The 576,716-nt window shown below is 38.4% G+C and overlaps 4 protein-coding genes and 1 long non-coding RNA gene across 26 annotated transcripts in view; 3 read left to right on the forward strand and 2 right to left on the reverse strand.

The window, feature by feature from the left end:
* Nucleotides 1–32,071, forward strand: part of ESR1 (estrogen receptor 1) — a 302,834-nt gene extending 270,763 nt beyond the window's left edge. For all 4 annotated transcript variants that reach the window (XM_073219766.1, XM_073219765.1, XM_073219767.1 and 1 more), the window contains exons 7-9: nt 2,021–2,154; nt 23,648–23,831; nt 27,858–32,071. In XM_073219766.1, coding sequence (XP_073075867.1) covers nt 2,021–2,154; nt 23,648–23,831; nt 27,858–28,089 — 550 coding nt within the window. In that variant the 3' untranslated portion in view covers nt 28,090–32,071. The remainder of the gene's footprint in view (nt 1–2,020; nt 2,155–23,647; nt 23,832–27,857) is intronic.
* LOC108405616 (uncharacterized) lies at nt 23,841–41,833 on the reverse strand. 2 transcript variants are annotated; one of them, XR_012124322.1, is made up of 4 exons: nt 41,747–41,833; nt 36,962–37,094; nt 27,152–27,461; nt 23,841–26,069 (listed from the first exon to the last, which is right to left on the reverse strand). It is a non-coding gene; the product is annotated as an uncharacterized lncRNA (long non-coding RNA). The 2 variants fall into 2 exon arrangements; XR_001855234.3 differs by lacking the exons at nt 23,841–26,069; nt 27,152–27,461 and adding an exon at nt 32,173–33,078.
* A 4,845-nt stretch (nt 41,834–46,678) lies between these two features.
* Nucleotides 46,679–465,169, reverse strand: SYNE1 (spectrin repeat containing nuclear envelope protein 1). Of its 14 annotated transcripts, none has more exons than XM_073219768.1 (147): nt 464,994–465,169; nt 457,219–457,504; nt 395,204–395,265; nt 376,780–376,875; nt 371,970–372,053; nt 365,863–365,883; nt 365,307–365,399; nt 364,273–364,451; nt 360,001–360,197; nt 357,467–357,576; nt 354,018–354,068; nt 350,878–350,985; nt 349,577–349,714; nt 348,222–348,386; nt 331,135–331,247; nt 330,419–330,587; nt 325,184–325,280; nt 324,270–324,472; nt 322,464–322,628; nt 321,869–322,021; nt 320,736–320,879; nt 318,317–318,490; nt 316,257–316,415; nt 315,776–315,940; nt 313,378–313,512; nt 311,014–311,172; nt 310,602–310,810; nt 310,208–310,316; nt 308,549–308,713; nt 306,115–306,282; nt 304,517–304,687; nt 303,592–303,732; nt 299,979–300,139; nt 297,876–298,026; nt 294,598–294,825; nt 294,107–294,205; nt 292,500–292,690; nt 292,119–292,242; nt 290,167–290,333; nt 287,257–287,410; nt 285,223–285,851; nt 284,237–284,416; nt 282,373–282,523; nt 281,772–281,930; nt 280,368–280,550; nt 277,832–277,933; nt 275,239–275,442; nt 274,015–274,222; nt 273,102–273,214; nt 271,570–271,775; nt 270,377–270,532; nt 266,876–267,167; nt 265,899–266,071; nt 263,324–263,633; nt 262,007–262,171; nt 257,768–258,124; nt 253,907–254,043; nt 253,501–253,678; nt 252,843–253,025; nt 249,594–249,737; nt 249,096–249,251; nt 247,399–247,563; nt 245,847–246,019; nt 244,352–244,505; nt 241,589–241,732; nt 240,620–240,784; nt 237,058–237,375; nt 236,166–236,321; nt 235,840–236,010; nt 234,900–235,226; nt 233,609–233,761; nt 233,147–233,314; nt 231,160–231,336; nt 228,261–228,407; nt 226,988–227,113; nt 225,476–225,652; nt 215,647–215,912; nt 212,700–214,860; nt 211,226–211,563; nt 210,890–211,034; nt 210,071–210,289; nt 209,064–209,323; nt 207,566–207,731; nt 207,074–207,229; nt 205,004–205,156; nt 204,216–204,398; nt 203,597–203,734; nt 198,184–198,369; nt 197,893–198,015; nt 197,456–197,638; nt 196,216–196,359; nt 192,683–192,877; nt 191,471–191,611; nt 186,049–186,216; nt 185,678–185,839; nt 178,546–178,752; nt 176,759–176,932; nt 174,049–174,240; nt 166,247–166,381; nt 165,177–165,286; nt 161,458–161,614; nt 158,235–158,366; nt 157,895–158,050; nt 157,090–157,299; nt 153,780–153,881; nt 149,814–149,933; nt 147,869–148,069; nt 145,490–145,663; nt 144,526–144,657; nt 143,850–144,046; nt 143,034–143,166; nt 142,528–142,710; nt 141,229–141,378; nt 140,424–140,600; nt 139,834–139,986; nt 135,688–135,843; nt 131,981–132,151; nt 130,162–130,295; nt 129,571–129,775; nt 127,745–127,927; nt 127,037–127,183; nt 124,902–125,056; nt 124,312–124,459; nt 122,341–122,435; nt 119,408–119,642; nt 115,333–115,527; nt 111,638–111,763; nt 108,943–109,098; nt 101,553–101,711; nt 96,858–97,024; nt 83,905–84,067; nt 77,319–77,506; nt 75,876–76,026; nt 72,961–73,143; nt 72,552–72,689; nt 70,892–71,083; nt 69,672–70,005; nt 67,523–67,591; nt 65,642–65,784; nt 63,859–63,985; nt 63,080–63,291; nt 60,752–60,952; nt 59,313–59,441; nt 57,772–57,984; nt 56,679–56,771; nt 55,234–55,292; nt 46,679–47,663 (listed from the first exon to the last, which is right to left on the reverse strand). In XM_073219768.1, the coding sequence occupies exons 2-147, from the start codon at nt 457,283–457,285 to the stop codon at nt 47,423–47,425; spliced, it is 26,502 nt and encodes an 8,833-aa protein (XP_073075869.1). In that variant the 5' UTR covers nt 457,286–457,504; nt 464,994–465,169; the 3' UTR covers nt 46,679–47,422. The 14 variants fall into 14 exon arrangements, with proteins under 14 accessions (XP_073075869.1, XP_073075876.1, XP_036879135.2 ...); XM_073219775.1 differs by lacking the exon at nt 464,994–465,169 and adding an exon at nt 464,500–464,928 and having other exon boundaries at nt 69,672–69,858; XM_037023240.2 differs by lacking the exon at nt 464,994–465,169 and adding an exon at nt 464,500–464,927 and having other exon boundaries at nt 166,247–166,378; nt 178,546–178,740.
* A 47,345-nt stretch (nt 465,170–512,514) lies between these two features.
* On the forward strand, nt 512,515–530,783 carry MYCT1 (MYC target 1). Of its 3 annotated transcripts, XR_012124324.1 has the most exons (4): nt 512,515–512,692; nt 515,073–515,131; nt 517,363–517,523; nt 528,268–528,397. XR_012124324.1 is itself a non-coding variant. In XM_017644910.3 (2 exons), exons 1-2 carry the CDS (start codon nt 512,641–512,643, stop codon nt 528,777–528,779), a joined length of 564 nt encoding a protein of 187 aa, XP_017500399.2. In that variant the 5' UTR covers nt 512,626–512,640; the 3' UTR covers nt 528,780–530,783. The 3 variants fall into 3 exon arrangements, 1 of the variants encoding a protein (XP_017500399.2); XR_012124323.1 differs by lacking the exon at nt 517,363–517,523 and having other exon boundaries at nt 528,268–528,406; XM_017644910.3 differs by lacking the exons at nt 515,073–515,131; nt 517,363–517,523 and having other exon boundaries at nt 512,626–512,692; nt 528,268–530,783.
* A 25,835-nt stretch (nt 530,784–556,618) lies between these two features.
* Nucleotides 556,619–565,618, forward strand: VIP (vasoactive intestinal peptide). Of its 3 annotated transcripts, none has more exons than XM_017646515.3 (7): nt 556,619–556,814; nt 558,044–558,155; nt 559,987–560,109; nt 561,058–561,162; nt 561,916–562,041; nt 562,994–563,081; nt 564,891–565,618. In XM_017646515.3, the coding sequence occupies exons 2-6, from the start codon at nt 558,052–558,054 to the stop codon at nt 563,037–563,039; spliced, it is 504 nt and encodes a 167-aa protein (XP_017502004.1). In that variant the 5' UTR covers nt 556,619–556,814; nt 558,044–558,051; the 3' UTR covers nt 563,040–563,081; nt 564,891–565,618. The 3 variants fall into 3 exon arrangements, with proteins under 3 accessions (XP_017502004.1, XP_017502005.1, XP_036879161.1); XM_017646516.3 differs by having other exon boundaries at nt 562,997–563,081; XM_037023266.2 differs by lacking the exon at nt 561,058–561,162.
* Nucleotides 565,619–576,716: the final 11,098 nt, after the last annotated feature.

Here is a 576,716-nt window from a genome sequence, read left to right on the forward strand (position 1 = left end):
CATTTGGTAAATGGAAAAAATAATACTAACCTTAGAGGACAGTTGCAGGAAGTAAATGAATTTATCAAAGGGCACCTAGCATATTTCAAGTCAGTGTGTAACAGATGGTTTATTCCCTAAACAGTGTTATGAAAACCAACTCGCTGACTGGGAAAAATACTAAGCTGAATCCCCGTCTCACATCTTACACCAAAGTAAATCCCAAATGATGGCTGCACAACTCTGAATATACTAAAATCCATTGAACTGTACACTTTAAATGGTTGAATATGTGATTATATTTCAGTAAAGTTGTTATAAAAATAAATCCCAGAAGATCAAAGATTTAAACATAAAAACATGGAACAATACTAGAAGGAAACTTAGGATAATTTTTTATACATTGCTGGAAAGGAAAATGACCTTTTCAAGCAAGACATACTATTCTAAAGGCATAAATGAAAAGCTTGATAAATTGAGTAGGCAATAATTGTTTTGCAGAAGAAAATACCAGAAAAGAAATCAAAAGAAAAACATGCAAACTATTAGAAAAACATTGAGAGAACATAGAACAAAGGGCGACTCTACTATATGAAGATCTCTTAAGAATCAATGTGAAAATGACTAATAATCCAGTAGAAAAATGTGGGCAAAGACAAGAGCAGGTTCTCAGAGAAAGAGCTTGCACCACTGTACTCTCCTACCAACAGCCTACTGGCACAAGCTCTTTGGAAGTAATATTTGAACTATTTATTACAACTAAAATATGTAAGTCCCCCAATAAAGCAATTCTACTTCCATGAATTTATTCTATAGCCATCTATACATGTGTCCAAAGACATAAACATAAGGATAGTCATTGCATGAAATGTTTGTAGCAGCAAAATACTTGAAATCAAACTAAACTGTAACCAACAAAGAAGTAGCCAATGGAATTATAACATTCTGTTTGGTGAAAAAATCTGCAGCTGTTAAAAGCAGTTGATGAGGAACTCCAAAACATATTAATTAAGAATAAAAAAACAAAACAGTGCTGGGAAAAGTGTTTAATGTTCAAGTTTTAAATTATTATATTTTCACAAATATATGTGTGCATATTCATAGAATATCTTAACTTCTTCCCGTCCCCCTTGAGCACAACATGCCCCAAATTCAGCTTGTGAACAAAAAAGATGAATGAATTCCTTTCACATGTATGATCTCATTTAACTTCGGCAACAACCCTATGTAAATGATAACAATACTTTCTTTGTCAAATATGACATGTTATGGGCCTTCCATTTTGCTTATTTAATAGTTGCAACTACAAATGATAAATCCTTGCTTCCAAGGCTGTGTTATACAAGGAAAAAGTGTAAACTTCTCATAATGACGTAGAACATCCTTTATCACCTGACCTTTTCTTTCTGTCCCAGATTAATCTCCTATCTCCTTACCTCCAGCACACTGCACCATGTTCTTTCATGCTGCCCCTTATTTCCCATGTTTAGTATTCTCTTCCAAGGATGCTTTAATACCTCTGCTTGATGAAATTATACATTTTCTTAAATTGTCAGAACTCAAATGCTACCTACTCTCTTGTACTTCAAAAAACACTTTATGTAAGTCAATCAGACCTGATTATATTATTTCAAGGCCATGAGCATACTGAGAGTAGAGGCCCTGTTTTTATTCCCATAACTACCACAATGTCTAGAATATAGTAGCAGGATCAATAAATATTTATAAGTAAAATCATCTACCTGAATCTTCATTATTTCTGAATACCTGCAGGTTGAAGAACTCTGTACTTAACATGGCAGATTTGGGGGTTGAAAAATGCACCTCTTCTAAGAATTTGAAATGAAAATGTTTTATTAATGGAAAATCTTTTTTTGTCTTGCCTTCTAGAATTCAAGCACTCTGTGAAGAGAATGGGCTGCAGATTTTTTGTTACAGATTTGGCGCCAGTAGCTTTTAATGAATGTGGACTTTATCGTGTCTTCTGGAAGCTTTTCTGCCCTTTAATATTTTTTTCTTTTTTCTTGTTCCATTTTCACAGGAACCAGGGAAAATGTGTAGAGGGCATGGTGGAGATCTTTGACATGTTGCTGGCTACATCATCTCGGTTCCGTATGATGAATCTCCAGGGAGAGGAGTTTGTGTGCCTCAAATCCATTATTTTGCTTAATTCTGGTGAGTCAGTAACATGGGAGAATATAATGCTGGGTTATTGGAAAAAATATCTGTTTGTATTTTAAACCAGTGAAAGGGCATAATCATAAATTGAAAGAAACAAGTTAGGCACATTTAAAATAACCTATTGTCATTTGTAGGCTACTGAGGGTAGTGGGACAGCACTGGTCAAATATGATGAATGAAAAACAAAAATTGGACATTGAATCAAATAGCCTTTTGGTTGAAATGTTTGTATCCTTTCACAGATAACAGGAATGCTTTTATTAAAGTGGTAGATGTATATGGATGTATGTCTGCTGATAGGCTTTTTATCTGTCAGGAAGTAAGTAGAACAAAGGGATCCTGTTAAGAAATTGTGACCAATTCCAAGCTCCAGATCATAAGGAAAGAGGGTTATTTGAGACAGACCATGTTTCTGCTCAAACATTAAATGATTGGCTGAAAAATGTAATTGACTCAGAGATAGAAAAATCTGGTCCTAAAACTGAGGAAGGGGGAATGCAGTAAATTGGTCCAATTGCAAAAGCAGTTTTTGTTTGGTTTGTGCTGCCTTATTCAACTGTCCCCTCCTATTTATTCAATTAAGAAAACTTAACTGAGAGTGGCATCTGGGTTTTTGTTTGTTTGTTTGTTTGTGTTTGTAGTGAGGCTGGCTATTGTGTAAAGAGTCATTCCAGGTCACCCAGATGCAAACTGTGGGTCAGCTGAATCAGCTGCCTGACTCCCCCTAGGTCCCTTGGTGTTTGGATCTGATCACTAGATCTCCAGTCTGAGGGCCACAGAGCTCAACAATCGGGGGCACAGTAGATGCCCTTACCTGGGTCTTTCCCCCCATCCCTGGCCCTACTTCATGCCTCAGACCTCATTCTTACATAGAAATCACAGCTATCTTGAAGCCCTAGGCCTGATTCAGTTGTTTTTCTTACAGCATTAGATAGGATCTCAAATCTCCCAATAGCTGAACTACAATTTGTATTAATCGCACGTGTAGAGAATCAGCACTTCCTTCACTTTTCAGATGTTTTGTGTCTTCTTACGAATGCCAATCCCTCCTCGCCTCCCCTAACAATTTTCCACTTCTCTTTCCTACCAATGCTAGTAACCTGTATCACTTAATGGTTATCATAGTAATCATTCTCACTTATCAACTGATAAATGGAAATCTGTGTTATTACTCTAGGCAAGGACTGAATTACAAGATCAAGTTATATGAAAAATACGTGATCTACACTAAGGAAGTGATTACCACTCCATTCAAGTTTCTGGTTCCACTCACATGCATTGTGCTTTTCATTTTGGTCATTTGTCCTGTACGCTGAAGGGTGCAGACCCCACAATGGCTCTTTATTGGATGAGAGTTCTGGGAGCAGTGCCACTCGGCTGCACAGTGCCAGGTCCTGAACCTGCTCCTCCTTTGGCAGAGGGCTGGCACATGCCAATGGCTTTCATGAGCGCAATCTCTTAACTTCAGGGAAATCAGCCTACCAAGTACTGAGACTTTTTCCCCACTTTTTCCAGGAAATAATACCCCAGACAGGAAGTGAAATTAGCCAGTGATATATATATCCACACAAGTACATACTCTGATCTCGGTAATTCAAAATATCCCTTTCAGATTCATGTAGCCTTTTTCTGTATGATTATTCTGTCCCTGTGATGGGTTGTTTGTGGTTTTATATTTAGCTATATATATTTAAAAAAAGGCAAGACTTTTGCATTCAAAATTTTGGATTCATAGACACAGGTATGTTAAATCCCAGAGGAAAAAACTTTCAGCCCTCACAAGAAAGTCTTTTATTAAAGACTGGCACCGGAATGTCAAAACAGTCTTCCCCACGGCAGGATTTGGACCTCAGCCTGCTTTCTCCTCACATAAGTTAAACTTTCGTGCGCTATCCCAGTACTTTAATCTCTTCCCCAGGATTTTCCATGGGCTTTCATGCATTTGCAGGGTTGGAACACTAATTTGGAAATACAAGCACTGTATACTGACAGAGTTTACAGTTGTCTTTTTCATGAGGTATCAGGACAATAGCATCTTTTCTTCAAGGACGGCTCTGTTGGCTCAGAAGCAGTAACAAAACAGGAGTCTTCTCTCAACCTATAAAAAGTGAAATCACTCTTTACACTCCAAAAGTGAGCAATGTTTTGGGAAAGCAGATCTGTTGCTGAGAACAGCTCTAGTGTCTCATATTGTTCCTGAGAAACAGAATCAAAGAAGACAAGATTCTGAAACACAATGGTATGGTACTGGGTGCCTTTTTCAAAGTGAATAAGCAATTGGACATATGAGGGTTACCAGGATCAATGTTTTTTCCCACAACTGTAAGTATGGATTTTTCTAAAAACCCACCTGATTCACTGCTCTGGTCTGGGGTGATTCTTCACCTCTCATGAGACAAATTACAAAGTGACTCTAATTCCAGGAATCTCTGATAGAAGCTAAGCTAGAAATGATTTAAGAAACCTGAATCCTGAATCCTGAATCTGAATCCTGCTTTTCTGATCCCTAGGAAACAAGACCTCATTTTGTGGAGGAACCTTGGGTGTTATGTTGAGCCTGTGTCACCAAAGCCAGAGCAGGTTGTATTTACACTGGCCTTGACTTTGAGGCAAAGGCACAAGAGGAACTGAAAGGTTGGGGTAGGGACCTGCTAGGAGTGTCTTTCTGGAAGTCTTGAGAGGGTCTTCTAAATGCTAAAATTTCCATGGGAAGTCCTCTTCACAGCTATTTGGGAGTGGAAGATATTTGTCATGATTTCTGCCTCATTTAGAATACTTTATTACTTTGCTTGCTAATGCCTAGAATCATCCATAGGGCAAACACCGTTTGTTTTTCCATTCCCCACCAAAGGACAGAGGTGTTCTTGGCTAATCCGAAGAGCCCTCAGCCAAATCGATGCCAGCTTCAAGGCATTCTGAGAACTAGTGGGACCGAGCGCAAGGATGAGGCAAATGCGAAGAGGAGATGGGCTCCGGCAGGAGGCTGTGAGGGGCAGCAGGGGAGTTGGGGGATCGGGGCTGAGCTACAGAAGGGGACTCCCTACAGAAGGGAGGTTCTGTGCCTGTTTTCAGCGTTCTTCTCCCTAGTCGGACTTCAGTTCTTCTGGATAATTCCAGTCTTTCTGATTCTTCCATGTCCAGCTCAGATCTCATCTTATTCAGGAAATTTTGCTATTACCCAAGCCCGTAATGAGCTTTCCTTCTCTAGACAAGTCTATTCTTTAAAGCCAGCAATCTAGCATTTGTCCGGTGGTTGACTACTTTGTTTATTCAGTAATTATTTATTGAATTTCTACTATGAACTTTGTATGCTAACTATACAAAAATGAATGACACAGTTCTTTGGTTTTGTCTTTTCAGTTTTTTACTTTAACCTGGACTGTTTCTTTATGCACGTATGTTCTACTTTCCCTATAAGCAACTTAAAACATTTCTGTCTTCCTCACAGTCTTTAAACTGATAATTACTTAGAACATTTATACTTTCTAGTTTAGAAATGAGACAGTGACTCAGAGTTCCTTTATTTAGATGAAAAAATATTTTAAAAACATACTGACTATAAAATTGAGGATCGTTAATTCTCAACAGTTGAAGTTTTCTGATGGGAAATCTTGGAAATCGCAAATAGACACATTGGTATGCCCATTGTTACGGTGGAGAAGATCTGATTTTAGGATTCTCTTGAGTTTTTTGTAATGCCAAGCTTCCTCTTATTGTCATTTTTGTGAGATAAATGATACTTTATGATTGGTTATGAAGTGGTTCTTTGTCTTCTCCTCTCTGGTTGACTGGGTTCCATAAGCAGTTGACCCAAGTGTTGGAGCTTTTCCCTGCTGCCACCTTCTGGTTTGGCCTGATGCAAGCCTCAGCCTCCATTAATCCTGAAAACTTGGTGTGGTGTGGACTTGGTCATTAGAGAGGCCTGGCATTCAAGAGAAGCAACTCTGGTACTTAGGGAGTGTTGGTGCCTGTTGTAAGCTGCTTCCCTGAGCTTCATGTGTACAATGGAAATAATGGAGCAATTCTAGCTCCCACAATCATGTCACTATTGGAAGAATGACCACCTAGTGCCTAGCACAAAGATGCACACAAATGTTAGTTGGTTTCATCCATGCTTTCCAAATACAGAAACCCTGGTTTTTGTCTTTATGAAAGAAATTACTATATTCTTCATAGCTGATAATAAATAAATTCCTGCCTGGAAATTCTGAGGAAGTCAGTCCTATAGGTTTGTTATGACTAGCAAGATAGCTTCAAAACATAAGCTAATATCATCATTACTATTATAATCTGGGTTTTTTTTTTTCACAAATGGAGAGCATTAAGCAATCAAATATGCTACTAAGATTTTGGTGTCAAGATCTCTGTGTTCTAATAAAGGATGAACTCCGCTTTGGCTGTATATTTGGAAGGACCTTAGGTGCCCTCCCGCTACCGCGTGTCCAGCACACTGACTATGATCTTTTTAGTGTTTTGACCCTTGAACTGAAGAACCAGAAAACAACAAAACCCCACTAATTTCTTGATCTCAGAGGTCAAATAAATATTGTCTTTTAATAGGTTTTTCTTTCCCCACAAGATACTCAGTGAATAAATAAAAGCCGTAAGAGAACATGTGTGCTTCCTGAAACATTTAAATGGAAATGCCAAAACTGTCCTGTAAAGTTATGAGTCTAACCCACATGTCCCTGCACTTAGTTGCAGGACCTGCTTCTGGGCCTAGCCTTTCCACTCGTGGCCCATGGCTGCCCCTGCGCTGAAAGAAGATGGGAGAGTGAACACCTGCTCCCTGCCCTGCCCTAGTGTCCTGGGCCACTCCTCAGCCTCAGCCTCCTTCAGCACTTTCCCACAAAGGGCTTATGGCTGTTTTTGTACATTGAAAGGGACTGAGGTTGCCTCAGTTCTATTTTCTATGAGTTTTTACTTTATGTCTACTTTTTAGATTTTATTTTCCTTTCAGCATATAAGAAAGACAGCAATTGCCCCTCTGAACTGAGTGATACCCATGGCCTAATAAGCTATTGCTTGTTATCCTAACTACCATTTATTGAGGATGTACTACTTTCCAGGGATTCTGCTAAGTGCTAGATATGTACAGTTGCCCTTAGTTGCCTCCTCTGTAAAATGGGGGATAGTAATAGTTGCCAGTTTGTGTTTCCTTTGAAGTGAGGCATATGAACTGCCCGTGGATCCTGAGGACTGTGCCTTCAAGGTGACCCAGGGGTCAGACCAATAGTGATAACATAGTAGTGATTAGTAAGGAAGTTCCCACCTCATGGTCTGAAGATAATGACAGATAAAGAGAATTAATCTTTTAAAGAAAAGTTGGATTACAAAAAAAAATGCTCAATTAGATCATTGATGAATACAAAATATTAAGGTAATAAACAACAAACAGAAGTTAGCCAAACATGGGTTTTGATCTACCTTATTCAAATATAGTGTAAGGGTTTAGAGCAAGGGACTCTAGTTCCAAGTTCAAATCCCCTTTCTGATACTTCTTAGTTGTATGTCTTTGGACAAGTTGCTTAAACCTTTTGTGCTTCTGTTTCCTGGGCCATGATGTGGAGATCATGAGTGTCTACTTGTTAATACAAGTTAGCTCTTAAAACAACACCTGCTTAGACCAACACTCAATTGGTGTTAGGTACTATTTTGTTGTTTTTCCATACTGTGTGTATATATTCCTATATATGTTTACACATTTTAATTAAGATTATACACATATATTTTCTTTAAAAATAAGATTTTAAATGGCTGCATAATCATTCATGAGCATATAACGTTTTTCAAGATCCCTGTTATTATTAAACATGTGATTTCTTTCTTTGGTATTATAAATAATGCTGGTATTGTATTCTTTTAATAAGTCTTTTGCCCAATTTTCTTACTTTTGATATGTTTCTAGAAGTGGATTTGCTAGATGAAAGTATTTAAACATCTTTAAGTCTTTGAATCATAAAGCCTACTGCTCCGGAAAGCCTTATCAAATTACACTTTTACATAAATATGACCTTATCAGGCAGTGTGGGAGACAGAGATGCATGTGGACTGCTGTCGAGTCAGCAGTTTCCTCCCACCCAGCTACTGCCCTCTGCTGTGGGAGACCCAGCAGACGTTTCTACACCGGTTATATTATAAACATCGCAAGCTCACCCCTTTTGAAGTGAATTATCATCATCTGAGAGAATTTTGGTTGTATTTTGTTATCCATATAAGTGCTTATTATGTGAATTTTAAGTTTGTCTTGCACAAACACTATGCTGGTGAACCACTCTTATTCCAAGCCATCAGGGTGCACAAAGGGTTGGCATTTTATGTCTTACCTTCTGCCTTTGGTCCCTTTGCCACAGATTTTTTTAAAGTGATCTTTACAAAGAGAAAGACAAGAAGTTGAATGGCTGGAAGTGCATTCTCCTTCAAAAACCCACCTAGGGAAGGACAACCTGACTTCTCCAAATATTTCATTTTCTCTGGGTTCTGGGGCTTTGTGTGATTGACACCACCTTTCCTAGTCAGTAATGAGCTGGGAAGAAGCAGCTTCTGTGTAACCCCACTACTGCTCCAGCCATGCCCTCTGGTGATCAAAGATGCCCTGTCTGACCCCCCTGAGGCCCCAAGGATCGAGTGCAGTCTAGTCTCCAGATCCTCACAACTGGAAGCAGACAGCTGGGAGACACTGGGCATTGTGGTCCAGCTCAGAACGGTCATCAGCTCTGAGGATGGCTAGGCGTGACTGTCCAGAGGAGACTGGCAGGAACAGTTTGTTTATTCTTTAAAATTGGGAATGTCAGTGGTGAATTAGACCCAGAACATAAAATTCATTTTCATCTTGACAGGTGAAGCATCTGCCCTTTCTTTTGGTGTAGCAAATGTTACTCTTTGAGTGAGATCACATGACCTTCATAGTCAATGAAAGCTAAACACTCAGCATCTTCCAGCAACACCCTGATGCTGTGCTTTCTCATTATTACAACTCAAAAGTCCTCTGGGGACAATGTGCTGTCAGCCTTTGAAGCTGCTCTTGTGTACTTAGACATGTAGCCAAGGTAATTGATAACATGTCAGAGGTATTTCCAGTGAAGACAATTATTATCTGAAGCTTAGCAAGAAATTTGTTAGCTCCATTTCATGCTGAAATGACAAGCCTTGAAGAGTTTCAGACATGTGAGCAGCCTTAGGAATGATAGCAATATCATGAAAACAGTAACAATATATCCCTACAGCGAGCTCCTTATTCCTTGGAAGATCCATTCACCAGCCATGAAGCCCTCTCATGAGCTCAGGCATTGACAGAGCTCATGAAATAATAGGAATGAAAGGGACTTTGAGTTTGTATTTTTAATAGCATCTCCATCCACCAAATTATGAAAGTCATGTATACCCAAGGCACAGAACTTGGAAAATACAGAAAAGCCACCAAGAAAAATCTCTCAAGGAATCATAATTTCACCACACAGAAGTAATCATTGTTAACACTTTGGTGAAAGTTCTTAATTAAGGAGACTCTCAGAAGATGCCTGTGTGTACCAGCATTCTTTCATTTTTCCACGCCATCTTGCACCCTTTTTGAAAAGCTGGACAGCTTCTAAGCCATTCCAGGAAAAGTATTAGTTTTCTCAAATATCTCTGGAGGCAAGTCCATTGGCAGTCATCGCCAGTTTCTCACAAACTTTGAAGTTAGGAGATTCTCTGTGTAATTTTTGAGCACTGGCCAGGAGGCGGGATTTAGGGGTGTTGGTTCCAGCGCTGCCACTTATTTACCGACAGGGTGACCTCCGGCAAGTCCAGCCTGATGTGCTGCCTGAAACCCACCGACTCCAGCATCCATTAGCCCTGCTTCCTTGACCCCTCTGAGTGTCTGTTTCCCAATGATTAAAATAACTAGAGAGGATCAGCAGGGTTTTTCTTTTTTTTTCTTACATTAAAATTATTTTATTCTTATTTATTAATAGACTTTATTTTAAAGCAGTTTCAGGTTCACAGCAAAACTGAGGGAAAGGTACGGAGAGTTTGCATGGACCTCCCCTTCCCCCTACACTCCTTCCCCTCCATCAACATCCCGCAGCAAAGTCGTACATTTGTTACAATGAATGAACCTACATGTATTAAACACCATTATCACCCAAAGGCTATAGCTTGCATAAGGGGTCACTCTTGCTGTTGTACATTCTACAGGTTTTGGCAAATGTATAATGACATATATTACTATGGTATCATATCATACAGAGTATTTTCACTGCCCTAAAACTCCTCTGTGCTCTGCTGTTACATCCCTCCCTGCTCCCTAACCCCTGAAAACCACTAATTTTTTTTCCATAGTTTTGCCTTTTCTAGAATGTAATATAGTTGGAACCATACAGTGTATAGTCTTTCCTGATTGGCTTCATTCACTTAGTAATATGCATTTAAGATTCCTCCATGTTTTTTGATAGCTCAAGTCTCTTTGACATTAAATACTATTACATTGTTTGGATGTACCACAGTTTATCCATTCACTACTGTCGGAAATATTAGTTGCTTCCAAGTTTTGGCAATTATGAATAATAGTGTTATAAACATCCATGTGCAGATTTTTGTGTGGACACAAATTTTCAGCTCATTTGGGTATAACCAAGGAGCATCATTTCTATATCATATGGTAAGAGTATATTTAGTTTTGTAAAAGTCTGCCAAACTGTCTTCTGAAGTGACTATGCCATTTTTCATGAATGAGAGTTCCTGTTTCTCTGTATCCTCACCAGTAATTGCTGTTGTTAGTGTTCAGATTTTTGCTGTTCCACGTAGGTGTGTAGTGGTACCTCATTATTCTAATTTTTGCAATTCCTTAAAGGGGTATGGTGTGGAATACCTTTTCATATGCTTATTATTTGCCATCTCTATATCTGCTTTGGTGTGTTGTGTATTCAGGTCTTTTGCTCATTTTTTAATTGGTTGTTCATTTTCATTTTTTTTGACTTTTAATACTTCTTTCTATATTTTGCATAACAGTCCTTTAGCAGATATCTCTTTTGCAAATATTTTCTCCCAGTCTGTGGCTTATCTTTTCATTTTCCTGAGATCATTCACTTTTAAACCTTCTGCTGAAGACTTGTGTTCCAGGAGCTGCTGGGTCACCAGAGGATGGGGACATGGGACAGGGTGATAGTGGGGATACTGCATAAGCAGTCCTCAGGCCCCTCATTTCTCCTCTTTAATCAGAGAAATTAGACTTCACTCAGTTTATACATGAGGGTTTCACATGAGCTTACTTTTTTTTGAAGGGATTTTGATTTGCAAAATGGTTTGAACAACACTGAACTAGGTGAACTTAAGACTTATTTTAAATGCCTAAGTCTGGAATTCAGTATCTCTTTTTTGCAATGTAACATAGCCTTTCTTTCCTTAAGGAAAAATGAGATAAACCTGCCATGGTCATGTGACACTTTTTAAAATACAATTTTCATCCACTACACTGCTCACTTGAAATGATGGAACTGATATAATGAAAGAATAGGTGCTGTCTACATGCCCACTTATCTCCCTGAAATAGTAATTTTGACACCAATTATCTTTTCCAAAATAATCAGAGAGAACTATCACCCATTTCAATTCTATATCTAGAAAAAAGGGTAAACACATATCTGAAACTTAGTAGTTCTGGAAATAAACATGCAAATCAGAATCAAGGAGGAACTGTCTTCATTTGCCAGTGACTAGTGCTAAACAGCACAGAGTATTTAAGCAGAGCTGATCATTCGGGATGGTGTGAACATGTACATTTTGGCCAATTATATTTTCTTAGCTTGTATGTCATTTTTTCTAGAATTGAGGCAAAGTCAGATGAACATTTCATGATGTTTTATAAACATTTGTATTCACACTGTTGATTTTGGCAGAGGATGAAGGGATGTCTTTTGCAGTATTTTATTCATATATGGCCTATTTCACAGAGGATTTGAAATAGCTTACTAAATTTTATGCAATGCAAAAAAATAAACCAATAATTGACAAAATCTGTGAGGAGGGAAAGTGATGTGAATAAAATAACAAATCCAGGAGTCAGATTAGCACAGAGAAATACATCTGTACAGTTCCTAAGAGTGGGCCACAAATTTGGCTCCAAATTTCCTTTGCTTGGCTGAAGTATGGAGAACACATTCCATTATCAGGTTCACAGAATTTTGATTAAAATAAAATAAGCCTGTTGTTGAACATAAAACCTCTCCTTCAGACAAATCTCTAGAGTCTATTTTCACAACCAAGACTCAGTAAGAATTGTGCAACTGAGAATTCAGTTCTCTGGTGAGAAACTAGAGCTCGGTTATTTTGGGTTTCCAGATAGGGGACGATCCATATGTTTTGATTTTAGCTGGTCAGTGGTTAGGGCTAAGGGCCTACTGTGAAAATCGTTAACTGCTCATGGTATCAGATAGGGTGCAGTCAACCCCTTGCCACTGCATTGAGGGTGAAGGTCAAGCACTGGGCTAACACATTGGTAGGCAGTAGGATTTATAATGCAGAGAAGGAGGTATTCAAATGCTCTTTCATCTCATGATGTACCAGTTCAGGAGCCTAATCTCCAATCTTCCTGCTCTGCATCATTTTCCTCACTGTCTGGCACAGATGTTCAGGTATATTCTGCTCACTACTTAATAGCCAAAAAAATAACCAAAAAAGGTTTGGATTCTCTTGGTAATAAATTTGGATAGGGAATACTGGGAATAGTCTCTCTACAATGTCTGGGGCCTCAGATGGGGGCAATCACCAGCTAGGCGTAATTTGATAGTGGTGGGCTGCAGTCATCCTGAGACATCTTTAGTCACATGCTGGCAGTCAGTGTGGACTGCTGGCTGGGACATCAGCTGGAGCTGTCAACCAGCATGCTTGTCTGTGGTTTCTCCATGTAGTCTGGGCTTCAGCATAGCCTGGTGCCAAGTACCTATGAGAAGGTTGGTGAAGGCTCCAGAAGTAAATGTTCCAGAGGACAAGGCAAAAGCTGCACAGCCTTGTATGATGGTCCCTCCATTGAAGAGCTGCATCACTTTCAGCCTATTCCAGACCATTTTTTGATTTACAAGCAGGTCATGTGTCCACCAGACTCAAGGCAGGGCCATAGATGACACATCTTTATGGGAGTTGTGCCAACATCTCTCCTAATGTCATATTGTATGTAAACTACATTTCAATTAAAAAAAGTGAGACACATGATGCCACATATTTTTTTAAGTACACAATTACGATTTCCTTTCAATTGTATCAATTCATTAGTTTCACCATCTGAAATCATCAAGAGATTATCTGTTGAATCAGCTTGAACATATTGACATACCAAGTATTTACCTTCTGTGATATGTAGTAGATTTTACTAAAAAATTATTCTGAACTGATCAATGCCACTTAATCATTAGCATATGATTTCATAGTCATGTGTACCAAGTGGGGACTCATGGGTATATAGTGATGCCAAGCAAAAAGTTCTACCGTGTTCCCAGGTTGGGTTCTGGTAAGAACATTTATCTCCACTGTGATTCCTCTCACTTTGAAACCCCTTAGAAGAGGACTTGAAAGTGTGGAATCTTATAAATACTAGTATAACAGTTAACATTGTTCATGGATTGGGTTATGAACAGGTTCTTCACCTTTCAGGTAAATAATCAGACATCAGTAGAAGGATGAAAGTATCCTACCTTTGGACAAATATTGCTTAAAGCAATGTTATTTTTGTTCAAGTCCTGAAATGAGAAGTCAGTTCCTTCATGGCATAGAGAAATCTCTTTGAAAGCCTTACTAATGTTGGGAGCTGCATCTTTGAATCATAATTAATTAAACACTCTGATGTCATGGGCTTGCCCCTCGGCTCTTTAACTTATGATTCAGTATGAAGGATGTTAGTACATAGAATGAATGGTTAGCATGATGGGATGATGTGATACGTCTAGAATCTATATTGTGGTTTCTATAATAAAGTGGGGCAATATTGGCATTTGGGAAGTCACATAGCTTCTAAGTAAACTATGCAAACCAAGGCCTCAGAAACGTGGAAAACGGCAACAAAAGGAGGTATGCAAAACATCCCTGTGGCTTTATCTTTTATTATATAAATTTATCCACTTATTCAGTCAATAAGCCAGAAAATACTTCTCATCTTCTATGCCAAATAGGCGGTAAAATACACGACAGCTCAAACCATAGAGGTTTATTTCTTATTTACTTAACAGTACTGGGCACATGAACAGATTAGTGTCAGCACCCTGTTCCATGTAGACCTTCAGGGACTCAGGCAGATGAGGGCTCGGCAGTCCTAACTGGGTGGCTTCCAAGGTCTTCCTAAGAGTTCCCTCCATTCTAACCAGCCAACCAGGAAGGGAATAAAAAAACATGAACGTCCACACATGGCAAGGAAATGTTATTTTTGTTCAAGTCCTGAAATGGAGAAGAGGTCTTCAATGTCATTTTACATCATGATAAGGCATTTTCCACAGAATAAGGATACATTCCATGTTTTCAAGATTTTATATTTTAGTGGCCACAATATGAAGTGTAATTCCTAATCCTAAATATGCATCAGACTCATCAATGGGGAAGCTTTTTAAAAACACAGCAGAGCTTCACCCTCAGCCTCCAGTCGGTTTGGGTGGAACTCGGGCAGCTGCATCTTGGAAAACTCCACAGGAGACTCTCAGAGACAAGCACATTTTTTGAGAATCACAAACCTTGGAGAATTATCTCTTAGAATTGCCAGTAAACAATACCAGTGTAAAAAAGCATACATATCCCTTATAATGGATATAAGAAGGTGATCAGGAGCTCTTCTGTATAAGTACAGGCATAGGAAAGAGGTAGAGATGAATACGCAAATAAAAAAACCAAAAACTAATCAAAACCTTTTTATATGTAGAAGAGAGAAATAAATTAGATTATTTAGTAATAACATGCCAACAAAAACAAAAGACTGTGTAAGCCAAAAAAAAAAAAGAGAGAAAGATAATTTTGCAAATGAGCTGGGCTTTATTATGTATATTATCAATGTTATTCCCCTTTGTTATGATATAGGACAAAGAAGTACCAAAGTGTGTAGGAACATATATCCTATCTTCTTTCTTGAGATAAAATTGGTATATAACATTATGTTAGTTTCAGTTTCAGGTGCACAAAATAATAACTCGATTTTTGCATATACTGCAAAGTGATCACCACAATTAGTGTAGTTACCGTCTATCACCACACAATTAATCTCTTTCACTCATTCCACCCACTCCCCAATTTCTTTTCCCTCTGATAATTACCAATCTGTTCTCTGTATTTATGAACCTTGTTTTTTGTTTTAGATTCCATGTATAAGTAAAATCATAGAGTATTTGTCTTTCTCTGACTTATTTCACTTAGCATAATACCTTCAAGGTCCACCCATGTTGTCACAAATGGCAAGATTTCCTTCTTTTCTTTTTATGGGGGAGTGGTATTGCAGTGTGTGTGTGTGTGTGTGTGTGTGTGTGTGTTTGTGTGTGTGTATACTATGTCTTCTTTATCTGTTCATCCATCAGTGGGTACTCTGGTAATTTTCATATCTTGGCTATTGCAAATAATGTTGCAGTGAACATAGAAGGTGTGTATATTTTTTATAATTAATGTTTTCATTTTTTTCAGATTAATACTTGAAAATGGAGTAGCTGGATCATATGATAGTTCAATTTTTACCTATTTTAGGAACCCCCATACTGTTTTCAATAGTGGCTGCACCTATATACTTTCTTTCCAACAATGTCCAAGGGTTCTTTTTTCTACACATCCTTTCCAACACCTGTTTCTTGTCTTTTTGACAATAGCCAGTCTAGCAAGTATGAGATGATATCTCATTGTGGTTTTGATTTGCATTTATCTGATAAATTAATGATGTTGAACATCTTTTCATGTGCTTGTTGGCCATCTGAATGTCTTCTTTGGAAAAATGTCTGTTTTGATCCTCTGCCCATTTTTTAAATTGGATTGTTTGTTTGCTATTGAGCTATTTGAGTTCTGTATATTCTGGATGTTAACCTCTTATCAGGCACATGATTTGCGAATATTTTCTCCTATTCAATAGGTTTCTTTTTCATTTTGTTGATGGTTTCCTTTGCTGTGAGGAGGCTTTTTAGTTTGATGTTGTCCCACTTGTTGATTTTTGTTTTTGTTGCCTTTGCTTTTGGAGTTAGATCCAATTAAACATTGCCAAATCTGATATCAAGGAACTTACTGCCCATGCTTTCTTCTAGGAATTTTATGATTTCAGGTCTTGCCTTTAAATCGTTAGTCCATTTTGAGTTAATTTTTGTGTATAGTGTAAGAAAGTGATATACTTTCATTCTTTTGCATGTGGCTGTCCAGTTTTTTAACTCCTTTATTGAAGAGACTGTCCTTTGCCCATTGTATATTCTTGGCAATTTGGAAATTAATAAATCATATATGCATGGGTTTATTTCTGGGCTATCTATTTTGTCATCTATGTGTCTGTTTTTAATGCCAATATCATACTGTTTCAATTACTATTGCATTGTAGTGTAGTTTGATATCAGGGCTTATGATATGACACCTCCAGCTTTTTTTCTTTTTCAAGATTGCTTTGACTATTTGGAATCTTTTGTGGTTCCATATAAATTTTAGAATTATTTGTTCTAGTTCTATGAAAAATGCCATTGGAATTTTGATAGGGATTTCACTGAATCTGTAGGTTGCTTTGGATAGTATGTATTCTGACAATATTGATTCTTACCTTCCATAAGCATGGAACATCTTTCCAGGTATTGGTGGTGTTTTCAATTTCTATCATCAATGTCTTACGGTTTTCAATATAAAGGTCCTTTCATCTCCTTGGTTAAATTTATTCCTAAGTATTTTATTCTTTTTGATGCAATTTTAAATATAATTATTTTCTTAATTTCTCCTTCTGAGAGTTTGGTAGTTTATAGAAACACAACAGATTTCTGTATATTGATTTTATATCATGTGACTTTACTGAATTCACTTATTCTAACAGTTTTTTGGAGGACTCTTTGTTACATAGAGTATCATGTCATTTACAAATAATAACAGTTTCACTTCTTCCTTTCCAATTTGGAAGACTTTTATTTCCTTTCCTTGCCTGACTGTTGTGGCTAGGATCTCCAATGCTATGTTGAATAAAAGTGGCAAAAGTAGGCACCCTTATTTTGTTCTTTATCTTAGAGAAAAAGTTTCAGCTTTTCAACATTGAATATCATGTTAACTGTGTGTTTATCATATATGCCCTTTATTATATTGAGGTACGTTCCCTCTGTAGCCACTTTGTTGAGGGTTTTATCATAAATTTTGTCAAATGCTTTTTCATAATCTATTGAGATGATTATATGATTTTTATCCTTCCTTTTATTACTGTAGGATACCACATTGATTAAGGATGTTAAGCCGTCTTTGCATTCCTGGGATCAATCCCAGTTATATATTTAATGTATTGTTAAATTTGGTTTGCTAATATTTTGTCAAGGATTTGCAGCTATCTTCATCAGGGATATTGTCCTTATTTTTTATTTTTATTTTTTTTTTGTGTGTGTGTGTGGTGTCTTTGATTTTGATATCAGGGTAATGCTAGCCTTATACAATGAACTTGGAAGTGTTCCCTCGTCTTCAGTTTTTTGGAAAAGTTTGAGGGAGATCAGTATTTAACCTTTGAATATTTAGTAGAATTTACCAGTGAATCTGTCAGGTACTGGACTTTGGTTTGTTTGGAATTTCTCAATTACTGATTCAATCTCTTGACTAGTAACCATAGTAATCAGTCTTTTCAGATTTTCTATTTATTCATGATTCAGTCTTGGAAGATTTTATGTTGCTTGGAATTTATCCATTTCTTCTCAGTTGTCCAATTTGTTGGCATATAATTGTTCATGGTATCTCTTATGATCCTGTTTCATTTTTCTACTCTGACTTTTATTTTCCTTCCTTTTACTAACTTTGGGCTTCATTTGTTTTTCTTTTTCTAGTTCTTTTAAGTATAAAGTTAAATTGTTTGTTTGAAATTTTTCTTGTTTTCTTAAGGTAGGCCTTTATCACCCAAAACATCTCTCTTAGAACTGCTTTTGCTTCATACAGTAGTTTTTGGGATGCTTTATTTCCATTTTCATTTATCTTAAGGTATTTCTTAAATTTCTCCTTTGATTTCTTCATTGACAATTGGTAGTTTATTAGCATACTGTTTAATCTCCATGTATTTGTGATTTTTCCAGTTTTCTTTTTGTAAGTGATTTGTAGTTTCATACCATTGGGTTGGAAAAGATGTTTGGTATGATTTCAGTCTTCTTAAGTTTACTGAGACTTGTTTTGAGGCCTAACATGTGATCTGTCTGGAGAATGTTCCATGTGCACTGGAGAAGAATCTGTATTCTGCTGCTTTTGGATGGAATGTTCTGTATAATCTATTAAGTCCATGTGGTCTAATGTGTCATTTAAGGCTAATATTTTCTTACTGATTTCTATCCTGGGTGATTTATCCAATGGTGTAAGTGGGGTTTTAAAGTTTCCTAATGTTATTGTGTTGCTGTCAATTTCTTCCTACGGTCTGTTAATATTTGCTTTATACATTTAGGTGCTCCTGTGTTGGGTACATCTGCATTGGTGTTTATAAATATTATATCCTATATGTAATGACCTTCTTTGTCTTTTATTACAGTCTTTGTTTTAAAGTCTATCTTGTCTCATATAAGTATAGCTACACCAGCTTTGTTTTTGTTTTTATTTGCATGGAGTATCTTTTCCTATCCTTTCACTTTCAGTCTGTGTGTCTCTTTTAGGAACATGTTTTATAGATCTGAAGTGAGTCTCCTTTAGGAACATATATCTTATATCTTAATATTCAAAGCAAATATTCATTCTCTAGAACTTAAAAAGGCCTTGAGACTGTATCTTTGGATTAACAATGGAGAAGAGATGATTGATTGGGAAAATAAATAGTAATACATGTAAGAGGCAATCAAGAGTGTATGAGAAATCTCTGGAGACTATATCAGCATAAGACAGAAAGGCAAGCACCCGCAAATAATTTTAATATGTACTTTTTGAAAAATGGATTTCTTATCATGCTATAAAATTACTTAAAAACATGAAGGAGGCAGTAACACAATATTTCATTGATGTCTACTATTTTATAACAGTTGATTCTAATTTTTTTAGAAGCATCTTTACGCTCTTCCATATATTTGCAACCAAGTGTGCTGCTTTTGTACTGAAATAATTTCAACTATATATATAGTTGGAAAGCTTATGTGATATATTCAATCAGCAGGCTGTATATAATGAATGTGTTATTTAATAATATTGAGAAAACGTATATCCATTTAACCTTCCCTCTCTGTAGCCAACTTGTCTAGTGGACCTTTTGTGTACAGCCTGGTAAAAGCTTTGCAAAACTTTCCACTACAAATTTTTGTTGGTAGTATGATTATTTCCATAGGACATTCAAGAAAGATTCCTTAATTGCTTGGGACTGTCCCACACATTGTCAACATCCAGGACAGCCCCTCCCACTAAGTGGGTCCTAGCAACCACGAGCTGTCCAAAAACCCCAAAAGGGAAGTAGGGCAGTTATGGGCAAAGCACAAAACAAATGTAGTGCTTCTCAAACTGTCAGCCTCCAAGGCACTTCTGTGCAAACACACTATTTGGTTGTGGAAGCAGTTCTCAGAAGAAAACCTGAAGGGCTGATCTGCTGATCAATCACTGGGTGAACAGGACACTCATCCTAGCAGAGTGGCAGCTTTCTGATCACTTACAACTGTGGACTTGAGGAGTTTTCTTTATTACCTTTATTCTTTGAGTCATTTCCTTTTTTCCTGACCAAGCTGCCATTGGCTGAAGGATTCTCCCAGGGTCCGCTGTCAGTCTTTCTTTGGAAAAGAAAAAGTGTGGCTTTGCATGAAGAATTTGTCCTCAAACATGTAGTAAGCCATGGGCCTCAGCATTTCTCACTTCTCTAGGAACAGTCAGATGTGCCCCCAGCAGAAACCCTTGGCAGGGTGTGCCCGGGATCCCTGCTTGGACCAGTGCTTTCTTCTGGGCACAGCCACACGCATATGTGCCCTGCAGTGTCCATGCCTGCATTCCCCCAGATTCCAGAAAACTCCATTTTCTGGAAAAATGATGAGGGGTGATAAGGCCAGTCCTGTAGAGTGGAGAGCAAAAAAGGGAGAAGGAAGAGAGAGTGTGTCCAGAAGGAGGAGAGAGAGAGAAGAATCAAGAGTCAATGGGAGTGAGAGAGTGAGGAAGCCTGAGCTCTCTTACATGGGGATGTCCATGTGGTTTAGCTCTCCATTCTTTTCTACTACCAGATTTCTCCCAATGTTGGCTGCAAGATTCAGAATACATAGAAGCTCAGATTTTCCAACAACACTTCAAGACTGGATAATGACGTACTGATTGTTTTTTTTCCATCTTTGGGATTTGGAGCAGCCTCGAGAGTCGCAAAAGTCTGCCTTGTTGCAAGAATATTTCCGAAGGCCCTCACTGTCTGATCACTGGCTCCGTGCTGCTATGAACAGTGGTGTGACCATCTGAGGTGGCAGAGATAACCTGGGATATGGAAATTACCAGCAGCCCTGTTTTGCTCTTGCCAAAGAACCTGAAGCATTCTGGGAATTTGGATTTCTTTTGTTTCTCTCCAACAGCCCCCATATGGGCATTAGGCAGCAAACATGGATCATGTTTTGCCAAAAAGGCACGAAAGGACGATGGCTGCTGTTCCCAATTATTGGCATTTCAACAAGACTATATTTTTATTTCTAGTATATCTGTACAGCTAAGAAGCATCTGTTGACAAGGATGAGATAGATGATAAGCTGTACCGGTGCCAAAACAGGATGAGAAAAACAGGCTTGTTCTGAGAATGTCCTGCATCTTGATAGTTGATGTTAACAAAATTATTTCTCCATGGGCAATATCTGTTCTTAAACCATTAACGCTTAAAAGAAGTAAGGCTTGGCATCCCTACTGCATCCCATAGTGCACACACACACATGGCAGGCTCTGAGTGAAAGCATACGGAAAGAAGCAATCTGTGCATGCATGTGCAGCAAGAGGGAGGAAACGTCACACGCTGGAGTCCAAGTGCCAAGGCTCTTCCCTCCAGTGGAGGGCACAGTGCACCTCTGGCCCCAGGATGCCTGGGATTCTGGTGCAGGGTGCTCTCCCCCGGTGCACACAAATAGGAAGAGCAAGTGCATCACCTTCCTAGGCAGGGCCCTGGAAGCTGCTCCTCAATTCTGTGGTTTCCTTGAACGAGAATGGGATTATTGGTAAATGAGGCTGGCATCTCGGGTGGGAACGAAAAAGGAAATCAGTAGAAAACACATCATCCAAGTTGGATTCACTCAACTGTGTGGCCTGGGTAGGTTCCCAGAGTATCCAGCCAGATGCAAGGCGTCTGGGAGACACGATGCTAGAATGTGTTTGATGGCATCGAGGGTGGTGAGAGAAAGGACCAGGAGGACTCCATGGAGGCTGTCTCTGACCCCAACCCACCAGTGCGTAACTTCCGTGACATCATTACCTCCCGCATGACCCCAGGCCATTGGGCATTTGCCCATTTTTCTAATGGATACATTCTTTCTGTGTCAGTAGCCCACACGGAACATAAATGAAGTAATCGAGCAATTTCTCTCTTATCCCACTGCCTGTCTGCTGTTCATTCATTCTGTGCTCCCCTTGTTTTGGATCAATATGCCTCTGGGTACCAAAAGCTACAATATTCTCTTCAGTTGCAGTTAACCCAAGATCCTGATCGTCCTTGTTTTTTTGTGGCTGTATTTGTTTTAAGGCCTAGTCAGTTTCCATTCTGGGCAGTTACAAACTCTGTTTGCTATGAGTTCCTCTGTGTAGGTTATTTCCCCATTCCATTCCCAGCCTATGTGCTGCTGTGTGAGCAATAATTCCTCACCACATTACCGGTACAAAGTCAAGGACCGATAAGCTTGGGAGCCTTACCTGGAAGGTACAAGTGAGGACAAGGAAGAGCAGAGGAAAAGAAATATGTTTATGAGAGGGCAAGAGGGCTGGACAGAGGGAAGATGCTAAATATGCATCATCTGGAGAAAACTACTGCATTCCCTGCTCCCTGAAAGATGGTATGGTTAGGCAGAATAGAGCTTATTTCTGGAATGTTTACTTGATGGAAAATCCATCTTGTGTTCCCCAAACAAGACCGATCCATCCTGCCCTCTTGTTGCTCCTAATCCTTCCCCCCTATCTATCACTGTCCTTCCTCTGGTCCTTGGGCTGAGCTCATGACTTAGAGGAACAGTCAGGATTTGTTCAGTTGCAAGTGACAGAAACCCAACTCACACTATCTTAAGCAAAAAGAGAATTTATAGATTTCTGTGTTAGAAAAGATACTATGGAAGTTCTAAGGTCAAATGAAAAAGTGTAAGAGCCAGTGAGACTGGCACCAGGATCTCTCTTTGTTCCTTCTCTCTCTTTGCACCCCTGCCACATGACCATCACCTCTGATTGTGGTTGCTTGGCTCCGTTCTGCAGGTGGGAGCTTTGTGTGCTAGAAAGATACAACTGCTAGGAAGTCCCATGTTCTTATCCTCCCTACTCAGCAACCCTAGAAGGAAGAATTTCTGTCTTACAACTTGCATATACAATCCCAGAAAAAGCTCTGACTCTGATTGTCTAGCTTGGGGCTAATAATCTCCAAGAGAACAGAGGGGCCTTATTGTCTGACTTTGGTCCTGAGTCTACCTGTAACCCACAGACTAGGGTTTATTACCAGAAGAAAGGCAAGGGGAGAAGGAAAACACAGGCCAGGCAGTGAAAAACAACCATTGTCAGGGTCCTTTGTACCCGCCAGCATAACCTTTCACAAACCTTCAGCTGTGGGTGAAAAGTACTAAGGCCCTAAATCTTACCTGAAACCTAAGAACAAATGAAATCCTACCTGGAAAAATTACCTGTCCGTCACTTAGCCAATTACTTACTTTCTCTGAGCATCTCACCAAGAACCTCTCATGTCTCCTGAGAGTCTTTATCATCACGACCAGATGCAGGGCCAGCATGCTGGATTTTGTTCATTCTCAGCTCTGCTCTGTTCTGTTGAGCTATCTTAGCTGGTCATCAGTTTCTTCATGTGGAAGGGACAGTAATGCTTCTCTCACCGGCTTGTCGTCGGCATTAACAGGATAGTTCATGTAGGGGTCAGACTGGTCCAAAAAGGGGCGGCTGGCGTAAGCATTATGGCTGCAAGGCTAACAGGGCCTTTCCTGGGAATCTTGATGACAAATCTGAAAAATGGGCTCACACACAGGAGGCCACATGGGCTCCTCGGTGCTCTCAGACTTGTGTATTAAGGATTTTGCATACTTGCTTGGACTGAATGGGTCCTAAACTTCCCCATGGCTGTGCAGGGGGAAGGCACTGGCTCAGTATTATGCTCCTCTGGGTCCAGTCTCCAGACCTAATCTTACTTGAGTTTCTCTCTCTCACTCCCTCTCTGCGCATTCAGGGGTGTACACATTTCTGTCTAGCACCTTGAAGTCCCTGGAAGAGAAGGACCATATCCACCGTGTGTTGGATAAGATCACGGACACCCTGATCCACCTGATGGCCAAAGCAGGCATGACCCTTCAGCAGCAGCACCGGCGCCTGGCCCAGCTCCTCCTCCTCCTCTCCCACATCAGGCACATGAGGTGAGGCGTCCCCAGGCTCCCGCAGGCGAGACGTAAGGAGAGCAAGCCTCCAGGCGTATGGTGCAGCTGGCCCCGGGAGGCCTGATGCCAGGACACAGGTGGCATGCTGGGAACAGTTCCTGGCGTGTTGTAAGGAGAAGGGCATTATGGGTACAGAGTCGGGGCCATGAAACCTGTCTGGGGCATGCAGCATGGGGCAAGGGACAGAGAGGCGTCATAGAGAAAGTGATACTCACAACCAGTTTGGAGCATGGCCGAGGTCTTGCAGCAGGAAGAGCATGCAGTGGGCAGGTTTGGGGCAATGTTCGGCCATTCACTTTGTCCCACCCACTCTAGAGAAGTGTACGATTGCACCCATCCTCTGAAAGCACCAGGTGTATCCATATGGTTCCTGCATCACACTCGGCCCGCTCACACTTGGAAATCCAGAATGAGAGCCTCTCAATCCAGGCACCTCATGGAGAGTCAGCACTGACACCTCCATCTCTCTCAGATCCTTTGCCCCCTCCACCCCCAGTACCAGGGTCCAAGCCACCCTCATCTCCTTCTGGATTTCTGCACACCTCGCGTGTCCCCCGGACTTCAGTCTTGATCCTTTCTGCTCGAATCCTTTCTTCACAGTAGAGCCAGGGTGATCTAATACCAAATTGTTTCTTTACTTAAAACCTTCAAATGGCTTCCTGTTTGCTTTCAGATAAAAGTATAGGTCCCTTTATTTAACTTATATTACTTTTTATGCTCTAGTCCCTACTTAACTTTCTAGGACATCCACAGTCTGAACTGCAGCCATAAACAACAGTTGTATGAGTCACGGGGGAGGCCTGCTTCAGTCTGCAGGCTGCCTAGGCAGCTGTTAATCTCTGCTGAGCTCACCCACACATCTGTGGGTCAGCCGATGGAGGCCAGGCACAGCTGGGAGGCTCTGCTCTGAGCTGCAGGCCTGCAGGTTGGCCAGGTGATTGCTCCACGCATCTTTTACCCTCCTTGTACCCCCCACAGGTTAGGTGGGACATCTTCTTCTCTTAGAGTGGCAGAGGCACAGGAAAGCAAGCTATCTGTGCAGGTGCATTTTCATGTATTAGTTAAGTCACAGCTACCAACACTCCATTGGCCCAGCAAGTCACACAATGAATCCCAAAGTCAAGATCATGGGCTGTGGCAGGGGTGGGGTTGGGGGGCTGGGGGGTGGTGAATGTTTGTTTATAAACAGGAAGCTAATCCTTCATCTGTTAGACAGCATTCCTTTCAGGAAGCATTTCCTAACCCTTAACACCAGTTGGAACTTACACCCTGTTCTTCCCAATTGTTGTTGCCCATTTTATTCTCTTTCTACCCCATTAGACTATAAACTCTGTAGGCAGTTCTCACAATCCATTTTTGGTACTCTGCGTACCCAGTGCCACCTAACAGAGGGCTTGGCACATAGTAACTACTTTCTATAGGAGCTAAGGAAGGATATTAGCAGAGGAGACAGGGCCTTTCTGTGCCAAAAGGTGAAAGTGCCCTCATTTCCATTCCAAACAGCCATGTGATATAGGGGCCAGATGCTTAGCGATACTATTGCTGTGAACAGAGCTCAGCAGGCAGGGAGGAGATGAAGAAAGTGGTGGATTTTCTAGTCCAGAAAGGCACAAAAATAAGGTGCAGTGATTAATCTATGGGGACAGGTGCCCAGCATGACTAAGTCCATATGACCTTGGGCTTACATGAGGACCCTGGGAGTGAAAAAGATTTCCTTTTCCTAGTGGCTGTGGGGGAAGGGCGAAAATGTTGAAAAAGGGTTGGATTAATTTTTAAAGGGCTTTCAAACCTTGAGATATGTCAAATGGCAAGAAGTTTGTATTATCAACACCCTAGGTACTACCCTTTCTGGAGACAACCTTGCAAATTGTTAGCTGCTTGAGAAAAGGTACTTGTCTTTCGTTGTATCACTGCACAGTGCCATATATGAAGCCATATTATGTTCTTATACACTCACCTTATTACTGAGTGAATGAATGAATGAATGAGTAAATGAATGAACAAATTATTAAGTATTCTTCCTATTCTGTGAATTTGAAATTCCCACATGAGAGCTCCCACTTGGCAAAGTTTGGGAGGAAGTGATTGTAGCTTCTATTCTCTGGGATTCCCAAGAATCCTGGTGTCACAGATGATGGACTCACATTGGCTAGGAAGAGAGGTGACTGCATTCAGAGCACACATTTCCAGTCCTTTCCCAGCTCTTTCTTTGGATGCCTGTTATAAAGAGGGAAGTGGGGAATATATCAGAATCACACAATCCTTTACCGTATTTCCTACCTAAAAGAGTAACTTTCCCTCAAAGAAATGTATTAGCTTTTACTCTGCGCTAGGAATTTCAAAGATGTTGTAAAAACCCTGTATTGCAGATAAGGATAAGGTTTTTGTTTGTTAGTAGGAATTGCTGAATTCTCAAATCTAGTAACTGCTTGTCAACATTAGCAAGGCTAATTAGTTAATATCAAATATATTTGCACCAAATTTATAGGTCTTGCTAGTTTTGCTGGCAACATATGGTTGAAGGCAGCAGCAGAAAGGAGCTGTCTAGAATTTCTGGTTGAATTGTATGAAAAGCTGGAGAGAAGTTGCTATTCTATTGAAAGCTTTGAGCATTTTCTTTCTCTCTTTCTCATACATACACACACACACACACACACACACACACACAAACAATATTTTGGTGCCTCATTACAACCAGTCTAACTCCCAGAACTCTGTGTTATTAAGCTTGACCCCAGCCATATGTTGTTACTCAGAGTATTTAACACAGATTTCATCTGACTATAAATGTGATTCATTAGGTTGCACCAGCCAGACAGTGTCAGATCTAGGGGACATTTAACTTTAACAGTATTTTCAATTAAAAAAACCAAAACAGCCCTTAAAAATGTAAATTAGGTCCTTGTGTTGTAATTCCTGAATAGCTCTGATGCTGTGCTTTCACAGTATCTCCAACTTGTGCTGACTTTTCCCCTACTAAAGATGCAAATATTTTCCAGAACATTCTCTTGGTCCAGTCTACTCATAATACATAATGCTTTTTTAAAAAAGTCCAAGCTAAATAATAGTTCTATTTTTTTTTTTCCCTTGGTGGTCTGGTGGGTGTGGCTGGTAGAGGACAGGGAAGAAGAGTGGTAAGAGGAGAAATGCCATTTGTCTACATTTATCTTTATCCATTTATCCCATATTTTCTGAGCATTTACCATGTTCTTGGCACTGCTGTAGACCTGCAGGTAAGGGACCTCATACCAAGTGTGTCAGTATGTGCATGCATGCACGTGAATAATAAACCTACATACACAGAAGGATTTCAGGTTGTCACAAGAGCTGGGAGGAAAACGGAGTCATGCTGAATGAAGCTGCAGGAGCTTGAGGTCACTGTCACTGTGTCGTAGCAAAAGATCCTTCAGAGGAGGTGGCATTTGAAAACTGGGGGGAAGTGCATCAGGTAGAGGTAACCGCAAGTACATGTGCCCTGAGTCCTTAAGTAGAAGCTCAGTTTCGTCAAGGGACAGCACAAAAACAGTGTGGCTAAAGACTGAGTGAGAGCAGAGGCAGGAGGAGCTCTGAGCAGCAGGTGGAGGCCGCAGCCATTGGACCTTGTCGAGACTGTGGAAAGAAATTTAAGTTTTATTATGAGTTCACGGGGAATCAGCTGGACAGTTTTAAGCAAGTGATCATCCTGAACCATTGTACACATTTAAGAAACTTCCTCCTACTTGGCGGGATAGCACTTCCTCCTGATGGCTGCCCCAGCATATTCGGGCACTGTCTCTTGATTTCCCCTGCTCTCTTTTTAGATGGAATGGTGATAGAGGGGAATAGGGCCTCCCTGGGGTCAGTGGAAGAAAGTCACCTGCAGAGCAAATGCTAAAATGACAACAGGAAGAGAAACTAGCATACAAGTGTCTCCATAGTTATTTTTTACTTCCCCTTTCTGGGTGTTTCAGCAGTTCTGAGGCTTGCGATGGTCTAAAGCGGTCCTGTCTGTCTTCCCACCCACAGTAACAAAGGCATGGAGCATCTGTACAACATGAAGTGCAAGAATGTGGTGCCCCTCTATGACCTGCTGCTGGAGATGCTGGATGCCCACCGCCTGCACACCCCAGCCAGCCGGGGGGGTGCCCCCATGGAGGAGATGCCCCAGAGCCAGCTGGCTACCACAGGCTCGGCTTCACATTCTTTGCAAACATATTATATCACTGAAGAGGCAGAGGGTTTCCCCACCACAATCTGAGAGCTCCCTGCTTCCCCCGAGGTTCTGAGAATCTCTGCACATTTTACCCACGTCATGCTTCACTGTTGCAGAATTCTGCTCCCGCACACACTCCAGCATGCATCCACCACTATGGCTTTCTGCTATGAGTGGCCGTTTGTTTGCTTGCTCAGTTCTTAGTGGCACGCTTTCTTTTGGGAACAGCCAAAGGGATTCCAGGGCTAAATTCTCTGTAAGAGCTCTGTATCACTAGCTTTTCATGATTGAACTCAGTCAATAACCTGGGGCTCAGATGGGCATTTAAAGCTACTTGTTGAGACCCAGGCCTGGAGAGTGGACATTTCACCTCTGTGAAGCACTTTTTAGAGAATCTAAGAATAATCCACAGGGAAGAATTGAAAGTGGCTGCTTTAATTGCTGACTTGGAGAAAGGTAGGTCAAGGGCCCATTATAGCTTCCTCTTGTATTCCTATAGTAGTATGTCATTTTATTAAAGTAATACCTTAAAGCTTTTGCACTGATGCATGGCTGCCCCAGCATATTCGGTGATTGTCTCTTCATTTTCCCAAGGGGAATATAAGATGCACACAGGGAAGGAGGGTCCTCCAATTGTCAAATAAACCTGTCAGCTTAATATAGCTGCACCTTCAGATTTGCAGAATGTTCTCCCTCTGGCCTTTGGGAGCTAATTCTTGGTTCCCAGGGACCGATATAAAACTGCAGGTTGATCCCAGTTAAGTCACCTCCACATCTACCAGTTTCCCTGTGAGAGTTAAATTCTTGCTATTTGTTTTTGTTTCATTTTATAAAAGAAAGCTCTTTCCCACAAGGACTTGCAGTAAATCGACTTCAGGACCTATTCTGGTGTCGTCTCACGCTTACCAGCAGAGGGCGCTTACATGGCTCTTCCTGGTTTGCAACCAGCACGGAAGGTGGCCTAAGTCACGTGTAGTGTCCAGCCTGCGACTAAGGGCGGTTTCAATGCGTGGGCAACTGGTGACACTGTTAGCCTTTGGGCACTGGTCTTAAGTCATATATGTGTATGATTAGCACTGGTACCAGAGAACAAGGAGGGAAGCAGGTCAGAAACTCGATAAAACTGCAAGGTCAGGGTCCAGCAAAGAGGAGGCTCCCTGCTCAGGTTGCCTAGAGCCTTGGTCAGACTACTCACGCCTGTGGTTCAGAGCTTATCCAAAAGTCAGGGCTTGGCTTTGAGGCAAAAAAAATTCCCCCAGACCTCATTTCATGGAACTTCTCAAGCCAGGAGAGCAACATGAGAATTGGGTCACGGGGATCATTTGACCTCTAGGCTAAACAAGACAGGCTCACTCCAGGCACAGGGCAGCCTTCCCGGGAGGGCCGGGCCTTCCACCTCTAAAGCAATGATGGGTTATTTCCTCTTTTCAGCTAAAAGGAGTTTGGTTGGTTTCTTCTGGTGACCTCAGTATCTGTCAGTCATCTGAATCCCACTGAGAGGAGGTGTGTTAGCCAACAACCCAGCTAAGTTTCTAGGGCTTCTCTTGGAATATTTCAAAAAGCAGATTTCCTTCATCACTGATACCCAGTAAGAAGGGGTCACCGAAGGACTGGGAACCTGGGAGGGCCAAAAACGAAACAAAACTCTTCATGTATGTGCATCTAAATTTGGGGGCAGTTTTATGTATCTGCTGTTAAGAATGTGTTTAGAACATAATTTTGTTTTTGTTTTTGTTTAAGAATCACCTTATAAAGTATAATATATATTTTTTGAAATTGCAATGCTTGTTTATCAGACAATTGAATGTAATTCCGTTCTGGATTTAATTTTACTGGGTTAACACACAAAACCAACAACAAATACTTAGTTTTTTTGTATAGCTACCTTGTCACGTATGCAGTCAATGATGCCTAAAGCCTGGTGATTATTCATTTAAATGAAGATCACATTTCATATCAACTTTTATATCCACAGTAGACAAAATAGCACTAATCCAGATGCCTATTGTTGGATACTGAATGATAGACAATCTTATGTAGCAGAGATTATGCCTGAAAAGGAAAATAATTCAGGGCAGCTAATTTTGCTTTACCAAAATATCAGTAGTAATATTTTTGGACAGTACCTAATGGGTCAGTGGGTTCTTTTTAATGTTTATACTTAGATTTTCTTTTATAAAAATAAAAACAAACAAAAAAAATTCTAGGACTATAGATGATGTAATACCAGCTAAATCCAAACAATAATACAGTGGAGGGTTTTACATTATTCATCTAATGTATTCATATTCATGTTAAGAAACTACTACATTTGAAATGGGCAGGGAGTACCAGATGGTTGGAATGGTAGCCCAGGGGTCTCAAAGAATTTTAGAAATCTCTTTGTTTTTCTTGTTTTAAGTGCCACTAATGGACAGCTAACACTTTGCGGCTTACATGGCTGTTGGGTGTAGAAACATGCTGTATTCCCTGTGCCCCAACCCCACTCCCACTCTGAGGCAATTTACAGTTTGAAAAACATGATCAACCTGGGGCTTTAAGGTAGGGTGGGGAAGTGGTTCAGAAATTTGTAGAGTGGGGAATACAGAAATGAGAGTCATGGAAGTATTTTGAGACAGTTCAATACTTGCACTTGGAGTATGCTACTGACACCCTGCAAGCCACAAATAACTAGCGTTCTCTGACAGCCATTGCTATGATGGCAGCTTGAGTTCTAGGGAAGAACAAATGCCATTGGCAGTACAGTCCAGGGAATAGTTAGTAGTCTGTGTTCCTTTTAGCCATTGCCTAGCTCCAGGATTGCAGTAATGACTGTAATTCTGTCATACAACATTCAGAAAGGCTAGTTCATCCAAAGAGAAGACACTATGTAGGGTGCAAGAATCCAGTCCTTAAGGAAGTGCAGTCATTTATTAGAGCTCCCTATTAACTGCAAGTCTGTTTAATCATGCCATATCCCATGCCTTTTGGGGAGCTGAACAAATAAGGGACTTAATTGAGATCACATTAAAGTGTTCTTGCATTAAAACCTGTTACACTGAAACGGCCATTGATTTAGAGTACCCTAAATTCCAAACACCTTGCTATTCATAATTCCCATCTCTCGGATGGATTGTGGATACTGGGATTGAGCAGTAGGACCATAGCAACGTCTAATCTTCACAGGCAAATCTGCTGCAGCAAACTAGTTATTTGAAAGGCAGATAGAGTCACACAGCAGTTTGTGAGCAACCATTATTCTCTTGGTGCAGGTCTTGGTAGGATGACCCAGATTACACTGCACTCTTACTAGGTGAACCCCTGAAAACTTACTTCAATGAGAGCAAATGAATTTAACTGTGGTCCTAAATATACATCTTTTCATTAGTGTGATACCTCTGTTTTCTAACTGCATTTCCTTTCCATTTGGATTAAAGCAAGTGTGGCCTCTTTCTAAGTAATTTAAAATTGTTTTCTAAGCAACTGCTGCCTCTATTACAGCACTTCAATTTTGCACTGTCTTTCAGAGATTGAAGAAAAAAATTTCTAGTATTTTTTTTTTGCATCCAAATGTGCCTGAACTTTTTAACTGTGTCAATGCTGCCATGTTCCACACCCATCTTCAGTGTGTTTTGTACAGAGCTGTGCACCTTGCAAATAGCACACAGCCCCGTGAGCAGGTGCCTGAGACACGGACCCCTTTGAATTCACAAAGAGGTCATTGGTCATGGAGACTTGAATTAATAAATGACATTATGACAGTTTATATTCACAGTTGATAAACAATGCTTTTTGTGCACTACATATTCTCCAGTGTGAAGCTCTTGTGTTACGGGAAAAGGCTCACGTGCCAAAGTGTGTTTGGATTAATATGCCCTTTTGCTTATGCCTACTGTTACTGATGTGACTCTGCTTTGCTTTAATGAAACACATTTGTAAACCTCTTTTGCACCTCTAAAAAGTAAAGAGTCCAGTGGGATGCTCAAGCACCTGTAAACAATTTTCTCAACCTATTTGATGTTCAAATAAAAAAATAAATGAAAGACAATGGGTTTGTTTTCTGTTAAGTTCTCTTCTTGCTGATGGTTCGCCAGTGGCTGCCTAAGATCAAGGTGATGAAATGTATGTGTAGAGAACAGGCAATCCTGAAGATCAGTCTGACCCCAAGCTCCCTCCCCCTCTTATTGCCTCCCCCTTTCCCTGGGGAAAGGGTAAGTATGTGGACATTGGAGTCAGTTCCTGGCTCCAGTTCTGGCCTCACTTCTTGGCTGCACCACATACAAGTTTTATGATCATCGGGAATGGATTTTGCAGAGCCTCAGCTTCTTCAACAAAATGGTAATAGTAACACCTGATTACACAGTGGTTGTGAGGATTATATGAAGTGCTCATTAAAATAATAGTTTTTTTGTAATGCCTACGCCCCCTTCCCAGTGAGCAAGAAGAAAGCTTGAGAGTAGTTATTTAGGAATGAATGAGTAAATGGATAAATGAATGAATGATCTAAAACTTATGTAATTTGTTCGTAAGTCTCTCCCGCATCAAGAAGGTAAAGCAGGAAGGACTGGTTCACCCCATCCCACTGCACCCCAGGTTTCCATCATTTTTTGAGCTACCCGAACATTCCCTTTCCTCCCCATTTTTTCTGTGATTTAACTAATGAACTGGGGTGGAGGGATATCTGGACTTGGTGAGAGGCAATATAATATGCACACGGGCTCTGCAGCTAGATGACTCAGTTTGAATCCTCATCCTCTCACTGTGTGACCTTGGCAAGCTCATTTCCCTGTGCCTCAGTTTCTTCATCTGTGAAGTTAGATAATAGTACCACTTGCCTGGAAAGCTTGCTGTGACGACCAGGTGGGTTAATCCATGGAAAGCATTGAAGGGCGGTGGCTACACTGCTTCTCCCTTTCCAAGTCGTCTCCAACCACATGTTTGCACTGAACTGAGGGTTTTCACGCCATTGGAGTCATTTTGCTTCCAAGAGGCCCCATACTTTTCTTGTTCTGTTGTCCCTTGGCAAGTTCTTCAATTCCAGTTTTCCTTGGCTTCCTTATGTCCAAAATGGAAATAAAACCCACCCCATTGGGCTATTTTGAGGATTAAAAGAGAAAAAATATCCCAATGTCCTGGTAAATGACCTGCACACAGTAAGCTCTTGATGCATATTAGCTATCATTATGGTAATTGTTACTACCTTCTGTGAGCATATATGTTTACATTTAATGGAATCATCAACAGGTTTGATTTACATTCACCATTTTGCATTTTGTTATTGTTTTGTACATGTCTCCTGTCATTCCTCTGTTCCTTGGTATGGGCCCCTCCTTTTATTTTTTTTTGGTTAAATAACTATCTTAGGGTGCCATTTTAATTTCCATCTTCATTTTTTTATGCTATTTTAAAATTATTTTCTTAGTGGTTGCTCTTACAACATGCATGTTAACCTATCAAGTCTATGTCACATTAATACTAACTTAAATATGATCAAATAAAAACGTCGTCACTCCAGTATGGCTTCGTTCTCTCCTCTTTCCTTGTATTATTATTATCTATGCTTTTTAAAAATACATATATACATAAAAAATATATACATATATTCTAAACCCAACAATAAAATGTTACACTTATTGGCTTATACAACTTTGTATGTTTTAGAGACATTAAGAAATGAGAAAAAATACACTTATACATTTTTTAATTAACCTTTTCAATATTAATCTACATATTTACTATTTTCAGCATTCTTCACTGCTCCCTGTAGATTTGTTACTGTCTGGAGTCATATTCTTTTCACCTGAAGGAATTCCTATGGGGTTTCTTGTAGGGCAAGTCCATGAGCAATGCCTTCTCTCTTTGTTTACCTGGTAATGTCTTTCACCTTCCTTTTTGAAGAGTGAATTTTAGTGTGAGTTTTCTGTATGTGGAATTCTTGTTTGCAGTTTTATTTCCCTTTCAGCATGTTGACTATGTCATCCCGCCACTTTTTGGCCTCCACTGCTTCAATCTTTTGGATATTCAGCTTTTCCTTGTTATTTTCAAGATTTTCTCTTTGTTTTAGTTGAACATGACTATGACATAGACCTTTAGGGGTAGATCTTTTTGTATATATCTTACTTAGGATTCGCTGAGCTTCTTGGATGTGTAGATTGATGTGTTTTATCAGGTATGGGACATTTTCAGCCATTATTTCTTCAAGTCTTTTTTCTCTGTGACTCCTTTTTCCTCTGTGACAGTCATTATGTACATGTTGGTACATTTGATGTTGTCCCACAAGTTTCTGAGGCTCTCTTCATTTTTCTTTCATCCTCTTTTCCTCTCTGTTCTTCAAATTAGGTAATGTCTATTCCCCTATCTTCAAGAGAACTTTTTTTTCCCCATCTGCCATCTTGAATCTGAGGTCAAATTCTTCTGGGGAATTTTTCCGTTTAGTTAGTCCATTTCAGCTCCAGCATAAAAATTGAGTTTGCTTTTTTCTCATAACTCCTATCTCTTATTGAGAACCCCTATTTGTTGATTTGCTGTTGTCATACTTCAATTCTTTAAATTTGGTTTCTGTTAGATATCCTAACACATTTATAGTAGCTGTTTGAATCCTTTATTGGCTAAATCCAACATCTGGGGAGACATACAAATGGTCTCTTTTGACATCTTTTATTCCTGAGTATAGATCACATTTTCCTGTTTCTTTGCCTAGCTCATAATTTCTCATGAAAACTGAATGTTTTAGAGAATATCCTGTAGCAGCCCTGGATTTCAGTCCCACCCCCACCCAAGGTGGTTTTCTGTTGTTGTTTGTGTCCTTGTTAGTAACTCATTTGGGTTCAATGTGAAGTGTGTTATCTCCTACAGTGTTTAGCCTCTGATGGTTCTACTAGGTTCTTAAATTCTTTTCTTGTTTTGGCTTTTAAGCATGCCTCCCCTGGAGCTGCCCCAACGTCTGCATAGCTTCATGGTTATCCAGTGACTGGACCAAGATTGCCCCACACCTGGAGCCAGTAAGGCTTCTATCTTTGCCTGATGCATCTGTGTGTGGACAGAGGAGAACATTTGATTTTTTTTTTTTGAGAGGGCATCTCTCATATTTATTGATCAAATGGTTTTTAACAACAATAAAATTCAGTATAGGGGGGTCAATGCTCAATGTACAATCATTAATCCATCTCAAGTCTAATTCTCGTCAGTCTCCAATCTTCTGAAGCATAACGAACAAGTTCTTACATGGTGAACGAATTCTTACATAGTGAATAAATTCTTACATGGTGAACAGTACAAGGGCATTCATCACAGAAACTTTCGGTTTTGATCACGCATTATGACCTATAAACAATCAGGTCAAATATGAATATTCGTTTGATTTTTGTACTTGATTTATTGTTGATCCCACATTTCTCCCTTTATTATTATTATTATTTTTATTTTTAATAAAATGCTGAAGTGGTAGGTAGATGGAAGATAAAGGTAGAAAACATAGTTTAGTGCTGTAAGAGGGCAAATGTAGATGATCAGATGATCAGGTGTGTGCCTATGGACTAAGTATTAATCCAGGCTAGACAAGGGCAGCAAGACATCCACGGATGCAGAAGATTTCTCTCAAAGCAGGGGGGGTGAGGTTCTGAGCCTCACCTCTGTTGATCCCCAAATTCTCACCTGATGGCCCCCCTGCGACTGTGCCTGTCTTAGGTTAGAACATTTGATTTTTCAGGCTGTTTTCAGGTCTGACCCAGCATTTTGCCTGCAAGGTCAGAGAGGAGTATGGGGGTAGGTAGCCTGGGCACTTTCTGGTCCCTGCCACTCACATACACTGCCTCAGCCAGGAACACTCTTGCTACGGACATGACCACAACCTCAGGCTGGCAGAGCTTTGCTTTCCGTGCCCATCCACCAAATCAAGTAAGGCACCTGAGACTGTGACCCAGCAGCAAAGCTGTCGGCCCTGAGCACCTGTCCTGCTCTGGTGCTGAGCAAACTTGGGGGCGGGGGCATGCGTGGGGAGCAGCCCCAGGCAGGAATGCCACAGATTTGCACTATCCTTGTCCAAAGTTCAGCAGGTTTGCAAGCATATTGTTGTGTGCGTTTGGTCACTTTGTGGAGTGTGGAGACTTTTTTTTTTTTTTTTGTCAATTTTGTTCAGGTTTATAGTTTTTTGGAGTCAGAATTTACCGATCTTGCTCAGTTGTAGCTGGCAGTACTCTTCTCCCTACATCCTGTCCGTCCCTTATTATCTTTCCCCGAATACCAAAAAACAGAGTTTTCTGAGTAGGCCATGTATTATTTCCAGTGCTCAGCAAGCTTTTGGGAGAATATTTAGCAATCTGTGGGACTGTTAAATCTGTCCACTGGAGTGTCAGTGCTGGAATACCTGCAGGGGTCACTTCATCCTGATTCACTGGCTCCAGATCACATTCTCCAATATGATATATTCTTAAGCCTTTAGGGATATTTAAATTCAGAATTGCCATTTTTAGATTTGCTTCTCCAAAATGCAGAATGTAAGCCTTGGGCATCAAATTTTCATAACTTTTGTTCTTTGAACTATGTGCATTAAAAAGCTAGTTGTAAGTTCACATTCAGTGGTTGGTTAAATTGCAATATTTGTAACTTCCACCAAAAGAGTAGAGCTAAGGCCAGGGGAGAGAGGTTCATTCAAAGTAGACATGCTTTCTAATGCAACTACCTTTTCTAATGGATCTGCTATAATATAGGATACCTTTTGAAGGTATGGGAGAACTGGATAGCCTCTAAGCCAAAATGTTTAAGAGGTTCTCTCAGTAGATGGAATGATCTTTGGTTTTCCCTTCAGACCTGAGTCACAACACATGCATATTCATTCACACAAAAGTACCATTTATTTGGGTGCCTTACTATGCCTTACTATCTACAAAATTTTGTAGATAATCCTATAGTATAAGCGTGGAGATATTATTAATCTTACCTTACATATGATGAGATTGAGGATTCACACAGTTAAGAAGGTTCCCAGTCTCAGAAATCTCGTGACGGGCAGACATCAGATCAGTTCTGCCAACTGTAAAGGTGATTGGCACTTCTTAAGCAGGTTCGAGCTTCTGGGGGGGTTAAAGTCACCAAGTATAGACAAAATTTTGCTCAAGACCAGAGAAAGTATTCATTTTGTATATGAATGAACTTTCACATTTAATGAGTAGGAAGAAATATTCACATGACTTTTGAAGGCAAAATGTGCCTCTTCAAAGAAATATGGCGCTAAGGGCAGAGTGCTTAAAGCTATGCCCCTAGAATTCTGGAGAAATGTGTCTCCCTCTCTTACCAGGGGGTGGCCCTCCAGTGGGAAAGCTGTGTTTGTGCCATCATCCCTGCCACTTGGGCCAGTATTCCTGGCTTCTGAGGTCATACCAGGACCCCTTCCTGCCCCTAGTTTTTGACAGGAGCAGCCAGTGGGCCGAGGAGTGATTTTCCTTTGTAGCTCGGCACTAGGAAGGGCTCCATTTCTAGCTGAGACTTGAGACCTTGAAGTCTGAGGCAGTGGCACTCTTCCTCTCAGAAAAGCCTGTTTTGCAGGGAACGGTACCTGGGCCAGGCTCCTGGCCTCCCCTTGCCACAATTCTAGCTCCTACTCAGGACCCAGGAACTGCACAATGGCCTACAGCCAAGGCACATGGTATCTGTGTAACTGACAAACTAGTAGTAGTTTTCATGCTAAGCAGATGAAAGTGTAAAAAAAAAAAATTGAAGCAAGGAAGCATTTGGGCAAATGTTTTCAAAAATGATTTGAAACTGGGTGGGGAAGCCTCAGTGGCTAGGTCAACCAGGAGCAGAGGAAGGGACTCTGAGGTGGTCAACTCTGGACCCTCTTGCAAGAGCCAGTCACCCAGAAGGCTGCCATAGAGATAGCACTCTGGGTGCCTTTCCAGGCTCAGGGCACTGCCGGGCCTTTTTATAGCACTCAACCTGTCATCAAATGCCTTTTCATTGAGAAATCAATAATTGTGGGAAAGGCCAATGAAAGGTTTGTGAGCTGGCAAACATTTTTGCGGGCTGATTGGATTCTCGTGTTCACTCCAGGCTCAATGGAGTTTAAGCTACAAAGACTCCTGGGTATTTCCACATTTACAACCAGAAAGAGCGTATGTCGATACCTAGGGCCCCAGACCACAGGCTGGAGGGTCTGGAGGGGAGGGGGCAGTCAGCAGGAGGCGATCCTGGCAGTGCCTCTGGGCGCTGCTGTGCACGTCCCCCAGTGCCTTGAGGACCGCAGGTTCACACAGGTTTCATGGACTGAACCACAGCATGGGAAGCATTGTCTTCAAAACGAAGGGAAGGGCTGAAGGTGCCAAACGGCAGCTGCTGGATGGCCACTGATAATGGATTAAAATGAGGGCAAATAACCTATTCAGTCATTTTTGAATTTATAATGAAATGAATAAGTATTTTAATTACTTGGCAATGTTGGCAGCAACTGCTTGTAGCCCAGAATCACGAGAACCTAGGTCCGGGAAGCAGGAAAGCTGGGACCCCAAAAGGAACCTAAGAGGCCTCCAGGCTTCTTCCCATGGGAAAAACTGTTAGCTTTTGACCCACTTTTAAGAAAAATACAATGGAAAACTACATCAGAGAGCTTAAAGCAATATGGAGATATTTAAAATCTATTTTCCACGGCTGCATAGAGGCAGAAAGATAAAAGAGATACCCTCTCAAATTGCCTGTGTCCCCTTTCCAGGAAAGTGTCCTGACAAGTGAGTCCTCCTCTCCGCCAGCCCCTGCCCCTCTGCGACACGGGACACTCAAGCTCTCAGCAGCGTTTCCCAAAAGGCCACCGAGAGAAGAAACTGCTAATGGAGCCCCCAGAGAAATGGCCCCAGGACCTCACTGAGCCGAAAGGACCCCAAACCCTGAACAATTATAAGGCTCATCACCTGCTAAACTATGTTACCATCCCGGTGCCAAACTTCCCTTTCCCGCTGAGCTCTCCGAGACCCCACATGCATGCTCTTTGCCAATGGGGAGCACCCCGCCCTGAGAAGAGGGCTCTGCAGAGGGGCCAGAATCAGGCCTTCCTGACCCAGCCCTGTGGCTGAGGGAACAGCGAGGACCCCTGACCTGGCAGGGGCCCCCACCAGGACAAGGACAATGCGGTCTCTGAGAGGCCAAAGGATTTGTGCCTATTCTGAGAGGGGATGCCATTTCCATTTGGCAGGTGAATATTAAAACCTGCCCCCAATCTGCCCCCAACACAACCCAGCAAAAAAGCTTGGGGAAAGAAAGAAGAAGCTCTTAATGGATGTCACAGGAGTGTTTTCAGGGAAGAGCCTCTGTGGTGGCCACACTGCGCTGTGGGAGGGTTGAGCACGTGCTAAGCTGCCCCAGGGAGAGGTGTTGTCAGGAAAAGGGAGTCTGGAAGACCCTGGGGTCACACCTGGCCCAGCCTGGCCACTAACGGGCTTGTCTTGGGCAATGCTACCTCAAGGGTTAGCAAACTGTTTCTGTAAAGGGCCACAGAGGAAGTGCTTACTTAATGCAGCCTGCAAACATTTTCTGTTTTTGCTTTATTATTGTAGAACAATAATAAAATGCTCAGAGTAATTGTCCCTCATACTTGCCTTGCACTGTACAGCACTTATATTGACTTCTTTAATCCTCCTAAGAACCTCATACACTAAGTACTATTATTATCCCATTTTGCAGAGGAGAAAACCAAGGAACAGAAAGGTTAAGTAACTTGGTCAGGCTACACAGCTAGGAAGTGGCCAAGCTGAGGGTTGAGCCCAGGTATTTTGGCTCCAAAGTGTCTGCCCTAGTTAAAGCTTCTTTAATAGGACCTGGACAAAAAGGACCTCATACACATATAGATGCTCCTTTCCCTATCAGGTTACCAGTCTGATCAGCGGACTTCATGGGGGAGGGGTGGGATGGAGGATCTAAGCCCCACCCAGCTTGAATGGGCAGAATCTTGAGGGAGGTTGTTGAGCAGGAGCAGATTAAAGAAAAAAGTATAGCGTGGGAATCTGTGGCGCCTCTACCAGGAAGGAAGGGCTCTGGGATAAGCTTCCTGGGACTTCCAGTGGCTGTTAGTGTCCCAGCACCCCATCATTTCCGGTGACCAGGTTGTCCCTAATGGGCTGATTGCACCTGAGGCAAGGTGACTGACTGCTGGGGGAGGGTGGTAGTTTAGAAAGCTGAGGTTTTTCTTGAACAAATGAGTCTCATTCGGAGGACCTTTCTGCCAAGAAGGCTCTTCTCCCAGGATTCACCAAGTCCCCTTGTCAGGGAGCCTTCTCATCTGAAATCGGGGGCTTGCATGACCTCTGTTGTTCTCATGACCTTGAATCAATAGTAAATTCAGGATGGCCACCTAGACCCGAGTCGGCCGTTAGGATTCTACTACTTTTAATAACTGACCTGTCACCATTTGTTTTGGGCATACCAAAATTTTTTTCTTTAAATTAAAAAGCAAATCAAATACCTCCTCACACAAGAAGTGCCTTTTTCTTTATCTTTTAAAATTATCGTGATTATTACAGCAATTTGGAGTGCAGAAACAAATCATCCTCCTTGTCACAATTTAAGTGTTTAAAATTGTTTCTCCCTGTTATGAGTCTATTCACAATATTAAGCCTTGGATTTCAAGTACATCTCTCTTTCTCCTTGCCTTATACAAGTAATATTGGTCTTCTTTCTACAAAAATGGGGGCCTGTTATAGAAACTCTTCTGTATTTTCTTTTTAAGAATATATAGTAGACATCTTTTCCATTAAATAAATACAGATTTTCATTTTTTAAAAATAGGTGCTATATAGTAAATACTAAACACAAGCCCCATGATGCCTGACATTAGGTTGCTAGAAGCTAGTGATAACAGGAGGTATTCTTGTCTTGTTCCTGACTAAGTATTGCAACAGTAACTTGTCTATTTACTTAGAAATTTACCAAGTAACTTGTCTATTTACTTGGAAAATGACAAAGTAGTTCCTTACTTCCTGTCAACTACAAAAATCATTCCAGATAGATTATAGACCTACTAGAAGAAAATAGAAGCAAACATTGGCATAATCTTGGAGTGGAAAAGCTCTTCTTAATATATAGATGACCCAGAACTTATAAAGGAAAAAGAACCTGTTGGATTTGATGCTTCAAAAAAGTAAAACTTTCTGTATGACTAGAGGAACTATATAAAGTCAAGACAAATGAGACACAGGGTCAATTTTTCTAATATACAAAGAGTTCTTTGGAGAGAGTATAAGAAAGTAAAAAAAAAAAGAAAAAAGATAAGAAAAACAAAGAATAAAACAGACTTCACACAGAAGTAATACAAATGGAACAATTATCACATAAACTGGTGATAAAAATATGAATTTTAAGAAACAGCTAGCTAATGTTGCCCTCAATTGGGCAATATTTTAGAAAACAGATAAAATCTTCTCCAGTACTTCGGACCTTGTCTGCACATGGGAATCACCCAGAGAGCTTCAAACAAATACTGATCCCCAGAGAGCATGATTTAATTGGTTTGGGGTGAGGCCTAAGGTTCTACATATTTTAAAGTTCTCTGAGAGATTCTAATGGACAGAATTTGGACATTAACAACTTGGAAATAAGCCCCATCGTTTGGAAACCACCGCTCTAGATTTAGGGAGGGTCCAAGGAAAACAGTTCTTTTCTCCACTGTGGGTAGGATTGTAAATCATTACAACTTTTCAGAAAATAAGCAGGCAGAATTTGTTAAAATTTAGAATGTACATACCTTTTGGATGCAGTTATTCCATCTTGAACAAAGCACTTAGGGAAACAGAAGCAGCACCACAGAGATACGCATGCATATATGTTTGAGAGCAAAAACCTGGAAGGAAACAACGGTTGAAGATACTGAGATGTCCAATGCAGGGAGGATGAATACATGTGCACTGAGATGTCTGTTGGAATAGTAAGTGGGAAATGCAAGCCACAGAATAATCAAAATAAATCGAGTTTTTAAAAACGTAAGTGTGTGCTGTTTGAGTAAGAAAATCAAAAGGCCTAGAAAAGTAACATCAAATTGGGAGATGATTGAGAGATAGATATGAAACTATTTAATTTTTCTCCTTAAAATGAAAGTCTGTAACTCATTGAATTTTTTAAACAATTAGCCTTTAAAATAGATACATATTAAAAAGAGAAAGAAATGGGGTCCTAAGATGTATTAGAAGTTGTAACAAAGTAACCTAATATACTCTGCTAGTGTATTAAGTTGCAGTACATATTTATATTATATATATATATTTACTTGTTGTCTACCTTATATTTATATATCTATTATTATTATAATCAGTTATGCTATGCACTGCAGCAATTAAAACAGCAATGCAAAGACAGAACAATAGCACAGGGTAGAGTTCAGAATATAAATCAAGATTTATATGGAAAACTTTTTTATATCATTGAACGAAGCTGATATTAGAAGTCAGTGGGGAGAGATGGGGAAATTGGTTGCACCACTTGCCACTGTGGCCAGCCGGGGAGAGTGAAATCCCAAGCTGGGGAAATTCGGGGCAGGAGGTGGCCTGGGAACCCAGTCCTTGAGCCAAAAGTGGTGCATTCCTAACAAGTTTCCAGGTGACACACATGCTGCTGATCTGATCTACACTTGGAACGCCACTGGCCTGGACCGACTGCCTCATGTACCATATAATGCATCCCTACAGTTTCTGGCCAACTTGTGAACCCCACAGGGAGGTGTGGTGTGGGTGGTGGGAGGTGAGCTTTGCTGGGTGGTTTGAACTGTCCTCATGCTGGCAGCTGCTTGGCAGCTTCACTTTCCGAGCGCTGCAACTGTTTCAGGAATGGATCTGGCAGGATTTAAGCTTGGGTCCAGCAGGCGCATCTGTGAGGCCCTGATAGAAGCATTCAGCCCGGAGATCTGGATTTCTTCTCAACTTTCATCTATGGCCCAGCTTACCAAGGACTCTTCTCCTGTTATAACTGGGGTTTTCAAATTCATTGATGTTCCCGCTGCTCTACCAGGTAACAGGTTAAAAAAAATCCAAGGCTGATTCATTTTACCGTGATCTTCATATTTTGAAAAGATTATATCCAAATCCCAACTGGCTTCCTCTGTTCCTCAGATTAAATACTCCTCACTGTTCACTGTGTGTTGCAGTGTATCATCCTGTTTTTTATTAGCCATCCTCAAGCTTTCCAACTCCTTAGCCTTCCAAGATGCTCTTTCCTGACCACAGAGTTCAAATGAATTCCTCTGGTTCCCTCCTTCTGCCCGACTACCAGGCAGGCCTCCTCCTTTTGGGGAGCCCTGGGCTGCCCTGTTTAGCAGAGGCAGCAGCAAGTGTCCCCCAGTCCCCCAGTTCTTTCACTTACTCATCTGAATGAAGGCTCTCCCCGAATCTTAGGCCCCTCTGTAATATTCTCAAATGGATTCCTGCTGGGTATTTAAAACTCTGATGGAGAGGTTAGTGAGAAGTCAGCAACTGAATACAGAATACAAGTCATTCTTTAAATCCCATAGTCTCTGGGTTCCTTTAGGTGTGACACTCAGCCACAATTTTCATAATGTATTATTAAATCTAAAAGTGAAATGCCCACTCCTGATACAACCTCCTCCCGTCACCCGGACTAAGGCTGGTGCTGCGTATGACTAAGCTGAAAATCGCCTTTCTCCATGCTTGTCCACCACTCCCCCTGCCCCCATTTCTACCGACCAGCATTCATGTTCTCCATGAGCACATCCCCCGTCCCCCTTGCACCTAAACCTGGTGCCGAAGAAGTTTGTGGTCAGGAAATGAAGGCAGATGCCATAAACTTAATCTCCCTCCTCTCCCCTAGATTAAATATTGTTTTTATTTGGTTCCCTTTGAGTCTCCTTATTTGTCTTCATTCCAAATTTCAGGACGTACCTGGTGGAAGAAAATACGGATTATTCTGTAAATCAACCGCCCAGTGGGGGGTTGCTTTTAAAGGGCAGAGGAGAGTGATGAGGTCCTAGCTGAGACTTGACTCCAGGCAGCCGGGAGCAGTTCCTGCCCCATCGCGGGCATTCACTGAACACTTGGGAAGTGAGCGGATGCCACTCTGCCCGGCTGATTCTGGACCTGTGCAGTGTACTCTGAGAATATTTTGTTGCTGCACAATTCCCTATCGATATGTTTGGCGATGGCAATGGGGCCAAACCCAGCTGGTGGGACTGCTCCCTGGCCCATCCAGACCAGCTCTTTGCGACCCTGCTTTTCTGGCCATGACCAGCTTCCATAAATCAACTTGCTCCACCTTTTTTTGCTTTACGATCTCTTACATGGCTTGTCAATTAAATTTTGTAGCTTTAATTTCTTAACAATTGGTCCCAGGCCATGGGCTATAAATCAGTCTGCCCCAGCTTGCCTTTTACAGGAAATCTCAGTCCTCAGCTGGCTGAATTTCTCCTCCAGGCCGTTTGAAGGGGTCTCTCCTCAGTTCTTACAAAAACAAGGGAAGCTGCAGCCTTTCACCAGGAGGAGCATTCCTGCTCCACCAGCACAGCTGTCGCCGACCTTCTGCTCCACCTGGATTTCTTATTAAGTCACTAGCTGGAGTTTCTAACTCTTCATTGCAACATCTTAGCTTTATGGATTGTCTCTTTCCTCACCTTTTCTGATGTTTCTTCTTTGCTTTTGCAAATCTTAGTACCGGAATGTTACTGATTCTGCCCTTCCTGGGCAGAGGACGGTCTCCCTGCTGGGCCCTTCCTCACCCGCCACCTTCATGGGGTCACTCCCTATCTCCTGACAGTCCTGTCAAGGGACTCCTGACAGTCCTGGTACTGTCCCGTGTCCCATAAGCCTTCCTCAGGAGGCATGTGAGGGCTCCAAGCAGAGGTACCAGACTCACCTGTGGCTGGCCTGGTCCTTGCCCCATGGTGACACTATCATCTGGGGAAAGGATGACCTCATGGCTTTAATGCTTACACTCACCGGGCTCTCTGCTTCTGTTCTGGTCCAGTGTTCTTTTGTTCAAGACTTCAACCAGTTTATTAGAAATGCATGTCATGCATCTTGTTAGGTGTTTCACAGGGGTCTTTAGAAAGACACAAATAGGACTATTCGGTCTTTGTTAACACCAGATTTTTTTTCTCAGCCATATTTAATATTTGATTCTTCAGTGATGGGATATGCCTGGTAAGTCAGTTAATTGTAATGTGGAGAAGAAATGGCTCTGAAGTTAATTTGTGCTGGTCTTTCCCATGACTAATCTCTTACTGTGTGGAGATTTCCAAAACAGTGACAACATGTGTCTCTTCCAAGGCTGACTTGCTCTAGAGGCCAGACCACAGCTTCCAGGCATTTGAAGCAGGGATGACAGAGCAGTGAGGCTGCAGGGTGACCTACCTCAGGTATGGGCCACCTGTGCCTCTTACAGCCTTCCCAGGAGCAGGAAGATGGGAAACAAGCACAGGTTTGTGTTCTTGAAAAGCGAACAGAGCTTGGCTCAGATCTGTTCCCTGAGTGGCATTTCAGGGGAAATAAGACAGGAGTAACCTGACAGTGGAAAGCAGATGTATGAAAGCGATGCCACATGAGGAAGTTCAGTAGAGGGAAGTCGTAAGTGCCGTCCAGCAGTGACCGGGAAGGCCTTCAAGGAGTTGGTGGCCTGCCAGCTGAGTGTCGTGAGAAAGGGGAGGAGTGGTGAGAACAAACAGGTGGTGGTGAGAAGGCACAGGCCTTTGCTTTTCAACAGGGGGCGGGACTAAAATCACCTCAGGCCTTGTTTAAACAGAGAGCTCCCAGGACACCCCCACCAGAGGCTGGGGTAGAAGGTCGGCAGTGAGCCCAGGAGCTGGACAGCCTGAAAAGCTCAGGAGCCCTCACTGAGATGCACTCAGGCTATGAACCTCGTGGCAACCATGGAGGGCAGTTCCAGGTGATTCTGAGTACCTCGTTCCATTTAAATTCTTGATTTAGAGCATGGTTTGTAAATAAGTTGCTGTAGGAGTTAGGCTGGACCAGGCAATGACAGAAGTTGGTAGGACGTAAGTGCAAACACAGAAACTGTCTGAAGCCGGCGTTGCTCCAGCAATTATTGTCATGGAGCAATATGCAGCCAGGCACCACAGCTTTCCATTTGCAAGAGAAATCTGAAACCTGGGTTTTATATACATTTTCCTTCTCCAATTATCAAGTGATTAAAATGCCACGAGTACCAAACAATTCCATGAAGGCCATTAGGTGGCAAGATCAGAGGCACAGAATAAAATCCTACTGTATGTGGACTTGAATGATAGGCTAAAATTATATTTCTTCTGGTACACAATGAAAAGCAATGGGAGGCTTGAAAAGGACTTAACAAGAGAGTGCCTTGAGAAAATCCATATGGCTGCTGAGTGTCCTTGGGTGGGGTGGAGAAAGGGCCTGAGTCAAGAGATCACAGGACTTTCTTCTAATTAGGCAGCGAGAATAGGAAAGAAAGCATGAAAGCTGGTGGGAGCGAGAATTCAGGAGATACGGTTGTTGTGGAAGGAGGAGGGAGAAAAGAATTATCCAGAGTTCTCACAGCATTTGTTCTACCTCTAATCATCCTTTTTCCTTTAATGTTTACTGGTGTTTTAGCTTCATCCATTCTGCAAAAAGGGTAACTTAGGTTGTGTACGAATAAGTGCTTAATAGGGAAATTTAGAGTCTTTTCTTTAGGGGGAAGGAATAAAGCACAGACAAAATAGTTTATAGTATCTATAATAAATGCAAAGAAATCAATACAAACAAAACTTGGCTTTAGCAAACTGTACATACATAAATATCATTTTTAACTATAACTTTTTTTCCACATAAAGCCTTTCATTATCTTATTTATTACATCCAGTTTTTTTACACCTTTAAAAAAAGTGCCTTTTACATTTACAGCTTGTGCTTCTAAAGCAAAGGTTAGAACATCATGCCTTCCCCCAACCCCCCCAAAAAAACAAGGTAGAAAGGAAGCTGCCATGGAAGCTCTTAAAAATTGTATGTTACAAGGTACTAAAACCACTTCAGCACTGGTTGGCTGATTGGTAGACTGTCCGATGCCACCGTGGCACAAGGGGAGAGTCCTTTACTGAGTGGATGGGGCAGCTCTGTGGGCAAGGTGCCCAGACGGCCTACTGGAGTCCTTGGGTATGTGTAGGATGGGCCAAAGGCCCAGAATTCACACGTCCAGAGAATGTTGGAGGTGCTTAGTCTCTTTAGTGCTGAGGCTCAGGGCTTCCAATAAAATTTCTTCCCAACCTCCTGTTGGCTGTTTGCTCTTCTCCTGTTTACCGTCGCCTCTGAAGCCTTGACAGGCACACACGGGTTACGGAGGAGAGCTGAGACGGCCATGCTGAGGGCATCTGCCAAGATTCAGGACCTTGTTTTGCTAGTTTGGGATTGATCTGGCCCAGCCCTCCTTAGGCTTCCTGCTTTGCTACAAATGGCACCTTCTTGGTTCAGAGTGGAGGCGGGCCATTTGTGTATCTGAGCATGGGGTGGAATGATCGGGCAAAATTGTTGGAAAGGGCACAGCTGTAGTCTTCCTCTGACATTGGGACAAGGCAGGCGAGCCCGATGAGAAGCAGCAGGAGAAGCTGGAGTGGAAGAGCCGCCCGGAGGACTCTGACCAGGAAGGCTCGGCCAGACTGCACCGGCCGCGGCTCAGAAAGGGAGGAATCGGAGCCACCTTTTCTGGACCTGAGAGAAGAATCAACACAAGGAGCTCAAATAGCTCAAATACTGGACAGATGCTGGGCTTTGCTTTCTCACCTTCCTGGAAGCTAAAGGACCAAACCCAACCCAACTTGGCCAGTGGCTGCCAGACTTCTGCAGTACACCCAGGGGATCTCCCCCCACCAAATGAAGAGTTGTTTGGAATCTGCACTGATGAAAAATAAACATTTAGTCAGTCAACTAAAGGTCACTGGGTTCCAATTCCACCCCTCAATTTGGTAAAATATTTTCCATCAACAAAGGCAACTGCTCTACACACATTCTACCACCGTAAGTTTCGTAGATCCAGGATAATTAAAATGTGGAAGCTTGATGCAGTGCAGTTTTGATTTAAGAATATCGGGAGCAGCAGTGGGCAAAATTAGGTGCTGTCAGAGTCATACAAAGTATTCCATGTAGCCATCCTGGATGTGCCAAGACAGGAGCTGTCATCTTGCAGACCCGTAAAGTGGACTCCCCTTGAGAATACCCCAGTTTCATCTTGCACTGAGTCAGCATCTGGCCCTGACATTAGTGGGTTCCGAAGCTGTATGAACAAGGCTGGCAGTGGAGTCAGCCTTCCAGAACACTGGGGTTGAATAACATAGATTCAAGGCTGATCTTATGTATCACTAGACTAGCTCTGTGACTTTGGGAAATGAACACAATTTTCCTGAGGACAGATGGTCACCTTGAAGGCCCCTTCTAGACCCAAATTCCAAGTTTTCCCATCTACTTTTAAATAGTGAACTTGAGATTCAGCATGAATTTCACAATTCCTAAGATAGACTGTGAAATATTGAGTATGGAAGTAAGTTCTGGGTGGGGTACACCATTCTCTCTTTGTGAGCATCCATTAATGTTTTGTTTGGCTACGACTGCAACAGATGAAGGAAGAAATGGTATTTACAAGAGTCATTTTGGGCATACCTACACATACAGACAAAATATTGCAGAAGCAAAAAGAACAGATGTCCCAGTTAGACACTTTCCCCCACACCTAGGATGGATTCCCTAATGGTTGTTGTATCACTAAGGTTAGGACACTGAACGTGAAGGTGTGAGACTGTATTGGTTACACCGTGTGGTTTTCTCATAAGGAAATATTATATTTTCAGCACCCTATTAGCTTTGAATTTCTGAAAACAGATTACACTAGTATCAGGGAGGAATAAGGGGTGGCACCAAAGAAAATAAAAGCTAAAATACAGACATAATCCTCTTAAAAGGGAACAGAGGGATTACCAAAACTCTTTTATTAAAGCATCAACGAAACATGTGAGGCAGAAGCCCTGCAGGAGTCCCAAGCAGCCGTCCTGTGTTTCTAATACAGTTGTTGATGTGTAATGAAAAAAACACATCACTGGCCTAAATTGGAACTGTGTTCTTTCCTGAAGTCTAGTTAATGGCTGTGTAACCTTGAGCAACTGACTTCACCTCTATGTGCCAACCTCTTCTTCAAACCCTTCCAATCAGACTAGATGGCCTTCCAACATGAAGGTATCATGTTTTATACATTTTGTGTCTTCTACTAATTGGTTGGTATAAATAGTCTACCAACTGAGGCCATAAGAGTTCAATCACCATCTAGTGGTCAAGCTGATTAACTGCCCTATGTTAAGACCAGTGAGTTCTTCCTCGTGAGCTGAAAAGCAACAGCTATATATTTAGTGGGGAAGAAGCATGTCACATACCTATTAATGGAATTGAAGAGAGAAACTTCTTGAGTTAATTGTAAAAATTCATGTTGAGATAAGGACTTAGAGTGTACCTAATTCATCTTCTAATTTTGTAGATTAGTAGGTAAAAAGAGTTAACATTTATTCCTCTAATTGCTGGACAACATGCAAAGCATGTATCTGGGCTTCTCTCACTTGTCCCCACAATAGTCCCTGATGCGCTTGTTATCCTCATTTCATAGATGATGAAAAGGAGGCTCAGAGAGGTGAAGTAACTGGCTCAAGGTTAAACAGCTAGCAAGAGGCAGAATTAAGATTTCAACCCTGCGATTTTTAACTCCAGGATGTGGACTCAAAGACAGGGGAAATCACTTGCCCCAAATCCCACAATAAAAGGAGGAGGTCTGGCAGGAATTCAGGGTTCCAAATTCCCTGCAGATGTTTAGTTTGGTGACATGAATGAAGGCCTTCCAGGTCATATTTATATCACAGATTTCTCACAGGTTGAAGCAAAGAATACTTGTACCCTGAAATATCTGGAGGTGAGTGGTTTCTTCATGTCTAAAATAAATGCCTCTAATCATAAAGCCTCACATTACATAGATCAGCAAGTCAGTCAATAGACATGAGGGCATTTTGTTTTGAGGCAGTTGTATAATTTTCGGCAATTAATTTAGTCTTTCTGGTCTTCAGATTTTCCATTTGCAAAGATGAGTATCCTCAAATCATTTGGGCTCTGACAGTTTATGGATTTGAGTGTTTGCCTTAAAGTGTCTGGAGAAGGGTGGGATAGTTGCCAATAAGCCCTGGATTGAATTTTTCTTCAATCTACCTTCCCCCTGGCCTGACAATATGGCCTGGTGAACAACACTCACCACCTGTCACTGCACGAATTATAAGAGAAGCACAAAAGAGAGCTCCATGTTTCCTCATGATTCAGTATTTAGATACAATGTATTTATTTTCAACTGACTCTTCTTCTTTAGGGGACTTCAAAGGACATTAGTGATGGGCAGATGTACGCCTATAACTGACAGTACAATCCAAGTGACAGAGCTGAATAGCCTGTTTGTCAATTATTAGCTTTCTGAGGAATTCAGCCGAAGATCAAGATCAAAACAAGGACTGCACGTTGACTAGTTCACTCCTGAGAAAAACGAGAAAGGTCACCATCCTTGGAATACGGGCCCTGCTGTTATGAATGTTGAAGGACATGGCACATTTGACAGCATCAGAGTGCTCCGTAGTGAAATGTAATTAGCACGTGCCTTCTAACATTGAAGAATGCCGACCTAGGGGCAAGTAATGGGCTGACATAGGGACAAAGAGAACACCCAGTGCTTAGTGAGCTTCCATGCAGTTGACTGCTTAGAAATGTCCAATTTATCTACAGAGAAAAATACCACCCCCCTGGGGCAGTGAGCAGGGTCTCAACATGCCCAAAGTTGCCTCTTCTTTAGGGCGAATCTATTCCAGGGCTTCCGGTACCAACATATTAGTGACACCAGGGTAAAGGGTACTTTTAATATTTATCTATCAACCTAAAATCGCCCGAGTTTCAAGAGTCTTGGGAAATTTGATGGGAAAGAACAGAACCAACACACTGACTGCTAGTTATTCATCACTTCCCAAAGGCCTTATTACACCAATAGATGCCAGATGAGACTTTGTTTATGGAAGAACTAATGTGTGAACTAATTCAAGGAGCATAACGGAGGTATTTCAGATGTTTCTGTCCAGCAATGTGTGCATTCTTTACAAGTAAATACGGAATTTGTTATTTTTCTCACTCCCCTCATTCATTCAGATTTCTAGGTAAATGATTGTTCTTTCATCTCTTTCCCAAAATGCATATATTTGTGAGAGAAGAAGGCTAGTAGGGGAGGGAGAAGTATAGAACAACACACCACAGAAAAGTAAGTGTGACCAAGAGATGTGAGGAGCCTGAACAGTGGGTACAAAGGGTGCCACTCATCTAAAAAAATTTTACATAATCGAGGAAAATAAAATGAGCTAATTCTGTGCATGCACCATTCAAACACAAGTGGAAAGAAACCTTCAACTCGTTGTGTTACTTGTTAGCTAACACTGGCAGTACTGTAACAGGAAGTTACTGTGAGGAAATATCTCGGTTGTCTGTGATCTTGTTGCCTGCTTTTGGGTGAATGGTCTTTGTTCCCCAGATACGCGGTTCGGAAGATAAATTTCCAGAATCAATTTAGGATTTCAGTCTCCTCTTATTTTAAAGAGGACATTCGGGTTAGTCCTCGGCTATCTCAGGCAGCCTGTGGTATCCCAAGGCTTAGAACTGTTGTTTTAAAGGATCTCACCGACCAATAGCCCTTTGTGGGAGGGGAGTGGGTAACAAGCTAGGAGCTAGGCAGGGAGCCCTGGGTTCAAATCCTCAATCCCCAGGTCTTTAATCCCCAGGGTCCTTGCCTGTGGAATCTGGAATATAGTCACATCATAGAGGTATTGTGAGGGTTAAATGAGGCAACAGATATGCAATGCTTAGCATGGCGCTTAAAACACATTAAGTATTAAATAAATGTCAGCAACCTATCGTTGTTATCTATGTGATTAAAACAAGAGTGTGCTTGTAACTTTAGGGGTTGGCTGGATTCAGCCTTTTCTCTCAGGAAAACATTCTTGATTTACTACTTATGTTTTCAAATATGTGATACATTTCCCAAAGTGCTGATTTGTTCCAAGGAAACACTGGGAATGGGCACCTAAAAATACTATAAAAGAGACAAAATTGAGCCTTACCCTGTAACTGTCCTCAGCCTGGTGGCCAGCCTGCTCTGGAGGCCAGACTGCTGTAGGCTGAGGCTTTTTGAATGCTTTGAATAAACAGATCCCCAGGGAGGAATCTGGCAGAAAAGACTAGAAAAAAATTCCACAAGGAACTGAATAGTGTTCACAGGGAAGTCCTGGTACTTATGCAAAAGGCCCATTGCTCTTGCTTAAATATATTTGGTGACTTTGAACATATTTTAAAATGCGGTCTTTTTCTCCACCCTTTCACTGGTTCAGCCAGTCATCTGCCATCTCTCAATTCCACCTAGTCCTCTGGGCAGAAGGTGTCAGAGACCAAGGTACCCAGGGAAATTCTGAATTGTGCACGACCAAGCTTTGCAATGATGTCACCACTTCACTCTACCCAGACTACAGAGAATTATTCTTTGCTTTGCTAGAAAACAGAGTAAAATCTTCCCACTTGTCATCTCCAACTAATCTACAGTAGAGTTTGGAACACTAATTACTGATGGGGTTAGACAATTTTAAGTCAACAGGAAGAAAGATGACCAGCCACAGCGTCATAAACATTGCTTCGAAGAGCATGCTTCTTAAATATGTTTAATCTAAAATATTATGAATAGTTATTAATGCAAACAGATATTTTTCAAGTGTTTATAATTTTAAGGAGTCATGAGGGGCTACTTATGTTGATTTAGGGAATCTCTAGATTCTGACAAATTGTAGGTCTTTTAGTGGCCGGAACCATATTTTATTAACAAAGGCTCAGGGCCTAACCATAGTAGGTATACAGTAAATACTGGCATCAATCCATATGTAGGCTTAGAAATTAGGTAAGAAGACACAGAACAGTGACCATAAAATCAAACTGAAATTTATAGCAGGCAAGCAACTTTTATTATGAATACCTGACTTGAAACAGTAAAAAGAAGCTAAGAACCCTTCCCTTCAAGCTAATACCCAGTTTCTTCCAACTCAGCCTTTTTCCCCTCTCAGAAAAAATATGGGTCTAAAATTTTCCCACTGCAGATTGCTAGGGTCAACCTTCTAAAGTGGCTTTTTCAAATTTGCTGGAGCAGTGCAAGATCAAACACAGGGTACTCTCAATGTAAAGGATACCATGTAAAGGATACCATGACAGCCTGGATTGTGAGTGAAGTTACTTCTTCTCCAGCAGACTCTGCGTTTCATTGGTGGGGTTGTGTGCACCCCAAACAGAGGTGCCAACGAGCTAAGAAGTCCAAGAAGGTCCAACCACAACCTGTCTGCCAAGGTGTTTGATGAAGTCTGCCATGTGGGTGGAGACCATTTACATTCCAAGTTGTCTAAGTGGCAGAGGCAACATTGCGCTGTGTGCTCAGAAAGACGTTAATAAACAGTGCTGGACAGAGCAGAGCTGACAGGCACCTTGCAATGTCACAGTGAGAATGGCTGTCCCAGCTGCAAAGCCCTGTTAGAAGACATGGTGAAGCCCTTGCTGCCCTAAGAAATGATGCCTCTGACATTCTCAGAAGACCCATGTGGTTGTCTGAGAGAACTGGGGGAGTAGATTGTTGCAATCTTTGGGAACCAAAAGGTAGATGCTAGTGGCATTGCGTAATGACCTAAGAGCGTTTTCCCTTTTCACCATCATTTATGTTAACCAAAGATGGTTCTCTGGTATCCTTAAAGGAAAGCGATAGGGATATCGCTCATCTCCATTCCTAGCATCCCCAGCAATTTGTGGAGAGCAGATGGACTGTGTAAAACAGTAATCTGTCTATAGTACACGACTATCTATCTATGTACTCCAAACGGACAGAGAACGGGGCCAAGAAAACAACAGAGCACCTGTGGAAGTCCATCATTACCTTCCAAAATGCCTGTCAGTCTTTCTCCATTCATGTTTCATGATTGACTTTTTATTATGGGCAAAAACAAAACAAAAGAAAAACAAAAATAAAATGCCAACAAAATGGTCTTCAAACCAGAGAGAAAGAAAAACAAAACAAAACAAAAAAACCACAGTAGTAAAGGGAGGCTTAAAACCAACAAGCACATCCAAATAAGCTCTGCATTTCTTCAGCTGAGTGGGAATAACCAAGTCAAACAGCCAGTTCCTTGGGCACACAGCTGGAAAACTGAACCGATTACTCAGGGGTTGTTTACAGTTCATCGCTTCCTCCTCCCCCACCCTCCTTCCAGGAATTTAGATTCTGGCTCAGTCATGATGAGTTTCTAGAGGGGCAAACTATTTTAACAGTGAACTGCTTGGGATAGGAGTAAAAAATCAGCTCTGAGGACAGTATTTTCATTTTTAAGAAGTCTGGGGCAATGTGAACTGATTAGCAAGAGGGTAGGGAAGCACAGACACCACACAGACAATGAAGAAGGCAAAAGCCCCTCTAATGCAGGAGTGAGGGACTGTGGGAAGCTGGGCGTGAGCATGGGGTGGCAGCTGTGGATAAACTCTCTGCAGGTGTGCGCGCAGGGCACTGACTGCTCTTGTCTCTGGGGTGAAAGAGCTTGCCAAGTGTCAGAAAGGTGAGTGACTGAGTGTGCTAGCTGAAGAGAAGTTTTAGGATAAGCAGAAGAGAGAAGGTGCTTGTAAATTGTAAATAATACCAAATTAGGACTTGCTGTTTTGAGAATCTGAAACCCACAATCTGGATAAAACATGAAAACAAAATAAAAAGCTGGGGATGTTAGTATATTTTATTCAGATTTGTGGGTTCAGTGACTCGTAAAATAATTCACTGATCTATTATCTGTCTCATTGTAAAATCTAGAAATAAAGAGGATGATAAAAGTCTGCCATGAATCAAATGGTGGCTATGCCATCAGCTGTATTGAATCCTCAGGTGCACACAGAATACCATTTGATGAAAAGTACCAGATGGCCTATGTAAACTTAAAAGACAATTTTGGTGGGGTCCAAATATTTTATGCTCTAAGCTTTACTTGTACTTTCCACTTAGAAAAGTCTCTTCCAATTTCTTAGGAAAGGGTGTGGCCTTAAATGAGTAATTTTTCAACTACTATGAGACAGACCAGATACAGGCCTACCTAAATCATGAACAATTTTCATCATCCTCTTGGAGTTCTAGAACAGTGTGCAAACCAGGAGAATAAGGTACCTGCTATGTGGACTGTTGACAGAGGGTCCAGGCTGTGAGAGACTACATTTGCCTCGTGGCTGTTTGCAATGAACAGGGGGTAAAGAAAGAAAAATGTTCAGTCCAGGCAAATAAAGACAAGCTACTGATGAAAATTGAACTAAAAGTGGAGCAAAGGAAAAATAAATCAAACGAAATGATCAGTACCCATGAATTAAGGAAACTGGCTTTTCTTCTCTGGAAGGTAATAAATTCACATCTCTATTATAAGTCATCGAGGAAACATAAATGGTAGTTTGGGAGTCCAGAGCACAGTGGGTATATTTTTCCCCACATTTCATGGTAGAAACACAAATGACTCTGTGCAAGTTAAGGATCTCTGTAAAGTTACAATAAACGTAAAATTCAATATATCATGCCACACTATACTGTTTCATCTTCTAGATCACTGAAACAGTATTAAAATTCTTGATAAAAAAGTAACAAGCAACATGAGGTTGTTTTTTGTAGACTATTGATAAAGACCCAACATGTTCAATCCTCAAGTTAAATAAGGGCTAGAATTTGACTCGAAAAGCCAGTATTCCTTCACATTCTTAAACTAGCATCTATAGGAAACTAGTGAATGTAGTAAAAAACAATCCTATAAAAGATAGTAACATTTATCAGCATAGAACTTGAGTGTTTATAACAAAAAATGTACAAATAAAATCAATATTTCTAAAAACTAAGGAAAATGGAATGTAATAAAAATGAATATAATCATAAAGCCAGACCAAAAAAAAAAAAAATAACAGACCAAAAAATAAGCTTCTAATTACACAGAGAAATCAAGGCATAGAGGGTAGCAGGGGCCAAATTTGTCTCTTTTCCTCCTATTGCATGCCGATGTGGCAGCCCCCGCACAAGCCTTGTGGGTCAGTCGCCTTGAGTTGCTGCCTCCGCTGGGGCAGCACATTTGTGGAAAACCTTCAAGACCACATGCAGGAGCTTCTTTGCTTAGAGCCCACAGAACCTCCATTTGTCTCATTAATTCAGTGGGCTCCCGACAGGCTCACAGTTTTGTCCACCCCTGGCGGTGGCACCCCTTTATGCGGAGCGTACATTTTTAGGTGGACTTGGGTGGTGGTGGTCTGAAGGGAGGCGCCAGCAAAGGGACAAGAGAGCACCATTCTAGAGAGGAGCCTTGGAGCAAGAAAAATAATTTGTCTCCCTGCGTAGCAACCACACGTTGAGCCCTGATGCCTCTAAAAAGCAGAACTGCTCTTTTCCAGTCCTGCGTACCCGTAGGGAGGGCATGGGGCAGGGCATGAAATGGCACTTGGCTGTGTCAGTGTGACAACCCTCTTCGGTCTGGGGACTCCTGCTTGCCGGGGAAGAGCCTGTGGACCCTGCCATAGGTACAAACAGCCACTGCCCGGTGTTCCCTCCCATGGGCCAACTGAAATCGACCAGTGGGAAGTTACCGTTCTCTGTCTGTTCGGAGTGCTTCTTCCCGATGCAGGACTCACAGACCCTGAGGTGTCCAGTTCATCGGCCGAAGACCAGGAAGACAAATCCTACGTGGGAGATAGATGAATAGAATGACGCCATGTCCCAGGCTTGCTTACACACAGTGAAATTTCCTACCCCACCCCCATCCATCCCCCATAAAAATCAAACCATTCCTTGGGAAATACAGAAGCAGACAACTACAAGAAGTACAGAACCCAGTTCTTCTAGTGTATTAGGCTTTCCTGGTGGTAAGTCTGGCCTTCTGGAAAACATTAAGTATAGCTTTGCTATTACTATGTCACTTGTAGCTTTATTATTTCTTAGTGACATGGATGTATTGAGTGGAAGTAAAGGATGTAAATGAATCTGCCTGACAGCCGCAGGTCCCTTGGACCAAAAAGAAACCGATTCATGTGTTAGAAACAAAAGATAGTTATCCAGGAGCCTGCCCTTTCGGCACCTGAGAAATTGTAGTGTTTCTGGCTCTGCTGTTATTGGGAGTAGACTGTTCTTTTGCATGCTTATAGGGGGCAAGGTGTTTGTGTGTTCATAACAGGATTTCACAATTGAATGTTTGAAGCCTTATCAAGTATTTCTGTATTTGCTGTTGCATTTCTCAAAACCAACAGTACTACCATGATGGAAGAGAATCAAGGCAAAAAATATAAAAAATAAGTAAGCACAGGACATTTTCTATGAATTCATTGCTGTCTGTGTCAGGAGAATTCATATCTTCTAGGGGTTGAATACAAAACTCATATGCAATGATCGGTTGTGATCTACCACAGCTGTATCGCTGAAACCATAAAATTAAATGCGACAATAATGGAGATAATATTGTTAGCAGAGGAAATTACAAGAGGTCCTTTGGATGTAATAGAATCAAAAGCAGTGTGTCTTATAAATAAGTTTATGAGCTGAGACAGGACTCATAAGAACAGTGATTAAGAGTGGATACTTTATCTGTGACAAGTACCACATTCAAAGTCTTTCTAAAAGGGATAAAGATGATGTTTCTTGGTAGCCTGTAAGAAATACGACACAGTGGTGCTGTTCAGAGCTTACCTGCTGGCTGCTTGACATGTCTAATAATTTCTCCAGCTCCTTGATATGACGACTGACCTCCTTCAAGAGAAGTTTGCGCCGATTTCCAATCACATGGACTTTTTCTTTGGCTTCCAAACAGTCTGTGCCTTCAGCATTCACCAACAGCTGGCAAGACATGTCTTGCAGGGAGGCCACTTTGAGCTGGGATTCCAGTAACTCATGCCTTATTTGCTATGTATACAATAAGACATATTTTCCTAAGAATGTCAATAATTGGAGAACGTTCCCAAAGTGCAGAATGACATCTCCTGAACTCAGTGGGCAGTTATACCCGAGCATCAGAGGTCTGTGCTCACACAAGAAAGGAGGCAGCAGCCTGTGGCATTTGGGGATCAGGGACCTGCTGTTCTAATCCTGCCTCTGCCAAAAGCATTGTGTAAGACCTCTGAGCCTGTCTGACCTTGGTTTTTTCATTTGGTAAAATGATGATACTACTTCGTGCCTCGTACACAGTAAGTATTACTGGAAGATTCAAATTGGTGACTATAAGTGAAAGTACTTAAAATATAAAGTATTATGCAAATAAAACATAAGATTTTCTTTAAAGCAGGAAAGTAAAACATTAACATATAAACACAGTAGAACTCAAGTACGTCTAGATATAGTGTGATAGCTGTTCAGGATGTTCAAAAAGATATACGGGTGATTCATCACTTGCAACTTAATGTCTGAGGTCAAATGCAGTAAAAATGCAGTTGCATAGCTATTTCCTCTTAGTTTCTAAGAACTTTATGGTACTGAATTTAAAAGCTACCAATTTTGTTAGTTAGGTTAGTAAGTGTTAAATGTTAAGAAATAACATTTTAAAAATACAGAGCTACAAGATGCACATCATTTTCTCCTAATGGAACTCAAATATGCTTCTTTATCATTTATAAAATCACTTAAGTATGCTTTACATTATACTGTCCAAAGTTCTTTGTGTAAGAATCTATATAGAAGTTCTGCACATTTCCTTTTGAATTTAGTGCTGAGCAAAGGTTTCTTGTTTTTTGAGAACTGTTTTCATTCTGTCAGATAATGAAAACAATTTAAGTCGTCATGTTTCCCTCTCTCTTAGCTTAAGGAAAACTAGATACTAAGTTAATGTTAATTCTTCTCAAGAATTCTTAAAGGTCTCTTTCTATTTTAATACTTTCAGTGTCCTTTTATTATAAGACATCTGATATACTTTTGGAATACAGTTGTAACAAATACAGTTTAAATTAAAAATAAGCATTTCACCAAAGAGTTGCTTTAATAAAACAAGCAATTAAGATTAAGAGCATCTATGATTTCTACAACTGAACAATGACTTTAAGAACCAGATTCTAAAGCTAGTAGGTCTTATCTTCTTTGCAGGTTCACTTCACAAAAATTGGAAACCAGAAGGAGTACACAAAGAGTACATTAGAGACTATATTGCAAAAGGTAAAAAAATTACCACCCATTTCTTTTCTGTAAATGAAATGGATCACTGCTAAAAATATCCAGAGGCTGCCAGACTTCACACATCTTACCATCAGCTGTTTGTGATGGTCCTGAAGTATCTCTGAGTCAAGATTAGAATCAATAGGGACAATTTCATTTTTCCTTCTGTCAATGTTCTCCAGCATAAGCAGCAAACCATGACTCATTTCATGGAAATCCTATGAAAAAAAAATGGGGTATAAAATCACCTAGAACAATGTATTTTTCTTTTCCGAATAGTTTATATTTCCATTCTTTGCAACTGCTACTGTTGGTAAAGACACGTTGGTTTTAAGATCTTATACACAACTCCTTTTTGAGGAGGGCCCTGGTGCTGCTGTAATTATCAGAGCTCACGTTTTTACCAAAAGCATCTCACTTACCACTTGAGGGAAAACTTAGACAAGGAAAATTGGCATCAGAATACTTAATATCTAGGGATATTACACAGTTTGGGAGGAAGTGACTGCTCCCCTTTCTTCTCCCTCTGCTCAAATCTTCCCAACTTTTAAGACCTAAATCCAATCCCAATCTCCTTCATTCACCCATTTGTTCATTCATTTACCCAATATATAGTAACCAAAGATCTCCTGCATGGGAGGCTATGTACAGGAGTGGGTAAAGGGAATAAACAACAGCTTGGGGACCTGCCTTCAAGGAGCTATTATTCTCAGGGCATATGGAAACCTGGAAAGCAGTTTTTACATCCTTCAAGGGCTCCCCATCGTGCTCAGAACAGAATCCAAACTCCTGGTTAGGACCTTCAAGGCCCTGAATGATGCAGTTCCCGACCCCCTCTCTGATCTTTCTCATTACGCCCTGCTGCTCTGACTATATCCTGGTTACACTGGCTGCTTTTCTGTGTTTGAAGATACTCAGCCCTTCCCTGCTTCTGGGTCCTCCCATTCGCTCTGTCTCCTTCGCGGCAATATCCTTCTGCTATCTGCAATATCCACAAAACCTCCCTGACCATCCTCTTAGAGTGGTTTTTCTAAGTTACGCTTATCATCAGCATCTCTAAGTATCTTATTAACCATTTAATGGCAAATTTATTGTCTGTCTTCCTCAACAAAGTAGAGGCTGTGCTGTATCTTGGCTGTTTAGCACCATGTCTGTTAGACAGTGGATACCAGGCAAATACTTGTGGTATGAATGGATGAGTAAATATTTATAATGCTCACTGTGATGTTCAAAGTCCACCTGCCTACGTGCTTAGCAAATATCTGCTGAATAAATGAATGAAATAAATGAATAATTGAAGGAGGAATGCTGGGTCTGAGATAAGCTTGTGGGAATATTCTCTTATCAGCTGGATAGAAGATGGGGTCTAACTGTGTGAACTCCTGGTCACATGCACAAATTCTCCACAAAGTTACCATGCTCAAATACTGGCTTTTGGGGAGCAAGTGCATCCCTCTAGTGACCTAGGTAAAACAAGCCACAGACTCATCGACCCTGGGAATGCTGCCCTGCCTGCAGCCCCATGAACCTGGCATTGCATCAGCGCATCCTGGAGCAGGCCCCGCCACTCCTCCAGCAAGGAGCACACACGGTCCCAGCGGCTGTTCATCTGAGACAAGCGGTCCTGCAAGTCCCTGCTCTGCTGGCTGCCCGTCTGCGTGAACTCAGGGCTGCACAGGTTGATGGAGAGGATGATGGCTTTGCGGTGGTCCACAGCTCTCTGGAGCTCCTGAAGAGGAGAAGGAGAACAACCAAAAAAGTAACAATAAAAACATTAAAAAATTAGTCTAAGACCTTTGGAAACGCTTTACCTAAATTAAAAAATCCAGTACTTAAAACACAGTGGGCACACACCACTGAGAATTACCCTGCAGCCAAAACAAATGAACTGGAGGGACGCTTGACAACAGACATGGATCTTAAGGAAACAATGGTGTCAAGAATGATACATGTAGCACAATGGTGTTATGTAATTTAAAATTCCTGGACATGTACACACACAGTGTGCACAATCCACATTTTTCAAGAATCTGTATGTACAAAAAATACTCATTAAATACTTCAGAATAGTTCCTGTGGGTTTGAGGAATGGGGATTGAAAACCACTGGGGGCAAAAGGAGAAATAAATAAAATTAAGAGGAACTTTGCTGGAAGCACTTATGAGCTGAGCAATGAACTGACAATGAGTAGGACTGACTCACCCCCAGCAGGTGAGTTCACAAAAATGCAACACAGAATCCAGCCCCCTCAGTTCTGAGCAGCAGAAAATGTGCTTTTAGTTCCAGTGTGAGAACTAGAACTAGACCAATGGTACAAGAAGTTGTGTACATGAGAATGAAATGGGAAGCCTGATAAGAAAGATTCCCAGGCACGGCCTCCAGCTGTTCTGACTCTATAGGCCCAGAGACCTAGTGGCCCTCAGGCTGAGAACACTGTCTCTGTCGTAGACCACAGTCTCATGATGGTAAAGGGAATGAACTGGGTATTTCATTAGTTAACCAATTTAGTTTGATTTCACACCACACACACAAAAAGTGACTTTTTTTTTTTACCGTGAGCTTTACCCCAAAATCTAGAACTGAGTCCCAAAAACTTGAGCACATGATTTTGTATTAATAACTGAACATCTGCGTACTGTTTAAACATCCCCAGATCAAGTTAGGGTGAGGGTGGCCTTACAAATCACACCTCCCCAGGCTACATTTTCTAATAATTTCTCACCGTATCTGTTATGTTTCCAACTTGCCTTGATTTTTCATTTCTCTGTAGACTCTTAAAGCACTGTAATATAGATTCAACCACAGAGATAGTACAAGATCATGGGATATTGTGGAAAGATACGTGGTTATTCCACAGATTTATCCACAGAAAACAGGTGGGAAGGTTCAGGAAGGGGTGCATGGCTGGGTGACTCTTTTTTTAATCACACAAGATGACTTTCAAGGTCTTGTTTCTCCATCCTAATCTCACTTAGGTCGCAGGTCCTGGCCAGCATTTGCTTCATCAGCTTTTTAAGAAATTTGGTTATAAAGCAACACTGCCTTACATTGTGCCAGAGAGGAACTAAAATGAAGTATTTCAGAAAAATGCATTTTATAATCCAGATAAAGCAAGTGGCATCTCCCATCTGAGGGCTCACCCTGCAGGTGATGAGGCTGGTGCAGAGGCTACTCTGTAAGAAGTTGGCGCATCTGTGGCGATCACTCATTTCTCTGACGATTTAAAACAAAACCACCACCAAAACATCACCCTGAATGCATACTACATCCGTCCAGGCCAAAATCAAATACAAATGTCAGGTGTTTTCCCACAGCCACGCTCCAGTTGTGTTTCCTTTTGTTCATTACACTGAAAATTGCTTCTGCCCCTGCTATAATCTATTTCCGAAGTTCTGCTCATTTCAGAATGGCAAATGATTTCATTCGGCCCCCACACCCTCACACAGTTGCCACCCTGAGAGGCGTCCTCTGAGCTCTAGAGCTATACTTGCAGGAACCTGGTCATTGTGTCAGGGGCTGAGTTTATTCTCCTCGGTTCTTAACAATAACTCTTAAAAAAGAGGTTCAGTAGGTCCCAGAGGTACCCAGATACTTCATAAAATTCAAACTGGTCATGTCTCAAATACCAATTCATTAAATCATACATGATTCTTTACACGGTGGCTAGGTCTAACATGCCCCATCTTCCTGCCCTTCCACTCTGGTTTGGGATGGCCACAGGGGAGGGGTGGGGAGGAGAGCATCGCGCTTCTGCTGATGCCCCCCCGCTGCGGTGTCAGGGCAGGTCAGCCGGAGCTGGCGGTTTCACCTGACCAGCTTGCTGTCTGGCTGCCCGTGGGAGGCCGAGGGCAGCTACCTTGAGCTTTTTTATCTGGAGCTCGATGGACTGGATGTCCGTGCTGAGCTCCAGGCGCTGTAGCTGCTCCAGCTCCTCCTCTGTCTCCCCCAGCCAGGTCCAGATGTTGTTCAGGTCAGACATGAACTGCTGCCACTTCTGGAGGTTCTGTTTCGTTCTCAGCTCCTTGCTCAGGGCCTGTGCCTGGAGGAGCTCCCATCGGTCAATCACACCTGACAGGATGAGACAGGCACAGATGGTGAGGTTTTTTTCTCCACGTGTGATGTTTAAGAAATGCTTTAAGCTTACATAGGTGGCTAACTTGGAATAGCAACAGAAAGGGAAGGAATCGCAATGGGCATTTCTGTGGCTGTCAGTTGCAAATAATATAATGACTGTCTTTTTCCTATCTGCATTTTTGATGATAACGGAAGAAGACAATGAGCTACATAGGGTTTAACACTGTAAAGAGCTTTGTGAAGCAGTAAGCAGCCATGTGCATGAAAAGCACATTACATTCTTAGTTTCTTTTTTGCAACTGGGCTCTAAGAGTTCTGTTAACATAAAATGCCTGCCTACTGATGTCAGAGACAGTGCATTAAAATAAATAGGACGTGGAAGCAAACATCACCATGCTTGTCGCCTCCACTTCCGTCCCAGGAGATCACTGTAACGTGGGGAAAAGTTCTCCAGACAGACCAGGGTAGAATGAGGCAAGCATCACAGTGTAACTTGGGTGCACAAAGTGCTTTATTAGGATCTTCTATTTCACTTTCATGAACTGAGCACTGCTCACTTACCAGCTGTTTGGGGTTCAGTACTGTTCAGGTTCACAAAGCCAGGAAAATGCTCTTCTTCCTCCTGGAGTTTGTGCTCCAGTCTCTTCACTGAGTCTATACTGCCGCTGCATTCACCCAGCAGTTTCATCTGTTTAGACAGAGAAAACAGGCCCCGATCAAAAAATTCTCAAATTCTCACATGTGCAAGAGCTTCTGGGGACAATATCTTTGTAGTTCCTCAAACAGGACAGTGTCTGTGTTTTCCTTCTCTGTGAAGACTATGCCACTCTACTAAAAAAAAAAGCAAGTTCAAAAACATGCTTCTTAAGGACATGACACATTAATGTATATATACAGCATTGCCTTGAACGTCTACTTTGCATGTGTGGTTTTGCATGAGAAGCCCTTGTAATTTCTTTTAAATTTGTGAATGAAAACAGACTAAACCAATCTGGGATTAAAAACTCAGAGCTCTCAGCTGGCAACACAACACAGTGATTTTTGGCAAGTTGCTCTCTCTTCTTAAACTGAAATGTGGGTATAATGACATTACCACAAGTCTCAAAGGAACACTTTTTGGTATTAAATAATTCAAATACTTAAAAGTATAAAGCCATGTTAAAGCTAGCTGTCTCACGAGAAAATTTAAGCAATGGTTAATAGGTATTAAAGGAATAAATTCTAACATCAAAGTTAAAGCTTCCAACTCCATGTTTACTATCATGCATTGTACTCAAAGGTTAAAAGAACAAATCATTTCAAGGCAGTCCTGCTATCCTGACCACAAAGTTATCTTTCAAAGCCTTTAACAAATTACACTGCCATTAAGTTACTTTGATTATTTTTGAGGCTGAGTATAACATTAACAATGTTGGAAAGGTCATCATAAAACTGTATTATATTTTTAAAAAAGAGGTTTTGCTATAATAGAAGTCAGTGTAATATAGAGATCTAACTGGACAGGAAATAAACTCATGATTGAATACTCTTCCGTAATTATGAGGATATTAACACCAGCATATACTAGAATAGTTTCTTCCCTGGTTTCAAAAAGTAGGATGTGTGAATTGTCACTAGACTTTGGGACATTTAATGTTTCTTTCCTTTTACTAGGCAGACTTTGGGTGTGAAAAGAAGACAGAAGGCATGGATGAGATTTACTTTCAAATTCTCTTAAGTGTGTGTAGGAAAAGTCTCCCAGGTAGTTGTCTGGGAATAATTATTTGGTCAGTAACTTGATCAAATAAAGTTATTAGACACTTTACTAATAGCTTGGAAAATAAAACTGTTAATATACACAAGCTTTGCCATATTTTTTCCAAATCCCTCTTGTTAGTCATAAACACTCCAGAATCTGTATACTAAGAACAGAAAATAAAACATTCCCATGGCCATTAAGTGAATCAATAAGCCCAAGAACTAAAAATGTTCTATGTTAGTAATCTATTAGCTAAAATCTGCTGCTCCAAGGATAACCTTGGTCCAAAAATTATCTGAATTTGGAAAAACGCCTAATTGCTTTTGGGAGCCAAAGCATTTTGTTGCTTTCAATTAAATGGACCTAAGTTCTCTGTGTAAAGAAACAAGCTGGTCATTACAACAGGTTAGTGGGCCTGGGCACAGACCAGTTTTACCCAATGAGTAACCTGCTCATGGGGTTTGTTTTGCACATCCATGCCATGAGCTCAAGGGCAGCGCAGTGTCTGGAGGGCTCATGAAGCTCTCGTGCCCCAGACGGATTGTTCTTTGTCACACAACTGTGATTTCCAGGTACGTGTCAGATCCCGTGGGTCAGGATACTCACGTAGCCTCTGTAGTTGGAGTCTAGCTCTGGTCCTGTGGGAATTTTGCTGTGGACGATATTTTCAGTTTGCTGCGTCTGAAAGCGGCTGTCATCCAGGGCTTTGTCTAGTTGTCGGATCTGTGACTCTAAGACGCTGGGGTGCCCTGCAGTGTCAACCATGAGAAGCTTTACAAGTTTGACATTCGAGAAGTCTAACAAATTATTTCAGCTGAGGCAGTATAGAAATGGCAGGTGTGTGGGTAATTATAAAGCAAACTTAGTACTCGCGTGCTAGTGGGTTAGAAGTTCAAATGACCAAACCAATGAATGTGCTGGACTAACAGTTCGAGCAGACTGCAGGCTACAGCAGGGCTCTAGTAGGTTCTAATGGCCCAAGTGTCTGCTCCCTCTTCCCGCTCATTCTCTGCCAATCTGCATGTTGTCAGCTGTGCAAGGCCTTTCTAAAAACCTAAGGAGGTGCCTCCTGCTCCCTGATGACTAGGAGGCAGTTGCTTCTCATGCTCCCTGTGCAGTACACTTATCAAGCAGAAAAAGGTAGGTTCCCTAGATCTCCTTTCTGCACCTCAGTAGAAGAGAGTGCCACTAAAGTCCCAAGTGCCTGTGTGGTTCACTTGAGGCATGACTTCTTCAAATTAACCAAGAAAACTAGCTAAGGACAGACACCGAAGCAGTAAGGCCTTGTTTTGGTTTAAAACCTGAAATCAAACCAGGAGAAAGCTACGATGTTAGCATTTTCACATAGGCATGCTCTTACTCACAGCCTAGAACTCCTGGCTCATCTCTTTTCAGAAATGTAACATATTTTTGCAAAATTATTGTGTGTGTATGTGTGTGTGTGTGTGTGTGTGTGTGTGTGTGTATGGGTATTACAGTCTTTGACTTGAACAAGAACATTGGTCATCAGAGACAAGCTAGCACAAGGTGAAAGCAGCATGAATATTAGTAAGCTTTATTAATATTTTTTGGAGAAAAGGCCTTCTGAATACACCTTTAAGAGGTCTCTCTCTGAGAATCAGGAGGCACTGTTTTGGTAACGCTACTTTGCTTCCTAAGTTTTTGCTTTTCTTCAAAAAATTAAGTGTAAACAAATAACCTCACACTTCAATATCATATCACCATGTTGAGACCTTATTCTCTCCACCTCTCTCCAAATTATGGACCCTGAACGAGTTTGCCTACTGCAACATTAAGCAAAACTGGTTCTGTTTTCCTTTCTTTCCTTCTTCTTGTGGCAGGCATAGTTCTGTCCCCACAGGAAACTCTATGTCTTCAGATACTGTGGAATGCATTTTCATTTCAAGTTCTTTTATGTGGTAAGGCTTATTAAACAAACATTGTAATTTTTTTAGAGCCGAACATCTGGTCTCACCCCTTGTCTTACATGTAACCGCTGAGATGAAGAGCATGAAAAGCTCGTTCGGGGTCACGCTTGTAGGCTGGTGGGCTTGGGATGAGAGCCCTGAGCCCTGACTTCCCAGCCAGAGGTAGGTCTGCAAGCTCTAGAAGTCACACGGTCAGCACTGCTACGATCCAGTCGGGCGCCAGAGCAAAGATGCTGGAGACCAGTGTTTCCAGCTCCTATAATATTCCTCTGTTAATAGGCATTATAGGTCTGTATTTAATGCAACTGATTACCATTTAGCAAATTGAGAAGTTACTTCATTTCACTTGGTTACAGAAATCTTATTTTTTGTTGCATCTTATTTGGTGTTGCATCAACCAAACATGTTTGGGGTTTTTTGTTTCTAGTACAGTGGTAAGAGAGGATAGTTCTGCCTCAACATGCTTGTGCCGCAGAGCTCTGAGAGGTACAGTAGGTGTGCTAAGAGAAGAGGCTTTTACAGGTGTGGGAGGGAGGCTTGCTCGGCTTTTTGTGCCTACCAGCGGTATTTCTGATCGCACTTTCTGTGAGTTTTAGATAAGCCTCGGGACTTTCAGGGATCAGTATATCTGCGAAAAGAGCACAGTCTAAGTTGACAGCTAAGTCTGGAAACCGTGATTCCTTGTGGCAGGAAAGTAACTTCCTAGGGAAAAAAGCAAGTTAGTTGTTCTAGATGGATAGCTCTTCAAGACACAGCAGGTGTGCGCACACTCACCAAAAGTTTCCTGAAATAAATCAGACTAAGAGCGCACAGTGATGGACAGGGTTTGATGAGCCAGGCACTGTACTCAGCACTCATTCATCCTCACAGAAACCCTACAGGGTGCACAAAGTATTAGTCCCATCTTATTGATGAGAAAACTGAAGTCCAAACTTATCCAAGTTTCAAGAGCTAGTAAGTGGCAGAACTGGGACTTCAAGCTAGACAGATTCTAGAGTAGCATTGTCCGGTACAAATACTGTGAGCCACAATAGTAATTTTCACTATTCTAGGAGCCACATGAAAGAGTAACAAGAAACAGATGAAATAATGTTAATATTCATTTTACTAAGCCAAGATATCCAAATGATAACATGCAATAAATGTTATTAATTGTCCATTCTTTCTTTGTGCTAAGCCTGAAATTAGTGTATCATCAAAGTGCATTTGACACAGCAAATCCCAATTTTGCACAGTCATGTTCCAGGGCTAGTGCCAGTCACATGTGGCTAGTGGCCTCATATTGGATGGGGCTGCTTTAGGCGAGAAATGCCTATTAGGCTATACTGTAAAGATAAAATAGAAATGAGAGAAATCATTTTCTTTTTAGAAAAGTCATATCCTTGGGAATCCAAGTGTGAACCATCAGAAATAAGCAGAAATTTCCTTTTAAAGAATGGATGAGATGCATTTAAAAGTGCTACAAATTCACTTCCAATTATTTATTCTTTTTTTACTCCCCTTCTTACAATGCTCCTCTTTCTCTTTCCACCCCTTCACCATATACATGTCCTGCGGGGATTGTCCTTGTTTCCCTTTATATGCTCTTGCTGTGTGGTTTCCTGCCCTCCCTCAGGGACAATCACCATTCACATGTGGCTATGCAACCCATCTGCATTCCCACTGGAATCTTCTAAAGTATCTCAGACTCAGGCTGTGCAGAGCTGAGCTCCTTGCCTCCCTGCTTCTCGCTGCCCTGCCCTGGGCCCACAGACCCCCCGGCCTTCTCTCTGTCCTGCAGTCCTCAGGTCAGCGAGATGCCCAGGGCAGGAAATGGCCTCAATCGCAGTTCAGTCAACCATCAGTTACGGAGACTCCTCATGATTTCTCACATGTTCTCCCTTCTCTCTCTTCCCAATGCTGGCTGCTGCCTTAGTTCAGGCCACCATCATCTCTCTGCCGTGGGTCATAAAAAGTTTCCATTTGGACTCTCTTCCAATTGCCTTCTTCTATTGTTCTTTGAAAACAGGCATCTGATCACATCACCTCCCTTCTTACAGCCTGCGGTGGCTCTCCATTGCCTTCAGGATAAAAACTGAAGCCCTGTCCGTGATGAACACGCACTCTATGCCCAGGTCCAGGTTTGTCTTGCCACCTCCTCTCTGTCCACTGCATGCCTTCCAGTCTATATATAGCCTTGTCGTTCTGGACAACCTTCAGGTGAACAGTGGCCAATCAGGCTGAGACGGGCACCCTTAATTTTCTTCCTCTGAACACTGCTACTACATCCACCTGACTGACTCGTAATCGTCCTTCAGGTTGCAGCTCAAGAGTCTCCCCCTAAAGCCTCTCCTCAAAGCTCCAGGTCAGTCACCCCTTGGTTGTGCTTCTACACCAGCACTTGTACACGTATATGCTATCGTAGTGCCAAACATTTCACACAGACGTTTCTTATTTGTGTGTGCTCCATACCATAGTGGAAGCTCTTTGAGAGGAAAGGAACTGTGCATCCCAATACTTACAAAGTGCTTGTGACACAGTATGAACAAAAGTATATTTTGATAATTTTTGTATTTGCCAATCACATTATATCCGATTATTCCATTATGTACAATTTCCCCTAATGCAGAAGAAGGAAGGTGATTCTGCTTAGCTTACATATTTCCAGTACAATATATATTCTTTTGTACTTCCTTTCAAGCCGATATACAGGTAGAGTTCTTTCCTACCTGATAAGCCAACAGCTCCCTGGAGGTAGAAATCTTTATCTTCCTGCCTCTCTTCATCCTCGGAGGGCAGAGTCCTGGACGCAGCTGACTCCAGGTCACGACTGAGGTCATAGTCATGGTCCCACTCCAGGGGGATGGAGTCCACGCTGGCAGGGGTGTCTCGTCCCGACCGCTCGCTCCGCAGGGGCTGGGCGAGGGAGAGGGAGGGGTTGGAGGAAGGCTGGGGGGAAAGCACGCTGTCCGCAGAGGTGTCGCGCCAGCGGAGGTCCGAGAGCGCCGCGGAGTCGTCCAGCTCCGGCTCTCGGTCGGAGAGGTCGGGCTCATCCTCTGGGAGCTGGAATGCAGGCCGGCCAACCCGGTTACCTCGACGGCCGCCCGGCCCCCTTCCTCCCACCTGTCCCGCCTCTCGACAAATCTCCGCCCTTCAGCTCATCTGGGCCGCCTCCTGCCTCGGCGGGGATAACTTTAAACGTACTGTCATCAAATAAGTAAGATTCTTCTGGTCCTTTTTTAAAATGTCTTATAAATTAATCTATCAGAACCTCAGCTTTACCACTGAAAAATGGGAAGAATATGAAAACCTACTTCAAAGAACTGATTCAAGATTAAATAACCTAATGTAAATAAAGGCAACCTGGTACTTCATCACCTGCCATGCAATAAGTACACAATGGCACTTATCAGGAACCAAAGAAAATTACTGATAAAGTGCCAGCTGGTCCTTTTTTACATTATATTACACATACAAACTATATTGTATCACAGAAAATTCCAAGTATTCCAATAATAACCTCTTGCCAATAAGATGTAACTATGGTAGCAATAAGGGAAGTGGAAGAGAAAAAAAAATCAACTAAACAACCTCACCAAATGAGCAATTGTTTACATTGCTTTCACCCCTTTTTTCTTCCAGAAGCTTCATCTTCCTTAGAAGATATGTGCCAAGTACTCGTCTAAGCTCTTTATATGCACCTTAACTCATTTCATGCATAAGGTAATCCTCTCTACAAGGCAGGTACTGTTATGAAAACAGCTTTAGTGGTTGAGGAAACTGAGGCAGGAGACAAGAAGCGACTTGCCCAAGGCTGCAAAGCCAGTATGTCAGCGCCGGGACCGGCACCCAGGTGTCTGGCTCCAGAGTCCCACCCGCTCTACGATGCTATCTTATCCCCCACCATTAATTCTCTTTAGATTTCACGACAACGAAAAGAAGAACGTACAGGCAGGCGGGTCAGTTTCTCATGGTATCTGTCCACGCGCCCGAACACCTCCTGGCGGTACCGCCGGAGCTCGTCCAGCTCCTCCTCGATGACCGCCGCATCCAGGGGCTCACTCTTCTCTATCAGCTGCTCTCCTTGGGCAAAGATCTGCTCCATCTTGTCGTGGTTCAGTGAAATTTCCTGCTGGAAAGCCTAGGGAGCCCAAGTCTCATGTCATTTTTTTATTGCCCACATTGACATGGAATGATCGTAAGATACATATTTAGAAAAACCACGTAGGGGATACTGAATTTACTATATACAATGACAAGCCAAGAAGCTATTTACTTTCTAAAGTACAGCATAAAATTTTTAAACAAGAACAGGAGTCAGAAATAGAATCGTTAGAATTCCATGACCAGAAAGGTGTCTTTGGCCAATAAAATTTACCGCCATGAACAATGTGGGTAAAGAATCAAAGGAAAACAATTCAAACTCATCATAAAAGTTGATAGCACTGGTTATCCTTGATGAAAAGCAATGCAAGGTCACTGAAATAAATTTAGCATTTTTAAGAATTATGGTTGAATATTTTAATTTTGGATTTCCTGATCACAGGTCAAACATGACTAAGGGAAACCATTCAAATGACAATTAATGTCACAAATTTTTCTCAGATGATTCTTTTATTGTTTCAGGGCATAGACAGGGAAGACAATTATATAATTATTTGGAAAACAAGGAATTCTGGAGGATTACACTCATTCTATGTGGCTCAAGAGTGTTAAGCTACTGGTGTTAAGTTTCAGAGGATAAATTTTAATACAAGAATACTCTGAAATAGTTGAAACTGTCCAATAAAAAAAATTACCAGGGGGGGAAAGGAGGGTGTTGGTAAATTCTATGGATACTGTGTGAGTCCAAAAAAGAAAAGATTCAACTACCATTTGATAGAAATTTCCAGGTGAAGGTTCAAATACTGATTTGCCTGTGAAATGATTTGGGAGAAGTAGTGGCGGTAGAGGGGATGATGGGGAGAGGGGATGCGCAGGACGTCAGTGTTAATTATTATATTTTTTTAATAACTCTGTAATTAAAGAATCTATAATTAAAGGCCAATTCCTTGTTTTATTGTAACAACCTGAGGTTATGGGCATCATAATCATTCTTAAAAACAAAACAAAACAAAAACAAACTAACTATCCTGGGAAGAAAATTTCAAAAACTGCCTTGCTCATTATTCAAGTTATTAAACATTCTTCTCTTAGGGAATTAATATATCTGATGAATATCCCTCTTGTTTACACTAGTCACTGTGTTTGAGTTACACAGTGAAACATATCAAATACGCTTTAAAATTAACTTGGTATCTACAAATGCAGACTATGTGGAATGAAATCTCCAATTTGAAGGTGCTTGAAACATATCAGAAAAAACAAAAGCAAAAACCAGAAATGAAGATGCCTTAACACCTGCAATCATATTAATAGTTAAAAATATCTAGGTTAATGGTAGTTATTACCGGGTGATGCTCTTTATTTAATTTTTAATATTTGTATTTTCTGAAATTTTTTTCAATCAAGAACTTATTTTTTAAAGAGTCCTCTATGTTCTTTACTAAAGGGTCTACAAATCTCTCCTTTCTTCGGACTGATAATGTGAAAAATCACTGATCTATTACCTTGAGTTGTTTTATTTTAGCTTGAACATCACACTCGGAAAAATGCTCAATATTCGTGAGCTGTAGGTCCATTTCCGTCAGCCACACCAGAATGCTGTCCCGGGCAGTTTCGAACTCCTCACGCTGGCCAATGAAATGCTGGATGTGAAAAGAAAATAATTTAAATGGAAAAGTCCACATACACACACTGAGATGGCATTGCCCATTCCAGTGTTCTTCTGTAAAGTCACTTTCTCAACAAGCAATGAGAGTCCTGCAATCCGTCACCATACACACTGACCCTGGATACCCCCGTGCCAGCCCAATGTTATGAAGCTGCTGAGATTATGTCTGAATACTGAATACATATTTTCAAATGGCCCAACGCTGTCTTTCGGGCCTCTGAGCCGAGGGCAGGCACAGTAAGGACCTTGAGTCTGCGCAGGATGGAGGTGGCGCGCTTCTGCAGGTCGTCCCATCTCTGGTTGCCTTCGTGAACCATCTGCTTCAGGCTACAGGCAGAATCCGTGCGGTTCTCTCTCGCCAGGCGGCGGTACTGCTTGTTGATGAGCTCTAGCTGGGTCAGGCTCTCGTGGACCTGTCTCTGGAAAGCCTGAGACCACAGAGAAGCGCATCAGTGAGGAAGACCAATGAAGGGCTCTCAACAAACATGCCTGGGCCTCATATTTCAGTGTCAGAGACAATGGGAAGCCACAAGGTCATTGACAGGGAAAGGACAATTTTAATGAGCATCTACTTCCCCTTGTTAAAGCAAAGTAATGTGGTCAATGTAGCTTAAGGAAGGGAACTGGATCAAAGAAAAATATAAAAGAAAATGGTAAAGAGTAATATTCATATGTATGTGTGTGTGTGTAGGTATATATATATACACACACACAGATACACATATATAACATATACATATATAGAAGGAATATACATACACATATGAAATATACATATATACATACAAGATAATTAACAGCCTGAAAAAAATTTTCTCATGAAACAAATTGATTACAAAAATGTTTATGTGTGCTGAAATGTGAGTTCTGAATGTTCAAAATTTCCAGTGTCAATACTGAGAAAAGATATCTACAGTTAAACTAGGCGTAAACTATATAATTTCCTAAAAATCTAGAAACTGCCTCAATTCTGGGTCTATTAAAAAAAATTAAAACTGCAGAAGATCCTCTAAGTGCAAGCTATCACTAACTTTAAAGAAAAGCAGTTTGCTAAAATGTAAGTAACCCAAGACAGAATAAAGTTTGGAACATACTCTGTTTCCTTTTTGTTGCTCTCATAAATTACTCGGTGTGTATAAAACATTTTAGAGCTGATGGATCACCTTACATATTAGTGTCTTTACTTTTGAGGTTACCCTACAGTTTCTGAAGGTAAATACTCTTTTTTCTTTCCCTCTGCAATACACCATTGCCCTAGCATAAAAATCATTTGGCCAAAAGAAAATGAATATTTTTTTTCAAACTCATATGTATGACTTATGACTGATTTTTATCCTGGCATTAGATGGAAAATTATAAAATTAACTGGACTGTACTCATCTAAATCTCAAAGTTCTGCTTTCTTTGGCCTATCACAGTGTTTACATTTTACCACATTTCTGCTTCTGAAATGGTGTTCCTTCTGAGAGCTGCTTTAAGAGTCTTCATCTTAGTAAATCCAATCTTCTATGCTATAAGATTTTGAATTATTTCCCCAGAAAAGGAGGTGGTGAGGAAAGTCGGCTTTTGCCACTGTGGGAAGTCATGGAGTATGTTTTCCCACTGGAGTGATGGCAGATACCCCAGCACACCCAGATGCACTGCAAGTTTTTACGCAACTGAACAGGGAAAGGCTTTCCTCATGCAAAATTTCGTTTTTGTGATTTATTTCTGTCTTTTAAAGGAATTAACTATAAGATAAATGGTAAGCGCATTCATTCTAGAGGCTAATTATATGGCTAACTTTTGCCATAAAATCTGAGAGTCTAAAATAGCATCAAAAAGCATCTTATATAATCTGCTTTGTAGAAATAAGCCAATTATAAAGGTTTTAACCTTTAGGAAGCTGAGCATAGTAAGATGCAGGACCTGAATACTTCCACTAGCACTGGGTCATATCGGGGTGACCTGAAATCTTTCAGAGCTTACTGTAACTTTTTCCTAGAAGTTTTCTAAGGGAAAACCTTTTAGACAGAAACATTTCTTTTTCTAGAATTCAGTGGTATGGTTACATATAAATCCATATTCAGATATGCAAATCACTCTTACTTGTTTCATATAGTAACTGAAAATTTTAATATATCTCTATAGCTGCCCATCTATGATACTTAGATTTTAAATCCCATTCAGAACAGAACCCACATTTCATATTTAATACAACAGTCTTCTATAAATGCCTGGCTGACTGACATCACAAGGAAAAAATGAATCCTGCTGGATCTGATTGATTTTTAAGTCTTAGTCTTAAAAATCTCAGGGTGTTTGGGAAAGACAAATTAGCAATCAAAGATGATTTTTTTGTAGGTTATATGCTTCAGAAGAACTGTTTGCTGCCAAATTATATGAGTATACACCTGCCTATCAGTGGAAACTGATGGGAAAAGAAATTTCAAATTAAAAAATGGTCAGTTTAGGTTATGCCAGGTCGTCTGTGAAAGAAAGAGGCAGCTGAGAGGCAGGGGCTTCATTGTGTTACAAGGATAGAGCAGGCTCAAGATTGTACAAGCAGGCAAGGACATGGCATCAGTTATCAAATGATTCCTTTATTATGAATATGATTATACTGCTGCTATTTTTATCTGTATGTCATTGAAAAAGTCTTAGTGACTCAAGAAAGGCAGTGCTCTTCACTGGTAATTAGAGATGGCTTATAATTAAAATGTTTTGTTCAATTCTGTAGCCGACTCCAGTTTATCAATGATTTAAAAAAATACATATCTATGCTCCAATTACATTAAAAAAAACAAGAAAATATATTTGGAAGGTAGATTTTTTTTATATCATGGAAAACCATCATATTTTAATCTTAGATGGTTGATGATGGAGATTTATGAAATAAAAAGAATGCCAAGATCTTTCATGGGGAATCACTATTCTTGTTTTCTAATAGAATTTCTCTTTCTTACTACTCTACTTGCAATTCTTGATAATCTTAAAATAAAGCCCTCCTTTGCATACTTATGAGGTAATAATAACAATGACTACAAAGTCATCATCCCACTGTTTGAACAAATAACTTGTGGGTGAACAGTTTGTTTATGTTGTGGGACACCAACTACCAGCAGGCTACTCTCATTGCAAAATTTAATCGTTAGATTAAGTATTTGGAATTACAAGTCACCTCAAATTTCTTTAGTTCTTCCTTGGCAACTGTATAGAGCACCCCAGAAGAGCTGGGGAAGGCAGCTGTCCTTTCCGAAACCTTGAGCCAGTCTTCAAAACGAGAATAGTCATCCAGAAACTTCTGCCACAACCGCCACGTCTCTTCAATTCTGAGACAGAAAATGAAAGGACAGAATCTGGTTTTTGAGGCCATTTGTGCTCCGGAACCCTGTCTGATGCCTGCAACAGGATTAAGAGCGTCTAAACAAGCAACTGCTGTGCCAAACAATAACTGTGCCTTGAGCCAAATTTGACCAGGTGAAAAAGACAACTGTTTGAGCTAAAACGGAACAGCTGTGTGTTTTGTTTTGCTTTGTTTTTAAACACACATCCTGCAGCTCTGGAGTTAGAGTTACCCAAATTGAGTATTATAAGCACATAATGTGAGCTGTGCTGGAGATGTGCAAGAAGTTTAGAAGTGCAACACCATGACTGCCGTGCACACTCATGCCAAAGTTCTGCTGAAACAACACCAAGGTTTGCAAATCCATTTAAGTACAACATCAAATTCAGGCTCGTCAAAATCAACCTAAGACAGCAAGACAAACACTAACCTTTCAAGAGCTCCCCAGAGAGCATCAAGATTATGTGCCTTAAAACATTATGGCAATTTTCTAACATATCACTGTTTTTTCCTGCTTTGAATTTCAAAGGGTTTTTCACACTACCAATTCTGTAACATTATACTTGTTCAGCAAGGGCATATTTTAATTTTTCTCAATTACATTTAATCTGTTAGGTCAGGAGTAATTTGGCTTGTTATTTTTATATATGAGTCCCCATTTTATCCACAGGGGATACATTACACGACTCCAGCAGTACCTGAAGCTGTGAATAGTACTAAACCCTACCTATGCTATGCTCTTTCCTATACATTAGCTATGATAAAGTTTAATTTACAAATCAGGCATGGTAAGAGATAAATAATAATAACCAATAATAAAATAGGGCAGTTACAACAATATATTAAAAATTATGTGAATGTGGTCTCTCTCTCTCTCTCTGAATGTATGTTATTGTACTGCCTTCAGCCTTTTCTTGTGACAATGTCAGATGGCAAAATGCCCGTGTGATAAGAAGAAGTGAGATGAATGATGTTGGTAGGCACTGTGATGCAGTGTCAGGTGACTACTGACCTTACGCTACCTCAGAAGGAGGGTAATCTGGTTCTGGACCATGGTTGACCATGCACAACTGAAGCCGCCGATAAGGGGGGGTATTATATTACCTTTATACCTGCTTATTTTCACAACTAAATGTAAATGATGGCAAGTTTGTGAAACCAAAGCTATTTTTGAGCATTGTAACACAGTGGGAATAGTGAACAATGGATACTCTGGGTAGTTTTGCATTCTTCATTGGGTCCTTCCCCTGTCCCCACTGTTTGAACATCCCAGCTTACTTGAGCCTTCGTTCCATAGACATAGCACAGATATTTCTCCATCGCCGGTCCAGGTTCCGCGTAGCCTGCTGGATGGAATCGCACTCGGCGTCTGTGGCACAAGCATCACAGTCATGTAGTAGGACCTCACACAGGTTGAGGACAGAAGCCACACCCGTGCTGTGTTTCTCTATGTCTCTCTGGAGCTCCTGTAGGGAATAAGCAATGCTCTATCAAATATTTTCAGGCAGATGGGGGAAATTGCAGTAGTACTTGTTGGCTGATAAATGGTTAGGCAAAACCTTGACAGATATTTCATTTTCTTGAATGCATGAGGTTTCTTCAACATCATTTATGACGTACTGCAGGTTCAAAAGAATGAGAAAATGAATTTAGAAATATTTGGGCTCTGTGAGCAATGTCAAAGTGTAAAGTGAAGAATTAAAGAGATATTAACTAAATTAATTAATATCATTAGTGATTGAAAAATGAATATTGTCCCAGACTCTGCTTCATAGATATGTCACTTCCATTCCACCCATCATCAATCAATCAAAGGCATACATGTGTTCCTGCTAAGAGCTGGTGCTCAAGAACTGGGATTTGATCTTCAAAGATCTGCAAACTGTTTTAAACAGTTAATTCACCATCATTAAAAGGTACCATGCTTTAAGGGACCTAGGTTCTTTATCATGTATGACATCATTACCATCGACAGCTTCCTCAGTGAATAATTTTAAATGTAGGACAGAAATAGAAAGATTATGTCAATAATCAAGGCAGTGAATTTCTCCATTCCTACTATGTGAAGTCTTCATATTAAATGCATAGACTATACATGCAAAATGTACATCATTTTTTCTATTGAGCTTCGCATTCAATTTATTCATTCAGTGTTCCCCTATTAAAAGTAAGGTTTACAAGTATCAGTTTTTATTTGTCCTATTCATCAAGGCTTTACTGTATTTACCTTTTCTTGACACAGTTCTCAAACTTGCCTAGCTTTTCTCCTGTCCTAATGATAATTCCCTAACTACTCAGACAGCTGGGATTTATTTTCTTGTGTGAATATTCTTCCTATTTTCCCCCTTAACACCATGTTCCAATGTCTTCTATATAAACATGAGCTTATTGTTGAGTGCAACAACAGTGGATTTGAGTAATTTTTAGATTTTATACATTAGATTCAGGAAAATAAATTCAATCAAAAATACTTATATTTCACTAAATAGTTCTTTCAAATCTCTTGCATAATTTCCTTCAGTTATATAGAAGTTATAACAGAAATTGATGGTCTAAAACACAAAATGAAATACTACAAAAACTGAACTCAATATTTGCTCAAAGATAAAGACAGAGACTTCTGTGAATGAGATCACCAAGTAAATCTTAGGGCCTTAAAGTGCATTTTGCACAAGGATATATATTTGGAAGAAGTGTTAGGTACCTGCACATAATCCATGCATTTAAAGAAGTTACAGCATTTTGACTTAATTTTCCCCAAGTACTCAAAAGTGTTTTTCTCTAGCTTTGTTGAGATATAATTGACATATAACATCGTGTAAGTTTAAGGTGTACAATCTGATCAGTTGATTTATGTATATATTGTGAAATGATTATCACAATAAATTTCGTTAACATCCATCAGCTCACATAGTTATAATTTGTGTGTGTATGTTGAGAACTTTTGAGATCTACTGTATTGGCAAAAGTTTTGAAAATATAGTACTGTATGATAGCCAAGAAATGGAAGGAACCTAAGTGTCCATCAGTAGATGAATGGATAAAGAAGATGTGGTACATATACACAATGGAATATTATTCAGCCATAAGAGGAAAACAAATCCTACCATTTGCAACAACATGGATGGAGCTAGAGGGTATTATGCTCAGTGAAATAAGCCAGGTGGAGAAAGACAAGTACCAAATGATTTCATTCATACGTGGAGTATAAGAACAAAGAAAAACTGAAGGAACAAAATAGCAGCAGAATCACAGAACCCAAGAATGTACTAACAGTTACCAAAGGGAAAGGGACTGGGGAGGATGGGTGGGAAGGAAGAGATAAGAGATTACCGTAGGTTTGTAATATCATTTGAAATCTGGAAGTATGCTGCTTACACTTTATCCTTCTTCCTCAAGATTGTTCTGGCTATTCTTTTGTAGTTCCATATAAAGTTTAGATTGTTTTTTCTATCTCTGTAAAAAATGCATTGGAATTTTGATAGGGATTGCACTGAGTCTACAAATGGCTTGGTTGTATGCACATTTTAACAATATTATTTCTTCCAATCCACAAACATGGAATATCTTTCCATTTATTTGTGTCTTCTTCAGTATCATATAGTTTTCAGTGTATAGCTCTTTCACATCCCTGGTTAAATTAATTCATAGATATTTTATTGTTTTTGATGCCATTGTAAACAGGATTTTTGTTTGTTTCTTGTTCAGGTAATTCATTGTTGATGCATAGGAACAACTGATTTTTATACACTGAATTTGTATCCTACAACTTTACTGAATTGTTTCTTCTAATAGCTTTTTAGTGGAGTCTTTAGGATATTCTATGTATATCATCTACAGAGACAATTTTACATCTTCCTTTTTTATCTGGATGTCTTTTATTTATTTTTCTTGCCTGATTGCTCTGGACAGGACTTCTAGTACTATGCTGAATGGACTAGTAAGACTAGGCATCCTTGTATTGTTCTTGGATGTTAGCTGTGGGTTTGTCATAAATGGCCATTATTACGTTGAGGTACATTCCTTCTATATCTAATTTGTTGAGAATTTTTATCATTTGAATTTTTTTCAAATGCTTTATCTGCATCTATTGAGATGATTATATGATCTTTCTTCCATTTGAGTAATGTGATGTATCACATTCACTGATTTGCATATGTTGAACCATTCTTGTATCCCAGGGATGAATCCAACTTGATCATAGTGTATGATACTGTTCACATACTGTTAAAAGTCTTGCTTGTACTTTGGTGAGAATTTTTACATCTATATTCATTAGGGATATTGGTCTATAGTTTTTTTTCTGTGGTATCCTTATCTGGCATTAGAATCAGGGTAATGCTTACCTCATAAAATGAGTTTGAGGGTGTTCCCTTCTTTTCAATTTTTTTTCTTTTGAAGAGTGATAATGATTGGCTTTAAAGGATTGGTTTTAAATGTTTCATAATTTAATCTGTGAAACCATCTGGTCCTGGACTTTTCTTTGTTGGGAGGGTTTTGATTACCGATTCAGTCTTCTTATTCATTATTGGTCTGTTCAGATTTTCTGTTTCTTCATGACTCGGTCTTGGTAGGTTATATGTTTCTAGGAATTTATGCATGTTTTCTAAGTTGTCCAATTTGTTGGCATATAATTGTTCACAGTAGTCTTATCATTTGTATTTCTGTTAATGCATCCATTTTCATTTATAACTTTTTCCTTGGTTAGTCGAGCTGAAGGTGTGTCACTTTTGTTTATCATTTCAAAGCACCAACTCAGTTTTGTTACTCTTTTCTTTCGTTTTTCTTTCCTCTGTTTCACTTATTTCTGCCCTAATCTTTGTTATTTCCTTGCTTCTGCCAACTTTGGACTTAGTTTGTTCCTTTTCTCATTCCCTGAGGTATCAAGTTAGGTTGTTTATTTGAGACTTTCTTTTTTTAATGAAGGCATTTATCGCCATAAACTTCTCTCTTGAAATTGCTTTTGCAACCTGTGCTCTGTGATCCTACAGGGTTGCAGGCTGTGTCTTGGAGGTGGATGAGGCCACAATCTCGGCTTTGCCTTTCGGTAGGTCACTAACTTTCTCCCATGTTGAGCAAGGTTGCTGGCTGTGCTCTCCAGTTAGGAGGGCTCCAGTTGTATCCCACAGTGAGTGGGGCTAGAAACTGTACTCCACGGTCAAGTTAGGTCACGACCAGGCTTTCTTGATGGGTGGGGCTGCAGGCTATTCTTAGTGATTGAGTGGGATTACTGGCTGGGCGCTCTGCCTGAGCTAGTTTGCAGGCTGTGTTCAGTAATCAGACAGGGTCCACAGTAGGATTCCACTGCTGAATGGGGTTGAAGTATGGGCAACATGGTTGGGTTGGGTTGTTGGCTGGGCTCTATAGCTGGGTGGGGCTATAGGTTGGGCTCTCAGGCTGCCCAGGGTCACTATTCAGGCTCTCTGGTTATGTGGGGCCAGAGCCTATGCTCAACAATTGGGTTGGGCTGCTGGATTGGCTCCCTGCCCAAGCAGGGCTGTTGGATGGGCTCTGTGGCTTCCTGGGTTCTGTGCCAGGCTTCCTGGAGGGGCAGGATGGAGGCAATGCTCAGCTGTTAGGCAGGGCTGGGAATTTGCTTCCCTGCCCAGGCTGGGTGGTAGAAAGGGCTCCAAGCCTAGTATGACTTGTTTCTGGGGACGCAAATCAGGCAGAACTGCCAACTGAGCTCCCAGGTCAGAGAGAACCACTGAATGAGAGGAGATGCAGGCTGGATCTCCGGCTGGGTGCAGCTGCAAGCATAAATGCAGTCCACAATGATTGATCTGAGTGCTGCTTATTGTAAGCAACAGCCCACTTCTCCATCTCAATCTGATCTCCAGTGGTCAAACTCCACCGATTCCTCTAGTGATCCCCATGAGGAGAGACTCCAGTGGGCCCCTGGAAAACATCCCACAATGCTGAGGAAGCTGGATATTCACCATGGCCTCTTTTTCCTACTGGAGAAATTGTAGGCTGAGGGTGGAAACTCCTGGTGCAATGCTGTACCAGCCTAGTTCAGGGGTGATGTGGTCAGAATGCAGCTGTTCCTCTTTCCCTTCTAATATGGGCCTTCCTAGTGTCTGTGGTCTGGGGGGTGCTTCAGTTTCACCCCCGGTTCTGGTATTTTCACAATGGTGTCTTACCTAATCTAAGGATAGCTGTGTGCCGGTCTTCTTGTTAGGGAGACTTAAATCAGGAATGACCTATGTCAACATTTGAATGACACCACTCCTCCCCTTCTGAATCTGTGCTAGAGCAGAGACTCATGGGGGGAACCACAGTGGAAACCAGTGTCGAGGCATCAAAACCAGAACTGCAACAGATGCACTGCTAGAGGCTCAGGGTGAACAATTCTGAGCATGAAAAATTCCACAGGACCCAGTCAGAGGGGAGTCCCACAATTTTGTGAGATTTACCTCCAGGAGCTTGACCAGATTCCCATAGTAAACATAGGAGAAAAATCCCCTTGTGCTTCTGCCCAAAAGTTTTTGTTAAAATCAATATATGAAATAAGGCTTGAAGGGTTTTATAGTTATATATAAGTACCTCAGGACATAAAGATTTTAGTCTCAGCTTTAACCTCCATTGGGAATGGTCTCAAATGGTCATACAGTGTCTCTGAATTTATTCTTAATCTCTAACAGAGAGATTTGATAAAATATTTTCGGAAGCCATCTCAAGTCTACAGCTATTTCTGCCCAATTAAAAATTGTCTATAAGAATTAAACATATTGGCAAGAGAAACATACACAAGCTCCACATAGAGACATAGTAGAAAATGTATTAATTTATTCTACGTACTTATTTCTTTCAATTCTTACAAATTTACTCTATATATTTGCCAGAATTTTTCCCCTTTGGAGATATTTGTTATTTATCTTTCTTTTACAACTTGAACTCCACTGCTAAAATTTTTACAGAGTTGTGGTCAAACACTTTTCACCAAGGTAACTGTAGTAAATATATGATTAAAATAAAATTTACTTAGGATCTACTTTGTGCGAGGTACTGTGTTAAGTGCTTTTCTCATTAGTTTGTACAGTAACACTGTGAGCCACATAATGCTGATTATTAGCATTCTATACATAAGGAATTTGATGGTGAAAATAGTTTATTATTTTGTCCCAGGTCACACGGAAAAGTGGTAAGGCTAGGATCTGAACCCAGGAAGTCTTTACTTTTAATCACTGGTATACAGGTTTTAACATTTTCAATTTAAGATTTAATTAAAAGGTGATATGAACATATATTAATAAATTAAAAAACTACTACTAAACTTCTAATGAAATACTGCCCTTTCTACTCCCAACTCTTTTTCCAGAAACAACCATTTCCATCTCTTGATGCTCTCTGTCTTGTTTTCACTTTTATGTTTCTAAAAAAATATGTTTATGTTGCTATTTCCTGATTTTTAAATTTTGGACATTATCAATGTTTCTATAGTAAAGACAGAATAAACCTCTATATGACTCATGGAGCTCCAATTACTGTTTTAGCACATCTTATACCTAGAGCAATAATGATCATTTGCATGATTATGATTATTTAACATTTTTCACATTTGACCAATAAAATATGCCATGGTTATATGTTTTTATATATTTTTTTGTCTTTCCAGACTCGGTAGTTCTTCCTCACTATCCCTCTCTCTTTCAGATCTGTATTGCTAGCTTCTCTTCTCTGTCTTATGGAGCCATTGCCCCAGACGCCTGCCTAGCAAAGGCCTTCCCTTCGTCCCCAGTCCTGCAGAGCTTCCCCCTAATTTTCCATCCTAATTCGCCATTTCCACCCATCTCTCTATCCTGGCCAAGAGGACAGATATTCAAGACCTTAACTACTTTCCTTTAGTTGTTTTAAGTTTTACCTGCTGCTCATTAAGCTTTTTCTGTATTTCTTCTGAGTCACAGGAATCGTAGACGATGGGCTTGGCCAGCTCTGATTCGATGTGAGCCAGCCACGTCCTCAGGCTGCTCATGTTCTTATCCAGTTGCTGTACAGCGACCAGGGTCTCCTTCAGCTTCTTTACCCTGTGGGCAGAGAAGAGCAGACATCAGCTTCAATGAGAGGCCCCAGCAAGGTCCTTGTGCACAGAATTGAGTGCTCAGTCTAAAGCCAAAGCTACTTTTATTGGCTGTGTGACTTTGGGCAGCTGAACAATTCTTATGTCTCTGTTTCCTCATTACAAGGCAGAGCTGAAGTAAGAGTACTTGTGAGATGGAAATGAGTTGAATAATGCAGGGCAGATACGAGGCCCACCACTCTCCAGCCTTCTACCTGCAGAGCCCACGTCAGTACAGTGTTTGCTACAAGGTGTGCTTTAAAAATGTTTTCCACTCTTTCCAAGAAGGGGTAAAAACCCATTTGTTTAAGACTGCCATATAAATAAATAATCTTATGTGTAAGATGCCAGGAAGACAAAACAAATAAGACTTGACTACTTTCCCAATAAAATATACAATCTGACTGGAGATCTGGACAAGTAAACAATGAACATTAACACAGTGTGGTAAGAACTAAAGAAATGACCAAGTCTGGCTAATTAATAGTGATCAGTTCTGTCTGGCCACATGAGGTAATCATTCATTCACCACTTGTTCTTTCCTTATTCCTGCTGCAAACATTCACTGTGCTAGCTAGATGTGGTGCTAGGTGATGGGAATACAGTGACTTTAGACTTGATGAAAGGGGAAATGAAGGAAAAAACGTTTGAACTGCAGATTGAGAGGTGGATACAAACCAAGCAGAACATTTCTGGCTTAGGAAACATAGAGAAGAAAAGCAGAGGTTTGGAAGACAAATAGTGCCATAATGCCTGGGGCAGAGAGGATAGGAAGAGGAACAGGAGAGAGAGAGGACGTGATAGGAGATGAGGCTGATGGGTAGACAGCATAGACTTATAAAGACCCTGCAGTGACAAGAAAATGGGTTTGTAAGGCATTTTAAGGATAAATAGGAGCTTTGCCAAAATTTATTAGCAGAGGAATAAGATCAGTCCTGATTTTTGAGAATGTAAGTTTGAAGTGGGGCTGTTGTGGAAGCATTCAGGATGTAAATAGAATAGTCTAAGCAGCTTGCATCAGAAGCCCAGACTTGTGAAACGGGATAAAGGTGAGGATGGGGTGGCTGGATTCATGAGTTGTCATGACGTGAGGCACAGGAGTTAGAACTGACGTGTTTTCCTCAGGTGACTAGATGGATGCTGCTGCTCAGAGCACACAGGAGGAGCAGCAGGTTCTCGGGATAAGTGGTGCCTTAAGTCTGGTGAGTCTGAGGGATCAGGTAGACATGTGGGGAATGTGGTTCGTGGGTCTGGAGAAGATGGAGCTCCCTGCATTGGTTTTAGGTGCTGCTGGCATAGAGCTGAAGGCCTATGATGGGAAGTGTTTAACCCTGAAAGGAGGTGGACTAAGAAGAACAAATTTTAAAAGGCTGGTTAAGGAAAGGGGAATCACACACAAAGAAAAAACAATCAGAAAGGAAGCAGGTGAACAAGGGAAGTGCAGCATAAAGCTAAAGGCAGGAAAAGTTTCAAGAAGGAAGTGCTGGGAGGGGATAAGATTGATGTTGCTAAGGGTACAAATCTCAATGGGTAGTAAATAAGCCCTAGAGATCTAATGCATCTAACCTCATGCAACTAATGAATATGGATCTATTGTACAGCATATGAATATAGGTAATACTGCATTGTAATCATATAATGTGATAAATACTGCTTTAATGGCAATATTACCTGTAAATCTATCAAAGTAACAAGTGCACCTTAAGTTTATACAATATTACATGTCAAATATACTCAATAAAAAATCTTAAAAATGAAGGAAGCATTGGTCAAAGTGTGATCTGAATGCCCCATTATTAGATTAACCTGGTTTGCCTCATATAAATGCAGATTTGCAGATTCCAACACGGTCCTACTGAATCAGAACCTCTGGTGGTGCATCTTTAACAAGCACTCCAGGTAAGTCTTATGCACACTAAAGTTTGGGGACCACTGGTCTACTCTGTCAAATGCTGAGGCTTAAAGTGAGGACGCGCGATCTGGCACTTGGAAGGGAGTGAATAGAAACAGAAAACAGAATGCCTTTGGGTGAAGAAAAATACACGTATGGGAAGGGAGCGCTGTCCATTATTTTAAGAAACTTGGCAGTGAAGTTTGAGTACATGTAATATGAAATCTGTAGAATGACCTGGTTATAAGGACAAGGTAATTTTTTTGTTTCTTTGTTCTAATGCACTTTAATACTTCAAATAGCTTTTAGAACGTTGTTAGTCAAAGAATAGGAACTCATGAGGAAGAGGCCAAAGGCAGAAGGAAAGGAGGTGAATTACAGATGAACATAGGTGATGGAGCAAGGCTGCAGAGGAGGCGGGGCCAGGGCACAAGGGCGGGGACAGATACATTCGTTCTGCAAGGAGTTCTCCCAGGGAGGGCAGGCTGTGAACAGAAGTTTGGGAGGGACCCAGGTAGTGTCTCAGCTCCATTATTATCAAGAAATAGCAGCAAAAAAACCAATCAATTATTGGGTCCCTGGTGTGGGCCTTACATGGCTGATGAGTGCTCTAAAATGAAAGGTTATGGGGATGGCAAGCACACGGTCAATGATTTCTGGCACAGCCCTTATTTAAAATTCATTTTTGCTTTTAGACTATGAGTCCTGCTTTCTGGTTCAGAAACTGTGATCATCTTATTGACACTGCCCATGATATAGATAAATGGCAGATAAGCAAAATACTTCAATCTCAAGGTGTCAACGTGGCTCAGCTGAAGAGGTGTCTGCTTGAAAAAAAATGTCAAGTGCTACATGACTTCTAAAACTCTAGGGATGTGATATATCTCAAGGCAGACATCTGTAAGAGAATGTTCTCAAAGACTGACAATGTGCTCTCAGAGTCATCAAGTATTTCTGAGCTCTGTTGCTTTCAGAGAGTAGAGCAGTGATTCTCAAACTAGGACGACAGCAGTGTGGCTGTAGGGGTGCTTTCAAACCACACGTGCCCATGGCTCTCTTCCGACACCCCTGCCGCCCCTTCCCAGATGACGCTGATAGAATTCTCTGGTCAAGAGCCCCCGCTCTGAAGAGAATGTCTCATAACCAAAGGCTTTTGCATGTTTTTATTTATGCTTATTTGCTTAAAACTGATATCACCATTTCTTCTGCAGTTTCTACAAATCAGTGTTTCTCTCTCAAATGTAAATCAAGTCATGACACAATCATTTTTTCTCTTTGTCATACAAATGCTTTCAAAAAGATTTTCAGCACGGTCAGTTCTTAATAATGCCTATATTTCACTAATCACCATCATCATCATAGGAGTAATACCTATGTTTGAATAACCTTTTCACTTTGTAGAGGCACTTAGGTGCATTATCTTATATTATTTTGAAAAAAAAAGTGCATTTAAAAAATTATGTTTATATTCTGCCATAGATCCTACTGATAGGGAGCAGAAAACAAGTGTTGCAATATGTTTCTCATGACTCATAATTTCATTCAGGATAAGGCTTCTCTCATTAGCTTTATAAGTACAAATCGTACCTGTCCCCAGGGCATTTCGAAGTGTTGGCCTCGGACAATAATTCCAGGAACTTTCACATACAATCCACTCACACTTCTCTCATATATAAGACAAAACTCACTTGAGTGTCAGTCAGTGAGCGATAGCTTCAGAAAGGCTATTGTGTACAGAGTTCTTCTACCTGTATGTTCTACCAACAACCACGGCACAGTCTCAGAATTTAACATGGCCCTGGCCCTCCTGTGTGAGTGGCCGAGTCCAAAAGCACAGTCTGCAATCAATAAACCCACTGGAAGAGGACTAAAGAATGGCTCATTGCACTGAGATTGTCTGTCCTGGTTTTACCCCTGTAAGAATGTCCTCATGGGAACCTCTCCCACTTGACCAGCTCCCTGTCTTCAGATTTGGTAGGAGACAAAAAATGGGGTTTTCTGGCAACCTCATAATATCATCATCAGGGTTTAAAGTGGAGGTAGGGGCTGGAAGAATACCTCACTCAGTGCTTGCTTCTTTCTTACTCTTATTTTAACTTCCAGGTATTATTTATGCAGAAGTTCCTCTCTCCATGGTAAGCTCCTTGGGAAGCTAGACCTGTGACTTTCCACTTGTGGTTTTCCCTTTCCCCTGGTATGATAAGCTCGGTGCTTTGCATGAGCTTGGGCACTATTTAAATGTCTACTAAACATTAATAATTAGTATTCTAAGTACAATATTTTTACTTGGTTAACATGTTTTAATTTACTTCTAATTCAGTTGGTTGGTATTAAATGGATACTTCAATTTTCCTTTGCAAACGGCCTCTTTTCAAGGACTAAATTTCATTCATTTTCTTGGTTCAAAAATCACTTGCGAAAATGATCAAAAGAGCCAAGGCACAAAAGGACGCAAGTAAACACTGTTCAATGACATTATCCACACTAGACAAATAATTTACAGGATTAGTAATCTTGTATAATGTTGAACGAGCAGTTAGTGTGCAATATGTCAAGGGCATCGTGACATGGAAATGCTTGTTCATGTAGTCCATTAGGGACAAGTTCCTCTCTTAAGTGACTGTGCAAATTTAAGTAAAGTCAATGTGGGTGAACATTTAAGTGATTTTCCTTTCTCATTTTTTAAAAAGTGTATTTGACTACAAGTGTCAAAATACAATGCGTGTGTGTTGAGGAGAGAGCAGAGGTGAGCTGAGGGGAAGTGGGTAGAAAAGCTCCCATATATCTTCCTTGAGTCATGAAACTTAACATTTGCAGGACAAGGGCCATTCTTTTTTAAGAGAAATGTCCCCAATTTTTTCCATTACTTCTTTAAAGGAAATCCTTGGGTAAAGTGTCATGACATTTTTATTTACCTATCATCATAAGAAGTTTGAGCAACATTCCTTTGGGGACCAGCCAGGGTCATAATTCAAAATGGATGTTGACAGATGTTACAAGTCTGGGTAAGTTTAGCAAATATGATAAAAAAAACGTGTAAGTCCTGCAGCTTATCGTCCCTTTCACAGCTTATGGGTATCATGGGCACATGACTTTTCCTGAGAAGGACTCTACTGCCAAACCCAGTTGTCCAGCTACTTAACACTGTCGTATGAATATCTACATACACACATCTATATCTGTATCTATCTCTTGCTACTTTCCTTCAAACTAATTTAGTAGATCCATAAGCCAGAAAAAAAAAATCACATTCTAAATATAATAGAACAAAAGTACCATTAATAAATCCTATTCATCAGTAGGAATTTGTTTGGGGGATGTTATGGTACAAGAAAAAATATTTTAACCAAATTCCTGGTACGTTATTCTAAGTGAAAAAAACCCCACGAAATAAGCATTGGCATGATGTACTAATTACTGCATTAGAAATAAATTTCTACATTTTGCACATAGGCTTTACAACCTTTATAATAGTCAGTGACCAAAACTTACTGACAAACCTAAACAGAAACAACTTTCTGTTACACACAAAACCTGCCAGGACTCTGAAATATGAGTATATTTTTACTTAATAAAGGGAAAGCTTTCAGCTACAAAACTATGAACTGGTTAAGGCAAAATTTCAGTTTCATCAGCAGCCCATCCTTTAAATAGCAGTGGGTTGACTAACAGGATCTTTTTACTGGGGTCTGTTTTCTGAATGTCTGTACTGTGTCTTAGGCTCTCTACTGTAGCCATACCCCTTGTATGACACATACAGTCCAGAGACAACTGGAATACCAACTCTTAACAGAGTCCACTTAACCTCTTCGTCATGCTCTGCAAGCCCAGTACAGAAAACAAACCAAATAACTCTTAGCAGTCCATGGCTAACGACCTCTTAACACCAATCATCTCCACTTAACCCTGGCAAAAGCAATTACGGATAGCTCCAGCATCTATCCCATAAACCCCGTGTAACTTGAAAGCTATGCACAATGGAAGAAACTCAAGGAGATGCCTGCCTTGTGACATCGCAGTTACAGTCTGGGAGATCTGCATCCACACAGCCGTCCTCTGCCATCCTCACGGCACACAGATCCTCTGCCACCACCATGAAGCTCCCACTTGCAAAAGTCAGGTCTGCAGAGCAAAAGGCTAAATCCTGTGTGGGGATGAAAGTTTCCCCTCTTCTGAGTAAGGAAGTATGAAAATGCTCACTCGAGACAAATGTTGGTTAACTCTCTGCCTGATAATATGACACTGAGCAGTGACAAGTGGTCATGTTTCTAAATAAAACCTACATTCATTAACATGTGCCTGGCTTGATCTCCTGGAATGTAGGCCACGAGTGTAAGAAGGCGAACAGACTCAGTGTAATCTGCAAGGAGGGGGAGTCACCAGGTCCAAAGACACAAGGGTTTCAAAGACAAGGTGGGCTGTGACAATCTGCCATTCTGGAAGGACAGTCAACTTTTCTTGCAGGCTGGTTGCTAAGTTGGAAAGGATATTTGAAAAGATAAGTCACCCAAATGCAAACAAATGAAACCTCCACAAATACAGCAAGCTGCAGTAGCAAAAAGGAGCTACTTTCTTCCTTCAGTTCAATATGCCAACAAGTGGTGTAAGTAGGAGTTTCTGAAGTTATTTGGTAAGAATATTCTGTGGGAGACGTACTTGGCCTTTGCCTCTGAAGAATTTGAACAGGAAAAGTAATGAAGAAATACCATTCTCACCTTACATATTCAAAACCTTTATTTATCCTTTTAAAAATAATGATGTAAAGGGACAAAAATCCCATGCTCATTTTAAGATAATAAACAAAAGTATCTTTCATTTCCTTGCTGGAATTTCAAAAAATTTTTTTCTTTTATGAATTTCAAGAGTTTTCACATTTTCTGCAGTGGGTCTGATTATATTAAATCATAATTTAAGCTTTTATAAGCTCCCAAATTATTAACTACTGGTAATTAAATAAAATGTGATGAATGCTGGCTGCTTTAAATCCTTTTTGGATTAAGGTATTCATACAAATAAATTATGAATGAATGAATGAATGAATAAATAAATAAATAAGGAACATTTGTTAAGTTCTTTTTATAAGGTCTCTGTGATGAATTGCAACTAAAAAGGCATTTGATTCTGGTTGTGTGAGTTGATGGCTTTTAAAACAGAAACACATACTCATTATAGAAGAAACAAACCTGTATTTTACATGAGAAATATACTCCGGAAAACTTAGTTATAAATAAAATTAATTTTCAAATCCTGTGAAAGATATTCTGTTGTGTATTCCTTATAAAACAATCACTCTTCTAATATATTATTTTTATCAATCAGGAATGTAATCATATACACTTTTGGTAATATATTGGTCATGATTTCATAACAGTAGGAGCATTTATTTTTTCTTGATTACGACCAACCTTTTTAAAAACCTGAGATTGAAAAAAAAACGTATTGCCATTATTTCCTTAGTTTAATTACTTTCTATTTTATTTGGTTTTTCTCATGGGTTAAAATTTTGTTTTCCATGCTCAGTATCATTAGCATAATATATTTATTCCAAGGAGCTAAATATAAGGCAAGGCACGGCTTTAAAGACACAATTATTGTAACATCAAAAAATGGTGACAATATCAATGTCCATTAGTTGGGAAAAGACTGGATAAATCATGGTATATTAGTAATAGTTTGTAGCCATAAAAAAGTACAAGATTGGCATATAGGATTTTATAGTACTCACAGTTCTTGCCCCTATGTTGTCTCAATAGAGCTGTGGCAGGTATTCTAATAAACCTTTTTAAAATGAGGCATCTGGGGCTCAGAGAGTTTTGCAATAAGCCCTAGGTCACACAGCCCAAACAGGATGGACTCTTGATTGGTTCTGTGCTGTCTCGGTGCTTGCTGCACCAACATATTCTTGATCCCAGCCAAGCTTTTTGGAATTGACTACAAGGAGATCAGACCAGTCATAAATTCCAAGAATCGAGTTTCTTTTTCCTCTAATGTGGGTAGAACTCCTGTGAGACTGAAACATCTTCCAAGCACAGCTGCTACAACCTCACAAAGTCTTCCCTGCACTGCGTATGTGGTTTGCCTACACAGTCTCTAAGCTCCCTCTGGGATGGGAGCTGACTTCTACTGAGAAAGTCAGTGTGCCGAGGGGTTTGCAGGTACTACCTCATTTAATCCTTCTGGAACCTTTGACATAGGCAGTAGTGGAGGTACTGAGAAGATAAGTAACTTGTCTGATGTCACAGTGCATGTGCAGTAGAAACACATTAAAATGCAGGCAGTTGAAGCTCTAAGCTGAGGCTCTGCCTTGTTCTCATCTGTATGTACGGTACTGTCATCCTATGTCTTAGACTGGAGAAATGGGAGGGACTGTTACATGCACAGAATGGCGTTAGGTCACAGGATTACCACAGTGACCAAGTTAGATACACTTGGATTTCGGTAGAGAAAGAAACTTCAGGCATCTCATCCCACAAGACGTTTACAGTAGCGGGGGGAAAGGCTATCAAGGAGTACAGAGTACTACCAGCTGAGCAGGTAGGCAGACTCTGACCTCATGTGGAGAAAGGCAAGAACAGGAAGGGCAATCAGGGGCCAGATGGGGGCAGGACGGGGAGCAGCAAGATGCCACACAGAAAGGCCCTGAGGTGAGAAGTCAGGTGTATACCCGTTTTATCACTCTCTCTGGTTATGTAACATCTTCTTTTTCATCTTTATATCCCTAGCTTTGGTGTCAGCAAACTACAGTTGGCCACCTGCTTTGGTAACAAAATGTTATTGGAACTCAGCTGGGCTTTTCTATTTTTGGCTGTTTTTGTGATAAATGGCAAAGGGGTTTTGGCAGAGGCCATTTGGCCCAGGAAGCGTAAAATATTTACAATATGGTTTCTGTGCAGAAAGTTTGGCAGCCTCTGTCCTGTAGCAACATGCACAGTATTTCATACATGGGAGTCATTTGATAATTTTTAAAACATCATATTTGTTTTTACTCTACATCTATACAATGTTTTAGGGAATTATAATAAATATACAGATTAAAAGCAACCAGTCACAAAGGACCATCAATTGTATGATTCCATGTATACGAACAGTTCAGAATAGGCAGAAAGTGGATTCATGGTGGTCTGGGGCCAGGGGAAGGAGGGAGAGTGGAAGGGGTAGAAGTGATTAAGACTTTTATTTGGGGTTGATGAAAATGTTTTAAAATTGACTGTGGTGATGCACACACACACAGCTCTGTAAATATACAAAAATTCACTGAATTGTACATTTTTGCTAGGTAAGTTGTACGGCATGTGAATCTATCTCAACAAAGCTGTTATTGAAAAAAAAAGCCAAATAACTAAAATGTGCTTTTGTTTTGGTGATGGGGCCTTTTAGGTTTGATAGAGGGAAGCATATGCTTATATTAGAAAGTAATTTTTTTAAAAAGGTCTCTATAAAAAACAGCTTGGGTCTCACCTTCCTTGAAACCAAGATGGGAAACATTCAATAATGTGTTGTCTTTTATAAGCACTGAACAACTAATACTAGAAGACACACTTCCTGTTAGTCCTGAGATCTAGAAAATGCTATGTGGGAAAATGAGAGCCAGAACCCTTGAAGACAGTTTTACAGAAATTACAAGTGCACTGTTTCTTATGTTGACTCTTAATTAAAGCCAAGAGCTCAGAAATTGCTTTTAATTGTCTTGGCCAGCATTAAGCAATAGACATTTCTGGGATAATGGAAATGTTCTGTATCTGCAGTATCCAGTAAGGTAGCCATTATCTCATGTAGTTATTGAGCACTAGAAATGAAGCTAGTGCAACTGACTGTAATTAAAATTAAACTGTAATTTAATGGCATTGCATTTCAGTTAAATAGCCACTTGTAGCTAGGGACTGCTATATTGGACTGGGCAGGTCTAGATAGTATGCAAAGACTACCAGAATCTTACCCATTTTCCCTATAAATAACAGCAAATTTTGTTATCCTAAAAAGCTAACAATGCTTGGTGACAGTTTAAAAATTCAGTGCAAAACCCATTTGTTTTGTACTCATGATGGTCTAAGTTCATCTACTAGTGATAGGAGTTGACTCAAAGTTATGCATTCTGTTTGTAAGTAACAGGTTTATTATCAGTTAATCTTTTTTCTTTCTTTTTCCTGTTTCTCTTAGCTGGGAAGCTGTCCCTTAAAAATATGATCTTCTTCAAAGATAACCTTTCCATGCCCACAAGAATACCATAATGACACAGAAAATTAAAAAAATTATGTTCTGCTTTAATGAATCAGTGTGAAAAAAAGTTGGAAAAGGGAAGAGTGGTGAATGAGACTGAATCACAGAAGCTTAATATTGTAGCTGGCTGGTGATAGTTGGAGATGAGTGTGGGAGATGGTCATCCATGACGTGCACTAGCAAAGCTCTGATAAATAAGGGAATGGAAAGCAAATGTGATGACCGAGTGTCATTTAGGACAGGCTTCAAGGAGACTATGAATTCAGTGTGGCATTAAACTCCAGGACAAATTAATGGTCAACATGTCGCTGGTCTACTTCGGAAGGAAGCAATTAGAAATGGACAACACATATATAAAAATCTCCTGCAGGAATTACATCTGTGTATGATCAGACTCTACAAAAGTTGAAACATAGAAGCATTTCAGTGACTACTATACGAAGCATGTGTGCCATATAAATATTTAATCTATCCAAATTTACTAATGTGCCTTTGGAAAAATAAGTAGCATCTAGAAAATTCTTGATTTTCTTGAAAACTTGACCCAGACAGAAAACTTATAAGCAAACATGGCTTTGAGGAGAAAACACCTAATTTATTTGATGTAATGGTGGCTAACAGCTGAGTATACACTAATGGAGCTACTTATCATTAACTCACATTACATTTCATTTAAAACACCCTTTACAAGGACATTCCCATATTGGCCCATGAAAAATTAGAAAAGAATATGAACTATCTTAACGGGATTATATGGCAATGCAAGCCAACCCATAAATCATAATCTGACTGATACAATCCAGGGATGTTTACCAAGTGGGCGGCTTCCCTAAGAAGAATATTTATAGCACAAAGAGCTTCAATTTCTCCCTCTGAAAAAAGATTTGGTTATCAGGGACTGAGAAGTGAAGCTAAACATAGCATCACTGTTTTAAAACCTGTATATGCCCAAATACTTGGTGCAGTTTAGACTGAAGCTAACTCAGGTTTCCAGCTCTTTATATTACCTTTATCAGAGCTTTAGTCTCATCATTTTACTTGATTTCTCTGCATGTCTGTACATGCCCCCCATGAACTCAAAGGGGGGGGTCTCTGTCTTTGTATCCCCCAAACCTCCATAGTTGCTGTCAGTACTTTACAAACAAAAGATTGAGAAATTGGATTGTCAAAATAAATGAAAGAACCTAATTTCCTTTAAAATGTATTCTCTTGCACGGGGACAAGGAGGTCATAAGCTTGGCAGGAAGGTGAGTGTAGTGCTCCAAGGCATGTGGGTGGAGTCAAACAGTGCCTGGGGCAGCCTGAGCACAGGCAAGCCTGGGCCTCGGCCTCTGCATCTGGAAAATGGGTATACTGATAATAACGCCCACTTCAAAGGGGGGTGTGAACGACCCAGGAGAAGATGCATAGGAAGCCTGTAGCACAGTCACTGGCAAAAACTAAGGGCTCAGTAAATGTTAGCTATTACAGTGCTACTGTTAAACATTTTGAAAATTGGTAGAAATTTATTTCATTTCTGTTCCATTATCATGAAAATAAATTACAATCCCCCTTTTTCTTAAATTAGACCCTCTTTGATAAGTCCCCTTATGGAAAACAAAATACTGTTTTCAAAATCAACATGAGGATATGCTGTGCTTATATGCAGTTTTTGTGAGTGAACAGTATTCAAAAGTCACCATTTCATGTCCACCTTCATGCAGCCCGACTAAGGAAAAGGACCCAGGAAAAAAAAGCACATTGTGGGAGAGCTCCAAAGTGGCTGTGGATCCAAAGTATTTTTGACGCTCCAACTCCTAACTGCCCTAGTGAAGAATGTCCCTTCAAATATTCATGTATTTGTTCATTCATTCAGCTATTTGTAGAGCCCAATTTGTGTTCAGGCAATGTTCTTGGTACTCGTGATACACAGCGAATAGAATGGACAAAGATGCCTGCCCTCACGGAGCCTGCATTCCAACACGAAGCCAAGTTCACCCAAAATAAATCTACCTAGGAGTTCCCTATTATTATCAAATGACAGTGTCTCACTCAATCACATCAGACTTTTATATTGCTAGCCAAGGCCCTTCTGTATTTTTTTTCCTTTTTGACTTTCAGCCCTTTTACTCAGCCTGCAACAGCAACTGGATGCAGGGTTCCCCTCCAGCACGAGGCAGGCACTTAGTCATCATTAAAGCCGAGCACACAACTATACAATGCAGCAGATTATTTTTATACCTAAGCACAGTGGCAATAATCAACCTTATTCCCAGTTATTCTTGTGAGCCAGAAATAGAGTAGGAATGTGATTTTCTTTTCTTTTTTTTTGCTATGGTAAACAAAAACACCCTCCACCACAGATACTTGCCAGCACTTCCACTTCTTTCCTTACAGGAAGCTGAGTACCTATGAAGCACTAACATGGATCTTGGGAACTGATTTTGTTAGGAAATGAATCTCCCTCTTTCAGTTAAAGGCAAACACACCTACATTTACGAAATAAGAATTTTAAAGTTAATGAAAGTGACATATTATGAGAAAGGCAAGAACTAAAATGGTGGGGGAAAGAACACAGAGAGATTTATTGGCTTCTCTTTAGCTGAAATGAAAGGCAGATGGAAGGCTTTAAAATTCTGCACATGCGTCCTACTGACAAGGCCCTTTTTACCTGGCGGCCATGAGATCCAGGAGGTGTTGCCACCGGTCATTGATCTTCCCGAGCTTGTATTCAATCTCAGATGCTTTACTTTCATGGCTGGCTCTAGCAAGTCGTTCTCCCATTTGCTGGAGCTGTATTTTGTTCTCTTGGGCAACAGCAATTTCCTCTTGATAATCCTGAGTAATAAATAGCAATTACAGAGGTCAGAAAGCATATTCTTAATGTGTTCAGCCCGGCTTGATGAGAAGCATGGTAATTACTACTGCTTGGAAATAGTTCAGGCATAAGGAACACTGTGTGAATATCAGTCCAAGTGCACAAGAATTAGTGGTGCCTATTATTTTCAGTATGTATGTACAGGCTGGGTTGAATTTTTATATAGATGTTCTTAGAGACAATAGGGGATGCTTTGTATTTATGTAAAATAGGCATTTAAAAAAACAGTGAAAGTATACACATAGATATGAAAGATAAAACTTGAAGGAACTTATTGCTGGAAAATTATGAATTATTGCTATAATCACCAATCTGATGTTGTCTTTAGAACCAGTCCTCCAACTGATAGTTGCTGAGACGCTTATGTGTGTGTGTGTGTGTGTGTGTATGAAATGACACACATGCACTTGACTTATATATGTATATATGTAAATGTATAATATGTGTATTTATGTTAATATGTAATTATAATGTAATTGTGTTATCTGTGCAGAATGGTTTAAAAAGATACCTTCAGAACAAAATAGCAGCAGACTCACAGACTCCAAAAAGGGACTAGTGGTTATAAAAGGGGAGGGGTGGGGGAGGGCAGGTGGGGAAGGAGGGAGAAGGGGATTGAGGGGTATTATGATTAGCTCACATGGTGTGGGGGATCATGGGGAAGACAGTGTAGCACAGAGAAGACAAGTAGGGACGCTGTGGCATCTTACTACACTGATGGACAGTGACTGCAATGGGGTATACAGGGGGACATGATAATAAGGGTGAAAGTAGTAACCGCATTGTTTTTCTTTTGAAACTGTAATAAAAGTGTATATCAATAATATCTTAATAAAAAAAGATAAAAGATACCTTGATTTTAAAGTGTCTATACAGAGTCCTCTATAGAGAGTCAATATTTTTAACACACAAATCAATAGCAAATTAACTCTTAAAAACAACAGCCATGAAATGGATCAAAGACCTGAATGTAAGTCATGAAACCATAAAACTCTTAGAAAAAAAATAGGCAAAAATCTCTTGGACATAAACATGAGCAACTTGTTCATGAACATATCTCTCCGGGCAAGGGAAACAAAAGCAAAAATGAACAGGTGGGACTACATCAAGCTGAAAAGCTTCTGTACAGCAAAGGACACACCATCAACAGAACAAAAAGGTACCCTACAGTATAGGAGAATATATTCATAAATGACAGATCTGATAAAGGCTTGACATCCAAAATATATAAAGAGCTCATGCACCTCAACAAACAAAAAGCAAATAATCCAATTAAAAAATGGGCAGAGGAGCTGAACAGACAGTTCTCCAAAGAAGAAATTCAGATGGCCAACAGACACATGAAAAGATCCTCCACATCGCTAGTCATAAGAGAAATGCAAATTAAAACCACAATGAGATATCACCTCACACCAGTAAGGATGGCTACCATCCAAAAGACAAACAAAAACAAATGTTGGCAAGGCTGTGGAGAAAGGGGAACCCTCCTACACTGCTGGTGGGAATGTTAATTAGTTCAACCATTGTGGAAAGCAGTATGGAGGTTCCTCAAAAAGCTCAAAATAGACTTACCATTTGACCCAGGAATTCCACTTCTAGGAATTTACCCTAAGAATGCAGCAGCCCAGTTTGAAAAAGACAGATGCACCCCTATGTTTATCGCTGCACTATTTACAATAGCCAAGAGATGGAAGCAACTTAGGTGTCCAACAGCAGATAAAGAAGATGTGGTACATATACACAATGGAATATTATTCAGCCATAAGAAGAAAAAAAAATCCTACCATTTGCAACAACATGGATGGAGCTAGAGGGTATTATGCTCAGTGAAATAAGACAGGTGGAGAAAGACAAGTATCAAATGATTTCACTCATATGTGGAGTATAAGAACAAGGAAAAACTGAAGGAACAAAACAGCAGCAGACTCACAGAACCCAAGAATGGACTAACAGTTACCAAAGGGAAAGGGACTGGGGAGGATGGGAAGGAAGGGAGGGATAAGAGTGGGATAAAAGAAAGGAGGTATTATGATTAGCATGTATAAAATGGGGGGGTTGCATGGGGAGGGCTGTGCAACTCAGAGAAGACAAGTAGTGATTCTATAGCATCTTACTACACTGATGGACAGTGACTGTAATGGGGTTTGTGGGGGGGACTTAGTGAAGGGGGGGACCCTAGTAAACATAATGTTCTTCATGTAATTGTAGATTAATGATAACAACAACAACAACAAAAAAAAAACAACAGCCATTAGTCTTAGAGGATCAATGGGTCTCAAACTCTCATTTACCCAGTTTCTTGCACTACCTTCTCTAGTATGGACAGTTTGGAATGAGGAGAGCCAGGTTCCATACGGTCTGTTTCCAAGGGAGGGACCATTCAATGGTATGATTTAAGTGACAATGAATGGACATCTTACCTCCCAGCCCCCAAATCCTCTTACTCTTGGGCCATAGTGACAGGACCCAATTTTTAGAATCAAGTGTTCCATTTTGGGGTTCAGTTATTTGATACAGCAAATATTTCTCAGCAAAATAATATACAAAGACAAGTGTTAAAGGAGCATGGATATATTAGCCTTCTCTCCTTTAAAGTTTACATGGTAACAGTGCTACCCTCTCAAGTCAGTTACCTAAGAAATAAGGGCTCCAAAGAAGTGGGAGGCGCCATGAAATGTGTATCTATCTCAGTGCTGAATGTTCTTCTCAGGCTCAGCACCCCATCTACTTGCCTTTTTATCTCCAACACAGTGGGATTCAAAGACCAATAATTATTAATAGTCATAATAACTCATTATAGTCATTATATAACTCATTAATTGCTATAGTATTTTGCCACAAATCTGAGGTGATTCCACTGAGAAAAGCTTTCATTATAGGAATTACTCTAAGTCTAAAACAGTATTTACAGTAAAATAATCCTCTTGGTTGGTTTTTAAATTAAAATGGTTTTGAGTGTTAATGCCAGCAGATACCAATGTCTTGGTTAGATGGTCTGTTTAGTAATTGTTTTTTTCTATGTTGTGAAAATAACCAAGTTTCAGTATTATTTCCCCTTACAAAAGAGGCACCACAGGAGGCAAGCTCACAAAGATTTCTTTTTAAATCCTATAACTTATTTTACATATAAAACAGTATACTTAATATTTTAAAGTTATTCCTGACATTCTGCCAAATAGAGTAACAAAACTGTGTGAAAATATGTTTTTCTAAATTTTAACTATAACTGTATTGTGATCAAGGGATAGTTGTTTTCCACACCCCTAAAATATGTAGCTTAAATTTCATGAAGATCAATGAAGACATAGATAGACTTAACCAAAATTTATTCTACAGCAAACCTCATGATAACCTATAGTACATTAATCATGCCTACTAGAGCATTCTCTGATACTCAGAAACTAGCAAAGTACAGAGCTATAAGCAGATGTTAAAATAAAATCTGTATTGTCTCAGCCTGTATCATAGAGGTATATGACATCAAATATACAAATGCTTTCCATTAGAATTTGACATTTTAAGTTGAAACCCTTTAATATTATTAGCATTACATGCTGTGTGTGGAGTTTTTTTCTATGTGTATGCACAGATAGAAATAATTTTTCCTAATAACAATTTACCTTTCTTCTCAGAATGAATGACCTTATAATTCATTTATTCAATGAATAATGACTAAGTACTTATGAGAAGTCAGGCATTGCTCTGGGTGCAGGAGATACAGCAATGAACAAAACAAAAAAAGACCCTGTTCCAGTGAAGCTTGTAGTTCAGTGGGGCTTCCACTGTAGACAGATAATGAAGAATAAGGAAAATACATCAGATGGTGATATGTATATATCAGATGGTAAAATGTGCTAACAAGAAACATAAACCAAACTAAAAATGAATAATTGTTTGAAAACCACTGATATGATCAAAAACACTTAAATGCTAATAAACTTGATTATCCCTATATAGACATGAAAAACATTCTGGATCCATATGAATATATAAAATAATTTAATTATCATACACAACTTGAAAACAACATGAAGCTAAAATTCTCAGGAGAGTCCTTATTCCTGTAACTGTCAATGAATCATGTTGTATAGAGAAAATGTCAGTTTCATTGATCCCCAAAATTTTTTTCTTTCATCTCCTCTCTGGTCATGTTACCTTCTTGAAAACAGAGACAATAGAACACACAAAAGAAAACTAATACACATAAACAATTTCTACTGAACAGGCAGCTGAAACCCCAAATATTGAATATTACCTATCATCAGATAATCTATTTCATTACAAACTAAAAGTATTCTACATGGTTTGTATGTAAAGGAGGCCTTTCCATATAAGTTTATTTAATATTGAAAAGGTGAAACATTTAAAATACAGCACTCCTTTGACAGGAAGGCAATATAATCATGAGTGAGACCATCTTCTGCACTTGTTAAAAGTATGCCTGAGCATTATGAAAAGTAAAAACATAAGAAGCCATGCATCCTGTACCTTCTTGAGCTTCTCTATCATTTCTTCAATGAGAATGTCCCCATTCTGAGAAACTTTGCTTTCCATTTGAGTCAGCCATTCACAAAGCTCCTTGTTCTTCTCACTGAAGATGGCCCATTCATTCAATCTCTCACTCACTTGCTGACGTCTCAAGGAGAGCTGAGAAGTTTAAAATGAGAGAAATGTAAAAGGATCATCAGAGTGGAACTCACACCATGAGGAGAAGAGCCAGCAAACCCTGTGAGGTGAACTCAAATGGGCAACACCTGTGCATCTCTTTAGGCGCTTGTTTTCTGAAGAACAGTCCCAGGAGCACTCTCTACCAACATGTTCCAAGGATCTGCTATTAAATGCAAGTGGCAGACACTGAACACTGTCCTTCCCTCCTGAAGAGCCACATGCACATTTGTTTATTAAAGGTTATGAACAATGCAGCTTCACCCTGCAGTGGTTCTGTGTGGATATGATCCCGGATCATCAAACATACTTTTGCTAAAAGAGGTGGAAGAAGTGGACATAGAAAGGAATAGGAAATGAAGGGAGGAAAGAAGGGAAGAAGAAAAGGAAGGAATAAAAAATGTAAGAAAGAAAAACAGGGAAGGAAAGGGAAAAGAAAATGAAGAAGGAAGACATAATTGAGAGTCTCAGGTCTCTGGGGAAAGTGCAATAGAGGGACCCAGTGAAAAGAGGTCTGAAGTGGAAGATGCATCCCCGAGGCTCAGCTGTGTACTGATCATGTTACTTTGGGCAAGTTCTTTCATTTTCCTGCCTTCTTTCCTCTTTACTTATTTTTCTTTTCTTGCACAGCAGCTTTATTGAGAGATAATCCAAGTGCCATACAATTTATCTGTTTAAAGTATACAATTCAGTTGGGTTTTCTAATATATTGACAGAGTTTTACAACCATCACCATAACTAATTTTATAGTATTTTCATCACCACCCACCCCAAGCCCTGTACCCATCAGCAGTCCCTCCCTTTCCCCCATCCCACCTCCCTAACCTGCTTTCTATCTCTATGGATTTACCTGTTCTGGATATTTTATATAAATGGAATAATACAATATACGGTCTTTGGTGACTGGTTTCTTTCACATAGCATAGTGTTTTTAAGGTTCATCATATATCATGTGTCACTACTTTATTGTTTTCAATTGCCAAATATAGTCCTCTGTACGGATGGATCACATTTTACTTAATAAATTTACCCAGTGATGGGCATTTGGGTTGTTTCCACTTATTGGCTGTAATGAATAATGCTGCTATGAACATTCATGTACAAGTGTTTGTGTGAACATGTTTAGTTTCTTTTAGGGTTCCTTTGGGGTTTTAGTTTCTTTCTATCTAGGAGTAGAATTGCTGGGTTACATGATAACTACAGATTGTTTTTCAAAGTAGCTGTACCATTTTACTTTCCCATCAGCAGTAGGGTCTTAATTTCTCCACATCCTCACCAACACTTGTCATTATCTGTCCTCTTGATTATTGTTATCTTAGTGGGTGTGAAGTGGTATCTCATTGTGGTTTTGATTTACATTTCCCTGATGGCTAGTGATGCTGAGAATATTTTCATGTTTCTTGGCCATTTGCATATATTCTTTGGAGAACTATCTTGTCAAACCCTTTGCCCATTTTTTCATTGGGTTGTGTTTTCATTGAGTTGTAATAGTTCTTTACACATTATAGATCAACAGGCCTGTTTTCATATCTCTAGGTCTAGAGTGATTCTTTCTTGAATTGTAAAGTTTTCTGGCTTCATAATACTCTATTTAATTGAACTAAACTACATGTTAGTAAAATATAATGTAATTTGAGTGGCAAGAATATGATCCTTTTTTACAGATGTTCTACATAGTCATGTCAACAATGCTGGACCTCCCACCATTCATTGCATCACATGAAACACCCACCTCTCAGTTTTCATTTTTTCTGCCAACATTTTATTATGAAAAACTCAAAACATACAGAGAAGTTGAAAAAATTACAAGGTAAGCACCCATGATATACTCCCTTGACTCTAAAATTGTTAACATTTTGCTACATTTGCTTTAATACATATATAGTCCTTTATCATCAATCCATTTTACTTTTTGATGCACTTCAAACCAGTTTCCGTTTTAAAATGAAAGTGAAACTACTTCTAAGTTGCTATACATACTTCCTAGTTAGCAATTCTGCCTAGAGTTGGCTTTGTTAATAATTAGTGAAATAATATTCAAGGCCTTTGTTCACAACTCCAAATGTCCCTGATTCTACATCTAAGAAAACAGGTGGGAATAGGTTCATGAGCCCAGGATATCCAAGCCAGGGCCAGCCGCAGGCACAGTGAGATGCCTAGACAGTGAGCTCTATGACCTACCATAGTTCTTGAGATGCCACCAATAGAAATTCGTTCTTCTAAGTTACTTATGATCTTTAAAAATAAAATTCTCCCTGGTGACACTGATGAATCCATTACTTCTCCTTTAGTATAATTCAGTTTACCATTGAGTTTTATTTGAAGCAGAAAAACACAGACCAGCTGAAAGGCAGTGAATTTACTTAGGATGGATGCCGACAGGAATGGAAAAGGCTGGGAAAACACAGGTCGAAAGTTCTGGAAAAAATTTTCACCAGCATTAAACTATATCAAGATGCTGAAGGTGAGACCATGATCCTCCTGGCACCCTCTTCCTCTCAAACTCTGACAGCAGTGCATTCTGATCCCCTGCAGGAATGCTAACATCTTGATTACCTGGTGGATCTGATTTTTTCTTTTTCATTCACAGAGCATCAGAGTCAGGAGTGTGGCTGGTGGTTAAAATTCTGGTTTAACTGATGTCCAAGCTAAAACTATAGTTTCATAATTAGGACCTCCCAAAGCAACTGTTTTCCAAAAAAGAGTAAAAACCCCTGCCCTTTATACTTAAGATTAAGAAGTCTTATTATGTGTAGCCCTTCTCTTCCTCTTCTCCAAATCTTGGCCATGAGCTAGAATGAATTCTAGAGCTTATCTCAACATCTTCCTGGAAGGTGACCACCTAATAGTAAAATATTATGTTTCTTTGGGAGGTAGGTATTATTATCCCCATGTCAGAGACAAGGTGAGAGAAGGTCACACAAAGCTGAGGCATTCGTTTATAATCAGTATAAGATCGGACCAGCAAAGCTTGAGCATTTGATACACATTACAACATTATGATCAAATATCCAGGGGCAACTGAGATTCAAAAATAGTCCCTGCCACTTACTAATGATGTGACCAGGGCAAGGTTACTCATCTTCTCTAAGCCTTACTTCCTCATTTGTAAATTAATCTTTCATTTGCTCCAAATTCATTAAATGTTTATGGTTTGCAGAAAGCAAGTATCTATGTGCCAAGCATTGTCCTATGGACTGGAATACAGTAGGCTCATAATGGAATATAAGTAAGAACATCACTTAAGCATACTGAAGGTTAACAAAAGCTGGCCGTAGATACACTATGACTCCCAGACATGCCTGCATGACTACAAGGCATCATTTGAGTTTTTACTGTTTTTTTCCTCTAACAGTCATGTATTCAGTACCTCCAGTCTGCAGCTTGAATATATATCTCTAGTGTTTTATCACACACCATGGAAGAATTGCTTTCATTTGCTTACTGTAGAGCAATAGCTGAAAGAAGAAACAGATCGACTGCAAGCATTGGTTGCAAACAGGCACCAAAAGCTTTCCAAAAGTCTTAAATTAATAACAGAGGCAGCATTTTCCTTTTGGTTCATAAGACTCATATTTGGGCTGTGTGATAAGTGAATAATACCCTCTCGGTCTTTGGATTCAGTCGAAACTCTCAAGGTATTTATCAGGTTAGCACATATTTACGTTTGCTTGAGGTATCAACACACTTCATTGCCAAGAGCTGGTAAGTATCAGTTGAAACCTCCAGAGCGTGAGGCAGCCAAACAGGAAACACATCCTTTCCTACCTCAAATATTTTACCATGGCCATTTGAAACACACTGAGCAATTACAATGATCATATATTTATATCTCCACTAGAACTGCAAACAGATTTACAAACCAAAACAAGAAAAAAGCAAATATAAGCAATGGTTGACGGAGGCACAACAGGCCACTTGAGGAGACTATTTAGAAACAAACACTTGGGTACATTAACTCTACTCTGAAACATGACTTACGGCTTGTCTTTCTCATTCTCAACTGCAGTCCCGATTAATCCCGCCTTCTCATTAGCTGCTTCAACTGGAATATGAACAGGTACTTGATCTTCAACAGAGCGATGAGGCGCTGTGTTTAACTCAAGTTTTTAACTTTTAAAATGAGACACAGGCACAAGCTCATTTCCTTTTGTGGTTTCATCCTTGATAGAAGCTCTCCGGAAACACTAACTCAAAAACTAGCAACTAATCTATATTATATAGTTATATATAGCCTGGCACCTTCAGTACGAATAACCCATCACTAAACTGTCACTGGTTTAAATTACTTTTTAGGTTGAAGTAATGTGAGATAAGTGTGCTTTAGCGTCAGACCTTAAGATACTCAATACAGAAAGTTTCTAGAAACACTATATGCATTCAATCTGTTTCCTCTTTTTTTACTTGAGTCTTAGTTCACTCACAGGTGCAAGGTATTAATCTCTTCACGGCATAGCATATGATCAACAGTGGCTTTTGAAATGTATTTCCAGACTGTTGCCTAGATATATCCATCTGGCAAGCAATTTTACAACATACAACTTTTTTATTTCCTTTTTTTCCAGCTATATTGAGATATAATTGATATATATACAATATTTAAGGTGTACCACATGATGATTTGATACACATATATATTGTGAAATGATTACTACAAGATTAGTTACCACATCCATCACCTCACACAATTACCTTACTTTTTTTGGTTGTGAGAACTTTTAAGATCTACTCTCTTAGCACTTTCAAGTATACAATACAGTCTTGTTAACTAGAGTCACCATGCTGTACATTAGATCCCCAGAACTTATTTGCTGTGCTTGTACCTTTTATACCTCATGGTATTTTAACACACTACCAATTTTCCTAAATCAAAAAATATGGCATAATCATAACTTTCTTCCAAAATATTTGGAAACCTTGTCATTATTTTACACTTAGAGGACCATAAAGGTAAAGACATAAAACAAATGTCCTAAAGTTTTGTCTGAGTTATTAAGAGTACATATGAACACTTAGCATCTCCAGGCCCTGGAGATAAAAAGAAATGGTCTCCACCCTCAAGGACCTCCCAGTCTTGGAATTAAGTCGCAAACATTAAATAAAAAGAAAAAAGGAACAATGCACTGTCACATGATACAGGCTACAAAGGAATTGGGAGTTCAGATGAATGGAAAGACACTGAGGTCAGAGCACCTCAGACCATGGCCACACAGGGGTGGTGGAATTTGGAAGAAGATGGGTTAGAAAACCAGAAGGGAAGGAACAGTCAGTCTAGGAAGGAAGAATGGCTTGAGCAAGGTCCTGGGGCAGGCAGTTCATCACAGGTTGGGGAAGGAACTGGGAGCCAATATCTGAAGTGTTATCCCTGTGAAACTTTACAGACCCCAGTTAGCCAGGGAAATGGATCTGGTCTAACTCGCTTCATATAACATGCTCAGAATAACTGAGTCAGCAAGTATTGCTAGACTTCTCAATTAAAGAAAAACAACATGAATAATGGTAATGAAAGTAACTGAACATGGCTGTGATCATTTTCCATTATTTATACCCACCAAAATACCTTTCATTTATATGATATGCCAAGATAAAATCTTTATATTAAAAATACTTCATGATGATTTATTGGATAGTAATGTATTGATTTGGATTGAAGAACTCAGAAAAGGATAAAGTATTGTGATTAACACACCACACACCATCTAAGTTTCTCATTGGGTTCATGGAGAATATGGAGCTCTGTGAAAAGTGACCAAATTAACTTTGAATCGCATCATTGGGAGGTTTGTGAAAATCATCTCTTACATTCTTCTCTTTTAAAAGTATATTTTTATAGGAAACTGTTCACACATGTACCAAATGTGCTCCAGTTGTTCTCTGGCTCATGGTCTATGAAATATTTAGGTTTTAATCTAAATGTATGGAGAAAAATTTACCTAACAACAGATTTCCAATTGATGTCAAATGAATCAAGAGGCTTTGAGCCTCTTAAAACTCTGCTTAGTGCTTCCTAATGCATGCAGATAAGCAACGGTAAAGTCAGAGAAAGTGGGGAGGACGGGAGAGAAGAGATCTCTAGGATAGTATCGCTGGTCTGAAACTGGGGAGGCACGAAATGCCCCTTCTCAAAAGTCCCTTCCTTGTCCTCCCAACACCTGCCTCTCCCCAGCCTTGTTCTCTGTCCCCTCCACTCCTGTGCCTTTACTCAAGCTGCAACCTGTCCCCACATCCGCTTGCTCCCTTCACACCAACCTGTCTCTTCTCCTCCCCATCTCAGCACTCAGCTCAAGATTCACTCAAGCCAACAAGCATTTGCTTTGATCTCTGCAGTCCACACTATGTCTAGGTTGCTTACATCTTTATGCGTTATTTTAACTGTTCATTACTAAGTTTTCTTCTATAGGTTCTTCTGGACGGATTTTTAGTCTCGGCTCAACTATAAACTGGATGTGGGAATGTCTACCATAGCTTGTGACATTCACAGTAATTAATATGACTGATTTATATAACAAATATGCATCACAGTCTATTATGTGCCGAACAAGGCAATCCAGGACAGGAAGGAACATGACAGACACTCTCCTGGCTTCCTGGAGGGTGAGGTCTTAGAGCCCATTCTTCACTTGTGGGGCGTTTAATCTATGTTATTCCTCTTTGGCTTGGATGTCTTCTCATAGCCTTTCCACTTCAAAATCAAAATCCTTCATTTCAAAATCAAACCCAATCTGGAATCTCTTTTAAGATATTATGTACAAAGAAGGTGAGCAAAGTATGAGTAAAAATGCTACCCACCCATGAATTACTAGGAAACAATCATGCAAAGCAACAGCAAAAATAGTTCCCTGCACTAAGTCTGCCCCACAGTATTAGCTAAAAATGAAAATAGAATAATGTTTTTTCACATGTTTAAAGTAAGAGACTACCAATATCTAGTAATACCTAGTAAAACCATATACACAAAACTGATGTCCTTTTAAAAATGTTATGCCAGCCACTGAGAGGGAGAGAGGGGGATCCAGTTTGGATGTATCTCAGATAAAAAGTTAAGATATAACTGTCTTAATCTGAAATATTCTTATAATAACCACAGAGTCTTCCTCTGTGAAAGTGATGAGTTACGGGATAGGTTCAAATGTGGGTCAAGCCATTTGACATTCCACATCACCTCTGAGTTTTGCCCTTTTCTGTGCTAATGCAAGTCTGGAGTTTGTCTTACCTGGCGGCACAGCTCTTCCCACTGTCTTTGCAGAAGCTCTATGCGCTCATTCAGGATGGAGATATCATCGGCACTGATGTATGCACACAGACTGTCCTTCAGCAGTGTCAGCTGCGCCAAGTCATCTGTCCAGCTCCCAACTGTGTTTTCCAATTCCTAGATTAATAAAAAAATGTGAATACCCATGGACATCTATCATCAACAATTTCTGAAATGTGTTTGGAATCCCTTCTTGATACAATCAGCTTTCCTTCCCATTCTATTTGATCATTTAACTTGGTATCTACTTTACCTGCTTCTTACAAAATCTAATAATTTGCTGAGGTCTTCTGATAAAGTGCTAGGTTGCTTACAGAAACTTGCCACTATCTATTTAGCATTTCATTGGTGATTTCTGACCATCTCTTCTAAATTGAACTTTCATGACTGCATTGATCTTTTTCACTTTTAATTGACTTCATAAACTGCTAACCCAGCCTTTCTTTTTGTCCCAAGTTACTGACCATGTTTGTGAAAAACCCGACTCCTAGTTTTAACTTTTATCTTCAAACACTATGAGTGGCTACTTTCTGTGATACAGACTTACAATGTAATAGCTGAAAAGATCTGTTTCTATTATTGTTCAATTTAAAATAATGGACTAGATACATTTTCTGCAGAAGCAGAGATTTCTTAAAAGTACTGAAAGAACAATGTGTACTCTGTCCTTTTTGGGGATGACTTAAGAAAAAAATCCATATAGCAATATTCGAATGTGCTGATGTTAATTTTTGTAATGTTTTAAGCGGATGACTGGTTTTGTAATTTGTTTAACTCTTACTCTTTGTCAGCTGTTGCTGGTTCTAGATTCTAGCTAATTGTGTACATGAATCAGAGTATGGTTTTGTCCCCTCTCTCTTTGTCTCTTCACACAGGAGCAAAGTTTCCAAAGGCAAGAGCAATTAACGGTACTGTTCAAGGCCAACTTCCTAGGCAATTTAAGCAAACAAGGCTGAAGTCTGAATTTTCCAGGTAATTGCTTTGTTATGCTGCTAAGGGTGGTTTGGGGAAGAGGAGCAGGAAGCTGGACCAAAATGCATCCTTTTACTCTCCAAACTTAATAGCAGGGTGTGTTTGTAACTGTCATACGTTTTGGGAGATGAAGTCCCATGGTAATGGCGTTTGGCTAAAAGACCAATCTCTCCAGGTGTATTAAATATGCAGTTCTGTGCATATCCATAGATGTATTAAATTGTCAGATCAATGTAAAGCTTTTCTTCATTTTACACCAATCTCCAGCCCCCAACTTAACAACAGATTTGGTATATGGATCAAAAAAGAAACAAACACCATCACCAGAAACAATTGTTTCAGGCTCATGGGCTCCCTTAGATAAATCCATGTGGTAAAAATATAGCTTCTGGATCTAGCAACCCTGATTTTTGATAACTCTGAAAAGTTATTAAACTTCTAGAAACCTCTGTTTTCACATCTATGTAAAGGAAATAACAGATAGTCCTCATGAGCTTGTGCTCATGGTGACTGAGCTAACACTGGTATGTATGGTCAGTGGCACACAGGCGGAGCCCAATAAATGCCTGTTTATCATTATCGAGGTTTTCTTTACTCCTTTGTTATAAATTTATAACTGCAGATTTAAAACAAACTTTCTAATCTTTGCATGCTTCTGATTTATATGTCAAGATATTTCACTCAGTTACTATCCATGATGGTTATACCATCTTTGATTTTTTCCTAAATATGCCTTTCAAGTTTCAAAGACTATCCTTGAATTTTAATACCAAGGAATAATTTTTATAGCCACACTTTTCATGATTTCTACACTTCTCTGAAATTAATCTTAAATGCTTGCAACTTCTTAGCCAAAGTGAAGCTGAGAACTTCTAATTAAAATCTAATTCACCTTAGCATGCATGAAATTTTAAACAGTATTACTGTAGTGTAGTAATTTGCAAATGACGTGGACATGTATAATTTCTTATAATTTGAGGACATGTATAATGTTTTTCAAAAAGATGTTTTAAAGGTAGTTCTGATCTGTATATCACTCAGCACTCCACGTGGCTATATCGGCATGAATGAAAAAAATCCTACAGCCACCAAATCGTGTTGGTCTCAGAAAACTCATGATGTGAGAAGTGATCTGTATTAGCTACTAATTTGCTTCCAAGTATGATTTGAGGTGCTGATCACAATTTTTAAGTAATTAAAGAGTGAGGGCGTAACTGAAGGATTGTGTGTCTCCATGCAGTAACTGAGATCAGATATTTGCAGTTCCTATTTTCCTTACAGAAGAGTCTGGAAGGCAGGGTTTGCTCCTCCAAGGGACAGTGTCTACAGAACTTCCGGGCTGCTGAGCCTTCTGTCAATTACTCTTCTGCTAGAATGATTCTTCAGTGCAGACACGTTAAAAAGATTCCTTTTATTGTTTTTGACTCAGCTTTTAAATATCTTTTAATGTCATGAGTTACATGTTCATTTACTTAAAGTAATTTATAAACTAGTCTATAATTTCATCAACTGCAATACCTCAACAGCCAAGTTACACCAGAGTTATTTTTCCTAATGAAATAGACCAGGAACTTGCGTCTACATGTAGACTGCCCTCAGAGGTTGACTGGCTTGCTTTCAAAGACATTATTACAAGCAGAAGCACACAGGTAGGTGACAGTTAAAAGCTCAATCCAGTAATTACCTTGCAACGCATTTGCTCCGCATGGAGCTCTTCGTGGTGATCAGGGAGAGGTTGGGAAAGCTTCTTTTTGAAAGTTCGTAGTTTCTCCAGAGAATCAGCTATTCCGTTCTCACATTTTTCCCAGTCCTGCAATGGGAGGACAAAGAAAGTTCATGGATTTTTTTGCCCATGGGAGTAGGCAATTGAAAAAAAAAAAAAAGGAAAATACTTTTAATTCCCAGAGAAAGAATTAAAGTTACACTGATGAATAATGTGAAGATGTGTCCACTCAGTGTTGCAGCAGGTGGCATCAGAAGGTTGAGTTCTGAACTCTTATTACATATGTGCCTTTAAGCAGGTAACATGCTATGTCTTACTTTACCCTATGAAAATGCAAATAATACCAGCTCCCTACGCTTGTTGGAGGGTGAAAGGAAGCAAGGGGTGTCAAGTATGAGGCACCCAGTACAATGCCCAGAATATTATAGGTACTCAACTATGTTATCAGAGTCTGAATCTATCTGCCGAGGTGAGAGTAGACTCACAGCACCTCTTCTTCCCTAACCCCATCTGTAATTCCTCCAATGTCCTTTCTCAAATGTGCTGTAAGGGAGAAATAAAAAAGAGGATATGGAATCTCTCTGAGGATGAAAAATTTTTGAGGAAGAGGAGTTGAAGTGTAAAAATAATATAACCCTGACTCTGATTCAATCAATATATGAACAGCGTGAGGCATACACATTTGAATTATTACTGAAACAGAAACACAACTACAAAAGGCATGACATTTCACTGGCTTTATCTTGATAGTACTGAAACATGTGTAACAAAGGTTTAACTATAAGACATAGAAACCCAAACTATAAGAGATAGAAACCCAAACTAATCAATAAATGGGGAAAGTGAGATAATACAAAATTTAAACAAATATGTATCTAGTGGCCAAGACCTGAGAATGCTCTTGAAATTATAGCGGGTAAGTGGTAGAGAGCAGTAGTACAGATGTGGTAGATACCTACAAGAAATACATATATATGTATTATGGGGTTACGTTTTGGAAGGTTACACACTAAACTGGTAACAATGGTTACTTCTAGGGAAATAATAGGGTTTGGGCAGTTGTGTGTGGGAAATTTCACTTTTTACTCTACATACTTCAATGATCATCTGAAATTTTTTTTTATCAGACCCATGTATTTCTTTTGTAATTGAAAAAATAAAGAAAAATATTGAATGAACCATCATGGAGATTTGATTCTTTACAGCATTCAGTCTACAAATTAACTCATATCTGGTATCTCAGTACCAAGGCAAATTAACATCAACTAAACAAATCTCTTTAATTTTGCCAAACGATCCCCATTCCTGGCCTCTCCCCTCCCCAGTAAAGCTCTCCAGTGGCCACTTCCCACAACTTAAATTACTGAGCTCCAAAGAAAGAAACTAGAATTGCTTTCAGTAGTTAGCATGGTGGCAAATCATGTTGCATTTCCTTCACATTATCTCTTTCATCATGATGGGGCTCTTCTTGTCTGGACTCTATCTTCTCTCCTGATGACCTATTTTTAGCGTCATGACCCATAGGTGGTATCAGCACAACTGTCTTCTTTAAGAACTGTTGACTAAAGGGCCTCCCAACTCAAAATGTGTTTTGGTTTCTATATGAAACTGAGAGTTTGGCCCAAGTTCTCTTTCCTTCAAGGAACTTCCTAGAGGGCATTCCCTCTTCCCACTTACCAGAAAACAAAAAACAAAAAACAAAAACAAAAAGAACAAAAAACAAAACAATTGCCTGTCTTGGACAGATTGGTTCCAATTCCCCTTTGTTAAAATACGCCCATGATCCCAGCCTACACTTAGTTCATCCATGCTAAGCACAGTGAGGGGAGATGAACAGCCTCTTCTACTAACAGCATTCTGTCAAACCATCACACACTCTGAAACCTATCAACATGCAGCCACTAAATGTTCACTGATCTAAAAGAGAAAAGACCCGCCTCTTATTTTTCATCACAGAATTAGGATATGACAGTGAAGCCAGTGAACATGCAGGGAATAGAACTATAATGACTATATTTTGGCATGTTTACTCAGAGAATTAAACTAAGAGCTAAAAATAGAAGAGCATTATAGCTGTGGTGAAAAGATACACTAAAATGAGGCTGTATCAACATCAGAAATTTATCTTCACAAAGCCCTTCTTAGGCAAATAGGTCGCAGTGTATGACTCAAAATAAAATAAACTTTAAGAGGGAAAGAATAGGGATTCCCCTTTCCAAAACGGCTAAGATTCTACATGAATTACTAGGAAATAACCAAATGTCACGGTCCGCAAACATCTATCAGAGTGGATGTTTTATGTATCAACAAATAGCCTGACAAGAGAAGCAGACGCAGTGACTCAGTCATCTCGCCTTATTAAGTGTCATAGGAATGTGTCCAAAAATCACATCACAAATAAAAAAAAAATATGATTAACATGTTCTCTACAGAATGAGTTTCACTGTTTTTAATCCTTTCCTGAAAGCGAGAAGAAAAAAAAGGAATCAGTCATATTGCATTACTGATGAATTGTACTGTGTGTAAATAATAGCTCTTCAACAGATGTCCAGTGGTATTTTTGACTGTTTGCTAAGGTAACGTATTATGAAATAAGATTCAATAGAATAAACCCAATGGGTGTGCACACATTAAGCATTAAAAAAAACAATAAGTATTCTATTAATTTTAGTCATCACCTTTGATCCAAAAAAGTGACAGTCCAAATTTAATAGATAATCTCATTAAAGTGTTGGTGATTATCAACATAAATAAAACTAGTATTTAGCTGTGTTCACTTTTTAAAAGTGATAATAACAACAACAATGATAATTACTATCATTTATTGAGTGTTCACTATATGCTGGGTACTTGCCACATAATTTACTTTCGTTATTTTTAAATCCTCGTAATGCCATGAAAAGGAGGTATAATCATATCTTCTCAACAGATGAGGAAACTAAGGTTTAAATAGGTTGAGTTGACCAGGTTACTTGGTTTATTATGGTTTTAACTTGGGTTTATCTAAGTTATAGCCCATGTCCTTTTTCAACTGTTGATTTAGTTATATATTATACACAGAATTGGAAAGTGAGGGAGAAAAAAGTGTATCGTGGGAGGTCTGGATGAATCTACATTTCTCTAAACTTGCTGTGTGATCAGTAGGCTATCTTTATCCGACCAAAGGCCTAACATACCTCCCAGAGATTTTATCTTTTAACGTGTTTGGATAAGCTAAGATCAAATCAAGAGTATCTTCTTGGATAGGTTTTACCCTGCTATAAAATAAGAGATACCAATCTTAAAAACCACTTTAGAGCCTTAGATTAGCGAGTGGAGTCTACTCTTCAAATTCTTGTCTGAATTTATAAAGTCATAACATGGCTCCAGGCTTAGCACTGACCATTAATCAGAACTCATCACTTGGATGGTCTTACTAGACTTAAAATTACTTTGCTGGGGAATTTTCCTGGAAGACAAACTGCTGAAAACTGAGAAATTTTCCAGTTCATGCAAGGCAGGACAAAGTCTTAAAAAAGACATAGGGGGTCAAGATATGGCAGGGATGACAATGACTTTCTATTACTAGATTTGCAAGACAACAGTGGGAACAGCTCAACTATTAAAAGGGCTTCTTAAATTGCATTACGAATACAGGAGGGAAGAGTTGAACTTACTTTCAACAAGAAGGCCAGTTTTTTCTTCTGTTCTTCCAGACATATACTGGCTGATTTCCATTTCTCTTGGATTTCAGTGAGCTCAGCTTGCAAGGCAGCCTCGGCCCCATTGTCAGCAGAGAGCAGGAGCTGCTTGCCAGCCTCCACGGTTAGGATGTAGCTGCCTTGCTGTCGCAGGAACACTTTTTCTTTGAACTAAAAGGAACCACAGCTTTTTAATTCCTCAATCCTTTTTTTCAATATTTCCCTATTATAAGTGTTTTTAAATAACCATTGCGATGGTTCAATATCTGCAAATCAGTCAAAATGATATACCACATTAACAAAAGGAAAGATAAAAACCATATGATCATCTCAACAGATGCTAAAAAAGCATTTGACAAAATTTAGCATTGATTCACGATAAAAAACTCAACAAAGTGGGTGTAGAGGGAACATATCTCAATATAATAAAAGCCGTATATGACAGACTCACAGCTAACATCATACTCAATGGCAAAACCTGAAAGTTTTTCCTCTAGAGATACAAATAAGACAAGGATGTCCACTTTCACCATTTATATTCAACATAGTACTGGAAGCCTAGCCATAGCAATCAGATAAGAAAAAGAAATAAAAATCATCCAAACTGGTAAGGAAAGAGTAAAATTGTCATTAGCTGCAGTTGACATGATACTATGTACAGAAAACCCTAAAGACTCCACTAAAAAACTATTAGAATACATGATTTCAGTAAAATCACAGGATACAAAATCAATACACAGAAATCTGTTGCATTCCTGTATACAAATGACAAACTAACAGAAAGAGAAATTAAGAAATCAATCTCATTTATAATTGTATCAAAAAGGATAAAATGCCTAGGAATAAGTCTAACCAAAGAAGTAAAAGACCTGTACTCTGAAAACTAAGACATTGATGAAAGAAACTGAAAAAGACACAAAAAAAATGGAAAGATATTCCATGCTCATGGATAGGAAGAATTATTATTGTTAAAATTGGCCATTTTGCCCAAAGCAATTTACAGATTCAATACAATCCCTATCAAAATATTAATGGCATTTTTCACAGCACTAAGGCAAATAATTTTAAAATTTGTATGGAACTACGAAAGACCCTGAATATCCAAAGCAGTCTTACGAAAGATAAACAGGGAATACCACACTCCCTGATTTCAAACTATTCCACAAAAACTACAGTAATCAAAACAGTATGGTACTAGCATAAGAACAGATACATAGGTCAATGGAACAGAGCAACAGAGGGACCAGAAATAAACGCTTTTTCCAAATGCCTATATGGTTGACTAATACATGACAAAGGAGGCAGGAATATACAATGGAGAAAAGACAATCTTTTCAATAAATGGTGCTGGAGAAACTGGACAGCTACATGCAAAAGAATGAAACTGGCTTACACCAAACACAAAAATAGACCTGAAATGAATTAAAGACCTAAATATAAGACCTGACACAATAAAACTCCTAGAAGAAAACAAAGGCATTACATTCTTAAACACCAGCATTAATTATTTCTTTCTGGATATATCTTCCCAGGCAAGGGAAACAAAAGCAAAAACAATCAAATGGGACTACATTATACTAAAAACCATCTGCACAGCAAAGGAAATCATCAAAGAAAAAAAGATATGAAAAGGCAGCCTACTGTGTAGAATATATTTGAAAATGATATATCCAATAGGGGCTAATATCCAAAATACATGAAGAACTCATACAACTCAACACCAAAACAAAACCAAAAACAAAACAACCAAAATAATCCAATTAAAAAATGGGCAGAGAACCTGAATAGACATTTTTACAAAGAAGACATACTGATGTCCAACAGACATATGAAAAGATGCTCAACATCACTAATCATCAGGGAAATGCAAATCAAAACCATAATGAGATACCATCTCGTACCCGTCAAGAGTGGTTAATATCAACAAGACGAGAAATAACAAGTGTTGGCAAGGATGTGGAGAAAAGGGAACACTCGCATACTGCTGTGGCATTTTAAACTGGTACAGCCATTATGGAAAGCAGTACTGAGGTTTCTCAAAAAAACTAAAGATAGAAATACCATACCATCCAACAATTCTACCTCTGGGAATTTTCCTGAAGAAACAGAATCACTAACTTGATATAACTTGATATATATACACTCTCATGTTTTTCACAGCATTATTTATAATCATTAAAATATGGAAGCAACTTAAATGTCTACTGATAGATGACTGGATCAAAAAGATGTGGTACAAATATAGAATGGAATTTACTCAGGATGAAATCTTATCATTTATGACAACATGGATGTATCTATAGACTATTATGCTAAGTGAAGTAAGTCAGACAGAAAAAGAAATGCCATATGATTTCACTTAGATGTGGAATCTACAAGATAAACTGAATAAGTAACTCTAAATTTTTGCATACATAACATGCCCTCTTTTATCCATCAAGCATTTACTGAACTACTACTTTGTGCATGAATGAAGCAATGTATGGATGAGTGATCATTCAACAGGGAGAGGCTTAGTTTCTGTCCCCAAGTTAAATACAGTCACAATGCAATATGCAAATTGTTCTATAAGATTGATGCACAGGAAACACTGTTACTTTTTTCAAGATTTATGACATCTTTTTACTCCTCTGCAGAAAGCATTTGTGATGTTTACTGGATACAAACTACCTAAATCCAAGACCAGTGCTCAAATCTCTAATCCACATGGGACGTACAGAGAGGATTCTCCAAAGTGGTAAAGGCTTCATGAATTTTGAAAAGCATGTGAACAAAACCAGATTAATAAGAAGGACCTGGTGTGATGAGGGCCAGGAGTCAGGGAGATGATGCCTTCCACCGCACAGAAAAATGAGGACGGGCAAATTCACTATACAAGTTAAATATAGTGAATTCAGGATACTGGACATAGTTTTTGGGAGCTGGAAAATAGAATGCACATAAAAGAGTGGTACAAGATGAGGCAAGACCATGCCTTCCATAGGAATTTGGTTTTTATAGTAAAAGTGGCCCAGGTTCGCATAAGAATGTTAAGCAGGGAAGTAAAGTATATGGATTAAAGCACTCAGCAATAGGGAAGAAAGTGGAAAAATGGAATGGAAGAAGGGCATATATTAGACATACTAAGGTTAGGAAGCTCCTATCTATCTAGGCAAGAAATCATTAGCACCTAATCTAAGGTAGTAGCAGTAGGGCTGGAAACCTGAGGCATTTTAGATATGGGGAAGGTGAGAAAGAGTAAAGCAAAGCTCTAGAATGACTCTAGACCCCTGACAGATAGAGCAGCCAGCTGGTGGTAATATTCCCTCAGACTGGGGACATGGGAAAGGACTAATCCAGAAGGATTGGTCCAGAGATCACAGGCTCCACGGACTCATGCAGACACACACTGCATTGGTGATACACACAGATGTAAATCTAAAAGGCAGCTGAATACATGGATGAAAAGTTCAGGAGGTGAATTTGACCAGATGTTAATTTAGCCCTTCTCTGCTGGTGAGGGGTAGTTGAAGCCTCTCCCAGAGAAGTGAGGCGGGGAAGGAAGCAGAGGATGTGACCATCAAAGGAAGAGGGCCCCACGATCTACACTGAAGGGCCGAGCAGAGCGTGATGAGGTACCCATCTCAGAGGCTGGAGTTCCCCATCCCCAGGCTGGTGAAAGCAAGGGGTTAAGAGCTCAAACAGGACTGAGCCTTTTATCTTTACTAGAATAGTTGTTACATGATTAAATTGCTTGTGAGTAAAATGTATATAATCAATGCGAACTTTTCCTCCCTTTCCATTGCGTTTCCATCCATGCTGGGATTCAGTGAGCTGCTGAGAGGCCTGTGAAGTGGATGGAGCCTTTGAGAAAGGCTGGGACTTTCCATACCATCATCATTAAAAAGGGACTTTGTAATGCAATCATTTTATATATTTCTGTTGACATCTGAGAATAATGCTTGTCCTCATTCCAGTGTCACTCTAGAATCCTTCTGAAGAATTGAGGCTGGGGTAAAGTGTGCAGTGGAAATGTAGAAGAGGTTTACAAACAGCATGTCTTGCACTTTACCTGCACTTCATCAAAGAGGTTCCTTGCTTGTTGCAGTGGTATTGGGACACTTCCGAGACCACTCGTGGGTAGATAGGACACTTCAACCAACCATTTCCGAAGCTTTTCTGCCATCTCCCTATAGCGCTGCCACTGGTGAATCTGGCTGTCGATGATGCCCCTCCTCTGCTGGGCCCTGCGAATCACTCCCTGCCACTGATTACTGAGAAGTGTCAACTTCAGGTTGAATTCATCCCTGGCAAAACAGTTACACAGGGGAAAAACACTGTTATCCTGGATGTAGTTACACAATCATCCAATGAGTGTGAGCTCAGAGAAGTGATCTCGTGCAGAGATTTTCAAATATGATGCCATGATCTGTTGTCAGGTCAGTTGTTAGTAATTTGAGGAATTATTAACAGTTAAACTATTGGTGTTTGCAAGCAGTGAGTGTTTTTATGTCTCAGCACAGGCTGAAGTAATTTCTGTAAGACCATTGTCACTTATTTTCTGCCTGAGTGCATGGGAGGGGAGGGAGCAAAGGGCCACAGATGCAACGGCAGGGTCTGCCACAGGCGACAGCATCTCGTGTGCGCTAGAGCAGGAGAAAATGAGGACCAAAGCTTATTTACAACCTCTGTCTTCTGCTAGATTATAAACTACTTTGGATGAACTCAGCAATAGCTATCATAAACCACTTAAATAAACTTGTTATTTTTAAATGTCTTTTTTGAACTGTACTTCACAAACCGTCAGTACTCCCATCAAAATAAACAACCCTAATCTTAAACAAATTATCCCACCGATTAACCTACATTGTCCCTTCTACATTTTAAGCCCACGTTGCTTTATTCTTAAAAAATGAAAACAATCTAGTCATCACTGTCTAAATAAAGTTGTCCATTTACTTAGAGAAAGTAAATTTTACTTAAACTTTCTCAATTTCTAAATTATCTAAGATCTTTTAGTTCATTCTTCCTACCTTTGAAAAGGTTGGTAGTTCTTCATTCAGTTTTCTTTAACATTCAACTTGGGGGCTCACTGGTTTGTGCAGTATCAAATGGAATGAGATTCTTTGTATATTACAATGTTATTTACACATTTGACTGCTAAAGTGTAACAGTACTTGTTTTTTTCTATTTTATTAGTTTTTTGCTTTGCTTCCCTAGATAAAACTATTCTCTCTTGAGAGTCACTTCAAATATGACTTGGACTTATTATTCGGGCCTCCTATATTCTTGATACCCCCTATTATCTAGGGCCACTATGACTTTGATTTTTATAGCCAAATGTGTTATTACTGCTTCAGATTTTAAAAGGGAATTCTGATATTTATAATCTAACTGCAGTATGACTTAGGGTTATGAGACTTCCCTAAAAGTTACAAGCTCATCTATCATCTCTGAAAACATATAACCCCAGGCCTTGAGTATGTCCTGGAACGTGAAAAGTGCCTACATATTGCTTCCCTATTAGGTAACCATCCAGGATTTGGGGAGCTGTCCCCCTCAACTTTGTAGACCTGAGCTGTCCTGAGCTACCTGCCAGCATTAGGAACTACTGAAAACATGATACTGTTCCCACTGCTCAACTTGAACTCTAAAAAACAACCTTTAATGAACCTTTAAAACATAACACTTTTGTAATCCAATCACCAACATGCTCTAATCTGGATTTTTTTTTTTTTTTCACTTCTAACTTCCACAATTATCCTGGGGGCCAACCCTCTCATTTTCAGTTTGGTGTTTTTCCTTAACATCTAAAATTTAATAGATGTTGGCTTGTGTCTGAATTTCAAGTTTTATCTTATTTAATGACTCCAACTTTTATAATACTGTTATAGAGTTGGCTAAAAGCATATAAGGCAAAAGGTAATTTAACTGCATTTGAATTGGTTTTATTTTGAAGGTTTAAATTCTCCATAAATCTTACATATAAGTTTGGCTTACTTGGAGTAGAATAAATATGGTATCACATTTTGTCGTTCCAAGTTTAAAAATGAAAATCTTTCATGTATTTCCAAAGAAATATTCACTTAAAATTGGAATGGTTTCCAAAACAGTAAAAAAAAAACTTCTTAATAAAAGCAAAGATATTTTCTATTTTTAAAAATAATAATCATAACCACAACTACGGGCCCAAATATAGGAAAGATGTACATTAAAAAAAGAAATGATATTTATACTTCAAATGTGACCACAGAAAGTAGATGGAATAGAATACAAATTATTCCTAGAAAATGTAAATATAGTGCAAATCATCAATTCACATACCATAAATCTAAAGAGGAGCTAGATTTTACTTCTGCATTTTTAATAAAGAGATAGTCTGCTAAGTAAATGAAGAGGAAGCAAAATATCAGGTTGAGTGTAAATAGACTTAAGGTAGCAAACCATGTTCAAACACACAGGAATTATCATGGTGTGGAAAGGTTGGCTGGTCCTGACTAGAAACTAGACATGTGGTCTAGGCTTGATTTGGCTGTTACTTAGTTACATGACCTTGGTCAAATTAGTTCTCATTTCTGGGCCTTAAGTTTTCATCTATAAGTAAGAGAGATGTTTTAGAGATCTCTGTGTTTTCTTTGAGGAATAAAATTTCTATAATTGTCTGAGAATATTAGAAGCATCTGTTTATAAACCACTGATACATCATCAATATGATTCATTCTGATCTCTTTATTAATTCCAGTCTCCTACAGACAACTAGAGAAGGTTGGCCAGGTGATTTCCAATTACTCTATGTCCTTCATATAATATAATAGCAGTTCTTAAAAAAGATTCAATGCTCAGTCATTTCAGAGATTCAGACAAGCTTTTCCTCCAATTACTGAGGCTCTGCTGCTGTACAATTGCCTTAGGAAGATTGGATATGTGCCCTCTAATCTGCTCATTAAAAAGAAAATGACTAATTTACTGGAACCTTTCTTTATAATATCATATCAAAGATCCTACCTGTCATCAACTTGACCTTGTTCTAGAAGATGCTGCCCATCAATAATGATCGAGTGCAAAATCTGCTGACGGCTGAACATCTCTGCTTGAAACAACTATCATTAAAAAAAAAAAAAAGAAAAAGAACATATTTCAGAGTTCCAAATTTTAATGAACAGGTCTGTAATAATTTCCAAAAATGGTAGTTTTATCAAGGCTATGAAAAATATCTTCAGTTAAATCAGGATATATATGAAATCCTGCAGGGTAGGAATAATGTATTTTTAAACAATCAATTAAGGTATACATAAAGTTTAGTTTTTGCTTACCAAACCTGACTAAATGTATAATTACGTTTCCTTCTTTCTTTCAAAATCAGTATTAAAGCTAGTTAACACAAATCTGTATTCTGGTTTATTTTGTATGCAGAAAATGGCCTATATTCAGAAAGAGAGTAGCTTAAGACTTTTTAAAAAGTTTAAGAATTGAAATAAAGCACACTTTATTTTTGAATTCACTGTTTTTCAATTTAATTTGGTTAATGAAATTACTGCACTACTAAAACACTCAACAGGAAGTCTTTCAAATTATTTCCATTGTTTTTTACAGCCTTATTGAGATATAATTCACATACCATACAATTCACCTATTTAAAGTGTATAATTAAATGACTTTAATTATATGTATAGATCTGTGCAACCATCACCACAGTCATTATCCAACACCACACCACATAGACCGTTATCCCCTCAAATACTCCATGCTCAACAGCATTCACTCCATTTCCTCCCAACCCCCTAGATCTAGGTAACCACTAATCTATTTTCTTTCTCTATAGATTTGCCTATTTTCGACATTTCATGTAAACGGAATCAATGCAATGTACTGTCTTTTGTGACTGGCTTCTTTCCTCTTAGCATAATGTTTTCAAGGTTGATCCATGTTGCACTGTGAATCAGTACCCTCCTCCTTTTGATTGCTGAATAGCAGTTCATTGTTTAGATCTACCACCTTTTATTTATTCATCCATCAATTGATTGATATTTGGGTTGTTTCCACTCTTTGGCTATTATGAATAATGCCACTACAAACAATATTATTGTCAAGCTTTCGTGTAGACACATATTTTTATTTCTCTTGGGTATATACCTAGGAATGGAACTAATGGGTCATATGATAACTCTACGTTTAACATTTTGAGTAACTGCCAAACTATTTTCCAAAGCAGTTTCACCAGCAGTGTATGAGGATTCCAATTTCTCTATACCCTCAACACTTGTTATGTTGTTCATTGTAGCCATCCTAGTGGGTATGAAGTGATATTGTAGTTTGGATTGTCTTTGATTTCATTATCAGTTAACTTAATAAAACTGGACTTAAAAGACCTTACACATTTAAAATCTCTATTTTTAAAATCCAAACTAAGTGCTTCAAAATTAATCTCATTTTCTTTTAAGTTCTGCATTAAGCTTTTCTTTGATTTTAGGTAAATGCTCTCTCTCTCCCCATTTGTGTATGTTGCACAAATATACAGAGCAACTTAGTTACACCAACAAGTAGTAAAATAGAGACTAATAGCAAATTAGTTAATTTGCTTTTTGTATCTAGTTGTCTTTCAGTATTTCTTCAGAAATAATTTAATGCAATTTAATCAAAACATTACACTTGGAGATACTTGGTAGCTTGATTTCCTAATATATTCCCCTCCCCATGACCCTATTGGTAGATTTTCCCCATGATTCTGGCAGTATGAATTGCAGGGTATTGAAGCCTGCCACATGCTTATAACCCACTATGGAGCAAAGCCCTGGACCATACTTTGTAATTAAGATATCAGAACCTCCAACTTAAGAAAGAAGGCAGAAATAATGCATGCATTTGAGCAGACATGGCACAAGACAGAGCACTTTAATTCCTCCATGTGGCATCTTGCGTCATCTTCCAAAGATTTTAAACTATTTTATTACCCCAAAACCTATGGGCATAACTTACCTCATGTGCTCTCTGCTGTTCCAAAAGATGCTGATAATTGCCTGAAATCTCTACTGCTAATTTTTGTTCTGTTTGAACCAGGAATTCCATCCATGTTTCACATTTTTCCAGGAAAGTCTGATGTTGTAGTAAAAATGACTGCAATTTACTGACACAACAAAGGAAAAAGATAATGGTTATGTTGTCACTATGTATTATATCTTTAGTGTATAAAACTAGATCAAATATAGCATATGACATTAGATTACATGTTCTCTGCCTCCAATTCTAATGTGACCACCAAAAGCTTACATGTTAGGTCCTAAAATTTTAAAAGAATAAAATTTACAAGAGAATAACTGAAGGAAAAAGAAATTGTCATAGTAAGTTTTAAAAATGATAAACTTATGTATGTATCTTTAATGTATTCTTATGTAAAAGAGTTTGTTATATCAATAAAACAACAGTACATCAAATATGGAAACCTAATTGACAATATGAGTTTCTCCCACTTTTAGCTGGAAAGACCTAGAATTTATAAATACACACAAATCATGAACTTATTTCTACTGATACATAAAAGCTGCCAAAACATCTCTGGGTTACTCTACCTGAATCTTTCTGTAGTCTGCGAGGAGATCAGAGACCAGTGCCGGTTCAGACTCTGCACCCTTTTGATTTCCTTATCATTTAGGGGTAACCTATATCCAAGCTCATTGAGACGGTCTAAGTCTGGAGCCATGCTGCTGAATTTTAACATTTGTCCCTGAAAGCAAGATTTAAAAGCAGGTTCATCACTATGGTCAGAAAAGGCAGAGCTCTTTCAAAATGCTTGGTGAACTTCTGATGGCAGGAAGAAGCTGGTCTTTGGTCTCCTATGCACTTCTAGGCCACTTACTCACATTCTCCAGGGCTTCAAAAAGAGCTGCATCTCCTAATCAGTTCCTACTGCTGCTGCACTATTGTTGCTATAGCTACTCACTCTCTTTTATAGAACATTTAGTTGTTCGTGTTTTTACTTGATTTATTTACTCATAAGTAATTCTTGATAGAACTGTTAAAGGATGAAATTATGCTGACAACTGAAAAGGCTTGTTTCTTGGCCTTTATGTTTTATTTATCCATGCTAATCTGGTCCTTTGTTACTTAATAATAATAATAGTTATAATGGCATAGTTAACATTTATTGAGTACTTATTATGAACCAAGCATATTATAAGGCTTTATAGGTAATAACACATTTCATTCTCAAAACAGTCCCATCAGGTAAGTACTGCTACTATTCCCACTTTATAATGAAGAAAAAGGGGCACAGGAACTTTAAGTAAATTGCTCAAAGCCACCGAGCAAGTGTGTGGAATAGCAAGGTGAACAAGAGTTTTGCAGTCCTTGCTTGATGAAATCCAATCTCACTTGAGATTTGAAATCACCACATACTATCTTAAAAGCTTTAAGTCCTTGACCCCAACCCCAAAGTTGGTGCAACTCAACTGAGAAAGAGGTCTATGCTTTCAGATCACTTTTCTCCCTTCAAACACAGGACAAAGCTGTCTGTTGTGGTTTTCCCGTGAACCTTTGCAACTCCATCTAGGGAACTGGTTAGGGGAAGGAGAAAATGGCAGGGCACCTTTGGTTCTGTGTATTTTCTCTTTGCATGCTCTGCAAAAGGCTCATTATCCTAAAGAAAGAATAAATATTTCTGATTGTGGAAGCCAAAAGCATAACATAGATGGGTAGACATCAGCAGTGAACAAAACTGAAATGACAGCCCTTCTCATGGTGCTTACAGAAAGTAGATACTATTCCAATAGCAGAGAAGACAATAGTCATCACCTAATCACAAGAGTATAATTAAACGGTCTGCTGAAACATTGAAGAGAAAGAAGAGCATGCGGTGAAAGTGTGTCACTGAGGAGCCTGACCATGCACAGAAATGGAGGTTTCCTAAGACAGTAACATTGAATAAAATGACCAGGAGTTTGTTCCTTTTGGCGGGGAGGGAGTTGGTGGGGACAAGGAAAGAATTCCAGAAAGGGGAACATCACGCACACAGACGCAGGGAAGCGCCATGGCTTGCGAGTGGCTGGGAGACGAGATGGACGGTGGTGAAGAAGACACTCGGGAAGGTGGAAGCCAGGCTGTGCGGCGCCTGATGATCCACAATGATCTTTATCCTGATGGCAGTGGGAACCCACAGAGGGGTTTAAGCGGAGGAATGACATGATAAAATTTGTATGTCTGCTTTATTATTTTTTAACTTTACTGAATGTTTAAAATAGCTCATAATTAGGTTAAAACCCTCTGGAAGAAAAAGGTCATTCTGGCAACTGTGGGTTCTGGGGGCGAGGGGGAGGCTGCAAGGAGGTCCATGGAGGCTGTTGCAGAGAGACGAGGAAGCCTGAGCTAGGAGTGGATGATGGCAGAGAAGGAGATGGGAGGCTCAGCAGCTTTGAAGGAGGTGACCAGCAGGGCACGGGGAGGGACTAGCAGTAGGGAGGAGGAGGAGTGAGGTGGAATCCTACAACTGCTCCTGGCTGGGATCACATCAGGGGCAATGAAATCAGCTCCTGGTCATTGCCCCAGTTCACTCCTCAGGAGAGCAGGAAGACAGCACTAACAGGAATTTCCTTGAGAGTTCAGAACAGAAAGTAGATCTATGTTTTCCTTAAGGAGTTCTGAGTTGTCCTTAAGATTCTGAGGACGGAAGATAGAAGACGATCTGTGTCTACCAGATGAACACACTTACCTTGAGTTCTTCCATCCGCTCTTGGATGGTGGAGAGGTCAGATGAATGGCTAGGGTCCTGCCCTTGGAGTATTTCTTCAGCTTCTACTATCCAGGCCTCTAAAACTTCTAAACTCTTGGTAAAGGTTTCATAGTCGAGAACACCAGCCTTTTTTTTTCCACAAAAGAAAAGTGATATTTTAGAAATCTAGTGAAAGGGCAATTGGCTAATGAAATTATTTTTCATAATCTTGTGTCAAATTGCTATACACAAGATGCCACTCCTATAGAAACAAGGCTACATGATTTAAATTTTCTTCTCTTTATTAATGTAACTTCTAAAACTTAGCATTATTCCTATGTAACATTAATGAACAAATTAAAATATTTTTAAAATACATTATCAAACATAAATATGCTCTGTTTCTTGCAAAAGCTTAATAAGCTATAAATGTTAATGTTAAAGCCACTTCATGTTTATTAACTGTACGTATTTTGCTCAGTACCATGAAAAGAGGCATTGGTTAGGGGGCAAAATTACATTGTAAAGAACAGTGCAAAACTCCCACCTTTCCCTTGTTCCCACTGCAACTGCCAGGTTTGTTTATTTTAATTCCTTGGCTTTGAATGACACATTTTCGCAATGGGGAAAAATTCTTCTTTCCTGTGCTTAGGCCCTGATATTATATAATACCATATTTATAACACACACTGAATATGAGCTCTGTACCTGCAACAGAGACTGCTGTTTGCAGAGAGCCTGTTCGAGGGCGCATATGTGCTGATTCAAAGAGAGCTGATCAGATTGAATGGCTGCTGCTGCTGAAGCATCCACTTGTTGCTTGAGTTGCTCCCCCAGCTCATGGAGAACAAAAAGGGAATCCTTAACAGTCCCCAGGCCTTTGAGGAGGTCCTAGAGAAGACGAAAACATGCCCATCAGGAAGGAACACGTTAAGGGTACTCTTTCAACATCAGCCACCGGTCACACATCTAGAAATGCTCAATTCCTATTTGTCAAATTATTACACTAACTCTTCATCTGCAGAAGAAAAAAATCAAGAATTGAATCCAATTTGTTAAAATATGCGTGTCCATTAACATTTTAAAAATACATGTACTATTCTGTTAACGAAAGCCTCACAGGTGCCTAGAACACCAGGGAAATGCAGAAAACATACACAAACAAGAAAAAATAAGAAAAAAACGTTACCTACAAGTAGAGCCAGTAACTGCAAACATTCTGGCAGATTTTTTTTCTGCCTCTTCATGTAAGTTGATATGAAATCTAAAACACTGTGCTACATTTTACCTTTTCCTACTTTGTATTTTACACACAAGGAATGAGTTTGTCAACAATATCTCCTGTAAGGGTGATCACGTTACAGTGGTTACAGCAGCCCCTCCTACTCGGCGGGGTGTAGCCGCCTAGCCATGGCTCGGGAGAGCGGGGCTATAAGTAGACTCTATCACCCCTCTTTTCCATGGCCTCTCTTGCCCCTACTTTTTGTGGGACTCTCTTATATGGTCAAAATTCCATGTCAGTGGAAAGCCCCTGTTTTTGGTTTCCATCTGCCACTAAGAGAGAACAAATGACTTGTTCTTCTATCTGTTCAGCGGGTGCCCCACCAGACATAGCGAAAAGAGCAGAGCCTGCTGTGCCTACAGTGGCTACTGGGAGGGGGAGAAAAATAAGGGGCATTTTTGACCTTGACATCAATCTCAGACAAATTCACAGAAATAATCTGAAGCACAACACTCTAGAACAGGTTATCGACTCAGGAGATTGAAAATAAAAAATGATACACTTTGTAAGCATAAACTATATGGCAGGATTAAAAAAAGCAATTAATTATCTTTACTATAAATATTAAACTTTAGCTTTAAAATGATCCTTATTCATGTGAAGGTATTAGAATATGTTAAACTTTTATTTATGTGCTTTTATTCATTGCCTAATTCTAATACACTGATTTGGGAAAGTTAATAACACATCCTTGAAACAAGTTCATTAAAATAAAGACAAAGACAAATAATAAGAGTCAGATAATGGGTGAAACATGAGATCTGCTCTTGAAAACCTTAAGTAGGTTATTGGCAGCTACAGTGGAAAAGAGAAATATTAAAAAGCTATTAAAAAGGAGTATGCCAGTAAATCAGGAAGGACTTCTTTCTATCACTAAATTCTTAGAAGAAATCATTGCACTGATGCTCACATAAGAGATAACGGGCCTAAATGGACAATGCCTTTAACAGTGAATTTTTAAAAGCCATACATCATTCTCTGTCTGATCATTCATTGCCCATCTTTGTAAAAACTAGTAGCCTAAACTTTCACATTAGGAAAATGGGAAAACAACTCATCTTTAAAAAATGAAACAGTGGGAGGGGCCTCTTAAATCTGACACATGGGCAACTGTGTTCTGAAAACCTAGCAGGCTGTTTGATACTTAAAACATTTAGGCAGCTGTCTCACACACTGAGACATACCAAAAGCCCACACACATCAGTACTAGTCCTGCTAAACTTGCAAAGTCTCACCCAACTTCCTGACATACATTGCAATCTTGAATCCACGTAGCAACTTCGTCATCAGCAATGTCCTTGTTAGTGGCTGCCTTCAAGAGCTCATTGGTTCGGTCCTCCTGCTGCTGAACTGTAGCAGTGCACTGTTTGGAGTAGTCCTTGTGTCTCTGCCAAAGCTGAAGGAGGGCCTTGCTGGAGTGCAGCTGCTCAGCAATCTCTTCCAGCAAGTTATTCCATCTGGAAACAATAGCCAACACTCATGGACAGATGATCACCTCTTACCCAACGCGGTTATTTACTATTTTATTTTTCATGATCCTGGTTCATGTGAATATGGAAATAATGAGGGGATGTCTCTTTCTATTTAACATAATAAAAAGTAACATTGTCCACTCATATTTCAAAGGTAGCTAATAGGAAAGAGGTCAATCTTTGGGTATTTTAGTGGTTCTCATTTCTTTCTAACTATCTTCACTATTATCCTTTATTACTTAAAACATTAATAGTATCTACACATATACAGCTCAAATTCAACATGTCAGCAAGTTTTAATTCTATCATTGTTTATAATAAGGTTGTGATATAAATAATGCATAGCAGTATAAAATTAGCATGTTCCATACCTCATATTGATTTCTTTGAGTGTATTAGTAAGAGTTTCTATCACAGGTGGGTGGCACTCTTTTAACAGTTGGTTGGTAACAGAGCCAAATTCCTGTAAGTTCTTTTCCTGTTTTTCTAGATCATCTTGAAGATTCTACCAAAAGAAAAAGCGCCACAGATGACATGACAGGATCTAAATTCTAACAATCACGTTTAAAAGTAATTGTAGCCATTTTCATAAATATGCACACACAAATACGTAAATCATGCCTTTGCTCCAACGCTTTATAAGCTTTCTTTAGATAATCATTTTTACTTTTTTATGATTTTGTTCTTATGAGTGTGAGAAGCAATCCTTAACAACTAAGCCTTCTTATAGTGGCATCTGGAATTCTGCTGGAAAAGCTCACACAGGGTGTTCTTGTCCATCACCTAGTAGGAAACTATGACAGTGGTATGCATGCAATCTATCTTTGCGGTTCAAAGTCAAGACCCAGGTCTTTATTTTATTATGTACCTAGAAACTACCTGACAATTTAAGAAGTCACGGCTTCTCTGAGTACCATCTCTGGATGTTCTTCCTTGAGAAGAATATTTATTAGACAGCTATAAGTTTGTCAGCGTCTTCCACCAAGGACCAATGAAGGAAACCTTAAGATATTTCCCTAGAAATATTGCTGAAGTGACTGTTAGTAAAACCCCAAGGTGAAGTGGGTTACAAAAATCCAGTTCTATTTAACACCAATATCTGATTGTCATCAAATCAAAATACGCAAGGATGAGACCCTGAATCATTTTGTATGTTAAAACAGCGTCCTCAGGTATTAAAGAGAGAACAGGCTAAATTAAAAAGTACTTCTAATCCCCTCAAAGTTATAAAATATGCTTTTAAACTTATTATTCTCAAAATAGTAAGTTTTAGTAGTTCTTAGTATCCACAAGTATTTATGGTTTAAAGACTTTATATATATAATTTATTCTTCCTACCTCCTGCCCCACCCCCTAAAAAGGCATTCCCTGCAGAAAGTCTCTGCATAAGAAGTCAGCAACATATAACTCTTGATTGCCAAGCCAGGGAGTGGACTGATGTAAGTAGAGTACATGCTGGGCTCTTGCTGGCTTCCCATCCCTCAGGGGCCACCCTGCCCATCCCATTGTCTGCGTGATTTAGCTGGGGAGAAAGGGCAGCCACAGGTGAGTGCCCAGTGCCCAGGTGTGCAGGGGAGTGAGGGCAGCAGCTCATTTGAGGGCAGTGACCTGAGATCGCAGAGAATGCTGTGTTTAAGTCAAACAGCAGCAATGTCATTCTAGATGCACACAGAATGGACACACAGGGAACCAAGCAATAAGTGCTAGAAAGACTATAATGTGTACATGCTGGGTAGACCCACCGATATTATACTGAATGAAAAGAAACCAGCTTAATAGTATGAAAATTTACCACTTTTGCTACTTTTCTCTTTGTTTTCTTTTTAATCCCTTAGAATATGCTTGGAAAAGCAGGATAACAAGAGAAAGGGAAGATAAAAAGGCAGCGACAATGGATCAAAGAGGTTGATTTAGGGAAAAATTATTTTCTAAAATACATTTGTGTGGCTATTTTGATAATAGAATTTTAAAAACCATTTAGTTTATATACTAGCTAGTTCAGAATTTGATACCCACAAGCAAGTCTGATTAAGTAACAAATAAAGCAGGTAAATTTGATTTTAAATAGTTTTAAGTAATTAAATGCAAACAATACACAGCAATATTCCAGGATGGTGCTCGCATTTGCTGATTTTTTTAATTTTCTCAAATTAAAAACAATATTAAGGATGGGTTAAATTCATTCCTTACCTGAAGATTGTCTACCTGAACTTGCACAGCTTCCAAAGAGCCAGTCAGCAGGCGGAATCGGGAAAGAGAGTATCTGGCCCCCATGAGGTAACTGTTTATCTCATCAAAGGTCACTTTGTGATCGCTCCATTGGTTAAGCACTGACTTCAACAGTATCTTTAATTGCCCAACCTTTTCAAAGAGACAGACATTCTTCTAACTGTGTAATATTTAAAATGATGGAATGCATATTCAGTTAATGAAAAAACATTAACATTTAAGAATTGCATCAGGTTTCAGGCATTATAAATAAACTGAAAAAAAATTGAATTGACAGCAATGTTGAAATTTATGCCTTTTATACTTCTGAACATTGAATCTAAATTAAAATGCATAGAAAGGCTATAAGTATATACATAAAACGTTTATATATAATATATAAATGCATGCTTTATACACATAAGCCTGATAAAAGGTAAATATATTTAATACCACAGGTAGGAAATACATTAAATGAGTGTTTTAAATTCATTTAATACTCATAACAACCTTATGAGGTAGGTATGTATATTCATTATCCCCAACTTACAGATGAAGAAACTGAAATACAAAGAGGTCATGCGAATCACCTAAGTTCATACTGTTGGAATGTGAGAGATGTAGATTTGAACCTAGGCAGTCTGATCCCAGGAAAAGAATCTGATCCCAGGAAATGAATCTATCTACCTACCTACCTACCTACCTTACCTACTTACCTACCTATCTATCTCACACATGCACATATACACACACACAGACTCAAATGATATCTTACGACAAAACATCTAAGAATGTTCTGCAATATTTCTGCAACAGAAAAGTTAAGTTTAAGTTTGGTCCATTTCATTTAGAAAAGTACCTGTTTTGGACTTCCTGACAGTCACCTCTAATTGTCTAAACGTAATCTTTTGAATATGCAGTAAGTGTGGCCATGATTAAGGAAATAGATCATATAAGTTAATTTGTACTTGCATTCTCTGCTTTTCTTCATGAGATAAATTAAAAATAGTGAAAACAATCAGGATACCATCTAATGGGGAAAGGACTTAGAAAGTGTTGCCTCAGAAATGAGGCAATGTCTGTAGGTGCAGACAGATGGCAGGACCTAGCCTACGAAAGTCAGAACAGATGGGAAATACTGCCTGGAGATCAACGGGGATTTTTAGAGTCTATTTTTTCTTTGTATAAAAGTTTCTTTTTCATGAGAAGATGTTTTTATAAAAGAACCACTTTATTTATGTGGTAAATCGTTTCCAAAGATCTGTGATGAACTATAAAAACGCACACAATAAAATAAATTTAAAATTGGGTTAAAGGTAAGATAAAGAGAGGCTGGAAAGCTGCACCTGGAGAAGCTGTCACCTCGTGACAGGCTGTAAGAGGCTGTTGGCTGTCTGCCACTGGTCCCAGTTCCCTTAATCTGTTTGTGCTTCAGCTCCCATCTCTGCAGAGTGTGGATAATAACACGTGTGTGTGCACAGCAGTATTTATTACACGTATGCTTATCACAGGAGGAGTTAACAATCTATCCAGTGCATATTTATCAAATGTCTTCACAGAATTTACGTTGTAGTGAGACAAATTTCAACAGACAAGCAGACTATATCCTATGTTAGAAGCTGATAAATAATATATCAGCAAAGCAGAGAACAGAGTTAGGGAGTGCAGGGAGGGGATGCAGAAGTTGTCATTTAAAATAAGGCGGTTAAGAAAGCCCTCATGGAGATTGTGAATTTGAACAAAGATTTTGAGGAGAGGGCATGAGTCACATGGATATTTGGGAGAGGGTGTTCTGGGCAGAGAGAGCAGCCAGCATATAGGCCCTCAGTATGCAACATGCTGGTTGGGTTCAAGAGTTGGGGGAGACCAGAAGCAAAGTGGGACAGCAGCAGCAGATGAGGTCAGACAGACTGTGGGAGGCTGGATCATGTGGGCCTTTAGCCCCCCATCAGTTTTTGGTTTCATTACTGAGACAAGAAGCTACTGGGGTATTTGAGCACAGGACCAGTGTGATCTCACTTCTGTTCTAACGGGACATTGCTGGCATGGAGACTATTGAGGAGGCCACTGAAATAATCAAGGCCACCAGGGAGGGTGACTCAGGCATAAATTCTAGCTGCAAAGATGGAGCAGAGGCTGGATTCTGGATCTATTCTGAAAACAGGGCTGATAAGATTGCTGATGGACTTCATGGTTATGAAAGAAAGAGAGGGGTGAAGAATGACTCCATGGATTTCTACCCAAGCAACAGGACAGAGCTGTCCTTAATTGAGATGGCAAAAAGCATAGGTTTGTGGGGGAAGAACTGGAGCTGATTGGGGCGTGGAAGTTTGAGATTCTTTAGGTCACACAAGAGGAGATGTCTGTAAGTTAAATAGATGTCAACAGCTGGGTAAGTTTCTCTCCTGTCTCTGTCTCTATCTAGAGTTTAGGAGAGAAATCCAGGCTTGGGATACACCTTTGAAAATTGTCTGTGCCTAGATGATATCTATGGACATGGGAACTGATGAAATTATTAAGAAAGTAATGTTCATAATAATGTTGATTATAGATAACATCCAAAGCTAGACTTTCTTAAGAGGTTAATAAAATGGACTTAACAGTACAGGCAGACCTTATTTTATTGCACTTCACTTAGTGCTTCATTGATACTGTGTTTTTTTGCAAATGGAAGGTTTGTGGCAAGCCTGCATTAAGCAAGTCTATTGGCACCACTTTTCCAACTGTATTTGCTCAGCTCATGTCTCTGTGTCACATTGTAATTCTCACAATCTTTCAGACCTTTTCAGTATTATTATAGTTGTTATGGTGATCTGTGATCAGTGATCTTTGAAGCTATTATTGTAATTGGAGGGCCATGAACCGGGCGCAAATAAGATAGCGAACTTGATCCATAAATGTGTGTGTCTGACGGTTCCATTGACCAGCCATTCCCAGTCTCTCCATGTCCTCATGCCTCCCTATTCCCTGACACAACAATACTGAAATTAGGAAAATTAATAACCCTACAATGGCCTCTAAGTGTTTCTGTAAAAGGGAGAGTCACACATCTCTCAAAAGGTAGAAATGGTTAAGCTTAGTGAAAAAGGCATATGGTAAGCCCAGATAGGCTAAAAGCTAAGCCTGTTGCACCAGTTAGCCAAGTTGTGAATACAAAGGAAAAGCTCTTGAAGGAAATTAAAGTGCTCCTCCAGTGACCACATGAGTGCTTCATTGCTGGGCTACATTAAGCAATTGTCACAGCCACCCCTGCCTTCAGTATCCACCACCCTGATCAAAAGCCATCAAAACCAGGAAAAAGATTATGGCTTTTGCTGAGAATGCACAGCTTCATGGTTTCAAAAAACATTTAACATTTTTTTGGCAATAAAGGATTTTAAATTAAGATATTTACATTGCTTTATTAATACTGTTGAATGCTTCACAGCATACAGTACAGTGTAAACGTAACTTTTATATGCACTGGGAAACCAAAAAAATTCATTGGACTAGCTTTTTTGTGATACTCGCTGTATTGTGGTGGCCTGAGACCTAACCCACATATCACCAAGGTCTGCCTGTACAAGAAGGTGATGTGTAGATTTTGTAATTTTTTACTCAGTTATTTTGGGAAAACTAAAACCCAAGTCATGTTTGGACATGAGATAGTGAATATGATCTTGGAGCCAGGTCTCTACAAGCAGTATTACCATGTGTTCTAAATTTGCCCAGGTTTGGTTGAGCTCCTGCAGCGTACTCCTGACAATGCCAGAGACTTCTTCTTTCTTGTCATGAATCAAAGCGAGTCCATTCTGCTCAATTTTTTCTACCTCCTTTTCTTTTGCTTTAATCAAATCTTCCAGGTCCTGAAAGATTAAAAAGCAGTCATGTCAAATTGCTCTATCGTGGAACTCAGGCATGCACTGAAATTGAGCCATTATAGTCTCATATCCTGAAAATACTAATCCAAATGCCTATCATCTGCAAGACAGGGTCCCCAAAGTGACACTTCTTCCTACATTTAAATTGTAAAAAGTCTTTTTATCCCGTGAAAAATTACTATAACTTTAAAAAGGTAAAGCTTGATTACCTAAGATATATGGAAATGGCACCATGTAGTTTTTTTCAAGAAGTTACAAGGAAAGAAATATGTCAGAAACGGTAACACAATTTATATTCATAAATTCAATATATGTTGGAGAAGTTACACAGTGCTAGCCCATGGGGTGAAATGTGATGGAATGGTATTCTGGGCCTTAGTTTCTGAGATTTTAGTTACATTTCTGCTATTATGGAGCTGTGCCACTTTGGTGGGAAACTTGGACTGAGTCTGAGTTTTTTCAGATGGAAAATCAGAATCTCTATTATCCTTTCTTTCTCCCAAAAATACTCTGATTCTATGTGATTCTAAAAGGTTATAGGCTTTTCTTATGAATCAAATCTTCATTTTCTTTAGGATGTGCATTTAGAACTATCAGTATGAAATGTTCACAAAAGCATATAAAATCAGGCGATGATTAGAGACCATCCTTAAGCATACATCATAATCCTAACTTTTATTTATTTTGATATGCCATTTGAAACTTTGAAAAGCTCAGTGAGGCCAGCTGAGGCTGCTGTTGAAGTTTTATGGATCCATAAGTAAGAGAGGAAATCAAGTCATACAACCTGTCTAGGAGATTAGAGTGAAGAAAATTCCGAAATATGTTCAGTTTGGATAATGTCTCGATTCTGCAAAAAAGATTTCTACCTCCCTCTCGTAATCCACCTGTGGGTAATAATATTGGGATGGGCGGTACGATTGCGAGGGTATTTGTATGGAGTCCCGCCTCTGCTGTGTTAATTACCTGTTGTATCTCTTTTTTTTGTTTCTGTCTGGTCCAACCTTTTAATCAGTCTACCTCATTCTATAAAACAGGAATAATAATACATTTGCTTACCATAAGCATCAGATAAATATACATATGAAATATCTTTAAGCTATTAAAAACTAGACAAAGGAGGAGTATTACTATATTCAGCCATTTGGTAATCTGCCATGCTTCAGTGCAAATGGCTTTCTTTTTTTCTTCTTAATCATCATGAAGCTATTTTTGTCCTGATATATTAATTAGAAATTCATGTAATAAGTAGCCTGAAGAGATCATTTTTGTTTTTAATATTGTTCTTCCATTTCCACTTAATAATTTTGTCAATGTTTTGACAGTTTTGATAATTAATTAGAGAATGCATACAGTGGTTACAAGGGCTACAGGTCCTTTATTCAGTATACAAAACATTATCAACTTTACTGTTTAAGATTTTTCTTACTTCTCTAAATTAAATATCCATAAACAATGCTTCCACCATGTCTTAATAGGATTCTAAAATTCAATAACTGGAACTAAAATTATCCCCATTTATTCAAAGATGTTAACTTTTTCAGTGAGCAATATTAAATGACATCTCTAAAATGCCCTGTGTATTTATAGTGACATAAATCAAAACCTAGTAGGAAACAGGACAGAAACACATATTTCGGGAAAATGAAGGTATATTTTCCTTTCCTTTTAATAATAATTAAAACATGATTCTGTTTGTGACCAATGACAGGAAAGCCAAACCTAACATTTTTTTTTACTATAACACATCATTCTTAATTCGTAAGTATCCATTTTCATGTTGATTTAAATGCCTAAATCACCTCTGAAAGAGTGGGAAAGTACTAAAGATTTTTTTAAATAAAATAAAACTTGAATCCAGTCACCAATTTAAGTATGCGAGCTTAAATGTCACACTTCGGTCCAGAGGAACAATTTCTTAAAAATAACAATAAATTTTTATCAAGGTTTGTGCTACTGCCAAATGGGACCTGCCATTAGGCTTGTGATTTACATGTGATGCCCCAAAATAACTGTGGGGGCTACTTGCATTCTGTTGTTTCAAAAAAAAAAAAACAACTTTTCATTTGGAATCACACATCGGTAGTGCTGTCAAGTTCTTTAAACCACTCGCGCAGCATTCCCTCCCGACATGGCCCGGCATCACCCTCCGGGGGACTAGATTTGGGTCCAAAAAGGAGTAAAACTTGGCCAAGCTTCTGCTACGTTTTCCAGCTATGTCTCCCTTGGATAAATAGATGATATGTATGTGAAAGAGACAAAATGGAAAATGGAAGGGAAAAAAGTATGCTTAAGAGAAGAAAAAATAAAAAGAATAAAAGAAAAGTAGGGTAGGGAGAAGAAAAAAAGGAAAAGCAAAGCCGTACTGATGGATCAGTCTTTAAAACAGTAAAGTTTATTACGACAGTGTTACCAAGGCAGCACTCATCTTGTTAATGTTAATACAGATTATCTTTCAATTTTAATGGAAACATTTGACCTTGGAATTCAAGAGGTATGACTTCTCATCCTTCAAAATAAAATGCTGGAATTCCAGCTTAGTTGTATATTTTACAATTGATGGACTAAATTGGAAATACGACTGGCCCCAGGAAAACTGGAAATGCAGTGAAACTAGATGATGGATGTTTTGTCTTCAATCTTTTATATAACCATCATCTGATGTGAAGCATTTATTTTTTTTGTTTAATTTCAAGTTATTTCTCTATATGATTGCAAAGTCTTCTTTGCAATCTTAATGCAACCTTGGAATTGCAATCCATTAGCTTGTCAGTCCAGCATAGAAACATCTGTTCTTCCTTTTCTAAACCAAAACACTTCCACTGAGTGGTTTGTGCACCATAGAAAACTGCTGGTTGGAAGGAAGAGCATTACCAAAGGCCTCTCTTTTTGAAATCGAGGCTATAAAAACAAGATCTGGGGAAATGACTGTTTCTGTGGAATTGCTTGACAACAGAGTCTTCAACTGTTCTTAGGAACCACTACAGGGAATAGTCACAGCGAATCTGTAACACATTACAAATTGTTGATTACTAAAAAAAGGTATTACAGCATTAACTGTAAGTTCATATTTCTCTGTGTTAACACGAATCCTGAGGAAATATGAAGTGTTTCTAAGTCACTGCACAACATTTAGAGTGCGCTCACTAACAACAGAACCAGAGACACTGATGGGGGCTTCTCTGTGTCACACAGCAGGAAGTAACACCGTCACGAGGGACGCACTCGCACAGAGTTGAGCCAGAAGCCAATCAAGCCTCTAGCGACAACTTCCACTTATAGGAAATAGAGGGGCAGGCAGAGCAGGTTAAATGGCATCATAAGGAAATACACGGGCTAATTCTGAACCTGACCCAGTCTATAGTTTCTGCAACAAGTTAATTGGATTGAAAAACATTGAGCAGGCACAAGAGATCTCAGAAGCAAATGTAGCCATGTGTCTGTCAAATCCTTATGTGAACAAGTTAACCGAAAAAAATTAAAAGACACTTTAAAAGAGAACTGAGAAAATAGTGTTATAGGTTGAGCATTAAATAGTACTATGGCTATTGTTCAATGTTTTGTGGTGATGATGATATGGTTATATAAGAAAATGTCCATTTTTGGAGATGTCTCTGCAGCATGCAGGAATAAAATGGCACAATGTCTGGGGTTCACTATGAATTTTTTAAGAAAAGAAATAATTCAGGCAAATATATCAAAATCTTAATAATTATCAAATCTGATGATCGGTGTATGGGGTTGAGCAGCATTCTCTCTGCTTATGAGTTTGTTTGAAAATTCTCAGTTTCAAATTTCTAAAAAGGTGAAAAAAATCTAATAGAAAAACTCAATAAACTCACAAAATCACAGAAATTCATTACCAAATGCAACTTCTTTCAATATTTAACTCTCAACTCTCAAGGCCTGACCGATTCTTTCAGCATAAGCCATGAAACTGTGAAACAGCTCATGTCAGCTACTGGGACAATTTACCTGACAGTCTTTCAGTGCATTTTGAACTGAAGTCTGATCTCCGATTTGATGTTGTTTTAGTCTCTTTTCCTGGGTTTCAAACCAACTTTTCAGACATTGTACATTATTTTCATATTCTGACCAAGATTCCAATAAGCTTTCCAACAGCTGGATCTGAACAAAGAAAATGAAAATAAATTTGCAGTTTGATTTTAAGGTCAAATCCATGGTACCCAAGCCACTATTTCCTCCAAATTAGGAAATCTTAAAACAGACCATTGTGTAGATGATTAAGAAAATGAATTTTATAAAGTGATTCAATGACTTTTACTCCTAAACAAGAACTTAAGTCAACTTGAAGCAAACGTAAGAGAAATTAAGATGCACCTTTAAAACACTAAGACAACATACAATGTATAAAGTAGGAAGCGCCTAAGAGAAAGCTAACAGGATTAAAGAATGTTTAGGGTGAGGTACGTGTCAGGGGCATTCTCTTCAGAAGCATTCATGTGCCAGCTGTCACCATACCACCTGTGAAATGAGTTTTCTTTATAGAGCATGCCTGTTCTTGGAGTTTTCATGTAGAGGGACAGCAAAGGCCGCTGGCTCACCTTCTCTGTTACTAGACCCTGCAGGATTTGCCAGCTTTTATTCATTGCTCCAAGCTGCTCAGCAAAATCAGTCTTATCGCTGCGTTTACTTTCCACATCCTGACTGCTGATCTGAAGCACAGACTGATTGACAAAATCAACTGTCAACTGTTTACAGTTAATGTCTATCTTAAAACCCTAAAAAGGGAAGGGAGAAAATAAGAAAACATGATTAGGCATATAAATAAATGTCTTCTATCTTAAGGAAACAAGGTTATACATGTAAAGGTCTTATATTTTATCAGGAGTTGGAAAGCTTTAAGTAATCTTAAGATTAATATTATAATTTCCATGAGTTTGTCTAAATGGCACAAAATCTGTGTGTATAATCCTATCTATTATTTTCAGAAGTTGTACATATAATATATAGGAACATATTGAATATAAATTGAACTTACACATATATTGGATATAAATACATACATTTTAGGCAGATTAAATTATATAATCTCATTATAAAAAGTCATAAATTATAGCACTTATTTTTATGATTTCTTAAAATGACACAAATTCAAAATAATTCCTAATACTTTTCAACACTTTCTTACTTTTCTAGGCCTAAATTCAAAATTATTCCTAATACTTTTCTATACTTCGTAACAACTTTCCTAGGCCTAAAACTAGGCAGTTTTCTTACTTTTGTACACTGTTCTGGTCACTATGTATGAAACATTAAACTCTAAGACCTGATTTCCATACTTTGAGTATTCGAGTTCTTTCAAATAAAAGTGTCCTAAAATATGAAAAGAAAAAAATGTTTAATTACCTTATATTTCTGAAGGTATTCATGAATTGCCTTGTAACCTATGGAATTTTTTATATTCTCTTCATCCTTTTGAATCACATTTTCCATGATAGAAATCCACGTCATGACTTCAGAAATGGCATGGCGGGAAGGCAGCTTATCCATCCGGAGCTGTCCAAGTAAGAAAGCAAGTCCCAAGTGTGCAAGTTCAAACCAAATTCCTGCTGACCTAACAACCATGCATCAATTCTTGTTAAAGTGCCAACAGAGATTACATGTCTCAAATGACATTTCTGGATCTTCACCTTACTAGAAGCTTGAAATTAAACATATAAACATTGTGCAAACATTAACTAATTAATCAAAACACCAGCAAGAAGAAAATATTGTTCTTATTTTATAGCTAGTTTTATGAGTTTATAAAAAACTTACCTACAAAACATTCAACAGATGTATTTTATTAATTATCTTGTAAAATTTCTGCATGTGATGACTCAGGAATATTAAAAGAAGAAAGAAAAATACCACACTACAAACTATCATTTTCTAGATTTTTGGCACTCTAATATTTATTCCTAAGAGCATGGCCAATTTCCTCAGTCATTAACTAAAATATACTTAGAATTCTGAATCTTACTTAAAATATCATACATTATACAGATACTTACAATGATTTTCAGGAACAAAAACAACTATTTAAAATATTTATGGACTTCTTGTGGTGCAGAAAGATGTAGAGATACATGTGAGTGGTTTCCTGCTCTCTAGAAATGTACAGCTGTTGATTAGGAGCAATGAGACATACGCATTAAACACAATTATCTATCATACCTGGTAGAGTGATGAATGCCAAAGAGAGACAAAGATACTGTCTGGAAGTTCAGGAGAGAAAGGTGTATTTCAGATAAGAGAAATACTTAATGTTTATTCAATGCCAGTTGCTCTATCGTAGGTGAAATGATAGGTCTTTTATATATACTGTTATTGCATCTTTATAACTACTTTTTTTATGAGGGAGGTGTAGTGACCCAAATTTTACTCATGAAAAAACAGCAAGTTTAAACAAGGCTAGACAAGGAGTCTAATAAATACATGCACACACACATACATACTAAAGAAGCCCATGGAATATTTGACACTTGTAGATACGGCCTTGTAGGACAGTTCACATTTACTGTGCAAAACAATGGAAGAGAGAAAAGGCAAGATGTCCACAACAAAGCTGATCTAAATTTGTGAGCAAAAGCAGATTTACATACTTTTACATTTAATTTGCTTCAAATCATTTATTACCAATTAAACCAATGGTTATTTCTATACCTGGTGGAGCTTTTCCTGTACAGCTGGGATATTTGTCAGCAGGTCTGTCCACTGACTATCAATGTGTGACAGCTCTGAACGCAGGGCAGCTGTGTCCACTTTTTTTAATCGAAGAAGTTGATTTCCAGTGCTCAGAACAGACGATTTTAGGGAAGATTTGGCATCCACCTCTTTGGAAAACTCCTAAAAAAGTAGCAATGTTCAAGTCAGTAAATAGCCAGAGAGTGCATTTAAGGAAAGAAACCAATTTATTACATAAACGCTTTGTCTTTTCATCTTAAGGGGAGCCTCATTAAGGATGCTAGAGGAAGAGAACACCACACCCTTGCCTGAATGAAAGGCAACAACGCAGCCAGTACTTGAAAACTCCCTTTAATGCAGCAATATTGAGCCCTATTATTTTGCATAATTATTGAACACATAGTTAATACTGACGCATTCTCTATGGCTTGATTTATGAAGTATATTACATTGAATCAAATGTTCATTCAGATTCTTAGGCTTACCAGGAAAGCATTCAGATGATCACGGACCATTTCCAGTTCTTGTGGGACTGTCACAGATTGTTGAGTCCAAAATTCTAGCCTGTCTTTTGCAGATTGTAACCAGTGACTTAGTTCTGCAGATTCATGTTGGTATCTGTAAGTATATGAATGAGGCTATTAAGTAAACACCCAGTAAGACCTACTTTCTGCTAACTCAAGTTATTCAGCAATTGCCAATTTTAAAACAAGAGACACAACAGATCTGGGAGAATAATGCCCTGAGTTGACACTACCAAATTCTCTTAATATTTATAAGTCAATCAAGCCAGTCTCTCTGAATTTCAGCTTTCCCATCTCTAAGGGGAAAATAAAAAATATCTTTCTCCTATTTCTTTACATTGGAACTATTTAGAAAATATTAGATGAATGTTATTAAAACATCAGAGAGGTAAAGGTGGCCTAGAAATTGAGCATTTCAGTATGTGGAATCAATCCTCCATCTCTTTTGAATACCTCTGTTGCCCTTGAGAAACTTGCCTTCTCAAAACACTTTTCTTTTTCTCCTAAAGTTTTATACATGGTGGCCACCCATGTACAGTCAATTGGCAAGGGGGGATGGTAGTTCAAAGGTAAGCTGCATCATGCCCCTACCTTCCCGCCTACTTATAATTACGTCTATACAATCAGACAAGACTCTAATTAGGGGCTTTGTGTTTGCCTTTATTTTCCAAACGATAAACTCAGAGAGGGACCAGATCTTTTTCAAGTGCTGTACCCACTAGCTTTAGAAAGACTGCAGCACTAATCTAAAATTATGAAAAATAGTCTTTGTATTACCTGGTCCAGTGTTTCAATATTGTTTCCAATCTGTGAAGTTCCTTAGACACTTTGTTGGTATTATTTAACCAGTGTTCTCCAAGTTGATTCAGCTGGCCTTCTAGATATGAGCAGCTAATGGACATCAGAAGTCGTTTCCCATCATCTAATACTTGATACAATTTGGGCTGGTATTCATTAAGGCTGGATTTCAAATGCTAAAATGATCGGAAATACTGGTTTAAAAGCTGGGATGGTGTGATATTTCTCTTTAGAAAGCATAATTTCTCCGGTGCCCATAATTTTCCCATTATCCATTTGTCAGATTCCAACTATTTGCACCTAAGTAACATTAGAAACTTTGAGATGGCTCATCTACATCTAAGTATAGATGTTTGTTTTTTTGTAGTAGTAGCTTTAGGAGCATTTAAGACTGTCAAACTGTAAGTATTTCAGGAACAGTATGATACCAGTATCAACTACAGAAAATGCTTGGTGGAGGTCGAATTTTCAAAGGAGCTCTCTCATACAAAAAGGAAAAATATCCTTTTTATGTTCTACTTCAACAATGTCCATAGTTTGAAATAAAAGTAAAAGAACTTAATAATATATCAGATTGCAAATCTGTTTAGATTCTGCTAAAGCCATGAGAAAATTCCAAAAGGAAATGCTACTGAAATGCTCCTTGGACGCTGACCTGGTAGAGCGTTATCCGGTTGATGAGCCTGTCCGCGCTCTCCTCCACCAAACCCACACTTGGGATGTTACTTTCCACCACCTCCAGCTGTCTGCTGAGCTCCCGGTAGTCCTCATCCAGGTGGGACCACGTCTACAAAGGCAATATCAGTCTCTGAGCTAAAAAAATCCTCATTAAGGGACGCACTCTACAGATTTTTTCAAGTTACATCAGAGATGTTTGTGTGGTAGGTTTGCTCTGGGAAGCACAAAATGACGTTAAAGCAAGTACTCAGATGTTGACCCTGAAAAGCACTGGGAATGGGCTTTAGCATCTGCACAAACCTGGGCAAGTTATTAAACTTCTCTGAACCTTATTTTCAATGTTAAAAATATGGGGATAAAAGTAACTCCTGTCCATTGTGTAGATTAAATAGAATAATATATGAAGCATACAGAGAATACAAGAGGCATCTGATATACATGGTTTCATTCTTTACCTCAGTAATGCTGAGCATATGACTAAACACATTACACCTGCATAAATGACAACACACACATTGAAGAAATGAATATGCAGTATACAGACATTCTACTAAAGAGAAATCCCAAATCACTTATTCCTTAATTCTGATTATTATTTTATTTAAAATTGGAAAATCTTTTTAAAATCATTTTCATCACTTCAAAAACATTTTCCCTCCCATGATTTATGGTAAAGATCAGCAGATTTTCAGTATGGCTATCCAAACCCCAAATATTGTCATGCCCGGACTGAAGACAGTATTCGTCTATCTGACTCACAGTGTAGCCTTTATCTGAATATAAATATGAAACGTGGGAGGACAAGGCAATACGTGTTGCTGAGTTGGAGAGAGTTCCAAGGTTATATGAGGCAAATCACAGGAATAAACACGTCTTGCCTCAATGGCTTGCTTTGCAAAAGGGAGTTTGCAGTAAGGAAGATGCTACATCACTAGTCTCACCTCTAGGATGTACTCCAGCTCGACACCCCTCTTGTGAGCCCGTTTCAGTACAGCTGAAGCCTGCGCCATCAGTTCTGTGTGGAATTGGGTTTCCCTTAGGAGTGCAAAGCTGATTATCTTTCTGAAAAGCGTTTCAGTCAAGATCATATGCGATTCCAGGCCCTGAAAATATTCCTGCAATTTTTCAAGGAGAAAGAGGTCAGCAAATCATTCAGCTGCTACCCTTACAATAAAAAATTGCTTCAAACGTGAAGCCTCAAAAACTCAGTGACTACATGAGCAACACAGTGCCACCCGACCTGCTCACCTCCACCTTACCCAGGCTTGCTCCGCTGCTTGCAGAGACGCGGCTCCAGCCTCCTATCTGGCCTCTCTCGTCTCGCCACTCAAGTTCAGCTACACTCCCCAAAACAGTGCCCTTCACATGTACTAGCTTCTGAAACAGCTCTGCCCTCTAATTCTTCACCGCTGTAGAGTCCGCGTGGACTTTCACTAACTCCAGCACACAAACTCTTGGACACACTCGCTCCTGTTCCCTCACCCTTGGCCTCTGTTTATACTCTGTGCTCCCACAGATGTCCTCATTGACACGTTCACAACCTTCCTCCCTCATACCATGGGTGGTCTTGAGTTCTACTTCTCTGAATTCCCGGAGAATTTGTTTGCTGTGCTTTAATACTTACTGCCAAGCACAGCTTGACACATACTGATTGGTATTATGTATTTTGAAATTTCCCTTGTATTATACCCACACTCGACAGAACTGGAGGCTTTACACAATCCTACAAATGTGTTTTGAAATATTACTTTTCTGTGTAAAAGGTCCCAGAGGAGGGAGATAAGGCTTGTTCCATGTCCTGTTCCCAGCACCAGGAGTAGGGCTGAAGGGCTAGGCTCAGCACTGCTAATAACACTTAGCGTGTACTACATGTTAAGCACTCTGTCATCTCAATGAATCCTTGTAACAACTTATGAGGTAGGTAGTTTTATTTTCCATTTTATAGATAAGGCCACAAAGTAGCCAGTCTATGTAACACACTCAGGGTTATTGTAGAACTCTCCTTCAGCAAATAGTCTGGTCAACACAAAATAGAATCATTATTTTTAACTGACAGCTATTATATATCACAGAATCTTAAAGTTGGAAGAGAACTTGGAGGTCATTTAGCACAACAGTCACCAAACGCTAAGACTCCTTTGGGAAACCTTCCTCCCCCAGTCAGCCTTGGCTGGTCTCCTGGCTGGGGGGCTGTCTGTCCAATGGCAGCCTATTCCTTTTTGAGTTCTTCAGCTATTGAGCTTATTTTTCTGTTATTTATACTCATTGATCCTAGTTTCCTCTCTGGAATAACTCAGGATGATATTTTACTGCCATGGTCAGAGAATTGAGAAAAACCAGCTGTGAACTTTAAAGCAATGTTTTCAAAGCCAAATGATAAGGCCTTAATAAATCACCAAGTTTTGGATAAAAACCTTTGGGAAAAATAGCAAGAAGTATAATCCCCAACAAAACAAAACAAAATAAAACAAAAACCCACCTTTTTAAGCCACCAGAGAGCTACATAATGGCAGAATGCGTTAACCATCTATAACCTAATAGGGTTTTTAAAGTGTTTTTATAGGAAATTCCCACAGTTTGAGTTTGGCTTTCTGCACTGGCAAAACTGCTCTTTCTACAATCACTGCTAGTAAGGTAAGAGTTGCCTACGTGTGTGCCTTAAACAGGTATTCCTATACTCATAAGTGGTGTCTAACTTGAACTTGGTTAGGGCACACACTCAGGCCTACCAAGCTTGATCATGTAGTAAAAGGACGTGTCTCCGGGAAAATCTCTTGAGGCCAACAGCAGCTAGCAGAGCACATGCTTAAGGGCCGGAAGAACTGAGTGACGCATGTTTAGGGACTGAAACCCTATCTCAGAGCCGAGTGGGCAGCCCTGTGTTCCCCGAGTGGAGGAAGGAGTCCTTGGCCAGAACAAGGGTAAACAGACAGGACACCTGGGACGAGATCAACAAAAGGACACAAAAGACACAAAGGCAAAAAAGCAGAGTTAGGACGAAGCTGGGCTCCTTTGAGGGGAGATTTTGAGTTTCCTCCTGGTTGAAGTTCACAAAGGAAGAAAGCCTGGCTAGTACTAGTGAGGAATGATAATTAAGATTACTGGTCAGGTTGGTATAAAATTATAGAAACATATCCTCTATAGTTTTCTGTGCTACTGAATGCCAGTGGCTTTGACTATTCATTCATTGACAACTTAGAGGTAGCTTATGCAAGTAGAAGCTCTCATGAAAGATTGGCTTTACTACGTGTATGTCAGTGAATGAGACTATGCTTTCACAACTACATTTTCTCTCTCTCTCTCTCTCTCTATTTTTTTACCTTATGTTTATCAAGCAGTTGTTGGATTTCTTCTTTGGAAGACACGATGATTTTCTGGTCGCTTGCCATCTTCTCTCGCCCAGTTTCCAGCAGGTCAGTCAGATCTTGCAAAGCCCTTTCGTACTGACTCTTGAGTGCAAGACTGTGGTTGAGACTGCCCCGCCGGGAGGCAATGGTCATCGTCAGTTCATCATACATGTCCTAATGGAGACATTGACACGTGCAATTCATGTTTTGATGCCTTAAAGTGTGTTACCGCAAGCACATGACCCAACAAAGGACACCCCTTTAGGTTCCTGCCACAAAATGATGCTCTGCATGGAGGTCACCTGCTTATTCATCTATAAGCCTTACTTTGACAATTTCTTTTGAAAAAGATAAGCTAAATATTTCAATTCCAAAGGATAGGAAAAAACATTGCCTGAAAATGACACAAGGTAGATCTGACAACTATTTCTCAGGATGTCAATAGTTCATGGTGGGACAAGGGGTTCCTAGTTTCCTCTCTGGAATAACTCAGGATGATATTTTACTGCCATGATCAGAGACATAGAAATGTTGAGAAACTGTGTGGCTGAAGGGAATGGCACAGGAAATATAATTTTAATTTTTATCATGTTCACAAGGTTTATATAACTTTAGAATAATTGAATGTAATATTTTTAACATTTTATCTGATAAGTAATAATGAAATTTTGGACTATGCCTCAAATAAAGAGCTAAAAAAACAGAGATGTGAGCAGAAAGACTTAAAAAGGGAATGTTTTTGCCAAATCTGCTGTAGTAAATAACTACTTAAACTGGGAAGACATATTAGGAGACGATGATGCACCAAACACAAAATTTATTTGAGCCATATGGACCTGATTAACATATCATATTAAGGCTTACTAGGCCAAATGGTTCAATCTGGAAGAGTTCAACTTTAATGTCTATTTACAGCTATGACGTTTAGTGACTCTTACACCTGACATTTAAACACTGTCAGAAAACTGTCTAAAAAGGACAAAGTGGGGGCAGTGGGTTCATGACATGAAATGTTAGGTAAAGGAATGTGACAGTTAAAATAAAAATGTTCATTTTGAAATAAGAGCTATTTTATATTTTCAAAAGGAAAAACTTGTAAGCCTGCACTGGGCTCATACTTCTAATCCCTCAATAGTTCTGCAATAAGGCATGCAGATGCAGGAAAAAACAATGTGTGTGTGTGTCACTGTACCGAAGTTTTTCTTAATATCATTTAACTATGTTGCCTATTAAATGCTAAATTTTGCTGGTCTGATTTCCCAGGATCTTCCTAACATCCTAATAGTAGATTCTTGACTCAGTACCCAATCTGGAAAGCAAATTATCCCAAAGTTATTCTCTACCTCTGAAGGCTCTCAGGAAATCTGCTGGATTTCAGCTACTTCTAGTTTACTTATTACTTATTAATTTTTTGTTCTGGAATTTTAAACGATGCCTCTTTTCCATTCAAACATGTCTAAAAGATAAACTATAACTCTGAAAGCCCAAGAAAACCACTTTCTAAAAAGTATTAGCTTGAGTATATTTTCTTTAGAACAGTTTTTGGGGGTACAAAATAGAATAGACGTCCCTCTTTTAACTTTTCTCGGTAGGATTGATAATTATTACATTTTCTTGAGTAGAAAATAATATGCTATGATTCGACTATACCAAAATGCTTAGTCACTGAAATAATAATAAAGTAAGTATCAGGAAAAAAGAAAAAGAATCTTAGAAGCCTGAGAACAGAATTTATTCTATTGCACTAAATATAGTAAAAGTTTCAGAAAAATTTCTGAGACTTACTTGGAAGAAAGATTAGGATGTAAAAGACCTGAACTTTGTAAAGAAAAATCAAGGAAATAGAGAAAATAATTTTTTCTTGACTTCTAGTTAGGATGTGTCATTGAGGCTGAATGCCATTGGCAGAATATTATACCTGGAGTCTGGAGAGTTCTTGCATAGAAGGCGGCTCGATCTGCAACTTGTCACCACGCTTTTTTAATTCAATGATTCCTGCATCCAATTCCTTTAGCCCATCTTCAGCCTGTTGTATTGCCTATGTAAGATTGAGAACATTTCATTAAAACTCCCAAGGAACAAAATGCGGTTTGTATGTCTTTTTATTTGTTCTTCTTTCCACAGAAAACATTTCAATGCATATGAAAAGAGTCATTTCAATACAACATCAAAACCATGGCCATCTTTTATATACAAGAGAGAAGAAATACCTCTATTATACTACAGATCATGTATCTTAAATGTAAGGAGCTGATGGGAGGGACATCACATGGAGGGTTAGAAGAACAATGGCTTCCTTAAACAAGTAGGGGAATTTGTGACTAGCAATGCCTGAAAAAGAAGCATAACTTAGGATATAGAAGAAGGTATTGCCTGAAATTTTCTAGGGCTTCATGCTCTGGTTTCCTAAAATGCAGTTTTGAGCATCTTTGGGGGGAGATGCAGTGAGGCAGGGGGAAAATTTGTTCCAGCATGATCAGGGAACGCTGTCTTTCTTTAGTAGAAAAGTAAGCAATCAACAAGTATCCAAGTGGCTGCTAATTCTAAGACTTGTCTTCCCAGCACAAGATCTGTAGAAGATCTCATCCTGGCCTTCAAGGAGCTTACAGTCTGGTTAGCAAGCTGAAGTAAACAAAGGAAAACAAAACAAGGCTAATATAATTATGCACTAAACTTGAAACAATGCATCCCTGTTGGAGGACTTTGCAGAAGAGAGACACCAGTGAATCCTGGAGGAGTCTAAGGAGGTTTTTGGAAGATATGTAACCTCGGTTGTCCTTGAAGGATGAAAAGAACATGGGCTCCAGATGGCAGATGAAACACATGTGTCCTATTTTCTCTGTTCTGAATCCCCACTACGACCACAGCAAGCATTTTGTTTGCTTGTTTCTTGGTATGTCCCTTGAGTGCCATAAATCTACAAGGACAAGAAAAAGGAAAGAAGACAATACTAGCTACATTTCGAAAGCTAGAGTTCAGAAGGATGTGTGATCACTGACAAGAAATCTGAGAAAGCTGAATTCTTAGCTGGAAGAGGAATACCGTCACGAACTTCACAGCAATAATAGCAATCTTGGGATCTCTGGGTGAAGTGGGATGGATGCTAAATAAGGAGGGTTGGTAAAAAGCTGCTTACAAAACACTGAAATTTTCAGATCCCCTTCCTCATCCCACATAGCCCGTTTCCTTTTTAGGGGAAAGATTGGAAGTTTATTTTCAGAAGAAGGTAAGACAGTCTCTGGACTGAAGAGCACCAGAAATAGTTGTGGGCTTGAGTACTTTGGCTGAAGGCAGGGGGATATAGTGACCGAATGCCACTGGGTGCTGAATGTGGAGCCCCTTTGTCTTCTAGAGTGCTGCAGCCAGCATCCACCCTCCAGACAAGGGAGAGGAAAAAATATAAAAAGACCAATAGGAAAACCTAAAGGTTTGACACAAGGATTCTCCTACAAATAGCCCACAAAGGCCACCTTTCAGTAAATCTTAAAATGTCAAGCCCCATCCCTCTACAAAGTTCCCCTTCAGCTGTTTCGATTCCCTTCCTAAATGTGAACAGACAGCAAAGGTTTTCCATGTATCTGAGAAAAGCCTGCAGAACAAAAGATAGAGACTAAGCAAACAAATAAATAAAAGGCAAGCTGGAGGGAAACACTATACAGGAAAAATGAAACTTCAGCCAAAAAAAAAAAAATCATTAATACACCCAGAGAGATTACAAAATATAATGCATCTATAAGAAAAAAAAAGGAACAGGATACCAAAAAAGGATCATTCAGAGAACCAAAATGAGCTTTGAGGAAATGAAACACATGAGAGTAGAAATGCAAAATTCAGTAGAAAAGTTTGGAGTGGAAGTCAAGGAAGTCTTCCAGAAAATAGAGCAAACTGGGCAAGAAATGTCTCTTAATAAAAAAAAAAAATTAGAAGACTGGGCCATAATATCCAACATCTGCCTAAAAGGAGTTCCAGGATGGCAGACAGATAAAATGGATGAAAAATATTAAATCAATCAGAAAATTTTCCAGAAGGCAAGGAGAGCTCACAAGTCAAATGAACCCCTTGAACTCCCAGCCCAGTGGATAGAACAGACCCTTCCCAAGACATGTCATTGTGAAAACCGGGCTCATGGGGTAACGGGTCTGTTCCAGAGTGGAATGACGGACTCAAAAGGTGACTGTTTTGAGAGGTATCACCCCAATGCTTCTGCTATTATTACTTTTGTAACCCAAGGAAGGAAGGGATGGAACTAGCACATTTTTTAGTTGTTCTCCATTCATTCTAAGAAATAATCTAGTTGTTTTTATCCCTGGCATTCAGTTTATGATGTTGGTCAATGATTAGTAAAAGTGTTACTTGTGATACACAGATCCTATGTTTCACATCAGAAATTCAAGGCAAAGCATCGCTATAGCTGCCCAAATCTTTTTTGGAATCCGGTCGATAATAAGCCAAAAATAAAAAATAAAAATATATTAAAAAAACGGTCCTTTCAAGTAGAAGATAGGGCAGAGAAGAATGATTTTTAATTTGGGGGAAATAAGGACTCTCTTTAAAAGGCAGAAGAAAATATGATTAAGAAAAGTACATATTCACATATAATCTTGTAAACGACTTTAGATGACAGATAATAGATCCAGGTATCTATCTAAAGAAATATTTTGGGTGATCTTTACTTCAGACAATTCTCTATAGTCAACCCATAGAACTGCTTAGATGTCTAGTGAAATTAGGGTAAAGAATCCCATTAAATCACATACTTCTCATAATTATTTAGTTTATGAAACAGGAGCTAGTCTGTGTAATATTCATCCCACTTCTTCTCTCCTCCCTGTTTTCACTGCCATTATACTGGTTAGAATTCTCATTCATTCTCATCAGGGCACCTACAGAGAGCCTCCTGTTGGATATATGCCTCCTGATCCTGGAGATGCCAAGGCAACTACCCAGAAGTGGGACCAGCACTGACACTCATTCTCACCCTAAATGTCCAGTGACTTCCCGCTGCCAGTGGTTTGCAAGGGCTGTGCAAGCACTCAAAAGTGTAGCAGATGTTCTGAGAGGATACGATACTACATCTTTCATTTACATCCAACCACATTCACTTTTAATTTTCATTTGTGCATATGCCTTATGACACAGTTCCTTACAATTTATAAATAAGTAGATATACATATATTTGTGGTGTGCGCTTTTACTTTTTTAACTAATGAGGTATGCAATCAATAAAGCTTTGAGAACTTTCGTTTGTACAACGAAGTTCAAATTCTCTGACATTCAATAGGTCCCTTACTGCCTTGACTTTGCTCATCCAACCTTATTTCCCCTCAGTCATTTTCATTCATCCTAAATTCAGCTAAACAGGATTACTTGCTTTTCTCCTGAAGTGCTGTGAATTGTCTAATATTTATGTCTTTATTCTGGCTGCCTCTTTCCTTGGGTACCTTTCTTGCCAGTCTCTGTGTCCGGACTTCCAAGTCTATTTCAAATTTCCCTTTACAGTTTTCCCTAATACTACCCTTGTTGAAGGCAATCTACACCCTCTTAAATGTCCACAGTGCTCCACCTATACTGCTAACCAGGACAACTGGACTTTCTAGCACATGGCTTTGAGGTTTACGTCTAATGTCACAGTTAGGTGGCAAACTTCTTTGGGTCAGAACCTGTCACTGACATCATTTCCTCTCTCCCATTTCCTAGTTCTGTGAAAAGTGTCAAAGTCAATGTTACCCATCCAGTTATTCACACCTGGCACTTAATATGTATGACAAAAAATCATAGTAAGCTAGTCTTGCAACGATTTTAAATTTTGTATTTGAAATTTCATAGCAAATCAGATCTACTCTATGCATTTGCTCTTCCAGAAAGAAGGCAGCTGGAATTTTACCTCGATTTGCTCTGCCACAGGCTGTTCAAAGACATTTGCCAGTTTCTGAAGAATAATGTATTTGTTGTCAGTAAGTGATGTAGACAGCACCTTCAGATCATTCTAAAGAGAAAAGCAACAGGAAGACTTAACATGTGTAACAGGGAATTCAAAATGGTTGTGAACATAACATGCATTCTTAGAAATAACAGATAGGTGTAGGAACTTAATCTCCAGAAGAAACAGTACTGTCCTAGGGGAAGGTAAAAGGAACTGGTAACAATCTACCTAAATGTGAAAATTAACTTTTCATGAATTTGGTACACAGAACATTTCCAACACAATATAAATGGAGAGCAAATGTACAAATAAAAAGCAATACTGGTCACCCTAATCTTGGTAGGTCTGAAATAAATGTGCACATTTCAACACTGCAGCAGAAATACACACTAATGACTTTTATCTAGTGTAACAACCAACAGGTGTTCTGATTTGGGAAAGAAAATGATTCTTAAGAATAGTATGATTCCTCTTCTCCTCTCTTCCCTCCTTCCTTTTTTTCCCTACTTTCCAAGAATATGTATTAGCTTATAAAAAAATCCAGAAGTTTAGAAAATGTTACCCACAATGCTTGAAGACCTATGAAGTGACAGTATAAAAAGATCTTAGCCAAATCTTCTGTTCATAAACATTATTCACTTAAAAGTCCAAAGATATTTATACTGAGGTAGATTTGTACAAAAAGGAGATAATTACCAGGACTTGGGGACTCAGTTTTAAAGGGAATAATGAACTGGAACAAAATCTGAATGATAAAATTTTTAATTCCCCACCTCCCTGAAATATCAGCAAATAAGCTCTATTTCTTACTGGTTAGCAACCATATATGAGGGTTGTTCATCAGAGGCTAAAATTAGACTCAGCACATCCTCTTCACTGAGGGCGGATCATATGCAAGTAAGTGTTCTTCACTAAGATGCAGGAGATCTGACTGTCTCATGAGGAGCCAGATAATCACACCAAGGGAGAAAAACTGTCCTTAAGGATAAGTGGGAGCATTATAACACAAAATACAAGGCTAAAAAATAAATTATGAGCAAATTATACAGCAAAATTTAAAAAAAAGAAAAGAAATAGCATAAAACATGAGAAGTAGAGAAAAGCATATGATCCTAAGAGCTGATAATTGTCTCTAAGCAAAACCCAAGCCCATCTGCAAGCCTGGTGCAGACTAAACAGGAAATTGTCTAAGAACAACCTTGGAAAAATGAGAACAGCAACAAGGTTTTGCATAAGAGTTATGTTAATATTTGCATTATTCAACTGGATTCAGGGCGAGGTGGGCCATGGGAACATGTATCTGTTTTGTGTGCGTAGGAAAAGGTGTTTCCCATTCATTTGAACCGATTCAAAAGAATAAGGTTTCAATTATTATATACATTTAGAACATTAGTTCTGTTAATGTAAATGAGTAATTAAGCATAAATAACATGACATGGGCTAGAAGTGAAGAGTGTGTATTTCCTATATATATCTTTACATTTTTAATAGCATATTTTCTATCTTAATTGCATTCTATTCAAGGTAACAGAAAACAAGAGTTCACATTTCTTGAAGCCACACTAATTACTAGGAGAGACAAGCCAAGAAGACAGAAAAGCAGAGAATAACTAACAACATATGGATGTTGATATTGTCTTAAAAGTGAAAATCCAAAAGCTTTAACCATTTTTTATTACTGTAGTTGTGATACAGCAGGATAACTAAGGTATGTATATATATTATACATATAGCAGACATAATAATTTTTTCTTCTAGTCACTGAAATTACCTGTGACGCATAAAGAGGCAGGATTCTAGTTGTTTGAGAAACAGGTCCATAGAAAGTTTAAAATTTTTAAATCACTTGTGCTGTCTAATTTAACAAAGTATTTTTCATTTTCTAAATAGCTTAAAAAAATAACTTGAAATAACTTGAAATACTTATAAAAATATCCAGGAAACTTATTTGGGGTTAAGTCTACGAGTAAAATTTTAAAATACAGAATAGTTGATAGTTGACTTGCATAATTCCATGAAGAAAATATACATGTACAAAACATGTACACATTCTTCCAGATCATCTGTTGGGCACAGAATAATGTTAGCAGTTGAGTAAAAGCTAATAACTCAAAGGTTAAATGGAAAATGAAGGCATATTATTCCCATTACTGAGCACTGACAGAATACCAGGTGCTTAGTGCAAAGTAAAATAAATTGATTTGTGACTTGACCTTTAATTATATTAACATTGGAATTCTTTCTTCCAATTTGGACCACAAACATTCTGAAATGTCAGTTTTTGTTCATGAGCTGACCACCAACAAGTCAAAACTTGCTGGCAGGAGAAAAACAGAGAATGTGATTTAAAAAGGCTATCATGACTACATGTTTTCTTCTTGCTCCTCCATACAAAGTAAGTTCCAGAGTGCTCATGCTTAGTTTTTATTTTACTCTGAATGGCTAAAATTACCAATAAAAATTTTAAAGTACAAAAACACTAGCATTTTTGCAATCTGATGCAATTTGAAAAAGGGAAATATGCCTCCAAGTGATACACACATTTGCACTTTTAACCTACCTCATTCATGCCTGACAGAGTGAACTTTGTAGAGTACTGTAACAGGTTTCTGTAAGTTGTACAGCAGTTTTGCTGAACTTTAGACATGCTGAGTATACATATGCACATACCCAGATCTTCCATCCCAAACAAAATACCCCAAAATAATCAACTCCAGCTTTTCCAACACCAAGTGAAATGCTCTTTCCTCTCTATATGCTGTACAACATACCAGATAAAAATGCAAATATTCAGTCCAAGTCATTCCTCTAAGCCACAAACTTGCATTCCCAAATGTCTAATGTAACTATTTACCTGAGTATCTTAATTCTGCTTTGTATCCTTGGCCAGCCAATGGTACCTGGGTATTGGAGTCTAGTGTTCATTCTGTTTTATAGCACTTGCTGCATGTTTATTTCATGCTATGTTTTAAACTACACAATTATTAACTGTAAATTATAGCTATAATGTGCCACAAATATGACTTTCATTGGTTGAATTAAAGTTCTATTCAGTCCTTTGTTTGACTGGCTGGTTATCCCAAACCTCCATTTCTAAGAGCATAAAACTCCCAGTTTTCTAATCCTTGAGTTCAACCCTGTTGTTTCTCTACAATGGTCTTGTTCTTCATTTTTTTTTTAAAAAAAAGGTCTATATCATACCCCAAAAACATCCTGTTTATTATTAAATGTAGCTTGAAAATGGTCAAAACATCTCTTGATAATGTCCTACCTGAAAATTTAGTATTTGCTGAAGTCTTTCCTTCATCTGATGACATCGCTTATTTACTACTGAGTCTAGCAAGGATAGCCTGCCCACAAGACAACCCAAAGTATCTTCAATAACATCTCGGTTATCGCCATTCTCTGGAAATGCTTGGGAAAACAAGTTCTTGTTCTTATCCATTTCTTCAGACATTTCCTTAATATCTTTGGCAAGAGTCTAGGGTTGATTAAAAAAAAAAGCACATTTCAATGTGTAGATCCATGAATCTCTATACAAATCTACATACAAGTCATTTCCTCATAGAAAGTCCACTATGCCTCTCTTACTACTCAGTGATAGTTTCACCTAAGGTAAGTGGGACCACTTTCATACACTTCCATAAGTATTTGGCAGCTATTGGAGAGATTTTTCTCAAAAACTTTGTATCATTAACTAATGATAATGTACATTTGGTAAAAAAATGAGTTTTATAAAATGCTGTTTAAGAATGCACACATTTTTTTTTAAGTCTGTCTTTCAGACGTAGCAGAATTGCGACATACATCAGGGTCTCTACAAAGTCCTCCACTTTTTCCTCCTCTTACATACACAAGACAAAGAGTAAAAATACAAAACATGAATATCTTTGAGTGCTTTGTATATTCAGGCAATTCTTTTCAGTATTAATGAGGCTTTGAAGTAGACCTGACTTGTGTTTTGTTAGAACTGGTTTATGTTTGACTTCCTTTACACATAACATTAACAACCCAATATCAAAACTCCAAGCGCTCTGTAATGGCATACACTTACAGGTACAAGCTGCCCAGCCTACCTCTTGGTTGAAGAGGTGAGTTTCCGTTTCTTCTGGTAAAAGTGCCGTTGCAACAAATAAACGTTCCTCAACATCGTCCAACCAAGTGGAGGTAGCTGAGACCCCATCATATAACTTCTGTTCCAAGTGAATGTTCTGCCCTTTTGTCCCTCCACCCTGGAAGAAAACAGGGGAACAAAGAATTAATTATAGTGTTTAAAAGAAGCAAAGAAAAATGCAGGATGAGATGCCGGGGTGCAGAAGCTCTGTCTTTCAGGGCTTGAACACTAGAGTTGGGCCTCAACAGTTCATGCCCATGGGGTACGAACAGCTTCACAGAGCAAACAGAGCACGGCCCTACCTGGGACGAAACCTCCTCAAAGGCCTGGTTCAATCCACCCAGCAGAGACGTCACTGCAGATTTATCTTGGGTCTGCCCGTCCCCTCTGTATAGTGGCATGCCGGACAAAAGCCAATTTGGCCTGCTGTAGAGCTGTAGGCAAACAGGGGCAGCTTAGTAAGAGCATGTATACTGTGGCCAGGTTTTCTCACTTGGCATTGCACACTGAAGCAAATACTGGAAACACTGTCCTTATGAAAACCTCTTTTGGAGAAATAGGACCTCTGTGTCATGCCATGTTCATCAGACATGGTGACCAGATTCAGCAATAGCAATGTTTCCACTGATGGACTAAAAAGAAGAGAAAAATCAAGTAAGCGGTGGGAAAAATTCTTGAAATCTTATCATCAATCTCAACTTATCTTCTTGGTTTTAGCATTATGCATGATGGAATAATCCTCCTAAATATGAGAGTTAGACTGATTCCTGTGCTTTCCTCACTCTTTCCTCCCGCATCTCTTTTAGACCTACATGGTATCTCTCCAGTGAGGACCATGTGACGGCCCAGGGCTCAGACTTTTTAATGACGTCTCCAAACAAACTCAGTTTCCTATAACTTTTCAGAACAGCTCATCCTCCCCTGGCTGATCACTCATTACCCTCTACATATACCAGGCTCGTTTGCCACTGTAGGTAGGATGGTCACTGCCTAGCATCTCCTTACAGTCCACATCCTTAAATCCCAACCCTGTTATAGTGCCTTCCTACTTTTTAAATTTCTGCTTCTTTTTTAGTCCTGCTTACAGAGACTACCATGGTTGCTTAATTTTTCAGAAATGCACAAAATATTTCCTTGATTGGGTTACAGGTTTCAAGAAGTGGGAGCCCAATTTCATCCTGAACCCGTGCAGGGCGTTCTGCATTGAGGCACTAAATGCACTGGCAGTGACCAGACAATGAGAAATAAAGAAATATATGTCTTTTGACCTGGTGAACTTTATACACACACAAAAAAGTTGCCTGTTTTTACACGTGAGAGTAGTTAAGTACATTCAGTGTAAAAACTGTCAGTAAGGTGGTATGAAAAAGGGGGGCCTTTGGAATGGGACAGACCTGCCTTTTCTTAGTCATGAGACCCTGAGAAATGATCTGATCTCTCCAAGCCTTAGCTTACAGATCTACAAAGCAGAGATTGTGTCAACCTCACCAGAAAGTTGTCACAAATGTGCAACCTACAACACAAATCACGTTCACTAAATGCCCCTTCCCTTTCTTCCTGCAAATTCATGGCCAAAGGGCTTCTTCTCTACCTTTTCTCTCACTTCTTCACACCAAAGAGGTGAAAAAGCATGGCAGGTACTGTATCCAAATGAGTGTGATTCTTGAAAGCAAGCCCTCCAATGCAAAGAAGCATAAAATACAGAACATTCAATGCTTTCCACCTCAATGTCCAAAGGGAAGTGAATCTGAACCTAAATTTAACCAGCCCAGCTATCCTGTGGGAATATCAATGGCTATAGCAGAAAAAGGTTTTTCTAGAAAGCTTCCACAGAGGATGCCAGGGCGGCAGCATGGCACTGACTGAGAGAAAAAGTAGCTCTGCAAGATAAGAGCAGGTAATGGATGAGACATCCAGGTGGTTTGCAAATCACACAAATGCTTTAAGATGATGACCACTGGTGGAAGCCAGGGAGAGGGCATTTGAGGGATTCCAGGAAGTAAGCATGGGGTGTTACTAGAAATGCTCTGGATTTATCTGACTTGAGAGTCAGAAAGGACTGCAGTCCCTGATGTAGGACTGTAAATATCCCTATAGTCAAAAGAGCAGGGAAACACTATACCAGGGGGGCGAGCCAGCAGTCAAGCCCACGGGAGCTACATCAGAAATCAAGAATTCAAGCTATGCATCTGAGGAACGTTTGACCAGGGGTGTAAAGAAAGATGAATTCAACACAGGTAGGAGGCCCATGCAAAAGGCAGAGATTACCACTGGCTGGGATGGAGTATTATTCTGGGACAACCACATCCACGAACAGAGTGCTTTATAGTCCCCAGGGTCAGGGCTGTGACTCTGCCAGTGGACAGTGGCCAAGAAAGCTTCTGGCCAGAAGAGGGGAGTGAGAAAGTTATGGCATGCTGCAAGATTTTCTAAAACAAGAGAGAAACAAATAGCTGTGGAGGGACTTGTGCATGGTTCCCACAGAGGAGGGGACACATTAGGACCTTTACACTGTCTCCTTTCAGATAATCCCGGCAAGTTGGATAAGCTCACAGAGCCTGCTGGTCAGCCCCATCTCTCCCTCCTCAGATGCACTGTGGTTATTGGTATCTTTTGTGTCTGGGTTCTGCCTCTCCCAGCCCCTAGCCTGGACCTGGCTAGACCAGTGAGAAGAGCAGCTTCCTCAGATCCACAGAGAATTGATTCTGATAATGCGACATCTAGAATGGCCCAGATGTGGCCCAGGGCCCTGCAGTAGGCTTCCAGCTTCAAAGTCCTGCTGTGCCATGGTGGTGGTCAGCATCCCAGACTGGCCTGGGTTTCTGCCTCACTCACCAGCATTCTCAGGGGGTTCATTCCTGACTCTTCATTGTTCTCTGGGTTTTGCTCAGAGTGAACTAATAACTATTATCTACCTGGAACCTTCTGTTGCTATATTTAGTTTTAGTGGATTAGGCCTGATTGGCAGACCCGCGTCCAACATCACACAGTACCTACCCACCTTGGGAACCAGCCTAAGGATGGGTGGTAACCATTCCAGCTGCCCACTGGCTTTCCTTTCCTTTCTTTAAATCCACTGAGGTCCTAATATGTTTCTCATTAAGATCTTCTGTAGCTACTAAGTACTGGAAGTAGCAATGGAAAAATAAGTAACCTGACAATTTACTGACATATTTTTGAATTTCTTTTGTCCTAGGTGTGTATGTCCTTGACTTGCATCCTTAGTTGTCAAATTTGTGAAAAAGAGAGTCACTTAAAATGTAATAATTTATGCTAATGTATCATCACATATTAATAACCTCTGAGGAAAACAGTATCTAGAAATCAAATAAATTTCCATATGTAAATATGTAATTACTATGGGAAACAGGAAACAGGCTTGTAAAGAAAAATGTAGGATTAATAATTTGTTTCTTCATATTGGAATTGATAATGAAAATATAGATTATTGCATGGTTATATTCCCTTAGTATAAACTGTACATCTTTCATATTAGTTAATAAATAAAAGCAAAACATTTGATACCACTTGCTCTTGTTCCTGTTTCAGAACATTCTGTAGTAGTTTCTGCTTGGTACTAAATTCTTGATGTAGGCTTTCCCATTTCATTCTCATCTGGTCTTCAGCAGGTGACTTCTCTCCATGCATCCCCAACTCCTGGGATAATACATCAGGTTTTTCACTATTAAAAGAATAAATAATCTAAGTTTACAATGTGTGGAAAAAGGTGACAAGTTCTAGGTAAGTTATCGTGTATACTAGATCTGGCCTCTAAAATTGGTACCAGACTATTTTAGATGTTAGCTTACACTTTAAAAATATAAATTGCATAGAAAAGTGGAGACTAACCATAAAACAAGTATATTCTTACCCATAATTACCTATGAGCACACTAATAATTTAAAAATGCATTGAAAATAATTTTCAAAGTACTAAAGATAAAAAAATTATAACTTTTGGAATCAGAAAGCATATGATTGGACCAGTATCCTTTGATAAACGGCCCACAAATTCATAAGCCCTGAAAATGCTGCTGCTTAGTCTCCTGAAAGATTTTACCCTGAGTTCGAAGAGAATACTACAGACCAGGTTTCAGGACATGAAATAGGAGGCGCCCAGAGCGTGACAGGAAGCCCTTAAGGCCAGGCAGCAGTGGCGTCTGATCAGGAAAGACCCGGTGTGGGAGGTGAGACAGATGTGGGTTAGAATCTCTACTCTGGCACCTTTGATTTGTGATGAGTAATCGGCTTCACTTATTTGAGCCTCAATTTCCTCACTTTAGAATTCAGATAGGATCTATCTTGCACCAGTATGAGAATTAAGCTTAGAAAAGATAAGCATTATGCTTCTGACCCTCTCTGGCAAACAACAGCCACTCAAGAAATGGGCCTGATGCTAATGCTGAGAATCCGGGGGACCCACGGTCCAACAGATCCTGATGTGTCAAGAGTTCGGAGGTCCTAATTAGAACCGTGTCATCTGAACCACACTGTTGATAGTAATTATTATTTTGACTTTTGCTCAGATGAAAAACAAAGTTCATTGGCAGCATTAATACTATACACTATTCCTAAGCCAATTCTCAGAGTAAGTACTGAATACAATGATTTTTTATATAAATCTGTTGAAATTAGTCCTAAACAATTTTCTCTAAGGCAATGATGCAGGAATTCTTCTAGGGTATAACTTAGAGAATCTCTCTCACCTGTGCGCTTAGAGACATGCAAGAATGTGAAGTTCAACAATGCTACTAATAGCAGAAAAGAAATGGTAACAATGTAAACACCCATCAATAAAAAAAATGCAGAAATAAGTTATTTTCACAAGATAAAATACTGTTAAACTCTTAAAATGAGAGAACTAGATCTATATGTATCAACAAAAATTGATCTAAAAAGGTAATGTTGAGAGAAAAAAAATGCCAAAATAAAATTGATAACTCCAAATTAGTTTGTTATATTAGTCTCTGGACTTTTCTATGTGTGTGTGTGTAGTGTTTTTAAATATTTTTTTTAACAAAAAACAAGTTTTAAAGTTCCTACAAAATTGAATTTCTTTATTGTGCTGTCATTTGTGATGGTGAACTTCAGTGCATCCCTTTTCATTCACTTATGTTTGCATAACAGTATAGTATAATAATGTTCTTTTAAAAATGTGTCCTTTTTCTTTTGGCTTCTGGACATTGCTCCGTTTAGTTGTTTGATTAGTGTATTTACCCAGCAGCTTGAAAGTCATGGCTGGATTGAAATCAACTAGGTTTAAAGGTGACATTTCTAATGAATTTGTATAAAGAGTAAGGAATTGCGTAGAGATTAAGGAATTCACTTTGAAGTGAATCTTGTACAGAAAGCCATCCTCTCACTGAAAATTCTCATAAGATATTTTGTACTGAAAGAGCAATTTATCACTATTTGTCATGTGGGTCCTTTCCAAAGCTAAAAGACAGGGGGAAAAAACATCATGGAAAGAAAATTGCAGAAGATTCCTACTGTTCTATTTGTGACTATTTGTGACTATCTATACTCATGATAAGGAGGCAATGTGTGTGTGAGTTCTTTGTAAAAAAAGAGCTTGGAAAAAATATTCAGAAAGCTACGAGGAGAACTGGAAACAAAAGAAAACTCAAAGTAAAGGCAAGTCTAGACCCAGGTAGCTTGGGAGGAAGAAAATTTCTCATTTGGTTTTCATGCAGACACACCTTTGTGGCCTAATCAGCATTTTATAGCATAATGGACAATAGAGATTTTTAAACCCCGTTACATTGTAAAACACAATGTTTACAGTTTTAGGGTCATTCAATGGGATTACTGACTATAGATGTCATAACAGTATCCATTCCTGTTCTTCTAAATTGACATTTATTAGTGATATCAATATTTTTTTTATTTTGTTTTTTCTTGAATGTTTTCCTGTTTCCTATGTTTTGCCTATTGCAGTTAACATTTTAGTTTGGTTTCTATCATTCTGCCCTTGAAATTCTTAAATCTATATAGATATATATATGTCACTGATGTCATATGTCAGAAACATTATGTGAGCATTGATTAAATTTTTTAAAAAGTGAAAGAAAAGTCTCTATTCTGCCCTCTCTAAAATTAGACTTGGTAATGTACATTCCAGTCTTATCCATATTTATGCTATACATTCTATTTTACATCATATTTTTACTTAGTATCACATATACATTTTTTGATATTGTCTTATACTTTTTTATTATGACTAGGTATAAAATTCTTAGGCTCTTTTATACTAGTGGGCATTTCTGCCTTTTCAATATTTGGTATTATAAGTAATACTTGAAAAATCATTTTCATAATATAAATGTTCAGAAATGAGAACTCTGGAGTCAATGGAGTTAAAGCTATTTACCATATTACAATTGTGAAAGGATACTACTAAATACCACATGAACACAGAGATTTTAATGAAATGTTTTCTTAAAAGTTTCAGATTTCAAAGAAAAGTTTTCCTACGTATCTTCTCAGCTGACATTCACATCTTTCACAACCTTTCTTTGGTGAAGGTGGTTGATTCTGATTGAATTGATAAGCAAATTGAGGCTCAGAACTGAGTTACTTTCCACTGGTGACAGGTGTAGAATTGGAATCAAACCCAGACCTGATACAAAACACGGGGGTACTTCCCACTCAGCTTCAGTTCTTTTTCCTTCCTACCTTTAAACCAGGATCTTCAACTTGAAAATTCTCCAACTTTCTAAATTTGTCTTTTAATAGTTTACTTTCCTATGGATAAAACTTTCAGTCTCCACTCCAAACCAGAACTGAAAGCCCAATGACTTTTCAGGTAGAAATTACAGAAATAGATCCTCAAGAAAAATCAAGATATTTAGTAGGCATATGCATTTATTTTTTCAGAATAATATTAGGAGAAGATAAGCTCCTGTACAGATAATGTTTTGCAGTGAGATCTGATCATTCATGTAGAAACACCGTGGATCTCATTTTACAAGGCACTTCTTTTTTTATTCTTAAAAATGTGCTCATAAACATTTCTGGACAGATATGCTGAGCAAAATGGAAAGAGGGCAAACAAGTGAGCCACCATAACTCCTAGCTATACACTGCACAACAAAATGTTCAAAGTGCAAATTTAACACCATAAAGTGAAGACAGAATGATTACATTTTTGGAGAAGATGTTTAAAATAAAATTTTGAGTGAGAATGTTTGCATTTCTTCAAGTGTCACAAAAACAGAAGAGCACGTTAAAGTGTTTCAAACATACCTAACACCACCAGGAGTCTCTGCAGCTGAGTGCTGGGTTAGAATTTCCTCTCCACGACTGGCTACTGACCGAAGGAGGTTCTTCTGCTCTTCTAACTCCTGTTCCAACTCCTGCTCAAGGAAAAGAACAAATAAAAAAAAGTCCTTGTTACTTTGATTATTGTCTATAATCATGATTCTGTGTCTAAAAAATACTCGAGAACTTTTGCAGTAAGTTTTTAAGTTTGCACATTGCATAGAGAGTGTGGTTTCAGTAAATGTCCAGACATGTCTCCAAGTACTCTTTCTTTGACTTGGATAAATGATTATCACTGAAAAATCTTGGGCAAAAAAGTTAACAGTAAAAGAAAAGTTTGCTGGGCAATGGTGCCCTCAAGTGGTACAAAATGCACTTTCGTTTTTCAAAATCAATATTGCCCAGGGCTAGCTAAGATGGATTCTGGAGAGCCCAGCTCGTAGTAATTCCTCATCCACTCGATAAGTGGATAATCAGTGGAGTCAGTTTTACTTTTTCATTATTTATGATACATGTCCTTACTGTTTGAGAAAATTAAATATTTTAATATGCTTGATACCTAAAGTTACAGTACTGAGAAATCATTCCTATTCATTAAAACTCATGTGATTCACTAGGCAATTAATTTATAACCTATTTTGTGATGGTATCTATTTTAAAATGGAACATTAACTGCATTTTTCTAAAAAACATGTAACTCAGACTTTTACCAATTCTCACAGGCCTTCCTAAGGTTTTTAATTCCATAAAACAGAGTTCAACTGGGGCAAATCTGAAAATAGAGTAGGTAACCTTGATAAAGGCAGATTATAAGTGAGTTGCACTATTTGTAAACATGAGCACAAGCTTTTCTCAAAGACTAGACTTTGAAATGACTGATCATTCCGGCAGTCACAAGTACACTGAAGCAGTGAAAGCCAGGTCTGGCTTCTGTCCAAAGAGAGGATAAGGGGCATTCTGTCTTTAGTACAGAAGTAACTTGTCTTTCCAAAACACTTCTCTCAAGGTGTTTGTTGGCAGGTCTGCAAGTGAAGGAGAGATGGGAAATGCTTTACTTTCTGTTGCTGGAGACTGCTCTGCCGCTGGAGGGTCCACGTGCTGCGAGCTTGGGCCAGCCACTCCTGGACACCGGGGCTCTGGGAGGCAGTGAGGTCAGCCTCTCTCTCCTCCTTCTCGTGTGCCGTTCCCTGCTTTTAACGAGGCAGAAATCAAGAGTCATCCTACCCATGGGAAAACCTTAACCAAAATGGAATGACAACTACTTTAGTGTGGTCTGTGAAATGATACCAAAGTGGCTCCATTTGGATGTGAAACCACATTAAAAAAAAAAATGGTAACATAAAACCCATCAAATTTATGGCACTCGCAGAAGGGAGAGCAATAAATAGATGATTATACTCAGAAATATTTGAGGGAGAAAACCATCTATTTAGAGGCAAGGCCTTTAGTAGACTGATGTGGTCTCTAGATATTTCATAAGTTTTCCCACAAGAATATATCTCCAGATCTCATTCTTCTACAATAACCACCAGGACCAACTGTACTGCTGTCTGTTGCCATTACTAGCTTCCATAAATTTTGGCTCAAGGAGAAAGACAAAAGTAAGTTCCTATCACCTAGGAATTATGCTTTCTGCGTGGTTAATCCAAAGGAATTTGAAAGGCCCTAAAATACTGCGTATCACAATGTAGTTCTGAATGGGAGCCTTTCTACTTACATATATATGCCAAAGGATAAATTACACAATTTTAATATAACTCAATTTGCTAAATATGTATTAAGCATCACTGTGTGTCAGCAGCAGTTCTAGGCACTGGAGTTTTCAACTAGGCAGCAGCCAGACAAGGGCCCTGCTGGGTAGACAGTAAGCAAACAAGAGAAACTGAGATGGCCGTAACAGCAAAAGGAGCGTGAAAGCAGACAATGATGGAAAGTGCAGGGGAAGGGTTTCTCAGGCTGGTGGGCAAAGGCACCTTCAGAGGAGACGCCCTCAGGAGGCCTGAACAGTGGGAAGCCACCGGCCTGGCGAGACCTATGGGGAGAGCCCTACAGGCCTAGGGAACAGTTGGAGCAAAGACCATTAAGGAAAGAAACCTGGCATCTTGGAGCGATAGCAGCAAAGGGGCCAGTGCGGCTGGAGCACAGGGGAGCGGGAGAGGCAGAGAGGAGGGACACGTACAGGTTACTTACACAGAGGAGTCGCCCAGCCACCTAGTTCCCAAGCTGCCGCTCCCCTGTCCTTCGGTTCCTCTCTGCCAAATCTGACCCTGAGATGGCATCCAGCCACTCCAGGTCATCTGGCCTGGCTGCCAACAAAGACCCTTCTCTTTCTTCTTATTTTCAGAATGTTACATTATTACAAGGAAGTGAGGTCTGTTTACTCCCTTGTCTTACTCATTCAAATCTCTTGATTAAATTCTAAAAGGCTTGAGATAATGCTGAGATGATCAACTTTGCAATGCTGTTATCATTGCTTAAAGTGAAGTGAAGGGAACAGTGAAACCCACAGGTCATAGGACAGACAGTCCTCCCCCAGATGCTGCCCACCGTGGCTCACCGGTACTGCCTTCCTTTAAGACAATCCAGGTCTCCAGCAAAACAATGTGGTTTAGACAGAACAATGCGGGTGCCACTGGTCTAAAATGTTGTATTAGCTCTTCCCAGGACCTTCAGAATGGGCGAAGTTCAATATACCCCCACTCTTCCAGGAATGCCTCTCATGGTCAAGCAGTAAAATACACAAAGTGAGGGTGAGGGGTAGTTGGTGGGCACACCTCCAGCACTGAAGCCCATATACTTGTGCACAGAGCAGATTCCCTCCCATCTGGGAATGCGCCATCCACCCAGAGTGAGCTCTGGAAGAGGCTGGCTCTTCTGGTGAGGGAAGAGCACAGGTCAAAAGGGACCTGTAGGGGATAACCCCAAAGAAGTCAGTGTACAAGGTGGAGCTTGTACACCCAGTGGGAGCTGCTCCGACTGACAGAACAGTGGCCATACCATGACCGGATGACTCTCTTCCATGGCATCTAGTCCCTTCCTCTCTGCTCTGCTCTTCGGCAAAGGTTTGTTTCAGAGCCCACCCTGAGGACTTGCACGGTAATGTCTCAGGGCACCACACTCCACATTCACACAGGTTACTACTGTCTGCCTGAAAGCTTTCCTTTCAAATTCCTCACACCAAACGTGTGCTTGGAAAAATGACAAACTGAAATGTTGACTCTTAAGAACAGCTTAACCACTTTTACATGCACAGACACACATTCAGATTCTAAGACTGTTTACTCCCTTGTCTTACTCATTCGAATCTCTTGATTAAATTCCAAAAGGCTTGAGATAATGCTGAGATAACAAGGGGAGTCATATTAAACTAACTGAATCCACAACCATAGAGACAAAAAACTTCAGCAGCATCAAAAGTAGATGCCTACTGCTTATTTTCTATGTGGTTAGGTTCCATTTTTCAGTTTGTGAATTTTCTGACTGATTTTGTCATTTTGAAACACAAGGCCTGGTTCACAGGAAGCAGCAAATGATTAGGAATCCAATTCAGATTTTATTCCCTTTCCCCTTGGGATGAGAAATCAGTGACAGAGGAATAAAATAATGGTAATTACGTCCTGGGAGGTCTGATAACAGTTTTCCTTCCTACCTGGGGAAAAGGAAGTAAGGCTGCTTCTGTCCCCAGCAGTGTTCCCCTTGGGTGGGGCTACATAAGCTGTTTATTTTGGAACTACTAGAACAGTAACCATTTTGCCAGGAACATTTCTTGGAAGATTAGTGAGGATTGGGGAATGTTAAACATTGAATAGAACATGTCTTTAAAAAGCATTTCATTATTTACAGAGGATAAAACGCTCTGCTCCTTCAGAGGGGGCTACTGTGTGAAAATGACCTAAACTTCTTTGAAAAAAAAGATACTACGTAATTTAGGAAATGGTATTTCATGCCTGGAAGTTGGTGTGCCTTTCTATAGAGAAGGAATCTATTTGTGGAGGGGAAACTAGAGAGGCTGGTTATTCTTTGATATGCACATAAGTGCGGTTAGTTCAAAAGAATGGCTGTTAACAGATATGACCAATTTATAGATATGTAGCACTAAGAAAGGTGTGCTCATGGCCACACAGACTTAGGAAGATAGGCCTGCCCCCCTAAATATGCAAACCTCAAAGCAAAGGGCATAGCCTCACTGACACCAACATTCCAGGGACGATTTTTCTTTTTCCCATTTAATGTTAGTTAATTTCACACAAACTCTGAGTTTTCTACACAAAGGGAAATGATCCCTTTCATAGAAATAATAATGTAAAATAGGGCTTGTATTTCTATGGTTGGAAAAATAATCTCGTCAAAAACTCTAAATTATATAAAAACAAACCCATCAATGTTTTATATGCTGGAAACTCATTAGATGAAAGACGACAGAATTTGTAGATATTTTAAAAATAAACAACGACCAATCTCAAAGCAGTAAAACATTCCCACATTTCCCCATATTTACACTTTATATAACAGTATCCTCAGGAAAGCTTGCACTTGTGGGCAGTCAGGGCTTAACTGGATCTGACGCATCCCTGAGGCCATGGGCAGGATCTGCTGGGCTCAGCCCAGCCCTGACCAGCCTCAAACTTAGCCTTCCAGCAAGTCAGAAGACCCTTGCCTCCCAGAAAAGGTGGCTTGCAAACAATTGGTTGTTGCTATTCATCATTACAATCAATGAAATTCGAGCACTTACTATATGCACTTGCATTAAATCATCAGGATTTTTGAATAGTTAAATACTACTATGTTCCCTATTTTACAGATGAGAAAACTGATCTGTAAGAAAGGCTGAGGGATGTTCAAGTCCACGTCACAGAGTTAATAACTTGTGGGACCAGGATGGGGAGACTGTGACACAGTGACACAGCAGCTCCAAAGTGAGGACCACGAATAGGGCTTTTTGGATGTGTCTGGTTTGGCTCATAAATTATTTTAACGTTTTAAAATTAAATGTTGATGCTTTAAAATTGGTAGATTTTAGATCTAAATCCAGATTTCCTTGCTGTGGAGGATCTAGCGATACTGCCTGTCAATGTCTGCAGGATGAGAACTAGTGCTGAGTAACAGCTGCTTCTCAGACACGAGATCAGTCCGCTGAGGGCCTAACGGGGCCTGTTTCCCTCGCTCACAGTTCCTGGACCCTGGGGCCTTGGGATTTGCGCCCCGTGGAATCCCTACACCTGCTTCCTGTGTATCAGGCAGCCCCTTCCCCTCGGGGGTAGGGCACAACTGGAGCTCTGTGAATGCCAACCATCCCAGAGATGAAACCTGGAAGTCTTTCCCTTGGTTCGCTTTCTTGAGAGGGTGAGTTCATGGACACACCACCACTGGAAATAAAAAGCATTACGCATCTGACTGAGAGTACCCTTTTATAAACCTACCTGAATTATTGTACATCTTTATAGTTAGAAAGCCATTCTAGTTTTTATTCAATTTCAATATTTTGAACATGTTTCATTTTTGCTTTAGTTCGTAAAGCAGATTGCGAGTGCATTTTAAAGCATGTCAATTTAAGGTGAAAAGTTGCATTTTGAATTTATGTGCTATTATTTATCCAATAGCGAGTTCAAATACCTTTGCATATATTCATTGGCCGTTTGCATTTCTTTTTCCTTTGGATTATCTCTCCATATCTCTTGTCCGTATTTCTCTTACGTGACCTTTTCTTACCGATTTACCAAAGATTTGTGGACATTAAGGGATTAGCTCCTTATCATGGGAATTGCAGTTTCTTCCCTATTTGTCCACATCTTTTAATATGGTTAATATTTTTTGGTCATAGAGAACTTCGTCATTTTATTTCTTTCACATGTTTACTCCATATCTTATTACTTATATGGTGAGTTGTATTTTATCCACTGCTTTGAAATGTCACCCCATGTGTTTATCAAATTCCCTTAACACTGGGGAGTCCTTCTGGAACATTTATTCTGTTTAATTTTTTTGTTCATCCACTTAATATGCCAACACCAAACTATTCTAATTATTGTAATATTGCATTTTAAGATAAGACTAACTAGCCCCTCATAAACTTTATTTTCAGAATTTTATAGGTATTTTTGGATTTATTCAGATAATATTCAGATAATTCCAGGCCAACCTGGTATTTTGTATCACTTTGTCATAGTCCAAAAATATAGTTATATTTAGTGGAGAAAAAAATGACAGAAGAGGAAGAATTAGCATCTTTAAAATACTGTGTTCCTATCAAAGAATAAAGTTTCTCTTTTCTTTCTCTCACCTGTTTTTTGTGTTAGGTTTTAAAATGTTATTTGTTGAGATTCCACATAGCTCATATTTTATTGATATTATAGATGGAAATTTATTGTACATTATACTTGGTTTTTGTACATAGGAAAATTATGGATTTGCTATGTTATCTTTTTCATAGGCCAGTCATCTTACTAAGCAATTGCTTCTAATAGTTTTCTGTCCATTAGGTCTGACGTTCTAGATCATATCACCATATAATTAGCAATGAACTAAAAATATGTAGCTTAGTCTGAAAAAATAAGCAATTGCAGTAATGTCCATTGTTTCCATCACGATATTTGCACCTTATCCCTGCCAGTATCTGTACTCACAGATGTTTCCCTCCCTCCTGACGCTGTACTTCCAAGAGCACAGCTGCTCCTTTGATCATAGCCTCTCCCTGCTACATCAGGAGATTGTTCTTGAAATCTCACTCCTTTCTCATCCATTTCCCGCTGGGTTATCTCCATCTGCATGTGAGCATGTTGTCATTCTTCTGCTCTTAAAATGAGTCAAATTTCTCTTAACGTGCTCCTTAGACTCATCCCGTCCCCCTGCTCCCCCTGCAGTCCTCTCCTCCCACACTTGCTTCCATCTCTAGTGCTTTTGGCCTCCACCACTCCACAGAAAAACAGCTGTTGCTGAGGTCGCAAAACATGCAGATGTTGCAAAGTCCAGGGGCTGGTGCTCAACCCTCATCTTACCCCCACTGATCTATAAGAGGCTTCCAGGAACCAAACCTCAGTCTTCTTCCTACTCCACCCGTTTCTCCTTTTTACTCTCTCTTGTGAAGTCTTCCACATCTGCCAAACTCTTACTGATGCAGTATTCTGCCTTGATTCTAGGGCCTTGGTCTTATCTCTTCTCACTCCCCTGTCATCTCATCCAGGCCCATGCCTTTAAGGACCATCTCGAGGCTGATTACTCCAGTCTAGGTCTCTCCCATGAATTCAGCTGCAACTTGGCATTTAATAGGCATCTCGGTGCAAAATTAAATTACTGACCTAACTGCTTTTTGTCCTCCCCATATCTGTTCCTTGGCTACTTTCCATCTTCTCGATTATCCTAAATCTGAGAAGTCCTCATCAGCTCTACCTCTAACGCTGGACCTCCCAACTGGTCTCTCAGCCTCCACCCTTGTCCCCAACAATGGTTAAAATCTGACCTTGTCACTCCTCTTCCTGAACACTCCCAAGGCTTCTCATTTCCCCCAGAGTAAAAGCCAAGGTCTAGGCCTACAAGGTCCTTTGCACCCTGGGCTCCCTGTTCCCTATTTGGCTTCATTTGTCACCACTCTCCTCTTGTTCACTCCACTCCAGCTGCACTGCTGAGTATATAATACTGCATTTTAGTTTTATTTATGATCTGTCTCCCCAACCATAATCTTTTGAAGAGAGGAATATATACAGATATATAGACACAGATGAGATAGCTGTTTTCCATGCTCCCTCACTCTATCATATAGAATAGTAGCTGGCACACAGTAGCTTCTCAATAAATATTTACTTCATTTTTATACAGGTTAATAATAGTAATACCTGAATTTGTAGAGATTAAAGAAGAACAAAATTAAACTACTGGGCAATAACAGTGTGAAAGATGCATGAAGATAAATCTGAGTGAAAGTGTTTTAAGGTTTTAGGGAAGTGTTCTAAGGACGTGAAGGGGCACTAGATAGAAACTTAGAAGCTATTAGGTATGCATGGTAAAAAAACAGACTGGAAAAAAAAACAATGAAAGCATTCAACCACTTAAAAAGAGAGGTTAAAAGGGAGAAAGAAGAATAGAAAGAGCAGGACAAGATTAGAAAACCAAAATAAGATGAAGTCCAGACATATCAGTAAAATAACAATGCACATAAATGGACTAAACCCACCCTTTAAAAGTCAGAGATTTTATGATTAGATAAATGTTCAAAGCCATCATAATACAGCTAAATGTTGTTTCTAAGATGCAAACCTAAAACATAAGGACACGGAATGGGTGAAATCAAAGTAAAGTTAAAGGATATGCCAGGAAATATTATACCAGGAAAATTCTAGTACCATAAAAAAAAAATCTAGTACCAAAAAAATCTAGTACCATAAAAAAAAAATCTAGTACCAAAAAAAAAAAATTAGGGAACATGAAGGTCTCACCGTGATACGAAAAATGTTCAAATTACATGGAAAATATGAGACGTCCAAAGTTATGGGCCCTAAATAAAAACATATGAGTATATCTGAAAAATGGAATGTAAGAGACATCAAAGGCAAATGTCAAATTGTAACCGGATATCTTTATGACCTAATTTTAAATATTGCTTAAAATGATATATTTGCTAGATTTGGGTATTATTTTCATTTTTTTCTCCTACACTGTAATCTGGTCTATGGATTCAGCTAGTCCTTATAAAACTTATTTGAAAACCTATGCCAAAGTTTGTGAACAGCAGGTCTGTATGTACTATGCATCATTCCCCAGCTTTTCCTTTATATGGCACATGTGTGGAAAGGGCATGCATGCCAGGAAACCAAGCGGTCAGCGGTTTGCAGCACTGCCTCGCTGTCAGTCGCGGGAGCCTCACCTGGATGTTGAGCTGTCTGTCATGCAATGCTCTCTGCAGCTCCAAGAGACTCCCTTTGAGAGTTCTTAGCTTCACGGCCAGCTGCTCAGCCTCATCCTTCGTATGAGCCTTGCCCTCCAGCATCAGGTTTTCATTGTGGACTGAGAGCTCTGATAAGGCCACCACCTTCTGCTCTATTTCCACCAGCATGTTCTAGAAGAACAGAAACCGTCATGAAATTCACACACCCTGCCAGACTCTGCAGAGACCATTTCTCACAGCGACGTACACTTCCTTAGTCTTTCATCAGAGGAACATGTCTTCATGTTTTTTCCTACAGCCTTGAAGGGTTCTATATAGAGTTTCAAATCTTGAGTTTCTTAATTTTCTGAAAAACATATTGGAAAAACACATGGAAAGCACATTTTATACAGCCAACAGATAAGCGGAAAAGACCATGTCTCAGTATCATCCTAATGTCATGGTTATTTTATTACTTTAGTGTTAGCTAATACTAAATGCATCAGTTAATCCTTTTCTTGTCAATGTAAAGAGAATTCTCTCTTTCAAAGCACTGCTTCTTTGGCTTGAATTTTTTTTTTCTTTTTACAGATTGTGGCTCTTATTTCTTGATTATTATTTTATTTTATTTTTATATGACTTATTTTTAACCTTACAGCTCTTAAAGTTTTTCCTAAGAGTCTAACTTTCACTTTCTCTCTAGTACTACAAGGTTTTCCTCTAAAATGGAGGTTAAATCTAGAGAAGAAGCAGAATAGCCTCCTGTCTTCCAAGGTAAGATTTAAAACAAAACCCAAAACAAGAATCAAAAAAGAAGATCAAGCAAAACAAATAACAACCATTTTATTTTCTACAGAGATCATGTTTTTATATTCCTTAACTCTGAACTCTGAAATATACTTTCTAATTTATGTTCAATCAAAAAATGTATTGAGGAGAAAAGATATATTTTATATCCCTGTGCAAAAATCAGAATGGCTGCCATCAACTTTAAAGAATACAGGTTTGAACCAAAAAATGGGAACTAAATGGAGGGATGAAAAAAAAATGAAATGGGGCTTGAAGGATGATTTCCTGAGGATTATTTTTGAGAAACTAATATAATTCTGTGCAGGACTGACTTTTTAATGAGGCATAGTGCTGAGGGACTATAATGCGTTTAGGGGCCCAAGAAAAGGTCTTCATTTTAATTTCTTTAAAAATCAGAAGAAAAAAATGAATATAATAATAGTGGGTATACAATAATGAATCTGCCCTGGATTATACATAAGTCCTTGCACCAAAACATTTATAATATAAACACTAAAATTTTTGGTATTTTTATGGAGGAAGTACTCAGGCAGGGCCCCCAAATCCTAATATGGCCTTAATTCTGTGTAGCAGCCAATTATAATTACATGACTGGCTTACCTACTAGACTGGAATTGACCAAAACACCGTTGTGTGCTTGTGTGATTCCATATGCTTCTAAGTTCCTAAAAATACTATCAGAACACTACCTTAATACTTTGTAAAAGCCCTGAAATATATTATCCGAATTATGGCCTTTATTCGTAACTGTAAAAATAGAGTTATCCAAAAGGAGAGGTGGGAGTAATGATAAAACATAATTTTGAAATGCTGATGCATGTGGTAATTTCAAGCGCTGGAAAGGAATGCTAAAAACAGGTGTCTCCTTTCGGAAAAGAAACTTTAGAAAAGATGATATAAAGAATAGAAAACACTCATGTAGGTGGCTCTCGATTCTCTTCCATGAAGGCAGAGAATAGTAATGCTTTGAATACACACAGATAAGTTGCCCAAGGAATTAAAAAATTCAAATTATTATGATCAGTATTATAATAAATCTTAAATCATAAAAGGAATGACCAAAATGGCATACTACCTATTAAGAGAAAAGAGAGTGTTCATTAATTGTTTTTGCATGTTTCCTCTGATTGCAAATAGGAGAGATATGAAGTCAAGCATCCTGACATTTAACTCTGCAGACTCAGCAGGATTTTGTAGAGACTTAATGGTTAGTTAAATGGAAGAGCTTTTAAGATGTACTTCATTCATGTGTGGTATTTAATAGGTCAATAATCATTGAAATTCGGTGACTGGGACATGGGAATTCATTATATTTTCTCTATATGTGTGTTTAAAATTGTCCATAATAAAGAGGTAAGGAAATAACATTATAATAAAAAACCTTAATTCCGTTACCCCCTCACATTAATTCCTAGGAATTCACAAAAGAGGGAGGAAACTCTCTGCTTCAATAGACAACCTTCTCACGTTTACTCTGTCTGCCTACGACAGACAGTTTTTCAAATAATATATCAGAATTAGAACCAAAATTGCAACAGAGCATCATAGTTTTAATCTACAGTCTGAATCCTGATACTAATTCTTTGCATTGGGTTTGTATTCCTAATTTGCCACCAAAGATAGATATGTGTTAGTATTCATAGTCTTTAAAATATGTTTTTTGAGAAGCTGAAGATTTTCCAAAGAGTAGATACTATAGGTAAAATTCTCCAAAGATTGAGTCCAAGTCTGGATTCCACTTAAGCTTGCAGCAGGTTTTGTTTTTCTACTCTCTAAATATAGAACGTATATAGGCTGTCAAAAATCACATATCCATACAAAGCCTTTTTACCATTATGTTTCCTGTAGTTAAAAAATGCGCTTTGTGATGTCGGCATATTCCTCAAGAGCATGTTTATACCTGGCAGTCCACCAGCTGGGCCTCCATGTCCATGGGCTCCTTGGGTGTACCCAGTGCCATGTCCAGTGTGGCCTTGGTGCTCAAGAGCCAGTGGTCCAGCTCGTCAACTTCACAGCGATACCTCTGCAGGGCCTGTTCATGTCTCTGTTCCTCCAGCTGATCATTTAACTTCTCCTAATCAATTAAGTAGAATGTACATAGATGATTCTAAGATAAAATCATTAGGATTCAACACAATAGAGCAATGATTCTCAACTCTGGCTGCACATCAGAATCACCTGAGTGACTTAAAAATACCTAAGCTTAGGTTGCATCTCAGAGCAGTAAATGAGAATTTCTGGAAGTGAGTCTAAAGATTAGTATTTTAAAAAATCTTCTCAATGATTCTAATGTACACCTAGAGGATATAAATGTTCTTTAAATAATACACATTCTGAAATAATATACCCACAGGACCAGGCAGATAATATGAATGATGGAACCTGATCAAGGATTAGAACAAAACAAAACAATGGCATAGCAATTGGTAAATGGAAATAGATACTTGATTTCAATGCCTGGGAAACTGTAGGGAATAGTGAGGACTGTGGCAAACTGAAGATTACATGATCCACTTGAAAAAGGAACACCATATAGTTTCAGGCAATTCATCCCCTGCAGGGATGGGTGGTCCAGTGTTACTGGTTTTTTGAGTGAAGGTAGAAATTTACATTTTTTGATCAGATCCTTGGATATTCTCAATGATGGCAAATAATTCATTATGTAAAGAAATCCAGGCCAATCACCTCATTTTAAAACTCCACAAGGGCTTCAGAGAGTGACTGGGGATAATATTAATAAAATAAAATGTTAATTTTTAAGATAAGTACTGTAAATACCTTATTTAAAAAATTATTTCAGTAATAATTTAGTATTGTTATTTTTAAATTAAACAGTTTAAGATAGACATTAAGAGCAGACATGTTAATTCTAAATTTCTCCAAAATAAGAAGTATGTAATTATATGATTTGACTGATCTTATAATAGATAAAACTAGAAAGAGCTCAACACACCCAACAGGGCCATGACTAATTGAATTATGGTACAATCAACAGTTAACTGAAATAATATTAAGTTCATATAATAAGAAATGTATTGAGAACTGATTATGTGCCAGAGAAGCTGTGAGACCCTTGGAATACAAGGAGACAGACACTCTAAAGGTCCTTTTGCTGTCTCCAGTCTCGCCCAATTATAGGAGCAACAGTATGAATCATATATGCTTAGGCCAGGAATTATAAGAGAACAAGGAAAAAGGAAAGTAATTTTTTTAACACATAGGTCATTGTTAGCAAAATTGATCTCTCTGTTAAATAATATTAACCTTCAGTAACATGAGAACCAGAATTACAGAGTATTTTCATGAATTAATGTGCTTGAATTGGCTAACAGTGAGTAAAGACTTATTCTTCATCATATTAATAAGACTGTTCATGAAATGATCTTACTTAAACATAGCAAACCATTATGCAAACCTTCTACAATTACGCTTTACAAGCTCATGTCTACCAAGTACTTACTTTCTACATTTCAATTTTTCATGCTGAAATGAGTCAGAAAGGGGTGAAAGGACACATTCAAGGCTACACACTGACCCAGCGCTCTGTTCACATGACCCTCCTTGAGACACAACACTAGCTTCTTATGAATGGGAAACAAAAATGTAGATCACATAATCCACATACTTGCCCACATGACTTCAGCGGTTAATTTGGACGTGAGGGGCACCTTCAAAGTCACTCGTTACCTCCAAAAGCTGTCGTTTCCCTGATGCTTTCATCTTGATGGTGGACATTCGCTCCGCCAAGACAGTGAGTGTGGACTGCAGGGCCAGCTGCTCCGCGGGGTCGGACTCTGCAGACTCAGACACCAGCTCCTCCGCGAGGGATGACTGCAGCTCACTGATTTCATCCTGAAGCATGAGAATCTCATCCATCAAGGCCTGTAGGAGAGACTGCGGAATCACACTCATGTATGTATTTTTGGGGACTGAGGAACTGTCCAAATAGCTGAGTCTCCATTGATTGAATGTGGCGGTATTTCAGGTATGAGTTACTTCAACAGCAAACGGGGCCTGCTAACCTAAATTTCAAAATGAAAGTACCAGACTGAATGTCAAGAGATTTCTGATCTTAAAACCATTTGTGTCACTAACTTAAATGAATTTGAACAGGTTAACTAATCTTTCTGGTTTTCAACAGGCTCACCCATAATCCAAGAGGGGGGGTGCTCAACTATGTCTGAGCTGACATTCCTATGTGGAAAATAAAATTAATCACTTTCTTCCTTAACATGGTTTTCCCACTCCACGTTTTCCTAAGTCTGAAACAGCACTGCATTTTAAATCAAAACTCATGTTACACAAGACAGGAGACATCTGTTTCTATACCATCACCCTCTCCTTATTCTCTCCTCTTACCAAGTCTAAAATTTGAAGCTTCTCAGGGCTAATTTCCAGGCCCCCTTTTATCCCTTCACAGTCTCCTCCAGGGGTCCATTCCCAAGGCTTTCAACACTTTCTAATGCTGAACACTTACAAAGATATATTCCTAACCCAGACATCTGAACTCAATGTCAGACTTTACATTAACATATTTCATAGGCATCTTCATCTTATTATATATAAAGCCTGTTTCCTCATCTCAGTGAAAGGTACCACCCTTCTCACTGCTGAAGCTCAAGGCCTAGGAGTCATTTTTCACATTTTCTCTCTCTCACTGGCCAATGGATTCTACCTCCAAACTCTATCTTATGTATCCCCTCTGCCCCACCCTAAGTCAAAGCCAGCTCTCCCTTATCTGAGCTGCTCTAACCTGGGACTGGATGACCTACCTGCTATGCTCTTGTCTCGCCAGCCCACTCTTCCGGGAGTAATCAGTGAGACTTTAAGAAGGTAAATCAGATCTTTTCACTCCCCTGCCTTAAAATACCTAGCTTATTGCCTGCAAAATAAAATCTAGACTCCTCACCACAGCTGTGTGTTCTCACCCCTGCCAGGCTCTGTACCACACTCCTTTCTCACTCAGACACTTCTGCCTTCACTACTCCAGGACCCCCGGCTCTTTCTGGCAAACAGCATGCTGCGCTCCTGATTAACGCCTATCACAATTAGACATGGGTTTTACTTCTCATTTTGTGTATTTTATGACTTGCTCTTTAGCTGGAATCTTGACAAGAGAAATTCTTATTAAGATTTGAATGGTATGGTGAAAACCAGGCCCTACCCCAGGAGAGGCAACCCTGCCTTCAACTGAAGAAGCACAGGCTTTATATTTGCCACTATTTCCTACTTTTCAATGGGCCCCTATTTGCCTAATTCCCACCTCTTGCACAGGACTGTAGGCTTCACTGTAAGCACACTGCCCCCTCAGAGTGGGCTCTCAGAAAATACTAAAAAACAAAACAAAGAAAACCCCTTCTCTCACCCTAATATCAATGTCATCATGTCCAATTGATTTTTTTAAGTAAACCATTACATTGAAATTATGTACACCTAGAAAAATTGCACAGATCTAAGCGTACAGCTCCATGAATTTTCACAAACTGCACATACTGGTGCTCCTGGCACCCGATCAAGAAACAGAACATTCCTAGGACTCTACAAGCCCCCTCGACAGCCTCCCTGTTACTACCTCCCTCCTTTGCACAGATCACCATGGTGCTGACTTACAGACGTCATAGATGACTTTTGCCTGTTTCTGAGCTCTCCGTACACAGAATCATAGATGATGCTCTGTTTTGTATCTGGCTTCTTTCACTCCCCGTCATGATTGTGAAAGTCACTCATGTTACTGATGTAGGAAGAGGTGATTATTCCCCCTGCCACATGGTTTGTGGATCTTTCCTGTGTCAGCCTTTCTAGTGGGTTTATAGTAGTATCTTACTGTAGTTTTAACTTGCATTTCCCTGATGGCTAATGAGATCGGGCACTGTTCCCTATGCTTGGCTGTTTGGATGTCCTCTTTTGGGGCTGCCTGCTAAAAATTTTTGTGCATTTTTTATTGATCTTTCTTTTCTTATTGACATACAGAGTTGTTTATATATTCTGGATAGGCATGCCCGTGCCTCTTTAGGTTCTGTTACTGCAAATATCTGCTCTCATTTTGTGATGTGGTTGTCCCCTAATGGCAAGTGACTGCCTTTTTGGTGGCTTTTGATAAACATAAGTTCTTAATTTTATTGTGGTCTATTATATTGGTATTTTCCTTCATTGGAGAAGTTAGAACTTTTGGTGTCCTATGAAAGAGATCTTTTCCTGTCCCAAGGTTGGCTTCTAAAAGAATGCCATTCAAAGTGTGGTTCATGAAATGCCATCAGTCTACAAAACATGTGTCATTGGTCATGACCAGATAAAGATATTGTGGGTAATTAAGGAACTTTGATAGCAACTTGACGTTGGCATGATACCCAAGCAGTATTTTTTTTTATTTTACTAAAATATTGGTCTGTGATGGGTTAATTATATTTTTAAAAATTTATTCATTAAAAATAATTGAGAAGCACTATTTTAAAACCTTTTCCTTTCTTTACCTTCACATTGAGATCTATAATCCACCTAAATAACCTTTGTGTACAGTGTAGGTAGGGGTCAAAATTACCTTTTTTTAAAAAATATGGATACCCAATTGACCCTACATTATTTATTGACAAAATGATTTTTTAATCTATTGCTTTGCAGTATAATTTTTGACTTATGTCAAGCATCTGTGTGCGTCTGGCTTCTAATTCTGTTCCACTGAGCCATTTGCCTGATTGTGCCAATACCACACTATCATTGTTACTACAGCTTTATGATGCTCACTCTCTGGTAGGATACATCCTTCACTTTTATTCTTTCTCATGCTTGTCTTGGCTATTCGTGGCCCTTTCCATTTTTGATACATATTTTTTCATACATTGGCAATACATTTCAGAATTAACTTGTCAATTGCCACCAAAGAACTTGCTGGAATATTTTAATAGGACTGTAATGGATTTACAGACTTATCTTGTTTGTTATATATGAAAATGTTTCTTGTTCTAAATTCTTTTCTACTACTTATAATCCTTTTTTGGCACTGCATTGCCCAAAGCATAATACTCATATTTTTGGGCCATTTTAAAGGCTTCTCCATAACTAGACTGACCTCATTGTGTCTTTTTGTGTACTGATCCTCTGTACAAGCAAGAGCCCCCTCACTATTTCACACCATGTTTGATCTCACTCTCTCCTCTGTGCCTTTCCTCACACATTTTTATATTTATAGTGCTTGCTACCCACTCCTATTGGCACTCCAATATTTCAAAATCTGTTTCTCCCAAAAGATCTGGTAGAGTCTGCTTTTATCTACTTCCCACTACTGAACCCACAATCACATTGCCCCCCCTTTTCTTTACAAGGTGTTGGTCACCCCATCCCTAAAACAGGCTTTTCAGTCATATATTAATGAGAAAACTTGTCTTTTCCAGCTGTGCACATAGTAGGTGCTCAACACATCTAGTTGAACTAATTCTAATTCATGATAGATAAACAGGTATCAGAATCATGAAGTAACCAGGCAAAAAGAAAAAAGAAAGCCTCCTCCATAGTTCTTAACTTCACGATTCAGGAGCCATGCTTATTGGGGGTGGTGTTTTCTTTTGGGGTAATGAAATGTTTCGAAACCAGATAGAGTAGGTGGTTGAATGACATTGTGAAAGTACTAAATGCCACTGAATTGTGTCCTTTTGAATGGTTAATATTATGTGGCATGAATTTCACTTCAACTAAAACAACCAAAAATATCCAGTAGTCCAGTATGTCTGCACCCCTATGACTCGGTCTCAGCTGGTAGCCAACTGCTTCTCCACAACATGTGATTCAAAAATAAGGAGATGGAAATGAAATGCATGCCTTTGGGTTTCTGACTTGTGTGTATACAAGGAGGGCATGTGCATGACACTTATGTGGTTTAGAGAGGGACCTGAAGGTTTTCTAAAATGGCTCATTCTCAGGAGAACTTGGAGTTCATGTTTGGCTCAACACCAAAGGGAAACTGAATCTCACTGTGACTTTCAGAGATATCTACATTGGCTTTGTTCCTTTCAAACTTTGAATTGCTGTACATACTAAAAAGAAAAACCTCAGAGTTCTGCCCACTATCCTGTATCACTTGGCTTAGTATGGCAAAGACACCACATGCTCACAGAGCATTAGCTGATTATGATAACAAATTCCCCATCACAGAGGGCTTAGTACAAAGGACAGCCACAAGTCAGCTTATGAATGGCATTAATGTTTTAAAATTACATACAATTTAGAGAAGGTAGCAGGAAAGGAACAGCACTCCTGTCATGTAGGTCATTCAATGATTCAATCCACCTAAATTAGTAGACTCAGAGGAAAAATGTAGGAATTAGGTTAGCTCTTTCAGGAAACAGTAGTATTTCCAAGAGAGCTTTGGGAAAGAAACAATAATTGAAGTACTCTTATTAGTTTTTAGGAAATATGAAAGCATGCTGGACTTCCCCACTCACATTCAGCTGGAATTCAGAAACAGTAATTCTACAAAAGTGCCTGGAATTTTTTTAAGTACCATTCCAGAAGCTAAGAACTAATTTAGACACTGTGATACCATAAGCTTTCATGTGGGTGGCTCTGTCCCAGAATATGTAGAACTTAGGTTCAGACAGCAAAAGTAGGCCAGATGGAAAACATTAGATTTGTAATGATATGAGAAATTATACATTATTTATACTTTCCTTCCCTCTCATTAGAGCATTAATATAATTGTTAAGCTCCAATGGTGAGTAATCATCATCAAATTACCTACGTCTCCTCACTGTTATAATTGTCAGCATTACCTTGTCCGACCAAGAAAGGGACAAAAGGCCATGTGGTTGGCTTTAATTGCAAGAAAAGTCACAGGTTCATTTCTAATTCATAATACTCAGCAATAATGTGAATTTTGAGTTTTCTCCATTGAATCCCTTGAACAGAATGATAATGTTGCTCTACATTTGATGTTACTGTCATACTAATGCCCGAGAGGCAGGGGGGTGGTAGTGATGGGAGGTGGTCTGCATTTTCAATGAGAAACTCTGGAATGTCCAGGCAGACCACCAGGATCCTGTCTTCACGCAGTTCCCAAATTCTGTGGGACCCAGTGAAGCATCTTTGGGAGCTGTGGTCAGTCACCTGGGACACGAGGACCATGATCCTTGAACAAAGGTGGAGGTGGCCCACAAGTAAAGAGAGAGCCAGTCTCTGTTCTCCTGGAACACTGGTCCCTGGTAACCTGAGCACGGGACATTCAAGTTCACTCTAATCCGGCCTTCAGGAAATTTACACCAATTCCTTTTGGATGCTTAAAGGGAACTGTCATCAAATGGAGTTGTCATCTCCTGCCCCTTCAGGTTGCAGTGAGGCACAGGCGGGGGTAGAGGAGCAGCAGGGCAGACAGAGCCCCTGGAAGCGTCCTGGGCTACACAGAAGCCTTCTCAGGTGACATTGAGGTGGCCACTGACACCTGAAAACTGGAGCATCCATTACAAAGGACTGTGGTACTCAGAGGAAACCTGCATGGCAATAGGCCCCAAAGGCCTTGACTGTGCTCATGGTTCATTTGGTCCACGTAAACAAAGGTTAACTTTAATTTTATATTTTTACATTACCCTCCCTAAACTCACCAACTACGGGTGTCTCTGGGATAGCAGGAAGACCCACAGAAGGTAGTTTTACCAAAATAAGGCCTAAAAATGGATGCTAGCACTTTGATCTCTATCTTAAGAAGTTACAAGAGTGTCAAAACCTGAAACCACTATTTCTCAATATGTTGTCTCTAGATGAAATGCTCTCATTTTTGTGTTATACTGCAAGGTCCTAATTGTAAAAAAATGCAATTTTATCTCAGACTACACATGTGATGAAGCAATGTATTCCAATGTTATCCAGGGTTCCAAAACTATAAAGATTTGTAAAGTAGTGCAAAGATAAAGTCCCAAGTTTCACTTTTAAAACTGATAAATTTCTCAGTACTTGATAGATACACATTATCACATCATGCTTTTATAGCTCTTAATTTGCATCTAAAAATGTCTTTCCTGTCCTTTGCCTCTTACAGGGTTGTCACGTGCTCCTGAGTTCTGACCGGGGGCAAGTTGCATTTCCCCAAATCATGGTGACTGACTGCTCAGGTAAATGCATGCCTCAGTACCCTGGAATCCCAGTTATACCTGCTTATGCATTAATAATACACCTGATAATAATGCTAAAGCATCAACCAGATTTTAATACATGCACTTTCTTAGCATGCATTTTCAGTGGATGCATTTTTAACATATTTCTGAGATATGTTAATGTAATCATTTCTGTTTCTCATGTAAAGCTGAAACTTTGCCTAGTTTAATTTTTTAAAAAAGTTATTCAAGTCAGGGACAACAAAAGATTATGACTTTGAAGCCTTTATTCTTCAACTGCTTCTTTGCCCACTTAAGTCTGAGGGTTACTCTCTTAAGTGATAACGGGGAGGTGCCGGACATACACCAGCTGAACTTCTTAAAACATTGCCCAGAGGTACATGTGGGGTACATTTTACTCTAACAACAGTTCCCAACAAAATAACAATAATGCAGCAACTGTCAGGAAATACACTTTGTATAATAAAAGTTAAAAAGCAATACAGTGCAGGTAGCTTTCCTTAATTAGATTCCAGGTCAGAATTTCCTTCTTTCCCTCTGAGGTCCCTCCCTGAAACAGTGGTGGAAACACTACTATTTGGAATCTTGTTTACTCTGTAAGAACTTTCACAGTTAAAAAAAAATTGTCAGTCCACTCTCCCAAACCCACGCTTGGCTGGCTGACCGGTCACAAGGTCCACCTATTTAATCATGCAGGAAACTGAAGTCATCGCTATTTTTACCTGATGCTCAGCCATCTGGCTTTCTGGACTCCTGCCGTGCTCTAGACTCTCACTGAGCTTCACCTCGATGGCCTCCATTTTTGTGGAGATGGCCTGGAGGGAGTCCTGGTACTTCTGCTGGCGTTCCAAAGCTTCGTAGAGTGTGCGCTGCTTCTCACTGATCTAAAGAAGAAAAGGACATTACCAAATGTTTCCTAGCTCCTTATCTTACAGATTATGACATGCTTTCCTCACTGCTTTACCTCTGTGGCCCAACAGAGGGTATTCAGCTGGGCACGGGATGTGTAACTCTATGCATGTATTTCATAAGACAATCACTAAGGTAATCAGTGTCTGGTGGGCTTAAACAATTCCACGTTGCAAAGACCTACCACATTCTTTAAGGTTTCCCAAGAACGCTGCAAATCATCTAGTTTGGCAGTGGCAGATGGCTCCAGTCCTGGTTCATAGAACTCTTGGCATGGCAACGTGCTCGGCTGAATTCTTGCGGCATCCGTCTGCAACCTCTCAGCAGACAAGGCTTGGTAATAAGCAATGTCCTGTGGGTGCAAAGAAGAAGGTTAGATTCAAGAGGAAGACAAAGTGTTGGTCAACAGGCTCTGGCTACTATTTGTCCTGTGCAGAAAAAGCTTGTGATTCATACCTGTCCTAGGGGACTACAAACTAATGAACTTAGCAAATTCCTGTGACAAGAAGAAAAACCCGTACCAAAGCATAATACAGCATAATAAAGTCTGCTTTAGTATTTTGGTTTATATATTAACAGAAAAGAACAAATTTACTAGTTTTTCAAGTTGCCAAAACTCATTCTTATTTTACAATTGGTAAAGTGGAAATACAAAGGATTTAAGTAATACACATATTTAAAGACTGATGAACTATTATGGCAAAAAAGAAAAGAGAGAATCTAAATGATCTATTTCCTAAAGTGTTGTTCAATGGATAAAGTTCTGAATAATTTTTAAAAGTACTTGATTTAAATTGAATTAAATTTATACAAACTCATTTTACCATACAGCCAGATCTTTAATATATTTGAGTTCCTTAGTCACAGAAATTTATCTAAATATTTTAATATTAAATAAGGGAAAATGCAATGGGGAAGTTAAAATAACTCTAAGAAACAAATAATAAAAAGGTTCCCTTCTAATCAATTCCTAGAAGTACACAAGAAATGATGAAAGTAAATGATGAAAAAGTAGGCTTCTGAAATTTTTTAAGACTTTCTTGGGTTATAGGTATCACTGCAAATTATGTTAGTATTGATAATGGAATCTACTATATCAATATCAAGACATACAACCCATGTATTTTCAATTGTTTCTGTGGATATTTATCTGTATATTAATAGAAATTGAATTGAGGAGTAATGTTTATATTCTGGGAACTGCTTTTATAACATTCATGACTTTTGCAGTTGTTATGTCGAAGATAATGTTCAGTTAAAATACCTGAGCCTTATTAATAACACTGTCTTGGTACAAAGTACTGAAGAAGACCCCAGTCATCTGAGAGACGCAGGTGGCAGCAGGAAGGGGCCTGATGTTTGGGAGCCCAGGAGGGCAGATCCAGGCTTGTGTAGGAGAATGAGATCAGACAGGAGTCTGACACCTGAGATCCCAGTTGAAAATTCTCCTGAGCAGCTAGACTTGAAGCAAGTCACTCATGTTGCATGCACTGGTTCTCTGAGCTACAACACTGGGTGCTTCTGAGGATTATATGAAGTCATCTTTGACTGACCATAAGACCTTCTACCTATTTTACTGTTGTCGCTGCTGAAGCTTCCAGATAAGTCCCAACATTTACTGATGATGTCGGAACATGGAGAACATGGAGAGTGGTTCTGCTTCATTCCTAACCCGGTCACCATGCTGAGCAGATGACTCCGGTGTCCCCAAGCCCTTAATCTGCTCACATCCACACATCCTCACCCACTGCCACCCCAATCCTGTCCACCTAAAAGACAGCCTGCCATCACCGAACTGGTTCACCCAAGCGTACTTCCAGCTGTGTCTAAAGCTACTTGAAGCCCTCCTCTTACCAATTCTTTTGTTTCTTTTGCACTTTTAACCTGTTTCACTCACTTGGAAAACCCCAACAAGGTCTCAATCCAACGGTACTTTCTGGAGTGCACACTTGTGCACATGTGTGTGCATATACACACATGCACAAATTGAAAATTGAGGAGATACTCCTGCAATCTCAAATTTCCAAGTCTGTCTATATTTAGACTCACTTTTATCTTATGCTTGCCATTTGCCTTGATGAAGGATAGCCCTCCCACCTCTCCCCAAGTCCCACCTGTCTTTGCTTTTTTTAGGACTTTGACCCATGAATATCCTCTCCCTCTCCCTCTCCTTCTGTACTGACTTTCTCCTCAGCATATAAATAGACTCAAGTGTTTTCATTCTGAGAACATCTACACACACTTCCTTTTTTGAATCTTTTCTTGCAGGCTCTCACATATTAGGTAAGTCCACAAATCATGATGTGATGGATAATCACACCTGAATGCAGTCAAAATCATCATTTCTTCCATGTTTCTCTTTCACTTTATAATCCAACTTCTGAACGTGGTAGTTCACCACTGATATTGCTCACTTCCTCAGCCTCAACCTATTCCTAAATGCCCAACTGGGCTTTGCTCCTAATGACTCTTTTCTGTGAAATAAAATGATTCAGCTCTTCTTTTGCTTGCCTCTTGGTAGCGTTCAATACCACTGGCCACCCCTTCTTGGAAACACTTATTTAATCTGCCTGTTCTCCCAGCTCTCTAGTCAGTCAATCTTTCTTTTTTTAGTTCGTTTCTTCCACTTGGTCTTAAATATTGATGCATTTGTAATCTCCAGACCCATGTATTCATTTTACATGGATATCCCACAGGCTCTTCCAACTGAACAGTTCCCAAAAGAACATCCAGGATAAATGAATTTAGGAAAAAAAAGATAAGTGTTATCCATTTTTCAATAAATGGAATTTTCATTCACTGAAGCTATAAGCTTGGGATTTACTCTCTCTTTCTTCTCTCCCTGTCACCCACTGCTTTTATAAGGATGAGTCCTACTGACCCATCCCCTTGCCACAGCACTGGTCCAACTTCCTGCCTTTTAAACAGAAATGACACCTGATGGTTCCTAAAAAGCATTTGAAAATACATCACCTTTTGGAGATGGACAATTTGGATCTATATGAGGACTAGATTCAGTGAAATAAAACCATCAATCCTATAACTACTAAATAAAGGCACTATGTGGTATTGTGAGGATCACCCCAGAAATATGTATCTCATTGCTTATGTGCCTAAGTTCTGTGCCTGACCTATATCCAGTGGATTCCTAAGGAAATACATTTGGAAAACCATGGCTATTACTTCATTAGTATTTTCCAGCATAAAGAGTACTTCTGCAATTAATGTAATATTTAATTTTTACAAGTAAATGGTCACTGAGGGAGTTTCCACCTTAGAGGAAGAGCTGGGATGCATCCTGAGCTTTTTGCCTGGAGCTCAGTGTTCTCGCCATTACACTATCACGCTTTTCAAACCTCTGCATCTCTCAGCTCTTACATGCAGTCCAAGTCTTCCCTCACTTCTAACTGGATCAAGATCCCTACAGCAAATTCTGGGGTTGCCTTATTTCCACCCACAAGAAAGCTAAATTGCTATCGCATTTCAGCTAATAGCTACTGTCAGAGACAGAACACATTGACTGTGGGGGAATCAGTTAGTTACATAATAGAGATCTACTTACAAAGCAGCAAGCACAAAATCTTTTTTTAACAGTTATTGTATAAAGCAGTTATATTTGGCTGCTCCTTGAAACAGTTGTGCACATTCTGTACAGCCTTTTGTGTCTGAAAACTGGAACTTACGGGGATTCTAAATGTTCCTTAGTTCCAAGAAAACATTTTGTGAATCTAACACATCACTGGCCATGCTGTACTATTTGTCCATTTCCTTTTATTACTGTATAAGAATAACATGCAGACACAATGATGGGGTTGATTTGTTTGAGCCACACAGAGCGAAAAAATACATTTGCTTTTTAATGGCTTCCTCTTGGTAAAGCTGACAGCAACTAAAGACATTTTTTCCCCCTAATTTGCTGAATCACATTTAAGCACTTTAACAATGGGATGTAAATGAAGTTTTCTTATGATGGAAGGAGGCATGTCAAAATGGGACTTAAAATGAGGAAAAGAATCATATTTATAGGATTTGATTGTGTTACTTAAAGTTATGTTAAAAACATTTGCATATTTTACCATTTAAGGGCACTTTCGACACGTACACAGAAAGACACGAAGTGGCATGGAGATATAACTTTAGGAAAGGGATATTCTTCCCATAGTATTAGTCAGTGTTTATTGATCAAATTGAAAAATTTAAGAATATTAAGTGTACTATACAGGATAAATGTTTTTCCTATACAATAAACAGCTGACTATAGCCATATTTCTGATTCTAATAACATCTGTGACCACAAGGAAGGAGACATCATCAAAGAATGAGTAATACTTCACTTAAAATCAGAATTTGGAGAGGAGTTTCCTCAATCCCTTAGAGCCAGCACCCTGAACTTCTCCTTTTATGTTTTTTAATTCCTTCTCATCACTTTTGTTATTATTCATCCCACATCCACCTTTCTGTCTAGATTATAAGGTTTTGAAGGCCAAGGCCACTGCTTTCTTCTTCTTTGCTACACATCAGGGACCCAGCACAAGATTTCATGCCAAGGAGGTGTTCAGAATACATCTGTTGAATGGCTGAATTGATAACTTTCCTAGAGCTATTCAGACTTTTTCCAAGGAAATTGTTTTATCTTAGGGTTTCATCAATTTCATTTTCCCTTATCGGTGGGGGCAGGAGGGTTCTCTTCATCACAGAAACACTATTTTGAATGTTCCTGCTTCAAAATGAAAATAAAATGACTGATTTGTAATATGCTTAAAGAATATTTGCTGTTTAATGCTTCTTCCTTGAAAATAAATCCCAACTTCTTTGAGCCCTTATGCAATTTCATAGTAATGTAATTAAAATTTAGTTATTTTGGCTAAAGGGAAAAAAAAGAAAGTATTACTTAACATGCATTGAAATTTCTTTGGCTATTGTAAAAGCATCTTTTGATATCTCCTCAATAGTTTTCATGAAAACTTTTTGACACTTAATTTAGTATAACCTGTATTTAATATAATGTACACTAACAAGCACCTTATAACAACAACATATCATCCTCATTTTATAGGAAATTAAATTTAAGATTATTGAAAGGTAAGTAAGAAAACTTTAGTCTACTTAGGCATTCCGGTATGTGTACTGGCAGACACCCCTTAAATTGGTTGACAACTAGTAAATAAAGAGCAAGTATATATAATATGGTGAACAGAAATTTTCCATCTTCAAAATCTAAGCTGCTAAGTGTCAAAACTATGTTGAATGAATGTTATAATAGCAAAAAATCATGGTATTGTGACACAAACATTTCATTTTCTGTTAGGATGCAGTACTCCACTACAGATAGATGTTAGAAACTAAAGACATAATGCTTTAATGCTTTATGGCTTCTCCAGCTATAATTTCCGTGGCCTAATTTTTGCTCATCTTATTGCCAGCAGCCCGGGAGCAGAGCTGAGGCAGCAGTGGTCTCAGGTGACAATCAGAGTTTGTGCAATTATTATACCTAACGGTGTGTCTCTCAAGGCCTAAGATGCAAACCCAGTGTCTAATGAGAACAGGGAATGGAGTCCTGCACTCGTCCAGAGATCAGGGCTAGAGGAATGCTAAATGGATGGTACCTGGTTGACAGAAGCATCTGTATTGGCCACAGGTGAAGGGGAGCGACAGGCAGGTGGAGAGGAAATCTCACTGTTGGTTCCCTCCTCCCCAGATTCCTCAGTGACAGGTGACAGCAAAGTGTGACAGCGACCGGCAGTCATCTATCACATAAAATGCACCCCAAAGGACATGAAAATCAGTTAGCTATATTAACAAACACCTGGTAAGGCACAGGTCAAAACAGAGATAATTACATAACAAAGGTTAGAATTACTGAAACCCAAATTTACATACAAATTCAGTGTAAGTATTTCTGTTTTGCTCTCAAATGACTATGACTTAAGGAATCATCTGTAAAACAAACAGGGCAGGGGAGTGCATACCACATTTAAGAGTTTTGCTGCTGATTAAATATTTATTTTCCTCTTCCTGATTGGGTCTTTATAAATAAGTAGAAAAATCATGCAAATGAGGGAAGTGGTCTGTGAAATAAAGTTTTATCTTTCGTTGACATGTCAAATTTAAAATATTCTAGAGAGATAAATGCACACAAAGTAACATATTGACAAGATTCCAGGTATGGTTACAGACTATGTGAGGCACAGCACACGTGTGTGGAAATAGCTCTGGAAATCATTGTGGTTAGCAAAACAGTTCGTGCATTTTAGATACAAAGTGTTGGGGAAGTAATGTTGCAGAATAGCAATTAATGGAATTTATTTTAATCCAAGGCTAAATTTGGGATTGTCTGTTTTCTTATTTTTCTCATAATAGCTTTTCTTCTATATTTTATTAAACATATACAACAGAATACATAAGCCTATCTAGTCAGCCAATGTTTTAGTATGGAAAACACACATAAAATATATACAGCATGATTCTCCCAGGGCTCAGATAACTAGAGAGCTATGCAGGGAAATGTTTTTGCAGCTCAGAGCCTCTCAGTAGTATTGCTAAATTATAAACAAATGCTGCGCCGACCTTCGGCATGTTAAGCAATTCAGCAGTCTCAAGCAAATAGCTTCATTTCAGCTGTCACTGTTTACAGTGTCAAAGGCTGGCCTTGGCCCAGATGTAGGCAGAGACTTGAGACTTCCTGAGTTCTAATCTGCAAGCCCGGGCGCTGATCCCTAAAATCAGCCCCGGACAGGGAACCTGGGGCCACCAGCCAGGGGGACAGTCGGTGGAGAACGGGGCGGCGCCCATCCCAGCCAGCCTGGCCCCTTCCTTACCATGACCACGGAGGGGTGGGCCGAGGTCGCGGGGAGGAGCTCCCCGCGCAGGTCCTCCGGCGCCTCCGCCAGCCCCTCCACCTCGGTCACCGTCAGCAGCATGGTGGCGTGCCTGGCCTTCATCGTCAGCATCTTGCACTTGGAGTTGAGGGAGGCGATCTGCTCCTGGTAGCCCTTTATTTTCCGAGCCAGCTCCTGAGGAAACATTCCCCCCACCGCCCCCCAACCATGTGTCAGAGCAGCATCAAAAGGAAACCGAACAGGCGCTCATCTTCCTCCGGGGCTGGCCAATGAAATCACAGGGCTGCGCCCGGGGCGGCGGGAGGCAGGATGTGGACTGCGCTGCGGCGCGGGGCGGGGAGCGCGGTGCCGGCCGCGGGGTGCGTGCGCTGAGCCCGGGCCTCCGGGCCGGCCGGCTCCGCAGGCCTCGGGAGCTTAACGTACCCTGCAGCCCTGGCGACTTTCCTTAAAATGCTTCCAGAATCTGAAAGTGCTAGATGGTTCCTGCCATGCAAATTAGGCCACGTGATGACGAAAACTACAAAAAATGCCATGATCGGCTCTTAACATAATTGAATATATCAAATGGAGCAGTCATTTGGGACAGAGGCATAAAGTAAACTGCTGGTCCATTCCTGTGACCCCAGGGAGCTGTTTTTTCTTTTTTGTAGACAAGGTAAATATTACATATAGAACCCTAATTTTGTATGCAGATTACTCCCCAAATAACATTCTGTACCATCATAGAACTTGCCCTCACATACTCCATCACGCCGCAAATGTTTCTGATTCTTCAGGCTAGAGCTTTGAACTGAAGTTCAGTTCAAACAGAATGACTTTTACATGCATTTGTTCCTGAAAAAAGTTGCTTTGTGAGATAGAGGTTGTAAAACTCATACCAACAGCTTATTGAAAATGCATTCTGGACAGCTCACAGCTCTTACAAACTCTAAAATAATTAAAATGCTTGGGAACATGAATACAAAACCATTTACTTCTTCTATTTCTTTTATTTGGCTTCTTTGCCTGGAAAGCTGTCACTTAGTGTTCACACAGAACATATTTTGTGACAGGCATTAAAAGTCAATGTCTTTAAAACGACAGTGTGTGTATACACAGATATAAACATGCACATAGACAAGATGCATGCATGTACGCATCTATGGATACACAGTCATTTTAAAGATGTTGATTGACATTCAATGAGCTCTGAAATTCAGAAACAAAATGACAAAAATAACAAAATGGTATGTATGTGTGTATATGTGTATGTGTATGTATCCATGCATACATGCATAATACAGGTATGATTTTGCCATTGTCATTTTGTTTATCTGCTCTCAAACACAACTGACTAAGTGGAAGGGAGAATAATCCAGCAGAACTCAGCCAGCAGACTGTTCTTGAAATCAAGTACAATACAGGAATTTTTAAAGCAAAGATTTAAAAAGTAGAAATCATTACTTTAAATTTTGGAGCTGCAGATACTTAACCTAATAGGGTTTTTAAAACAGTAGTTAAATAGCTATTTATTATGTTTGGCCTTGTGCCTAGCACATGGGTACTCTATTACCATTATGTAACATGCACATGTAGAAGACATCCGCCAGTCGCTGGGCGCCTTGAATTCTCCACTTTTCATAGGACAAATCACTAAGCCTTCTTACAATGGTTTGCCCCCTCAGGGTAGATTTGGGACTCAGCACGTTCCTTCCTGGGTTTGTTTTAGGCATACAATGAGTCTCACGTGGGACTACATCACTATTAATATGAAAATGGATTCTCAATTGCATGACAAAACTTAGAAATGTCCACACCGATGTTTAGAACTAAGAGGAGAAAATGTGACAAAATGATCAGATCCTGAACCGGAGGCAGGAGGGCAGTCTACGGCTGACTGCGTGGGCAGTGACCACCGACTGCGGAGGCAGTGACGACCACTGACTGTGCTGCCGGCCAGCTCTGCGGCCTTGGGCAAGTCACTGATTTTCTCGGCCCATCATTCCTTTCTGTTTGATAGTGAGGTAGCCCACATAGTTTCTGCAGCAGTGGAAAAATCACAGAATCTGGAGCCACGTAGTAGATGAGAAACTGGTTTCTATCACTTATGAGATTTGGGAGCTCAGAAAGTCATGGGGGAAAAAAAATCATTGTTTTTTTTACTTATCAGTAAAATGGAGATGATAAAAAATATTTCCTACCTCACAGAGTTGTTATAAAATGTTATAATGTAAAAACCTTATAAACTGTTTTTAAAAACACAAAAGGAAAAACTGTAGTAATAATTATTGCGCTTCCAGACAAGATTTAAAAGAAATATTTTCTGTACTATGATAGAAAGTTGTTACAACAAAACTCTGGATCTTACAAAATGGGATTAAGAAGACTTTCAAAGTAACTTTGTAACATATAGTCTGAGTTATATAAATAACTTTATTTCAAAATATTTGCATATATTTTCATTTAACCAGTAGCTTGTGAGAAATGATTAACATAGATGATATCTACAGTGTAAAGTCAAGTAATTGAGAGATTTATTTACATTATTTTGTAAATCACTTATAAGTGATTGATGCATTTGATGTATTAAGAAATTAAAGAATTGCTTTTGGAGGGGGTGGGGAAATGGTAAGATTTTTGCATCCTTAAAAGGCAACAATTGAATCTTCTGACTACTTCACTATAATATTTGGTTTGGAAAAAAAAGTTTGTTTTTTTATGACAACAAAGTTAAAATAGAGCAGACTCAAGAATAAACTAAATGTCCATCCTTGGTACAGAGAAATAAGACCTCTTCCCTGCCATCACTTACCAAAATACATGATGCTATGAGCCAGCCCCTAAAGGAAAGAGTAACTGTGACCTATGTAGGAACTGACAGATCAGGAAAGGTCACTGCTAAATGTCAATGGACTCAAACACTCAAGATCTATGACCTTTGACACTACGTCCGCAGAAGGCATGTCCGCATCCTGAGGTCACAGGATGCCAAAGGTAAGAGAAAGGAGGCCCATTTGAAAATGGGGAAGATGCTAACAGGTACAATCTGGAAATGAACAAAACAAACAGCACTGACCATTCTCTGATTTTGGAGAAAGGACCTAAAATAGCCTATATTTAAAAGAGCAACAAACTTCTTTTTAATGTGAAATATCCCTTCATTTTTAAAAGGATGACCAAAGCAGCAAGGCATTGAACATTGCTGTTTCTTGTGGGCTTTCCATATAGGGAGTCAAGTGTGTTTGGGTGTAGTAACTGTGAGAGGTCTGGGCACAGAAGACAGGCGATGGGTCCCAGTTGAGATATGTCATGAACAACGCAGAGAGGTTTTGGAATCAAGGGGAAGCTTCATGCTACTGGGTCTTAGAAAGGATCAGCAAAAATAGCCCTTAAAATGCAAAGAGAGCCAAGAAAAGCTACCAGAGAACTGAACAACACATTACGTGCCAGACGGGGAAAAGCTTTCTCTTTCTTTCCCTGGAAACCAGTCAAGCCAGCATCCTGACCATAATGCGTTTATGTTCCTGTCTTACCTCATGACGAGAAATCTGGGCTTGCAGCTCCTGGATGTTACTGGTGGCCACAGGCTTATCCTCAATCTCTCTGTGAGCTCCTTCTATGAGCTCCTGCAGGTGCTGCATTTCTTGTTCATATTGTTCATATTGCACCACAGCCTCCTTTGAAAGAACACACACACACACAAATGATCATCTTTCCATATCAATAACTGGGTAAGCGATTCTGTGCAGCTATCTGCTAAACTAGGACTAACTCCTATATACGTGGTGTGTCTAGGGGACAAAAAATGATGAGTAGAATCCCTAGGTGATTCAAATCCTCAACACTACTCAGTTATTTTAGAACCTTCTCTCTAAAATATTTGCCAACGTTATTGATGGATTCGAAATATTTAAGTGGCTAGATCCTCTCTCTATTCCCCATTCATATGCCCCCTGAAGATGGCAGTGTCACAGACACAGCATGGTGGGAAGCAGTATGAAAAACGTGATTATTTTATTTTTCCATCTAAGAAATATTGAATATATGTGTAAGGCATTCAGTTAAGGGCTGGAGTAGAGGACTGAAAAAAAAATGAATTAAGCATGGCTTCTATCCTCAGAAATGTACTGTCCAGCAAATTATAAGACAATGCAAGGAGCAAGGATAATTGACAGACTATTAGCTATTGAATCAGAGGATAGGATAGGTATGTAATTTTTTGATAAAGCAGGAGAGATATCAGTTAAAGCAATTAGGAGGGTGTCATTTCTTCCTAGTCAATGATTTTTCTCTTACTGGGTGAATTCCGAAGCTAAGAGTTACACTTGGATGTACTTCTCAGGCAAGAAAATATATTTAATGCTTCAATGAGCTGAAATACAAAAAAAAAATTCTGTAATAGAGGCTAGCTGTAAAGTCATATTACAAGATTCTAGGTGATTCTCAGGTGCATAGTAAGAAAATATGTGATTGAATATAAAATTAATTCTTATAAAAGTTGATCTTCACAAAACAAAAAAACATCGCTAAGAGATAGTTCTCACCAAAGGATATATTTTATCAAGCTTTCCCCAGGCTTTGGTGGGTGATCCCAATGACAGCATTTCATCCTTTGTTTTATATAACCCCAACAATCTGTCAGATTTAACACTCGGGATGTGTTTTGATGGCTGGGCCCACACAATACTAAGAAAAGAAGCCCATGACTCATTTGCTATTGGTTTGTGGGCGTGGGGACCGCCTGCAGACGCTGGCTGGTATGGCTGCACGTGCCTGTGTGGCGTTGCACTGCTGGATCGCTGAATGCTGCAAGCGGCTGGCCTCTTCCTGCAGGCACAGAGCAGCGTGGCAGAGTGGCAGGCTGGCGACCACATCCGCAGGGATCCGGAGCGTGCTTTGGCAGATCTGTACCGTGTGGACCTTTGGCTTGAGCGACTCCATCTCAGACAACAAATGCTGAAAATGCAACTTTATATTTTACATTTCGTGAAATATTTAAAATGTTTATACTTCAGTAGTTCAATTCATAAGTAAGAGACAGTTACCGAATTACAGCTCTGTACCCAAGGATAAACATTTTCCAAAGACTACTTTTTGAAACAATGCCTCTAGTGCTAAGAATATAATTAAGTTTAGAAATCGCGTTTCCTAACTACTCTCTTATTTTAATACAGCTCCCCACTTATTTCCCCTGAATTACTTTTGCTTACCTGTCGATGAGAGAGTTGCTCCTTGAGACTAAGACGTCCAACTTCTGGAGAAGTCAGGGTTGTGTGGGCTTGCTCCAAAGCAACTTGTAAGTTTCTTAGCTCTGTTTCAAATTTTTTCATATCCTGCAGAGTAAAATCGATTTGAATGTCTATATATTAGCGCTTGAAGTTCAAAGTCATAGGTGTAGAGTAACATCAGTCAAAATGGTACATCAGTGTGAACACATATCTCCACTGCAAGACAACCATTTTTTTTAATAATAGACTTTTCAATTTAATTTTTTTTTTTACCTTGGCAGCATCTTGAAGATTCTGTAAACGAATTTTGATCATCTGTCGCAACTCTTCAGTCTCCCGTCCCAATTCTGCCACTTGCTGAGACATTTTTTCTGTATAATACACACTAGCAATGTACTGTAATTTCTCTGTCATTGCTTCCAGACTGCTGTGAATTTCTTCAGATTCTTCTAGCAAGGCCTAGAGTAGAGTGAATTATTAATAGTCATGACATTGCCAGGTAGGCACAGAGGTATAGGTAATCTATATGATATGGTATAAGACCATCATACTGGGAAGGGAGTAAGGAGATGTAATTCACACTTCCAGCTCACACTGTAGGTTCTGTGTATCTTACTGTGTTTAATCTTCACATCCCTGTGCCCTTTCCTCACCTACTGTTATCACCATTTCACAGAAAAATAAATCAAAGTTCAAGAACTGTAAACAATTTGCCATGGCCACATGTTATTAAGTTTTGAACCCTACAGCTCAGGCTCTGTCTACCACCCCAAGCTGCTCCCTGGTGAGGGTCAGGATACGGGCATTTCCACAGTGGCAATGCTCTGACACCCTGGACGTCTTCATCAGGTCACTGGGACTAGCTTTTCTCATATTTAAAACTAGGGAGATGTGTTTCAACGGTCATATTCTGTGTCTAAGAAATAGATATATTTCTTGATCTAAGAAATGAAACTAAGATAAGAGTGTGCCAAACAAACAAAAAACCTTTGTTCACTTGCCTTAAGTGGCAAAGGAATAGAAACTTCTTGGGATACCAAGGAGATTAAAAACACAGCCCTTGTCATTCAGGATAGCATCATCTACTGGGTCAAATAATAATACAATTGGCTTAATAACCATATCATGTGCATTATATGAACAGAGTAAAGAGAAGAAGGGCTAAGGATGACAGAAATGAGATGCGCTGCTACTTGCAGGAAGATCGGGAAAAGGCTACTGGAAGAGGCACATCTAAGTCGGGTCAGAAAGATGTTTGCATTTTGACAGACAGAAGGAAGAGAAGAGAAAAGGCACAGAGGAGAGTGAATGCAGGACGTGCGGTCACTGGGGTGGGGAACGTGTAAAGATGAGAAATGGGAGATGGGACATTATTCTCAGGCAATAGATTCCTATTTTAAAAAATAAAGTACATTTTTTTCCTCACTATATATGCTATTATATGCTATATATATTATAAATTTTGAAAAATATTGAAAATACAAATAAGGAAATAAAATATTCCATAATCCCATGCATCAGAGATAACTTTAAGCAAGAGACAAGTGCTGTTATGTTTGGGCATATAGTTAGGTAATGGAAATCATCATGTAAGTACAATTTTCCATCTCTCTTTTTTTTTTTCACCTGACATTAGAACATACACATTTTGTCTCCTTGCACTGTTTTGGATAAACTCAGGCATCTTTTAATTCCTAGGGCAGGCACCAGAGAACTCCCAGAAACCGTGGCTACAGGCTTAATTCTCTCCTGAGCGTCTGTGTGAAATCATCAGCAGGCCTGGCAGCTCTGCTCCTGGGTCCCTTCATGTGCTCAGTCTACCCAGCTGCCCAAGTCAAGAGACATGGACTTCATCCTTGGCTCCTCCTGCCCTGTCACTCACAGCCAGGGTTTCCAAGTCCAGAATTCGAGCTCATTGATACCCCTTGATTGCGTCTTCTCTCAGTCTCCAAAGAGAGACCTTGTCATTTGCTACTGGAATATTGGAGTCACCTTTGTTGTCTTACCCTTCATCGGTCTGTTTTCCACAGGCTGCTCTGCTAAGTCACCTCTCTTAAAATACAGGTCTGAACTTGTCACTTGCCTGCAGAATGTTGGTCAAAGGCTTCCGAATGACTTTAGGATTAAGTCCAAGTTCTTAGTGGCTTTCATGATCTTCTTCATCTCTCTCTAATCTTATTTTAGGCCTCTTCCCAGCTCTCCTCCACCCGTCCCCTTCTCACTCTTCCTGCTGGGATTTGAGCATGCAGGGTTTTTGTCTAAAACACATTTCCCACAAGTACGCAGCATGTCTTTCAGGACTCAGTCCAGAATCATCTTTTCCTAAGAAGCCTTCCTTAGACTTCCCCTCAAACCCCAACAGTTTGGGTGCAGCCCCCTCCTGTGGCCCCTTCAGCCACTTGATCCTTCAGTCCCTGTATGTGACCCACTGCAGTGTAATAGTCTAGAAATGCTTCCTTCCTCCCTTTAATTATCAACTCTCTGGGGTAGGGACAAAATAATATGCTTTGTAATCCAAGTGCCTAACAAAATTCCCAGCTTTGGAGAATGTTCTATAAATGTTTGTTGAATAAATAAACGAATGAATGCAGGGGCTGATAAAATAAATAAATAAATAAAGCCTTCATGGTCATTTAAAAGACTATATTATATTCCATTATAGCCCCAAAATTTACCCAGAAAAATGATTTTGACATTTATACTATCTTTAAAATACCACTGTAGTTATAAGGTATTTTCTACAGTTTGGACTACAGAGTAGTAACATTTTGATGATCATGATACATTTTTGTCAATCGTTTTTCAAGAAAGACTTTACCAAGTTACCAGCAGTGTTTGGGAGCTCTCACTTCCTTAAATATGAACTTTTTAAAAATGGTGCTAACTTGATGGCTAAAATATCCTCTTTTTTAAATTTGCATCTAGATTTCTAATGAGGTTGAGTATTTTTTTTCATTGTTAGTACCCAATTGTAACTTAAATCTGGTCTGTTTATAAGCATGTCCTCAAGCAGAAAACTGTGTGTCAGGCAGTCCAGTCTGGGGAGATCTCCCTGTGTGCAAGGTGAGCCCTCAACCCAGGAGTTCTTAACTCTGACCAAAGAAGAATTGTTGAACAGGTCAGATGAGTACAGGTTAGGAAGGAATTCAGTAAAGTGAGAGTAGCAGTGAATGGCAGCATCCATGCAGGCAGCAGTGGGCAAGAAACAGCAGAGGAAGGAACTCCTGCTTGGGGTAGGGAAATCCCTTGCCAGCTCCTAAAACCAGGGTTTCCCCATGTCCAGTGGTCCAGTGTCCACTTCACTCTGCATGGCACAGGAATAAAGCCCCTACCACCCCAGGATTTGTGGGGGCCATGGAGCACTGGATGGAGGGAAATTATGTTCTGAAAACTTCCCAAAGCAAATAAAGATTTTTTGGGTAGGCTGCTAAAGAACATGATTTCATAGCTGCAGTTCTGTCTGGGTCACCTAGGAGATGGGAACTTGCAAGCCCAGAACAGACATCCCAGTAGCTCTTCCCTACTTGTCTGAAGTAGAACAGAGAGAGAGAGAGACTTGTGCATAAGACCAGAAAATTGAATGAAATTGCAAAGTGACAAGGACACTAACAATGGAAGTGGAGGTGGTGAGGTCTTGTCATTATCATGAAAAAGAGTTCAGACATAAAGGGCAATGGGCTTATGCAATAAGAAAGTTTATTTGGTAAGACAGTACACACTTGGGAGTGCAGGTAACCTCAGAGAGGAGGCATGCTGAAAGGTTTAGGATTTGGGTTTTTAAGGATTTCAAGAATGGGTGAAAGGGCCAAGGAAGCACAGGCTGATATGTAGTCTCATGATGCCTATCATCAGTGACAGACATTATGTCACCATCCACAGTCAGGCCTATAGATATTTTGTAAGATAAACTTCACACAAGGAATTTACTGGTCCTGTTCCTCTCCAAGATAGTGGTTACCCTCAAGCAGTGGAAACCTATCATTTAGGACTGCCCACTCTGCCTTAAGACAGGATTGGTTGCTGCCTAATCACCATTCTAAAATTGTTTTAAAATGGAATCTTAGCCTTAAGATGGAGTCCCTCCTGTTCTTACTCTACTAAGCATTTATATATTTGGCATTTTTCATCAAAGGCAAAAAAATTAATCACGAGGCTTGTCTCACATCCCTGCTCTACCTCAACTGGAGTTAAAAAAGATTCCTTGAGAGGAGTGTGCAAGAATGCTTAGAGAAGAAAGGTTGTGGATTCAAGGAAACCACTAGGATCCTGTTAACGCATCCAAGAAGGAGAAAATGAGGCTTTGATCCAGAACTCTGCCAACTGAAATGGAAAAGGGGATAATTTAAGGCATGAGTGTACAAACGGTCTTCAACTTACAACAGCTCAACTTATGATCTTTTAACTTTATGTGTGTGACAGTGATGCACATTCAATAGAAACTGTAGTTTGAATTTTGCATTTTGATCTTAGCTCAGGCTTGCCAATATGTGTGACGCTGAGCAGCTCCCAGTCAGCCACGTGATCATAAGGGTAAACAACCAATACACCCACAACCATCCTGTACCCATACAGCATTCTGTTTTTCACTTGCTATATAATAGTCAAGAAATTACAAGGGATATTCAACAATTTATTATAAAATAAGCTTTGTTTTAGATGATTCTGTCTAACTGTAAGCTAATGGAGGTGTTCTAAGCACATTTCAGGTGGGCTAAGCTGAGCTGTGACATTCTGTAGGCTATGTGTATTAAAGCATTTTGACTTCGTGATATTTTCAACTTACAGTGGGTTTCTTGGGATATAATCCCATTACAAAGTGAGGAAAATCTGTACATAAGTCAGAATAAAAGAGAGAAAAATCTACAACACTTGAGGATATCTGTTTAATTTCAATAAAAACCACTCTGTATTTTATTGCAAGATAACTGAGCTATTAGATGTCTGTATCTAATTCAAGTCTAAATTATAAAAGGGTGAAATAATTTCCTGGATGATATAACCAAGAGAAAATTTCATTTCAGTTGACCCCTACTTCCTGTGGAAGGCCAGATGGCCGAGACCAGGCCGAAGGCCAAGGAGGAGGTATGACCGCTCTTACAGAGCACCCTCAGGCCAGCTAACATGCTTGATGTTTGCACATACATTAAACCATGTGATCCTCATAATAATCCTGCAGGATAAATAACATTTACGTCTCCATCCTATTGATGAGAAAACTGAATTCAGAGAGGCGAAATAGTTTGCTCTAAGTCACACAGCCCAAATGGCAGAGCTTGTTTTTCCCATCAGTCTGGGTCTGGAGCCTAAGATCTTTCCACACATCACTGTATTTCTTTATGGGAAAGAATTTCGTACCATATCTCTGCATATAACTTTTTCAAAGAAACTGCAAAAAAAAAAAAAAAAACACAAGTCCTATGAGGTTGATTGTTTTTGATCTTGGGGAAAGAGAAGTCTAGGACACATAGGTAATATTTATTTATTACTCAGTCTCATAAAATCTCATGGGTAGCCACTTTCTTTCAAACCACTGAACAAGTTCTCAGGTCTACATAGGCCTTCTTTTTATCTGGCACCTACAATAACTGTTTTACATCATGCGTTTTGCCAGTCTAGCCAGTTAAATCAAATTACCTTCTTCATTAAATCAAATTATTCTCTTTGAAACTATTTTTCTCAAGGTTACCTGATGTGAAATATATTGTTCCTGTAACTGACTTGCGGAATTCCATGCAATCTTTCCATGTGCCAAGATTTTAGCTTTCTCCATCCACTTCAGAATTAATTCAAGCATTTCATTGTATTCTCCTAAATGTGATGCTGCCTGAAAAAATCATTAACATTCAGATTATAAATGTAAACTCTGCTTCATAAGCTAGAAGTCAGTCTTCTATCTTCCTATGGATACAATTCTCGCAGGGGTTGATTGTTATAATATCAGTGGTATTTAAAAGTACCATGAAAAATCATTTCTTGGTTGAAAATCTGCCATGGACTTCCTAATGACTTTGCATAATGTCCAAGTTCTTGATATATGCTTGAATAATCTGTGTGTTTTTTTAAAAAAGTTCTCTGTTCTCATCTCTTAGTCATCTATCTAGCTCCTCTCTATCTCTCCTTTCATACTCCACCCGCACTGAGTAAGAAGGTGGGGTTACTGCATATCAGGTTTCGATATTATAATTCATCACCAAATTCCAGTTTAACTTGTCCCTATCAGTATTATCTTATTTATTTTCAAAAGAGAAAAACAAACATTGAAGTTCTGCCTTAGAGAATTCTGATTGCTGGCCTGGAAATCATACCTGATTGAGCTTTGAGAGCCGATTCTCTGCCTGCCTAATGGTCTGCTGGTGAAGTGCAGTCAGTTTTCCTATCTTCTTGACCAGTGGTTTCCCCAGGTGGCCATTCTGTTCTGAGAATTTCTGTACTGCTTCATCCAGTTCCATTAACTTTAACTTACAGCCATCTAAATCCTCTCCTAGCACCTAGACGGGCATCAACATGGGAGAACATTAGACTACTGAAAATAAATTACTCCAGATTTTCCAACATCAGAAGGGTTACCTTTTAAATGATTTCTGTAAAAGCCAAATATTATTAAGAATAGTTCTACTAGGATCAGGTCACTTCTGTTTCTTTGGTTGGAAAGGCAGACCAGACAGGATGTGTTGTAACCCTAGTGTCCGTTTCCTATGAACTGAGTGGTAAGACTAACATTTTCCCTCTGCTCTACCAAAAAGGATTAGTCACTTACCTTTATCAGCAGACTAAGAACATAGATTTAACCACCAAGAACATCCTTCATTTGGAAATTTGTATACTGATATCCTGAAATTATTATTCAGGCCTCTGATGCTCTTATACACACATATACATTTATTAATACAGCTCAACTGTGATGACAAAATATATGATGTAAGTAGATCTCTGCTATCATATTTATAAAGTTTCTTTATTGCCTGCCTTCACTCTATGGTTTTAAAGAAGCTTGTTAATCACGAAAGGTTTTTTTCTACATCCCCAAAAGAAGCCAACTCCAAACACACTTAATCCAATAGCACCCCTCATGTTTCCACTTCTCCTTCCTTACCTTTTGGTCAGTTTTAGCTTGAACTAGATTATCTGTCCTTGCTCTCAGCTTAGTTAGAATAGCCGTGAGATCTTTGGCTGTCTTCTGAATTTGACGGCTGAACTCCTGGCTCACGGCCTTGCTATGTTTGACTTCTTTTACTTTGTCCTGGATCTAAATAACCAACAGGAACAGCAAAACCAACCACGGTTACGATGGGATGACCAATGCTAAAAACCTCAGTCCTGAGACACTTGTGTGAGACACTCGGTGGCTCACACTGCCTGGTGCTTTGCCCAGGCAGCCACGTGCAGGTAGGGTCAAGCCCTCACGGCTTTCCTCTCTTCCCACCATCTTTATGCATTCACTGCACCTCTTTCTGCTGCTGTTTAGGCAAAGGAACATGCAATACGTGCACAGTGATTCACTCATCAAATGTTTACAGAATACTCATTATAGATGGCAGTGTAGATAGCTCAGTTTGACTCCTGTCAGAATTCTCCATTTACTAACTTTGTGACCTTCACCACACCAACTCCTCTAAGCCTTCCTTTTTCTTCATAAAGTGGAAAATGCTTCCAAATAACTGAAGGCACACAGATTTGTTTCCAAGCTCCTTTTATAAGTAGCTGTTGATGGTCTATTAGCCCTTTTTCTAACTTTCCATTCACATCTCTACACTGTGATGAAAATATGTTATGCACAACCAATGGAAAGAAAGGAGAAAAAGAAACAGTTAACATTTACAAGTTTCTAGTGGCTTTGGTTTGATCTGATAAAATGCATTGATATGTTTGCTTATAATGAAATGCTATAGAGGGTAAAGTAAATATTTTCTTTATATAAATGAAAGGCCTAAAAAATCTCTTTAGTGGGGGAAAACACACCATTAAAACAAGTCCTTTTTGGCCCTCATTATTTTGAGTTGAGTGCCAATGTAAATGCACTGCATGTGAATAACTCTATTAAAGGAAATTTATCCAGAGAACAAGAACACTTAAATTTAAACTTTGCTTTTAAGCTTTGAACTTGCCAAGTCATCCTCCCCAATAGACCTCCCAGGAAGAAAAATTAAATAGACCAATGAAATACTTAAGTCAGAAAATAGCATTTCCATTTAGGTCAAAGTCATGATGTAGTAGAATTGGACTTCGATGAAATTTTTAAAACACTTCATGTTATACATTGGAGGGTCCAAAGAATGCAGCACCCTTGTATAAATCTTATTTCTACAAAGTAATACTACTTTCCATTCCATGTAGCAGTTTAGAATTAGTATACATATTTTCTGTTCCCTACTAGTACTTTAACTAAACTGTGCTTTAGCCTTATGCCACTAAGAAGGTCCTAAAATACTATTAAGTTTCCATATACAGCTACTGAACCTACATGAGAATGTGTCCTCTTTATGAGGCTTAACAGTACTATGAATAACTGTGTATCTCCTTGTAAGAAGGAATGAAAGAATGAATGAGAGTAAGAGAGGAAGAAAGGAAGGAAAGGAGGGAGAGAGGGAGGGAGAGGAAGAAGGAAAAGAAGGTTTGTTTTAAAATGTATCGAGGCAGATTATGTTTCACTCCTTTTTCTGATTGGAAACTAGAGTTAAACTGTTGCGCCTTCCTGTACTGACATACAGGGCCCAGGGACAAGCATTTTGGGAAATGACTTCATCCCTGGCTTTACCTTATCTTTTTTACTTTGATTTTCCGTTTCTTTGACTATCTTGCTGAACTAAAATAACAGCTAGAAGACTGCCTAGCAGACTCTGGGTACTCAAAAAAATGTTTGTTGAACACTTGAAATGTGTCTTTTTTTTTTTTTTGCTTGCTTATTTCTTTAAGTCATTTAATTTTATTTATGTATTCTATTTAGAAAAGGCTAAGGGGAATAAATCATCTTACTTGTATAACATAATTATTCATATCTGTGATAATTTGACATGTTTCTTGCCTATGAATAAGATTTCTAATTTAATATTATTGTTTTATACTGATCTGTTTTTAACTGTTTCCATGAAGACATGATTATGAAAATCAAGGATTTGCATACAAGAGCATTGAGCCTAAAAAACAATGGCTTTTGTAGCTTTACCTGATTATGGATAGTTCCTAGGTCCAATGCCCCTTCAGCTAGCTGAAGGGAGACTTCGGAAGGTAATATAGCATAAAGACCCAGGTACTTATTCTTCTGCTCTTCAGCCATTTTCTCAATGTTCTGTTGGTGATTTGTGGCTTCTTTAAGAAGAATCTGAAGACAAGATCAAAATAAGAAACTTCTGGGAGCCTGACAAGGAAATTAATTTTTATGAGTACAGAGACAATGTACTATACTGTTCATCCATATATGTTTGAATGGAATTGTAGAAACACCTTAAAATAACCCGTTTCTTTAGTCTCTGAATAAGAAGCATGTGCACTGTATACAGAACAAAAGAAAGTCCTATGAAATTATTATACCAGAAGCCTTTTATATTTCTGGAAAATTTTAATGCAATTGCTTCATTGGCTATAAACAAATCTATCTGATTAAAATCAGGACAGGTTTTTTAAATGATGGATACAGGGAATAAGGAGAGTTTTGTACCTGAAGTTCTTCAAGTTGAGCATCTATTTCTATCGTTGGATTCCCTAAATATTCCTTTGTTTTCTGAACCCAAGATTTCACAGAGTTGACCTGAGTCTCCACCACTTCACGGTCCTTCAATTCTTGCTTTACCGCCTTTGCGTTTTTCTTCACTTGCTCTTGCAGGCTTCAGAGACATTAATGGGAGGAAGCAGAGTGGATTTGAAATGGAAGGAAGCCACTAACATATGACATCATTTTATCAAAAACAGACATAAAAAAGTGAAAATTCATCTCTCTTTTGCAAGCAGAGACATTTCCCAAAACTGTCAGATAATTTTCAGTAACACGTAAGCTTAGTTCAAGAATAACAGAAGAATGTACAGCATATGAAATGAATGATTTATATCTCTGGAAAATTAAGAATTGACACCCTCCCAAGCCACAAATTGCAAGTAATTTTCCTAATTACCTACTACTTGTCTAAGGTAATTACCTAAAGTAACTGGAGATTGTTTATTTCCTCTTTGCAAATCTACTCAAGTGGTACAGAATTACCAGCATTTAAAAATAATATATAATTGGAATATTTGTGGCTATAAGAAACTAGCCATTAAATAAAGAATCAAGTTAAAAAATTTTTCCAATTCATAATGTTCAACATCTAAATCATCATTTAAAATGACTTAAATTTGGTAAAAAAGCTTAAAGAGTTGAGTCAGATTATTCTGAATTCATCTATAAGCAAAAGAGGTGAACGTAGGATATAGATGAGTAATATTAGTTAATGTAGGATTCTTGACATTTCTTCTCTTGCACAATAAGTGAATCAGGCAAGTTACAAACCATTAACTTTCTCTTTCTACTAGATTCACTTCCAGTAAATGGGTATTATTTACGTGGACTATGGTATCATCTTGTTCTCATCTCTTTGTCATCCAATTTAGGCAAGGAGTTAACAAGCTTTATCAAAACTAAGTTCTCAGTAGCTCTTGTTTACCGTTCCAGCGTCATCTCTTATGAATCTGCCCACCCCCCAACAGTTCCTTGAAAGTGACATGCTTCCTTCCAAGATTTTTTACATTCCTTGTTTGCAAAACTCTCTTTCTGCCTCACTGCCTGAGGCATGACTCAGTCTTCAGCCTAAACAGCCCATCCATGGGAAGTCTATCGTGGCTCCTCTTCTAGATTAGCTGCCTCCGCTTTGTATTTCCTCAGCACCGTTGCCCCGCTCTACCTAAATGGCTTCTTTAGCTGCCTATCTCTGCAGCCTGACTCTAAACTGCATGAAAGTAAAGACTGAATTTGTTTGCATCATCACCGTATTTCTAAATAGTAGTAGTATGCACTTGTCAGATAAATGACTCAAGAGCAAAGACAAATGAAAAGCAGGGATTACGGGAACAGAGTCCCACAGTTTTAAGGTGTGATGGAGCACCCCCAGACTCTAACCCCACGTTTATCCCTTTGGGTCGTGGCCAAGTTTAGTAACAGAGAATGAGGGCAGGTGTATAATTACTTCTGGCACCGATCTTGCATTGCTGAGATTTCCTGCACAACGGGCAGCTCCTGCCCAGGGGACGGAGCGGCCCCATCCTGGCGCATGCCCAGCCCTTGCTGACGCAGCATGCCCAAGGCCGACTGTTGCTGTTCTAGCTCCAGAATGAATGTGTCGTGATATTCAAGAAGAGTTACGAGCTCTGCTTTTGAGGCTTTCTCTGTTGAACTTCCTGGTAGTTTATCTTGTAGCTGATCAATCGTCTCCGTGACTGTTTTAACCTGATGATAAATGGACATATTATGAAACTCAAAAATAAATAAACTTATTAGATAGGGCAATTCTAATAAATGCCTCTGTGACACTAAGGCACTGAAAGTGTTAAAGATGATGGCCTAAGCTCTACATTTCAGGAAACTAAAACATGAACAATCTCCTTAACATGGAAGGAAAGACAACTTCTGTTATTCTGGGTTTAAAAGATTTAATCTCAGAATAATATTAGGGAAATAGGAGACAGCATAACATAGAAAAAGTGTCTCTTTTATAACTAAACAGATAAAAGAAATACTCTTTCCAATATTTATGTTAATATATGAATGTGTGTCTTTGAAGATGGGGTTTAAAACATTGAACCTTACTTAAAAGACAGAAGGAACTAAATACAGGATTTGGGAAATGACTTAAATTCCTACTCATTTTCATGGCAGAGTAAAGTATTTTGTACTTTCTGGGTCAGGCAAGAAAATTTCACTAAGAACCCAGCCAGTGGGGCAAAGAAGCCTGGTCCTTTTTTTCAAAATGTAATTGTTGGGTTTTTCTTATTCAAATAATTAGATCCTGACCGGAGACTACGTTGCACATTACATTATGCATTTTGTTTCATAATTTGGCTCTCATGTCATTGAAGTAGAGATTTTTTAAAAAGTTTTACTTCGATGAGGCCAATTTCAAAATAGGGGCAAAATATCGCCTTTCTACCGTCAGTGAGGAAACAATAATTTGAGCTCATCAGTGATGAAAACTACCTTTTTGTTAAAGCTCTTCCACTCAGCCACTGCATCTTCCAGGATCTTCTCCTGGTCCTGGGCCACAGCACGGAGACGCGCCCAGCGCTGCCAGGCCGTCGTCACCGACCTGCTTATGGTTGCTTTGCTCGTGTCATTTCCACTCTTTTCCAGTTGTTCAGCTCTGGCCTCAAGGGCCACAATTTTCTCATGGAAAGAGTTCACTACTGACACTAAAGCCTGGTGGGGGGAGGAGAAGAGACATTGTGGGGAGAGACTGATTTTTCAAAAGTTTGGTGGATTTTACTAAAGTCCTCAATTACCTTCACAAGAAAATGTTCCCACACACTTTTATCTTCCTTTAGTAACTCTTTTACATTTACATTTTAATACTTTTAAATGGTAAGGTGAATATTTATTGACCATAAGTTTGCTACTTGAGATGACATTCTCCCATTTTTAAAAGGCAGCAAAAAAATAAGTGAACTGAATTTGATATTTCTGTATGTTATATTCCACCTTCTATTGCTGTGTATATTTTTGAACCTTATTTGAATTAACCTAAGTTATATCTGCAGGAAGCATTTACTGAAATTTATTAAGTGTCATATCTTATCAGCCGCAAATTGCCCTGAATGTCTTTTTAAACCTAGCTACACATTTCTAACAGGAATCCTAAAAAGGTGACAGCATTTGAGTTGAAACTGCTGTGAGATGTGGTTTTTCATCTTTAAGGAACTCAGGTGGAAATAATTCAGTGACTTGTTTCTGGACCTATCATATTATAATGACCCATTACAGTTACAAATAAAGGATATTAAAAACAACATCAAAGCTAACCTTATGTTCTGACAATTTTTCTTCTGCTTCATGACTGGAAGAAGTCTTCCATAAAGAAAACTCAGACAACTGCTTTTCTGCATCATTCATCAATTCAATTACCTCTTCCCTTGCTTTCTGGTAATCCTGCCACTGAGCTGCACATCTTGAAAAAGTCCAACATAAGCCAATAAGTAACATAAAATCACATATTTCTATACAGAGCTTGATGTCAACATGTCTAATGATATTTGAGAGAGAACCATGAATTTACATGCTACTGTATATCAGGATATTCCTTTTTTCAGTGCAAAAATCCATTTTAATGGCATATAAACAATAAAACAACCCTAATACCTCTGCAAGAGATCTAACTGGGCGTGGGAGTCCTGTATTATCCTCTGGCTCTTCTTCTGCAGGGAAGCCATTCTCTGTGCAAGGTCCTCTTTTCCAGCTGGCTTAATGAGTGGCTCCAGGTGGGCTGCCAGGCCTTGGAGCTCTTTTAGATTACTGTGGAACTGATCCTCTGTACTAAAAAATTCCTTGTGACTTTTGAGATTTTCCTCTGCGTTCTCCACATCCAGACCATTGCCTGCCAGCTGTAACATCTCCTGAGCATCCTCAAGCCAGTCGTTAGCTGCTTGAAATATTTGATAGTATCTTTGACATTGATTATATATTTGAGTCAAAGTAGCCTGAAAAACAGTAATTGCAAAGACAGTCAACTCTCACACGCAATGTGCTTGAAGGAAATAGTTTAATTTTCCTATTTCTCTTCCAGCCCTCAGTTACATGAATGTATGTGCATATGTGAATATATTAATAAGTTGGTGGAATTTTTTTGGTGCAGTTCATAATTATCCTTGATTTTTCCTTCTGCCATTCTTATTATAATTTCATGATTGCAGCTAAAATAAATAAACAAGGACAGAAATGGCATAGGAATGTATGGTGATATCTTAACGAGCTCTGACAGTTTCCTTTCTCTCTAAAGAACAAAAAATGTAATGCTTAGTAATATGTGGCAGACTGAATATTTACTGAAGTGAATTGATGCCTCAGTTGATAGCGTGATAACACCAGTGGGCATGTAAACTGATGCAGCCACTATGGAAACCAGTATGCAAGCTCCCCAAGAAATTAAAAACGGAACCACCATGTGATCCAGCAATCCTACTTCTGGGTATTTATCCAAAGGAGATGAAATCATTACCTTGAAGAGATATCTGTACTCCCATGTTCATAGCAGCATGATTCACAATACCAGGGTATGGAAAAAAACCTAAGTGTCCATCCATAGATGAGTGGCTGAAGAAAATGTGGTACACACACACACACACACACACACATCATTGATGTATATACAACTGATGGGAGACCCCAAAGAAAACGTGGCTTGCCCTCAGTCAGGACTGCATTATCCATCTGCCTCTCTCCATTTGGGGACTCATCATGGAGCATTAATCATAGAAATGCCAGGTTGAAAAAGAGATCACTAAGTATTCATTGCTAATTAATTACTTTTATTACTAATGCATTTACATATGGTGTTAATTATATTAATGCTATCACATCTTCTCTCTCCTAAAGGTGAAAGATAACTAAAGTATCATTATATCATAATTAAAGTGAAGTCCACGTGGAAATCACAAGAAAGGGATACCATGTGCGTAAGTCACTTTCAAATCACTCTTGAAGATGATCTCACATAATTATCAAAAAAGAAATATTTAAGGAAGCAATTCTAATGAAAAAACAAAAACAAAGAAATTTCTCACATCTGTTTACAAATAAGCAGAGTGGAGAAAGAAAAGAGATGCTCAGTACTCACCTGTCTGGTGCATAAAGCTTCCTGAATGTCTCCATCGAGCCCCGAGAGTTCAGCAAGAGCATGTTGTAAATCCGCGGAAATCAATTCCTTGGCTTTTGTGAATTTCTCCTTCTCCTTGTTACTCAGGGCATTCATTATTCTCAGGCTGGATTGGACCTCTTCCTGGTGAATTTGGATCTTTCTGACCTCCTCCTGGATGTCCTGCAGGCTCAGGTCCAGGCACAGAGGCCCGCCGAGCTCTGCCTTCACGCTCCTCAGCCAGTCCAGGGAGCGGCTCAGCTCTGAATGGAAGTCTATACTCTGCACCATGCGGCTCTCACATTCCGTCACCGTTGCGCCAATGGCAGAAGTTAACAGTTTTAACTCCTCTTGCCAGGACTGGATCTGATGTTTGGCTCTCTCATAAGCCAAGGGATCCAGGTGTGGAACAAGATCTTCAAGGTGCACGGTTACTTGTTTCAGCAGAGTTCCTGCGTCCCGGAGACTTCCTGCCAGGGAGTGATACATTTTGAGCTTCTCCTCTGCAGGAAGTGTCTCCTCATTCACCTGGCACTGCTCTGCTTTCACAGCCTCTAGTTGTTTCTCCAGCTGGCAGCACATCTTTTCATGCTCTTGATAGGCACTGGTGGTATCTTCTAAGAAGCTAAGCCTTTGTTCAGTTTGTCGCTTTAGCCTGTGGTACAAGGTGACAAGGTGCAGCATCTTGTCTGGCTGCCAAGGCTGGCCTGTGCTGCGGAAACTTTCTTTCTTCTGGTTCAGCTCGCCCACTGCTTCCCCAAGGCCTGTCACCTCCCCCAGAAGGGCTCTGTGACTGTCCTGAAGAGCCAGAGCCTCCGTGGTCACCAGGTCAGCGGGCACTTTGCTCAGTTTTAAGAACTGGTCTTCAAGATCACTCAGAGACTGAATTGTCAACTCAGTCAAGGAGGCGTATTCTTTCCGAGCAAGAATTGCTTCTTGAACTTTATAGAACTTGTCTTTAGCCAAGGCAATGATGACATTGAATTGCAGCGGCAGGGCATTTAGCTTTTCACTGAGGTAGGAATGGTCGGCTTCATTCAGTGACGGCAAAATGGCCTGCCCGGTCCTCTGTAGTGTAAGCAGGAGGTTTTCGTAGTCTGGAGATTGTTCAAGAATGCGCTGGTATTTGGCCAGTTGTGCCTGAAGCTCTGTGCTCTCGTTCATTAGGTTGATTTCAGGAAATGTAACGATATCTGCTTGTTTTAGCCAGTGACAAGCTTTCTCAAAATCTTCCTTAAAATGCTTCCTAGAAACTAGACTTTTCTCTAGGTCCTGTAGCCGATGGCTACACTTCTGTAAAACAGTGTCGTAGACACTCTGCAGGTCCTGAAGCTTGCCCAGTATTTCACTCTTTTCCTGCTCTGGGGCCCCTTTCATTAACTCGCGACCCTGGGCCCAAAGCCCTGTGACGTCACTTTGGTAAGTCTTGAGGCTGGCTTGTGTACTTTTACACGTTTTAACCTGTTTGCTCACATCATCCGGTAGCAGGCAGATATGCTCACGGAACATTATCTTTTGCTCATGTTGCTGAATCTGGCTGGTGGCCTGGAACACTGCCATGAGAAACTGGGTTTTCTCCGACAAGGCTTTGTTTAAGTACCTCCGCCTCTGGCTCACTAAGTCGCTGAGACAATTCACATGCCTCTGCGCATCAGAAAGTGCCTTCTGGATTATCTGCCGCTCGTTGAGGCCAAGATCCGCCATCACCCTGTCGGCATCCTTCAGGAGTGATTTCAGGAGTATTTGTTTGGCCTCCAGTTCACTGCAGATGGTAAGGTGCTCCATGAGGAGGCTCTGTGCCATTTCGGGCGGGGGGCTCTGCTTCAGGGCCTCTGCAATGCTCGGCTGTTGCTCTTCTGCCCACTCCATCAGCTCCTGAAACCTGCACCGCACCACATCTGATTCCTCCAAGTTGGTGACTGACACTTGGATTTTTCTTTTAACAAGGTCCTCAAGCTGAAACCAGCGTCGTTCAAGGTGACTTGTCTGTTCTTTGACCAATTCTTTGTCATCTAAGTTCAGATGCTCTATCATTTTCTGCTTTTGCTCTTTCAGGTCCTCTATGGCCTGCTTTCTGTCCTGTAAAGCCAGTGCTAACTTCTGCAAAGCTTCCAGGTGGACAGCTGTACTCTCTGCATTGGACCTATAAATGTATTTAAAGATATAAAAACAAATTAGCTTTAGTCAATACCAAGGTTCATTCATACCATGTTAAATTACACCTCACCATTTTCTCTTAGTGGGTGTTCTTAGCTTAGAGTAGCTTAATTCATGGCTTCTTGACAGAGCTGTGGTCATTACTATGGAATACAAGACCCTTATATTTCTGTATCAGAAGTTGAACCAAACAAGTTGTCTAGATGCTTCTTTACTCTTCTTTGGCTATGGCTGCCAGCCCATCATATCTGACATGCACTTTGAGCTGCTGCTTCTGGCCCTTCTCAACTGAGCAGGATCTGCATATTAGTAAGATTCCTGGATGATTTGTGTAAACAGTGAACACTGATAAGCAATGAATTACTGCATTCTCGAAATGGCGTTTATAGTGATTAATAAGTGATCTGTGATTTATGTGCTTTCCTATGAGAAGAAGCTCCAATGAGCCGTACAGCATTTGATAGTGCAACCTGTAAGATGTCATCAGTGGCTCTAATAGCTACTCATTTATGTACTTAGATACATTTTGGTTATCATTAGAAATCTTTAAGTGTGGATTGCAAAAGATTACCATCCCTAGTTACAAAACACACATGAGCAAATGGAATATTACAGTCTCTTTCACTTACAAAGCCATCAGTTCTGAAGTATGAGGAGTTCTGTTTGGGACAAATTAGGTCTGAGGTGCCTGTGGGTCAGCCTAATTTTTAAATTAGAAATTAAGAAACTTCTGGCTTGGCATTTTGGAGACCTGCTGGGGCACTGCTGTTACCTGGCTAAGTTATCCCATTCTGTAGTGAATTGTTCTAAGAACACATCCACGATATTCATGCAGTCATGGTAATCTCTGGTTCTCTGAAGATCCTCTTCCCTTTGTGAGCACAGATTGTTAGACTGAAGGCACAGATCTAACCACTGGTCATTTAGGTGACTTATTTCCTTGTGTTCAGGAGCCTCCTGCTTCTTGGTTAACTTATTCACCTTTTCTGTGATAGCCATCACCGATGCCTCTTTGCACTGTAGTTTCTTAACAAAATCCTACAGGATAACAACAAAGACAAAATGAACGTGTAATAAATTCCCCAGATAGATACAGAGTAAGGCATAGATACAATAATTCTCTAAACACTTCAAGTAACTGAAGATTGTAGAATGAATGGGTCATGAGAGACAAATGGACAATCTGAAAATCATCATACCTTTTTATAAATACAAATTAAAGAGTATATAAGAATCAAAGGGGACCTGTATTTTCTTTTATTTTGTTACTCTGAAAAGTATAAAAAACTGATAAACATGAACACTATTATAGTCGCTTAGAAAAAGGTAATATTTTACCTTAAAGTGTAGCCTTAATTTACTAAAAAATTTTAAAGTTCATGCTTTAGAGGAAAAAAAGCCTAACTTACGTCACTTCTATTCTTTTTTCTGAATATGCAAATAATATTCCAGTAGAAAATAAAAATGGCTCACTATCACAGAGAAAAACTAGATCTTCAAGTTTGTTTTAAAAATCGGATAAAATTTCCCATGAAATTAATATATTTATAATAATTTTTATTGTATTTTAAATTATACATAAATATATAATATAAATTTAATTTCTTTTACATTTTAAATTAACAATACATTAATATATATTTTGCATGTTAAATATATATTTAATTGGGGCGGAGCCAGGATGGCGGCGTGAGTAGAGCAGTGGAAATCTCCTCCCAAAACCACATAGAATTATGAAAATATAACAAAGACAACTCTTCCTAAAATAGAGACCAGAGGACACAGGACAACATCCAGACAACATCCACACCTGCAAGAACCCAGCGCCTCGCGAAGAGGGTAAGATACAAGCCCCGGCCTGGCGGGACCCAAGCACCCCTCCCCCTGGCTCCCGGAGGGTGGAAAGAAAGCAGAGCAGTTTTTTTTTTCTTTTTTGGCGAGTGCTTTTTGGAAGCCTTAAAGGGACAGGGACCCCAATACCAGGGAAACAGGGCAGTAAGACCAGTGAGTGGGTGCCTGAGACCGGCGCCTGAGGACAAAGAAAATCGGGCGTTTTTCCCTTTTTTTTGGCGAGTGCTTTTTGGAAGCCTTAAAGGGACAGGGACCCCAATACTAGGGAAACAGGGCAGCAAGACCGGTGAGCGGGTGCCTGAGACTGGCGCCTGAGGACAAAGAAAATTGCGCGTTTTTCCCTTTTTTTTTTGCGAGTGCTTATTGGAAGCCTTAAAGGGACAGGGACCCCAATACTAGGGAAACAGGGCAGCAAGACTGGTGAGCGGGTGCCTGAGACCGGCGCCTGAGGACAAAGAAAATCAGGCGTTTTACCCTTTTTTTTTGGTGAGTGCTTATTGGAAGCCTTAAAAGGGACAGGGACCCCAATACTAGGGAAACAGGGCAGCAAGACCGGTGAGCGGGTTGCTGAGACCGGCGCCTGAGGACAAAGAAAATAGTGCGTTTTTCCCTTTTTTTTTGGCGAGAGCTTTTTGGAAGCCTTAAGGAGACAGGGACCCCAATACTAGGGAAACAGGGCAGCAAGACCGGTGAGCAGGTGTCTGAGACTGGCGCCTGAAGACAAACAATATTGCGTGTTTCTTCCTTTTTTTTTTTCTTGGCAAGTGCTTTCTGGAAGCCATAAAGGGACAGGGACCCCAATACTAGGGAAACAAGGCAGCAAGACCGGTGAGCAGGTGCCTGAGACCGGCGCCTGAGGACAAAGAAAATCGCGCGTTTTTTCCTTTTTTTTTTTTCCTCTTTCGTTGTTGCTGTTGTTGTTTTGGTTTGGAGAGTGCTTTTTGGAAGTCTTAAAGGGGCAGGGCAGGACACTTAGCCCAGAGGCAGGGAATCTGGGGATCTCTGGGCACTCTAACCCCCTGGGCAGCAGGGAGCACAGAGGCCCCTTACGGAGATAAATAGCCTCCTAGCCGCTCCCCCTCCAACGGGGCTCCACCATTTTGGAGGAACAGCCCCAGCCAGGCCAAACCCACAGCAACAGCGGAGATAAACCCCAAAGCAACTGGGCAGGAAGCAGAAGCCCTGTCTGCGCACAGCTGCCCAGCACAAGCCACTAGAGGTCGCTATTCTCCCAGGAGAGGAAGGCCACAAACCAACAAGAAGGAAAGCTCTTCCAGCTGTCACTGGTACCAGCTCTGCAAACTATCTCTATCACCATGAAAAGGCAAAACTACGAGCAGACAAAGATCACAGAGACAACACCTGAGAAGGAGACAGACCTAACTAGTCCTCCTGAAAAAGAATTCAAAATAAAAATCATGAACATGCTGACAGAGATGCAGAGAAAAATGCAAGAGCAATGGAATGAGATGCAGAGAAAAATGCAAGAGCAATGGGATGGAGTCCGGAGGGAGATCACAGATGTCAGGAAGGAGATCACAGAAGTGAAACAATCCCTGCAAGGATTTATAAGCAGAATGGATAAGATGCAAGAGGCCATTGAAGGAATAGAAGCCAGAGAACAGGAACGTATAGAAGCTGACATAGAGAGAGATAAAAGGATCTCTAGGAACGAAACAACACTAAGAGAACTATGTGACCAATCCAAAAGGAATAATATTCGTATTATAGGGGTACCAGAAGAAGAAGAAAGAGGAAAAGGGATAGAAAGTCTCTTTGAAGAAATAATTGCTGAAAACTTCCCCAAACTGGGGGAGGAAATAATCGAATAGACCATGGAAATACACAGAACCACCAACAGAAAGGATCCAAGGAGGACAACACCAAGACACATAGTAATTAAAATGGCAAGGATCAAGGACAAGGAAAGAGTTTTAAAGGCAGCTAGAGAGAAAAAGGTCACCTATAAAGGAAAACCCATCAGGCTAACATCAGACTTCTCGACAGAAACCCTACAGGCCAGAAGAGAATGGCATGATATATTTAATGCAATGAAACAGAAGGGCCTTGAACCAAGGATACTGTATCCACCACGACTACTATTTAAATATGATGGTAGGATTAAACAATTCCCAGACATGCAAAAGCTGAGGGAATTTGCTTCCCACAAACCACCTCTACAGGGCAACTTACAGGGACAGCTCTAGATGGGAGCACTCCTAAAAAGAGCACAGAACAAAACATACAACATATGAAGAATGGAGGAGGAGGAATAAGAAGGGAGAGAAGAAAAAAATCTCCAGACAGTGTATATAACAGCTCAATAAGTGAGCTAAGTTAGGCAGTAAGATACTAAAGAAGCTAACCTTGAACCTTTGGTAACCACGAATCTAAAGCCTGCAATGGCAATAAGTACATATCTCTCAATAGTCACCCTAAATGTAAATGGACTTAATGCACCAATCAAAAGATACAGAGTAATAGAATGGATAAAAAAGCAAGACCCATCTATATGCTGCTTACAAGAAACTCACCTCAAACCCAAAGAGAAGCATAGACTAAAAGTCAAAGGATGGAAAAACATATTTCAGGCAAACAACAGTGAGAAGAAAGCAGCGGTTGCAGTACTAATATCAGACAAAATAGACTTCAAAACAAAGAAAGTAACAAGAGATAAAGAAGGACACTACATAATGATAAAGGGCTCAGTCCAACAAGAGGATATAACCATTCTAAATATATATGCACCCAACACAGGAGCACCAGCATTTGTGAAACAAATACTAACAGAACTAAAGAGGGAAATAGACTGCAATGCATTCATCTTAGGAGACTTCAACACACCACTCACCCCAAAGGATAGATCCACCGGGCAGAAAATAAGTAAGGACACAGAGGCATTGAACAACACACTAGAACAGATGGACCTAACAGTCATCTATAGAACTCTACATCCAAAAGCAACAGGATATACATTCTTCTCAAGTGCACATGGAACATTCTCCAGAATATACCACATACTAGCTCACAAAAAGAGCCTCAGTAAATTCCAAAATATTGAAATTCCACCAACCAATTTTTCAGACCACAAAGGTATAAAAGTAGAAATAAATTCTACAAAGAAAACAAAAAGGCTCACAAACACATGGAGGCTTAAAAACATGCTTCTAAATAATCAACGGATCAATGAACAAATCAAAATAGAGATCAAGGAATATATAGAAACAAACGGCAACAACAACACTAAGCCCCAACTTCTGTGGGACGCAGCGAAAGCAGTCTTAAGAGGAAAGTATATAGCAATCCAGGCACACCTGAAGACGGAAGAACCATCCCAAATGAACCGTCTAACATCACAACTATCGAAACTGGAAAAAGAAGAACAAATGAAGCCTAAAGTCAGCAGAAGGAGGGACATAATAAAGATCAAAGAAGAAATAAACAAAATTGAGAATAAAACAATAGCAAAAATCAATGAAACCAAGAGCTGGTTCTTTGAGAAAATAAACAAAATAGATAAGCCTCTAGCCAAACTTATTAAGAGAAAAAGAGAATCAACACAAATCAACAATCAGAAATGAGAATGGAAAAATCATGACAGACTCCACAGAAATACAAAGAATTATTAAAGACTACTATGAAAACCTATATGCCAACAAGCTGGAAAACCTAGAAGAAATGGACAACTTCCTAGAAAAATACAACCTCCCAAGACTGAGTAAGGAAGAAACACAAAAGTTAAACAAACCAATTATGAGCAAAGAAATTGAAACGGTAATCAAAAAACTACCCAAGAACAAAACCCCGGGGTCGGACGGATTTCCCTTGGAATTTTATCAGACACACAGAGAAGGCATAATACCCATTCTCCTTAAAGTGTTCCACAAAATAGAAGAGGAGGGAATACTCCCAAACTCATTCTATGAAGCCAACATCACCCTAATACCAAAACCAGGCAAAGACCCCACCAAAAAAGAAAATTACAGACCAATATCCCTGATGAATGTAGATGTAAAAATACTCAATAAAATATCAGCAAACAGAATTCAACAGTATATCAAAAGGATCATACACCATGACCAAGTGGGATTCAACCCAGGGATGCAAGGATGGTACAACATTTGAAAATCCATCAACATCATCCACCACATCAACAAAAAGAAAGACAAAAACCACATGATCATCTCCATAGATGCTGAAAAAGCATTTGACAAAATTCAACATCCATTCATGATAAAAACTCTCAGCAAAATGGGAATAGAGGGCAAGTACCTCAACATAATAAAGGCCATATATGATAAACCCACAGCCAGCATTATACTGAACAGCGAGAAGCTGAAAGCGTTCCCTCTGAGATCGGGAACCAGACAGGGATGCCCACTCTTCCCACTGTTATTTAACATAGTATGGGAGGTCCTAGCCACGGCATTCAGACAAAACAAAGAAATACAAGGAATCCAGATTGGTAAAGAAGAAGTTAAACTGTCACTATTTGCAGATGATATGATACTGTACATAAAAAACCCTAAAGACTCCACTCCAAAACTACTAGAACTGATATCGGAATATAGCAAAGTTGCAGGATACAAAATTAACACACAGAAATCTGTAGCTTTCCTATACACTAACAATGAATCAATAGAAAGAGAAATCAGGAAAACAATTCCATTCACAATTGCATCAAAAAAAATAAAATACCTAGGAATAAACCTAACCAAAGAAGTAAAAGACTTATACTCTCAAAACTACAAGTCACTCTTAAGAGAAATTAAAGGGGACACTAATAAATGGAAACTCATCCCATGCTCATGGCTAGGAAGAAGTAATATCGTCAAAATGGCCATCCTGCCTAAAGCAATATACAGATTTGATGCAATCCCTATCAAATTATCAGCAACATTCTTCAATGAATTGGAACAAATAATTCAAAAATTCATATGGAAACACCAAAGACCCCGAATAGCCAAAGCAATCCTGAGAAAGAAGAATAAAGTAGGGGGGATCTCACTCCCCAACTTCAAGTTCTACTACAAAGCCATAGCAATCAAGACAATTTGGTACTGGCACAAGAACAGAGCCACAGACCAGTGGAACAGATTAGAGACTCCAGAAATTAACCCAAACATATATGGTCAATTAATATTTGATAAAGGAGCCATGGACATACAATGGGGAAATGACAGTCTCTTCAACAGATGGTGCTGGCAAAACTGGACAGCTACATGTAGGAGAATGAAACTGGATCATTGTCTAACCCCATATACAAAAGCAAACTCAAAATGGATCAAAGACCTGAATGTAAGTCATGAAACCATTAAACTCTTGGAAAAAAACAAAGGCAAAAACCTCTTAGACATAAACATGAGTGACCTCTTCTTGAACACATCTCCCCGGGCAAGGAAAACAACAGCAAAAATGAGCAAGTGGGACTACATTAAGCTGAAAAGCTTCTGTACAGTGAAAGACACCATCAATAGAACAAAAAGGAACCCTACAGTATGGGAGAATATATTTGAAAATGACACATCCATTAAAGGCTTGACGTCCAGAATATATAAAGAGCTCACACACCTCAACAAACAGAAAACTAATAACCCAATTAAAAAATGGGCAGAGGAACTGAACAGACAGTTCTCCAAAAAAGAAATACAGATGGCCAAGAGACACATGAAAAGATGCTCCACATCGCTAATTATCAGAGAAATGTAAATTAAAACTACAATGAGGTATCACCTCACACCAGTAAGGATGGCTGCCATCCAAAAGACAAACAACAACAAATGTTGGAGAGGCTGTGGAGAAAGGGGAACCCTCCTACACTGCTGGTGGGAACGTGAATTAGTTCAACCATTGTGGAAAGCAGTATGGAGGTACATAACAGACTTACCATTTGACCCAGGAATTCCACTCCTAGGAATTTACCCTAAGAACGCAGCAATCAAGTTTGAGAAAGACAGATGCACTCCTATGTTTATCGCAGCACTATTTACAATAGCCAAGAATTGGAAGCAACCTAAATGTCCATCGATAGATGAATGGATAAAGAAGATGTGGTACATATACACAATGGAATACTACACAGCCATAAGAAGAGGGCAAATCCAACCATTTGCAGCAACATGGATGGACCTGGAGGGTATTATGCTCAGTGAAATAAGCCAAGTGGAGAAAGGGAAATACCAAATGATTTCACTCATGTGTGGAGTATAAGAACAAAGGAAAAACTGAAGGAACAAAACAGCAGCAGAATCACAGAACCCAAGAATGGACTAACAGGTACCAAAGGGAAAGGGACTGGGGAGGATGGGTGGGTAGGGAGGGATAAGGCGGGGGAAGAAGAAGAGGGGTATTAAGATTAGCATGCATGGGGGGTGGGAGAAAGGGGAGGGCTATACAAGACAGAGAAGACAAGTAGTGATTCTACAACATTTTGCTATGCTGATGGACAGTGACTGTAAAGGGGTTTATAGGGGAGACCTGGTATAGGGGAGAGCCTAGTAAACATAATATTCTTCATGTAAGTATAGATTAAAGATTACAAAAAAAAAAAGAAAGAAAGAAAAGGGGGATTACTCCCTGATAGGATAAAACTAAGTGTAAATCAATGATTAATGCATGCTTTAAATATCCTAAATTTTGATCACTTATAGGGTGTCAGATGATTGGCTATGGATATACACTTTTCTGATAATATTCCTTTCTCTTAATGAAAAAAATAAAATAAATAAAATAAAAAAAAAAAGCAGTTCCTGTGTGCTGACCTCCAATGAGTTCTACACAGTGGTATAGAGGGTATGTCAAAGTGTGGGCAAAGGGTCTGTTTGTTTCTTTGCAGAAGATCAAGGCCTAGCTTGGATACCCAGAAAATGAACTAAGATACGATATGAGGAGGAGCTTCCGGCATCAGCACTCTCTGGAGGACTCGTGCCAGAGGATGATCATCAAAAAGCCTCCACAGGGATCCGGGCGATGCTGCGGTTGTAGCTGCGTCCATCCCACCGTTTCCTGGACTTGCCATTGGAATGAGGAGGGAGATGTCTAGGCTGGCATGTGCATACAGTGAGACAACGAATTTGACTGGATCTGTACTGTTGGAAATCAATCAGGAGTTGGGAGGGGTGCAAGTTGTAGTGCTCCAAAATCTTACGACCATAGACTATCTATGGTTAAAAGAACATATGGGATGTGAACAGATCCCAGAAATGGGTTGCTTTAATTTGTCTGATTTCTCTCAGACTGTTCAAGTACAGTTGGACAATATCCATCATATCATAGATTAATTTTCACAAATGCCTAAGGTGCCTAAATGGTTTTCTTGGCTTCACTGGAGATGGCTGGTAATTATAGATTTGCTTTGTTTATGTCACCGTATTCCTATTATGTTAATATGTGTGCGCAAGTTAGTTAGGAGTTTAAAACTTATACATACTTAAGGTACTCTACAAGAAGATATGTCAAAGAAATAATCAATCCTCCCACATTTTCTTCCATATGCTACCTCTATAGCTTTTCTTCTTCCTTCCTAATTACAACCCTTAAATAGAATTCATGCCTCATATCGAATTTACCAAGTATCATAATTCCTCCAGGTGGTAAAGATACCTCGAGACAAGTGCTGGGCATAGAAGCCACAGGGCATAAATCTGCAAAGAAGTAAAAAGCTAACCTTTTCAAACAATATGGCTTCTCTCTCACTTACCAACTTTACATTTCCCTGTATGGCCCCGGAAGATGACTGGTTAGCCAGAGACGGGTAAGATTCCTCAAGGGAGGAACAACCTAAGACAGGCACAGTCGCAGTGGGGCCATCAGGTGAGAAATTGGGGAACAACAGTGGTGAAGCTTAGAACCTCATTCCCCCCCTGTTTTGAGAGGAAGCCTCTGCATCCGTGGATGTTTTATTGCCCTTGTCTAGCTCGGATTAGCACATAGTCTACAGGCACACACCTATTATCTACAATTGCTCTCTTACAACACTAAACTATGTTTTCTACCTTTATCTTGCATCTACTTACCACTTCAGCAGTTTATTAAAAATAAAAATAATAATAATAATAAAGGGAGAAATGTGGGATCCACATATAAATCAAGTATAAAAATCAAACAAATATTCATATTTGACCTGATTGTTTATAGTTCATAATGTGTGATCAGAACCAAAAGTGTCTGTGATGAATGCCCCTGTACTGTTCACCATGTAAGAACTTATTCACTATGTAAGAATTCGTTCACTATGTAAGAACTTGTTCGTTATGCTTCAGAAGATTGGAGACTGATGAGAACTAGGCTTGAGATGGATTAATGATTGTGCATTGAGCATTGACCCCCCTATACAGAATTTTATTGTTGTTTACAACCATTTGATCAATAAATATGAGAGATGCCCTCTCAAAAAAATATATATATATATTTAATTAATTGATACATTTATAACCCTATAGAGTTAGCAATATTACGATGAAAAGCTAATAAATAATAGGGCTTTGTGTTTGTTTAGTGGCAGAGAATTCTGGCTCTGTCAGCTAATCTATAGCTGCTTTGTTCAGAAACATACTACAGAGAATGTCTGTCAATGTAAATGGCCAGTTGGAGCTCCAAGAAAATATCTGAATATTAACTTTCTGATTTGTCCTTTGTTGGTTGTTGTGATTCTTCCTTATTGGTTAAGTAGCCATACTAATGCTTAAGGATTGACTGACATACGCCATCTTGGTCTCCTTTATCTCCTTTGGAGACTCTTTAATTCCTACCTTTACTTGGGAAACCATGTTCTGTGCGACATTCGGCTCCAGTTCGGAGGGCCTCCTCTTCATATTCTGCAGTTGCTGATCGGCATCCTGGAGGTAAATCCAAAGCTCAGCCTTCAGATGCTTGATCTCTTCCCAGCCCTGAGTTAAGCTCTGTGCCTGGGCAAGCCTCTGTTCAATCTTGAGAGAACACAAGGCGAAAGTCAGCACATTAGATAGAAACATTTATGTGAAATGAATCAGAGACGCAATTACTCAGCATGTCCCTCCACACAGGCCAACACACACGCACATGCATGCATGTGCACATGTGCACACACACATACACACATCCTCACTCATTCTATAATAAATTTTTTAAAAATCCTTCTTTGCTTCAAGAAAAGCAGATTTCCTTTTCATATTTAGGTTTTCTAGAGATGTTAAATTTCTAGAATTTATGCCATATTATTTCAATCTAGAAGTTTTGATTAGGTCAATAGCTATCCTACTGGTTTTCGCATTGGGCATTTTAGTAGGCACACCTGTTGGAGTCATTTATTTGGTCAAGGGAGTCAGTCACCAGAACAGACTATACTGTTCTGCACTGCACATTTGTTGATACTTCTTATAAAATACAGAGTTATTCATCTTGTGGATATATTTTTAGATTTCCTTAGCTGGCCTTAGAAATTTAGAAATAGTTTATTTCAATAAATCATCCATGTAAAAAAGAAATTTAAAGACAGATTTGCTTTGCTAATATAAAGGTGAAAAACCTACATTATTTTAATTATTTTAATAGCTACGTTATTTATTATTTCATTATTTTAATCTCTTCATTATTGTAGTTCCTTGGATCATTTTACTATTCTGTGAATGTTTAGTTAATTAAATACCAAAACTGACTCTTATGAATTTTTTTTTAAATACCTGAACGGTTGCACTAAAGAATTTAAGTCAGCAGTGGCAAACATGTGGTCTCTCTGCTTGTCATCTGTCTGCTGCAGACAAGTACAGAAGATTAACTCATCACAGCCCTTTTTCAACTGGGCCAAAGATGGCTTCAGAATCTTTCTGATTCTGAAGCTACTGCCACACTCAGCTACTGCCATTGATTAGAAGGGTTATGATGGAAGGCGTGCTCTTTGCCATCCCTAATATAAAGCGAGGATCAGGAATCCCATTCATATTAAGTTTAATGTAAAGAAAAAGAGGGAAAGGACCAAAAAAAAATTTAGTAGAAAATTGGAAAAGAGGAAGAGAGAATGGTAACTAAGGAGAAAAGAGAAGAGGAAAGAAGTGACAGATTAGCAGTTCTATGGGAGAATATATTTCAGGTCCAATTCTGTGGTCATTATCAGTGTGTGCCTATGTTTCTTTGACTTAGTTGAAATTCAAGTACCTGTTTATTATAATGGCTGCAGAGGCATCACAGCAAGAATAATCCAAGGAGACATTTTCTTTCACCTCTAACATTCAAGCAAGAGAATACAATAAAACAGACAGATCCGATGTGATTTTTTAACTTCTTACCATCTGCTCTGTTTGTTGAATGTCTTTTGCTGTGTTTTTTACTGAAGAATTTGACAAATCACACATGGAGCAAAGGAGATCTAAGTAGGTCCTTGCCTGTTCCTGCAAAGCTCTGAAGTGTTTGACCTGAAAAAAAAAAAACAACCCACACTTGTCAGAGTGAAAGAGATGCATGCTACATTCAGATAGCAAATATTTGTGCCATTTGTAGTATTTTGTTGGAAGTTCAAAATGATCTTGCTCGCTCAGTTTTTCACCATCATTGTAAATGACATACATGAGTGACTCAGAAAGAATTCAAAACACCCTGGCAGGGATCCATTTGTCCACCAACTTCTTTTCATTCTAATTACTCTGTGTGGTCCAGGAAAGGCGACCAACCAAGGAACTTCTACAGTCTTTCTAGATTTTCTGCTCTCGCACCATCTGAGGTTGTAAGTGGTGGAATTCTCCAGTCACACACCCAAACCAGCCAACCACTTAGGGCCTGCTAAGTTTTACATGAATGCAATACTTGCAGGGGATGAATTAACTGGATACATTCTCTGTGTGGACTAAATGAACAAGCACATTATTTTAATATCAGTTTAGATTAAGAAAATGGAATTATTTATGTAATATAGTTACTTCATAACTGGCAGCAATAACCTTTGCAAGTAAATTTAAATTTATTTTTCAACAGGATTAACACTGCATAGAAAAACTACTTGGTACAAAAGTTTTTAAAAATATTCTCATATTCTATTATATCTCAGCAGCAAAATTATAAGCATGTGGATGTCAAATTTATATGCAATAGGTTCCTTTCACATGATAATTAATATTTCATTCATTATTCATTCAATATTTACTAAGCACCTTGTTTTGTGCCAAAAACTTTCTGGAGAAGCCAATATTGCTTTTCTGTTTATAAATCATGTACACTGGGTATAATAATTGAATTTCTTCATAACTTACAATATAAACATTCTTACAATCATCATTTTACATATTAGGACACCGAGGCTCAGAGCAATTGAGTAATTTACCCATGGTCACACCAGGTGTGGGTGTGAGAGTTGCTTTCTTGGTTACAGGGCCACACTCTATTCTACCAGGCTGAGCATCTATCTTACTGCTTAGAACATGAGCTCAACTGGAGTCAAGATCACACTTTATTTATACTTATATCACCAGGAGCAGGCACAGTTAGGTACATAATCAGCACTTAATACATTTTCATTTATAGTCTGAATGAATCACAGTGTAACATAAACTTTCAGGAGTCTCCTACCTGCTTAACAGCTTCTGCTCTGCTAAGCGGTGGGTTCGGGCTTGGCTTTAAATCTGACTGGACTGCAGAAAGCCAGGCCTGGCACTGCTGCAGAGTGTCCTGTCGGCTAACATGCTTCTGAAGTTCATGTTCCAAACTCTGGTATACCTGAGACAAAAAAATCATGGTATGGTTATGAGAGCTGTTTTATATTTTTATAAAGATCACTGAAATCCAATGAAACATGTTGTCAAGTCCATTGAATGGATTTTTCCTGCAGGACTACCCCACATTATTCACATATAATGATTTGGTATAAATTTCAAAATGTTGCAAAGCTCAATGGCCATCTCCAGTTTATCATTGCTCCACCCACATGTTATAATGTAATATCCTCATTAGGGGAAGAGAATATGGGTGGGGTTAATGTAACTGTAGAAATGTGTTAGAATGCAAAAATCTTTGAAGAAAATTGTCAAACATAAATCAGAGTATTAAAGCTTTCACAGCCCATGGTACAAATACTGCAATTGTTGTTTAAGCTAGGAACTAAAAGCAAAAAATAAAACACCATCTCATGAAAAGATAGCTAATATTCATTTAACTGAAATGCTTCTGCTTTAATGATAGGGTCAAATTGGACCTGAATTTAACAGGGGAGGGGAGAGTTTGATAGAGATTCTATGCAATCCCTATCAAAATACCAGCAGCATTTTTCAATGAACTAGAACAAATAGTTCTTAAATTCATGTGGAACCACAAAAAACCCCAAACTGCCAAAGTGAAGCTGAGAAAGAACAAAATTAGGGGTATTATGCTTCCTAACTTCAAGCTCTACTACAAAGCTACAGTACTTGAAAAACTGTGGTACTGGCACAAGAACAGATACATAAGATCAGTAGAATGGAATAGAGAGCCCAGATATAAACCCATGACAAAGTTTATAAACCCAGATATTAATACATGACAAAGGAGCCATGAATATACAGTGAGGGAAAAACAGCCTCTTTAATAACTAGTGCTGGGAAAACTGGACAGCTACGTGCAAGAAATGAAACTGGATCACTGTCTAACTCCATACACAAAAGTAAGCTCAAAATGGATGAAAGACCTGAGTGTAAGACATGAAACCATAAAATTCTTAGAAGAAAACAGGCAAAAATCTCTTGAATAGAAGTATGAGAAACTTTTTCCTAGACACATCTCCTCAGGCAAGGGAAACAAAAACAAAAATGAACAAGGGGGACTACATCAAACTAAAAGCTCTGTACAGCAAAGGACACCATCAGCAGAACAAAATGGTGATCTACACTATGGGAGAATATATTGGTAAACAATTTATCTGATAATGGGTTAATATTCAAACTGTATAAAGAACTCATATGCCTAAATACCAAAAGAACAAATAACCCAATTAAAAAATGGGTGGAGGATCTCAAAAGACATTTCTCCAAGGAAGAAATAGAGATAGCCAACAGGCACATGAAAAGATCTCCACATTGCTTATCATCAGGGAAATGCAAATCAAAACCACAATGAGATATCACCTCACACCAGTTAGAATGGCCACTATCCAAAAGATAAAAAATAATAAATGTTGGTGAAGACGTGGAGAAAAGGGAACCCTCCTACACTGTTGGTGGGAATGTCAGTTGGTCCAGCTAATCTGAAAAGCACCATGGAGGTTTCTCAAAAAGCTAAAAACAGAAATACAATACAACCCATTAATTCCACCTCTAGGACTTTATCCATAGAAAATGAAATCCCTGATTAGAAAAAATATGTGCACCCCTATGTTTATTGCTGCATTATTTACAATAGCCAAGATATGGAAGCAACCAAAGTTTCCATCAATAGATGAAAGGATAAAGATGTGGTACATATGTACAATGGAGTATTACTCAGCCATAATAAAAGAAAGAAAGCCTGCCATTTGCAACAACATGGATGGTTCTAGAGGGTATTATGCTAAGTGAAATAAAGTCAGGAGAGAAAGACAAATGCCATAATTTCACCTATTTGTGGAATCAAAAAACAAAATGAAACAAAATCAACAAAATAGCAGTAGACTCAGAGACACTGAGAAGTGACTGGTGGTTACCATGGAGGAGGGGTTGGAGTAGTTGAGTGGGGAGTGTGAGGTGGACAAAGGGGCACAAAATTTTCAAACATAATTAAGTTGGTCACAGGGATAAGTTGTACAGCGTGGAGAATATAGCCAGTGACTCTGTAATATCTTTTTATGTTGGCAAATAGTAAATGCACTAGTTGGGGGAAGGTTTTAATAATGTGGGTAACTATTGAATGACTATGTTCTATACTTGAAACTAATATAAGATGGTATATCAGCTATACTTCAATTTAAAAAAATTCACTTATTTTACTTAATTTTTGTTAAAAGTATGATTCTTACCTCTCTTAGACTTATTTCTAAACATTAAGTATTCCATTTTACTGAAAGTGTACCCATTAGAGTGTAACACAAAATTGGCACTTATTCCTTTATTCAATTTCTATATGAACATATAAAACTACTGAATTAGAGTAGAACCTAGGCTGCATAGTCAAAAAGAATATAATTATGAAAATTACAGAATGTTTGTTTTAGTGTCATAAGATAAATGGCAATTTAGAAAGAAGTATTGATGGTGTACAAATAAAAACAAAAAATTTATAATCATAGAATAAAGGGATGGGCAAAATGAAGTGTCTGAAATTCAGTGCTTTACCACATCAATCAAATGAATGATGTTAGTTCTGTGAGTAACATAGAGAGTATGAAATCTATCCTCCTATTTCCTGTCTGGACATATATTAAAACTGTCTCAAAGACTGAAGTATCAAAGCTATTTTTTAAAACCAATGAGCAGCCTTTCTCCTTAATTCGTGGGTCATTCTAAAACATTGCAGTGGTACTCACCCTCTGAGCTGTACTGCAGATGGCTGAGTAACTATCCATTGTGCCCTGCAGATGGGCATGCACGTTTTGTTTAAGTTTTGCTTGAAGGTGGTCTGCACACTGGCTGATCAAATTGTCACCTTGACTTTTAAGGTTGTTCAAACGGTCTTCAAAACCAGCAATTTCCTCCATCATTGCCTACAAAAATGAAAGAAATACATTTTCAGTTTTTAAATAACCTATTTATCAAACAGAACATCTGATAATTATACTGTTTTATGACGTTCTGGAAGAGCTTCACAATTTGTCTTATATGTCATATTAACAAATGAAAAAAATGCATGTTTTCAGGGATACTCTAAAGGGAAGAGCTAATGAGTTTAATGGAATAAATTATATAGAGAGGATAAAGTAAACTTTAAGAGTAGAGTGAATTCATGGTTGATCTCAATTAGATACTTGCTCTATGGTATTATTACCAGCAAAAAGCATGTTCACGTATTTTTCAGCTCTACAAATAAAAATTTTGGTGTAATTTGTATCTAAAATAATCTTATTATTACTATTTAATCTAATGTACTAATATCTAATTTACCTAATTACAATATCTGGTTTATGTAATGATGTAGTTCTAAGTATTAATTTATATAATGTCTAATTTACATCTAATAATATTTATAATGAAAACATTTACCACTTCCCACTTAAAAGCATCAGAAACTATATTTAAGCCTTGGTAAGTGTATATTATTACCATTATCTTACAGATGAGGAGACTGAAGCACAGAGAGGTTACATAACATGCTCAGAGTTGCACAACTCAGAAGTGGCAGAGGCCCAGGCTTTGGACCAGCTCTGTGGGACTTCGGCTCACACATACCACCATCCCCACATGTGTTCACTAGTGATTCACTAGTGATCTATGAGCATTCTCGTAGATCACTTCAAGAAAAGGACCAACTTTTTCAAATCAGGTTCTAATTTCCTTAGGGCTATGCAGTCCTAATGACAAGGGACACACTCCAACAGCAGGTTTTATGGGGTGAAACATCAGTGTATCTAAGGAAACTCTGAAGTTCCTCAGCAGCCCAGGCCCACCACTTTTCCCAACGGTGCTGGGTTAGAGGTTACAGTCACTGCACTGAGAAGGATGGTTTTGTCTTTGAGTTGGTGTAGAGTCACTGCATCATGAGGTTAGTGAGGGTATTTCCTCCGTGCCTAACATACTGCACGATGTAGCTCCTTTTTTGCTCCTATTTGCAAAATAAAGTTTTCTTCTACAGATAGGAATCCTGAAGACCAGAGAGGGTAATTGGCATTCCTAAAACACACTACTAGATAATGACCATGTCACGACCAACTTCAGGTTCCCATGAAGGTCACCAAAATTGCTCCATAAAATTGTGACCATATGACTATCTATCATCTGGCATATGTAAAAAAAATATATATATATATTAATAAGGATAAGAACACCTTGTATCTGTACCCTACTTAGTGGTATAAACATTGCTGTCACATACGTCATCTTCTCTGATGACCTCACAGCTCTGTGACCGGTTGGCATCACCACCCTTACAGGTGAGCAAAAGGGAGAAGCTCAGAGAGGCTCATTCCCCCACCCAGGAAGGACAGTCTGCCAGAACCCAGACTTGCTTATTATTGTTCCTGTATCCCATTTCTGACTGCACTTTTCTAAAATAAAGATAATCTCTTTCTTTGATAAATTACTCCCTAAAAATTAAATTCTGTAATAAAAAAACTACTGGCTGAGAAAAATGTTACGATGTGTTCAGCAGTTGAAAGCCAGGATTCAACTGTTGTTACTTTACTTAAATATTGAACCCAACTGTTCTCAATTCTCAGACATTCTCAAGAGTTGGGTCTGACTCCTCAAGTGCAGTCATTATGACTGAGAGAGGTGTGCACGCACACATGCACACACGTGCAAAGGCATGGCGGGTAGACCACCCTGTCTTCTTCAGCAAGCTAGCGACCTCAGCCATACCTTGTGGTGGGCAAGCTGCTGGGTGATCGTCTCTAGACTGCTTGTCTCCACGAGGTCGGGCGCCACCAGCCTGCCTGACATCTGCAGTAGCCACTTTTCTACTTCTTGGAGCTCACTGTTGTAATCTTCATGGTCTTTGACTTTTGCCTGGAGACTGCAGACATGCTCCTGTGAAGTTAGGCACCCATGAGAGGTGACTTTCAAGACAAAAATCTACTCAAAACTGTTTCATATTTTGAAAAACCCACTGCAGCTCATAGGATAGGTACAGTTTTATATATCGGAAAATTACCAGGAACAGAGAAAACAGAGAGAGTCATTACGCCACTTAAAATGCCCATCTGAGTAAAAGGAAAAATACTCATACCAACCCTTTAAAAACTTCCTGGCAGATGAAAAGGAGGCAGGACCCCCTTTCTGGGAAGTCAACACAGTTTTATTGGATTTCTGATCTCTCCTTACCTTTCCTGCCCCACAGAGGTCCTGGTAATCACTTTGAAGTTTATCTATTTTGTCCTTTAAAGCGATATCCTGCACCAATTCCAAAAGAGCTTCACCTTTCTCTCTCACTGATTTTACTGATGGTTCATAGGACAGTACCATTTGTTGAAGTGACTTGAATTAGGAAAGAAAAAAAAAAGCCAACTCATCTATGTGATCAAGATGAATGTATACCTATACCTGGGGCATGTATGAAATGATACAGGATTCTATCTCAAAGATCTCATACATATTTTAGAAGTGAATAATTAAAATATTAAAGAAAGAGGGTGATTTTTAATGGCTAATACAGTTTTTCAATACAGACTAAAAGAAACACATCAACTAGACCTTCTTATGGAAGGTGGAATGAGAAATATGAAAAAGAATGATATTTGGCTAAATTTAACATAGTTCATATTTTTGGCATCCACCTCATGCCATTCAGCAGAGAGGAAAAAAAAAAACCTCAACACAAAATGATAGGAGTGGGGCACTATCTTTGATTTGAGTTCATTTGTGCTGGATGGTTGTGATTCTTATGTGGCACCTTCAAAGACAGACTATCAAGCTTGGCACAGGACCCAAGGATAGGAATCGACATACTGGCTGGAGGGGACCAAAGTTTTTGATAGAAAAAGCTTTGAGATGAGGTATCAACTGCAATTCTTAAAGACTATCGCTCAATCCTTCAGGTCAAATTTTGAGCAAAAATTATTCCACATATAAGCTTTGAAAACTGTTTCAAAATATTTGAGATGATATATCTGTATCATATACAGCTATATCCAGGTAATCATTTATTCTTTCAAAATTAATTTCTAATGGGTTTAGCTATAGTTGGTGAATTAGAATTTATTTTCTTATAAATATAGTATCTCATTTTCAATTCACTATAGGTCAGCATGCAGGCCTTAGGTACCAAAAGATGAAGGGGAGACTATATGAAACAGATAAAACCTGTAGGTGTGAGATCCTGACATCAGGAAGATTTATTTGGAGGATCCATAGACCTGGACCTTACTGTCAAAATAGATTCCATTTACTGATACACACTTTGAATATCAGACAAATATGATTCCTGAATGGAAAAATAAGTTGGACACAGTGTATTTAGCCAAACACATCTACATCGTTCACTCCCAGGAGAGCAGACGTCACACATACTAAGGATGTTTCAGTGCCCAGGAAGTGACACACACCACGGATCATGTCCCTCCCATTCACTCCCCACATGACTTCCTGCATTTGTCAGTGAGTAACAGCACATCACCTTGTATTTAGATAACTGGGCTTTCTTCTCATATAATTCCATTTTGGGTTCCTCAGGAATGTGTAGGAGTTCTTGGTACTCTGCCATCCACTGAGCTAGTGCTTTATATTTATCTGAGAATTCCTTTGCTAAATGAAGGCCTTTTTCCAGAGTCACGTGCTCTTTCCGGACAGTGCTGGTCAGCTCCTTCAGCTGCTCCACGTGGTCACGGATCTCTTTTCTTAATGTCTCTGCCTCGCCATCCTCCAAGTATTTAAGAGCCCTGTCTCCTTTCTCTCGGGCCGATTTTAGCAGACCATGGCCTTTCTCCATGTCTTTCAGTAAGCCCTGAGAAAGGCAGTGAGTGGGGGACAAGAGCAAAATTAGTATTATTTCTTTCCTTTGAAAATAAAGGCTTTCAAGTCCAATTAATTCTCAAGTGCATCCATTTTCCTTTAAATTATGGTTTTGAAATTTATAACAGATTTGACTTAACAAGCATTGGGAATCCTCTTTTCTTTACTCCAATATAAACTTTACAAAGTCTTGACCAATACATCATTTCCAAATCAGCGACTTAGGAACAACCTGGCGTTTATCTCATTCTTAGCAGTATTCCTAAAGCTCAGAGTAAAAACTCTGTTATTTCACAGTGCCATGAGAGTTTGAAATAATCTTTTTTCTCTTAATATTTAAGTGTCAAACTGGAATTTAGTTAGAATTATGGAAGCAGTGATGTTTAAGTCGTTCACATGACATCACATCAGAAATAAATGAAAGCCAACTTTTGGCCTTGAAGAAATCACAACTTGGCATTCAGAGTGAAATGATGAGCCAAGGACCACTGACCACACCAGGTGGGGCTGAGCCCATGGGATCCCAGCACCTACATGGGCGAACAGAGAAGCTCAGTCAAGAAGCGAGGCCAGGGGACAGACAAGTCTGACGGACGCGTGCCTACCTCCAACATCTTCATTTTTTTCCCCATCATCGCTTTATCAACTTTATCAATTTTGGTAGCCAGATTCTTGAAGTTTTTATGTGTAGAGCCATACCAGTCAGAATAGGAACTGAGGGATAATTCTGATTCTTCCAAACTCTGAATCTCTTCCTCCAGGAATTTTATTTGTTCCTTTGAAAGAAAAAGAAAAATTGAGCAGAGAATGAAGGACCTCTGCCAGTGCCTTTCTTGATAAAATTCTATCTTCACTGGAAGCTAATGACAGGAAGAACATTCTGGCTTGTGAAGTATGCTGGCCTGTAACGGGTAGCTGGTGGCTCACTCACCAGCACTTGGAGAAGAAGGGCCTGGTATCTGGAAGTCAGCTGGGTGGCCTGGCAGCCCATTCGGCTGCTTACGTGGTTCTCGTCCAGGATCTCCTGCGCTCTGGCTCCCACGTCCTCAACTTCATCTTTATATGTGGTGATTTCTTCGTGCCACTTCTGAAATGATGCAAATATGGCAGGGACAGATTCAGTCTTAGGCATTCTTGAGTAAGACAAATACCCATAGATTATTTCAACAGGAAATGATTTCAGTGCATGTTTAGAAATATAATTCTGAAAATGTGTCATACATAACATTTATGAAAAATTATATTACAATAACATGATAAGAACTGCATTCTAAATGAGTTTCAGTGTTTTTCTGTATATGTTACACTTCAGCTCAAAAATTTTTAAAAAGACAGTGGCATAAATGCTCATATCTTCTGTTGTCCTTTGATACATTTTAAACTAGATGAATAATGAAAAGAAATCCAAAAGTCTAAGCATTATTTTGATCATATGCACTGAATATGCATAAAAATATAGAGTAAAACTAATTATCAAGTATTATTTCAATGCACTATGTTAGATCAATTTTAAATTGGACGCTTAAACATAAATGATTGCAATACTGGCATTCATGTATCTTTACAAAGCAAGGTAATAGGCAATGGAAGAAAATATAAAATATTTCAATGAAATTTTATTGAAGATGAATTTAGGATTCTATTAAAGAATTGCTGTTAGAACTGAGTGCTCCATTGTAATTTATGTCAAATTTATTTGCAAGCAGAAAGAGATTTTGCAAAATCTATACCCAGGGCAAAAAGTTACTAAATATTTTATTGAAAAAAAAACTACACAAGATCACTGCTACTTTGACAAGCTCAGGAATTACACTAGGTTGTACCTTCAGCTGATGTAATTGTATCTCTTTGGTTGCCCGGTTAGACTGCCGTCCAGTCCTGAGAATCACTTTCTCCTCCAGTGCTTTTAGCCACTCGTCTACTTGCTGAAACTTTTGTTCCATCAGCCTCAATTTGTTGACTACATTATTGACCTGAGTTCGGGTCTCAGACAGTCTCTGCTGGTAAGCCTGCCAGTCCTGCCGGAGAGACTCTAAAGCCCGATCCTCCGTCTGGGGGATGCCTGATGGGATTACTTCCTCTCTGGTGTGCAGCACTGAATTCAGCAGTACCTGCCCCTCTGCACAGTGCACTTGGAGCTCCTGCAGGGGAAAGGTAGGGTGGTCACATCTCACTTGTATTTTATACCTGCACAGGTTATCCCATCTCATCTAAGCCAACGATGCCTACTTAAACTTCACATTAGAAAAGAATGATTTTATTCCATCTTATACAAAAATTGTGTACCTAACACTGAATGTTGTTTCTTAAGGCAGGAGAAATATTTGGAACTATTTCTAGTAAAAGAATCAAAATGCACACAAACACACACATGCCAATATTTGTCTCAATCATCTTAGTAACAGTTTCTGAAATTTAACTTTTCAGCTTACAGGCAAAAACAGTTGTGGTTAAAGTTTTCTTTTCTTTCTTAATGTTTAAAAGAATAACATGGGCTTTTGTGGCTCATAATCTGCTCAAAGAGTCTAATCTTACTTTGACATTGGATAGTATACTGCACCTGTGGTTAAGAAAGGAACAATGGGTCCCCTTTTGCTATGGGGGGATTCTTTGCCAAAGCTGCTCTAGAGGATGTGATGGCCAAGAAAAGCTGGCCTTAACTTTTGGAGGGCACAGGGCATACAAACCTGGGAGGCTGAATCATCACACCTGCCCACTAGGTACTCTCGGGTGCAAACACGCTTTCCTCCACCAAAGCCCCAAGGATTTACCCTACAATGAGGTATGAATCAAATCTTGAAGAGGATTAACTATTCTTTATTTAACAAAAAACTCTTATATCCTTTAGGATGTCGGCAGAATAATATTACATCCTTGTATTTCTAATGTTCAAAAAATCCACACTGTTACATGATCTGATAATTTAAAGATGAAAGAAACCAGGTCAAATCTCACCTACCAAGAAAATTAAAAGTACCAACATACTTAGTCACAGTACTATTTTGAAATGTTTAATATTAGTTCAAACTATTTGGAATTGTTGATGTCTGACCATTTTTATCTACAAAGATAGCAATCTCATATGGTTCAAACAAGTGGATACATTTTTCCTCAGTTCTGATGCCACTCTGAGAGTATTGTAACATGAATGTTTTGCTTGGAAAAGAACAATATATATAGTAAAATATTAATTAAAATGGCTACACACAGAACTTTTATTCCAAATTCTTAACTTTTTTAAATGTTAACTTTGTACATATTTTTTCTAATTCAGGCTTGGCAAACATTTTCTGTGAAGGACCCAATAATAAATATTTAGACTTTGTGAGTCATACAGTCTCTGCTGCAATCACTTAACTTGGCCCCTGTAGCACTAAAGTACCCACAGGCAATACATAAATGAATGGGTGTGGCTGTGTTCTAATAATACTTTATTTAAAATACAGGGATTATGGCCATAGGCTGTAGTGTACTGACCCTTGCTCAAATTCATCAATCTTGCCAAAATATCACCCTTTCCATATTTTATAACAGTTTTCTCCGTGATACAAATCATTACTGTGTTAGATAAATTCTTATATAGCCCATAGTTCAAGTATTTGTTCTGGAGGGGAAAATATGACTCAATATTTTAAAAAAATCTATATATTCTATGACCCAGATTGGGCCCTCAGTTTATACAAAATAATTTGTGAGCATGGTCCACATGACTGGCTGATCCCCACACCACGGTGAGCTGTACAGGACATCAGGACGCTAAAGATGTCTGCCATGCGGTTGGAACACACCAATTCTCCACTACCTGTTTTGCTACTAGCATCCCACTTCCTTTTTAACACTTGTGGTGACTCAAAATAAGACCATGCAAGAATTGATGCGCAGCAAAACGAAAGGTTTGAGCTCAAGCCACACTACCAGGGGCTGAAGTGACACAAGTTCTTCTGACCAAAACAAGAGAAACATCTGCTGGTGACATGTAACTTATTGGCCCAGTTCCCATTCATAAGTCTGGAGAGCTCGGCATTTGCTTGCCAAGCGTGTCTGGAGTGACATGCTGAAGAGGGGTTATTTAGCAAAAACAAAGGCAACTCCACAAAAATAAATTACAATGGCTATACACAGCAGATCAGAGCACCCTACTATTTTAAAACAGAATGGTTGAGATTTTTAAACAAGCTAATGAAATTAGGACCCTTCTAACTTTTACTCTACATTTATTTCATGAATGGACCATTATTTAAATGAGATTCCCTCCCACCAATCCTTCCCCATGATAACTCTGTGAGGAAACTGAGTGAGAGAGGTTCTCTCTTGCCTAAACTCACTCAGTGTCAGGTTCCTCCAAGTGTTGGAGTCCAAATTTCTGAATCCCAACTTTGCCGTTATACAACACTCCCCAGGACTTAACTCAATAGCCAAAAATATATATATATTTTTAATTTGCACAAGCTGTAGGTACCTTCTGCCCGATCCTGAACCAACTCTAAGCAGAGCTGAAAGCATGTGAGTAAATTCTAACACACAGCTGGTGGGACACAGGGTTGTTGTCCTGTTGGCCTTTTCCCTCTCTACAATGTGTACCTGCTGGCCCCTTGTGGTGTTTCCCCTTGACCCCAACCTACTTCTCTAGGCAAGATTCAGGAGCTCTCTTTAATGCTCTCCTAAGATCTCCTGCACTAGTCTATCGTTGTTCTTATTTTATTATTTCTAATGATCTATGTATGGGTCTGCATTTCTCACTAAACTGGAAGTTCCTTGAAGTCAGGAAGAATATTTTAATCATCTTTACCTACAGGAGCTCGCCAAGTGTCTGCACAGCATTAGGTAGTCAATAAACGATGTATGAGTAAATAAGTAAACGGGTTAGGACCCCTTTCCCCGCTAGGTCTGCTGTCTTGCCCTGCAGCACTCCTCTCATTCCTTCTTCTGGTCTCCACCCCGATCTGTGTCCTCAGCAACGGGGAAGGTTTTGGCTGCAGCTGGATGGCCCAAGATGGTGCCACCAGTTTGATTTTGAGGAATGTGCCACTCTACGGACTCCTGCTGCTAGGTCCTACCTCTAACTCGATCCTGTAGGGAGCAATAGGCAAAGGAACCAGTCGACAGACCTCTAATCACTCCTGTCCAAGGCCCCTGTAGTAGCTGAACAAATTCCCCAGGTCCCAGACCTGCTCAGTCTAAATCACTTAAAATGCTCAATCTCAAATAGCATCTTCTACTGAGGCCCCGGAATGCTGGAGATCAGACCTTACTAGGGTTTTGCTTAATAGGTTAGGACCACTTTGTGGGACTCAATGTCATACTAGCTTACCATTGCTTAAAATAGTAAAGTAATTGCATATTCAGCAGGAAAATTCCTTTGTTTTAAGACGAAATAGACTTTACCTGAAGGTTCCGTAATGTTGTCTCATGAGTGTGGGCATCACCTTCAAGAACTGAGTATTGGTCAAGTTTTTCTTCTTCTTGTTGCAGCCAAACTTCAAACGCTTTTAGGTCTCTCTGATACTCTTGGTGCAGGCGGACTAGTTTTTCAGACTTGGTTACTGCTTCCTATGGTTAACATGTAAGATGATTCAGACAGGAATACATTACTACGTGCAGTGTCAATGTGCTGTAAGAAATCGTTTTTGGAATTTCACAGAAGCATAGTTATTAAATCACTGGATTCTGAGTGATATCTTAGAAGAATGAAGCTTTAATATTTATGTAAAAAATATACAAACATAGTATCAGGATTAAAAGGGGTCTTAAATATTATTTTGTTGACTTAACCTGATTTCTGAATTCTTTGTGAAATGTAACATGACATGCCAAAAAACCCAAAAACGAATTAGCTTGACTTGTCATAAAAATATACTTTTGCTAATGAAGAAAACTTAAATTCTTATATTGTACCTTAACTAAGGATTAGAAATCACTGTGGATTTAATTTTCCATGTACTTTGTCTAATAAAGTAAGATGTGCCTGAAAAGCTATTTTTATTTTCTTTATGAGGCCTTCATGAAGAATAATAAATATTATGGGCATCTCCTGCTTCAAAAAACTCTCATCACCAGATATATTCAGGCACTTATGAATCTTGTTTATGAACCTGTCCAAAATTTTTCTTTAATTGGTAAATTTCTAAAAATTTTTAGTTGACAATTATTTTCCTTCTGTAACTTTCATGTACTAACAATTTGTATTTGAAGGTTTTTGTTTGGTTTTGCTGGTGGTATGTTTTAAAATTTATTTTGCCTATTTTGTTTTGCTTTCACAAGTTTATCATTCCTAGAAATAAATGAATCTTCAAATTGCGTAGCTCCAAAATACTCCTATTTTGGTGAGTGTGCATGGAACACAGTTAGCCATACCGTGGCCCTCTCTTTGATCGCTCTGTATCGCTCCTGTAGATCCTGGAATTCCAACTGGGTGACATAGTGCTCTGTCATACCAGTCCCTTTGACTTCAATGGTCTCCAGCAAGCTGCTGTGACTCAGCACTTCTTCACTTAACAACTAGAGAACATTTAAAATAAAATAAAATGAAGGAGTTACCAAGTAAACCATCATATAATGATACTGCTGAAATTAAGATAATTTAACTATAGTTGACAAGTGACTTAGGTTACCTATTTGATAGATAGACGCATGTGTGTGTGTGTGTGTGTGTGTGTGTGTGTGTGTGTGCGCGTGTGCACGGTATCTGGCCCAGAACTTTCTTGGAGATACTGATTTCAATTGACTTGGGCATCTCAAACTTAATTTGTCCTGATTTCCCCTCTATTACTGTTCTTCCCCAGTTCCCACTGTCTTCTCTTTCAGTCTCTTTCCAAACAATAAACTTCACTACTTTCCACACAGATGGTCAATTCAGAACACTGAGTCCCCCTTTCTCCCTACTTTCCGTCACTCCATCCATGAGGAAATCTTGTTAGCTCTGCCCGCTCATTATGTCTCATTTATCTGCATATCTCTCGCAAACTCTCAAGCCCAGGCCGCTATCATCTTTTGCTTGGACTTTTGCAATAGGCAGACTTCCTTGTCCTTTTCCATACTCCACACAGCAGCCTGAGTGATAAAAGGTGTTAAGATTGTTATCATGTCATCTCTAGCTTCCAGAGTTGATTATCTTTCCAGTGCCATCAGGATCAAGTGGAGAATCCTCAGGCGAGATGACACACAGTGCATGATCTGGTTCCTGCCACCTTTGCCAGCTCACCTTGCAACGCTCACCCTGTTTATTGTCTGCTCTAGCGATATATGGCCTTTCTGTTAGTTCCCTGATCCAGTCAGGTTCTCTCCATCCTCAGGGCCTGTGGACATACTCATTATTCCCCATGGGATGTTCTTCACTCACCTCCCCTCAGGACTAATTTCTCTGAACTACATTCCTTAGGGCACAGTCCACATCTCTGCTGTCTCAGAGAAGCCTTTCCTGTTACTCCTTTGGACTCTAAGAAATCTATTATTAGCCCTGTCTAAATTACTCTCTCTCACAGTATGCCATTTTTTTTCTTCATAGAACTTATCACCAGTTATAATTATTTATTTATTGATGCATTCACTAATGAATATAGTGTCCTCATCAGAATACAACCCTTGTCTGTTTAATTTACCTAGAATCTGGCACAATGCCTACATGTATGCATGTAGTGAATTCTCAATAAATATTGACTAGACAAATAACTTAATTAATTAGGTAGTACATCATTATAACAATACTGTGAGGTAGATAATTATGATTATATTAATTTTCAGATGCATAAGTGAGACCCAGAAATGTTATTAAATGTCTTGACATAGGTTCACAAAAAGCCAGTTAGTCATTCAAGTAACTTCTACTCAGCATTTGCCCTGTGTCAGCCAGCCAGCCAAATGCATATAATATAAAGAAAATTAAGCATCTTTATCCACTGAAGGAGAGAGATTTGTTAGCATATATTCTATAAAATTGATAAAGAGATATGAACAACACAGAACAGAAGAATACTTAGGTCTAGGGCGGTGGTTGTATCATAGTAAAAATGACTTCTGACCAATTCAGAAAGGTGAGGAGGAGGCTGCCGGGGGCACAGGCCGAGCCAGGACAGGCCGTGGAAAGGGGTGAGGTCCTGCAAACGCATGGAATCCTTTGATTGCATTTAATGAGGCACATTCAGGAAATATAAATACAGTAAGGCTGATGCATGGGTGGAAGGAAGGTGAGAAAATGAAGGAAATGATGATGGCAAAGAGATTATTAAAAGTCTTACAAACAAGGTGGGGGAGATTGGTATGATACTGTGGACAATGGAAGCCCACGGGGCTCATGCACCTTCACATGGAGATCACAGTAGGTGGAGACAAGCGACAAGGGAGCAGTTAGTAGTTTCCTGCAGCTCAGGAGAAGGATGGATTACAGTCAGGAGATATTCCAGGGGTACAGTCAGGAGGCACGAACGCCTAACTCCAAGTGGGGATGCGGAGCAGGGAACTGGGGATAAGGAGGATTCCCATATACGATATTCAGTATGGGGGGGCACCAACGGACTGAGACTGAGAGTATGAGTGTGAAGGATTTGGGGTAGAAGTAGTAAACATGGCTTAGGATAGGATAAGGTTGAGGGGCAACAGTTATCCAGTGCGTGTGCTTTGGAGTAAGGCTATAAATCAGAGGTCTCCAAAATTACACGTTGGAATATTACTATCAATGAAAAAGAGATTTAAGAACATATCATTAATATTTATTTATTTACTTCCTTAAAACATTTTTACACATAGTACTGTACTAATATACACATTGTGAAAAATGCACTAAAGTAGAAATACAAAAGGATGTGAGGAAAAGAAAGCATTTTGACTTCCTACTGTAGAGCACATCGACGATATTAAAAGATATTATAAGTCGCCAAATTTTAAATGTATTATCAAATGTGGGTCTACAGGGTCTTCCTGGAAGAGAGAATTTTCAGTCACTAATAAAACAGCCACAAACAAAAGTCTGGTTTAAGAGTCATTAGAAATTATAGTAAAAGCCTAAAATATCATTTACCTACATGGACAGCCCGAGCATGCAGGTCATCACACTTCTGCGTAACCATGGCATTCTGAAAAAGCCTGTCAGAGGCCATGAGGAATCTGAAATCAAGCTCCCACCTTGGCTTTTCCGAGAGCAGCTGTTTTGTCCCGCAGTTCCGCACACTGCCTTTCAGATTCGTTGACACTGGCCTCCACGCTGTCCATCCAACTGGAAAACTGTCGAACATCATCCTGGTAACTTGTCCACTTAGAAAGAGCTCCTTCAAGTTGACTGAAAGGCATTGGAAAGGACAAGAATCTACACTGAGAGGCCTGAGAAGTCCAATCTGTCTCGTCTCTGTCACCGTGTGCTCTGTCCACCCCACCCGCAGGAAGCCCCTCGATCGGGACGCGGGGACGTGAGCAGGCATGGGGTGGGCTGAATGGTCAGGGCCTGTCCAAGCCTGGTCTGGGGCCCTAGTAAGCATAACTTCAGGAAGTAAGGGACAGTTAAGTCCCAGCCAACAGGCAGAAAAGTGGGACTGGACACAAAATCTGGAGTCAGTAACCAGTCACGAGACAGTGGGAGAGGCCTACAGACAAACAGGGAAACTTCCCGGAGCAAGGCTTCTCTGGAGCCGAGACTCAGAAGGAAGAAAATCAATACTTAATACCAGCAAGTTGAGCAGGATATCCAGAGAAGACGAAAAAAGAGGAAGGAAGGGAGAAGCAAACCCAAGAAGCAAGAACAAGCATTGTAACAATCTTGCATGAGATTTAAAATTCACAAAAATCACAATGGAAAAATAGGGTAATGTTTCCTGAATTGGTCTGATTATTGAAACCTGATTATTTCTCTTATATATAAATTAAGCACTTCCTTCTCTCAGTATGGAATTTTTTAAAACCCCATTAATCATTTGTGCCTAATTTTACTGCCATGCTTTCGGTCCTTTAGTAGCAGACACCCCACCCGTAAATACCCTCAGACCAGACCAACTGCCAGCTCAATGGCCTCTTGGTCTGAATGCATTCTCTGGTCCCTGCTGCCCTCTCAGCTAGACGGCAATGTCTGCTGGAAGTGCCAGGCATGTTGCCCACTAGAGGGTAGCCCTCAGTTGCCGTCTTGACTCATGGGAGTCTGTTTACAAATAGTTCAGCTCCCCTGCCCTACCTGGTAGATAACTCAGGCATGTGCTCCCACTGGCTCCCAGTGGGCCAGGTTGAGTCCCCACTGTGGAAGCCTGTCTGATAACATGCCCTTTATTGCCTACCCTCCTTCCTCATTGCTCTTTCACGCCCCCTACTGGTATTTCCTGGCATTACCTCCCAAGTCAGTGACTGGTCTGAACTATTTATCTTTCCACAATGAAACATTTATCTTTTGACTTTTCAGGTGGTGAACAATAAAAAGAAACAGGTAGTTACATTAAAACATAGGCATAGTATTGCTGGCCAACCTAAACGCAAGATGCTATTTGCTAGGTTCTTTTGTTCCAATAAGAAGAGAAAAGGAAGAAAGGAGGGAAGGAGGGACAGAAGGACAGAAAGAGACCTCCAGGGACAGCGTGCTCCTGAGTGGTTACACTGATCCCTCAGTAATTGCTTCACGGTAGTTTGTTGTTTCATTTACCTTTTACAACGAATGCCTGCAGACAAAAGGGAAGCCCACAGGTCCTTCACACTCTGCAGCTGCTGCTGAACGGCAAGAATGCCTTCCGGGGAGGTGTTCTGAAGGACAGACTCCCCTCTGGTCACTATTATTTTCATCTGGATCTCTTTTTCCTGTTTTACTGATAACAGAGCCTATAAAAGCAAACAGAGAAGTCTCTTGTCGTTTGCATGTTTTACATTTCTGGCTTTAAATACTTCAGAAGTCCTGAGGATTGTAGAATGATAGGCAATTGGGTGGAGCCCTGGATCTCAGGCTGATAGGGGAGGGTGGGAGAGTCGCTTGCAGATGAGTGCCAGCAACCAGCCACCAGGACTCACATGTGGGGCTCCAAGGGGCCTCAGCTTTTCAGGTCTTGATTCTTTGAATACTCCCTTTTTCCCCCTGAAGTTTTATTTTTTAAGACGAGAAAAGTTTGAATAAGAGAAAAATAGACAACAGAATGCACGAATTCTCAAAGGTCCCGGGATGAAGAGCTTTATACATGATAAAGTCTCTAGCATAACAAACCCAAGGAAATGGATTAATTCCTATGGTATATTATTTATAAATTTCAAGTTCTTCACAAGCACTGGTTTTCTATATAAAAGAAAGTTTGAAGTCAAAGTTACAAAACTGGTGTTATCATCCCTTAAAAGGCAAAGCTTCATCTCTCTCCCTAGTCTGGACCTTGCCAACCTGTGCAGATTCAGCTTCAGCCCCTTTGCCATCAGTTTCTGCTGTAGCAAGAAGGAGCTGCTGGCAATTTCTCACACACCAGCCTGTTTGTTTTCTTTGTCCTTTGCTCATGCTGGTACCATTCTCAAATCTCAGTTCGCGTATTAGGCTTTCTGAAAAACCTGCTCTGACCATGCAATCCCTCCTGCACGGTTCCACTCATCTGGGTGTTTATAACACCATGAGCACAACCCTGTCTGTTACTATTGCCTTCTGCGTTTCAGCCTCTAGCCTCAGACAATGACGTAGTTGAGGACAACAACCATATTTCATTCATTTTTGAGTCCTTGGTCTCAAGATAGAATGCCAGTCTCCTAGAAGACACCCTGAATACGAATGAGAGGTGAGTGATGTAGAGTAATCATTTTATCATAAATGCAAAATGGAACGAACATCTTGGGATGGGAGAATCTACTAAATGATACAGGCAGGCAAGTGAGTTGAACAAGATGGGAAATGGTTTGTCCTATAAAATGCCTCATTGAAGTATTTTCTCACAATGAATGTGTCTGTGATGTAATTGGAAGCTAGATTCTTATATCAAGCAAGTAACCACATTTGGGTTGCTCTTCTATTTTTATTTTTTGTGAACTATCTGTGGATGAGCATGTCCAGGGTCAAATGATTCAGGAATGTTTAGACAAGGCCGCCTGATGCAAACAGGGTCACACCAACAGTGTAGCTTATAAGTGTCAAAGAGACAGTGTAATGTAATCACACCAGACAGATGGGAACTTGAGAAATTTTGAGAAAAACAAATTCTGTAAGTTAGAGAGATTTCTCTAGAAATGCCCACCTCCAGCTTGAGCATCCTGCTATCCAGCACACTTTTGTCGGACGTCGGGTGGCAGTAAGAATCCAGCATGTGAACCGCATCCATCATCCAGTCTTGTAGTTCTTTAATGCCAAGGGAGAACTGACTGTGTTCTGCCACCATTCTATCCAATCTCGACACTTTCTCCTGGAAATGACAGAGAATGTTTTCCCCACTATCCATTCCCTAGAGACCTCACAGCCTAAAGCCACTCACATTGTAAAACTATTTGTTTCAAATAGCTTGAGTTAGCCATAGATTCTTAAGCTGTACAATACGATGCAAGTCTCTATTACTCTACGAGATGTATGATTCCTGTCTATAAGTAGTAAAAACATGATAATAAATCAGTCAAAAAATAGAAAAATTATAATTCACTGCCCCTCAGTTTAGCTGCTATTCTTTGTGACAGTTACAACTTTTTTTTCAGAAATGGTAAAATTTATTCCTAATGCCTTGTCTGGGAGAGGAATCGAAGCAGTTTCTAGCTTTCACATACCACAGTTGACTCAGCTGATACCACAAACCACATGACCTACATTGTAGCCAGTTCTAAAAAGCAATTATCTGAGGTTTTGTAATATCCCTAAATTTTTTTAAAAGTTGGGACTATAAATGTGATTTTGTTTATTAACTAAAGGTCATGTCCAACACAACAAAGATTTTATGAATATAGTTTATAGCTCTTAAAGCATTAAAATATTTACTAATTTTTGGTATCTAAATAAATACAAAGGAATAGAAGGATTCCTTAATTCATTCTAATTTTAGATCTGTGACAGATTTCCTAAAGACAGAAAAGTAACTTATTCAGAGAAAAAACGTGGATGTACACATAAACTATTTACTCCAAGACTGTGACTAGGGTAACCATCTCCATGATGTTTCATTGAGGACCCGAACTGGCAGACCAGAAGTAAGTCCACACTAAACTAGGTGGCACCTAGTTACAGTGATTGCTTACATTCTAAGATCTGAAATGCAAGAAAAATATAGGGAACAAATGTTACAAGCCACAGAAAGCTCAAGGCAGACCTGCCTCACAAAGGTCAAGACAGGTCTGCATTAACTACCGGCTGAATGATCTGAATGAGGTCACAGTGGGATCTCATTTCCTTTTTTTTCTAAGCTGTTGGAAGATCTAATCAGTTATATGAACCATTGCCAATTCTGAGCTCTGCTCTAGAATCTGAAACTCTTAGTCAATACATCCTTGACTCCTGTGTGATGAATCTAAAGAATGTAGACAATTTTCAAAAAATATCCTAAACTCGTTATATTTAGTGCACTAAATTATAAGCTGCTTTGATTCATGTTGTCCTGTAGGAATTTAATATGAGATTCTTTAGACCACAAACTCTAAATTTTGCCTTACATGTATGCTTTGAATCTTCAAAATAAAAGCTCTGGGGAACATACCACTTCAGTATTAAATTGCGCAATGATAGAGATAGGAAGTCTTCAGTCTTTGCAACCCTCCTTTGCTGTTTTCGGACAGCCAAAGCCTCAGCACACATGTGGGACTCGGACTGCAAGGCTGGGAAGAGCACAAGCCTGGGAACACGCCTTATTCTTGGCTTGGGCCTGTCAGGCTGGACCCCCTGCAGCACCTTCCTGAGCCTCCAGACTGGTGACATCGGTACCACACTCACACACAGCACCCGGCAGGCAGGCGTTACCTTTGTTAAATTGCTTAGAGCTAGATACTGAGCAGACAGCTGCGACACTCTGTGCATAAAGCTCTTGCTGGCAGCTTGTCCTTCCCACAGCTGCTGAGCTTTCTCTTTCAGCCTGTGGAGCTGAGGCTCGTAGCAGTTTATTTCCTCAAGGACAGACTGAAACGCACAAGCAAGTTCCTAGTAAGAGGCTGGGGAAAAGCACATCGCGGACAAAGCTTTGGCCCAAAGAACGTGGAAATAAATCAACACTGGCAAGCAATAGGTGTGCCCACAGGCTTTAGGACTGCCAGGCTATCTATGGGATAGACTACAGGACAGAAACAAGAGCACACCTCAACGGAAAGCCAGGAAACATGAAATTCGTCAGAAATAGGGCAAGGGTACACTTCATCTCAAGACAGCATAATCTAACTGCAGGGAGCTGGGCATGCAGCTGAATGTGCGGCTGCACAGAGGGTGGGGATGCAGACGTGGCCAGATGGCTGCGGGTCTCATCACCTGGAGCTTTTGCTGTTCTCTCCTCTTTGCTGGCAGATCGTACAGCCGGTTGCTGCTCTCAAGCACCAGCTTCTCGGTGTTGCTCAGCCAGGCCTGTATGGGCTCAGCACTTACGTCAAAGTCCTTCATTTGGATCTTTAGATTCTGTGAGGTTTGAGGTAGTGTTAGGGACAAAACAACTTCAACAGCAAGTCCAAAGTCCTTCACGTGGCACTCAAAGCCCACCCCGATCTGGGCCCCTTGCCTTGCACCAGCTCTCCTTCTTTCCCTGTTCCCAAAGTCTGGAACATTCTATCCTTCACCTTGGGCACACCTCTATATTTTTGAATATCCTGTGAGAGTTTTTTAGGCTACTTTTTAAAAAATGAATTTTTCCCTCATTATCTCAGAGTTCATACCATCTCTCAACTTCCATCACATGTACTGCTTATACTAGTCACCGAATACTTTATCACAGGCTAGGCTGGACGGTGAGCTCCACCGCATGCAGGCCTGCCTCCCTCATCTCCACAGCTAGACTACAAGCTCCAGGAGGAGGGCCTATGCCTCACACTTCCTGGGTCATGCTGCAGTATCGAACAGCAATATAAATAAATATTAACAAATGTTTAGTCGACTTTGATTAATGATGAGACCAGAAATATTATGGTTTACATGCTTACTATGTTTTTAATAAATAATTTGTTCACTCTGATTTATAAAGACATAAGAAATACCAAGTAGCATTCTGTGCTATTCTATAAGAATGTTGTGACTACTTTCATAGATAATTTGTAGGTATTAATGGCTGTAAAACGTACTTACAAGGGGCCATTTCACTTTAGCAAAGGTGTCTATATCCAATGTCTATTACTTTACCTATAACACTGCCAGATGGAAGTGAATTTGAAATTTGTGTTACCTTGTGAACCATTAAAGGCTTTTACAGATAAATCTAAACTAGAGTTTTAGGTAATATTATTGAAGAGCAAATCCATAAAGATTAGCTGAAAAACATGAGTGGCAAGGACTGCAGGGGCCTCTCAGAGAATGGCTCAAGGCTCCATCTCTACCCTGGACAGGATGCCTGCAGTGTGGGGACCGTTTGCCTGTCACAGTCTCCTGTTAGGAATATGGGAAGCAATGGGAATGCTTTGAAAAATTAAAAGTGCTTCACAAACGTAAGATGCCAAGATAACTCCTGGAGCACTCTACTAGAATTGAGCTCCCTGAGGGCAGGGGTTCTATGCTCTTTATTCTCTGCTGTATCCCAAATGGAGGATGCTCAACACATATTTGTTGAATAATTAAATAAATTCATGAATTCTACCTTCCTGATACTGGAATCTCATAGGGCCACTAAAGGGGAAAGTGGGGAACGTGATCAGGAATTTAGTTCTAAAAAGAAATGGGACTGAAGAGCTGAGCTTTTGGGGCTCAGGCAGAGATCTAATGCAAAACAGCTGAGTTCCTTGCCTAAGGAGTGAAGTCACATTGAGCAAGGGGCCTGGAGAACAGGGATAAAGACGGCTTTCTACTAAGTCAAAACAGCTCTAATGGTGCTCATATACTTCCCGTCTACAGGGCTGTGTAGTCCTTCCACCAAATGTGTATCCTCATACTTTTCTAATTACTTCTTCCATGGCTTCAATGACCAACTCAAACTTTTAAAGACCCACATTATAGACCTGTGCTTATATAAACTTTAAGTCAAAATGCCTGACTTAAGTTTGAGCCTTATCTCTGTCATTTACTAGCTGTGAGAATTTGACAGATTACTTAACCACCTTTGGCCTTACTTTTCTCATCCACAAATAGCAATAAGAGAGTTCCTACGTCAGAGAGCAGTTTATGAAGAATAAATATATGTTATACCTTGGCCTGCACATCCAGTTCTGCACATCTGAAATGTACACGGGCCCTGGCAAATTCAAGGAATGCTTAGCCTTCCAGGTTCAGCTAAAATGTCACCTTTCTGGAAACCTCCCTTGATCCCTCCAAGAGGCATTAACTGCATCCTTCTCTGAGGGACTGCCATGCCCTGAACACACCTATATTACAGTGCAGTCACCTCTTCATACACTGTTTCCCAGTCTAGAAAGTGGATTCCCGGAGGAGAGGGAAAAGACTAACTCTCTGGTTTTCCAAACATAGTGCCTGGCACATAACAGAAATTTTTACTATATATGTATTCCTAATAGAAATGAAGGAAGGAATGAAGAGAAAAAGGAAGAATGGAAGGAGGGAAGACAGGCAGGCAGGTCGGCAATTCCTGACCAACCCATCTACTCCTGGACATCTCTCAAACTATGTAGTTTTTCAATCAATGTTAGATGTATTTCGCTCAACAACAGACGCCTCAGAGCTCAGGCCACATTATGAAGAGTAAATTTCCCAGCACTGCACAGTGTTTATCAATCTCTATTAAATGGAGGATGCTATGAAAGAATAGCCACCATTACAGGGAGAGCTACAGTGATCCTGGGTTAGGGAAGAATTGAGGAAACACATTTTTCTCCTTCCAGATATTAATTCTCTGTTATTATTTTTTCCACCCTTCAATAATTAAGGTCATAATCAAATTAAAGGTCTATTTTGCCAGGAAGTGTGGTTTTAAAGGTAAAATATTCTCCATGCCACTACATTTTCCTCTAAGGGAAAAAATAGTACACAAAACAAATGATCTCACAAGAAAAAAAAATGATTGCATTGTGGCAATAATTATGATAATAAATTCAACTTATGCTATCTTGATAAAACAAAATCACATAGCCATGGTCTCTTTGCATACTTAACTTCTAAATACTGACTACTTGATACCTGCATTAATTATAACATACCCTCTCATCCATAGCATTTTGTAGCCTTACATGGATATTTCTGCTCATTGTCCTAGAATAACTTCCAAAATTGAGGGATTTCAAGTGAATGATTGATATGGCTTAGAAATAAAACCAGTTGTTCCTGGTGGAACAGTGCATGGTGGGACAGTGCACAGGCGAGCCTGTGGTAATAGCCCCTACTATGCAAGAAGTGACTAAGAAGTTTCTTAGTGAGGCTCAGTCTCCTAACACTGAGCTGTGTCTTACAGTTACCCAGTTATCCAGTAATATGGGATGGATATTAAGGGATATATAAGAGATGACCAAATATACAGGCATATATAAGGGATGACTAAAATCATAGACAAGGGTGTTCAGGTATATTGAAAGTATGATTTAACTTCCAACATAACACAAAACATGCTCACATGGTTAAGCTATATTATACCTCGAGGGCAGATTCCTTCTGGAGGAGATTTGAATGGAAATTTTTCCAATCTTCTTTTGCAGTTGTGACTTTGGCTTGGATATCATTGGCTTTCTCCTTGGTCAGCAGAGAACTCAAGAGGTCTCCTTTAGAAAGCATTGTGTTTAACTTGTGCTGCCCATTTTCACTTTCTGACAAAAATTCCTATACGGAAAAATGTAAGCTTAGGTACAATACAATGCTCTATGCTTTAAAATACATTGATTTTTCTACTTACTTCCCAATAAAATCAAAGAAAAGAAACAGACCATTTTTATTCTTTATATTAAATGCTAAGACTCTTTGACCTGTCTGTACGCTGGGCATAATTATCTTATGCACCTGATACGGTTATTACAAAACTTAAATGAGAAAGTCTGCTTTGATTGTTCAGGCACAGGCTTATTACCGAGGAAGAGCTTTTAATATTTTCTAGTCCCTATTAACACATAAAAATAGCACGCATTTAGATGAATGGACTAGTTTCACTTCACTGTATACACGATCAACTGTTTCAAGCGGGGGTTTATTTGAAATTTGTGTTTCTTAAGCAAAACTTTAATAGGCTTATAAAAGATCTGGCAATACCTTTTTAATCCACTTAAGCACCATTGTTAGAATTAATCAATATAACTCTCACCTGTATTTTCTGAAGACTTGCTGCAACTTCATTAATATTTTGAGGCACATCAAAACACTTAGCAGTAGTGATTTTGGCATTAACCAACCATTGCTGGAAATCCTTGAAGGCTCTTCGAAATCTTTGCTGTAAAATCTGTTCTCTATTCTGACAGCCCTTAGATGCTTGCAAACAAAGACTAAAACCATGATTTGAGGCATTGAATGAGAGGGGAAAATGACAAAGTAGATTAAAGTAATGCTTGATAGAATCAATAGTTCTTAGAGCACATACTCATGATATTTAGTGATGTATTTAATGATTAATTAATTTATTTATGCTATAATTGAAATAGTACCTTAAAATGAACAAACCACTGGCTTATTTGTATAAAAATATTTTAAATACCAATGAGGTTCATGCTTACCAATTATATTCTTTAATCAAGCCAGAAACTTTCCCACTGTAGGTGCTCAGGTCTCTAGAAAATCGACAGAGTTCATTCAGCTGCGATTTGAGATCCTCTGTCTTTGGCTCTGCTTTTTGTAGAGCATCCAGTGTCTCCTGTTAGAAACAACAAAGCAGAGGAGCAAGCATTGAAACTGAGTAACTTCCATACCCTCATACTCTACATGCACAAATCATATTATAAATTGTTAGCGGGGGAGGAACCAACATAGTAGGTTCAGTAAAGAAATGAGGCTCCTTTGCAGGATTCCCCACGGCAAGTGATAGCACTTGACTGATTTTTCATTCTTTTCTAGGCACAGGTAGGTACTCCAGCATCAAACGTTGCCGAGTCGTTGTCAAATAATTTAAAATGGGACAAGAAAAAGAAGAGAGGAAAAAAAAGAGTCATCAATTGCTGAATGTCTGCTACGTGCCAATTATTTTGCTGAACTCTGAGATCCCTAAAATGACTACATGATTCTTGTACTTGAAGAGCTCACGATTGAACTGGTGACAAAGACATGTGCATAATTATGGCAGTGTGAATATTTAATCCAAAATAAAGTCTTGGGACTTGACAAGTGCACCTCTAAAATCAAGAGCATGGTCCACTGAGTTACACAAGGTGCTTTGAAAGGAGGGCATTTCTCTTGCAGGATTGTCACAAGGAGCAAAAGAGATCTCAAGTGAACACAAATCTCAGCCCATTGATAAGTGCCTCATAGTAAAAGCAGCAGGTAAATGACTGCTAAATATTTAAATGGACTGTGTGGATAATGGTGTCACCAAGGTAAAAAAATAAGGAGGAGGCACAAGAAGATGAGTGAGTACTCAGGTAGCTGTCGCTGTCACTATTATATTTCTCAGAGATGTTTATCGAGCCATGGCCTAGATTTGTAGGAAAACCATGCCTCTCAACAAACCAGGTCTGTGTCGCATTCCTCATGCTCGTAAATGGCACCATTGTCCTCCCACTGATCTAAATCAGAACACTCAGCATCATCTTGGCCTCACCCACTTCCCCTCTCACTCCATGCAAGAGGTAAGGGGCCTGGTCCCCGCCATGGCTTGGACAGCATTTTTGACCTGTTACCTCTTTCCCTCTGTATCTTGACTCTTACAGCCCCCACTTATATCTTCGTCATTTCTTGCTGGAAAGGTCAAATACTTTCTTAATTTGAATCCCATTCTCCAGGCTTCTCTCCTGTTTTCTCATTCCTTAGTAATTCTCGATCTTGACGTTCTTCCTCTACCTGACAGATTCCAGTCAACTGGTAATCATACTTCAAGACTCAGCTCAATACGGACTCCTCTGAGGTTCCTCTGCCCTCCTCCCCACCTCTTAGGGGCTTCTCCCTTGAGGACAGACAGCACCTTGCTGGCATCATCAAAACTGAGCATCCGCACTGGTCTGGAACTTGTTAGTCTTTCCTAGACTCTGAAACTGAGAGGAGGGACGGTGTTCTCTTTGTTCTAAATTCTTTATTTAGCTTAGTGTCTGGGAGAGAGGAGTCTAAAATACTTTTATTTACAAAATTCATAAATACCAACTAGAAAGTCTCTCCCTGAAACTCTGAATGTTAAACTAGTCACTCCTATTTCACAACATATTGACTATTTTATTTAAGGAAGAACATGATAAGAACTAAAGGAACTTAACCACACACCAAAAAAGTAAAAACAAAAAACAAAGATTCGAATTAGTAACTTAGGAATTAGGTGTTCATGAAAAGTGAAAAGATTTTGCCCAAATTTTATACTTAAAAAGAATTTCTATAACTTCACCAAAAATTAAAGCATTTTAGTAGAGTCTTTCTTTATATGAATATCTGGCTTCATACTGCTGTTTCAGTTAAGACCTGGAATGCATTTTTTCCCTTCAAGGTTTAATAGGGTAATAAATTGCTAAATTTGCAACACTAATAGTCTAACGGATATTAAGAGATATGAGCTTTGCAAACACAGTGAACAAGATATTTTTTAAAATGTGGCTTTATACAGTTTATAGATGATAACCTATTTTTATTTTTTAAAAGATTCTTGAGTATCATCACTTAATTGCAGAAGAGAAAGTAAATACTTGTGAAGGTTTGTGATGATTATTATGACTGTCAACAATGACAAACCCTCCCTAATAGCAAAACAATGCCATAAGCAAAAGAAATGGCAAATCCATTATTTGTAAAACTTTTCCTATGCATATTTTAACAGTGGAAGTATTTCACCTATTTTGAAAATTGTAATATTTTTCCCAGCTTTAGAAATGACTGATGCATAACATTGTATGAGTTTAAGGTGCACAATGTGTTAATACATTTTTATATCACAAAATGATTACCACCATGGCATTAGCTAACACCTCCATCCTGTCACATAATTACCATCTCTTTTTTGGTGGTGAGAACATGTATTATCTCCTTTTTTAGATAAAATACCATTATGAGAAATAAGAGAAAGCTGAGTATTGAGAACTAATACAGTATTATCAACCAAAGCATGAGGTCTGGGGTCAAATCTGGAAATAGACTTGATAAGCAGAGGTCTATGTTTTTGAATTGTTGTTGGTACAATTAAAAACTGATGTTTACTTTTATATTATCATGTGCATGTTTATAGGCTTCACCTATTATTTTCACTAATAGTATCAATGTAAAAATTAATGATAGCACAGAATAGTAATATAATTTGAATACCACCAAACCTTCATTTTTACAAATTTGTTTCATATTAATGGTAGGGAAAGGAAGGGAAACAAAACAGAACAAAAACATTACAATGGATTTTTTTCATATCAGAGTGAATAATACTGATCACGGGGGACAATTACCAACTTCCTTGTCCCTGGTTTACACTACTGCTTTCTATATCTTATTCCGGTGCTTAAATGTAAAGAACAGGAAAGACATCAGAAAAATAAATAATGACCAAGGAACACTATAAATAAAACAGCATAAAGATGATTATGAAGTTTTATTTTGTGGGGTGACATATTTGTTTCAAATACTTGATTTAAAACAAGACAATGTTGAAAATACTACATGACTTTCTTGCTGGCTGGGCCTGTTTTGAAATGATTATAACATAAATAGAAATGGAGAAGTTTACTAAAATTTCCTTTTAAGGACATCCACTATTTGGAGCATTATAAAACTACACATATCAAAGCTTCCCAAGACATCATTTAACACTAAAAGAAAGAGGACTTCAACCTTCTGCCTAGGCTTTATAATCCTTTTTATACTTCCCTTACATACTGAAAGAGCGGTCATTAGTTTAAAAAAAGAATTGACTGGAAGGCAACCCGTGAGCATGACACAGGAGTTCTGTTAACGGGTTAATTCAAGCACAGCTGCCAAAGCCACACAGAGAAGAGCAGACCAGGGTGAAAACTATTACTTGTGCTTTGAGATATTACCAAATATTTCTTTCAAAGCTATAAATTCAATCATTTAATTGTTGGAAGTAATTCACTGGCAGGAAAACAGCTATGACTCTCTGTCTATTTATGCCTCTACCCACAGGCCATTTTTCAGACTAAATGGCTGAATGCAATATTACAAACTCTTACACCATAAGAATGAAAGTAAAATGTCTGCATCAACAAGAAGTGCTTCCTACAGTAAATAATAACTCCTTCTCCCCTATCTCCTTATTTTTATAATGGTCGGATTTATAGAAAAGAAGTGGATCAGATTTTCAAATTTAATTAGGTAAATACTTATTTCTTCTAAGTCTGAAATTTGTATGTTTTTTAGTTACTAAGGATTTTCTTTGCAACAATGAGAACCAAACAAAATTTTTAGCATAACCACCAACAGAAAACCGGAAGCCAACTTACTCGTCCCTTCTGCCAGCACTCCACTATCTCCTTATCTGTGTTCTTGCCTTCTAGGAGAGTTAACTCCTGTGCCCAGGTGGTCAGAAGGGCACTGAACTGTTCCAGGGCCCGCTCCAGTTGGGCAGCTTGGCCTGAGAACTCCTGCTCCGAAAGGGCCATTTGGCTAACCAGGTCCTCCAGGCTGGTCTGTGTTTGGACTACACTGTCTTCCCACTGCTTCCAGTCGGCACGCAGGGCCTGCATCTCTGTGTCCAGGAGCTCACACCCACTGGCGGTCGTGCTCCGTTTCACCGCAGGAGCCAGGGACTCCACTCTGCTTAGGCGGCTTGCACCAATCTCTCTGGAATCCATCAGCTCCTGTAATGGAATATCACCATGGTAACCGAGGAGGCTGTGAGTCACTGGGCTGCGAGTTTCCAAATGTGGACAGAGGGGGACCCTGTCCTGCCAGGAAGTTTTAGCAAGCATGCGGCAAGGAACCAGAATCCATCCGTCTGCCCACTCCTACATTATGATAGTAGAGAACTAGGGTGAGTGCCAAGGAGGGTGACAAAATAAACTGAGGAGTCTGCAACATCCTAAAACAGGCTGAACAGGGGCCCTGAAATCAGGCATTGTTTGAACACATGAGACTGCTTTGATAGTGATTTAAATATTTGCCTGCGGTGTGTTGTCCGTATAAGTACGTGAATCCATGTTTCTCCCTGAGAGACAGGGGAATAAGGATTGCAACACAACTGATCTCTGCTCATGGGTCTCTTTCCCATTTTCATCTTTTTCCACAAGATGTGGGTGAAATCACACTTCCGATCTTCTAGCAATCAGGCTGACCCTTCACAACAAATGAGTCCTACTCAGTTTCAAATACTTCAGTGCCTTAAGTAAACATTTGCACAGTAACTAAAAGGATAATTCATAGACATACTTAATCAAAAGTTCAAAGTAACCTTTAGACTGGGTTCATTTATTATTATTTCTTTAAAAATTATTAAAAAATTAACAACCTCACTAGAAATCTAATAATTTAGCTCTTACTTTTAGGCTTAAAGCCACTAAAGGACAAGAGGAAACTAATACATGCTTTGTTTGTTAGCTAAAACAGTGGCATTTCTTTATGAGAATAGATACTTTGAAATTTTTCTCACTGAATTCATCATCTGGTATCTATAAATTTACATATCTATTGCTAAAGTCAGAATTTTGTTAGTTTTAATACAAAAGTATGACTTCTTCCCTGGATTAAACAGGAGGAAAAGAGTATTTAGGAAAAAACTTCAAATGCAAATAAATTAAAAATTAACAGGGGTGTTAAGTAGGAAGCATGCTTGATAAATGATGGTAAGCATAAACTGTCTTAACTAATCTATATACTATAGTTCACATTTCATTAGATTATCTTGAAGTAAATATATCTTCTCATAGTTTAGCAAAGGTCATTGAGAAGTATTTAATATATAGTAGTCCAAAGTCCCAGGACATGAATCTTTACTCAGTTAACATTTAACATACATATTCATCCTTTCCTCAACAGGATTATAAAAACCTTCCTTATTTATCAGTACATATAGTAAGCAGTGATTGGATGGAAAAAAAAGAATACAGCTTTTGAAGAACAGCTATATCTAACCATTAGACATAAATACTTATAATTTGCCTTTATGAGTGATTTCAAATTTGGAGTTCTGAGCATATCAGCTATCAAAAATCAGTTTCCCCAAATCCTCCCTTATGCATTATCCCAGTTTTCTCTGAGATGAAATGGGACATTCAGTATGTGCCATCGCTAATTCCACTCATCCAGATTTTGAATAAGGATATCATCATTTTAAAGTGTTTCGAAATGACTTTTTGTATGTATTTCCTTGTCTTGTATTTAACTCTTTAAGGACATTTTATGCACATACACACATGGGTAACACACACTCTTACACACACACACATTTGGCTTTGAAGTCGCCTGTTCTCAGTGGCTGTTTCTGGGGGTTGGGACCACGGACGCTGAAGTACAGAGGGGGTGCTCGCTATTTCCTCCAAAGCTTCTCCTCACTGACACACCAGCTTACATTCAGACCTGTCCTGGACTTCGGAGAGGCAACCCTGCCTGGCTACACTTTCTCCTTCCCAAACTTTAAATTTTTTCGCCAGTTCCTTACATTTCCTGTATTTTTTGAAGTATTTTATAAAAGCATTTCAAAAAAAGAGCACTTGGCAACCCAGGAAAGAGCCTTTGTTAAAAGACTATCTTACTTTTCTCTTATCAACATTTAAAATATTAGCCCATCCTTGCTATCTTGTCTACACTCTGCCATTCACTCCCGAGCCCACGCAATCCAGTTTCTCGCCTCAGCTGCCTATGGAAGTGGCTGGCAATGACTACTACCAAATAGCCTAAGTGCCAAGTCCAGTGGGCATTCTTTTGTCTTCCTCTTAATGGCCGCCTCTTGCTGCTTCTGTGAGGGTGACCACTTCCTCCACCAGGGGCCTCGGGAACACCACATCTTCCTGGTCTGCCTCTTATTATTATTTTTCCTCTCCTTTCTGCCTCTCCCTTTCAAATCCTTAAATATTGGTAGCACCCAGGTTTCAGTCCTGTGGCCTTCACTTCACTCATTCTGTGGCTTCCGCTACAAGTTACCCGCTGATCATTCCACTTCCGCGTCTGCAATCCAGCTTCCTAGCCTGAAATTCAGACTTGAACATTCAACTGCCTCCTGGACAGCACCACCTGGCAGTTCAAATTCCACTTGTTACAGTTGAATTCCTCATCTCCCCTCCTCTGTAACATGTCTCCTCTTCATGTGCTGTTTTCCTCAGATGGAGGGAGCTCTGCAGACTCTAGGCAAAGTCTTGACTGGTAGCTTGACTTTTCCAACCCTGTCTTTCTATGGCCAATTAAATCACTCAGTTACCAAATCCACTGGATCGTCTTACTGAGCATGTTCTATCAATTAAGCATGATACTAAATGTTTTATGTTCATGATCTAATATGGTCTTCAAACTACTTTGTGAGGCAGGTATTGTTATTGTTATTTTTCTAATTAAGAGGTTGAGGCTTGAGGACATCATGTGACTAGTCCAAAGTCACTCTAGAAAGTCAGCAGAGGCAGGATGCAGTGTCAGGGTCTCGTTCTGCAGCCTGGACTCTAAAAGTAGAGTGAGCTATCATTACCTTTAATGAATTATTTTATAAATATCAGTTTGGGCACCACTGTTCCCTACTGTACTGCAAGTTCCTTGAGGGATGCACAACCATAGCTGAATAAACAGACAGATGGGTGGATGGATGAATACATTAAAATATCAGTAAGAAATGCATCAAGGAAATGTATCAAATCATACAAATGTATCAAAGAATTACATAATTAAAAAGTGGCTTTATGTGATTATGTTTAAAACCTATGCGGTCCTTTTAAGGTTTAAATAAGATAATACTTTCTAAGCACTTAAAAGTAAATCCTCAAAATATAGTTGTTACTATTGCCATTAACTCCTATTTTTATGGTAATTATGTTCTGATATCAGGGATCAGAACACAATCAGTTTTAAATTCCTGACCATAATTACACTATTTAGTCCCAACATTTCCCCATCTACAACTAAACTATTAAGGATTTCATTATTGCTTAACTTTTACATTAAAATCTATTATTTCTATTGGGGGAAAATTATCGCAACTTAATATTCAAGTAACTAGGAATATATTTGTGCCAGTTCCTTCAGATATGTGAATTCCTAATTTTTAAATTGCCCTTATAAAGAGTAAAGTAGGTAATAATTTTAATGTCCTTTAAAATACTATCTTCCATTCTGTTGTACTGCTGGCTAGGAAAGCAGAATAAAATATCTAGAACACCATTACCAAGCTATTGTCTAAATATATTTAACTAAGTTACTTAATAAAATTTCTTCCACTGAGCTAAAAAATGGTTATCTGTGGACTGGGAGTCCACCCAGCTGGCATGTATTTCCTAGCCTCTCGACTACAGCAGTAAGCACAACTGCATACAGAAGCATACACAGACAGTGTTCCATTTTGCTCTCAAGTCTGAAGTGTTTTAAATTCCTTTTTTTCTTATGTCTATAATTTGTGAGGTGCAAGGTATTAAACACCAACAAATAGCAAGTAAGGAGGAAACATTCTAAATAATAGACTCTTACCCACGGAATCTTCGTCATAGGTATGTCACACTCAAGAACCAATGAAACAATGAAGTTATGATATCTGTCCATTTTCTGACCTTAATTTTAGACAATTTTTTCTGGGTGGCTGAAGAATCTCCAGACATGTCTGACCACCGGTGAAGCTCTTCCTTTGCTGAATGGAGCCAATCTGTGAATTCCTGGACGGCATCTAAATACATCAGATGGTCTTTCACAATCTCTTCCACTTTCCTCATTTTCTCCTAGTAAACAAAGAAAAGGCAACGTCAATGGTAGTCAGCATTAAGACTATGAAGTCAGACAAAACAACAGGTATCCTAAAGATCTCAGGAGATTTCATTCCTATCCCTGAATGGTCTCTACGTTTAATACTTAAAATGAAAAGACCAAATCTCAATTACATTGAAAGACATGGAGGAAGCAATGATTGTCCTTTAAGTTTACTTTAGTCTACCTTTGAATAAAAATCTATGCTTAATGAATGGTGATTAACATCTTTCATTGATAAGCCACTTAGCAATACTCGTGATAATTATTCTTATTCAGGCAATTTTTTGTGGTACAGTATTATGCTCAGCACTTTAAATACATTTACCTATTTAATCTTCAAAACAACCCTGCAATATAGATACAATTATTATCCCTATATTATAGGAAAGGACACTTACAGAGATTCAGAGGTTAAACAACGTGCCCAAAGTAACACATCCAAAAAAGGGTCAAAGCCAGAATTCAAATTTAGGTCCTTCTGACTCCAGAGTCATAGCTCTCTTAATTATTACCAAAATAAAATTAAGATAAACTAACAAATATGTTAAAAATTGTAGTATTTATAATACAAAGAGAGTTCCCAAAAGGAAAATCAAAAAAGAAAAAAAATCTCTGTTATTATCTTTAACATCCACAAAAGGAAGATGATGGAGGAAAGTAAAGATTCAGAGAAACAGTTGAAAAAGAAAATCTTGGTATTATATGAAGGAGTCTATACCATGGAGAATAGGGAAACACAATTTTTGCCAGGATGATAAATGAACAAAACACTTTGCACACAATTGAAATCTGGGTGTTAAACAGACTTGCTTTTCATAAAACAAATATAAGTGGCAGTAAAAGGAAAAGAACTTTAAACACTGACATTTGAGGCTCAGACAATCTTGCAAAGAAATGGGCTGATGAACATTCTAAGCAGAGAAAGGTGGAAAAAAAAAGAATAAAAAATAATCCCAAGATTGCAGGAAGTGAAAACTCATGGACAGCCATAGGTGAGAAATTCCTTTACATTAACACGTGCTCACAAGTAAAAAAAGAGTGAGCAGCTAATTTCCCTCGAATTCAACCTACAGGGTATTCTTTACTTGATCTTTGAAGTTTCGTCTTCAATACAAAGCACTAACCTTGGAAACAGTCACTAAGTCATTCAACTGTGTCTTCAGTTCCTCCTGAGTTGCTTCCTTGAAAGACTCATCCTCAGTCTTCCGGTAGAGCTCCCTGGCTTTTGTGGTGAGGCGGTGCAGGGCTTTGGCGTGATCTTCCCCAGCACATACAATGGACTGAAGGTGGTCCAGAAGGGAAAACTTCTCCTTCAGACCCGGCTGCAGTTGCAAAGGATGCTCTACTTGTTGATCCACTGATTCCATCCACTGCTCCAACTGGTTCTTCCACTCCAGATAGTCGTTCCATTGGCTAATCACAGACTCCAAAGCACTAGAATTAAATGTCACATATTGTAAAATAAGTTGTCTTGACATCTCCACTGAAAACCAATTAGGGGGGCATTGAGTCCTTGTAAGCTGTTTTACTGAGCACTATACTGCAGGCTGTGAAAAACAGATTTTAAGTGCTGAGAGAAATATTATTTCTCCGACCCATGACATAGTTTCTTCAAAGAAAAATAAATCTGTGTCAAAATTTGAAGTAAGATGTTGCAGTTATGTATGCATCTGGAGATTTGTTTTCTAAGTGCTAATTGTCCTAAATGAACAAATTTATGTATTATGTTGTTAAAACATTAGTAATGGACATCAAATACATTTTATTTAATATATATTCTTAATTTTCTTGGACTTGGTTTAACTTATTGAAATCAGATAATTATTTATTTACTGGAATTCAAAATTTAAGGTATTCTTTCTGGTTAAATAATATCACTGGATTGATTTTCACTTTAGGATATACATGCATGATGCTTAGTGCCCCTGTGTTCTATGTGTGAAGGAAGGAAGGTACAATGTATTTATAAGAAATAAAGTCACATAATTTATATAAATAATGGTTAAGCAAATAGCTCTCCAGAGAGTCAAGTAAAAGGTTTTCCAGACTGGCATTTACCTGCATAATTAGCTTTATGAACTATTCTAAGCTCACCTTCAGTGACCCCTTCCACCTCGTTTGAATGCAATCCTATGATCCGGAGTTATATTTGTAGTAAATGTTACTTTCAGAATTTGCTCAAATTGTTCCTTATATAGCAATAGAAAGCTCATCATACAAACCTTAAAATCCTATCCTTTACTCAAAGAAACTTCTAGAAAACACAAGTCAATGTTACCTGTCTGGAAGCCACCCCAGCCCTGCGTTTTCCTATAGTCTCACAGTGTGTTAGTAACACAATCTGAGTCACAGTCTTTGGAATGCATCCTACCCTGGCCTCTAAGCACTTAGATGACAAAACTACTCCGTTTTCTTTCATTATGTTAGCATGATAACTGGAGCACTGCTATTGCTCAATATGTAGTTGTTAAATTCATTTCTTACTGAAAGAGGGGAATCAAGGACTTGAAGCTGCTTCTTTATTGAACATGTTACTCCAATATCTGAAGAACATTCCTGTTTGCTTTTATGAAACTGGCCTATTGCCAAGCACAAGGCAGTTAGTCCATGCACCAGCAACTGACTCTATAGAATAACAGAACCAGGGGGTCTGATTTCTTTTTTTTTTTGATGACCATTATCAGTTATTACTAAGGTTCCAAGTCCTGCTGGCTTTGGGAGTTACCACCTGTGCTCCATATTCAAAGGAAACACAACAAAACACAATCTCCCAAATGTAGGTGTGACCACATGGCTGTGGCTTACATAGCAGTGGGTAACTGCAGTGTTGTTTGGTTTTGTGATGAACTTTAATCTTTTATGCATTTACTTATCATATTCCTAATGAGCACACACTTCTTCAGTGATCTAACAGTGTATCTAGCCTCCAGAATGTGGGTCCTGGACATATTTTAGCATAATTCTGACTGAAGGTCATTGTGGATACTCAAAAGAGAGAGGGAGGTGAGAACCTCTTACTCATCAATATACCAGAACTGCCACCACCTGGCATAACCACGAGTGCCCTCTGCTCTCTCATCAGTGTCTTGGTGCAGGGCTTCCTGACAGGGGCACTGCATCCAGGCAGCTGTCAACCACTTGCCCACTGATTGTGTGAGAATGTCCCATAGATTGCAGGATGCTGGCTGTCTTGGCCTCAGCCACCAAGTGCCAGGGATGCCGGATGCCCCCACACTGTGACAACCAAAATCTCCCCACACATTCCACAATCTCAGTGTGGGTGGTATTACTTGTGTCTGAGAAAATGATTCATACTTAAGCACAACAGTTGCTAACAACAATTTCCTGTGTGTTCCTTTAAAAAGGGCAAAGTTATTGAAATTATTAAAGACCATGTGTACCCTGGCTTTGATGAACTGAAAGGTAGTGTCTTGCTGAGCCCATATTGTGTGCAAGATTCCTTGAGAGAGATTGTGGGAAATATAAATATTAAACACACACACATGCAAAGCAAGCAAGCAAGCAAACAAAACCAGTCTTCGCCTGCACAGAAAGTACCGTCTAAGCAGAACCAGGCATGCATGCAACAAGCTAAATTAACGTACTTGTTAACTCCACCATAGGATACCCTCAGCACGTTCATTTTACTAAGCCACTGAGTTTTGTTTAGGCAAATAAACACTAAAAACAGGTCTGTACCTCTGAGCATGGACAGAGGAAGTCATGATGTCAGCCCACACATCTTTGAGGGTCTGGAGCTGAGTTCGAATCACCTTCTGACCTCCCTTGTTGCTGCTTCTCAAGGCCTGCTCCCCTTTGCCGATGGCCATGTTCAACTTGACCTCTCCTTCACCTTTTATCAGGAGGATATCCTATGAGGAAGAGGGAATACTTGTCAATAGGAATACTGAAACTTTGGTATTTTTAAAACCGGTTATGTTTCCCATGAGATTCAAGGTGGGGGATAAGTTGCTTTAAAATGGAAGCAAGAACGCAAGCTCTGGACCTGACTGCAGACCATACTTTACTTAAATATTACACATCAGGAGTCAGGGAGTTCAAAAATGAACTCCAATTTGAATTCTTGGAAAACTTTGGGCCAGTAGCCTAGAAACTATAACTTTGTTGAACATTGGTTTCAGAGCAAAAATAAATTATTTTGAAAAGGAAAACGTGTTTGTCAAAAACCGAACCATTCCCTACTCTCATTGCCTGGCTAATTCCTATCTTTCAAGGTCACCTGGTTGACCACAGTCTCCTTTGTGCTCTCAGCCCTCACCAGCCTGCGCAGTCACGGCTCCTGCACACACGCACAGCTGCAAGAAACCATTCACAGGACGGCCTCTCCCCCTAGACTGTGAACTCCTAGAAAGCAAGGACTCACTTTGATCTCTCTTCTTAGCAACTTGTTGCACAGTGCTTGCAGGAAGGTATTCTACAACATTTGCTGAATATATACTAAAGGGAATTTAAAATTTTATTTTAAAGCTATTCAACAAAAATATTCCTTTACAAAGGGGAAAAATGATCTCTCCATATCACATCCTTTTTTGCCCAGTTTCTCCATTTTGCCCACATTATCCTCACTTAGAGGCTCACAGAACAATTAGGACCCAACTTAAACATTGGTGGATTGGATCAGATGTCTGGCTGGCCTCCCACTGTGCTGTGCGTACCTGTATTTGCGACAGCCGCTTCTCCACGGTGGCTTTGCTTCCGACAGTGCTCTCTGCCCGGGCCAGTCTGTCTTGAATGTCTTTTACCCAGGACCACATGCTCTGCAAGGCTTCCTCCAGGGCTTCGTGCTCCTGCAGGGCCACTTGGCAGCTCCGCAGTTTCTCTTTGGTCATTCGGAGAACGTTCTGGTAGTTAGTGAGGAGCTGGGAACACATGCGTCCTTCTTTCCCAGCGCCGTGGCCTTCTTCACTGAGAAGCTGCCCTCTTTGGGAAAGCTTGTCAAGAGACTCTCTAAGAAAACATAAAAAAACTTGATTCTGACATTTGGGAGTGTAGCAGAGTGACAAATGATCATTGATACTGTAGCAGTGACCAGATAAGAGCTCATAGCTGACGTGCCTTTAAAATGAAGATCTTGGTGACCTTCACAGGGCAGGCTGCTGACATTCTCTGATATATTTTATATCAGGTAGTCGATATACTTTAGGGGATTTGAGTCAATCTACACTAAGCCTAGATCCAAGCCCACTATATTACTAGGAATTTGCTTCAAAACATGTCCTAGACCTGCCTCACCAAGCCGTCTCGCACATCTTTCCATTCCTATTTAATGCTCTAACCATACACAGCAACCTGAAATTCCCCCAATACTCTGCTCTGTTGCACATACATGGAGATCCCTCCTTTGTGAAAACTCTGCTCTCCTCTGCTTTTCTAGTTGGCCCTGCAGATCTCAGCAGGCATCATACCCCCAGGGACATCGAGATGACTCCAGAGAGGGTGGAGGGCACAGGGTCCCCTTCTGTGCGTCCCCTGCCCCTGCGCTGCTCTATCACCTCATCTACTCTGTCTGGCTCTGTCCACACGGCTTTCACCTAGAAGCCAGGATATTACATTCACCTCACACCCTCAGGACCCAAGATATCATTTGGCAGATATAAAGCGAAAAAAAATTTCTTTCAAAAGGCCATTTCATGGGTGCTTATGGGGTTCCTGACTCTAAAATACACTTTGATAGCAGCAGATTCACAGACTCCAAGAAGGGACTAGTGGTTACCAAAGGGGAGGGGTGGGGAAGGGTGGGTGGGGAGGGAGGGAGAAGGGGATTGTGGGGTATCATGATTGGTGCACATGGTCTATGTGGGGTCACATGGAAGACAGTGTAGCACAAAGAAGATAAGTAGTGACTCTGTGGCATCTTACTATGCTGATGGACAGTGACTGCAGTGGGGTATGGGTGGGGACTCGATAATAGGGGTGAATGTAGTAACCACATTGTTTTTTTTTGTGAAACCTTCATAAGAGTGTATGTCAATGATACCTTAATAAGAAATAAAGAATAAAATAAAATACAAACTAATTAAAAAAATAAAAAGTAAAATCAAATAAAATATACTTCTTATAATCTGGTGAGATGAGAAGATGGCTTAAGCAAGGATGTAAGTTAAGTAATAATTCAAGCTAACATATTACTTGTTACCACAAGAAGAATTGCTTCATGGATGATAAAAATTTAATGATTCTCAAGTCTGAGATACTTTTAAAAAATACAGGGCATCCCTCCAAGATATCTGAAGTACTGGAAATATAATGATAAAAAACCCAGGGAATGGGAGGGAGCAAAGGCAAGCAAGTGAGAATTGGGTGGCCCAGCTGGAGGGCCTGGGTGCCCAGCACAGTGTGGTGGGACTGTCCGCAGCGGTAACCAGGCAGAAGGGACCTGAGGCCAACACACTGAAGGCCTCTTAGCATCTGGTCCTGGAATATCAGCAAGGCACCCTTAAGAAGAATATGTAAAGTCATTTTAAAAGTTTGGAAGAAGGAGATAAGTAGGTCTGGTTATGTTATACTATATCTAGACAAGACTCAAGATTTAATAAGCAAATAAATTGCAGTGTAATTTCCAGAAGGTTATATGGTTAGAATGATTATATGGTTATTATTTATAGTTATAAATAGGTTATATCATTAATATTCTGTTAATTTAGAAAACATTTTCCATTTTTCTGGCACTATACTAGACAATGGGAATACAGTTGACTCTTGAACAACCCAGGGGGTTAGGGACACCGACTCTCTATGCAGTCAAAAGTCCACATATTAACTTTTGACACCCCCAGATCTACTGACAGCCTGCTGTTGACTGGAAGCCTTACTAATAACATAAATAGTCGATCAGTACATATTTTGCATGTTATATGTATTATATACTGTATTCTTACAATAAAGTAAGCTAGAGAAAAGCAAATGCTTTTTCTTTTTGAAAAAAGAAATTGTTGCAAATCTCCAAAAAGCATTCCAATATACTTATTGAAAAAAAAAATCTGTCTGTGATGAATCCACAAATATCAAACCCATGTTGTTCAGGGGGTCAACTGTGTAACAGTGATGGAGGCTCAAAGGTCCCTGGCCTTGAGGAACTCACCTTTGGGGATCAGGGTGCAGAGTCAACAAAGAGTTAACTCCACAGTAAGGGCTCACAGAGATGGGACAAGAGCATTCCAGGGAAATTATAAAACAGTCATCAAACCAGCACACCCGGAACAGCTGTAGGTGTGAGTTGTGTGTGTGCATTTGTTTGCAGGTTTGCTTTTCAAGGCAAGGGAAACTAGGCAGGTTTGACCAAAAAAAAGGACTCAGGAGACGCAGATAATGAAGATGATCTGAATTAGATGATTTTCATTCAGTCGATCACTATTGCTGATTTGCCTGCGTAAGCAGGCTGGGGGCTGGCCACTGCTGCTTCACGGAGAAGTGCGTCCGTCCTAAGAGGAGAGCGGAGGAATTCTGGGTCAAGCTGCACTCCCCGGATGGAAAATGTGCCGGCTTCCAGTGAAGCAACTGAAAATGCCAGGGGTGGAGCATGAATTTTGGAAGCAAAGCCCTGAAGGCGGTGGAGTCAAAAGACAAGCCAGAGACCTTTGCCTAGGAAAGGAGCCAGAAACACTTGCTCAGTTTGGAAGCAACAAGAGACAAATACTGCAGTGGACAAGAGGAACCTCCTGGACAGTCAGACTCCGGGACCCTACTTTTTCCTTTACTAAGAATACTATGAGGATGGTGGTCGACTGGAAATGTAGCTAGAGGCTGAACTGTGTGAAGAATATATGGAAATTGGGGTCTACAGCATCATTTGTATAAATGAAAAAAAATATCTTTATAATCACCATATAGCCTTATAATAACCCCTGAGGGGAAAATATTATTAACACAATGCTTAAAAGCTATTATCAAGAAATACAGGAAATGAGTGGCCTGTCCAATTTGTGGAGCAAAGGGAGGTAGACCTGGGATGCAGACCAGGTCTTACCTCCAGCCTTATGTTCTCCTAGGATAAATACCACAGTGCCATAGAAAACAGGGTGCAATCATTTGTATTCCACACATTTAGGGATAGAAACATGTACCACCACCAACTAACAACCAAACCAAATAACCAGCCGACCAGACAGACAAACACTTGTTAGGAGGGAAAGGACTTTTTCATTTCTGCACCATACCTTGCAGCCAGTAATTCGCCCAGAAACATTTCAACTTTATGGACTTCATTTTTCTTCTCAGGAATGTGCTGTTTATTCTCACCTAAGTTTTCTGTACTTAACCTCTCACCCATTTCATGGATCCATAAGTTCAGTTTTCTATGCTGGTCCTCAAAGCTAAAGAAAAGAAAAGCACCTTAGAGAAATTCTAATGTACTCATTATAACAACCAGTTCTAACGTCTGAGGTCACAACATCTACAGCAATTAAGGTCTCGTGAATTTTCATGGATGGAAGAAAACCCAACAATAGGCCCATTCAAATGATCACTTATTTCAGTAACAAAATGAAAAATCATGGAAACATTTCAAGAGATGCAAGCAGAAAAGGAATCGCCCTATCATGCTGAATTGATTTCCTGCTAATCACAGCTGGTAATTATTAGTAATTTACATTCCCATAAAAATGTGCAGTTAACTTTGTATCTTACTACAAAGTTGGGACAAGAGGACAAGTCCCAATGGACAAGTGGGACAGTGAAGCCCTGGGAAACGAAGGAAAAGTCATTTCTGTGTTTGTGTATCTTACAGGGATTTGAATATAGCACAAGAGCACAAAGCTCTACATTTTTAAAACAATCTAAGTTTTTAGAAAAACCTAGACAAGAGTCAGGCAAATGATTCTGCCACCAGAAAGATATTCAGATCTTACTGACATCCTCTTCCCCCAGCAATAAGTTTTTTTTTCCTTCTGATTTTGTATTCACCCCTGTTGATACAGATTCCTGATTGGAATCTTGATTCACATAAATTCAACAGGTGTTTCTGCCATGACTCCAACCCAGCAGAAGTGGACACAAGGAAAAGACTTGGCTTGGCTAAACCTGGGTGTCAAAGCTCTAATCTAATATCATGAGTTAACCAAATAGACAAACAAAAAAACCCCACAAACAACAATAATATGCATTTATACTGTTTACAGTACTAGTGAATATAATTATTTAATTTTTCTATATGGAAAATAAAGTCAAATGAAACCATCAGAGTATGAGCAATCAATTATTATCCTGATATGAACTGTACTTCAGCCCAAAGCTTACTGTAATTTAAGCTCACAATTTCAAATACTACTTGATTATCTGCAATGGTTCTCTTCTCTAAGTCTTTGAAAACATTTCATGCATGATGAATTCCATGTTTATCAAAACAACCTACCTTCCAAGTTCTAAAGCACAATCTTGAAGAGCCTGTTTGTCTTTTAGGCATTGCTTCAGAAATGCTTGAAACTCTTCATTAGCCTTTGTAATTTGTTCCTGAATGCTACTGACAATTTGTTTAGACAGATGTGCAAACAAAGTTTGTCCTTCTTGTGTCACGGCATCAAGCTTGTTCTGCCCATTGCTGACTGAGTCCAAAATGTTCTGTTTCAGGAAATAAAGGGTAATATAAAATATCTGCATTTATTCAGAGACCCTGTTGCATGGGAACATTAATTACAATTCTGAGCTGAGACGGAGCAAGAGAAGTAAAACAGAGTCCAGAGGAAGAAAGTCTTCACCAAGACTGGAGTGAGAACAATGTACGCCACTGCGTATAATCAAAGCTCATAACGGAGGGCAGGCCCAGCCAGTCACCAGAACCACTGAGGACAAGCTGTGCACGCTGCCGAGATGTCAAGGATATTCTCAGAAAGGCCATGTTCTCAGGCTCTCCCCGTTCTCACGGTCCCGACCAGCTCAGGCTCCACTTCCTCACGCGGCTAGTGTGCTGTCCTCTCACCAGTTAGCTGCGTCCACACCTTCCCTCCTGCTCTGATCCGTCCTGCTCACCAAACCCCGACCTCAGGTCCCTTCTTTTCTGAGTACACACCTCCTGGTCGGAAGCTCATACGCGTGGGTATGGCTTCCCCAGAGCAAAAGAACCCCAGGACTGCTGAGCCAGACTCATCTTCCCCTGAGCTCTGGGCTGGCATTTGCAATTACCATGCAGAGTCTTTGTGGTGGAGCCCGACTTACCTCGAGTTTAAAAAAGAAAATTCCACATCTGAATTTGCCATGCATCCTGCAATCAGTTTCCTATATTATAATGATCTTCCTTCCCTGACTTCTAATGAGTTATTTGCATAATTATCATCACCCATTATGCCACAAAATCTTCATGTTCCTCATTAATTTTTTAAAAAGTTATTTTACAATACTTAATATAGTGTTTTACTCACATTACCTGCTCAAAAAACTTGGCCAGAACTCAGTTTGAATTGTCAATCACTTTTTAACTCTCTTTAACCAAGGCTGTGTCCTTCCTGAACTTAACACATCTTTCATAGTTAGTAAAACTGTAATTCCTATACTATCTATTGTTTTAATTTGAATATATCCTCTCTCCAAATTCAGACCATAGGTTTTAAAAAACACAAGCCATGTCTTCCTTCTTTTTAAAACTCCTCCAAACAGTGGTATAAAATAGATACAACTATTTATGCTTTTATTGCTGCAAAAATTAAAACTAGGCACAGTTTTGAATGAATTCCAAAGAATGGTCAATTGGCTAAAAGAGTGAGGAAAGGGTTTCAGAAATTTTGTAGCTCTAACTTATTTTCTTAACTTACTTTTCACATTACCTAACTCATTATAACTCAAGAAATCTAATTCTGTTAGGGAAGAAGAAAAATTTGAAAAAACTAAGAATATTTAGGGGAAGGGATGATTTAGGTCTGACCTGAAGGCACCTGAGCACAGCTCTCCTACCTGGAGATCATGGAGCTTTGCCTCGAGAACTTTGCTGTCACCAGTTCTGTCTGATGATTCCTTTGCTGCTATCTTTATTCCAGAAAACCATTCTTGGAATTCCTGCATAGACTCTTTTGAAAGTAATGAAAATGAGTTACACGTCTGAAACACTGCTTGAGCTTATAGAATTACCACAATGAACTTTCAGCCCATTCCATCTTGCCTTACATAATATTCCAGAAACAAAATAATAATAATTTGGAATAGAATACAGCATGGTCTACAACGAGGACTGTGCATGGCAGAACTGACAGTATCTCAGAGAAAAGACTGAAATTTGTATTCCAGAAATGTCTGATTTCCCATTGCATTCCTTTTGGTATAGAAAGATAATTGCCTGAATGTGTAAGAGTGCATAGGGAGAAATTCACTTTTTAACTCTGTTTCAGGGTGTGAAAGCCATTTTTATGGCAAGGGGAGGAACCAGCTCCTTTTTCCACCAAGCTGACTTAGAGGGTCATCATGCGTCCACATCAGAGCGCAGGCACAGCTGTGTGGGAAGCAGAGTTAGGGACATAGGACCAGCCATTTCCTGATTTACATGGCTTCTCCTGATATTCAAGCTTACACAGCTTTATAGTAGTAGAAGCCACTGCCCACTCAAATAAGCAATGTGTGGAAAACCCAGATGAAGTTCAGAGTCACCAAAATGGTGGACCCCTACTTGCTTGGGGAGAAAGAGGCAGACTTCTGCTTCTGGGGAGAGCCCACCCGCAACACTTTGATTGCTCAGGTCTCAATGCACACATGAATTTAAAATGATGTTCTCCTGGGAAGTGTTTTCAAACTTTTGCTGGCAGTTTCTGGGCAGCATTTGGTGTGGGTCCTTCCCGAGAAACCAACTATTCATGCTGGGCCCGGCAGAGCTCACCATTGAAGTGTTTCTCCAGAGCATCCTGTAGGCTGGCCTGGGTTTTGGAGCGCAGCTGGCTCACCGCTTCGTGTTTCTTTATCAGCCTGGTCATCCCGCTGCCCAGGCTCTCCAGCTCGACTGAATGGTACTTGCGGCACAAGCTATTGAGATTTTCCTGGGTGGAGCTCATGCTGCTTTGCTGACTCTGAAGTTCTTTTTGTATTTCCTGTAGAATAAAAGGATGCCGTGAAGGATATTCATCACATTCAGGAGGAATACTCCGTCTACTCCCCTATGGTACCTTTTTGGAAACTGATACTGTTGGAATCCACCCGGTAATGCATACATGTTTATGGGTTTTTTTTTTTCTTTTTGCATGTGATCTATCTGTGTTGATTCTTTCACAATTTTGCCCAGCTCTGCTTGGGAACAACTGCAAACAGCTGTTGAGAGGTAGCTAGGATTTGGGTTACAGTCTAGGATTTCAAGCAAGTTGAGTAGATTCTTTTGGATTCCAGCCTATGATCTTGGGTTTCATCTGTTATTTAGAAACTATTAATGGAGTCACCCTTCTAAGTTCACAATCTTCTATGGGCCACATGGACTTTCTTTCATAGTCACAGGCCACACAAAAAGCATCGGGGTTTAATTTAAAAATAAATGTCCTTAGTTTTAAAGCACAGTTAGAAAATGCACTAAAAGAGAACAGACACTTATGTTGAAAAGTTGGCCCAACCCACTCTTTACAGACAGCTGATCGAGGATGTCATCTCTGAATATGGACAGAAGACACAGAAGTGGAATGTTTCTTCAACTTTTTCAAAATCTTTTAAAAAATATCATCTCTAGATGAAAGCAGTCATGCTGACCAACAAAAATAATGAAGTGATGAAGACTCTGTATCACTCAAGTTTTAAAATTCATGTAATTTCAGCTCTTCTATGGGCTCCACTGGTGTACTATATATATATACACGTATATCTATTAACAAGCAGAGCCTATGAGCAGGTCCTACCGCAATGCATGCTTTCTGGTTTTAGATTATTCACCTTTGATATTCTTACCAATTACAGCCATTTCTTCACCTGCTCCTTCCTTTGCTGTGTCCTGTATCATGAATTCATTGGTCTGGTGTTAATATGGGTAATTGAGTGTAGAGGTTATATTGACAATAGTCACTGAGAAACAGGAGAACGAATATTACCATTGAATGTAGATACTTAATGTTAGTTTATCACCTACCTTTACTTTTCTCAACCCTTCACAAGTCTCAGTCTGGGCACAGTTCATCAATGATCCTTCCAGTTTCACCAGCCAGGTCGTTAGGTCATTAATAAATGTCTCCACTTGTGTGCTCTGAGCAGTGAAATCTTTCAAGGTTCCTTTTGCTTCTTCAGTCATTTCTTTGGCATGCTCCAGTTTCTGCCTTAAGTCTGCTTCTATAAACTAAACATAAAGTAAGATTTCATTGAACTCTGTGAAGACCAGAACATTCATTCACTAGTAATTCTGTTCACAGGCAGCTCAACTGTAAAAAAACACATACGCCTAACCACGGTGCTGACTCAACTTTTCTAAGAAGGGAAATGAGTGGGTACCAGCTGCCAAACATTGTAAGTGATGGGAGAATGGGAAGAGTTAAGGATTACAGTTAATACCAGACATTAAAGTGGAAGTTTTGACTGAGGGCATGCACAGGGAAGGCCCAAGGTCACAGTTCCAAAGCAGAGCCAGAGCGACACAGAGTTCTCAAGTTGGTGACCAAAATCCTGCCCTTAATTCTCCCTGCGAAACATTCACACATTTTTTCACTGATGCAACCGTCACTTGGGATGAACCACTTTAGGCTTTTATCATAGAGCCATTTTAATTTTATTTCCCACTTTAACATATTCAGTGAAGCTGGTCTTTCTCTCTTCCCCAGACGATCTACTTCAGAGTGCCCTTGACTTCTCTGACTCCGCAGATAATACAAGAATCATTCATATTCATGATAAATTGTAACAACAGTTTCAATTCCACAATTAAAACATCCAGGCCCATTTAATAACCAAAACTTTGGACTTGAAGTTAATTTAATTTAAAGTTAAGGCTTTTTCTTATCCCCAACTTAGATCTGCTGGAAACAGGAAGCATGTATGCAGAAGGGGGCTAAATGCCTTTTTGTTTCTTCACTTTATTCCAAGGTACTGACTCTCTTTGGCTTCTGACCACCGAGGGTTTGGACAGAATGAGGTGGGAGCAGGGCTCTGAACTCTTCAACTGTTGTGAGCTGGCCCCTGTGCTCCTAGGCTGTGTGACCCTGCGCCTTCTCTGCTGTCACAGGCCTTTGCTGTGCAGTTTCTGAGACACCACTCACTGCTGCGACCTCCCACTGAAGTTCTCTAGATGCACATGGTGCACTTGACTCTGGCTTTTCACTTCTCCTTGTGCAGCCTCGGGCATCTCTTAGCTTCTTGCTGCAGAGGCCGGTTCCTCACCCAGAAAACCTCCTTAGATGGCCTGAGATAGCCACACACTGGTGCTGTCTTCTTTACCTTCCTCACATCATTCTGTTCTGGGCTAAAAGTCACACTCTCGCAGTCAGCCCAGGTGCCTCTGAGATGCAGGCCACTCGAAACAACCATTTCTGCTTTGACAAATACATCAGCAGAAAGCCAGCCTGTCTTTCACTCCTAAGGTCTCTCAGGGGGAGTTAGACGGAAGACTCCTGTGTCTGCCAATTGCAGACAGCTTATGTCATGCTCTCCAGAAGGTACTGCTGAAACCCTTTTCCCTATTTCGAGGTAAGGTGCAGGCACACCCCCACCTTTTCCTTGAGTCTCTACATGTATGTGTGTGTGTGCAACCGGAGTCTAAGAGGAGCTCTTTCCCAACACTCTGCCTCCACCCTCACTTTGCCAATGTCCACCCGCTGCCCTTTCTTTCTTCGGCATAGGTGACATGCATAAGCTCTCCTTTCTAGTCTTCTGTATGATGATCACCCTTTTTGCCTCTTCTTCCTTCAGGGAAAACTAACATTCTGGTCCATGTACATCACCCACCAATGATACTAACGGACAGACACTGTCTCAGGTGCAGAGAAAGTATCGCTGATGCAGCAAGATGGGCTGGTTAGTGAGAAGCAGTAATAAAGGACAATGGCACAATGGGAAGAAAGAACAAAATAGAGAGAATCCATGAGGGAAGTGACGAATCTAGAGGCTAAAGTAACACCACAGACCCTGTGGCGCTGGTGGCCCAAAGCACCTGCCCTGCTGGCGCTTGCAGGGCCTTCTCCTTGCCAGACCTGGTCCTCCCAGGCCTGCCTCATTCCTGTGGCTTTGTGCCAGCTGCAGGGTCTCCGAGGGGATGTGCAAGAGTAACCCCTCCAAACACAGTCATTGTGTAAATGAATTAGAGAAATATCAATAAGGATATCAATATCATAAGGGTGTTTTTTGTGCCTGCCTAGACATAAAACAGTCCGTGAGGCAAGCTGGGTGACACTACTTTAAAAATTTAGTAACAAAAAGAGGAACTAATCTTATAATACTTGAGTTGGAAATATGCTATTAATACTAGCACAAGATATTAATATTTTAACACCCATATATGATAAGTGGACCTTATCATAACAATGCTTGCAATCATAACAATGATAATAATAAATCCAAGTAACTGATTTTATTGTTGGTTATGATGATAAACGATAACAATATATATATTCATACACATATGTATATACTTAATGTATATAAACATGTAAAGTATATGTGTATATATATACTTATATACTTTTTTTTTGAGAGAGTCTAGTGTATAGCAGTTGTTACAAACTTGATTGAGTGCTTACCTGAAGGTCTGGTGGTGTTTCTGGGTTTTTAGTTAATTCTTTAAGATCATTGACTTTGGAATGAAGTTCTTCCAGTCGCAATGCTTTGATTTTAACTTCAGACTGCCAAAATAAAAGACAAAGAGGAAGAGCATGTTATATTTGGCATTAACAATTTCATGAGTTAATTCTGTCAAAAGGCCCAACTTTATGCTACAGTAAAAAAAAAATAAATTCCCTGTTTCATTATCTGAGGGCTGTCATTATTTATGAAGTGAAAAAAATGTCACTGTCAACTTTCACTTAGGGAGTATGGGGAACTTTCTGTCTTCCCACATCCTTTATTGGTAAAAAAACCTCCTGGAAAAAAATTGAACATTAGCCAAAAGCTTTGAGTCAGTGGGAATTTTCAATGGACTGTTGTTCATTCAGCAACATTAATATCACTGGCTACCATGGCAGCATTAAACGCTCAAAAAAGCATTTCAACTCAAACACACATCAGGAATGCCTAATTAATGTAGACTACATGTAAAAGATAAGACACATTTCAAATACAAATTTTAAATATTAAAATATAAATCAATTTAATTAGGAAATTCACAACTGGTATTTTGTCCTTTTTTTTCACTAACACTAACATGAAAAGAAGAACAATCAAAGAATTCTTACTGAATAAACGCTATGCTTGTAAACTTCATTAGTTATTTGGGACCACAAAGGTACATTTAATAAAGTATCCCTCTCAGCTTAAATGTGGTCTTTTGGTGTTTTGCGGACACTAATGAACCTCCTGATGCCCCAATCTGGAAAGTAATTTACTTACCCAGTGAGATGTGATGAACTGTCAGGCCCGCAGGCTTTCTCCAGAAGCAGGCTGGACAATTAAGGAATCACACCCACACACTTACACTTCATTTCCTAATTGCAGCAGCATTGACGCTGTTAGGTACTGGGCTGAATCCAGTTCACTGATTTTATTAGCTGGTGTACCACACAGGTGGCCATCTCTGTGAGTGGCTGAACCTGGACATACTGAATATGGGGCTGCTGCCCACTGGGTCCCTGGATCCCAGAGGTCAGCATAGAAGTGCACTGTATGCTGGCTTACCAACTGGCTCTTCACAAAAAGGGCCCTAATTTGTAGCATTTACCACCATTTTGAGCTACAGCTTGATGTCACTGGGTGAGGAGTTGGAGCAGCCAGCTGCCCAGCCCCACAGCATTCCAGCATTTCCACCGTGCACACATAGTAGATGTCAGTAACTCACCAGTCTTCGTAACAGTAATATGCAGAATAATAATTAGGAAGGGAGAAGTTTTGAATATCCATTACACTGATTGTTAGCATAACTTATTTTATTTATCATTTAATTTCAAAGAGGATTGTGCTTAACCCTGGTTCACAAAATTCTTCTAAATTAGGTAATCGACTTGTGAGCTGGTGCAAGCCTTGTTCTGGCACACACCACTGTCGGAGCTGGAATGTTAATTTAACATCAAAGATAACAACTAAAAGACAGCAGTGTGCTATCCCTGTCCTGGCTGTACTTTTAGTCTGTGTAATTAACTCTACTTCTGTTTGCCATTTAGAAATAAGACTGATTTTTTAAAATCTCTAGGAAGTTCTCTGGGTCAAAGATAGGCAGATAACCCAGGTATACAGTTGATTCACCTACATTTTTTCAGACTACAGTCATTCACTCATTGGTTCGCATGTTCTGTATGTGTGCCAGGCTCCGTACTGGGCCACTGAGCACACGATGGTGAACAGTGGCCACACAGAGAGTACAGTCCATCATATGCCTGTGAAACAAGTTATCTCTTGTCACTCTATTTCTCCCACCTTGCTTCATTTTTCATCATAGCCCAATTACTACTTCACATTTTACATAAATATATATTATAATGTAAATAATATCAATGCCACGATGGTAGGGACTCTGTTTTACTATTCATTGAGTCTAAAACAGTGCCTGACATATTTTAGGTGCTCATTAAGAATCTGATGAATGAATGAATGAATGAATGAATGAACACACGAAATGGAAATAAGAATCATTTAAAACAAATTGGTGACTAGAACTTTAAAAGGCCCCTTTTTGGGGGAGCCTGTGACACTCTAACATCCAGTTTTCTTCCATTTCTGGAAAGGAAGTAGAAGAACTTAGCACCTGGCATAAGTGCTCAGCACATGTTAAGTACTCAGTACTTGTTGGAATGAAGAAAAAAATAGATACTAAATTACAAACACCTTCCATTTGCTTTTGAAGAAGGAAGGTGCCATATTTTCAGACAAAACGGATACAAATACAGATTTTATGAGCTTTCACCTTTCTACTAATACTTTAGAGCCTAAGACATGACAAAAATGCGCAGAAAGTCTTATCCATTGCCTATTCAGTTTTCAAGTTAATAGTAAAAGATAGTTAAGAATTTTATAACACTCAGATGTGTCTCTGAACGAAAGACTGAACTTTAAAAAAAGGACACAGGTTTTTTTCCTCTTCTGGTCAATGAGCTCACAAGCTCACATTTGTAGACGCACTCAATCTACCTCAAATTCTTTAAGGAATTCTTCTGCCTTGACGCTGTTATTCAGGTTGCTGATGCTGTCAGCCAGCTGTGGGACAGAACTGTTTGACCATCCGTCGATCTCGTCTTTGCTTGAAAGTACATCACCCCAAATGGACAGGCTTACCCTCAGTCTATCCATGTTTTCCTCAATTCTCTCTGACACCTGGCATAGAAAACAGAAGCCATACAGTGTGAGAATTTATATCGCTCCTGGCTCCCTGAAAGTACTGAATACGTCAATGTTTCCTTAGTCAAAAGATTATCTTCTGAGTGAAAAAGTTCTACAGAATTGTTTGTAAGTTAATTAGTGTACCTGGCTCAAACAAATGTTAATTGTTACATAAATTGTTTCTGTTACTGGGAGAGGTGACTGAACTTCTGAGATACTTGATTTTCATTTGTAAATTGGGAAATTAACAACAGATCTTCTGGAGTCTCCTGTAACAACTCAGCCTAAGGTTGATTTCTACAGGATAGGCATCCCTCCAAGGGAGGAGTATTGTATTTGTTTTTGAAAATAACCCAATGAGCATTTTTATTTGTAATTAATGCTGAGCTATAAAATGGGTATTAATTAGACTTGAACATATTTATAGAATAATATGCGGGACAGCATCAACTTTGCATGTTCAAACTAAATCATTACTACTGAATACTCCTACTAAGAATGTCCTTTTAAAAGTGGAGGCAGAGAAGGTTTTCTGCAGTCCTCAAATTATCTGAGTATAGTATGCAATTTTCAATGTCTAACTTCAGTAATTTAGCTTAAGGAAGGGAACCCCCTGTAGGTTAATTTTGATTAACTTGCAGGTTAAATTTTGATAATAGTGGGAACAACAGAATCTTTGGATTTTTGAGCTAGAAGACAACATATGATATATACGGGTTGGGAATTCCAGAGAGATCAAGTGACCTGTTCTATGGTCACACAGCTGGTAAATGACAGAGCAAGAATTAAAACCCAAGGATGTAACCTACAAGTTTTTCAATGTAAAATTATGGTCTTATTACCTAATGTATTGCACATTATGCTCTCATATTCTATAGGATGTTTATCAATTATCCCTCTATTTTTAATCCATAATCGCAGAGTTTTGAGAAGAAAAACATTTAGAGTTATAAGTTTATGATTAAAGATACCAAGTGAAATGTAGAAAATCTGCCAATAAGTTTTAATAAAATAAAGCAAGCTTTTGTTTTTTTTTTTTTTTACAAATTCTAAATTTTACATGAATACTATTTGGTTTTTTTTTTTGAATATCATTTTGCATTTATCATTTAAAGTTAAAAAATGGAATTCACATTCCTAAAATATCAAAATGAGGAAAATGTGATTGGGAAATGTGAGTATTTAAACTTCATCTGATATAGGTTGTCATCTTACATCCAGCCATCTATCCACAGTACTCTCCATGTCTCTTTGTACCGAGATGAAATCAGTACTGTGAATCTTTTTCAGCTCACATAACAGTTGTCTTCCTTTACTCGTAAAGTTATCCAGTTCTTTCTGTTTATTACACATTTCGTTCTTGGCAGTTTCAAGCTGTGGACATAAATGTTTCCTTAATTAATATAATAATCAGTGATAAGTCAAGAGTTTAAAACCATTTGTCTCTAAGAAATTTAATTCATGGTGACCTTATGCAGAAACCAGTAATGTTAATGAACTGTATGAATATATTTATATTTGTAATTTTCTTGAATTGCTAGAATCTTAGTATTCCCCCCAAAAAACTTGAGCTTGTCACCATGAATTATCTATCATCTATTTATCTATCATGTATCTATCTATCTATCTATCTATCTATCTATCTATCTATCTATCTATCCATCCATCTATCTATTTATCATCTATCTATCTATCTATCTATCTATCTATCCATCTATCTATATGTGGTGACAGGAATTATACAGAGAATTCATTGTGAGTAAAAATCAGATCTACTAAAGTCATCTATTATAATAAATACATTTTGAATTATTACCTTGGATAGAGCCCATTTAAGATCTTCCTGATCTTTTATAGTGGTTCTGGGTATAATCACATTGTTGGCCTTTTCTAGGACTTTAGATACAACTGACTTCAAGTTCTGATATTCTCGCACCAAGTCAATAAGTCCACAGCATTGACCCTGGCTGTAATGATTAAAGAAAATAATCATTTATAATCATGATTGGGAAAGGGCAGGGTTCTTTATCATTTGACCTGATATATAACTACATAAGTTTATTCATAGATGGATGCTGGAATCAAGAGAAAACCTCATTTCTATCCGCTGAGGTCAAAAGAATGATAGAAAGTTTGATTTAACTTTAACATCTAAATTTTTCTCCATGAATAAAGAGTGTACACAAAATTAAACAAAATCTGAGAACCATTAAAACAAAATCTGAGAACTGAATGACAAGCAAAGATGTAATGTCTGTTCTTGTAACTAAAACTTACACATATCATCAAATTAAAAAAATTTTTCTGTCTAGAATTTATTTCATAAAGGTGTGTGTTGATGGGAAGCAAAAAAACCCAAAAAAACCTGAAAACAAAAGCAAAGAAACATAAAACATTGTTTAATAATTAAAATACATATGAGGTTTTCTTTCCCATTTTACTGATAAAATTTCATTGACTATGAATCCCCTGAATATTGTCAAAAGAAGAGTTTTAGTTTATAAGAGTAAAATGCCTTTGAGCAAGCAATTCTACATGTAGGAATTTTTCCAAAGAATGAGATGTGCATTAAGATTTAGGGAAAATGATATTCTTCACACCATTGTTTATAATAGGAGAAAAATAAGAAATAACCCAAATGTTAAAAATAGGATGATAACCTATTTTTAGGTTACTGAATAAATTTTTAGATTATTGAATAAATTCTGATACATTCTTGTAGTTGAATACTGTGTAAATTCTAACATATCACAATTTAGAAGAATGTTTAGTAACATGGAATAGTTTGCATAACATGGTTAAATTTTTTTTAAAGCCTATGTTAATAGCCTACAGTATACAATAAAAAAATGTATGTACACACACAAAAAAAATTGAATATAAATGTTTACAGCTGCTTTCTTTATAGTGGTCCAAACTGGAAAGAACCCATTAAATATCCATCAGTTGGTAAATTGGTAAACTGGGTACACCTATTAAATAGAATATTATTCAGGAATAAAAAAATGAATGGGCTTTACTGATACACATAACAGTGTGTATTGTGCTAAAAGAAGGTATTTACCCAAATGTATTACAAATTCACATATGCACAAAAAATGGTTCTAGATGCTTTATTTATAATCATCCAAACTGGAAAGACTCTGCTTATATGTGATTCTGAAAAAGATAATGTAGAGACAGAAAGCTGATGAATGGTTGCCAGGGACCTGGGTGAGAAGAGGGACCTCCTACAATGAGATGAGGTCAATTTTTTGAGGGTGGGGTGGAACTATAAGTGTGAAATTTGATAGTTGTGACAATTACACAACTGTATGAGTTTGTTGAACATCATGACTTTATTAAACTTCAAAGGGTGAATTTTATTGCATGCCAACAATACCTCAATTATAAACAAGTACAACAAAATGAGAAAAGAAAATTAGAGGTTAAGACTCTCATGGTAGCAGTTTGTTGCAATTCCTGCTTTTAAGCATCAAATTTCACACAAGATTGTTATCTCGGGACAACTTCCTCAAGAAACTTCTGTAGGACTAAACTTGTAATGTTATTCACCAGGCAGAATACCTCACATGGTTCCCATTCTTGATCACCACAACGCAAATCAACAGACAATGGGCCAGTGTCACAAAATAGGTGGAAAGTTAAAAAACAAAAACTGAGAAAAAGGTTTTACTTACTTTTCATGAATTAGTTTTTTGGTATCCTCCCAGGAAACCTCCAAGAGGTTTAGCTCCCGGTCGACTTCAGGTGCGAAGGCTACATCTTTCTGAGCAATTTGTTTCGCTTTGTCTTTCAACCAACATAGTTCATGCTCATGAGAATTCAATTCATCTTCTAACTGATTAAAGACTCTCAACCTATGAATGAGAATGTTATTTTACTATTAACTTACCAAAGGTAACAGACTACTATTTCATCTCCATAAAGCACACATACAGCCAGAAAGACTTTTACCACAGTGACTAAGTATGTATTTGACATGAAAGTATAAAAACTATGCAGAATTCAGACTGTACCTCAAAAAACATATAGTTATTTTCAGTAGTCACCTTCAAACTTGTATCAAGTCTGTATTCTCTTTCAATTTTGCTTGGATGGTACAATATTTTTAATACTCGTGCTGACCTTGAGAATAAAGCAGGTAAGTGCTTATTACAAGGTCTTCGTTAAGAAATCTTTCTGTGCCATGAAGTCCAATGCATGGAAAATAATAGTATTTAAGGATCACAGTTGTTCATTCAAAATAAAAATAGGTTTACTAAGCTCTACAATAAATATGTTTTAGAAACTTAGATTACCTACTTTTTTGAAAAGTTTACAATGAGAAAATGATCATGGTTTTTTGTCCCTAATATATCAATATTCATTCTTATTACAAGATAAGACCCTTCTATCAATTACAAATTGCTGAAAAATAGATAATGTGACCTATTAATTCTATTATAAATAGGATTTCAGAGTGGCTTATATGCAGCCCTTAGGAAAATCCTTAAGGAAACCAACAAAATTCTTGTACTAAGTGTCAAATTAGTCATTCATTTTATCCTCAAACTATTTTTAAAAGGAAGTTGCTAAAAGGGATTCTATTAGAGTTTTGCATAAGAGTGAATTCCACAAATACAAAATAAATGAGATGAGTGGCTTCCACCCAGTTTCCTTCTACCTCTGTTGAAGAGCCTGGCGGGTAGCTTCCGACAGGCGCTCTTTGTCAGCCCTTTCTTCAATGTCCTCAATGTTTTTCAGCAACTCCTCTTTCTGATCTTGGAATGCTTTTTTCAATACTGCCAGGGCATCAGCCTCACTCTGCTTGGTTCCCAGAAGGTTCTGGATCCGCTCTACTTCGAAACAGAGATCATCTGCTGTAGTTCTGCAGGAAATCCTTTGCTCAGAGCTTCCACTTTTAAGATGGTATTGGGCTTTGGTAAGAATGCCATCAAGGGTGATGGCAGTCGATTCTAATGTTTTAACCTCTTGAATAGCTTCATTCAGGTCTTTTTCTAATAAATCAGACAGCTTCTTATTCATACTGCTGGTTGCTTCCACGGTTTGCCTCAGCTGCTGGAGAACCCCGGACAGAGACGCATGGCTCTGCAGGAATTCAGCCAGCTGGACCAGGGCAAGCTGCCGCCTCTCCATGACTCGGCTGACCTCCTCAAACAGCTGGAGGCAGTCCTCTGCCTTGCCCTGGAGAAGGTGGAGGTCCTCAGCTCGACCCAGAGCACCCAGCTTTGCTAGGTGATCCTGTAGACTCTGCCATTCTCCCTTTTTGCTCTCTACTTCTGCTGCATGGTCCTGGAAGGGAAGAGAGAGTTACTGATTCCTCAGATACACTCTGGCTTGTAACACAAGCATACGCAGGATTTGTGATATCAAGACACATTTTAAATGCAATGGATGATGTAGTATTTAAAGGTCATCTATGACAAACCTTTTAGAAATCTAAAAATTTCCCCTGTTTTGCTCATCTATACATTTCACATAAAACACAACTCTGATTTGGAACTAATTTGTTTGATGGAAAAGAATTTCTTCATGGATAGAAAAAGTTAAAAGAAATTATACATATATGCATATATGTATATAATATAGATTAAAAATATGTGTGTATATATATATATAGAGAGAGAGAGTCAAAAGTTATAGCTACATATATAGCTAAAAGAAATAGAAAATTGGGAAGATTTAAAATATATATATATTACATATAATATATATAATATGAGCAAATCTAACAGAGCTTGCAGGGAAGGAGTGTCAGAATAGATGGGCAGCAGACTCTCTTCAGAGCAGTGAGGAAGGCAGATGAAAATGTGCCCAAGTTTTGTCTTCTCTCTAAAGAAATGTAGTTTAAAGAGAAATCACCTTTCTTGATCTTGACCACATGGCTTTAATATTCCCCTCAGCTTGACTCCTAAACTTTAGAGGGTTTCTTTGAGCATTTACTTGAGAAAAATTATACATTCATTCTCTGCCCCTTTTGAGAAATAAATCTTTTCAAGATCTTGCAGATGGTTTTATGATCCAAGGATCTGGGAGTCATCCTTGAGAAAGGTAATCATCTAGAAAGTAGCTCCCAGTTGACTGTTCTATGCTGCAAAACTACCTGAGGTCACAGAGACAGGAGAAGGAACCTTCCCTTTGGGTAAGACCAATTAGAGTGCTCAATAACTATGAAATGTTTTATGATTACACATTGTTATAAGCTCACTACGTAGCTTATCTCCAGTTATCCCAACACTCAATCAATATCTGATGTTTTTTCTGATGTCAGGATAGATAGAATGCATAATTTATAAAGAAGGAAGATAAATCATGAATCTTAAATAACTTGCAAGCCAAACAATAATAGAAAAGCTCTATCATTAAAGCATTAGAATTCAGTATTCATTTTCAGCATTGGAACAAAACAAATTGGGAAGCTTAAAAATGAATATTCTCATAGTTCACCCTAGAAATTTGCTCTCCTTTGAAGAATCAGTGGCTTAAGGTGGTTGCCTCTTTTATCTAAAGTGTTTTTGTCTGCTTCATTTATCTGCATGACACATTGCCTGGACCTATATGCTCAATTATTAGGATTTTACATATGACTATACAGTTAAATTGCTGTCAAATATTTGTTTTAATGTTTCATTGCCTTATAATTCAAGGGCTCTCTTAGGAATAAACTCTTCTGTGACCCTAAAAGGATGCACTTTACCTTGTGGCGAGTAAATGCTGCTTGGTGGTCCATTATGCTTATCTCAGAAGTTGTTTGTAATTCACTGAGAAACAACTTAATCCAGACAGAAAAGGAAAGCAGCAGTTCATCAAATTGTTGGTGTTCAGTGACCACAGACTGAAGAAAATTAATCCTATGAAGAGAAAGTTGCTAAAGTTAAAATATCCCACAAATGAGTAGAAAGAGTTAGTGATATGTTTTTGGAGTAAGTTTAACACAGGGCAAAAGGGATCCTGTCATACATGGACAAACCAAATTCTTGATGTTTCATAGTTCAAACCCCACTTCTGTCACAATCCTCCCCATCTCAGCTAACGTCACCACCATCCACCCAGATGGTTGCAAGAGTCATTCTGCTTCCCGCCATTTCTTTACCACCACATCTGCTCTATGCACATCCTGTCATGTCCCCACAGTATATTCTGTGCTCCTTTCCCATCTCCACAACCTCTTCTCTGGTCTAGAATATCTTCATCTCTTGACTGGTCTTCAATAGCTTCCTAAAATGGTCTCTTTCTGCCACTACTGTCTCCTACAACTTACTCTCTAGGTAACAGCCAGAAATGACTTTAATGTAATCAGATCATTCTCTGCCAAGCTTAAGCATCCAGGGGCAATTTCCTGTTGTACCTAAGACACAACTCTAAAATGCGTGGTCTACAAGGGATCCACATAACCAACCCGTGTGACCTCATCTGTCACAGCACTGCCCCATGCTGCCAACTGACTGTTTCCCCAATACCCCTGCTCATTATTGCCTTAGAGCGTTTGCCCTTTCTGGTCCTTCTGTTAGCAACGTTGGGAAGAAAAATAGATTTGAGCAGCCGGAAAAGGGGAAGACAAGGCTCAAAGAAGAAGCCACCCATATGAGGTTCAAAGAAAAAGCCACCCAATCTCTGTCCAGGTAGGGGGTCCCATGTGAGGACAACAAAGGCTTTGTAGGGAGATACCTTCCTCCCCAACCAGATCCCAAGAGAGGGCACAATAGGACAGAACTAAGGCCTCCCAAATCACACCTCAGGATGGGGAAAGGACACGTGCACAGAGGCACGGCTATATGGAAGGACCGGTCAATCAAATAACCCCACCCTGTCAGTCAAAGATGCCACTCCTAACCAGAATGCAACATATAAGCCTCCTGCCTAACAGATGGAGGCCCTCATCTACCTTGACTCTGGCCTGCTCCTCCCTTGGAGTGCATTCAAATAAAACTTTTTCTCTGCTTTGCTATTGTGTCTCTGCCTTTCAGTTCTTTGCTGCAGCCGGGATGAGGACCAAGAGAATGAACTCAGCCCATAACACTTCTGTCTGCTTTGCCCTCAAAGCGCGGAGGTGGCCTTCTGCACAGCATTCAGATCTTAACCAGATATCATGTCCCCTGAGAAGCTCTGCCAGACCACCCAGTCTGAAGATGCACTCTATTGTCCCTGTCATGCTACCCTCAGTTGTTGTCTTCTCATTACTTACCACCACCTAAAACAGTCTTGTTGATTCATTTGTTTGATTATATCTTTATCCTCCCTTTGCTCAGTGAGAGACAGGACTTCACCTGCCTTCCTTACTGTCACATCCCTGGCACCAGAAAGGAACTTGAGATATGGTCAGGGATCAATCACTGCTTGGGTAATAAATCAAATTAAAATGATCAATAATAGGTGATCTAAGGTCAGAATCCAAAACTCACATTCAGAATATCTTAACCAAATATTAATATTCATTGCAATGGTATATATACAAAACTTAACTTTTTAAATGGACTTTCACAGTTTAATTCTTACAAAATTTCTGCATACTATCTTTACATGCATAAATTATATTTTGAATGCTTTCACACATTTGTGTTATTTTAAAAACCCTTTACTCTCCCCGTATAAGAGAGGCAGATGGCAAATTCTTCCCTCTTTTACAGAAATTACTCATTTTTCAAGAGTTGGGACTAAATCCTTCTGCCGGCCCTTCCTGAACCCATTCAAATGTCCCTTCTTTTTGTTCCCATAATATTCTGTGCTTACCTCTCTCCCATGCTGATCTGTAAAAACTTGGGGACAAGTTTGATTTATCTGTATGGCTCTAGTATCTGATATGGTGCCTGGTACTCAGCAGGTACCCCATGAATATTTGTCCATTGATTGAATAAATGAGTGAATAAACAATGTAACAAAAAAAGCTCCATTAAAGTAAAGAGGGGAAACGTTTTGTCACCATCCCCAGCACATAGAAGGGTGTTCTTCTCATTGTACCAATTCAATAAATATTTGCTGACTGAATGAATTAAAGAAGTAACTGGACAGATTAAGTGCTTTAATCAAGACTACATGGGCAACCAATACCAATTCAAGGCAAAAGTTTGTTTTCTGGCATATTAGAAAGTTATAGAGGCCAATTGTTAATCATCTGGTCAGTTAATATGTAATCCATTTTTGCCTTTATTTAATATGATCATAATTTTCCTTGCTATCTACGAAGATCTATATTAGAATGAAATGGAATACATAATATGGTATAATACATCTATAGTAATTATATATGTCATTGCCTCTGTTGAGAAATATGTGAGGCAAAATTTTAATTACCATTTTTTCTCCTGAACATGAATATTTTGGGCAATAAATAGTACAAACATGAGCAACCCTACTCTTTTCAATGTATTTCAAGTACTTTGACCATTGCTCTGATTCTAAGACTAAAATTTTGAATTGCAGTTCATCAGAAATGCTAATTATTGAGCACTTTGATATTTTAAATGACAAATAGAGTAGTTTTCTTCCCTTCTGTAATTATTGCCTGATTATCTGGGTTAAATAAAAATAAGCAACACTCTGCTTTCTTAATTTACATACCATTTTAAAAAGTGAATATAATAATTTTTTTTTTTTTGGAAAAACTAACCTTTTGCTAATTATCTGTGGCAAATCTCTCCATCTCTCATCCAACTGCTCCAAATGTAGTCTCATCATTTTCACATCATCTTTGGAGGCTACTGAGAATAGTGATTCCTTTAATTGCAAAAGGTTGCTATAGACTGAGGCCTGGGAGACAACTTCATTTTGCAGTGCCTAAGAAAAATAGACTACATTACAGATATCATCCCAATGTGATTGACAAGGAAGGCCCAGTGGACAAAGGCTTTTTGTACAAAGGCTTTGCATTCTTGCAAAACAGAGGTCACTGGGGCCAGGCTAAAGAGAGTTTTTATTGCTTGATTTAGAAATTGATTCACTTAACATTTAATACAATATTAAAAATGCTACTGAGTTATGTTAAGTTAGGCAAACTTAGAAGCTGTAGAATTTCTTTCAGGAAAAAGAAACTGAGGAAGTCAAAAGAATCAGAGAAAAAGTATTGCTCAAGAGTAACGATGCATATTTAACAACAGAGATTCAATTCTGGGTACTGGGAACACTGTCTTCCTCTCCTTTTAGAGACTGCATTAGGCCAAACCGGGAAACTAAGGGCTCTTCATTTTACTTTCATGCAATAGAACAACTTACTTTTAATTAGGCTATGAATCTCTTAGGTACTATAAGTGGTGCATTAAAATTCTGGTTTCTGTCTAATAAGACAGAAGATACAAACACTTATGTAGTCAACAACATAACATGGTGTTAAATGAGATGGCACATAGTAGATGCTTGTCAAAATGTTTTCTTCCCCCCTCCCTAGTGAAGCCAGCCACGTGTGTGCTACAGCATAGTTGCTAATGGTTATCAGGAGTACATAGCCTATGGGTAACAGGAAAGACCGCAAAGCAGAGTTGGGACCTAGGCTGAGTAGAACAAAGGGCACGAAGCCAGGAGGTAGAAATGTACAAAAGATGTTCAGATCACAGAGGAGAGGCAGCTTGGCTGACCCAGTGTCTGAGTGGGGGACTAACAGAGTGTGCAGCCCCCTTTCAGTCCCCTACCTCGGATAACACTTTTTCCCCCCATACTGAGACACAGAGGAATATAGTTTCATATGGCCAGATATCTTCATGTCATTTTTAAGGAAAGTTGTTGGTTGTCCTCTTAGAACACCTCACAATGTGTTTAATAAAAAGACAGGTACCAGACTGAGGATTGTTCTTGATGCTCAGGGGAAGAAATAGTCCCTGAAGGCTTCTGGGCAGGGATTTTGTGGGAGATTAATGCAGAGCGTCAGTGCTTAATATCCTAGAAAGGCAGGAGAACGAACAGCATGGAAAGCCCTCAAAGAAGCATTTTTATAAAAGGTGATGGGAGAAAGTTGGGGTATAAATCTGTAATACGATAAATCCCTTTTGATTTTAATTTGCCTGTGGAACTTTCTGGCACAGACAATCATTTAAAGCAAGTTATTCACCTACACAAATCAGTAATGCTGTTGTTTCAATAACACCTAAAGATTTTTATTAAGTTTAAAAAGTTGGTTTCTTCAAGGATGTAATAACTAACATTGTTTATTATTTGCATTTGTGCTTATTCATTTTTTTCTGTGCAATAATCATCTCTGAGAGTTCTTCAATATTACATTCCTTCTTTCTTAAAAAAGAAACTTTTTATTACCAAATTCATACAAATACATAAACAGGAAGAAGCTACCTTTTACCCAGTTAACCAATTGCCACCTTGTTTCATTATATTTCTACTCATTCCTCCCTCAACCCCCCTGCCAGATAATTTGTATTCAAGTGGCAGACATTATGTTACCGGATTTTCATTAGATCATCACAAAGTTCTCCCCTACTTGCCTTCCAGATCCTTTTGGGCTCACAAAACCAAAGCAAGAAGTTAAGCTGGAGACAGGGTTTCGTTCCAGTTTTTGTTTTTACAGTGTAACTACAACGAACATCATTTCATTTCCTCACCCTCCCTCGGACTTGCCTGTATTAACTGAAGTTCACTCTCCACTTTGACTCTGTCTGCAGAAATGTCTGTTTCTGGGGAACCGGCTATAGCTTCACACCGCTCTAACCAGGTCAAAAAGGTTGACAGTTCCTTCTCTAGCCTAAAGAAAGCAGAGGTGAGAAACAAATCCATCCAACGTCATCCTGCTAGACGCTGTATCTCATTTCAAGAAGTGAAGGTAAAAAAAAAAAAAAAAAAAAAGCCACCCCCTTCACGTCGGCAAGTGTCCTGGCACCACAGGTTTCAAGAGCCCCTCGTAAATGGGAAATTCCGGCCCAACTGTTCGAGTGATGAGAAACTATCATCCCAGATGTGCAACACATCAATTTATGTGCCCACTGAAAGGAAGGTGCTCACCTCTGCCAGTGAGCCAGCAGGGTCTCCAGCGCAGCCTGCCTCTCCTTGGCATGGAGCAGCGCCCCCCGGTATCTGTGCTGCAGGGCGGTGGCCTCCTGGACGGTGGAGCCCGTGGGAGCGCGGACCTTCCGGGCGCCGGCCGAGAGGGCGCCCACCGCGCTGCTCAGCGACTCCACGGCCTGGCGGAGATCCTACCGCGCGTGCAGGGGGCAGGGGAGGCGCCACGTCAGGAAAGGAGACCCACGTTTCTGAGACCCCTAATAACCAGTTTTTCCCTCCATTATAGTAAACAGCAATAAAAAAGGTCTCTGCCTACGGTTTTCAGCAAGACCTAGTGAACGGGAGGAGGAAGTTCCTGCACTTCACGAATGCCGAAGTCAAGCATGAGAATGGAGAGAACATCTGTCTTGCTGTATATCTGGATAATTTCAACTTCTCCTTAACAATTCAGATAATTTGTGAAAACTATTATTCATTTGATGTCCAAATATGTGAGTATTTTAAAAAAACCTCTGTTCCTTATGCACAAATGTTGTATGTACCATGTAATAATCTCTATAAAAAGTGTATGGAATCAATGAATTTGGGAGCCTCCGAATGTGGCAGGTACTGTGACATACATTACATCTAGTAACACATTTCATCTTCCTAAGAACCTTAAGAGTTTTGTTCTTATATTATCCCTGTTTTACAGATCAGAAAATTAAGACAGAAAATTACTCGCTTTAAGAAATCTAAATATTAGAAAAAAAATAGAGTATTATCCTCTCTGGCACTCGATTATTAACTCAGTTGCCCATTAAAATAATTCCATAATATTCAATTTTCCTAAATTTGGGGATTTAAAAAAAATGACATAAGTAACACAAAATGCCTTCTAATTATAAGTATTCAAATGCTATTCTATTCTGTTCCCCTTTCTAGATGTGGCCTTGTCTTACTTTCTATCACCATAACCTCTTCCTCCACACTTACATATATTTGTGCACAAATGCATATGTAACAGGGAGAATATATATATTTTAATTAACATGTGTTTCTTCTCAGTATTTCTTTGTACCTGCTTCTCCCCCTTTACTCCTTCTCCTAAATACTGCCAGAGGCATCTGTCTTTTGCTTTATGAAACATCCCACAATGGTCACCAGTTCAGGGACCAGACCAAATAAAGCTAGTCATTGGAAAAGGGTTAGTGAGTCATGGGAAAAAAGTCAGTGGAAAAAGAGTATTGTAAATCTGAATACAGGGGTATAAATTAGAAATCTATGCAAATTTATTTTTCTACACACATAATTTTTTTATAATGCTGGCAATGGGTAATATAGTTTATTACAGTATAATCTGAAAAAGTTACATGTTCTAATTACGGGAGAGAAATATTTTCTAAAAGAATACTTCTTTAATACACATGCTTCATGAAAATATATGTGCATACTTACATTTCTTGTGTTGTATGAAATGAAATATGTTTGATTTATCTTTCCTCAACTATCATAAAAATCTTTTCAATTTAACTCTCATAAAAATATTTACTATCTTTTCTTTCCAAGTAGGAATTATCAAATTCTTGAGTTGATAAATAAGCAGAAATGTTGAAGCATACTCTTACCATATGTTCCTGGAGAACTCTGTATGTTTCTGTAGCTGAAGAACATATTTTAATTGGATCAGCAAGTCTTTCTTCAAACTCAGACACAGACTGTTGGATCTAAAGCATTGGTGAAATATAAAAATAATAGTTGGAAAAATATAAATCAAGGCAGGAAAGGTTATTGGCAAAGTAACACGCCTTTCTTGAATAACTTTCAATATGATTTGATAAAATACATTCTTTGAAAAACCTAAAATCAATGTATCCCATTATTTGAAAGGAATGTAATTAAGCCTTTATGCCTATCTGCACACAGTATACTGATATTCCTATATTAACTCAGAAAAGGTACCCTATAAAAAAGTATAAATTTAGTCACCATTGACAACTTCATAAATGATTGGCAAATAGTGTCTTTTCTTTATTCCACTATTTCTGTAGTATTTGTTGCATTTTGCTGTACATGCAAGGTGAAACAGGTCACTTTAGCATAAATAACCAGTCCTTACCTTGCTAAGATTATCTTCAAACTTCTGCTGCTGAGATAAATGTGCCAGGATTGTCCCTTCCAGACTTTGTGCATGCTCTCGGAGTTCTTCCCAGTATCTTCTCACTTGTGTCAGCTTGGCTTTGATTCGGGCAGATTCTCCAGTGGTAATAAATTGAGCAAAAGACTGAGCTGCTTCTTCTAGTCCCATGATGTCACTGATCTTATTTTCTATTTCCTGAATTGTGACCTAAAATTTAAAACAAGAAAAATGACAATGTAGGGTGAGCAAGCTTGCCTTCCTGAAATGATATAATTATCCGCAGAGAGAGAAATTTAGTAGAATTTTCCTTAACTGACATTTCAACATACTTGGACCATTAGAGAGCAGCTATGAAAAAGGACCACGTGTTTCCTGACCTCATTTGGGGAGGACAGATAGACAATGTCTTAAAAATATAAACTGATAGAGCCATGCTTGCTGAATGGAGAATAAAGAGAACCAGCTACTCCTGCTTGCAGTGAGGTAAGCAGGAGGTGTCCCTGGAATTCTCTGAAGGTACAGAGAATTGCCTGCCTACCCGATGAGTCATGCATTTTAACTCACTGATTTGGGAAGGAGTGTGTTCCGGTAACTTACAGGAATGTTAATATAGACGTCCATTAAATTTTCTTAAAATGTAGTTGAATACTTCATATTTTACCAAACTAACAGCTTTTCTGATTCCATTCCTGTCTAAGCCAAAAATGTGTCATACAAGCTTTAGGCAAGTGATTTCCAAATTTGGAGTATTTAGGATTGCCTGGATCCCATCCTCAGCAGCTCAGCCTTAGTAGTAGGTCTCAGCTGGGGGCCAGGACTTTGAATTTCTAACAGTCTCCTAGGTGATGTTACTATTGTGGGTCTACTACTCTGTGAACCATTGCTTTTATTCAATAGCTGTGGACTCCACAGTAGACAGCCTACATGCTATAATTTCCATTTGGAGCAGGAGGACATTCTATATACTAGCTAACCCATGAAAAGTACCAAAAGCCACTAAGGATGTGTGTGTTGGGGGAGGTGTGTCTGTCATAAATTTAACTATAAGAGAATGAAAATTATTTCTCCCAGAAAATGAGCCAAATCATCCAATTAAAAAAGCAAAATATCCAGATATGTCTCAGTTTCAAATAATTTAAATGGAAAATGCTGTTACCCTAGACAAAAATTAATGTGTGACTTCCATCTACATGAGACAACTTATTAAGAAATAACTCCTGTCTAGATGAGACAAAAAGAAATAACTTACATCAGATTAATGCCAGGTATATATAACTTATTTATTTTTATTTTTATTTCTCATATGTATGACTACAGTAGTATGCCAGATAGTATTTATTTTTTGACCATTAATACAATCTTTCTGCATCTTGCTGTTTCAGATATTTTTTAGGAAAATTACTCATAAATTCAACAAATATATACTGAGAGTATCTTACATGCTAATAATTGTTTTAGGTGCTTGAAACACTTTAGTGAAACAATCTTAGTTAAAATCAAATTTCTTAGTCTTTAGTGTAATACAGGAGAATAACAAATTCATAAATGCAAAACATATAATCATCTTGCTGGATTGTAACAAAAATTTTCTTATCCAAAAAGGAAGATGAATCCAGGATATGGCCTTATCAATTGTAAATTGTCATTTAGGAGTAAGAAATCAATTTGGATTAGCATGTAATGAAGAACAAAAAATAGGCTTATCGATAAATATCTTCACAATGAAAAAGCTTCATTAAGTTGAATCCTAAGGTTGTTGTAAAGTGAAAACATGACAAGTGTTACTACATTTTTAGTATTTTCTCTAATGTAGTCTGTTTGGAAGTACAGCATGAACCTATCAGCCCAAATTCCAAGTACAGTGTATTCCACTTTCTCTTTGTTTATTTTCAGTAAATATGTTTTTCCTGCTATTCATATTTACCTGATGCATTTTAGATCGTTTTCAAAATGCCATATTGGGATATTAAGATATGTTTCTAGTCTGATGGCATGGAAGCCCATCATTAAGCATTTATATTTGAAAATAAAATATGTAATCATTTTGTTTCCTGAAGAGTAACAGTGATATAACATTTGATTTTTTAATATATTTTAGAACACCTGGAACTAAGATTTAAATAGCAGTAAAATGAGTCATAGAAAGGATAAACAAGTTAAAAAGTGTATGTTAAAAATTTATGAAAGGAAATTTTTGAGACAAAACTAAGTGTGCTATTCTTAGAATTTCATGAAAATGATCAAATGACAATTAAAAAAAGTTTTAAAGATTAAATATTTTTCATGAAAATTCTTAAATGGGTTGGCATCTATTTTGCCTCATATACAATGCAAGACAAAAGCAGACTGTGTAACCCAGGTTCCATTATCCTGGGTGGCAAAAGATGTGTGGTAAGTCAGGACAACCTGCACAGCATGTACTTTTAGCTGTGCAACATTGCACTCTTCCCTCGTACATGTGGTGATGGCTTTTCTGAGTCATAATGAGAAACGTTCCCTCAACTTGGCATTTATTTTACTATATTTAATAAAATGAAATGGCAGAGGGTTTTCCAGTTCCAAAAAAAAATGAGCTGAGAGAAAAGGAAGTGGCTGAATTTTGAAAATATGTTGTGTAAAAACTGTATGAAAAAAAGAGAAATGAACACTGAGAGTTCATTTCTTTCAGCCAATTTTTTAAAACTATTTGAACGAAGTGGTCAATGATAGTCTATGAAAATGGTTATTTTAGAGCTGGGATAGCTGAAGGATCAGAACATTTCAGTCCCATGTCCCCAAGGTCATTACAAATGAAAGCATGAGAGTAACAGCACCTGATTGTTCCACAGAAAGTAATTTCTCCTCCTTGTGGTTTGTGAGGACAAATACCACTAATGCTTGAGCTAGATTTCTGGAATAATTCTTACAAAGTACAGCTGTAGATAAATACATTTCATGTTGTATAAAGGAATCAACAGAGCACTCCAATGACGTTAAGTCAAAATCAGGGAAAAAGAGTAATGTAACCATAAAAATATTTTAATGACATTCCACACAATATTGATTTTGAATGCATAAGTCAGACAACATTAACACTTAATTCCATCTATAAAGTGTTGTAAGACCTCTTAGCTCAGCATTTTGCGTGAATTTAATTTTAATAGAGTCACATAGCAATGAAAGATTTGTCCTTGGGCCAAACAGCATTTGATAAAATGTCAGAAAGGAGTTCTTAAAAGCTAGACAGGGATTATAAATATAACATGTGAGCAGGTCACCTTAATTTGGTTGATTTGCGTGTCCATGGCAGATGATGAAGTTTCCAGGGCATTGAGTTCTTTTTCTTTCTCAGTTATCCAGATGGACAGGGTCTCAAAATTATTGCCAAAATGATCCCACTTGTTTTTCACCATTTCCATGGTTTTAATACTAAAATTAAGTAAATAAAATGCAGTATTTTCATAGACAACAGCAGTACATGTTTCTTTAAATCACCAAGTGAAAAGATAGCAAAGACATTTGTGATTATGTTGAAGCTGAAACTATTAGAGAGGAAAAAAAGATGTACATTTGAACTGAGTAGTTTGGTAGTCCTTAAGCCTTCCAGTCTCCTTGAGAATGAGCATTTAACAAGGTAGTGTCTACACTACGTTATGAATGAAACTGTGCTTCTAACAAAAACATCGCTAGGTCCAAAGGGTTTGAATATGGGTATAATCTAGTTAAACTCTGCACATGACCAGTAATTGCAGGGACTTATTTTAGTGAAGTGTCTGCATAGATTCCAGCACACAGTTTTTTAGCAGTCCTACTTTCATGAACATAGTCCTCCTGAATCTTAAAGGAGAGATACTGCAGTGATGTTTTATATTCAGAAATCTCTATAAAATCATTTTTATGAATCAAGAAAGATCTTGGAATCTGAATCTCATGCTGCTACGTAGGAAATGTTTCTATTATTAGAGCTAAGCCCGCAATCAGCAATCTATAATGATTTCAACTATTCTTAGATGACTGCTCCATCTTGATTTCAAAAGACTTGTACATGAGCACCCTAACTGCTTTTAGACACCTTGGGCTATATTTTTAATAAATCTAATGAACAAAATTTCAACTACAGATTTCTGTTTGTATTAGCTATGTGTATAGAATCATGTGATTATGGCTTTCAGTTTAGAAAAAGACTAAGAAACTTACAGTATTTCATTGAACTGATAAGTCCTTGGGTTAAAAAAATCAAGTGAAAGAATTTCCCTGTTTACCTAAAGGCACTTGAAGACATCAAGAAAAATATTATGTCATCACTGGATGTCCAATTAAATAATACTGCAGCCTCAAATGTATACCTGGATGTGGCTAATGTTCTTTTCAGTACAGGTAATGTAAGCTATGTTATACTGCAAGTTTTCAAATGAAATACAAGTTCAAATAGATGTTCAAAATCAAAGTAGCTTCCTTTCTAATCAACTGGAAGTTTTACTGTTTCCATACTTTGGTGGATGATATTCAATATAAAGTTCTCAAAGCTTTAACTCATAATTTCCTTTAAATTAATGATTTAACAAATTTTAAAGTTTAGGCAAACATACATTAATTTCAAGGTGTTAACAGTATTAAGTAAAAGCAAATTTTACACTTTTAAATCCATTTTAGAAATCATGTCCTATGCCTTAGGAATAATATGTGTCGGTGGTTTACCACCAAACAGCCTTTAAAAAAGAAACGTTCAGTGATGTCATTTTGAGGAACATTGGTCATCTCATGTTTATCCTGCCCAAAATTTTTTTACATATTTTATACATAACAAGATACCACAGGCCAAACTGTTCTTTCTTTTTAGATAAACAAATATTAAGGGTTTAAAATAGATCTTTAAAGTTAATTTTTGGCAATAGTATATTAACCAGCGACAATTTGAATATTGAGGCACTATAACCAAGCTCTGTGAGCTTCTTGGAGATGGAGACACTTGGTCTATATCTATGTAATTAGGCTTATAATCTACACAACCAAAATATCTCCTCTTCCCTCTAACTGGTGACAGAAGAATAACACAGTAAAACATTTATTTTAAATATTGGTTCTTTTCTGAGATTCCCTCCCCAATGTATGAAGGCCACAGAATTGAATAGATATGGCTTTCTCGTGAACAGAATCAGTTTATGATGCAAAAATCACATCCCTTTTAGTTTTCTGTTCTGTTATAGATGTTGGTTCTGTACTGGTGATACTTTTTTTGAATTGTGAGTTGCTTCCTCAAAACATGCTGAAGTACACAGACACTTTGAGATTTTAAAAGAATGTTTTGAATACAATATACAGGAAAAACAGTATGCAACTTTATCTCAGAGAAGAAAGTTTACGACTTGTCAAGCACATACTCTTCTTCAAGCGTGTCTTCTAATTTTTTGACTTGCTCTTTGATTGACTTGGCCTGTTGCTGAAGCAGCTGCTTATTCTTGGGCCCAAGTGGTATATCTGCAGCTTCCTTCACAAGATTTTCAGCCTGGACTGCAATTCCTTCTGTTCGTTTAGAAAACTCCTAAAAGGGGACATAATTGTTAGGAATACAACGATTAAACTCTGCCCTCAAATAATCTGCATACACTGCAAAATCTTCTCCAGAATAGATGGATGGATGGATGGATTCATACATGTATGAATATTAGCATATATTTGCAGCAATAAAATGGACTTACTCTCATTATGACTAGAATAGACACCTTGCTAAATTATTTTCATTTTATATGTACAACAGATATTTACCTTCATAGTTACCCAACAGTTCTCACAAAAATGTCTCTCCATTGTTTCCTGGTGTAGGATTATTGCTTAGAATTCTCAGCTGCATTGTAATAATTAACTTATCCACAAATACGTTAGTTTGTTACATGCCAGCTCAGGCAATGACCAATAGTGGTTGACTTTCTCAATCAGAGAGATAATAAATTTCTAGGCCAATGAATGTAAATATTTGTTTATTTAACTGAAGAATATCTTAGTCAATAAAGAGTATCACTGATCTTTACTATAAAGAAACGTTTTGCTAGTTTTCTAAAAAGAGCTATAATCTGATCTTAATATGATTAAATCTTATTTACTATGTATCCATATACATCATGATAGAAAGAAGGTAAGATTTAAACCAATTAAACCAGGACTAGAATCCTGGATTTACTAGTAACTGGTTGTTTGACTTTGGCAAATTATTTTTTAGGCCCTTTCATATAAAGTGCAGATAATAATGGTTTTCTTATATGGTTACTGTTAGTTTTTCATTAGCAATTTCATTTTTAAGTGCCTGGCACTCTGGTAGGTACCTATTATCGCTTTTATATCCCTCACATAAATCTGAGAACAAAATAGTTTATGAAATTCACACACTGCTTCTCAATAAAAGTGAAACTATTTTAATTCAAAAATTAATTTAATATATTAGAGGCACTGGTAAATTTTAGCAATTACCTGAATTTTATCAGGTAATATATTGAATGCTGAATTAGAAAGATAAACTCAGAGATAATCCTGGGTGAAAAAAAAGGAACTTAGCATCTCATTTCTTTGCAGGTAAGAGAATCTCACAGAAGTGTAAATTTTGATTATGAAGTCCCTTCTCCTAAACAGATAATGCAGAGCATCTCCCAGAATTATTACATAACTCCATATGTAATAGATTACATAATAATATTGTATTTTCATGTTTGAAAGACTTGATGTCCTCATAGAAATATCAATATTACTATAAGAAGTACTTGGCAATTTGAGAGAATAAAACAAGTATGGCTTCCTCACACTAGAGAGATTTATAATATTCTAAAATATGGTATTTGCTAATGTCACAACACTAAATTCTGTGGTTATAAGAACCCACAACTGCTATCTTTGAACTTAAAGTAATCGTAGATTCAATTGTGAAGACTGTGAATAGCAGCAAAATATCAGAATCCCAGAATTTCTTCCCAGAAACCGAGAAAAAAACACGGAGAAAGTAGAGTTATGTTTGAAACACTTTCATAAATTCAATCAAAGAGGCTTTTGTGGGAGTTTCATACAGGGAAAGCACAATGCAGAGGAATTCAAAGAACAGAATGATGGTGATAAAAATCAGATTAGGCAAAAATAGAACAAGATTATAAGGCTTTATCTCTAAATTCTAGGAGGAAGACATGAGTGGGGCAGCAGGAGAGTGGGCCCCAGCATCAGATGGGTCTGGAGTTGAAACCAGTCTCTATCCTTCACTAGCTGTGTAACTGAGTCACATAACTGAATTGTCACTTTCTCATCAGTGACACCTCTTGTAAAGATTGAAGATGATATTGAAGTGAACACCCTACAACACAGGTGGAAAGTACTAGAGTTCCTTAGTACAACCATTCAAAAACTACAACTGGAATGAAGGCTGGACATACAATGTCAAGTGAGCAAAGAAGTAGAGAGCAATTATTCCACATTACATGTGCTTGTGGAGCAGCAGACATAAACACTTAATAAAGGGGTTCAGTTTTTTAATGAGAACATAATACAGTGGCTAAGGGTGTGGGCTCTGGACTCAGATCTCTTAGATTTGAACCCCAACCTTGCCAGTTAGTAATCCTGAGATCTTAGTTAAGTACATAAACAACTTTGTACCTTATATTTCCTCATTTTTGAAACAGGATTAATACTAGTAACTATTTCTCAGGATTGCTTTGGGAATTGAGGAAAATGATAAAACATCAAGTGATTAAACCAGCATATGGTATATGTGCAAAAAATGTTAGTTCATACTATCAAAAATGTCCCAAAGTATACAAGAATTTTGGCTAAGAAGAATTTTAATAATAAGATTAAAAACTTTACATTTGTTAACTTACAAAACTGCATAGCTGATAAACTAATTCAAAGGGATTAGAGCCACAGGGTATCAGAAACCCCAGATCAAACCTGGGTGGGACACCTGTATGATAATTAAACCAATAAACATGTTTGTATTTATAAAGGACACCTGATATATGTTTACTATATAACATACTTAGAATAAAAAATTAAAAATAATATTCTATTTAAATGACTGAAAAAACATCACATAGAATTGAAAGATTCTGTGGCCTTATAAAACTTCAAATTTGAAGGCTTTTGAGATTACAGCCTTAGTTCACCAAGCACACCTACTAAGAATTATCTCTGGGATGTCCTACCGAAACCTCAAACTCACTACATCCAAGACTGAATTGGTCATCTTTCCCCACTGACAGCTAATCCTTCAAGTTTCATCTCACTCCTATTGCCTCTGTCAGGCTCAGAACCTTAGGTACCAGCTACTTTTTCTTTACTCTCTGTCTCTTGCATCTATCCCTATTGCCATCCCATTACCCTAATTCATGCCCATGTTAATGCACACACACCTTCTAAATGGATCCCATGACTCTAGGTCTTACACCCTTTCAATTTTCTAAGTCTGCTTAGAAACAATTCCTAAAGTACAGTTCTAATCATGTGATCATTGATTCCTTTCTTAAAACCTTCAAAGACTCCATGTTGCCTAGAAAGGAATGCTTTAAGCCTTCAACAGTCCATAATATGACCCAATTTTCCTTTGCAACTGTACTTCCATTTCTTTGCTTTACAGCACAGAATCCCCACTTTTGTATTTCATGCCATTTCCCATTACCAGAATGTACATTTCCACCCAAATTCTGCTTTTCTATGTCTTATATGCCCTTTAAGTTTCAGTTAAAAATATCACTGCCTTCAGAAAGATTTTTTCCTAATGTATCCACCTTTTAGGGAACTCATCATTTCCCACTTTAGCATAAAATTTCTGTTAGTTCTTGATGCTTAAACCTTATTGTTTTCATTCCCCAAAGCAACTTGACTAGTGTGTTGAAGAGTAGATAATCAATGAACAGTAAGTATTGATTAAGTGAATAATTACAGCAATTAATAAAGGAACAGGAACACGGTTTTCCTTCAAAATAGCGAGTACCAAGGGACTAATTGGTCTTACTGATATACCTTTGTCTGTTCCAATTCTGAAGATAAGCTTTCCAAACTGCTAAAACTCAAGAAGCGTTCGTGGCTCGAACCTGTTTGAAAAAGGTATCTGACCACTGTCTCTTTGTTTGTTTCAAATCTCTCCCATTTTCTTAATGTGACCTAAATTTGAAAAAATAAACACATCACGTTATTAATTATCAAAGAGTGTCACAAAATACTGTTCTCATGTCCCTTCATTAGGCTGTCAACTTCCAGTGAACTCTGCTCACATTTCACAGTTACACTGATTAAAAATGATTCTAACGTTTTCTACAAGAATTTCCTTTTTAAGCCTCCATTCGTCTACAAAAGGAGGATGTGTGGACTAGAATTCTAAGTTTTCTCACTGCTGTGAAGTCCCAGGGACCTGAAGATATTTAAGTATAGGTAAGGCACAAAGGAAAAGAAAGCCTGCCAGTATTTCTCCAAAAAATAAAGTATGAGAGGGAGAGAGAGAAAGGAGAAGGGGGAGAGAAGGGAGGGGAGTGGGCAGGGAGCAGGGGGCAAACATTCGAGATCTTTGTTTTTGAGGGGATGTGTCAAGATCTCAATGAAGTATAAATCTATGGCTGCTGGACTGTCCAGAAAAATAAAATGATCCAATGCAAATTTCCGAATTCAGGTGAGTGTGGATTTGGATTTAAGTCCTGGCTTTATTATTGATCATTGCTCTGTGACTTTAGGTAAAGCCCTCAAACTCTTTCTTTTTAAGTTTCCACACTTGCAAAATGTGCTAATTACAGTATCCACCTCATACAGCTGATGTGATGATTAAAAGACATAGTGCATGTAAATATTTTATACCATGCTGGAGCATCAAAGGCAGAAATACTCATTTGCTCCGGCTAGAAGATGAAACCCGTGACCTGGAAGTTAACACGGCCCATGACGTCCTGTCTCCAACCTGGATGCGACGTTCCTGCCTCTCCCTGCTGTGCTCCATGCTCTCCAGGCTGCTCTCCAGCTTCCGCAGCTCCTCTCGGCCCTGGCTGGGCAGCCCGCCGGCTCCCGGCCGCGTCTGCGCAATCTGCTGCTGCAGGTCCCTTTTCTTCGCAGAGATCCTCTTTGTCTTTTGCTGGAAGCATTTATTTGTTTTAACAGATGGATATACATGTTACTAAGTGACTACGCAGGAACATAAACACCCACTCTTTAATAGAGGTACAGAAAGGTGCAATTAACAGCAGGATAGGTCCAAATTATATTTTAAAGTTAACATGAGCATTAACAGACTGTGTTAGTCAAAGATGGACATTATTTATAAATATTTTGTTTTTAAACAGTAAACAATATCGTTAATTTGGTCTTGGTATTTTCTTTGTGTACAAATTTAGACATTTAGCATGTTGTGCAATACTCCAGGAGGAATTTGGCAAAACTATTCATTTGACATGATTCTCTTCAAAGAATTATTTTCTGCCTACAAACACAAAGTTGCAATTCCAATTTGTAAAAATTATTTATATTGTAGAAATGCTAATACCTTACTATTAATTATTTAATTCCTTCATATATTCAGAATGATTTATCTGCTGAGATGCTTGGGAAAAGTTATGACTTAACATGAACTTTTTATTGAAATTATAATGTACAAATGGAATAGTATGCAAATCTCAAGTATACAGCTAGAGTTTTCACAAAGTAAAAACATGCATATACCATGCACTTTTCCCAAGAAATGTGAAGTTTTAAAATATTAATGTAAATATCAACAATCTCATATTTCTCTGACTTAAATTGAAACCCAAACACCACTTTTACAATGAGTGAGAACACTGTAACACCAAGCATTAATTTTTTTATACTCATAGCCTTTGAATACTACAAAGCCTAGAAGATGGTATTTTACGTATACTTTTAATGCAACTTCTATTTTTATATATTACTACATATAAAATTAGCTAGCATTTTGCTATGCATTGTTAGCTAGAATCTTGTCATTAAAATTTTTTATTCGAATAATACTTCTACTTTGCATTGAGTTTGACAAGTTGATTAAAATTGTTATCAATAGGTTTTTCTTTACTTTCAATTCTACTAGTAATAAGAGCATACACTCCTGAAAATCTTGTTACTTCCTATAAGTTATTCCCAAACTAGAATGTATTCAAAGCCATAAATTGAAAAGCAAGAATTTAACATAACGGCAGAAAACTAGGGATCGCAAATATGAAGCAATTTTTCTTTCTGCTTTCCTGCTCTGTTATAAAAAGGACAATTTAGCAAGTTTTATGAGGTTTTCATAGCTCAATCAACTTGCCTTCCACAATATTCCTTGAACTTGCGGATATCATCAGATCATTAAGGTTGAGAACTTACCAGGCAGGATTTTCTGAAATATTTAATATTTAACAGAGAGTCCAATTTCTTCTAACCTTTCAGCTGTGTTCCTTCCTGCACCCACCCTTTGACTGCACCCAGGGGAGATAGTCTCCATCTCTCTGATTCTGTCAGTAACTAAGCAACTTAGCATAAATGCACGGTAGTTAAGTGCCATTCTACCTGGTGATGAAGAAGTAACTGCTGTGCTTCGAACAGATTTTCAGTGTCCAAGATTTTCTCGGCTTGCTCCTGGACTTCTTGAGAGCCAGAAATTAAGTCTTCAAGGGAACTTTTGACAATTTCTTTGTACTGGACACAGTCTCCAAAGTTGCTTAACATCTTTTCAACCTAGATTTTTATGAACAAAATTGTAACCATATACTCATGTAATCTTAAATATTTTAAGAATATGGGTAAAGTCTATCTCAATAACATGAAATATATACACAGATCTCTAATTTTTATTCTTTGTTTTTGAAGCTTATTTAATTATTATTAAACTGCACAGTCATTTATGGGACTTGCAAGCCTCATTTGATACGGTGCTCCGTGCCACACTAAAAACCCCCTCAGTCTGGCAATCAAGGAAGAGTAACAGAACTGTGTATATTGTCTCCTGTACCCTTTAGTTACAATTTCATGACTAAAATTCAATTACAAATTACAAAAGTGTGTTTTAAGAAAGTTGAGTCCATGCTATTTAAAGTAAATAAGGAAAAAGTTTGTGGAGAGGGGGAAAAAAAGCATTTGTTGAAAATGCACTTCCATGTTTCTACAAAAAACATCAATAAAATTTTTAATTTTGTTGTTCTTTAGTGGATTCTTTTCTTTGGCATTTTCCTGAATTTCCAGCTTTCTCTTCTGGTTCTGCTTCATTTATTTGAGTTTCAGCAGCATCTTTTGTTTTCAGTCAATTTTCTCCATCTTCCTAAGATAATCATTTTTACATTTAACTTGGAGCCCACTGTTCTCCAAACAAGCTGCAGAGGGACCCCATGGAAACCACAAACTCCAGCTCTCAGTATATCACAGCTCCGCTGAAATCAGTGACTCTTCATTACATATTGCCAATCTACCCACAGTCTCTTTTTCTTACACTGGACAATTGCAAACATTTTGTGTTCCACAATAATTTAAATGCTAAGCAGGTTAAAATCAAAGGATGGACTGAATGCGTCAACCCATCTTTTTATATGAATCTTTATGTCAACAGAATGTTTGTTTTTCTCCATTCCTCTCCTTTTGCTTTCACTAAGTGATTAATTAAGTGATGAAGTAACAAACCAGGGTATGAATATAAATTATACAGTAGTTTAAGATTGATAACTGTGTTGGGAATTAATATCTTTATTTGTTAGAGGTAGATGGTTGCTACAAGTCCCATGGGTAGTGTCATGAGGGTACTTGGAAGATAAAGCAATTAAATGGCCTTGATAAAATGGTCATTCAGGGAGACTAGTAGTTTCTCATTTTAAAGGCTGTCAAAGTGTTCTTGTTTGTGTGTGTGTGCGTAACAAAACATATTATAAATTAATCTCCCACTATCACTACTTGTTAGATCGTGGATCAGAGATCACCTGCATATGTATTTACTTTTTTATTGTCATCCTTTTACCCTACCTTCTTGACCAAAGAGAGAGTAGTGAAGGATAATGTCAGAATTTCAGTCAAAGTATGGTGGTGGCACATTGCTATAAAAGATGGATAATCAAACGATTGAGAGGGTTTGTGTTCCAAAATTTGATTAATCCTATCGTTATTTTCAATTTGCCAAAAATTCTTAAGAAAACTATCTTATATATCAAAATTCTCCCATGCTATTGAAATCATAAGCAGTTCAGAATATGTTTGGCTTATGCAAATTCACCACTAAAATCTATATGGATTAAAAACATAAGTGGTTAAGTGAACAAACTGTTAGACTGGGGACATCTATAGAAAATTCCAGATCATCAGAATCAGAGAATTTAAGTCATCCAGTTGATCATTTTCCCATGCAAGTTTAGAAATGATTTCAAGAAATAATGAAAACTATTCTACTTTACATCCTTATATTATCTTCCCACACACAAATTCACCAGTAATTACATGACAAACTGGTCAGTAAAAATATTTTCACCAAGGGCCAAAAGTGCTTTTATGTATAGTATTGCATTCAGTCCTTGACACTACCTTTTTGGGTAATTTTAGCCCTGTTTTACAAGTAAGGCAATCAAGACACAGAAATGTTAAATGACAAGCTCAAGATGACACAAGAAGTGGAGTTTCAGAGTTAAACTTTAACCCTGGATTTGTCTGACTCTCAAGCCTCTGTGATATACATTAAACTGACCATGACATAATACTTTTACTAAGAGTCAGAAGTGTGGTTCTGATAAGCTTTGTATACAATACAAATTCTTAAGCGGAACTAACATATCCAACAATGGCACAGACCACAATTCAAACATCCTACTCATCCATCTTCCCTACATACCTTTATATAAATAAGCATCTAAATTATTCTGTTCCAACTATACTTTCTTTGTAAAATTACTTGTTAAACTACAAACATAAAAAGAACCTTCCAGATTCCTTACCCAGAATTTATAGAGTGTGAGTAAATGGTATGTACCTCTGACAACAAAGTTAGGAGAGCTTTGAAGGAACTAGATAACTTTGCCAGCTCATCTCCTTGCTGTTGGGCTTCATTCTCAGATGAAACTTCAATCAAAATTTTAAGCCTGGATTTTAGCCAGCTGAGCATCTCGCCTTTTTTGGTAACACCATTTCTGATCTCCTGGAATGAAAGAACATTTTGATGAAGAATACCATAGTGAATCAATTTGTTCACATCTTTAACAAAAACCTCCAAGGGCTAGAAAGAAATGTTTCCCCAATGCCAATACCAAATGTGTAAACTCAATACTCTCTATACCAAAAAATTACCTTCATATTAGATGGTTAGATATTTGCTGATGTTTCCTTGATCATAACAGAGATGCTTCTAAAAGCCCTGTAGAAGAATGCGTGACCCCCAAATTAGGAATTATAACATATAATTTGATACCTTATTGTCTGGAAGCTGGAAGGAACATGGTATTTTTTGGGAGAAAATATCAAAAGAGTCCTTTTTTTAAGTAAGCTCATTTCTTTTATTGAAGAATTCACTTGTTGCATATTATTCTGAATGCCCTAAAGTTAATGTAAAGATGCCCTTATGTTCACTCACATTTTATGCCTCATTTTTATTAGTTTTTGGGAGTCAATCCCACTAGATAGTGAGAATGCACAAAGAGGATCACAGCTCTGAGCCTAGAAGGGAGGCTTCACTGGCTGAGACTAGGCCAGAAGGCCTCTGGGACCTCAACCCTGGCGGAGCCGGGGACTGACAGAATGGTGAGTGGGGCAGCCTCTTCCTCCTACACGCACTCAGGGGAGCATGAGGGCAGGGGCCTCCCACTCTCGGGCTGCTGCAGGGGGTCTTACAGGGCAAATGCCTGCCAGCAGAAATGGTTGCTCCCAAGCAGTGATCTCTTCATTTTAAAGTATGAATTGTCATTTTTTTTTATGTGTGTGTGTGTGTGTGTGCTGTAACAGCAAATATAGGCATAGCACAATACTATTGGAATCTGTAGCATTTAAGGGGATTATAAAATTAATGGAAAAAAGTAGAACTCAAAGGATAGGAATAGAAAGGAAATATATTCTCATTAATAGGAGCTATGTGACTTGCAAGCGTTCAGAATGCTGAAAGATACACCATTTCATAATAGCGTGTGCCTGCAAAACACCAGGATCCGGGCTGAGAGGGAGAGGGTTGCTGTGCGCCACTTACAGCACGCAAACCAAGCTTCTGTCGCCCTGGCTGGATTTACACAGCTGATTCGACTCAGACTGAATGTGACACAGAAATGATGCACAAAGACCTTGCCCAATTTCCTCATTTTCTGTGACCTGGCTTTTGGATGGCTGAATATGTATAAAAACATGTAATGTTCTTGTTTTCCATCCCAATTCTTTAATCTCCACTGTGTTGTAAGCCCATGCATACAACATCCATAAGGGATTCCCATTAGCTAAAGGCACCTTAGAGGCACCACTGAGCATTGAATCTCAAAGCTAACAGTGAGTCCGTGGAAAAACTGCCTAGAGTTTTCCAGAGTAACAAGAGGAGACTAATTTTTAAGCAAGTTAATTTCTTGTAGAAAGAAGAAAACATAGTTAGATTGTTTATCATTTCTCTTTTTAATTAATGGAAACTTTAGAGTAACAAAAAAGGCATAGGACCTACCTCTACAGTGCGTCCAACCTCTCCATGGTTGGTAGCATTGATCACCTCACTCTTAATTCTCATCAGTTGCATCTCCTTTGCAGATATCCAAGATAAGAACTCAGAAATTCTGAAGTAACACAAGTATTTTCTTATGAAAGGGAGAAAATATCTCAAAGGTTGGAATACATTTTCTATATAAGTTTATTCATGGAAACGTGCTTCCGCCTGCCTCTAACTGAAAACCATTCTTTTTTATTAAATAAAGCATTTCTGTACAGGAGCACGGGCAAGACCATACAATCTGATTCTCATTATTGTGTAAGATGAAACATATATTTCTTCCTTTGCAATGCTCCCTGAATGAACAGAATCAGGATGGATTATATCTTCTCTGGGAACATTCCAAGACTACCTGTTCATGTAGTCCTTCCACTTGTCTGGGTCTTCCGCCAGCCTCGCATGGGTGCTGTCGATGGCAGCTCTGAGCTCTCTGAGAGTCACCTGACATGTCTCAGGTGTGCTCCTTACTGGGTCCCGGACTGGGAGTTTCAGGCACAGGTCTTCAATGAGCTGTAATCTTTTCTCACAAAGATGATGAGGACCTTTGTCACTGAAGAAAATCTAATGAGCAACAAATGTTGATATAAGCCCTGTGATATTCCATACTGTACTTTCATGTTTTCACAGAAGTCCCATGTCATCTAAGAGTAGACAGTAACTAAGCTATTTAGCATTTTCAGACCCAAATGAAAGCATCAGTTCTATCCTTTACCTAATGGTATGTATGCCTTTGCATGCCTGCCCTCAGCAGGTGTGAGACTTACCCTGTGCTCTCTAATAATCTTTTCACTGCCTTCCTGGGGTACCAGCTTGGTTTCTCGATCCAGCTCCATTCTGCATTCTTCTACAGAAGCTAAGAATCTATTCTTTTCCACCTCAATCTTCAGATGAAGCAGATGATACGGGGCTTCTCCTTGAAGGTCCTACATTCCACAGGTAAGATGTGGAAAAATATGACACCATTCCTGATGAGGTACATTTCCAATGAAAGCGACAAAGCCCAAATATTCTTTTAGGACCCGTCGATTTAATCACTGTTGTCTGCACCCGGCCTCTTGCTTTGTACTTTTCCCAGGACTGCGATCACAGTGAATCCTTCCAGCCTGCTGTGGGGTCAGGCGTTCTCACAGTGATCCTTCTATTTGATATTTACAGTAGTCCCACACAGTTTCAGTGTTCCTATTTTACAGGTTAGAGTATTGAGGCTTGGGGGTAAGTAGAAAGGCTAGATTGGGATCTAAACTTAAATCACAGACTGATTCACACACCCTCTTCCCAGCACGTGCCCCTTTTAACTTTGCCAACAGCCCTGTGAGTTAGGAAGAACATTTATTATACTCACTACACAAAGGGGAATTCAGAGAGACCTTATTAGTAAAAAAGCTAGGATTAAACAGCCCACGCCTCTGACCACCTGCCATGTCCTCTCTTCCTTAGAGCATGCTTTGAAAAAAGAAGTGTGCCAGCAGGCAAACAACATGGAAGTTTTTATCCTCTTTTTCTATATAAGTATATGCTATCTTATTACCTGTAGTCCTACAATTTATTAATTTTAGCCAACTTTTATCCTATAACATTTTAAAGTTACTTTTAAAATAAAATACTAAGATAACTGATAAGAAAAATGAGTTAGGACTATGGAAAGACTAGGACAGATTATCTAAAGAAGCTTTGTGTGTGTGTGTGTGTGTGTGTGTGTGTGTGTGTGTGTGTGTGTGTGTGTGCAAAATAAAATACAGTCTCCATTTATAGTCTCCATTCCACAATATATTTATGGTATGTTAAGTAGACTTCTAAGATATCTTTAAAAGCTCAGATTTCTTTAATAATATTCTTTTTTTCATTTTCAAATTTAGCAAGTAGAAAAGATATTTCCTCAGGGATGAAAAGTAGAGCACAGGGAATATCGTCAATAATATTGTAATAACTTCATCTGGTGCTGGATGGTAACTACCCTTATTGTGGTGAGCATTTCATACTGTATATAATTGTTGAGTCACTATGTGGTACACGTGAAACTAATATAATATGGTACATCAATGGTACCTCAATTAAAAATTAAAATAAAAAGCAAATACAAAATCTTTAACTGTATTTTTCCTGTGCACAGGGTTGGTACGTTAGGCTATGTTATTAAGAGAGTGTTTCAGCTGTCTATCTTCCAGATCATGCAACTTCCTCATATAATAAGTATGCAATTGGCCACTCTGATACAAGCTCGTATGAGCACGTTAACGTGCTGCTAGCGAAGGCTTCCTCCTGCCTGGCTGGAGGAAGACAGCCCTCCTGGGGTCTCCATTATACTGACATGCAGATTCTGAAGTCGGCTTCCTGGCTTCCATGTGACAGGCCCATGCAGGACATTCACGTCAGCCTGAGCCGGGTGACCCTGTACCCCCACTTGCACACTTGCACACTTTCCTTCTTCTAGCTGCTGTGGTCCCCTCCGCTCCCACCTCCAGAATCTGCTGCTTCTTTTAATCCTAGTTCAAAACTAGTAACTTTATTGACTTTTTCCCACTATGAAACAGACCCACTTCTCTCTTTCAAACCTTTCATATATTATTTCTATATGCTTATTATATATTCTTATTATATAATCTACTTTTATTATTTGCAACTAATTATCTCTCTTACTGGACTCTAATCTCTTGGGGAACAAGGATTATGCTTTGTTCCTCACTGAATCCTTAACCAATAAATGCTCTTCTTTGTATTTTTTACATCACAAATCTAAACCAGATGGTAAAATCCTTGAAAATAGCAGATATATATGTGTATAAAAGTATGTACGTCTAACATAACTTACTCAGATGAAAAAGTTTACTGAATGTTGCTGAGTAAGTTAAACCCCCTTGTCATTCCTGCCCCCAAAACATAATCAGGAAAAGAAATGAGGACTTTTAAGTAATGAAAAATTGATGCTCCTAAAAGATAGGAAAAACAAAATGGTATCATATGTTATCACGTTCTGTTCAAGTGAAGTTTTTTAATGGGAAAAATAGCTATGGGAACTTTCCATGAATTTCTAACTTCCTCTTTCAGGTGAACCTTAACACCGTCATGCTCTGTCCCATCATCCATGAATCATCCATGACATGTGCTGCTGCCAAGAGGTCCTGACTCACCTTCCACTGTTTATGGAGCTTCCTAACAGCTTCCTGCAGGCCCTGCTGCTCCTGCTCAGGGAGAATGTCGGTGAGCTCGTCGCAAGCTTTCAGGAAAGCGTTGAGCACCCGCTGATCCAGCTGGCTGAAAAACTCCTGGCGCGGAGGAGGGGGCGGCGGGCAGTGGGTTCGGGCATTGGGCAGAGGAAAGGCAGCATCAGACACAGCAGGGAAGTGAGCACATCTCTGAACAAGCCTCTTAGCCAGCCGCTGCCCTCTTCAAACCTTCTGGCAGCTACTATTTTTTTTGCAAGAGTACACTATAATTATCTATAGTTATGAGTCAGAACCTACCACGTCTAAAATTCAAATAGTACCTTTTTTTAAATCTAGAAAAACACCTTTGCAGTTTTCAAATTTGGCAGAATATTCTGGAAGGCCAGTGGGCAATCCCAAAACCTTGATTCCATGGGGATAGGGTTTTTAGTTCCTCTTTGGCAGTCAGAATTGTGGAAGAAGCCAGGATTAAGCATCATGATTCCTCATTCCCTGGCTGCAATGTGTTCCAGGCCCTGCTGGTTCATTATAAGCCACATTCACACAACTGTACATATGAGCATTGATGCTATGGACTAAATTTGCTTCCCTCCACCCCATCTCTCCTACCCTTCCACTGCCAGATTCATATGTTGAAGCCATAATCCCCAGTGAGACAATATTTGGAGATGGGCCTTTGTTAGGAGATTAGGTTTAGAAGAGCTCATGAGGGTGGAGCCCTCAAGATGGAATTAGTGCCCTTTTAAGAAGAGACATCAGAGCCCTTGCTCTCTTTGCCTTGTGAGGACACAGTGAGAAGTTGACCATCTGCAAGCCAGGAAGAGAGTTCTCAACAGAACCTGATCACATTGGCACCCTAATCACACACTTCTTATCTCCAGAACTGTGAGAAAATAAATGCCTGTTGCTTAAGTTACCCAGTCTATGTATATTTTATGGAAGCCTGAGCAGATGAAAATAAAGCATGTGCACACAGGTGCATAACCAAGTCTCACAGAGCCTCAGGAGTATGTATGCAGAGATACTTTGAAATGGTGATTCAAAGAAGAAAGTGCCACACCTCAGAGGTGTATGAACTGAACAGGATGTTGGGTGGTCAGAGACATTAACCCTACGTCTAGTTGGCTGCATCACAAATACACTGCATTCATCATCTGAGAGTACAGTTTACACTCTCAGTGAAATACCACAGACATTTCAGGAAAAGTAACTCAAAATACAGGCTCCTACAGGGCTCATCGTCTTGTAGGAAAAATGGATCCTCTATGGCCAGGATCCTCATCTGATCCTAATCTAATCCACCTACTGTATCCGTGCAATGATATAATACTCAGCCTACTGCACAGACACATGCTTGTATGCCCATTGGCAATAAGCCATTATTGCCTGTGTTGCTATAAAAAGAGTCCCCATGGTACTAACTAAGGGCAGATCCTAGAGAAGAGAGCAAGACAGCAAGAAAGAGAAGCAGGGGAGCTGAGACTGGGGAGCAAGAGAGCAGAGGCTGAGAACGGAGACAGAGCCTGGAGCAGAGGCAGTGCCTGGGGCAGAGGCTGAGCTGGAGCAGAGGCAGTGCCTGGGCCAGAGGCTGAGCTGGAGGAGAGGCAGTGCCTGGGCCAGAGACTGAGCTAGAGGCAGAGACGGAGACTTGTGACTTGCAGGCTGCCCTGGAGGTGAACAGGATTCTAGCGCTTGACCTGCCACTATAAGAATAAAGCTTGGTATGAGCTGCTTTTTACCCCAACATTCCATTGTCATTTTTCGGTCTCACCGAATCCATAGTGAACTTGCCCGGGGCTGAAACCCAGAGGTAAAACAATCTCCATACACCATTTAACAAATTATTAGTATTTTCAATACTGATACAAATGATTTAAATGAGTAAGATTAACAGGAGGATGGCTTCACAATACTGGGATAAGTTGTGGATCATCTGCCAAACCTCCAGTGACACGGTATCTATACTGTGATAAGGTGGAGTTATGACATGAGCACAAAGACTGAGCCACCCACCTAAAACAGACTCTTAGAAAGAGTGTGTTGGTTATGTAAGAATTTCTCAGCTAAATAATGAATTAGTAACATGGAGAGCCTGCCTTATCCATCACATGACTCTCTACTACTCCAGGGATAAGAACAGCCAATCATAAGGCAGCTTATCAGCTGTTCTTGAGGTTCATGCTGACATTTCCTTGGGTCTCAAACCTGAAAAATTTCTGCCTTCCTAACTCACCCCTCGTCCTTTCTCTCCTCTCTCCTCCTGTCTCTCTCTCTTTCTCTTAGATGGATGCTCTGCTCTCTTTTCACCTGAGACCACAAGTCTTTGTCCTCAGGTCAAGAGCCCCATGAGGGATGAACTCACGGTGTGTCTTCTCAGGAGCTCTTCCGGATCCCCCTTTTCCTCCAGGCCCTCCTGAGCCATCCTCAGCACCTTCTCCAGCTCTGCTCGAGACTCCTCGAACTTCTTCATCAAGCGACTGTTGGTTTCCACATGCTTCTTCCAGTCTCCGGTTTTCTTTACCATGTTCTTGATTTAGAAAATAATCAGAATATGATGCTCCTGTCTCATTACTGAAAGCATCATTTTGTTAAACAGTATTGTTGCTTAAAAAAAAAGGAACATATTTCATTAGGATGAGACTAACCAACCCCTTAGCATATCAAATGATATTAGAAAAAGAAGAATTAAAAATATTAGAAAGAGAAGAATTAAAATAATTGGTTTCCGGAAACCAGCAGTCGAGGCATTAGCAAGAATGAAAGCATGGAATGTGATGACTACATGTCCTCATTCTGTGTATTTTTTTCCTCACTCACCTGACTAAAGCAGTAAGAGGGCTCACCTGAAAAGCGACGTGAACATCTGCAATCTGTCTCTGTAGCCTCTTCTGATCAAAATGCTGTAGCAACTTGCTCAAGGTCACAAACTTTTGTACATTCTGACTACTTTTCTCAATTTGTGTCATGGTTTTCCTACAGCTTTCTTGACATGCCAGCAGTTCCTACAAGGAAAGGCAACCCACAACCACGGGATTTAAAAGGGTGTAGAAAGAGAAAGAAAGAGACTAACCATTGCAGAACAATAAGAGTAGCATTATATAGCTCTTAGGCTGTTAGCCGTAAGTAAAATAGGAAGGACAGAGAAGTATTTCTTTTCAGAAGAACTCAGTTTTAAGCTATCACTGAAGTCAGTGCTTTTTATATAAGGCATTTAAATGTCACATTGAGCTTTTGAGATTTTTTTTTTATCTTCCATACCCATATCATTAGCATTAAGAGAATGGCAGAGCGACCACCTGCTATTTGTCTAGTACTTATAGTCCTCCAGCCAACAAACAGACCTCTGGTTTACTGCAAGAACAATGATAAAATCAGTCTATATATCAGGTTTTAATCTGATGAAATAAATTTAACACAATACACATGATTCTTTACTGAGTCAAATAAGCAGATTATATATTATTTGTGTTTCCTAAAATGTACATTTGAATTCCTAAGGATCACAAGCCATCAACCTCATTAATAAAACGGTGGACCTGAGATCCTAACCACAAAGGCAGCGATCCAGTGGGCCTGGGAGGACTTGAAATTGCCACATATTTGCAGGACGCAAAGCAATGGTGACTCACGGACCCTCCGGCTCTGATTCATAACCTGGCATTGTAATGATTTCTGCTGTTGGCAACATGGAAATTATCAGCCCAGCCCAAGGCAGGCAGGCATTTTCTGACTTGAAGCCACACCATTTGCCCTTCAACGTTCCTCAGCTGCTTTGGAAAAATATTTCAAACTGCTTGTTTGGATACCAGTTTCGGTAATGCAGATGTAAATATTAAGAGTAGGGATTCTGTTTTGTTTTGGCAAAACAGAAGGAGGACATACTTTTTCCTCCTGAAAATTTACTAGGTAAAAAGGTTAAAAAGATACTATTAAGTATTATTAATATGTATTATTATTAGAAATATTTTGATTGTGGAAGGATTCTTTGATGGCAATTTATAGCAATTCAGGAAGGTAAGAAATGGCACAATGACTCAAAATGAAAACTAATCTTTATCCAGTATGATGCGAACCCACTAGAATGAGGTTTAGTGGTATAATCATTATGGCTTTACTATCAATAACTATAACAATGAACTGCTACCAATTACAGAGTACCTACTATGTGCTATGGTGTGTCAGTCACATTATAGAATATCTAATATAACCTCCACAATAAGCTCTCAGTTTAGGTATTATTGTCTCCATTTTAAGGTAAGGAAAAAAAAGCTAATCAAGGCTTTGTCCTTGGCTGTATCAGACTAAGATCTGAGTACCTGTCTGACCCCCTTCAGATACTCTCTGCTCTTTCTGTTGAGTGGTGCTGCTTTCCTTCCATGAATCTATGTCAACTAATGCAGTGGCAGGCCTTTTGCCCATTAATTTCACCCTCTTTTGATGGATACGTTCATTTATAATAAGCCAACTAAGTCAGCCAGTTAAATGCAACACTCAGTAGGAGGCTGTTCTGCGTAAAGATCTACTTACTAAAAGTGAGACAAAGAAAAGTGATTAGCACACCAAACATATTTTCAGGATTTTATGGCTGTGTGAAAAGACCTAGTCCTACAGGCAAAGAAGAAATGTCATAAAACACAGATTATAGACACTAGATAAAAACAGAAGGTATTTATTTATATATATGCCTACATTTATAAAAATTGTATCTACACATTGAAAACAACTTTTATCTATAGTGGACAGGTTTTCATCTTTGGACAAGGCATGTATTTTTGATTTGAGTTTCCAATACTGTGCTAGAAAAGTGTTTCTTGTCCTAACTGAACTTCTGTCACCATGAGTGATGCCTCCATCTCATTATACATGCTTTAAAATAGCTGTCATGAAGGGGACTTGTCCTTACCTGATTTTTTTGTTTAAAAAGAGTGCTAGATTGTGCCTCACGCTCCAGAATGGTTAAAATTTCATTGATTTTCCCAAGTGAGTCATAAAAGAAGGTCATCTGCTTTTCTAATTCCTCCAAAGGTATCAACAGCTGCTGAGACTCACAAAGGAGTGGGGAGGAACATTCTTTGACCTTTAAAAATACAAAGACAAAAATTCCGTGAAAGGTCATTCATTACCACAAGCTCAGGGATCTGTGCACAGTGCTCAGGAACATTTTCTTGAGTGATTTCATCATTTGTTGCTTACAGATCTCCAAAGACATTTCTTTAATCATATTCCCTATGTATTGTTACATTTTGATGTAAAAAACTGTGCTATTATACCGCTGAAACAACTCAATGCTACAGAGTTTTCTCATGAAAATTCATCTACACCGACCATCTGGAAAGCACTTTCCCATCTAAATGATGCTGTTAGTGAGCCAGATGGCATCAAAGCCTACTTCCTAGACCGTACACCCCATCTTTACTTTGGCCTCAAAATCAAACCCAAGAGAGTCATGAATTATGTTATCTAAACTAACCTATATTTTCCAACTTAATTTCCAAGAACTCCAGCCCTTGAATGCTTAGCTGTAGATAAACTCACAATCCTGTTGCGTCATTCTTCCCCGACAGAACTTGTGCATTCCTACCTCCCACTAACTCTGTGCCTATCAAAGACCTACTCATCCCAAGCCCGCATGTCATGTACCAACTTACTCACGTAGGTTCCCTCCCGCCCTAGGGGATGTCTTTCTAGTCTGAACTGTCCCAGCTATTCTTTAAAAAAAGAAAAAAGCTTGTTACTTCCTACTCCTGTATCATCTTTATCTTCAAGCTGAGGTCATAAGCTCCTGGAGATCAAGAGCTCCATTACCTGCCTTCTCATCTTTATGCTGGAACCCGGATATTTTACATCAAGTTTCTCTAAGAATTCTCTAAGAATTTCCTGCCCCTTCTCATTTTATATCAAGTTTCTCCCCAAGTATCATTAGTACTTTTGGGATACAAGGAAAGGAAACTGAGTACCTGTTAGTAGACCATTCCTTTTTTTCCTTAAATTATGAACATTCCCATATTCATGGAGACATTACCTAAAGGACAGACTCATTAAAAAAACGTGGCTGACCTACAGTAGCAAGGCTCTGCTAAAATTATTCTCAACAAAATGAAGAGTATCTGCCAACATGTATAAAAATCAGTGTGCTCTATAAATCTCACCTGGAGATGGTAGAAATTTTACCAAAATGCTACATCTGAAGCAGCAGTAAAAAAAAAAGCATAATGATTTAGATGTGGCTAACAATAGAATTTGCCTTCTCAAAAGATGCCCTCAATCACGAACCCCGGCCCAGCTAAGATGTGCAAACCCAAGATACGGCTCAGAAAGCTGCGTCAAGGTTACCGAGTTGATAGAGTTGACACCGAATTGTACCCAATCTTTATAAATAGCCTTACTCTGAATGTTAAAATAAAAGAGAAAAAATTAAGATTCCAATATATACCAGTTTGACAAATGAATTTTTCTTTTTTCATCACCATCATTTCCTGTTTTCACCTATTTCATTATTTCTCTTTCTTAATTCTCCACTGCTGATTTCACACAGACTTTTTCTCTTACTACTTTTTCTCTTCCAATTAATAGGTTTTTCTGCATTCTTTTCTTGTTTTTCAATTAATTACAAAGCTTTTTATTCATTTATATAATCACTCCTTTCTTTAACCAGGAATTAATTACCCAACTTAAGTGGACTTTGCAAACAATACCTGTTCATAAAACTCAACTTGAGATAGATTAAAAATAAAAAAAATACCCAATGTAACTTTCAAAGCTCTCAAGGAAAATTCCTCAATAGGTTTAAAAAAGGTTTACAGCTAAAGTTTGATATTCATTGAATTCCCTGCACAGGAGTAACCTTACATCCAAGGTGAGCTGAAGAGAGCAGAATTTCCATTGCATTGTGGCTATGTGAACAGAAAATAAGTAATCTTAGAATAAAAGTATGTCAAATAAATCTCAATACAAGGGCATTTAAAAATTCTTTCTTATTCAAATATATGATCTCTTCTTCCTCATTTCCCCTCCTTTTCTTCTTCTCTGTCCCTTTGTTTCATCACATTTGAACAACCCTCTAGACCACCAAGAGAAGGCCTTTTTATTAAAAGACAGCTACTAGTACTTTAAATTAACAGAGGTAATACTTGGCATTAGCTCATTGTTTCATTTTTTTAGGTGTTACTAAATAACAAAGTTCCTAAATCAGGAATCCCGATAAAAAACAAAACTATGATCTGTTAAGGGGTAAACAGTTTGCCTTTGGGTGACAGAGAAGGTATAAGCAAACTGAAGCTGTGGTCAGGCACCATGTGGGGTGCATTTAAGTGTTCTCCCACCTTGGTTAGCTGCTCTTTGAGCCCAGACATGGTTGCAAACATTTCATTAGCTTCTTCTTGGGAGCTCTCTTTGGTAATGAGGTGCGCTGTCTTTGTAATCATCTTGTATTGAGCGTCCATTACTGGCACCCTCTGCTCAATATCCTGCATGAATCATTGAAATGGCTAAATTAACACATGGTACATTTCCTTCTAATTTCAGGATTCCACAGAAGGCTGCACAAAAATCAACATGCACTGTATGAATTTCTATTACTTATAATAGACTTTTGCAGATTCTAGTTATTGTTTTCCTTCATTATGCATATATTACATATTGATAATATCAGAAATAAGTAAAATCTTTCCTTTAAAAGTAACCATAAATCCTTAAATTCACATAAAGATAAGTTGGAATAATCTTTACATTTCCATAATATATGTGTTAATGTAGTATGTAAACATTTTATCAGGTAAATTCATGTTAACCATTTGAGGCAATTTCTCTGATTTTAAAAATTGAACAATTTACTTTTTCTTTATAAAAATAACATGACATTGTAGAACATTTATGATACAGAGATAAGAAAAAGAAAACTTAAACTGCTTACAGTCTTCTCACATAGTGATAACCACAGCCAATAACCAATTACATCATTAATGTTTTTTTCCTGTGTGTGTTTATACCCATTTTTATTTTTACAAAAAAAAAAGGATATTTTTTTTTGCTTTTCTCACTTAATAGTGATTAGAAAAGCTTTCCATGTCCTTAAATATTCTCCCACTGCTTCATTTTTGAGAGCTGCAGGGTATTCAGAATATACAAGTTGCACAAATCATTTAGTAAATCCCTTACAGTTGGCATTTATGTACATGTGTTATCTATAGATACATTTTCTTCTAGTACGTAATAATTTTGTTATAGAAAAAAATTCTGAATTAAAAAATTATTTTGAAGCTACTCCATGGTGAAAACATATCTTTAAAAAATTCAAATAGATTTAAAAAAAATTTTAGGTGCAAATCAGGATATGCACACATATCAAAATGATGCCAAGATCTCAAAAAAGCTTTGCAATGATCTGAGAAACTTTACTGATCTTTCTTTTCACAATAGAACAGGTTTTTCACTTTATGGTCCAGAAACCCCTTACCTCCAAGTCTTGAATTAGTAACTTAACATTAAGAAAAGAGACTTCTAAGGGTTCAGAAAGTTTCCTATGGGCTTCAGTTGCAAAATCAGACAGGGTAGTAACACAATCTGTGTATTCTTTTTTCATTCTATCCATCTCATCAGCTCGAGCATACTGTTAAGAAAAGGGAGGAAGGAACATTGAAAATCATTGACCCAAGACTGTGGAAGTCAGTAGCCGTCACTTCCACATAACTCTCTGGATTTGTTCCATGGTAAGAAAAACTCTAATTTCCAATACACTTGGTATAAATCCAATTACTGTGAAAGGAAAAAGGGAGCCAGCATAAAGCAAAGAATTATGATTGGAAACATGAGTCATTCCATATTAGCAGGTCCCCATATGTCAATAACCATCTTTAATCAAAGTATATTTCCATAATGTTCCTCTGTTATAAATGTGAAAGAATAATCAAACATAAACATAACAGTTCTAAAAATATCTGTACTCTGCCTGAATAAGCACTATAACAATAAAACTGTCCTTAAACAGACTGTTTATCACAACATTTATAACACATGTATGTTCTAAGCGTATATAGATTTGAAAGACATACTTGCTTGACTTCCATAAACAACTCCCTCCATCTCCCATTTAGCAACAGTAATTGCTGTTTAAGATCACGGGAAACAACCTCATCACATGTTTCAATTAGAAAATTGCCAGCATCATTCATGGCAGCGTGCTGCTGTATCCAATGAGGCAAATTGCGAAAAAAATCCTAAACGATAAACAGAACACATTATTGTAAACCATAAGCCCCAAATTAATAAATGATGTGAAAGTGACCAGACTAAGAGAAATATCTTTGTTCTAAAACTTGTGCAGATCTTGAGGTGAATCCTAAATCTCTTTCACAATGCAAAATTTTCAATAAAGAGGTTCTAAATTAGGAATTCGAAATGCTGAGTTCTTCTTATAGGAACATCTATAGCAAAACTTTTCACTGAACTTCTTTTTAGGAAGCAAAACATGATGGTCATTTTCTGTTATTCCTTCTTTACAAAAGAAAAAGCTGAATTTCTAGTGAGTGAAAAGGACTTGTACCTAGTCTTCAGGGTAGTAAATGCCAGTGTCAGGGCCATATAGAAGATACAATATTTTAAGGAAATATATAGCTTTGCCCCAAATTTTTAAGCCAACTTTTGAACTGTTATTTTTAATTTTAAAATCTGAATATAGTATATCAAGATAATCTATAATCATGGAGATAAACCATTGAAGGAAAAATTTCAAAAATTTAATATCCAGGCCAAGAACACTTACAAAGCATCCTTCCTTACTTGTTAAAGATTATATACTCGGCAATGAAGCAGTTACACTTGATTTCAAGCTAAATGCATGTGCGTAAACAGTGAAGCCAAGGATACCAAAGATAATTCAAGAATCCACTTCATCAGCCATGTGTGGGAGGACTTCCTACATAAATAGATGAGAATGCTTCTGTTTCTGGTGGGTATATTCCCTTGGGTGATGTTAACAGCGACTAGGGTACTGCTGGTCTAATCAGAAAATCCAAAATCTAGGTATATAATTCTTGTCAGCCTCAGCTACAGAAGAATATTTTATCTGTATGAAATACAGAATAGTGAAACATTTAAATATTATACATTTACTTATGCAACCAATCTTGAGGGCAAGCCGTAGTTCTAATGTACTTACTATATACTTCCTAATGAGAGCCTGGCATTTTAATATCGTATATAAATTGATTTTTCATGGGAAAACCCCAGGTTCCCATTAAGAAGTATATACACAGAAATCAGTCCATGAGTGATATTTTAATGCGAGTGATCTTAAAGCAAAATAGTACCACCTGGAAACACACATACATACCTGTAACCAGAGGAAAAACATCATTCCTAACCAGAATAAGACCCTTGACTGAGGGTTGATAAAATCCAAAAACGAATATCCAAAGAGACAAAAATGTGATGACTTGGTTGTTCAACTGGTCATCACATAGACTCGGTACTGTCCTAGCCAAAGCTGGTTTCACCCTCTTAAATTAGGAAATCCACAGAGGCAGGGCCGTAGACCTGCTCTTTACGAGGACTGCATTGTGAGTATAGCGCCATCTGCTGCCCATTGGGCTTGGACGCCCCTCCATCAGTTACTAATCTGAATACAAAAGTGAAACCCTGAATTTGATAGGAAACTCTTGTAAAATAACTTCTACAAATCAGTGTATTTATTGGCCTAAAATAATTTATTACTAACCTGAAAATACAACTTTTCAGGCAAAGTCGGGATTCTTGAGTCATTTTTGCAAATATATGGCTCTCCGTAGAGAACTATGCTGTAAAAAGTCTCATGTCTAAATGTGCATGTACCTGTTTCCGTTGGTAAGAAGCAATCTTACCTTTTTGGCATGTTCTGATTGATTTAGCATTTTTTCAGCATCCTCTAGCCAGGCCTGAAGACTGGCCACAGTATTGCCGTATCGGTCCCAGTTAGCAATTACTTCTTCCAGCATGCTCCTCACACTCCTAACTTCTACTGAGAGGTTCCTCCATTGTGCGGTGGTTTCATTCATGAATTTCATCACATTCTCAGCCTCTTCCACTGAAACAGGTAAAACAAATTATAATCCTTATTTCATATTTTAACACCACCATATCATTTTCTCTATGGTCTATACACTGGTGTGCATTTATTATTCTTTAGATTATAAAGTTAACAGATGCAATGTTAGAATTTCATTTAGCAAATTCTGGAAATATGTTATATCTTATCCACAGGTAGTTATCAAGATTAAAGATGATAATATTTTAAAAATTCCTGCTAACTAGGTTACAATAAGGGACACATATATTTGTTGACATTTAATATGCACTCAAATAGATGGACACATGTATCAGTCACAAATGCTACAGTTCATTTTCAGTAAATATGACAGACATATTAACAAACTGAAACAAACATTTTACAACCTGTGTCTTGACACTAAAGTAAGGTTTCACTGACTTGATTATAATAATCTATTTAGTCCATTTCTTTTTACGCTTAAGCCTCATAATTGAAATAAATTAGAAAATTGCAGTTTAGAAAGTGAATGCTTATTTTGCTCTGCGTCAGATCACACACACATAGTATGATTATACAGGTAAGGCACTGTACAAAGTCAAGGGGGCTCAGTCTAACATGTGCTCTTCAGGCCAATGGCATGGTCACACAAAGAGTCTGCAGAGAAAAAATGATTCAATCACACAGAATCCTGTAGTTTCTAAATTATACTGAATTCAACAGTGCAAGAAATTCTGTCACATGTTTTACCTGAACCATCAGCTTTGACATACATCTCAGCCGTCTGTTTCAAGATCTGGTATGTCACTTCATACTGTTCAAAGAATTTGCTGTTTTCTATAAAAGACTAGGAAAGGGGGAACAATGAGAAGATGGCAAACTCTAGATTTCTGTAGAAATGCCAAAGTCAATTTTCTTCAGTAGAGGTGTATGGACATTTTCCCCAAGTGTACCCATCTTACTCTTCCTAAAAACATCAAATTAATTCAACTACCACAAGTAACCTGATTATTCTGAGAATATAAATTGATTCCACACTTTTAATTCTAACTTGGCATTATTGAGAAAATATTCTATTTCTTCTCCAAACAAGGACTGATTTGCAGAAGAAAAAGAAGTTTCTCCAGAGAACCTGGGACTAACATTTAGAAAGCACTACATTTGGAAGAACATTTTAAAGTGTCCCACCGTGTTTTAGCTGTGGGATTCTATTGCTCTTTGAACATTAATTCAGGTGAATGATGGCTCTGAGGGACTTTAGATTATAAATTAATGATACAGCACAGAAACACTTTCTTTAAAATAAAAAGTAAGCACAAAAATTTTAAATAATCACATATTCCATCCATGTTATCCATGGTCTCATATTTCTGTTACCAAGCATAAAATTACAGATAAGAGATTATATTTATATCTGTATATAATTTACACTAGCAAAGGAAGACTATAAAATTTCACACACACAAGAAATCCTTAAGTAAGTTTTGTTATTGTTAACTCCAGGAAATATGAAATAAATCCTGTTTCAAAGAGTAATCCTATTTCTCTAAAGCAGAAAATTAATGCAATTATAATTAACAACATTATCACCAAAGGCTCTTTAATTTTTTTAATAGCATAATCAGTTGCTATGATTTGAACCCTCTAAAATACTTGAGAAGTGTCACTATGATAAAAATGCAAAATTAGCCTTTAGAAACCAGCTGAAGCCCTGTATAGTGCACTGATGAATGCCTAATACAGAAATGCAGAATTCCTGGGTGCAGATGCAAAGCTACCATACAGCAATTTCATAGACATTCCTACCTAGATTTTATCTACAAATGTCTACCATGTTTCAAGATAACATTTTAAAAATTATGTGTGTAATACATTTCATATCCTTTTATGCTTACAAAGCATTTTACTTATATGTTAACTGTTCTTCAGGGATATTGTAAATAGAGAAAGCTGTGAGTTGCCTGGAATCAGGGGTTCCATGATGAATACTTTATTCAACAACTTGAATGGGCTGTACTATTTTTGTTTGAGAATGAAGTAAGACAATAGTAGTTTGGTAAATTCATTATTTAGCCTTTGTTCTACTCCCTTAACCTTCCCTCTTCCCCAGTTGGGTAAAGAATAATTTACTGTAATTTAAATTTTGTATAATTTAACCAAATAAACAAGTCATGATTTGATCAAAAGAGGAATATCACACCTAAGTAAAAAACACTGTAGGAAATTGAAAAAGTGAATACATTTGGTAAAGTTTAAAAAAGTCTCCATTTAGTTTTGGCACAAATTAAAAGAAGCTAATAGGAAAACAATTGTTCTAGGGGTCAAAGAAATGGCAATAGAGCTCATACTGAATAGAAAGACTTAACTATGCTTTTACTAGAGTAGTTTACAAACTAATTAAAGATGAGCAAGAGAGAAAAGTTTATTTTCAGTTCAATGTTTGGTCCAAGGGGGGGGAGGGCGGGAAGATGTTTTAAGAGTATTATAAACATTGTAGGGATTCATTACTTTTGAGCTTTCCTATTAGGAAGATTAGGTAATTAATTTTTGCAGGAAGATACTTCATTTGTTATCTTTCAGTTGTTTCATTCATTCAGGTTTTTTCTTTCTGTGTAAAAACTAAATCCATTTAATAATATGAATTATTTTGTCTATTAGAATCCCTTTAGTGGGAGGAATGCTAAATCTTTTTACTGTGAGCTTTCTAGACACTGTCTCTCAGAAAGGTACAAAAGTAAGCACAAATGGGTTTTTAAAATAACAACAGGATTCATTTAGTTCTTTAAAAATAAGGCTTACTTTTGGAAATAAAGTTCCACAAATAAGCCCTGTTAGTGGAGGACTTTCAAAGTTGATGGCACTTCAAGAAAAATCAGATACCTCTTTATGCCACTAAATTCAAAGTGTTAGTGGAAGAGACTGAATTTCTATTCTCACAAAATAAATAAAAAGTTCATCAGTTTCACTTGAATGGAGTTAAACCGGACAATTCAAGATTTAAAAAGTACCTCTGAGGAGCAGTTACATTAGATTTAACTATTTACATTCATAAAATAACCACAAATAATAAAACAAATGTTTATATTACTTGTTTTTCATTCACATAGTCCACAGTTCCAAGAGCTCTTCTTTTCTTTATGAGAAAGAATGAAATGTCATCCTATGTCTTTCCTAGTAAAACTAGAGCCTCTATTGACAAACATGGTCATGTCAAGAACAGTTTCGACAACAAGAACCAGACCAATTATCCTGATTTACGTTACTGTATAGAGTCTCTTGTCAGTAAGCATATGGCATAAGTATTAATCAACAGGCATTTGTGGAGCCTTTCCCAAGAATTCCTTAAGCATCTGGCAGTTGCAAACCTGAGTGCCCAGTAAATGAAGTAAGAAGGAAGCACAATCTCTAATTCTCTAACCCATTAAAAAATGAATCATTTGTTTTTTTGGAAAAGATGAATAGGACCAAATTGAGAATTCAGATGAAGAAAAAGATAATTATGGAACTTTTACATCCTGAACATTACTTTGGCTATTAGATGATATGGCAGCATATGGCTCATTACAATTAATTTTTTTAGAAACCAAGCAAAGGACTATATTTAAGAAACTGATTTATGATTCTATTTGAAAGTCTTCAGGCTCTTTGAAATAGTCTAATTCTAAAGAAAATGATTTCCCTCAAACTTGTAAAAGATGAGAGGAGTTCTATGGGGTGTAAGATAGAAGGAAAACAGTATGGACCCATCTTTGTCCTTTAGAAAAATCCCTATTATTCTTTTATTAGTATTAAAATTTTGGGAAAGACTAAGTCTTCAAGAAAAAGCGGTCATCAGTAGTACAACTAAGCCAAGATTCAACATCCTTTTACATGACTGGTGGGCAGGCTGCATCTCCCCCACCTCACCCCCACCCCTGGCCCCAGTGCTATGAAGTCAGTGACAAAAATAATAACACCTATCAGGCTAGAGTATGTAGCTATAAAATACTGTCAAATAATGGGCTGACAGTAAATGGAACTAATACGTATGCAAGCTATTGTTTAGTTCACTGATCTTCAAGAGATCATTTGAATGATATGGTTTTTCAAGTTAAGGAAGGAATTTTTTCACAGTCAGTTTTGTTGTATAGTAAAGTTCAATACTTAAGCACAAAGACTTTTTGGTTCAGAAAGCTGTGGATTCAAATCCGGATTATACTTCTTACCAAAGGGGCCATGGGGAGCATGTGACTTGAGCATTCAAAGGCTCCCTTTCCTCAGTGAAACAGTGTGAAAAACCCAGCCCACAGGCCCTCTTTGGGATGAAAGGGACACATGTACAACAGTTGGTGCATGGGAAACAATATATCACAGTTATTAAAACTATTAAACCAAAAATATCTTAAAGCTCTTTTTAGAAAAGAAGTATGAGCAATAAATATTTTTTACCAGAAATAAGAATATTAAGAAATATTTATTAAAACTTACTACTATATTTATAGAGTAATTAGCAATTTTAGAAATAATTTTGAAAATTATGAAGCAGGTTAAAATTAGCAGCTTTGTGAACTTCTCTTTATGGAGTAGGCAGAAAGTATCGTGTGTGTTTTTTTTAATTATTAATAACAACTCTCTACTTAGATATCCTTTACTTGAGAAGTTCAAAGAGAATTACTAACATCATTGTGTTGGAACATTAACCTGGTGGAACAGTCCTATTAGGCATTTCAATCTGATTGGCTGTCCTTAAATAGCTGGAACAAAGACAGTTCCTGCATAATTACCTACTGTGCTCACATTGTATCATCTGACGTGACTAAACCCAAAAATATAAATGCAAATCTGTATTTAATATTTAAAGGACTAATATAATTGTTTGAACTTAGAAAATGACATTTTTCATTACTTTCCAAAATAATTAAAAATGATTAAGGGAATATATCACGACAGGATTTGCATATTTTGACAATTGTAGCCAACCGAGAGAAAGATTTTACTGTAAACCTGTTAAACCTTTTCAAAAATGCATGTTGTTCAGTAACCACTTAGAAAAAGTAATTAGAAAGTAGAAAAAGTAATTAAAATGTAGTAAAATATATTCCAGTTCTAGGATGCCCCAGTAAAGATATGGTTCCAATATGTGTTCATTCATATCAGTTACAGAGCCACTGTGAAGAGTCAGGTGATAGATGGACTTATATTTTAAATTTATTAATTTATCATTTAGAATTTGTGATCACACATAAATGGAACAGTACACAACTGAGTTGCTCTGTTAACTTTAATTTTGTGAGCGAATTTGTATTGCTAATAAATTTGGGGGGGGCATGTTTCACTTAGAAATAAACTTCCCTTATTAAATATAATTCTCTAATTACATGCAAATAGAAACTACTAGCTACAGAACAACCTAATTCATTTGAAGGGTTACTATTCTATGTAAATATAGGATTATCTATATGGCTAGTCCAAAATACGAGATAATCTTTAAAAATTAAGTTGGTACAGAGATGCAAAGACAAAATTTTACTTTTCCTGGGTGCACACAAGAAGCTCGAACTTAGGAAATGATCATAGAAAAGACATCCAGGACCTAAGCTAAAAAGAACATATCGTTCCCATGAGGAAAATTTATAATTGTTCCAAACTACTTGTGATTGGATTTTAGAGACACAAAGATAATCTTTCAGTAGTTTAATTCAGTTTCAATGGGGAGCTCACAGTCGAAGTTGTGGGTATAAAAATGCAGAAACTTTTTTTTTTAAACAATAAAGCCTATCACAGTGGTTCAATATGATCAATGCAGCCAAACCTTTCTATATTTCTTAAAACACAAGTGTCTGTCTATTTCAGATTGTTGTGAAAAATCACAAACTTCTATCAAATCCATTTAACACAGTGGTACTTTCATGTTTAAATTCAAGATAAAAATAACAGTGCTGGGTAAAACTGGCAGGTAGGTATTACATGCTCTGATCTCTGTGTCCGCGCACCGGGGAGACTTACAACGTAGTTTTGAAGCAGCAGCTCCACTGACTCTCTCCTCCCATACTTGATGATCCAACACTTCAGCTTTGACTCTGCAAGAACCAGCAGTGAGAGCAGACGGTACTTTAATTCTAGAAATTCCATTTTCATTAAGTGTAGCTCTGATGTGGAGGAAACAAAATGAAACCTAGAAATAAAACACGGAGAATTTACAGGTTGTAACTAATAGTAACAGAACGGGGCTTGCTTAACCTGTTACACGTCAGCGCTATATATAATGCAGGCACAAGGTCCTCCACACTCTGTTATGGTAGATCGACCATTATCAGATCTGATTCCTTTCCTAGCTCTGGGTTTACAGGCAAATCATAATTGATGAAAGTCTGATTTGGTTCTTTCCCCTGCCAAGATATCTCTCATCTGTTTCTTTTACAAGCTGTTTTTGCAATATTACATAATGTTCCTCACAGTACTGAATAAAAATACAGCCTCTGAAGAAACCATTTCTGTGATTTCCAGGCTGTGGGTACATGCAGGCTTACTTTTTTCAAGTAATAATATATTAGAATGTTGGCATTCTTAGCATATTCTATGGGAGCCCAGATTTTATGTACCAAATGTTTTTAGCATCTCTAAAAAAAATTAATAAATTCATTGAAAAGAAAAGAAATGGAGAAAGCATCAACCGAGTATTTTTAAAAACCAGTTCATTTTAAAGCCAGGCATTCTCTTACCTCTCAGCCATGTCCTCTAATTGATCAGGTGGCACTGGGATCCCGTTAACAGACCTGGTCCGGTAGATTTCATGGAATGCTCTTTTGTGGGCATCTGTGTTTTGAAGCAGATCCTAAGATACAATTTAAAAAAAAATAAAAAATGAGGAAACATGTTCACAGGAGGCTAAGAAGCATAATTTTCAGCCTGAACTGATGAGTCAATGTATTCAACAATTTGATCATACTACCACATCCATATGCGGCTTGGTGCCTCTCAGAGACTTGTACCTTGTACAGGAGTCTGGGTGCTTGTCTATAATGCCCTGTGCAAGAGCTGCATCTAATAATTATGGCACCTTTTACACACACATGACACTTGCACAGAAATGCATTCAGACATTTTAAAGGCACATGATCCGAAGGAAAATGTAGTTACTGCTATGAAAAATAACTTCTTAGTATTTTTCTCCTTCCTTGATTTTGGGTAGATTGGTTCTTAAAAGCTTAAAACCAAGCACAACTGGTTTAACCCTTTAATGGTTTAAAAAACCCATTAAGTTCTTTATTGTTATTTTATTTTGAATGCATTCAGTTGATCACAAAGTGATGTTTGCTTGCTATGTAAAGCAACTCAAAATTATATTACAATAGATTATGAAATACCCTTATGCTTAAAAGATTTCAAATACCCACAGGGAATATGTCCCATAGGTACCACCATGGAAGATTACATGTGATGTTTAAAAATATACTTTCTGCAAATTTTTGTATTTTATTTAGATTTGTTTCCTGTTTTACAAAGCTGATAGACTTGTAATAAATACTTAAACGTATTTCACAATGCCTAGCCAATTTCTCACACAGAAGCAAAGAGAGGTGAAAGGAGATTCATGCCATATTTTCTAGAGTTTAGTTTGTTTCTTAATAGCAGAATAAACCCCAACAGTTGATCATTCACTCAGAAGTAAGGCACAGTAGACCACCAGAATGATACACTACAATTAACTTGTTGCTCTCACACCAAGATGTATCAGATTAGTTGGAGAAATCAGAAGCATAAAACGGCCTAAGAGGTTAGGAGAGAAGGAGAGACACTTGATAGAAGGGGAAAAAAGCCTCTTATATACAAATTAAAATGTTAAAATCATATGTATTTGTTTGTATAAGTAAAATTAATTTTCTTTTAATTTGGGGGACATTAGTTTTCACATTGTAGAAAAATCCAGGAACAAACTATTTCTATCCTGATATATGTTGCTATTATCGCATATGGTGCTATTATCACCTGCTTTGACTTTGTAGGTAACTGTACACATAATCCCGAGTCACTTCTGCCCAGAGGGAGAGCAAGGGGTGCAGCTAAAAGGCCATCCCAGAGGACAGAGGACTGTCCTAAGGCAGCTATTGGCTGTGCGTACTGTAGTCACACTCAGCCTCCTTCACAACATCCAGATGCACTTCTGTGGCTTATGATCTCAGCTGAGAATCCTCCAAGTGACGGCAGGGCAAACCTGGAACTGGCACCATGCCCAGCTCCGATCTGTTATACATACGTGACTTTATGTCTACACGTTGATGTGTTGTCGGGGGTCTGGGCCTGTCTGGGAACACCCAAATGTCTAGGTTGCCTTCTATTGTGGTTTTCAGTATCCAGTTAGTTAGATATTGAAAATGTCTTGACAAGGTATCAAATTTAACTGAACTGACTTAGAGCTTTCATTTATTAAATTAAACAGCTTAACAGAAAAAAATCTCGACAAGGTATCCAAACAAAAACGTTTCAACCATATGATGGAGGTACTTTGGCTGGTGTGGTATCACAGAGATCTCTGAAAGGCCGTCTCATTATAACACAACTAGACGCTGAGCACAGCATGTGACCTTAGTTCACTGGTGGGCTTGCAGGAAGTAAGTAAATCTTTTAGGTGTCCTACTTTCAGTAAAACACGATCCCAAACTGGATCACAGACCTGAGGGCAAAAACAAACTGAAAAAGCTGAATGTCCTGGGCAAATACTTACACCGTGGCTATAGGAAACTGAGTCCTGGAACCCGACCAAGGTGAGAACAACGAAACTGAGGCTCCTACATTTAGCCAGAATCCTCAAACACGAATAAAAGAAAGCTGGTGTTGAGTTTAACAACATGAGACATACTGGATTTCAGAACCCGGTCACTTTCAGTAATCAACCGCTCAAGGATGAAACTTTCTGTTGATTAGAAGCTGTTAATTCCGAACTGAACATGTCTAGTAAGCCTCAACTACATAAAGTAAAAACTGATAGCAACAGGGGGAAACTGATGGTCCACAGTGTGGCTGTGGGAGTTGTCAACATCCTTTCTCAGTGGCTGAGACCGAACAAAGGGAACAATTGGGAGAGCAAGTTTCAGGGGAGGGAGGGAAGGGGAAGAAAAGGGTGCAGATCTGCGGACCTCATGGGACTTTGTAAGAACTTTCAGTGTTTAAGTAGATGCACTCGAGAGTAGGAGGGTGAAATGAACTGAGCTGCATTAAAAAAAAACTGTGGTGGCTGTTCTACCACAATACCCTATGCATGATGCGCCACCTCCCTGGCTTCTAAGGCAACGCTGGAGCTGGACTGCAGCCTACCTCGGTCATGGCTCTTTCTCACTCTTTTGCTGGTTCATCTTCTACTCTGAACTCTTAAGATTAGATTCCCTCAGGGCTTAGTTCTTGATTGTTTTCTCTTCTATGTTTACATTTCCTTAGTTGATTTCACTAGTTTCAGAGCTTTAAACGTCTCTTTAGAGGCCAATGATTCTGAATATTTATCTCCTGACTATACCTGTGTCCTGAGCTCTTGCATTTTACCTCCCACTGCTTATGCCACATGTGATGTCAGTGCAGAAAAAGTATCATACGTACCATGCCCCAACCCGAACTCCTGATCTTTTCCTTCCAAACCTGCTTCATCTCCACTGAAGGAAACTCCTTTTTCCCGGGGCTCAGTAGAAAAACCAGAGTGTCATGTATGCTCCCCTTCCTTCACAATCAATATCTAATGTTGAAGTTCTCTTTGCTCTGTCCTCAAAATATATTCAGAATCTGACCATTTCTCACCATCTCTACAATTACCACCCTAGCTCAAACCATTCTACCTGGATTATGGAAACTTGTTCCCTGGATCCTACCCTCTATCACTAACCCAGGCTATTCTCACACAACAACCAGGAGACACTGTCATTCTTCCAGTAAGAAAGCGGATGGGAACAGATGGTAAGAATATGACAGAAAAAATCAGCAGTACCAAAAGTACATTAAGCAAAGTAAGAAGGTTCAAAGAAACAATATTAGGAAAAAATAGGGGCTTAACTACAGTCACAGAAAACATTGCCAAAAAATGTAAGAAAATATTTTGAGCCATTTTAGGCCAATAATTTTGAAAATAGACAAATGGAAAAATTCCCAGAAAGTATGCATTAGCTTTGTTGACCCAATTAAAATGCTGAAACCCTGAATATTTCTAAAACCATCTTTTAGGGGCTGGGGACACAACAGTGACTGAATAGTCCTTGCCTTTATGGAGCTGACATTACAGTATAGGAAAGCAAGCACCAAATAAGATATATAATGAAATGGCAGTTGAGCTAAAAATAAACACTAAAGAGGAAAATCAAACAGGGAAGAGGGAGAAAGAGTTGTAATTTCAAAGGGTGGCCAAGAAAGAGTTGACTGAGATACGCCTTTTCAGTAAGGGCTGAAAGGCTCAAAGAAGGATGTCACAGGAAAAAGTGGGAAAATGTTTCAGGCCAAGGGAGAGAACATTCCAGAATGATGGCAAGGACAAAGGCTCTGAGGTGGGATGGTGCTTGCCTGCTTGATGTCATGCTTTCAGGGAGGTTTCACTGAATACCCTGCTTAAAACTGTAACTCCACCTAATATTCCCTGTCCTTTTACCTTCTAATCTAACATAAAATCTATTTACTTACTATGTTTGTTATTTCTTATCTGGTTTCTCATATTAGAAGGCAAGTTACATGAGTGTAGGGATTTTTGTCTTTTTTGCCTATGGGTGTATCACAAAGGACTAGAACACCACTTTGCACATATAAAGTGAGCAATAAATCTCTGTAGAAAGACTAAGAGAGACTAAGGCATAGCCAGAGAAGTAGAAAGAAAACTAGGAAAGCACTAGAAGAAAGAGTTTGGAGGATGAAAGAATAACTGTGTAAAATGTTTCTGATGAATGACACAGGATGAGAACTGAGAAATGGCCACTGAGTGAGAAACAAAGAGAACCCTAATGAACCTGGTATGGATAGCATGGCAGGGGAAAACCTGATTAGAATGGGTTCTAGAAAGAATGGGAGAAATGATTTTAAAACCAAAATGAGAGCATAAACAACTCCAAAGAACTTTGATGTAAAAGGAAGGAGGAAAAATGGGCAGTAGCTGGAAAGGGTAATAGAGTTAAGAAATAGACTTTTTTAAGATGAGAGGAGTAACAGCATATTTTATAAGGCAGGGAAAAATAAAGCAGAGACGGAGAGGAGAGGAGAGGGGAGGGGAGGGGAGAGGGGGAAAGGGAAGGGAGAGGAGGGGTGGGGAGGGGAAAGGAGGGAAGGAGGAAGGAAGGAAGGAAGGACCAACTACAGGAATTGTTTTCTGGAGAAGAGCAGGGAGTATGGGACCTAGTGCACATCTGAAAGGGTTGGCCCAAGCTCAGAGCACAGATGGTCCCTTCCTACCCACAGAAGTGAAGATTGAGTATTCAGGCACAGATGTAGGTGGGTTGACGTGGTCGTGGGAGCTTGCGGAAATTCTTTTTTGATTGCTTCTATTTTCTGAGAAATAGGAAGCAGTGTCATCAGCTAAGAGTAAGGATGGGGGAGGAGGTGTGGAAGATCTGAGGAGACAAGGTATGGAATAGTTGTCTGAGAAACGGAGAGGGAACTGAGTTGGGGAATGCCTTCAGAGTACCAGGCAGCAGTAAGGACCTATGTGGGTGAGTCATCTCATCTGGGGGTGTGTTTTTCTCTATCCACAGGCAGCTGCATGTGCGTGGGTAGGGACTAGGCAGAGTGTGGACTTTAACCAGAGTTGTGTTATATCCAGGAGAGCAGCACAAAGGGGACATGGACAAGGAAATATGGGTGTGTAGAGGGGTGACTTTAAATGATTGAGCATTGAATGCAAGCAGAGCAAAAATGGAAGTTATGAGGACATGAGGATGAGAGGCAGTGAAATCAATGGATTATATGGCATAGAGGCAATAAGGACTTGAATTTGTGGCACGTTTAGTTGGACAGTGAGATGCTTGGAAAAGTGATTGTGGGGTGGTTTCAGTTACTGGTGATGACCAGTTCTAGACTAGGTCTGTGCAGTGAGGGGCTAGAGTAGGGTGTAAGACAGTCACTCAAAGAGAAGTCAAGAAACTGAGAGTCCAGGATACTGGAAGGATCATCTATGGGTTACTGGCGTTATTAAGAATTATGACCTGTATTGTCACCCAGGAAATAAACTCTTCAATAAACAGGTAAAAAGATCTAGGTAGGCTTGATAAATGCAGTAAGGATGGGTAGCAGGAGACAGAGTCTGATGGTTATTCTCGTGAATCCGTGAGACTGGAAGCTTACTTTGCCAAAGCAATACTACTAATAAAAACTAATAACATTACTTACTCTACCTGTATTGTATGCAACAGCTTTGAGGGCATATTTTCACTTTATTGTTAAAACAACCTGGATTACTATCTATGTGACCTTGGGCAAGTCACTTAACCTTTTTCTGCCTACAGTTTATTCATCTGCAAAATGAGGAAAATGATACTGCATGAGAAGTGCTTAGTAAAATTAAGTACTTAAGACTGAAACATGGCTAAATACTCAATTATAGTTAGCTAGTTACATTTCTAGATAAGGGAGCTTTAGGGTACCTGGAAACTAGGAAATCTAATAGGGGCACACCTTGCTTTTCAGAATAAATATGTTAATTTTTTAAAAGTAAATTAAAGTGGGCAATCCAACACGGCGGCGTGAGTAGAACAGTGGGAATCTCCTCCCAAAAACATTTATATTTTTGAAAATACAACAAATACAACTAATCCTAAAAGAGAGACCAGAAGACACAGGACAACAGCCAGACTACATCCACACGTGCGAGAGCCCAGCGCCTGGTGAAAGGGGTAAGATACAAGCCCCGGCCGGGCAGGACGTGAGCGCCCCTCACCGCAGCTCCAGGTGGGAGGAGAGAGGTCTGAGTGGGGAGGGAGAGGAGCCCAGGACGGCTAAACACCCAGCCCCAGCCACCCGCACCAGAGTGCAGACACAGTGCATGCGTGGAGGGCTGCAAACTAGGGAAACAGGGCAGCAAGACCTCTGAGTGGGTTCTGAAGCTGATGCCCCTGTGACAAAGAAAAGTGACAAAGAAAAGGAACAGGGATGCAACAGCTAGATTGAAACACAGGTCACAGACCAGTGGCTGGAAATTACAGGGAAAACCGGGCACAATAACCCCCTGGGCAACAGCTCTGAGACCCCTCACAGAGGTAAACAGCCAAACAGACCCCGTCCATTACCCCTCCAGGTGCTGCGAAAGCAGAGAAACAGCCTAAGGCAGACCACACCCACAGAAAGGGAAATTCCTCCATATCGGCCCGGCAAGACACAAAGACCCAGTCTACACGCAATTACCCAACACAAGCCACTAGGGGTCAGAGTTGTCCCAGTAAAGAAAGGCCAGTAGCAAGTGAAAAGTTTGGCCCTCCCAGCTGACAGTCAGTAGCACCTGTCAACATGAAAAGGCAAAAAAATATGATGCAGACAAGATTAACCCAGACAGCTTCGGCATCTGCTACATCTTCCCCTGAGAAGGAAGCTGGGGAGATAGATTTAACCAGTCTTCCTGAAAAAGAATTCAAAACAAAAGTCATAACCATGCTGATGGACTTGCAGAGAAATATGCAAGAACTAAGGAAGGAGAATACAGAAATAAAACAAGCTCTGGAAGGACTTCAAAACAGAATGGAGGAGATGCAAGAGACCATTAATGGACTAGAAAACAGAGAACAGGAACACAGAGAAGCTGATGCAGAGAGACATAAAAGGATCTCCAGGAATGAAAGAATTCTAAGAGAGCTGAGTGACCAATTGCAAAGGAACAATATCCGCATTATAGAGGTACCAGAAGAAGAAGAGAGAGAAAAAGGGATAGAAAGTGTCTTTGAAGAAATAAATGCTGAAAACTTCCCCAAACTATGGGAAGAAATGGCCTCTCAGACCACAGAGGTACACAGAACTCCCATGACAAGGGATCCAAGGAGGGAAACACCAAGACACATAAGTAAAATGGCAAAGATCAAAGACAAGGACAAAGTATTAAAGGCAGCCAGACAGAAAAAAAAGGTTACCTACAAAGGAAAACCCATCAGGCTATCATCAGACTTTTCAACAGAAACCCTACAGGCCAGAAGAGAATGGCATGATATACTTAATGCAATGAAACAGAAGGGCCTCGAACCAAGACTACTGTATACAGCATGAATATCACTTAAATATGAAGGAGGGATTAAACAATTCCCAGACAAGCAAAAGTTGAGGGAATTTGCCTCCCACAAACCACCTCTACAGGGCATCTTACCGGGACTTCTCTAGATGGGAGCACTCCTAAAAAGAGCACAGAACAAAACACCCAATATATGAAGAAGGGAGGAGGAGGAATAAGAAGGGAGAGAAATAAAGAATCATCAGACCGTGTTTATAATAGCTCAACAAGCAAGTTAAGTTAGACAGTAAGATAGTAAAGAAGCTAACCCTGAACCTTTGGTAACCACAAACTTAAAGCCTGCAATGGCAATAAGTACATACCTTTCAATAATCACCCTAAATGTAAATGGACTGAATGCACCAATCAAAAGACACAGAGTAATAGAATGGATAAAAAAGCAAGATCCATCCATATGCTGCTTACAAGAGACTCACCTCAAACCCAAAGACATGCACAGACTTAAAGTCAAGGGATGGAAAAAGATATTTCATGTAAACAACAGAGAGAAGAAAGCAGGTGTTGCAATTCTGGTATCAGACAAAATAGACTTCAAAATAAAGAAAGTAACAAAAGATAAAGAAGGACACTACATAATGATAAAGGGCTCAGTCCAACAAGAGGATATAACCATTATAAATATATATGCACCCAATACAGGAGCACCAACATATCTGAAACAAATACTAACAGAACTAAAGGAGGAAATAGAATGCAATGCATTAATTCTGGGAGACTTCAACACACCACTCACTCCAAAGGACAGATCCACCAGACAGAAAATAAGTAAGGACACAGAGGCACTGAACAACACACTAGAACAGATGGACCTAATAGACATCTACAGAACTCTACATTCAAAAGCAACAGGATACACATTCTTCTCAAGTGCACATGGAACATTCTCCAGAATAGACCACATACTAGGCCACAAAAAGAGCCTCAGTAAATTCAAAAAGATTGAAATCCTACCAAGCAACTTTTTAGACCACAAAGGCATAAAACTAGAAATAAACTGTACAAAGAAAGCAAAAAGGCTCACAAACACATGGAGGCTTAACAACACACTCCTAAATAATCAATGGATTGATGACCAAATCAAAATGGAGATCCAGCAATATTTGGAAACAAACAACAACAACACTACTGTGGGACATAGCAAAAGCAGTCTTAAGAGGAAAGTATATAGCAATCCAGGCATATTTAAAAAAGGAAGAACAATCCCAAATAAATGGTCTAATCTCACAATTATCGAAATTGGAAAAAGAAGAACAAATGAGGCATAAGGTCAGCAGAAGGAGGGACATAATAAAGATCAGAGAAGAAATAAATAAAATTGAGAAGAATAAAACAATAGCAAAAATCAATGAAACCAAGAGCTGGTTCTTTGAGAAAATAAACAAAATAGATAAGCCACTAGCCAGACATATTAAGAGGAAAAGAGAGTCAACACAAATCAACAGTATCAGAAATGAGAAAGGAAAAATCATGATGAACCCCACAGAAATACAAAGAATTATTAGAGAGTAGCATGAAAACCTATATGCTAACAAGCTCGGAAACCTAGGAGAAATGGAAAACTTCCTAGAAAAATACAACCTTCCAAGACTGACCTAGAAAGAAACAGAAAATCTAAACAGACCAATTACCAGCAACGAAATTGAAGCGGTAATCAAAAAACTACCGAAGAACAAAACCTCCGGGCCAGATGGATTCACTTCGGAATTTTATCAAACATACAGGGAAGACATAATACTCATTCTCCTTAAAGTTTTCCAAAAAATAGAAGAGGAGGGGATATTCCCAAACTCATTCTATGAAGCTAACATCACCCTAATACCAAAACCAGGCAAAGACCCCACCAAAAAAGAAAACTACAGACCAATAATCCCTGATGAACGTGGATGCAAAAATACTCAACAAAATATTAGCAAACCGAATTCAAAAATACATCAAAAGGATCGTACACCATGACCAAGTGGGATTCATCCCAGGGATGCAAGGATGGTACAACATTCGAAAGTCCATCAACATCATCCACCACATCAACAAAAAGAAAGACAAAAACCATATGATCATCTCCATAGATGCTGAAAAAGCATTTGACAAAGTTCAACATCCATTCATGATAAAAACTCTCAGCAAAATGGGAATAGAGGGCAAGTACCTCAACATAATAAAGGCCATTTATAATCAACCCACAGCCAACATTATATTGAACAGCGAGAAGCTGAAAGCTTTTCCTCTGAGGTCAGGAACTAGACAGGGATGCCCACTCTCCCCACTGTTATTTAACATAGTACTGGAGGTCCTAGCCATGGCAGTCAGACAAAACCAAAAAATACAAGGAATCCAGATTGGTAAAGAAGAAGTTAAACTGTCACTATTTGCACATGACATGATACTGTACATAAAAACCCCTAAAGACTCCACCACAAAACCACTAGAACTGATATCAGAATGCAGCAAAGTTGCAGGATACAAAATTAACACACAGAAATATGTGGCTTTCCTATACACTAATAATGAACCAACAGAAAGAGAAATCAGGAAAACAACTCCATTCACAATTGCATCAAAAAAAATAAAATACCTAGGAATAAACCTAACCAAAGAAGTGAAAGACTTATACTCTGAAAACTACAAGTCACTCTTGAGAGACATTAAAGGGGAAACTAACAGATGGAAACTCATCCCATGCTCATGGCTAGGAAGAATTAATATCGTCAAAATGGCCATCCTGCCTAAAGCAATATACAGATTTGATGCAATCCCTATCAAATTACCAGCAACATTCTTCAATGAACTGGAACAAATAATTCAAAAATTCATATGGAAACACCAAAGACCCCAAATAGCCAAAGCAATTCTGAGGAAGAAGAATAAAGTAGGGGAGATCTCACTCCCCAACTTCAAGCTCTACTACAAAGCCATAGTAATCAAGACAATTTGGTACTGGCACAAGAACAGAGCCACAGACCAGTGGAACAGATTAGAGACTCCACAAATTAACCCAAACATATATGGTCAATTAATATTTGATAAAGGAGCCATGGACATACAATGGCAAAATGACAGTCTCTTCAACAGATGGTGCTGGCAAAACTGGACAGCTACATGTAGGAGAATGAAACTGTATCATTGTCTAACCCCATATACAAAAGTAAACTCAAAATGGATCAAAGACCTGAATGTAAGTCATGAAACCATTAAACTCTTGCAAAAAAACATAGGCAAAAACCTCTTAGACATAAACATGAGTGACCTCTTCTTGAACATATCTCCCTGGGCAAGGAAAACAACAGCAAAAATGAACAAGTGGGACTATATTAAGCTGAAAAGCTTCTGTACAGCAAAAGACACCATCAATAGAACAAAAAGAAACCCTACAGTATGGGAGAATATATTTGAAAATGACACATCCGTTAAAGGCTTGATGTCCAGAATATATAAAGAGCTCACATGCCTCAACAAAGAAAAAACAAATAACCCAATTAAAAAATGGGCAGAGGAACTGAACAGTTCTCCAAAAAAGAAATACAGATGGCCAACAGACACACGAAAAGATGCTCCACATCGCTAATTATCAGAGAAATGCAAATTAAAACTTCAATGAGGTATCACCTCACACCAGTAAGGATGGCTGCCATCCAAAAGACAAGCAACAACAAATTTTGGCAAGGCTGTGGAGAAAGGGGAACCCTCCTACACTGCTGGTGGGAACGTAAATTAGTTCAACCATTGTGGAAAGCAGTATGGAGGTACATAACAGACTTACCATTTGACCCAGGAATTCCACTCCTAGGAATTTACCCTAAGAACACAGCAATCAAGTTTGAGAAAGACAGATGCACCCCTTTGTTAATCACAGCACTATTTACAGTAGCCAAGAATTAGAAGCAACCTAAATGTCCATCGATAGATGAATGGATAAAGAAGATGTGGTACATATACACAATGGAATACTACTCAGCCATAAGAAGAGGGCAAATTCTACCATTTGCAGCAACATGGATGGAGCTGGAGGGTATTATGCTCAGTGAAATAAGCCAAGCGGAGAAAGAGAAATACCAAATGATTTCACTCATCTGTGGAGTATAAGAACAAAAGAATCACTGAAGGAACAAAACAGCAGCAGAATCACAGAACCCAAGAATGGACTAACAGGTACCAAAGGGAAAGGGACTGGGGAGGATGGGTGGGTAGGGAGGGATAGGGGGTGAAGAAGAAGGGGATATTAACATTAGCATGCATGGGGGAGGTGGGAGAAAGGGGAGGGCTGTACAACACAGAGAAGACAAGTAGTGATTCTACAACATTTTGCTATGCTGATGGACAGTGACTGTAAAGGGGTTTATAGGGGGGACCTGGTATAGGGGTATATATATAGTAAACATAATATTCGTCATTTAAGTGTAGATTAATGATAACAAAAAAAAAAAGAAAGAAAAGGGGAATTACTCCCTGATAGGATAAAACTAACTGTAAATCAATGATTAATGCATGCTTTAAATATCCTTAATTTTGACCACTTAAAGGGTGTCAGATGATTGGCTATGGAGGTACATTTTTCTGATAATATTCCTTTCTCTTAAAAAAAAAAAAAAGCAGTTCCTATGTGGTGACCTCCAATGAGTTCTACACAATGGTATAAAGGGCATATAAAAGTGTAGGCAAAGGGTCTGTTTGTGTTTATACAGAGTATCAAAGCCTAATTTGGCTACCCAGAAAATGAACTAAGATATGATATGAAAAAGAACTTCCAGTATCAGCACTCTTTGGAAGATTCATACCAGAAGATGATCATCAAAAACCCCAACAAAGATCCACACGCTGCTACAGGTGTAGATGCAGTCATCCCACCGGTTCCTGGACTTGCCATGGGAATGAAGAAGGAGATATCTAAGCTGGCCTGTGCATACAGTAAAACAACAAATTTGACTGGATCTATACTGTTGGAACCCAACCAAGAATTAGGAGAAGTGCAAATTGTAGTGCTCCAAAATCTTACAACTACAGACTATCTACTGTTAAAAGAAGATATGGGATGTGAACAGTCCCCAGGAATGGGTTGTTTTAATTTGTCTGATTTCTCTCAGACTGTTCAATTTCAGTTGGACAATACCCACCATATCACAGATAAGCTTTCACAAATGCCCAAGGTGCCTAACTGGTTTTCTTGGTTTCACAATACCCACCATATCACAGACAATACCCACCATATCACAGATAAGCTTTCACAAATGCCCAAGGTGCCTAACTGGTTTTCTTGGTTTCACTGGAGATGGCTGGTAATTATAGGTCTGCTTTGTTTATGTAACTGTACTCCTATTATGTTAATGTGTGTGCACAATTTAATTAGTAGTTTAAAACCTATACATGCTGAAGTTACTCTACAAGAAGATATGTCAAAGAAATAATCAATCTTCCCATATTTTCTTCTGTCTGCTACATCTATAGCTTTTCTTGTTCCTTCCTAAATACAACCCTTAAATAGAATTCGTGCCTCATATCGAATTTACCGAGTATCATAATTCTTCCAAGTGGTAAAGATACCTCAAGACAAATGCTGGGCATAGAAGCCACAGGGCATAAATATGCAAAGAAGTAAAAAGCTAACCTTTTCAAACAATAAGGCTTCTCTCTCACTTACCAACTTTACATTTCCCTATATGGCCCCGGAAGATGACTGGTTAGCCAGAGACGGGTAAGATTCCTCAAGGGAGGAACAACCTAAGACAGGCACAGTCACAGGGGGGCCATCAGGTGAGAAATTGGGGATCAACAGAGGTGAGGCTTAGAACCTCAGCCCCCCTGTTTTGAGAGAAATCTTCTGCATCTATGGATATTTTATTGTCCTTGTCTAGCTTGGATTAACACTTAGTCTACAGGCACACACCTGATCATCTACATTTGCTCTCTTACAACACTAAACTATGTTTTCTACCTTTATCTTGCATCTACCTACCACTTCAGCATGTTATTAAAATAATAATAATGAAGACAGAAATGTGGTATCCACATATAAATCAAGTATAAAAATCAAACGAATATTCATATTTGAACTGACTGTTTATAGTTTATAATGCATGATCAAAACTTAAAGTTTCTGTGATGACTGCCCCTGTACTGTTCACCATGTAACTTATTCACTAGCTAAGAATTTGTTCTCCATGTAAGAACTTGTTCGTTATGCTTCAGAAGATTGGAGACTGACGAAAATTAGGCTTGGGGTGGATTAATGATTGTGCATTGAGCATTGACTCCCCTATACAGAATTTTATTGTTGTTAACAACCATTTGATCAATAAATATGAGAGATGCCCTCTCAAAAAACAAACAAACAAACAAACAAAAAAGTACAGACTTCCAATTGTAAAATAAATAAGTAACCTGGATGTAATGTATAGCATAAGGAATATAGTCAAAATATTGTAACAACTTTGTATGGTGATAGCTGGTAGCTAGAATTATCATGTATATAAATGTTGAATCACTGTGTTGTACACCTGAAACTAATGTAATACTGTGTGTCAACTACCCTTCAATAAAAAAAAAAAAGTAAATTAAAAAATAAAAAACTTTGGTAGAACCATTCATAAAGTGAACTCCTTGAAAAAAATGTTTTGAAAATGACCTGAATCCAATTTTCAAACACTGACTATGTATTAAGTAATGAATGATTGTCATGTGATATATTAAAAAAATATGAAGTGTGTAGAACATCAAGAATTCTACATTTTGATAGCATATTAAGCTTTCATGACAAGGGTCATACTTATTTTTAGGCGCTATCAGAAGATAATATTCTCAACCATTCTTGCTTATGTGTGGGTGAGTCTTATATTGTTGTTTTAAATTTATTGTGCTCCTAAGTGAGCCTAACATACTGGCACAGAGTAGTGATACCAAATTTATGGGCTGATTTTTATGCTTTGAAGGAGCTTAGAACTTTAGTTATCTTAGCAATGACTTAAATTTATCACTTGATTAAAAATTTTTTTTATTATGGGCACCTAATAAATATATTTTGAATGAATGAGAACCGATGTTTGCTTGCTTCCTGTTGTCTCTAGTGCATTCCCCAGCTTTGTCTTTAGCCTGGTTAGTCCTTTCTGGATACTAGTCTCACATATATCCATCTTCTCTGACTCCTCTCCCTCTTCTCCTCCCCCAGTCCACTCCATTTCTGGGTTTTATGATCCTTTACTACACTCCAGCAGAGAGATGGTTCTGACTACACACTCGGTCGTCAGCACAGGGTGTCCTTCTCAAGGGGCCAGAGGAGGCACGAAGGGCCCCGAATCACATTGTCACTGGGGCAGACACCGAAAGCATGAGCACCACACAACTTAAAGCTCATTCCCCATCAGGGGATGCTGCCCCCAGTGTGCCACGAATTAATATTTTTGTTAAATCTTGTTACCCAGTAAACAGCTTAGTTAATACTGTAGGGCCTTTTCTCTGTGGAAGAGAGTTTAAATTAGACTTGTCTGTTACATAAACAACAAACTCTTAGCGAGGCTCCTCTGGAAGCTGTGACCGCCAGTTGCCCCATGAGCTGGACCCCAGCATCAGGAGCTCCTCACCCCTCCACCCAGCCCATCCTTAGAACTTGTTTCTGCTCCTTCCAGGCTCCGAGGCTTCCTCATGTACGTAGCCTTGAGATAATGACATGGTGTTGAGACCATTGGACAGAATCCAGACCGAATCCAGTAAAAGCTTCTGTATAAACATCTAAGATCTGGTGGATGGGGGAGGAGATGAACTCGCCTTGCGCCCACCCAACACAAACCCTGTGTGGAAATTCTCTTGCTTATAAACTTCCCACCTACCAATCCAGTGGCCCGTGTCTTCGGTTTCTCTGTGCCCTGTCCTCTGCATATGGGGGCTGCTTTCAGATTACACCTGAGAAGATCCCAAGGAGCTTGCAGACCAACACAAACACATGTTGCATCTCAAACCTGTACGTAGAAGGCACCTTCACCACCTTCCCCAGCATCAAAACCTGGCACACAGTAGCCTCACGGTGTATATTTGCTGAATCAACCCATCTAAGCCACTATCCGTAAACATTTCATTTAAAACCCAAGGTGACATCTTTTATATGAAATATTCACGTCAATTAAAAAATTGTTTCAATTGTTAGATGATTTACATGAAGAGAAATAATTACATGGTATTTATGCCAAATTGCTTATTTGTTAAAGTGGTCTTATTTGTGTAGCCCTGTTTTAACATTTTCCCCTATTTTTAATACGCTGGGAATCTTAACATGGATGTGGTCCAGGCTTTTCTATGCTTCTGGCTTAGCTGCAGAGAAACTGCTCTGACTTGATCTCTTATCCTCCATCTTCAGAGAACCAAAGCATAGACTAGCAGGCCTGAATTTTATGTGTGTGCATCTCTGAGATGGAGCAGAACCCTAACATCATGCTGTCATCTGAGAGGTGGATTCTAGGGAGTTCTGTGTGTGTTCTGTGTGTGTTGACAGTGGAGGAGAGGAGAGAGGGATAGGATAATCTGCAAAACAAAGTGTCTGAAGGTAGGGATTGCACCTGGAGAAGGGCCCAGAATAAATGCAGGAAGGACCCTCTCTGATTTATTTCGTAGGTTCACAAAAATCTTGTGCCAGTCTGAGTTGAGCCAGTTGAGCTGAAAGAGGCAGGAGCTGAAATTGCATGACACCTTTATATCTCTAGTTCCAAAAATAAGCTCCCAGAGGGGCATGAAATGAACTGTCATCAATTTGCTTTATAATCTAGTCTAGAACATATAACAAATACATCTATTTCCTTGGGGCAACTTAAAAAATATTAATAATTTGGCAGGAAATATATATAAGGTATATGTTGCCCATATATGATCACCACTGCTCATTAATTTGTTCCCCTCCACTACAGGAAATCTCCACTATGACACAGTAAATGAGTTACACAGATTCAATTGTACAAAATGCAGGATTGCATCAATGTGATGTTAATGATAAATAGCATTTTTAGTTAGGTCTGTACTATAACAAAACATAAAGAGGAAGTATATTAGAACTTACACTAAGTACTACTTACATTAGAGTTTAAGTATAAGCACCACTTACACTAGAGACCATGCAGTAAGCTGAAATAAGTCACAAATAACTAAGAGGTCATCAAGGCATAATCCTAGCACTTGCTACTAAGACCACCACCCTGCCTTCACTCCCCTGCCTGCCCCCACAGCACCAGGACAGAAGAATCTGGTGACTTGGCTTGCCTTTCTGTGCATATGGCAAGGGAGCAGGAATGAGGTCTGAGCCAATAGCCAATGACCTTGTTATGAAAGTGCATATTGCCCGTGGGCTTATCTCTTGAAAAATAACATATAGCAAAGAAAACTACAGAGGAACAAATACCACAAGCTACTGGAAAATACCTCAGGAAAGAAATCTACTGGAAATATCATGCACAGATAGAGGAGAGGGAAACATAAATTAGAGAAATTATAAGGAAGAACACTGTCTCTGAGTCAGTACAGATGCCTGGGAGGCCAGTATCCAGAGCCAGGTCTTAATGGCCACCACGAGGACTGCTACGTTGGACGGTTTCCAAAAAGAATTTTTACCTTGTGTTGCTCACGTTTCTGTTGTATTGTGTTGGCTGTTTCCTCATGGACCTGCTGAATGGTTATCTCCTCTCTCAGGGCCACCTCTGCTCTGTATAACCAAGCACCTATGGTGCCCAGAGGTGCAGGGAGAGATTTATCAAGCTGTATATGCCAATCAAAGAGCTGAAATACAAAAGTCGAAAAACAGAATATCTCTAATACAGAGGACAATGACTAAAATTTCCCTAAATGACCTGAACACCCACATGTGACTTTAAGTAAGTAATTTCAGGTTAATTTAATAAGGTATCAAGTAAGGAACTGTGTCCTGAAATTGAGGCTTTGGGAATGGGGAGGGAATTGCAGTTGTAAGCAAATTTGGGGGAAACATAAAATACATCTTAGACATGGAAGTATGTCATTGGGAGCTTAAGCAACTTTCTTCTTATTGAAATAGCATGAAGTACCCACTGATTTTCAGGCTCGGTTTGATGCAAGGGAAGGGGCGGGGTTTGCTGGCGTGCTCCAGAATGTAGCAGTTACACACCAGCTGAGGGGTATCCTTGAAACCTCTCACGTGATGGAAACAGGTCCAGAAAATTCTGGACATGTCATCTAGACATCTCTGGAGGAAGATGAGTATTCAGGATTCTTTCTATAATAACACAATTCTCTAATCATCTCTTCATTTCTTCAGTTTATCTATTCTCAAGCATCATTTCCTAGATTACTGGAATGCCACACGGATATGTTATAGGGCTTGAGAACTCTTCTATTCTTTGATAGAGTTTATGGAAAAGAATAGATTATAAAAATGAATAAAATACGGTAAGTTCAAGGCAAATATTCACATTAGTAACAGAACTTTCAGAGGTTTTGAAATCTTGGTCTTCAAGTTTGTAAAAGATTAATGTGAAAGTTACTGAGCAGTTTTCCTTCAGGTTCACGGAAGACCAGATAAAAAGATTTGCTTAATTTAAAGAATATAAAAATGAATATGAACATAGGAAGATGACTACATATTGATGACAGAATTGGGAGAAGTTGTTGAGGCTCCATTGCTGGAAAAGCCACCTGTTCTAAGCAGCCCAGAATTAAGTTGTGCAAAGTGAGAGGTAAACCAGATGGCCTTGCGTGATTTCAATCCATCATCCACTTGGTGGTGATACTCTGGGTAGGGCAGGCAAAGCAGGCAAAGAACTGTTAAGCAAGTACTTCCACCAACTTAAGGGAGAACTCCCAGAGTTAAGCCTTTCCTATCTCGGACAGAGGCAGGAGAACATGAGCTATACCACTATGTAGAAAAAGATGACAGAAAATATTCTTGACTAAATTAAGTAAGCCCTAGTGAGGTTAATCATGGGAGAACTCACCCTGGACGACACTCTGTCCCAGGATTGTTTCACCAATGCTTGGTCAAGTGATAATTTACCATCTCTATGTAACGGTTGTATTAAATGTTCAATCTGTTTCCTTTTTATTTCATATTGAACTCTGAAGTGCTTAAATGACTAGAAGAAGAAAAATGGCAACAACATGGCAATGAGTCAAAAAAAAAAAACAAAAGCAAAGGAAACCACATTTCCTAAATAACAATCCTGTATATTTGGATAACACTCAGTATATGTTGTTGATGATAATAATATTAATGACAGTCATGATACTAATGGCAGTTGCCATTCTTCAAACCCTGGCAATGAAAGCACTTGGCCCCATGCTAAGTGCTTTCTACACATTATCTCCCCTGGTTCTCTCCACAACCCCAAACACAGACAGGCCCTACTATTACACAGGAAGCCAGAGGTAACTTAGCAAGGACAAGCAGCAGAGGCAGGACTCAAGACTAAGATCTCTCATCTCTAGTTAAATAACCTACATGCCAGTCCATGCTTAATGGGAAATAATAGTAAAGAGGAATATAAATCTATGCTGATATTTAAAATAGTTGCTTTACTTAAAAGAAACAAACAATTTTCACTGTAGCATTATGCGTAACAGGCAAGATACAGGAACAACCTAAGGGCTCAGTGACATATGAATGGATAAAGATGTGTGTATGTGCACAACAGAGTATTATTCAGCCACGAGAAGGAAGGCATCTTGCCATTGTAGCAACATGGATAAACCTTGAGGACATTAGGCTAAGTGAGGGAAGGCATATAGAGAAAGACAAATATTATATGATATCACTTACATGAGTGAATCCAAAAAGGACAAACTCATAAAAACAGAGTAAAATGGTAGTTGCCAGGGATTGGAGGAATAGGACAGATATTATTTAAGGGCACAAACTTGCAACAAGTGGTAAATAAGCCCTGGAGATCTAATGCACAGTATAGTCAGTGTAGACAATATTGTATTATAATCATCAAACTTGCTAAGATACTAGAACTTAATTATCCCAACCATGAACAAATGATAATTATGTAATATGGTAGAGGTGCTAATTATTACTACAATGGCAGGCATGTTATAATACATAAATGTATCAAAGTACAAAAACTCTTTACATAGAAATATAAACACTAAATTACATGCAAACTTAAGAAATACATTGCTACTTTTTTAAAGACTTTTGTCATTAATATCATTTCAAAGATCAAATGTTAAATGACATATATAAATCTTACTCATAAAGAGCTTTGAAAAACTCAGTCTCTTTTCCATACATTACCTGATATTTGTCCTGCAAATTTGATTCTGTCATCTGTGCCCTTGTTAAGTCTCTTTCAAATTGTTCTATCCAAACTTTCATTTCCCTCAAAATTAGTCTGTCTTCTCTCTAGAAACCAGTAGACATTAGAACTTTATTAGTCACTGTACATTTATTTAATTGCTGATTAATCCCTGAGTGATCCTAGAACACACTGTATACTTAATAAGGTCCAGTTGTCTTCGAAAAGTTTTCTCTCTCCTCACCCTACCTCTTTTGGAAAGTGAGAAGCAAAAGTTAATTTTAGAAAAATATCTTAATTATCTTGCTGAGCACTTAAATTACCTGCTTCTAGTTTTCTTCTCAAGAAACACTAATTTAATTAAGAAAATATGCTCAAGAGGAAATGTCCTACGTACAGAATTACAAAGAGCGAAGGCTGAAACAGGAGTGGAAACATAGACCTGAGGTTGCTCAACAGGAGTCCATTGGTGACCCAGAGGACTACCCTGGACGAAATTAGTTTTCACTAAATTTGAGGAGTTATAGTCACAGTAACATTGTGGCCTGCTGTTATTTAAAAACGCTATATACTATTATAATATAAGCTCCATAATGACAGAAAATACATTTATTTTGTTCAGTATGGTATTACCAGACCCTGGGGCAACATGGCACCTCTAAAATATTTACCAAAATATCTGCTGAGGAATGTATCCAGGCTACCATTAACATCTCAAAAATGAATAACATATTTGGAGATTTATATAATTGTTTCCACAAATAATAACAGGAGCTACTCTAGAATTGACTTAGTGACAATACTTTTTCATCAAGATCTCTTATCTGGTAAGAATGCCACAGTAATCATATACAGGCTTCATATGATTTTTGGCACTTACAAAAAGCTTCCAACTCAGCATCTCACTTGATCACAGCTCTGTGACAGGTGAAATGACTGTCTATTGACAGGTGGAGTTGTGAAGTAGAAAGAATGCTGGCTAAGGAGGCAGGCAAAACAGGTTCCAATTACTGTCTCTGACATGTAGCAGCCCTGTGACTGTGGACACATCTTTTATTTTTTTTAATTCTATTGTTGTACTATCATCTGAGTAGTCATCACACATTTTTTCTATGGTCTTGGGGAGAATTAGAGATGATCCATGTAACACACCTAGTAAAGAAATTGGCACACCATGCTATCAGACCCATGCCTTCTCTCACTTTCTGGTCTTGCCAAGGCAACCCTCTTCTGCCTGGAACATTTTCCCCTAGATAATGCCTTCTTCAAAGCTCAGCTCAGGTATAACCTTCTCTAGAAAGCTTTTTCTGACCTGGAAGTCTGGGTTAGGAGTCCCTCTTCTATACCAGTGACTCTCAAACTTTAGTGTGTATTATCGTCACCTGGAAGCCTTGTGCAAACAGATTGCTGAGCCCCACTGTCAGGCTTTTGGGCTCAGTTTATCTAGGATGGAACCTAAGAATTTGTCTTTCTAACAAGTTTCCAAGTAAAGCTAGTGGTTCTGGTGGAGGAACCACATTTTGAGAACAATTCTCAGTGATGCAACAACAATCTGAGCTCAAATATTTACTGAAAATGCACTATTGTTCACTTGATTGTCTCTTTTCCTCCCTAATGTTACAAACCCCTTACAGATCTTTTCTTCTCCAGCCTATCACAGTGAACCCAGTATCATTCCATATATAACTGTGGAATAAATGATTGGTTGGCAGCATAGTTAAGTAGAGAAAGAAATGGAACAGGAGACCAGGACTCCAAAGTTTCAGCCCCTGCCAGGAGAGCTCCCCTGCATGAACAGGGGAGCATGATCATGGCACCTGTTTTACTCTGGTTACTTTCATGCACATAAAAGCACTAATGACACATTCTTGAGCTCAGAGGAACAAAATGCTCTTGCTCGACCTCCAAGGTACCAGAAATCATTGCGGCCAAAAAAGCGGGGATCGCCGAAGTGAGCATGGGACTTCACTGTGAACCTCCACGGACAGGCTCACCATTACCTGTTTCTCAACCATTGAAACTGGTTCACAAAGCCGTCCAAGAGAAAAGGATTATGTTCTTAAACTAAATTTATGGAGTCCATTTAGTAAATGGCTTTTTCCATTGGTGGGAAAGTGTCAAGCAAATTGCAGTACTATAAGAAGGATGTAGCTGTTTATACACTCAACATTCTCCTTTTTAAGAGGAAAATGAAGTACAAACCAGTATTTAGATTCCCATAACCCATTTATTTAGTCTAATGGCTTTTCTCTAGTTGGCAACTTTCACATGCATTCAAACACATGGGGGTTTATTTGCCTGTAGATGGCCATCTAAATTCCAAACAGCTAAACTATCAGCATTTTCTTTCTCTTTTTTTCTCACCAACTCACTCACTCAAACATACACATAGGCACATTCCTATGTTTTATAGCGTGTTTATGTATATCCACGAACTCATGTTTCATGGAGCATGAAATAAAAATTAATATTTGATATGAAATTAGTTACATCTAATTTTTTTATCCCAGTGTTGGCATAAAGTGTTGATAAATCTTTAACCTCAAGCCTAAATGGAATATAAAGAAAGATGGTGAAACTGAAGTGCAAAATAAATGGATATAGGGAAGAATCCTGTCATTAATTCCATAAATATTTTTTGAGCACTTACCACATGCTATGAAGTTTCCTAACTCATGTGACCCAATAGTGAGCAGAAGAGATGTGATGAAATTCAGGACAGCAAGCTAAGTGAATACTTACCTTTTTCAATTAATTTTTTCCTGCTTACTATTTTAAAATATTTTTAAAAATCTTTACCTTTATTTTTATTTTTCATGTCACATTTAAAGAGACCATAGTTTTTATAAATTCTTCCTTTTATTAGTACTTTTAAGAGTTATTAAAAAGAAATTAATAGATGTGATCTTACAATTAAAAATTAGTGGGGAAGTCCATGGGAGTGGCTTAGATTGTAACTGACATTTAATAAGACATACACATGTTATTTGTTCTATTAGAAAGGAAAAGGAAAAAAATAGAATTAAGTCATTAAAAGAAATGTATATATAAAGACAAATACATGCAAAGGAATGGCTAACAAGCTATGGACTGTAGGATGATTGAGAGAGGTCAAAATTCAAGATTACTTAAATCTTACCTTAAAATTTTGGAAAGAATTTGCAAAACATGGGAAATCTGGAATTATTTCCTAGCAATATGAAAAGATAATATATAGAAAAATAACATAAATCAGGGAAAAATTATATAGGAAACAAGAAAAAAGAACAATGGAGAGGCATCGGTCTATTAATAAGTAGACACTTTTAATGGTGTAGTTACATAAAGAGGTTTCATAAATTTTGAAAGTATCAAAATATTCTAATCCAATAAGGATTTGATGTCTCTGTTTAAATTTTTGGTAATATTTATATTTTATAAACAGGTCTTGAAATAGTAAACATTTTAAAACGTGAACAAGTTAAAAAGAGGTAAATGGACTCATTTCTTTAATCTGAAAGCCACTGATAATATGGATTCGTATGACAATTAAGATGGTGCTGGGCTTCTGAGAGCAGTCTGCAATATTTGTTGCAATGGTTGAAAGAATGAGTGAATAAATACCTGCAAGTTTAAAGGTGAGAGAAATGAACCAATTTCATTTATTTACCGTCAAGTGCTAACTGCCCATGGAAAACTTTTAGGGAAAAAGTTTCTCTACCAGTTTTATTGGTTGAAGTAGGAAAGGCCTAACAAAGTCTATTTCCAGTAAGAAAATAAGATTTAAAATATTATCCATAAGTCGCTAATTTAAATAAACTCACAAAGGTGATACAGAAATCAAATATACCAAAAAAATGAGAGCCTGATACATGATGCCAAGATTTTAAAAAATGAATTAAATGAATTATTTACTAAGACCTAATTACACAAATACTGAGTATTCCAAGGGTAATGGTATAAGTAGCTATAGCTATTTAGTCTATAACATCTTAAAGATTCACTAGGCAGAATTAGGCAGCCATTTAGTTACATTTGACAAATATAAACTCTACATCATAAAAAATTCTTTTTTCCTTATTCAAAATATTCATTTTTAGGTGCTTATGCCCTATGTTACAAATGCCACATTTAAAAATAAGCAAAGCTTATCATACATTTTCCTCAAACTTAGTATTTGAACTAACCTTGAAGAAATCATATGCATCCTCTTTTTAGAGAAGGGATGGACAGACTCTTTTAAAGAATTTATTTTCTAGATAATGAAATTAATCTCTTAATAATAAAGTCTCCTTACTAGTGTATATTAACAAGCTTATATCCGGAATGTGTGCGTTTCAAATCTCCGAGAGTTTTTTTGCATTAAATCCTTGCTCAAGAGCATTAATGAATGCATTTCCTTTTATTTCTCAGAGGTTTCCAGTTACAAAGCTTATTCATGTGGAGACACAATTAATGTCAGAGAAGTTCTAACAGTACAAACTCAGAAACCAGATCAGAAATAAATCCAACTGGGCAATTTAAGGACTTTAGATATGAAAACCAGATGTAAAGCTGATATTCTCTATGCTATGTGGGGTAAGTCTAATATGCTTTTTTTATGGAGTTTCTTATTCACACAGCAATGTCTATACCTGATTATATTCTCAAAACTCAGAAAGCCCCAAATGCCTCCAGAGCACATGCCTCAGTCTCTGCTATGATGCACAATCTGCTTTTTACTTTCTGTGGTGCTTCTTAGAAGCATCTATTTGGCTGCAAGTTACTACAGGTAGGTTACTCTGGTGGTCAGCATTGGTACCTGAATCCTAGCCATGAGTAAAAAGGGTTTCCTGACACCACAGTTTAAAAAAAAATTTTTACATGGTTCTATCAAATGCCAGATTAGCTTCATCCCAGCAACCTAGGAAATACAAGGTACCATTGCTTTGTTTAATTCTTTTATGAAGCCATAGACTGCTATTAATGCAATACCTTTTCCTAGTAGAAAACTTTGGGTCATGTTCCCCTGAGCTTTTTCTTCTTCAGACCTGTTTCTAACTCTATTTTGGGAAAACAACAATTTTGTTTTGTTTTGTTTTCATGTGTATTTTCCTTATAATCTCAAACAGCCCTGAAAACTCTAATTGAGACCTCAGTAATAAAGACAGAGTTTTTAACACATCTTGAAAATTCCATTTATTACTTATCCTGATGTCATGTTCCCTTATAATTAAAGTTAAATTCACTAGTAAATCCATCTCTCTATAATTTAATAAAACCCAATAATACTACTTTAAAAACTTAGGAGGATGGAAATACCCATTGCTTTTAAAGACCTGGGTATACTGGATGGCGTGTAAAATGGGACAAACTTTCTACAGGAAAATTAAAAAAAAAAATTTCAGAAAGCATTAAAAATTGTATGTCCTTGTGAGGTAGGAAGATGGGGGGAAAAAATGAAAGGGATTAAGAAGTAAAAATTTCTGTTACAAATAAGTCCCAGGGATAAAAGTGCAGTATAGAGAATACAGTCAATAATATTATAATAACTTTGTATACTGACTGATGGTAACTGCACGTACCATGGTATTTCATAATGTATGTAATTGTTGGGTCACGATTTCTCTATACACGTGAAGCTAATATAATATTGTATGTCAACTATGCTTCAATTTGAAAATTTTTGAATAAATAACTAAATACTAAGCTTCCCCCCCAAAAAATATACTGTATGCCCTTTAGCTCAGGAATTCCAAGACTAAGAAAAAAATCATGAAAATTGTTCATAGAAGCATTTATTATACTACCAAAAAATCAGAAATTCTTAACAATTAAGACTGGATGAATGAATTACTGTGCATATATGTGATGTCCTGGGAAAAATGGCATGAAATTGTATATATAGTTGGCATATACAAATGGCATAATATTACACATGCACTGTAATTCTATTTATGTTACAATATTATATGTGTCTACATATACATAGAAAAATGTTGGGAACTCATACCATCATATCAATTGTTTTTTTTTTTCTAGATAGGTTCCCTCTAGAAGGTCAAGTACAGATAATTTTCTTTTTCTTTTTTCCAATTTTTGTTTTTATTTATGACAATGAACATACACTATCTGAGCAGTACTAAAATGTCAACATAATTTAAACTATTGAGAGGCTAAAAAATTAACCACAGTGAATAATTAGAACTTTTACAAGTTTGCTTATTCCCATATATGTGCTGCAGGTAGCAACTTATAATAAATATAAGTCAAAATGAGATTTCAACAGGACAAGAAAAGTCAAGATTTAGATGTGTAAATGATATGATACAAAATTACTTTAATCATTGAATTGCTAAAATGGAGTTTCCCAAAACTGCAATCGCCCCTCAGTTTTCAGTCATCAGCATTATATGTCCAGTATTTATTATTAATAATCTTCTCTCTCGACATAACCAACATACAAATAGGATGTCTAATCTCATTCCCATTTGGTGAGATCTAGTCTTTACTCTGTTGCTCTCAGAGTAAAATGCATTCCAATTTAATTTTTTGAAAAGAGTGTGCTTAAAAATCTGAGTCCCCATCACTGAATGCGCTGTCAAAGCTTGAAGTGAAACAAATACTTACATCATTCTCTTGCCCATCAGTGCCCGTAGTGTGGATGTCAGGATAATGTTTCAGAAACTGGGCTACATAGGTCATAATAGACTTCTCATCTGGTTTATCCACATCAACATCTGGAAAAACCAAAACCAAAGATCAATGAATTAATTAGCATTAATTAGATTTTAACAGGACAAACTTTGAAACTTAGCTAATATGCCAAAAGCCACTGTCCTACATGCAAAAAGAAACAAAAAACAAAACAGAATTAATATTTAGAGATGGAGGAAGGGAAATCAATTTAGTCTGGATGATACATAATAGATATTTTATGACTCAGAAATATGTCCCATTTCAACTAAGAGCTTTGAGGAAAGTTGTACATGTGTCACTTTTTAATTTCAACATTAATTCATCAGAAATATGAGATACTATGTGGTTATTCAAACAAAGGATCAAATGTCTAGTTAATAAAATACAAATAATATGTAAATTTCAGAATTGGGGTGAGTGGGTAGTAAAAAGCACTTGTAGGTGTGACAAAGGATGACAAGTGACTATATAGCTTGTACACCATATGGCCAAATATAGAGAAGCCCCTTTCCCCCAACACATTCTATTGTAGAAAAGAGGGAAATGACTTATATCCAACTCCTTAAGTCACCTCTCCATTGCCGAGCATTCTCTCTAAATCACTGTACTTTGAACAATCAGGTACTCTTTGAAGGAAAAACAGAATTTGAAAAGATCTCAATTTCTGTTATTTTTAAGTGCATAGATGTTAACCTAATGAAATCAATAAAAATCAAGCAAGGATTCTTATACAAATTTAATAATTATAGAATGGTGGTAAGACTACATACATAAAAAGGATCAAATGTTTTAAATAAATGTTTTAACTATCCTTTTAAAGACAACCAGAAAGGTGTTTACATTTGGAGTTTACAGATATAAAATCTGTACATACAGAGGAAAAATATAACAATGTTCTTTGTGATTTGAGATATAATTTCTAGGGACTTTCAATGTAGGATTCAGAAGATGATGGAACTCAAAAGAGTTAAAAGGAAACAAAAAGTGTATTCAGAATTCATTCCATCACTCAAAAGTGACTCTAGAAAGGTATCACCAATGTGGAAGACGCATGTGAAGAATGAGTAAAACTTTCATGAAATGTGAAAGCGGAAAAAAAAGCAACATTTAATACATGACTTAATGTAGTATATGCTTTTAAATATACATGCGACTAAATCATAAAATAATTGTTATAATAGAAATGGGTATAGTTGGTCTATAGTCCTAAAAGTTTATAGATTCAAGTTGGCTAAAGAAGTTTTTGAGGGTAAGTCCTCATAAGGAAAAAAATAAAGGGTCACTTTATTTCTGAAGTAGACTTCGGTGGTGGCAACTCATTTCTGACCATAAAATAAAATATTTAGATCCGTTAGTCTAGTGGATATGAGAGAACTAGATATACCCTCCTCCTCTCCCATTGGAGGGAAAATTTCAGCTCTGATGCACCCTCTGAAGTTGAGGGCTAAGATATGTGTGCGGCTTTCCCCTTGAACTGAGTAGTGTATTGAATACTATTGCTTTTTTTTTTTTGGTACAGAATCAAGGTGGAGACCCTTTTATTATCCCAGTGAATCTAGGGAACCCACAGAAGATTCCAAAAATGGCAAGGGATCTCCAGTGACTGCTCATCTCAGAGGACACCATCCAGTGACCTGTAGGTCTCTGTAACTTACTCCTGGAAACACAAGTGTCTCCACTTAGACACTATCGTAGAGCTAGACATATTCTTTCTGAAATCTCATCTGTAAGAATAACTTGCTTTTGCTGTATTGACATTTCCACATTCATCCACAGAAATTTCCATAATTGCCAACCCAAATAAGCAATTGTGACATTTGGAAAACTTATTCTGACCCTTTTATTTTAATATAACAAACAACTTACTCAATTTATTTAAGTGTATTAAAGGCAAAATTGCCTTTGAAGGCTTGAAAGAGTTAACTCCTTTTCCAGAAAGTTTTAAAATCCACAGCCTTATAAAAAAGATGACAATTCTAATGAAAAATATCAGTCAATCATTTGTGTAGTTTGCCTGATTGACAGAAAAACAATGGATGGTTTATCAATATTTCTAAGTTCCTAATGACTGACATTTTAAAGATATGACCTTAGATTACTAATAACTTTTCACCTCTTTCATATTCTTTGGAGTTATATAAATAGCATAAATTATTTATCCTGTGACACTCCTCTTTCCCCAGTATACATGCTTTTAAAACTGTCATTCTGCCCTAAGGCATACTGAGTAAGTGCAGTTCACCTGGCTGATACAACCAATGTCAAAGTGTTGCTCAGAGCAATAGAGCTGTATCTTGCTCTCCTATATAGTGGCAAATATTTTTCCAAGAGACAATTGGTACAGGACTTTTCTAAAGTTTTCTGGCCTCTAATAGTTTTGGAAGTCATCTGTAATTTGTGGGATTAAGACTTAAAAACGACTGAGTTGACATATACAAGAGCCAATCATTCATTACCCAACATACCTTCTGGATCTAGTAGTCTTGGGATTCCCAGTTCCATTTCAGCAATGGTGAAAGCCTCCTCCAGGTTTTCTCGGTTTGATCTCCCTTTCACATTCTCCAAGTCCACTAGTTCTGGTCGAATGGCATGGATGACTGAATGAAAGGCTACACCACTTCTCCAACTCCTCCCAAAGTCTTTCACTTCTATTCCAGTCTGCCTTAGTGTGATAAAAAGTAAAATAATGTTACATTCTGAACAGATAATATACACCTTCCTTAAGGTCATATGAAAAATCCAATCCTCCTCAGCAATGAATGATATCCAGTTAGCTATATCATTTAACTGGTTTTGAGCAAAATTAAGCAAAACAAAATTTTTAGAGGGTAACAAGGTAAGATGTAGACATCCTGATTCCATTTCTAGACTTCTCTATGTTAGACTTCTCAGTGTGAAGCACATTTTTTAAGGAATCTTACTAAGAGAAAAAGTGCCTGGCAAAATAAAAAAGAGAATTATAAAAACACCAAAATTGATAATAATTCACCACTGTATTTTTTTGAAGAAGTATCTGACACATTTCTAACAATTACAATAAGCAGCACTGTATTGCTCATGCACAGGTTATAATAGACCAAAAGCATGTGGCTGAATTACATCAAATGCATTGTAATAAACAAATGCAAATGGACATGATCCTATGTCTAAATCAATCTCAAAGGAACCTATACTCCACATAAGTCCAGACATGATTTTATTTGCCCCACCATTCAAATTGATCAAATTGTTTTTTAAACTTCTTTGGAATTTTCTTGAGGGCAATGTCCAGGGGGCAAATCTGTGTTCTTTCATGGTGGATTTGATTAATGCAAAGCCAGTTGTGATAATTTAGAAGTGTTTCAAGTTGGTAGTAATATTTTGTTGTTGAAAACAGAACTGAGGCAAGCTCACAATGAACAATTTTTTTGACATGTATTTTACCAACTACAAAGGAAATTCCAAAAGGAGAGTTGCAAAGAGATGTTTTTGAGAAACATTCTTTGAGTAAGTCTAGAGCTTCTAAAGGTGATCAATTAATTAGGTCATATTCAATAGATAAATATTCTGGCAGTTTCTTTTTAAGAAAACTAGTGCCATTACAGTTTCTAAACAAAGCAGAAATAATATCACTCAATTCTTTACTATATTGTCAAAATTTCCAAGAACAATACCTCTGATTGACACACTGATTAGTAAAAAAAAGATGCTGAATGCTCTTAAATTTTATGTCTGCAAACTTAAGCTTAGAGAAAAATCATGCTTCATTAATGTACATTGTTTGCATAAAAAATATTTTGCTTAAAATAGCATTATTGGACCTAATCACTGACTTCACAAATATATATTTAAAAAATAATTCTGTAAGATTCCAGTAATTGTAAGCTTGTATCTCCTCTTAGTTCTTTTAGTTCCTGTCTCGGGGGGTATGGATATAATTTTCAGCCAATGTCTAGCATACAGGCAAATACTCTCCCAGGCTGAGCAGTTCTTGTTACCTATTCATTCGTACATTAGCTTCCAGCTTCCTCTTACTTTTCTACCTATATTTTCCCTTTGCTCACATTTCCTCATTGTAAAATGTTCTTGCATTCACAGTGTCTTTAAGCCATCTCAAATTATTTCTTTTAACAAAATGAGGTGCATGTAAATAAATAAATAGATAAATATTCATCACCTTTTAGATATTTTCTGATTTTCTGGAACTTGTCTATTGTTTCAAGCATTTTCAAAAAGAAATAATATACACTCTTTCCCTAAATACACTATGTTGGAATAACTTAAAATGTTTCAGTACATTTTCTTCCTCTACATTTGTTAAACACATACACACATATACACACACATTACATCTATAATGTTTCATATCAGATCAAAGCAGTAGGTGGATTCCTAAAAATTTTAAGTTTAGTTCAAACCTCTCATTTAAGAATCTTAGATACAAAATCAAAGAAAACTTAAATACCTCACTTAAAGAAGTGATACAAACTTAAAGAAACTTAAATACATCACTTAAAGACATGATGAAGTAATCCACTCTAAAGGCCTTTCAGATCTCTAACACAAAGTGACTTCGTTACTTTGAATGGATCTGTGTATATCTATATATAGATATATATATAAATAATTGTTTGACTAATTTTTAAATTTTTTGCCTAAAATACAATTGTTCTTTTTAGACATTTGAAAATAAGTATCAGCTACAGTATGACTTAACATTTTCATTTCATGTACTGATAGTAGATGAAATGATTTTAAAAAAAAAGAGGGCTTAGCTATATTATGCTACTGAAGCTGTGTTTTATTTACTTTATTTATTTTATTTACTCCTCATATTTTAAATGAAAACAGTGAAACACCCTGACCATTTGTCTGGTGTCACGGGATGTTTAATGCTTTTTTGCCTTCTTCTGTCCTGAGATACTGATGAAGCTTCAGACTACAGTCTCACAGATTATAATGTTAGAAACATGTCACATACTGAAATGGGTGCAGATTCTAAAGTCTTATCCATGTCAGATAGGAAGTTGCTTGAAAAACACATACTGGGATAGTGTAAAAGCAGCTTTTAGAGAAATTACCAACCATTTGTTAACATAATGGAGTTTTGTGTTCATTACATAATTTTCATGGTGGAGAGCAGTCATCTCTCCCAAATCCCTACAACTTGTGCAGCTATAAAATAAAGGGATCTCGTTGACGTGCCAATGGGTGGAGAACCCTTGAGTCTGTAAATCTGCACATTTACACAGATAAGGAAAATACAATTTCCACTGATGTTACAAACACACAAGTTGCAAGAGTGACTTTTAATCATCATTAGACCCCTGAACATCTTTGAAACCCAACACACCACATGTGAAACAAAACTATTGTAAGGAAAATCTCCAACAGTGCTAAATTTGAGTTTAATCCAAGCTACTATATTATTAAATGAAAATCAGTTTTTTTGGTTAATTTACTGTGTGGAGCATGAGCAAGAGAACATCACAGTGACATTATCACAAAGTTTTGTTGTAGTAGTGTCATGACAAATGCCACAGCATACGGCCACCAGTATCCTCCTAACCCAGCCCATTTCTTCTCCCTGCTCAATTAAGCTGCAAAAGAGATTAGTAATGCTCACTGTACCAGCAATGTGGGCAGGGCTTGTATTTCCTTCTACAACAGATTCTAACGAGTTATAAAGCTTTGCTTTCAGAAATACTTTTTAGTACAATTTGAATCATAGAAACATATCCCAAATTAGAAAACCACCAACACACTTTAAAAGTTAAGCAAAACCACACAAAATAGTAACACTAATTACAGCTTCTCTATGTTTGTTTTTTCTTTCCTTATTTTTGCTCTTCAAATGCTTTAAAAATAGAACTTCCTATGTTTAGTGCCTAAAAATTTTATAATGATAAGTACTTGTTTCCAACTATTTTCTGGAAGTGGAGAAGAGTCAGATTAGATTGAGGCACACAAAACAAAATAGAAAGTGAGATAACTGTATATCTTAGGAAAATCATACAAAAGCACAACTTGTAGGTAAAGAGATCTCACCACCGATCACATTGGACAAAATATATTAGTAATGGCCAATGGAAAGCTGTACTGAAATTGTTATGAGAAGATATTTTTTGACAGAAGTGATTTTCTATCCAGCCTTATCACATAAACATATGAGCAATGTAAATTTAATATGCTTACAAGCAAACAAAACTAGAAGTGAGTTCACAGTCTCTAAAGCCGGAGCTGACAAAATAATCTATATTTTAGATAAGAGGTAACATCAAAGAAAGAACACTTTTAAATAAAATTGCTGGAAAGTTTCAGGAAGTAAAAACAAATACAATTTCAGAAATTTGGACATTACCATTAAATAGAACTCAGAGCATTGTGAAGAGGTAATCAAACTTAAGCCTCTAATTTAGTTTCATAAAGATTATTTAATAGGAACACAAAGTCCAAATAATGACCTAAATAGAATTGGCTCTCATGCTACTAATCAAAGCATAGGAATTAAACAATGTCATTAATCAGACCCCATCACATGATGAAGGAATTAGTATCGTGTCGGCATTTTCCTAGACTGTTAGTGAAGATTTCTGTTTACATTTTAATTCAAAGAAAGAGTGAAACCAAACCCAAAGCCAAGCTATTCGTTCAAATGTTTCTTCAGATTTTATAATCATTGGAAGGCACACCAAGTAATAAATTAGTAACTCACGGTATTCAAAGGTTTCAAATTTAAACAAACTCTTGGTACTTACTTGGCTGCTGTGTGCTGAACCCACTTTAATAAAGCCTTCTTCGCATTTCCTTGGGTCTTGGAGGCCACTTTCCGCTTACTGGGGGGGCTGGCTGTCTCCGAGCTGACCATGCTCTCCACAGAGGACGTGCTGCTGGACAAGGACTGCAGCTGTGGAAGGTTGCTGGTCAGCTCCTCAATCTGTGTGCGCAACAGTTTGGCAAAAATGTAAGAATTATCTTTGTTCCTCTTTCCTCAGATGTTTTACTTTTCCAACAGAAATGATTTATCCTAACACCCTTAACACCACTGGCAATATAAGCTCCTGAAGGGCACGGTGAATGTCTGACTCCTCTTTGTACTTCCCACTGCATCAAAATGTTCTGCATACATAGTAATAAGACTAGTTAAATGAGGAAGGTAAAACCTAATGGTTACCCAAACTCACAGAATGTACAAGACTAAAAGTGAACCTGAATGTAAAAACTACAGACTGAATGATAATGATGTGTCATCATAGGTTCATTAGCGCAACAGACAGATGTACCCTTCCCTCTGGTAATGGTGGTTATGAGGGAGGCTGTGTGTAAGGGGCGCAGAGGTCTAGGAGAACTCTCTGTGCCTTCTGCTCAATTTTGCTGTGAACCCAAGACTGCTCTAAAAAACAAAAACATTATGACTAAAACAATTATTCTAGATGGAAGGGCAAGTGAATTTCTCCTCTCAATGTCTACAAGCATAGAACTTCTCTCTTCCAGAAAACAATGAAAATTTTCCTGAACTCTTGCTACCCCAATATTTCTTCTCCATTGTGTCTTGCCCACTTTTCAGACTGAGAACCTAAGCCAGAGTTCTTTGGGGAGTTCCATATAGAACCTTTGTGAGAAAGAGGAGGAAATTTTCCTGCTTGCAAAAGACAATGTACATGTAAAGATCACATTGCTGCCGCCTTAAGGATCAACCTCAGAGGTACAGAAAATGGGCATTATTAAAGGGTCCACCACTACCTCCATCCATGGCATCATATCAACAGAAAAAGGAGTTGTAGTACAATACCTGGAAATATAGAATAATGGTCCACATTAATCCCAGAACTATTGAGGGTCGGCCATCAGCTATATCAGTGGAGTTGATGTTGACTAATTTAATCTGTTTAAAAAGAAAAACTGTACTAGTAATGTACTAGAAGATTATAGACAATTTAATTATGCAATAATTAGCATTTTATTAGACATCAATACAATTTGGTCATGCTATGTAGTGGCATACAAGAGTAAGCAGGGTAAGACAAAACAGTCAAGCACACAGTTTCAGTGGACATTTTGGGAGCATTCATTAGGTATGACAATAAAAATAACTATCGAGTGAATTTCAAAAACTTGATTTAAAGTTAAAAAAATATTACACCATGCAAGGAATTATCAACTAAAGATTAAACAGAAAAAAAAAAGGTTATTCTTTACATTCAGAAGTTGACTGGAACTTAAAAGAAACTGTGATGAGTAGTTTAAGAAGATACACTTACTTTGAAGTTTGTTACCAAATAGCATGATACTTATGTTCTCTTTACCTATAAAAGTCAGGAGTTAAAAATTCTAAAATTCATACTAACCGGTGATCCTCTGTACATGGACTGACATGAAAAGCAAAGGGAGAAGATGATATACACACATAAATAATCTTTCAAAATCAGTATTATTTGTTCAACGGGAATAAGAATGGAAGTGGTAAATTTAGAACGTGGTTTGGGGGATATATTTTAAAGACAATGGAAGGCCAAGAAAAAGAAGAGAATATTAGAGTTTGGTTCCTTCTGGGCACTAACAACTATAAATCATTCAGGATAGTTGATCTGTCTACAATTGTCCCTAATTAGTCATCTCAATGCCTTCCTAACCATTAAAAATGTTATCTCCTAAGCCCAGCAAAATGACTTGTATGGTACGTCTATCTCAATCAATCACTACAGAATACAATTAACAGCTGCTTATCATCTTTTCAGAATCCTGAAACAAATTAGAAAAAAATAGGTACTCCTTAGCTTTCTAGCTCAATAATTCTCAGCCAGGATTTAATAAGGTTTATGATCAATAACATTCAGAAATTTGTAAATGTAAATAACATTCAGAAATTCATTAATGCAAAAAATTATCAGATGCAAAATCTTACTGGTTCTATATCAGAGGTACAGTATAACAGCTAGCGCAAAAATCGTCAATAATTTGAAGTATGCACATGGGATTTTGTCTCAGTAGTGAAGCTCGTCAGGTTCAGACAGAAAAAAAATGGAGAACTTCCAGAGATTTTACAAGCTTATGTGTTTACTTCTTTTAAATCTAGTACCATGTAAGACATTTAGTACAGGTTTGTGGAAAATAAGGAATATTGCATTTCTTTAACCTTTTATCATAGAATCTGTTACAATCTCTAAAATCATTTCTATTGCTCTGTTTTACACTTTTCCAGAATTTTCTCCAGGTCCCTTTAAGTATTCATGGGTCAGAAATTCATAATACATGTTGGTCACTGTAACATTAATGCATTTCATAGAGGACAGATTATTTCTCTTTCCTTATATAGCATTCATTTTAAAATGCAATTGAACATAAATTGAATTTCCTACTGCAACCCAGCTCCAACTGTAGTATGAACTAAACATATTCAACTTATGAACCCAGAGATCTTTTAAAGAACCTAAAGATCATTTGTTCAACTTGTGAAGAAAAATGTTTTTCATATTTATTTCCTCCCTTAAAAGCTGTATTCCATAATGAATTTATGGAACACAGGTTTTGTTTATTTGTTTGTTTGCCCTCCCCTCCCCTGCAAAATCCCATTAAACCTACAATAAATTCTTAGTAGCCTAGAGCGTGCGATAGGCAGTAAGACACCCAGAAAGACTAAAGAATTCCCAGGGACCAGAAAGAAGATGGGGTCACAGTGATGACCTCCCTCAGACCTGCTGACCCAGAAACTAAGGGGATATAGCCCAATAATCTGCTTTAGTAAAATCTGCAGGTTTTATTGATTCTGATGCATGTCAACATTTGAGAACCTGGGACTAGGCAATTGTACATGCCCCACTTAATCTGTTGAAGTTTGATTTTGCAAGCCGGAGGCCTGTATGGACTCAATTGTGTACCCCCAAATCCACATATTGAGGCCCTAACCCCCAGTGTGACTGCATTTGGAGATAGGGTCTTCAAGGGGACAACTAAGGTTATAAGAATGGGCCCTAATCCAATTGGATTCATGCCCTTATAACAAGAGGAAGAGACATTGGAGCTCACTTTCTCCACACCCACCAGAGGAGAGGCCATGTGAGGGCTCACTGAGAAAGCAGCTGCCTCAAGCCAGAAAGAGAGGAAGACAACAACTCTACCGGCACCTTGATCTTGGACCTCTAGCCTCCAGAACTGTGAGAAAGTGAATTTGTGTTGTTTAATACAAGGACCCAGCCACCAACCACCTTCAGATCACTATAGATGGCACTGAGTATTTGTTTCTCTCTTCCTGACAGGGCATGGGACTACTACCACAGCTAGCCTCCAACTCACTTCACCTTTTAGATCACCTATCTGGACCTCAAAGGAATCTAAATTTATGTCCCTGTTTGCACTATGGCACCCCATCTGTGGTATTGTTATGGAAGCCACAGAAGGCTAATACAAGGTTCAAAAAATATTTGAATTATTTAGGAATAAATTTCAATAAAATACCCAGATTATTAGTTTTTCTTGAAGATTTGGTAAACCTATTGAATAGATGCATAGCCACTTTATATTAGCTGTTTTCTATAATGAGGTGTTGGGTGAATCATTCTAAACAGTAATATAGTAGCCAACTACCTACACTACTTAGAAAATGATTTAAATAAATTAAATGGATCATTAAATTTCAATAAAAGTCAAGAAGATTGTTGGCTGCTTTGTTTGTTCAGTTAGAAAACCTGGGATCACCGAGCTTGAACTTCACTGTGGTAACTATAGATGGCACTGAGTATCTGCTTCCCTGTTCCTGACAGGGCATGGGACTACTACCACAGTTGGCCTATAACTCACTTCACCTTCCAGATCACCTATCTGGACCTCCAAGGAATCTAAATTTCTGTCCTTGTTTGCACTATGGCAAGTTTTCATAAAGGTGGTTGGTGGCTGGGTCTTTGTATTATTGTCTAGAATGATCCACCTGACACCTTATAAAGAAAAACTGTGGAGGTGGTGATGGATTTATTCATTAGAGTCACAGTTAACACAATTCTTATCAGATACTAATACATGCTTTTCTCAAGAGCCCTGTAAAATAGACGGTAAACATAGTGGTAGGGTTTTCTCCAGGGAAACTTGAAGGTGCCTTGATTATTCCTTAAATCAAACTGGAATCCAAGGACTAAACAGATTGTCTGTTAATCAAAGAAAAAATCTAAATGGAGGACAAAGTAAGCACAAAGGTCAAAGACAAATTCCTGAAAATACGTTTGAGATATAGGTTCTTAAATTCTAAAGAAGAAAAATAGTATGAGGGAGGGCCCCAAAAAGCCCTCAAAAACTCATTCCTCCCCACAACTGGTTTTTTGTTACTTAGGGTTGTTCTGTGAAAATGGACTTGGTACAAAATAAGTCTTCTGTGAAAAGAAGATTCTTTGGTCCTCTTTACTGACAATGACTTTCATAGGTTAAATCATCAAAGATTTCTCCCACATTTATTAAGAGGGTTTTGTTTTTGTAGTCTAGCCAATGAATATATCTCAGCACAAAATAGGACACTATTGTTATACAGCTGAAATGGGAAACTGAATGACGTGGAAAACTCTAAATATCTTGTTCAAGAATGCTTTATTCAACTTTCTATGAAAAACTCATGGGGGGAGCTAGGAGAAGAGAAACATCCCACTAACGTGATGTTAGAGTGATCTGGAAATAATGTCCTATATCCCACAGGAAGCTAATATTATTTTACTAGACCATCTTACTGCCCAAAATCTCTCTGTGGCATGAAGTTTTGCACAGCTATCTGAACTTTATGCTGACTCACTGTACTACCAATTGATCAAATATAAATTATTCAAGGATCAGAATCTTAAAAAGTTATGTATTTTCTGGAGTTCCTGTCACATAGGAAGTGATTAATTATGCATCTGTGCAGTAAATAAATTAATGTAGTACATATGAACTGAGAAGGAAATAACTGAATCATTCTGTTTTCCAGAAGTATCTGGATATCTATAAACTGGTTTTGGTACTGCCAAACACAGACTTCCTAGATTCCCACAAATTAGAAAAGGCTAAATCTAAAAGGATGGGTGCAATCCTTTTGGAAGGAACTATGGTAATACCTAATAAAACTGCCTAACATTTACCTTACACCCAGCAATCACACTTTAGGAATTTACCAAGAAGATTCAGCTCCAATAATATGGAAGGACTTATACACAGCTATTAATTACAGCCTTTGTTGTGTCTGAAAACTACTAGAAACAACCTAAATGATCATTCATAAGGGCTAAATAAACGCTGATATATCTAGACAAAGGAATATTATGTAGCTGTGAAAAAAATGAATGAGACGATCTCCATTAACTGATCTGAGTAATTTCCAGGATATACCGTTAAATGAAAAAAAGCAAAATGTAATACTTTATTTACAGTATGCTATCCTTTATGTCAGAAAAAAGGTAATATATGAAAATACATCTGCTCATTTCTGCAAAAGAAATACAGGAAGGATAAATCAGAAACTAGAAAGACTGGTAACCTAAGGTGAGAAGGGAGTGAATGGAAGGGAAATGAGAAAGGCATAGTACAGAAGAGAAGGGAGTGCTACTACTTCTCTATATATAATTTTTACTCTTAGAGTCACAGTAATATTTCATTTCTCAAAATAAATAAATAAAGGCAGCTAGGATAAGGGGAGAGGGGGTAGTTACCCAAAATGGAATATAACTCTTTTACAAATAAATAACATAACCACACTGAAGGGAAGGGAGAAAAACAGAATTAGCCTAAGTAAATTTGGAAAACAGTCTTGACTGGACGTTTTAATGCTAAATACTGAAAGTACTAACTATAGACGCACACTCTTCTCCAGTTAGTTTCTCACAGGGGTGTGGTAAGCAATTCTGAAACTATTTTATGTATATGCTAGGGTTGAAGACATAGGCAACTATATTGCAGATGAGAGCCAGGTCTCTCTGTCAGAGAAAGTAGAAACAAATAAGCCAGGAAGGCGGGAGCGAGCCTTGTGCTACGGAATCAGAAGTATTGGTTTGAACTTAGGGTTTATATATACATACCCAGGAGAAGCTCTACACAAACACACACACATACACACACACAAAGAAAGGAGAGATCGAAACAGAGAGATAAAGAGAGACAAACATAGATATATGTGCATACCTGGGATAGTAAACATTCATATTTTCTAGATCTGTCTATTGAGAAGGCAGAGGGGCAATGACGCCTCAGTAGCAGTGAGCACACCTAGCACCCACATCTTGTTTCTAAATGCCATTCACTAATAAAAGGAATAAAGCCTTTTTAGAGAAGACGTTGATTCAAGGAAAATACAAGACACACCTAGAAAATCTGGAAAATTTTCACCTAGTAGTTCTGGAAAATAAACAAATGCTTAAAAAAGGATGGGCCATGTCAAAAGAGTAGGGGGGTCAGCCTTTAGGAGCTCTTAATGTCCAAAGCTAGAAAAATTTGAGCAAAATAATAATAATTAATAATAATAATAATAATAATAATATTGGATTATAACAATAGAATAAAATAAATATTCATGAGTTTATGCTGAAATAAATAATTGAATAAATAAGTAAACAGGAGCAAAAGAACATCTTTTTCTTAAAGAATAATTCCAATTAATATATGGATAAGGAAAGAGGGAAACACAAAATCACCAATAGGAAAACATCACAGAAATAATTACTGAAGACAATCAATGCTAAAATCAGTAAGCAAAAGTTTGAGGAGAAACAGAATATAAGCATAAGATCAATTATCTCCCCTAAATTATTTCTCAATTATAAAGGGGAAAATAGTAATTTTACCATAAAAAATATAGCAGACAGCCTTACCAAGAGACCAAGGTTAACTTCACCAGCAATAAGACTTATCAGAACCCTATGTCCACTAATACATTGCATTGGGAAGAACACACCATCACATCCTTTGAATTTTTCCAAATATAAATAACCCCAACCTAATCATTAGAAAATATCATATAAACACAAATTGAGAGACACTGTGCAAAATAACTGACTAGGAGTTATTGTCAAAGTCATGAAAGATAAGGAGAGACAAAGACACAATGGAAGAGATGAAGGAGCACAATTAAATGCAAGATGTGTTACTGGGGGGGGATCCTGAAACAGATAAGACACCAGTGGAAAAATGGATGAAATGAGACAAATATCTATGCTTTGGTTCATAGTATCATACCAATTTTAATTTCTTTCTTTGGCAATTGCACCATGGACACATACATGTGCTATGTATACAAGTTCTTCACATTAGATGGAAGCTAGTTAAAGTATAGACATGAAATCTCTGTGCCTTTTTTGCCCCTTTTCTGTAAAATCTAAAAATTATTTTACGATAATACTGCAAGTCTATGCCACATAGATTGCATGCAGTGTACCCCACAGCCAACATTGGAAACATCCATATGCCCACACCTTCTTTTTGAAGTGTTTTAGTTTTGTTTCTCTCTTACCTTCCTTCCTTCAAGGAACTTGAGAGCCGTGCCTATGTTAGCCACAGCATGGACTCGCTTCATTCGGCGCACTTGTTCACAAGGCTGGAAAAGGGGAAGCAACAGGAGTAAATCAAAATGCACACATTAAATAGACATCAAACTATTTCAGTGGACTAAAAACATACTTGAAGGACATTCTAGAACAACCAGCATTACTCAGTTTCTATAAAGGTGAGCAGATACTTAGAGTATTTATTCTTATAGCACCAGGATGTATACTGATTTACTCAACAGAGACATTCAGACCCAGCCTGTCTGTTAGTGCACTTCCCTTCTAGGTTTTTGTATGCCTAAGAGCAGAAATTCATAAAATTCTCATGTTCTCCATTGAGATAATCACTCCTGTAAGTCAAGAAATATTTATATGGAAACTGCTCTTGGTGCATGTGTGGGGGCAGGAGACACAAGGGAAATCTCTGTACTTTCAATTTTGTTGTAAACCTAAGAGAGCTTTTTAAAAAAAATGTCTTTAAAAAAGCACTCTTGGTCACTCCCTACTTTTTTCAGTCATACTAACACAAAAACTTATTGACAATATTAGTAACATTTCTCCATCTGAATGACCAAAATACATTCAGCATTATGAGTCAGAGGTAAAAAGTAGGACTGTGACAATGGAAATGTTTTTCACACAACAGTATCTTCTGGCACAGGGTATACTGCATTATTGGGTTTGTGTTACCAGAATTTAGTATATGCTTTCTATGTGCCATGATGTTAATTTTAAAATTCAAAATACTTTCAGTGAAGTAGATGTTTACAGGAAGTAAATGGATGACTGACATGAGGCAGCTTCAGCAAGGTTGCATTGTTGTTAAACTGATCTCTTCTTTGTGACACCAGAACCCTAAGCAATCTCCCATTCAAGCTCAAAACTGAGTATCTTTTAATGTCCAGTTAACAACATCCCAGGTAATAATTTTTATGATATTAAATAAATATTTTAATAGAAAACATACTGTTTAAATTTGCATTTATTCTTTACTTGGGAATCCCTGTTATACATGATACAGGCTCATCAATGGTTCATGCACGGCCCTCTTACTTATTTAAGTAATTATCTTTCACAATGTAAAAACGAACTTGCCAACTAAAACAAAGTTATCCCCCTCAATACCACCACCATTCATTCCATCCGCCTGCCTTCCTACCCCCATGGCAGCCAGCATACTAAAGCCAGTCCAATGCTCTCTTTTTGACATAGATTCATTTCATTTATTGGCACTCTTAAAAAGAACATTCATTTTAGTTTTTAATGTTATATAAAGGGCATCCCTGTATTAACCTTTTGAGACTTTTCCACCTAATACTACATGGCTAAGATTCATCCTTCATGTTGTTGCCTGTCACTGCATTTCATTCATTTTAACAGCAATGGAATGTGTCATTTATCTACACTCCATCTGGTGTAAATCTGGGGTATTTACAGGTTATTCTTATTGTGATCTATGCTGATGGATCATTCTGGTAACTCCCATCTTTGATATTTAGTACAAGTATAAAGTTTTCTTGGATGTCCAAGAAGTTAGAGTTGCTCGGTCAGAGGGATTGTGACTCTTGAGCTTCTGAAGTAATGTAGACTTTTCTAAAGTGTTGTACTACTTTTCACTCTTGTCAGCAATAAAGAAAAATTCTATGGATGCATATTCTATTCAACACTTGGTTTTCACAGATATTTACAAAAAAATTTTTCTGTCAAATGCATGTGACTTGGTCTTTCACTGTGGTTTTTGTTTGCATATCCCTGATTAACACTAATATGGGCATCTCTTCCTCTGCCTTCAACACTGTCTCTTTCATAAAATGCCTTTTCATATCCTTGTCCAGGTTTCCTTTAGGCTGTTTGTACTGTTATTGTTTTGAAGATGTTCTTTATGTATTCTTTTCTCTCACCTTTCACATGTATTGTGAATATCTTTCACCAATTTTTAACTTGTTTTGTTACCTTCTTTAAAGGTTTTACATTTAAAAGAGTCTTAATTTTACTATAATGAAATGTAGTAATCTTGTATAGTCAGTATACAAGTATACAAAAAAAATCTTATTTTTCTCCATTCCAATGTCTAAAAGACATTCATATACATTTTCTATCAAAAGTCTAAAATGTTTCTGCCATGAGGTCCTTAATCCATGTATATTTAATTTTTGTATAGGCCATGAGATAAGGATCCAATTTCATCTTTTTCTATTAGGATAAACTTATTTTCTGTTCCATTTGTGGAACAGTCTCCCTTATCATCCCAGATCTGACCTGCACCTCTGACATATACTAAAGTTCTGTTCATGCCTTGTCTGTTTCTGGACTCTACTGTATTTGTCAATATGTCCATATCTATACCAATACTGCCCTGTCTTAACTGAATTTAACTTCATGGTAAGACTTGATATCTAGGGGGAAAATACATATTCCTTCTTTGAATATATCTTGGCTAAGTGAGTAGGTATAAACATCTAATGTATCATCTTATTTTACATTTGTATCTATTACACAACTTAACCTGTCCTAATACAGTAATCTTTCCTATAGGCTTCAATTTTTCTGAAGGCACTGGCTATATTCCTTAGAAGGCATAATGTAGTGTCTTATCCTAACTGAACTCCACAGCTGAATGAAGAGTCAGCATACAATGCCAAACCCAGTTGCAGATTTGAGTTCTACTCTAAAAATATGATTGATGATTAATAAAGTCACCTGGTCAACATGCAGGGTTTTTTGGTGCTCCAGATTTCCTAAGAGTGCCCTTTGTACACTATTTTTGCAAGCCTATTTATTCTGTTTTTTTAAATTGAAGTATATTGATAGAGTTTCAGGTGTGCATGATTAAACATGATTCAATATTTGTATACATTGTCAACTGACAACTGCAATTAAGGGGAGGTGATCCCAAGTAGCAAGACTAAAACTGTGTGGAGAGTGAGACAGGGAAGGAGAAAAAGCCAATAAAGGGTGCGAGATAGAGGGGCTCCCTCTGTGGGCAACTGGGGCTCAATCCTGCTGGGGATCCTATTGGGTCCTCTAAGAGATATGTGTAAAATATGCCTCAGAACTGTCCTTCCTCCTACTACCAACCTGGGGCACTTATGGCTCCCATTTCACTGGTGAGAGTCCTTTGGGGCCATGAGCTTTCCAAACCTCAGGGCTGCCTTAGGTAACTTGGAGCTTTGATATAAGCCCTGAGGGTGGAAATGTGGAGACAGGCTTCCAAGAGTTTGAGGCACATGTTTTTATAGAGAGTGTGTACAATGTCCGCTAGCTGAAATCAGAGGTGAGCTGGGATGGCACATGGGGCACCAAAAGCATCTGCTACAATATGAGTCAAATTAGATAAATGTGTTTTCCAACAAACAACTCTTTTACAAAAGCTATTTTGAGAACACCCTGCACAAAATTAACTGGAAATGTAGGTTCAGGCAAAAATACTTTTTTAAAAACTCAATCATGCAAGTAATAATGATTGTGTAGCTCTTGTCAAGATGCAATAGATGAAGAAAAACGGAGTACTTCCAACTTTGGACTGTGTGTCTAGCTTGTTATACAACATTTTGAAGATTATTTCCTGAGTGCCTTTCTCTAACCACGGCAAACACCATTTGTAAACAGCTTATGTTTGCAAAGTACTTCCTTACTACTCTGAAATTAAAAAAAAAACAAGCCAGAATAAAATAAATGCAGGTCTTCCTCAATTTTATGATGGGGTTATGTCCTGATAAACCCATCGTAAGCTGAAAATGTCAGGAGTTGAAATATACCCACTGAATATCACAGGCTGGCCTAGCCCTAGCCTACCATAAAGGTGCACGGAAAACTTACATTAGCCTAGAGTTGGGCAAAATAATTTAAGCCAAAGACATTTTTAAATGAAGTGTTGAATATTTTATGTAGTTTTTGAATATTCGGCTGAAAGTGAAAAACAGAAAGGTTGTGCAGGGACAGGATGGTTATCAGTGTCTGGGGTGTCTACTCTCATGGCCATGTGGCTGACTGGGAGCTGTGGATCACTGCCGCCCAGCACCCCGAGGGAGGGTCTGCCAGCATACTGGGAGCCAGGGAAAAGATCAAAACTCACAATTTGAAGTATGGTTTCTACTGAATGTGTGTTGCTTTCACCATCATAAAGTCAAAAAAATTGTGAGCCTAACCATCATAAGTTGGGACCATCTGTATTTTATTACGAAGTAATGTAGAAAAATATATTTTATAGCTCACTGCCAAAGTGGTTTGTCGCACTGCTGTTTCTGCTGCACGTAAAGAGAAATGATTCTCAACGTGCTATTCTTGTTACAAATGACTGGTGATGGAGGAGGTCCATAAGTGTATGAAAGAAGCCATACTGATTTCAAGCTTAATTTTCAACAAATAACTATATAAATAATAAAAGATATGAACCAACAATCCTTTCCAAATGAAAAGCAAACACTAAAGTGAGGTAGATGTTAATTTGCAACTAATCTTCCTAGATACCACACAGACACAGCAGTTAACCACGATAGATTACTGATCAAGTTCTTTACTCTCTTCCAAGGTTACTATTGCAATATATAGTTTTTTGAACTCAATAACGGTGTGCAGAAACAAGAAAGGAAATTATTCCTTGCTCCCCAAAGTAACCAGTAGACTAGTACTTCTTCATATTACCTACAAAAGAGGTTATGAAAGAGGAGAATTTCTTTTACATGGGCAGTGCCCCTTACTCTCCCAATTCCAACAAAATCCCCAAATTCCAAACAGGAGCAATTTGACAAGTCTGGTCACAGAACAAATCCTTACCAGCTTCTGCCCGGACAGGACCTCCAGAAGAGCAAGTAGCTTAACACCATCTTTCATGTCTTCAAAAAGATCATCTACCACCATTGGGGGTTTCCGCTATAAAATATAAAAATGAATAAATGCAAAAAAAGTTTCTCTCTTTTTGTCATACCTTTATTATGCACTGTGGTGAAATTTGTGGGAGAAATTTCTAAATATCTAAATCCATTATTCTGGATATGATTTGCAATTAACAACTATAAGGAGAAAAACTTAACATTTGGAGATAAACTTAACATTCAAAAGCCTCAGGAGACTTAATGCTTGGGCTTTCACATCCATACCAGCTTCTTTCCAGAAAGGGATTTTTGACAAGTGTGGGATGACGGGGGATAAAGGAAGGAAAAGAGGGTACTGTCGATGTAGGTGAGACAGAGCAGCAGGATCTGAACAGGGAACAGGGGGTGCCCCAGAGGAACGGGAGCAGCCTCCCACTTCATACTGAGAAGCACATTAACGGGGCTTACCCAGGAGCCACACTCCCTTAGTGCACTCTCCAGAGCCTCCCCTTAGCTCAGGGGCCTGCCGTGGGAGCGCCTTTACCTTGGCCAAGGTCGAAGGTTTAATCTGTGCGTTAGCTGCCTACGTTCTGTTTCACACCCTGACAAATCTAGCAAACCCTCTCTCCTAGTGTGGCCTTGAGCCCAAAGGATCATGAGTCCAAGAGTAAAGACCTATCAGGGAAAATCCATCATCACTACTGGAAAAATTAAGTCAAAGCTCATCATCATTTCATGGAGGGTCTTCATTTTTTTGAAGGGGATTAAAATACATAATGCACTCATTTTCATCAAACCTTGGGTTAAAGTCTATGTTGGCTCAGAAGAAAGTAAAGAAGTGATGTTGCCAATGTTGATGGTCAGTGGACGGTCATGGGCCATATTGATGGTCCAATGGTCAATGGAGGTGAAGTGTCCTCAGATGTCTTATAGAATAAACATTTTTTCCCCATTTTTCACCTGATTCTCACTGAATCATGGTAAGCCTAATGCTTACTGACCCTCAACTTTCAAGGAAAAGTTCTATGTAGAAATATTTGATCACCAAATGTTTTATTGAAATGTGACTTTTTCTGAACAAGTGTTGGTGAAGATGTGGAGACAAGGGAACCCTCCTACACTGTTGATGGGAACATAAATTGGTGCAGCCACTGTGGAAAGCAGTACGGAAGGTCCTCAAAAAAAACTAAAAATAGAAATACCATATGACCCAGTAATCCTATTTCTAGGAATTTACCCAAAGAAAACAAAGTCACTGATTCAAAAAGATACATAAATCCCTATGTTTATTGTCACATTATTTACAAGAAGTAAGATATAGAACCAACCAAAGTGTCCATCAGTAGATGAATGGATAAAGAAGATGTGGTACAATATAACATAGAATATTATTCATCCATAAAAAGAAATAAATCTTGTTACTTGTGATGTGGATGGACCTAAAGGGTATTATGCTAAGCGAAATAAGTCACGTAAAGAAAGACAAATGCCATATGATTTCACTTATAAGTGGAATCTAAAAACAAGACAAAACAAAATGAACAACACAGTAGACTCAGAGACACTGAGAAATGACTGGTGGTTACCACAGGGGAGGTGTAGAGGTAAGAGGGTGAAAGAGGTGAAGGGCCACAAAATCTCAGACAAATATAAATTTGTCACTGAGTTGAAAGTAAAGCATAGAGAGTAGAGCCAATGATTCTGGAACATCTTTCTATGTTGATAGATAGTAACTATACTAGTTGGAGTGAGGATTTAATATTGTAGATAACTGTTGAATCACTATGTTGTATACTTGAAACTAATATAATATTATATACCAACTGTACTTGAAAAAAATATATACACAAAAAAAGAACAAATATTAATTTTCTTCTCTACATACTGATATGGAGCACTTAAATATCTCATATGACTGCATGAATTGCAGTTTCTGAATGGCACAATTCTAATTTTAAATGCATTTCCTCTTTATAAAATGAACAGCTGAATGCAGTTTGTTCTTACATTATGAAACACATGTTCAAAAATAACAGTTGTAGTTTTCAATCATTCTCTTTTAAATACCAATATTCACACTGCTTATAACTTATGCAGCAAAACTGTAATAGTGACTTTATATTCTAAGCATATAAATAAAATAACTCAGAATAAAATGAGCCTTTACACTGAAAACTATTCAGTGTGATAAGAATTGAAACTACTGTATTAGCTATACATAATCATTAAAAATAGGATCTATTTATCACTCACAATGTTCATTTGTATCAATGAAGAAAAAATTAATAAATTTGTGAAACTTTGAGTGAACAAATACAAACGATGTTTTTCATATATTTAGTTAACCTGAAAATACGTAAAGGAATTTTCATGAAATAATAAAAATGCCAGGAAATTTGACACCAGAAAAATGAAGAATTGCATCCGTCCATTCATTCCACATTTAAATATACACAGGTTTCTGCCACATTAAAGAATATTTTCTCCTGACCCCATGTCTGCCTCTCACATGTCTCCCCTTGTATCTGCAAGTGCCCCACATGCTTCCTCTCCCCCACAGCTGCTCCCATAATGCCCCTGGAAGTGGCCTTCAGGTCAGCAGAAACCCTGAACAATTCAGTAGCCCACTGGCCTCTCTGCATTGGGCACTCCTTGCTCTCTTCCCCCCAGAACTCTGTGATCAGCCTGCCTGGTTCAAAGTCCTCTTTTCCTCATCTCTCTCCTTTCTTCCTAACCTTGGCCATTCACCCGACTCAATCCTGACTCCTCTGTTCTTTACAAAATTTGTCTGGATAGATATGACTCTGGAATTCTTCTCCAGGCAAGGGTTTTCTCCTAAACATTGTTGGGCACATGTCGGGCACTCAATATATATTGTTGGTTGACTGACTGTCTGAATTCAGTTTTCTAAAAAAAAAAAAAATCTTTGTAGGCCTTATGCCCATATTAATGGCTCTTACAATGTAGTACATATTTTATGGATAAGAAAAATATTCTCTAGGTTCTAGACAATCACTGACTGCAAAATCACACAGACATAGAAGCACTTTGTTTCTGAATATCTTGTTCACAGTAGGAATTCATTAAATACTAGTTGAAGGAATGAATGAAGCATCTAGTCTGTGCATGGAAAAGAAGAGTAGATGGTTTTTAGTTCAAGAAAGTAGATACCTAGAATATCCGCACTGTCCTCTTTTTTCACTTAGCAAATTCCTGTCCGTTTTCATGACTCAGCTTATATGTAATGTTTTTCAGTTTTCCAACTAGAATTAAAAATCTTCTTTTGTCCTAAGTACAGATTATAATGATCACACTGCATTACAGTTATTTATTTACAAATCTGTGTCCCCAGGAGCCAGATCATGGGCTTCCCGAGGACAAAGAAATTGGATCTTTGTATACCTAATACCAGGCACAGTACTTAGCACTAGTTGGCAGTAAACATGTAGATTGTGACTGAAACACACTCAACAGACACAGGTGATGCTTATTTGCAAATATCTTTCAGTATCTTAGAGATATATACAAACAAGATCATGATGCAAAAAATTCTCTTTAAGAAATATGAGTTGTTTCTGAAAAATTTTCCACCAGTGTCTTCCTATACAAATTAAAGAGATGTAGTATGAAGGTTATTAGCAGACCAAATAGAAACTGGCAGAAAATATTTCTCTTTAAAATAAGAATATTTAAATCAATTAAATTTGTGATATGCAGCTATTATATCTTCAACATACTGAATTATAGAACCTAGCATTATGTATGTGTGTATGTATGTATTTATTTATTTAATATCCCAACCAGTAAAAGAGGAAGAAAATAAACATCTAGCCAGCCTCACTACAAAGAACTGGCAAAAATGAATACTAGAGAATGATCTTTATGTGCATACAAATTCTATCCATTTGTCTATAATGAAAATATTGTGTAAAAACAACAAAACACATTCATTTACCAAAAATTACACCAGAACAAAAAAGCCATACTAATTACTGGGCAAGCTTTGCTATCCCATTTCGCATGAAGTATGTATCATTTACGTATAGCAAATGGTCAACCAGAGATCTTTATTATAGTGACTGTATCACATTCATTTTTTGGAATAATGTTTCAATAGAACACTTTGCAGCTAAAGTCTCTCTCCTGTCACATTCATAAATACTTAAAGCACCAATATGATTACTTTGGTAGGATTCAGGTCCTGGTACTGGAAGCCAGAAGGAGGAATTAGAAATGGGAGTACTTTATTATAGCCTAACTTAATGGGAAAAAAAGATAATGTGGTTTAGTTCCTATTGCTCACCAATTTGCAGTTTCAACCACTAGACAGAACCTATCAGGCAGTTTTCAAGACCACAATTTTTTTTTATTAAGGCAAAATTGTGATAAGCTCTTTTTTTAGTATGGTGCTTGGAAAAAAAATGATATTCTCCTTGGCCTTGAGTCAGTCACATTTAGATATTTTACAGTGGAACCAAGATATATTCATGCTGAATCTGAGGTGATTCAAAAAATGGAACTTCCTGACTGGGGAGATGGGAGAGAACACAGAGAAAGAAGTACTTCACTTCTGCAGCTACGCCCGCCTGGAAGCTCTCCTCAAAGTACATTTAAACCCTAAATCCTGGCTCTGAGAGGACTGCCTGGTCAATAAAGGTCTCCAGAAACTCAGAGAGAAGGCACATGCCGCTGTGCTGGTTACACCCAAGTAGTCAGCTCATGAGTAGAACTGACCAGACTTCACAGAGCCTTTTTCTCTTTTTCCTCCCCCTTTATTTTTGCTATGCAGCCCCCTTAAAAACGATGAATAATGAGACTCATTCTCTTTCTCTTAGAACATAAAGGAGATCAAACATTTCTCCTTGAACTTTATGAAATCTGAAAACACAGGCATCTTTGACATAATTTTTACTGACCATTTCTTGTATGTTGGAAAGATAATTTATTCTTTAGCATTTTGTGTGTGGTTGTGTGAATAACTTGTGTCACTTTAAGTTGATAAGTACCAGAACATATTTAACCCTTATCTACCATCCATTTTCATATTTTTTAATATCACATATTTTTATTCATGAAAGGCTGGTCATGTTTGCTAAGCTCCTAGAAAGAATTACATTACCAATGGGACAAGGAGTAAGAGAATAAATTTATGAATATATCAGACATAACTATTTGGCAAGAAATGAAAATCCAAGAAATTTTAAATTTTCTTACATTTAAAAATGATATATACAATGAAAAACATTGGTGCAAAAGTAGTATATGTTATTGGTTACACATATGAACTCCAATATTTCCTAGATGTTTCTGAGGCTTAGATATTTATACATCCTAGTTTAACAGATGTTGTAATAAGGATGAAAGGAGAAAGGAATGGAGTGTGAGAAGGGCAGAAAAGAATGAAAAATATATTGTTGAACATCTCAATGTGTCAAACATTATGCTGAAGACTTGTATGTATGTTATCTCATTTAATATTCATAACCACCACCTATGGGCATATTATTACCCCTTCTCCAGAAGTAAGGAGTCTGAATCTGAGAGAGGTTAAACGGTTGTCCTAGATCACAGCCCTGGAGAACGACTAGATTCGAGCACAGGCTTATTACACATTGAGCGACCTTGTTAGGCAGGAAGCTTAGTATAAAAACACAGCCTTTACATTAATTTTTTCTGAATAATACACAAGCCTATACATGTGATTTTTATTTAATATCAATATGAAAGGTATTAAGAAATCACCTGAAGTGTGTGCCACTCTACTATAAACAAAAACATTCCTAACATTTAACATGCATTAAATATGGATGGATATAAGACCAAAGAGTAAAAAATAGAAGCATCATGTATATAAATACATATTGGCATAGACTTAAGTCGGCCTAACTTACACCGTGTCCTTCAGTGGTCATGTCAGCGCTACACCCCTACCCTTTGTTACGTGATTAGCCTGAGGTAGGCCCATCGCATTCTTCGCTTGGATCCGTAAGATGGATGCGGCCAACTTATCCATGACAGTGACTGCAGAACAAGTGTCAGTGGGTCCTGCTGTTGCCCTAAGAGCCATTCTGCCTGTGTCTTTCTCAAGACTGCGTTAGTCAGTATATTAAGGTGCTCTAAGACCATCCTCAGCTCTATACTCACTAGAAAGACTCACAAGGTTCTGAAAAGCTGCTTTGCTAGTATTTATGGTTGATTACAGTGGAAGGACACATTAACAAGAAAAGGAAAAAGGCCTTTCATGGAGAAAGTCCAGAAGACACTATGTGCGAGCTTCGGAGGTGAGTGACCTGTTCCCTCTCATGGAAGGGCACAGTGACATGCTTAATTTTCCCAGCAGAGGGTGTGTGATACGTGTAAGTGTTGCCAGCCAGGGAAGCACACCTTGTGCCTCAGTGTCAGCTTCAGTGCCAAGGTTTTTCTTGGAGTCTCTCACATAGGCATGCAATGTTTGCATAACTGACCCCAGCTACCCAGACTTCAGCCCTGCCTGTCCAGTAAGAAGAGGTATTCACCATGAAACACATCGTTAATAAACTGATCTCATCAAATGGGTACCACATGGCCTCAGACATGCAAAGCACTCCTATCAGTAGAATATTTCAAGTGCTCAGAAGTTATCCCCCAGGCAGTGGTCAAGGGCCATTCCTACAGATAGGCCTGTATTTGGAATGCTCAGGGTTTGAGCAACCCAGGCCTGCTGAGCTAACCTGTTCCTGACCAGTCAGCAATGTATCTTGCTAACAGATCTTGCCTTTTGTTTAAATCATCTAAAATCAATTCCATTTGCTTGCAAAAAATAAAGTATCACTGGCATGTGTGCCTATTGTGTCATTACTTTGCAAACACCATTGAGTGTAACAATTTATGTCAATGACCTACCACTCCCACTCCATGATGAGATTCAGGTAAGTGACCAAAAATAAATTCCTTATTATTGATGGGAGTGTGCACGTTTCAGGGGAAACTGATTATATTTGATCTGAGAAGATGTTTTATAACCTTTTGACCATTTAATATTGACAAATGAAGAAGGTGGAAACAGCTGAATGTTATCAATAAACAATTAAATACATATACATAAATAGATGACTAGAGCCATTTGGCATGAATAAGAGCATGCCTCTGTATCCCAAATTATAAAAATGTTAATGGACTAAACATAGTTTTACCATTTTTAACTTTGCATTAATAAGGCAATCATAGGCATATCAATTAAGGTGAAAGGAACTTTGGGTATTCCATTGTGATTAAATCAGTAATGTGGAAAAGACAATACCCCGCAGCTAGCTAACCAAGGAGACTTATAGCATGATGGGTGTATTTTAGTCTTCAGCAAAGGAAAGGGAAAACTCGCCTGCTTGATGCAGGGACCAACCAGGTCTTCATTTACCATCGTTTTAGTCTCAGAACAACTAGGCAGTCTTTCACTGAATACTTTTTGGGGGAAACATCTCTCAAAACATATTATGACACAAAAAGACTATAGCATTTCACTTTAAAATACTAAGTACATATCCTAGGGTTTAAAATCTGTGATTGCTGGATACCCTGTGGCAACCAATAAAACTGAACCAGAAAAGGCCTAACGGAAAGCACGTAGCGCAGGCTGATATACACACATACGCTGTTGAGCACTGTCAGGCTTACTGAAAACGACACATATCACGGCCTGAGATATTTTCAAAATAGCCTTCTGCATAGTGTGTAAAGAGGTCCCAAGGCAGGTGCTGGCTCTCAAGCTGTATTCCATGAGCCCTGAAACCTCTGCACACAGAATGACCGATCACTTCTAAAGCCAGACGAACCACTACCCCCAGTTTATATAAATTTCAGGCAGGAATAATCTCACTGGCTGAGAAACCATATATAGGGAAGTTCCATCCCAGGACCAGTCTAGAGTACTTGCATGCTCTGATGGTTATCTGATGGGTGGGAACAGCAAGCTAAACAACAGGAACAGAGAGGAGAGTGGGAAGGGAAGAGGGGTTGACCAGCAGATGTGGAACGCGTTACCTCCCAAAGACTGGCAAAGAGCCCACCACATTATAATGTTTAAAAAAGCCAAAGTAGCCTTGGACCAGATCAGTAACATCTTGATTATAACCACTGACAGTTGTCAAAGAAAATTAATTCAATGCCTAAAAAGTTTGGTCATTTTATTCATAAAGTCGAATTAGATATTCCCAATATCTCCAGAAACAAAGTGAAGTAATTAAAAATTTTATATCCAATCCGTTTCTCTTTCACTCCCTTAATAAAGGCACTATTGTGATGATTTTCCACCTCCACTTGGCAAAGGTGAAAAAATAGTTCCAGGTCATTTTTGTTTCCTACGATAGATAGCATAATCATTCCCACTTCCTTAATTACTTAATTCAGTTCCAGATAAATATCCCAAAGGCAATGACGGCCCTCTGGCCCAACGCAACGTTCAATCTGCATGGAAAACTCTACTCCTAACAACTTTCATGTGTAATGAAATTCTTTTCACTATACAGCATAAAAGAAGCATATCCTGCAAGTTATTGATTTCATTCAGGACAAAGTTGGGGCTATCCTCTACTTTTCTCTTGACCCCATATGCTTCATCAACAAATCGTATTGGCTTTATTTTCAAAACACATCCGGAATCCAGCCACTTCTCACCAATCCCACTGCTCCGACATTGGTTCAAGCCACTGGTCTCTCACCTGATGACTTCAATAGCCTCCTAATTTATCTCACTCCTTCTGTCCCTCTTCAATCTATACTCAACAGAGCGCTTATTTGACTTCTCTGCTGTCCATCTCTTCCATTAGTATGTAGGTACCAAACGCAGGGATTACTTATCTCTTCTGTTCACTGCTATATTCTCAGTACCTAGAATGTTGCCAAGCCATGTGAACAGCATGTTAAAATATTTGAGTGAATGTAAGAATAAATAAAATATATTTCTAAAAGGAGCTTGGATAAACTTATCAAAACGTTTGTTAATCTGAATAACCTTTGCTAGATCTGTATCTATGCTATCGATAAATTAATACATTCTATTACTAAATTATTAAATGTTAGTCATTTTTAAGCAATTATTTTCTTTTGAAATCTTTTAGATATATATTTTGGAACAACTGATTTATCAGCATGTTCAGGATTATGAAACTAGTTTTAGAAAATCAACTAAAGATTTCTGGGGAGAATGATTACATTTATCTTTTCCTCTTTGCTTCTTTCTCTCCTCATCTTAGTTCTTTAGTGGGCCCCCTGAGCTAGAGCAGGGAAATGGGCAAGGGTCATGCCATCGCAAAACCTATTTAACAGTAAAACTGTTTTTGTAAAATTGTAAAATCTGCAAAAAGGGCCCAGTTTATTCTTTAACCTAAACTATATGCTGTTCTTCCTCTTCTTCCAGTCACCTTAGTCAGTTAAGCAACTGTGTAACCAGGATAAGAGGGTAAACAAAACTACATGGGTAAAGAATGCTGAAATCCGGATCAATACAGTCACCTAAATAACCCTCTTCTTAGGACAAAACTTCAAAGGAATTATTGGTCACCTATAACATCATGCCTTATGCCAACCGCCACCCAAAAGGCCCTAGAAAACTCCAAGCCCTAAACCCGTGAGCACGCCTCCTCGCTGAGGTTGCCTGTATTCCCGTCTCAGTGGGCCCTCTGATCAAACAAACCTTCTGCCTGCATAAGCCTACTGCACTTCATCTCTAATTTCTTTTTTACCCCAAAGATAAGAACTACCCAACCTCCACCTCCAGTGGTCAATGTCTTTATCACTCTGCTATTTCATTGAGCTTTCCAGTCTTACATGCAATCCTTTTCCTCTCTCCCTGTTTTCTTTCAGACCAGTAGGAAAGCAGAAGTTCCCAGAACATAATCTCACTCCACTCAGTGCTCCGCAGCATTCCCATATTCTGGGGTGGTAGGAATGTCATTCCCATGCCGTGCAGATCAAATGGACACTAGATGCCAGGTGACCCTGGCTTTAGGAGTTGGCAAGGGATTTATTTGCCTGAAGCCGAACAGGAGTTCGATGGGCTTCCCTTTCCTCCTGGCTCTGAACTGTCTCCACAGCTGCTGACATTCGCTGCTACTCTTACTTTAATGAATTCTTTTCTTGCTGGCACTTGTTTCACCTGATCTAGAACTCTTTCCTGATCAGAGCCAAGAACCTCCCCCACCCTGGGTTGAGCTTTCGCCTCGTGTACAGGGAGAGACCTTCCCAGATGCAGCTGCCCAGCAACACCACCAATTCCCCCCTGGGTTCGAGGAAACAGATGGGAGTAAAATTCAATTCTGAAAGTGTTTCCATGTTATTGTTTAACACTGTTGGTGGAAAGACAACTGAAGAAGAGGAAAGCAGCCACCAAAGTGTATTTTTTGACTACGAAGAAGTCAACCAAAGTCATTATTAGCACAGATTTAAAAAAAAAAAACAGAGAAAATCAACTGCCCCTTTTACATGAGTGTATGACTCTAGCTTGGTAGTAAAACAAAGTGTGTTCTTAATGGAACCTATTGTGGGTTGAATTTTGTGCCCTCACCACCCCCTAACCAAGGTATGTAGAAGTTTTAACCCCTAGCACCTCATAATGTGCTCCTTTTTGAACATAGGACCTTTGAAGAAGTAATCAAGTTAAAATGAGGTAAGAGTGGGTCCTAATCCAATATGACTAGTGTCCTTACACAAAGAGGGAATTTGGACACAGATGCAGACAAGCACAGAGGTAGGGACTGGACTCACGCGGGAACACTACCAGAAGTTAGGAAGAGGCGAGGAAGGATTCTGACCAGAGTGTCAGAGGGAGCCTGACTCTTTAGCCTCAAGAACAGTGAGATAAATGTCTCATTTTAAGCCACCCAGTATGTGTACTTTGTACTTTGTTATTTTGTATTGTCAGCCTTGGAAAACTATATAGAACCTAAATAATGTCTTATGATGCATTTTCCCCAATTCTTCTAAAAAATGAGGAGATGCTCATCTCTTGTCCTAGGTCATCCAAAAACAGTCTTTATGATGCTCAGTGCCCATCCTCGGCGGCCCCACAGGGCTGAGGCTGGAAGGTGCAGAAAGGGCACTTATCGCATACTGAAAGAGAAGCTCCACTTATAGAAGCACTAAACAATGGTTATTTAAGATCTATTTTCCCCCAAAGGACTTAGTGCCAAACCATGTATTTATTTCGTTAGGCAGAAAGAAAGAAATGAGCAGGATGGAAAGGAGAAAGGGCCCCCAAAAGATGACTCAGGGAGTTGATCAAATAGAACCAGAAAGCCAGAAATGACTCAAAGAGTTAATCAGATGAAGCCGCAGGGTACAAGAGTGACTGAGGAGATGTCCAGGGTCCCCCCAGATAAGAAACATCAGGAGCACAGGCACAGCACAGTTCCTGTCCCCATTTCACCAATCAGAACAAGCCTAGAGAGCTGACCGCTGTCAATCAAGGACCTCTCTGCCCTGCCAAAACCACATAAAAGAAGCCTCAGAATGAGCACCCACACCGGCCTGTCTTATCTTAGGCAGGTCAGCTCTGCTGCTCTCTGCAGAGTGGATTAAAGCTGACTTTGCTTTCTTGACTTTGGTCTCTCATCTCACTGTATCTAACTTCCCTGCGACACCTTTCCTTCCCAACAATTTCACTGCTAAATATCATAAATACTGAGTTGAGGTGTTTAAATACAAATATGACATTCTATTCCATTTGACCAAATGAGAGAAAATGTGATACTACAAGCCTTTGATAACAGGGTCACCCCAATATTAATGTCCAGATTATGTATACTGTTATTCTCTAATTGAAAATCTAACTTCTTATGAAAGTTTTTTGAAAAACACATTTTTAAATTGTTCCCTTTAGGTGCCATAGTGGCACTATACAATTACAGTAGACTATGGCTCTTGCATAAAATTTAGAAATTTGCTAAGATCCACTTAAAAATGTGAAAGAACCAATATCTTTTTAATTGTCGATTTGAAAAACTATTTATGCTAACATAAATTCTTTGCTTAAAAATGCAGACTATTCTGTTAGTCCTGCGGCCATTAATATCCTGCAGCCATTAGCTAGGAATCCCCTCAAATTCAAGTTCGCTACATTCTGTCTTCCTTCCTCGCCTCAGCCCAAACTTAGGCACTTCTATCTCCAGCCTTCCTATTCCCTTTGGGCTCAGAGGAGGGGCGAGGTCTCCCCTCCGATGCAAACATACCCTCAACCTGTGCTCCTGTCTTTCTCTTCCTCTCTGCCTCTTTGAAAGCCTTGTGTCTTAAAAATAACCTCTTTTTTTTTTTCTTTTTCACCCTCTCCTTTTCTACTAGTTCTTGATCAATAGATCAATAGTTCTCTTCAACAGACACACACTTAAAACCACCCTTTATTAAAACAGCTTTTACCAGACCCTTTGTTTTGCTTTGCTAATATGCTGATCTTGTGAACATGTAATACACACTCAGTGTCTTAACATTCTTACTTCCCATTTACTCATCAGCTTGCTGGAGTCTGACCTCTCCTGAGGCATGGTCACTCCCACTGGTGGCCGATGACTTCCTCACTGCCAAATCAAATGGACTTATCCCTGTCAGGTAATTTCTCTAAAACTAAGCTTGTTAGCTTCTCCCCAAGCCTGTTATATTCTCTATCTCCGTGAATGGATCAGCTCACATCAGAAATCTAGAAGGCATTCTTGACTCCATCTCCTCCAGGATTCCCGTGAATTACTCAGTCCGTGCCTACATATCTTTTGGGGTATCCACTTTTCTCCATCCCCCACCATATTAGCCCAAGTTGCCCTCACCTATCATCTGACTTATTGCAAATCACACCGCCTCCAATTTTACCTGTTCTTGATCTACTTTGTGTGTGCTTGTGCATGTCCGAAAGAGAGGGAGAGAAAGAAAGACAGAGAAAGGTGTTCAGAGTCATTTGGAATCATTCCATTTCAATCTGCCCAAGATTCCTTGAATGTCTCCCACTCACTGCCCCAAACACAACAACAGTCAAACTCTCTCAGTGACGGACATTAGACCAATTTTCAGTTTTATCTCTTGCCAACCCACTCCTGAAACCCACAGTTTCAGGTACTTGAACGTCTTCCATTTCTTTTATTGGACCAGGCTTTGCCTCACCTCCTCACTTTCGAAAACACAGGTTCCTTCACCTACCCAGTCCCAAGGCACTTCTTAAGCCCCAGCTTAAGTGCCTCTTCCTCTGAAAGTCTATTCGTGTCCCTTCCTTCAGGATGCCTGTGCGGTTGGTTGTGCATGCCATGTGCTCCCTGACACCCTGCACTTTTACCACACACACCTCCCTGTTTGTCTCTCTTGCTAGACTATCCACTTCAAGACGGCATGGACTCTGTCTTTCTTCACCACCGCATCCACACCGTTAGCATACAATAGGTGCTTGAAAAGTATTTGCTGCATGTATAGCTAAATAAGCAGGGAAGTGAGACCTTGAGCGTATTAATGCTAAACTTCACCTTCATAGTCTACAAATGGTCAGAATAATACCTATACTTGACTGATGTTGTGAGGATTAAATAAATAAAGAGTAATATTGCTGAGGCATAGTAACTGGCAAATGGTAAGAGTTCAGTAAAGAGCAGCCCTGTCATTCGGAAACATTTTTAGCAATGACTCATGACGTGCTAGAACTGAATCAGGACCTAATCTTGAAAAGCCATTGCTGGAAGTCAGTAGTGGGCTTCCACTTGCTTCATTGACAGAGAAAACAGAATAGGAAGATGCAGGTGTTTCCTTGAAAAGGCAGAAAATTACAGGGTCTGTGTCTAAAGATGAAGCCCCATTCCTGAAAGGAATTACTGAGTTATGAAATAAATACAACCTCCAAGTTTTGTTAATGTTACATGACATTATATTGACTACCTGTGATTTATAATATTTTACATAATGACAGAAGCATGAAGATGTCATTTTGAAAATAAAAGAAACATCAAAAAAAAGAAAGAAAAATGCTGATGGTTATATCCACAATTTTGAATAATCTGTGTACTCAAAACGGCATAAAAACAGGCATAGAGAAAATTTCTGGTTTTTCTTTCTACTTTTAGTAAGATTTTTAAGAGAAGTATATTTTTGAAAACAGATGAATCTCTTACTTCTACTCTATCTTTACAGGGCTATCACAATATAAAGAATTGTTACAACAGTGGTATGACATCAGTAAAGAGTTTAGTATTTTATTTAATTAGAACTAAATTGTTAATGGCAACAAAGTAGCTAAGAACAAAACTACAAATTTCCCCTTAAAAACTTTCCCGAAATCCATCCCTATCAAGTATCTTTTGAACATCTTCCAAGACGCCCAAGATTGAATTACCTTAGGACAGAAGATCAATTTATTTTGCTACTCAATTCAACATCCTGGCACTTACACCTGACACAACCTCTTATTAAAGCTATTTTTGGAAATGGTCAATTTCCAAAGAAGATTCTGAGAAAACAGACACGAATTTTCTTTCAAATAATCTTTTAAGTTCTTTAAAATAAAAAAGTTTTATTTTACCTGTTTGCTTAAAACCTTTAAAGAAGGTATTGCCATAGCAAGACACAATTGCTGAATTTAGGATGAAATGGTTGATCATTCCTCTGCAAACACACAAAAAAATTTCCAAGACAATTGTGCAAAAGGTCTCAAACAATTGAGATCCTGCAAGATAGTTACAACTTGCATTCTAGAAAAAAACCTGAAACGCTATGATGTTTTTTCCTGCCAATTTATCACTTTGCTCCTTTCTTGTTCTCAGAGATGAAATAAGTCAGCACTTGATGCAGCATAAGCAATAGGTGAATTAAGACTAGCATCTTGATTACTAGGATAAAAAATATTTTTGACATGGGTCATTTTCTTACCTTTATTGGTAGAAGTCAACAGAAAGTTGTAGAGAAAAAAACAAACAACCAAGGCATAAAATGCATTTTAATTCATTTAAATGGTTTGGTCATGAGATCATGTGAAATGATTACAGAGCATAGAGCTATGCACAGGGAGGATTACCCCACATTGAAAGAGGAGACAAGCTCATTACACTCATCACTCTAGGACCAAGTTCGTATCCCTATGCCACGGGTTTGGAAGAAATTCTCAGGTGCTTAAGCCAGATCAGATCTCAGAATGAACTTGGGGCCTGTTATGGACTAAATGTTTGTGTGTCCCCCCAAATCCATATGTTGAAACCTTAACCCTATGTGATAGTATCTGGAAATAATTAGGTATAAATTAGGTCATGAGGTGTTGGCTCCATGGTGGGATTTGTGTCCTTATAGGAAGAGGATGGGGAAGGGAGGGAGATGAGTAGGAAATGATGCGATCAGCTGCTGAGACAGATGCAGACACGAATATCAACTTTATAGCTATTGCAAACCTCTCAATTGCCAAAGCGGGGTAACTGGATCAGATCTGATTTTCAGAATGTTTTCTAAATATAGGTGAGTCAGAAAAGGAAAATGCTCTCCAATGAATTTGTGGGTGGTTATATTTGTCAAGACACTACAATGTCAATATAAATGAGTTCGGGATGACAAGTATAGTTTTCCTTGTTTTTCTTCAGTTTTTAGTTTTCTAGATAGCCCAAGAGAGAAAAATACCACAAACACAGAGAAAAAAAAAGAACAAAAAAAAATCTATCATATTAAGGTTGTAACAGTGCAGTTATGGAGGTAATAATTTTCTTTCAAAATGATACCATTGATACAAAAATGTGTAAAGTAGGGAAAATACATGGACTTCAGATTCAGTTTGGATTGAAATCTCTGCAGTACTAGTTACCCAGTGTCTGAAGATGTAAGCTATAAAACAACCTGTTTGAAGCACTTCCCACAGTGCCAGAAATTAATCGCTATTTTTTCCCCATGTGGTGTTCTTTACTCTTCTAACAAAATAAGACAAGATAGACTCCTTGCTGTTGTTCAGTTATTAAGCACCTCTGTATGGTACTAAGCCATGCTTAGCACTATTCAGATTTATAAAGAAATTCCAAGAATTTGCTATGCCTTAAGGACTTTACATTGTTGCTGGAAAGGGGAGATAGGAAGCAGTTCAAAATAAATTAAGAATACCAGACTTCTCACCTATGCTGCAGATTCTTAAGAAGTACTGAGACTTTTGGATTCTACTGCACTAGAGACAAGAAAAGCAGAGAAGATAGGAGGATGGCACCGGAGGAGGGGGTAGGGGAAATGGCTAGTGTTTTTGGAGCATTTGCTAGGACACGACCTAGCGTTCTTTCACATGCAGTCAGAGATCATGAATGCGAGAGGCTTGCACTACATATTAAAGGTAGGACTTAGATACTGAGACAGGAAATTGCAAGGGTGAGATCACAGAGCAGGGCTGGAAAAGAGACCAGAGAAGGATGCACATTGGTAGAGCCTGTTCCACTAACCAGTTATTATAAATGATAAAACCACGATAAACACAGATTGGAAAAAAAAAAAACTCTTGGCATATAATCCCTCCACAAAGGCCCTTCATAACCCATGCCATCACAAACATTCAGATTTCCCCTTCTTTTTTAAGTATTCAGGGCATAGATGAGTGTATCCCAAGCAGTCTACTTTAAAAACTTTCATGAAGGTGTTAAATCCCTATTTTAAAAAATATAAGAAACATTAATTATAAATTACTTTCTCGATTAGGTTAGAAAAACACAGTTAACTTCTGTGAGTATTCATAGTGTAAGGGCCTTTACAAAAGCTTTTGGTACATATTGAAATTATAAATGTATATACCTGTTGAGAACCCATTTATTTCTAAAAATTTATCCTAAGAGAAAACATCACACAAGTGTACAAAAGACATATACCCAAGGATTTTCAATGTAGCATTTTATATAATATTAAACAATTGGAAACCACCAAAATGACCATCAATAGGCAACTTGCTAATTTATGATTTATAATTTATAAATAATTTTATTCTATTTTTAATAATATATTGTTCAGCCGTTAAAATGATTATGTAGCTCTGTATCTACTGATATGGGAAGATGTGCACAGTGAAACAGGCATAAAGAACAGTATCCTATAAAACCATTTTTGTGAAATTGTGGGTGTCTGTGTGTAGAAAATGGTGATCAGTATGTTAATGATGGGGTTACACAGGACTGTGAGATTTAAGGTGACTTTTACTTTCTCTACATTTAATAATATTAGTATTATTATTTACATCAGCATGTAATATTTTGTAATATGAAAAAAACAATGACTCTTATTTTCATTTTGGGAAAAAAAGAAACCTTCCCTAACTGTTGACAATACTGTAACATAAGGAGTGGCCAGCTGGCACCAGCCAAGACTTGAGAAAATGAGCCCCAGAGAGATATACTGCCTTTTCACAGGACAGATTCTGGGTGCAGTCCCTGGGCCAGAGAATTCCCTGATCATCAAGTGGTTTTTGGGAAGAGATTGTAGGAGAAACAATTCCAGTGTATCCTGCAGCTAGATACATTGTTCTAGTCAGTCTTTGCCAGACTCTGAGCTTCCCAAGGTCTACAAAAGTGTCTTACTAACTTTCTTCCCTTCTCCAAAGCCCAGCAGAGACAAGCAGTGAGCACTTAATTTGCACAATGGGACTAAAATAAATTGCTATGCTTTGTTTGGTTTTGAACATTAAAAGAGGCTTTGGGAAAGTCCCTGGCCAAAAACTGCTCACAGGGTTATACCTGGCCCACTATAGGTACCACTTTCAGCAAAAGGATCCTGTAATTGAATTCAGACAAATGTCCTATCATCTATATTATTTTTACAAATGCAATGTTTTTTGGTTCACATATTTTTCCATTAAAGAGATTAATTTTATTCTAATGTAGCTGCATTGGAATTTGTTTTGTGTTAGTATTTATGTTCAAAGTCATTAGCGTGTACAAACACATAGTCCCTGACACAACCTAATGTCAGTTTGGACAGTCTCAGAATGATTAGTCATTTTAGTGTTCTTTCATCACAGACATTTTTCTATCCAAGCAACTAAGAAGGGAGCCCAGACACTGTCATGTTCTCAAATAAAATTCTTTGCTCAGGGCAGACCACTCCTTGTGTTTTTCTGTTCCAAACAGAAATAAATGCACAAACAAAAAACCAGCATGGATTCTCTTTTTTGTATGACACACACATTAGAATAGAAGAAATAATTGGATGAAATATTTCATTAAGCTTCATGGAACTGATATGAAATAAGTGCTCTTATGTCCAGCAATCCATTCATTTCTTCCCAGGGACAATGTTGGCAAATGCCACAAACAGGCAAGAGTTAAACTGACAGCATTGCCGATATCACTGATTACTAATAGTGAAGAGCAACAGCAGTATTCCTTCATACTGTGCACTTAAGGATTTATTGGCTCAAATTAATAAAGAGAGAACTCTGAGTAGTTTACCTTGGCCAAATGAGAGTTGATCCATTTTGTGAAAGTACGTTTCTGTACAATTTCTTGCTCATCTACAAGAAAAGAAAAACTATTTAGATAACATAGTATGTCATAAAGTTGTATCATGAAAAAAGTTCTGTTACACAACTCTAGAAATAATAATATAATTTATCATCTAATTCATTTTACCAATTGCTGTTTCAAAGAAAGAGTCAATAGAACTCCAAATATATTAATCAATTAGACTATTCCTTTAAAAATTATCAGCAAATGCTTTAACATGTGCAATATATTAGCCCTGTGGCTACCTTTATTCACTCACTGAAAGTTCACTGTACAAGTATATTGCAACAAAGCTGTTTGGAAAATGTTCGCTAAGACCAACTATGTGCCAAGTTTTATTCTAGGTGCAAAGAGATAAGAGAGATGAACAGGGCAATGACTCTGCCATGAAATATCTAGAAGTGGAGCAGACAGGCAAGGGCATATGTATGGTAGAGGGTTGCATGGTAATGCAGTGAGACAGAGCTGTGTAAGTTAGGCATTACAGGGACTCTATATGGGTGGGGAGCTTGGTGAACACTCTCTAGGGTGACCTCCAAAGACTGCACATCTTGGACTCCACACCTTTCCGCAGGCACGTGTGGGCAGAACCTGGGACTTCTAATATGACAAAGGTGATGAGATGCCACACCCATGAACACGCTACTTATTTAATTTTCCATCTTAGCTACTGGAGTGAGAGATGCTCCTGCTCACTTTGAAGAAGCAAACAGGCATGTGTAAACAGCCTATGGAGAGGGCCACATGGCAGGGAAGTGTGGGCTGCCTTTAGGAGGGGAGGGTGGCTTTCAGCCAAGAGCTGGCAAGAGGCTCAGTAATACAGCCATAAGGAAATGAATTCTGCTAACAACCTGAAGGAGTTTGAAAGTGCACTCTCCCCTAGTTCTGTATGAGAACGCAGCCCAGCCAACACCTTGATTGCAGACTTGGGATTCCCTGGGCAGAGGATGCATCTAAGCTTTGCACAGACTCCTGGCCCCCAAAAGTTTTGAGATGATAATTAAATATTGTTTTATACTGCTGAGTTTATAGTAATTTGTTATGCAACAAGAGAAAACTAATATTGGAAGAAAGAGAGGGTCCAGGAAGACTTTAATTAGAGGTAGAAAGAGATAAAGGCCAGAGAGGAAGAGCCAGTTTTAACACCTTTCAAAGAGTGAATTCTATTCATTCCACCAACATTATTGAATGTCAACTGTTTATAAGACACTAGACTAGATGTGAGGACCACAGATGAACAAGATATAATTTCAATTCCTTACTCTTTGAGAGAGATGTGCAAATCTACATCTCTAGAGCTGACATCTCCTGGACTCCACCTCAGAACATGTGACTGTCTACTAAAATAATGCCCATTATTTCTAATGTACTTTAAGCCTGTGCTTTTAACTTCCAAGTACATTCCAAAAACAAACCCGTATAACACTAGATAACACTTCCATGTACCAGGCACCAATATCTATCTCCCTATCTGCAGATCACATTATATTTTAGTTAATTATTTTAGTTGTTACCCATCCTATGTTAACATATACATATTAACTCATTTAAATTAATAAAAATAAATTTATAAGCAGGAACTATTATAATACCCATTTTACAAATAAAGCCAAAGCACATACAATTTAAGCATTTTTACCAAAGTCGCCAGTGGTAGTGCCAAATATTAAGTTCCACAAGTCTGGCCCCTGCATCACTATCCTTTTGCCCGGAGATAGTACAGAAATTGCTATGTTAGTCATATCAAGTATTAATCACATTAAAATTATAAAGGCTTATAAAGTTCTCCTGTGTATTTGTAGTTATATTTAAGGGATCATTATTTAAACATATTCAGCGATTGATCTTATTAGTGGTTTTTCTGTCTTCTGCTTTTCAGAACAATATGATGTGATCTTAGCAAGTGTTTATACATATGAATACTTAATATTTCTACTAAAATTGTAAAAACAGTAATTCATTTAGACATTTTGTTGAACGCATATGTTGGTTTTAAACACAGAAAAAAGTTTGTCTATATCCCACAAGCAAACTCAGTCCTTCAGTTCTAAGAATCATACAGAACAAGAAGTTGATCCTGTTTTTAAATTTTATTCCCTAATTTATATTAATGCAACCTGAGATCCACCTAGTTCTTAAGCTTGGAGGTCATCCTTGATTCTTTACTCTTTCTCATCCCCCATATCCAATCCATAAGGAACTGCTGTTAATTTTACTTCCTGAATATTTCATCTGAAAGCTTCTGTAATGGAGGAACAGATAAAGTGTCAAGGGAACATATAAGTACAGGTGCAAGTAATTCTCCTATGCGGTGGAAGGCCCAGAGAAGCTGGGAAAGGAGGGGACGTTAAGTTGAAGAGGCTAAGTGGAAATTTGCGGGTAGAAAAAAATTTGTAGGTAGAAATTCGAAGGAAAAAGAGACAGTCTTTTAAAAGCGTAGCATGCTGTATGAAAGTGACAATGAAAATCTGCTATGCCTGGATTTATAAAGTAAAAAGGAGTTAAGAAGGTATTAGAGGTGAGCCTGGAAAATAGGTAACAATCAGGTTATGAAAACCTTTGGCCTCTGCTTATGGACCACAGGGAGCCGTCAATGGCTCTGGACAGGACAAAGGCATGATCATATCAGAGCTGAGACCCAGAAACATATAGTCTGATGGCAGTAAAGAGGTTTGATTGAAGGGAAAAGAGGCTGGGGCAGGGAGGATATTTGGGAACATATGTTCTAGGGCAGCACCAACAGGGCGGACATGCATGAAAGGGGGCAAGGGAACTTCCAGAAGTAGAATCAAAGGCAATAGACAGACAGGAGCTCACGGTGCTTTCTACGTTCGTATCTTGGGCAACCGCATAATGATGCCACTAACCAAGAAAGGAAAGAGAAATAGCAAGTTCAAGGGGGAGAGTGATGAGAACTCAGGCCCATTGCAAATGCCTTCAGAAATGCCTGCATGAGATGGCAGCCTCAGCACAGGGCACAGGTGGTGCTTGAGAAGCCAGATTATGAGGCGGGGGCTCTGCAGGAACCTGCAACAGGGTCTGATTTAGCGCCAGGTTTTGATCCAGGTCAGTATTCCTGGGCAGAGGCAGCTCAAACTCCCCTTCTCTCCTGTACCTTGAATCATGATTCCTTTCTAAAGGCCTGATTATATGGAGGAAAAGACCAGCCAACCAACCAAAGAAACTAGTTATGCAAACTCTCTAGCTCCTTCCCCCTTGAGGCTTCCATCACTGGCTCTGTTTCAAAAGCAGTTGGTCCTACAGACCTCAGGAGTTGGAGGCTGCTGAGCCTTGAGAGGACGTCTGTTTGGAGGGCTACGGTACGAATGTGGCCCTGGGTCCTGTTGTTACAAGAAATAATCCCCAAATTCCAAGGCGGTATCTCTCTCTAGGAATTAGTCAAAGATAAAAGGAGCTGGCTCTCATATTCAATTTGTATATTTTGTTGCCCTGTTTATATATTTCCTAAGTATTTTGCCATTTCAGTACAAGATCATGATATTTGAAGAAATGAGGTTCCCTTTAGCAATGGTGATTAAATTGACCACTGAGAAACAGTCACACCTGACTACAGCCAACAGCTTTCCTCCCATGAGTCATAGTAACAGTGACTTGCTGGTTTCTCACAACTGTGGTTTGTCCCAGTGGCTTACGCATGAACAGGTAAGCACAGAAGCACAGAGGCTACAGGAAGACGCAGTCTGGGTTATTTGGAGCCTTTGCAATCAACCATGAAAAATATGCTACCTAGAAATATATTTGTTGTATTTTCACTTTACCATATATATAATGAATTTACATAGTACGTTTTGTAAAACTGTGACCCAGAATCCTATGGTCACCAGCTTTTAAATAGCATTGCTAAATGTTAAAAAATTTAAATACACGCCAACATCCTTTTCACAGGTGATAGTTTTAAAACTTGCTAATGGTAATTAAAAGTAGCATATTTAAATATATTGAACAAATTCTTCTATAAGAATGTATTGCTGAGAGATACAGCATTCCATACATGGGTATGCACATAAAGATGTATATTTTTGTCAGAATCATGAACAATCACACAGAGCAAAATACTGACTTCCTAGGTAGGCCCATCTTTAGACAATGTCATCTTTAATATAGAAATACTAAGAAGAGAACACATTTATATAAATAGATATAGTTGTTCAGTCTATGACAAAATATTAGGGTGTCATGTATTGATACATTCATAGCTTACAATAGGATATGATTAACATTTTTGTCTTTTGCAGATTATGACTATACTCTTTAGGTGCTTTAATGACAATGATGGCTTAAATAAAAGTCTCTCAGATTTCTATTACCTGAAAATAAAAATGTTAATTTAAAACATTTTAAATCATATTGTTCCTAATTATATCTAGCAAAGTTTTCTTCATCAATTTTGATGCGAATGGAGTCACCTCAGTGAAAAAGTTAGAAAGAAGTTTAAAAATAGAACTATGTAGATTGAATTTCTTGACACAACCTAATGATGTGGCTGCAATCACATCACCTGCAGTGACCTGAACTTTTATACCTGGCTACAGAGATTTCCTACAGAAAGCTGGAAGTGTCAACTGACTTCTAAAAAGATTCTGGAAGAGAGAATGTTGCACCAGAGAGGGAACTTCAGTTAGTGAGTAGAATTTAGAGGAAATACAAAAGGCCTATGAAATGGTAGCCTGGAAAATATGATGATTTGTCATACCCTTTTTTCTCCAGGAAAAAGATTTGCTAAGTAAAAAATAGCTTCAGGGTGATAGTAAATCAAGAGTACGACCATAAGACCTATTGTTAAGAACTCAGAAAGATTTAAGGTGGTGCGTAGTTGACTTTTTCAACTAGACAAACCAGCTTCTAAGAATTTTAAGGGCACAGCCCACAGCAGTTTCATATGTGCTCCAAGTTTCTTTCAAATTTTGGATTTGGGGGTGCATAGAATGAACTCCAAGCAGTTTTTATAAAGCTGACAAGTCTGTTAAGCAAAAACACCACCAGCTTACACAAAAGGGACAGGACAGTTCAAAATGAAGAGAAGACTTTGGAAGCACAACTTTTATGGCTAGAAAAAGGCTAAGAAGACTATCAGCCAGAGACTCAAGCCACTTCTTATCAAAAAGACAGAGAATGTCTCTTGCCCCTGGACTAAAGGAATTGGCCATCTGTGCCTGGCTGGGTTGCAGAATTACTTTGGACCACAATTCCTATCTCCTTTCTATTCTTCCCTTCTTTGAACAGAAGCATCTACTGCAGTGGCCCTGCCCCTATCTCATCATTGCATGTTGGGTAAATGGGGAGCAGTTGGCTTTTCTCTTTAGATGCAGGCTTGGAGATTGATAGAAATTATACCTGAGGAGCCTCATCTTTATCTGGACCAGATGCAGGTCACATAACACTGGATTTGGAGCTTGATGACATAATTGGATGAGACACTTGCTGTCTTGAGAGGGGATGAGTATATTTTGACATAGAAAGAATATAAATAAGAGTGAGCAGAGGACAGATTTTAAATCATGGCCACAAAATCCTCTGGCTCTAATATGCAACCTCCTTTGCAATGTGACTTTGTCCTTCCTCCCTCAAGGGGTAGAATTTATTTCCCCTCTGCTTGAATCTGATCTTGCATTGTACTTGCTTTGATCAATAACACAGGAGAAATGACCTTCAGCCATCTGATTCTAGGCCTTGTGAAGTCTTGCATTTTCTGTTCCCATTGTCTTGGATCTCTACCCTAAAACCACCATGTAGGGAAGCAGTCTGTATTGGAGGATGAGAGTCCACCTGGAGAAGAATTGACATGCCCTACCCTACAGCTAGAACCGACTGCCAGATACATAGCTGAGGTCATCCTGGACCTTCTAATCCAGCCGAGCAAAGATGAACGCATCCCAGGTAATGCAGGCAAGCCGGGTCCTGCCTAGGATGCGAGGCTGATGCATCTGTTACTCCTCCCTCCCATGTCCCCATACATACACCAGGAAGAAAGCATTTTCCCCATATTTGTATCCCTAGAAACTAACCCACTGCCTGGCTCATTGTCTTTATATGTATGTCCTTAGAGAACCATCCATATTTAACTGTGAAACAGTCACCCAACCTACAGATCATGAGAAATGATGAATTGGGATTGTTTTAAGCTACAGAGTTTTGGAGTGGTCTGTTACACAGCAAGTAGCAGAAGTATTTACTTGTGTCACACACACACACACACTCACACACACACACACACACACACACACACACACACACACACACACACACACACACGTGTGTGTAATCCTCCTTCTTGCCCTTCACTCTGTCTTCTACAATATAAGGATTCTGGGCTCGCATGGTTGGGTCCATCTCCTGGGTCTCTGATATTCTGATCAGATGAGAAATAGAGAAAAAAGTGGCAAGGAGCAAGAACGTCCCAAGTTACTCTGTGTAAGTCTGAGCACAGATTCCTTGGGGGGGACAGAAGAGGGGAGAGGAGATGGATAGCTCCTGAGGAGGGGGCTTGCAGGACAGGTAAGTAGAGAGCTTTCACGGACTTTTGCCTGTCTTGAGTGCTCTAAACACTGCTACAAGTTTTTTTAAAGCAAATCTCAGTAAAGACATTGCTCTTAAGATTTCTGGAGTTGATTTCTTGTGTACATAAAACCAGTAACTAGATTTTAAAAGCCCTGTTTCATTAAAGGTACATTTATAAAATGTAGTACCATCTTACTTTAAGGCACAAGGGATGAGAAGAATATAATTATCTCAGTTCCTCAGTCAGGGTTTTTCAACCTCAGCACCACTGACATTTTGGAAAGAATAATTCTTTGCCAGAGGGGCTGGACTGTGAGTCATAGGATATTGGGCATCTTTGGCACTTCCCCAAGAGATGCCAGGAGCACCCTACTCTCCCCCAACATGCTGTAACAACCAAATGTGTCTCCAGACCAGCAAATTTCTGCTGAGGGAGAAAAATCACCCTAGTTGAGAATAACTGGCCTAAACTATGCCCTTTGCATTTATGTATGACAATGGAAATAAACTGGTATGAATGACTGAAAAAATATATATATGTTTCAATTGAATTATTGTCTAATTAGTTTAAAACATCCTTATCATATGGGGTTATTCCCTCAGTTTATATATGTATTTAGGAAGCAATCCTTTACCCTGAGATATACATACTTAAGAAGTGGTAAAGTGCAGTCAGTCTAAGACCTCTGCTGGAAGGTTATATAGAAATTACTTTTTTTTCCAAAATGAATGAAGCATCCTATGATGTCTGAGATACTGTATCATTCAAATCTGGAAACTTGGTCTTATGTGGTGGGGAGTAGATGGGAGAGGGGAAAGGTCTGTATATCCTGATATTGTATTTGGTTTATTTTACTGTTCTAAACCTTTACAAAGTTGTTTTTTTCAAAAGTATAAAAAAAGATAAAACAAAAAATAGTTAATTGGCTTCAGTTGGTTATTGTTGGTTAAAAATATAGTCTGAACAATTCATTATAACATATTAATTTCATCACCACAAGACCAGTAAAAGTTTATAGTGTATCAGTCAGCTAAAAATATAAAAATATTTTTTTTTCTAATTTTTAGAGAATTTTAAGACATTAGTTTTGCTGGGCCAGTTAATATGGTTGGTTTTCTAAGGACGCATAGATCAGACACTGTGTTGAGCAGTGACCCAGGTGGTGGGTTAGTCTGTAGGGATGCAGGGATGGACATGCTTTCTTCTAAGAAAAAATTTTCATCAGGTATGTATGGGAGTGTGGGAGACAAGAGGTAACAGATGCATCGGCCTTGAACCCTTAGATAGGTCTTATTTTCATTAGTTATTAGTAAAATCATTCAGTGGGAAAAAAATTTTAAAAACCTCACCTGAATTGAAAAGAGACTATTTATAACCTTTCTTTATCTCCTTTACATTAAAATTCATACTTTTCTCTGCAGAAATGCTAATGTCCCTGATTATAAAGTACTGCCCCAGTCCCTGACTGGGGGTAATACGTAAGATGTGGCATGCCCACTGTATTAAATTCCTAACATCCAAAAGACTGTGAACTTGAAAACAAAGCTTAGACTTTTGCATAAAGGATCGTGTGTGTAATATAGAAGTACCAGGACAAAGATATGCCGTGCAGAGGAGTGAGAACCCATCAGAAAGAGAAGTGAAGCAATAAATATGAGAGAATGAAAACAGCGGAGTTCACGGCAACTCATACCAGTGGGTTCCTTCAGTATCTTCTAGTTCTAAATAAAGGCAATAAATCTGAATAGTTTCAGCAGAATTTTTCTGTCACTTGTTCTTCTATTTGTGGATATAAACATTGCAAAGAAAATGCCCACATAGTGAATTAATGAAAATACCTTGTATCTTTATGACACTTGCAGGGACTCACGTTTTCCTGTATACTTTTCTTTTGATTCACACAAGCAACCTGGCTGAGTAGACAGAGGACGTATAGTTAGCCTAGATGTAAAGAAGGAAATGGGGGCTAAGAATATGGCAGAAATCTAGAAACTGAAATAAAGGCTGGAGACTCACAGAACCATGGCCAGAATTTAGCAAATCTGACTCTTTACTTCCCACCAGATTCATTTGCTGACTATTTGATTCATTTAATTGATAAATGCCATTGTGCCCCTTCTGGGAGCCAGCACCCCCTCCTGGCCGTGGATATAACCTGAGAAAGTGAGGGTGGTTCTCATAGTCCAATAGGAAGGATAAGAATAAAAAAGAAGTACACCCCAGCCCAACTTCTGTACATGCAGTACAAAATAAGGACAAACAGTTACATGGAATACATGAGTAGATTTTTAAAAAAATACCACAGTTATGAAATTGAAAGCAACATGAACATGTAAAAAATGAAAGTCAGCCCCAACTGCCTGTAGGACAGGAGCTAAGAGGAAAATGCTACTTCTACAGCTAAGACTTTTTCTAGTAAATTACATATAAAGTCATAGTAAGAAAAAGCGATGACAATTGGTCTTCTTAATGAAGCATTATTCCCAATTAGTGCAGAAACCTTTAGAAGAGCTTCAAGCTGGCGCTGGACGAACTTGATGCATGCAGCTCCCTAACTGTAAAAAGTGGCATGTCTTCTTATTTTGCAAGAAAGCTACCACAACTTTGAAATCTTTCCTGTTGTGAGCATTAGCAATAGCAGAGCAGCAGAAACAAAGTGGGTATTGAAAAAATGTCCTGAAATATCATCAAACACTGCTTCATTTTAATGTGAAATTATACTTCAATTCTGGTGTTTCAATCAAAAGAGAGTGCTTTTCTTTTATGGTAGGAGAAGAGAGGGGAAAGTCATTGTTAACAGTGTTCATATATTTATATGTAATATTTAGCCTAAAATTTTCAAAAATATAACATTCTCCAATATAAATATGGCTTCTTCCCAGCTAGTGCCTTCAAAGTCTGGTTATAGGATATAGGTCGTTTTGTTTTGTTCTTTGTGTTAAGCAGGTTTGGGATTACAATCTCACATTTTGGGAATTCGTATTTTGAATTACAGCAAAAATTATTTCTTATTCTCATCTTGTGACCTAAATTTTCCTTTTCTCTCTGCTCTCTTTATCAATATCCAAACACAAATACAACACTTTGACATTTCTATTTTATACAGCATGTCCTCTTAAGAAATAAAGTTACGATTTTGACACTGAAATTCCTAAATTTGAAATGGAGATGAAATGATAAAAACAAGAGCAGAAAAGAGTAAAATTGAAAATAAGATCAAATCACGGAGTTTAAGGAAGAGATGCTGGAAATTCCAATGTCAAACAAATTAACACAGCGCATAACATTCAACTTAGGCGCCCTGAAGACCTGTGTACAGTGTTCAGTCACGCACAGAGCACCAGATGGTACTGTCGCTTTCGGCAGCTTCAGGACTGCCGTGACATCAGCGACTTTCTGTAAAGATCCACCGGATCACAAAACCTGTGATCACCGCTCCCGCTTCAGGGACTTCCACATGTGACGGCAGCTGGTGAGTGTCACAATGGTGTCAGCCCAATCTCACCATGTTTAAACTGACTTGTACAGTAATAAATTATTTATAAGCTTTTTAAAATAGTAACAATAACTATCATCTGTTTATAAAGTACCATGTGGCTGGTATAATGTCACATACATTCATTACACACATTATCTAATTTAAACTTTGCAACATGCCATGAAAAAATATCTTCTGTAACCCGACTGCATGTGTAAGGGAACTGGGGCTACCACAGTTCATCAACCTGTCTAAAGTGACAGCCACTGAACGGCAGAGCCTGGCTGTGTCTCTCCAAAGTCTGTGCCTTCATTACTTTACTCTCACATCCAAACTGCCCATTAGGGTTTCCATAATACTTCTATATACATCATCTGACCTTTACCAAACCCCAGTTAACACTGATACTATTGCCAAACCACAGATGAAACGACTCAGTTTCAGAAGTAAAGTATCTCAGCAGTACGAGTCAAAGCCAAACTAAATACTTCTGACCTCTTGTTCCTCGGCACCATGTTAGCAGCTTTTTGGGTAGAATCCAGCTGATAGGCCATGTATGTGCCACCATCTTCCTGAGCTACAAGCTACAGGGACTTCTCCACCCCAGGAGCACTTTGGCCTACTGGCTTCAGCTCTTCAACCTTTTCCATCCCTCATTCTCAGCCCACTTCACTCCTGCTCCAGCACCCTCCACAGAGCAGTAAACAGGATCTAACCAGATGTTTATGAAAGTTGGCTCACATACAAATCTAAAGAATAATTTCCTTTCTATATCTTTTTGTATCTGCCTTGGTTTTTCATGGGTCAAGGTCAGGGAAACTGACTCTTGAAGGAATTTTGTCAGAAGAAGGTTTTTTTAAGGGTGATATCTCAGAAATAATGCTTTTAAGGATGTGCAGAAAGCAGGACAGGGCAGGGAAAGATGTTGAACAGAGAGGCAGTTATGTCTCTGAAACTGGGAGGGTCTTTTGGAGATATCCTGAATCAAGGCACGGGGTCAGGACTTTGTCCTCACACATCAGTTCACTGGACATGGGCTGCCCTGGTGAAGGGGCACAGCTGGGAGGAGGCAGACCCTTGGGTAGAGGACATATCCTGGGGAGAGGCTCGGCTCTGTGCCTTCTGCAGGAAACAGATTCTGGGTACCTGTAGGGACAAGGGCCCCAGAACTGAAGGGAAGGCCCTGGGGTGCACTCCGGTACATGTGCCCCACCAAACTACATGTGTGACATTAGCCACGATGTTCACTAAGTCCAGAGAATTGGCTCCTTTCAAATAACGGAGAGATTCCCATTTACTATGTACCCGGGCAGACATAAGGCATACAGAGGGAGTCAACATTTGCTCCATTATCGTCCAGAAGGAAAAGGGCCACACCTGTCATGAGACCACCAATCACTCAAGTTCTTCAAATCGTCTCAGACATCTGGGTCCTTCTACCAGTTTGAGAGCTTTCTCACTAATTCATGTGCTTTCTTAATCCTACCAACCAAGCTCTGTTCTGCTTTTCTGCCCTCTAAGCCTGCCTACCTGTAAAGGCATCTTTTTGCCTTGTGTGGCTGCCACATCACTGCCCGTCCTGTGGAGTCTGCCTGCAGAGGATGGTTCCCTTCCAGTCTCACACGTCATCAACCAGGAGCGCACACGGGTAAGACGCAGGGCGCTGCGGGTGCTGGCCCGTAGGCAAGGGCTGGGCTGCAAATCTGTTCTTTCACCACCAACGTTCTAAAAAGTTTTTTAAATTTGAGTGTTCTTAGGGTGTGACTTAGCATTTCCCGGTTTCCCACAGATCTATTACTCTCCATTTTCTTAGACCAGTCACTTCTCCGATCACCTGAAGGTAACTGAGTTTCAGGCACCTTGAAAAAAGGAAGACCTGATTTTCACATATGCACAGGTGGGAGGCAAAGTAATGAGGCAATATGATGAGAAATCTTAGGAAAAGGCAGTAAGTAAAATACTTTCTCAATTTAAAAAGAAATTATTGTAATTTTTTGACATGTTTATCTTAATGTATCTTTGGGGAAAGGACATATGTTATTTATTAATAATACTATTAATATATCTCTTTGTATCTGCCTCTGTATGTCTTTGTATCTTTATATCTCTTTGTATACTATTAATAGTGTAATAATACTATTAATATATTTATATACTTATTAATGTAATTAATGTTAATATTATGGTATATTGATTATAATATGTTATATTATGTGGTTGTTACATGGTTGTTTTAATTATATCCTTGGGGAAAGTAGAAGAGGTTTTCTGTTTTCTTTCTCTACTCCACCTTCAGTATTTTAGATTAGTATATAATTTAAGTAAGCACATTATTTCAGCTGAATTATTTCATGAAAACTCCAGAACAATCACAACTAAAGAAAATCACTTGTAATGACATAAAGATATAAATAAGAGAAACACATAAATTTGATAAGTATATATAAAAACATAAGATTTTGGTGTCTTTGTATATAACCAAACACCAGACTCAGAATGCCAATCAGCTGTAAGAATGTATGGTACATTTTATATAAAACTTTGGAAATTACCAGAGCCTCTATCAAGAGTAAGCCTGTTGTTACCAGCATATTCCATGTGGCCAAACAACAGCATAAGACTTGCTACTGTATCTATATATGTTTCTTAGACGGTTTGGAGAACTTGAGTGATTAGCCACCTCATGAACAGCATAGCCCTTTTCCTTTCGGTGCACTGTCCTCTTTGCTGTGAGACTTCTGACGCAGTCCTCGGTGTGGAAAATGGCTCAGCTGCCTAATTATATTTTGGAGGTCATCACTGAAAAAGACCTGTGATGCCAGAAGCAAACCAGAGTGCATCCAGTTACCATCTTCTATCTAAACTCAGTGGTAAGGAGGTGAAATTCTGAGTCATCCTCACATTTTTTTAAGAAGTCTGAAAACAATAAAATTAAAGATATGATGAAATAATTCGATCATATTTGCATAAAGATAAAAATGAATCTACTTTAATAATTAAGCTTATCAATAATATGAGAAGTGAAAAGAAACTGAAATCATTGACAGACTATGACTAATTTTTTACCTGAGGTTCCAAGAGTTTTATGTTCATTAATTCAAGGAAGATATTCAGCTCTGTCATGAATGGCAGTCATTTAGGCACTGATGTCTTAAGTTTTAGAAAATTTCTTCAATCATCTAATTTTCTGTTTTAGAGTTTGGTTCTTATCTTAGCATTTCTAGCAAATTTTCACTCTTCAGGCTTTCATTATAAATGCTGGTTTTAGGTTTTCCAAAATCATGAGCATAAATCAGTACTATTCATTTCACTTCCATCTGTATTAGATTCAGATAAAATTGGAAGAAAAAATTTTAAACTTAGATTTGTTTTAAACTTTATTCTACAAGAACCTCATTTTTTTGGTACCAAGGATTCAGACTGCAGTTATATTAGAAGAGAAACTACATACACACACACACACACAAAAAAACAAAAGTACCTTTTATCGCACCCGGAGTCTTGGAGTTTGTTTTTATCATATTCTGCCTATTATAATGACTTTTGCAAGTTCTCTAATCCAATCAGTGTTTAAACCAAACACAGCTTTTCACCAAGGAAATTACCAACTCTGCTAGCTGCAGTGTCCCTATAGCAACACCACCAGAAAAGCATATTCTTCTCTCATTCCTTAGCCTTACCCCCTGCGTACTGACCAAATGCACCCTTGTCCAATGCCAGAGTTTCTACAAAGATAGTGTTCACATTGATTTATGAGAAGTGCTTCAGATGCATTTTCCAGGGAAAAAAATGACACCTTTTTCAGTCAATCTTTAGGAATTCAGGCACTCTTATAACGTGAATATCTTAATAGCTTTTAAGAGGTCTTTGGGGAGGTTGAAAAACATAATTTAAATTATTCAAATTTCCAAATTATAACCTTAGATACATAATAAAGCTGTAATTTTAGAATTTAGGAGAAAAAAATTAAATGAATCTTTTGTAGATCAACATTATAATGACATTTAATTTCTCCTATTTACAGTGACATAAGATATAATCTTGTTTATTTCTAATTTGTTCTTTAAACTTGCTGGAATTTTTTACAAATATTTGTGACACACACATTAAAAATAATAACTACTATATTGGAAATATACATTATAACGAGTTACTAAGGGACTCACATCGCTTTAAAAAAGTACATGCAAACAATATTGGGGAGGTTTTACATTATTTAAGTACATAAAATATCAGTTAAAGAAAAAGCCATACAAAAGACAAGGAAATACAGGTGCAAGAATCCACAGAGTATTTTTAAAGTTCCATGTTACTCTTCCTATTTAAGACTAGATCCCCAAGCAAGAAATGTTTATAGATTTATGGGTCTCTCTCCAAGCTAGAATAAAATAATTCCTTGATCTGGAATTTCAAGGCAGAATAGAAATAAATTGGAGCCATACTCATTCCTGTTAAAATAACACCATAACAAATTTAGTAATGGGATTATTTTCATTTTCTATCCCATTTAGAGTAAAGAATATTTATTGTGATTAAAATTTTATTTATAAGGAATGTTAATGATCACCATGACATACAAAAAAAAAAGTCTACTGTTCAGTAGAGGCAAAAATGGAATAATTTCCTCAGAAGTAAATGTTGGGCTTTCTGAGGACAACAGACCTGACTTAGAATCCCAGGCATCAACATTTACTGTGAGACCTTCAATAGATGATAGTCATTTTGGAGCTCACTTGACTCACTTATTAAATGAAGATGCAAACAACAACCCCATAGAATCACTGTAAAGATTAAACTAGATATTGTACCTACATGTTTTATCCAAAGCTTATCTCATAGTATTTATTCATCAATAAGTGTTATTGTCATACTTATCTTTATGCTTATTGAACATGATAGCAACAGATAATCAGAGTTACATGGAAAGAACACACCATTGTTTTCTTTTGTTACTAGAATATGCACTTACCAAAAGCAGGAAAGCTAAGAAGTGTCTATAAGCCAGGAGAAACCTAATGTTTATTTACATGGTTCTTTTTGCCTCTACCAGCTTCTGAACACTAAGCATCAGGACTTGGTGAGAAATTAGAGACATACCAGTATATATTTAGGAGCAAACCAATAGGTTTAATTTATCTTGATATGTTTAGGGCTAGCAGCTAAGTTAATTAATTATTGGGAATAAAGTAATCCTACAGCCTTGAGAGCTGACCCAGTGCTTATTACCCACCCGAAGGGTCTGTGCTCCAGTGTGCCGTGTGTAATAATGAAAAGTCAGTGTAAAGTGCAGACTTAATAGTACTCTTTCAAGTTTACTGGCACTGTTTCTTATCCTCAGATACTTATGTGTCCCTCCCTACCAAATACCAATACACTCCACATTGAAACTTCAATATTATTTTCCTTGAAATTCTGACTTGTATCCATTTGAGACTCAGGAAAGAGTCAAAGGTTCCTAAACTTCCCATGGACTTAAAATCTCCACTGATTCAGACACTACCCTGGCTCAAAGAAATTTTAAAATGCACTTCTAAGAGAGAACATATTTCTAAGAAACAGAAGAAAATAAATATGATGGTGATGATTTATAGTAGAATTACAAACAAGATGTCTTGCCTTTACTTGTTTCCACTCAGCAGCTATTCAGTGCTGACTAAGGGCAAGGAAATGCAGGGATGGAGATGTAGGTGAAAGGGGGTCTGCTGTCCCCAAGGAGGACTGAGCTTCTTAACTGACTTTAAGAAAGATGTATTGCACACACATAATGTACAAGGCACTGACTAGGTGCACTGATGATTTGGGGGAGTGGCTAAAGGTAGGTAAGGACTATAGAGGAAGATGATTCAGATCCTAAACCTGAATCCTTTCGAAACTTAGTCCTTTTACATCCCTGAAAAATAGTTTTGTTTTCCTTCTAACAGTATAGCTCTATGTGTGTGTGTGTGTGTGTGTGTGAGTGTGTGTGTGAGTGTGTTTAGGGAGGAAGCGTCAGACAACTATAGAGGCCTTGATTTTACTTCATTATTCTGACGGGTTGAACGTGTGATACATGCGGGGACCCAGAGTGAGCACTGCAGCCACTGAGATAAGAGGGAAGGTCAGTAAGTAAAGACGGGCAAGATGAAGACACCGGCTTGTTTAAAAATAACCTTCTCTCTTCGCAAGGGACAGCAAGCAGCTAACATGGCCTGGCCTTTGACTTTCAGTTTGCACTGTCAGGACAATATTGTTTCTTTTCAGGAAGAAACAATACCCACATGGAGAAAAAAAATATCTGCTTTAAAAAATAGCAACAGCGAAGAAGCATGATGCGCAGGACATGCATATGGGACACTGAAGATGAAAGAGGAGTAAAACAGATTTAGAGGCAATGTCAATCTGATCCACCACCTTTCAGCTATACTGAAAGCACGGTTCAAATAGCATTTTTGGCAGTTAAGTCACAAATCATAGTACTCTAGGAGAAGGCTTAGTGGAATTACCACAAGAGCATGGCTGCCAAATGGACATCAGGCAGGAAGAGAAACCACAGGTTCACTTTCAGCAAAGCATCCTCGTGGGCTTGCTCTGCACAGAGCTTGGCCTGACCCAAATATTAATTTCACAAACTACTGCAGAGAGGAGCAACTCTCTTCATTTCAGGATATAATCTCAATGGTAGAAAAAAAACCTGTAACTCTTAGTTTTTTGTGGCAGTGTAAATTGTCCTTTAGTTTCCTATGTATTATTTTAAATATGAACCGAATCATGCTAACTCTTCAACAATGAAACAGCTTTTCCTTTCTCTGTTATAACAATGTAAAATATTCTTTTGTCATCCTAACCTTTGCAGTTCATATCTTTCTTTAATAACACAGGTCTTTAATGGATTGGTCTACAAACTTATAGTGAAATATATATAATATATATTTATATAATGAAACATAAAAATAGCAACTTAATTATTACACATATCTGTAATAGGAAAGCAGGTAAGTAAGTAAGCAGCATTAGGAATGGTGAGGAGACTAGGGAAGAAGAAGTAAAAAGTATACACACAGGCTGTATCCAAAGTATTCCCAAAGTCTGACCATCTAGGGCCACATATAACTACTTCAGGGATCTGGGAGATAACCCTAACCCTGGAAGTGTGAATTCTCATGCTGTCTAAAACAATTTGGGAATATAAAACTCCTCTCTTTGGTGGTAAATATGTGTTTCTTTGATTTTTCTATGCTAATAAAGTAGCTGTGGAAACATGACTTGAGGCCATACTTTGATGAAATAAATAATCCTTTATTAATTTACAAGTGACCCAAATATGATTTTGCCTGTCATTAAGATGTGTTTTTAGTGATTTCAGTGTATTAACAGTCCTTCTCATGGTTTATATTTAGTTACTATAATAATTTAAAAACAAAAAGTGCAAGTCTAGTAATTATTTCAGTGTTGTCTAGACCCTGTCTGACAACTCCACTGAATTCAATTATTTAGTTGTTAATAATACCTAAATTATCATGAAGTCACAGCAAAATAAATGAAAAAGTCTTATTTTCCCTCTATTTTTAATTACTCTTGCTCAAGACTAAGCAAGATGAAAGTTAAAGTATGAACACTTCCCCTATATTGTGCAGATTTTGATTATCCAAAACATTAAATATTTTTTGTTATGTTTTCAAAAATATTTTGAATATCTGCCTATAACAGGTTGACTCTCACATTCCAAATGAGTGCCGTTCCACCTCTGCATAATTTTTAGCTTCTTTTGCATCAACAGAGTAACCAGGGGGTTACCTGTGCCTTTGGGGTCAGGTAGATGGGGAAGTCACTGCAGCCCATGACAAACAAAGGGGGTGGGTGTTAAAGAACAAAGTGGTCACTGGAACCTTCTGGCAAGGCCTGGCATGGACCTCACTAGGGTCAGGACTCACGAGGCCATCTTGAATCTTCAGTTTCTCCTCACGGCACAAGGAATGGCTGTGGGTCTGTCTGCTCCATCCTCCACCCCATATACATGTAGGAATGGATGGTGTGCTCTGCCTGCTCCCTCCAGGAAGGCAGACGAAACAGTCTCTCTAATCATTATTCCCACAATCAGAGGCAATTGAACAGGTGGGATGCCTTTCTTCCCACAAACACATAAAGAGCTTTCTAGGAGGGTTCGGCAAGGAATATTCCATTTGTTGTCCACGTCACTGAAAAGAGAAAAATACCAAACTCCCACCCACGGAAGTGTGCAGCTTATTATATGTAAGTACCTACCTAGGACTCTCTCTATAACTTGCCTGTTAGAGATTCCTGTGAGACAGACCCTCCTGCCCATTCTCAGGAAGGGATGAACACACGCTCCACCCTTTGGTTGGAAAGCTAGGAAAAGGGATGGCACTGGGCTCAGAAATCAATTTGCTTCTTTACTCTGATTCTGAATCTCGTCTTTTTTGATGCATTTAGGAATACGGAGATGTTTTCCAATGACATCTTATTTCAGTGACCTGGTTGCAACAAGTTCAAGCAGTCAACTTTACCTCGTGATGTGTTCATTTCTGTGGTTCCTCTTAACCCAATGTAATGGAAATGCTGGGTTTTTATTTGCTGAGCTTGCTTAAGGATGGGAACCAAACCATCATGAGTCTTGCTTTTTAAACAAGAGCCTGGGCAATGAGCTGTCACTGAGAACAGGCACTACTACTGAACCTGGGTCTTCAGAAAAAGAAAATCAAGAGCAGGGGAAAAAAACCCAACACAATGTATAGAAACAAACAAGATCAAGAAATTTCTTAAACTATGGGTCCTACATATGTGTGTATGAATCTTGTAGAACCTGGAAGTTAGAGCTATATACCTACAAGCCTTCAGAGGCATTTCATAAGGGCTGCAGGATTAGGGAGAGAATATATATTTAAGTTTCATACATACACACTTTTTACCCTAACAAAGGAAAGAAACAAGAATGCCTGTTACTTTCTTATTAAAAACTACAATTTAACTTGTCTGCAGAATCTCTGATTGTAAAATGCCCAAAAGGAGGGAGGAGGGGAAATGGGCTTTATAAACAAAACTATCTAATTGTGGTTGTATTTATATTGGCCAATTACCACAGCAGAAGGGGCATTTTACTGGGAAAGGCAATATCAGCATTTTAGTTTCTTAAATAATTCAAAAAGGAAAGAGTAGCGTGTAACTTAATTTGCTTTTAAATTGTTTCCTGTTTGCTATATGCAACTAACTTGTTATTTTTAAGGTATTTAAAAAAATTTTAATGCTAGTTTGTGCATCATCACAAATTTTTACAATGCTCTTGCAAAGAGACGATCACATTTGTAGGTACAATAACAAAACTACTTCCAGTCACTTCTTGAATAAGGCAGAGGTGGGGAGTGGGGGGACAAGCTTTAGAACCACAATCTCTGACCATTTGCATTAAGCATTTGGGAAGGTGAGCATAAATCAATTTTTAAAAAAATAAAATGTCTACATCTTTAATGACATTCCTTAAGGTGTCTGAGTAATACTGCTACTGTCCTTACCTAATACTTAGCATTTTACTCTAAAGAGTATGACAACTGTTGAAAAAGAAAAAATGAGACCAAAATGAAATCAGTTGCCTGCCATGACAGCAAACCAAGACCTAATTACAATTTCAACCTATTCCAGGAATGTGACCTTTTAACAGTCAATCAGGAATTTTCTAGTCAGCAGCAAGGAGGTAATCTGTCACAGGGGCTCTCTCTATTGCCCCCCACAAAATGAACTGAGGTAACCTGCATGATAAGACCCCCTCTTCCTCATCCCACAACGGAACGTGACCTTGCCTGAAACAATCCTTCCTTTTAAATAATAACTCCTTGCCCCACCCTACTTCTTCTAAAAACCTTCCATTTTGTCAACTCCTTGGACTGGATCATCTCTCTACTTGCTAGAAGGAGGCTTACTGATTCATTAATCACTTAGTAAACCCAATTACATCTTCAGCTTTACTTGATTGAATTTTTTAAAACAGAACCAAAGTAATTTTTACTATAATCTATGCAAACTGAAATTTCTACAAACTAACATATATTTGTATTTTTGCCAGTTTTGTCAATTGATGTTCAGTTCTTCTCACCACCCCCGCCTGGTTTAAGTTTGGCCCCATTAATTATATGTAACCCAAATACACCGCAATCTATAGCTGTTAAAACAATTCACTTTCCTGGTAGAATGGCTTGCTTCTTGTAAAACTGCTTATTCCATGGGAGAAATTTTTAGATTTGAAGGGCTTCAAGGAAAACAAACAGGATAAAGGGGACTCACAGAGTAATAAAATTCTAGAGTCAGGGCACTTAATAACATGTGGAGTAAATTATAGAACTTCCAAAAATCTCCCACCTGGCCTTAGGCCATTTACATGTCAATAAGCATTTACCACTGGCAGTGTCCCTGGATCTGGGGCAAGGGGTGGAGAGAAAACAGCCATTCTCTCTTCCCCTCTATTTCTGGTATGTAATTGGTCTGGTGTATGTCAGTCACCAAGGATCCAACCATGGAGTCCCTCCCGGAAAGGGCAGCTTGGGACATGAGCGCCTGCAGTGGCTGCGGAGACACAGAGAAGCAAGTGGGCTTTGCTGGCAGGGACTAGAGAGAAAGGAGAGAGCGGGCTGTGGCCAAAGGGGATGGATGGAGCCGGGTCTCACTGTGGGCAACTAAATGGGTTTCTCCCAGCCTGCCCTTCCCCTTGCCTTAGTTTGGTTTCACCAGATTAATTGCTTTGGGAAGGGGACCCCATTTCCCCCAGGCTACAGTATGGGTGAGGGAACAAGTGGAGCCCGTAGCCTGCCCATCATCACACAACCAGTTAGCCACAGAAAGTGAGAAATAATGCTCTTCACTGTCAGATACCCAAAAGCTCTCTCCTCTACAATTGAAAAGATTAGCTCAGAAATAGTTGTTCCCTAAAGGTGACTCAATTTCTGCTAAGTAATAAAATCCCCTGAAAGGGGAGAGAACACAGGTAAAAGAGAATTAAGTAAGGCCAAAACTATAAAATAAAACTGGTCTCCTAAATTTTTCTCATTGGTGTTTTCTGTTAGGTGGGTGACGTGTGCTACTGTCTGGCTTGGGCAGGGAAAGGTCACCAACAGAAAAATGATCTCTGCCACAAATTCTGAAGCAGGGAGTTGCCTTGGGTCTAATAAACATTTCAGGAATGTAAACACCTCCTGGGAAGGCAGGCTTTTTGGCATTCACACCTCACTGGCCTCACTGTTGGTGGCTCTAATTAGACAACCCCTTGCTGCATAGTCTCAGGCAATGAAAATAGGGGTGAAGGCAGAGAAAGCCATGCTTTTCTGAGGGTGAGGCATTTGGAGGTGGTTTAGGTCCCTAAAGAGAAAAGCTGGAGAGAAAGGATGAAAATGAGGTTGGATTCTATTGCTCAGAATTGTCCTTCCCTTTGTTAAAAAGAGAGACACAGGCCCAACATGGTGTCACTTCTGCTGAACCAAGTCACCAAACCAGGGCTTAACACCTGAACCTAATTACGGCTTCAACCTCCCTCAGAAATGCGGTCAGTCAGGGACTTTCTGGTCAGCATCATCGATAAAATAACCTGTCATATGGACCCAGTCCATCTTCCCCAGAAGAAGGTAAAGTAACCTGCATTATAATCCCCCACCCTGCTCTTTCCCCTAAGAGAAAGTGACCTGGCCTTTCTCTGAAAAGAGAAACAATCCCTTCTTTTCTTTTGCTAATAACTTTCCCCACCCTCCTGTCTGTGGAAACCTTCCATTTTTACAGTTCCTCAGAGCATCCCTGTACTTGCTAGAGGGGATGTGGCACAATTCATGAATAGCTTAATAAAGCCAACTAAATCTTCAAATTTACTTGGATGAATTTTATTTTCTAACAGCTTAGAAGGCCCCAAATCATCGTTCCCCAATTTTGAATCTGGAAATAAATGTTCAAGAAGCTTTTGGAAACTCATCAAGAAATGCTGAGCATGTAATCTTGGGACTCTTACCATAAACCATAACTCCTTGGTACGAACCGGCTGAAGATTTCCCCATAAAAGAATGTTACCCTAGCACTCTAAGACATATGTTCAAGTATCAGGTCATTCATTAAAAAAAAATCTCACTAAGATTAAGAAACTAATTGTGATAATAGCACCTACCTATCCTAAAATAACACTTATGCCAGGCGGCAAACTTCTATGACCAAGAAACAGAACAAGATCATTTTCAAATATAGCAGATTATTCTGAAACTCTATTTCACCTTTTGGAACCATAGAACATACTTTAACTTTATCAAAAAAAGGGGCAAAACTATTAACTATGTTCACCCAAGCTCTGAGTTACAACCTCTCTACCAGTTACAGCTTGGCAGAAACAAATGACAAGATCCAGGCGTGCGAGGATCTTCTGATCCCAACCTGTGAAAGTGGACACTGACATCAGTGTATAATTAAAATTTAAGTCTCAGAATAGGAAAAGAATGCAGATGATGGAGAGCTAAGAAATGTGCCCACACCTTTGTAGAGCAAAGACCTCCAGCTCAAGCCTGAGGTCACCTCCTCTTTGCTTTTTGTACCTGCCCTTTTCTGACTGCTAACTGGCCCACTTGGGCTCCAAAAAGGGCTGGGATACCCTTCATCTTCCTTCCACCTTTACTCCCTTCAGATCTAATTTAATTATGTTAATTGCTGTGACATCCAAGAGAGCAGTGAGACTGCATTTCCATGGAGTCCGTCATCATCTAAGATGTCCTTCCGTTTTTAGAGGATCACAGGAGTAAACAAGATCCTTGGAGTCAGAATGACCTAAGTTCCCCACCACTCACTAGCTATGTGACCTTGAGCAAGTTTCTTAACTTATCTGAGCATCAGTGTCCTTAGGTCTAAACCGGGGAAGCTAATAAGTTACCTCACATGGTTGCTGGGGTGTTAAATGGACAATATATGAGTACAACATACAGCACAGTGCTGGGGACACAATAAACACTTAATCTATGGCAAATTTTATTTTTACTATTACTTTCCATTTTAGCAACTTGATGTGAATACATTCTCTTTAAAAACATTCAGCTTAAACAAAATTTCTCTTATAATGCTTGCCACATTATCAGTAATGTTCTGGGAAGCAACTACTGCACAATCTGCCAAAGCAGAACAAAGTGGACCTTGACTGGTCCGCAAACATGCCCATGCATGTCTCGGGTAGCCATTCAGTCAGCTATTCAATTGTTCCTGCTGTGGTTTCTTTTCTTTTAAAAAAAACATGTACTGACCCAACTTTTTTGCCTATGTTAAATCTAATCCGCATTAGCTGCTTTTACTTCAAGAAGTTATTAGTTTGTATTCATTTACACTCTATAGCCAAAGGATAGATCAAAATAAATAAAAATTGTTATGCAAAAGCAAATTCCCAAGCAGTGCAGGCAAATCGTTACCATGCCATAGCTCACAGATAGAGGTGGGAAGTAACTGCTTAGTAGGTATTTACGGCAGAAATAACAGTATATACTATAAGCTTGCTTTTTGAGTCCTGCTCTGAACACTCTGTCATATGATGATACAGAATCATTTTTCTGTCTCAATAAATCAGGCTCCAAGAGTACATTATACTCAAGACTCTTGATGACCGATCCTTTGAACCTGCGTGCTCATTTCTCTAAACCTCATCAGTTCTGCATCAGAATAACCTCTAAGGTATACATTCCTAAATTTGTCAGAGGTAAGTAACTAAAAAATCATTATTATGAAATGGTGGCTCACTGCAAAAGACACACAGATTTCCAAGTGGGACAATGACGCATAGACCAAAGTGCTTTCAAAACCTTGAAAAACTACTTTGGATCACAGCAGGTATAAGAATAGAGAGCCAGATTCTTGAACTTCCTTTTAAAATTAGCTAGAGGAAATGCAGAAGTTACTTTATACTCTCCCAAATCTGGACGTCAAAAATCACTGGAAAAATCCAGTTTTGTCTCTTTGCCTCCAAGTCTAAACCCATTTAGTCTATTAGATCAAAAAGAGTAAATAACCTTCAAGCAGAGAAAATAGAGAAAAAATCTGACTTAATGATCGAAAATTAACAAAAAACATCTATGGAAAACAGAGTGTGAGCTAAAGCGAACATGTTTTACACTGATCATTTTTATACAAGAGGGCTTTTTAAAAACAGAAATACATAAAATGCCAGTTTTCAATTGTCAGACAATTGTTCACACAGTAAAGAGGGATTTTCTTGTCTTTTCTTTAAATTAAGATTTGGATTGAAAGAGTATAATCAGTGGGCCTAATGAAGTATTTTCTATTCTTTACCAAGAATAAAACCTGGTAGAAATGCCTTGATAATAGGTAGAATTTTATTAGTATCTACAATTACCCCAGGGCTTAGAGAAGTTACATAGCTAAGCAAGAGCCCTGTTTGCAGGCAGAAACAGGGGCACAACTGCCACTGGCACAGGGGGTGTATACTGCTGCTGGTAAAGAAAATTCCCCAAGATTCGTGGAAACACGTGGGTCTAAAACTGATGTAAGTTGTAGTATTTTAACAGAAACATTTTCTAATGCTGAAAAGCTTCTGATCACTAGGGTAGTTTTTCAGACCAGATGTGGAGTGAAGAACAACATTCTCTGGTATCACAGGTCTCCATTATCAGAGACTTTAGTGGTTTTTCATTGTTCTTAGCTTTGCTAGCAATATGACAATACAGTAACCGGTTTACTTATTACACTGTATCTTACCTCCTTATGAGAAGACTTAGCATCTAAAGCTCTTATGCAGAAAGTAAACACCAGAAGCAAAGGGTTCTTGGAACAAGCCCCACACGGTGCTGGTATGGGTGTGGGTGTGTATGTGTGTGTCGTGTATATCTGGACATTTGTAAAGTGTTACCCTTTCTATTAAATATACAAACCTAAATAGCAGAAACAATTCTTTCCTATCATCGACAGCCAAACAATAGCAAACTATTTTTCTTTTGTTAAACTCATGAGATGTAAAATGTCATATTCTTGGACACCAGTATTCTGACTTTGATTTGAAGGTTCCTTACTTTGGAAGTTTCCAGGCTAGCTAATGCTGTGAGGTCTATAGCCTTTCTTTTTCCTGCTATCTTTCATAATTAAGAATTTTGACCTCCAAGTACCATGCCTATGAAATCTATGAATTTACCTGAAATATTTTATATTACTGTCATTTTATTAACATTTTTAACAGTAAGAGCTACATTTTATTTCTAGGTTATCCACTTATCTATTCAAGTCTTTGGAAAGAGATATTAACTTAATATTCAAATTTGTTTCAGAAGAGATTTGATGTCATATGCTTATAACTAAGAAATATAAATCTATAAGTGTAATGATACTTTACCTGCAGCTTCTCACTCAATAAACTCCATTTGTTTAACTTTAATAACAGAAGGATGTTCCCTTTTTTAATCACTTGGGGAAGATTGCATTTTCTGGAAAAGACAACAGTATTTCTGGTCCTAATTGCTCTTCCAGAACCTTGCTCTTTACTCCGTGGGGAGGTAGATAGGATTTTTCTCTCCTCTTGAGATTGGGTGGGATTTGGACTTCTGTGACAAGGAGGATGTGTCAGAGCTGTGTGACTTAGGCTGGTTCTTAAAGGCAAAAAGGCTTCTGCCTGCTCTCTCTTAGATCACATGTCTTTGGAATCTAGCCACTGTTTAGAGAATAACCAGGCCACATAGAAAAGCCATATACAGACGCTCCAGCTGAAATCTCAGCCAAGAGCGAGAATCAGCTGTCAGAGGTGGTAAGAGAGCTCTGAGGTTATTCCAGCCCCCAGCATCCAGTTTTCTAGTTAAGGACCCAGACATTGAAGAGTAGAGATAAGTGGTCCCTCCCATGGCCTGTCCAAATTCCTGATCCACAAAATGTGTACGCATAGTGTAAGTGATTATTTTTGGCTACAAAGTTTTTGCAGTTTGTTTCAGAGCCATGAATACGCAGAAGACACTTGCACTTAGACTTAAGCATGTGCAGGAAGGCTACTGGGCATTTAATGTGAGGCATCTGTCAACCCCTATAGTGTTGCTTTCCCTTGGATTTTTAAACAATTCATTACTTTCTGCATTTGCCAGTTTTTTCCCACTTGGTAAACTTTACTCATCTGTCCTTGCAGAGTTAGTCACAATGAAGTGTTGCAGAACTGTCCTACAAGGCCTCAGGAACCACTAATGTGTGCAAAGAACCACTCCTGTGAAGCTGCCCCCCACACAGCCCTGGGCGCTCACTGAACTGCCGGCCACCTGGAGCAGGCTCGTAAATATGTGGCCTGGGTGGCTGAGTACTTTCATGTGCACACGTGTGACATGACACCTGCTGGGCCAGGAGAGGGGAAGAGCCGGAGGAAGTACAGCGAGGGCCTCAAACTGCGTGACCTCCCGGTCATCTGAGAGACTCCAGATCTATGCAGGAGTCTCTGAGTACATGAAGAATGGTACCACTCCCCAGATATTTTCTGAGCACCCACTGCATGCTAATAGAATCTGGCAGTGACTTCAGGTTGGAAACTGCCCGTGTGACTACTCATTGTGTGGGTGGCACTACAGCAAAGACAGGCCTCTCCCCTTGCACCAGTTCTTCACCTCACCGGGGACTGCTTTCACTTCTGTCTCCAGGCTGTCCCCATTCCAGTTTTAATTCCAACACCTCTTAACTATTCCTCTGCATTTCTTAAAGGGCACATAGCTCCCATCAGCCTAAGACTGATTTGGGGCCTTTGTAAATATTGCAGACCCCTGCACCCCTCTGGACCCACTGAATCAGTATCACCGCTGGTGGCACCACGTCTGGTGTTTTGTAAATGCTCCCAGCTGTTCCTCCTGGTGTCCCCTGACTCCTGTCTCTCTGCTCTCTGATTCCCACTCCTCGCTGACACTAGATTAATTTCTCAGAGCGTAACTCCAAGAACACCATTCCCCTGCCATCTTAAAATGGGTTACGATTGCGTAGAAGAATTCTTACTCCTCACCTAGTACTCAAAACTTTTTCCAATCTGGCCTCAACCCACTTTCTAGTCATGTCACAGGTAACCCTCATAGGCGTTGTACTGCACTGCAACTTGCTTCTGCCAAACTGTGTTCACTCTGCACTTCTACACACAGCCTGGGCTCGTCGCTCCAGCTACCTCCCCACCCCATCTCTGTTCAGCTTGGCCCTGCCGCCTTGGGTACCTTCAGCTCTTCTGCTGCACCTGGTAAAACTTCTCTCCCTCCTGAGGACCTGGTTCAAAAGTAAGCTCTTCACAGTGTCATCAAACCTGGAAGTTCTCCCTCCTACCTCTCAAAGTCTGTAGTGCCTTCTCTTAAACATTTCATAGTAGTTCTCACATCCTTCCTTGAATTAATTATGTCAATATTAACCTATTCCTCCACATGGCTAGCCCCACTCTCCCCATAGAAGGGCTTCAAGATGTATGTGTGTATATACACACAAGCATAAGGAGTTCAATTTAAAAAGAAAGATTGCATTTATCATTTGTGGCAGTCCTGGGAGGAGGCTGCAAATATGAAACTATTTCCAGCAGGAAATTCAGAAGACAATCATGTTATCTCACTTTGTATTTTCACCATGTATATTCTTGCATGGAATAATTTATGCTGTGAATGTCTAGTTTCAAAAGGCTTCTGAAATGCAAATGGATATCTTGATTCCCAAATAAAACAGCACAAGATATAACTTAAAGTTGCAATCACTCTAATAAGTAACTGGTTTTTATTTATTAATTTCTAGATACACTTTTTTTGGCAACATACATGATGACTCATTGTTTATATACTTATCAATAGCCCCAAACACAAAGGTTATACTTTCTTTTCAGCACAGTTGTGTTACATCAGTTCCTTGCACTTACAGTGTGGCCTCTTCAACATTTGCTGATATTCGTAATTCTGCAATGAAAATTTATTTCATAGTTTCTAAAGACTTTGTAGAGGAATGTAATCATACCCTGGCCTCATGGGTCACATCCTAAAATCAAGGAAGCTCAGTGGGGAGGAGACTGTAGGACCATCATGATCTGCACTCTCTTCCTCACGCCCTAATCTATAGCTGTAGACTTTCTAGTGACATCTTTACCATTACTCGGTCAAGTGGCCTTGAGCAGGTTACCTCATTACTAAAATAGGGATAAGAATAGTATCCACCAGCTTCTTAAGGTTATTATGAGGACCGTGTAAGATAATAAGCCTATAAATTTTATCTATTTTATTACAATAATCCCAACATGTGGCCTTAAAGTCTTTTATCACAAAAATTGAAGAAACAGGGAACTCCCTATCTCCAGAGGCTGGGAAATTGGCCATATCTGTTGTTACAGTTTCCAGGAATTCTCCTGCCTTCAATCCCTGTCAGCCTCCAGCCCCAGGAAAGCTTGCAGTGACTCAGCACAGCCCTTCCACCTGTAAGTTGTGATTCATGCTCTTCTTAAAGAAAACGATGGTTACTGAAATCTGCACGTCTCTCGGAGGAGAGTGCTGTGCCTCGGCATTTATTCCCCTGCATGACTGAATTTATTAGGTCCTTTCCTGAGAGCAGATGTGGGAACTTCAGACAATGTATGAACCCTGGGGCAGAGTGGAAAGAAGCAGGGATGGAGTGGAGGTGGGGAGTCATCAAAAACACATTTCCACTACTCAAAATTGCCTCAAAGATGGATACATCCACACAATGAAGGAGAAAAACAGAAAACATACTCCCTCAGGCCAAAAAGCAGTCATGAAAAATATATACATACTGCCTTACCTTTCTCAGTAAAGAGTCTAAAGTGAGGCAAAACCCAAGAGTTTTCTAGCTGAGCCCTGGATAATAGATTATTACCGTGAACCATACAAAACTGCCAATTTAGAGGTCAAAACAGTCATATGAAGACAATCTCACAGACTGACATACCGAGTCTGCGTTTGTGACCTCATATGACAACTGCATCTCTGTAAGCTTAGCATCATCTCAGGCACACGAGAGGCCTGCTCCAAGAGGGCGGTGGATGCTGAGACTGACCCGGGTGCTGGGCTCCCATTTCATTCCTAACTTGCTCCACGGCAAGGGAAGGACGGGTGGAATGAATCACCAGATTCTGCATACATTTCCACCCTCTTCCTCCCAACCCTTTCATGGTCAATGGATGCAGCTGAATTTACTTGCGTCCATGAGATGCAAAAGCCAACACACTGAACCCACTGATTATGTGTTTTGGACACTTGACACAGATAAACACTTAATCCTCACAACCAATCAAGAAGTCTATCCTTCTTATGATACCTGTGTTATACATGGCCAAACAAAGGTAGAGAGAGGTTAAGTAGACCATCCAAGGTGGCCCAACGAAGTAGCAGAGGAGGGAGTCATGCTCAGCAGGGTGGCCACAGAGCCTGCATCCTTAACCGTGGCTCTGGGCCATTTCCCCTAATACTGGGCAGACACACAGGGCAGCTGGAAAAGTACTGATGCATGGCTTATACATTCTAGAGAATACAGAACTCTGAGGTGAAATAATAATGATATATTGGTATATTATAAAATACCCAGGCTACTTATTTCACTTTCCTGTTAAATTTCTCCCACCCAATCTAAGAACTAATCTTCAAAGACCGATACAAATCGTCCAACTAAGCAACCTGCTTATTTTCTCTCTATTTAGTTTGCATTTAGTTAAAACTTTTCCCTAGGACTGAAGTGGAATATCTACAGCAGTCTCTCCTCAGGTAGCATGCAACCACAGACAGTTACAAACCCTAGTATACTGTTTTTTCCTATACATACTTACGTGAGATAAAGTTTAATTTATAAATTAAGCACAGTAGGAGATTAATAATAATTAATACTGAAAGAGAACAATCATAACAATATACTGTAATAAAAATGATAGGAACGTGGTCTCTCTCTCAGAATATCATTGTACCACACCCTCCTTGTGATGAGGTGAGATGATAAAATGCCAATGTGATGACATGAAGTGAGGAGAATGACGTAGCTTTAGGCTACTGTTGACCTTCTGACAATTCATCAGGAGGATCATCTGCTTCCGGACAATGGCTGACCTCTGCTAAGGGAAATGTGGGAAGTGAAACTACAGATAAGGGGACTACTGTATGTATATGTTTTTGTCAACCAGTGGGGCAGTATTCATAATACTTTCTCTTCTAGTTCTTTCTGGGGTATAAGCAAAAATGTAATACAACAAGATAAGAATTCATGCAAGTTTTTTTGGTTTTTTTTGGTCAACATGCTATGCCAGTGTGGTGGATGTATGGCTCTAGCTACCTACACCATTCCCACAACCAGAACAACTTCATGTTAGTTCAGTGGTGCAAAGTGGTTTTGTCTCAGACATGGAATTAGTATTATTGATGGTGTGCAACCAGGGATAAGACTTTTAGACTGTAGCCACAACAGTCCCACCTTTAGGTAACTGCTTGAATCAGCATCAGGTTTGGGGATAGACAGTTACTTAAGGTGGATAAAAAGAAGTTGTTTTATTTATTTCCATGAAAAGCAAAAACTCAGCTTCTATCTTTGTACCAATCTAGAGGTCAAAAATTCTTATCAAATGACTGTACAATAATCCCACTGTAATAGAAAATGAAATTCATGTACTAAATTGCTACAATATTTCCTGTAAGTTTAAAAGTTTTGAAAGATCTCTGTATAGAAGCTGTGTGATCAAGAATCGGGACAGCTGGTTTGTAAGCACTCCCTGGGGAAACAGTCGGGTTCATCTGCAAAACGTCCAGGAAGCATGGGAATGTAACTTCGTCAATGTGGAGTTTAGCTACCTCAGACTATGTATATTGTCACAGAAAACTACAACACAGGGAACTGTATGCTGACAAATGCATTTTTGACAGTAATGAATGAAGATAAGGCAGTTGTCAATGAATGAAGTCAGTTGTCAAGCCTTGAAAAACAGTAAGAATGTAAAACAAAGACAAGATGTTAGTATGCCACTGAGTCTCAGAATAGAGAGCAATGAGGAAAAAAAAATGAATGATAGGAAGAAATCTAAATTAAGAAAACTGCACTGGGCATAGGCTGTTTAATGCTATGTAAGGATAAAGATTGGTCTGAAACAAATCAAAACATCCTCAGCACTCTTAGTAGCAAGATAGCCTCCTTCTGCACAGCTTTTCCCCAAGAAAACAGACTGATAAAAGGTACTCCGGGACACTGACATCAGAAGTGCTGACCTGATCAGTTTCCTAACATCAGGTATAAATCTAAAATGCCACAGCCAGCTGCCAGGGAACATGCTAGATTTCACCACTAGAGGATAAGGCAGGCCCATGTGTTTTAGAGTTTTTACATACATAATAAAGTATCACGTCTTTATTTTTTTTTAAAGTGGTAGCACAGTAAAATTGGCCACGGAATGTATGATTTACAACAGTAGACAATTTAAATAAAAACCTGCTATTAAAATATGCCAAAAATACCCATGTATCATAGAATAATAAAGTATAGAGAGAATATTATAAGGAAAAATACTTACTGTCCTCAGAGACTGAAAGCTATATTCTTCTAACCTTTTTCTGTGTGAATCTGTGATGGATTTCTATGCATATGTGTACAGCAAAGCATTATTGCCTAAAGGCTATGGACATAAGCTCTGCAGCCTGACTTCCTGACTTTGAATCCTGGCTCTGGCGTACACTACTTGTGACCTTTGGCAAATTATTAAACTCTATGCCTCCATATCCTCATTGGCTAAACTGAGGACACTAAAACAAAAACTTTTGTTGGGTTGTTGTGTGGTTTAATTAAGATAATCCACACAAAGTGCTTAAAGGGTGCCTGGGACAAAGTTTCAATAAAGATGAGAGAGACAAGGAAAATGCAACCATAAAGAGGATCATATACTTCATCTAACTTTCTCTACTTTATTTATACTGATGTCAATAAATGTTAATACCTTCTTGGTTATCCTTACATTTTCAATAGAATGTTTAATGTAACCAGTTAATATTTACATATGCTCACCCCCTCTTACATATGCAGAGACTACTTTTAGGATGAAGTGTGCATATGCTTTACATATACATGCATATAAATCTTCCTTATTTTAAAAAATTGATGCATATTTCATTGTATGGATTCATTCTACTGTTTGTGAAGAGATCCCTATGGGGAAACTTAGGATGTTTCTAGGGGTGTGTGTGTGTGTGTGTGTGTGTGTGTGTGTGTGTGTGTAATGTTGCAATCAGCAACTCTGTAATCTGGATTCACCTACAAGTTGATCCATGGGATAAGATCCTAGAAGCAAAACTGCTGACTAGACGTTATACGCATCTTTACTTGGAGGAATGTTGCCTAAACGCAGATGCTCATTTTCTACCAGTTAATTTTTTTCCTTACTGATTTGTAAAGACCTTTGTCTGTTACAAAATTCTGTATCTTTTGTCATATGTGTGACATATTTTCTCCAACTTTTTAACTTGCTTTTGTTTAGTTATACATTTTGATGTACAGATATTTACATACTCAAATGCACAAATCAATCCCTTTTCAGTTCTTGGCTTTGGACAAACTAAGAAAAGATTTCCCCAGTATTAGATTATGAAAGAGAAAAAACCCTAAATTTTTAGATTCTTTTAATACTGTGGTTTCATGTTTTTAAGTGTGTACATGTAAAATTGCCGATCATCAAGTGTTGTTAGCTTATAAAATGTTAATTTCAAACAAATGTATTTAAATTTGGGGTCCACATGAAATTGTATGTGTGTGTCTGAGTATGAGTGTGCATGTGTGCATATGTGTGTGTGCTTACACATGTGCAAGATGTGAAGACATGAAATGACAAGTCAGTTCATTCCCTCCCTGTTCCCCAGGGTCACCCAGTTGCCTCCAAATGAATTATTGACTCTCCATCTCTTACATCTATGGGCCTACTTTGGACTATACATTCTGCTCCAAGGATTTATCTCTCTAGATTACTGTGGTTATTAAATATATTCCAATGTCTGATAGAATTAATCTTCTCTCACAACAGATGCAATTTTTTTCTGGATACTACATAATATATATTTTTCCAAATGAATATAATCATTTGGTTAATTCAAATGTTAAAACATTCTTGCTAATCTCTTGTTTGAGAACACAATGTTGGCTTGATTTTTAAAGGAGATCTGCTATCTTGAAAGTGAGTCTTCTTGTCCAAGAGAGGACATGTCTTTCAATATAGTCAAATCTTCTTTTATATGTTCCTCAAAAGGGTGTTCAAGTTTTTCTTCATATAATTCTTCCACATTTGAGACTTGCTACTTTACAGAATTCTCTTACTGTTTTTAACAGTTTTTAAATGGATTCTTTTGTGTTTTCCAGTCATACATTCATATTAACTAATAAATATGCCATACACTTCTAATCTTTATGTCTCTTATTCTTGTCTGATTACACTGTCTGGTATGTGATGACTAATGTTAGTGAAAATGTTCCTAAATCTTATTAGGTCTGGTTCTGGCTACATACACACTATATTTTAAAAATCAGAATTTAATGCAAATTTCATATAATTTATTTTGTATGTGGATGAGGATCTGTTTTTTTTCTCCTTGGAGTTATTAAAATAAATCACAAATTACAATACATTTAATATGATTAAAATATATTAATAATATTCATAATAGTGAACCCTCCCTACATTCCTAAACTTCATTTGGTGGTATATGATTATTCTAATAAAATGCTAAATTATGTTTATTCTAGATCAGAGAGCATAAGCATCCCTCTTTGTTTTTTTCTTCAGCCTGCCTCCCTGACGTGCTTCAGTGAGGAAGCAGGCCTGTATAAGGATGTCTTCCATATCTACAAGGGTTTGGCATGGCCTCAGTTGTCAAATCTTTGTAAAGGATGGTTTCAGGACCATGGTGCCTGCTTTTAGAGAGGCCCATTCGCTGCTTGAGCTCTGCTGAAGAGTCATCGGTTCTCAACATCCTTCACTTGAGCTGATTCAAATGTCCCTGTTATTAAGCAGGTATTTTGGGGTGGGGGAGGGGTTGGCTTATGACTGTTTCCGGGTTTACTAACATTGATTTTTTTTCCACTATTTTTTCCATTCTTTTTAAATGCTTTTGATAAGACTCTGGGAGAGATATAAATTTTAAAAATCCTTCCTCACAGTCTTTTACCAGAACTCCTGCACCATTACTCTAAAGGCTGTCCATGGTTCCACTGAATGGCTGTACTTAGTTTCTAGCAAATCTCTGACTTTCAGATAATAAGGTTGTCCAAATTTACACCATGATAAATATGGCTAAAAAGAAGGACTATTTAAAAGATCAGGACTGGAGAAAATCCAAGTAGCAGTAAAGTAGAAGATGCCTGTGGAATAATGGAAAAGATACAAACTGGTGCTACTTCTAGGCCATGAGCAGCTCATGTAGAAGGGGGCACACAGGGGACTTCAGCTCTTTAGCAAGTCCCTCTTCTTCTTCCCTTTCTCCTTCCCACATCCTCTCTCACACAGGGTCTGTTGTGGCAATATTCCTGAGAGAGATTAGAATGCCTTTCTCACCCAATGTATAAAGTGCAAAGATACCAGGGTTGACCTTAGTAATCCCAGAAATGGTTTTCAGGTCAGACTTATTCTCTGGAATAAATTCCTTTTATGCCACATGGAGCTCAACTACTCTCAACTATGAATATGGGAACAGTATATCGACTTAGAATCAGGTGGATGGGCTCCCTGAATAAAAGAGGGAAACTCCTTCCTTGGGCTTCTGTATGTTATTAATTTAGAATAATGAGAGCAACATTTTATTGGCTACCTATCTTAGACATAGATGCCATAACATTTAAAAAAATATTTCACTTTTATCCTTTATTTGAAGAACCTAAAGACTTAAACAGTCTAGTTGGCCTTCAAGATGCTCTGTCTCTGACCCACCACCTCCTGCATCAGATGCAGATGCCGCCGATCAGACCAAGCACTATGGCAGACAGCAGAGAATAAAACATCAGTGTCAGCAACAAAAACCACAGAAACTTTTAAAACGTGTGATGCCGAGGCTCTGTGCTGGGCAGTAAGGGAGAAGAAGTGCATTACATGATCTGTGCCTCAATGAGTCTGACACTGTACTGGGTTGAATAAATCGTTTATATACAGATGACACTTTATGATGTGTAAAATATTCTAAGATGGAAATGCTCAGAGATACAGTATCATGTAGAAAGGCAGGAGCTATGCTACGGGTTCTTCTAGTTGGCTTGTGTATGGCTTCATTCCCTGAGTAGAAACAACCTGGGTAGCTATTGTGAGGCCTGGCCAGGGGTCGACAGGGTCCTTAGACAAGCCAGGTCAAGATTAGACTTGAGAAAGGGAAAAGAAGCCTGTCAGAGGGCCAGACAGCCCCTACATTATAGATGCTAATGACTGAGAAGGAGGGAGGAGTGGGTTCTAGCGGACTTACCAGAGGAGCTCTTTGGAAACACACATACCTGAGCTTCCTCCCCTTGCAGTTCTGGTAAACATTAGGGGGAGACATGCATGCATGTTCTAAAAAGATTCCCTAGGTGACTAACCTTTTTCCCTCCCATCCACACAGGCCTGGGGGACACTGTCCTGAAAAGATTCATCCAGTGGAGCCCCTAGGAGGGCACCGGCCCTAAGACCACCTTTGGAGACAACCAACTTATACCTCTATGGGCACGTAAGCAAAGTAACTTAGCTAGTTGATTGCAAAAGCAAAATTGAGAAGGCCTGGAGTTTTAAATGCTTGAATTTCAATCCTTCCTTTTAACAGAGATCATGGGTATTTGTTAGCCATTGCATGGATTATTGAAGAAATACGTAATAAAGAAATATCCTATTAATAGTTTTGGTTATCTGGGAAAGGCTACTAGTAATCTCAGAAAACCATTTCCTACCAGGAAATTTAATATAAATCTGATTTTAAAGTCTTATCTTTTATGGGCTTTAAATAAAAGCCCATTCATGTGAACATTTTTCATCCTCTTACCAGAAAATCAATCACAAAAATGAATTTGTGTAATAATTGGATCTAAAGAGATAGAGGTACATGCTATACATTATAATTTGAAAGGCGTAAGAATAGAACTGAATGGGGACTTTTTGCCTGGGAAGTCTACAACCCACATTTATCAATTCTTATTGCCATTAATATTTCACAGCCTTGAATCAAGCTGGAATCAGGTTATCAATCTGGAGGGACATCTGAGGGACAGCAGAGACCCAGTGTGACAATCTAGTGTGGCTTTCCTAACTAAATGTAAATTAACAGTTATTTGCTTGGAATATTAACTCAAAATTAAGTAAAGGATTTAACATACCTTAATTGAATCAATTATTTTTTATACAGATCTTTAATATTTCACCGCTTTGTTGATTTGATAGTTTGAACCTGTTATCTCAATATATAAAAACATACTTCAATTAACACTAATTTCCTCTGAAGATTTTATTTGTTTCTTATTAGTAGTAACTTTGCAAACTGTTCATCTCAGGAAGTAATTACAAATAGATATAACAACATCTCAGATTACAACGTTTATTTTAAGAAATTGATGGGGCAAAATCCATCCATTCTAAATAGGTCATATGCCACATAGGTCATAACATATTACTGATTCTTGTATGTTAAATGGTTTTTGCAGTATCAAAAAGGCAAAAACAATTCATTATTAATATAATTATTATACATGTAATTTCTCTTAACCACAGAATCAAAAAACCCAAAACCCAAAAAATCATGAGCCTCCTAGATATACTGAAATTATTACCTTTCTTAAAAAATAGATCTTGTGTGGCTTTTTGTTGCCAGGTGCCAAACATCAGTCATGCCTTTGTCCATATGGTGCTGGTGTTCCTAACTTATCTCTCATTGACGTCTATATGCATCCTTGCTTCCAGTTAAACTAAATTATAAGATGTCCTCTGACTTATTTTAGAGATTCCACCTCCACCCTATTGCTTATGCAGTTCTCTAGATGTGGAATATGCCCTTTATGGACAATCTTCTTCACTGATCTTTTGAAACTCATCTGATAGAACTCTTTCACGAGGAATGTCAAGGTTTTCCACTTGATCATGTCCTCCCTACCTCCACATACAGATCTAGGGACCAGAAAATTTCCTAGTGCCTCTCTTCAGGATCACCCACCATATGTTGCCTTGGGTAATTATTTGCGCATTAATGTTATTTCTACAGAATCATCAAGCTCTTAGGGGCAGGGACTGGGTTTTTCCCATCTTAGTATCTCCCGAAGAGCCTTAAATAAGAACAGGCTCATAGGAGGTACTCAGCAGAAGAATATAATAAAATAAAATATTTTAGAAAATAAAACACCTGAAAAGTATAGTACAAGGAAGAGCATACTACAGTATTATGAAATATGTTAGGAAATTAAATGTCTTAAAGAACCACAGAGAGAGAATAACGTCCACAGTTCTCCAGGCCTGAGATCTGAGCACATTGAGAAGTACCCATATCAGTTCTAAGAAAGACTCTGAGGTCAGACAGACTTTGGTTTTAATGTCGAAGTTGCCACTTGCAAACCTGTGACTTTGGATAATTTACTTACAGCTTCTGGGCTTTTATTGTCTCATTTACTAAATAAGGATAGAGATGCCTGCTTACAGGGCTATAAAAATATGAGCTCACTTAGTAGGGTGCCTACATGGGTTCACAGAAACCCATAACATAGGACCCCACAAATAAGTGCTTTTTAATCACTAAGGTTAGGAGAAGACAGAAGTGACTGCTCCCCTAAAGCAACTCTCTCTGAAAAGCACCCACCCACCTTTTTATTAACTTCTTTTTACCAATATTTTAGATCAGGAAAATACTGATTTTTTTCCCCATCTTGCTCAATTCCTATTCACTTGGATTCTGGAGAGGCTTAAGTGGCTGAGTAAGGGAATCACTTTCAAGAAGAGATAAAGTTCCACCAAGGATATCTCCTGGTTATGCCATTTTACATGGGATGTGGGCCCTGGAAAGAGATAGGTGTCAGACTGAAGAATGGATTTGAAACCACATCATACAAAGAATGGGTGGGGGGGGGCGGTGCAGAGGGCATATGGTGTTGACCTGTAAAAGAGACGTGTCAATGAAATCAGAGACACCTCAAGTGCAGCGGGAGCCAGACAAGGTTTGGTGGCCCAGTGGGATAAAACCAGGGTGCCCGAATGTGTAGACAGATTTCATTTGCGTACATATGAAGAACCCAATTTTACTGTGTGACCTGTCCAAGGATGGAATGTGCTGCCTCACTGGCAGGAATGTTGGTCTAGGAAGACGTCAGACTAACTACCTTTAGGATTTATTCTCAAGTTGATGTCCAATAAATCTATGAAATCCTTGAGATACTTCTTTGTGTTTGGTGCTGCACAAGATTCAATTTATAGCAAACAGTTGATTATGTTAAATTACTGAATTTTGCTTTAAATTTACTTTAAAATATCAATAAAAACAGTTCATTAAAATAAATACTTCCATTGAGGTCAAGTCTCCCGTCAGCCACCATCAATTTCCCTACTCTCTTGTATTGAAAAGCTCTTCCAGGGAATTCCTAATATCAACTTCCACTTCTTACTTCCCAGAATCTCTTGAGCCTGCTCCCATCAGACTCTCATCCTCACTATTTTAATGAGAACACTCTTGCTAATGCCACACCTCCACCAAGCGTAGTTCTCAGGCCTCATATTCCATAACGTCTCAGGACACTGGCATGGCTACCCATCTCTCATTCTTAAAACTCCGTTCACTTGCATTCCACATTAGCCTCTTTTCTTGTTTTTGTGTGTGTTTGTCTTACCATCCATTCCAGTCTCCACTACTGACTCCTGTTTGCTGAGCTACAAATATTAGGGGGGGATCAAGTTACTTTTCCACTGACAGTCTTCCTTCAGAGGAGCTCACCCAGACAAATGTCATCTATATGCTCCTGAATCCCAAACGTCTATTCCCCGTGTCGAATTCTCCCCTGAGCTCCAGCCTATTTGATTGAACTGCTTTCTCCACTGGCTATCTTACAACATCTCAATGTAAACATCTCTAAAATATGACACTTGATTCTACCCCTCATCCTCTAAGCCATGGATATATTGGACAAATTTGTCCCACAGAGCTTTATGTGTGTTGTTTATATGACCTAGAATGTCTTCCTGCATTTCAAGGCTCCATCCTTCTTGTCCAGGTCTCTGAGCAAAGGTTAACTCTTACACATGCCTTTGGTGACAACCCTATCTCAACTATTATTGCAGAAGTTTATTAAATGGTTAGTAAATGAAGAAATGAGTAATCACTGAATGATCTTTTTTATTAAAATTCTTAAAGACGCTGCTGCAAGCTATTCCAAACTGCCTTGCCAGAAACTTTACATTCTTTCCTGAGTTTGGAAATACTGGAACAGAAATCTGCTGACAGAGCTGTTGTGCGGAAATGCACTTTCCTCGACATCTGCCCCAGTGGAAACCTGAAACTTTATAAAAGGGATGTGATAGAAGTAGCTAACCCAGAGTTCATGTTTTGACAAAGTTGTGTCCCTTATAAGATGCTAATGTTGGTTCATGACCTCTATAGTACCATTCCATGCTAAATTCTGTGATTTATGCTTCAAATATCCTATGTCCTGAGTAACTAAGTGGGAACTTTGGCCTTATGAATGCACGTAGGAACAAGAAAAGAGGCTAAGCTGGCTGGTCTAATTAAAGCCATCACAGACGGAAGGCTGTGGCTGAGTCAATAGGCTTCTTCAGTGTTCCTTGTGCTTCTCTCCCAAAGGGGTGTACTTGGAGCAAAGGATGATCTTAAAAGAAAAAAAAAAAAGATGGTCCCTTCTGATCTGTGTTCCTTGGTTGGAACTTCCTAAGAGAAGGATTGTTGACTATTTATAATGGCCAAGATAATGGAAACACACTAAGTGTCTACAGATGGATGAAAGGATAAAGAAAACGTGGTGTGTACATACACACAGAGAAAGGAATATTATTCAGCCATAAAAATGAATGAAATCTTGCCATTTACAATGACATGGATGGATCTTGAGGGTATTATGCTAAGTGAACTAAGTCAGACAGAGAAAGAAAAATACCATATGATCTTTCTTACATGTGGAATCTAAAAAAAATTTCACAACTACAGAAAATGGATTGGTGGTTGTCAGAGGCAAGGATTAGGGGCTGAGTGAAATGGGAGAACAGAATTAACAGGCACAAATTTCCAGTTATGAAATAAACAAGTCATGGGGATATAATATACAACATGGTGAATATAGTTAATAATCCTATATTATATATTTGAAACTTGCTAAAAGAGTTGCTAAGAATCTTCAAAGTTCTCATCCCAATAAAAAATTCTATAACTGTAAGGTGACAGATGTTTACTGGACATTGCAGTGATCACTTCACAACATATATGAATATTGAATCATTATGTTGTGCACCTGAAACTAATATACTCCTGTATATCAGTTACACCTCCATAAAAAATAAATACAAACAAGGAATTGTCAATATATTCCTAAAGGCCAACTTTGCATGATGAGACATTTTTTTAAAAATTATTTTCTTATTTTAAAAATACTATAGTTATAGTTTTAACTTGATTCCCCTCCTATTATTCTCTTTTCTGTACGCCTTCTACTACATATGGTGATGGGCAGTGTTAAGTGTTCAGCTGTGCTCAAGGCAAATGTCATATGTGAGCAAAATAAAAGGAAAGGGTGTAGGAAGTATGATAGTTAGGTTTCACTCAAAGGACTGTTTCACTTTTATCATCCTTACTGTGGAGCTCATAAAACAAAGCTTTTAAAAATTAATTGAAAAGAGGTCTTCCTTCCTATTACCTTCCCTTCCTGTTGACTTTGACAGTCTTTAGAGAGTTGGCATTATAGATTTTCTAAGTTACTGGAGCACTGGCTTGCTTCATAAAGAACTGGTTCTCTATAAAAAGCACAAAGACACAAGCAAAACCTGTCTGAACTCTGCCAGGAACATAAGTCCCTCCATATTGTCCAGGAAAAATGTGGACATCAAACTGGTAGATAAAATAAAGCTCAATAAAACCACTCCTACCATTTTTATGTCTTTAATGACCTGGATGATTTTCCTTCAGTTGAAGGTGAAAGGGTGGATTTCATTTTCATACACTGCTCTGGACAGCTCTAGATATTTTAATAAACCAATAGACATTTGAGTTTTGAGCAATAGGATGCTTTCCCATTAAGTATACATAGTCACCTTTATCTTTAAATATCAAATAGACATGCATCTTGGAGTAACTAAAACTGCCTAAAGCATTTTCCTCTTTGCCTCAAACTCTCTACCTTATGAAATTTATATAGTTTAGCAAGTGTAAGGTATATACTTATTGAATTGGATTTAATTCAGTAGCCCAGATAGCTGTTGTGCTCAGAATGCATAAGCATAAACTCCAGAAACCATACTTTTATCCAATTGAAGAGTTCACATCTCATGAGAAAATAGCCACATGTGAGAAATTCTTTCTTTTATTGCAACTATTATGAATATATTTGTAAAGGAAAGAAAGCAAAATACATGCTTGAATTTGTAGTATATATTATAGTCAAATGGAAAGATTTCTCTTTTAGAAAAACTCCCTTTTTCATTCATAGTCCCTATGGCAACTGCAGTATTGAGTATTATTTACTTCTTTACATGACCATGACTGATATGCATATTTTCTTTTCTTTTCTTATTTTTCTAGACTAGCTATTGATCCACAAGCTCCATCTAACTTAGTAGTAGAATCAGAGAGTTGATGAAGTGGTAACAATTGTGCTGGCCTTTAATTACACTTAAACAAGGTAAGAGAGGAACTATTTCCTGGGGCTTTGAGAGGACAAGGCTCAGGCTTGGAAGCTCAGATTCAGGAACTGAATATACTCATTGAAATATTAAATTCATCCTTCTTTACATAATTTAAATTAAATCACATGGGTCCAGTTTTCATAAACTCAAGTGGTCTCTTAACAACACCTCCCAAATAAATACAGGTTCAGCTCCAGGATTTTCAAATAACACTCTGAGGACAGAGTATACTCTTAATTTGCAAGGTTAAAAGAAAGCTTACCATTTGTAGAACACAAAGGAAGAGACAATGTGGTAATTGCTCATCACTATTGATAGCTAATAACGGGTTCTAAGAGTCTGCGTAAATCTATTCTTTTTATGCAGAAAGAGAATCAGGAAGACAGGAGTGTCAGTAATATATACACGTACATTCAATTCTTGATCGGAATCTGACAGATAACACACTGATCAACAAGAGCCATTCTATGACACAATTTGCAGCGTGATTTCTCATCTAGCTGTTCTCTGTTCACCCAGATGTCAGGCTGCAGCTCATCTGTGATACAGAGAGAAGCAGAATAATGAGTAATTTCAAGTGATGTCATACTGTTTTTTTAAGAGATCGGAGGTTTGCTGTTTCTTTAAGAATGCCAATGATGAAAATTCACAGGACAGAAAAATTATCCTTCTGAATTTAGTTAACCAAGTCTGGGCCCTTGTGAGTCTCTCAAATCATCATAAATTTTAGACTGGAGAGCCCGCTGGCTAGTAAGTGCCCTATAAGCCTGCCAAAGCAAACAACCCTGTGGGTCGCTCTAGTAAGTGCTTGGAGTACAGAGGAAGAATGGCTTTATTTTTTGCAATCCTATTTGGGTCTACTTATCTGATGGCATTAGGTTATCACAGACCCACAGACTTTCCAGAGCTCCTCCCACTTCCCTCTCCTGACACACTGAGCAAGCCTCAATAGGTGACATTCTCAGATCAAAGAGCTAAAAATATCTGGTTCCTAAAGGAATAAGACTTAGAGGATTTTTATGAAATTGAATGTGAAATGGTGGATTTCGCTTAAATGCTCTGCTTGAGGAGGTTCTAGATATTTCAGTAAACCAATAAACATTTGAATTTTGAGCAACATGATGTTTGCCCATTAAGCACATGGAGGTAAATTTATCTGTAAGCATAAGATAGAAATGTATCTTGGAATTAGTGTTCTGGACATTATCTACCACAACCAGATACATCAGTGTTTTTCCCTTAATTTGCAGGTAAATCTGAATGAATACAAAAAGTTGCATGAGGCACAGTCAATTCCTTTGGTAAGAATCCCTAAACTATTGATTATAATACTCATCATTTATGTAATTAACTTGCTACTGCCTGTCAATCATTAAGAATTAAAATCCACTGGATAGGTTCGGTTGAGTAAGATGTATTCGGGGATATATTTTATTTACACCATTCAGTCTTCTGTTGTCTGCTTATCCTAGAGAGCAATGGCAGCATTAAATTGTGTATCTGTCCTACAGAATAGCAGGCCAGTAGCTTCAATAAGTTTCTATTAAGTCAGCAGATGAGTATGGACATGAAATGACATCTGGTAGGTTAAAAAGTGAAAGACAAGGTAAGTGAAGACCCAAGAACTACTTGGATGATAAGTACTAGTGGGTTGAACTCCAGAAAACTGTGAGACTTGAAAAGATTCATTCATTTATTTGAAATGCCTCTCTTTTAGTAGCACAAAGAGCTGGCAAAGTCCAGTAATGCTAGCCAGGACCAACCAACATCAATCTAGTAGCAGCTGGTAAGCCTTGGAACTTCACATGCAGTAACAAAGATGAACAGTTTCCCAGTAAGATACAGATTTGAGATGCAAAACCCTTAGAGGTGACAAAATAAGACAACAGATGGTGAGAGCTACAAGGACCAGCTGCCACCACCTAGGTGAGAAGAAACTGATAGTCCAAACAGATCTCCCCTTCAAATGGCTTTCTTTTAGACATAGGCATATAAAATGTACCATTATTTAAATAGCAATAATTTTTATTTAAATAGCTAGTAAATGGTGATAACTATGTAAAAAAACTTTCCTAATTTAAAAAAATGCAACAAAACATTTCTTTTCAGTGTCTCCTTTATATTTTAGGGAGAATTGGATGCAAAATTCTAGGATGAGTCATGATCAGGTAGAAGCCATGGCAACCTTTCTCTTTTGTAGCAGAAGTGTTTGCTGGTCAAAAATTCAAAAAAGAAGCCAATGACCTGCTGGAAATTTTCCTGTGTATCTTTCCTCTAATGACAGTCCTTTAGCTCTGTCTCCTGTGATCACTTTCCTCTTTCTTCTTAACTTTTCTGTAAATTCTCCTTGATGTTCCTAGAAATTGAGGGGTGAGACAGAACTGGAATCACCAGAAGAAAGTTTTCCTCTGGCTGGTTCTTCATTTCACAAAGAAAAGAAAGCAAACTGTCAAGGTCTCAGAAATTCTGAATATGAATTTATACACCATGAAATTTAAAAGCTTTTACTTAGAGCCATGGTGAAAATTGAATTTCAATAATCAACTAAATGTCCAGCAAGGATATGAATAGTTTTCCTCTTTTTTGATGGAAATGTGCTATGATTCTTTCCATGTACTGTCTTACAGTTGAAAACCTAAAATTAGATCATTTGGGAAGATCATCTTCCAAATCTAAGAAGATACCAAAGAGAACTTGTGAATGCAAATGACATCACTGGTAAGGTGGTCTGAGGTGAGAAAGCTTCGTTTGTTCAACTGAGTACAGGGTCTATTCTCACGGTTTACTCCAAGCTGGGGAGCACTCGCTTTTACACCAAAAGCAGGAATGTTGGTAGAAATTCAACAGGGGTTTAAATGTCTAAAAATAGGAAGAAGACAAGCATTTGCTGATTATCAAGACAGTGTTTAAAGATGGTGGTGCTAGCTGTTAAGACCATGAAGGTTAACTTAACTGAAGAAACTGAAGTTCAGTTACTTACAGGAAACTCATCCTTAGCCATGGGCTAATCAATACATTTTAGATAAAGCAAAGAAGAGAGAGTCATAGGATGAGGTCAACTTTCAACAACCAATGCCACTGAGCCCTCTGATATGTTCAAATGGAGCAAATGAAAGACAACAGCCTAGGCTAGACGAGAAGACTGCAGCAGCATAAGGATCAATGTCTCTGTCCTTTCCCAAAAAGCAAAGCATGCAGGCAGAATGCAGCCCTGAGGAACAGCTACTGAGCACAGGTACAGTTCAAGCCCTGGGCAGAGGGGGCACCTTGGATACCCATGTGAAAGATGACAAATCATAGTCTGACATCATTTGAGAGACATCAGACTTAATTAGCAATGGTTTCAGTAGGAATGGAATTCAAGCAGCCCTGAAAGAAATGCTTCCTATGATGAGATCTAAGCATCAGGCAAGGTGAGAATAACCCAAAGATGTGTCATTGATTTCATACTGACCCTTGACTCTGTGTGGAGAAAGCCCCACAGGCTCTGGGAACTCATCGCCAGTGTTCCCCAGCCGCTCCCTCCGGTTTATTTATCTAATTGAGCCTTGTCCTGAATGTCTTGCCCTTGATCCTCGTATTTTGGTTCACACTTATGCTTGTTCAAATAATGCCACAGTCTGGCGCTCAGCAACGTGGAGGTAAGACCCTCAATGGATTCTTCACTCCCCATTCCTCCACCACCCCGACTCCTACAGCCCTCAGCCTGAGAATGATGTGGACAGGCTGCACTAAGGGAGGAATAAAGGCAGTGTTAATTAGTACTTTCCATGGGCTTAAGTTACTCATTTCCTCATTTAAAAACAAACTGCATCTGGTTGTATGTATTTTTGTTATTTTCAATCCTTTCTGGAACAAGCAGGCTATAAATAAAGATTTCTTATGATGTGAAAGCAGCCTAGAGCAGTTTTACTTTTTCATTAATACCTGTCATGTCTTAAGTAGTTGCTATTCAGAGAGAAAGGAGAGAGGGAGGGAGGGAAAGAGTGAGTCCCAGGGGAGGGAGAGGCCTCTCTTTGTGGCTATTAACCATGAGCTGAGGAATAAAACAGAAGTAAATATGAGGCAGGTCAGAATGACGCAGTAGCAGCAGGGGCCAGCCCGGAAAGAGGATCTGTGTATTTCAGCTAAAGTAACTGCTCTGCAGGTGAAATGATCACTGCCAGGAACAGGAGGCCAGACTGCAGCATCTCGGCGCCTCTCATTTTCCTGACTTGTCACGTCTCCCTTCCACTCACAGGGTAACACTGAGAGCTGAGACAGTCATCCGGATGATACATGGAAAGGGAAAATAAAACTCCAATACCTCCATTGCCTGTATCTTACACGGGAGACGGAGCCTTCTGCAGCCTGCATCCTTGATTTTAATGTTATATTCTGCAATGTAAGGACCAAATTCAGCTTTATTCTAGCACAGGCTGTGTTCTTTTTGCAAAAATCTTGTCATTTTAAATGAAATGCTACTGATGGGTCTGCCTTTAGCCACAAGGGAATCAGTCTGATCAAAGGAAAGGAAGCATCCGCTCCCAACATAAATCTCCCTTCATAAATTTCCATTCAAGTTACACGGTTGCCAGGAGAGCTACTCTCTTTCCAGATTAGGTAACTTGATTGGACCTGAAATGGTTTGAGGACTCCATTTGAAAACATTCCACAGAATTGGGAAATTTCTACCAACATATTCAAACTGCTAAGTCACTGATAATGATTATGAGACTTTCATAGTCTAATTCTCTAGGAAACTTGTCAATTAGAATCATTATAAAACTGATTTTTAAAGGGCATACACTAATTTTAGTCCACATTTCTTAAAGTGCAGCACAGAAAGAAAAGCATCATATGGTAAAAGATTATTAATCTTATCTATGGAGAAAAAAATAGACATAATAGAGGATTAATTAAACCAGCAGTGGTACACATCTAAAATAGAATATTATTTAACCATTCAACGTCAATGTAAATTTATTCTTATTGATGTTTTAAGGTGTGCATTATATATTGCCCCATTAGAAAACCCACAGAGAATAAAACAGCATTCATAGTATGAATTCATTTTCCTCACTTATGTCTATATACATTGAAAAACACCTGGAGGGATATTCACAAAAATACTCTTATCATCTATCTACTATATCCATCTATATCTATCTAACACCTACCTGTCTATATCTATCATCTATATATATATCTATTTATATGGAGAGATTATCACTTTGTTCTTTACAGCTTTCTATGTTAACTGAATTTTAAGAAACATTATTTGTATAATCTGGGAAAATTAGACTATTAAAATTACGGAAAAACTTTAGGAGCCTATTCTAATATACTTTTTAATGAATGAGATTCCATTAATCTCGTTGATGGAATGCTAAACCCAATCACTATAGTTTAGGAACACTATTTTTGCTTGAAGTACAGAAATCTTACTAGTTTTCTATATGCACTTATTTCTTGTAGCCCCTGTGGCTAAAAAAGGAATGATAAAATCTCTATATTCTCTATGTGAAGTCATTAAATAGCTAACTAGTAATGAAGAAATAAAGAAAATGACTCTTGTTTCCTCTCTTAAACCAGAACCAAAATCCACTCGGTGCTTCCAAGCACCACCTGTCCTTGAAATGTTAAGGGAATGTCTAACGCTCTGCATCCACAGCCTGACCCACATTAGAAGCTATTTTGGATAACAGGACATAGTTTTCTTTATCAAACATATACAAGTTCACATTAACGTCCAGCTGGTTATGATGCAGCTCTGCCAAGAAGAAATGCATCACAGCACTTCAGACCAGGGCTTCCACTCACGGCTGATTCGCCGTGTCCCTCCCACAGCTCCACTTCTGAGGCACCAATAACTGAGCCAATCAAATCCAATTCCAGGTTGAAATTGGGTGTGGCTCTCTGGGCAGTTTGGCAATTTTACTTTTTAAATCCAGATAACTAAAAGTATTTTTATAGTTGAGATTAAGGCTTGGGGCTTTTATCTTTTATATTATAAAAAAGGTTTTTTAAAACAATTATTCTTGGAGCTATGTATGTTCATTAGAGTAGTGCTTGGTTTTTAAATAAAATGGGCACTGTACACTCTTCAACTAGTCCATACATTCCCCAAACCAAAGCTAAAACAAAGTACAGGAAAGTAATAATTAACAACTCCACTCCTCAAGGTCTTGGACCCGGAACAAATGCCACCTTGCCTCGTATACCAAGAAACAGGTTCACGTTTCAAATCTGCAGCATTAATACACATGGAAGTGGGCATCCTTCAACCCTCCATCCTCATGGTCTGTGGCCTGAAAGTGCTCAGAGAGAAGGAGCCATCGTTTGTTGTCTACAACCCATCTGGAGTGCGGCAGGAAGGGGAGCTCATTGGCAGTTCTGTCAGAATGCGGCCTAGTTCCTAAAACCTGGCATGAGAATTAATGCAAGCAAGGGCCAGTGACCAGGCCAAGCACAAGCACAGCAGTAGCCCAGCAGGCAACTGGGGCTACCTGGCTTTAGCCCAGGAGGAATCTCATCCGACTTCCAAAGGGTCCTCTGCCCGTCCTGAGAGACTCATTGCAAACTTCTACAGTCATGGTTACAACCTGGGCTCTAGCTCTGAAGTTCCTGAATGGTCAGGATACTGCTGTCGGTTTCAGATATTAGATCCCTTATGTTTGGAGCATCTGAAACACAGGAGGTGTTCACCTTTATTTGTTGTAGGAATGGAGTATCTGCCGAATTTCTACCCACTACTGCATTTCACAGCAATAGATCACACGAATGCAAAGAAATTAATCAACCATATGGCAAAGCTCTGAGAAGTGACCTTGAGAACAGCATATTTTAATCTAAAGCCTAACAGGTAACATTTGTTAGTTAAGTGACTACAGCAAGTAAGTGGTACATATATAAAGAATTTTTTACAACAGCCTTATTAAATCAACAGTTGAAAAGTGATGAGTAAGGATCTTTCTCTCCATCTCTCTCATTTCTCTCTCTCTCTGCAAAAGCACACTGTGGAGAAAGCAAATTTATTATCCATCTAACAAATATTCAATGAACATTTAAAATATTTTGCAAAGCTGAAAGAGACATTAGCTATGCCCTCAACAGCTCCAACTATTTGTGATAAGTGCCCTAATTAGCTCTAAATGCAAAGTGCACCATTTTATATAAACTACGCACATACTAAATATTAAAGTTGTTTTTCAACTCAGAACAGAGCTAAAAAGGCAATGCCAGTTAAAGAGTCATGGATTTTTTACTATGAGGAGAAAACTCCATGAAATTTCATAATTCTGGAGAAAGTGAGATAATCTAGGTTCTAATCCTGTTTTGCCTTAACTAAAATGCATGACTTCCTTCAATCTACTTTAGGAGTCTTAATTACTCACCTTTAAAAATCAGAGTTAGACAAGTTGATCTTTTAAGATTTTTCCCTCAAAAATTATGGAATACTGTAAGTCTTTCAGGACATTTAGATCTTGACTATTAAGCATCACCTAATAGAATTAAAAATCCAGATCTTAGTATGGGTAATGTTAATCAGTCAAAGTGGATTTTTACTATAAGTAGCTATCTCCCAAATAATTATAGAATTTAATGGAATTTTATGTGACTGTTGCTATTATCATATTAAACTCAAAGTTCTCTCCAAGACTCAGTTTTCATGAAACTATTGTTTTTTCTTTTTTTTTCATTTAATTTTTTATTAAGGTATGATTGATATATACTCGTATGAAGGTTTGACATGAAAAAACAATGTGGTTACTATATTCACCCATATTATCAAGTCCCCACCCATACCCCAATGCAGTCACTGCCCATCGGTGCAGCAAGATGCCACAGATCCACTGTGTACCTTTTCTGTGATACACTGTTCTCCCCATGATCCCCCACACCATGTGTACTAAACATAATACCCCTCAATCCCCTTCTCCCTCCCTCCCCATCCACCCTCCCACATACCTCCCCTTTGGTAACCACTAGTTTCTTCTCTGAGTCTGCTGCTATTTTGCTCCTTCAGTTTTGCTTCATTGTTATACTCCACAAATGAGGGAAATCATTTGGCATTTGTCTTTCTCTGCCTGGCTTATTTCACTGAGCATAATGTCCTCCAGCTCCATCCATGTTGTTGCAAATGGTAGGATTTGTTTCTTTCTTATGGCTGACTAGTATTCCATTGTGTATATGTACCACCTCTTCTCTATCCATTCATCTACAGATGGACACTTAGGTTGCTTCCATATCTTGGCTATTGTAAAAAGTGCTGCGATAAACATAGGAGTGCATATGTCTTTTTGAATCTGAGAAGTGTATTCTTTGGGTAAATTCCAAGGAGTGGGATTCCTGAGTCAAATGGTATTTCTATTTTTATGAAACTATTCTTTTTAAAAGTACAAAGTAACTAAAGAAGAAAATATACAAAACTTTAAAATATATCTTTGATATTATTGTGATTGTTGGTGTTATTATTTTGAAAAGGAGCCATTTTATTACAAAGGTGGGACACATGTATTTCACAGATAACAGACATTATAAAACCAAAAAGAAAGTATTAAAGAGTTCTATTTGTATATGCATTTCCACTTTAATCTAAACATGCTTTGTATTATTAAGTTCATTAATTTTGCACAGGCGTCTGCCTACCATAATTATGTAAATAAAAGAAGTACAACATTAGAATGCAAATCATCTCAGAATATCTGACTTTTACTGTATGAGACCCATAAATCTGGCAATACTTTCACAACTAAATGTTTTCATGCCTTTTGGTTTGTAAACACTGAAGGGGATTTTTCACAACTTCACTGAATAAGATAAAGTTAAGGGACAAGAAATTCCCACCAAATCTTTTCATATGCCATATATCACATTTCTTACAAATTTGACTACACTGCTACTAGGGACAGAGAAATTAAAGGGATATAATATATCCAGAAATAAAAAAAATAATTACTAGTTTCTCATCATGATTATTCAGTATGACCTAATGTTTCTGGTTAAAGAAAAACTGGATATTAAAATAATTAACTTTCCTTTTGATGAAATGTATAGGCACACTTCGGTTCACTAAGTGGCCATGGATTCAGTTTTGGGATGAGTTATACTGAACCCAAAAAGATAAGGCTGTAAGTGATGGGAAGTCCCCAGGCCCCGTGTGATTAACCCCTAGAACAGCTGACTCATAGTGCGGGCAGTGCTCGCGCCCGAGCTCTGCGTCTGGCCAAGAGAGTGTTGAGCAGAGGATGAGAGATCTCCTCCTCTCACTTTTATGCAAGATTAGTGCCAGAGACAATTTTGAAAGAGCTAAGGGATCTCTTTAATGTTTTGCTTCCTCTGTTTTTCATCCTTTTCCACCTCTTAATTTCTCTTTTGTGATGGTCCGAAAGTCCTCAGGGTCCCAGGTCCTCCGAAGTCTCGTCTCCGATAGTGCTGGCTTCAGAGGTGTGTGACTCCAGTATTGTACAGAGGCCTGCATGCACCTGTGCCCCACCTGTGGCTTAATGCTCTGCTGTGCATTAATTAGCCTTAACGGTTGACCAAAGGGCCTCACATTTTTATCTTGTGCTGAGCAAAAATTTTAAAAAAATGTGTAGACAGTCTTGCCTCCTAATAATGGTCGTCAGTGATGGGCGGGAACGCAACTATGGGAAGGAATAACCTTGAAGGAATATGTACTAACATATGAATATCAAGATACCCCTCAATTCTCTCACACATTGGATCCCTCAAATACCTACTTATGACCTTGATTTATCATTCCACTGCTCCAGAATTCTGTTATTTCACCTTCAAAATAAGAACAACAAATTATGAACTATAAATCTCCTTCCTATCTAAACACCACCGCCACCCTATATAAAACTAGGGAGGCTGGGCTTTGAAGAGTAAAGTGTTTTCCACTTAGGCAGAGTAAAAGTTTACATGAAAATAATTTAGGCATTAAGCGGCTTGCTACCCTGGTCAATTTACTTAATCATAACTTCATATAAAATATAACTTAAATATAAAGTTCATGTTTTTGTGGAAATTTAATGTATTCATTCATTTGTATATCAAACATATACTTACCCATTATCATATCTATCACCTAGCTTATTAATTCTTTGTTACTTATGTCACTTCAGCAGACTAAAGCCCCCCATGAGGACAGGAACTCTGTACCTGTTCATATTTGGAGGCAAGAGGACTGGGACCCAGCAGATGCTTGAAAATGGGCAGGAATGTACGACCGAATAAACTGAGTACCTACTAAATGCCAAAGTTTGTGCTCAGTACTGGATATCCAAAGTTGAGTAAGTCAAGACCCCTAACTTCAAGGTTCTAATATTCTAATGGACACAGACAAAAAGTGACCATTACAGACTGACACTATTAATACTTTAATACAAGCATGTTCAAAATAGAATACAAAGGGGAATCCTTTCACTTTGGCTGGTGGTATTGGGAAAAGCTTCACGAAAGGACACCTTTGAAGTAAGTCTTGGAGGCTGAGAAAAAGTCCAGGTAAATAAAAAGAGAAAGAATGGACAGATAGATAGATAGAAAGAGAACACGCAAGGACATGGGAGAGAGACCAAAGCGAACCTGAGGAGAACTAGCAGTGGTTCAGGGAGATCTGAACAACCACTGCCTGTGGAGTGTGATCAGAAACAAAAAGAGGAGGATTAAAAGGAGCCAGAGAATGAAGATCCTCTTTGCATAATGAATTTGTCTTCAAGGTTATGATGAGTCACAGTAGGCTTTCAAACAGGGAAAAGGACACGACTTTATTGTTACACAACTGCATTTTGCTAGATCTCCCATGTTACAATACTGAGGGTACATTCTACTCTGACTCCCAGCTTTCTGGGCAAGAATTCTACACTTTTCTGTTTGATATGTTGCAGTGAACGCTCATATTAACCACAGCTGGATACAATGAGATAACCTGTGGGAGCTCTCAGAGAAGTAAAGGAGCTAAAAAGGTAGGCCACAAATAAATTATCAGTGTGTTCCTGGAAAAATGAACACCACGGCTCATAAAATAATAAGAATATCAACAACAAAAATACCCCACAAAGATAAGTCCTGGAAATTTCAAAATTCTTCCCAAGTCAGAAAACAAATCAAGAGCATAATAAAGAATAAACAAATAAAAGGGCTTCAAAGTGCCATGTGAGCAATGCTGGTGACACATGTGAGGAAAAAGGAAGGAAAAGACTGAAGGACGATTGTGTAATTCAAGGTAAATATATATTTTTTAAAGACATGGGTGGAGACCAGTGTTTACTAAATAAGAAAGATTAATATCAGTAGAGGGAGAAATTGTTTGTTTTTAATCCAAGAAGTCATTGTGAACAATAACAGAAAAAAAAGAACATAAGTTACCATAGAAACCATATAAAAAACACTGTAGCAAACTTCACTGCAAATCAAAAAACTTGTATAAATCATTCGACCCTGACCCTGTTGGAGGCAGTTGTCAATTGCTCCTCCTCCCATATGTGGCAGGCCACAGATATTTCCATTCATTTATTTGAGTAGAAACAAACATAAAACTGTGGTTTGCCTATCCTCAGCATTATGGCAAAGCTGTGTATATTCTTACACAGTAATACCTCAGCTATTTAAATGAGTGCATGGTTAACTGAATACCTATGACTGTAAATTCACTGAATTACAGAACATTATACAAAGATCAGGACCTGTGTATTTAGGTGTGAATATCACATAAAGAATGTGTTAATGCAAGTATCATAATTCTTCCAAGTGGTAAAGATACCTCAAGACAAATGTTGGGCATAGAAGCCACAGGGCATAAATATGCAAAGAAGTCAAAAGCTAACCTTTTCAAACAATAAGGCTTCTCTCTCACTTACCAACTTTACATTTCCCTGTATGGCCCTGGAAGATGACTGGTTAGCCAGAGACGGGTAAGATTCCTCAAGGGAGGAACAACCTAAGACAGACACAGTCGCAGGGGGGCCATCAGGTGAGAAATTGGGGATCAACAGAGGTGAGGCTTAGAACCTCATCCCCCTGTTTTGAGAGAAATCTTCTGCATCCGTGGATGTTTTATTGCCCTTGTCTAGCTTGGATTAACACTTAGTCTACAGGCACACACCTGATCATCTACATTTGCTCTCTTACAACACTAAACTATGTTTTCTACCTTTATCTTGCATCTACCTACCACTTCACCATTTTATTAAAAATAATAATAATAAAGAGAAAACTGTGGTATCCACATATAAATCAAGTATAAAAATCAAACGAATATTCATATTTGAACTGATTGTTTATAGTTCATAATGCATGATCAAAACCGAAAGTTTCTGTGATGACTGCCCTTGTACTGTTCACCATGTAACTTATTCACTATGTAAGAATTTGTTCTCCATGTAAGAACTTGTTCGTTATGCTTCAGAAGATTGGAGACTGACGAAAATTAGGCTTGGGGTGGATTAATGATTGTGCATTGAGCATTGACTCCTCTATACAGAATTTTATTGTTGTTAACAACCATTTGATCAATAAATATGAGAGATGTCCTCTCAAAAAACAAAAGAAAAACAAAAAACAAACAAAAAAAGTACAGACTTCCAATTGTAAAATAAATAAGTAAAGGATATAATGTATAGCATAAGGAATATAGTTAAAATATTGTAACAACTTTGTATGGTGATAGCTGGTAGCTAGAATTATCATGTATATAAATGTAGAACCACTGTGTTGTACACCTGAAACTAATGTAACTATTGTTTGAAAAGGTTAGCTTTTGACTTCTTTGCATATTTATGCCCTGTGGCTTCTATGCCCAACATTTGTCTTGAGGTATCTTTACCACTTGGAAGAATTATGATACTTGCATTAACACATTCTTTATGTGATATTCACACCTAAATACACAGGTCCTGATCTTTGTATAATGTTCTGTAATTCAGTGAATTTACAGTCATAGGTATTCAGTTAACCATGCACTCATTTAAATACCTGAGGTATTACCGTGTAAGAATATACACAGCTTTGTGTCAACTACCCTTCTATAAAAAAAAATAAAAATAAATAAAAAAAAGAATGTGTTAATGTTCTCATCAGCTCCAATTAGAAAGAAAAATAAAAGAGAAAAATAATGACCAGGAATGCAAATTATTGGTGTAAAGCTCTTAAGATACATGAGGGATTTATCACATGAAATTTAAAGTCTAGTATTTTTTACTTTCTAGGTATGTATTACCCTAAATTATACATTAATGGAACTTTAACACTCATGGACACCTGCGTGTCTTCATCCCTCTTACAGACATCAACCCAAGGCCCCAGGTCAATCTAACACAGGCAGGGTTAAAGAGCTACCAGCACAGTGAAAGAGCTTTCCTAAATGCAAATGTTATTTTCCCAAATTCAGTTATAGTACTTTTGGGAAGGGTGCCATCCCAGTCTTGATGGAAAGGAAATCCCAGAGTCCTCACCATGTTTCACATAATCCAAACACGTACAAGGTCATACTTTCTCTAGAGGAGCTAATTAAACAATGACCAGAGCAATGAGAAGGATGATACTGATTTCATAAAGATTGTCTCCAAAACATGAGGAATGCTATTAGTTTTCTTATGTGTTAAGAATCTAGAAAAACAATGTCAAGGGGAGCAAGTGGAGATTTGTGAGGGTAGAGGTGCACAAGGAAGTAGGCACCGAGATGCACTGCCACATATGTGTCCAAAATAGCATCAGTGGGAACACCGTTCTCATGAAGACCACCTGTCAGCTCACAGCAGGACCCCCAACTCCACAAGAATGGAGAACTGATTAAGGCCTGAGTGAAAGACATTTTATTCATAGGATGCATTTGTGATTGGGCTCTACATAAAGTATAGAATTATATTTAATAAATTCTCAAGGAATTTTTTGTAGGTAATCCAGTTACCTTCCACGAACCTTGCAGCTCTTCATGGGCATTGCACAGGGCCATTCTTTTATTCTTCCAGATATGATTCTGTAACCATATGTGCATGTACTTGCACCTACTCAGGCTTGATATTTATATATAAAAATCCATAATCTTTTAATATACTATGTACATTTAGAAACAAGAACATTAATACCATTAACACAATTGATCGCTCTCTCCGAGCCCATCCTTCCCTGGACTTCCAGGTCTTCCTTCTCTCACCACACAGGCTGCAGCTTCTCTGTCTCAAGGGCCCTCCTCCTTCCCCCATCTCAATGTTGGACGCTCTCTTTCTCAAACCTCCTCTCCTTCCCATCTGCCCTTATTCCCTAGGTGGTGTCAACCAATCCCATAGTTTTAAGTACTATCTGTGTAAATGATCACCAAATATTTGCCTCAGCTGTGTCCACCCCTTGATCTACAGTCATATAAACTAAACTACTTTCTTAGATGTCCATCAGGCATCTAAAATAGAATGTGTTCATTAAAAGCTCTTGATTTTCCTCCTTAACACTGTTCCCACAGTCTTTTGTCTTTCCTCATTTCAAAATAAAAAATGAAGGGCCCAACTTTCATTCCTTTCTCTCATACTACATCCAATTCATCAGCAAATTGTTTGGGCTTCACTTTCAAAATATATCTAGATTTTTATCACTTCTCTTGCCATCCACTGTTTATTATCTAACCCAAGCCACACTCTTCTGTCTGTGATGTATCAAAATTGCCTACCTCCTGTTCTGCCTGCTTCCACCTTTGAAAATCAATATGATATTAAATATTTATATTGTATTCACTCAACCAATACTATCCCAAGTATCCACATTATGAAATGCACTATGCTAGTAAATGTTCAGGGCACTGACATGAATTTGACCCAATTTTTGCCTTCAAGATGTTTATATTTGGGGTGGGTGAACCAGACATGTACATGTAACATGATGCAAAGCAATACTAGATAATTGCCAAAATAGTGCTTCACAGTGTGAAAGGAATTTAGATGGAGAAGAGAGATTTTTTTTGATAATATTAACAATAAAGCCTTCATTGAGAAGGCTGAATCTAAGCAAGGCCTAGAAGATAAGCAGTTTTAGGGGCAGTTAAGAGAGCTCATTCCTGAAAGTGCCCCAGAAGGAGACAGAAGAATCAGGGAATCTTGAGAGCTCTGCAGGTAGTGTCTCTGGGCAGGTATCTAGGGATAGGTAGGTAGGGGAGCTAGGGAGACAAACGCTCGGCAGTTAAGATGGGGTTAGAATAGGTGAGCCAAGCCAAGAAGTTGGGACTTTAATAGGGAGTCCAAGGAGTTAAGGAAGATTTTTATGAGGGTAACAGAACTGCAATGCTATATTAAAAGGAATTAATTTGGAGGCAAAGTATAGGAAAGCTTTATTTTTCATTTGTACGCCTTAGATGCTGTTACATTTAGAGGCCTGCCACACATCATGTCAAGAGCAATAAGTGTGCCTACACCTCGTAGGAAATAAATTCCCACATATACAGTTTTTGAATTGACTTGATTTACATTTGAATAGTTGACATAATTTTAACATTTGTAAACCACTGTTAATGTTGACGGAACAGTTTTCTTTTTCTATTTGAGAGCCAATATTTTTGCAGGCCCTTGAAGATTCTGAAGGCCTCTGGAATTTTCTCCATAATACACCATGGATAAAATGGCTCTGCAAACAGAAAGGCTTAGAAGGTAGTATGTGATAAGAATGTAAAGGTTTCAATGCATTTAAAAGCAAAGTGAACATGTAATATACTTTCAGGAAGGAAAAATATGTTTAAAGCATTATAGTTACAAAAACAACACACACATCTGAGAAGTCAATATAGTCCCCCATTCAGGCTGGATATGTGCCCTCAAAGTGATATTTTGATTAAATATAGATACATATAACATAAATATAATCAAAGCCAATTTTGATTAAAAATAAAATTCAGAGAACAATCCTTTTAAAAGTGGGGACATAAAGTAAGATTCAATTTAACTGGTTTCCTCCTTTCCTTTTACATATATCCTGACTAATTTCATCTTCATTAATTTAGAGATCATTATTTATCCATTTATTCATCAAATATTTATTTAACTATGATGTTCCAAAATATAAATAAGTGATCATTGTTTTATGCTGAGCTATGTTTAGAATTTAAATTCAAAAGACTATCTTGCAACATTCATTATAGGAAGAAAGAGATTAAATCTAAAGGAGAATTTCAACCTAAATACAATAAATGGATTCTTACAATGTTTTGTGGTTTAATGAGAAGAGTTAGTAAGTCAAAGTAATAAAGTATAAAATTTAATCTCTCAAGGCACTATAAAAAAATTGGAATCTTTACAATATTGAAAACTCCTTTCCCAATGTTTATTTGATGTTAAACTAAAAGATAATATGTCTTAATTATTTACTTATTGCTATTATATTGTTTTTCAGTCAACATTTTTTGTTAGTCTGAGGTTTTCTTTTACAGTGTAATGGATTTCTAGGAAATAGTTACTCCAAAAAAATCTAAGGTTACTCATTAAAAACAATCTTAGGAAGAGGCCATAATCATTTTTCACTGAACAGTTAGTAAATTTCATAGATATATCTCCAAGAATAAATGATTTTCCCTTTTCGCATTTGTTTTTCTTTCAATTTACTCACAAGGTTTAAAAGTAAAAATTTGACTTTGCAGTCAAAAATCCTCCTACTTTTATAAAGAGATTTCCGTATGACCCCTTAGCATATCCCATTAGAATCTTCTCTGAATTTACTACTTGCTCTGTAAGATTGCATATGATGCCATAGTATCTCACAATAATCGACAGACATGTTCATTTAAAAATTCCTAAAATTTCATAGATTATCTTCAAGTGAAAGAACTGTACTTGATAAAAGTCATTCAACAAACCTTTTTAAAACAAATGTTATGTAGCAGCATGAAATTTATAGAGTCTTAAATTACTGTCACCGTCTTAAAGATAATGCATCATCTGAAGATTTCAGATATTTATTTTTTTAGATGTGACTATAAATTAAAGCAATTCCATAAGCCACCTGTTAAAATAGATCTCCTTAGTTAGCCTTTGAAAGCAACAAATGCATATAGTAATTATGAGCATTTAAAATTTTATTACCCCTGTACTACACTGTTGTCCTGTATTTTCTTTGAAGGTTGTATTTAAATTGATGAAACTTACAGAAACATTTATTATTCTTAAGAGCAAATGAAATTCAGTTTTGCAGTCTGTGTGCTCATCCATATTTCAGGATCCCAGCCTAAAACATTATGCTCCAACCAGCACAAACATTGGCAAAGGTGAAATATTGAACTGCTACAGTAGCAGCTAAATTATGTAGCAATCTGTGCATGTGCTCTAATTTCCTAGCACTAGAAATCAGAACTAAATGTAGAAAAATAGTCAATAATTATGGTTATAAACTAAATAAGCAAGAGAGTAAAGCCAAGTTGTCATTCTTCAAAACTGAGTGCTTTTTCCTAGTTACATATTGATCTGATATGACAATAAAACCCAAGAAGGGAAAAAAAATCAGTTGCTCAGATTATCTATCCAGGCAAAGAAAAGGGGATTCTAAAAGAAGCTTCTTACGGATTTGAGCTTTGAAGACAGCAACTCTGGTTCTATTTAATTTAATAGAAATTTATTTTTGCTCAAATAAATTCCCTTGTTTGTCTTGATCATCTGCAATAATGCCAGCCTTCCATTTATTAGGACCTTGTTTGCTTGGAGGCAGGAAAAAAGAATTACTTAATACCCTTGACAGAGTGCAGGTCTCTGTTCTGGGAAGTTGACCTTTGTTTGGGCTCAAAGCATCGGCAGGATGCACAGCGACAACTGAGATGCAGGAGCGGCGGGAACCTCACCGGCCGAATCAGCACAATGAACCCACAGATCAATAACAGACACCACCTCACCTTCCTTCCCAACCATTTCATTTTGCTTCCACTGCTGCTGGCCAGATGTGTTGCATCTTGCGGTGGTACAGACCTTACAGTTATCACCATTAATAACCCATATATATATGAAATAATTGGAAGCTAATGATAAATATTTAGCACATAAGAATTCTATCTCCTCCTGAATTGTAAGGTTTATTGTTCTAAATTTGCCAAGTACCCATATGACATGTCATAAGTCTTTCTGTTACTAGAGAGGAAGAAATAATTTATACAGCACATAGAGTCACATCATTATATAATAAAAGTACTAGTTTTTATCTAGCACAAAATATATAAAACCATTAATATTCTTTCCCAAATCTGCATGACTAGAAACATTTGCCACAAATTATCAGGCCTATGGCTTCTCACGACTATTTGAACAGCTCACCATATGACAGTATTTACAGTTTTTAAAGCACCTTTTGTCTATTATTTCACTGAGCTTAACTATACCCTGAAGAGGGCTGAGCAAGGTGAGAACAGTCCACATTTTGCAAGTGGGGTCCCTAAATGCATGTTAAACAGACATTCACTGTCCCAGGTCTAGTGTGAGGTGGGGGTGGGAGGCTCCAATGCTTCCCCTGACTCCACACATCCTTCAAGAAAAAACACTTACATTTCCACTACCAAAAATAGTAAAAGAAAACACTGAGGCATCAGTATTCTTCTCTCTCCTCTCAACCCTAACCATTTCCCTAATCAAATAATTTGCATTCAAACCAAAATAAGAATAAAGAGTGAAATGTTGGAGCGAACACGATCTGATTCTGAACTAAGTTTTTTCAAATGTACGCTCTAGAACTTCCCTTTAATGTCATTATATATCTCATCTAGAGAATTTTCATACTTGACAGACTCAAAGGAGAGTCACACCTAATAGACTAATTATCTTCCTACACTTTTGTACGGGATTTGTGGGTTTCCTTTCCACTGTTTCATAGATGAGGCATAAAATCATTCAATAATTTGCACCCAAGTAAACAGCAAAGACAGATGTAGACATAAGAAGGGAACTCCAAGCTCAGAGTTCCATCCACCCGTTTAAAGGTTTTTCAGCCTACGGAAGAGGTCTATGCCCACACATTTAGCAAGGATCTGTTCTGTTCTCTAATCAGGCTTTTTCTGGAATGACAATGAGATCTTTCAACAGTAAATGTGAGTAAGCACCACCTGCACTTAAGCATTGAAAATCAACCAGGCACATAGACATGAGTCGGGGACACGTGACTGCAGGGGCTTTAGCCAAACTGACGGTCTCTGCTCAGACATGGAGAACCCCCAGTTCTACTGAACTGATTTTCTACAGCTAGGAGCATGTTCTGGGCCATGAAATACAGATTCTGGTCTGTACTTCAAAGTCAAGAGTGTCTAACTAGGAATTACTGCTGAATGCAGACCAAATACATTGTGAGCAAGGAACATGGGGTTTAAACAGGTTAATACGATGGCTGTGGTGCAAAACTGCAATGACCACTTGCCGGAGATACTAGAAAACCTATAACAATATTTTTAAGTTCTTTTGATAAAAATGAGAGAAAAACTTTCCTAAACTTGCATGTTTGTTTTTTGTATCCTAAAAGTATACATTTGAAGTCTGGGAGAGGTAGCATTAGCTCTGTGACAAAGAAGCAGTATTCTCATATACCTATAGATAAAGGTTTTTATGGCTCAAGGAATATACATGTTTAAAGAAAATTCACAATTAGGAATTCAGCTATGAGCTGCCATAACATTTCAGCTGTTACTTCTCTTTTACAAAACAGTTGGCTATTAGAGAAGGAACACTGGTGAGAGATGCGGTTCTAGTCTGCATGCAGTGGTTAACCACTACCCTTGTCACATCATTTTGCCCCTCTGAGGTTCGGCCTCATTCTGCTTGAAGACTTTCTAGATCTCCACGGGCTTTCTAGTCGGGATAAGTACACCACTGAGACGATAGCATATAGTCATCTGCCTGCTGTGGTCCCGAAAGCCTTATGAGGGCGCTGTCACAGTGGTGTACTGTCACTGGTTACTGAAGGACAGCGTGGCCGTAAGTCTGAACTCCCAACTGGATCCTGAATAACCATTAAGGACACACTATCGCCAACACCAAACCAAAAAAAGGGCTTTGTCTTTGTCTTTTTTCGACAAAAAGATGACAGCATCTTAAAATAGCATGAGCTAGTTCAAAAACGCATCAATGAAAGACATCATTTTTCTGTCATTTCATAAAACTGAATAAAAATGCAAGCAAGTGAAGATTGTGAGTTAAGTTGGTGTTTGAACTTTAAAGCATACTGAAAAAAGAAATGACCCTGACATTTGTCGCCCTTACCTTGGAGCCTCTGCATCACATTGGCAATGTCGCGAGGGGACCGTGAGGCCGGCCTGGAGGCTGCCATGGTCGCTCCTGCAGCCTGAAGCCGAGACCAGAGACTCCTCTGCCGGGCAGGGCAGCACTACGCCGCTCCAGGAAACATACTGGAAGTTCCGTAGATCCACTGAGTCAGAAGCGAGTCCCAGGCACTCACAGCGATGAACAAGAAGAGGGCACTCCCAAAGACGGAACCACTTTTTCTTCTTCTGATGTAAGACTATTCTCTCAATATGAACTCAAGAGCCTGAAAAACAAATAGAAAGGGACAGTGGGTTTTTAAAATCTACATAGGTCACCTCAGTGCTAGAAGGAGAACTATTTTTATTCAACTGGTACAGATGATTTATTACCAAGTGAAATAACTACAGTAAAATACTTATAAAGTACTAGGCAAATGCTGGGAATTCTCCTATATTATAAAATAAATACATACACTAAAATTGTATTTGTATAAAAGAAGAAATGTCCACTCATCATTCCATTTTTTCTTTTGAAACAAACTTTGTCTATTCATCTGTGAAAGTGAAAGTAGTTGTACTCAAAACACTGAATTCTATATTTCTCCATATTTACAGGTTCTGTGATCTCTGCTGTGTTAGCCTGCTTTGCACACGTAGGTTGCTCTGTTTTATTTATACTCTCCAGGAGTGAGATACAATCTTAGCTTATAAGAAGAATTTGATGACTTAAAATAGTATAAATGTAAAACTATTTCATTCTAAAAATGTCAGTTTCAAATATTCTAGTTTTAGAAGTAAAAATGGGTTTGATTGAGCATCTTTCCTCCCCATAAGAAAAATGGTAAAATAAGTTGTAAGACCAGGGTAAGGGTGGGCTAAGCAGAGAGGATATTTTTTCTAATCCCATCCTAAATTCTCTGCTTTGGACAAGTGTAATTCATCATTCTAGGCTGGGGGGAGGAGAAAAAGAGGTAGGAGGGTTGTTGATGAAATCTGGACATTGAGACATTTACTTTGAACAAGGATTTCCTAATGCTAGGGTTGGCTGAAATGTCTTGCCACCAGTAAGATAATTAATGACAGAAATAAAAGAAGAGTGAAAAATGTACTCAAATAAAGAACCCTCACCAAGAGGCTGAGCTTAGCAGGCTTGTGCGAGAGTGATATTTATTACAATTCCCACTGCCCTTCTGGGTTATGAGGATGAAGGTAAAGAAAAGGAACAGGTGGGGGGTGGGGGCGATGGCAAAGCAAAACTGTAAAGAAAACACATCACATACACGTGGGATGGCCCACCTGATGAAAAGGAAAGAAGAGATGTCTATGAGTGCTATACAAAAATAACTTGTATGCACGGCCATAGACACGGTATTTATGAAGGACTGGTTAAGAAACAGAGGGTATTTACAAACCACAGTCGATTTTAAAATGGCATTAACACAAACATATGTTAGTATCTGGTCAGTCATCATGAACACAAAGCTGATAATATCTTTCTTAAGACTACCATCTTGAGAGGGATGCAAAACATTGCACATTGCTGCTGCCCTGCGTAAAAAAGCATCAAAAATGTGCACTGGAACAATAAAGGGTGTACTGGTCACGTAGCAATTCGGAGCAGCAGTGCAGTGAACAGCATTAATTGCTAAGAAGCCAGAGGAAGAGTTCTCTTGCTACTTCAAAGGATATTTACTAGAAATAGGACCCAGCACTTGGCAGCTTCTGGGCTAGACAGGTACCTCTCGGTGAGTGACTCGGCAAGGGGTTCTCAAAGGAGAAGTAATTACGTATGGCTGGAGAGATGATGGGAGACATCAGTTTAATTTAGCTACCCCAAACCAGGCCCTGCTCAGCACTGGGTTTCATAGATGTTAAAGAAATGACTCCCACGATAAATCAAGAATTATGGAATTAAAAGGAATATCTATAAATCACTGTATTACCAAGCTCCCATCTTCTAATTCACATTCACGTTACACAGTAGATTAATCCTAAAACCTCTGTCACTCTCCATCTTTTGATACCCCATTAAACTTAAGAATTTCTCCACTTGTATCCAACTTTAACTGATGTATCCAGTCTTCTACAGTATGACAAATGCATTCTGAGTGTCAGAGCTCAATGCTGGGGGTACTGATGCAAATATGACATAGGATCTATTTTCTGAGGAGCTTAGAACACAGTGGGAGATATGATATTGGAAAGATAATATCACAATACCATGTAAATATAGAGATGAGAGATACAAAGGATGGGTCCCAATCCAATATGAAGGCTCTGGAAGAGAAGGCACTATCCCCTGAGCTGAGTTTTGGTAAATGAGTTTGAGTGAATCAGAAGAAAAATATGAAAGATGCATTCTAGCCAGACTGAATAGCATGAGCTAAGATAGGGACACAAGGAACAGCATGATTCTGTGAGGAGCTTCCAAGAGGTAGGCAGTGACAGACCATTCTAGTGACATTCTGGAGCTGAGGCAGAGGAGGAAGGCAGCAGCCAGATGGTCGGGGGCCCCGTGTGCTCTGCTCAGACGCTGCAGCCTGATTCTCCGGGACGCAGCAGGAAACCTCTGAGAGATCTGAAGCTGGAAGTGACAACATACAATTTAGATTATTCTAGCTACCATTTCTAAGGGTATGTTTGAGGGAGACAAGACTGGAAGATCCAGGAAGATCAGTTAGAAAGGTTCCTCTGGAGTCCAAGGAGGGAGACGATGAGAGGCTGAAACAGGACAGAGAATAGAGGGTTAAATCTGAAAAAGTGTTCAGAGGCAAAATGTGCAGGATTTTGGTGATTGGTTGGGGAAGGGAGATAGCAAGTGGGAGGTGGTTTGTTAGGGTATCTCGGATGACTTGTAGAATTGTGACAAGATTTTGTGGTCTATGCTGACATCAACTGAGCTCAGCGGCAGAGGGGCTGTGTAATGCTCCTCACTGCAGACCCCTGCATCCTTGCTGAACCATGGGGCACTTTCAGATGAACAAATCCAAAGGGTCACTAAATACCTGGCCCCGGCCCCACACTGGCTTGAAGCCATCGCTAAACACTCCAGCACACATTAGCATTATTTTCCCTTAATTCCTCCAGCACTAACAGTCCATTCTATTGTATGTATGATTTGTCTTATATTCATCAGCATTTTCAGTCCTATCACATTATAACTAGACAATGAACATTTTGCAGACTTAGACACTGTAACTCTTACTGTTTTGACATCCCACCCATTGATACCAAGTATGTCCCTGAGTATATTCTAGATGCTCAGTACATATTTTTGTTTTATTGACTCAAGTTCATAATACTTTACCTCCAAGACAACCCCCAGGAAGCCCACTGCAAAAGAAGTTGGTGCAATATCCTTCCTTTTTTAGACATAAGATAAAATATTTTGCTTTCATCACTCATGTATATGCATAATTCCTCTTTTCTGAAATTATGATATTCTTGCTTTTTACTGGTACTTTCATTTAAAGGGACATATGATTTGATAAGAAATTTCAAATAAATAAAACAAAGATAGTAAGGGAAGACTGAGAATTAGAAGATATGAATTCTAGGCTTAGCTTTGTTCCAACTAGTTGGGTGATTGTGAGCTGGTTCTGTGTATGGAGATCCTCAACAACTGTGCGCATGATGGAAATGTGCCCACCGTGGACTAAAAAAGATTTAGAGCTCAGTCTTCATTCTGACTCTTACTGTCCATGTGACCTTAAGAAAAGTGAACTTTTCTGAATGCTTGTTTCTTCAGCTGTAAAATAAAGCAATTTTATCCTGAATTAATTTTACCCTGCATAAATTTAAACTTAAAAGCTCAATACTATATAATACCCTAGAAGATTGTTTGGTACATAGCAGGGTTTTAGCAAATAACTGGTTTTCATTTCTTTCCCCTGGCCTCAGTTTCTCCACCTGCAATGTGAGAGATGGGCCAAGAATGAGAGGTGCCCCAAGTGTGCTCTCCAGTTCCAAAACAATGGCAGTACAAGGGACAGCTGAAACCACTACTGGTACAAGGTCATGAGATCTTGAAATTCAGTCCTAGAACTAAGTGATTGGCAAGCAGTGTTCCGATTGTGGGCATGACCTACAGACCCAGAACATTAGAGGAAGGTCCAGCTCTGTCAATGAGCTCACTGTTCCTAGGGTAACGAAAAATTTTTAATAGGTGCAGGATATTGAGGGGCAGGAGGGGGCAGAGCAATCAGTATGTGGATGGAAGTCAGTATCAGAATCAGTAGGCGTTGATGGGTTGGGTACCAATTCATACTCTAACCATCTCCTGGGGAAGGAACTAAGATTACCCTGAAGCTAAGTAATCACCATACCTAGCAGAGAAGAATGATTCCAGTATTCATTCTTTCACACAGCAAAAATGTATTGAGAAACTATTTGTAAAGGACAATGGTACAGAGTCAATAGCAGTGAACAAGGCAGGTCACTCTTAGAGCTTATACATCAGAGGGGGAGATGATACGTTATTATAACAAAGGAAGGTGAGTGTTAGAGTGGAGAAAGGCCGGGTACAGTGGGAGCACACTGAAGACCTAATCCATAACCATCGGCTGCAATTACACTGCAGGATGCAGAGAGAATTTAGACTGTATCTGGGATTCTCCTACCTGGACAACATGCTCTTTGTAACACCAGCACCTGTGAAAAGTACAGGAGGAATCATCACAACTTGACTCTTCCAGTCTCTAAGCAGAATGGGCAACTGGATACTAAAGCAGTTCCTTGTTTGTGCTCCTAAAATGGACTACATTAGGGAAAACACTAGAACACTACTAGGCCACAAGAATATATCTTAATGCAATGCAGCTCAATTTTAGGTATTCAGAAACCAGAGCAGAAAATTCCAAACCCAGCAACAATCAGAGATAATGCAGTTCATTTCTAACTGAAAAAGATGAACTGAGACCGTAAAATAGATTTATAGCTGTATCGGTATGGATATTTCTTAATTAGATGTCTATGTACAAGGTTAGCACTCCTGTTGAAATCCACTATTAAACAAAAAAGCTAATAAATATATTTCAGCACCCTTCTATCTAAGTCCTTTACTGGAGTGAGTCACACAAGTGTCTAATTTTAAACGTAATTATTGTTTTTCTCTATCACCCTTTAGCAATGGTACTAATTAATAAAGGGTAGAAAAGAAAAAGGACATCCTGGAGTTAATATAAATATATTACTAATGTATATGAACAGGCTATGAGTAAATAGTTAATTATTCACTATTATGACTTATACAGAGTAACAAATAAGAATTAATCCTTTCCCTAGAAGAACAAAAAATGTCCATAAGTAATCAAAAGACAAAGTTCAGAGGTGATCAGCATGAAAGATATTAAGTATCATGATTCAACAATTTTTTTATAAGCTTGGAGTATTACTCAGGCCCAGAGATGCCCTCTACCTTCTTTCCATACTTTACTAGCATATTTTACTCATTGTCAAACAGTTCTCATCAGATTAGACCACTGGAAAGACACACTTAATACATTTAAGAGGAAGAGAAATGCAGATTTCCTCATGGGAGAATCTTGGATCCTGTGTGCCTGTCAAGTTCAGGCCACGGGGTGTGGCTGCAGTATTGAGAGCTGGAACCAAGAATATGTTACCGATCTAGCCGGGCCATAGGCTTCTGGCATCCTGTTTCAATGACACCTCTTTTCATTTCCAAGAAGCTGTATGCACTGCATAATTCTCAGAGAGCAGGTGCTAGTATAGAACCCTCGACATTTAACACAGACCATTCTTGAAAATTTTTAAATGGTAAACTATCTTTTCCCAACCCCTATTCCCTTCCAGGAAGGAATCAAGTGAAAGGCATTCTTACATGGTGAGAATGAGGACAGAAATAAACCAGTTTGTGAAAAATCAATACTTAATAAAGTTAAAAATAAGTCTATAATGTAATAGTTGAACAAATATTTTCAAAGACTAGTAATATCATTATCTGAGTCAGTCTGAAGATGCACTTTTATCTTCAGCATGAAACATACTAAGTTAGCAATGAAATCTGACACATTTTGTTCTAAATTTGCCACAAAGTAATGAACAGACTCAAAAACACAAGAAAAAAATAGCTATGTGTTTTAAGACACTGTTCTAGTGATATCAGGAACTTTTCTTTCATACTGCTGATCTTTTTTTTATAATGGGAATAGCAAAGCTCTCAAAGAATAATCTTCAAGACTAATGATCAAATCAGCATTTTATGCAGATGTGGGTCATATTAATACTCATTGCTTAACTGAAAATTATTACACTTTCTCTTGCCTAAGTTTGGCTTCTGTATTCGAATGCTTTCCTTAGAAAAGTGACTCTCAGTTGAAGACAAAAATAGACACTCAAGAAGACAAAAATAATTCTTTTCGAACTTCAAGGATCACAGAAAAAATTCAGATACGTACAGGTTCTCCATCCCAAACTGAAAAGCTCAGAAATCAACATTCCAGGATGCTAAGGCCGGTTCCATTGCTGATGTTTCTCCCTGGACTGGACCTGACTCTATTTAAGGAAGAGGGCCTGAACTTGCAGCCTCCAAGCTCAGTTATCCCAGGCAGCACACCAAACGCAGTTTCCCAGCGGGCTTTCTTTGCATTGCGGCTGATAGCTGCTTTATTTTGCACTACTTTCCTGCCCTTAGCCAAGCACCTGCCGTCCTGTGAACGACCACGTCACAGCACCCTCCGGCAGCAATGCAAAATCCCTATTTGCAAGGTGTCTTCTGGAGAGGAGCTCAAAGTTATCTGGCCCTCTAGCGTAGGCTCCGCCGCGAAGCAACTGCAGGGTGACAGCTCCAGCAGCCTGAGGCCCGGCCTCCGCGCCGACTTCAGGCCCGGGGCTGTGCGATCCATTTCCCCTCCCCCAGCCTTTCCTAAAATAGTCGGGGGAGGAGGAAGGGAGGCTCCTAGAATGTGTTCAACGCCCTACATCTCCCATCAGATAGTAGCGACGGTACCGACCATCACAACAGGGAGGCTGTCTTTTGCTTGTGCACCACTGGAGCCCACGAGATGTGCCATAAGCGGAAATGACAACTCAGAGAGGGGGATATTAATGGGTATACCTACGTACGAGATGCAAGGAGGACGCTCCCTATCTCCTTATCTCCTCATCCAAGAGTATCTCACACGTAGCCACACCACCGCCACTATCACCACTGGCCCCCTCCCATTAAGCACGCACGACCGGAGCGTGCAAGTACAAACTTGCTTCCAACGTGATTGCAATCTGTTCGGCTTGCCCCCGCGTTCTCCCTCTTTCCTGTTACCTTCGCCGTCTCGGACTCGTTCAGGTGCCAGGTAGCAAAGCCAGCGGGCCACCGGTCGCGAGCGTGCGCGGTCCCCGTCGGCCGGGTCTATGGAGCTCGGGCGCGGCTGCAGAGCTGCGGGAGCCGGGCCGCCCCGGTCACGGAGCGCACCGTGCGGGGCGGGCAGCCAGCCGGCTGCCGATCCGCAGCCGCGCTCTCCCGGCCGCTCGCACGGCGCTCACTCCTGCGCCCGGCTGCTGGGCGACTCTGCCCTCCCTCTGCGATCCGGTCCACCTCCGGTGCACTCTGGGGTTTTAGGCCTCCCCCTGCTCTACCCCGCCCCCCCGCACTACCAATCCTTTCCGAGGGGAAGGGGGCCGAGGTGGATTCGGGCCCGGGGCAGGGTCCCAGCACTACCCCTGCGCCGCCACGCCCCTTCCCGGCCAGCGCTGGGGTGCGCTGCTCCCTGGAAACTCGGGGGCGGGGGCCTGCAGGCTCTGCCGAATTTCCCCTACCTCCAGGAGGTGCACGGCCTCGGGCGCTTCTCCGCAGCTGCAAAACCGTGCTGCCATCCAACCTCTCCGTAAGCCCTCCCGCGGGATCCACCTCCCCGGCGAGGAGGAGCAGAGTGCCAGAAAGAAGATCAGCTGCACTAGCCCGCTAGCCGCTAACTTTTGCCTGGTGTTCCCACTGGCCGGTTGACCTTTCTGAGCAGAACCTATCTTGAAAGGCCGGGGAGGTTCCCCGATGGTCCCAGGAAGGAAGTGATGCGGTTCAGCGAGGACATTCCGCTGGCTCCTTTTAAATCAACTTTTGTAAAGATCTTAACAGCTGACCTTGTGGCTGTCAAATCAGTATAGCAAATAATTTGAGGGAAGCTCGTCAGACTATAGGTCTTTGTTACCGTTTTTTTAAAATAAAGATTAGATTTCCTGAGGAGGCACTTGACATCGCAATCATATTTATTCTTGGTTATTCATTATGATGCTGAAAAAGCAACCACCTTCAGTTTCTTCAGATGCACTGAACGCATGTGACACTTGGAGGAGCCATTTGAGCCTGCAACTCAAGTCCCTCTCCTGGTGTAGCAGACATCCTGGTGTTGCCTAGTAGCATTGGGAGAATTAATTTTGTTGTGGTTTCACAGTTTCCAAGCAAAGTCAAACACAGTCTCTCTTCACCAACACCCAAGTCCAAGTCCAACAGGATTAAGGCAGCTGAAATAATGGAAGCTATGTTGCAACAACCTTGGAAATAATAATTACCCCCTTGAATTTCCAATCTGAACAAAAAAAGTTTTCTATTCTCTAAATATGCTGAATCAAAGGAGTGGCTTATAGAGTGAAGTTTCTCGGCCTCCTGCCCTTCCCTCATTTGCCACACATCCTTCACTATTTAGCTGTGCATTTTCTTCAAATTCTCTTCTGGATGTCATCAAAATAACAATATCTGAAAGGAATCTGGTAAGCCAATCTGTGTTATCTTTCCTTGTGGAGCCCAAATTCATTTTGGAGCCCAAAGAATGAATCTCTAATTGCAGAATTTTTTACACATGTAAGTTGGGCCTAGAGAGGGCAGTATTCAGAATCACTCTCAGTGCATATCCTGCCTCTGCCTAAAGGTGATGCTCACTGTGAATTCCCAGAGCTCCTTGCGGAGACAACTCACCAGAGTCTCGTCATTCCACACAGTACCTTCTTTCTGGGAGGCTACCGGACTGGGATCTGAACTTCCACACCTGCCACTCAGTTCTCTCTCTCAATCTCCACCCTCATATAAACAAGTCATCTTGAAGACTTTTGAGGATGAGATAGGAAGGTGTTGTACGAATTCGACGGTCCACGTGTTATGCAGTTGCTTCCTTAGATTGACTAACTTGAGATGTGAGTCACTTAAGCCGTGAGCCTGAAACATTGCCCCCCACCAGCTGAAACTCCTTTTATAGGCCTGCCCGCTGTTCTCCCAGGTCCAGGCAGGCAGGCAGGTGCCTAGGCTGTCTGTCTTGCATTGGTTGCCTGATGAGCTGAACTGCCTTCTCAACTCATCTTTATCCTCCACAGAAGGACTAAGCACATTATAGACTTCTGGAAAAGGCTTGTCTTTACACACTTCCTGGGGATGTGTGTTGTAGCTCTGTTTATGCAACAGCTATTCCTTGAACATCTACCTGTGTGGTCCTAAGCACTGGGGTACAATGGTAAACAAAAGCTGATCTGGATCCTACTTTCACAGACCTTAGAGTGTGATCAGGAAGATAGACAGTCAACAAAGAACCATACAGTAATTATAAACCCCAACCTCTAAGAAAAGGCAGACATTAATGAGAGTTTTCCATGTAGGGAATAGGTTAGTTTAGAGATCAGAAAGACTGCTAGGAAGTGACATCTTAACCGTGATCTGCGGAGGAATGGCGTTAACTAGGTGAAAGAGGAGTACGGCAAGGTCTGGAAGAGCATTCCAGACAGAGGGAACGGCATGGGCAAAACTATGGAAGAAAAGTACATGGTGCCTTTGAGGAACTGAGGAAGTGATGTGGCTGCAGAAAAGAAAGCAGAGGGGAAAGGAGGTTCAGGGAAAAATGGGCCCCATGAGGCTCAAACTGAGAGAAAGGCAGACTGTGCAGGCCTTAAAAACCTGCCTGAAGTGATGTGTCTTTACACGAAGCCACTGACGTGTTTTCAGTAGGTGGTGCAACATGATTAGATTTATGTTTTGACACTTTCCCTTTGGCTATAATGTGGAAAACAGTTTAGAAGTGGTGCCAAAATGAGTAAAGATGGATCTGTCAGGAGGCTGCTACAGTAATCCTTTAGAAAGATATAGCTTTCAATATTAGAGTAATGGTGGTGAGAAAGGGGGATGAATTTAAGAGAGATTTAATGGATAAAATATGGGACATAAGGCTACATGTGGCAGAAGGACGTCAGGTATTATAGTGGTTAAATTCTTGAGTTTTGAAGCAAGAAAGGCCTAGGTTTGAGTCTCAGTTCCATCATTAACTACCTGTATGATTTGTAGCTAGTAACTTAACTTCTCACAAGTTCGGATTTTATAAATCTTTTGTTGGGGTTATAACAGTATAACTCATTCATAGGATTGCTGTGGGGACTAAGTGGACTAATACCTGGGAAGCACTTCATACTTCAGTGCCTGGCATGTGGTCAGTAAATGCAATAAAATTAACATCATTATTATAGTAATAGTGATTACAACTATTATTCTAGATGTTTCTGAAGTTGGCAAATAAAGGAAAAACAGTCACTATTTCACTTGGCAACAGTCTGATTGGACGAGGACACCAGAGAGCAGTAAAATAGAGCAGGGGGCCATCACAGGCTGAGAGATGGGTGCCAGGGCAGCAATTTCCAAGTTTCCCCTCTACCCAGCCAAGGCCTTCCCTCCTCAACTGTCTCCCCTTCATGCTCTTTCAGTTTGCATAGAATCTCTTTCTCATACATAATGGCACTGGACCCCCCAATATCCCTTCTCTCCATTAATAGGAGGTGCCAGGAACAGCGATCACAGACTGGTTTTTGTTCTGCTTTACCTCCGTGCCTGCAGCACTGTGTTCTTTATATTTGTAAATTCAGAGTTCTAGTGTCCCTATGAAATCAGCAAATAATCATTTTTATTTTTATCATTTTTATGTAACTGTGTTAATATTATGGCAAAATTTGCCATATTTAAAGTATGTTGCTGATTTATTAAAAGGATCGGCCTTAGCATCTTACGAGAGGTCCGTCTTTACTGGCATAGCACATGTGCAACTTAGCAACCATATTCTTCCACCATTCTACCTTAGTCTTAAGTCTATTCAAAATAAACTTCTATGCACATTGCAGGGAAACTCCAAACAAAACAGCTCTCTTTCTTTTAACTGCAAAGGGTGTTGTATCAGTCAAGGTCTGGATGCAGCTAGTAATCATCTGGTTGGGATTTAAGAATTTGGCAGCCTCTTACTAGGTATTTGCTGCTGGGGGAGTCATAGCCTGCTAACAAGAGAGGAAGGACAGACAGGGAAGGAGAAACTTACTTCTTGGCGAGGAAACCTCAGGAGGATTTGGGGTTTAAAGTCCTGTGTTCACTCAAATCCTCCAAAATGCCCCCTTCCCAATCTCAGGACCTACTCTTTACAATAAAGGCCTTAACCTATTGTAGGAAAGTTTGGATTCATCTTGCATTATAAATTTGTCACCTGCAGCAACAGCCCTTAGGTCTGACTTTTGGCTTTATCAATATGTGGCTGCAAGGGAAAGAGTCCTAGAAGTCCTCTGGGGCTCTGCCCATGCCTTTATCCAAGACTGAGAGTTCCTGAGCTTGTCATTTTCTTCCTTTATGGTCTCCATTGCAGTCAGAAGTAGCTGACACCCCTCATAGTACCCTTCTCTCTTCTATCCCACAGCAATAGCCAACTTGTTCTCCTAAATTCTTCTCTTCCATAGGCCCTTAATTTTAGGCAGTCAGAGGTGTTGTTTCAGTAACTGTTAACTACTACATGTCATGTAATGAAGGGAGAATCTATTTTACATTACAATAAGGTTATCACTATGTGCACACCCAACCAGGTCAATTAACCAATAAGAGATTCCCATCTCTGAAGGTCTGGAACCAGTTTTGGTATGATACACTGTCTCAGTCAGGCTTCATTAAAGAAAAATCAGAACAACTTGAGGATGTGATAACTGGAGTTAGGTCCTCAAAAGTTGTTGGTAAGGCTAGCGGAGCAACCATTAGTGTATCTGCCTTGCGCTGTCAGGTTAGCACCCCTCCCTGCAGGTGCAATCCAGAGCTCAGCAGCTTGCTGCTGCCTCCCAGAGGTGAAGACCCCGCACCCAAGAGCGAGCAGCATCCCAGTGCCCCTGCTGGAGGCCCGGCCTGGTGACAGGCCTTGGTGTTCACCTGGCCACCAAGAGCCACAGCCATAGCCGCTGGAAGGGGAATTTCTTGGTGTCCCTCTTGCCTTCCAGACCTCACAGGAGAGCACTGGCAGATGCAAATGTCACCCAAGCCCCCCGGGATAGGGAGCCGGGGAAATGTGATGCTCAGACTTCTAGCCCCAGAGGTACAGGAGGGGACGCGGAATGGGTCATGAAGGGAGGCTACTTGCCAACAAAACAGAATTCAGTGCAGGAGGACAATGCGAACAATTATTCAGATTAAAACCAACAGGAGGGCCAGTTGAAAACACTGAGTCCTTTTATCTATTTTAGCTCTCATATTAATATTGTTTTAGAATTTTTTTTTTGAGAGGGCATCTCTCATATTTATTGATCAAATGGTTGTTAACAACAATAAAATTCAGTATAGGGGGGTCAATGTTCAATGTACAATCATTAATCCATCTCAAGCCTAATTCTCATCAGTCTCCAATCTTCTGAAGCATAACGAACAAGTTCTTACATGGTGAACGAATTCTTACATAGTGAATAAATTCTTACATGGTGAACAGTACAAGGGCATTCATCACAGAAACTTTCGGTTTTGATCACGCATTATGACCCATAAACAATCAGGTCAAATATGAATATTCATTTGATTTTTGTACTTGATTTATATGTTGATCCCACATTTCTCCCTCTATTATTATTATTATTTTTATTTTTAATAAAATGCTGAAGTGGTAGGTAGATGAAAGATAAAGGTAGAAAACATAGTTTAGTGCTGTAAGACGGCAAATGTAGATGATCAGATGATCAGGTGTGTGCCTATGGACTAAGTATTAATCCAGGCTAGACAAGGGCAGCAAGACATCCACGGATGCACAAGATTTCTCTCAAAGCAGGGGGGGTGAGGTTCTGAGCCTCACCTCTGTTGATCCCCAAATTCTCACCTGATGGCCCCCATGCGACTGTGCCTGTCTTAGGTTGTTGCTCCCTTGAGGAATCTTACCCGTCTCTGGCTAACCAGTCATCTTCCGGGGCCATACAGGGAAATGTAAAGTTGGTAAGTGAGAGAGAAGCCATATTGTTTGAAAAGGTTAGCTTTTTACTTCTTTGCAGATTTATGCCCTGTGGCTTCTATGCCCAGCACTTGTCTCGAGGTATCTTTACCACCTGGAGGAATTATGATACTCGGTAAATTCAATATGAGGCACGAATTCTATTTAAGGGTTGTAATTAGGAAGGAAAAAGAAAAGCTATAGAGGTAGCATATGGAAGGAAACATGGGAGGATTGATTATTTCTTTGACATATCTTCTTGTAGAGTACCTTAAGTATGTATAGGTTTTAAACTACTAATTTGCACACACATATTAACATAATAGGAATACGGTGATATAAACAAAGCAAATCTATAATTACCATCCATCTCCAGTGAAGCCAAAAAAACCATTTAGGCACCCTAGGCATTTGCGAAAATTTATCTATGATATGATGGATATTGTCCAACTGTACTTGAACAATCAGACAAATTAAAGCAGCCCATTTCTGGGATCTGTTCACATCCCATATGTTCTTTTAACCGTAGATAGTCTATAGTCATGAGACTTTGGAGTGCTACAACTTGCACCCCTCCCAACTCCTGGTTGAGTTCCAACAGTACAGATCCGGTCAAATTCGTTGTCTCACTGTATGCACATGCCAGCCTAGACATCTCCCTCCTCATTCCTATGGCAAGTCCAGGAGACGGTGGGCTGGATGCAGCCACAACCACAGCATGGTCCGGATCCCTGTGGAGGCTTTTTGATGATCATCCCCCTGGCACAAGTCCTCCAGAGAGTGCTGATGCCGGAAGCTCCTCCTCATATCGTATCTTAGTTCATTTTCTGGGTAGCCAAGCTAGGCCTTCAACTTCTGCATAGAAACAAACAGACCCTTTGCCCACACTTTGATATGCCCTCTATACCACTGTGCAGGACTCATTGGAGGTCAGCACACAGGAACTGTTTTTTTTTTTTTTTATTAAGAGAAAGTAATATTATCAGAAAAGAGTACCTCCATAGCTGATCATCTGACACCCTTTAAGTGATCAACATTAAGGATATTTAAAGCATACGTTGATCTTTCATTTACCAATAGTTTTATCCTATCAAGGAGTAATCCCCCTTTTCTTTCTTTCTTTCTTTCTTTTTTTTTTTGTTTAATTTTTAATCTACACTTACATGAAGAATACTATGTTTACTATGCTCTCCTCTATATCAGGTCCCCCCTAACAACCACGTTACGGTTACTGTCCATCAGCTTAGCAAAATGTTATAGAGTCACTACTTGTCCTCTCTGTGTTGTGCAGCCCACCCTCCCCTTTCTCCCTCCCCTCCCATGCATGCTAATCTTAATACCCACCTTCTTCTTCCCCCCCCCCCCTTTCCCTCCCTGCCCACCCATCCTCCCCAGTTCCTTTCCCTTTGGTACCTGTTAGTCCATTTTTGGGTTCTGTAATTCCGCTGCTGTTTTGCTCCTTCAGTTTTTCCTTTGTTCCTATACTCCTCAGATGAGTGAAATCATTTGGTATTTCTCTTTCTCCGCTTGGCTTATTTCACTGAGCATAATACTCTCCAGCTCCATCCATGTTGCTGCAAATGGTTGGATTTTTCCACATCTTATGGCTGAGTAGTATTCCATTGTGTATATGTACCACATCTTCTTTATCCATTCATCTACTGATGGACATTTAGGTTGCTTCCAATTCTTGGCTATTGTAAATAGTGCTGCGATAAACATAGGGGTGCATCTGTCTTTTTCAAACTTGATTGCTGCATTCTTAGGGTAAATTCCTAGGAGTGGGATTCCTGGGTCAAATGGTAGGTCTGTTTTGAGCATTTTGATGCACCTCCATACTGCTTTCCACAATGGTTGAACTAATTTACATTCCCACCAGCAGTGTAGGAGGGTTCCCCTTTCTCCACAGCCTCACCAACATTTGTTGTTGTTTGTCTTTTGGATGGCAGCCATCCTTACTGGTGTGAGGTGATACCTCATTGTAGTTTTAATTTGCATTTCTCTTATAATTAGCGATGTGGAGCATCTTTTCATGTGTTTGTTGGCCATCTGTATTTCTTTTTTAGAGAACTGTCTGTTCAGTTCCTCTGCCCATTTTTTAATTGGGTTATTTGTTTTTTGTTTGTTGAGGTGTGTGAGCTCTTTATATATTCTGGACGTCAAGCCTTTATCGGATCTGTCATTTTCAAATATATTCTCCCACACTGTAGGGTTCCTTTTTGTTCTATTGATGGTGTCTTTCGCTGTACAGAAGCTTTTCTGCTTAATCTAGTCCCACTTGCTCATTTTTGCTGTTGTTTTCCTTGCCCAGGGAGATATGTTCAAGAAGAGGTCACTCATGTTTATGTCTAAGAGGTTTTTGCCTATGTTTTTTTCCAAGAGTTTAATGGTTTCATGACTTACATTCAGGTCTTTGATCCATTTTGAGTTTACCTTTGTATATGGGGTTAGACAATGGTCCAGTTTCATTCTCCTACATGTAGCTGTCCAGTTTTGCCAGCACCATCTGTTGAAGAGACTGTCATTTTGCCATTGTATGTCCATGGCTCCTTTATCAAATATTAATTGACCATATATGTTTGGGTTAATTTCTGGAGTCTCTAATCTGTTCCACTGGTCTGTGGCTCTGTTCTTGTGCCAGTACCAAATTGTCTTGATTACTATGGCTTTGTAGTAGAGCTTGAAGTTGGGGAGTGAGATCCCCCCTACTTTATTCTTCTTTTTCAGGATTGCTTTGGCTATTCGGGGTCTTTGGTGTTTCCATATGAATTTTTGAATTATTTGTTCCAATTCATTGAAGAATGTTGCTGGTAATTTGAGAGGGATTGCATCAAATCTGTATATTGCTTTGGGCAGGATGGCCATTTTGACGATATTAATTCTTCCTAGCCATGAGCATGGGATGAGTTTCCATTTATTAGTGTCCCCTTTAATTTCTCTTAAGAGTGACTTGTAGTTTTCAGAGTATAAGTCTTTCATTTCCTTGGGTAGGTTTATTCCTAGGTATTTTATTCTTTTTGATGCAATGGTGAATGGAATTGTTTTCCTGATTTCCCTTTCTATTGATTCATTGTTAGTGTATAGGAAAGCTACAGATTTCTGTGTGTTAATTTTGTATCCTGCAACTTTGCTGTATTCCGATATCAGTTCTAGTAGTTTTGGAGTGGAGACTTTAGGGTTTTTTATGTACAGTATCATATCATCTGCAAATAGTGACAGTTTAACTTCTTCTTTACCAATCTGGATTCCTTGTATTTCTTTGTTTTGTCTGATTGCCATGGCTAGGAACTCCAGTACTATGTTAAATAACAGTGGGGAGAGTGGGCATCCCTGTCTGGTTCCCGATCTCAGAGGAAATGCTTTCAGCTTCTCGCTGTTCAGTATAATGCTGGCTGCGGGTTTATCATATATGGCCTTTATTATGTTGAGGTACTTGCCCTCTATTCCCATTTTGCTGAGAGTTTTTATCATGAATGGATGTTGAATTTTGTCAAATGCTTTTTCAGCATCTATGGAGATGATCATGTGGTTTTTGTCTTTCTTTTTGTTGATGGGGTGTTTGAAGTTGATGGATTTTCGAATGTTGTACCATCCTTGCATCCCTGGGATGAACCCCACTTGGTCATGGTGTATGATCCTTTTGATATACTGTTGAATTCTGTTTGCTAATATTTTATTGAGTATTTTTGCATCTGCATTCATCAGGGATATTGGTCTGTAATTTTCTTTTTTGGTGGGGTCTTTGCCTGGTTTTGGTATTAGGGTGATGTTGGCTTCATAGAATGAGTTTGGGAGTATTCCCTCTTCTTCTATTTTGTGGAACACTTTAAGGAGAATGGGTATTATGTCTTCTCTGTGTGTCTGATAAAATTCCGAGGTAAATCCGTCCAGCCCCAGGGTTTTGTTCTTGGGTAGTTTTTTGATTACTGTTTCAATTTCTTTGCTCGTAATTGGTTTGTTTAACTTTTGTGTTTCTTCCTTGGTCAGTCTTGGGAGGTTGTATTTTTCTAGGAAGTTGTCCATTTCTTCTAGGTTTTCCAGCTTGTTGGCATATAGGTTTTCATAGTAGTCTTTAATAATTCTTTGTATTTCTGTGGAGTCTGTCATGATTTTTCCATTCTCATTTCTGATTATGTTGATTTGTGTTGATTCTCTTTTTCTCTTAATAAGTTGGGCTAGAGGCTTATCTATTTTGTTTATTTTCTTGAAGAACCAGTTCTTGGTTTCGTTGATTTTTGCTATTGTTTTATTCTTCTCAATTTTGTTTATTTCTTCTCTGATCTTTATCATGTCCCTCCTTCTGCTGACTTTAGGCCTCATTTGTTCTTCTTTTTCCAGTTTTGATAATTGTGATGTTAGACTATTCATTTGGGATGGTTCTTCCTTCTTCAGGTGTGCCTGGATCGCTATATACTTTCCTCTTAAGACTGCTTTCGCTGCGTCCCACAGAAGTTGGGGCTTAGTGTTGTTGTTGTCATTTGTTTCTATATATTCCTTGATCTCTATTTTGATTTGTTCATTGATCCATTGATTATTTAGTAGCATGTTGTGAAGCCTCCATGTGTTTGTGAGCTTTTTGTTTTCTTTGTAGAATTTATTTCTACTTTTATACCTTTGTGGTCTGAAAAATTGCTTGGTAGAATTTCTGTATTTTGGAATTTGCTGAGGCTCTTTTTGTGAGCTAGTATGTGGTCTATTCTGGAGAATGTTCCATGTGCACTTGAGAAGAATGTATATCCTGTTGCTTTTGGATGTAGAGTTCTATAGATGTCTATTAGGTCCATCTGTTCTAGTGTGTTGTTCAGTGCCTGTGTGTCCTTACTTATTTTCTGCCTGGTGGATCTATCCTTTGGGGTGAGTGGTGTGTTGAAGTCTCCTACAATGAATGCATTGCAGTCTATTTCCCTCTTTAGTTCTGTTAGTATTTGCTTCACATATGCTGGTGCTCCTGTATTGGGTGCATATATATTTAGAATGGTTATATCCTCTTGTTGGACTGAGCCCTTTATCATTATGTAGTGTCCTTCTTTATCTCTTGTTACTTTCTGTGTTTTGAAGTCTATTTTGTCTGATATTAGTACTGCAACCCCTGCTTTCTTCTCACTGTTGTTTGCCTGAAATATGTTTTTCCATCCCTTGACTTTTAGTCTATGCTTATCTTTGGGTTTAAGGTGAGTTTCTTGTAAGCAGCATATAGATGGGTCTTGCTTTTTTATCCATTCTATTACTCTATGTCTTTTGATTGGTGCATTAAGTCCATTTACATTTAGGGTGACTATTGAAAGATATGTACTTATTGCCATTGCAGGCTTTAGATTCGTGGTTACCAAAGGTTCAAGGTTAGCTTCTTTAGTATCTTACTGCCTAACTTAGCTCGCTTATTGAGCTGTTATATACACTGTCTGGAGATTCTTTTCTTCTCTCCCTTCTTATTCCTCCTCCTCCCTTCTTCATATGTTGGGTGTTTTGTTCTGTGTTCTTTTTAGGGGTGCTCCCATCTAGAGCAGTCCCTGTAGGATGCCCTGTAGAGGTGGTTTGTGGGAAGCAAATTCCCTCAGCTTTTGCTTGTCTGGGAATTGTTTAATCCCGCCATCATATTTAAATGATAGTCGTGCTGGATACAGTATCCTTGGTTCAAGGCCCTTCTGTTTCATTGCATTAAGTATATCATGCCATTCTCTTCTGGCCTGTAGGGTTTCTGTCGAGAAGTCTGATGTTAGCCTGATGGGTTTTCCTTTATAGGTGACCTTTTTCTCTCTAGCTGCCTTTAAACTCTTTCCTTGTCCTTGATCCTTGCCATTTTAATTACTATGAGTCTTGGTGTTGTCCTCCTTGGATCCTTTCTGTTGGGGGTTCTGTGTAATTCCATGGTCTGTTCGATTATTTCCTCCCCCAGTTTGGGGAAGTTTTCAGCAATTATTTCTTTAAAGAGACTTTCTATCCCTTTTCCTCTTTCTTCTTCTTCTGGTATCCCTGTAATACGAATATTATTCCTTTTGGCTTGGTCACATAGTTCTCTTAGTGTTGTTTCATTCCTGGAGATCCTTTTATCTCTCTCTATGTCAGCTTCTATACGTTCCTGTTCTCTGGCTTCTATTCCTTCAATGGCCTCTTGCATCTTATCCATTCTGCTTATAAATCCTTCCATGGATTGTTTCACTTCTGTGATCTCCTTCCTGACATCTGTGATCTCCTTCCGGACTTCATCCCACTGCTCTTGCATTTTTCTCTGCATCTCATCCCATTGCTCTTGCATTTTTCTCTGCATCTCTGTCAGCATGTTCATGATTTTTATTTTGAATTCTTTTTCAGGAGGACTGGTTAGGTCTGTCTCCTTCTCAGGTGTTGTCTCTGTGATCTTTGTCTGCCTGTAGTTTTGCCTTTTCATGGTGATAGAGATAGATTGCAGAGCTGGTACAAGTGACAGCTGGGAGAGCTTTCCTTCTTGTTGGTTTGTGGCCTTCCTCTCCTGGGAGAATAGTGACCTCTAGTGGCTTGTGCTGGGCAGCTGTGTGCAGACAGGGCTTCTGCTTCCTGCCCAGTTGCTATGGGGTTTATCTCCACTGTTGCTGTGGGCGTGGCCTGGCTGGGGCTGTTCCTCCAAAATGTTGGAGCCCCGGTGGAGGGGGAGCGGCCGGGAGGCAATTTATCTCCATAAGGTGCCTCTGTGCTTCCTGCTACCCAGGGGGTTAGAGTACCCAGAGATCCCCAGAATACCTGCCTCTGGTCTACGTGACCTGTCCTGCCCCTTTAAGACTTCCAAAAAGCACTCTCCAAACCCAAACAACAACAGCAACAATGAGAGAGGGAACAAAAAAAAAAAAAGGAAAAAACATGCGATTTTTTTTTTTTCCCCTCAGGCGCCAGTCCCAGGCATCCGTTCACTGGTCCTGCTGCCCTGCCTCCCTAGCACTGGGGTCCCTGTCCCTTTAAGGCTTCCAAAAAAGCACTCACCATAAAGAGGGAAAAAAAGGGGAAAAACGCGCGATTTCCTCCGTCCTCAGGTGCTGGTCTCAGGCACCCGCCCACCGGTCCCGCAGGGAAAGATGCGGGATATTCTTTGTCCTCAGGCGCCGGTCCCAGGCACCCGCTCACCAGTCCCACTGCCCTGCCTCCCTAGCACCGGGGTCCCTCTCCCTTCAAGGCTTCCAAAAAGCACCCACCCACTGGTCCCGCAGGGAAAAATGCGGGATAATCTTTGTCCACAGGCACCGGTCCCAGGCACCCGCTCACCGGTCCCGCCACCCTGCCTCCCTAGCAACAGGGGCCCTGTCTCTTTAAGGCTTCCAAAAAGCACTCGCCAAAAAAAAAAAAAAACCGCTGCAGTTTCTTTCCACCCACCGGGAGCCGGGGGGAGGGGCGCTCAGGTCCCGCCGGGCCGGGGCTTGTATCTTACCCCCTTCGCAAGGCGCTGGGTTCTTGCAGGTGTGAATGTGGTCTGGATGTCGTCCTGTGTCCTGTGGTCTCTATTTTAGGAAGATTTTTCTTTGTTATATTTTCATAGCTCTATGTGTTTTGGGGAGGAGATTTCCACTGCTCTACTCACGCCGCCATCCTGGCTCCGCCTCCACTGTTTTAGAATTTTAAAAGCCAGGATTTTAAGACTGTTTTTAAAAAGAACATAAGACATTTAGCATGCTACTGATGAATTTTAAGATATTAATTCCCCAGTGTAATTTTCTTGTCGCTTTCTCTCCGTGGTTCCTTTAGGAGTGGCTCTTAGACCACTGCTGTCTTCCTCTACTTTAGCTCTCCATTCCTGTGATCATAGCCTCGACGTTGTTGTTATCAATAATGACAATTACTGGTGGCAGTGATCTCAGTTGGTATCACCCCATTTCCTGATTGCCGTCTCTGTCCTTTCCAGCCCTCTCTCTGTAAAGCTCCAGTTCCAATAATCCCTCAACCAAACGGGACCTTGTATCCATTGGCAGGACCTCTGCCAGCCCTTACGGTGACTTTAATTAGAGAGGAAGGCTTCTTCAAGACACTTTAGTTCCATCTTTTGGGAACTGTTAGACCATTTTTTGATAAATCAAGATGTTTGAGTACCATCTGCCAGAAAATTATTATAATAAATGTGCAAACCAAAAATTTCAAATATGCGTGGTACCCATTTAGAAGGTGGTACCCTTCTATGTCTGTAGTGAGTAACTTACATCGTTACATCTGGCACCTTGGTGACTGATCCTACCATTTTTTCACGGTCCATCACCCCTTTTATGTTCATACCTCTTACACTGGTTTAAATTCTACGCTTAATCATTGTACTCACCTCCTTGCATTTATTGTCAAGCACCTTTCTTCCTACTTTGTTACACCCACTTGCCTAAACCACACATTTTGTTAAATTCCACTCTGTCTGCTCTATGCCTGCTCTTGCATTGCTGACAATGGCTGGAGAGAAACTCAAACACGCTACTAACTGGTCTTTGCATTCACAATCACTAAACCAAGTGCCCTTGGATATTCTGATTCTCTAATTAATACAGTCTTCCACTTTCCTACACAAATTTCATATTTCTTCCTGTGTCCCCAGACAAAATCTTTTCCCACATCTAAATGTTCAGCTTCCAACCTTTCTTCCTATTTGCCTTGAGCATTTTAAATAATCAAAAGAGGGTCTCCATAAGCATCCCCCACCCCCTACCTGCAGTACCTTCATCTATGCCATATGGAATATTGACACTTGCCTTCTATCAATACAAATGAACTCCTTGAGCTGCTCGGTAGAGCTAACTCTTCCACTTACATACTCAACCTGTCCCTTCCTGCCAACAGTATTGTCATCTCTGCTCAGAATTAATAATTTCTTTTCTCTTTATTGGTTTATTCCCATCGGCATGTAAACATGCTGCTACTTTTCTCATATTAAAAAAGGAAAACACAACTCTCTTGATTACTATCAGAACTCCAAACACTACCTCATTTCTCTGCTTATTTTCAAACAAAACTTGAAAAAGCTGTCTATACTCACTATAGGGAATTTCTCCCCTCCCACTTGCTCTTGAACCCACCTTACCTAGTTACCAGTGATTCTTTGCTAAGTGGCCCTGTCTCTGTCTCTTTGTTGACCTATTACAAACATTGGACAACTATTTCATTTTTCTCCTTAAGAAGCTCTTCCCACTTGTCTTCTGAACCCATCGCACTTCCTCATTTTATTGCTTCATCCAGCAAGATGGTCCCTTTGCTACTTCCTTCTCATCTGCACAACCTGTTGGCTTTGGACAACCAAGAGCTCCATCCTTGGAGCTTTTCTAGCTTCCAGCTGCACTAATTCTTAGGGGATCTTATGCAATTTCATTTAAATATCATTTATATGCTATGACCTCCCACATTTAAATCTCCTGAGCTCCAAACTTGTATATCCAGTTGCCTACTCAGGATTCCCACTGGGAAGTTTAAATGGGATGTTCCTGGTTGTTACTAGACAAGCACCTGCTTCAGGGCCTTTTCATATGATGTTCCTTCTGCAAATAAATTTCATTTTGAAAATTATCCACAGGGCTTTTTTCAGGTCTTTTATCAACTGATTCCCTAATTTTTTTTTAGTCTTTTATCAAATAACACTTTTTTCTAAGTCTTTCTGGGATGCTGTATATAAAATTTTAAATCACCATTCATTGTACTTTGAAGTTTCCATCCTTCTTCATTTTTCCCTCCAGCACTTAGCCCGAACATTATATGTATTTTTCTTATTTATTTACTCTTTTGTCTATTCCTGGGAAGAATACTCCAAGAGGGCATATAGTTTTGTCTGTTTGTTAACACTTATATTTTCCAGCATTTAAAACAGACACGTAAAAGGTGTTTAATAAATAGTTGTTGAATAAATGAATGGTGTACCAATCTTTCTATGCCTTATGGGATTATACATATATATCACCAATTATACTGTTAAGTTATTGTCAAACCCACTGGAAATTGGTTATCCAAGCTTCCAGGACATCCAGGTCCTCCATGGGCCACTGACACAGGATGATCCCATGTTTCATGATGTAAAGTGGTAGAAAACCATATTTTTCTTTTATTTCAGCTCTTAATTCTGTTTTCTCCTTGGTTCACAATTTTGTAACTACTCTAAAGTACTTCTTCTGTCGCTGTATTTTTCCTCTGTTTAGACATAGTTTTTTTACTTGAAATGACTTCTGATAAGTAGATATCTTTGAAATCCCCTGATAAATTCACTCCTTAGATTTTGTTCTCTTCTCATATTTCCCTTGGGTTTGTGTCACAGTCTAGACATATTGGAATCTTTCTGTTGTTCTTCATCATATGTTAATGTCATCTACCCTTTCTCTGTCCTTGTTTTTCTGTTTTTCCAAAGGACTTTAATCCTTTTCTGGATACTTTAAAAATTAATTTTGTAGGCTACCACCATGCTGCCTCATTTGTGTGTAATGATTTTCCTAGACACTGTTTTGAACAGAGTTTTTGTTTACAAGGTAACTGTGCCAGTGATGACATCAGGTCGTAGATGGGTTTGCAATGGGAGAAGATCATGTGGATTGAAGAACTTAACTGGATTCCTACAAAGGGTGTTCCAAAGTGGCTGAATGAGCTCCCTGGTACACACAGCTCTATTGGCCACTTAGAAATACTTCAAGGAGCCTCTGAGGAAGGAAAAAAGATCTTTATTTGTGAATTTATTCTTCCTGGTTTATTTCACTACTCATGTCTATTTCCAGCTTGAAAATTTATGAGCAATAATACGAATCAAGTTTCTGGGTGGATATGTGCCAGTTCAGACTCATGAAGCAAGAGCAGAAACATCAGCTGAGACTAGCAAAAACAATAAATATTTATTAGCCCGTGAAAGTCTGTGTGGATAAGTTTCAGGATTCACCCAGAGTGTCCACCAAAAATGTGGTTTCCTTTTTCCTCTCTTCTGTTGCTCCTATTGGCTTCATTCTAAGGCCGGTTCCCATATGGTTGTAGGATAGTTGCTAGCAAAAACTAGGCTACATACTTCTTAATTCACCCATGGGAAAGAAAGCACTACTTGTGTGTAAAGTTCCAGGCAATGGTTCTAAAATTTATCCCAAAAGACTAGCTTAGGTTACATGCCCAATATCCTTCTTCTGATCAACCACTGTAGCCAAGAGAAATTAAATGTTCTCATTGGTTTCAGCCCATCAAGATCCTTCCCTGCTGTTAAACTTGATATAATATTTTCTCAAAGCAACTCCTCTACATGAGCAAGGTCTAGATATCTGTATTTGTCAGCGTTAAGGCAATCAGAGGTCACATACACTAAATTGGGATAATTTGAGTTGAAGTATATTTGCACTGGTTTTATTTAAAGAGCCAAGTTACAAAGGTGTTGATGGAGTAAGTAGAGCTGTAAGGCATAGCGAAGTGACTGGGAGAAAGCCACTTCCTAGGCCCCAGGCAGAAGGGCGAGGGAACGTGGAAGAGTCCTGTGTGGAGTAGCATGATAAAAGGGGCAGAGACCCACTAAGAACACGGGTACCGTTGCAAGAGGTTGGGAAGGAGCCAGGGGAATTAAAACTTAGATATTCTTGTTTCTACTGGGGCTCCCCACTGTCCAAACCAAATCACAAGCCTAAGGATGCAGGGGTCCTGTTGGTGTGACCCACACTGGTCAACCCTCTAGGGCAGAGGGCAAGGCAGTAAAGGGCAGAGGACACACCTAGGAAGACAAATGGCACATGCTCTGCACAGTATCTGAATCAAAATTTGGGTACTCTCAGGTGGGTGGAGGGGAATCATAAATCCGGGGGAGACAGCCAGCCAATGTTTCCTCCTGACCAAAAGTACTTCACTCACAAATCTTACTAAGAACTTTTAAGATACTTAGGGCAGCACCTTGTATTCCCCCAAACAGACAAAGTCTCTTAAAAATACTTACAATATTGCCTGATATGTGTATGAGTATTATCCTACCCCAATAACTACAAGCATGGACTAGCTAATTATCTTAATTAACCAGATTTATTGTCATCATTTGTATCACCAGCTACAGAAAGACTATTAGCTAATTGATGGGACATATTGCTTAATTTCTGGGAAAGCTTCCTAGACAAAAATATTTTGCATATGAAAGATTATCATGTGCATGATGGATGCCTCCTGTACCCTATCTTTCTTGAGCATAAAATAAAGAAAATGAACTTTCTGTTAGCACTAGATATTGAAGTAGAAGAATTTCTTGACAATAAAATATCTCAAATCCCCAAGTTTTCAGCCCCCCAAATATCCTTAAGCACAGTTTTAAATTCTCCTGCCTTTGTTCTAAGATAAATCTGGTAACCAATAAGACCTAAAATGGATATAAAAATTAATTATGCCTCTCCAAGCAGAGAACTGCCGTGTGTGCCCAAATGGCTACCAGTGTGACAGCTGTCATGGTTGTAGTGCAAGTGGACTCTCTTTCTGCCACCATTTACAGCTGGCCTTCAGTAAGTCACATGGCCAAGGCTTTGCACTGCCCACAGGGCCCTCAGATTCCTCACCACTCTCCATGTGTCATGACAGGGGTGCAAGGAGGGAATTATAGGATAGGCCAAAAAAGTCAGGACCCCAAATTCAGAAAGGTAAGCAGAGTTAGGGCTCAGAACACTCACTCATTCACTCACTCACTTACTATTTACCGAGTGCCTACCATGTACAGGCCAGGCAATGTCCTTTGCACTGATTAGAGCAGTGAATGAAACAGAAAATGTCCTTACTTTCATGAAGCTACTTTCTAGAGTTGAAAGCAGACAATAAACAATATACACACAAATATATACTATATTGGATAAAGATGGCTGATAGGCAGAACACAAATAAAGCAGATAAAAGACAAAACATGTGTACAGTAAATGACTGGAATTTTAGTTAGTGTGGCCAGGGAAGACAGCACCAAGGATGGGAAAAGGAAATAAATGAGGAAACATTAGGGATATCTGAGGAAAGTATTCTGGGGAGAGCAAAGAGCAAATGCAAAGGCCCTGAGGTTGAAACCCTGTTCTATTTGCAGGACAGTGGAAAGTAGTGGAGGCCAGTGACTAACCTTTAGCCCTGGTTAGTCATTTACAGGGACTTTGCTGTTACTCTGGGTGATACGGGAATCTACTGGAGAGTCCTAAGCGCAGGAATGGCAGATGTAACTTGTATTTTAAGGAAACTCTGGCTATTACATTGATAGTAGCCTGAATTATCAAAGGCAAAAGCAGGAAAACTGATTAAGAAGCCACAGAAATAACAGAAGTGAGGGGTGACTGGTTGGATTGGCCCCTGGTGCTGACCATGCGGGTGTTGAGAAGTGAGTAGATTCTGAATATATATTGAAGTGAGAGATTATAAGATTTCTTAACAGATTGGGTGTGACCCATGAGGGATAGAAAAGTCATCAGCACATCAGGACCAGAAGAGTGTTTCCAAAGGATTCCATGGGATCACACGCATTCTATCAGGTCTGAAACTGGAAGTGGGCCATTCACATGGGCAAGTATCAAATGACAAATTCTGGGGCGATCAGGATAGAATAGCAAAGTTTCTAAACCCAGGATAAGATCCATAGTGAATCAAGGTGTTGAAGAATGGTGAGAAAAAAATGACTGGCAGATCTTTATCAGACGATCAGGACAGGGCTAGGTAGGGAGGCATCTGGGATGCCTGGGGACATGTATCATGACAATTTTGACTTTGGAGGATTATAAATTGGGGCAGTAATTTGATCATTGTGAAACAAGCTAGCAGCTCCTGGCCCAGAGAAGATTCCAGTTACAGAGAATCAAGACACTAACACAGGGCCAGGACACCCGGGCTGGAGCTGGAGAGACAGCAGCACGTACTTGATGTTTAGTTATTGCACTGTTGCCCTGCGGCTCTTTGTATTGTGTCTGCTAAGCCAGGGCTGAGCTCAGAGATGGAGGCTGGACCAAACCCATCTGGGAAGTAGAGCAATTTGCACAACTGGAAGCCAGGCAAGTAAAGCCTTGAAACAATGCACCTGGAGGCTTATCTTCCTCAAAAGACTCTCAGGACCCGAAGGTCAGTAATAAACTACAGCTGTTTTATCCGTCAGGGCTTCCACAGGCCCTGCTGCCTCAGTGGCATGTATTCAGTCTGGTCACTGCATCCCCTGAGGTGCCCTCAGACAACGTTCCCGCTGTTCTTGTCACGGTAACGGAGGTTGGAGAAAAGAAGTGCATTCTCAGATAGAGAAGCAGGTTGTGCAAGGCAGGGAAGTAAGAAATTATTTGACATGGGTGGAAACAGTGAACCATCAGAACGGTGTAAGGTAAGTCCAGGAAGAGTGCCTTAAAAAACCAGGGTGGGATATCTCTTTTGGGAGTAACTGTGTTGCATTTTTAAAAATTTTTAAAGTTTAAAAGCTTCAAACCTTCACTGTGAGGGTACGTTAGTCTGCTAAGGCTGCTGTAACAAATGCTACAGACCGGGTGACATGCACAACAGAAACATATTTTCCCATACTTTTGGAGACTTGGAAGTCTAAGATAAAGGTTGGTTTCTACTCAGGCCTCTCTCCTGGTTTGCAGAGAGCCACCTTCTCCCTGTGTCCTTGTGTGCACACGCATCCCTAAGATCTCCTCCTCTTCTTATGAGGGTACCAATCAGTCCAGACCAATGAATCAGGTATCTCACCAGCAACGACACTGTTGTGGGGTGACATCAATTCAGTCTCACTCCTGTGACACCTAAAATGTTAGCCAGACCTGTGTCCTTCATAAAAAGTGCTTGGGGACTAAAAGAGGGGAAAGAACCTTAGCAAACACAGTTGCTACAGCCCTGAGACCTGAGCCGTTTGCCTCCACCAATACCTCAGCTGGATGGACTTCCCCTGGTGTGGTGACCCAAACCTCATTCCTGAAGAACCTGAGCACTTGGGGGTCTGGTCTGGTCTGGTCCTGTTGTAGTATTCAATTTAAGACTCCTAGGCAAGGGAGAATATAGAATTCCAGTAATTCCCTTAGTTTCCAACCATAGCTGCATGTCTCATTGAATAACAGCTACCCAAATGCCACCTGGAGTTGGGACAGTCCCATCACTCAGAGAACCCATCTTCTTCACCCCTTGTTTCGGAGGCAGGAGGAATCCACATGGCCAGTCAACAGCATCAGTTTCCAGTTCACTGGAATCATGACCACATTCTCTAGTAGATGCATTCCTCTCCTAGGCCATACGTCCTCTAAATCCACAGGATCTAAGGTCGTGAGAACTTTGCACAAGAATTCTTCCAGTGGCAATTAGACATTATAGTAAGAGAAGCTGCTCCTACCATTAGCCCTGATTTCCAGACCTGTGCATCATGCCTGTGCTAGGGGGTGGAGAATAGTACCTCCTGGTCTCTGGCTTAAGGCAGAGACTTCATTCTGTCAAGGGATACCTTGGTCTCTCAGTTCATATGGTGCTGGGACTTTACTATTAGATATTGATGTTTCATCTAAACAGGTACATTTGAGCAATGAAGCACATTTAAGATTGGCTGGTTTCATAGGTGTGAACTGATTATCAAATTTTCTTTGCTATGAATTGAGTGCCCTGATCACAGGTGCTATGTCAGAATTTCAGAGGTACCAGAGCTGGCTGCTGCTGTGTGTGGGTTGGGCCTTGGCAGATGGGGTAAACAAATCTGCCTTTGAGAGGGAAGCTCATGTGGCTGCATTCGTGCATAGAAACACAGAGTGATCTGTCACTGTCATCACTTGCACATAGATAGGCCCCTTGTGTGAGCACATGGCAGAGGAGAGGGACTGACTGACCTCATAGAGAAAGTAGTCTTGTCTACCTGACTATAGAGAGGCCCCTCCACCAGGTATGCCCTCTGGTAGACATTTAGGTGGAAGATAAATTCATGCACATTCCCTTGCTGTTCTAAGGGATCCATCTCTACAGGTCTCTCCCAGATTTTCTTGGAATTAATTTTCTAATTCTGTTCTTTCCAAGTCATTCTCTATTACTTTGCCCTTAAATCCTCATAGATGAATAGCTGAAGCCATCTCACCTATACAAAGCAAACAGTCATATATCCCACTCCAAAGGCTGCCAGCAAACTTTGGCAGTAAAGCAGAAGAGCAGTTGGAATGAGAATCTGGGCCACATGCATATTATTGTGCCTTCCAGACATGTTGGGGCCAGATCTGTCTCACAGATACCATTTCTACTTTATAAAGGCTGCTGCTGTTCACACTCAATTTTATGGTTTGGTGATCATGTAATACCCAGTTCAAGGTGTGTAACACATGTTACACAGTCACCTATTATATTAGTTTCTGAAAGCTGCAATAACAAAGTACCTATAAACCAGGTGGCTTAATACAACAGAAAATTTATTCTCTCACAGTCTGGAAGCTATAAATTCCAAATCCAGGTGCTGGCAGGGCCATACTTTCTCTGGAAGCTCTAAGGAAGAATCTGTTCTATGCCTTTTTCTTAGCCTCTCTGATATTCCTTGGCTTATAAACACGTACTGCAATTTCTGCCTCTGTTGTCACATGACATTCTCCCTGTGTATCTGTCTTTTTGTCTCTTTGCCTCTTAGCAGGACACCAAGTATATTGGTTTAAGGGCCCACCATTCTCTAATATAATCTCAACTTCACTAATTACATCTGTAATGATCCTATTTCCAAAGAAGATCATATTATGAGGCTTTTGGAAGGACATGAATTTTAAGGACACTATTCACCTTGTACACCTCTGGTCCCAAGATCAGGTGATTAGTTTCTATCAGGGCCAAGAAAGCTCTTTTCCAATCAAGATTCATTGTTGGTAGATGAGGGCATGACCTTTCTCCTGAACCCTAAGGGTCACACTATTATTGTCTTACTGGAGCTTTTCAGAGGCATAACATCATGTCTGTTAGCCCTAGGTACCTCTGTCACCTACCAGTCATAAGCCCCAAGGGTCAGGGTGGCTGCCATAGCCTGGACTTGGTGCAGAGCCTTATCCTCCTCTGAGTCCTACTCACAACAGCCAGCTTTGTGGTTAAATCAATGGGCTTGAGCAGCTTGACCAAAGGTGAAGTTTTCTTACCTCTAAAATCTAAGGAGACCCACTCTTCCTGGGCACATCCCGGGGAGGGGTCCGCCACTTCCTACTTGCCATCAGGCCACCCTTGGACTCCTCTGAAGCCTACGATGGTCAAAAAAAAAGGAACAAGAAGTTCATCCAACACTAGTCAGACCCTTTTGTCAAAATTAAGCATAACTGGCAGAAACTCAGAGGCACTGAAAATACAGCCCGCAGAAGATTCGAGGGCCAGATTTTGATGCCCAACATCGGTTATGGGAGCAACAAAACAAAGTACATGCTGCCCGGTGATTTCCGGAAGTTCCTGGTCCACAAGGTCAAGGAGCTTGGAGGGCTCTCGAAATTCAAGAACTCTGCTGAGATTCCTCACAAGGTTTCCTCCCAGAACTGCAAAGCCACTGTGGAAAGAGCAGCCCAGCTGGCCGTCAGTCACCAATCCCAATGTCAGGGGGTATAGCAAAGAAAACGAATAGACAGCTTACACACACATTGTATTTGTGTTAATGAAACCATAAAACAGAAAAAATAAAATGAAAATCTGTGGAGGCTCAACACATACTACCCTCCTTTCTCCACGGTGGCTGTGCCGGGTACAGCAACATGTCTCTTACTCTAGAAGAGATAGTCTGATATCCCTCACAGCGCTGGACCCATAGCAACTTAACCAGGGAGGCAGGTTCCTGAGCTTCAAGAACCCTTATCTCCCATCTCAGGGTAATAAGTAAATACTACTAAGAATTTAGGGTGCTCCCTACTTCCTGTTCACCAGGTTCGACTAGAATAATGCCGTTAATGTAATGGGTCAGTGTGGTGTCCTGTGGAATGTTGAGACGATCCAGGTTCCCCTGAGCTTATCTTTTGATAGCAGAAGAATGGGGGGTATACTTTGGTGTCTGCCATATAAATGCAATTGCTTCTAATTTCTCTGACTGATGAGAAAAGGAAAAATTGCCAGGCCACTAGCTTCATTCCATGGGCTGTTTTTATTTGCACCAGCAGAGATACTACATCTGGAAATGCAGCAGTGATTGTTCACTAATTGATTAAAGTAGCGATAATCTACTGTTATTCTCTGTAACCCATCTGGCTTTTGCTCAGCTAAAACTGCTATGTTAGATGAGGACATGGAAGAAATCTTTAAACTTGCACCTCTCTAGTCTTTCCTGGTAGCACGTTTCTCAGCAATTCCACAGGTATGTGGAATTGCATATGGTTCACTATCTGGGGGAAGAGGGGGCAATTCGTTCCAGGGGTTTCTAGTTGGCCTTTTTTTCAGAATCGACCTCAATCAGTGTATCAGTGAACCAATTTAGAGATTCTACCTAGTGCTGATTAAACCTGTTTCCATGGACATTTTAGAACTGGGAATATAACCATGGGATAACACTTGTGGGTTTACATATGTTATTAGGAAAGGTTTTAAAAGTAGAGAGAACTCCCATACACCCATCGTGCCCAAGAAGACTGACATGGACAGGACCTCACTGATTCCACAAGTCCCAGCTCTGACTATGGACCTGCTGTTTTGGGGCTGACAGAATCAAATCACTTCTGGAAGGCCTGGGGTGTTTCCCTTTCTCCAGTAATCCCGAGACCTAGCCTCATCTTCTCTGGAGAATGTCCAGGGAAACATTTGGAATTTTCACTTATGGCCAGTTGATAGGCTTTTACTCAAAGAAACCCATTATTTTCCCCTCAGTCTACAGACTCAGAGTTAGCAAAGAGGTTTGGATTTGAGAACTAATTAAGAGACTGTGAATCTCTACTATAGCAATTTGAATTCTGTTTCTTCCAAACACACCAAAAATTGTCCTATATGTCATTTCCCCACAGAATTTGAAATTGATCACCTTAAACTATTTGGTGTCATGAAGAGAAATCTGATAAAGCTTGAGTTTTAATCTGAGTCTCTTTTCTTGATGTTATTTTCACTTCTGAATAGAATTCGAAAGCTTTTCAGCCATATTTTGAAATTTCAGTAGGATGATATATCTAGTTATGGGTAGTTTTTTAGAATTAATTGTGTCTACTTTATCACTGGGACATTCTCATCTATGTTTTACTTAAAAATGTTTGCATCTACCTTACCTTTTTTCTTTCTTTCTGGGAGAACATTTACTGCATGTTGGGCCTCTGATTGGCCCTCTGTGTCTCCTACCCCTGGCTCTTACGTTCTGGAAATCTCTTTTCAAGATATTTCCGTCTTGCAAAGGTTATCTGACACTACTTTTGGTCTTTAATTTTTATCTCAGCAATCATAATTCTAATCTTTCAGCGTTCTTTCTTATATTTTACTTTTATAGCATTGTTTTTATTTACGATGTGACAACTTCTTAAATCTCCCTCGGAATACCCAACTTGCTTTCCGAATTAGCGCAGCTCCTGTGAGCACATGCTTGCTTGTCTGCTTGCTTATGTCAGTTCTTCTTCACACTGCTTCTCAGGCAGCTGGCGGCCCTTGGGTGTGTTCGCAGGACAGGACAGCTGGTGGGGGTTTCTTTCTGTTGTACATTATGTCCTTTATCTCATTACTTTTTTTCCTGGTTAGTAATTCTGACTGAGGGTTCTCTGTGGGGAAGGGGGTGTCATTTAACCAGCTTCAGGTTACTCACTTACTAGGTTGAGAACTTTGCTCTTGGCCATAGACATTGCCACTAGAAGCGGTAACTTCCTCCAGAAGATTCATTAAAATTATTTAGGAAGAGTCATACATTTGCTTTCCCTTCTGCCCCACTTCCTTTCAGTTCTAGGCAAACTGGGGCAGACAGCCACCTTCAGGGGCTGCGTATATTGGCTCAGTGAGGTGGGAAAGAGGTATAGAGTGCCACCTACTGTTTCTCTTTCTTTTTATCTTCAGCAGTTTACATTTTGCTTAATGAATTTTTAGGCTACATTAGCTGATAAAAATCTATAGCTGTTAGAATGCATTGTATATTTTACACTCTATAATTTTTTAAATTCTTTAATGTCTTTTTAAATATTTTCTTTTAATTTACTCCATCCAGTATTGAGAATGTGACCTATTATTTTTGTGGTTGTTATTGCAATTGGCTTGGCATTTTTAAATCTTAAACATATTTCAAATTTCAGAGTCACTTATTGTAGATAGAGCTCTTACACATAGCAGAGTTGGGTTTTTCTTTGAGGTACAATCAGAAAGTCTTTTTTATTAACAGACAAGTATTTTTTATGGTGTTTCTTGGTATTCTTGATATAATAAATGTTTACTGTTAATTCTAGTTTCATAGTTTGTTATGCTCCTTGTTTTCTCTGTGTGTGTTAATATACTTGACTATGTAGTTTGGTTTTCTCTTATTTTTTTATGTATGTGTGATTTATTTGCTAATTTGGTAGCATTACATTTTTATTTTAGTGGTTACCTTTATACCTACACTTATTCCTAATTCAATTTAGTATCTCCACATCTTCCGTATAGACAATAGTGATGTGACTTAAACATGAGCAAAATGTATATTTACTGTATTTACTCTTTTTTTCCTTCTACTGTACTTACTCAGATCGACATTATTTAATTGTATTATTTTTCTTAGTGTTTATGCTTATATATTTAATATACTTAGACTTGCATTAATTGATTTATTAGCTCTTATGTAAGGGCTGATATAGAGACTGCTCATCAGATTTGCCAAAATTTATATATTCAAATTATAATTGAATATGTTTTAAAGGATTCTTGGAAATATTTGTGGCAGGGGAAACCATGAAGGAGATAGGGATTTTGGCTGGTTAGAAGTAGTGGAATATTACTTTATCTTCCAGATATGGAATATTAACCTTAATATTCAAAAGATATATACAACATCAATAAAAATCAGGAAATCTGGATTGCAAATTATAAAAATACACACTTTTGATTTATCCAGTTGAGGTTTTTCAAAACTTTCTTCCCATTATTAATGCACAGCTGTGTTTTTTTGATTCTCCAGAAAGGGAGAACTTCAGTTAGCGGAGAAGGGACACTAGGCCTCTCTATTTTCAGTAGCAGAATATATCTTGTTATTGCTTCCATTTCTTATCCAGTTCCATCACTTTTATAAGTTAGTAAAAGTCCTCCTGGATTTTGGAAGTTGTTTAAGTCTTAGTCCTAGAATTTTATCTTTTTAGTGATAAGTTTAGAGAGAATGCAAAGGTACAGCTTGACTATTTAGTCCTTTTCTAATTCCTAAACCTGAACACTGGCACCTTAATTTTTGACAAACAGCCTGTTTGATCTCTCACTACTGGGAGCTGTGATGCATTTTTCACTTTTCTAAAGAGTGAACTTCGGTCTTTTTTATTATGTCTTCCTAGTTATCAGAGGTTTGACTCTCAGGAAAACACAGCATCAACTGGAATTAGAAATATTTTCAACCACTTTTAGATTTCTAGGGTAGCAAATAATACTAATTTTGCTTGAGTAGAGGCTCCCATATTTTTATGAATGTGACTGACTTGTAATTTTAGATTATTTGTGCTATAACCACATTAAGTATAATCCAATTGACTTAAAAATAACAGTTGAATGTTTAGCACGTTCTGTTAAAAAAAAGTAAAACAAGCAACTTTGAAGTATTTTTATCTTGAATTTCACCTAGAGAAGAAAGCCTATTTTTCATAATTAATAAAGATGTGAACTTGAATTTCCTTCCAGAAAAAAATTAAACACACTTGAAAATTCTTATAATAATAAATACATAAATACATTTTAAGTCTGAAGATTTGAATGTAAAAAAAACAACTAATTTTAATGGGATAATTCCACTCTGTGTTCAAGAATCTTGCTATATGCACATTGTGGAAAATAGGAAAAGGATAGAGGAAACAGGGATGAAAAGGATGTCTTCCTATGGGCCTTGAGTTCTGAAATTTTTATAACATTGTGCTTTTTAGCTACCCAGTAATAAAACCTATAAATCAGACAATGCCTGCACTGTCTGGTGCTCAAAACATACATAGCATGCCTAATGTAAATGACTAAAATTAAAAGTTGCAGTCATGATGGAGGGGTGATAGGCTAAATGCAAGTGGTTTCTAATTTTTTGTTTGCAGCAATTTTAGCAACAGAAAGATACAGAGTTATGTATTGCCATCTTCTGGTGAGTTTCATCAACTCCTTTCACTGCTTAATCGGATGGTGGATAAGGTTTTAAAATAGACTCCTAATATGGCTGATTTTTCTAAACTAATGCCTTTATCAATAGGAATGTGTGTGTTTATTCAATTAACAATAAACATTGTGGCAAATAAAATTACCTAATTTTGGACATGGGCAGCTGTTAAGTTTCAAAGGGCTGGTTTTTAAGTTTCAAAGTTTCAGTTGTGATTGTTTTATTCATCATTGCATCCCTTGTACCTAACACTATTTATGGCACCAAATGGGTACTCAGTATACATATGCTGAAGAATAACAACAGTTTTCTTATTGTCTTTAGGTGGTCCTGACTTTACTATTCAGGATCAAATGGAAATTGATTCCTGAGTCTGAGGCTTTCTGGCTATCTCACAAAAGTTCTTCACTGTATATCTTGTTTCACCCAACATGTACCTACAACTTCTGAGTTATTTAAAAAAAAACAGTCTTCTCTGAAAGGGGTGACATCTTCAAACATCTCTTCGAATATCCAGGCTAAATCAGCCACTTGCTTTCCCCATGAAATACACAGACACCTCCTGAGGTCCCTCCCTAGCTCTCTCTCTTTCTCACTCTTTTATTCTTTATAATGGAAAGGTTTGGCGTAGTGAACCATGACTTTTGCTACCCTTTGTACAAGCTTCCCGGGCCATTGGGCCCGATGTCATTTCCAGGATGCCTGTTTCTGATGAATAATCCCAGAGAAAGCCAATTTTGGTCAGGGCTGAACGACTTACCATACACATTCACACTGATTCTTGATGAATAAATAACATCTATGAACAAATATCCACCCTGTGCATTCTGTATATCACAAAACTGGCACATCAGCCTAGAGTGACTTGCTGAAGATTATAAGGCCCACCAGGAGGATATGTTCTTTAGTTTTCTATCTTTTTTCTCTTGAATCTCTGAGATATATTTGCCTTTCTAACAGGAAAAATGATTTTATAGAAAAGTCGTTTCCTCACACTTCTGTGATGACAGATTATTTTTCCTTCCCTATTGATTATGTCATTACGCTTTACACTTCTTTCCGGTATATTTCTGGGAGGAACTTCATCTGAGATGAGTTTTTCCCTTTTCTGCATTTGTATATCTGTGACTCCTTCTTTGATCATCTTTCCCTTCCCCCTTCATACCAGTTTATTTTCTCATTACCTCTTCCTGTCTCACTGACTCCTTCGAGGTTCTATTTTCCTGTCCTGGCTTGGCCATTTCCTCCCTGTTGAGTGATTACCACGGTCACAGACATTTTGGGTGAAACTTCTGAAATGAACTGAGGCCTGATAAGATACTTTTCAGCAAATAAACCCTCACCCTTTAGGCAAAATGTCATTGTTTGTGTATGAGCATTAATAGTTTTACTCTATCCATTTGTTTCTAAACACAATAACCGTAATCGAATACCTACTGTGTGTCAGGCATTGTAGAAAGCACTTTTCATACATTATTTCTAATATTTATAAACTTCTTATGAGGTAAGCATTGTTACTCTCTTTTGCAAATAAAGAGACAAAGGCTCAGAAACTAAAAGTAGTATGTCCAAAGGCACTCGGAAGACTTAGGCATTCAGAATTATGTGAGGCCACATTTTGTGTTCTTCTCATGAGACTATATAACCTTTTAATACTACAGAAACATATTTCTACTATCTCATGACTACTTTATGCAATTTGAAAAACCCCAAGTACATTTGAAAATAACCCATGTTTCGCGGATGCCTTTTCCAAATCTGGTGATTATAGGGCAGCGCTGTCCAATAAAGCTTGCTGTGATGATGGAAATCTCTCTCCTGGTGACCAAAACGGCAGCTACTAGCCGCAGTGCAGCTCTTGAGCACATGAAATGTGGCTAGTGTAACTGATAAACTGAATTCTTAATTTAACTTAATCTTAATTAACTTAAATTTAATTTTACATGGCCCAAACTGGCTACCATATAGGGTAGTGTAGCTACGGAATGTGCAAGCTGTCCTGAATTAGCTTCTATTACGCCAGTGGTGCAGCATCACTTGTCCACTGTGAGGTCCTCTGTTCTAACGGGCCACTTGGAAATCACTGTGAGAAGGACAAAATAAATAATTTGTGTCCTTGATTATAATTCTGGTAATGGATGTGAGTGGAAATTACTTTTAAATGTTCATTTCTAAGAAAAAATACTATGGCACCACATTCTATCTTTGCTCTTGTTTTGCTTCTTTTCAAGGAATGCTAAAAACTTAACACATTGTCTTTAATTGGGACTTAATTAGCCTCAATGTGTAATGTAAAGATTTCCCTTTAACACCACTAATTCACAGCTTCTTTCCTTTGCTTCATAGCATCATTTCTTGCACCCTGTATGCTTTGAATTCGTGCATTTATTATTTGAGGCACAGAGAAGCTGAGGTTGTATTTCTTACACTGTGGGGTAGCATCTCAATGTCATGTGATTTATGTACAAAAAATATTTAAAAACTCAAAATGAGTTGGGTGTAAGCTGTTATTCATATACATTTTTTAATAATGCTCTTCACAAATATATTTGTTTAACAACTAAAACATACAGTGAAATCTGCTTGAAATAAATCTTAAAATTATGTGAAGATATAATATGGACCCACATAATACATATCTACCTTGTTTTAAAAATATAATTGATTGTTTGATTTTTAAAAAAATATTATAAAGACATCACCATAATACCCTTAAAAAGGTTTCTTTAGGTAATGAACTTGGATGTTTTATCAAAAAGAGATCATAATTTTCTTTTGGGGATTGTATCTACTGCCTACATATGATACATCTAAAATTATTTTGATAAGAGCCACTTCAGGTTACAATAATAAATGCACCAAACTTGTTCCAAGCAACCTTTGTACTTTGAGGCATATGACACAATCTGTTACAAGATGAAAGTACGTGGGCATTTGAGAACTTTGGACATAAGGGGATTTGTTATCCACTAATGTAAACTGTGCATGATAAAAAAAATAATCACTCCCAGTGGAATACAATTCTACTAATTATACATAGATTTTCAAGGACATTTCTCTTCTGTCTCCTCCCCTGGAATTCTTCTCTTAGGGTGTGAACCAAGTAAGAGGAAATGAGTTTTTAATAAAACTTAAAAACAACTACTCCAGTGCTAGCTTGCTTTTTGTTTTCAAATTTTTAATGACCTCTAAGAGATAGGGAAAAAGGCTGATGGGAGAATAAGTCAAAGAAAAAAATTAGTTATTTAGACTATTCTATTTCTCTTAATATAATAACACCATTGTAAAGCTTAGACAGCATTTTGTTTATAACCAACAGGCACATTTGGTAGAGAACATTATGGAGAATATTTTGTAACCGGACAATTTAGTTGAGCTGGTAAATTCCAAGCTTCCAAGCTGTGAACTCCTGGAGACAAGCATATGGGATAGAAAACTGGTTTCCACTTATCAGGAAATACAAACTTCCTCCTTTAATGTTTCAGAACCTTGTTTCAAGGTAAAATTTATTTTATATTATAAAATCATGCCACTGTTACAGTGTGATAAGAATAATAAATTATGTTCAAGATACTATTCATTGAAAACTATCTTCTACCATTGTTTTGTTGTTTCCCTTCTCTGTTTCTACTATTTAATTTTGCAGTTATTTTATGTAATTCCTACTAAAATATGTATTTAGATATTTAATAAACCTGATTTAGTCCTTTTTGAAGTCGACTGCCACTGTTTCATTTTAACTTGATTTTATTATCTTCTCAGATTAATACCCTAGCATTAAAAAAAATGAGACCTCATTATAATGTAGGAACTCATTATAATTAGGAAATAATCACCATGAAATTAGATTAAAATAACAGCTAGCATAGCTCTTATAGATTTTCTAATCCAAGTCATTTTATAAGACAATAATAGGGTTTTGTACAAGCCAGACATAATTATGGTTACTAAATAGGGACCTCAGGAGCTAAATGTTTTCCAGGAGTCCTTTTACTAAATCACTTCTCAATTCTGTGGGATGAATATTATCACCTCACTTAACCCATGAAGAGACAAGTTCAGAGAGGGAAAGACAGAGGAAAGAGTGGAAAGAAATGAAAGAGGGCGATCACTAGGCAAACAACCAGAGGTAAAATACCTGCCACACTTGATGGCCAAAACACTTACCAGGCTCTAAAACATGAAAGAACTCACTCAGTACAGGGGAGAGGAATACGAGCAGAAGATTCATAGGAAGTGAGAGGCTGGTGCAGAACTCATTAGAGAAAGAATGCCAAGTTTAGCTATTACATAAACGTCCTATTTAGGAGAAAAGAATTTTTAATCAATCAAATTAGAAGTGATTTGAAAGATAAAAATGAAGCTCTCATGCTTCCTGAAAGAAGTGTCATTTTGTATAATCCTTTCTGCACTGGACAGCTTGTCACCATGTAAAATAAGCTTTGATGGCAAACAGAGTTTAGGTATACTGGCTTTAGGCTGAATTGTTGGATCTCATTTTACAGGTTAGGGGAAAAGCTCACTGTAGTCAAATGACCTGGCCAAGGTCACAAAGCCACTCATGGAGCCTAAGTATTGACAAGGTCAAGACCAGGCCTGGGACTCGTGCAGAGGAGACTATAGAAGGGAAAAGCCTCACCCCATAGGGTCATTTTCAATGTCCCAATTATTACAGAGCAGGAATGAGCTTCCTGATACTAATATTAACAACTGTCTTGATTTCATGCATTTATTAATGCTATCTATTTATTATTGTTGCATTATTACTGTATTTTCATTAACCAAAACTCGCATTAACCTATCATGTAATGTAAAGTTATGTTTATATCCATTCTCTTATTTAATTCTTACCATCAAGGTACATGGTGGATACTAGACAAGAACAAAGGGAATCTGGGCAAGTGATCTGCCCGCGCGTCCCAGTGGAAAGTGAGGCTGTGGAGAGCTTTGCAGCCAAGTGAAACCTGAGGGGCTTTGAGGGAAGAAAAGCTGACAGCATTTGGTGCCTTAATCCCTCTCCACCACACCCGCTAGTCTTCAGACCTCCTCTCATTTGCTCTTTCCTCCTTAGATTTGTTCAAAGACAAACTGAAGCATATTAAAAAATTTAAGGACGTATTTCAGCAAAGATCTACTGGATTGGGCAGTACCAACCACAAGTGGTTAGGAGGGTTCCACCTCACCAATGGGAGATTGGGAAAGACTTCACAGAGAACAGGTGGAAGCAAAGCAAGGAAATTATTTGATTGGCTACAGCATAAACATTTGCTTTATTTGGGAAGAAAACCTAGCTGGCCATTTGTGGTTGTTTACTACTAGGCTTTGATTTCTTAAACTTGAAGCCTTTCAAGTTCAGGTTTTTGTTGTTTTCATAGGTTACTACAAAGCCACCTCAATCTAAAGGTCTCCTTGCTCAATTTAGCAGATTTAACACTATTACTATTGTTTTATTTATTATTGTTGTATTATTACTATTGCATTTTTATGAAAAAAACCTTGCATAACCTACCAGATATTATAAAGTTACGTTCATATCAATTGTCTTATTTCTTACCATCACCATACATCCCAGATATTAGGATCTTCATTTTACAGAAAAGGCTTTGTCTGGGCTAGGAGTAGATGGGGAGATACCTGCAGCTCTACAGAATCCTGTAAATGCTAGAGGTCATGACCTTTGCTCTGGAACATGGACTCCCAGCCTGGGAGTCCTACTTTACTTTTGCTCAAATCAGGCATTTTCATGTCCCGTTTTCATTTCACTTCTCTCTGAGGTTTGGCAAGGCAGGGAGACTCAATGCTTGGAGGCCTCCTCCTGTTTCTCTTTCCTTACTTCCTCAGTCACCACTCCGTAGTTCATTTCAATCTTTCAGAACATTTTAAAATTCCTTTCCCCAAATCCAATTGCGTATTCCTCTTTGTTGTGAATATGTATAGTCCCTTCCTGTTTTTTAAGCTTCTCATTTTCAGGTAATTATAGGTTCATATACAGTTGTAAGAAATATACAGTAATCCCTGTTCCCTTTATCTAGTACAGTATTTTCCAGTGGAACATCTTGGAAAACTAGAGTATAACATTGCAACCAGGATACTAACATTGATACAATCCATTGATCTTATTTAGATTTGCTCAATTGTACACACATCTGTGTGTGTGTGCTTATTTCTTTGTAATTTTATTACATATGTGGGTTCTTTTATCCAACAGAGTCAAGATATAGCACTGTTTCACCACCACGAAGATTCCTCCTATTATCCTCATATAATCACAGCTGCTTCTATCGCACCCCACCCTCCCTCCCTAGCCCCAGCCCCTGGCAACCACTGATCTGTTCTCTCTCTATATAATTTTGTCATTTGAAAATTGTTTTATATATGGAGTCATATGGTGTATAACCTTTTGGGATGGACTCTTTTCATTCAGTATAATTCCTTCAAGATTCATCTTAAGTTGTTGCGTGTAGCACTGATTCGTTCCCCTTTTCTGCTGGATGGTTGTCAGTGGTTTGGAGGTACCACAGTCTGTTTGACAATATCTCTCAAAGTACATTTGAATTGTTTTCAGTTTGGAGTATAAAGCTGCTATAAAACAAGAAAGATACTATAAACACTCTAATACAGGTTTTTGTATGAAGATAAGTTTTTATATTACTCTGCAATAAAGACCCAAGAGTGTGATTGTGGCATTAAATGGTAATTGCATGTTTAGGGTATAAAAAATTGCAAACTCTCTTCCAAAGCAGTTATACCATTAACCATTGCCTCTAGCTATATATTAGCAATGCAATTTTCCCACATATGTTTGGTGGTGTCCCTGTTTTTATTTTTTAATTTTAGCTATTCTGGTAGATATGTAATGATATCATATTGTAGTTTTATTTGCATTTTTCTACTGATGGTGTTGAACATTTACTCATGTGCTTATTTGTTATCTGGATATCCTCTCTGTTGAAATGTCTGGTTGTGTCTTTTGACTTTTTTCAAGCTGTACTTCATCTTACAGTGTTGAATTTTGAGAAGTCTTTATATATTTTAGATGCTAGTTCTTTGTTAGATACCTGGTGTGCAAATACTTTCTCCAGGTAGCTTGTCTTTTTTATCCTCTTACCATTTTTCAGATAGCAAAGGATTACATTCTGATGAGGTCTAATTTACAAATTTTTCCCTATATGGATTGTGCTTTTGTGGTCTAACCTAGGAATTCTACACCTCACCATAGATTCCAGAAGTTTACTCCTGTTTATTTTTTCAAAGTGTTTACATTTTATAGTAATAAATGTTACATGTGGATAATTTTACATTAAAGCCTGTGATTCATTTTCAATTAATTTTTAATAAGGTGTGAGACTTAAGTTGAGGTTCATTCTTTCTTTTTTTGGTTTGTTTATAGTGTCCCATTACTCCAGCATTCTATGTCAAAAAAGCTACATTTCCTCTATTAAACTGCTTTTGCACCTTTACAAAAAAATCACTTGGACATATCTGTGTGTTTCTATTTCTGGGTTCTCTCTTCTGTTCCACTGAAGCATGTGTCTGTCCCAACACCCAGCTGTCTTGATTACTGCAGCCATGTAGTAAATCTTAATACTGAGCTTCCCCCTCTATTTTTCATCAAGATTGTTTTAGCCTGTGCTATTCTACAGCCTGTATCTTCCTTTATTTTTAGTGTAAGCTTGTCTGTGTTTACCAAAGCCTTGCTGGGGTTTTAATGGGAATTTTATTAAACCTATAGGTCAAGTTGGAGAGAATGACATCTTACTATGTTGAGCCCCTTTCTTTTTAGAATACACAACCTCTTTAGATTTCATAATGGTACACCCTTCTGGTTTTCTCTCTCACCACTAACTTTCAACCTCATCTTCCTTTACCTAAATGTTAAATACTGAAGCTTCTTAAGATTCAGTCATGGATGTGAGCTTCTTTCTCTCTATATGCTTCAAAAGGTGAACTCATCGATACCTATCACAATAATGACCATCAAAAAACCAAACAAAATAGACTCATACATGCGTACGTCCACCACCTATTTCTCTTCAGAACTCTAGAGCTTATATCCAATTGCCTAGTTGAAATCTCTGAGACATCTTAGAAAATCTTGGAGACATCTCAAAGTCAATACACTCCAAATTAAACCATTGTCCTTCCCACTAATGTGCTTTCATTCAGGTTTCCTAACCATTATACATATGCCAGCAATGCTGTTCTCTTAATTCCATCCGATCGTAATTTTTATCTCCTAAAAATCTCTTGAATTTGAGTTTTCAGGAGCTCTACTTCCACCACTTTAGAAAGAGCTATGATAATACTTTTCCTAGATTATTGCAATATCCTGTTAATTAACTTACCTGTTAACAAATGCATGAGGAAATAACTATGAACACAACTCAAAACAATAGCAAAAACACATTTAGATTCTAAGATCTTGGAATCAATCAGATTCAAATTGTTAAATAATCATGTATAAAATGTTCAAAAGAAACAAAAGACAGAATAAAAATGGAGCAAAGAATAACTGTAAACATGACCTAGTGTGTATCTTCCAGAGAGACCTTTGAAATACGTTTTTCATGAATAAAGAGTGGTGGTGCACCCCCACAGAGTGCTGTGAAGCATCAACTGCTATACAACAGACCAGATGTTCACACAGTAAAATGGATAAGACTCAACAACACAGTATTATGTGCAAAAAGGTATGAAACAGAATGAGGTCTACATCACAATGCTTCTTTAAAAAAATGTATGCCCTCAAGCACTCTATGTTTTACCAGGACCCATCTAAATAAAAGATAACTAGGTACACACTAGAACCGTTGTTGGAGGGAGGGAAATAGGAGAAGTGAGTAGGGTGAAAAGGAGTAAATAAATAAGATAAATAATAGATAACAGAGGTACAAATAAACACAGAAGTTAGAAAGCCTGAATGGAGGATTAAGAGTAGCATGAGTGGATGAGCATGGACAACACAATCCTCTGCCCCTCAGAACTCCCTCCAGGCAAAAAGGCAATGAAACACAAGGGTAACCCTAGAACGATCAGCCCAATTCATTAGTTTGTTGGCTTTCCCTCTGAGAAGAGTGTGCAATTACCTAGAGAAACAGGTCATACAAACAGTTCTTAGATGGTGGATTCCATTTGCAGATATATGGAGTGTACATAATAAATTGTGAAGTAAAATGATTTTTAATAAATTTTTGTTCCTATATTCAAGATACTTTCAAAATTTTCTCTGCTATTTCACTCAAAAACCTTCAAATGATCAATAAGGACATAATCAGTATACCTGTCAACATCAACAAGCACGTATTGTGCATTATTAAATATGTATGAAATATTTTGTTATATTTTTGATAATGCAAAATAGAACACTACTGGTATAGTTTTTAAAATAAAAACTTAATGGTATTATGTTAATTGAATCTAATGATTAAAATAATAGATAAGTTATACATCATATCAATTATTAGATAAATGTAATAGTTATTAAGTAATTACTGTGTGCCTAGAGAGAAGGTATATGATTTTTTTAAATAAGAGGGAAGTATATTTAAAACTCATTATAAGTAGGCATTCAGAGAATTCTCAATTAGACAATTTTTTAAAATTAATTAATTAATTTTGTTGTCATTAATCTACAATTACATGAAGAATATTATGTTTACTAGGGTCCCCCCTTCACCAAATCCCCCCCACAAACCCCATTACAGTACTGTCCATCAGCATAGTAAGATGCTGTAGAATCACTACTTGTCTTCTCTGTGTTGTACAGCCCTCCCCATGCCCCCCCCCACATTATACATGCTAATCATAATGTCCCCTTTCTTTTACCCCACCCTTATCTCTCCCTTCCCTCCTTTTCTCCCCAGTCCCTTTCCCTTTGGTAACTGTTAGTCCATTCTTAGGTTCTATGATTCTGCTGCTGTTTTGTTCCTTCAGTCTTTCTTTGTTCCTATAGTCTTTGGGTTTGAGGTGAGTCACTTGTAAGCAGCAGAGAGATGGGTCTTGCTTTTTTTAGCCATTCTATCCATTCTATTCTGTGTCTTTTGATTGGTGCATTCAGTCCATTTACATTTAAGGTGATTATTGAAAGATATGTACTTACTGCCATTGCAGGCTTTAGATTCATGGTTGCCAAAGGTTCAAGGTTAGCTTCTTTACTATCTTACTGTCTAACTTAACTCATTTATTGAGGTATTTTAAACACTGTCTGGTCATTCTTTATTTTTCTCCCTTCTTATTCCTCCTCCTCCATTCTTTATATGTTGGTTGTTTTATTCTGTGCTCTTTTGTGATTCCTTTAACTGCTTTTGTGGGTAGTTGATTTTATTTTTTGCCTTTAGTTAGTATTTGGTTGGTCTGCTTTCTTTGTTGTGATTTTATTTTCTGTGGTGACATCTATTTAGTCTTAGGAGTGCTCCCATCTAGAGTAGTCCTTCTAAAATACCCTGTAGAGGTGGTTTGTGGGAGGCAAATTCCCTCAACTTTTGCTTGTCTGGGAATTGTTTAATCCCTCCTTTATACTTAAATGATAGTCATGCTGGATACAGTATTCTTGGTTCAAGGCCCTTCTGTTTCATTGCATTAAATATATCATGCCATTCTCATCTTGCCTGTAAGGTTTCTTTTGAGAAGTCTGATGATAGCCTGATGGGTTTTCCTTTGTAGGTGACCATTTTCCTCTCTCTAGCTGCCTTTAAATCTTTGTCCTTGTCCTTGATCTTTGCCATTTTAATTATTATGTGTCTTGGTGTTGTCCTCTTTGAGTCCTTTCTTTTTGGAGTTCTTTACACTTCCATGGTCTGATCAATTATTTTCTCCCTCAGTTTGGGGAAGTTTTCAGCAATTATTTCTTCAAATACTCTTTCTATTCCTTTTTCTCTCTCTTCTTCTTCTGGTACTCCTATAATGTGGATATTGTTCCTTTTGGATTGGTCACACAGTTCTCTTAATATTGTTTCATTCCTGGAGATCCTTTTATCTCTCTCTGCGTCAGCTTCTATGCATTCCTGTTCTCTGGTTTCTATTTCATCAATGGCCTCTTGCATCTTATCCATTCTGTTTATAAATCCTTCCAGAGATTGTTTCATTTCTGTAATTTCCCTCCAGATATCTGTAATCTCCCTCTGGACTTCATCCTTTAGCTCTTGCATATTTCTCGCAGCTACATCAGCATGGTTATGAGCTTTATTTTTAATTCTTTTTCAGGAAGACTGGTTAGGTCTATCTCCTTCTCAGGGTTTGCCTCTGTGACCTTGGTCTGTATCAATTTCTTCTGCCTTTTCATGGTGATAGATATATTTGTGGGTAGCTGGCACGTGTGTTGGGTAAGAGAAAGTCCCTTCTTGCCAGTTTGTGGCCTTCCTCTCCTGGGAGAACAGCAGCCTCTAGTGGCTTGTGCTGGGCAGCTGTGTGCAGATGGGGCTTCTGATCTTACCTGGCCACTATGGAGTTTATTTAGCTCTGCAGTTGCTGTGGGCATGGCCTGCCTCAGGCTGCTGCTCCAATATGGTGGAGCTGCGTCAGAGGGGGAACAGGTGGGAGGCTGTTTATCATAGTGAGGGGCCTCCGAGCTGTGCTGAAGGGGTTTGGGTGCCCAGAGTTCCCCAGGATTCCCTGCTGCTGGGCTAGGTGTCCTGGGGCACTTCTGTCCAACTGTGGGGTCTCTGTCCCTTTAAGACTTTCAAAAAGCACTCACTTTTCTTTGTCCTGGGGGCGCCGGCTGCAGGAACCTGCTCACAGGTCTTACTGTCCTGTTTCCCTAGTTTCCAGCACCCCATGCACAAACTGTGTGTCTGTGCTCTGGTGCGGATGGCTAGGGCTGGGTGTTTAGCAGTCCTGGGCTCCTTCTCCCTCCCTGCTCTGACTCCTCTCCTCCCACCGGAAGCTGAGGTGAGGGGGCGCTCAGATCCCACCGGGCCGTGGCTTGTATCTTACCCCCTTTGCAAGGCGCTGGGTTCTCACAGGTGTGGATGTAGTCTGGCTGTTGTCCTGTGTCTTCTGGTCTCTCTTTTAGGATTAGTTGTATTTGTTGTATTTTGAAAAATATATATGGTTTTGGGAGGAGATTTCTGCTGCTCTACTCACGTTGCCATCTTGGTTCTCTCTCCAATTAGAAAATTTTATACATTACTGAAATTGCAATGGAGTTTATAAATAGATGAGAAATATTTTTTGAAGAATAGAGCTGAAGCTGAGTCAGGAAAAAGGCAACATGTGGTAAAGTGGTAGGAAAAATCATGTGCATTACAGCTGGCTCTGATATATATACTTTCTGTGAAATGTGCAAAACAGAAAAAACATGGAAATACAATAGGCATTAATAGGAATGTAAAAATAACACAAAATGAGATTTGTAAATCTACTGCCACCACCAACATAAACAGCTTTTAAAATTATGATTAGAGCCAGATGAACAAATGAAGTAAAGGCCAATGACAGAGTGAAGAAATAGAATTCTTCAACCCTTCTTTCCCTTCTTCCTTTCTAGTAAAGATCTTCAGACTGCAAGATGCAGCCAAGGTTGAAAAGAGGGAATTGAAGTCCTTGATGACCGCAGAGTTTGTAAATTAATATGCAGTTGTTAATAAGTAGTATCTTCTGATCTAGGCAACTCAGATTTTACCATAATGGGAATTTGAATATCAATTCATCAACTGTCGGTTCCATTCATATCTAATTGGTCTGCACATAAGTGCCTGCACACACCTGGCAACAGAGGATACCAGACTTTCAGGCTCTAGCTGGGGGTCTATATGACAACTAAAAATTCTTTTTTCTGAGGAAAAGGATAGAGTACTCACTAGAGAGGCAACAAGCAATAGAACCTTATTAACTAGTGCATCATATTCTGTCTTTGAGGATAACTGTGCAAACCACACATTAAACTCTAAAAATTTTAAATAAGAGCAAAGTAAAAGTCTTACTCAGTGTTCTACTCTATATCCATTTCCCTCCACAAACTTAACCACTGCCAACTTTTGACTCTTTTATGCATTTTCATGTAAATTAGATATATATTATACATATTTATAGTTAGTTCTCTTTTATTAGCCAAATAGAAATATTACTATCCTTGTTTTGTGGCTTGATTTCTTTTTTATCTAGCTATATCACTTAGAGATTCTCTTGTTTCATTTAATACAGATATACCTAAATTTAACAAGTAAATGCATGTTATTCCATAGTATGGAGATATTTAACTGATCTTATCAAAGACATGTATGCTGTTCCCAACTTTTTTTTGCTAATTAAAAATTTTTCTACAAAAAGATTGCATTTTATTATCACAATCTATGCTACAATGAGCTGTGGATATATTTCTATGAAATGGATGCTTAAAACATACATGTCTATTTTCTTTTACACATTTTGTCACATTTACTCTTCTGTAAGAATTTTAGTACCAGCTAATCAAATCTAATAAAATAAATCCTGTTAACAAGATCTTTTAAAATATATATCATAAATTGATCTTTGGTATTGAATAGAATATACTGGAAGAAATTGAATCTTTATACTATATGGTCTTACTATTCCAAGAGCATAATGTTTCTGTCCATATATTTTCTTTTATGAACACATTTAATTTCATAACTTTCTTAATATAGATACTGTACAATGCTTATTAAGTGTATCCTTAAGTATTTTATAATTTTTTTCATTAAGTGGACTATATTCTATTACATTTTTTATTCATTATTTATGGTATGTAAGAGAACTGATGATTTTTAGTGTGTTGGTGTTTTATTTGGTATGCTTGAGAACGCTTTTATTGCTTCTCACAGTTTAACAATTAAATCTTGTGGCTGGTATCTGCCACTGAAAAGTCATGATCCTTCCCTCTGTTTCCACACTTGAGCTAGTCTTAGACCCAGAGAATATCCAGTAAAGCAGAATCTACGCAGCCTGTAATGCTGCTGCAGGAGTGTACAGTAGCAGCCTCCTCAATGCTCCCACCAGTGCCTATGTTTTTCAGGTAACGGAAGAGCTACTGCATCTTGCACCTGACACTTGGCATCCCACTGTGCCCCACAATGTCTTCGGAAATATAAAAATAACACTATAGTTTTTTGCAGATAGAGTGATTGTCCAAACACAAAATTCAGAAGAATCTATTGACAAATTATCATAAGAGCTTGCAAAAGTTTGCTGGACATATGAAACCAAAGTACAAAGGCAATTAGATGTCTATACCAGTTTGTGACTCATGTTTTAATTTTCTTTCTGGACCTTTTTGATGGACTTAAGTTCTTTATTTTAATATACTCAATCACTCTTTTCTTTTAGGTTTTGTGTGTTTGGTGTTTTGTTTAACAGGTCCTTTCCTACTTTATTATTTAAAAGTGTCTATCTAGAACTCTTATTTTTGCTTGGTAGAAATTAGAGATCCATTTTTTCCCAAAGGATATTCAGTTTACAATAGCATGGTTTTCTGAACAGATCATCTTTTTCCATTGATTGGAAATGCTTGCTCTATCATGTATCAAGATTCCATTTGTTCTGGGTCAATATCTGGATTCTCTATTCTGCATCATTGGTCTGATTTTCACCTCTGAATCAAAACTACATTGTATTGAATATTGCAGCATTATAGTAAGTCACAGTATCTGTAAATCCCCTAATTTTTCTTAAATGTCTTGGCTATTTTTGGCCCTTTGATCTTCCATATATATTTCAATCAGCTTGCTAAATTTCTTGAAGAAAGCTGTTATGATTTTTTAGGGATCAAAAAAAGGAATGGTATTGAGTATTCCCATCCATGAATATATTATACCACTGCATTTTTAAAGTTTTCATGTCCTTCAATAAAATGTTATCATATCTTACATAAATCTTGCACATTTTTGTTATTTTTTTTTGTTTATTGCTAATAGTGACTTTTCTTTTATACCTTTTATGTTGTTTGTAGTAATGCAGATAATCATGCAATCATACAACAAACTATAGTTTCACTTATATCTTTTCACATTGTATATTTATTTATTTTTCTTACTGTACTAGCAAAGTTGTACAGTCTGATGTTGAATAGAAATGGTGACAGTGGTCAAATTTGTCTTGTTTCTAAAGGGAATGTTTTAAAGGAATTATAAAGGGAATATTTTAATATTTCTTTGATGATTATGATACATGCTGAATTTGTTTTTAATTCATACTATATTTAGGTTAAAGAAGTTCCATTCTTTTCCTCAGACTATATTTAATCATCAGTATCTTTAGCCCCTTTCTGAGAAATCAAGGCATCTGAATGTTTTAGCTTATTTTATACCTTTTACCTATAATCTGTATTCTACAGTCTTTTTCTTCTTTTTTTAAAATTCCAACAATTTAGAATTTATTGTTATCATTTTCATTATATAAAAGTTTGGATGTTTTTAATACATTTACCAGGTTTTTTCACATCAAATTTTCTTTCTAGAATACTTTTCCTTCTTTCTGACCTTAATTCTTTAGTAGTTAACTTGGGCTAATAAAACCATTCAGTTTTTGTTTTTCTGAAAATGTATTTCACTTTTATATTTCAAAAATAGGTTCACTTATTACTCAATTGTCTAGGTAGAGAGGTTACTTTGTTCACTCAGCACTCAAGATATTATTCCATTTTCTTCTGGTTTCCATTATTACCATTACAGATCAGCCCATAGAGGAACTAAATCCTTTGGAAATAATCTATTTGCATGGTTCTGAAGTCTGGCCACAGACTGGCTCAGCTGGTTTCTCTGTTCCAGGCTTCTTAAAACTGAAACCCAGACATCAGCAGGATGGCAGCTCTCACTGGAGGCTCTGGGAGTACATCTGCTTTCAAGGTCATTCAGGTTGTTGGTTGAATTCAGTTCCTTGTGGTTGTAGGACTGAACTCTCTGTTTTCTTGCTGGCTGCCAGCCAAGGGCTACCTTTGGCTCCTAGAAGCCACTGGCTGGTCCTTGCACATGGCCCATACATCAGAACCAGGAAAAGAATGTTAAAAATCCTTCATAGGTTGGTATCTCTCTGACTTCTCTTGTCTGCATGTCTCGTGCCTCTCTTCTGTCACATCCTTCTAACCCTTCTAACCCTAGGCAGAGAAAGTTCTCTGTTTTTAAGAATTTATGTGATTACATTGGGTATACTCAGATAATCCAGTGTCCCTTTGCTATATAATGTGATAGTCACAGGTTCCAGGGATGAGGGTGTAGACATCTTTGGGGGCAGAGGACATTCAGCCTTCCAGATGAGTTCATTGATCTTTTTCTTTTTTTTTTGTAAACCCTTGTTTCTTACAATTTTATCTAGGGAATTCATTGAGAGTTTGGTTGAAAGTGTGTTCCTTTACGAAGTTGGCCTTTCTAGGCATTCTGGTTACTGCTAATACAGCTAAATAATTTACCTTTCCTACTTGATGTTTTCTGGTACAATGCATTCAAATCCCTAACTCATGTGAGCACAGGGTTTTCCTTAGGAGCTCTCAGAGGAGTCTTATTTTCTTCCTCCATTTTCCTGAGTAAAGACAATGTGGGCAAATCTCCTTCTGCAGAACAACTCCTTTTCCTTTTCTGATTTGCAGTGTGCTCATCAGCAGGTGGTGACAGTCATCCTCCCAGGGCTCTCACCTGTGGTTCTAGCTCTGCTCCTTATGGTTCATCTCTGAGTTGACTCCTTCCTCTAATCGGATCATCACTTACTCATAACTAATATTATTATTATTATTAATAATAATAATAATAATAATAATAATAATAATAATAATGCCTTACACAGACATATGAAGACATATCTATTAGGAAACAATACCCAACCCTCCGTAACCCCACTGCCAAGAAGTTATCTTTATCTCCACTGCAGTTTACAAAATTTTAAACCACAGCAGCAAGATTTTCACACATATAACTTGCCTTCTATGTCTGGTTGTTTTTCGTTTTGTCATCCCCCTACTAAAGGGAGTAAGTTGAAGTAGAAAGAAAAGAGAAGACCAACTTTCATACTATGTAAACAGAAGAAAAAAACAAGCACAAATACATTTAAATAATATGTTTACATTTTAATTTATCCTTCAACTTACTTTTTAAAAACTTGATTTTTCTTTAAAACAGATTTAAATTTTCACTTTTTGTGGGTAGCTTACATGTTCTGAGCACACTCTCAGTTTAACTCCTTTGTTTGGATCAATTGAAAATGGGGAAGACAAAACCTGTGATAGTTTTAAAAGATAAAGCTGAAAAAAAGAAGTTTAAAGTCAAATGTGTATCTTCTCTAAAGCGTGACAATGTTCTTTCTTATCATTTGACTCTGTATCAAGTTACAGGTCAAACTTTTAAGATATTGAAATGTCTGTTAATAGGGATTTTTAACTTTTGTTTTTAAGTTATAAGTGACCTTTTTGTTAAATAGATTTGGAATGTCCAAAATACATTCATCTTCAGATCCCTTGGAATTATTTCATTCCCTTATTGAATAAATATTTATTAAGGCTGTTGTTAAGAGCCATTGTGTCATTTATTAATAACAGTAGTAAATGTTACTAAGTATGTTATAGTAACCACATATGCAGATGTGAGCAAGAACCATTAGTGCTGTCCTCATGGAATTTGACTTGTAGTGAAAGAGACAAAAAATAACCAAAAAAGCAAAAGAATATATAATGACAGGGAGTGACAATGATGGTGGCTTCCCTGGAAGAAAATGATAATGGAGGTCGGGGCGCTGTGGTTTGAATGGGAGCTCTTTAGGCAAGGTGACATCCGGGAAGATACCTGCATGAAGGGAGGGTAGTGCCGTGGTGTGTCCGAGGGAAGAACAAACTTCCAAACGCAGTTATGTCTACTGGAGAATCTAGATCTAAGGGCCCAATGTGTGAAATAATGAACAGCAGAAAAGCAGACCTATCATTTTCACAAAGAGAAAAATCAGCTTCCTGTTTTGGCCTTACAAGTCATCGGACTCAAAAATCACAGACATAAACTCTCACTTACATGGATCTCTGCCAAGGAAAAAAACAAATCCTTACCAAGCAAATTACACGCACAGGTTAAGAGCTAATGCTACCAACAAGCTGTGAATGGAAAAGAAAGATTGCAACATCATAAAATGATAGAAAACAAATTTTCTTCAGGGCTTTGACTAGGTTCTGACCATCTGCAAATGTAAGTAACTGACTGGGGGAAAATCTAGATGATTAAACTTGAAACAATGAAAGGAAGCTTGGCCTGTACGCGGGCCCTGAGATGAAATGAGCTCCGCTCCTGCCCAGAAGGCACATTCAGCAAAGTCAGACTCATCAATTCCACTCAGTTGGTTTGTTGTTTTAGGGCAAATGTACTCTATATTGCTATACAAATGTATCCATTTTTGCAATTAGTATTTATTAAATCAGGTAGCCTGTAACAACACAGAATATCTTAAAAATACTAATAATTGAAGAATCTCACTCTGTTTTTATAAGAATTTTAGAAGTATTTCAATATACTTTCATCCAGATACGTTTCCAGAAATAAGATGATCATTTAACAATCTATTTTTACAAATTTTGCTGAAAAATATTGCAAAGTAAAGGTAACTATTAACATGTGAGCTTTTTTTTTTGCTTTTCTTAAGCAAAAATATGAGTATTTTATTGACTCAGTTATGTGGAAATAAACATCAGCAAAAATATTAGAGAGTTGAGTCTTCATGTTTGCTCAGTGAAATCTCTAAATTTTCTATAGCATTCTATTATTTTCCTTTAGGTTGTCTGTTTTAATTTCCAATAACATGGTATTTATTATAAATCTATGTAAGAAAATGAGCAGAAACAATCTAGTTTTTAGAGAATTAGGATTGTAAAAATTAATATGGCATAAACTTTGTTACTTACTTATTGTTCAGATTTTCCTGGAGGTACTCAGGCATATATTATGGACTTTACAAAGTTGATTGCAGCTTAATACGACTCATATTCAAATGTCAATCAGGGTGAATGCTCAGGCCATCAGAGACTGAGGAAACCAGGTGATTGAATGCAGTTTGGTGCAGACATCAAGTGAAGTTTGGCACTTCACCTTCTCTTTCCAGTGGCTTCCCCATGCTCAGAGGGCCTAGTCTCAACTAACAAAGCTGGCAGATGAGGACTCTTGAAATTTCAACCAATCTACATCTGCTGAAAATGTCCACGTAATCCTTTCCTACTACAGACACATTTTGCTATAGTCACACCAAAGATAACCCAGTGTGAACTGTAATGATTCTTCTCCTCTGTTTATATTGTCCTTTTACCTTCTTACCCTCTCCACTTGGTAAAATTATTTTCACACTTTCTTTCATCACTTCTGGCACCTCCGTGAAAAAAAAAAAAGAAAGATTGTGGTCATTGTACTCCTGGTGATAGAACTTAGCATTCCCATGTAATTAAATGTTCTCCTTTGTGTTTCCCCTACTTGATTGAAACAGGTTCCTTCAGTGTAGGCACCATCTTTTTTGCATTTGCATACCAGTAAGAGAGTTATAAAAATTAAATGTAAATTAACATTTAGATAACTATTTATGAAATGAATTAAAGAAATGGCTATTGAAAATTAATATGCTAAACAGAGAAAGAGACATGTTAAGAATTTTAATAAATAACAGATTTATGAAGAATGGGTGTTAGATGAAATTCACTGTACTTGAATAGAATGTGGATTTCCAAAGAGCTTTCTCCACCTTAACTTACTATATAGTTTTCAAAGACTGGAAAGTAATCTCTTTCTCTATTTTATATCAATTTAAGACAAAGTGTGGTAGCTGAGGGTTTGGAATCTTTCTCTGTATGACTGTAGGAGATGGTGATAAAGAAAGAGAAAAGGAGCCTCTTATCCCCAAAGCAATTTGGAGGTGACTGACCGAGGGGAAGGTACTTAGTCATTTGGCTGAGGAAATGACGAGAAGGAAATAGTTTTGGGTCTCAGGAACCATGTGGAATTCCAAGATAAGAAAAACAGTTGCTAATTTGAGTATAAAAGCAGGAAACATGATACACTTATTTCCTTTTATGCAAACACAGTATATGAGGGGTTGTGTGAAAATTATTTTTCTCTCGGTGAACCACAAAGACATAGAATCAAAGTGCTTCTTTTGGACACACTGGCTCTTTTCGTTTCTTTCTTTTTTTCTTCTTTTGGAAATTATGGCTAATAACACAACAAGTTTAGGGAGTCCCTGGCCAGAAAACTTTTGGGGTAAGATATTTGTTTGAATTGTTTTTGATTTAAAATTAGGATGCATAGAAATGTACTGCATAATCTATTAAAACATTGGAGATCTCTGAGATATTTTATCTACTGCAAACTGGTTCTTAAAGTTTTTATAGATTTATTACAAACATTTATTCAAATAAAATTTCTTTAGAGTGGGCTATGGTGAAATCCAGGAAGAATTTGGGCAATGAGTATAGATTTTGGATGGTATCAAAATAAAATCAGAAAAGAATGAGCATAAAGATGAGAAAAAAAATAAAGGTGGAGTAATTGCTGTTTGGGATATGATAATGTGGATTTTGCTGGAAAAATTAAGTTTTATTTCTCTTATGGTTACAAGTTAGATATTTTTATTTGAAGAAACCAAGAATTTCTATAGAGGCTATTTAACTTTTGTTGTTAATGTTATAGCCTTTAATTTCTGGAGTGAATCAAAGTAACAAATCTGTACCTAAGGAGTGTAATGACGGATAAAATAAGGAATCTATTAGAAAATTAGAGGATAAAACTGTAATAGAAAAAGCTAAGTGAAAATAACATTACATATAACATTATAAAGAAAGCCTGTCGCAGGGGGAAAAGAACCATAAAGATGTACTTAAGTTCAGACACAGCCACTAGCAAGCAGCAGCAAGATGGAGCTGAAGTCAAACCTACCAGTCATTCAAGGCTACAGGCACAGCAAGGGGCTGAGATACAAAACTGGCATGTATTCTTAGGTTCAGAGACACTTTAAAAATAAAGGGGGCTTTTTGAGTTAAATCCAGAAAAAACTTTAAAGGAGCAAAATGGAGTGTATGCAGAGTTGGACAGCCCTATTTATTAGTCCAGAACAAGCTTTTAAGCCTTTAAGGGCACGATGTCAGACTCCTGCTGTGATTCCTGGGGACATTTGGGAACTACGGGGTGAAAGGTGAGCAGCAGTGCAGATTGTCCCTAACAGTCTCACCTAGTTGCCCATCAGCACAGAAATTTGTATGAAGGGAATTAATTCTTTTTTACTGTCAATTATTTGTTTGCTTCAAGCCCAAAAAAGAGGGATATTAGCGAACATCTTAATTGAATTATTTTTAAAGATGAAGAAAATGTATTATGCTTGCATGTGGTAAAGAATGGCTTTAGTAATAAGTTATTCTTGGTAGACATCAATAGACAATAAGCCTTTGAATTGTGGGAGTCTTAATTATGTATGTTTGTTACAACACTGCTGGCTGTCCTCATTTACAGAAAGGGAATGTCTTCATTTACAGAAAGTAAACTTGCTGTCCTCATGTACTGAAAATAAACACATGCTGAAAATTAACTAGACTGTGTTTACAGTAAATTCATCACTACAAAAATAAGTACAAATTATTCAAACATAAAAACATGTCTTACTGCAAAAATTAATCTGTAAAGTCCAGATCTGTTTCTTTTTTCCAGATGATTCAAAATTAAATTTCAGGTTCACTTAAGGAAAAGAAATCATTATCCAGTGACTGAATATAGATAATTATCATAAAATAGACCTGAATTAATAAGAGAAGGTTTAACTGGAATCTATTTACCAATCCTAAAAAACTTTTTTTTAAATATAGGAATATGCTCTTGAGAAGTAATTCAAACTTAACATTCCAAAGGTAGTTCCTAGTGTTGCTTTGTATTAGTATGTGAATACAACAGAAAATAGATGGAAATAATGAAAACCAGGATAGGGAGGGTTACTTTAATAAACATTAACAAAAACAATGCAGATATATTGAGCAGATATAATGTTTGTTGATTTGAGGAAGACATATGAAAACTCACATATCTTCTGGAGTAGCAATACCTTACGTGTAAAATATGAAAATGTAAATGCAAATGTAAAAATCTCCAAAAATGTAGATGTCAATCATTTTAATTTTTTAATCTAAATTGATATCTATTCTGAGCACTGACTCCACAAAAATACTATTTTGAAAATCTTGTACAGTGCAGTGCAATGGATTGTCTGTCACTTCCAAAATCAATTGCCTCTTGGCATTCTGAATTTAGGGAATAAGGAGGAAATAGCTTAGCAAAAGCAAAACCTATACACTGAACCACATAAATTTCGCTGACAGAATGCCCTGAAGATGCGTACAAAGTGGCTTTCCAAATATCATTTGTCTGATTTACTTTAATGAATGCTGGAAAGTAAGATGCTGATACCAGGTTATTACAATAACGATGGCTTGCATCTTCACACTGAAGCTTGGTAATCACCTACTAAAACTTATGAAATGTTGTGCAAGCATTGTAGTGATGAGTGTAAGGGTGGGCAGTGAAATCGGCCTGAGAGCGACAGCAAAGCCAGAGACCACCACCTTGCACTTCTTTAACACATTCCCCTTCTCTACAGACAGTGTCCATGGAAGCGGCAGGAAATGTGACCTGTGAACCTGCTTGCTGTGCTCTGCTGTAAGAAATAGTACACGAGTACCACTGAACTTGGTTATCCTCTGGGTGTCTAGAGTCCAGAAGAAGGCAGAGTTTTGCCTATACTTCCTGCCTCACTTGATGTTTTTTTCTTTTTGGGCCAGCATTGTGAAACATGGGGAGGTTACGGGTATAGGAGCTTGCATTAATTCACCTCTTTTAATCCTCACCAAAACTACAGTATCTGTCCTAAAAAAGACTGCACTCTTGGAGGAGATGGTGTCCATATATACGCAAATATATGCCTATCTTGTTAGGGAATAAGACAAAATAATATATGGCAAAATGGCAGTGATTATTTGAGTTAAAAAAAGTATATATATATGGCAGGAATGGTCCCTAAATCCTTAGGAAAAAATGAGGCTTTACCTACTCCTATAAACGAGATAAGGTTCAAATAAGAAGTAATTCTAGGGAGGACATTTTAGTCATTCATTTTTTCCTACATTAATTTATTAACTCATTCATTCATTATCCAGTTCATCAGATTATGCAGAAGCATTGACTAACTATTGATCATACATCAGGCAACGTCTTAGGTGCTGGTGATATAAATAAGGCATAGTTGGACAACTTCAGGGAGTTCAGGAGAAAGGTTATCAGCAAATATGCACAAGAAAAAATACACAGGACAAGTTTCTGAAGTGACTTGAGGCAGATTTATGTAAAGTTTTGAATGTCAGTATAAAATATTGCCCTGATTCAATATAATGATTTTCAATTTAATGACTTCAGGTCTCCCCACTGTCCTCTTCCCTCGGATTTTTTTCTAAGGTTGGAAAGGGGCTGTGGTGTGGTGGCGGTTTTATGCTATCAAGGGTACAAGGAGAGGGCCTTTGGTTCCTGACCAAGTTCTGGTCTCTGCTGACATCTAGTGATGGGGATTTCTCATCTGCTTGTAGTGAAGCGCCCTTTCTCCTTGCCTCCCCTGCTGCCTGGCCTTACCGTAACTGCTGGCCTGTGACGTCTCTGTGACATTTGCTAATGGCATAGTTCTTCCTTTATGTCCCATCTGGTCTGCTGGCCCTTATTTAGGTGCATTTTCATCTGTCTTAGTGGTACAGAACAATGGCCAATGCTCTCCCATAAACCTGGAGCTGCAGAAGCCTCTCCAGGTTGGGCTGTGTATCAGGTGCCTTAGACCTGGATGTGCTAACATCCATCTCTCCCCATTCCTACTCTGCCCTTCAGGTACCTGGGGTTTCCCAGAGGGGCTTGTCATCTTCCTTGTCTGGGCCTGAGGAAGCTGAGAACAGATACAATTTCTCTGTGATTCCCTAAATCCATCTGTAGCTCATCACAGACAGAAATGAAGTGATGGTTCCTTCTTCAAAACCCTTTCTGTTAATACACTTTATAGCTTCCTCCTCTCTCCAAAACTTCTCTTTACACTGCTTCTGAAAATTGACTTTTTATGGACTGAATTCCCTTCCCCATAAGCCCCAAATGCATATGTGAAGCCCTAACCCCAAATGTCATAGTACTTGGATATTCCAGAAGTAATCAGGGTTAGGTGAGGTCATGAGAGTGGGGCCCCATTGATGACATGATTCACAGGTCATGGTTTCTTCTTCCCAGTACTGTTCTTTATGGTTAAAATGTATGTTTTTGTCCTTTAAGCTCTTTGCATTTTGAAACTAAAAAAAGCATTCATCTCTCTCAAAATGTCTAGTGGTTTCAGTAAAGTCACTGGTTTTCAAGGCTATCATTTATTCTATATATTTAAAAATCCACTTAGTAATTCTGAACATCAACTTTTCCTTTTTTCTATGCATCCTTGCTAACAGTCCTAATAGTCTCCAAGGTGATTAAAGAGATGGAAGTCTATGAATTGATTTGCTGGGGAGTCAAATGCTGTCAAGAGGAGAAAACCTTAGTTAATAAGCGAAAATTTTATTCTTCAGCCTGCAGAAAAATATGGTTCTCAGGGGAGAGGAGGAAGATGTTCCCAGAGAAACTGGGGAACAAAATTTATGGGCTGGACATACACCATAACAATGTCCTCTATATTTCTTCCTCCTGAATAGTAAACACATACTATTATATTTCAAATGCATGTCTTTAATTTGTATTTTTTAAACTCTTAGACATGTATATATCATTGCATATTAACAGCCTACTAAATATTTCCCTTATCTCAGTTACTTAGAAAGTTTGAAAAACAAGTGTTTACCAATGCTTGTCTTTAAAACTGCTACATCTGAATCGCATAGAGAGAATTTTGAAAATTCATCTCAGTGGGCTCCCTACTCAGAGATCATGATCCAGTTGGGCGAGCTGGAGCCTGGAAAGCTGTACTTTTTTACATTTCCCTGACCTTAGAACACCTGCATCTACACCCATGAGAGAAATTTGCCTATAATAATCTTTTCTGGTAAGTTTTTGGTATCAATGCTGTGGTGGGTCTCATAAAACCATAGGAAATGGTTCCTATTTTTCTATTATTTGAAAAAGTTTGTGTAAGATTGGCATTGTTTATTGTTTGACTGTTTTGGAAAATTCACTAGCATAATTGTCTATAGTGTTTTTTGTAGGAAAGCTTTAAAGGACAGAGTCCATTTGGGTCTTTAACAATAGTAGACAGCAGTTTTCTATTAGCTGTAACAGTTTGTGTTTTCTAACAATTTTCCCATTTGAATTAAATTTCCAAATATATTGCCTTAAAGTGGTCCCAGATATTCTCTCTTTGTTTCCCAGCATTTTGTTATGAAAATGTTCAAATATACAGAAATACATAAAGAATTTTATAGTGAATACACATATGCCTACCACCATATGTAGTTTCATACTGATATCCAGCTTTTCTAGCAAAATTTGTTGAAAAGACATTCTCTAGGGAATAGCCTTAGTGCCTTTGCTGAAAACCAAAAGACTAGGCAACTCTGAGCCTGTTATTGCTGGACTGCATCCTGTTTCATTCATACTTACTGATGTTTATAATAGGTCTTGCATTTAGCTAAGTTCTTCAATTTTGTTCTCTTTCAAGGTTACTTTGGTTTTTATTGTGTTTTGTTTTTTGTATTTTCCTGTCTAAAAACAAGTCTGCAAAAATAAAGCCTGCACATTGGAACTATGTTGAATCTGTAAATAGATTTAAAGAGAACTGACATCTGAATAATACTGAGTGTTATGTTCATGAACAACATGGTGCATCTGTCCGTTTATTCAGACCTTCTTTAATTTCAGTAAGGTTATGCAGTTTTTAGTGCAGAGATTTTACATGTCCTTTGTAAAAAAAGAAAATCCTAGAAGATCTATGTTTAATGATGCTATTGAACATTGTCACTACATTTTTCAATTATTTGCTGGGGTTACAATAAAGTATTTTATATTAGCCTTACATTCTGCAACTTTGCTTAATTCATGTTGTAATTGTATTTTGGAATCATTAGGACTTTGTATACAAAAAAATCAAGCTAATAACTTTATTTATATCCTACTCTCAATCCTTTGTGTTATAAATATTATATATATTACATCTACAAAAATTATAAATCTCATAGGACACTTTTTTTTAAGGCAGCAATATGTTTTGTAAAGACATTAAGAGAAAATGGTCTTTTAGAGTTACACTGATACTATTTCTGATATTCTTTATTTCTTTCTGAAGGCCCACCTTTGCTTCTGGTACTACAATTACACATATATTAAATATTTTTATATTGTTCTGTAATTCCTGAGGCTCTGTTCTCCTTCCCCAACCCAAGCATTTTTTATCTATTCTTCAACCTGGATCATTTCTATTGATCTATGTTTAAGTTTACCGACTCTTTTCTCTATCATCTAAATTTTACTGTTAAACTGAGTGAATATTTTTAGTTCTGATATTCTTTTTAATTCTATTTGACTCTTCCTTGGAGTTTACATTTTTCTGCTGCTGTTCCCCACTTTTCCATTCAGTATGAACTTCCTTCCTTCCCATCACTGAACATGGACATCTATGTTACTTTAACATCTTTGCTTGCTAACTCCAACATCCGAGTCATCTAGAGGATGTCTTTGTTGACTATCCTTTCTCTTGAGAATGGGTCACATTTTTCTGTTTTTTCATGTGTCAGGTAATTTTATATTTATCCTAGACATTTTGAATGGACTTTTACTTCTGCTATATCACCTTGAAGAATATATTTTTTCCTCATTTGTTTTAACAAGCAAATAGCTTTGTGCAACACAAACTACAAAACCCATAAAGCCTGTCTCTTAGAAGGAAGTCCAGATTTCAAATCTCAGTTGAGTTGAGTTGAGTTTTGTTTTTTCTTCTTTAGCTGTTCTATTTGGAATATGCAGTGTGGTTCAGGAATCCACCACAGATATGGGAGATGCTTATAAATAAAATGTTGGGATCCTCTTCTCTGACTTTTTCTTCTACAAGTGTCCTCTCTAGCTTTCAAGCAGCTCTGGTTGCCACAATCTCTGTCCTCTATTTCTCCAGACTGGAAATCCTGCAGGTTTTCAATTGTAGTTCTACCTGCCCCGCATACTTCTGACTGGAAACTGTCCTCAGATTAGAAGTTTTGAAAACTAGGAAACTCACCTGGTGATTGCTCTACTTGTCTGCTACCTGGTACCTTCCCTCTAGCAGCTGTCTGCCTACATTTGGTCATTCTTCAGTGCCTTTAAGTATAGGAATTTTTGAGGGTTGTGGTGGTGGTGGTGTTTCTGGTGTTTATGGTCATTACACCTGGAAGGGTGAGAACATAAAAGCTTACTTGGAATCCTGTCTCCATCTGTTTCCACTGCCTATATAATCTGTTCTTATTTTACCTTTTGCATTCCTAATTTTGGTAATTCTCTACTTTCCTCCATTCTTCCTCCTCCCCTTCTTGGTCATTCCTATCAGTAGTTAATCAATTTTAATAATTATTATTTTTTATGGAGACTGCATTTAGCCTTGATCATTCTCTCTGTTTCGTTTCCTTTTGCTTTCTGCTTTTTTTCTATGTCATTAAGTTCTGCCTTCTCTTAATTATTTACTGTATTCTACTTCAGGTATGTTTGATTTAGTTATCTTTTGCTAGCTTCTTGATATAGAAGTTTATTTCATTGATTGTCAGCCTTTCTTCTTTTTCAATGTATGCCTTTAAAGCTACACATTGTTCTCTAAACATGGATTTAGGTGAATTTCACATGTTTTGGTATTTCACATTTAAAATATAATTCGGTTAAAGTATCTTCTAATTTTCATCAGATAATTTTATTTAAAATATCTTATTTTCATCAGATATTTCTACTTGATTATTTCTATAGATTCCAATCTCTGCTGAAATTTTCCAGCCTATTATTTATTTTCACAGTTATTTTAGTATTTGTGTGTATCTTGGTAATTATGGGTATTTTTCTATTGCATATTTCCTCTCTTTGCTTTTGATTCCTTTGGTTTTGTTTCTTAGAATGCCTTGTAATGTATTATTTATGCTCAATATTATTTGGGGCATTGTGTAAACATTTTAAACTGTGAGCAATGTTATCTTTTTCCAGAAAGAATTAATTTTCCTTGTAGAGTTAGCTACGAGAAGATCACCTTACTTCAATCTGAGCTTGATCTGCTGTATACCTGTTTTCTATCTTTGAAAGGTCTTTTCCTGTTTGCTGTTACTCTTAGGGAGTAGTTCTCAGGGGCTTTACTCAAACTCTGGAATATTTCCCAGAGTGCATCTTCCTTTGTAGCTCTTGAACTCCAGTTTTTGTTTTCCCAGACCATTGAGATTACACAAAATTCTACTCAGGTTTTATGCCTCTCTTTACAGATTATTGTGGTGTGGTATTTTTTTTTTTTTGTCCTAGAATTTGCTCCAAGTTAGAAGTTTTGTTAGGTCTCTGATGGCTTCAAACAGACTTTTAAAAATATTTTTAATTTGTATTTTATAATTGTTCTTAGTGGTTTGCCACAGGCTAATACATCACATAAAGAAAGGGTGGCATTACCCTGTTTCTACTGCACTTACTTTCTATTCTAGCAATACTCTTGACAAATTATATTCAGCATACAGTTTATGCTTTGTGCCTTTGGTCATAACTACTTACAAATCTCCCAGCCTTTGCTTATTTGTCCCACATCCACACACAAAAAGACTTCTCAAATCTCATTTCTCCCATGAAGCTTTTTCTAACCATTTAGACACAAGATACAAGTTATCTTATCATTCAAATATAATAACATTTATGGCCCATGATATATATACATCTCATTTACTGTTTTTTAAGAGTATACAGTAATGAGTCTAGTTTCTATTAATCTTGAAAGAGAAAATCAAGAATGCCAACTAGGCATCAGAGTTGGGACAGGATGAAATTTTCAATATGGTGATCAGGGTGGGTCTAAGTGAGAAGGTGACATCTGAGTACAAACCTGAAGTTAACCATGAAGGTAGCTGGGAAAAGCATTTCAGGAATAGGTGACATAAGCAGCACAAGGCTCTAAGTCAGGAACACATCTGGGGTGTTTAAGCAAAGGCAAAGAGGGCAGTGTGGGTGCAGCTGAATGAGCCAGAGGGAGAGTAGAGATGAACACAGATAATGGGGAGCAGATCAAGTTGGAACTTAATGGCCATTTTGTAGGAGTTTGCTTTTACTCTGGGAGAAATGGAAGGCTCAGAACAGAATGATGTGATTTGACTTACATTTTCAAAGTCTCACTCTGTATACTACATTGAGAATAGACTACAGTTGTATGGAGGGGACCAAGAATAGAAGCAGGAAGACCAGATAGAAGGTTACTGTCATATTTGAGGTCAGAAGTGATGGTCACTTGGACCAAGGAGGTAGCAGAGGAGATAGTGGGAACTGAATTCTGGAAATATTGTGAAATCAGACACAATGGGATTTGGGGGTGGATGAAATACATTAGAAAATACTTTTTACTTTAATTATTGTAATTAATCAAGTCTTCTATGCCTTAAATATTATTCTCCCTAAAAACCTTTTTGTCAAAATCTTATTGTCTGAACCATCCTCTTATATACTCTAGGGTTCAGTAACAGCATAGCTTTCTTTGGTAATAGTTGAGATTGTGATTCTTACGATTATAAAGTCTTTTGTGAATTGATCAATGTTCCATTTCATTGACACTGATAAAATCAACTTTTCAGATACTGGAATGATTCACCTCAAGGCCACTAGATGGTGGCCTATACTACATTTTTATACTAATGGACAGAATCTGAAGCATTGATTAGATTTACTGAAAACCAGATTTGATATTGGAATTTTAGAATTGAAAGGCACTATAGTGACCTTTATTATTAGGCCAGGAAGGGACAAAGGACTTAAATTACACAACTATTAGCAATAATAGTTACTATTCATTGAGGATGTCTGTGCTACCTCCTTGCTAGTTCTACAAACACAAGTTACAAATTAGGATAACACCTCATTTATATGCCATACCTTACTGATATTAGAGTTTGTCCCTTTGGTTTTCAAAGAGAAATCTGCATTTTTAAATGTAATTGTTCCGTGTCAGTTGCATTATATTGTAATCATATGAAGTAAAAATATGGCTCGTTTTTCCTTTCTTAAGATTGTTGAGAAATGAGGTCAAACTGTCCTCAAAAAAGGAATGTCTGTGCCCATCTGTTTTTCAGGTACATTTTCTTTCATAGTAGGTTTTGAAAAAAAAAATGTCTCACAAAATATATTGTCAAAAGTCTGGCTAGAATACAATTACATATGTGAAAATTTAAACCTGTCTGGCCAATAGATGCTGTTTTCATTATATATTTTCTGGATTTTACAGCTTGAGTCAGAAAAATCATTAGCTATAATTAAGTAGAAAAATTCTCTATGGAAGATAATTGTGGAACAGGCTGTACTGCAATTATGACTTGACATTTCTTATGCTTTTCTGTATTTCTAGTTATTTTTGCAATTTGGATTTAAGGGAACTTTGTAAGATATATAAGTTTTTTACCGTGTATTTCAGCAAGTCTTAGAGATTCTTACACTGTTGTTATAATTTATAACTACTAAAACATTCTGTATGTATAACAAGAGCATAAGATTTAGTGTAGTAATGTCTCAAATAGATACTTGACTGACTACAGGTTAGGAAGTCATTTTCATGGCATGTTCACTCAACTGAACAAAAATAAGCAAACCCATATCAAAGACAGTATGGCTTTTTCCTATTTATTTTTACAACTTGTGTAGCTCTTCTTATCCTACAGTGTATTCATTCAAAATTTACATAGTTTATTATTAATGTGTATATATTCTCATGCTCTCAGGTACACTTAAAATTTATTGTTTAATCCTTTTCAAATATCTATATAACCCTATGTAGCCTTTTATTTGTAATAAGAATATGATATTTTGAGTCACAATGATCTATTCTGCCTGCCATTTCTCCCATTTTTGGGCACAGACAATAGGTCTACAATGTCCAATAGAAAGATTATCAAGCCATAAAGAATAATCATTTAAAATCAACTTATTGTAAATTGCTCCTTTACAAATATTGTTCAAGTTTTAGTGCCACCGAAAATAATCATACACACAAAACTGAGATTTTTCCTTTAAAAAGATTTTGGTTGCTGAACATTTTCTTTAACAACCTGTCTATTGGAATGTGGATATTACCCATGTTTTCTTATATCAGAACAATAAAATATTTTAGAAATCAAATAGTCACCTGGAATATAAATATATTTCTCACCCCATGCATTTTGGTTGTCTTTGCTAATATTTTCAATCACTTTAATAGACAAGACATTCTTTTCCCTCTATTCAACTCATTTAAACATTTTTTTAAATTGAATAGTATGCTATTTTTCACTATAGATAAACCATTAGGAACATTGTATTTGTCAGGAAAGACAGTTATAAAGAGACTAACAGGTTATACACCAATTTCATTTATAGGAACTCCTGTAAGCTTTAAATACTTTTATTGGGTAACTGACCTATTTTCTCATCTAAGATTCTGCTTTTATCTCCATTATTTGAAATAAAGTGAGTATATCTCTTTAATATCATCAATATACCTGCTTATATCCTATTTAGATTCTTTGATCAGGCCCTACTGAGTTACATAGTTTTATACACAAAAGCAATGTATATACTTTGCAAACTTGAGTATTTGTCTTTTCATTTTAGGTCATACATGAGGGACATAGACCCCTGGCCAGTGCCAATTATCAATATTTAATTATTAAATTGTTAAAATAAAACAAGTGTTCTACCACATAAACCTTAAACTCTTTTAATATCAATAAAATGAGGAGTTTGAGTCAAGGCATTTTGAAGAGTTAGTTTTAGCTGAAACTTCGTATCTATGATTCTATATCTAAAGTCACTGATATTTAAAATTCTCTAGTGGAGGCTGTTGATTCAGGGAAATATATCTGTAGAATACACAAAATTGCTTTAACACAAATCTCTCAAGTACTTCTGTTCATTACAGGTTACCAAACCTGATGCTAAATTGATACAATTTTTATGCATTTTAAGTTCTTCACTTTCATTTTGGATGAACACACATACGAAATAAAGCACTTCCCTTATGGTGTTATTTAAATGATATACTTAAAACAGTACCTGAGACCTATATATTAAATTAATTAAATTATAAATGTACTATATTATTTAGCAAAATAATGAAAATAAAATAGGATGGTCTTTTGTATATTCTGTTCCGCCAAACATGAAAAATGCTCTTAATTGAAGTTTTAATGAAGACTTTCTAGGGTGGACTAATAGAACTGCAAATTTAGAAGGAGCTTACAGTTTGTTTATCAACGAAGTCTCTACCTCATGCATTATTTTCCTATTCAAAAGCAATCTAGAGGACCCACAGTATATCTTTCATTCACCTAGTCTAAATAGGCAGAAGACAGCATTTCAGAATAATTTTGTTCATCTTCTTTGATTCACTATTTCTCATGATAATTAACTCATAGATTTTCTGAGGTAAACACTATTACATGAATTAACTCTTCCAGGGACAACTGATCACTTAATTAGGTAAAATAATAAATTATTCAAATTGTATGCAATATGTCTCAGAAACAAAATTTGCCAAAAACTCATTGAAATAAGGTAAAATTAGGTATTTTTAACCAAAGTACCAAATTTAGTAAAAGGACTGGACTCAATACATATTTGGAAAGAAGACAAATGACTCAGTTTTATGAAGTATTTGAGTAGCTCATAGTTATTATTTAGTTATTTCCTAGAGAAATTAGAAAGGTTTCAGTGAAATACAGAGTTCATGTTGCCATTATGCAGCACAAAACCTGAAGGGAATTCAGCATTACTAATTATAAGACAAATAAAAATTTGATCTAGCATATCCATCCTCTCATAAACTATTTATTACATAAGATAGTAAAGGCATGTAAATATCATGCAGTGAGTAGATACTTAAACTTTTCCAAAATATTGATTTAATCTGATTATTAAATCACTACTAGAAAAATTTATATTTTAGCAGGGAGAGCCTCAAAGCCTCAGTAACCTCCACCCCCACCCCATGTCTTCTATCTACTATATTGTACGTGTGATACGCTCAAATAACTTTTACGCTCTTCTGGCTTTTGGTCTCCCATGACCAAGTTTGTTCTTTCCTATTACTATCACTTCCCAAATTAAGTCAGTATTATTACATGTCTGAATCATGGCAGGAATGTTCAAATTTTTTTCTCTTTCCTTCCTGGTGGGTGCCTTCAATCTACCATGTTTATTTATATAGCCGCCATTACCTTGGCAACCCAGATTCCTATAACTTCTTCTTTAGGTTCCAAAGGTTTGGGGCACTGGTAGTTACAAGTTAATTTGGAATTTTGCTATATTACCAGTAAAACTAATTTTAGGTTCTGACTGTATTTGTTTGCTTTTTTTCCAGATAGAGCCTAACTCTCTGAAAGCCCTGTCTCCAGAGATTGCATTTTAAGGCTGATGGCTCAGTATTATTTTTTATGAGACATATTTTAGAAGAACAATATTTGGTCTAACAGAGCTGTCCTAAATCACCTTGTAGTTCAGAATTTATTGCTTAGGTTTGATATAAAAAACTGTTTTACAGGATTTTGATATAAGCATTTGTGAAGTAAATGGTGAAATTGGAACATAACAAATGTAGCCTTTACATAAGACATGACAAAAACTTTATAAATAAATGTGACAATATAAGGTGAGAGGTCATGAAAATATATCCTAAAATTAAGGAGCAATGATTACTCCTATGTATTTAATAATATTGGTTGTTTTGTTATTTCTGCATTATAGATGTGTCATAGATTACCATAAACTGGAAAGAACCTCAGTAATCATAAAATCTAACTCCTTCATTTAACAGTAATAATAAAATCATTGAGTATAAATACATATCCTAAAAATCACACAATTCGTTAGGGATAGAACTGAGTTTGGAACCCTGAATCAGTTAGCTTTTGCTGTATAACAATCTAACTCCCAAAAAAGTGGCTTAAAACAATCAGTTACTTAGATCACAACTTTGTAGGCTGGCAGTTTGGACAGAGATCAGCTTGGAGGATTTTTCTGCTGATCTTCTCTCGTATCATAGTCAGTTGTCAGGTTACTAGCATCTAAATTATCTAGGACAATCCTGTGCGTTTGTTTGGAGGTAAGATGGCTCTTGGCCAAGACAACAGAGGTAACTGGATTTTGTGTCTTTCAGCATCCAGTAGGCTAGCCTGGGCTGGTTCATATGCTGACAATTGCAGGATTTCTAAAAGCAGCAGGGGTGGAAGCCAAAAGGTGTGTTGAGGTTTAGGTTTGAATTTGCACAGCTTCATTTCCATTGCATCCTATTTGTCAAAACACACTGTGAAGTCAGCCCAGATTCAACCGGTGGGGAAATAGACCCAACCTCCTGGTGGGAGGAACTTCAAAGCATTTGCAGCAACTTCCCCTCCTTTTCTTTTTTCCCCAATCTCACAACCCCAGTTAGCTAATTTCCAGTCCAGGGCTCGCTCTCAATATGGAATCCCTAGGTAAGCAATTAGGTAAGATAGCTTCTCTCTCTATTTAACAGTAACTAATTTTTGTTTGTGAAATTTAGGTGTATTTATCTAAAGAGTGATACTTGAAATGGATCTTGAATGAGTTTCTACACAGAAAGTTACAAATTATATTCAGCTATAAAGAAAAATATGGGAAAAAGAACAGAGGTGGAGAGAATCACAGGCCTTGGGACAGTGAGGAAATCAACATGCCTGTGGATTACATCTTGAGGCAGAACGTGAGGACTCATCGGGGGTGACAAGGTTGGAAGGAAGGGCCTTTTACTATCCAGAGTGTCTTGCCATTCAAAGCAGGGCTCTGTTACCCAGTTTCATTCAAGAATATATTGTTAATTCACAAGAAAAGGCAGTGAGGTGAAATTTCTGTTCTGAAAAAGCATTCTTCCCCTCCACAACAGGCAATCTTAACAAATACAAGTTCATGAACTGGAGGATACTGGTTTATAGTAAAAATTCTATGGGTGTCTATGGTACAAGAATTTCATTATCACATGATAGCAGCATGAACTGGAACCTAGGGGCCAGGAAAGAGCCCACAGGCTATGTCATCAGTGAGTCAGAGATACAAGTTACAGTCCAGTTCGGGAAATATAACATAAATCAGTCAGCCCACCAGATGGCTCTAGCTCAGCACTTCCTACCTCAGTGTGAGCACAGGAAGTAAGGACACCATGAAGTCTGCGGGTGGAAGACACAGGTGGGGTCAAGTGACAGCAGACAGAGGAAGAGGAAAAGTCTGTGACTATGAATTCCTTATCAATTTTTGACACATTAGTTACTACCGTAACTCAAAAGGAAACAGTCTTTGGACTATATTTGCAACCCTGTAAAAAATTTATGAGCTGAAAAATTGTCTTTAAAAAAATGAGAGCAGTTTTATTACTTAGTTCTTAAAGATGATAAAATAGCATAAGCAATGTGGAATGCTACAGTTAAAAATGTTATTTTATATCCTTTTGCTGAATAAATGGAAGCGCTATCAACTTCTATGTGTTCATATCCACTAGCACCACCTTTTATTTCCTTAATTAAAAAATCTATTTAAATCAAGAATGCATTCCTTAGCTACTATTTGTTCTTTGATTTTAGCTGAACACCTATTTACAGATCAAATGAATTTATCTGCTTTTGTTTCAGAGGATCTTATAACTTCCTTCACAGTGTCCATGGCAATTGTGCTCGTAATTGGAGGATTCGTTTGGGCTCTGTTTGCTTGTTGGTCTCGAAGAAGAGCCAGTGCTCCCATCTCACAGTGGAGCTCAAGCCGGCGACCTAGGTCTTCTCACACCCATGGCCTCAACAGAACTGGATTTTACCGTCACAGTGGCTGTGAACGTCGCAGCAACCTGAGCCTGGCCAGTCTCACCTTCCAGCGACAAGCTTCCCTGGAACAAGCAAATTCCTATCCAAGAAAATCAAGCTTCAGGGCTTCAACTTTCCATCCCTTCCTCCAAAGTCCACCACTTCCTGTGGAAATGGACAGTCAGCTGCTGACTCTCCCTTCTTCCCACACGTCCCCCACCAGCAGCGCTGCCCACAGTCTGAGCCGCCCGAATTTCCACTGGTCCAGTAACAGCCTTCCAGCGGGCTTCGCAACACCCCCGCCACCGGCTTATGAGTCAATCATCAAGGCGTTCCCAGATTCCTGAGCAGGGTGCTTTCGTTTGCCATTTGTTTCTTCCTTTCTTGTCTTTTATTGAAAGAAAATTATAAACAAGCTAAACAGAATTTTGAGAGCATGGCCCCAGCTAATGAATTTCCAAGCTGAAGTATGCTCTTGCCAGGTGGACATCGCAATGGAAAACACATTTTCTTTGAATAGATTTTTTTCCTGTGTCTCAGAAAAAAGCAGTATTTCTACAAATATATATTTATGTATTTTGTATTCAATGTGAGGATTATTAAAGATGGGATTCTAACCAAAGAATCAGCTGTGATACAGTATATACATATTAGACTAAAATAAAAACTTAAGGTATTTCTGGTGTACAAACCTCATTCACTGTCCAATGTGACTATAAAGGGGAAAAAAATCACTGTGACACTTTAAAAAAATGTTTCTATCCTAAGGAATTTCAATTTCACTGTTTTTAGAATGACAAGTGAACCAATTTTCCATTTTGGATTTTTAACGGATTATATGGCCACAAAAATGACAGAACAGAGGAGATTCTAAAATTCCTTGAATCCACTCATTTTTGAGAAGTGTGGGAACCAAGCAAAGGAAGCTGAACTCTGTGGCTGTTACAGGATACTTCAATTTTTACACTTATTTTGTGCTTTTCCCAAGAATTGTTACCCACATCACTGAAGCAAAATCTTTGGATTTCCTAATATGATGAGCTGATTTTCTTCACTGTTGTAGTTATGCTGTCAGAAAAGCAACAACAGAAAATCCAACTCATTTGACCTAATAACAAACGTTAACATCAAGCTTGCATTTTTTCTTAGGGAATACATTTCATCTCTTAGATTTAAGTCTAGGAATTGGGAAAGCACTTTATCCAGGGACCACCTCCTGTAACCTCACAGACAAATAAATAAAGGCAATGGGGAGCCCGTCTCATCAGAGTAAGAGGTTGCAACCGTCAAGAATTCTCCTTCCTGAACGGACTCATCAGGCATCATCCTTTGTTTGCGTCTCTGTGAATTTCAACCTCGGATTCTGTAAAGAGTCTTTGTACAACAATTAAAGCATGCTATATAATCCTTGGTGCAGATACTTATTGAAGGAGTTCACTTCCACAAGTGGCCACCCTCTCAAAGAAAGGTACATCCCCATTTATGGATACCAGAGAGCTTCAGTGGCCAAAGGTCAGTGACAGCTCCTTTTCATTTAAGGACACATATTCATTGAAGCGTAACTCAAAAGGCCTGTGGTTCATTTTTGATATAGTGACTATTTAGCTTATGCTTCTGTTTCTTTGGTTCTCTGGACACTGGGATTTTCAGTGAAGAAAAATACACTTTGATTTTACTTTCTGCAATTCAGTGATCACAGCTAATAGTATATGAATATGGCTGAAGAATGTAATAATTTTTACACAATAAGGGATTCCATATAGCATTTTCTTTATAATTTTCATTTAGCTTATATTTTCCACCATTCCTCAAGGACAATTATTCTTAATAATGTCTATAGATAGATGCTCTCTAATGCAATATACCAGGAAGGAAGAACGGAAGGACGGAAGGATGGAAGGAAAGCAAAGGAAAAAAAAGCTTGCAGGATAACCAATTGTTCTAGGTTGGTTTTTAACAAATTTAGCAATTATCAGGCATGCAAGATTTCAAAAGAGCACTAACTTAACTTAGCAACTATCTTTTGTTTATATGTCATCTTTAATATTCAACATGAGAAGTAAGCAAAGTATATGGTTTTTACCAAGAATTTGTACTGAGAATAAAAACTGCTTTACATCTCTCAATTTAGGAAAATGGGAGCAGAAATCCTCTGGTGAATTTAACCTTCTGGCAGAATTGTTGCCTTCCCCCTACCCAAGTTATGAAACAATCAAAACAAATATCTTATAAATATTGTGCAATGTATGAAGTGTGAATTTAAGGCAAAAACTGGAGACTCTTTAAGTTGTATTTGTGTAATTTGAAATATTTAGTTGATTATGAAATAAAATTAAACAGATCAGTTTTAATTCAGTTTACTTTTTCAATAACCTGTGAATATTTCCTATCTACTTTAGTATTTTAACCCAGTCTAGACCATTTTCTATCTATTCCTGAGACACAAACATTATTTTATATAAAAATGTATAACAGAAAAAGGGTAACATCACAAGTAAATGGAACAATGAATTAATGTCCACAGAAGATAAGTTATTTGTTAAAAACATTAACTTAGATTCTTACTTCACTTGATAAAAAAATAGTTCCAAAATTATTTAATTAATGTTTTTAGAGCATAAACTTTACTGAGATATAATTGACATATAACATTATGTTAGATTTTGGTATATAATCTAAAGATTTGATATATGTACATATTGCAAAATGATCACCGCAAATCTAGTTAACATCCATCAGCACACAGTTACACATTTTTTTCTTGTGATGAGAACTTTTAAGCTCTCTTAGTAACTTGCAAATATACAATACACTACTGTTAACTATAGTCACTCTACTGTACATGACATCTCCAGGGCTAATTTATTTTATAAGTGGAAGTTTGTGCCTTTTGCCCACATTCACCCATTTTGCCCGCCCTTTGCCCCCACCCCTAGCAGCCACTAATCTTTTCTTTGTACCTATGAGTTAAAATAAAATAAACATTTTAAGTAAGGACAGTATTAAAAATACGTGAATTTAAAATGTTTAGCAAATCAATGAAATAGAGCCAAAAAAGATGGAATAAATTAAAAAGGAAAATATTAATGGCTTTATTTTAAAAATTCTGAAATGATGTTCATCAAAAGATGAACTATAATCTTATCCAAAGTTTAAAAGCAAGAAAGCGAGAAAAAGGAGAAAAAAGAGGATGAGGAGGAATAGAAAGACTCATTATAAATATAGCAAAAAATGGCCAATATCTACAAGTTATGATTAGCTCACACAAATAGACATGGAAAACATGCAGTTTTAAATTGATAAGGGAGTAAAGGACCAAAATAGATTACTCACCAAAGACAAAATTTAATTGGTTAAGAAGTATATGGTGAAATAGCTAATATTAGTACTAAGAAATGCTCTAGCATTTTTGTCTACCACCTTAGCTAATCACTTAACAAAGAATGAATCTCCTCATTGTGACAAATGTGTTAAGAAAGGAATGCTTTCACACGTTTCTGGTGGTGAGGTAAATGGGACTGCCCTTTTGGAAGACACTCTGATAATACCATTAAGAGCCTTGCACTGGAAGACCATGAAGTCTACTAGTGTTTGCTAGGTACATGGTTCCCTTTGAAAAGAATGGTGATGGGCTTTTAAGGAAACCAGTCCTGCTTTATTGGCCAACCATATCTGAGCTACTACATCCCCTACGCAGATGGTGAGGAGCTAACCAAATTAGATCTTTCCTGCTTTGGGCTGAGAAGGTTGGGAAGAAGGGAAAGAACAGGAGATTTCCCAGCAGCAACATTTCAAGGGAGAAGGAGACGCTAGAATAGCAGAGACTTGGGGCAAAAAATACAGCAGCATTGCTTTAATAAACTCCCATTACTTAAAGTTAGTTATCTTTTGTTATAACTCCACATGTTGAAAGAAATCAACCCCCAACAAGTTCAAGGACCAGGTGAAAAAACAGACCCTTAGTGTGTGTGTACAGGGATAGTTCTGCCCTGACCAGATGAGTGGACCTGCTCTGGGCAGCATGTCTCTGAAGCCTTATACTTTGGATTAAACTCCTTGAAATTTTTTTAAGTCACACCTTGGTGTGTAGGACTGTCAAACTGGCAATAGTATCTGGATAGGGGACCCCTGAGCCTGAACCAGATTCCATGTGGGTCCTGGCCACTGCTTCTTCCCTTTAGGGTGTTTGTTGATTCTCTAGCCCATGTGAGGGGTTGACCAGATGACCCATGTGTTCCACGGCTCTTATCTGTGGGGTTATCTGGGTCATATTTCCTTTGTGGAATCATATACTAGACAGTCATAATGCTAACATGCTGATTTGGGGCAAATCACTCAGAAAGAAGAATTTTTATGTGCATTTATTGAACAATAAACAACTTTGTAAGTATTATTTCTCAACTCATGTAAAATGTTCATGGAAATATCACTGTATCTCACATGTGTCCATGACTTTATAAAACATTTTAAAACAATTTTTTAAACAGGATAAGTCTCACATACCATAGGGGTGCCCCTGTGATGAGGTGATGCAGGGAAACATAAGACACCTAATCTGATTTGGAAGGCAAGCAGTCCACGATGTGTAGTGGGAAATGCTTGCCATTTCTGAATCTTGTGATTCAGTCACTGAAGTTACTAAAGAGTTTTGAGCACTGCCGCTCTAGCTTTAGAGTGATTCCAGGAGGGAAGCATGCAGGAAGAACAGATTGCTGATCTCTTATAGTCCAGGTGAAACAGAGCAGGCCTGGATGTATATTAACATACATGGTAGCTCTTGTAAGGAATGTTGTGGAAAGAAGATAGATCCTATTTCCAAAGTGGCTGATCAAGAGACAGAATTTCAGGGCTGGTTTGCATCACTCCAGCCATATGCCCTTGCTGCTTGTAGCCTTCATCAGCAGCAGGAATGGGTACATTTATGAAATGGGGGATTTTCAGAGTGTCAGAGACCCCATGATTAAAGAGGGTTTTTACTGAAAAACTCAGGCTTATAGGTAAGCCCTTGCTGATGAAAGCAGACAATAGGAGGGCTGAAACTTCAATTGTATAATGGCTACCATGAAGACAGGTGGGCTGGAGCTGACAGCTAGTAAGAAATAGAAGTCAAATAGCCAAATGGTCATGGGAATCTGAGGGTAAAGGTATTCAGGGTATGAGGTTTGTTCAAACAAGAAAGGCAAATCAAGAGACAATATTGAGAAAATGCATGACAAAGAATTAATGATCTTTATATAAGGAACTCATATGATCAATGGGAAAACTCATTACAAAAGAGAAATTAGGGAATTCATGAGTGACAATGAAAATAAAGACTCCTAAATGGAAAAGAAAACTCCATCTACACTGAAAGTAAGGGAAACTAAAAACTCTTATCAAGAGTCCACAAAGAATAGCAATGAGATATAGTAAACTTCTGATAAGATTGACAAAGGATGCCAAGAACAATGGACTTTCCAGCTCAAAGAAATGTGATATTATGGAGAATGAGCTAAATGGAGGAAAACCTAACAGGTAATGTGAATACCCAGTCTGGAGACAGGAGAGGCTGATGGCAGGATTAACTCACCGCACTCTGAACAGTTGCCAGTCAACAGAATTGATAGGGCTCAAAGGAAAATTACTCTGCCTCCAGACCACTTTTTTCTCTACCAATCTACCAGAGAATGTTGAAATCTGAAGACAAACTTTCTTTATACCTTCAGAGAAAGACATATATAGAGTTTGTTCTGCTACAACACATCTCTTTCTTTGATGCAATGACTTCACACATGATTGGTAAATGGAATGTATCAGTAGAAAGTCCTATTGGTTCATTTGAATTTTGCTAACATATTCAAGTCTTGAAGCCATGAGGGATAAACTTGCTTAAAAGAGCCATAGCAACATACAAAAAAAAAAAACACAAGAAAAAAGTTGAAAAACTAGAGAAGTGCCAAATTTTAAAGCAAGTAGTGGCTGAACTCTTGACATCACAAAGGCCTGCGCTTTCCAAATGTTATCTGGCAAAGATATGATTGTAGATGAAGCAGCTGTAAAAACATTTCTCCTAAGTTAAAATAATGGTTAGTGAAGACAGCTATCTTCTGGATCAGATTTTTAATTTGTATGATTTTTTAAATATTGTATGATAGCTTGATAGTGAATTACATGTCCTCCAAGACTATATCTTAAATGAGGAAATACAGGAGGCAGATATAAGGCTATAATGGATTGACTCAACCTGAATTATTTTGGTGGGCTCTAAATGCCAAAACAAATGTCCTTATAAGAAAGGCCAAGGAAGACGTGACACACACAGGGATGACCAGGTGATGCGAAGACAGAGAAGAGGGAGATTTGAAGATGCTGCCCTTGTAAACTGGAGTAATAATGCTATGAGACAAGAAATGCCAGCATCTACCAGAACCTGAAATAGGCAAGGGATGGACTCTGTCCTGGAGCTTCTGGAGGGAAAGCAATCCTGCCAACACCTTGTTCTTGGCTCAGTGATAAGATGCTGAACCTCGACCTCCTGATCTCTGAGAGGGTGCATTTCTGTTGCAGCAAGCCACCATGTTTGTGGCCATTTGTTACAGCAGCTGTAAGAAACTAATACAAGACCTATGATTTGATTTTTCTTGGGTAAATACCTAAGAATAGCATTGCTGGATTGTAAATCTACATTTAACTACCAAAACTGCCAATTTTTTCCCCAAAGTGTTTGCACCATTTTAAATTTCCACTAGCAACGAATGAGAGTTCCACTTACTCCATATTCTCACCAATACTTGCTTTATTTTAATTTTAGTGATTCTAATTGATGTATAGTGTCATTTCATTCTAGTTTTAACTTACATTTTCTGATGACTAAAGATTCTGAACAACTTGTATTATTTTTATTAGCCATTTGTATAGTTTCCTTTGTGAAGTATCCTCTCAAATATTGTGCCACTTCAAAGAAAAAACAGGTTGCGTTCTTATTACAGAGACTTGAGAGTTCTTTATGTAATCTAGGTAAATGTCTCCTCTCCAATATATGTATTAGAAAATGTTTTCTCCCAATTTTTGGCTTATATTTTCATTTTCTTAGTGTTTATTTCAAAGAACACAAGTTCTTAATGTTTATTATATCAGCTTTATCAGTTTGGAATGTTTTGTGATTTCTATCAACCCTAAAGTAAAAAAGATTTTTGAGCTAGTTTGTTCCTGCTGCATAATAACTGCATAGCAACGTGTAACTACCTCAGATCCCTGCACTCTCACCTTTTACCTTGGTAAGCCAAGGGTGCTCAGCTTGGGATCCCACTTCTTACTCCAGAATGCAACCCCAAAAAGAAATTGATGTGATTGTAAGGCTTACCCCATTAATTTTTTCTTCTCTCAGGACTCAAACTCATGTGCTATCTGTTGCTCAGTATGTGAAAACAGCTTACATGTTTTGTTGTTTTATGGTTTGTTTATGGTTGCAAGGTAAATTTTTCCCCTTTTATCTATTGTGGCTGGAGGTGGAAGCCTCTCTAAAGCTATTTTTAAAAACTAAAGACAAAATGATAAAACAATGTTGGGGGGTGGGGCAATGCTATTAAACACTATTAAAAATAGATTCTGAACTGTGAATAATAATATTTGCTGTATGTATGTAAATTAACAGCCTTTGTATAGATTAAATATTCACTGTTTAATATAGAAAGGCTAACATCTCAATAGAAAATGTGCAAAGGATCAGGTAACTTGCAAAACAAAGAGATAAAAATGGCCAATGTGTCCCTGAAAATATACTTTTCTGAAGTGTAATTTGGCCATAAAAATGTCAACCATGAATATTATTTGAGGGTAAGTATTCACTCTGGTGAAGTAATTACAGAAGTTATAAAATTTCATATTATAATTTACTTCCTTAAGTGCTTGATGGCTGTTAAGCCAAACCTCCACTGAACAGACAGCATACAAGACAATTCCCTAACTCCAGCCCCAACCCCAAACTCAGTTATAGCCCCTTGGCCTAAGAACATACTCTTGACCATGAGGTTGGTCAGTCATCACTTACTGGATGAAATGAGCTGGGATTTAAACTTAGTCAGAGGAAAACTATGTGCAAATTTAAAATGCTCCTTGTACTCCAAGAAAAATCAAGCAAAATCTCTGAACTTAGACAATGGTCACATTCTGCGAATGCTCATACAGAAAAGTCTGGTAACCTACAACATAGGTACCAAACAGGAGTTAGAAGTAAATGACAGGAGCTAGAACCAGAGGACATACAAGATGGAAATACAAGATGAAGTGGGCAGTATAAATTTGGCCCGGGTAACTAAACAAAGCAGGAGGAGAGCAAGGAAGGTTGGTTCCAAGAGAAAAAAGAGAATTGGAGTGGGAACACAGAAAGGGAGAATCTTCTCTGTTTTCCCCATAGCTGTTCGGTTCTCTGGTTTCCAGCTCTTTCTGAGATTTACTTTTATGCTCCTGAATTCCATTCTTGTAGTGGACAAATATTTTATTTGCTAGGCCAGCACACATTTCCATCTTTTGCTTTCCTAACATCCTCGTTTTATTAGGGGAGGTCTTCTTCTATTTGTCACTTACTGTGACTCTTAACGTTCCCCACCTGTCCCGATCCTCTCCATCCTGCTTATCAAAATGAAGAAAAATCTCTCTCTTTTGATCAATACTCCACTTGTGTGGAGTATTTAATTCCACTCCTTCTAGCCTTCTTAATGATTTTACTACTGCAAATAACCCTTCTTTCTCTGATAGCTCAATACTTCTACCTTAAGTTGGGATACCTTAGAAACAAAAGCTGAAAGATTGATTTTTGTGCAGAAACTCTTTAGGGAGAGGTCTTAAGAACAAATTTCTGTAAACTAGTAAAGGAAGCGGAATTGAGTGAAAGTAGAGTTTGAAATGAATTGCATTTCCAACAGCAGCTTCAGGCCATCCAGTGGAGAGAGCTCATTGCTGCTTCCAATTTGTCTCTACTGGAGGCAAAGGTTTGGACAGTAGTTAGAGTTAGAGATAGTGCTAATGTTAGGCTTAGGGTTAGGGTGAGGATTAGCATTAGGGTGAGTGTTGCGTGAGCTCTGCATGAGCAGATAGAAAGACATGCCCTGTGAATGGACTTTCTGGGAGCCATCATTCAGGTCAAATAGTGACTGTCCCCTGAGCATGGAGAGTTTTGAGAAGCTCAAAACTGACAAAGCTTCTCTCCTTGACTAAATTCTTCTCAGGCTCCCCTGAACTCTCAACACTGGAGCTTTGTGTTCATCTCTGCACCGTCAAATTCCAACTAGTTTCCTGCTTGATCAGTTCAACCATATTCCTCCATCCTTTACATACAACCACTCTTGATACCCAACAGCCCCCCCATCTTCCACCATCTCCCCTGGATGATGTCTGATCACCCAGTCTGCCTTTGGCAAAAACCCTGTTACTCTAAAGTAGATAGAATTCCCTCTTAACTCTGATGTTTCCTCTCAGTAATTTTCCATCCACTGACCCCACCCTGCCTCATGGCTATAAATTCCCTCTCTTCCTTATTGTGTTTGGCATCGAGTCCAGTTCCATATTGAGGTGTCTTTTCCCTTATTGCAATTGTGTTTCTGAAAATAATCTGTTTTTATCACCTGTTTCTGCTTTGACAAACCCATTTGGACTTATCCAGTGGCTGCAAAGCTATTGTTTTCCACAGATAGTGTGGTTGCAATGCTGCTGATTTTCAAGGCTACAGTGGAGCTGGCAAGAACAACCTGGGAACAGGCAAAGTAAAATGCCACCCAGTCCACGGTTCTTACTGAGATTTAGTTTATCTTGAATAAAATGCTCCTTGGGTTGTTGTAAGTCTTTGCTTAATTTTCAGAGTACTGAAATATGCAGATTTTCAGATTTTCTTATTTCATATTCCATCATTCCAGAAGTGCCTCTGCTTATTGGCATCTTGGTACTTAGAAAATCTTGGTGTAAAAATCTATCAGCATAAAGTGTATAGGTTATAAAAATTAGAAACAGAGCACATCTTCCCTTCACCAGATAGCTGTAGTGATTCCACCTGGCTGTGCTTTACTTACAATATAAAATAGCAAGTTGGAGTCAGGACCATGCTTCAGAAGGAGTTGGTGAATTTTAATGGCTTACCCTTCCTCAACCATGAATCTCTTGTGAGAAAGAATGTGGAATGCCTATTGATGGCTAAAAGGCTGCCAGATGCTATCTCAGCTTCAAACTCTGGACCCTATATTCCAAACCTTTCAATCCTCCAAGTTACCAGAATAAATCTTCAACTTTCTAAAAATCTATTTCTTCTGAACTTGTGTAGAATTGACCATTCAAATCCATTCCCAAAAGGTCTTGGAGTGAGGAGGTGCTCCTGTGTGATAAACATCAACACCAAATATGTTCCTCGAGATAATTTCAGTCTTGGCGTTTAGATACTTCCGTTCACCTGACCAGAAGGAAACCGTGTCATAAGTGGTATTCTCTCGGTGTAGATAAGGAGATGGGACCTGTGTGTGGTGGCTGATTTGTCCACTGCCGTACCTCTCAGCCATGCTTTTTCCATAGTTTATTTTTCACTGAAATTCTTATTAGAGGAGACATTTCAGTAACATTTCCCACATGCTTTGACGTTGTTTTTTTTTTTGAGGAAAATGTTTCATTCTATTAGGTTAATCCTACCCCAAGCTATTTGCATAAGTGTTGTGTATCTGGCCTTTGACGTTATCTTCCTGAATGATCTCTGATTGCTCACTCAGGCATACTGTAAACTCGTGGTCTCATTGAATCTTGTGCTATCTTTAACAAATCAAATCTCAAAAGTTCACTTGCAATTGAATATATTGTTTTTGAGTCATCTTGACATTTTGACTTCATAAGTGTAAACTGAAAACTGCATTTACTGGAAATTTGTTTTTAAAAATAAAAAACAAATGCCAGGTCCCTGATTTACAGATGCTTTATAAAATTAGGCAATGCTTATGAGGTAATGCTACTGAAATAAAAACCTTAATATTTCTAACGCACATAAGGGAAATAGACAATCTTCAATAGGAGCAGAATATACAAAGAACGGTTTAAATTAATGGAATAGAATCCAACTTTTAAAAGGATGGCAGAGAGAATAATTAAATGTTAAAAAGATGACAATATTTTTAGCATTATTGAAAGAATTGCAAGAGAAGCTTCCTTTATTTCGAAGTTTTAAATATTATAAATAAGTAAGTTTTTTGGTACAGTAAGCCTATATTTAAAAATCAATTCATATTAGTTTTAGTTAATAGAACCTTTGGATGTTTCATAATAAATGAGATCTTATTTTATAGTAAAGTTGAAATTTTCCTACAGGATAATTTTTAATAAGAACTTTAGTCTAGATTACCTCTCACTGCTGAGTAGTATCACAGTATGAACAATTCTATCACTCTATTTATGAACCATTTTGCTTTACCCATGCAGCTTGGTGTTTAGAGATAAATGGAATGGCTAAATGTAAAGAGAAACTTTTGAGTATGGTTAAGAAGTTCTGACAGTTATAAAAGATATTTTTGGAGGGAGGATAACTTGGAAATTTGAATACAGGCTAGGTATAAGGTGATATAAGGAGATTATTATGAATTTTGTTAGGTGTGAAAAATGCTGTGTGATTATGTGGAAACAGGTCCTTACTTTTCAAAGGTGCCTGCTAAAGTATAAGGGGGTGAGATTTTGTAATTGTCATTTACTCTAAAATAGCACAGAAAAACCAAAAGAAGCTAATATGGCAAAAAATATTAACGATTTTACAATCTAGTTAATAGGTATCTAAGTGCTCATGACACCACTTCCCCTATTCTTCTATGTGTTTGGAAGTTTTATTAATAAAAAAAAAATTGTAGCTAAAAAAAAAGTTTTGGCAACTGAGATTTTGCCACCACCAATGGAACACACGGATTGACAGAGGAATTGTTACTGCTTGTTTCTGGTCTGCTGTAAATTTTCTAAAGTCATATAAAACTTTATATTATAAATCAGAATTGGACATTTAATTAATTGCTTGCTTTGAAAGAAATGGACTGTGAGGAAATATAACTGTTAAAAAACACTTTTCCTTCTTTTTATTCCTTTATCCCATCTTTTGTTTCTTCCCTCTTTGCATTGTTTTAGGATATTTATTAAAGGATTTCTAAACAAGATAATATAAATAAGAAGTAGATGATAAAGTTAAGATGAAGAGGAAGTAACGTGGAGCCAATAATGAGGTTAGTACTAAAAAAAACAGGCTTACATTCTAAATGCTTATCAGCAAAGGCCCACAGATTTGGCTCTTAGCTTTCTAGCTGTAAATGTTAAAAGAGGAATATAAAGAGATATAGCATGCAGAGTGCTCATAAAATAAAGGCAAACCAAGAGCAACAAAGTGATTTCTGACTGTAAGCCCTATCATCCATTTGAAGTTTATCCTAAAAAGGATCCTGGATGATGTAATTTCCTAGCCCTGAACAATTTCTTTTGAGTAACTACAGGAAGGAGTTTTATGGGGATGTGCTTTAACTGAGACAGTTGTCATGTAACAAAAGAAAATCAATGAAAATAGTCAATGAAATAAATCAACCAATGCAATTATCAATGAAAATAAACCTACTAGGGCAAATGTCACATAGTATCATTGAGGTAAGTAGTACTTCAGTGGTCCTGGGTGAAGATTTTGGGAGTATCTTGAACAGACCTTGGTAACTAGTTTCAAGAACACAAAGGGATTTGATAGATCAAGTTTGAAAGGAGAGTTCTAGAAATCCTTTAAATTGTGTACACTAGTGGGCATGTATGGGCATGGATGCACTTTCCTGAGGACAGGCTTTATAACTTTTATCAGAAGGACAATTGCTGCAGAAAAGATTGAGAATCACTAATTTACAGAAATGAAGAGGCTGCAATCCATCATGCATATATTTCTTAAGGAACTTTTCAAAACTACATGTGCTAATGAGTTTGGCGATTGTGCTCTCTACCCACTTCTCAGAATGCTCCATAGTGATTAAATGATTAAATGATGTTCTGAGTGAAAGAGATGTATTATTCCTCTGCTAAATTCCTTTTACAGAGAGTGGAAAGGCAACATTTTTTCATGTCCACTGAAGAAAGAAAACATATGTTTTATGAATTAATTCACCAGGGCAGGCTTGGTCTCCTCTCATGAAAATTGAGGAGCTGATTCAGGGCTAATTGGTAGAGGAATCTACTTCTACTTCAAATATGCTTAGAGGTAAGCTTGGGAGCATGCCCAGGAGAAATATTTTTATAGAAAATAATTTGGGGCATATTCCAAGTGAAATAAAAAAAATAACTTCTTGTAATGTGCTATTATGTTTAACATGAATATTTTTAATGCAAGTGACACCAAAAGCTTATCTTGAACATTACGAAAGAAAGTTGAATAAATCACCCATAGACAGTCTGGATTTGAGCAATGCCAGTTTCTGGAAACACTATACTAGTATGAACTGCACACAAAACATACTAATACAATCACACTATTTGCTCATAAAATAATGTTGCCTTTCCACTCTCTCTGAAAGGGATTCAGTAAAGGAACAATGCATCTATTTCATTAAGAACATAATTCAATCATTAAAGAGCAAGTTAACATGAAAGAAAGAATATCTCTATTATTATAATTATAAATAATTATAAAGATAATGAAAAATCATAGAAAATGGCTAAGTGTCAAGAAAGGATAGCAACATACTAATTTATAAGAATATACTTAACATCTATCATTACTTCAATAATAATGTACTTGCAAAAAAAATGAAAAAGATGGTGTCATGTTGTAAAAGAATTATAAACATTTTGTCATTCTTTCCTTAATATTGTGGGTTTTTTAATCTTTCCAATGAACATTTGAAAATTCCTTGGTAAGTCTCTGGGTTTTCATTAGAGATCTTTAGGGTTTCGTTAGTTATTAGACTTCCTACCTTTTAAATACTGGTTCTTCCATTCATTTGGAGCCATCTAATCAACTTTATACTGCCTTTTTTTTTTCCTTACTGAAGATGGAGAAAATAATAACTCATAGAGTTGTTTGGTCAAATGAGATAATGCAAATTAGTCCCTAATAGACTATTTCCTACTACATATGATGTGCTTAAAAAAAACAAAACAAATTCAAATGGATAGGCAAACTCAGCTACCATTTTATTAAGTCTTCAAAATTTGAGACTAATCTGTGGGATAGTACTATTTTAATGGTGAGAGGAAAAAATGTGATCAACATGCCAGAACAAAATTTAGTTTTTAATCTTCTGGTGATAGAAAATAAATGATACATCAGAGAATATCAACTATCAGACACTTCATTTTTTTTGATGTTTTAGAAGAAAGTTATTTCAATGAAAAGCAGCTTAAATTCGTTAATAAAAATTTGAATCATTGAGAGAAAGAGGAAAAGGAGAAAGCATAAAATGGCTTCCTCCAAAAATACAGCTCCTAAGTGCAAGTTGTAGCGCTCCAAAATCTTATGAGTACAGACTATCTACGGTTAAAAGAACATATGGGATGTGAACAGTTCCCAGGAATGGGTTGTTTTAATTTGTCTGATTTCTCTCAGACTGTTCAAGTACAGTTGGGCAATATCCATCATATCATATATAAATTTTCACAAATGCCAAGGGTGCCTAAATGGTTTTCTTGGCTTCACTGGAGATGGCTGGTAACTATAGATCCGCTTTGGTTATGTAACTGTATTCCTATTATGTTAATGTGTGTGCACAATTTAGTTAGTAGTTTAAAACCTATACATGCTTATGTTACTCTACAAGAATATATGTCGAAGAAATAATCAATCTTCCCATGTTTTCTTCCATCTGCTACCTCTATAGCTTTTCTTCTTCCTTCCTAATTACAACCCTTAAGTAGAATTCGTGCATCATAATGAAATTACCGAGTATCATAATTCCTCCAGGTGGTAAAGATACCTCAAGACAAATGCTGGGCATAAAAGCCACAGGGCATAAATCTTCAAAGAAGTAAAAAGCTAACCTTTTCAAACAATATGGCTTCACTCTCACTTACCAACTTTACATCTCCCTGTATGGCCCCGGAAGATGACTAGTTAGCCAGAGACGGGTAAGAGTCCTCAAGGGAGGAACAACCTAAGACAGGCACAGTCGCAGGGGGGCCATCAGGTGAGAAATTGGGGATCAACAGAGGTGAGGCTTAGAACCTCTCCCCCCCTGTTTTGAGAGAAATCTTCTGCATCCGTGGATGTTTTATTGCCCTTGTCTAGCTTGGATTAACACATAGTCTACAGGCACACACCTGATCATCTACATTTGCTCTCTTACAATACTAAACTATGTTTTCTACCTTTATCTTGCGTCTACCTACCACCTCAGCATTTTATTAAAAATGAAAATAATAATAATAATAAAGGGAGAAATGTGGGATCCACATATAAATCAAGTATAAAAATCAAACGAATATTCATATTTGACCTGATTGTTTATAGTTCATAATGCGTGATCAAAATCGAAAGTTTCTGTGATGACTGCCCTTGTACTGTTCACCATGTAAGAATTTATTCACTATGTAAGAATTTGTTCACCATGTAAGAACTTGTTCGTTATGCTTCAGAAGATTGGAGACCGACGAGAATTAGGCTTGAGATGGATTAATGATTGTGCATTGAGCATTGACTCCCCTATACAGAATTTTATTGTTGTTACAACCATTCGATCAATAAATATGAGAGATGCCCTCTCAAAAAAAAAAAAATACAGCTCCTATTAACATTTTGGGGGGTTTGCTTTCAAAATTTGTTCCCTACACATAGCATATGGAAATCAAAACCTAAATATGAAAAATAAACAGAAAGGAGTAAAATAGGTCTAACTTTCATGAAAGGATGTAATTTTTATAAATAAAAATTTGAAATAAATGAGTAATTAGTTGGTTTCATCTTAGTAAATTACTGTGCTCCAAAAGAGGCTAAAGTTTTACTATTTTAAACTTTAAACAAAGGGGGCATCTGTCAGAGGAAATCAGTTTTAGATTGAGGTGTCTCATCAGGAATAAGAACAAAAGGACTTTGAAAAACTAATATTTTATATAAAAATTAAAGTAGTTTAGTCATATCTGATTTATAGATATATTTTCCCTTTAATCATAAGCACATTCTTAAGCATAGTTAATTCTCAAAAAGTTAGTTTTGAATGGTCTTTATAGGTTAAAGGTTATAGGGACAGTTTAAAAAATGTTTTCTGTTTTCTAGGTCTTTTGGTTCTGATTAGCCCCCCATCCACCTTTATCTTCACCCTGTCTTCCCCAGAGAAGGAAATGAGCAATCAGGCAATAATCACAGAACTCTGAGCCACTAGCTTTAGACTATCTAATATGCATTCGGGGAGTGCAGCTCTTGTGAATATATCTGGTATTTCTCTAGTTTATGATCCTCTCTATTTAGTGACCATCTTGGTTAATTTATTATAATTACTTATCCTGTTATCCATTTATTTACTATTTTTCAAGCTATTGACATTTTCTACGTCCTTCAGATAGTATCTAAGAATGAGAGGAAATATTCAAGATTAAAATATTCAAGATTATTTAGGGACAGCTAAGATATATTTTCCTCAATTTAGCTTCATAAAGCCATCTATTTACCTGATGGCACCTGGGTTGACAAAGTTGAGAGGGAAGTTTTAGGAGGATCCTGGCCATGTTTTACTTGAAATAAATGTATAGATGGGGAATAGAATTGGAAAAGCGTGAAATAAGTATACCAAGTCTGAAGCCTAAGCTAAATAACTTTTCCCTTACTGGTGCATTAATTTGAAGCTCTTACCGAGACAAAGAAAAAAAAAATCTTGCTATTGGCAGCCTTTCCAATCTAGGTGAAGTGAGTATGTTTTGATATCCTACATGCCCACTTATCCTAATCAAAATTTTTAGCTGAAATAGATTCCAATTTGGAATATTTTTAATCCTGGATTTATCTTAATACTTTATACTTTAAATCATAATTCATGGATGAGTTGAGCTTTGGGGATTTTTATAAAGATACACTTATCTTAATACATTTGATATCTGCTATTTCTTAGAAGAAGCTTCAAATGATGAGAACACTGAATTTCTAAACTTTTCATCTATCAAAATGATTGAAAGGCTTCAGCAGAACAAAAAGGCATCCTACAGTATGGGAGAATATATTCATAAACAACTCACCTGATAAGAGGATAACACCCAAAATATATTAAGAAATCATATGTCTCAACACCTAAAAAACAAATAACTGAATCAAACAATGGGTAGAGGACCTGAACAGACACTTCTCCAAAGAAGATATACAAAGGGACAACAGGCACATGAAAAGATGCTAACCAACGGGAAATGCAAATTAAAACTACAGTGAGATATCACCTCATACTAGTTAGAATGGCCACCAACCAAAAGACAAGAAATAACAAATGCTGGTGAGGGTATGGAGAAATAGGAGCCCTCCTATACTGTTGGTGGGAATGCAAATTGGTGCAACCATTGTGGAAAGCAGTATGGAGGTTCCTCAAAAAACTAAAAATAGAAATACCATTTGACCTGGTAATTCCACTCCTAGGAATTTACCTGAAGAAAACAAGATCTCTGATTCAAAGATAAATGCACCCCTATGTTTATTGCTACACTGTTTGCAATAGCCAAGATATGGAAGCAACCTAGGTGTCTATCAATAGCTGAATGAATAAAGAGATGTGGTACATATATACAATGGAATATTATTCAGCCATAAAAAGAAAAGAAATCCTGCCATTTGCAACAACATGGATGGATCTAGAGAGTATTATGCTCTGTGATATAAGCCAGGCGGAAAAAGACAAATATGATTTCACTTATTTGTGAAATATAAAAACAAAGCAAAACAGAAGGAACCAAACAGCATTTGACTCATAGACACTGAGAAGTGACTAGTGTTTCCAAGGAGGAGGAGAGTGGATGGGGGGAGGAGGAGGGTGACTGTTGAACACTGTGGTATACATTTGATTTAAAAAAAAAAGATATATTCTGAAACTAAGGAACTAAATAATCTTTCCTAATTATGTTAAAATAAGCATCTGGATTTACTTTCATGCTAGATTAAAACTCTCTGGGAAATTTTAAAAAATGATTGAAAGGGTATCTCTTCTTATTTAATCCCAAGGATTATTTTTTCTCTTTTGACCTTAGACAAGAATAGAAATATGAGTAAAAGAACTTCTCTTTGAAATATATTTTTCTTGGATACCTCTTCGCAATTTCATGTATGCCATTAAATAGTACCTACAGTTATGTGTTATTATTGTTGCACCTCCATTGATGTAACGGGCCCCTTAATCCCATGGGGATCCAGTTTTTGTAGGTCAAGCACTCTGTAAATCCTTGGACAGTGGAGCAGGCTGAGGCCCAGTTGTTAGTAAAGACAAAAACCATATCCAGAATATGTATCAATTTCATACAAATTTCTACCCCTTTCATAGTCTTATTTTACATTATTTTCATTCAATTGGCTGTTTTTGTTACAATTTTCTTCTGTTCTTGTTTTATCTTCATTTAATTTTCTATCTTTGTGTGAATAGTTTTTTTCTATTCCTGTTTGACAATTTAATGAACACTTTTTAAAAATAATGGGCAGTTCCACCAGAAATAAAAATTCTTTAAATAGTACTTCTCGGTGGTCTAGAACATTACAAAACTTTTTTAGAGATAATGAGCCATTAACATCTTATCCAAAATGCAGATCAAAATATGTAAGGACTGTTTATTGGTTGATACTTTTCACTAACTTGTGTTGAGTAAAAATAAATAATAGAAAACACAGTTTATTTCTCATAATATTTTGGCAAAATGACTGTCATATAGGGACAAGTTATTATTTTGCTTACACTAACTAATTATAATTTTTTGTGGTAAATTTCTCATAGGTCGTCTTCACTGTGGTTTCTTTTACTTAACTCTGAGGAACTATTCCTGAAGTCCCACGGAGTTCTGTTCCTCAGTGACACACTAGAAGTCGTAAGGGATAAATATTTCTCCTGGGACCTGACCCTGTGCATTAACCAGACTAGGCCGGCGTTCCTTCAGTCTGTGAAGCCTCCAGCCTTGTCAGTCTGGGTGGGGTCAGCTGCCTTCAGTGGACCTGTGAGGAGAGAGGAAAGCTCAACACAACTCCCCACCTTCCTGGTGATGCTCAGAAGCTTCAACCACCTCCAGAAAAAAGATAAGAACCAGGCAGTGGGGGGGCCTGAACTCTCAGGGTGACAAATATTATCCAAAATGTCTTTATTTTACCCAAAAAGTGTTTGTTAACTTGAATCCATAAGTTTGGACCATCTGCTATCAGCAGAAATGAGAACTCTTGAAGCTGAGAGTTTATAGAAATAAAATTTCATCCCTTCCCACCTGAGCCTGGGACTCTGCATTTAAAATAGCTGCTACAAATGCTCAGGTTTTCCCTTATTTAAAAAAAAGTCTCTTTATTCCCATTTCTCTTGAGCTATTATCACATCTCTCCTTTACAGCATCAGCATTCTTGAAAACCTTCTCTTTTCAATGTCCCCACATCCTCATCTCCACGAGTCACTGTGGCCTGACTTCGGCCCCTACTGCCCACGGAAATGACTCTTGTCAAAGAAACGTCATGTTTGTCAAATGCAGGGGGAACTTTTTCAGTCTTGACCTTTCTAATGCCCCAGAGACCAAATTCTAAGGTCTTCACTTTGCTTCCTCAGCACCATTCTGCTGTCCTACTGACACACTATTCTTTCTCAGTCTTATTTAAATACTTTTCCTCTGTCCATTCCTTAAATATTGGTGTTTCCTCGCGTGTCTGTTCTCGACCTCTTCTCTTCTCACCCTACTCTCCCTCTTCCTGTGAAAGCTCATCTGTTCATCCGACTCTGACTATAGTATCTACGCTAGTGATTCTCCAATCAGTGTCTCCAGCCCAGATGACTGTCCTGGACTTTAAGCCTATACAACTAGCTGCCTTTTAAATGTCTGTTGAAACAGCTCATACGTACCTCAGATTCAATCTCTCCAAAACAGAATGAATCATCAGCCCTTTAAATCTGTTCCCCTTCCTGGGTTTCTCAATTTTCGCAAAGGTCAAATGACTAAAAACCTAATCTACTGAGGTTTGCAACATTTTCTATGTATCTCTAATTACCTTATATTATTATCTTTTGTAAGGAATATTTTCAACAGTCCCTTCCCACTAAACTGTTTCTTTGGTCCTAAAAATATTATAACTCTGCCCACTCTTAGACCAAGATCTCCCTTTTTATATTCCACAGAAGCCGTAAGAAGTAATTTGCTCAACTTCCTACCAGTAAGTCCTCACATTCACCCGCATCTGTGTCAAATCTCCTCTCTGTTTCTCCAGGTGCCAGGGAGCAAACAGGCCTTGATCATGTCTCAGATACCTTGCACGTTGATTAGTCCGCTACCTGTCTTGCATCTTCAAAACCTTTTTCCCATTGGTTTCTTTCCATCATAACAAAATCATGAGAAAGAGCCTTTCATCAGAGCCTTCCCTTTCCCATTACTACACTGTCTTCTTCCTCCCTCTGCACAGCCAGAATTTTCAACAGTTTTTTACTTCTTTTACTTGCTTTCCTCTGAGTCCCCAGCACACCAATGAGTCCCCATGGCACCAATATGGCTTGTGCTGAGGACCCTATGTCAACAATTTTTATGTCAAGTTTTCCATTAGCATCTAATTTGAACACTCAGAAAGATCAAATACTGCTGATCACCTTGAAAAAGATAACCTTTAAAACTCATATTCTTGGGTTTTTATCTTACTTCACCAACAGTCATCTTTTCATTGGTCCTTCTGTACATAGGGATAAATCACTAGCACCCTGGCGTTCTGTTTGAATTCCCCTTCTATCTCGGCACCTTCTCTTAAGCAATCTTACCTCATCCTGTGGCTTCCTTTGCCTTCCTCAAGGTGCTGAATCTGAGGTATCCCCTCCTCATATGTTTCTTTTGAACTCTCAAGTCACATGTCCCTCCATCTGCCCTCCGTTTATATTAGGTGACTTATAGCCCCTTAAACTCAACAGGTCCAAGACTTAATTTACAATCCTCATTCTCCTCACCTAACTGCACCAAGAATCAATCTGTTCCTTGTCCCCTGTTCCTTTTTCTAGTGGAGGCCACCACCACCCACCTAGTTCAAGGTAGGATCCTGAGAAACCTCCTGGACTTCTCTCCCACATCCCCCACACCTAAACAGACACTGTGCACCCCTCCTATTGCTTCCATTTCCATCACCTTCAACCAAGCCACTACTATATTTTCACTTGAACGACTTCTTACCTAGTCACTTTGATAGGAATTGCTGAGAAAATCCACCTTGGGGCCTAGGTCCTTTTAAACAAACTCCATCTGCATATACTTATTACTACCAAATACTGTTGTCTTGAAATGTTCTTTCATTGTTTAAGAGTGTTGAGTTAAGTATTCAAATCCTATAACCACCTGCTATAAAAGCTGCTAATGTAGCATGGCTGAAATAGAGTGGTTTGAATTTAGGAAGCAGTGCCATGACTGTGAAATCTAAGCATGTGGTTGACACGTTTGCATGTGCTTTGAGGACTGGTGAGTTGTCCTTGGACAGGGTGCTCCAGACCTTGAAGGTTTGGGTGGTCTAACCATTCAGAACCTAATCATCTTTGTATTAGTTAATTCCCCAGCCCCTTCATACCTTGCCACCTAAGAGAAGAGTAAGGAATCTACCCAGCTGGTCTTTTACCAAGGAGGAAATGGCCAGGTCTCCAGCACACAGTAGACATGTGCAGATTATTTGTACTCCCTAAACGTCCTGGGCCACACAACGGCCAGTGGGTATGAAGAACATGGCCACCCACTCGACTCTAACCAATCGCTGTCCCCTCACCAGCATACTAAACAGCCTACAGCTTAATTCCCTTTTTGACTTAAGCATCTCCCCCTTTTTTCCTTCTGTGTATTGTGAGGCAGCATTAAGTTTGGGTGCATTTTCCCCATATTCTGTGAATAGAGGTGTCTGTAAAAAATCAGTTTATTCTCTGAAAGAAAATCTGCTTTAGTATCTTCTGGAACTATAATGCTAGTCTTTCACCAGCCCAGCATCTTGGTCTTTCTGCACTCACTATTTAACCTGTACTCCAGGTGGCAGCCAGTGCGATCATTTAGAAACAAATACCAGCTCACCTCATATCCTTACTGATTTTCCTTTCCCTTAGGAGAAGGTCCCGAATCAATTTGTCATTTATGACATACCTCCAGGTCTTTTCAAACATTTTTTTGTTACACCTGGAACTGGATCCCCAAAGCAGGACACTGGCCCAGATTTAGTGGGAGAATGGTTTGAATTCTTTCTAGGGAAGTGTGTTGTAAGCTGAGACGTGAGGGAGGAGGGGAGGTTGGAATGGGGATTTCTGAGAGAGGAAATGCTACATGTGAAAACCAGAGGCAACCGAGAATACGGTTCTTCTGAGGAACTGAAGGTTGTTCAGCCTGGTTTGAGTAGGTTACGGCGGGATGTGGAGGTCGGCGAGGACCCGCTGATGGGAGCAGCGTGGGCCAGGCTTGTGAGCCAGTCACCGGGTCGGGACTTTAAGAGCAATGGGAAACCAGAAAGATTTTAAATGGGGGCACGATATGAGCAGAGCTATTTTGGGGGAAGATCACTTTGGCAGCATTCTGAAGAGGTTGGAAGAAAAAAGGCTGGAGGTGGCTGAGGAAGGGCAGACGAGGGGGTCACCAGACCTGACCTTCTTCAGTGGGTCCTCAGCCCCGTAGGCCAAGCCTTGGAATCTCACATTTGACTTTTTTCCCTCAAATGGTAAGAACTCCCCTGGATGAACACACAGTAGGGTTGTCAAGTCATAGCTCCCTGTGCCTAGAAACATAGGAAACTCTGAAAGTCTCTAATTCTCATTCCTTTTTCAAGAAAAATGCCAATAGCAATTCTTGTCATGTCATACTTTTTCTAATATTTAAGCTCAGAACTGTAATGATAGAAAATCTGGCAAGGATTGGCTTTCTCTCTCTCTCTTTGCGTGGTGTTTCTGTGAGACGACCTGAAGGCCCTGGAGCCAGAAAGAAACTGGTATGGGCTTAGGAAGTTATCCTGTTTTGATAGCAGTTTCCTCACGGTTCCATTTGCATATTATTTGGGGCAAAAACTATTTCCAAACAAATGCAAATCACTGGACTCCACTGCCTGTGAATGTCATCAATACACATCCCAGCACCTGCGGTGAACCACGTGATCACAGCAGCAAGGTCATCACACTTTCCCCCAGGTCCCTTTGGTCAGCACAACGCGATTCTCTGTTCTGTGGGCTGCTAAATTGCTGGCTTCACAATCCACTGAAGAGTCAATGAACTTGGAGAAAGAAAAGTACGGTCCCAATCCCACCTCTGCTACCCCTTCCGAGCCACTTGCCTGTTCGGGATATTGAATTGACTATAATTCCTCAAATAAAGTAACAGGACTGCATTATTTAAAATTTTTTCTACCTTAACATTATGGTTTTATGAGTCAGATAGAACACCAGTCTCCCAGACTGGGGAACAGAGTGAAGTGACTACAGATACAGGATATTAGAATGATAATTAAGAAAAAAATAAGTTTATTAAATAGTCAGAGCTCCTGCTTCCTAGACAGTGAGGTTTTCTTTCCTGAGAAGGAGGCGCCAGGAGCACAGGAGAGGTGGAGGCCGTGTTCCCTCAGATCGCCTTCCCCAGGGCCATTCTGCTTTGTCTGCAAAGATCCCCCTTCAGGGTTTGCGGCTTGACCTCCAGCACTGCACTGACCTTTCCTCCAGACACGCATTAGCAGCAGGTCCAGCCTCTTTTCCTGGAGGAACCTGAGTATCAATTAAGAGTCTGAACAGGGGTTTAGTATTTTTGTGTTTCAGCCACAATCTTCAAAAACCAGTTGCTCACCCATCCGACAAACTTGCTCAGGGCTACAGTGACCTTCCCCTAAGCTTCCACATTGATTGTTCTAAGAAGCTCCCAACTTGAATTAAAAATATTAAAGTTTTAAATGTGAGCATGACTTCTAAAGCTATTGACTCCTGAAATTAAGTTTCTTCAAATATTCTTAGGAGGGTGTGGCTGGGTGCAGGAGTAGGAGTATATGAGGTAGGGGTCAGGGAGGACGCAAAACGGCTCCCTCCAAAGGTACTGCAATAGAGTTTAACACAGTGTTAAGAATCAACGAGGTGGCAGAGGACTGCGGACTAGCCTCGGCAGGGCAGCAGTTGACAGACCACCTATAGAAGCTGTGTCTTGGGGAAGGAATGTAACTCTTCCAAACCACTGTCTCTGAGGAGTAAATATCCAGAACTCTTCCCTCTAATCTTCAGTTTCTTTGCTTTCCTACCCATGTCTTTCTCTGGCTAAACGCAACCTGAAGAGGACCACAGGACATGGATGGGTCTGGAGGTCAGCCTCTAGGGAACAAAACATGGAGTGGAGAAGAGCAGAGAGCAGACCCAAAGGGGCAGTGGGAGACTGTCCAGTGGAGGGGTGCCTGGGTTTGCAACCTGTGAGATCAGATCTGTCTTGAGAGCAAGTGAAGACTCAGCTATACCGAGAGGTCACTTGGAACTGAGACAAAGTGAAAGAAAGACTGAAGACAAAGGAATGGGCTGGGGAAGCCTAAGTGGGAAACCAGACGCCGAAGCTGGGGACCATCAGGATGACTGAAGGACAAAGGGGCTGAGGAAGACACAAAGGCAGCCCTTGTTTTTCTAGGGAGGCTCTCAGAATTACCAGGCTTCTATCTCATGGTCTCTTTTCAATGGATTTTGACAACCAAGTAGGATTTAGGGTCTTGGGCAGGCTCCTCTGAGGCAAAGCCTATCATATAAAACTCAAGCTTATTTGCAAAGCAATAGTAAAAACCAATTTAAACAGGCTCCATAGTAAGATATACACGAAAGTTTAGCTTTAAAATCTTTTCTCTAATTCAACTTCTATTTTGATCCTCCATTCCACAGAAAATGTAATCTTAGTCATTTCTGGGTAAACACAGTAATTTTAAGATTTAAAATTCTGTCAATTCAGAATTGGCTGTCCCCCTCTTTGTCCTCAGAGTAGCACCTAAGTTTCTAAGAGGGTGTATAACATGATATCTGGGGCTGCCTCTGGGTCCTTGGGAGATGCTCTGTGCCACGCTGGTATCCACGTAGACAGGGAGGTACCTCTGATTCCTGGGTAGCTCTGGCCCTTGGTTAAAGGTTGGTAGATGCTATCTACTCTTTAGCCACTGGAGGCATTTAGGGTCTTGCCAAACAGGGTGTGGGGGACTTGCTTTGTCTACAGGTTTGTCTCCTTCCTCCTGTACCACTGCAAAGTGTTTCTCCATGGTTTTCTATGTTTATCAGATGATAAATGAAGCCTCTACTGTTTGGTCCCCAAGTTTAATAGGGTAGGGTTCTGCATCCATCCTTTCCACCCTACCACAAATACGCACCTGCTTAGCAGACAGAGGGTTGCCTGTCATCTCTAAGAATGTTCTCTGTTCCCCATCTCAGAAGTTCTTCCCTGATCTGGGGAGGATGGATATATTGGTACAGCAGCCATGAGAACTCACTCAGTAAATATTCTTGCCAAATCTTTCATCATGACATCTAGACTTCATCATTTTTAAAGTTAAGAACCAGGAATTAGACATCATTGCTTTCCATTTCTTCCACCAATAACCTTTCCTCTCTTTACAGACCTCATGGTTTCAGCTTCCCACAGAGAAGTCATGGACTTACAGGCACTTACATGGAATGTGTGGATGGCCAGGCACATGACCGATGACACTGTAAATTAGATATAATTGTCTTGGAAGCTTTAATACTTTATTTTTAAACTCCCGTACCCCAGAATATTGTTCTCTTGTGATTTTTCTACAGCTTTCCCTCCAAAGTCTACTTTCATAAAATTATCTGATGAACAACTCTAAGGGAAGGTATAAACGACATGGCATTTAATACAAATTATTCTTTCTATATATATTTTGTGTTAAAACAAAACAAAGAAATTCTGAAACAAAGGAATAATTTTCTATAAAAATCTCAAACTGTCAGTAAGTGGTATAGGCAATGATGTCCTGGAATTCAGGGGAGGTCTTCTGATATATCATTTAAATCATTATATGTCCAATTGCTTTGTATTCATGACCATATTTTTAGACTCCAGAATGAACTACAGTAGGTAATTTTCAAAAGAAAATTGACCTTTGTTATAACATTTCCATCAAACCAGAGTTATGAGAGTATAAGAATCCTGGAAACAAATCTAAATTTTCTAAATTACTTCCAAATTCAGCTACAGTATTTTTCTTTTACTTTTCTGAAAGCATACATAATTTAGCTGGCTAAAAAACCTCTGGTTTACCATTTCCTTGAAAGAAAAGAGAAACCCAGGTTGGTTTTTTTTTTTTTTTATTTGTGAATTTAGACTTTGAACCTGCAGATGGTGCTATGATCACATTTTGAAATTCAGTTTTGCTTTCTGGTTGAAATTCATAGAAAAGAATGTAGTTCTTTGTTTAGTTTTTTTTTCATAAGCAATAAAATTAAATTATGTCTCTTTACTCTTGTGTTTTATTATTATAATGAGAGAGACTGTCTTTGCCACCTGAAAAATCTACTGTACTCTTTGTGAATGCTATAAGGACTTCCTTAGATCAAATAATGGTCAACTTCTATGTCTTTTCTTGTTGAGTTTTCTGCTTATCATCCACTGTTGTTTTTCCTGTGACTCTCAGTCAACTTACTTTGCTGTTGCTGATCTTAAATAAAATTGCTTCACTGAGAATTGGGTGATGAAGAGCTAAGGATAAAAAATTTCCATGTGAGAACCATTTCAACCTCTAGTTTGTAATAATCAGGTAAAAAAAAGATTTCCTGGAATTAAGCCACAGGAACTCTGGCTTAAGTCAGAGCTGTCAACTGGGAAACAAATTTCCAGACATTTTGAAATGTAATTCATTTAATTTTTCTTGTAACTGGATTAGAAAATATGATTAAGCATAGCAGGATATTCTTTTACTGGCTTAGTCTGATTTTGAATCAAGCAAATAGATGCTAAAATCTTAAAGTAGAAGAAAGATGGGGGGCTTTAAGCCATTCTCCCTTGAGGAACTCACAAACAAAAAATGAAAAAGAACGCACACACTAGAAATTTTAAAAAATTAATAAAAGGAAAGATGGTATTTTACTTCTTGTCCATGAAGTTTCTCATGCGTCTACTTTTTCCCCTTATGTCTGATTGAGTATATGCAAAAGTACCAAGTAGAAAAACCCACAGGTAGAAATCAAGTATTAATAAAGTACTCAATAAATGTTTTTGAACTAGTTTTTTGAAACCTGTCAAGTGACTAAGTTAGAAATGGTCAAAAGCTGCTGTTTGTTCAGGTCTGGAGAGGGGAAAACAACATAATTCCACATAGTGCCAAGGACATACAAATGGTGAAAATTTCTTGTTTTAGAAAGTAAGAGAGATTGAATCCCTAGAGGTATACAGTCTGATCATTTGTTGTTTGGATTATTTGAGGTTACCTATATGAAGATGCATTGGGAATTATGACATTCTATACACATGTGAAATAGCCACACTACTACTTTATATAGTGATGTGTATATTATACATCTCAGAGGCTTTCTGAAACTTGACCATGGGATTATTTTCAACATAAAGCAAATGGAACAATAGAGAGATAGATAATTATTCCTAGATGCTTTTAAAGTTAGGTTAGATCTCAAGAAAGAATAAGTCAGAATCATCCTGAATAACACAAGAATAAAAGAAGGCTTCAGGAGAAGTTTGTGTTAAAGGAGAATTATACATTTGTATGCATAATGAACAGAAGTGTTTCTTCCTTTCTGTATCTGTTCCTGCACATAAAATTCTTATTCTCTGAAGGAACCCCAGGGCCCTGCCTATAACACTAATCATTCTCTTATTTCGTTACTACTAAAGATTAAAACATCTCCCATGAAGCTTGGTACTTTTTTTGTTTAAAGAAAAGTACATTTCCTCTCAACATCTTACATCTTGAAGTTACTCACTATCAATTTATATAAATCAGATATAATGACAATTAAATAAGGACTTCAAGCCCTATTCGTCCCCTGGGAGTACTACTGTGACGTCTTTCAGAGAGCTCTGTGATTGCTCAGCCCTAAGCATAAGCCCTATAAAATGATGGGCTTTGAAATGCTGGTCAGGAGAGAGTGAAAAGCAGTTGCCAGCAGTAGCAGCCATCCTGTAGCCAGCACCAGGTTGTGGTTCAGGTCTCAGGGAGGGAACCGGGGAGCCTTCCTCTGCTTTGCAGCACTTGAGCAGCCAGGACAGCTCCCACATTCTTCAGAACAGAAAACTCCTGAGGAACACTATTCAGCGAGGTAAGTGAAAACTTTGTCCTCTTTCATTGTCCTCCCCCTGCCTCTTGGAGTCATCTCAGGGTGTACTGAATTTTTCTCTTTTGAAAGTGGTTTAGTAGTTTAGTGTTCCTCTTTGCTGTCTTTACCAAAAAGACAGACTTCTCAAGTCTTCTGGTGAGTATAGAAATGTCTCAACTTCTCATTTAGGAATGGATTTTCTGAATTATTTTGGTCCGAAGATGTTTTCCCCTCCTTGCTCTTCTACTCAATACCATTTGTTTTCATAAATAATGTATTAAAGTAGGTTTTTTTTGCTTGTGTATAAATTTTTGACTGAAGGATTCAGTGGGTATGTTTGCTTTGAGGTTCAACATCTTTTTTTAGTGTTGTTTTTTCTGTTTCATGTGTTAGTTCTATGAACCTAGGAGATATTTGTTTCCCTCTTTAATTTAAAAGCTGTGATTTTTAATAGAAGCAAAATAAACAAACTTCAAATTCCTGGGTTTCTATCAAAAACCTACTTAGAAATGAAATGTGTAAGTGGATTAGATGTAAAAAGCACAAGTTTTTTAAAGCATATTTTCCCCTTAATGGCAAAAATTATTTCAGTGGTAATATGTGGTTTAATGGTTTTTTGGTATTAGTTTTCACTGATAATTGGTTTAAATTGTTCAAGTCCAGGCATAAGGAAAGAAGTTCTCAATAATATCAACAATTAAAAGGGGAAAAAGGAAAGTATATGCAAATAATTTTCATGCTGATATGTATGTGAACATATCAGTATGAAACACACACACACACATACATACCTATAGAGTCAAAATTAAATAGATGATGCTCCAGTTTTATGTTAATCAGATTTTGGACACTTATCATAAAAGAAACAATCAGTTTCTTGAAGCTCTTCCCTTAGAAAAGACACTAGACATGGATGCTATAACTATCATATAAGATTGTCCCCCTAGTTACTTTCAGCACTATAAAAGTTCGGCATTCAACATCTATTTGGGCCAACTAGTGAGAGACAGGCAGCTGCTGAAAAAGATCCTAGTTTTTATTCAAGCTTGTGTCACTAAGAAAAATCTTCTTGATTTAAAGAACAATGATATTGCATTTTAACTCTTTCTATAAGGCAAAAATCACCTTTTCCAAACTCTGGAAGAGCCTTCAGATACCTGCTGAACACTCAGAATTACCTTGCTGGTGACATCTGTGGCTAGAAAAACTGATGTGATTCTTTCCCTTTCAAGGTCCAGAGATGGAAACCAGAAGGAAGCCCCAGCTCCTTGGGCTCCTGACACTTTTCATTGTGTTCTCACAAACGCTAGCATGGCCTCTTTTGGGAGCACCTACTGCTTGGAGGTAAGTTCTTCAATTCACAGGTGAACATTCCTTCATCATCTATATAGGAATTCCGTATGTTATTTTGGACAACTCAATTTTTTTAAATTATGTATTATTTATTTAAATTACTTGCTTGCTATGGTAAGCAAGTTTCCTTTTCAGTATCAGGTCAACATAATTATTCTACAACCTGGAATTCATTCTCAGGACCTAATAGACAGCGTTAATGACTAGTTTTATGGAGAGGGTGGATCATATTCACAAAAAGTTAGACGGAGGATTTGGCTTTCCTATCATTCAGTAAGTTTCAAATAAGTAACAAGCTTTTATCCCATATTATCTCAGTTCAGTTCACTTTTTGATGAAAAAATAGATGTGTAGTTGCCTATCTCATTTTAGTTAATTTTCAAGATCAATAGGTAAATGATCATAATGTTAGTTGTTTGTTGGTAAAACATGCTTACAACCATGTTGGGCAGATCTATCCATCTAACCAGAATGAACTTGCCAATATTCTAAGCTGTAGGACACTGATCTACTGAGAAGACCCCCCCAATGAGTGAATTTTAATGTACTTGATTTTAACCATAAAACCTGAGTTTTATTCTTCTTTATATTTCATATTTCAAATTCATAGATTATAACAATTCATATTTAAAGCTTCATCTGGAGTAAATAAATTTATACTAAAGAAGTAAACAGCAAATGAAGACTACATTAGAGTTTTCCTTTCAGTTTATAGGCACCACTATTTCTAAGGGCAAAATCATCATTTTTTTGCTGATTTTTCCCATTCCTGATTCTTTACTCAAGGTAGTCTTATGCTCAATAGAGTGAATAATCTCTTAGTTGTGCACGTTCTATGTTAAATCTGTTTAAAGCCAGATTTTATGTAGCTTTGATAACTAAATAGAGTGATTCTATCTGCATGGTTCTATCACAACAGATGGGCAATCACACGATTGCTGAAGTTTGCATGGATTGCTAGGTTTCATACAAAGATGACAGCTTATTGCTCACCATCAAATACTCTGTCACTAAAAGACACACAAGCACACAAGTGCCTAGGAGCAGACATACCCCTAAGAGCAAAAATATACACACTAATAATTTTAATAGTGTGTTGGTGTTCAAAATGTGGTTGCACTCACAAATAGAATCATATTTCATGCAGAGGCATAACTATTCTTAGTCTTCCAATAAAGCATTGTACATCCTACATTAGTATTGTTTTAATATATGAAATTAGAAACCAGAAGCTCATACAAAATGTATTGAATTTGACTAAGTATTCAGAGATGGAGAAATTCTTTGGATTTGATTATACAGAGAACTATGTCACATCACAGTGAATCTCAGAAGTAAAACTTAGAGACTTGGAGAAAGAAAAGCAGTTAGTACTCAGCTCTTGAGAAATGTTTGAGACAAATGGTACTAAACATCAACAAATACATGAATTTCTCCAAGATTTCATAAAGAACATTATATTTTTTTCAGTTTCTATTTGTGTAAAATCTATCTGTGAAATTTAACTTTGCAAAGTGAAGATATTACCAAGGAAGTATATTTTGCTTAATGCTCTGGTAGGTTGAACTAAGTGGTCCTTGTGCTTGATACATACAGCTTATAAAAGTTGTATTGCTTCTATTTTATGTGATAATCAAAAATTTCACTGTTTTATATTCATAAACCATAACAGCCATTAAATCCAGTTATGCTATCCCCATATTGTGAATGGGTGATACTTCCAAAGATTTTGAGGGTCTTATTTCAAATGATTGTAAACTCGTAAGCACTATCTTGTGAGAAATGAATGTATTATACTTGTACTGTATTTTTTTCCCAATAGGTTGGATGACAGACTACCATTTGAAGAAGCAAATGAACCTGATCATATTTCATTAAAAGCAGACACTGACATCCTGCAGAGTGCATTAGCTGAAAATGATACACCCTATTATGATGTATCCAGGTGAGTTCATTTTCATTGAGTAGTACTTTAGAAAATACATATTCGACATATCAGTGTTTTATTTTTCTGTCACCATGGAGCTATTCCTACAGCACAATACTATAGGTTTCCATGTATTACGGCTCAATTCAGCCTGATGTTTTGCAGCTCTTGCAGCTGTAGAAATCTGTAACAAGCCAGGATGAACAAATCATTCATTTACACTCTGTTGCATAAAATTTCAACACCAGAAATTGTACCAATTCTAGTGCACTATAACATTTAGGATTCCATGCTTCAGTGGGGAAGTGTTAAGGCAAGAGTTTCATCTCCACGGAAAGATAAATAGCTAAAAATAAAGGCTATCATTTCACAGGACCATTTCTCTAGAACAGCATTCCCGTGTATACAGAGTAACTCTATACCGAAGACAAAGTATAAAAGTTCCTCATTTGGATGGAAAAGTTAGTTTATAGGCCCTATGATCCTCTCTACCTTAAGTCTACCTGAAGTTATTTTTTTTCCCAAATATTTTGGCAGAAGAGCAAAAGCTATCATAGGGTTTTTTCCTAATATTAGGGTAATTTCCCCTTCATATACTGTTATTCAGGGTAGAAGAAATAAATCAATAGAAACTAATGTAAATATATTTTTCCCACCAATATTTCTTAGAAGAAGAATTCGTTTTACAGATTCTACCAGGGAACATTATTTAATATTGATATATACTTCTAACAAAGCAAATTTCTTTAATTTTTCAAAGTTTTGGGCTGGAAATACAGAGTATATCTTGATATAAGTGGCCAGAAAATATCTTTCATTAGGTTGTTAGGAAACCTCCTTTTGGACTTCAGTTTGTATGAAGTGCTTTCAAATAAGCTAGTAAGTGTCTTTTTTCTTTAATGAGCCCAAACAGTGTTTTAGAAAACCATTTACAAAACGATGGCTATCCTTTGCTCCTTGTTTCAGGAATGCCAGACATGCAGATGGAGTTTTCACCAGTGACTTTAGTAGACTCTTGGGTCAACTTTCTGCCAAAAAATATCTTGAGTCCCTCATTGGAAAACGAGTTAGGTAAAGAGAATTTATGATTTTTATCAAACATGTTATGATCATTTAATCTGCAAATTATATCTTCACTGTTAACACTTTACTTACTTTGCTCAAAATTGATAACTTTTGGCAATGTTCAGTTTGCTTAAGAAATAATCTAAATTCTTTAATAAAATTTACTAGGCCCATGGATTGAGAAAATAAGCCTTTCTAGTAATATCATACTAGATGTACATATTTTTCTTAAATAGAAATCATTTATAAATCTGCCATCAAAAGGAATTAGACACAATAAGAAACAAATGATATACAGTATAAATTGATGCAAATTTTAATGTTAACCTTAATAACTGTTTTTGTTTCCTTCTCAAAGCAAACACTGGAAGATTCTTTAAAGAGCCAGTAGCTGAATATTTAGATAGCACTGTTCAGGGTGGCATTGCTTCTAAAGGAGTATTTATTTCTAAAGAAGCTTTCCTCCTAACAGCAGAACACGACTTCAATAATCCCAACTTTTTTTGGATAAATTATTTGTTGAGTTACTACAGAATGTGTCTTAAGTCACTCCTGGTAAATAGCAAAATATGTTGGATTTTTCCTTGCTCCCCATTCTTAAGCTTAGATGTATTTTTCTTTTAGTCCTTTTGTGATAGAAAACAAGGGAGTGCTGGAATTCCTTTAAGTCTGACTGCAAGAAATTTGGAACTTTGGCACATTTATCGTTTCTTGTTAAAAATCCTTTGGTTCCCTTTTCCTTGCTGTCCTGCACAACAGCATCTCAGAAGACCAGGGACCAATCAAACGCCACTCGGATGCTGTCTTCACTGACAACTACACCCGCCTTCGAAAACAAATGGCTGTAAAGAAATACCTGAATTCCATTCTGAATGGGAAGAGGAGGTAAAGAAACAGAGAACTTTCTAAAATGAGAAATAGTACATGATTTTCAAAGTAGAAGCTGCATATGGAGACTTATCTATCTAACTCTATCCCACTCTCTGTGAAGCAGTAATTTTCAACCTTGCCTGACATTAAACTACCCTTGAGAATTTTTAAACTACTGATGTTTGGGCCTTAAAATTTCCAGGAGATTAGTGTGTAGCCATCCTAGGAATATGACCCTGGATATTGGTCCTAAGAACTCCCCAGTTGATTCTGCTGTGCCTCCAAGGTTAAAAATGATGACTGAAGAGACATTTGAATCTGGGAGCAGATTTTCTCAAAAGCACTAATTTTATTATTGAAGTAAAATTGATGTGCAATATCACATAGACTTCAGGTGTACAACATAGTGATTCAACAGTCATCGACATTACTAAATGCCCTGATTAAGTGTGGTTACTATCTGACAGCATACAAAGATCCCCCTTAAAACACATGTACAGTGAAATTAATTGGCCATTGGGTACCACCCAGAACTCCCTTCATGTGCCTATTCAGTACCCTTATTTAACCAAATTAAACCATAAATTCCTTTGTGTTTTGATGGTCTGGAAAACCTATGTGTCCCTATGGTGTGTAAATACTGGATCACAATATAGGAGTTGGCGTGCTCTCTCTTTTTATTCTAATTATTTTTGTTTAGGTGGTGAGTATTGAGGACAGTCTTGTTTTGGGTGAGATCAAACAAGATGACTCTCTTTGCCCACCAGATTATAATTCTGTAAGGATAATTTTAGAAATTTTAAGATTGAGGAAAAATTCATAAGTAACAATTAACCTCTAAGGTAATTGCTTAGCCTTCAGTGCACTTTACAGAGCACAGAGAACAGCATAAATCACACATCATCATTTCTTTAGACACTTTCTCATCTAAGAGGCTTGACATACCATTTTCTTTTCTGGTCTGCAGCAGTGAGGGAGCATCTCCTGGCGTGCCTGAAGAGTTAGAAAAATAATGAGAAAGCTCATTGGAGCAAAGCTGCTGACAACTTCCAGTGGTATGTATACCTCTGCTTTCTTATTATATTATAGCAAACATCTAATTATTTGAGTAAGTAAGAGCCACTTGGTAAGGAGCACCCTAGCACTCTCACAAAGTGTAGGTACAATGACAGTATTCACTGTATGATATTTGCTTTTACATACACATGGATACAAAACCTATTCCAGTCTAAGGACACCTCTCCCCGAAGCACACCCCTACCTAGTTAAGCAGCCTAAAATGATTAATGCAGTGTTCTAGTCACATCAAAATGAGAGCTCACAGTGGGCAGTTTACTGTCTGACTGGTACTTCCAGTTTACTCAGACTTATTCCTATCCGTCTGTCCAGACATAAAACAGAGGAAAGTGACTCACACTAATGAGAAAAACTAGCTTTCTTTTTGAGTCTCAGGCCATGCTGCTTTTATTAATTGAAGGTGTAGTCCCATGATTGACTGTTAACACCTTATTTATTCTAAGTACAGGGAAATACCACTTAATAACAGTGAGGCTCACTATAATATGGAAATGCCAAGGAACCTTGGGTCTAATCATATTTCCTGAAACATGGTAAGCTTCATGCAGCAAAAGCCTAATTTAGCTTATTTTACCTATAAAGTTAGTGTATGTATAATGACAACAGTATTCACTGTATGATATTTTTTAAATAGAGAAAATATTAAAAGATTTTCTCCTTTGTTAAGTGATAAGCTTGTTATCACATTTGCTTTTACATACACTTGGATACAAGACCTATTCCTCTCTGAAGTTGAGTGAATATTTACATTCATTCATGAAAGTATATTTGTAACACTTGGCAAGTGCTTCAAGAAATTTTATGCCATCACTATATAAGAAGTTGGCAAAATTTATTTTACCTAAAGGGCTACTGGGTAAATATGTTTGGCTTGTGGTCTATGGGACTTCTACTGCAACTACTCAATTTTGCTATTGCAGCATGAAAGAGCCACAAATAATATATAAGTCAGTGGGAATCACTATGTTGCAATACAATTCTATTTGTATAACTGAAATCTAGGCTGCATTGATTGCCACCTCTGACTAGGTCAAGGAGACTAAACAAGACTCCTGCTCGGACTGAAGCCAATTCATGGTCTTACTTCAGTTCCTGGAGCAGATATCCAAGGTTTTCATGAAAATCACCAGGTGTGGACAAGGTGTCTGAAAAGACACCTGGCCCATTAGTTGCTTTTGTCCACTGATTGATTAGCCTTCTCTTCTACGAGAGATAACCTGGTCAGGGTGCTACATATGCCCATTCCTGATCAGGTATGGATATTTCAGAGAAACAAGTCCATTTGCTCAAAGAAAAAAGTTAATTACATATTCCTTTTTGAAAAAGTGTTTACAAGAAGGGAAAAAAATAGAAAGAAGAAGAAGGCTCCTCCACTAAATTAAGAAATACAAAAGGCACTAAAATATAGAGGATTAATGACTCTAATTTGTAAATTGTCAGATCATTTAAGAGATTCTGTCTCCCATTCTTTTTTCTTATTTGAATGGGTGACTTTGGATACATCTTTTTTTTATAGGAAATCCTGTGGTCACCCATTCTTGAGAATTACATATAGGGAAATATTAGTGATTAATTAGAGAGCCCCTTCATATTCCAGTTCCCTTCTGACAATCAGTCCTTAGGGAAATGCCCTCTTCCTATTCTAGAACATGATCTCTTGTCACAGGCCAATGACAAGGAGTAAAGGGAAATAGATGTTTATGAAATGGGTGGATGAATGAATGAAACTGAGATGCTGTAAATTCAGATATTTATATGCTTAAAACACCAATTCTTTCTTTTTTCAGAATTCATGAAAGAAAACAATAGAAGTAATTTATTTTCAGTTCTACATAAGTAATTCAAGAAAACAACTTCAATATCAAAACCAAATAAAATATATTGTGTTGTGAATGTTGTGATTTAATTTATTCTAATGTAATAACCGTGATGTTTACATTGTAAATACTGTTTGAGAGTTCTAAGATTTGTCTTTAACTCATGAGAATCCTGTAATTTCATATGCTATGTATCCCTTCTAACACAGTATATGTAATGATAAGTAAATACTATGTTAATTAAAATTACATGAAGCTTTTTGGAAGGGTAGTAATAGAGCACAATTGTGTTTATTTATAGAGCATACTTAACTATTCAGAAGAGTGCAGCAGAACATCAGTGTGTCTGAATTTAAATGTTAAGCAGATGGAATGCTGTATTTAATAGGTCTCAAAATGTCTAAAAGAATGTGAATGACAATGATATTAAGACATCTTCAGAAAGATTTTCAGAAAATGTTACGTATTTCCATATATTTTAGGCAACCTTAATTTTGAATGAAATTTATAATTTCTCAAATTTGGATCCCTAATTGCCAAAAGTTTTCCTTTGCTCTAGAGATACAGTGAACATGAATGGCCTCTTTTTCTGACATTGGACCTTTTCTTTATGCTTGTGTTAAGTATGTGTAAAATGTAAAATGAATGGAACATTTGTTTTTCAGTAATAAATACTTTTCCCATCATCACTCAAATAATGCTTTGGTCATAACAGCTTCCTTTAGTGAAAATACATATGGAGACACAACTATTTTTCCAAAATGATAATAAAAAATTAAATATAGAAAATAAAGACCTTTGAGTATCATTGCAGACACTTTCTATTGTTTTGATTCTTTTAAATGGTATGGCAGTAGCCTATTTTAGCTCCAAAGTTCCAAGTATTACATAATTTCTGTGATGTTTGGGGTAGGATTATGTTTGAATTTGCCTAAGTCCTAAGATAACAGTGATTTTAAAAAGAAGGAAGTTTATTTCCCACATATGGCCAGGTGTCAAATGTCAAGGGTTAGTATGATGGTTTTGCCCCATGAAGTCCTCAGAAATCTAAACCCCTTCTAGCTCATGCCTCCTCTCCTAGGACATGGCCTTTCTCTTCATGACTCAAAATAGCAGCTAGAGTTCTAGCCATCACATCTGCTTTCTAGGCAGCAGGAGGGAAGAAGGGGTGCAAAGAGCACATGCTCATTTTGTTTTAACTGGTATGCTAACATACCAAAATTAAGAAAATGTTGCATACATGAAACAGGAATCTGATGCAGGAACAGAGAGGAGAAAAACCTCTTGGACTTTACAACTACCTAAATTAAAATAAAATTTAATGGAGGAGTGGTATGTCAAAATCAAACAAATTGCCTAAAACATGAGAGATAAATTTAGAAATTGAAAATGATTCATAAATAATCAGTACAAGAAGTCTTGCATCTGATAAGTAGAAGTTTCAGAAAAACAAAGTGGAGAAAATGGATGGGAGAAAAGAATCAAAGAAGTATCAGAAAAATCATTTTTATCTTCCCTAGAGTGTCCTTCACGTGATATCTTAGCACACGTCTATTTTATTCATCAGTGAAGGCATATCGTATCTGATATTAACTATCCTAGAATGTCTAATTACTTTGTTGAATTGGTCAGTTTAGGACTTTTTTTTTTGAAGGACATCAAGGTTTCCCCAATAATGAGTTAGAAATGTCCAAATGAACTCTTAAAATGTTTTCAGACATTCTTAAGCATGTTTTTATTTATAAACCTTTGAGGGTGATAAATTCAAAAATTTAGTTTTCTAGCATCTCCATAAGATTTAAAGTGAATTTATCCAGCCTAGTAAACAAAGTTGCATCTTTTCTTCTATAAATTTTTATGTTAAAAGCTATATATTTATTAATATTACTAAATACTATATTACTGTTACTACCACATGCACCCAGACACGCACACTGTTTCTGGGTTTTAGAAACAGGAACTCTTATCCTACAGGATATTTCAAAGATTGAGACTAAGAAGTCTATAATATCTATCAATTCCTGAGAACCCTTGGAGCTGCAATTTTTAGTATACTCCAATTATTTGTTTACCTATTCTTATTTGGTGTTCCAAACTCAAATAGTACCTTCTCTGGTTAACTGATGGCAGCTGCAATTGTTTGAAAGGAGAGAGAGGGAAAGATACATTCAAAGCATTTGCCTTTTCACAATTCTCTGCGAACAACTTTCTCTCTCTGACTATTAGAGACAAAACATTTTCTTGGTCCTTCTCTTTTGCCCTAGGTAATTGCAAGTCCCTTGCAAGATGCATCTCTTTTCATACTTCAACTTTTCCCATTTTTCTCCCCACACAATTGTGCTTGTTCTTTTTCTTTTCCTTGGAAACTTGCCCTGGTTTCATAATTTTGCTTCTTTCTCTCTTGCTCTTCTGTTCTCTATAGAGTTCTGGGTTCATTCACTTGGGCATCTTGCTCAGCCTCTTGCCTTATTCATATGTCAACCTCATTTGTTCCAGGGACAGACAATTCATATAGATCTCCCCAGATTTCTTTTTTTGTCTTTAGATCTTTCTTTCCCTTAGGACTTAGGCACACAGGTGACATTTGTTAAGGTATATTTCCTAATTTACATTTCATTTATCTTTCTGCCTAAACAACATAGAATCTTTGAGCTGTTTGTTGCCATTGCATTTAGGGTTACACTGTACTAGAGGGAAATAACTATGCCATTATCTTAATTTTCACTCCAAAATCATTTTCTCCTTACCTTGATATTTAAACAGATAAGGAAATTTTAGAAACAGGAACTCTTATCCTACAGGATATCTCAAAGATTGAGACTAAGAAGTCTATATCTATCAATTCCTGAGAACCCTTGGAGCTACAATTCCAATGGCATAGTGAACCAATGGGCAAGTTCACTATGGATTTAGTGTGACCAAAGAAAATGACAGCAAAACGTTCTTGGGGTGAAAGGGTTATACCCAACTTTATTTCCACGGTGGCAGGTCAGTCACTAGAATCCCATTCACTCAGAGCAAGTCTGCATGCAGCAGGCCAGTCTCTGCCTGCACAGCTGTCCTCTGAGCCTCTGTCCTCAGTGCTGCCACCAGTCCTGCCTCTGCTCTGCTCTCCAGCAGCCGTGCCACTGTGTCACCCAGAGCACTGGGCGGAGCTCCTTATATCGAGTCAATAGCAACACATTGCCCACACATGTGCCGTGAGCTAGCCAACCAGGCCAGGTGAGAATCCTGGCCACAGGAACTCTCATTTTATCCACACCATATCTTGTAGACTTAAGATTAAAGAGATAGAGATTTGGAGCAGCAGGCATATGACAAAAAAAAAAAATTATCATAGAAGGGTCAATCTGAAATTGTGTGCAGGTAGTGAAGATAAGACTAATGGAGTAGAATTGAGAAAATTCCCATTTTAAAGTTTTAGCTCTTGCTGAGCAGCTGCTTAGAAGGGAGTTAGCCAGAAAATATATTTGCAAAGTAAAGGCAAATGGTAAATAAATGGTGATAGCAAAAGTACAGTTCAATGTGGGGGCTATTACAATAATCTCATTTAAAGCATTATGACAAAATTACAAAATGATTTTTAAAAATGAAATATGTGAGTATTTATTTCCCTAGTTGAATGTCATTTACTAAATTGTGGGATATATTGTCAAGATGTGTATAATTAGGAAAAATATTTGGAAACTGAATAACAATACAACTCATTTGTATTGAAGTAATATTATATTGCATCACATTAATTCATTAACTCATAATGTGTAAAGGTAATTTCAAGTTTGTGCCAAAGTTCACAATTTCTTTGGGGAAGAAATGCCTAAGAATAATGATAAGATATGTATTGGAACAAATAATAACATAGAAATAGCTTATTTGTTCTGTGTCCCATGATCTCAGTGAGGTCCTAATGACAGCGGCTAAATGGATACAATGTCTTCCACATGTTAGCTTAAATAAACCAGAAAATTAGTGCAATTACTCACTGTGTTTGGGATAAGCAAAACAGTGAATTGCTGATTCTTCCTTGAAGTCGTTTTCATGAGAAGGAAAACATGACTCTAAAGAGAAGGATGATTAGCAAATAACATCTGTGGGGAAAATGGAAGTTCCTATGACCAGGATCCTTACCTGACCCTAACCTACTTGATATAATTGGCCTACTGGTAGACTGATGCCTCCACAGCCATAGGCAATAAGCTATTGTTGACTGAGTCACTATATCAAGATTACTCTGGGTGGAGGCAGAGACAGAGGTGGGTTACGGACCTGCAGACTCCTGGATGCAGATAGGATTCTAGTGCTTGACCTACCCATGGGAGAATAAAGCCGGGTATAAGCCCTTTTACCCCAGACCATTCCACTGTCATTTCTCAGTCTCACTGAATCCATAGTGAACTTGCCTGGGGCTGAAACCCTCAGGCAAGATAACATCCAAGTGTTCTCTGGCTTTCTGGATGCTGGGGAAGTGCTAGCCCATTGAATGGAATGGCTTTGAAGTGTAAAGATGACTGCTTTGGGGACCTCTCTTTTCTATAACTTCTAATGTCACTATACTTTAATATATATCCTCCCTGGGACCCAGAACCTCATACTTGGATTTGACAATGAAGTATCAGAGTAGACCTCACAGAGCCTGTTACAGAGCCACAGTGAACTTCATGCCAGAGCAACCTGAGTGCCCACGTATAATTTGAGCATGCACGTCATGGGCCGATGCGATTTTAGTGCCCACTTTACTTTTGCCTGCTTCAGGTGTTGAGGTCCTATAAGAAAGAACAGAGGCCAGCTTTCCCCACTGACTCAAGGAGTTGTGAGGACATCAATCTCGTTGCCTGGAATGCACAAGAATACTTTAGCTTCAGGACATTGAAACTAATGTTTGGGAACTGTAATGCACATCTACAGCCATGGGGCAGTCGAGAAGCAAGATTAACTTTTCCAGGAATCAGATACTGAAGGTATTAAAGCGACAGTCTGTTAATATCAGGGCTACCCCCTCAGGGCCCTTCTGCACCTCAGAACTGCCTGACTCAGGGCTTGTATTTGGTCTTTCTTGGCATACTGACCTTTCTCTCATCCATTTGCCATCACAGGGCCTCAGCTCAGCTCAGAAGGGGACTGAATGGCCTCAAGAGCCTGCCCCAACCTTGGTCAACAATTCCTTCCTGCACCAGCACCACACTGCAGAGATCAGTTGCTTACAGTTTCAAACCAATGATCAACTGAGGGACAGAAATAACTCTTCCTGGTTCCAGTTTAACTAAAACAAAGAATATTGGCTCTTGGCATTTATTTTTTCCTGAAACACAGCTATGGATTCCATGCTTTGATTTCCCAAATTTCTTCAGCTGTTTCTCACTTGTTATGCCAGAAATGCTGGCAAGAAAATCACAGAACAGGATTTGGGGTAAAGAAAATTATCAGTGAAAGTAGTTCATGTGTGAAATGTGTAATTCAGCTAGATAAAAAGGAATCCAATCTCAAATTGTAACCATGATTCAGGGCACAAAAAAATGGTTTGGAAATTTTGGATTATTCAGCTGGAGTTAATCCTGCTCTATCTCATTACAATGAGCTCATTTCAATTCATACATCACTAGAGACAAAATTAAAATCAAGAGGAGATATGTGGTAAATGGGACACTAAAACTATTTTAAACATATGCTCTAACTATAGTCAAAATTCAGTGTCCTTATCAGGGGCCTAGTGCATCAAAGCCCAACCAAATCCCAAATTCCCTATTTCAATAAAATAAAGAAGGAATTTGTTAACTTTGTTATCCTGTAAGTTTAGAACTGCACTTCTGTTGATATTGCTACTGTACAAACTATTTATTTGTTGATTCAGACCCTTACTGACAGTCTTCAAAAACAAAACAACAAAAACACAAAATCTGTGACCTAATAAGAGAGGAAATTAGAAAATTTAAAGGATTTGGGAAAATTGCAGCAATAATTGGATTCTCACAGCTGCTGCAAAGTCTTCCACCTGCCCCTACAACTCTGAGGCTACTCAAGAATGTAGAATTCCATAAAATATTTTCTATATCTATTGACCAGAGGTGGCACAGTTTATAAGCTACCCCTGAACTGCTGGATCTCCACAGCCAAGCAGAGGTGAGACTCAGCTTGGGGATGGGGCTCAGCATGGGGTGGGGGTTTGTGGGTTGGGGAAGTTGTGGGGGTCACAGCCTACCTAGTCTCTCACCCATCTCTGATTTAGGTAGACCTGCCTGATTTCTTTTGGAGGGATCTCAGCAGTTTCATGGAATGGCTACCTCCTTACCTCCAAGAGGACTGACTGGGTCTCTCAAGTTCTCCTGCTCAGGGGAAGCTTATGAACCTCTGGAGTTCTCCATGCTTCTCTTCTATTGAGGAGGTGTGGATAAAATGGCCCAGGATTCTCACCTGGTCCTGGCTGACTAGCTCACTGAACACCTGTGGGCAATACATGGCTGCTGACTCTATATAAAGAGCTCCATCCAGTGCTCTGGGTGCGACATGGTGGCACAGCTGCAAGGCTGCAGGAGAGCAGAGCAGAGGCTGAAGTGGTGGCAGCGCCAAGGAGAGAGGCCCAGAGGACAGCTGTGCGGGACGACTATGCAGGGAGGCCCAGAGGACGGTTGTGTGGGACAACTGTGCAGAGGGGCCTGGAGGACGACTGTGCGGGCAGAGGCGCCGAGAGGCAGAGACCAGCTTGCTGCATACAGAGTCGGTCTGAGTGAATGGGATTTTAGTGACTGACCTGCAACCTGGAAATACAGCTGGGTATGACCCTTTCACCCCAGGGACGCTCTACTGTCATTTCTTTGGTCACATTGAATTCATAGTGAACTTGCCTGGGGCTGAAACCCATTGGCAAGACAGGAGGAATCATTCTTTCCCGGTTACACTAACCCACCATTGCCTGAAGGAAACCGTTAGCCAGATCTACTTAAGTGGTGATAAAATTCAAACCTAAACTATTAAGGGTCCCAAATCAGGTGACTTCATGGTCAGGTAGTAAAATAATTCACATACTATCATACCATAAAAACTGGTGGGAATTCTGAATACTATATAAAGGAATATATATATATATATATATAATGTTTTAAAAAACATGTTATTGGCCAAACACACCAAGTCTTTGGACCAAATTTAGATTATAGGTTAGTTTATAACTCCTGAATTCTATACTGACATTATATGAAGAATAAGCAGATGACAAGTTATACTTATGCTGTTAAGATATAATTAAAATTGAAGGAGGGAGCTTGGAGCAAGGACATCTAGATGAAAAATGTTAATGGAAAAAACAGGAGAGACTCTGATGGTGAATATTTAATAGGCATACAATATATAAGTACATAATATGAAATTTTATCTTATTAAAATGTAAGCTAGCTCCTTTTGGCTGCAATATGAGCTCAAGACCTAAATCTTGAAAATTAGAAAGATTAACAGAAGCAGTGAACGGTAAATACATTGAACACTGATGGAAAGTAATTAGCAATCCAAGAAATCAAATTAACTCAGAATGCAAAGAAATGAAAATTGTGAGCCGAAAAAAAATTTTTAATACAATACTAAAGACTAGCTCCAGAAGAGCTAATACCTGAAATAGATGAAGAAGAGAAGAGAGTGTGGGCAGGAAAAAGGAAAACCAAAGAAATACTAAGAAAACTTTCAAGCAGGACGGAATGGGAAAAGAAGATGCTAATCAACTTCAGCTTATCCCAAGGGAATTTTATAAACTTCCAAACAGGTTATCTTCAAACACTGAAACTCAGACTACCCTTGCACTACTTTGAAACACTAGATCCTTGAACTAGTCATATGAAACAATGCTTAGAGAATTAGGGATGAAAAGAAAAGTTAATAGAATTATATATTGGCTCTGATTATCTATGAAGGTAAATAAACATATACTTGGGGTCATTAAAAAAACTGTTCAGGAATTTCTTTTTTCAAGTGAAAATTGAATCAGAATAGATATTTCAATATAGAAAAAAAGATCACATGTAAGAAACAACATTAAGTCAAAAACTGATACAAATTTCTAACTCACAAGAAGTTACAAGAATAGTACAAGGAACTCCCCTATGTGTTCTGCTCAGATTTGCCATCTTTGAGATATTCATTACTTTTTGGTACAAAAAGGTGTTTAGGTTCATCTTGTTCTTTCTGTGTCCGAGGCATGAAATCTCTGAGGACCTTTTTCCCCAAGGAGCCCTGCTTCCTTTGAGTGGAGAAAGGTGTTTCAAAAGGAAGATCTTGGCCCTAGTTATACCCACTGATATTCACATGTCATTGCTTCAAACCCCTCTTGGCAGAGACTGATATGTGTGTGTGTGTGTGTGTGTGTGTGTGTTTGTATGTGTGAGTGACCCCAAGAGAGAGGTAGTATCTCGACATACATACTAAAACACATATCTATCTATATGTTTATCATCTCTCTACTTACTATCTTTCTTTAAAAAAAAAAAGAAAACTGATTCATGTACTGATACAACTAACATAAATAATACCAGTACCTCTAATTCTATCCCAACATTACAGGCTTCATGCCAGCCTTCCCTTTCCCATATTTTAACTGTATTCCCCAATAAAGAGAAACCCGGTTCCCTTTATTCTAAGTAGAGTTACTCGTTTTCCTAAATGAGTAACCAAGAATATGCAAAAAAGCAGTTAGAACCAAATGCAATTCACTGAAAAAAATCTACTGACTGGGGGAATTATTACATTTTTTAGGTAGAAATTTACATACAGTGAAATGCACAGATATTAAGGACATAATTTAATGTCGGATGCACAGAATCTATGTAACCCAAACCCTGTCAAATGTAAACCATCTCATCACCACAGGAAGTTTCCTCCTACGCCTTTCCAGGTAATATAGTTCCTCTCAGAAACAGTCACTCTTTTGATTTCCATTATTGTGAATTAGTCTTCATTTTTTATGTTTCATATCAAGAGAATAATACAGTTGCATGCTTTTGTTTCTACATGATTCCTATCAAAATAATATTTTTGAGATTCATCCAGGTGATTACTCTATCAGTAGTTTAGTTCTTTTTATTGTTAAATGGTATTATACTTTATGACTATACTAAAAATTGTTTTCTGTCCTCTTACTATTGGATGTTTGGACTTTTATGAATAAAGCTGCTGTTTATGTAAAAGTCCATTAATATCTTTTTGTGGGCATATATTTTCATTTTTCTTGGGAAAATCCTTAGGAACAAAATTGTTGGGTCATAGCATGCATATTAAGACTAGAGACACTAGAATAGAGTTCTCCAAAGTTATTTTACTATTTTAAAATCTCCCCAGAGATGTCTAATAATTTCAGTCATTCTACATCCTTACTAATATTTGATTGTCATTTTCTTCATTTTGCCCTCTGAGTATGTATGAAATGGAGTTTTCATTCATTTATTTTGCATTTTCCTGATGCCTAATGGTGTTGAATACCTTTTTTATGCGCTTATTGGCCATACTTTTACCTTCTTTTGTTACATAAGTGTTTATTTAAGTCTTTAGCCTATATATATATATATGTTTCTGGATATGAGTCCTGTTTTTAGATATACATATTTCAAATAGTTCTCCTGAGACTGGTAGGTTGCCTACCAATATTGTCATTTGGTAGATATGTATCTTTAACTTTGATGACATTCAATTTATAATTTTTTTCTTTTATGATTAGTTTCTGGTGTGTCCAGTCTTAAGAAATCTTTGCCTGTCCCAAAGGTATGGGGGTATGTTTTTTTCTAGAAGCTTTATGGTTTCACATCTGCAAAATATTAGGCATGAAAAGGGGAAACTGGAATAGAAAAGTGATTTAAAAAATAATAAGAAAATAAGAGCATCTCTAATGCTAAAAAATGAAATTATAGACACAATGGACAATTTCCTAGAAAAATATAATTTACCAAAACATGTTCAAGTAGGAATAGAATAATAAATGATCTTATAACTACTAAGGAAATTATAATCATTTTTTTAACATAGCTATGGACTAAACGTTTGTGTCTTCCTTCAAGTTCATATATGAAAGGCCTTGCTCCCAATGTGATGGTATTTGGAGAAGGCATCTTTGCGGTGTAATTAGGGTTAGGTGAGGTCTTGAAGACGGAGTCCTCATGATGGGATTAGTGCTTTTATAAGAAGAGTTACCATAGAGATTATTCTCTCTTTTTCCCTAAAATGTGATGCTGCAGCAAAAAAGGCCATCTGCAGGTCAAGGAGAGAGCCCTCATCGTAAACTGACCATGCCGGCACCTTGATCTTGGACTTGTAGCCTCCAGAACTGTGAGAAAATTAACTTCTACTGTTTAAGCCACCTACTCAGTGGTATTTGCCTATGACAAAGGCAACCATAATTTCACAAGGAAACACCAGACCCAAATCTTGTATATTTGCATCCGACCGAATACTCAAGGGACAGATTAGTCCAAACTTAGGTCAATTTCCAGATAATTGAAGATCTACTTCACCCATTCTGAAGCCAGAACTTTTGAAAGTTTAAAAACCTAGATAAAAAGCACATGAGAATAGAAACATGACAGGCCAATGTCACTCATGAACATAGATGCTGAATCCCCAACAAAACATTAGCAAACTAAATTCACCTGTGTTTAAGAAGATACTGCAACTTGACTAAACTGGGGTTATCCCAGGAATGCAACAGTACTATAATATTAACCTAAAAATGTCATTCATGTTAACAGGTTGAAACACCTAAAACAATATGGAAACAGATGTCCACAAACATTTGATCAATTTCAGTATCCATTTATGACTTAAAAATTTAACAGAATAGAAATACATAACTTGTTAATGGTTATATGTCAAAAAACTACCATACATCATTCTCAGTGGGAAAACATTATAGGTATCTCTTTTAAGAACATGCCAGAGATGCTCAAAATTATTGTTTCTATTCAGCTTAGTACTATAGGCCCTAATCATAAAAAAAACACCATGAAAGTAAACCCTTACATATGTCTGCTGGTATATATGCCTAAAAATGTTCTTAGCAGCACTGTTTGTAATATCCTTAAATTGGCGAGAACTAACAATGGCAAATATAAAATTCAGATGCTCTGTAACTTCACGCCTTGAGGACCCTTGTAGAGTTTAATCTACTCTACTCTTCCAGTTACATATATATTATGCTATTTTTCTGAGTTTGAGGCAGAAGATTGTTTCTTTTGTGAATGCATAATGCTTAGTACCTAACTCAATGCATTTTTAAAGTATTTTTAAGTAACTAACAAACTAGTGAATTAACAACAGTAATAATTACATATAGAAAAGTTAACAGTTTCATACTTTATGTAAACTTGTGCATATTTGTATAGTATATGCTGATAAAATTATCATGTAACATTTGAAATCAACCTCATTTTAAAAGAATTATATTTCATATTTTTTGTTCTAGTAACTAGTTGCACATAATCTACATTTGTATGTCTGTAAATATGAGAATGAATATAACATAGAGTTCTGAATGAAATTAAGTATAAACATATTTGAATATCTTTGGTCTTTCTTAGATGTATGGGTTATAAAATTGCTCATATAGGAAAACATAATGATGCCTAAAGGGAACATAAATATTGCAGATCATTGGTAATTATACTCTCAAATGTTCATGGAAATAATCATATTCATAATTAACAATAAACTCATTGAAATTTCTGATACACCCTCTTTGCTACTGAACAATTATATAGTGGCAAACATAGCAATTTTATGTCAGGAACTTAGGTGATTTTAGTTGCCTTGCATGTAGGAAAGCTTAATATA

Source organism: Manis javanica, chromosome 13 (genome assembly GCF_040802235.1).
Source record: "Manis javanica isolate MJ-LG chromosome 13, MJ_LKY, whole genome shotgun sequence".
Classification (NCBI taxonomy): domain Eukaryota; kingdom Metazoa; phylum Chordata; class Mammalia; order Pholidota; family Manidae; genus Manis; species Manis javanica.

Excerpts from the sequence above, each read along its gene's own strand:
- MYCT1 (XM_017644910.3), top strand. The coding sequence starts at position 512,641 with ATGGCTAATAACACAACAAGTTTAGGGAGTCCCTGGCCAGAAAACTTT. Across the intron at positions 512,693-528,267 it reads CTGGCCAGAAAACTTTTGGG|AGGATCTTATAACTTCCTTC; the intron begins GTAAGATATTTG and ends CTTTTGTTTCAG.
- SYNE1 (XM_073219768.1), bottom strand. The coding sequence starts at position 457,285 with ATGGCAGCCTCCAGGCCGGCCTCACGGTCCCCTCGCGACATTGCCAAT. Across the intron at positions 322,022-322,463 it reads TGTTTATGGAAGTCAAGCAA|TATGCTCGAGCTGATGAGAT; the intron begins GTATGTCTTTCA and ends TTTTCTTAACAG. Across the intron at positions 315,941-316,256 it reads ATGTTCACGTCGCTTTTCAG|AACATGGTAAAGAAAACCGG; the intron begins GTGAGCCCTCTT and ends TTCTAAATCAAG.
- VIP (XM_017646515.3), top strand. The coding sequence starts at position 558,052 with ATGGAAACCAGAAGGAAGCCCCAGCTCCTTGGGCTCCTGACACTTTTC. Across the intron at positions 558,156-559,986 it reads GGAGCACCTACTGCTTGGAG|GTTGGATGACAGACTACCAT; the intron begins GTAAGTTCTTCA and ends TTTTCCCAATAG. Across the intron at positions 562,042-562,993 it reads ATTCTGAATGGGAAGAGGAG|CAGTGAGGGAGCATCTCCTG; the intron begins GTAAAGAAACAG and ends TCTGGTCTGCAG.